At 41.9% G+C, this 576716-nt stretch overlaps 7 protein-coding genes and 1 pseudogene across 15 annotated transcripts; 2 read left to right on the forward strand and 6 right to left on the reverse strand.

Moving 5' to 3' along the window:
• Nucleotides 1–609: 609 nt before the first annotated feature.
• Nucleotides 610–5845, reverse strand: FBXL22 (F-box and leucine rich repeat protein 22). Its single transcript, XM_047766014.1, has 2 exons — nt 3649–5845; nt 610–1572 (listed from the first exon to the last, which is right to left on the reverse strand). Exons 1-2 carry the CDS (start codon nt 4152–4154, stop codon nt 1227–1229), a joined length of 852 nt encoding a protein of 283 aa, XP_047621970.1. The 5' UTR covers nt 4155–5845; the 3' UTR covers nt 610–1226.
• A 763-nt stretch (nt 5846–6608) lies between these two features.
• USP3 (ubiquitin specific peptidase 3) lies at nt 6609–108138 on the reverse strand. Of its 2 annotated transcripts, XM_047766001.1 has the most exons (15): nt 107745–108138; nt 79390–79450; nt 75254–75385; nt 61373–61456; nt 58666–58747; nt 57401–57483; nt 55993–56106; nt 52404–52517; nt 42961–43107; nt 39378–39484; nt 39130–39210; nt 14157–14275; nt 12623–12736; nt 12412–12479; nt 6609–10104 (listed from the first exon to the last, which is right to left on the reverse strand). In XM_047766001.1, exons 1-15 carry the CDS (start codon nt 107818–107820, stop codon nt 9939–9941), a joined length of 1548 nt encoding a protein of 515 aa, XP_047621957.1. In that variant the 5' UTR covers nt 107821–108138; the 3' UTR covers nt 6609–9938. The 2 variants fall into 2 exon arrangements, with proteins under 2 accessions (XP_047621957.1, XP_047621962.1); XM_047766006.1 differs by lacking the exons at nt 79390–79450; nt 107745–108138 and adding an exon at nt 78194–78270.
• Nucleotides 108139–142572: 34434 nt separating this feature from the next.
• APH1B (aph-1 homolog B, gamma-secretase subunit) lies at nt 142573–356690 on the reverse strand. 6 transcript variants are annotated; one of them, XR_007133043.1, is made up of 10 exons: nt 356450–356690; nt 355028–355198; nt 350110–350180; nt 349223–349345; nt 331797–331924; nt 323305–323499; nt 220409–220521; nt 187065–187190; nt 185504–185842; nt 184756–184877 (listed from the first exon to the last, which is right to left on the reverse strand). XR_007133043.1 is itself a non-coding variant. In XM_047766067.1 (7 exons), the coding sequence occupies exons 1-6, from the start codon at nt 356560–356562 to the stop codon at nt 323332–323334; spliced, it is 774 nt and encodes a 257-aa protein (XP_047622023.1). In that variant the 5' UTR covers nt 356563–356690; the 3' UTR covers nt 220146–220521; nt 323305–323331. The 6 variants fall into 6 exon arrangements, 2 of the variants coding, with proteins under 2 accessions (XP_047622023.1, XP_047622006.1); XR_007133042.1 differs by having other exon boundaries at nt 184756–185842; XR_007133044.1 differs by lacking the exons at nt 184756–184877; nt 185504–185842; nt 187065–187190 and adding an exon at nt 142573–142860.
• On the reverse strand, nt 160470–161892 carry LOC125119170 (elongation factor 1-alpha 1-like; annotated as a pseudogene).
• On the forward strand, nt 240476–299843 carry CA12 (carbonic anhydrase 12). 2 transcript variants are annotated; one of them, XM_047766034.1, is made up of 11 exons: nt 240476–240899; nt 248433–248453; nt 278739–278918; nt 279837–279979; nt 283779–283874; nt 284719–284782; nt 285012–285169; nt 286396–286522; nt 296502–296534; nt 297421–297508; nt 298499–299843. In XM_047766034.1, exons 1-11 carry the CDS (start codon nt 240815–240817, stop codon nt 298569–298571), a joined length of 1068 nt encoding a protein of 355 aa, XP_047621990.1. In that variant the 5' UTR covers nt 240476–240814; the 3' UTR covers nt 298572–299843. The 2 variants fall into 2 exon arrangements, with proteins under 2 accessions (XP_047621990.1, XP_047622001.1); XM_047766045.1 differs by lacking the exon at nt 296502–296534.
• A 9469-nt stretch (nt 356691–366159) lies between the features above and the next one.
• On the reverse strand, nt 366160–432284 carry RAB8B (RAB8B, member RAS oncogene family). The gene is made up of 8 exons (XM_047766078.1): nt 432080–432284; nt 385820–385880; nt 382379–382439; nt 376680–376757; nt 375633–375722; nt 374432–374497; nt 371256–371306; nt 366160–370434 (listed from the first exon to the last, which is right to left on the reverse strand). The coding sequence occupies exons 1-8, from the start codon at nt 432201–432203 to the stop codon at nt 370342–370344; spliced, it is 624 nt and encodes a 207-aa protein (XP_047622034.1). The 5' UTR covers nt 432204–432284; the 3' UTR covers nt 366160–370341.
• Nucleotides 432285–474221: 41937 nt separating this feature from the next.
• On the forward strand, nt 474222–479032 carry RPS27L (ribosomal protein S27 like). The gene is made up of 4 exons (XM_047766082.1): nt 474222–474352; nt 475230–475338; nt 476609–476719; nt 478832–479032. Exons 1-4 carry the CDS (start codon nt 474347–474349, stop codon nt 478858–478860), a joined length of 255 nt encoding a protein of 84 aa, XP_047622038.1. The 5' UTR covers nt 474222–474346; the 3' UTR covers nt 478861–479032.
• Nucleotides 479033–502390: 23358 nt separating this feature from the next.
• LACTB (lactamase beta) lies at nt 502391–516946 on the reverse strand. Of its 2 annotated transcripts, none has more exons than XM_047766087.1 (6): nt 516518–516943; nt 516020–516086; nt 514322–514512; nt 513686–514037; nt 512030–512195; nt 502391–503185 (listed from the first exon to the last, which is right to left on the reverse strand). In XM_047766087.1, the coding sequence occupies exons 1-6, from the start codon at nt 516878–516880 to the stop codon at nt 502654–502656; spliced, it is 1671 nt and encodes a 556-aa protein (XP_047622043.1). In that variant the 5' UTR covers nt 516881–516943; the 3' UTR covers nt 502391–502653. The 2 variants fall into 2 exon arrangements, 1 of the variants encoding a protein (XP_047622043.1); XR_007133053.1 differs by having other exon boundaries at nt 503063–503185; nt 512030–512191; nt 516518–516946.
• Between the last annotated feature and the right edge of the window lie 59770 nt (nt 516947–576716).

A 576716-nucleotide genomic window follows, 5' to 3' on the forward strand; every position in this document is an offset into this window, starting at 1 on the left:
ATCGACCTCATTTAAGTTGCTTCTGCCTTTCCCAGCAACTCCCAGATAGCCTCTTAGCCTGTGCTTCACCTTCTCCAATACCTAACCTTTCTATACACCAATTACTGTCTCTTCCCTCACTAGAATGTAAGCTCCTTGATAAACAGAATGGCTTATTCTGTGCTGTTTCTCCAGTATTCAGGCAACATATTAAGGAACCTGTGAGTAGGGATCAAGAGCCCCTTTCACAAACTCCTGGCCTCAGGTGGGTAAAGGACCTTGATCTTAGCTGGTAATGGGAGGAGCCAGAGCGTGAGCATGGCCCACCCCTCCACCATCCTCCCTGCCTTCCCCACTTAGCCAGTTTTCCCCATGTACCTGGGACCAGGAGGCTGCTGGTTGGCGGAAAGCCTTTGCTTTGGTGGATAAAGGTGGGACACCAGTGACTAAAGCCCTGAAGTTGGAACTCCAGACGTTGCCACGTTCAGCAAATCTAGCAGGTAAAAATTTAATTTTGCATCAGCTTTTAAGGGTTTCATTATCCAGTGATCTAACCAGGGCTATTGCTTTTAAGTCTTCGGGTTTTTCAAATGATTTTTTTCCCCTTATTAATGAGAGAACGGTAGAAAATAAGGATAAAAACGGCTGTTTATGAAAGAAGCACATCAACGAGAGAGTTTTCTGGAACCTTGTTTGCAGTCCCTCCTAGAAATGCATCTGCCCGGAAAAAAGGCGAGCACGCTGGGGTGGCTGTAAAGCAAAGCCTCAGTTCGATGGCTGTCTCGGTCCCTGCGCCAGGGGTTCCTTCCCTCTTCCCGCTGGCGCACCACCTAGACCCTCCAAGGGCCCGGGGGTTTCACTGCGCGCTTTTCCCGGGGTGGCCCGCCCCGCGCGCTGCGGGGTAGCCCCGGGTGGCCACGCCTCCCCGCCAGGTTATTTAGATCACCAAACTCGTTGGTGTTGGGTAGGGCCTCCTGCAGCTACGGGCGGCGCCAGGCGGAGAATGCGGTACGCGGGAGAGACGGGGAAGGGTGCTGGTGTTTAGTGAGATAAACACTGGAGTGTTTTCCAAGCATCGGGCCATCAAATTTCCCGCTTAGCCTGTGTATAAAATCACGTGAGGTAGGCGCTCGTATCCTCGTCTTGGATGAGGATGTGGCGGCTGTCTAGGAGCTGGAGTTCAAGCCAGGTCGCTCCTTCCGCCGGGACGCCCGAGGAGGGTGTCCTCCCAGCGGAGAGGTGCCCAGCTAGCGTTGCAGCAGTTTGCGGAAAGCGGCCCCGGGCGCTTGCGGGCCGCGCGGGAGCTGGTCTGGGATCATGGCTGCGCTGTGCTCGGCGCGCAGCGTCAGGCGCGGGCACGCGGCGCGCAGGCGGCGCAGGCCAGCCGCGCTCACGTTGCGGCAGAAGTCCACGTGCAGCGTCTGCAGCGCGCGCCCGTGCGCCGCCACGGCTGTCAGCGTGCGGTTGGTGACGCGCGCGCAATTCTCCAGGCGCAGCGCGCGCAGGCGCGGGCAGGAGAGGAGCAGACGCACTAGGCAGTCGTCGGTGACGTGACCGCAGCCCGATAGCGTGACGGATGCCAGGTTGGGGCACCTGCGGAGAGAACGCGGTGACCGCGGGCCAGGGCCGAGGAGGGTGCGGTTAGCATGCTAGCGTGCGCCCCTTCCCCGCGCCACGCCGCTTCCCGAAGTTCCCTGAGGTGGTTGGTGCGTTTTCCAACTCTGGGAGACTAGGCGTTTTAGAGACGAGAACTCTGCAGTAACGCAGCCTGGATCTGAACTGGGGCTTTTGTCCCGTTTCTCCTTCCCTTTCTGCCACTCGCCCCGCCGTGCTTTAATCTGCGTGAGCTCTTAGCCTCAGGAGACCCCAGTGGAGACCCAGGTCCGTGCCCTGCTGTGAACATAGGGATGCTGGTTCCAAGGAGGAACGACTGTAGCTGCTTTGGTTCTCTCCCCACCTGTTGCCTTGGGTAGGGGTGAAGTAGGAGTTGGGGGAGGGAGAATAACGCCTACCGGTGGGATTGTTGGAGGATTAAATGAGATTTGGGATGTCTGGAGCCTGCACAGGGACTTCTATAGGCAATCAAAACCCATGTTTCCTGGGAGCGAGCAGGACCAGACTGCTTCCTGTCAAAAAGAACCTGACTGGTGGGTGCTGGCTTTGGTTTCCTGTAGCCAGAGGAAGCTGGAGTCAGCCCCCGGGAAGGGGGGGGGGGTTCTGTTCCCCATCAGCCTCCCCCATTGCCTTTTGACTGAACTTGCCTGCACCAGCTCAGCTCCCTGTGCCTGAGGAAGGAAGGAACTGAAATAGATTGGGCATGGCCACATCCACACGCTGAGTTCGTCGCATCTGCCCAAGTTCACACGCCTTCCTTATGCTTCATACCAACGCTCCACCCCATTTTGTGAGGAAACTGGCCCAGAGAGCTCAAGTGACTTGCCTGTGACTTATTTGCTGTCTGACCCAGGACAAAAGTCTAAACCTTACTGGGGCCCCTCTTCATCTGACAATTGTTACCTTCAGGTTGGTTGTAAGGACTAGGTAGGTGTTTAAGCCCCAAGGGTGTTAAGTGATCCCTTCCTCTGAGAACCTTTAGAGTAAGCCTGATGCAGGAAGAAACCAGAGAAAGAGCCGCCTCCATCCTGGCCCAGCCATCCTCACCTGTTCTTCTCAACACCCCCTCCCCAGAAGACTGCCAGATCTAGAATTGGTGGATACTTGGCAATACCCACTATGTGCCCATGCTACTGTGTCATTTAATTCTTTTAGCCTGCAAGATAAGGCAATTTATCCCACTTTATGGATGAAGAAATGAGGTTGAAAGAGTTTAAATATTGGGGCTGGGGTCACATGGACACTAGCAGAACTGAGGGACTCAGAGGAGGACCATGACCATCAAGTCCTTTGCTTTTTTTTTTTTTTTTTTTTTTTGGTGACTCTGGGGACACTTGGTGTGCCCAGACAGTGGCCTGGGAGGGCCAGGCCACACCTTGCTGATTTAACTGGGCTTGAATTTTTATTTGCTAAAATCTGGCAGTTTTAGACTTTGGGGCAGACCACACAACCTGTCAGAGCTTTGGTTTGCTTATTTGAAAACTTAGGCTAGAACACTTTCTCCTTTGGGTAGCGTGAAGATTAGTAAGTTTCTAATAAGGAAACCATAATTTATCACCACCCCTATTTCCGGAGCCTAGCTTGGTTTAGCTAACTCAGAGCTGAGCCCTCTAAGCTCTACTTCCACAGCTGCACTTCACAGGTCTTGGGGTTTGCTTGCTAGGGGCAGGGTGGAGCGGTGAGCTGACTGCTGAATCTAGGAACCTTTTCCTGGGGCCTGACTTTGAAAAATCAAGGCCCAGCTGGACCCACCCAGCGTTTAATGGCTGCCAGGGAGGACAGCTGGCCCAAAAGATGGGGACAGCTGAAGCCGAGTTCTTCCTCTTTGCAGAAGTAGCTCCAGGACCTGTGAGGCTAAGGGGAGGCTTGGTGCCCATTTCCCCCATCTGGGGACTGCACTGTGGCAGGGCCTGGGAGCGGGGGGTTGCCTTGGGCCTAGTCTGAGGCTCTCCAAATCGGAGCCATCCTCTTGTGGTTTGCTCTTCCCTGCCCCCCAGAAGCCTCATAGAACTCCAGATGCCAGAGCCAGCAAAGCCAGCACAGGAGGTGGCCTACCTGTCGCACACCTGGAGGAGGAAATCATTGACCAGGCTCTCGTGCCGGCTGCAGATGCTCCTCTGGAGGGCGCTCTTGAGCCAGTCCTCAATGCTGCACACCTGCACGCGGCTGGAGTGCCAGCAGATGGAGAGGCTCCTGAGGGCTGGGCTCAGGAGGAAGTTGTCCTTCTTGAGTTCTGTGAGGGAACGGAAGTGCAGCAGGGGCCAGAGTGCGGGGTCCTCAAACACGTCCTGGAACTGGGGGCAGGTCCTGGCGAGGTTCTTCCTGCTGTCCTTGTCCAGGAAGGAGAAGAGGTGCAGCAGGCACTCCCGGTTGAGCTGGGTGATGTGCATGGTGTGCAGCGGCCACACAGAGTATGACTGGAGCCCGGGGACCTGACCTACCTCCTGCTGCTCCTCCCCAGCTCTGGGCTGGTGGACATATATGGTTGAGGAATGGTGTTTATTTTTGGCCAACAACTGGTGCTGCCGCTCTGAGGAGGGGGGAGGTCCAGGCCCAGACATACGTGCAGCAGTGTGTGGCTCGGCTTATGTTCAGAGGAATTGAAGATCTTGGCAGAGAAGCAGCGTATTGAAGTTAAATAGCTTCCTTAAAAGGGATTTCTTTGCTTTTAGCTGACAATGGCATTAGGCAGAGAGCTCTTTTGGCGTTTTCATTCGTGGTACTGGCTAGACCACCTCCGTCTGGGCCTGCAAGTCTCTTGTCACTGGGAAGGACTCTAATTGTAAATAGTGTCTGTTTTTATTTTCTGGGACATCAATAGGAGTCTTTTGCTCTGCTCTTTGTAGGAAAAGGTTTGTCTATAAAGAGCAGTGTGGTAGTTTTGTGCTCAGAGATGTAAGCAGAAGGCATGGGTAGTACCCCTTTTCTGTTACTTTTGCTCGGTAGTGACACTTTCCAGGCTTCAGAACTGCCTTCAGATCCTGCTGCCCTCCTCCAGGCACAGGGATTTCCTCGGTCTCCCATTTGCCTCTATGTATACCCTTCGTTTTTTCCATAAAGGGTTTGTCTTCAGTAGCTTCTCTCTCCAAGATTCTTCCGTGTATATATGTGTCACTTTTTAAACTTCGGTTTACTTGGCTTTACCCTTTGAGAGTTGTGTCCTGCTGTATCCAGCCTGTATTTTCCAAAATGTCAGGGTGGTTGAGGTAGCTCCTAAGACAAAACTGCTTGAAACAGTTTTAGGTTGCTGTACTTCAGTCTGCGCTTGCCCATTGAGCCAGTCACACACCATCTTCCTTGTGAATGCCCTGAGCTCCTGGCGGTGAGCTGCTAGCCAGGCTTCCTGAAGGTTTTTTTTATTCTCTATTCAGGATCTGAGATTTTTCAATCCATGAAGCATTTTCTAATATCACTTCGCTCCCGATCCTTGACCAGACCCCACCTCAGTTTTCCTCCTGCGAAGGCCTTACTCTGTGTACCAGTTGGTTGGCTTGGTGGGTAGAGTAATGAGATGAGGAACCAGTCTTCCTCTGCTAGACCAGGGAGCAGCCCCTCAGTGGTCACCTCCGTTCCTTCTCCCACATAATGGGAATTAGAAGGAGGGGGAACACTTTGTTTTGCACGTGGGTGGAGTAACACAGATGAAGCACCTCTTCTGAGGCTAAGGCTCAGTCAGCCCTGGTGCAGCTTGGCCTGTGAAAGCAGAATGCAGCCAAGGGAAGAAGGCAGCCATTGGCATCAGCTCCCGTGCTCTGAGGAGTCCGTCACAGTCACCCCACCACTTGCCAAGGTGAAACGGAAGGTCTGACTTTCCTTAAAAACAACATAAACCAAGAAACAGCCAAAAGGAAGAAGTGTTTCTCAAGGAAAGGGCAACTAGGTACTGCTGTTTCCAGCTTGTCATCGTAGTTGTCCCAGCTGACAGCCAGAGTCCCTCTTCCAGCTCTAGTTAAACGTATCCACACCAGGGGTGCTGCTGTACCACTGGTGGGTTTAGTAGAAAGCCTTATTAGCACCCTCCCTCCCCAGTCCTTCACAAACCCATCCTTTTCAGAGGGCTGAGCCCTGGAAGTAGGGCATTCTTTCACCTTCTTAAAAGACAGAGCAGTGTTAAGTGTACTGTCTGTGGGGGAGAGTCGTTTTGCTTCCTTGTGGTTTCCAAGTTGCACTCCTGCAGCGCTGCTCAAACAGTGAAGGATAGGCAGGCCTCACATTCAGAGCCTGACTCCTTCACAGGAGCATCCCAGGATATGGGGGGCGGGGGGGGGGGGGGCACGTGCATGGCTGCTTTTGGGGAGGGGTCTGGCTCAGGGCCAGGTGTTGTGACCACAGCTCCTTCTTTTCTGCCCATGTGGAGCTCGGCTGCTTGGCTGCAACAACAGCAGCTGCACAGCTGCCAGAAGGAAATGTGTGATGTGGGAACTGGAGGCAAAACCATTTGGGCTGCAGGCGCCTCTGTCTTCAAATTTTAGAAGGCTGATGGGAACCGGCAAATAAGTAACACGGAAAAACAGTGGATGTGGACACAGGTGGTTCTTAGTTTTTTTGGTTTGCAGGGGACATGGGGCAGAGAGGGAGTGTACAGTTTACCGTAAAGCAGAATTTTTTTTTTTTTTTTTTTTAAGCAATGGCACTTGACCTGTTTTGACTTTAAAAGGTGATTCTTTGCTCAGAGCCCCAAACCTGGTTCTTCAGGGTAGCGTCTAGCTGTGAAGAGGCAAGTGGACCTCATTTTTATAAAATCAGTGTCACAAGGGAAGACAGGATGAAGTTGCCCAATACAAGTGAGCTCCCTTAGGCACCTGAGTGCAGGCACTAGAGGAGCTCTCCCGCCACCCCCCTGCCCCTCCAAGTCAAGCCATCTGGGCCCACATGCACCAGCAGCCCCAGCTGGCAGGGGGTCTGTAAAAACCTACTATTACCTGTTGGCTGGCTCAGAAGGTTCATAGCTTAAGCAGGTTCATTGTCACCTAACTTTGCAACACTGAAAGGTGTTCAGAAATAATAGTCAAAAGGAAAGAGACCAGATCTTTAATGATACTTTCCATAAAAAAGATCGGGTTGGTGAAGCAGAAAAGGGGTATGGTTACAACTTAAATGAAATTGGTCACTGGCACAGTTAATCTTCTCGGCATCAGACAGACTAGGTTTTAGTGGACATAACTGCATCACAGCACGACTCGCAGAGGGCAGTCTGGAGTCCGTCGCCCTCAGACCTGAGGGGGAAAGGCATGCACCCAGTGAAGCGATGCTTAGACCTTGGACTGCAGCATGACGCCAGCACACAGCCACCCCTTCCTGTCACCTGGGACCCATGCCCTGGCTGCAGGCACAGACTTTTGCTCATGAGTGTCTCCAGAGCCCGAGTGAAGAGGATACTTCAGCAACAGGGGGACGGTGGAGGTTGACGTGGGCCAAGTGTACTAAACACTAAACCAGTGAAGGAGAGGCTTGGCTTTAAGAAGTAAATGTGTGCCCAGCCCCAGAAACCAAGCTGCTGAGTAGGTTCCAGAGGTGAGACACACATTTAATACAACCAGGGAGGGCCCATACACTTGCCCGGCTTAGTTGTGTTACATCTGGATCACTAGACACTGAGTAGAATCCAGTGGATAAGCACAGGTTTCTCCACCATGGAGAGAGATTTGTGTTGCCACAAACTGTTTCCATCCCCCACCTGTGCGGGAGGACTTGTGAGAGTTCTCCTGTTCCTGTTCCGAGGAGCCCTGTGACTTGGCACAAGGCCCTGCCTCAGCGCTGCTCTCTGAGCGAGAAGCCACCTGCACGCTAGAGACGACACAGCACGCGGGACAAGCCCTGCAGAGCACGAAGGTCAGCTTCTGAAATAGGCATGATAAGGCTGCACAGTTAAATTTTAAAAATACAAATAGGCACATTTACATCACGGGTGTTCAAGGGCACGGCTCACATGGATCCAGTCACTCTTCCAAAGAACCTTCATGATGTCCTTCAAACACATCTGCTGAAGTAAATCAGGAAATAAAAACACGACAAAAGTCAAAGAGGAGATGTGTTATCTCCTAAGCTAACTATGCTGCCCGTGCGAGGACCACTTGCCCATCTAGTCTGCTATAAATTTGGTACAAAGGCCACTTTGCTCCATCAACACTGCCTGAGGCTTTCTTGCCGCAGTTACAACTGCTGCCCATCCAGAAACTAATAATCTTAAGTGCAAATAGTCAGAGTTACAAATGTATACCTTCTAAGCAAAAAAGCCTGGGTTCGTAGGCGCAAGATCAGACGAGTTACACGTTTCAAGTTTAATGACGTGTGGTGTTAATATATTGATACGGATCAAGTTATGTGAAACTGTCACTTTTGTTGGTCAAAAAGTCACTACCTCAATTTCATGTGCCTCAACACGTCGTGTACTCTAGCATTGTAAGCCATTTTAAGTACATGTTTCCCTCTTAATTCCAGGCCCTCTGTTTCTAAGCTCTAAGGCCTGAACACGCTGGTGAAGCTTTTTTTCCCCTCTGGAATGGAAATGCAGACCGGTGCTGTCTGCACGCTCTGCACGTCAGTGGAACTGTCTCAGACGTGGGCAGCCCTGAGTCACATGTGGCTCCTGAGCTCTTGAAATCTGACCTGTGTGACTGATGAACTGAGTTTTTATTTTTAATTAAAATTAACATTTAGCTAATAACCACATGTGGCCAATGGCAGCTGTACTGGGTAGCCACAAGTTTAGACATAATGATAATTCACTCCTAGTCGTGTTAAAGTGTTTAACAGATGTCTTGCTCTGAGAAATCATGGGATTTACCCAGCTAATACTAAAGTGGAAATGGAGCCCATCTGCTCCTACAGCTTCAACTATCTGACCCAGGAGGGGAGCACCCTACTTTCCTTTACATTCATACACTTAAGAAAACCTGAACCATTTTTTCTTTTAACAGAATAAACAAGATTATTGAAAAGTGTGTTTGGCTGGCTTCACAGGAAATACATTCTGCCCCTTGTAATGACTTGTTAGAAGATTGGGAAGGGAGGAAAATGAAGACTGGGACAGGAAGGGACGTGAAAATGGAGTGGTTCTATCCCGCAGGACTAGGAGGAGCACCTTCCTCTTCTGTCACAATTGACACATCATGCCACCAGCACCCCAAGATCAGCAGGCTGGCTTGGAGCACTTACAGAAATCAGTTACCTTCATTAGACAGGATTCTGGTTCCAGATTTCAATTTGAGTCAAATCTAAATCATGCCGATACCTACTTTTCTTGAAAACAATTTTAAAACAAACTACTACATTCAAGAATAGAAATTACTTCTACAAAGCGAGAATATTTGCAGCTTGCTGCGTTATCAGGAGAGGCCAATGAGAGTGAAGACTCTAGTTTCCTTCTGTGGAGGCCAACCCCACAGTGTTAGCTGAAGTGTGGGTGATGGTCAGAGTCACTCTGGAGGTGAGCATCTCAACCTCAGGTCGCCAAGCAAGAAGTAAGCCTAGAGTGGACGTGCAGTTAATCTCAGTGCTGCACATGAGGGAACTGGGTGCTGACTTAAAAAGGCAAAACAGAAGCCACAGTTTCATCACATTGGATAAATAACACCTGGATAACATGTAGCTGAGAATTTTTTACACTTACGTGTATTTGATCTTATTTGGACTTTTCGGTACCCCTATCTCCTCCATGAAAATGCCCCAAAATCAAGAAGAAGAAATAGAGTGATTCTTGAATCTGCAGTATAGGTACAACTGAACCAACAAATTTATTTAGTTAGTGCTGATAAACAGCAGCTTTGAGAGAAAACAACAGCAGCAGTTACCTGGTCTACGTAATGATGCCCTTTCAGTTATCTTTTACAAGCAAAAGAGTGATTACTGAGCGGTCACTGAAGTCTCCTGGGCCACAGAGCATGCGCACACATGATCCTTGATTTAGAGCCAACCTGATCCCCATTCCAGCTGTGAGAAGGCAGCAGGCAGTTACAGTGCTCTTCACAATCAGGAACATACCTTGCTTTCAGGATGTGAGAGTAACAAAGCATTGATGTAAATGTGCCTCAAAGTGAGAACTGAAAACATTAATATAAAAAAGTCAAATAGAACTAAGTTCTTGAACCTACATATAAAAACCAAATTATTACAACTAAAGCAGCAAATCAAAATATCTGCTGAGGTTTTCTGGTAGAACTAAAAAAAAAAAAAAAAAAAATTAGTTGGTGCCCATGTTCAATAAGTCACTACCATTGACAAAACTAAACCCAAAATAGGAAATTAAAAAAGTGCATAATGAAATTAAATCTTGGATCAAGTATTTATGGAAAATTGGAAATGTTTGTCCGGTATAGTTGACGAATAATGATTTGGAGGAGGTATTAAAGTTTGTCAGATCCAGCTTTGGCCTGGCGTTCCACATAAAAAAGGATGTAGGCCTTGGCCTTCACGACGGTGTCTTCATCAGTCAGAGTTACAGTACTGTCATTGAAATGGAACCAGCGACCTTCGTGAGTTGCATATGCTGTGTAATGTCCAGAACCAACCCTGTAAGGAAGAGTCAAATGATCAAAGAAAAAGACTACAGAAATCACAAAAGGATCTGTGCTACCATCTAAATTGTCAGATATACAAGAAATTTTACGAAGTATCATAATTAAAGAATAAATTCTAGAGGCTTGCCATTTAAGCTGGCTGATTGAGCGCACATGTTTATCTTCTCAAATGACACTGAAATGGCAAGGAATATATTGACACTGGAAAACAGGGAAGAATGCCATGGACTGACCAGAAATTGAGGATTTCGTAGAACACATAAAGCAGTGTTCACACAGATTAATGGAGAAACTCAACAGCAAAGGAGCACTCAACCTAACAGGCAGAGTCAAGGGGTGTGGAAACATGGAAAACTGAGGAGCAGATTTCCCATCAGAGCTTGGAGGAAACCCAAGCATAAGGCAGAAATCTGCCTCCAAGGAAGCGCCTTCCCTCCTGCTTTGGCCATCAGAAGCTTTCTCTCCCCATGACCCACCACTCAGACATGGAGCCCTGCATCAGTGCTCCCAGTCAGGTAGGGGAAAGCAGGCAGGTAGAACAGGAACCTTCATAAACTACTAGGAAAACCCTTACCATTTACCAAGAACAATCAGTCTCATCGGTTAGGATGATTCTAAGTAAAGCAAAAATCATGAAAGAGAAGTGCCAGGAAGACCAGTAAAACAGTTAACCACAGATGAATTTAATGCATAAAAAAAAACACAAAAAAAACCCCTTTAAAAATTAGTACACCAGTGGTTTCAAGAGGATACTGCAACCATACAAGAACAGGTTGTTAGGAAAAAGTGGTCAGAAAAATATGATCACCGGAGTTGCTGCTGTTGCTCAGCAGGTTAACAACCTGACATAGGAGTTCCCATCGAAGGTGTTGCTGTGAGCTGTGGTGTAAGTTGCAGAAGTGTCTCAGATCTGGCATTGCTGTGGCTCTGGCGTAGGCTGACAGCTACAGCTCTGATTTGACCCCTAGCCTGGGAACCTCCATATGCCACGGTGTGGCCCTAAAAAGGCAAAAGACCAAAAAAAAAAAAAAAAAAAAAAGAACTTGACGTAGTATCCATGAGAATGTAGGTTTGTTCCCTGGCCTCGCTCAGTGGGTTAAGGATCTAAAGTTGCCACAAGCCACAGTGTTAGTTGCAGATGTGGCTTGGATCCGGTGTTACTATGGCTGTGGTATAGGCCGGCAGCTGCAGCTCCAATTAGACCCCTAGTCCAGGAACTTCCATATGCTGCAGGTGTGGCCCCAGAAAGAAAAATAGGATTGTCACAATATAAAAATGTCATGGAGGAGCTAATCTTTTTTTTTTTTTTTTTGGCTGTGCCCCAGGCATGACAAAGCTCCCAGGCCAGGGAGCAAACCCAAGCCACAGCAGTGACAACACCAAGTCCTTAGACAGAAGGCCACCAGGGAATTCCAAATCTTCAGCTTGGCTACAGATGAACCCAAATTAGTGATCTGTGAAAAAAAGGTCAGGCAATCTTCAGAAACCAAGAGAAAGAAATCACTAAAGAATAGTTAAAATATGTGAAAGATCCAGGAAATTCATTATACATTAATAAGGGTTCTAGAAAAGAGAATGGAGAATGGCATGAAAAAACATTTCCATAAGTGCAAGATACCAGACTAAGAGTATCCCTGTCAACTACCAGATACATGTGATGTGATTTCTTAGGTCCAGTTAAGATCCTACAACCTTCCAAAGAAGGAAAAACAGAAATGAGACTCAGACATGCAGTGGACTTGTCCTTTATAGATATGAATGGTTATAAATGGCTATAAAGGGGAAAGGATTTCCAGCATGGATTGCCAAAGTCTGAAAGTAAGTAAAACTGCCATTCTCAAGCAGACCAGAAAGCAGAAGGTATATACCCCTAATGCAGACTTTCAGGGAAAAAAAGTAATCAGGATGTTATTTACCAAAATAAGAAATGTACCTTTATAGCAGCTGATATTGAAGTAAGTTATTCTAAATAATTCCCATCTCCGCCCTCCCCCCATGTAAATATCAATTGGCCAAGGAAATCCACAGTTTTTTGGAGTAAAGACTGCTCAGGATTTTGTGGCCAAGAGACTGGTTCTGAACACTGCGCTCAGATGAACCTTTCTCTGTTTTGCTTCTTTGTACCTTCTCTTCATGTTTTGCAGCATCCTCTCAGGAACGTTCTTTCCCACCAAGGTTGAAGGAAAAAGTTCTACTTCACCCCCTTTAATGAATCTGAATCCATTGCTTAGGAGTTTGGGGAGAGTTACTGAAAATGGTACAAAATTGCCCACCCTAAGAAGCCCACTGGCACACTCACCCAGAACCATGGTGCACCACCACCGCGGCAAGGTCATACAGGCAGTTCTCCGGGCCACTGTTCTCAGGCTGCAGAACAAGGAAGAAGGTGTGGCAGGACTGAGTTAGCAGAAGTGGGCAATGACATCAGCATCTCCCTACCTCAGTGACTTCTACCCTCTCTCTGAGAAAAGCCATCTTTTTTAGCAGGCTAATAGAGGTAATTACCTTACCTCTAGCAAGTAGCATTTCATGTCTAGGCCTCTCAGGGGAAATTCTACATATGTATCAACTTTGTTTCGTAAATATGCAGTCCAGTGAAATCTCTTCAAATGTAAGCATAGCACCTGGATGAAAGAGAATGACAAAATTACAAAGGCCTAATTTACCTTTCAATCAAATGAACTACTTGGTATTAATGTCTCTTAAATGACATTTTGGGCAGCTTCCAGTTTTTCTTTTGACTTCTGATACTGGTTTCCTCCAGGAATACCTTATTATGATACTGTGATTTATAATAATATGTATCTAGTCTTTGTCTCCTTTTCTGGCATGGAGCTCCTAAAATCCTGGAAGTTTCTAGTGAAGAGAGCCATAAAGGTATCCTTTTTATGTTAATGAGGTGAGGGGCTTGTTGCCAGGAGAGCCAATGGAAAGGTGAGAGAGCTGGAACTTTCAGTCCCACCTCCCTGATGGCCATGAAGGGAGAGGGACTAGAAGTTGAAGGATCAGCAATGGCCTGTGATTTAATCAGTCTGCCTGGGTAATGAAGCCCAAAGGGCAGGGTTTGAAGCCCAGAGAGCAGCCAGGTTGGCGTGCTCTTCCACGTGCCATCATGCCAAGCCCCAGATTCCACGAGAACTGAAGTTCTGTTTAGGATTTTGCCCCTGTATCTCTTCATCTGGTCGTTGATTTGTATCCTTGAATATCCTTTGTAATAAAATGGTAATCTGGTAAGTAAACGGATTTCCCAAGTTCTGTGAGCTGCTCTAGCAAATTCATGGAACCTGAGGAGGGTGTCATGGGAACCTCTGATTTAGAGCCAGTCGACTGGACCACAAGTACAGGTAACAACGTGAACTTGCAATCAGTGACCATCTGTAGATGGTCGTTCAGCAGCAAACATAAAGTAAATGCCTGAGCTTGTGATTGGTATCTGGTGTGGAGAGCGAGCTGGTGGGACTGAGCCCTTAACCTGTGGAATCTGATGCTGTCTACAGGGAAACAGTCAGAACTGAGTTGAATTGTAGGACACCCACAGTGTCAGAGAACTGCTGATGGTGTGGTGAGAAAATGCCCCCCTCTACATGTGTTATCAGGACACATTTACTTAGGAATTCTCAAAGGGTTTACTTATTAGCTTTACCAAAATCCCAAGGGACCAATGTAGAACAGATCACACAATGTAAAGTTAGAAAGATAATGTGGGAGTTCCCGTCGTGGCACAGCAGAAACGAATGTGGCTAGGAACCATGAGGTTGTGGGTTTGATCCCTGGCCTCGCTCACTGGGTTAAGGATCCGGCATTGCCATGAGCTGTGGTATAGGTCACAGACGCACCTCAGATCCTGCATTGCTAAGGCTTTAGCATAAGCTGGCAGCTGTCCTCCAATTGGACCCCTAGCCTGGGAACCTCCATATGCCGCAAGTGTGGCCCTAAAAAGCAAAAATAATAATAATAATAAAAAGTAATTTGTCTTGCAATTAATCATATTTATCCCCCCCCCCCAAAAAAAAACTGCATTATAATTTGAAACTCGGCACGTACCTTGGGTAGTTTTTGGATCCAAAACTTTTTAGTGGACTTTTGTTTCTTTTTGCACTTGTGGCACATATATAACTCTGTCTCATCAAGTTCTTCTAAGTCGGTAAAACTGCGAAGACAATCTAAAACGAAATTGATTTTGGCAGCATTCAAACAGGATGCCTTTTATAGAGGCAGTGTACTGTAGACAAAAAGGACTATGAACTCTGAAACTGAACAACTCAGATTCAAATCTCAGCTTTATTAGTAGCTAGGTGACCTTGGAAAAGTCAGCCCTTCTCAGTTGCAAAATGGAGACCAAAAAGAGTCTACACTGAAGAACAGTGGTGAGGGAGAGAAATTACACATATGATCTACCTAGCATCATGTTTAACATCTAGTGATGATCAATTCACGAGAGATGGTATTATTGTTACTGGACTTATTACTGGTAACAAAAGAATTAATCTGGATAATTCTGGTTTAAAAAAAAATGGTTCCCTAATGAAATCAAAGTTCAAACAGCAATTTTTTCTCAGTATCTTACATATGAAGAGACAAAGCCCCAGGTTCATTAAAAAGTCAAATTTAGGTCAAACATTTTCAGTCATAACTTATTAAAAAATAAACATAGATTACAGAAGCCTGCATTATTGACCTTCCTACTGTATCTCCAATCAATCTTTTGTTTCTTACTCTACTCACAATCCCCTAGATAAACCAAGGCGATATTTTTTTTCTTTTAAAGATTTTACTGTGTAATCTGAGGTTTGGTAAAATTTGGCCCCAAGCCAGATCCAGCCACCTGGTTTTGTAAATAAAGTTTGGAACATAACCACACTGACGTGTTTATACACTCTGTGGCTGCTTTTACACTATAACAGCAGCACTGAGTAGCTGTGACATAAACCTTATTTGCTATAAAGCCTATAATTACCATCTAGTCCTTGACAGAAAAATTTTGCTGACTGCCAGTACAATTGTAATATATTCAGAAGTCCATATGAAATATATTTTTTTAGAGAAGAATATGAATGCCTTTGTACCTATCACTCTGGTGCAGGAATGGATTCTCTCCAGTCCTTGAGAAGCTGGATTTCAAGTGAATGGCATTCCCTAGAGTTGTACAATTGGCAGCCTGGGCGGCAGCCCTATTAAGAGCTTCCTGTGTGTCTGTTCCCAATCAACCCTCCTTCCAGTCCAGAAGTAGTCATTATCCTGACTTAACTGTTTAGTCATTTCTTGGCTTGTCTTTATAGACCATATGTATACCTTTATGCATCTTTAAACAACACAGTGTTTGGTTTGAGAAGCTGGACAGCAAGCACAAACCTAGCTGTATAAGAAAAGGCAATACTATCTCTGTATGCAGTCTTCAGGTCAGAGTCAGCCTTGGCACTTGAGAGTGTAAGAGCCCCCTTGGGGAAGCTGCAGGGGCAAAGTCTAGCAGGGCTTAGGTGTGGGCAGGCTTCTCTCACTCTCTTTTTTTTTTTTCCTCATTTTTTAAAGGGTTACTCAAGTATAGTTGATTTACAATGATGTGGTAATTTCTGCTATTCAACAAAGAGTTTTAGTTATATGCATATCATTCTTTTTCAGATTATTTTCCCATATACCTTATAACAGAATATTGGGTAGTTTCCTCTGCTATACAGCAGGGCCCAATTGACCATCCATTCCATATACAATAGTGTGCATATATGTCAATCCCAAACCCCAATCCATCCTTCCCCCAGTCTGTCCCCTTTGGTAGCCATAAGTTTGTTTCTGAAGTTTTTGAGTCTGTTTCTGTTTTGTAAATAAGTTCATTTGTATCATTTTTTTTAGATTCCACATATAAGTGATAGCATATAATGTTTGTCTTTACTGGCTTACTTAGTATGATGATCTCTAGGTCTGCCTATGTTGCTGCAAATTGGATTATTTCATTCTTTTTTTATGACTATATTCACTCATTCCTCTGCCGATGGACATTTAGATTGCTTCTATGTCTTAGTGCATGCATCTTCTCAAATCATGATTTTCTCTGGATATATGGTGAGCTGGATTCTACCCAAGTCAAATCAATGTGTGGCCAGGGGGCCCATGTACTCTTAACTTTTAAAAACATACCATATGATATCACTTATAACTGGAATCTAATACATGGCACAAATGAACCTTTCCTCAGAAAAGAAAATCATGGACTTGGAGAACAGACTTGTGATTGAAGAGGGGGAGGGGGAGGAAGTGGGATGGACTGGGAGCTTGGGGTTAACAGGTGCAGACTATTGCTTTTGGGATGGATTAGCAATGAGATCCTATTGTGTAGCACTGGGAACTATGTCTGGTCCCCTATGATGGAGCATGACAATGTGAGAAAACAGAATGTATACATGTATGTGTAACTGGGTCACCATGCTGTACAGTAGAAAACTGACATAACACTGTAAACCAGCTATAATGGAAAAAAACAAAAATTATATAAAAATAAAACATACCTGACATATTAGTTTCAGGTATATAATACAATGATTAAATATTTGTATATATTGTAAAATGAACATTATATCCCCATGACTTTTTAAGTACTAGTTTGACTCCCTTTACCCACCCGCTGATTCTGGCACCCGTGAAACTGTTCTCTATTTATGAGCTTGTTTTTGTTTTTTAGATCCCATACCTAAGTGAGATTATATGGTATTTGTCTTTGTCTGACTTATTTCACTTAGCACAATGCAACAAGATCCATCCATGCTGTCCCAAATAGCAAGATTTCATTCTTTTTCATCTGGCTGAATTATATTCGTGTGTGTGTCTGTCTGTCTGTCTGTATGTCTGCCTGCCTCACATTCTCCCTATCCATTCATTCATCAGTGGTCATTTAGGTTGTTTCCATTATCAGGGCTATTGCAAATAATGCTGCAGTGAACAGTGGGGCCCTTTTATCTTTTCAAATTAGTAATTTCATTTTCTTTGGATAAATAGCCAGAAGTGGAATTGCTGGATCATATGGTAGTTCTATTTTTTAATTTTTTGAGGAACTTGCATACTTTTCCATAGTGGCTGCACCAATTTACAGTTCCACCCATAATACACAAGGGTTCCCTTTTCTCCACGTCCTCACCAACACCACTTGTTATTTGTTGTCTTCTTGATGATGGCCATTCTCAGAAATGTGAGGTGGTATTTCTTTGTGGTTTTAATTTTTGTTTCCCTGATACTTAATGATGTTGAGCACCTTTTCATATACATGTGCATGTCTTCTTTGGGAAAATGTTCAGATATTGTGACCATTTTTAACAGCTGATTCTTGAACTATGCAGGTCTGAACTGTGCAGGCACACTAATATGTTGATATTTTTCAGTATTACTATGTAGTATACGGTTGGTTGAATCCATGGACACAGAGGAACCGGGGATATGAAGGGCTGATGATAAAGTGTATGTGGACTAACAGTTCAAGGATCAACTGTAATCAGTCATTGTTGTTTGCTACTGTGTGAGTTTTTAAAAATACGTATATTGGACATTAACCCCTTATCAGATACAAGATGCAAGAAGCAAATACCTCCTCAGCAGGTTGCCTTTTCATTATTTCCTTTGCTGTGCATAAGGTTTTTACTTTAATATAGTCCTACTTGATTATTTTTGCTTTCGTTGCCTTTGCTTTTGGAGTCAGATCCAAAACACCATCACCAAGACTGATGTCAAGGAATTTACTGTGTGTTTTCTTCTAGAAATTTTAGGGTTTCAAGTCTTACATTCAGTCCTTTAATCCATTTTGTGTTAGTCTCTGTGTAAGATAGTGGTCCATTTTTCAAAACACCATTTACTGAAGACAATGTCCTTTCCCCATTATACATCCTTGTCCCCTTTTTCATAAATTAACTGACCATATAAGCATGGTGTATATATGGGCTCTCCATTTTATTCCATTGATCCATTTATCTGTTTTTGTGCCAACATCATACTGTATTGAAGACTTGTAGCTTTGTAGTATAGTTTGAAATCAGGGAGCATAATACCTCTAGCTTTGTTCTTTTTTCTCATGATTGCTTTGGCTATTTGGGGTCTTTTGTGATCCCATACAAATTTTAGAATTACTTGTTCTAGTTCTGTGAATAATGCCAGTGCCACTGATATTTTTATAGGGACCGCACTGAATCTGTAGATTGTCTTAAGTAGTATGGTCATTTTAACCACTGATTCTTCCAGTGTGTGAGCACAGTGTATCTTTCCATCCCTTTGTGTCGTCTTCAATTTCTTTTGAAGTTTCATTTTCCACTATATCCACTTGGATAGGTTTTTTTTAAAATTACTGTCTTTTTTTTCTTTCTTTCTTGTTTTGTCTTTTTAGGGCTGCACCAGCATATGGAAGTTCCCAGGTTAGGTATCGAATCAGAGCTGTAGCTGCCAGCCTACACCACAGCCACAGCAATGCCACAGCTCATGGCAATGCTGGATCCTTAACTCATTGAGTGAGGCCAGGTATTTAACCCACATCCTCATGAATACTAGTCAGGTTTGCTAACTGCTGAGCCACAATGGGAGCTCCCCACTTTGAGAGTTTTTAACATAAATGGAGGATGAATTTCTCAAATGCTTTTTCTGCATCTATAGACATGATCATGATTTCTATCCATCATTTTGTAATTGTGGTATATCACATTGACTGGCTTTGAGATGTCAAACCATCCTTGCAGTTTTATATCAGGATAATATGATCATTTTAATATATTGTTGGATTGGGTATGCTAAATTTTTTGAAGTTTTCTGTGTTTACCTCAGGGATATTGTCCTGCAATTTTCTTTTCTTTTTTGTGATGTTCTAGTCTGATTTTTGGTGTCCGGTAATGCTAGCCTTGTAAAATGAATATGGAAGTGTTTCCTCTTCTATTTGTAGAAGAGTTTGAGAAAGATTATATTCTTCTTTGAATATTTGGTAGCATTCACCAGTGAAGCTGTCTGGTCCCAGAGTTTTGTTTCTTGGGAGGCTTTGATTACAGGTTCAATTTCCTTATTATTCATCAGTCTGTTCAGATTTTGTTTTCATTTGTTTTTGTTTCTTCATGACTCATTCTTGGTAAGATATATCTTTCTAGGAACTTAGCCATTTTTTCTATGTTGTCCAGTTTGTTGCTGTATAATTGTTTATAGTGGTCCCTTATGATCTTTTGTATCTGTGGTATCAATTGTAATGTCTACTCTTTCATTTCTGATTTTATCTATTTGAATCCTCTTTTTTTGCTTGGTAAATCATAGCTAAAGGTTTGGCAATTTGGTTCATCTTTTCAAGGAATAATGGTTCTTACTTTTATTTATCTTTTCTACTGTCTTTTTAGTATCTACTTCATTTATTTCTGCTCTGACCTTTGTTATTTCCTTCCTTTCATTAATTTTGGATTTCATTTGTTCTTCTTTTCCTAGATCCTTAAGGCATAAAGTTCTTTGAGATTTTTTTTATTTCTCCAGGTGGGCATTTATTGCCATTAATTTCCTTCTTAAAGCTGCTTTTGGAGTTCCCATCATGGCTCAGAGGTTAACGAATCCAAGTAGAAACCATGAGGTTGCGGGTTCGATTCCTGGCCTTGCTCAGTGGGTTAAGGATCCGGCGTTGCTGTGAGCTGTGGTGTAGATCGCAGATATGGCTTGGATCCCACGTTGCCATGGCTCTGGCGTGGGCCAGAGGCTACAGCTCCAATTAGACCCCTAGCCTGGGAACCTCCATATTCTGCAGGAGCATCCCTAGAAAAGGCAAAAAGACAAAAAAAAAAAAAAGCTGCTTTTGCTGTATCCTGTAAGTTTGGTATGTTATATTTTCCTTTTCAATTGTCTGAAGGTATTGATTTCTCTTTTGATTTCTTCTTTGACTTACTTGGTCAGTAGCAAGTTGTTTTACTCCACATGTTTGTGATTCTTCCTGTTTTTCTCTTATAGTTTTATTTTCATACCCATATGATTGGAAAAGATGTTATGATTTCTTTCTTCTTAAATTTACTAAGACTTGTTTTGTGGCCTAACATATGATCTGCCTGGGGAATATTCCATGCATAGTTAAGAAGAATGAATATTCTGTTGCTTTTTAATGGACTTCTGTGTATATATCTGCTAAGTTCTTCTGATCTAATGTGTCATTTAAAGGCTATTTCCTTACAGATTTTCTATCTGGATGATTTATGCATTGATATAATTGGGATATTAAAGTTCCCATTATTTACTGTATTGATTTCTATTATTTTAAGTCTATTAATATTTACTTCATATGGTTAGGTGCTCCTATGTTGGGTGCCTAAATCATTTGCAAATTTTACATCCTCTTCTTGGATTGATCCCCTTTATCATTATGTAACCCATCTTTGTCTCTTATTAAAAAAAAATCTTTGTTCTAAAATCTATTTTGGGAGTTCCCGTTGTGGCTCAGTGGTTAACGAATCTGACTAGGAACCATGGGGTTGCAGGTTCGATCCCTGGCCTTGCTCAGTGGGTTGGGGATCTAGCATTGCTGTGAGATGTGGTGTAGATTGCAGATGTGGCTCAGATCCTGCATTGCTGTGGCTCTGGCGTAGGCCAGCAGCTACAGCTCCGATTGGACCACTAGCCTGGGAACTTCCCTGTGCCGTGGGAGTGGCCCAAGAAATGGCAAAAAAGACTAAAATAAAATAAAATCTATTTTGTCTGATATTACTCCAGCTTTCCTTTGGTTTCCATTTATATATGCAAAATGTTTTTCCATCCCCTTGCTTTCACTCTGTGTGTCCTGACATCTGTAGTAAGTCCCTTTAATGCAGTATATACACACGTCTTTCTCTTTTTCTTTTAACTCAGCTGCTCTTTCGATTGGAGAATTTCGTCCATGTACATTTAAACTAACTACAGATAGCTATGTACCTACTGCCATTTTGTTGTTTTCTGACTGTTCTGTAGTACCTCTGTGTTCCTTTCCTCTCTTGCTCTCTTGCTTTATAGTTTGAAGACTCTGTTTAGTGATATGCTTAGATTCTTATTATCCTTTATGTATCTATTGTAGTTTTTTGTTTTATGGTTGCCATGAGGCTTACATATAATATTTAAGGCTTAAAACATGTATTTCTAATAATGTATTTTAAATTGATAACATCTTAAGTTGGGGCTTTTTTGTTTGTTTTGTTGTTGTTGTTGTTGTTTGCTTTTCAGGGCTGCAACTGCAGCATATGGAAGTTCCCAGGCTAGGGGTCGAATTGGAGCTGCAGTTGCCAGCCACAGCAGTGTGGAATCCAAGCTGCGTCTGCATCCTACACCACAGCTCACTGCAGAGCTGGATCCTTAACCCACTTAGCAAGGCCAGGGATCAAACCCGCATCCTCATGGATACTAGTCAGGTGTGTAACCTGCTGAGCCACCATGGGAACTCCTTGAGTACATTCTGAAGTGCTATTCCCCACCCCCATCCACATGTTATGTTTTTGATGTCCTATCTTTTTATCTTGTGTATGCCTTAACTATTTTAGTTATTTTTACTACTTGTTTTAACCTTCATATCTGCTTTTTAAGTGATTAATCCACTTCACTTTTACTATATATTTACCTTTAACAGTGAGATTTATACTTTTTTGTTACTAATTAGTGTACTTTATTTTAAACTTACAGAAATCTCTTTAACATTCCTTGTAAGATCAGTTTAGTGATGATAAACTCCTCTAAGATTTTGCCTCTCTGGAAAATTCTCTCTCCTTCAATTATGAACGATAACATAATATTCTTCTTGGAAGTTCTTTTCTTTCAACACTGAATATACTCTGCTACTTCCTGGGCCTGGAAAGTTTCTGCAGAAAAATTAAGATTTTTCTCCTTGTTTTCATTTATTTTATTTTTTGTCTTTTTAGGGCCACACCTGCAGCAATGGAAGTTCTCAGCAATGGAAGTTCTCTAATTGGAGCTGTAGCCACTGGCCTACACCACAGCCACAGCATTGTGAGATCCAAACTGCGTCTGCGACCTACACCACAGCTCAGTGCAATGCCAGATCCTTAACCCACTGAGCAAGGCCACGTATCAAACCTGCATCCTCATGGATGCTAGTCAGATTTGTTTCCCCTGAGCCACGATGGAAACTCCTGATTTTCTTGTTTTTAAATTTTGACACTTACAATGTAATGTGTTTCTCTGGAATCAACTGATTTGGAACTCTCTGGATTTCCTGGATCTGGATGTTTTGTCTCCTTCTCCCAATTAGGGAAGTTTGCAGAAATTCTTTTTATTTTTTTAAATTTAATTTTATGTTGTATTATAGTTGATTTACAATGTTGTGTCAGTTTCAGGTGTGTAGCAGAGTGATTCAGCTATACATAAACATATATCCATTCTTTCTCAGATTCTTTTCCCATGTATGTTAATACATAATATTGAGTAGAGTTCCTTATGTTAGTGAGTAGGTCTTTGTTGATTAACTGATATAGTAGTGTGTGTGTGTCTGTGTGTTAATCTTAAATGTCTAATTTATGCATCTCCACCACCTTTCGCCTTTGATAATTGTTTCAAATCTGTGAGTCTTTCTTTTGTAAATTCGTTCATTTATAGTTTTTTTTTTCAGATTTACATATAAGTGATCTCATTTAATATTTGTCTTTCTCTAACCTACTTGGTATGATAATCTCGAGGTCCATCCATTTTGCTGCAAATGGCATTATTTCATTCTTTTTTATAAGTTAGTAGTATTCCATTGTATATATGTACCACATCTTTATCTATTCCTCTGTTGATACACATTTAGCTTGCTTCCATATCTTGGCTATTGTAAATACTGCTGCCATGAACACAGAGATGCATGTTTCTTTTTGAAATATGGGTTTCTCCAGATATATGCCCAAGAGTAGAATTGCTACATCATATGATAACTCTATTTTTAGTTTTCTACAATACTGTTTTCCATAGTGGTTGTACTATTTTTCATTCCCACCAAGTGTAGGAGGGTTCTCTTTTCTCCACACCCTCTCCAGCATTTATTGTATATAGACATTTTGATGATGGCCATTCTGACTGGTAAGAGGTAGTACCTCCTTATAATTTTTTTAAATATAATTTTATTGGAATATAGTTGATTTACAGTATTCTATTAGTTTCAGGTATACAGCAAGTGAGTCAGTCATACATATAAATATATCCATTCTTTGATTCTGTATAGGTTATCTTTTATCCCATATAGGTTATACACACTTTTCAGTGATTTAACTGTGCTATACAGTAGGTTCTCATTAATCATCTATTTTATACAGTGACGTGTATATGTTATTCCTACCCTCCTAATTCTTCCCTCCCCCCCAGTGGTTTCACCTATGGTAACCATTAGATTAGTTTGAAATCTGTGAGTTTGTTTTTTAAATGAGTTCTTTTGTATCATTTTATTAGATTCCACATATAAGTGATATGTGATATTTGTCTTTCTCTGACTTCACTCAGTATAATAATATCTAGATCAACCCATGTTGCTGCAAATGGCATTATTTCATTATTTTTTGTGGCAGAATATCATTCTTTTGTATATATGCAGCACATCTTTATCCATTCCTCTGTCAGTAAACATTTAGGTTGCTTCCATGTCTTGGCTATTGTAAATAATGCTGCAGGGAACAATGGGGTGCATTTATCTTTACATTTACAAACTAGAGTTTTCTCTGGTTATATGCCCAGGAGTGGGGCTGTTGGATCATATGATAACTCACTCTCTCTCTCTCTCTCTCTCTCTCTCTCTCTCTCTCTCTCTCTCTCTATATATATATATATATATATATATATATATTTTTTTTTTTTTAAGGAACCTCCACACAGTCCTCCATAGTGGCTGCCCCAATTTATATTCCTACCAACGGTGTAGGAGGGTTCCCTTTCTCCACACCCTCTCCAGCATTTATTGTTTGCAGGCATTTTGATGTTGGCCATTCTGGCTGGTATAAGGTGGTACCTCATTGTAATTCTGACTTGCATTTCTCTAGTTATTAGTGATGTTGAACATCCTTTTCATGTGTTTTTGGCAATCTCTATGTCTTTTTTGGAGAAAGGTCTGTTTAGATCTGCCCATGTTTTGTTGTTTGGATATAAAACTCCATCAAATTTTTGTATATTTTAGAGAATAATCCTTTATCAGTCACTCTGTTTGCAAGTCTATTGTCCCATTCTATGGGTTGTCTTTTCACTTTTTTTAATGGTTTCCTTTGCTGAGCAAAAACTTTTAAGTTTAATTAGGTCTCGTTTGTTCTTACTGTCATTATTCTAGGACTAGGATCAAACAGGATATTGCTACAATTTATGTTAGAGTGTTGTACGTATGTTTTCCTCTAGAAGTTTTATAGTATCTGGCCTTACATTCAAGTCTTTAATTCATTTTGAGTTCATTTTTGTGTATGGTGTAAGAGAATTTTCTAATTTCGTTCTTTTACATACAGCTGTCCAGTTCACCAAGCACCTCTTTACTCACCATATGTTCTTGCCTCTTTGTCATAGACTAGTTAACCACAGGTGCCTGGGTTTATTTCTGGGCAGAAAGCCCAGATTACTGTCCCACTAATCTATAGTTCTGTTTATGTGCCAGTACCATATGGTTTTGATGACGGTACCTTTGTGGGATAGTCTGAAGTCTTAAAGCCTGATTCCTCCAATTCTGTTTTTCTTTTTCAATATTGCCTTGGCTATTTGGGGCCTTTTTTGTTTCCATAGAAAATCTAATTTTTTTTTTTGTTCCAGTTCTGTGAAAAATGCCATTGGTAATTTGATAAGGATTGCACTGAATCTGTAGATTGCCTTGGGTAGTATAGTCATTTTGACAATATTGAGTCTTCCAATCCAAGAGCATGGTAAACCCATCAGTTTGTGTCATCTTTGACTTCTTTCATCAGTGTCTTATAGTTTTCAAAGTACAGGTCTTTTCCCTCTTTAGGTAGGTTTATTCCTAGGTATTTTATTCTTTTTGATGTGATTGGTAAATGGGATAGTTTCCCTAATTTCTCTTTCTGATCTTTCATTTTTAGTATATATAAATGCAATTGATTTCTCTGTATTCATTTTGTATCCTGAAACTTTACCAAATTCATTGATGAGCTCTAACAGTTTTCTTGTAATGTTTTTAGGATTTTCTAGGTATAGTATCATGTCATATTGCAAAAAGTAATAGGCTTACTTCTTTTTTCCAGTCTGAATTCCTTTTCCTTTTCTGTGAGTGCTGTGGTTAGGACTTCCAAAACTATGTTGAGTAGTAGCAGTGAAAGTGGACATCCTTGTCTCGTTCTTGATCTCAGTGGAAACACTTTCACTTTTTCACCATCGAGGATGATGATAACTGTGGGACTATCATACGTGGCTTTTATTATGTTGAGGTAGATCCCCTTTACACCCTCTCTCTGCAGAGTTTTTATCTAATATGGGTGCTAAATTTGGTCAAAAGCTTTTTTTTACAATGTTGTGCCAACTTCTGCTGCACAGGAAAATGAGCCAGTCATACATACTTTCCTTTTCTTATATTATCTTCCATCATGTTCTATCCCAAGTGTATTGCATTTTTAAAGTACAATACTAGTGTGCTAATATGGAATTTAAAAAAGCTGCTGCCTAGTTCTCATCACTTAATGCTGTGACTTGGGTGTTCAAATGCATGTACTCACCTCCAAATGTTTCATTTCTTTCCCATCTAAATGTACATGTATTCACAGTATCTAATTTAATGGCTTCAAATACTGTATATATACATATTTGACTAGTTCATTTGGTATGTTCACTAGGATATCTAATATGTGTTCAAAACCAGATTCCTGATGCCAGATACCTATACCCCCAAAGGGTTCTTCTTGTGGTTGTCTTCTCTCAGTGAAATCCGACTACATTCTAAGTACACTATAGTCATCCTTGAATTCTCTCATTTTCACTTCTGACCCATCAACAAATTCTTTCAATTCTATCTTCAAAATACATATGGAATCTGACCACTTCTTACTACATCCACTACTAGTACTGTGGTGTGAGCCACCATAATTTCCCACCTGAATTAATGCATTAACTACTTATGCTACTGCTATCCCTGGTAAGAAAGAAATCCTTTCAGCTTTTCACCATTCAGAATGATGTCAGCTGTAGGTCTCTCATATATGGCCTGTATTATGTTGATGTACGTTCCCTCTATCCCCACTTTCTGGAGAGTTATCAGAAATTGATGTTGACTTTGTCAAAAGCTTTTTCTCCATCTATTGAGATGATCATACAGTTTTTATTTTTTAGTTGTTGATGTGGTATATCACACTAATTGATTTGCAGATGTTGAAGAATCCTTGCATCCCTGGGGTAAATCCCATTTGATCATGGTGTATGATCTTTTTAACATATATTTGGATGTGGTTTGCTAATATTTTGTTGAGGATTCTTCAACTATGTTCATCAGTATTATTGGCCTGTAATTTTCTTTTCTTGTGGTATCTTTGGTTTTGGTTATCAGGATGCTGATGGCCTCATATAAAGAGTTTGGGAGTGTTGCTTCATCTGCAATTTTTTGGAAGACTACCAGAAGGATAGGTGTTAACTCTTTTCTAAATGTTTGATAGAATTTGCCTGTGATGTGGTCTGGTCCTGGATTTCAGTACTTGTGATTGGTCTTTCAATAGTTTCAATTCCTTCCTGGTTCAGTCTTGGAAGATTGTACCTTTCTAAGAATTTGTCCATTTCTTCTAGGCTGTCCATTTTATTGGCACATAGTTGCTTGTAGTAGTGCCTTATGATCCCTTGTATTTCTGTGGTGTCAGTTGTAATTTCTCCTTTTTCATTCCTAATTTTATTGATTTGAGCCCTCTCCCTTTTTTTCCTGATGAGTCTGTCTAAATAAAAGTTTATCATCAACAACACAATTGAAAAATGGGCAAAAGACCTGAAAAGACATTTTTCCAAAGAGGATATACAGATGGCCAACAAGCACATGAAAAAATGCTCAACATAACTGATTATTAGAGAAATGCAAATCAAAACTACTATGAGGTACCACCTCATACCTATCGGAATGGCCATTTATTAACAAGTCCACAAATAACAAATGCTGGAGAGGGTGTGGAGAAAAGAGAACTCTCCTGCACTGTTTGTGGGAATGTAAATTACAAGCACTATGGAAAACAGTATGGCGGTAACTTAGAAAACTATACATAGAACTACCACATGACCCAGCAATCCCACTCTTGGGCATATATCCAGACAAAACTTGCCTTGAAAAAGACACATGCACCCATATGTTCATTGCAGCACTATTCACAATAGCCAAGACATGGAAACAACCTAAATGTCCATTGACAGAAAATGGATTAAGAAGATGTGATATATATACACAATCAAATACTACTCAGCCATTAAAAGAATAATAATGCCATTTGCAGCAACATGGATGGAACTATAGTGACTCTCATACTAAGTGAAGTAAATCAGAAAGAGAAAGACAAATACTATATGATATCACTTATATCTGGAATCTAATATATGGCACAAATGAACCTTTCCACAGAAAAGAAAACCATGGACTTGGAGAACAGACTTGTGGTTGCCAAGGGGGAGAGAGAGGGACTGGGATGGACTGGGAATTTGGGGTTAATAAATGCAAACTATTGCCTTTGGAATGAATAAGCAATGAGAGCCTGCTGTTTAGCACTGGGAACTACATCTGGTCACTTATGATGGAGCATGATAATGTGAGAAAAAGAATGTATACATTCATGTGTGACTGGGTCACCTTGCTGTACAGTAGAAAATTGGCAGAACACAGTAAACCAGCTATAATGGGAAAAAAATAAAAATTATTTTTAAAAAAGTTTATCAATTTTGTTCATCTTTTCTATTGTTGTGTTCATTTCTATTTCATTTATTTCTGCTCTGATTTTATGCTTTCTTTTCTTCTACTAACTTTGGGCTTTGTTTGTTCCTTCTCATTGCTTTAGGTATAAGGTTAAGTTGATTGAGATTTTTCTTATTTCCTGAGATGAGATTGTATTGCCATCAACTTCCCTCTCAGAACCACTTTTTTTGTGTCCTACACGTTTCAGATCATTGTGTCTTCATTGACATTTGTGTCTAGGTATTTTTTGATTTCCTCTTTGATTTCTTCACTGATCCCTTGGTTACTGAGTAGCATATTGTGTAGCCTCCATGTGTTTGGTTATCTTTGCAGTTTTTTTTCTTTTGGTTATTTCTAGTCTCATAGTGTTGTGGTCAGAAAAAATACTTGGTATGATTTCAGTCTTCTTAAATTTACTACTGCTTGATTTGTGGCCCAAGATGTGATCAATCCTGGAGAATGTTCCATGTGCACTTGAGAAGAATGTGTATTCAGCTGCTTTTGGATGGAATGTTCTACAACATCAAGTAAGTCTATCTGGTCTAATGTGTCATTTAAAGCTTGTGTTTATTTTCTCTTTGGATGATCTCTTGATATAAGTGTTAAAGTCCCCCACTATTATTGTGTTACTGATGATTTCTCCTTTTAGAGTTGTTAGCAGTGGCCTTATATAATGTGGTGTTCCTATGCTGGGTGCATATATATTTACAACTGTTACATCTTCTCAGAGTGATCTCTTGATCATTAGGTAGTGTTCTTCTCTGTCCCTTGTACCACTATTTTAAACTGTATTTTGTCTGATATGAGTATTGCTACTCCAGCTTTCTTTTGATTTCATTCACATAGACCATCGTTTTCCATCCCCCCACTTTGTCTGCATTTGTCCCCAGATCTGAAGCAGGTCTCTTGTAGACAGCATATATCCAGGTCTTGTTTTAGTCGCCATTCAGCCAGTCAGTGTCTTTTGGCTGGAGCATTTAATCTATTTACATTCAAGGTAATTATTGGTATACATTTACATACTGCCATTTTGTTTTGGGTTTGTTAATGTTGGACTTTTTCTTCCTTTCCTCTTGTTCTGTTGTGATTTGATGGCTATCTGTAGTGTTGGATTTGGATTTCTTTTCCTTTTCTTTTTTTAAAATTTGTGTCTACTGTACTTTTTCGGTTTGTGGTTCCCACAATGTTTTGGTATAGCATTGTTAAACATTTCTTGTAACTTATCAGTCTGTGCCTTGATTCTTTTTCTGAGATCTTGGATCATCTTTACTACCATTACAATGAATTCTTCTTCAAGCAGGTTGCCTGTCTCCACTTCACTTAGTTGTTCTTCTGAGGTTTTATCTTGTTCCTTTGTCTGGAACATATTTCTCAGCTGTCTCATTTTATCTACCTTTCTGTGTTTCTGGTCTCCAGTCCACAGGCTGTAGCACTGTAGTCCCCCTTCTTCTGGTGTCTCACCCTTGGTGGGTGAGGCTGGTCCAGTGGCTTGTGCAAGCTTCCTGGTGGGAGGGAGTGTGCCTGCCCTTTGGTGGGTGGAGCTGGGTTTTGTCCCTCTGGAGGGCAAGGCCATGTCAAGAAGTGTACTTACAGGCAGCTCTGGCCTCTGACTTTAGGCAGCCTGTCTGCTAATGGGTGGGGGTTGTGTTCTTACTCTGTTGGTTGCTTAGCCTGAGGCATCCCAGCACTGGAGCCTGCAGGGTGTAGGGTACAGCCAAAATGGAGACCCCTGGGAGAGCTCATTCTAACAAATATTCTTTGGGATATTTGCCACCAGTATCTTTGCCCCCACAGTGAGCCACAGCTAACTCCTTCCTCCCCAGGAAATCCTCCAAGGCCCGCAATTAGATCTCTCTCAGGCTCCTTTGGAGTCACTGCTTTGCCCTGGGTCCCAGTGCACAGAGAACCTTATGTGCATCCTCCAGTGTGGAATCTCTGATTTCCCAGTCTTGTGGAGCTCCTGTGTTCAAGTCCTGCTGGCTTTCAAAGCCAAATGCTCTGGGGGCCCCTCCTCCTGATGCTAGACCCTCAGGCTGGGGAGCCTGACATGGCATTTGCAACTCCCCTGTGGTATAACCTCTGTGATATAATTATTTTCCAGCTTGTGGGTTGCCTACCCAGCTTCTATGGGATTTGATTATATTGCAAAAGCACCCCTTCTACCATCTTGTTGTGGCTTCTTCTTTGTCTTTGGATGTATAATAACTTTTTTGATAAGCTCCCTGTCTTTGTCAATGGTTATTCATCAGTTAGTGTGACTTGGGTGTCTTTGTGATTAAGAGGTAAGCTCAAGTCCTTCTACTCTGACATCTTGTTTGCTCTTCTAAAACTACAAGATTCTCAATGCTGTCTTGCTCCAAATGCAAAACAGGCTTCCCCGGGTAGAAAACTTGGGTAGCTACTTGTCAAGAGATGGCTTTTTATCATGTATGAACTTTCTCTATTCTTATGACTGTTGTCCTCTTTTTCCAGATTTCTGGATGGAAAGATGGGATGTTACCAAAAATTACCTTAGACCTGTGCCTTACTCACTGGTGCAGTCAGCCTAGTTCCTCTGTATCTCAGCTGCCAGTCTCACCTGAATTCTGCACCACACAAGCTCCTTCAACAGTTATTTCTTTAAATAAGTTTTCTACCCCATCTCTCTCTTTTCCTTCTGGGACTCCTATGATGTAAATGTTAGTCTACTTGACCTTGTCCCTTAAGTCCCTTAAGCTATCTTACCTTTTTTTTCTTTTGCTGTACCGATAGAGTGAGTTTCCACTGCCCTGTCCTTGAGTTCACTGATCCTCTTTTCTCCCTCATCAAATATGTATTTTCCAGTTCAGATATTTTTCAGCTCTGTGACTTCTATATTTGGTATTTTAATTTTCTCTTTGTTGAAGTTCCCACTGTTGTTCATCTACTCATCCCCTGATATGGGTGAGCATCTTTATGACCAGTTTTGAACTCTTAACCAGATAAATTACTTATCTTTATTTGATTAAGCTTTTTCTGAGGTTTCATCTTGTTCTTTCATTTGGAATATGTTTCTTCTCTCTGTTTGTTCATTTTGCTTGACTCTGTGCATTAAATACAACAGCTGTCTCTCCCAATCTTGAAGGAGTGGACTTTGTGTAGGAGATGAACCTTATGGCTCAACCAGGCCCTAGCTCTTGGTTGTCTCTCAGTCCTTTGTGATTGTCTAAACAGGGACTTATTTTAATAGTTCCTAGTAGCTGAAGGTGTGTCAAGACCTGTAAGTACCCCCAAAAGGAAGACTCTAGGCAGCAGTTTTTAAAGCATGCAAGTATATACAGTTTCTTTGGGACCTCAAGCATAACTTGATGATGGGGAAGCATTTTCTTCCTATATTTAACCTGCACTGAACCATTTTCCTGTCTATGGACGCATGCAGTCCTTAGAGGGTATTAATGAGCTAGCAGGTGGCACTGCACAAGTCTCCTTTGATACTTATGTAGAACCTCTAATTTCAGAAATACATCCTAACAAATGTTGAGATTATTGAAAAAGAGAATATATCAACATTACACAGCAACTCACTTGCATTTTTGAGACCAAAATGTAAAATGCATAGGAGTACTGGACTGCTCCCTGGTTTCTCCTCCTGCCATGACACTACTGGGTGCATCTGAAGCCATACCGCAGCACTCTGTTTATGTGGAGGCCCCCACCCGCTTTCCACACACCTGGCCTCAGCTCTGCATCATCCTGCTCCTTTTCTGAAAACAAAGCGCCTCCCCTCCAGCAACCTTCCAGACCTCATCTTCCTGCCAACCCAACGCAGGTTCTTTTCACCTTCCCCCAGCATCTTTTTGCTTTCCAACATTTTCTTTCTTTATATTTTTCCTCCTCCCTGTCGTTCCAAGAAGCTTAAATTTACAGAGTGACCACCAAGTTGTCTACACTTGACTTATGCCCAAGATAGTGCAGAATTCCCTCCTTTTCCTATTAGTTCATATGTGATAAACCACAATGGAACAGAAGACATGAAAGGCCAATAGACAATTCATAAACGAGCAATACAAACTTAGCCCTAGTTTTTCAACACTCATTTTAAAAATACGGTGGCCCCAACTGCCTCTAAGGGCTCTTTTTGTGCTCTCACAACTCTCTCTGCTGCTGGGACAGGCACAGGAGCCCACATCTACTGATGTACCCAGACAATGAGCAGGTCAGAAGACTCCTAGCTGGGGGCAGCCTCTAGGGAGTTTAAATAAACATTATTAATCCTAACTAGATTGGTAGAGAACTATCCTCATTTCTTTAAAAGGAAGACAGCTGAGATATAGCAATTCCTTGACATTCACAGATTTGATAGTTGGTATCCTATTTGAAAAGCCTGAGTGACGCTGAAATTTACTACAGTTTAATATTTTTCAGCAGCATAAATACGCATTTCATCTCCGAGATCATATATGGAAGTGAGTCACAGAGCCAATGAACAGTCTACTAGGCACCCAGCACTCATGTCTCAACCAAGCTTTGTTCTCTACTTACCTGCACACCACTCATCAAGGATCTGAGGAAACTGCTTAACTTTTTCATTTGTACTTTACTGCATTTCATGTGGAAAAAATACATATATATGCCATCGTGATTTCTGAAACTCTTAAGATTCTTAAAGGTTTCTGAAACTCTTAAAAGTCTTAAAGGTTTCACAGGTGTTAGTCTTTTACATTATATAGACCGTTAAATAGCATCCCTATAGCCAGTAGGGAATAAAACTGGTTTGTTGAAGTCACTAGCTCACTTTATACACTATGTAAATTTAACACAGCAGTAATGGGGAACTATGTATGATTAATTTGTTTTAATTTCCCCAAAACAAATATATAAAGGTGATAAAATAGGTTTAAAAACTCAAACAATATAAAAGAGATAAAAAAATAGTCCCAGTCCCATTCCTTTTTGAATCCTACTCCCCAGTAAGATAATCATTGTGAATGGAAGATGTACACTGCTTGAGAATCTAGATGCATATATATCTGAATCTTATACAAATGGAAGAATTCACAGAATAATTCTATATAATACTTCCATGGATAGTGTTTGACTCTGTAATATTTTGTAGGTATCTTTCTCTGGCCTAGCTATTGGTCAGTTTCATCTTTCGTAAATGTTATACAGCACACAACGTATTAAACCAATGCCCTACTGGTGGCCATAAAAACTATTTTTTTTTTTTGCAGTAACAGTGTTTCATTGAGTATCTTTTACATATGTTGTCCATATTTGCAAGTGAAATTACTATGTCTAAAAAAATGTGTATTAAAAATAGAGCTCATTGGAGTTCCCATCATGGCGCAGTGGTTAACGAATCCGACTAGGAACCATGAGGTTATGAGTTCAATCCCTGGCCTTGCTCAGTGGGTTAATGATCCGGCGTTGCCATGAGCTGTGGTGTAGGTCACAGACGTAGCTTGGATCCTGCGTTGCTGTGGCTATGGTGTGGGCTGGTGGCTACAGCTCCGATTAGACCCCTAGCCTGGGAACTCAATATGCCACAGGAGCGGCCCTAGGAAAGGCAAAAGACAAAAAAAAAAAAAAAAAAAATAGAGCTCACTACCCTCCAAAAACAACTGTACCAGTTTTTCTCCTAACACCAATATAAGTGCTGGCTTAACAAAACTTTCATTAACAATGGATATTATCTTTATATTTTGACCAAGCTTACGTTAATTTAAACTTTCTTGAATATAAGTTAGACTTAGTATTTCTCCAGATGTTAAACTGACCATGTGCATTTCTTTTTCTTATTCATATATCTGCCCAAGTACTTTTATTCCATGTATGTTACAAATATTTGTTTCAAGTTTAGCATCTCCTTTTCTACTTTGTTATGGCATCTTTACCATTAAGCAGTTAAATTTATGAATTTCTGGCCTTGGTGGCAGAGTTAGAAAGCTCTCTCTCCTACAACAAGATCAAAAAGATGTTTTCCGGAGTTCCCGTTGTGGCACAGTGGTTAACGAATCCGACTAGGAACCATGAGCTTGCGGGTTCGGTCCCTGGCCTTGCTCAGTGGGTTAACGATCCAGCGTTGCCGTGAGCTGTGGTGTAGGTTGCAGATGCGGCTCGGATCCCGCGTTGCTGTGGCTCTGGCGTAGGCCGGTGACTACAGCTCTGATTCAAACCCTAGCCTGGGAACCTCCATATGCCGCGGGTGTGGCCCAAGAAATAGCAACAACAACAAAAGACAAAAAAAAAAAAAAGATGTTTTCCTATAATGTCTTTGTGCTTTTATTTTTCACACTAAATCTTGAAGCCTCAAATTAATTTGGGAAAAGATATGAAATAGGGATTAATGTTTCCCACATCAATTTTCATCTACATTAATACCATTTATTGACTAATTTCTTATTTTCTCCACTGACCTGAAGTTTCTTCTTTGCCATACAGTAAATTCCCATATACACATTTTTGCACCAGCACCTGCTAAATTAATACTTCTGGGATACTACCTAATTCATCTTTTTCCTGTTCCATTACCTTTGTTTTTGAAATTATTTAGTTCCTTTTAAGAATATCTGCTTATAGAAGAAATTCTGAACTAATTAGAATAAATTTAGGGGAGTTCCCGTCATGGCGCAGTGGTTAACGAATCCGACTAGGAACCATGAGGTGGCGGGTTTGGTCCCTGCCCTTGCTCAGTGGGTTAAGGATCCAGCGTTGCCATGAGCTGTGGTGTAGGTTGCAGACGTGGCTCGGATCCAGCGTTGCTGTGGCTCTGGCGTAGGCCGGTGGCTACAGCTCCGATTCAACCCCTAGCCTGGGGACCTCCATATGCCGCGGGAGTGGCCCAAGAAATAGCAAAAAAAAAAAAAAAAAGAATAAATTTAGGGAGTAATTTGGGGAAAAACTGGCACCTCTATTATATTGGGTCTTCCCATCCAAGAATATCACATGGCTCCATTTATTCTGACTTTTTCTGTCTTTTATAAATTTTTATAACCTCCTCATCTAAGTCTTGCATATTTCTCATTAAATTTATTCTTAAGTAGTATTGAGTTTTTTACTGCAACTGTGAATAGGATCTTCTGCTACGTATAGGAAAGCGAATTTTTTTGCCTATTTATTTTTTATTGGCCATCTTACTAAACTTTTTAGCTCTACTTCACCAGAATTTACTTATCAAATTATTTTCTTTTTAAATTGAGGGCTAGAGGAGTTCCTGCTGTGGTACAATGGGATCAGTGGCATCTCTGCAGCACTGGGACTCAGGTTCAATCCCTGGCCCAGCACAGTGGGTTAAAGGATCTGGTATTGGCACAGATGCAGTGTAGGTCACAACTGTGGCTCAAATCTGATCCCTGGGCACTCCTTATACTATGGGACAGCCAAAAAGAAAAAGAAAAAAAAAAGAGGGCTAGAAAAGCAGGTCTCTTGCCCAGTCCTGCTTTCTGGAGGTAAGTTACTATTAAACATTGTTTCATAACTTCCAACTGATTATCTTCAAATATACTAGGTATGCATAGATACTGTGGTCTTTCCTCTTCATTTTTCATTCATATTTCTTTTTTTGCTGGTGCTTCCTCCCACAGTATCAGTACTTCTGATTCCTAACTGTAATGGGAAGTCATTAGTGCTTCAAATTAAGAACATGTCTTTTCCTCTAATAATAGGGCTTTTCTCCTTTTCTAAAAACAAACAAAAAAAATTCTTTTCCATTATGGTTTATCACAGAATACTGAATATAGCTCCCTGTACAATAGGACCTTGTTGGTTATCCATCCTATATGTAATAATTTCTATCTGCTAAACCCAAACTCCTAATCCATCCTTCCCCTACTCCCCCAACTTGGCAACCACAAGTCTGTTCTCTGTGTCTCTGAGTCTGTTTCATGAGTAAGTTTCATTTGTCATATTTTAGATTCCATATGATCAGTGATACATGGTATTTATCTTTCCCTTTCTGACTGACTTCTCTTAGTACAATAATCTCTTTATAATCTCCATGTTGCTGCAAGTGGCACTATTTTTTTCTTTTTATGGCTGAGTAGTATTCCATTGTGTATATGTACCACATCGTCTTTATCCATTCATCTGCTGATGGACATTTAGGTTGTTTCCGTGTCTTGACTATTGTGAATAATGCTCCTATGAGCATGTATCTTTTTCAATGAAAGGTCTGCCTGGATATATTCCTTAGGAATGGGATTGCTGGTTCATATGGCAACTGTATTTTTGGTTTTCTGGGGAACCTCCATAATGTTTTCCACAGTGGTTGTACCAACTTACATTCCCACCAACAATACAAGAGGGTTCCCGCTTCTTCACACCGCTCTAGCATTTGTTATCTGTAGACCTGATGGCCATTCTGACCAGTGTGAGTTGGCACTTCATTGTAGTTTTGATTTGCACTTCTCTAATAATTAGCAATGTTGAGTATCTTTTCATGAGCCTATTGGCCATGTGTATGTCATCTTTGGAGAAATGTTCACTTAGGTCTTCCACCAGTTTTTCGATTGGGTTTTTTGTTGTTACTGAGTTGCCTGAGCTGTTTCTATATTTTGGAAGCTAAGCCCTGTAGGTTACATTGTTGGCAAATATTTTCTCCCATTCTATAGATGTTTTTTTCATTTTGTATATGGTTTCCTTTGTTTTGAAAAAGCTTGTAAGTTTGATTAGGTCCCATTTGTTTATTTTTGCTTTTATTTCTATTGTTGTGGGAGACTGACCTAAGAAAGTATTGCTGCAATTTATGTCAGAGGATGTTTTACCTATGTTCTCTTTTAGGCGTTTTATGGCATCATGTCGCATGTTTAAGTTTTCAAGCTATTTTTAGTTTATTTTTGTGTATGGTGAGAAGGTACATTTTAGCTTCATTGATTTAAATATGGCTAACTTTCCCATCATCCCTTGCTGAAGAGACTTTTTCACACTCTATATGCTTGTCTCCTTTGTCAGAGATTAACTGACCACAGATGTGTGGGTTTAATTTCTGGGCTCTCTAATCTGTTCCACTGACCAATATGTCTGTTTTGATGCCAATATCACACCATTCTGATTACTGTAGCTTTGTAGTATTGTCTAAAGTCTGGAAGGGTTATGCCTCTAGCTTTGTTCTTTTCTTCAGGATTGTTTGGCAGTTATGATTCCATATAAATTTCAGGATTATCTGTTCTAGTTCTGTGAAAAATGTCAAGGGTAATTTGGTAGAAGTCACATTAAATCTGTAAATTGCTTTGAGTATTTATGGCCATTTTAACCATATTAATTCTTCAAATCTAAGAAGCAAAGGAGGATATCTTTCCATTTTTTGACTCATCTTCATTTTTCTTAAATAATGTTGTATAGTTCTCAGCATTTGAGTCTTTAATATCCTTAGTCAAGATTATTTCTAAGTATTTTATTTGGGGGGTATGATTTTTAAAAATACTGCTTTTTATACTCCCTTTATGATATTTCATTGTTATTATACACCAATTTCTGTATGTTAACCTTATATCCTGCCACCCTGTTGAATTCATTTATCTGTCCCAGTAGTTTTTGTGTGGCATCTTTAGGGTTTTATATATATATAAATTGACATGTCATCTGCACAGAGTAACAATTTTACCTCTTCCCTTAAATTTGGATACTTTTGTTTTTCTTATCTAATTTCCTCTCTAAATGATCCAATGTTTGTTTTATTATTAAGTTAGTCTGTATTCACATGCCATAGATGTAAAAGGAAAGTGATCTGAATTTGCTGGCAAGTATACTGTGATATTTTTTTAATCTCAAAAAGGCCGAAAACAGCTTTGGAGAAACATACTGAAGCCATATATTATAGGGGTGAGTGGATAGGGTTTCCTTAAATTTCTTCTGTAACCCGGTTCAGAAGAGAAAACACTGTGGGAACAAACTAAAAGCATCCACAAGTGTTTTCATATACATTTTGCAGGATAATTTGACTCTACAGAAGCAATTTCCAACAGAAATTTCTGTAATAATGGAACTGTTCTGCATCTCTGCTAATAAATACCAGTAGCCACTAGCCACATGTGGTTACAGAGCACTCTAAACATGGCTAGTTTAACTGGATTTTATTTTTTTTTAATTTGATTGAAGTATATAGTTGATTTACAATGTTTTATTGGTTTCAGGTGTAGAGCAAAAATGAGTCACACATATAAATATATCCATTCTTTTTTCCCATATAGGGTATTACAAACTTGAGTAGATTTTCCTGGGCTATATATGGTAGGTTTTCGGTAACCACCTGTTTTACACAGTGGTGCGTGTATATTTTTTCCAACCCCCTCCCCCCACAATTCTTCCCTCCCAACAATGGTTTCACCTATGGTAACCCTAAGATTGGTTCTGAAATCTGTGAGTTTGAAGAAACTGAGTTTTAAATTTTATTTTGACTAATTTGAATTTAACTGGCACATGTGACTCATGGTTGCTTTATTAGTGCAGTTTTAGACCAACAGAATCTTCTATTTTGTAAGAAAAGATTATATGTACATTAATCATTAAGACAGTACTCCTAAAACAGTTGAAGCAAAGAATTATTTTTAGTGTACATGCAATTCAGGATAGAAATTCTGTTCTTTGCCTTCAGTGAAGAGGTACTTAATGACAGAACATATACTATATCCTCTTTGTTTTTTCTAGCCTAGTTTTTTCTTTTTACAACTTAAAAGTACAATTGGTCATTTTAGCGGTTGGTCAAGGACAAGTCTTTTGCTTTGACTAAAGGCAAAGAAAAAACCTGTTCAAAACTCTCTCAAATGTGAATTTTAATAATCTTGCAATTAAAAGCAAGGCTTCAGGCTTAGCCAACAATTGTATGTATCATCAACAGAATTCTCAAATTATCAGTCACATAAAAGGGTAAATGACAATTGATAAAACTTTGCCAAGTGTCTTTCTTCCTCTGGATACTAGTAGAATATGCATAGAATAAATTCTTTTTCATTAGGTCAGAAAAAGTTTTGTTACAGACTTTGTTTTAAAATCAGTATTAAAAAGGGGGAAAGATGAGAAATATCTTGTGCCTGACTTAATATCTCTGGTAGGCAGTCCTGCTAAACAGAATTTTTTTAATAGGAAGATTCATTCAGGTTTGACTTTTGTTAAGTTGTAACACAAATTCATGAGAACAGTTAACAACATAGGGCATACAGATGAAGCTTATAAAATCTATCCAGCTGCTTCAAGGGGGAAAAGAATTCTAGAATATTAAAAAATCTTTACCTCGTAATGAACAAACTGGTCCATTTTCTTGATTCTTAGAGCGCTTATTTCTGAACTGACTTGGAATATCTAATGAAAGGTCTTGAAATAGGAAAACAGAGAACTGTTAAAGGCATCAAAAAATAAGTTCAAAATTTGATGTTATTTTTAAAGATTGATTTCTTTACTATCTTAATTTTCAAAGGAAACATTAAAGTTGTTGCTATTTTAATACTATACCATATCTCCACATGCCAAATATGTCTTACCTAGGAATGGATCAAACTTTCTAGATTCTGTCCCACATATGAGGCAGTTAACCTCATTTTGGAGAATGCCTCCGAATATAGCCGTGACAACTGTAGATGCTCCATTTCTAAAGAAAATCACCACACAAGAAAACATCTCAGTTAAAAAACACCCAAAATAAATGCTTCAAAGATCCTATAGGGGACTGCCTTTTGGGGAATATATATATTATTTATAGTCATTTAAATTAATTATAAAATAATAGAAAAACTTTAAAGCTAAGTAGACATACACTAAATAAAAGGTTTAAGTCACTGGCTGGCCTCCCCTCACCCCCATCCACCTCTCCTCCAATCCTGAACACTGCCCGTACTAGCAGAGAGATCACAAACGTGTCTGTACTCAGGGCAAAAGGACCTCCTTCCCCAAAAATACACTCCTCAGAAAAGAGGTAATTCCCTTACACTGGAGCCTTTGCAAGATCTCTCATATTTACAGGGAGCTCTCTCAATTACTTGACTTTAAACAACCTCAATGAAAGATGGTTTTAGATTTTTTTAGATGGTCAGATTTGGGGGGAAAGAGGTAAATTTAATGCATATTTAGTAATTACTGGTGGAGGTATGACTTCACAATCGAAGTGCTGGATGTTACTATCAATTCCCTTGTGGAGATCAAAAGTGTGTACAGCACTTTAAGAACAACAACAACAACAAAAAAAAACCTTGTTTTGTTATTTAACCTCTCTGTGCCTCACCTTAGCCAACTGTAAAATAGTAGCAACATCCATCTAGCTCAGGCCTGGAGTGACAATGAAATGAGACTATACGTGTTTTTAGATAAGTGCTTAACCAAAAAGTTAGCCCTTAGAGTGTTCTAAGGCTACTTGATTAGCATAATAACTGGGTTCATAACTGCCTCTTGCTTTTCTTTTTTTCCCCTTAGTACGTATATATTCTGAACATGTACCTCACTCTTTGACAGCTGCACTGCATGCCTCATTATGGACACAGAATAGACACAAGAACAGCAAAGAAAGTGCACCAGTGGCAACACGATTAGCAAGTGCTTATATTGTACAGCACTAGCTACAAGGCTCCATTCTCATCAGTTAATCCTCACAACAGCTCCATGAGATAGATACAATTATCCCATTTCGCAGACCAGGATGCTGAGGTTTAAAAAGTTAAGTAAAATACTCCTAACACACTGAACCACACATTCAGTTGCCCCAAGCCAATCCTACTGCAATAATGAGACAGGCAAAACCTCCCTGATTAATTCTATCATTTTACAAGTTTGCTTCCTTTTCTACAAAAGGGCTTCCTTCCTAATGGCAAAACAAATATACTGTAGTTTTTTTTTTTTAAGTTGTTCATAAGATATATCAATCACTTTAGAAAATTAAAAAAGGGAATATACATTGTGAACTGTAGGATATAATGACCGTTTGAGGTTTTAGATTTAATGTGTCATAAACAAAGGATATACCAAAAAAAAAAAACCTACTGAAAATAAAGGGACTGTGACTGATCTTTTCACACTGATGTTTACATACTCTGCTGTCTTTAATTAAAATAGAAAATTGGGAGTTCCCGTCGTGGCGCAGTGGTTAACGAATCCGACTAGGAACCATGAGGTTGCGGGTTCGGTCCCTGCCCTTGCTCAGTGGGTCAACGATCCGGCGTTGCCGTGAGCTGTGGTGTAGGTTGCAGATGCAGCTCGGATCCCGCGTTGCTGTGGCTCTGGCGTAGGCCGGTGGCTACAGCTCCGATTCAACCCCTAGCCTGGGAACCTCCATATGCCGCGGGAGCGGCCCAAGAAATAGCAACAACAATAACAACAACAAAAAGACAAAAAAAAAAATAGAAAATTGCTTTATTAAAAAGCAGTACATTTAAAAACCTAATGTCCTTCTTCCTTTATAATTTCTTCCTTTGAGAAAAAGATACTCATCAAGTCTTGGCTCTCTGATGCGTATGGCATGAAGTTTAGGTATACAGTGACTTAAAACAAGATTCACAAGTAATTTTCAAAACCACTGTTCTATATTATAACTGCATACCAAAATGTGTAAATATTGGCTACTTGAGCAGGCTATTATGCTGTGAAGGTCCTTTATATTGGAACTTATGATTTGCTATATATTAAAAAGAATACACTGGCTATTTATTTCTACCACCCCCATGGCTGCTTTCAGCAGGGTTCAACATGTTTATATGAATAAATACAAATACTGCACAGGAACTCTTTTTTTTGTAGCTTTAGCAAATATGATCCTCAGATCCTAAAATGCATCCACCAGCAAATTTAAGGAAATATAAGGAAACATGGATTTTGAATATTTGATAATTTTTATGGTCCTAACTCACTAATGGAACTAACAATTGGTCTTCTTTAAAATATCATAAAGGGTATGGATTAACGCTAAAAAAGCTCATTAGTTAATAAAAGAACATCCTGTCACTAATGTGATTCCATAAGGGTATTTTGGGAATCAAGTAAAATAATAAATTTTATATATATATATATATATACACACACACACACAAATACACACACATATACCCTCTCACTTCACACATTGTATCCTTGATAGAGCATAGCTCAATATCCTTTGTGTATGAATATACCATCACAAAATACAAAACAGAATTTTTCATTTAATACTATAATTTGGTGCTAGCAACAAGGACAGTTTTACCAGATCACACGTCCTTCCTTCACGATGTGTAGTAGATTCTAATTCGAATCACAGCTACTAGGACCTGGAGGGTCAAACATTTTAAGAAGTGTGGCAATTCATATTGATTGCCCTTATGATACAATGATCAGATTAGCTATGAGAGTGCTGTGTCATTAAAAAGACAGAAATTATGTGAAATCCGATTTATGGACCACTGTAATACTACAGTGACTCATGTATATTACTTACTCTTGTCCTTCTTTCTTTGGGGAGTTCGTCTTATAAATCAAAAATTTGAATAAAAGGAGACAATTAACCAAAATCCAAGCTGAAATAAAAGCCAATCATCTCTCCCTCAGCGAAATAAATGTTCTGATCTCCATGTATATTTTCGGGTATTAGTACCTTGGAAAGCAACCCAAAAGCTTGTTTTGTTCATATATAGAGGCAAGAAAAAACTCTGAGAACTTAAAAATGCCTCAATTTGATGAAGGAACAGATACACCTCAGGAAAATTTAAGTCCAAAATGGGGCTTTTGGAAAATTTGCATTCAAAAAAATTGTAAGCCTTTGTTATTAGTGAACAATTATTTTAATATATGACAATTAAGTCTCCCATCCATTATTCAATACATTTGAAGAAAAATTTTAAGTGCTAAACTGTACAAATATTTTCTATTATTTTCTCAAGTTTAATCTATAGCAAATAACCATGAGAACTACACCAGTACAAATACAAGATGCCTCCAGAAGGGAAACAGGAGGCATATGCTAGTCCACGTGATCACAAAGTTCAAGTGCACAAAAGTTTCATCAAAAGTCCAGGAAAACTCTCCATCTTCCATTATAAATCTAATAGTAATGCCCATAGAAACCTCTGAGGTCTTCCCATAAAACAAAAGAAAGCTAAATCTTACATGCAACATTTGTTACTTGCAGACAGAGTGGAATTCTCTTGCAGAATTGATGAGCGGGAGATCCCATTGAAACCGCCCTGGAGTTCCAAGTGCAGGTGGTCTAACAGGTAGCGCATGAATTCATGGGCATCCTGCTGCTGATAGCCCCTGGGAACAAACAGAAACAGTCACTGTGTGGCTCTGCCTGCCCACTCCAAACACAGAGAAGGGTGAAGTGCAGGGAAGCACTGCAGCCCTGTGCTCACTGGGAACACGGTGAGTTCCCGAATCCCTCAACTTCATTTCCTTCATGTTTTATACATAAAACTACCATCAAGACAGAATTAAAACAAGTCTGAAAACACGGACTATTAGAATTAATTGGACTTGTGGTGATCTCAACTGACCTCACTTTAGCAAAGAGGCAAACCGAGGGGCAAAAAAAGGGTGACATGCCTAAAGTCCTATGACAGAGTAACAGAGATGGAACTATACCCACATCTCCTGGACGCACACCTTTCCGTTTTCCACATGGCCTATCAGAAGACCCTCAAATGTTAAAATTCCACATCTTACCCTTAGAAAACTAGGTCTAAACCACCACTCTAAGAAATAAGGAATTTAAAACTAAATCTTTAGGTTGAAAGATACTCATTTTTAAACACTGGCTGAAAGGAAGAAAAAAAATATATATATATATATTTTTGTCTTTTTGCCTTTTCTAAGGTCACACCTGCGGCATATGGAGGTTCCCAGGCTAGAGGTCGAATTGGAGCTGTAGCCACTGGCCTACGCCAGAGCCAGAGCAAAGCAGGATCTGAGCCACATCTGCGACCTACACCACAGCTCATGGCAATGCCAGATCCTTAACCCACTGAGCAAGGCCAGGGATCAAACCCACAACCTCATGGTTCCTAGTCAGATTCATTAACCCACTGAGCCATGATGGGAACTCCAAGAAAAATTTTATCTAAAGAGTTAAAGATGCTTAATGTTTCTATGCTTACACCCTAATCTCTTACTCAAAAGACATTATGTAAATAAATACTGTAAAAATGCACTGACTCATACACAATTATGCTCTAGCTTAAAACCTAAATATATACAGCAAAATATTCTCAGGTTACTTCTTACACTATATTCAGTGAGGAAATTAAGTGGAATTTTATGCTAATATAAATCAATAACAAGTGAACAGTAATGAAATGTGATGGAAAAAATGAAGCTGGTACAGTAGAAGGTCATAGAGGTTTATGTAGATAAATCAAGCAATGATAATATCTAAAGTATATTCATAACACCATGGATAGGCAAGAAAGCCTACATTTTGCCATATGGGAGCTTCTTAAGTTTTCTGGTCTGGTCTTGAGTCAAAACTTCCACCACTCTTCTAGATAGTGGTTCCATAAACAAAATTTCTTTTAAGCAGAGTTTCCCTTTTCCTAAAATTTCTCCTATAAATTATAAATTACGGCAATGATCTGCCTAATCAATGGAACTTAAATCAGAAGTCACTTTGGCATATCACTGCAACTTTTTCTAAACTACTTAGCAACCAATTATCAACATACATGTTCAAGTATTTCCTCTAAGACTTATGAATAAAAATATTAAAATTCATAGTCAAAAGTTGGTAGTTCCTTTATCTAAGGATGTGCTTTAAACTTTTCCAATACAACATTTTTTTTTCATGACTCAAACATAAGATTAGTATTTCAGGTCATATCTGAAATTCTAACACATATAAAAAATGTTTTATTTTCTCACCAAAATAACCTAACATCTAATAATTTTCTAAAATGGACTTCATGAAAGCCAGTATCTTGGCTATATCAATTTGCATTTTCACCAAACACATCTCCATCCCTTTTGAAACAATCCGCATAAATTGTTTTAAAACATTAATGAATATTTCCAACCACACCATGATTCTCTTATGTCAAAATACATCTAGTGTTTCTTTTACCATTAGAAATAATTTGTTGACCTATGTGAGATCATGGAACGCTCAGCTTTTTTTAAAGTTAAGTTATAGGCATCTGTTTCAATTTGTGATCTTCAAGCAGAAACGAAAAAGTTTCTTCTAGGACTAGGAAATTTTTCTTATTCTAAGGAGCTATTTACAATACCATTTTTAAGCATTTAAATGAAAACTTTCATTGATTTATCTGAAAGTCTTCATAATTATTCAGTATGTTAAATTCAACAAACTTCAGTTATCTTTTCAATTATTTCCCAATTATACAATCTGGACTTCAGAGTTTCCTCCATAGTTAACTAGGTTTCTCTTGTTTGGTAACGTTAAAAGAAACACTCCTCACGTATGGTGCAGTGCTTAAGTTTTCTATACAAATTATTTCAGAGATGTCACCCAAACAGCTGTTTGTGAATTAGTGAGGAAATGGATTTATGAAGAACCAATTGGTATCTGAATTAAGAGAGAAATGAAGACAAAGGGAGATAATGGTGGATCCAATTTTAACACTTTCCTATATTCACTTGTTTATTGCCTCAGATAAGGGTTACCTCCTCCTTAATGTCTACAGAAAATCTGTCATAAAAATGCTATAAGAAATAACCACTGAAGAGCACACTGGAAATATAAAATGCCTAGAACACCATGAGGCATCCCTTCTGAAAGAGGGGGCTGAGAAAGACACTGCAGAGGCACAGTGTATAGGAACACGGGGGCAACTGTCTCTTTACAAGTTTTGGCACAATGACGCAAGCTGTATTTACCCAAATCTTAAAGAAATGTTCCAATAAAAAACAAAGAAAATGCTACTGCTTAGGTGAAAGGCAGGCATTCCAAATAATAAAACAGATACCAAGTAATACAGGCACACACAAGCACTCTTGTGAGGCTCCAACATGCACAGTTGTGACACACTGCTGTGCACTACTATTTTGTGCTTTTTCGGGACCAGAGCATTCAGTGTAAAATGGCAAAGACCAATACTGAAAAGGATACGCCTCTCCAGAATCAAACTCTCACTCTAGAAAAAACTTCTTCTAAAACACCCAGGATACATTAGAATTTTAGGTTCTGTTCATTTAATTTCACCTGTTTTTACTTTGTTTTGTTTGGCCACACCTGTGGCAGGTGAATTGAATCTGCACCACAGCAGTATCCCAAGCCACAGCAGTGACAATGCTAGGCCCTTAATCTGCTGAGCCACCAAGAAACTCCTTTGTTCAACAATAACATTTAAAATATGTTACTGCTTTGTCCAAATTATCTGCAAAACCAAACTCAGTTAACATAGCTATTCCTATCCAATGTGCGACATCAATCATGACTGAGTTTCTTCTAGACAAAAATATCTACAAGAAAATGAAAAATATAATTTTATGTACAAATATACCCAAAAAATATACAACAGCAAAACTCCTAGTTAGAACTAGAGTTTTATTGCACTTCGCCTTATTGTGCTTTGCAGATACAATGTTTTTACAAATCAAAGGTCTGTGGCAACAAGAGCAAGTAAGTGCCATTTTTCTTTGCCTTTTTTTTTTTTGCTTTTTAGGGCCACACCCGAGGCACATGGAAGTTCCCAGGCTAGGAGTCAAATCGGAGCTATAGCTGCTGGCCTACACCACAGCAACAACACCACCAGACCCGAGCTGCTTCTGCGACCTACACCACATCTCACGGCAATGCTGGATCCTTAACCTACTGAATGAGGCCAGGGATCAAACCGGCATCCTCATGAATAGTAGTTGGATTTGTTTCCACTGTGTCACGATGGGAACTCCCCATTTTTCTAACATTTGTTTACTTTGTGTCTCTACCACATTTTGATAATTCTCACAATATTTTAATGTGACCTGATCTCAGGGAACTTTGATGTTACTATTGTTTTAGGGTACTGCAGACCACACCCACATAAGGCACTGAACTTAATAATGTTTTTTGTGTTCTGACTGCTCCACTGACCAGCTTTTCCACTGTCTCTCTTCCTCTCTTGGGGCTCTCTATTCCATGGGCCACAACAAAATTGAAATAAGGCCAATTAATAATCTTAAAAAGGCCTCCAAGTGCTCAAATCAGGCAGAGTCATACGTCTCTCATTTTAAGTCAAAAGCTAGAAATGATTAAGCACAGTGAATCCTCTTGCACTGTGAGAATTAGATGGCCATGCTGTGAATACAAAAGAAAAGTTCTTGAAGGAAATCAAAAGTGTTACTCAAGGAGTTCCTCCTGCGGCACAGTAAGTTAAGAATCTGGTATTGTCAGTGCAATGGCTTGGGTTGCTGCTGTGGTGCAGATTTGATCCCTGGCTCAGGAACTTCCACATGCCAAGGCTAAAAAAAAAAAAAAAAACAGTGCTACTCCAATAAGGACATGATTGATTAAAAAAAAAAAAATGAAACCCTACTGCTGATAGGGAGAAAGCTGGAGTGACCTGCAGAGAAGATCAAATCAGCCACAACATTCCCTCCATCCAAAGCCTAATCCAGAGCAAGGCCTGAACTCTTCTCAATTCTATGAAGGCTAAGAGAGGTGAGGAATCCGCAGAAGAAAAGTCTGAAGCTAGCAGAACTTGATTAATGAAGTTTAAGGAAAGTAAGCCATCATCATAACACAAGTGTGATATGAAGCAGCAGGTTATCCAGATCTTGCTAAGATCAGTAATAAGGTGGCTACACCAAACAACAGATTTTCAGTGTAAATGAAGCGGCTTATGTTGGAAGTAGACATCATCTAGGACTTCAGAGCTGGAGAGAAGAAGTCACTGCCTGGCTGACTCTCTTGCTAGGGGCTGATGCAGCTGGTGACTTTAAGTTGAAACCGGTGCTCATTTCACATTCCAAAAGTCCTAAGGCCCTTAAGAATTATGCTCAATCTATTCTGCCTGTGCTCTATAAATGGAACAACAGCACATCTGTTTATAACATGACTTACTGAATATTTTAAATCCACTGTTGAGACCTACTGCTCAGAAAAGATTCCTTTCCAAATATTACTGCTCAGTGACAATGCACCTGGTCATGGAAGAGCTCTGCTGGAGATGCATGTTGTTTTCATACCTGCTAACACAACATCCATCCTTTAGTCCATGGATCAAGAAGTCATTTGGACTTTCAAGTCTTACTTAACAAATTCATTTTATAAGGCTACAGCTGCCATAGATGGTGATTCCTCCAATGGATCTGGGCAAAGCAAATTGAAAACATTTTGGAAAGGAGTCACCAGTCTAAATACCATGAAGAACATTCATGATTGATGGTAAGAGAGCAAAATACCAACATTAACAGGACTTTGGAAGAAGCAGATACCAAACCTGATGGATTACTTTGAAAGGTTCAAGATTTCAGTGCAGGAAGTAACTGCAGATGCAATGCAAACAGCAAGAGAACCAGAATCAGAAGTGGATCCTGAATATGTGACTCAGTTGCTGTAATCTCATGATAAAACTTTAAGAGATGAGGAACTGCTTCTTAAAGATGCAGAAAAAAGTGGTTTCATGAGAAGGAATCTACTTCTGGTGAAAAAACTGTGAGGATCTTTGAAATTACAACAAAGGATTTAGAATATTATGTAAACTTAGTTCATAAAGTAGCATCAGAGTTTGAGAGGACTAACTCCAATGTTGAAGGAAGTTCTACTGTGGGTACAAGGCCATCAGCAGCACTGCATGCTACAGAGAAACCATGAAAAAGACAAGTCAGTCGATGCACCTGACTTCAATGCTGTCTGTCTTTAAGAAATTGTCACAGGAATTCTTGTAGTGGCTCAGTGGTTAACAAATCCGATGGGTATCCATGAGGACACAGGTTCATTTCCTGGCTTCGCTCAATGGGTTAAGGATCTGGCGTTGCTGGGAGCTGTGGTATAGGTCGCAGATTCGGCTCGGATCCCACGTTGCTATAGCTGTGGTGTAGGCCAGCAGCTACAGCTCTGATTCAACCCCTAGCCTGGGAATGTCCATATACCACAGATGTGGCCCTAAAAAAACCCAAAAAAACAAAAAAAAAACAAAAAGAAAGAAATTGTCACAGCTACCCCAGTCTTCAGCAACCATCACCCTGATCTATCAACATCAAAATAAGACTCTCCACTAGCACAAAGATATAACTCACTGATGGCTCAGATGATGGTTAGCATTTTTTCAGCAATGAAGTATTTCTAAATTAAGGCATATACTTTTTTTTTTTACATGCTATTGCACATTTAATAAACTGTAGTATAAACATAACTTTTTCATGCACTGGGAAACCAAAAAATTCGTGTGACTAGCTTAACTTTGATGTTTGCTTTATCACAGTGGTCTAGAACTAAACCCACATCTCTGAGGTATACTTGTATTGTATACTTATAAAATATCAATAGCATCATATTTTGTCAAGTTATCTATTTACAATCACTCAAAAAAGATTATTACTAAGTTAAATAGATCTTTGAAAGTATCTACTTCAAAGATCAGATCACTGAAAGGCAATAGAAAAATCTAGTAACTATGGTTGCTCCCAAGAAAATCAATGGATGGGAAACAGAGTAAAAGGAAAATTTCCATTGTGTATAGTTTTTTGACCTTTTGAAATTTTGAACCAAGTGTATTTTGTCTCCTAAAAATAAACTTTAAGGAGCAGGTTAAGGATCTGGTGTTGTCACTGCAGGGCCTCATGTCACTGCTGTGGTACAGGTTCAATCCCCAGCCCAGGAACTTCCACATGCCACAGGCGCAGCAAAAATAAATACTTAAATAATGTAAAAATAAACTTTAAGGTATTTTTAAAGAAATGATGGGAAAAGCGGGGCATACTAGGAAGCCATAAGAAGATGGCAAGTAGATCTATATATATTGGGAAGTTCAAACTCAGGAATAGTTTCCCTACTAAGTAACTAGATTTTGGTTTGAGTAGGAAAAGAGAAAGAAGAACTTTGATGATTTCTATGTCCAAAGCTGTTGATTACATTCAGGGTATTTTTTTTCCTGCATTTATTTAATAGATGAAAGTCGTTCTTACTTCTTTCAGGGTCCTCCTATTTCATTTCAAGGGATCAAATTCCCTAGATATGGTCATATGTTAATCAAGGAAAATGGGCTTTCTAGACTTCAAAAAAATTTTACTTTGGGATTATAAATACTATTAAAATCATAATTCAAAACTCAATCAATTTCCACTTAGGCACATTATAAGAACTTTACCCTGTGCACATAATAGAGGTAACAATTATAAGAAGAAAGCCCTACCTCCCTGCCTCACACCTGGGCATTGTGCAGTGACCCAGCACTACAGCCTTATCCATGATATAATCTCAAGATTTAGATCTAACCAAGAGAAAATTATTCTTTGATTACATGAAAAATGGGAAACAATGTGAATCATTATGGAAGAAAGAGAAAGCCATGCTAAGAAAATACAGACATCCTATTCTGATCAGTCACTGAAGAAACCTAAGAATTCATGTGTACTAGGAATCACTCCAGAAACTCCATGCCAAATTTCTCAGCCTGGTTACTTTTCCCAAAGGTTCTTTCCCTTCATTGGTAGGAATATTAGAATATGCATAATTAAACAACTAAAAACTAAATCATGTTCATAGCTGGGCTAAAGAAACTAGAAAAGGCAGAAATGTAGGCAGTCAGATGAAAATCAGAATTCTACTGAATGAAAATTTTCTTGTTTCTGAAGAGTGAGGGAGGAGTTTCCTTGTAGTCTTATGGTTAGGACTTAGTGCTTTCACTGCTGTGGCCCAGGCTCAAACCCTGGTCTGGGAATTGAAATCCCACATTAAGCTGCTGCACACTATGGCCAAACAAATAAATAAAAATAAGATTAAAAAATTTTTGTTTAAATTTGGTGGTGGTGGGGGGGGGAACGTGACGCAGTGTGGCATGTAGCAGATACTGGGCCAGGGACTGAACCCACACCACAGTATCAACCTGGGGTGCTACAGTGACAACGCCATGTCCTTAAACTGCTGTGCCACAAGGGAACTCCATGAAAAATAATAAAAATTACAAAAAAAGAAAGAGGGAACTGAGTCGCCATGGGAAACAGGTAGAACACTATCAGTATAAAGGTAGTTGGTGGGCTCACTTGAGCATAAGAACAAATTACTATCAACACATCTATCACTGACCAACACAATGAGACCTGGGTTCTAATTCTTGTCCTAATACCTAATAGATATGTAAGACTGAATAACTGCTCATCTGCTTCAGTTTTGTCTTTAACATGGGGATAACACTTCCTAGCTTGATGGGAATTTTTTGTTTCTTAATGAAGATCAGATATAAAATATCTAAAGTGCTTGGCACATAACAAACATTCAACAAACAGAAGAAGCTATTTTATATAATAATGAAACACAAAGATTAAATTGCTATCAAGAGTCTAACTAGGTGATTGCTAGAAATTTTATATAAAGTCCAAACTTGATTAGCAGTAACTTTGCTATTTCTACCCTTCCTATTTAGAGTCAGGAAATTCTAATATTCCTAAAAAATTAGTCTCTCCTGAGAGGAGACTAAAAGGACATGAAACATAAAAGAAGTTTCCTTCAAAACAAAGACCAGGGGTAACTGTCAATGACATCTATTTCTCAAGGCTAGTCTCTTTAGAAAGGCAACAAATCACAGTTTTTGAAGTTATTACCCCTTAAATATTTCTCTATACTATCAATATATCTAAACCACATTAGGCAACACAGCAAGATATACTGCTAAGTTTTACTACAGCATGCTGGTTTTAAAAAAAGGAGAGGGATATAAATTAGGTGCCAAAATCACGACTAATAAGAACCAAAACTTGCTTCAGAAGGATAAAATCAGCAGAAGGTGGCAAAGGCTGTTGTCAAACACCTGCAGTGCTTCAAATCTGCTGTTACCTACAGGGATGACTAGGCTAGGAGAGGCCATAGATCTCTCTGACAGCAGGGCTGTTTGCCTACTCAAGTGAAACCAGATAAAGAGCAAGGAGAACATGGTGACGCTACAGCCACATTAGGAGGTGATCTGTTAATAATACTTTGTTAGCACTGTTACCTTCTGGAAGGTGAATCCCAACAGATTTCTAAGGTCTTCTAAGGTCTTCAGAACACTGAATATAATAGCATAGTTTTCTGCTGATTAAATTTGGATTTTTTTTTTTAGTTGAAACAACAACATGTATGTGATAATTACTGTTCATAAGATTTTGAAAAAAAAAATCAAATTTTGCCCATTGTGTTTTCCTAGAGCTCATATAAGCTATTTCTAAGGGCTTTATTTTTATAACAACAAAATGCCCTACTTTCTGTTACAGACATTTCTAAGATCTGTGTATTATTTAAACACATTTGTCTAGTCAGACATATCCAAATTCTGCTCTTAAAAAAAAAAAAAAAAAAGCAAAACAAAAAAACCACCAGTCTGTATTATTTAGAATACCACCACTTCATTGGAAATTGTTTCAGGAACAATATAAGGACTAATATTAATGTTTTAAATAGAACTTCATTAAATAATACTTACCTAAAATTTGGCATAATCTTCCAAACAACATAAAATAAGGATTCCGGGCTAAATGCAGTCTGGCTCCCTTGCCATAAAGCACAGAGTGTCTTCCTAAACTCTTCTACCAAAGACCTAGAAAAGGAAAGGATGGTAACACCCTCAACATTAGCGAGAGGCTACTATTTCAACATACAATGTCCAACTGTTTAAAATTCATAAGAAAAATGAAAATATAAAAAGGGTTTGGTCTCTTCTGAACTAACTCTTAAGTAAAAGCATCTCAAAAAAACATATAAATAGCAGTAATTACTGACAAAACTAGTGTTTAACCACATGGTGAACTCTGAGTTGCCAAAGTACTGCCATACTTGTATAATAAAGCGATGGATAGATTATAACCCAAATTACTTAAGAATGTACATTTGAAAAAAACTTAGGTAACAGACTCCCTTTTTCCACCTCCTGCATGTCTCCTTCTTGACCCTCACAGGAGCACTTCCTAGACCCAGGGTGTGACTGCTCCTCTCTGCCTCAGAGAGTTGCAGCACCTGCCTCCATACCATTACCTCTCAAATCCAAATCTAAAAGCCAGTTTTGGGGGTCCATTGTGGCTCAGCAGGTTAAAAACTTGACTAGCATCCATGAGGATGCAGGTTTGATCGCTGGCCTCACTCATTGGGTTAAAGGATCCAGCGTTGCCACTGCCGCAAGCTGCAGCACAGGTTGCAGAGGTGGTCAGATCTGGCATTGCTGTGGCTGTGGTATAGGCAGGCAGCTGCAGCTCCAATTCAACCCCTAGCCTGTGAACTTCCACATGCTGCAGGTTCAGCCCTAAAAAGATATGACTTGACCTGGCATCACATGACATGATATAAAATAAGAGCAAGTTTTTTCTCGTGACCACTTTTATTCAGGTGTCTCCAGGTTCCAACAGGAATTTCCTACTGGACTCTCCCTACTGCTTCCCAATATCCATTCGCCCCTTCTTTCACAGAAACAGAACTTCCGCATTTTTCTTGGCACCTGAGCTCCTGCAATAAAAAACTTTGAGCATGTCCCACTTGTGAGAAATTTACTTGAAGAGAAAGAGTGGGCCTTCTTATCAGCCCTTCCTTCTCCTTCCAGCTACAATGAGGATGAAATGGTGATGTTCCAGCACCATCATGGACTGTGTAGATGAGAGCCTCACCCTAAGGATGTGGGACAGACAGCTAGAAGGAGCCTCATGATGGTGTGAAACAAAGCCAGATGGATAACCTCCAACTTTTACATGAGAAAATAAACCAGGGGTTTTTTGTTTGGTTGGTTGAATTGTTTGTTTTTGACCTCATGCACAGGTTCTGGAAGTTCCTGGGCCACAGAAACAGCAATACCAGATCCTTGGCTCACTGAGCCAGGTGGGAGCCCAAGCCTCTGCAGTCAGATTCTTAACGCACTGTCCCACAGCAGGAACTCCTAAACCATGAATGTTTAAGTCACTGTTAGTTTAGGTTTTCTATGCATGTAGGTAAATTGATATACCTTCTCTACTTCAGTGACTCTATCTGTCAAGACAACTACCTACCAACTCATAATCTGGTATTTCAGAGAATCTCAGTGTCTTCTTTTTCAACCCTGGTTATCCAGCAGATTCCTGAGATACAAATTGTATTTTTTACTTCCTAGTACCTGAACCCTCTTCCTATGTTTGATGAACGCCACCTTAAGAGTCTTGCGGAAATCAAATCCTACCTCCTGCTATGGAAGCTAAAAAGGCCAGATCTTGCTTTCTCAACCCCCCTTGCAGCCAGGACTCAGGTACATGGCATGGGTACTGCCCATGTGAAGCAGGAGTTAGGGATGCAAAGAAGCTGGAACAATGCCAAATTCTCTCTGGTGGTAAAAAGCATCATTGGGAGGGCAGGGGCAGCATTAACAGCACCCAGCACTCAACTCAAGTAGTGCTGGCAGTGGGAACTTTGGTGTCGCACTGGGCAGCAGTCCTAATGAGACATCCTTAGGGGGTGCTTAGACTCCAAACCTGAGTTTCTACCCATCCAGTAATGGGTGAAAATGAACAGACATTCCTTTTCTGCCTAAGATGGCCAGAGGCAATTTCTGCAATTTGTAACTAAACCCTAAATGACACTAATGCATCTATAATTCTTATTCTTCCTTAACTTTTGTGCACATGTATTTTTTCCTCCTCATTTCACTGCTATTCCCTCTAACCAATTACTGTGACACATCCTTAAAAGCCGGCATGTTCCAGCTCTTCCTACATGCTGCTACCGAACTCTTAAAACACCAATGCTAGTGCTAACATTCTATCCCTGCTCCAATGTCTGCTCTAATATTCCCTCATATTTTGGCATGCTGTGCACTCCATACCACACACTGTCCTAACATGGTCTATCCTATTCTCCCTCAGCCACCTAGGCAGAACAGTGCCAGATAGTTACATGGCTTTTCAGGATGTGTGGGGATGGAGTGTGCGAGAGCAGGGATGGGCAGGCAGGGAAAACATGACATTAAAATATATACAGATAGGAATTCCTGTTGTGGCTCAGCAGTAACGAACCTGACTAGTACCCATGAGGACGCAGGTTCAATCCTTGGCCTCACTCAGTGGGTTAAGGATCTGGTGTTCTGTGAGCTGTGGTGTAGGTCACAGACGTGGCTCGGATCTCATGTTGCTGTGGCTGTGGTCTAGGCCAGCGGCTACAGCTCCGATTCAACCCCTAGCCTGGGAACTTCCATATACTGCAGGTGCAGCCCTAAAAAGACAAGAAAAAAAAATATATATGTAAATGTGCATATATATGCACACACAGATGGAGTTCCACTGTGGCACAAAAGGATCAGCAGCATCTCCACAACATCAGGACGCAGGTTTGATCCCTGGACTGGCACAGTGGTTTAAAGGATCTGGCAATGCCACAGCTGTGGCATAGGTTACAGCTGTGGCTCGGATCTGATCCCTGGCTCAGGATCTCCATATGCCATGGGGCAGCCAAAAAAATAAAAAATAATAATGTATTAATTATTAATCTATTACACATGAATAAATGATAAATCCTAGCCCTAGTTCAGTAATGTTAGAGATGTTCCTTACAATCATGATACTATGATACATCTTCTGAACCCAAAAGAGAACATGCTGCATTGAATTTGAATACATATTGGTTTGCTTCTCAATAATCACTTGTCATTTTTTTCGTCTTCCATATTAACTAAAAATTGACTGCCCCATAACTAACTGGGTAACTAAAAATTAATATAATTATCCCAGACAGGTTTACCTAACCCTCTAAGACAAATCAATTCACAAAGACTGATGATATTCATGCTCGTCTACCCCTAAAACTGTATTTCATAAACAGATGTCGATTTTAGACTGTCTAAATTCACAGACTCAGTAAGCAGAGTGCTAAATTTATCCAGCCTACTAGGTAGGTAAATAGAAATAAAAGAATTCCAACAATTAAGACTGCCAGCTAGATACTTCAACACAATGTAGTTTTAAAAAATGCAAGTGCCTGTTAACTCAAATAATGCAATGGAAATCATTAGTAAGAGTCATCTGTTCTACAGCTCAAAGCCAGAAAGAACATATTCTTAGACTCACACGTTGTTGTCCCCCTGGCTCCTGGTGTGGTATGTTCGCCTCCCTGCTGTCTTCCCATTCCTTAACTCCACAGCGGGTAGTTCTTTGAAATAACAGCAAAACTGCTCAATGTTACTATTTTAAAAGGAAGGGAAGAAAATTATTATTTTTTAAAATGTACTAAGACTGCAAAGAAACTACTATGAGACCTACATATAGATTTTGGAAATGTGTGATCTTCCAATTTCTCATTAAAATTGTACTCAATACACTGTATTTCCTCATCATGCTTCCTCATTTAGTCCATGAAGAACAACATAAGCAGATGACTTTGCAAAAATAAACAAAGAACTTAAAGCAAAAATCTCTTTTCAAAAAATCCTTAATTCCCCCTTTCATCTGTAGATTATCATTTCTTTCTTTTCAGGATATTTGTTCCCAAGTGTTCAATTATTTCCTCAAATAAAAGGAAACCATGAAACCAACCATATTGTTTAAATACATTCTACAGATTAACAAGAAGAATTCAGTAGTGACTAGAATTTCATCTCTGAGCAAGGAAGAGTCAGTGTCTTTAAGGAGAGATAAGACATGGCTTCTCCTTATTAGCAAGTTGGACTTGATAAAATATTTTATTCTGATCTTTGATGCCACATTAAAATCCTTTAACACAACTTTCAAAATAATTTCTTCTGTGTAACTTAGGTCAGCCTTGTTGTCTATTTTATTTTTAGTGCTCATCTTAAATTTTGAAGATCCTATAAACATCTGATCTTCTAACCATACTTAGGACCCAACTAATGGCTGAATTAAGTTCTCTGAACAAGGTTCTTTATAAACCAGAGGTCTGTAAACTTTGGCCCACAGGACAAATCCGGCCCTGGGCCAGTGAGATTTTACTTTTTTTTTAAAAAACTCAATGAATTTTATTACATTTATAGTTGTACAACAATCATCACAACCCAATTTTATGAGCTTTGACATTTTTCAAATGAATTTTATATTTCCAAAGAGTTGTTTAAAAGGGAGGAGGGTGTTGAAGGGAGGAGGACATGTAAGAGAGACTGGATGTGGCATGCAAAAATGAAAGATATTTATTTAATCTAGCCTTTTACAGAAAGTCGCTGGCCTGTCCTCAAGCCTATTCAGGAAGCAACAGGAATTAAGAATAACAGCTAATAGTTATTTACTGCAAAGCACTGTTCTAAGCACTTCATATAAATTATACAATATATCCCCAACTACCCCATGAGGTAGATTATTATCACCAATTTCACTAATGAGAAAAAGGCACAAGGAATTGAGGTAACCTGCCCAAGTCATTAGACTAGAGTTAGCGGCAGAGACAGGATCTGAATCCAGAGCCTGTGCTCTTAACTATTTCAATAGAAATTAATGTCAGTTACTCCAGCTCTAACTGTAATATTACCTGAGTGACTGAAGGATGGCATTCATGAAACACGTGTTCCCCAAATTTCGAAGACCTGTGGCACAAATGGCAGTGGTACTTCCCTGTAAAATGGAACAAGAAGCAGCCATCAGTAATGCCAAGAGAAGGCCAACTCCTGCAAACATCAAAGCAAAGCAAAGGTCTATATTTGACCTTCAGCATCAAGCAAGTTTGGAATTGTTCCTTTTCTGTACAACGAATATTTCCAATTCTCCATCTGTTTAAGTGTCTAGATGTTTTTAGAAAGATGCTTCTGATCCTAGGATTGTTCTAAATGGGAGTATCTTATGAAAGCTTATGAGGAAATCAGCATTAATAAGTACTGTGGAGTACACAGTGCATAAACCAGGAATATCCTTAAAAGAAGTAAGTTTAAGACTTAATGCCTTTATAAGACTCTATTAAAGCTACTACAAAGTGGAAAAATATAAACATATGTGTCTCAAGTACTTATGTCCCTCAACTTTTAACTCTAAGCCATTCAAGTGACCAATACATGTTTTCTTAACAATGGAATATCAATCCGAAAAAAATGACCTGAATTTCCCTTAAAGACTAAGGCTTAGTGTTCGGATTAGCTGTACAAATGCACCATGACGTCTGACTACTGCACTTGGTCAGTGAATCTACCAATCCAACCCAAATCATCGCCTTAGCTCTTTCTTCCACAAAACTGTAAGTTATTTAATTAAGCGCATGTCTAAACACAGCTAGCATGGCAGCAGAGAGGGAGAAGCAGGGCAAAGTAACTGGTGTATTTAAAAATATTTAGTGATCTTTAAACTTTGTTACTCCATTAATGGTTCACACATCTGCCTAAGAGAGAGAAACCAGAATAAGGAAGCATATTCTCTTATGATGATATTGCATTAATGAAGTCCTAAGAAATAAAACTTACCGAAACATCAGACTCGTAGAATTTGCACTAGGGACCTTTAACAGAAGGAACCAAGGATCCCTGGGATCCTACAGAAACGGAGTAACAAGGTACCTGAGTAGGTGTTAAGAACAAATGCCTGCTAAGGCAGAAGTCCTGACAGAAGGAAGGCACTGGATAGACGGACTTGCTGGGGTATTTAGTCACATCAAGAAACCTTAGTACAAGTGGCAAACATTTTGTAAAATAATCCAAATCCAAGGCACACATTTATGAAAGTTTATAAGGGACAACATTAATGTTAGAGTTGTAATCAGTGACTAGATCTCAACCAATTCTGATATTTGAATAAAGTTTAATTACTTACATTTACTTTTAATAACTTGCTGTTTAGTGATGAGTTTTCCAAAAGTTTTCTTTTCCTATGCCTGTCAGCTGTGAAAGCTGAGCTATTAAAACACAAACATACAGTCAAAAAAACATGAATGCATACATACTGCCCAGCAGGGTAAAGAATAAACGTGGCCATCCTAAGCATCTAGGACATGGAGCACCACCTGGCTGCTTACTCAGGCCAGAAAGTAATTTGTTAGGCCCACAGTGGCCCCCAAGTATTTCAAGTAACTGAGGAATCCAACTTCCCTTGGAAATCCCCACTGCCCCTCCAGCAGGGTGGGACTGGAAGCTGCCACCACCAGGCCCTTCCCAGAAAAATTGGCCAGGTAAACGTGGTCTGTGACACTGTCCCTCTCCACCACCACTCTTACCTACCTAATCACTGGTGAAGCTTTAAACATGACAACACCCATTCCTCATAACAAAAAGGAAACCCTGGTCTGACATAATTATTCTGAGATGAAACATTGTCTCAAATACCTGGCTACTTCTTTCTTAATTCTGATAAAGGTATCATCTTTTTTCTCTATGATATAATCTGAGTTTGTGCAAGGATAAATAAATTACAGGCATAAAGGCATATATCAATTCATTTGATTCAGCTCCGTCCCAAAGCACATTATAAAACAAATCATAATTATCACATAAATTCTGAATTTAAATTATTTAAATTTTTCTTGATGAAAGAGATATTTTGAAGTTCATCAGAAACTAATTCCTATCTACAAAGGGTCACTTTAAGATTATCATGTATCAGGAGAACTAAAGAAAGTAAAAGTTACTATTAAACAACACAGACTTTTAACTCTTCCCCATTTCCAAAAATACTGGGCTAATTAAAAGTAAGTATATAATTATTTTTCTTTCCAGGATTTCCACACGAACTGTTTTCTTTAGAGTATCAGATTAGTTACAGATTCAAATCTGAAAATATTCTTAGGAAACATATCTTCAGGATTGTGTGCATGTCCCTCTCAGTGTGCTGGCAACTACAAGGTAAGAAGGGATCAATCCCATTTGTATTATGATGGTTAAGTTATTCCTTCACAAATTCTGTTAAGTAAAGAAGTTGAGTCACAAGCACAGTAAATATACTACTTAGTGTCAATCCTCAGAGTTAATTTAGTTTTAAACTATATAAATAAAGCCTTTAGCTTTTAAAAATAGAAGCCATCAAATTTTATCATCAGTGATTCTGGAAATGGCAGAATACTTTAGATCCATGCTATTTAATACGGTAGCCACTCACCACATGTGGCTACATAAATTTAAATTAAATAAACTTAAATTCCTGAATGTCCTGTTTTCTCTTTGGCTTCTTTGTCATTGAGATGATAAGTCTTTTCTTAGAGAAAACTATGAAGGGCAGGAAAAATAACTTGGTAGCTACCCACTTCTACCACATAGAATCAAGTCAGTAAGATCTTTACAATGACATCACCACATCAAAGAGTGATATTACATAAATTACTGCAGGAATCTCCTACTTCACAGTTAACTGTGACAATTTCAGACAAAATTCAGTATTTTGGATCATGTATCTGTACCTGTGTCTCTAACCCTAGATGGGGCTCCTGATGCTTTGTTCAAATTAAAAGAAGGGAAGAGAAAAAAGAGAAGAACCACAAGAGGACAATCCAAAAAGTACTTATACTCTAGGAGTTCTAATTAGTTTAGATTTTAAAGAAATCCATTCTTCTTCCCTTATCAGCTTATAACCCATTTAGTCAGAGACATGCAAGGAGACTTTGGTTAACCAAAGAGAGACAGTGTTTCACTCCAAGAACTTACGTTATTCCCTCTCAGAACACAATTTTAAAATATTCTAATTGGCTTTACATGTAGGTTTTCTAAGGGACTCCCATTTTTTGCATGTTCTCACAATATCTTTTACACATCAACCATCGAAATAAATCAGATGGCACCTGATGATTACTGGTGATATGCACAAATGTCACCTGAGTCAGCAATCATTCCAAGGCCATGCTTCTATCCACTGAAGTTTCAAAGATACTACTACTGGGGTTTCTGTTTACTGCTTGAATTTTGGCTCCAGTGAGTTTTATCTGACTAACCTATTTGGCTACAGCAAAAAAAAAAAAAAAAAAAATCTATTCACATATGTAGTTCAATTTCTTTATGACAAAGCATTTCATAGCCTCTTATGCTTTACTGACAATACACTCCCCCTCAAAAAAAAAAAAAAAAAAAGAAACTAGGATATTATGCTATTGCAGATGCAAAGCAAACGATAATATAATGAAACTTAATTTCCCTTAAAAAATGAGACATACATTTCAGAGCTTCTAAGAAGACTTTATAACACATTTGATAAGGTTTTCTAATAGCAAAGGAAACTTGATAATGATTTTGTATTATTTTCTTCTCTTCCCTTGCAGATAAACTGAGTAGCTTATAAGTTGGTAGGTAATAACTAAAAAACAGGCTCTGGAGCCCTTGGATGTGGTTTAAGATAAATATTAAATGAAACAAATGCTAAGCTATAATAAAAACCTATTGACATTTTCAAATACCCAAATCCAAACTTTATTTTGTTCACAGTTCGATGACACTAAAAACATGATGAAGTTGTAGAACTCATAAACAAAAATCCACTCAGAAACTGTAAAAGGCCCCTCAACCCCATTCCATCCCCTTTCCCAAGGCCTACTACTTACTTTTCCAAGTTCTGTAAGTGTTCTCTGACTTTCTGTACCAGTCCCAGCTTGGTGTCATTAACCACAAAATCATCACAGCGATAACTGCAAGGAAAATATTAATCAATGTGTGTAAAGAGCTTGAGGAAACCACAGTAATGAAATCACTAAAAGGCCTGGCTGCTGCCAAGATGATCACATGGCTCTGCAGGCAGTTACTGTCGGTGGTGAGTTTAAAGAGGACTTGGAATTCACAATGGAATGTTTTTTAAGAGCCTTTTTTAAAAAGCCACGTAGGCAATGAACATTAGCTTCTTTTCATATTTTTACTCAAAGGCTCTTCAATTCCTCTTTCAAAAATGAAATAAGCTGCTACACGTGTGATATTCTTTGTAGTGGTGCATAATACATGGAAAATGAAATACAAAGCACCAATTCGATTGATGTTGTATAAAGCCTAAAGCTTTAACATGATACTTCCCAATTCAAATTAATGGGGAGTTTGGGGGTGGGGGTGGGGGGCTAAGGAGAGATTTAAGTGAAAAGAGGGAAAAGGTAATTAGCCTCTAGGGATATTTGAATAAAAAATTAAAAGCTATACATTTTACACAACTTAATTCAAATGAATTGAATTCAGATGGTTGAGAAGAATGAATCTTTTCATTCAGAGGTGTTAGGAAACAAAATTATAAAACAGTGGCTACATCATTCCGGAAACAGATAAAATGATTTGAAGACCTTTAAGGTGTTCTTTAAAACTGATATTGTAGTGTGTATGTGTGTGTGCGTGTTTTAGCAAGTCAAAAAGCAAATAATATAATGAATCACACATAATAAACTTTTAACTTGTACATTAGCAATCAGTTTTTTTTTCCTGGCATAAAGCCAATTTTAACAAAGACAACATACACACTAGTACCAACATATTTTTTTTGAACTGCAGCTTTGTGTAAAACTACTTATTATAAGTACCAAAGAATAATGACAATAAGACTACCATTCTGAGCAAACAAAACTTTGAATGCATAGCAATTAAGTAAAAATTAGGTCACCTCTGGCAGAATCCAAAAAATATTTCTTACAAATGTGAAACCAATCTATTAAAAAACTGAAAAGAAGATGAAGAAAAGTAGTTAAAAAAAAAAAAAGATTACACAGAAAAAGCATGGCTTGTCTTTTATTCACAGGGGTCAAAATATAAGTGGGTGCTTTTGAAAACTTTAAAAAAAATATATGTAATATTTAACACGCCCCTCCCCATTAACTGACCACCTATGCTATCAATCCAGAGTTCTCCAAGTTCCCATGGTCAATCCCTAACATTTCTATAAATAGCAAAAGCTACCTTTTTTTTTTTTTTTTGTCTTTTTCGGGCCGCGCCCTCGGCATAATGGAAGTTCCCAGGCTAGGGGTCTAATCAGAGCTACAGCTGCTGGCCTACACCACAGCTCATGGCAACGCTGGGTCCTTAACCCACTGAGCAAAGCCAGGGATTGGACCCACAACCTCATGGTTCCTAGTCAGATTCATTTCCGCTTCGCCACAATGGGAACTTCAGCAAAAGCTACCTTTACATCTTAGACTGTTTCCCTATCATCAAAGTTAGACAAGCAAGTTTCTATCAAGACAGACAAGGACCATGTATGACATCAAAAATGTGGATTTATTGGAATTATTTCCCTTATTTGTTCCACTGCACATTAACATATTGAAAATATTTGTGCTCTAAAGTAGACTGTATCATGGATGCAGTTTTTAAAATTGTTCAGTATGCATGTGCAAATGCTATGACTCATCACCAGTTTATGGACCTGTTAAAAGAAACAGAAAATAATGAACTGAATGACTATATATTCTTTGCCAATGTTCACTGCTTGAGTCATGGAAGAATTTTACAAAGGTTTACTGTACATTAACTCTAAGTCAAGATTTTCTTGAAAGAGAAGGAACCTTTAATACTCAATAAAGAGAAAACATCACATTGTGATTTATTTTTCACCTGTATCACACTGCACATGAATGAGCTAAATTTAAAGATCCAAGGAGAGAGAAGACTTTTTTGTGACCTATACAGACAGGTATGCAAATTTATGTTAAATTTAAACTTTTCATAATACAAATCAAAAATGATTTTATACATTTCAACGTATAGAACAAATATGCATAAGATTTTAACTACAATAGCATATTATAAGTTGGGGTGCCAAATCTAAAAGAAAATTCAAAGAATGCTTTGTTGATATGGATAAATTTAGAACTGATTTTCAGTTTACATAATGGCCTTTTGAATTTGATGTTGATAATACTGAGTTGTTAAAAGAGTTAGTGGATTTTATTTAAGTTAGGTACAGTTTTGAAACTGATGTGCTTTTACTTCAGAGTCAAATCAATTATTCTAAAAAGGTGAGTCAGTTTTGTCAATATAGATGCCAGTATTAAAGAAAATGGGTTTTTTGGTACTTTATTCATTTATTGGAAAAATGTTAACAGTGTTTGGAACCTACGTGTTTAACTACAACTTTTATGACTACAGGTCAAGCACTTCCAATGAAAAGTTAGCATTTTTTTTTTTTAATGCTTTTTAGGGCCGCACCTGTGGCATATGGAGGTTACCAGGCTAGGGGTCTAATCCGAGCTACAGCTGCTGGCCTAAACCACAGTCACAGCAATGCCAGATCTGAGCCGCATCTGCAACCTACACCATAGCTCACAACAACGCCAAATCCTTAACCCACTGAGCAAGGCCAGGGATCGAACCCACAACCTCATGGTTCCTAGTCAGATTTGTTTCCACTGGACCTTGATGGGAATGCCGAAAAGTTAGCATCTTAATGGAGATGTGCTATACATATAAAATATATATTAGATTTTGGAGGTTTCATATGAAAAAAATGTGGAAACTATTAGTAATGTGATATGCATTACCATGTTGACATGATAATATTTTGGAAAACCGAGTTGAATAAGATACACAATTAAGGAGTTCCTGCTGTGGCACAACAGGATTGGAGGCATCTTGGGAGCACTGGGATGCTGGTTCCATCCCTGGCCCAGCACAGTAGGTTAAGGATCTGGTGTTGCTGTCTCTGCAGCTTAAGCTACAACTGAGGCTCAGATTTGATCCCTAGCCCAGGAACTCCATAGGCCATGGGATGGCCACAAAAAAAAAAAAAAAAAAAAATTATACAATTAAAATTAACTTGTTTCTCTTTGCATTTTTAATGTCACTACTAGAAAATTTACTATTACTTAACGTGATAAATTATTTCTGCTGGACAGCCTTGCTAGTCTAAAGAATATCTAAGACACTAGCTGCTCTTCTGCCCTATAATACTACCCAATATCATAAAGAGGTAACAAATATAACTTTACTGAACTACATGAATGAACTAAATTTAAAGGAATCAGTTTTATTGGCTGGATTTGTTTTCACTGGCTTAAAGCATTTTAAGTTTTCACAATTGTCCTGCATTTTTCAAGAGTCAATTTTAGGTCTTCTTAAAGTCATTATCAAGGACAATTCTAAGATTCTAACTTTTGTACTGTGTGAATTTACCACACCGTGCAAGTGTTCCTTGATGATGATAAAAGGAAAGCACCTGCTTTCACAGGACAAAACTTCCAGGAGTGTCTGGCATGTGGCAGAGGATCAATCAATGTCAGCTTCCTTCCACTGTGTAATCAGGGCTGCCTCACAGCACACCCTTCTCTAGCTGCCCCCATTCCCCTGTTTTGATTTCTTCTTCCTCTCTGGCCCAGAGGCCAAAAGAAAATAAGTAACAAAGGTAGGAAATAAATAAGAATTTAAATGTTGTCTGCTTGCCATAATCTTTAACTGAGACACTGATTCAAACTGGAAACTATCCCACTAATACTGGGATAAAAAAAAAGTCCCAAGGCAAACAGAAGGATTTAAAGTAAACAAGCTCAGCAGAAATGAATCTGACTGGCATCCATGAGGACAAAGGTTCGAGCCCTGGCCTCACTCAGTGGGTTAAGGATCTAGCATTGTCATAAGCTGTGGTGTAGGTCGAAGACGAGGCTCAGATCCTGCATTGCTGTAGCTGTGGTGAGGGCCAGTGGCTACAGCTCCAATTAGAACCCTAGCCTGGGAACCTCCATATGCCATGGGTGTGGCCCTAAAAAGATTAAAAAATAATAATAATAAACAAGTTATAAAATCTCTTCCTGGTTTACAATTGTGTTGAAACTATCAGGTCAGAATTATGCTTATCTCTGTTAACACCTGAAAAAAAATTTAGCCATGATTCTTAGTTTTCACTTCAAGGAGATTTTACATCAAAATAAGAATTACAAAAAAGTACATTACTTGTAGGTCATGTTGCAAAGTTTCTAGATTGGTCCCCTGAAACTTGGAATGCATTTCCAATTGTGAAATCAATATGGTTATAAAATATGGTTAAATGTCATAGGGTGAAAATACACCTGCTTCACAAAATGTAACTGAAATAATATTATAAAAAGTTTTTACTCCTCTTTTTCTTATTCCTACTGAGAAACTGGAGCAGAGGTCTAGGTTTCAGCATCCCTTCACACAAACGGGACTTCATGTGTTTAACAAACACAAGTCAGGAACTACCTACACTGTACCACCAACTTTTAGGCTATTAAATTAATACTTAAGCAAGTGGTTTGGTTTGGTTTGGTCTGGTTTTTTTGGCTATGCCCATGGCATGTGGAAGATCCCAGGCCAGAGACTGAACCCATGCCACAGTAGTGGCAGCGACCCAAGCTGTTACAGTGACGACACTAGATCCTTAACCAGCTGTATCACAGAACTCTTAAACAGGTTTTAATTTAGTGATTTTAGATGATTCTTCAAGTAAAGATGGGATTTACCTCTAAAAGACTACTTGTCAGATAAGAAAAACATTTACTTCTGTATTTACTAAAAAAGAAAGCACTGTTAAAGAAAAATTGCAAAAAAAAAAAAAAAAGGAGTTCCCATCATGGCTCTCAGTGGAAATGAATCTGACTAGCATCCATGAGGACTCAGGTCCAATCCCTGGGCATTGCCCTGAGCTGTGGTGTTGCTGTGGTTGCGGTGGAGATGAGCCACTACTGCTCCAATTCGACCCCTAGCCTGGAAACCTCCATATGCCACAGGGGTAACCCTAAAAAAAGACCAAAAAAAAAAAAAAAAAAGAAAGAAAGAAAGAAAGGAAAAGAAAATTTGGAGTTCCCCTCAAGGCTTAGCAGAAACAAATCTGACCAGTATCCATGAGGATGCAGGTTCGATCCCTGGCCTTGCTCAGTAGGTTAAGGATCTGGCATTACCGTGAGCTGTGGTGTAGGTCACAGATGGGGCTCAGATGTGGCACTGCTGTGGCTGTGGCAAGGGCCAGCAGATGTAGCTCCAGTTGGACCCCTAGCCTGGGAACCCCTTTGTGCCAAGGGTACGGCCATAAAAAGACCAAAAAGAAAAAAAAAGCAAAGAAAATTTAAGTGAACTGAACACAAAAGACAAAAAAGTAATACTCAGAAATCATATTAGGCAACATATTAGATATGTTAGATAAGGAATCAGAAACAAAAAAGGCAAGGAAGGAGAAGGATTGGTATTTTTCTCCACTTCTAACACCTTGAGATGAACTACACTATCATCTTGGCTATGCAAAAACTAGTCTCAAACCAAATTCCCTGAGTCAAATATAATGCTAAAAGAGTTTTAAAGTGCTTTAAGCCAATAGTTAATAAGCTAATTAAATGCAGAGAAGGGTATTATGTGTATATGCTATTAAAAGCAAAAGATAAACAATTAATTTACTACATTGCACTAAAGGGTAGCAGGTAAACAGGTAGCAGGTAAATGTTCCTAAGAAACACAAGTTTTATACATACTAGTATATAATTAGTAAAAAATGGATAAAATCACTTATTTCAAAACCTGCTTATTCTAATAGCAAAACTGTTCAATTTCTTCATTACATTGATTACATATTTTTAAATTTAGGGTGGTTTTTCTGGCCACACTCATGACATATGAAAGTTTCCAGGCCAGAAATCAAATCCCTGTACCTGGTCAGGGACTGAATCCATCCCTCAGCATCAGTCTGAGCCACCGCAGAAACAATGCTGGATCTTTAAACCGCTGTGCCACAGTGGGAACTCCTAGATTTTGATTCTTTTCTAATTTCTAGCATCTAATTATGCCTAATCCTATTTAATTTTCTTTCTATAATCTCCCCTAAACTCACCTTTTCCCTTCTCCATTTCAACTAATATTTTATTCTATATCTTGGTTATTCTCCATGGTGTGATATCTTCCCCCACCCCAATAGAGTAGCTTTCAAATCCACAGATATCTGTAGCTAAATTAAGCTATAGTATTTGATGGTCCCTGCAATGTCGACTTTACTTAAATTTTCTTCTCTCTCACCTTTCCCTCCCAATCTTTCCTTTCACTTCGCTGTTACCTGCTTTATGTTTAGATTTAAGCTTTCATCACATACACTACCAACTCCCTTACGATCTTTCAATATTCTCTATGTAGCACAATTCACTTGTTCAATGGCAAAAAAAAATTATCCCTTTCTTGGTCATCCCCACCTGTACTTTCTTTCCCCGTTCTCCAAAAATAAACACATTCAGCATAGCTCAATCACTTTCCTGTCCTAATTTAATACGGGTTTACTTCCTTTAAAAATTCTAATTTTAGAAACACTTGTTTCCTTCCTATTTCGCTTTGCACCTCATGCCCCCTCTAATTATAAAAGGCAAAACACCAGTCTACAAAGATGCAACCTTCAAATTATTTTCAGTGGCTTCTAATCAGGTTAAAAAAAAAAACAAACCACAAAACTGAGCATCCACCACCCCAATATATGTACATGTTTGGATTAATTATATACATAATCTAACTTATGTATCTAAGTATGTGTACAGTAAAAAGAAAAAAAGAATGAGCTATAGATGAAATAAAACATTTTAAAATGTCTTGCTTTCGTGATGTCCTCATAACAGAAACTAATGTCTCAAAGTACAATACACACATAGGATGAGCTTTGACATTAGTGATAATGGATTTCATATGATCTCAAACTTTCTGTCCAAACACAGATCTGATTAGTCTGTGTTTTCATTAGATGGCCAATATTTTTACTTTGTGATGTATTTGATGAGCTCAGAGTAGGAATGTATGTCAGCTTGCCTTTTCCTTGTTCACCAGTATTTGTGTTAGTATTATTACTGTTACTATCTTGGAGGATTTTTCTTCTTGTAAAAATATTTTAAAATATGTTATCCATTGGATAAGGGTTGATTTTTGGTAAAGCTAAACAAGTCCATGTAAGTAGGCAGACAAAAACTGTAATATGCTGCACAATGCTAAAAGTGAACAAGGTGGGGACACCACCTGGGAAGCTCTGATGCAGGACACTCCATTGGGAGTTCATGACACATAACCATCTCGTCTACAAAACACTGGCAGTAGGTATATTAAATTATTTACCAAAGTGCTTTTTTTTTTAGATAAAAACTCTTAATAGAAGTTCTGATATTTTCTTGTCATATCTTCAAGCGCATTATTTTAGAGACCACTGGCACTAAAATCTGGGTCCCTAACATATAGCAGGTTTCTCAATTAATATTTATTTATTGAATAAAAGCAACATATCGATCCACTACTCTGGTGTTTTTGAAGCTTGTTCACATTATGTTTGGGGGCCATAATGTTAATTGGACCCTGTCTCTAATAAAAGTTTTCAAAGTGAAAATTTGGGAGGGGAAGGAACTTTTTATAATGCCAAGTTTTTTCCATAAAGGATCTATATTTTCACTTTCTATCTTTCTTTTTCTTTTTTTTTTTTTTTTGTCTTTTGTCTTTTTGTTGTTGTTGTTGTTGTTGCTGCTATTTCTTGGGCCGCTGCTGCAGCATATGGGGGTTCCCAGGCTAGGGGTTGAATCAGAGCTGTAGCCACCGGCCTACGCCAGAGCCGCAGCAACGCGGGATCCGAGCCGCGCCTGCAACCTACACCACAGCTCACGGCAACGCCGGATCGTTAACCCACTGAGCAAGGGCAGGGACCGAACCCGTAACCTCATGGTTCCTAGTCGGATTCGTTAACCACTGCGCCACGACGGGAACTCCCTCTATCTTTCTTTAGTACATTTATTCCTAGTAGTAGTTTATAGTTTTTGTCATTATTTTGAATGTTTGTTTTTGTGTGTTTGGTCATTTCCATTTTTAACTAATGACTGCTCATGAAGAGAAAACTATTAGTTTTTGTATACTTGTATCACCATTTCAAAATTTCTTATTAATTCTACTAGCTTTCTACTAAAGTCCCCTTGAATTTTCTGGGCATCTCATTGCGTAATTTGAAAACAAGTAATTTTTCTTTTCCAATATTTATACTAATTATTTACTTATTCTGCCTTATTTCAATGGCTAGAACCACCAAAACAAAGCTTAGTAATAGTGACAATGTACATGATGATGGTCTTATTTCTGATGTTAATGGAAATGGCTTTAGAATTTCATCAATTTGCATACAATGTTTGCTTTCTTTTGGAGGGGAAGTATCATGTTTTAACAGTTTCCTTTTCTCTTTCTTTTTTTCTTTTTTTTTTTTGCCTTTTGTCCTTTTAGGTCCATACCTGTGGCATATGGAGGTTCCCAGGCTAGGGGTCTAATCAGAGCTATAGCTGCCGGCCTGCGCCACAGCCAAGGCAACACCAGATGCGAGCCGAGTCTTTGACTTACACCACAGCTCACGGCAAGTCCGGATCCTTAACCCACTGAGCGAGGCCAGGGATCAAACCCGTAACCTCATGGTTCCTAGTCAGATTCATTTCTGCTGCGCCATGACAGGAACTCCTTATTTCAATGTTATTAATTTTTTTAATCAGAAATGGTTTATTATAAATGTATTTTTGCTTCTAATGGTACAATAATCTGGGGTTCCCTTGAACAATGAATATGTTAGCAGACTTACAAAATTAACTCAGTAATTGTATAATTTTTCTTTCTGACACATCTTACTGGGTTAGATTTGCCTTAAGGTATACTTATTTACAACTATTTTAATTAATGAAATTGATTTTTTGGAATTTCTATCAGATTTCCGTCTTTAAGGTTTTGAAAGTTCTGTAATATTTACAATACTCTGGGTTAAATTTTAATAGTTCAGGCTGCATGGTCTGATATAGCAGCTACCAGCCACATGTGGCAATTTAAACAAAAACATTCAATTCCTCAGCCCCACCAGCCACTTTTTTTCTTCTCACCAGCCACTTTTAACTGCTAAACTGCTATCATATTGAATGGCACAGATGTCACACCCAAAACAGAAAAACCTCTTCCGTCGCTTTAAATTTCTACTAAAACTTTTCCCATTCCGGCTGTTTGTGCTACTGAAGCTACCCAAATGATAAGGCTCCAGAGCATATTCTTGAACTAAGAAAGTACTCCCAGACCAAACCATTCTTCACCCACATGAAATGAGAAGCAGTCATCATACAAACAAAACTGATTTTTTATGCAACAGTAAAGAAACAAGTCCTTTAATCTACTGGCTACAAAGCAATCTTTATACAGTAAGTTGTGTATAATAAATACTAACACCAAAAAAAAAAAAAAACCCAGACCAAAAAAAGTACCTCTTGAGATGTGGCAATGGCAAATTGATCGCTAAGTTTTAAATTTCTTTTCCTTGTATAATAGAGAATATAATATGATAGAGGAAACTCTGACCTCTGGCTTTGTTATAAACGACAGACATAGATACAGAAAACAAAAAACAAATAAGAAAAAGCTGATATTCTAGTCACTCCATCTATTTCAAAACAAAAAACATTAAGTAGAAAGAACCCTTTCAGAAAAAAAGCTTATTTTTAAGTTCTTTTATTCAATTCTAATGCATTGCCATCAACTAAAGCAATTTTGGAAAATTAGAAAACTACCTACAGAGAAAACCCATTTCCTTTGTTAAAAACAGACAAGTACCACCTTATTAAGAAAGAGCCTTTTGTTTTCAGACCATGTATTAAAAAGTTTCTTTTTAATGAAACTTCAAAATACTGTTTTTAAATTTAAAAAAATTTTCCCATTCTCTAGTCTTTAAAACACTGAAAATTTGTGACCAAAAACTTTAAGAATAGTCAACAAAAGATCCTCTCCTGTTTAATTTTTAATCACAAGTGCCTTTGAAAATGATTCAGTATCACTTTAACCCCACAAATAAAAGCTTTATTTTTATTAGTTCTAATTAAAACTCTACTTTTGGAGTTCTCTTGTGGCTCAGCAGGTTAAGAATCGGCATTGTCACTGTAGCAGCTCAGGTCACTGCTGTGGCGTGGGTTTGATCCCTGCCTCAGGAACTTCCACATGCATGGGTGCAGCCAAAAAATAAAAACTATTTTTATAGGTCCTTAGAATCTAAAATACAAGTCCTTTTTCCATACATATGAATTGATGCAGATTTCATAATATTCCTTTGTATGAAAAGAGGGCTTTAAAACATTACCCTGCCAAGGAAGCAAAAATTGTTGTAATTTAGTTTTAATATTTCTTTCATATTTTGAATTCTTAGAAATTCAGCTACTGTTGATGAGTTGATGAGACTATGTCAGATGCCAAAAATTATTTGTTCAGTATTTTAAATCTATTAACTCCAAATGTCTATCTACATAAGAAGTCAAATAAAAGTTCCTCATTTTAATCTTTGCTTCTTCTCAATTTTAATCTTTCTTTCTTTTGAATATAATAATGTATGCTATGAATAATTCTATTTGTATTGACTGAGGGAGGGAATTTGGGGTGGGAGGAAAAAAAATATTACCGAACATACAACTGATGTGAACACTTGCCCTTGTGCGAAAATCTTGAGATTTTCACTTTTATTAAAATCTTCATTTGTCTCCTAAAGGAGTGGGTTTGTTTCAAAACAAAATTATTCCTTTTGATGTTGCTTTCCCTCTTTTGAAATCACGACCCAGTTTTACATTGTTCTGCTTGGTTAATCTCTGCTTCCTCTAGACACCTAGTTTATATCAGAAGTAAAGGGAGCTGCTCTGCAAGGGTGTTCCTCTCGGGAAATAAATGGAATAGCTCACATACGCTGTAATTTGAATCTTCTTCAAGAAAAACGTTCTGCAGCTCTTCAGTCCTCCAAGAGGATCAGGAGAGCACAGCAATGTAGATTTGGTATAACCTTCCCCGTTTTGGAAGATAGTTAACAAAATTCAATCTTTCAAACATCTACTGCCTGTTCTGCATGATGCAAAGATTTGACATATGTTTCCTGCAGTCCCCAAGGACATTTACAAATAACTAATGTGCAGCACGAAATTACAAGTATCCTAAGAACTATGAGTTTAGGAGAGATTATATTCAGCTACAATTGGAGCTGAGAAGGGAGTGCAGACAGCTTCATAAAGGATATGCAAAGATCAGACAGGGCAGGGACTCTTGGAAAAGGGAAAATAAGGATAGAAAAACCCTAAGCCTCAGAACAAGCTTCAACTTCCTCAGAGCACAGAGCACATGGAAAAGGAACTTTAACATTAGCTACAGTCGAAATATTTTTACTATAGCATAGTAATTAATAATCAAATTAAATCTAATACACCAGTATTCTACCTCTGAAGCAAACTATTCAGTCTAACCACAAGAAATTTCTGTACAAGGAAAATTTACAAGGTGAAGCGAAACTACTAAGGTGCACTGGGAAAAAACACATGCCCGCACCATATAGAAGAAGAAAACCTTTTTTGTTTGTCTCTTAATTATACTGAAGTGTAGGCAAAATGTTAATTTAAACTACAGCTTCATCAGTTTACTACTATTGCAGATTCCCTTTAGGCTGTCAGTTTAATGCTACAGGGTAATTCTCTGGCATTTTCTTCTAAAGCCACAAATGAGATGGTTATGTGACCAGCTGCAGCTCCCTTCCTGCATTTCAGAAGCTCTGGGTGTCCACACAGACAGCTCTGTATAACTTCACACAAAAGACTGGCAATTATCCAAGAAGCCCCTGCCATGGTGTATATTCCCCAAGGTTCAAGATTTGCCATTTAATTCCAATCCACCCATGAAACAACTTGTACTTTAACACACTATACCAATATAAAACAAATTAAATTCTAATGCTAATTAATAAAGGTATTCCTCCAAAATGCAATTACAAAGTAATTAAAGTATATAATCTATATTTTTAAAGAGACCTACAAATATAATTCCATTCCATTAAGAAAATTGCAACATAATTCCTTAACTCTCCTCAGTTACTATTTCCTCATAATCTTACCAACAGCAAAAAAACCCCACTGCCACAGGATTTAGTTGTATTGCCAAACTTCCCCATTATGTATTTCACGCACATTGCTAACTGAAAATCAAGAAGCATGTTTTCAACATCTGGTACATACAGGCTGACATGACCTATAATGACTATTATGAGACAGATACCTCAAGAATGATCTTAATTTCTGCTGTCTAAAGAGAAATACAATCTGATAGAAACACGTGATTCTGTCAATTAGGTAGCTATGTCATTCTAGTATATAAGTGTCCTGAGGGAAAGGGGGAAAAACTAAAGCAAACACTTTAACAGCTTGGCTAACACAGCTTTTGCAGGAAGGAGTAATTTATAAGAGCAAATAGCAATAAACTGAACACTAAGTCTTGTATAAAAATCCTGGGGAGATTTTCACTTTTACTGACATCTTCATCTACCTCTAGGTTGTCTCTTCCACATCTGGACATCTTCTACACAAAGGATCACTGACATAGTAGTGATCTGGATGACTAAACCTTACAATGTTTTATTCAACAACCACAATGTAATGGTGTCAACCTGTAAAAGTGTAAACTTGGGAAGCCACTGACTTTCTCCCTTCCTTTTGATGAACACCTTTCTATAATACAATCATCAACTAAGGATGATATAGAAAGGATTAGCACACAATTTCAGCAGAAAGCATTAATTGAAAGGGATAGCTGGATTTTAAATCCCCACCCTTGTTCAGTACTGCCTTGACATTCAGGGGCTATATGCTTCCCCGCCAAAAAAGGGGGGATCTTTTCAATGTCTTGGGTTGTTTTTTTTTTTCCTCTCAATTTCAAAAACCTTCTGAATTCAGTACAATGACTAAAACAATAAAGACTTATCCCTAATTTACTGGTCAAGGAAAGCAATTTACTTCATAATAAAGTTAAAACTATAAAATAAACTTTTTGAGCATATCAAATGAATACGGATTTATTGAATATCAACTGTAACCTAAATAACCTGATCTACTAAGAAAAATACTTCATTGTTATTTATGATACAAACATGAGTATTATATTACCAAGAGAGAACAGGGTCTCCAGTATCCTTTTAAAGAATGTGATATTTAAAAAAAAATTAGCCTAAAAGGCTACATACAAAATTCCTGACATTTATCTACAGAAGAGGACAGTGGAACTGTGCTGAAACAGGGTAGACTGTCAAAATAATTTTTTAAATTGAGAAGTTAACATTTTAAGATTATATAACAAAATGTTAACGGGACAGTAGGAACATGTGTTTTTATTGGGGAGGGGGACACTTGAGTTTTTATCATCTTATTCTTCAATTAAAAAGAAAGCAAGAAAAGAAAAGGAACTATAATGAACAACAACAAATAGTTATTTTTCATTTCCTGAAGCTTACTGGGATGGGAAAGAAACAGAGGCCTAGAGGTTGAAAGGGCAATGCAAAGTTAAATCTAAATGAATAAGGACAGACATTCCTGATGGCCCCAGTCCTCTGTAAATCCTAACAGGACTAAAAAGCAGAAAAGGCAAGTCCCAACTGGTTCAGAGACTGGGGGGAGGGGAAAGAACGAGGAAGATGAGAAAACACTTGGCACCCACATAATAAAGGTATATCATTTTCAGAAAATATTAATACTTACCAATATGTACTGTAGCTACTGCAATCCATACACACTGTGTGCTGAGCTTTTTCTTGCTTTTCTGATTTCTTATGATTGGTTAAAGGTATTTGTGCATCTTCATAATGTTTTTTTGCATGGCCATTCACATACCTTACAAAAATCAAATGAAAATTTATTTTAATCTAAATATTGCTTTGGAAGTTAAAGCAGTAGGAGGTGGTAATAAACGTAGATGGTTAAAATGAGAATGAATTCTTCCTAATAAGAGCATTTGATCCTATAAGAGCATTCAATCATTTAGTGCCTTATTAAGCTGAGTACTTAAAATATGCTCTTTTCTGCAATCAAATACAGTCAACTTTTAATTATACACAAGACTAAGGCCAGGCAAGGAAAGGCGTTACCTATGCAAATCGGTTTCAATACCATTGATATTATCACTTATCAACTCCTTTGCTCATACTTCTGCTATAGCTTTTTTCTTTTCTTAAGTTTTTCTCAGAATGCTAACCCCCAACTCAGGCTATTCTCAAAGACAGGCTTTGTAAACTAAATTGCTCAACCACTGCCCACAGGGCCATAGGCTCTTCTTGAGTTTCTATGTAACATAAAACATGAGAGTGAGATATGGAAACAGGATAATTTTCCATTTCTTTTTCATCAATAATGGCTTCAGATCTTTTATTTGAATGCCTGAATAATCACTCCACTCACAGGGAAACAGGTTTGTTTAGAAGAATTCTAAACAAAACACAAATCACCTTAAGCTTAAATAAATGGTTATTTCTCACTGCATGGACAAAGATAATCAAAGTTTGACTACAGTCATAAAAATTTTATTAAACCTGAGTTGAGGAGTTCCCATCGTGGCTCTGTGGTTAGCAAACCCAACTAGCATCCATGAGGATGCAGGTTCCATCCCTGGCCTCGCTCAGTGGGTTAAGGATCTGGCGTTGCCATGAGCTGTGGTGCAGGTCACAGATATGCCTTGGATCCAGTGTTGCTGTGGCTCTGGTGTGGGCCAGCAGATACAGCTCCAATTAGACCCCTAGCCTGGGAACCTCCATATGCCATGGGTGTGGTCCTAAAAAGACAAAAAAAAAAAATCTGAGTTTAAAAAAGTCTAATGATTTCTAACAAATCATTTTATCACAAGAAGCAAAATGAAATTGAAAGAAAGGTTCATCTGTACCTTCACCTAAATAGTATACAATGCTATAACTGACCACTACTGGAAGAACTTCAAGAAACAAAAATTTTCCAGTTCCTAGAAAGCAGCCAATTTATAAGTCAAAGCAAATGTTGGTTAATAGTCTCAAGATCAACCTGCTCAGATAATTAAGGGGGCATTTTTGTCATGAGGCACCTGAGTTGTACAAGGAGCAACACTTACCTTGTGGAAAGCAGGACAGCTTGTGGTAAGGAGGATCAACACCAAGCTCTGCCTTTAGCCCAGGAAAGCTAGAAACTAACCTCAACTGAGAATTTGATCACGGCTCCCCCTCACGCCCTGCTTTTTTTTCATTGTAATAAACATAACCAACACTTGTGTGTACATGGGTCTTCTGCTCACAAAGGAGGACTACAATGAACTTTTAAAATAAAAATGTTGATTAGGAGTATAAACTCAAAAAATTGACTGCTTGGGTTTAAAAGTACGCTTTGTCATATGTAGGCCAAGTGACGCTGGCTGAGTTACTTAACCTCTCTGCTTCTGTTTTCTCATCTATTAAACAGAGAGAATAGTATTTTTATCTCATGGGTTACTAGGTGTGAATGGATGAACGAACGTCCGCTCTTATTTTACTCATATTTTCAATTTCCTTCATATGCTTAACTACTAATTTATTCAGAATCTAAATATAATTGCTTAGGAAATTATCAAACATTGCACAGGTCAGGAAAAACCCAATATATAACTAAAAGATAAATCCCAAGGATCCTACTGGTTCAATATCTAATCAGCTCAATTTCCTATGCACATATGTTTTTATACTGTGCCATGTAAAACAACAGTTATCTTTACAATGAGGAATATCTTTGGAATCCAAGAAAAGGCAATACAGAATAGTAATATCACTTTTAAGTCTTTGAAAACTGATCATCTGTACATAGTACATATAGGTCATTTAGCCAACATACTGTAGTCTCCAAATGTACTAGATGTTTTACAAGGTTACTGTAAATGTCAGTGATAAAGTAAGAAGTGCATTATTGCTGACATTAAGATTAGCAATGTTTTGGCTAATGATCAAATACATGTCAGAAGTTAACAGTTATGTTAATTAGCATGACTAAGAAGACTAACTAACATGAAAATAACTATTTCCCTCATCCAGTTTTAGATTTTAACAAGATAATTTGGTCTAAAATGGAAAAGTGTCAACATACATGTCATAGATTTTTTTTTTAACAGCAATCACAAAAGTTGGAAAAATAAATGAGAATATGTCATGAAGACCAATAGGATATATAATTCAAACATGCTATTGATAACTATGTTTCCTAGTAGAAAGAATTTTCAATTTAAGACTCCCTATAGACAAGTGGTCGAAATTACTAAAAAATCAGAATCCTTGGCAATCAACACCCAAGATAACATGATAAAAGAAAATTAGCCGATCAGCTATATAAAACGAAGATTCAAACACAGGCTACTCTCATTATCTGTGTAACCTACTTCATCATATTTCTCTGAAACCATGTCAAATTTCTAAATTTAAGACTGTCTGCAATTAGAAACATATTACCTAAAGAATCTAGAAAATTGTCAATTTATTTTTCCCATACCTACTTAAAGAACGGTTTGTTGCTTGCTATTAAGAACATTAATCTCTTCAGTTTTTGAGTTTGTTAGGTCTTTTTGTTGACATAAGACCTTCAAGATTTAGGTTGTAGAGCACCATGAGACAACTGGAGGACAGAACTATATAAATTTTATTGCATTATAATTCTCACCTCTCAAAATCTAGGAGAGGAATCTGTCTCTTCAAGTGCAGAATTTAAGTGCTTCTACTTTCTTCTTTTTAAAAAAAAAAAAAAAAAGTTATCTGTACAAAGTATTTTCGGGTTCCCAAAATCCTAGAGATTTCAAAACCACAATAACCACAATTAAGATATGAAGTTAACATTTTCCAAAAGTACTCTTAAGCGTACATGGAAAAAAATACTCAACTCCAGGACTGAAAATGTGAAAAAATCAAAAGTTAACTGAACAAAGACACTCTAATGAGGGTTTACAAATAACAATGGGGAAATCATCTTAATAAATATAGACTTCAGTCTTCAATCGTGACTTAATATGATTTCCCATCTTTTTGCTGCTAAGATACTAACTTCTCTGGTAAAATTAAAGAGCAACAGAAATAAATGTGCTACTCTTAGTACACAAAGGTTGATATTTATTTGAGTTTGTGTTAGAAGAAAGAGTTACTAAAGCATTTACTATTTAAGTACTATCGTTCTAAAGCCAAGAACTCGGAGGAAATGCTCAGGCTTGAACTGGGATTGGGTAATGTTAAATACTCAGAGAGCCAAAATGTCTTAATGGAACAATGAAACATTTGGTACATCCTCGACAGCATTAATAATGGACTCCACCGTGAGACATTTTTCAAAGGAATTTACCCGTAAATATTTTAGCATTTTGTTTTCTTTTCAGAAAAATGTTGTGAAATCCAGGACTTGAGTCAAAAGTCAGTAAAGGTAGGGATGGGGCAGGTAACAGGTGAAACAAAACTAGCCCTGTGCTGATAAGTGTTGAAGCTGAGTGATGAAAATATGGAGTTCAACTATCTTTCTTCTTATGTGCATACTTAAAAGTTACCCTAGTATAAGGTTTAAAAAACAACCATAAGATGTCAGAGTTCCCTTATTTCCTCTTTTCAATCAAATATTATAGATTGTCTTGATCATCAAATTAATTCTTTGGAGTATCGATATCAACGGGTTTCCACCCCTGGATTTTCCTCAGTTGTCACTGAACAAAGGGATTCTATTATGAGAGGGAAGCCCCACAGAGCATTATGTACACACTATGATTAAGCAATGGTGCTAAATAAATCCAAATCAATAAAACTCTGACATAAAGCTTAAAGGTAAACTGAAATTAAAAAAAGCAAGCTGGGTAGTGAAGAAATAAGTGTGTCACCTACCTTCCACAGTGGACACTTGAACAAGTCAAACAGACCCAGGGGCTTTTGTTGGACCGGCACACTAATAAAAAGAAAAATACACAATATACCAATTGTATCATGTTACTTCTTAGTTTCTCCCCTAATCTGTAATATCACATCCTGTGATTAAGTTATAAATTCCATGGCTGCTTAGATGTACTGAAAGCACAAATCCTTGCTTTGTGAGTGCATTTACACAAAATGGCTGCCTAATTAAAGTTACACTGAAAAGAATTTAAAAGCATGTCCATAAGAGCTGCTCATTTGAATTGTTGACTCAACTCAGAGTTTAACCACAAGTTAAATACATATACACTTTTCTCCTTTATTACTTATTCCTTTTTACCACAGTCTCTGACAAGTTAAGGACAGTCTCTTTTCTCACCAAAAACATTGTTAAGTCTCATTTTTAAATCACATGTCTTTACCATGCAGATCATATACTACTATAAGTGACAACTCTTTCAGCTTATTTCGTGAGAAGCACAACCTCAGGATACAATTAGTAAGACTAAGCCCAGTTCTTCCCAAATTAATGTCTTAGTTGTATTAAAGATAATTCTAAATATGATAACTGCTTCTAATTCTTGCTGATAATATAATCAGGACACTAATTACTTTAGTTTGAGTATTATAGGGATGAGGCAGGCAAAAAGTGGTATGAAAACTTAAAAAGTATTGATTACAATGTTCCTTGCTATTTACTCAATTTTTTTAAAAGCCCAATAAACATAACAATGATTTTTTTTTTAAGGGGAAGGAACATAAAAATCACCTGCAAAGCTTTTTCAAAACACATATGTTCTACTCAGGCAGAGCCATCTACACTGGAGTGTGGACAAAAGGACAAAGAACAAGTTTATGTTGAGAAAAGCAACTTCCCAGGTGATTCTCTAAAACAACCACTTGAGAACCACTAGCGTCCTAGCGGTGTAAGAGGGGCACCACAGCACAACCACTTACTCAGGATTATAATAAATCCACTGTCTGGCATGTAGTATGTGCTCAATAGGCAGTTGTTGAAAGAAAGTTTAAATTTCTTAGTTTAAGATCCCAAGATCTTAGCTCTACCAATCTTGCTGTATCATACATCACAATGGACCCTTCTCATTGTTAAGAAAAACTGGCCAAAACTGGAAATAAAGTGAATCCAGAACTATAAGCCCTTTCAATATATAATGAAACACATTATACAATGAATATCCAAAGATACTTAATTATAATAGCATTGTTTGATCTGCTGTTTATTACTGATTAGGACCCAAATTTTATGAAGGTACAGATAAACTTGTAGATTTTTATTTGGTAGAGATAATTTTTGTCCAGCAGACTCCAAAGGCTATGGTTTTACTACCCTGGAGGACATTAACCAATTTTATATCTAGTCTAGCAATTTACTTCAACATTCATTCTTCAGTGTCTTCATTTACTCAATTCCTCAAATGCTCTTGGAATCAGCTTTACCATTCTGCTGGTTCCCTCATTAATAAAATAAGTAAACCTTTGACATATGTTCATTCTATACTTGTTTTTTTGGGTTTTTTGTCTTTTTGTCTTTTTAGGGCCTCACCCGCGGCATATGGTTCCCAGGCAAGGGGTCAAATCGGAGCTGTAGCTGCCGGTCTACACCACAGCCAGAGCAACGCCAGATCCTTAACCCACTGAGCAAGGCCAGGGATCGAACCCACAACCTCATGGTTCCTAGTCAGATTCGTTCCACAACTGCAACTCCCTGTTATTCTATACTTGTATAGGAGGGGAGGAGAGGACAAGGAACAGCAGCAGAGTGTAGTAATATGCCCAAGAGACTGTCTGGCTGCCTCTCTGGCCAGCACAGGGCTCTATTTTTGAATAAGAAAGATTTCATGGCAAAAATCCCTTTCCAGATAGCCAAGGGCCTTACCTTTACTTAGTGCATGACATTAACCACTAGGGCCATCTTGAAGGCATTTTAGTTTTTTACTCATGTGTCCAATTTTGTTACTGATGCATGTAAGTCACATGACAAAGGCTAAGAAGAATAGCAAACTACTAATAACAATTATTTTAGGCAGATACATGAGAAGACTATTGGGAGGGGAGAGTGTTTGCTTTTTATTTGTACACTCATGTGGTATTCGATTTTTATCAACAAAAGTGTATTTTTATAGCTTGAATAGAAAGCCCTATAAATAAAAGAAAAAATTAATTAGAACAGACCTTACTTGAAACAGGTATTCATGAAAAGATATTCTCATTTTATTCTGAGATTATAATTTGAAGGGCTGAAAAACTACAAATATCATATAGTTTTGTTCCTATAAAGAAAAGCAAATATTTTTCTTCTAGTAAACACTAAGAAACATTGTACTCAATCTGGAAGAAGTTTAACATCATCCTGAAATAAGTAATTATGTTATAACAGTAAGTTTAGGCCCAAGCTTTTAGCCATCTAGAGCTTTTTGTCTTTTGTGTAATTATAGGAAGATTTTTTCCCCCTCCTTTGGATGAGGAAAAGAAAATGTATATTGTTAAAACAGCCATACCACCCAAAGCAATCTACAGATTTAATGCAATCCCTATCAAATAACCCCTAACATTTTTTCACAGAACTAGAACAAATAATCCAAAAATTTATATGGAGCCATAAAAGGCCCAGAATTGCCAAAACAATCCAAGCAGGAGGCATAACTCTCTCAGACTTCAGACAATATCACAAAGCTTCAATAATCAAGACAGTGTGGTACCAGTTAAAAAAAAAAATGACATATAGACCAATGGAATAGAACAGAGAACCCAGAAATGAGCCCAGACAGCTATGGTCAATTAATCTTCAACAAAGGAGGCAAGAATATGAAATGGGTTGGAAAAGACCATCTCTTCAGCAAGTGGTACTGGGAAAACCGGACCAATGCATGTAAATTAATGAAACTAGAACACACTCTCACACCATGCACAAAAATAAACTCAAAATGGCTTAAAGACTTAAACATGGAGTTCCCGTCATGGCTCAGTGGTTAATGAATCCGACTAGGAACCATGAGGTTGTGGGTTTGATCCCTGGCCTTGCACAGTGGGTTAAGGATCTGGTGTTGCTGTGAGTTGTGGTGTAGGTCACAGACGTGGTTTGGATCCCATGCTGCTGTGGCTCTGGTGTAGGCTGGCGGCTACAACTCCGATTAGACCCCTAGCCTGGGAACTTCCATATGCTGCAGGTGTGGCCCTAGAAGAGACAAAAAAAAAAAAAAAAACTTAAACATAATAAGACAAGATAGCATAAAACTCATAGAAGAGAAAATAAGCTAAACATTCTCTGACATCAACCATACAAATGTTTTCTTAGGTCAGTCTCCCAAGGCAACAGAAATAAAAACAAAAATAAACCAATGGGACCTAATCAAATTTACAAGCTTTCACAGAGCAAAGGAAACCATTTAAAAAAAAAAAAAAAAAGACAACTTACAGAATGGGAAAAAATATCTGCTAATGATGTAACCGACAAGGGCTTAATCTCCAAAGTATACAAACAACTTCATACAACTCAACAGCAAAAAAACAAACAACCCAATTGAAAAATGGGCAGAAGACCTGAAAAGACATTTCTCCAAAAAAGACATACAAATGGCCAATAGGCACATGAAAAAAACGCTCAGCATCGCCAATTATTAGAGAAATGCAAATCAAAACTACAACAAGGTACTACCTCACACCAGTCAGAATGGCTATCATTAATAAGTCTACAAATAACAAACGCTGGAAAGCATGTAGAGAAAAGGGAAGCCTCCTTCTTTGTTGGTGGGAATGTAAATTGGTACCACTGCTATGGAAAACAGGATGGAGGTACCTCAGAAAACTATAGAACTACCATATGATCCAGCACTCCCACTCCTGGGCATATATCCAGACAAAACTTTCATTCAAAAAGATACATGCATCCCTATGTTCACGGCAGTGCTATTCACAATAGCCAAGATGTGGAAACAACCTAAATGTCCATCAACAGATGAATGGATTAAAAAGATGTGGTACATTTACACAGTAGAATACCACTCAGCCATAAAAAGAACAAAATAATGCCATTCTCAGCAACATGGATGGAACTAGTCTCTCAAACTAAGTGAAGTCAGTCAGAAAGAGAAAGACAAATACCATATGATATCACTTATATCTGGAATCTAGGCTATGGCACAAATGAACCTATCTACAGAAAAGAAACAAACTCATGGACATGGAGAGCAGACTTGTGGAGAGCAGACTTGTTGTCAGGTGGTTGGGCAGGGGAGTAGGATGTTCTGGGAGGTGGGGGTTGGTAGATGCAAGCTATTGAATTTGAAGGGGATAAGCAATGATCCTGCTGTAAAGCACAAGGAACTATATCCAGTCACTTGTGATGAAACATGATGGAGGATAATATGAGAAAGAGAATGTATGTATTTGTGTAACTGGGTCACTGTGCTGTACAGTAGAAATGGACAGAACACTGTAAATCAACTATAATAAAAGATTTTTAAAAATAAAAAATAAGAAAGACAACATATGATAGTACAGTTGGTCCTGGCAATTCATTTATTACATTGCTCTGTGCAATAGTCCCTTTGTGTATGTACACCTCATCCAAATTTAAGAATCTTTAATGTACCCAAGACAGTTATAAAATTGAAGGAATACTGGTTTTAAATTAAACTCTCAATTATTGCTACAAACAGAACAGGTAATAGCATGAATAAAAGAACAATACAAATAATCTTAAAATCACTTATCTTAATCATCTTAAGGGGAAATATTTTATTATAAAAGGTAGCCTCAATTTATAGTCAGATGAGTTTCAGGTTTATCTGCAGGAGTAACGTATTTCCCAGGGAAACTGCATTGGATGTGTGTAGGCTATTCTATAAAAAAACTCTACAAGAACCATAACAAAACTGGAATACTATTGTGTGTGCGTAAATAAAATAAAATCATAGTCAATAAAAATGTTTTAAGCTATAAATATACTGCACAGTCAGGAAAACATAAAAATATTAAACTGAAGGTTTTTTATTTTTATTTATTTATTTTTTTATTTTTTAAATCTTAAATGCTGGTACTTGAGAGAAAGAAGGTAATAAGGATGGAATCTTACAGAAATTCAAAAAGATAAGTCTGAGAACTTATAAAGTCTCTTTTTATCATGCCTAATTACACTTCAAGGTATGTCAGTCAGGGCAAGGAAGCCATGCAGTGTATTTCTCACACTATTACATGTGGCCAGAGCAAGGCCACTGCATCTCTTAAACAGATTCCTGTCTTCTTTCACTCCGATTATAAAATCTCCTCAAAGTCACTCTCCTCTAGCAATCTCTCCTGTTTGCTTAGATTCTTCCAACCTGGAGCTCAGATCTCCTCTCTCAACTGCTGGGCATCTCAGCCTGTGGGGTTGGTACTATTTAGCACTCTTCCCTTTCCTCCTGCTACTACAGCCTCAGAACCCTCCTCTGGCCCTGTTCTCACTGTCAGTCACAAGCTCTGCAAGTTGGCAGCAGCGCCCTTTTGAGGGGAGTGGAGAATCTTGATCCTTTCCTGACTAGGCCTTTCTCCACAAGGCAGAAACTATGACACAGGCTGGGCAGGGGAGAAAAGTGGAGAAGCCCAGCCACTAAAACATGCTCACATTCATGACTTCTTCCTGGTCCCAAAGCTCTAAACCTCCTGGAAATCAGGAAGTGAGAACTGGTAGAGCACAAAGGCAGAGGGAAGACATCTAAATGATCTACAAATCAAAGTGTTTTATTCCCTATTATTCCTATAAAGGGAATAGTAGTCTGTTCCTTTATCAAGAGAAAGGAAAGGCTGAAAACTCGGGAGTTAGTTGCTTAAAGGAGCGATTTATACACGAATTTTTTTCAGGTTGTGTTCAACAGACAGAATACATCCACACTGAATGTGAGGTTTTTCTACTGATCTTCAATATCCTTAATGTTCACTATATAGAACCTAATATATAGAGTACATTTTGCTATTCAAGGCCCATCAACGATTCTCCTGGAATTCTAAATTTTTTTTATAAAACATCATGCACTAGTGCTTACAATACAACTTAGTCACTGCCCCTATATGCAAAATAATTCAAGCACACAGCACTGACAGGCAAGCCATTTATTTATAGTGCATCTATTATTCAATAGTTGCTTCAACTGGTAGAGAGGCTCTTGAGCTTAAGAATTCAGAAAGGTGGGGATCCAATGACCAGAATTCTAGTCCTGGCTCTACCATTACTAGCTACAGAAGTGAGAACATCACTACTACTCTGGGCCTATTTCTTCACTGAAAAATGAATACTAGGTGATGACCATATCCCCTCTAATTATAAAATTATCCAAAAAACATAAAGCAAAAAATGGATTAAACAGTAATGTCATTCTCCTATAGAAAAAATTCTTCCAACTCCACTTTCCTCATTTTCTTAAAAGGCTTAACAAAGATTAAGTGCTAATGTAGCATAATTTTCTGAATCAATGGTCTTCAGCTTTTTTTCCTGTTCCCATAACACCTGAGAGACAAACACATGCCCACCACAATCCCATCAGCAACAGCAACTCACTGCAACAGCCAAGGATGGGAAGTCTGTGGAATCGCTATTCAAAACCATTATAGACAAACATGCTGCTACAACAGTAAAATTCAGAATACCACCCCCAATGACACACAGACTTCTTAAAGTGCAATACTCTAAAAAAGCAGTGACCCATAGAAAATACTCATAATATGTGTTTTTTTTAAAGCAAGTTCATTTTAATCTATTTAATGTTAATCTAGCATATGTTATTTGCCAAGCACTATTGCAATCACTTTATAAATTTTATTTCATGGTATCCTCTACAATGCAATGAAGAATGTACTATTATTTGGTCTGTTTTATAGTAAGGAAGCCGAGGCAAAGAGAAGTTATATACCTTTCTCAGTAAATGACAGAACTAGAACTCAAACTCAGTGTTTAAAGGTATGGACTGTGGCAAAGCAGTAAGTCCAGAAGGCTATCATTTTTTTGCTTTAAAAAGATTCCATATTATGTGTTTCTGTATATGTATTATATACCTGCATATAAATTGTTTGAAGTCTAGAAGCTTATGTAGAAATTGTTAATGGCCATATAAAAAGAATGAGATGGGGGATTACAGCCACATGGACCGACTTTCAACTATATAGCATTTGAATTTTTTCAGAAAGCATGATTTCTTTTATAATAAAAATAAATTTTAAATGTCTTAAATATAAAGATACTGGTATTATAAAGCTGTCCTAATGAAATAAACTCTAAATTATTAAGCATGAGTAATAAGTTAACCCAAAATATAGTACAGTTCTATGGGTTTGTAAACACATGATCAACGAAAAAATATCTGCAGCTGTTAGGGAGGCATGCGCATGCGTGCGCATACACACACACACACACACACACACACACACACACACTCCATAAAAGTATCAATGTTAAAATGTTATCCTCTTGAAATTAGAGGATAGGGCAGAATTATCATAAAAAGTCTACAAATATCACAGTACATATACAAGTAGAAATATACTCTAGGATTAACCCAGCTTACCCTCCAACTAATATATTTTTAGGAGTTTAGGAGCAATGCACATAATCTTCTTTATACCATAAATGTTCTTTGGACCATATGCTCACAAGCCTATTCTATGCTAAAAGTTCTCAAGTCTCTTCTGTCTTCAACTTGAATCCTCTAAAAGATTCCTCTTAAGAATCTGCTAAGGAGTGGTAAAATCACACCAAGAGAACAAGAACTAGGCCATATTGTAGACTAGAAAAAAAGAAATCCAGCTATACTAAGCTATACTAACCTCAGGTGCCAAAGCAGTCTGATGTAGCCAAAATCATTGTCTGTTGCCCTCCCTGCTCCCCTACATATGGCTGCTCATTCTGGGAGTGGGCATGGTGTTCCCAGGGAACTGGGAAGCAGTAGAGTTCTCTTAGAGAGCAAGAGGTAGTGCCCAGGGCTCAAGAAGTAAGCCAATGCAGAGCTTGGCAAACTCAACAGAGGTCCAAATACTGAATAAAGAGGACACCAAGCACGAGGACCAAATCCAAACTGGTCAGAAGTGGTAGCTGGGATTCAGATAAGATCATGGAACCAAGAGTTCTGGGCCAAGGCAGGGAAAGCAATTATGAAGTAAAGCTTATCTGGGTTGCCTTTCCACTTTGCCCCATGAGAATCTTTCTCCTCTGCCAGCTCTCTCTTGCCTCAGTTCCACTCCTTTTCAAGGCTGACAGCAGTTAAGATCTCCTGAATCATGAGATAAGGAAACTGTTTTCTGGTAAAGTCACAGTTCAGTATTTCTCTCCTTTCTGTTTAATGGCACTACGATAGATTAAAGATGACCACGAATTCTTTAACACTCCTCCCACTGAGAGGCAGGTCTATATCTTCCTTCCTTGAATTTGGGTAGGCTCTATAAGTGCCCTCACCAGCTGAGTATGGCGAAAGTGACTGTGTCAATCTACAGGTCTGAGTTTTAAGAAATTGACAGTTTCCTCCTTTTATTGCTTGGAATGCTTGCTCTTAGGGAAGCCAGCCACCATGTAAGAAGCCTAACCACTTTGAGACCAACATCCTATGAGAAACCCAAATGACATAGAGACCTTGCAGAATATGACACTACCAAGGGGTGGGGGAGGGGCGGAAGGGAACAGAAACAGAGACCAGGGAGCCCAGAGGCAAGAGGCATGTGAGTTAAGAAGCCATCTTGGAGCTTCAAATACTCCGGCTAAGACAACACCAGCCCAGTTCTTCCTGAATTCCCGACCCACAAGAACAGAAGCAAAATAAAATGGTTGTCTTAAGCCACTAAGATTTAGATTATTGTTTGTTATGCAGTAATAGAAAATCAGAATATCAAGCTATCAGTGATACAGCATACACTATTCACCCCTGCCAAACACCTCACAGGAATGACTGATGCTACTGTTTTGTAGAAATGAGGATGAGACTCTTCACAAGGTCATACCCATACGAATCAAAACTATCCAAAGACTAAACTATTCTCTGTGCAACAGAGGCAGTTAAGACAGTAAAAACACTGAAGTCTACCGTCAATTAAGCTGCTATCATCCTCAGGACTGGTTCTTTCTGTATCCCATCAATATTTTAAGTCCAGGAGACAACCTAATTTCTTCTTGAGCAAAACATCACTCCCAGGGTTGTCCTGTATTGTAATAATCTTCAAAAATCTCAAAAAATTATTCTCATAGCAACCCCAAATTCTTTTTTGTTTTGTTTTGTTTTTTAGGGCCGCACCTGAGGCATATGGAAGTTTCCAGGCTAGAGGTCAAATCGGAGCTACAGCTGACGGTTTACGCCACAGCAACACAGGATCCAAGCCATGTCTGCGACCTACACCACAGCTCTCAGCAATGCCAGATCCTTAACCCACTGAGCGAGGCCAGGGATTGAACCCGCAACCTCATGGTTCCTAGTTGGATTCTTTTCCATTGTGCCATGATGGGAATGCCCAACCCCAAATTATTTTCTTTCTTTCTTTTTTTTTTTTTTTTTTAAGGGCCAATTCTGCAGCATATGGAAGTTCCCAACCTAGGGGTAGAATTGGAGCTGCAACTGCTGGTCTACACTACAGCAACACAGAATCTAAGCCATGTCTGCAACCTACACCACAGCTCATGGCATGCTGGATCCTAACCCACTGAGCAAGGACATGGATTGAACCCACATCCTCATGGATAGTAGTGGGGTTTGTAACCCGCTGAGATCCAACAGGAACTCCCACAACCCCAAATTTTCGATAAAGATTCTTAAGAAAGTGTCATTAGCACTTTCAAGAATTCCTTTTATCTTCATTAAAAGCCTCAGAACCATATCCTTCATTCCTTTTGCTTCTCTGAAGTATGTTCCGTAATAAGCATTCTGTGAAACTTCACATTTTATTGAAGGGTGGATTTGAAAAATTGACACTGAAAAATTAATTATAAGCTGAGAACATACTACTTCATCTCTGTTTCCAATTCTCTCTTTACCCTAAGACTTCTGACATACTCCTTAGCCAGCCTGACTTGATCCCCATCACATCCTAACAACAATGCCTGATCTCAGGCCTTGGTGGCTGTGATCAAGAGCCCACATCCTAACCAGATTCCCAAAATTTCTGAGGAAGTACTTACACTTTTTCTCTTCAAGGTCTCAGCAAATTGTTGTATAGCCAGCTCAGAAGGAGGAGGTAGAGGAGGGGCACGGCGACCAGAACTCTGTTCCACATCATTTTGGTTGAACTAGGCAAACGCCTTGATCACCTGCCCTTGACCTCTAGCCCTGCCAAAAGAATTCCTCCCCTTCTTATTAAAGATTTTATATTAATAAAAATGTCCCAAACTGACTTGGCTACCCTCATAGGAATGTAACCACTACTTTGTACACACAAAAGGAACATGTTAGAGGTCATGTGGTATAATGATGCAAGTATGGGCTTCAGAACCAACACTCTTATGCTTACATTCTAGCTTTCCCATTGTTTTATCCTACAACCTTAAGGAGTTGGTTCCAGAACCTGCTCCTCATCTGTAAAATAGAGGACAAATACCACCTCTACCTCACATGGCTATGGTAAGGGTTTCATGAGACAAAGAGTATAAAGTGCACAAGGGGCCTAAGAGATACAAACCACCCGGTGACTCTCAGTTCCTTTAAAAAATATATTAAAAAGAGCAGTTCCCACTGTGGTGCAACGGGATGTGCGATGTCTCTGGAGCGCTGGAACGTAAGTTCAATTCCCAGCCCGGCACAGAGGGTTAAGGCTCTGGCATTTCCGCAGCTGCAGCATAGGTTGCATTTGTGGCTTGAATCTGATCCCTGGCCTGGAAACTCCATATACCACAGGATAGTCAAAAAAGAAAAAAAATAAGTACACACATGCACATGGTGTGTGTGTGGGTGTGTAAAAGAATAAAATGGTAGTTAATTCTGGTGACTGCTATTCTGTACAAAGCAGTTAACATAGATCCACATACACCATGACTACTAATCTTGTTTTCCCCTACTTTATACTCATTAAAAAGACCTGAAGCTGAAAACTCCTCTTCATAGAAAAATTTCCAAATATGTAAGTCAAGTTAGCAAAAATCCCTCAGAAACTCCTCCTGTATCTGATCTAAAATGAAATTTAAAACATCAAATGAATGAGATAAACCCTCTATTTTAATAGCTTATTTCAAAAATGATATAACTACTCTAGCTCCCTTAATGTCAAAATTATTAAATTTTATAAATTTAATGTAAAATAAATACTTGAGAAGCAAATGTACTTTTAGAAGCTCATTTTGAGAAATGTGCAAGGAGGTTTAGACAACTGAATAAGGTGCTTCTCAGATAAAACATTAAGTACAGTACTTCTGCACCATACAGAAATACATGAAACTGAAAGGTATTCAGAACAGAAATTAAATCGTGATGCACCAATCTAGTCAATCACAGGTACGCCTTGGGTATTCCAATAACCAATACTATGGGGTTACGGGCCAAGTCACTTAAAAATATTTTTTTAATCTCTAACTTTTGTTTTAGCAACGAAGTAAATAGAAATGATTTCAAATTACACCAGGTTTAGGATATGGTAATCAGCTTAATTTTCTTCTTCTTTATCTACCTTATAACCTGGTTCTCTTTAAGGGGCACTGTCCTTGGCTCTTAGCGGCTAATTTTGAGACTATGCTCTAGCCTGCTATCCTAAACTTTTTACGTCAGGACATGTGTGGAAAATGATAACATCTGTATGGTGCACACACATACACTAAAGAGTCATCTTGGGACCAGAAGCGATCTGCTTTGAGGCTCCAGCCACCCTTAGGCTGAGGGGATCATTATCTCAACACACATGTAATCCTTTTATGGCCCTTCTGATCTTTTACCTGGTTATCTAGCAATGCAGAAGAAGGCCCCCCTTCTATTCCCATGCCCACCTGTTGGAACAAAAGACTGGAAGACATCAGACACCAAAAGGGCCAGCAGTATTATCTAGGAATCCAAGATGCTCCTCTGAGTTTATACTACTCACTAATGCACTGAGACCTATCAGAGAAAATGGATGCCCAAATCCTTATTTCTATCCTATGCATAACTGTCTTATCCTACTGCCATTCTATAAGCCAAGGGAGCAGTCAATTAACCATACAACATAAACGAATAGAACACAAATTAAATAAAAAAAGAAGACTACTAGAAAGAGCTGAGTCTGCCCACTCAGGTGGTGAAACAGCACTGACCAGTATGTAAAAGGAAAAGTGAACTGCTTAAAATGAACCTGGATGTAGATTAAAAATGTTTCCAAGGTCACTTCCAGCTCTCTGATTTCAAGGTTTCACAGACAGAAACATAATTACAATAAAGTATTTCATTTCCACATCCTTGAATACATTTGAAAGATAGGAGCAAGCAGACAGTCTGAAGTATTATTATAAAAATCACCTACACACTACTGCTTACACAATTAAAAAAACTTTTAATCTTCCCTGAAGATACCCAACAACACAAAATTTTACAATATTTGTACAAGGCTATTAGTTGCAGCATTATCTGTAACTGTAAAATACTGGAGACAACCTAAGTGCCCAAACATAGAATGTTTGAATTCACTGTGACATGTCACAAATGAAGTACTATCAAGATGTTAAAGAAAAAAATTCTACAAATATGGAGGGATATCCAGAGTATACTATTAAATGAAAGAAGCAAATTACAGGAGTTCTCTTTGTGGCTTAGCAGTTAAGGAACCTGACTAGTATCCATGAGGACGCCGGTTTGATCCCTGGCCTCGCTCAGTGGGTTAAGAATTCAGCGTTGCCGGGAGCAGTAGTGCAGATCACAGACGTGGCTCAGATCCTGAATTGCTGTGGCTGTGGTGTAGGCCAGAGGCTACAGCTCCAATTCAACCTCTAACCTGGGAACCTCCATATGCTGCAGCTGTGGCCCCAAAAAGACCAAAAAAAAAAAAAAAAAGAAGAAGAAGCAAATTCCAAAAGAGTATACTTAGTTTGCTGCCTTTTGTGAGAGAAAATACACATGTATCTGCCTTTTTGTCTGTTTGTTTTAACAAAAAGAAACAGGAAGGATAGATCAAAGTAACTAGTTGTCTACGGTAGGTAGACAGGAATGAGTAGAAGAGTCAGCAGTAACACCTCTTGGTATTGCTTTAACTTCTGGAACCATACTCATGTTTTATGTACTCAAAATGTCTAATAGGAGTTCCCGTCGTGGCTCAGTGGTTGACAAATCCGACTAGGAACTATGAGGTTATGGGTTCGATCCCTGGCCTCGCTCAGTGGGTTAAGGATCTGGCGTTGCCGTGAGCTGTGGTGTAGGTTGCAGACGCGGCTCGGATCCCAAGTTGTTGTGGCTGTGGCGTAGGCCGGCGGCTACAGCTCCAATTCGACCCCTAGCCTGGGAACCTCCATATGTTGCGGGAGCGGCCCTAGAAATGGCAAAAACAAACAAACAAACAAACAAAAAAAAGTAGAATAAAATCAGCAAGGACAAGGTGGGAAAAATCTAAAACGGAAGTCAAACACAAACAAATGAAGCTAACCGTATGTCAATTAAGTATATTAAAAGAGGGAAGGAAACAAATTCAATCAACTTTCGAACATAATACTTTATATTTTGTGAGTATACAGACAAAAAGAATAGTAAACAAATACTAAACTCTAGTTATAAGGGGTTTTTTTTTTTTGCAATGGTATGGGTTAGCTGTTCAGAACTACTTTCTCTGATTATGGCATTGAGCAAGAAGTACATAGGTTGAAGATAATGGGAACCAGATTCTCACTGTTGGAGAAAGGCATTACATATACAGAAAGGGCAAGACTAGACCTGTAGTGCTGAATTGGAATTATAGGTATCAAAATGAACTCCTGGTTACACACACACACACACACACAGACAGACACACATACACACAGGTCTTTCTCTCTCTCTCTCTCTCTTTTTTTTTTAGCTCTTATTTGCTGAGAATTCTAAGTTTATAAATCTTATTCCCCACTAAAATAAATAAAGGCTACTTGGAGAAATGTCTGATTCCAAGACTGGGGCCAAATGAGTACAAGATGAGCCTAGAACAACCTGCAATGCCAGAAAGTAACAAAGGGCTCCAAGAACAATAGGAGCATGTCAAAATTATGGCTTAAGGGGGCTCCTTAAGACAATTTAGGCTTCAAAATAAATAACAAGGAGTTCCTGTCATGGCACAGCAGAAACAAATCTGACTAGGAACCATGAGGTTGGGGGTTCAATACCTGGCCTCACTCAGTAGGTTAAGGATCCATTGTTGCCATGAGCTGTGGTGTAGGTCACAGGTGCAGCTCAGATCCCAAATTACTGTGGCATAGGCCGGCAGCTGTAGCTCTAACTGGACCCCTAGCCTGAGAACCCCCACAGGCCACAGGTGCAGCCCTAAAAAAAGCCTAAATAAATAACAGAATATCACAAAATAAAAAATAAAAATCTGGAGTTCCCGTCGTGGCACAGTGGTTAACGAATCCGACTAGGAACCATGAGCTTGCGGGTTCCGTCCCTGCCCTTGCTTAGTGGGTTAACAATCCGGCGTTGCCGTGAGCTGTGGTGTAGGTTGCAGGCGCGGCTTGGATCCCGAGTTGCTGTGGCGCTGGCGTAGGCCGGTGGCTGCAGCTCCAATTCGACCCCTAGCCTGGGAACCTTCATATGCCGCGGGAGCGGCCCAAGAAATAGCAAAAAGACCAAAAAAATAAATAAAAAAATAAAAATAAATAAAAATCTGTGAGTCCATGTTAATAAAATAAATGAATAAATAAACAACTAGGGCAGAAAGGAAAACTCTTCCCTATATATATTTAGAAAAAAATAGAAGAAAATCAACATCTTGTAACCACCCTAGTAATAACTGATAACTATTCAGTTATTAATAACCGATTCAGTAATAACTGATAATAATTAATTCAGTCAAGAATCATCAATGGATGCTAAAATTATTGGATGAAAGTTTGATGAGGAATAAGACATCTGTATGTAAAACCTCAAAGCATCTCCTACAAATTACTCTTTAATAAAGGGGAAAAGAGTAACTTTACAGTAAAATAACCTTGCAAATATTATCTTAATGAGATAATAAAAGTTAATATCACCAAACTGAGACAAACCAACCTATATACCTCTTGATATGATGCCCTGAGAAGACACACTGCTTCTGCAGTATTCCTACCAAAACAATGCACAACCTGAATCTAACCATGAAACACCAGAGGCATTCCCTGGTGGTATACTGGCTAAGGATTTGGTGTTGTCACTGCTGTGGCTCAGGTTTGATCCCTGGCCCAAGAACTTTCACATGCCACGGGTGTGGTAAAAAAAAAAGAAAAGAAAAAAAGAAAAGAAAGAAAGATCAGAAAAAAACTCAAATTGAAGTACATTCTGTAAAATAATTGGCCTGCATTCCTCAAAAATACCAAGATGTGAAAGACAAAGAAAGGATAAGGAATTGTTCCAGATTAAAGGAGACAAAAGAGTTATCACAACTAATTGAAACATATGATCCTGGATTAGATGTGTGGGAGGTAGATGGGGTGGACAGAAAAGTACATTATATAAAGGACATTACTGCGACAAGTGGGAAATCTGAGAATGAAATGTGCACTTGGTAATACTTTATATCAGTTATTAAACGTCCTGATTTTTACTATATCCTATGCTTATTTCAAAACAAAGTCCTTGATCTTGGGGGAGGGGGGCACTAAAGTATTTACGGATGAAGGAGTAGTAGGTCTCCAAATTACTGGGGGAAGGTGTATAAAAAGAAAGTGCGGAGTTCCCGTCGTGGCGCAGTGGTTAACGAATCCGACTAGGAACCATGAGCTTGCGGGTTCGGTCCCTGCCCTTGCTCAGTGGGTTAACGATCCGGCGTTGCCGTGAGCTGTGGTGTAGGTTGCAGGCGCGGCTCGGATCCCGAGTTGCTGTGGCTCTGGCGTAGGCCGGTGGCTACAGCTCCGATTAGACCCCTAGCCTGGGAACCTCCATATGCCGCGGAAGCGGCCCAAAGAAATAGCAAAAAGACAAAAAAAAAAAAAAGAAAGAAAGAAAGTGCATGTGTAACACCAAGGTAGCAAAATGTTAACAACTGATGAATCCAGGTAAAGAGTACATGGAGTTCTCCATATTAGTCTTAATAATGTTTCTTTACATGTAAAATTTTATCAAAATAAAAAGGTTTTCTGAGATTTAAAAAATTTTATTCTTCCTATTAAGAAGATTTTTTCTTTTACTAAAACACAAGGGGAAAGGTTAAATTACCATTGTGCAGAGTGAAAGAATAATATAAACCTGGCAGTTAACTTCCCTTTATTGATGGATAATGAACTAATAATATTGTAACACATTAATAACAGTAGTCCAAGTGACCTTACAGTTATGTTTCTTTTATATATCTAAAGTCTGGCTTGTGATTTGGCTTCCCAAGCAGAGTCAAAATTTCTGGCTTATCTACTCTCTGCTGACTACGGTAACAGCAACAATATATTGCTCTGTTAAATCAGGGAAAGTAAATCTGAGTGTGACTTTTGCTCAAAAACAGTAGGGCAAATTTCCATCTTAGTGATTTAACTCTCTGGATGATAACTAATATGATCCATTTCTGATAGGGAAAAACACTTTGCCCTAAAAACTGGATTAAAAAATATTTCATTTAAAAATAGACACCAAATTAAGCATGGGAGATCAACTTCTTTCTTATCTCCTCTCCATCCTAACATCTCACTAAAATGACCCTAAAGAAATTAAACTGATATTAACTCACAAAGATAAACAGAACATGTGAGACTAGCAAGTTTCAACACATTTTGGGGAGTCAGGAAGAAGTCAGAGGAGCAATAACAATCTTAGCAGTTTAAGTGCGGGCAGATAAGAGTGCAGGCAGGAGGTGGCTCTGGGCTCAAGGACCCTGGGCACAGTAGCCAGCAAAGGTAAGTATGGCATTGAACACAAGGGGTCCAAGGCTGCAAGGAACAGCTGCCTCATGGAGCTCCCCATATCCTGTTATCAGAACATCAGCAGCCAGGTATACAGCTCCCACAGGGAAAACTGAAAAACTAGGTGGTGCCTAAAGTTCTCCACATAGACATTTTGAGTGTCTTCCTCCAGTGAAGAAGGTAGCCTGCTCCCCAACTTCATGATGAAGCCCACTGCACACAAGCCTCACTCACAGAGCTTTTTTAGTGCCTCACTCTTATACGAAAAGATGGACAAAGCTAAAACAAGATCCGTGAAGAAAACCTCTCGTCTGAGAGAATCACTTTCAAAAGAAAAAGAGGAACTCAGAGGAAAGAGAAACAATACAGAGAGCACAGAAAAACTTCAAAACAAACTCTGAAATGCAGGATTAATAAGAGAAGACACTGCAGAACAACAGCAAGAATCTATGAAAAAGCAATGGTCAGAAAAATGAGAAAAAGCTCTTGAAAATTAAAATCATAATATCAAAGTGAAACAGAAGGGGTGGAAGAAAAAAAAACAAAAACAGGGAACTATCTCAAGAACTAGAACCAAAGGGCAAAGAAATAAAAAGACAAGAAAATTACAGTTCTACCCACAGCACTCAACATTCAATTAATAGGAATTGTACAAAGAAAAAAGTACAAACAAGGAGGTTTAACTATGGGAGGATGAGTGTACTCTGAAATGTATAGATTGAAAAGTCATCTGAGTACCCATCACAAAAAAAGAAAAATTCACCACACCAAGACACATAGTTCTGAAATTCCAGAATACCAAGGATAAAAGGAATATCCTAAAAGCTTCCAGGAGAAAGAATAAAAGGATATATATAAAGAAACAGTAAATCAAACAGGCATCAGGTATCTTAACAGCAACACCAGAAGCCTAAAAACAAAGGAATAATACTGCTTTCAAAATTCTAAGAGAGGAAGCTCCCTCGTTGTGGCTCATCTTCTGTATCCATGAGGATTCAGGTTCCATCCCTGGCCTCACTCAGTGGGTTAGGGATCCTGAGTTGCTGTGGCTGTGATGTAGACCAGCAGCTGTAGCTCCAATTTGACCCCTAGCAAGGGAACTTTCACATGCTGCAGGTGCAGCCCCAAAAAGCAAAAAAAATAAAAATAAACAAATAAATCTAAGAGAAAAAACTCTTCTAACTAATAGTCTATGATCAGCCAAGCAATCAAGTACAGAGGTAGAATAAAGGTGTGAGACCTGCCTGGAATCAAAAATTTGCCTCCCCTGAGAAGAAAGCAAGATGACATACTCTAGCAAAATGGTCCGATAATCCAAGGAAAAGAAAAACCTGGGATCCAGGAAACGGGAGCTCTAATACAAGAGAACAGCAAGGGAATCTCAGGGAAAAAACTATCCAGCGGGCGAGAGAACAGTCTGTTCAGGTGGGAGCAGGAGAGCTTTAGAAAAAAAATAATACTAAGAGAATGTATGTTTAAGTGCTTGGAAAATAATGTTCATAGAAACTTGACTGATTTATAGGTTACATTTGGGAGAAAATGTATAGAAGGTAAAGCAAGCAATATTTTAAAAGTCAATTATTACCTCAAAGAAGAACAAAATGCCAGACATGAAAAAAGTAATCACCATATTAATCAAAATTTGTAACCTAATTATATTGAGAAATGGAGAGGGAGCAGAGGGGAGGGTAATGCAAACACTAATGTCCTCATTTACCATAGCAAGATGTCAAGAGATGATACCTAAAGTGGATAAATTAAGAAATAATAGTATATTACTTAGAAGTATGTAGGTAAATATGAAAGAGAAAGCTAAATAGAGCTGAAAGTGGTGTCTGTGGACAAGCGGACAGAGGACAGAGGGTAGAGACTGATGTTCTATTTTAAACCCTTTGATACTATGACTTAACTGTACATGTGTATTACTTGTCAAAAACATGAATAAATCTTTAAAAGGTAAACTGATATAATAGTCATATCAATTGATGAACCTACCCAAACCATATTTTATTTTTAAAAAATGCTTAAAATCTATTACATAAAATGAAAATAACAATAGCAGTTTATCATTCGGGGCCAGACGCCTACTGAATTCCCTGTATACGGGGCTAATGTGCAGAGCTAATGGTATGTGTCCTCTATTAGAGAATGTAATTTCAAAGCTGGCCAAAATTTGTCATCTATATGTTAACAGATCCAGATACCCAGAGAGCCAGAAAAGAGAGGGCATCTGGTCCCACTGATTTCCTACACAGAAGCAAATTCTTATCCCTAAGACCGGTTCTCTCACTGGCTCAAGCATTTTACTCTAGTTTGAAATGCATTTCTGAAATCACTTCTCAGCATCAAATAAAAACAATACATAGAAATAATGTATGTAAAACTACATATCCTCTAAAACTGAAATGCACTAAGCACATCTATTATTCATTCTAACACAAATTCAGACTTGTTCAGATCTCTTTTGGTGAAAAACACCTAATGAAGCTATTATGCTTTATCTATTCTACAGTCTTCAGCTGAATCCTGGAACTATGCCCTACCTCCAAATGAGAGGAAAGGGTAGCGGGGAGAAGGATTAACCATGAACGTCAAAGCAGATTACTCAATCAGAGTCAAAATGTGCCACCTTTTTTTTTTTTTTTTGCCTTTGGAAGACCAGACACAAACAATTACAGAAAAATTACCAGGAGCTTATACTGTCTCAAAAATAACTTTCCCTATGAAGCTGATTAAACAGAGAATGAACATAAGAGCCATGAATCACTTAAGAAAAATTCTGGCATCTAATATTTCCATTTATTTAAAAGAGCAAGATCTGATGTAATTCCATGCTTTTGCCAACAACCTGAGTAAGCAAATCCATGGTTAAACTGTAGTGGGATTTTCAAAAGAAATGAATCAAGTCATAAATGTAAACATCATACGACTATTATTTCAAAACAAAAGCAAGTGTATGAAATTTAAAAGATGCATATGTATATATATTTTTATAGGAAACACGCCCTTCCATACATAAAAAAAGTAAGAGATTTAGGGACCTCTTATTATCAAACACCACTCACAGTGCAGTTTAATATCTGCACTGCACGATTCTTCTAGTTTCTTGTAGTTATAATAATAAAGGTTAGCACTGAAGTACAAAAGGGGGGGAGAGGGTCAGATGGCCACAGTTATACTTACTAGTGTGCTGGGCAACTTTTCTTTTAATATCAATGGGAACATTTACAAAAAAATGGAAAGAAAAAACATAAAGTAAAAGTATTACAGAAAATAGGCACCTGCAAACTCCAATAGCTGTTCTAAGTATTTAACACAAACCAAGAGTTGAATTTTTTTTAACCACCAACAGGTATAATTTTTAAATCTGACACACATGCCCCCCCAAATCTCAATTAATCAAAGGGAAAGAGGCTCTAAAAAGACTATACACAAACAAAACACGTGGTATAACTGAAATGAAACTGATGCAGTTCAATTAGAATTAAATTCTCACAGCATCAATGTTGAGCTCTGGCAGCTACTTCACATACACAAGGTGAAACCTGAGTCCTTAGCTGTTGGAAACAACTTCTCCAATGTTAATACATCTCACAATTAACATTCAAAGTAATTCAGATGGAAACTAGAGTTAATCTCAACTTTACTGTGTAACAATCAATAATATAAGCATCAGCCCCAAAGTGTCTAAGTCACATAAAATTCTTTTAAAAAACTATTGTTTTAGACTATTTCTCTAACATGTTATCTATCAATTATCCCAGGGAAACATACCATCATCAAAAAAAATTTTTTTTCTTTTTGCTCCCTAGAAATTTCAGCAGGATCTTCACAAACTTTGACCAAAATATTACCATACCAATACTGTGCAACCAATGTTCCAAACAAAGGAATGGACAATTATCTATTATTTTGAAAAGAAAACCTGAACATGGTCAGTAAGGACAAAGACTTAAGCTAAAACTACAAGTGTACTATCTTATAATCAGTTAAATTAAACCTGCAAGAACATGACAGTTAATCACCAGTCTGTTCTTCCTGGTGATGAGATATTATAAGAACAGTCCATAAAATGAAGAGTCTTCAGGGTAGGTCAAGGATAAATAGGCAAGAAGATTTCTATAAGGCTGTCTTAAACCCAGCTAGAACAAAGAAAAAATACCAGGAAAGAACATCTACTCAAAATGGAAAACAGCCCACTGATAGAGCTATTCAATCCTAAAGCAGAGTACAAAGTCTCCAGATAAAATCCAGTTGGTTACAATATCTTTTCAAAGACACAAGTTGGTTCATATTCAACATAAACTCTCAATTCCCTCCTCAAAGAGTCTTATAAAATTTAATTAGCTACCATTGATTAATGGTGAAGCATTTAGCAAACACAAAACTAAGACTAGAAACTTCATCTTTCAATGTCCAAGTTTAATTTCAACAATAGTTTTCAAAATCTGAAACTGCCTTCCTAAACTCATCCGAATTTTATACACCTGTAAATGTCATACATATACCTACTTTTTTGTATGTCTTCAGAAAGGAGGGGAAACAAAAAAGAAATGAGGGAAATGTGTTTTAAGCACTGCAGTCTAAAGACTATAATTAACTTTTACAATAAATACAATTAGAAAATCCTAGAATATAACGAAATGGAGTCAACAAGGTACACTGCCTTTAAAATCTTTAAGCAAAGATTCAAATAACTTCTGAGCTACCTGAGGCAAAAGTAAAATCCCCTAACTTAAGAATTCTCTCCCTCCCCACAACTAACCACCTCCAAGAAGAATCTCTTCCATGAGAAACAAAATGAGAAAAACGGGAGAGGGCAACTTCAAGAAGAGAAGTACATTTATAAAATAACCAAAGGCTAACTGCATTTTATCCACAGCTATGGTGAGAAGGCCAGTTTATGATATCTCAACGAAAGCAATGTGAATTTCAACCTACAAAAATATTAAATCTGAACTGAAATGAAAAACATTCAAAAACATTTGTTGGAGTTCCCGTCGTGGCGCAGTGGTTAACGAATCCGACTAGGAACCATGAGCTTGCGGGTTCGGTCCCTGCCCTTGCTCAGTGGGTTAATGATCCGGCGTTGCCGTGAGCTGTGGTGTAGGTTGCAGACGCGGCTCGGATCCCGCGTTGCTGTGGCTCTGGCGTAGGCCGGCGGCTACAGCTCCGATTCGACCCCTAGCCTGGGAACCTCCATATGCCGCAGGAGCGGCCCAAAGAAATAGCAAAAAGACAAAAAAAAAAAATTGTTATCTTCCAACTGTATTACCAGTCTGGTTCCAGCTTACAGGCATTTTAATTAATAAACAGGGGGAGGAAGAGCTAGTCAAGTACAGGGTTTTTTTTAAAGCATTTTCAAAATGTAGAATTGAAAATGTCAAAATCATCAAAGGAATTATTTCAAGTATGTTTTCAAACACTTATAATCCTTTAAATTATCAAGCAGTAAGTGACTGGATGACAAAATAAAGACCCTGCTTTTAAAAAGGCAAGCTAAAAGTACAATTTGAATGGTATTTGAATTTAAGCTTTACGCTATCTCTAATACCCCCAAGCATCTTAAGCAACTCTGTTAATCTTTGTCTCAGTTTCACAATCTATGAAACAGGAAAAACTACAAGTATGAGTAGTTAATTAAATTAGTCAAGATTAAATGCTAGCAAAGTGCTTTGAAGTTACTTTACGTTGTTCTCAGCTCTCCTCCTACTCAGCAAAACTAATAAATGAGAAAACATCTGGAATTACTACATATACTAACATCTGCAGAGTCACAGCAGTTAAAAGATGATCTCTGTTTACAAGTTTCTAAGCCAAAGATCATTCAACAATCCTGAAAGATTTCAGGATACAACAGCAATGAATAATTTTCAGGTACATTTCCTTTCCTTGTGAAAGATACCTTCTCTTACCTTCATTCTCAAAACAGACTATTATAAATCACAGAGCATTTCGAAAGGTCTTAGCACCAAATAATTCTAGGTAAGATGAACAAGCTATTACTGTTGTTAATGGTATTCTCAGGATTCTAAACTGTCAATCAGGGTAAGCTTCATCACAAACACACCCTCCAAGAAGTACTAGCCCCTGCAGAGAATCTAAGTACTTCCTTCTAAGCCATCTGTCCTGGAAAGCTCTATTAAAACACCTACAGCAGTTGCTCTCATGTTTAAAGTAGCTATGAATAAACATAAAACACTAAGATACATTTAACCATATACATTTTTCCACTTCAAACACTGATAAACTACTACCCAAGTCTATCTGGATGTCTAGATGGAACACAAAACCCAGAGGTTGGAAATTTAACCAAAGGAAACTAATTTTTTTTTTCAAACAAGGAAAAATAAATATTCAGCTCAAGAAGGGATGGGAGGCTCAAAAAGAAAAAAAATAAACCAGGTTAGGGAGAAATGTACTTGTAAATTACTCCCTGATGGAAGAGGGACTCAAATTTTAAAACAGGAACTTAAATTACTCAATGAGCTACAAACTAAATTACTCACTGTTCTGCTTACTGAGCTACAAACACTAGAAAAAATTAAGTATTTCTAAATCAAGCTTGAAAGATCAGAAATTAATCTATTATGTTCTACTAAAGAAGGAAATTGCATAAATTTCAACAAGGAAAAAGTAGGATAGTATAAGAGCCTAAAGCTAATGCTGCAACAGCAAAGAATAATGAGAATAAATTATTTTGAGAATAAATGAGTACCAGGAAGCCAAAACAAAGAGTTCAAATTCTCCCCTCACCCCATGATCCTCCTTCTGCTTAGACCATGAAGGATATTCTTTGTATACCACTAAGAATTCTATTTAGAAAATAACTTTTGATCTATGTGTCAAAACTTCTTCACAACAGAAAAATGTTAGGCTCAATCCCCAGACTGCAGTCTCTTCAAACAAACACATGGAACACATTCTAAATTCCAGGTCTTTCACATCTAATACCAATTATTCAGAGACTGTGGAAATACGCTGCTGCTGCTGCTTTAAGGTTCTGAGGGCTGGGAATGGGGATGGAATAGTGCCAGAAGAATCAGAAAGACAATTACATTTGTCTTAAGCTTACAAACATTACCCCAAAAAAGCTTAAATTCTTCAGGAAAAAATTAACATCTGAAAATAAAATTTAATCTTCAAAATTAATGTAAAGAAAAGTATCACCAATTAATTGATTTTTAACTGCCCCACCCACATTTACTGCTAAAATGTCCACCCATCCATCTATAAACACAGAGAGTCAAAAGAATACAAATTCATCCTGGTAACAACACTGCAGATGGTCATTTGCTCACAATCCAGTCAAAGTTTACTTTACAGACTAAAAACTGGGAGTGAGGACTGGTAAAAGCATTCTGGGGAGAAGCTCACTTACTCTCCATTTATTTTCAACATAAAGTTTAAGGCCATTCCAGCCACCATCCAAATGGAAGAAAGGTCCTTCATTCATTAAGCAAATATTTACTGAGTGTCTTATTACATACTAGGCACTTAATAAATATTTCACACAGGGTTATTACTAAAAAGCAGTAAATGCATTTGAATTTACAATGAACAAATGACTGATCATACCTAGAAAATTTAGATAGTGCATACAAAAGTCTTCAAATGTTAGGTTGTGAGAGAAACATGGTACACAATAACCATAATTCCATCAAGGTGGTTTCTCACTTTTATCACAAATTAAAAATTTATTACCAATGACAAGGAGTCGATAATCAGAGCTTCATCCTACTAAATGGATCTTCAAAAAAAAAAAAAAAGTTAATCTCCAATATTCACAAACTGCAGAACAATTAATCTACACTTAGTTTTCTTAGAGTAATATGAGGGCAAGCATGTACTGGAAACTTTAAGAGACCTTCTCAATTCTTTGAAGAATTAATCAGGGAAAAATTTTCTTGCCTAAGCTATTAAAATATCTCCAATATAACTACCTATTCAATCCAAACCCCTGAAGTCTTTGGCTTTCCTTAGTTATTGAAACAGTTGTGACCAAGGCCTCTTTTTAAACAATCTGTGTTTTTCCCCCAGTATTCTGCCACTGGTTTAACTCTTTTACCCACAAAAATAAGAAATACTCAAGCCTCCAGCTTCTGAAAATAACATCTGGATATATGCACTTAAACCTTGAGAGAATGTCCCAGTTTTTATTTAAAACTTTTTCACTTAAAACGAGAATGCTTTCAGCAAAATTAGACATAAATCAACTTTTACCGTATTAGGAAATTGCTATTTTCAACATTTACCTTAAACCACAACATGGATTTATCTTCTAACCAGTTAGCTTCCTGTCTCTCCCCAGCTAGATTAGACTGCAGCTCTTTTGAGAGCAAAGGACTACTGGACCCCATGGTCCCAGCTAATATATTTCACAAACTCTGTAAGTTTCCACACAGATATAAATGTTGCTAGCTTTAAGCCCATAGGGAATTCTTTAATATTTTAAAGCTATTTTGTTAAGAGCAGGTATCCTTAACTGGTACTACAGCTGCATACTACTAGGTTCTTAAAGTCCCAGAGAGTTTCCAAAACCCCTCAGGGGGTACATGAAGTCAAACTATTTTCATAAATAATACTGATGTTACTTTTATTTGTTTACTCTCACTCACAAGCATGCAGTGGAGTTTTCCAGAAGTTACATGATGTGTGTTATCTCAAGAGACCGAGTGTGAAAGCAGATATGAAAATCCACCAGTCTTCTACTAAGCCAGACAACAAAAAGAGTTGCCAAAATTAAAACAATGCTACTCTTCTCACTAAATTTTTGTTTTTGAAAAATACAGCTATTTTATAGAAACTATTATTTATGTTAACAAGAATGGATTTACATTGTTAACTGTAAATGATTTAATAAATACATATTTTACATTTTTCTGTTTTAACTTCTAGTATAGCAAATATAAATAGATTTAAGTCAACCAAAGACCCTTCGGGTTCTCAATAATTTTTAAGAGCATAAAGGTGTTCTGAAAACCAAAAGTTTGAGAATTGCTGTGATATACAATTACACAACATATACAATAAATGTACCCAGTGCCTTCCATAGATAAGAAGCTCAAGTTAATTCTGAAGTATAATTACTTCTTATACCCCCTAATCTTGTTGAGTAATATATCTCCCTGTAAAACATAATTCAGCATAAAGCCAGCCTGTCCTAGGCCCTATTTAAAGGGCTTTAGATATTTAAGTATTCAGGGTCCTCTTTATAAAGATGTTCTGACCTATAATACCACCTACTATTCAAATAGTGTTTGGAGTGTCTCAAAGCTTTCACAAAAAATGACCCTGTTCATCCTAACAGCAACCCGCAAAGTCAATGTGAGGTAATACCCTTTTCTACAGATGGCACAATGAAATCGATGCTCAAAGGAAAGAGAACTACTTTCCAAGGATGTGTTGCTACCTAGCAGAGCTTAGGATGTTGGTCTTTTGCAATTTGCTTGGCTGCCTTAAAGGCTGTTTCACCATGGTGTAATTGCAACCTCCCAAAGAAAACAAGGCAAGGGCATTACTTTTATTGTCCCAGTGCCAAAACAGGGATTTTCCCCTCCCTAATAACAACGTAATCAGACCCAAACCCGATCACCACATCTTTCTGCACATTGGCTACCCTTTTGGAGCCCTACCAAAAACAAAAAAAAAAAGAAAGGAAGAAATTCGAGAGTGTTGGAGAATAAATACCAGAATATATAATGCTCCAAGATGATGAACTGATCAAGGACCCACAATTTTAATAATCATTTAATCACTGAAACAACAGGCAGGCAAGAACAAGATCAAGCTCAACACAAAAACATGAGATTATATCAATGAATGGATGCCAACAGATTAAAGTGGGAGGCCCAAATGAAACTGGTTCAATTCACAGAATATGAACAGAAAGGAAAAACCCACATAAAGTTGTGAAACTTAAGCTTTACTGGTTCTACAGATCGAAGCACATGACTAGAACCACCCTCCCAAAGCAATGTCAGAGAAAAACTTTGTTGCAAGATACAAAGATGCTATCTTACCCTCTGGACAGAAATCACCCCTCCCTTAGGGCTAGACATATAACTCTGTTCTTTTTTTTTTAAATCAGCACAAGCCTCTTAGTTATGCTCTATTTTAACTTAAGTTCCTCAAGAGATACTCAATTTTCTGCATCTCTTTTCCACAGTCAAGTGGACACCCTGACTAACAAAGGCAAGACTGACTCACAACAGGATATCTGCCACTTGCATAAACTCTTTTCCTTTTTTTAGATACATGTGCCCAGTGAGGCCATTTTAAAATTTGATGTGATTTTACCTAGAAAAAGCCAAAAGCATGCTGTCTGCTTGTGACCCTATAGTTACCACAGGTGAGCAAGGAGTAATTTCATCATTCTTCATGAGGTATGCTTTTCCTAGTGTTTACTTTGATTTTTTTTCACATCTCTTTTGGGGGAAAAAAAAAAGTTACACTTATAGCACCACAGCTATAACTACAATTATAGCTAATGCACTACCAAGCAATTTGTAAAGCAATTTGATACACCTTATTTGTTGTTTCATACTCAACATTCACTGTAAAAGAAACATTCTTAGGTAAGTTTCTGCACCCTCATAAAAGAACTGCAACACTGCACTGTAAAACAAATTAACCAGTTAATAATCTTTATAGGCTTCATGCAGAAAAAGATACTGACTTTACAAAGCCAAGCCAAGCATCCAACCTCTTAAGAGCTCAAGGAAACCGCAGTTATTTCTATTCCTTATCCTTGAATGAATTTTTCTTTGCGGCATTACCTGAGTTTTTCTCCAAGGAAATATTCACCCTTTAAAAAGTAACCTGTCAAAAGTGTTAGTGCGTTCTCTAAACTATCTTCCCAGCTCCGGCACACAACGAAATGTCACACAGCTAAATCGAACGTACCATTGCTATTTTCTTCCCTTTATTTATTCAAACGAATTTAAGATTTTTGAAATGCACAATTCAAATTTTACACTACAACCCAAGCTATCATTGATCCTCTCAAAGCTAATAAACAAAGACTATCAGCAGCACCAGGGCCCTACCAGGAAGTAATCAAAGCAGTGTGGCCGGTGCGATCCTAAGTCTCTAGAGCAGACAATAAGGGGGTACTGGGGCTTCGAAGGGGCCTGGCAGAAGGAGTTAAGAAGCTTAAGCAATGCAAAAGCATTACATAAACCTAATAACTGTCCTACAGCACAAAAACTCGGAAATCCCAAAGCAATTTCGGACAATCCGAAAGATATGAAAGACAACTCGAGCTACCCCTCCAAAGCAGCTGCTCGATTAGCCTTCTCAGCTTTTTAACCAGCAGCCTGTTTTCAAACTTCACCCTTTCTGGCTGATGAAAGACTCCGACCTTCGCCGCCTGAGTACTCAGCACCTCTCCGGGTCTCGGTTCCCGCCGGTCGGCGTGGGTCGGGTCGCGGGTGCATGGGGGGCCCAGGCAGGTAGCGAAGGGCCCCAGAGCGCGCCCCGCAGCCTGGACAAAGCTGCGCCCCGAGAGCAACGCTTTTGCCGTCCGGTCAAGGAGAGGACGAAACTCGGGCCCCGCCACACGTGCGGCCGCCTTGTGGGGGCCGGATACCCGCCCCCGCCGCCCCCGACCCGGGGACACGGACCAGCGCAGCCCCCGATCACAGCAGGGCTGCGCGGGGGCGCGAGCCGCTGACCAAGGTCCCCACTCGCTGCCGCCCCCACGCGCTCGTGGGCCCCGCGGGCTCCCGCCCCTCACGGGCCTCTCCTTTGCCGGCCGGACCGTCGGGCCGCGGGAAACAAAGGAGCTGCCGCCGCCGCCGCTCTGCCTGCCGCCGCACCACCCGCCTCGCCGCGTACCCCTCCCCAGCCGCCGAGTCCCGCTCGCCCTCACCCCTACCCGAATCCGCGCGCTGGCCGCCAGCGGCCCCTAGACGGCAGGCCCCACAGAGCCGGGGCCTCGGGTGCGCTTCAGGGCCGCCTGGGGCCGCACTCACCGCTGCAGCACCAGGACGACGGGGAGCCGTTGGGGAACTTGGCTGAGTCCGGAGCGATGCAGACGCTGGAGCTGAGGTGCGGACACTCCATGGCCAGCCGGAGAGCGGCGAGAAGGACGGAGGCTCCGGGACCCGGCGAGGTGGGGGGCGGAGGGACTAAGAAGGATCCGTCTGGGGTCGCTCCTCGCCGGGCGCTCGGCAGACGGCAGCTGAGTCCCGAGCCCTTGCGTCAAAGAAAGCAAAAGCTTCCGGGAGCCGGGTTTTCCCGCCCGCCGTCTCCTGAGGCCCGGCTCCGGAAAACGTGGTACTCCGGAATCCGGGTTCTGTCGCCACCCCGAGGCTGGGGGCTTCCGTCTTCCCAGGCCGGCCCCGCCCTGCCCCGGGCAGGCCCCGCCTCCAAGCCCAGCCCCGCCCCCGTCCTCTCCCGCGGGGTGGGGGTCCCCGCGCTCGCAGGCGGGTCGCCCAGGGTCTGGCTGCACTCGGAAGTGACTTTCCCAACTCTGTTGCCCGGGACTGCCGCGGCTTCCCCGCCCCTGGAAGGGTGGGGCGCTAAACCAGGGCACACAGGGCCAGTCCGCCGCTTTTTACCGCGGCCCGGCGAGCGCTCACAAAGAGTGCTTCTGCGTTGTGTGTGGTGGACTGGCTACAGCGCGGTAGAAAATCTGACCACACAAAAAAATGTGAAGAAAATAAAAACCACCTGGGCAGACAGACGCTGTGGCCCCATTTTTACACAGGAAGACACAAGCTTAGATTAAGGGCCTAGACCCACCGGGGTGCATAGGTCCCAGAGCAATGCTAGTTTAGTGTTCTGCTCCCTTCCGCAGGTGCGATAGTGATCGAGTTCCAGTTTTTGAACACGTGACCTTAGCCAGCCACCTGGGTGCTGAGTGGCTGGTCCAGCTTGGGCACTCATGAACCTGGGTTCAACCCCTGTCACAGTGATTCACCATCTCCGTTACTTTGAGCAGACGATCAGACATTCATACCTAACCCTCAGTGTAAATTTAAGTGAGATAGTTTTAACCTGCGTTTGCTGAGAGCGCGGTCACGGTTACCAGGTGACGAAAAGAGAAGGGACCTAACAATTGTTAAACACCCACTGCTGCCTCCCAACCAGGCACTTTACAAATAATACCTCATTTAAACCTCGCACCATCACGCCAGCAGCTGTTACCATCCCCCTTTTTACCGTTAATCCGTACTAGGATTGGCTCCCCGGCTCTCTGATCTCTTTGTGGAAAAAGGATAGGGCCAGCCTCTGGGGCAGGGGTTACGCCCTAGCGAGGCTTCGATCTTTGTGGGGGCACTGCCTTGGGGATGTCTGGGGCTATTACAAACATTGCCTCAAAGTTGGGGCTCCTTGTAAAACCCGGCGAAGGAGCAACAGGGCCAGGAGGCAGGGAGGGGGAGGGGAAGGCTGATGTGGCAATCCCTCGGACCGGGTGAGAGGAGGAAGGAAGGTCAGGAAATGATTAACCGGGCCAGGCCGGGTAGTGGTTAGAGCAGAGCACCTCCCCACAGGGCAGTCCTGCAACAGTCCAGGAGTGCCCTCTCAGTCACTTCCCACGCTTCGCCATCCCCCACACTACCCGCCACCACTTGGTTTCTGCCGCGCACTCCTCTGCCTAACGGTGTCCATTCACCTGCGGCATCTCTGTTGACCCTTCCCTACTCTCCCCCCATTCCTTCCCCCCCAGTATTTCCCATTCCTCGGTCAACGCTCTTTGGTTGCCTCCCAAGTTTTGACTGCTGTTAGAGCAAGCCATCTTGAGGTTTTATGGCAGTGCCGAATTGTGGAAAGTGTGGCTGCTCAAATCCTAGCTCTGCTGCCTACTTGAGGACCAACTTTAGCCAGTGTTTCTAGTCTTTCCAAGCCCTTTACGTCTATAAGACTGAGAAAACAATGCTTATCTCCAAAGGAAGACGTGAGAATTCATGAGATTTGCCACCCCCAGTAGGAAGTCAATAATTTATAGCCCCCTTTTTTTTAATGACAGCAAGTGAGAATAATTCCTAGGAAGGGGGAGTATAAACAATAGATGTGCCCTCTGCTCAGGCTCTCCAGCCCTCTCCTATCAACTGATTCTTTTTCAAAGCCTGTCTGGATCAACCTGTTTCCCTCTGGACAGCTACCCCCGATTATCATCCATGTTCCTTCTTTTAGCCATGGAACTGACTCACCAGGGTCTTTCATCCTGGCGTGTAATGCTACTTTTTTCACCCTCAAAAGGACTCAGTTTCCTTATCATCTAGACCTCAGCTTGAACATCACTTCCTCAGGGAGTCCTTTCCCGACCCTGCCCCACCTTCAGGTTACCTCCAGGTGTGTGATGCCCTTGTGTGCCCCACACTCTGCCTTTTAAAAACACTCTTCAGCAGCATAATTATTTGTTTAATGTCTGTCTTCCCCTTGGAGGTCCATAAGGGTAGCAAACACGTCTGTCTGGTTTCCTGCTCTATTCCTAACATAACATGTGGAACACAGAGGGCGTCCAATAAATAAGTGCTCATCATGAATGCGTGATCGATTAGCAATGTCTACCATGGGCAGGAGTTTAGGAAGTGGCCCAACAATATGCCAGGTAGTTGGCCCCCTCTTCCTCTTTGCTGTGATCTCTAAATTTCCCTTCAGCTCAGAGTTTATCATTGTCATGACATCAGGAATGTGAGAACACTTTGTAAGGTGTAAACTGTTGGGGGGGGGGGAGAAAAAGAAAGAAGTTTTAGAGTCTTCTCTCCCTAACTAGAATAAGCCCCCTCTGAGCAGGAGTCCTAACTCAGTCGTCCCTGACTGCTATAGACCACAGAGGACGAACTATGACTATCAGGCAATTCAGAGAACCTGGACAAAATCAGAAGGCCTCCTGAGACTTTTACTAGATTTACCGAAAACTTTTCTGTCTCTGCAAGTTTTCATAATAATAAAAATTTTTTAAAAATCCCCCCCCCAAAAAACCTCGTGGTGAATAAATGTGTCAAACGGAGGAAGACCACACTGTGCAATCTGCTTTTTTAGTCCCTCGTTTCTTCGGTTACGTTTAATACTACGTTCGCTTTTTGGTTCTTGGCCCGCATCCCTTTGGCGCTGAGAAGCCGCTGGCCTCTGGGAGTCCCCGCCCAGCCCTCCGCTCGGGAGCCCCCGGGGGGCGGGGACCCGGGAGGAGAGCTGCTCTTGCCAGCAGCCGCGGCAAATTTTAAGTGTTTGCATTTTTCAGAGGAGAGGAATGCACAGTTTCAACCATACTATCAAATCTTTCTCTTCTAAAGGGGGGAGGGTTGAGCACCGATGGGGGGGCACAAGGCGAGGTCCTATGTTGCCGAGGGAACCATCATCAGGAAGGGTCTTAAGGGTGCTGAGACCTTCCCCTAACTTTGAGACTTCAGACTTCTGTCGGAATGGGTGTTTCCAAGCAAGGAATACCAGCTGACCAGGCCCTGGGGAAGAAGTCTTACTGGAAACACCCGGAGAGCTAGGTTAATTATTTACCTTGGAGATTTTTCTAGGATCAAAACCTCCTTGGAAAACCGAAGTTAGGTCAAGAGGAGGGTTGGTAAGTATTCAGAAGGAGGGGGAGAGGGTGAGAAGCAGCTGCTCAGGGACTCTTTTATCACCTTGTTTAATTTTCCAAGAGCCACTTATCCCATACTTCCGTGCTTGTTTACCTGTTTATCTATTGTCAGTCTCCTCATGAAAACAGACCTTGATGGTCCTGCTCATTGCCTCATTCCCAGCTCCTGGAATTCAGCCTAGTGCATGGCAGGTCCTCAGTAACTATTTGTTAAATGAATGATGGGGCTGTGTGTGGGCTTCAGCCAGCCAGCCCTTCCTGGCAGTCATTGTCTCAGTTCTTTTCATTCACCCCTTTCGCATTATCAGTCTGCCCCAAATTCTTCAGTGACTTCCCTGTATGGCAAGATAAAATTGGATAGCCACTGCCATCACAGTCACCTGTCCCTTCTCTTTTGTTAAAGGTTCTCAAGGAAAAAAAAAAAAAAACTGTTCCATCAATATCTAAAATAGCTCCCTCATTATAGAAAATGTGCTTCCTCACACCTCTGTGTCCTCCCCTCACCTCTTTCCCTTCTACCTCGTCAGCTCTGACTCCTTCCCAATGAAGCATATAGTCTCCTCGGGGAAGCCCTCCCATCACTCACCTAAGCAGACATCTAAGCCTTTCCCCTACACCATCACTCATTCTATCCCTGAAACTTGTCACATGGTGCTGGTTTTTTCTTTATGTTTGGTCTCCCTGGGGAGCAGATGCTTTCCTTTTCATCTGTGGATCCTAGGCACTGAGTTCAGCAATTTGAGATGTTAGAAAAAGGTTATTATTTGTTGATTGAATGTGGTTGGAAGTGCCCCCTTTCAAGAGCTATCATATCAATGATTGTGTGTAATATTCCCCTAGGTATTCACAGAAGGAGTCTGCAAGAGGAAAAGTTTACATTTAGTGGGTCCCATCTAGGTGCCAGATATATACCAAGTGGTTTTCATTTCTTATTTAACCCCCACAAAAAATCTGAGATGTGGGTATTATCATTTCCTTTTTTACTGATGAAAGAGCTAAAGCTCAAAGAAAGTTTAAATCATTACACAAATTTACACAACTACTAATTGCTCTTTTATCAGAGGTAGTTGAGTTTCACCCATGACACACATGGTCAGCTAAATAATTTTGCAGTGTTTTATGGGGGTAGTTGAAGTTCCTAATAATGAAGAAAGCCATGGGACCACGGGACACAGAAGAGCCTTCTGAATAACTAAAGAAAGGATCATTTGTGTTAGGTACCTTTGCAATAATCCTTGTGTCATCAACCTCTTAATTTGTATTTCTTTTTTTGTATTGCCTTTAATGCTTTTTTATCATTGAAATGTGAACCTTACAGCACTTTTATGAAGGAGATGAGGTTTTCTTGTTTAAAGACCTACTTTGCAGCTAAAACCCTGACCAAACTAAATGGCTCTAGCATCAAATAACCCTTTGACCAGTGAAGGAGTCACTTTTCTCTCTGTGCCCCAGTCTCTCATTTGTAAAATCACAAAGGGCAACCCCCTGGCCCTTGATGATCTGGGGCCATTCTAGAATAAGCATGCAGTCATTCAGTGATAGTTCATGGTTACCCACCCAGTGATACTGGCAGAAGCAAGACCATCTTTGTATCCTGCAGTAGAGACCGCTAAATGTTCACCTCAAATCTGTTTTCTTTCCCTCCTGGGTTCACAAAAGAAATTTCTTGGCTTCCTTTGTGGCTGGGTGTAGTCATTTTTAGTCGACAGTGTGAGCAGAAATCACAAGGATCAGCCTTGGCTGTCACTGTGGACAGCTGCCCATGACAAAAATACTTTAGTGTCTACTTTATCAACACGTGGGGGAAATATATTAGGTCAGATCTAGAAAGAAATGTGGGTCTTCTAGGCGTTCTGTCTGGTCTTTGTTTCTATGTTTCCTCTTCAACCATTTGTTCATTTATTCCACAAATACTGTCTGCACTCCTGCCACATGCCAGACACTGAAGGTACAGGGACTTAGAGCACCGTGCGACGTGCGAGCCTCCTCTGTTGACATCTCTTTGCCACTATCAAGATGGAAAGTGTGCAGTTCCTGCTGTAGCTCAGTGGAAACGAATCTAAATAGCATCCATGAGGACACAGGTTTGATCCCTGGCCTAGATCAGTGGATTAAGGATCCGGCTTTGCCATGAGCTTTGGTGTAGGTCGCAGACGTGGCTCAAATCCTCCAAGTTGCTGTGGCTGTGGTGTAGGCTGGCAGCCACAGCTCTGATTGGACCCTTAGCCTGAGAACCTCCATATGCCACGGGTGTGGCCCTAAAAAGACAACAACAACAACAAAAGATGGAAAGTGTTTTAATATTGCTCCTTTCCCCTTGCTTTTTCATTGCCTGACTAGACACCTGAGACTCTGAGTTTCAAAGTGCTGTCTAGACATGAAGCTTTAAGCCTTTAAATTGTGAAAATAACTTCACACATAAAGGGCTTGACTTGCTAAGTATACAGTAGTCCCTCAATAAAGGTCCATTTCCCTGAGACCTTGTCAAATAGGAGGACTGATGTGGGAGATGGAGAATGATGGCCTGAAATTGATTCTAGTAGACTTGGTCCAGATGGGTAGATTTTTATCCTTTGTAAATGGATCCTGTTGAGATCATTCATTCAGCAAGGCTCACGAGATATAAAACTGAAACAACACAAAGTTTCATCCTCAAAGGGATGAGGAAAAGAGCAAGAGAAACAGACCAACTATCACACAGTGTGATAAGTGCTCTGACGGAAGTACAGGATGTTGCTTAGCCACAAACAAGGGGCAACTAACCCAGGCTGGTGGGTGGGGGTAGGGGAAGCATCAGGCAAGGCTTCCTAGAGGAAGTAACACATGACCTGAGACTTGATTGATGCCTAGAAGGTAACATGGGGGAGGGGAGCATAGCATCCCAGGCAGAGGAAACTGCACCTGCAAAGGCCCACACTGAAACTGCCAGTCTGGCTGGAGAGTCATGTACCAGGAGATAGAAACCTGAGAGATGAGGTTGGTAAGGATAGACAGTAAAGTGTTGCTGACTCTCAATAGCAGAGAACTGCCATCAGAGAGAAGTCTGGGTCCCCAGGACTCTGGAATCTTTCGGGGTGCACTTTTCCAGGAACTGGGAGAGGGGGCTGGGTGCAAAGATGCAAAAAGAGAAAACAGAGGAAAGGAAGGAACAATTAACGATTATTAACTTCTATAAGATGTTCAACTGCATTAGTCATCTGGGAAGTGCAAAGTAAAACCGCAGTGCACACCTGGCTAGAAACAGAGATTAGAATGCAGATGTGACCCTCACCCTCTGCCCCCACCCCCCAGTAAATGTAACCAGATCCCTGAGACTGTGTTCTTGAGGAGCTTAAGACCTGCTGAGAGGGAGAGGCTCATACACTTTAAGAAGTTTTTTTGGTTTTGTTTTTTAATGGCCGTACATGCTGCATATGGAAGTTCGCAGGCTAGGGGTTGAATCAGAGCTACAACTGCCGGCCTACACCGCAGCCACAGCAATGCAGGATCTAAGTCAAATCTGGGAGTTCCTGTTGTGGCGCAGCGGAAACAAATCCGACTAGGAGCCATGAGGTGGCGGATTCCATCCCTGGCCTTGCTCAGTGGGTTAAGGATCCGGTGTTGCTGTGAGCTGTGGTGTATGTTGCAGACGCGGCTCGGATCTGATACTGCTATGGCTCTGGCATAGGCCGGTGGCTACAGCCCTGATTAGACTCCTAGCCTGGGAACCTCCATATACCTCGGGAGTGGCCCTAAAAAGACAAAAAAGAAAAAAGGAACCTGAGTCGCATCTGTGACCTATACCACATCTCATGGCAACACCAGATCCTTAACCCCTCTGGGATCGAACTAGCATGCTCGTGGATACTAGTCGGTTACTGCTGAGCCACGATGGCAACTCCACTTTAAGAAGTCTTGATGCAGGAGTTCCCGTCATGGCACAGCAGAAACGATCCCAGCTACTATCCACGGGGATGCAGGCTCAATCCCTGGTTTTGCTCAGTGGATCAGGGATCTGGCATTGCCATGAGCTGTGGTCTAGGTCACAGACACATCTCAGATCCTGTGTTGCTGTGGCTATGGTGTAGGCCAGCAGATGCAGCACCAATTTGACCCCTAGTCTGGGAACCTCCATATTCTGCACCTGTAGCCATAAAAGAAAATAAATAAATAAATAAATAAATAAATGAAAAAGAAAAAAAAAGTTTTGATGCAGAAAAGAATCTGAGGCTTAGAGAACCTCCATCTCTACCTTCCCCTCTCTTTTCCTAACCTTAACCTAACCCTACAATTCCACTCTCTATAGTATTCAGATAACCAGGAAATAAATTTCTCTTACATCCAGAACATAGATATTTATAGTCCCAGAACCTTCCATGAGGTGCCTGATGCACTGGAAAGAAGGGTGCTTTGGGATCAGGCTGGGATCCTGTTTCTGCCACTGCCCTGCCATGTAACCTTGGGCCAGCAGCCTGACCTCTCCTGAGCCTCCATCTATGAAATGGGAATAATAATAGCTGCTTCCAAAATGATGACTTCTCTGCTATGTCTCCCTTAGCCAAATATTTAATGTTTGGAAACAGAGAACAGGGATCCATGTGTCATGATCAGAACTATTTTCTGAAGTCACCAAAACCCATAATTTATGCATTTATGTAATCATACCAAAGGTTATAAGCATATTTCATGATTCTATCATCTAGAAAGCTCTGCTGTGATTGACCCAATTATAAATTGGCAGCAACAGGAGGAAAAAAAGGTATCTCATATGATTACCATCCAAAGAACAACAGTGGAGAAATAAGGAAAGAGCCTAAACGCACTTTTGGCCTTTCTTAGTTACCTGAGGACGGGTGCTTTTAGGCTGGGAATGGAGATCAGAAGCAGCAAGGCTTCATAGAAAATTACCCTGAGAGCCCTTAGGGCAGAATGGTTAGAGAACTGGATGGGTCAGGCGTTTCTCAGAGGAAGAAACAGGTCCCAAAGAGATGACACCTTTGAATAGCAACACAGAGTCCTCTAGGTAGCTCCTGACACCGGAGTTCTCCTCGCTTGCCAAAGTTTGTGCAAAGCGAAGCTGCAAAAGAGTTTTTTCGTGCAACTTATTTGGCCTTTCCTGGGTGCAGGATGCACCAGCTGGTTCTGATGGGGAAAGAGATGGCTATAGAGGCAGGCTTGCTTCCCCCACATCCCTCAAATGGGTCCTAGGCTGTCATCTTCTGCTTGCATCACTGATTCTGCATGTGGTCTTCCATAGTAGGGATTTATAGACAATATTAACTTGTCTATAGTCTAATCCAATTAAAAAAAAAAAAAAAGCCAATCCCGGTAAATTGAAAGCCCAGGCTATTGAGTTCTCAATTTCACTGAATTTTTGCAGAACTTGAAGGATAAATTCATTTGCACTTTCTTAAAAAAGATTTTTAAAGTGAAAAATAAGTCTGATTTTGTAAGGGGTGAGGACATTTATTTTGCTTTGGCTGAGCTGAAAAGACTCTTCTTCACCATGTCTCAGAATGTATTTCCTTTCCACTTCCCCCACCCATGTCCATCACCTTCTACCCCAGGACCCTCAATGTTTCCTACCAGACCAGCCTCCACCAAGAAAAATCTGAGCGCTCCCTCCTCTGAACCCCTCCCATAGGCTTTGAAGGGGCCAGTGCTAAGACTAGGAGCTCCTGCCACTGGAACCAGTCCTCTTCACGTCCCCGCTGAATGGCCAGCCTGGCAGTGGGTGTTCGCCAAAGGAGGGAGGAGTTGCATAAAGATCACATGCCTGCCTGCCACTGCCAGGTCTCATTGAAAACTTACATCATCGCTTCCTGCCTGTGCCCTATCAGAAGATTTCAGCAGTTCCCACTGCTCCCAGAAGCAAGCCTAGACCCTTCCGTGGCATTGAGGCTCTCCTAATTTAGTTCTGGCTGACCTGCCAGCCTTGCTTCTCTCCACACCCCCACCTAGGGCTGAATGCTGAGCAGATCCTCAGTGCTCTAGCTCTGGCTTTTGCTCCAGCTCTTTATTGCTCTGTCTGTTTCACTCTAGCCTGTGGAGGTCCTCCCATCTTCCAAGGTGCAACACAAAGCCTGTCTTCTAGAAAATCTTGCCCAGTACCTCTCTCATTCATATTTTTTTCCTCTGTTCTCTCCCCCACTCCTTCTTTTCTTCTCTTTCTCTCTCTCACAGACACACAGCATGGATTGATTTCCCTCCTTCATCCATGTTCCCATGAGACTCTGTTTGTCCTTAGAGATAGCACTTAGGGGGTTCCTGTTGTGGCTCAGCAGGATAAGAACTTGACATAGAGAGTTCCCGTCGTGGCTCAGTGGTTAATGAATCTGACTAGGAACCATGAGGTTGCGGGTTTGATCTCTAGTCTTGCTCAGTGGGGTTAAGGATCTGGTGTTGCCATGAGCCGTGGTGTGGTTTGCAGACGCAGCTGGGATCCTGCATTGCTGTGGCTCTGGCGTAGGACAGTGGCTACAGCTCCGATTTGACCCCTAGCCTGGGAACCTCCACATGCCGCTGGAGCGGCCCAAGAAATGGCAAAAAGACAAAAAAAAAAAAGAACTTGACCTAGAGTAAGTGAGGATGAGGGTTCAATCCCTGGCCTTGCTCAATGGGTTAAGGATCCGGTGTTGCCACAAGCTGTAGAGACAGTACATATTTCAGTCTGCTTTGGAAGAGAATTCTCCATGTTTGCAGCACGTCCCAGTTAGAAAGTATAGCCTTGGAATGCAAGAGCTACTCATCCTCATTCATCTGGATAGTTATCATAGTACTGGCCCTGACACATAGTAATTCTCAACAAATGTTTGGCCCTTGAAGACAGTGACTTGATTGACAGAGCCTTGGCTTTGGCAATGGACACAACTGAGTTTGGGTGTCCATCCACCTCTTAATAATTATGTGATATTGGACAAGCGATCTACTCTCTCTGAACCTCTTAGGTCCCAAACGTGTAAAATGGGGGTTATAATAGTGCCTACCCCACAAAGTGGCAAAGAAAGTTTGAGATAATGTGTGTAGAACATGTAATACTTGACATTTATAAAGTAGGTTCCTAATAAACATGAGTCACCATCTCTATCCTATATGCACTTTTGAAACTCTTACTTTTGCCTTGGACCCACTGGAGTGGATATCTGGGGGGAGAAGCCCTCTAGAATATTCAGAGTGTAAGAAAAATATGACATCCTTGCAATTTGGGCCTGGTTGCAAGAAGGTCAGAGGGGAAGGCAAAGACTGAAAGGATTCTGAGGAAAGAGGGGAGGGTGGCAAAAGCTAGCAGTCCCAGGCCCTCTCCAGGGAGGAGGGCCACATCCTTGCCAGCTAATGAAGTCTGACACTTCCCAGGAAATCAGCTCCTTCAATCAATCTAAGCTAAGTTAACACCTACAAGAGAACCTCCCCAAAGCCGTCTCCATACTTTAAGGTGAGCCTGAGTAATCGGAGACAGGAAAGGCAGCTAGGAGCATGGAGAAAGGGCATTTCCAAAGGACCTTGGCCAGTGTGTCTCTGGCCCTGAGGGTGAGGGGAACAATGACCTGCGAGGGCAGGACACTGTGGGCCAGGGAGGCTCACCTATTGTGGAGACACTCACATTTGCCCAATAGCCTTCTAATTGTACCTTGGTTTCCAGGAGCAGCCATCCTGGAAAGGGGTGAAGGGGACAGGGTTTAGAGCGGTACAGAGACAGGTAAGGTGGAAACAGAGCAATGTCCCCACATGGCACCGGTGTTCTCAGTATCTGTTATTAAATGGGTGTTTGGATACATTTCAGTCTCCTGAGACTTTGGGCAGGGCTATCAGCTCTCCTTCAGGCCAAGTTCCCTTCAATAGGCTGACCTACTTCCATCTGCACCCCATCCCCACCAGCCTGTCCAAATCCAGCTCCCTGTGAGAGGGCAGTGGTGTGTGATGGAGGGTGGGGTGATACTAATTTGCAGATTTGTCACTGTGGGAGGATTTGAATGCCACAGAGCTACCTTTCCCTTGGAGGTGGGATCCTGGACTAGGATCTGGGCACTTGAATGGCTTTTGGAAACTGTGGAGTCCAATTACCCTATTACCCATGAGGAGACTGATGCCTAAAGAGGCCAAGCTAGTACACAATGTATATGCATATCTAATCACCACAATGTGCACTTTTAATATCTTATATTCTTGTTAATTATACAGTAAGAAGGTTGAAAAAAGAAATTAAAATTAATTCTAAAAAAGCCACTCCGGGAAGAGAATCCAGGTCTCCTGAAGTCCAGACCAGGGTTTCTATCCTGTTTCTTTATGATAGCTCCATAAAGACATCTTGGTGTGGGAGTTCCTGCTGTGGCTCAATGGGTGAAGAACCTGATTACAGCAGCTCTGGTCACTGTTGGAGCTGCAGGTTCGAACCCAGCCCAGCACAGTGGGTTAAGGATCCAGCGTTGCTGCAGCTGTGGCATAGGTTACAACTGTGGCTTGGAAATGATCCCTGCAGCTTGGAACTGATTTTGGTGTGGTATCATGCAGGTACTATGACATGTCCAAAAATGATAAATCTGGATTTGACTAGAAAGTATGACTCTTACTTGTTTTAATCTCAAATTGGAGCTTCAACTTACTCCTTGTGTGACTTCTTGTAGCTTCTTGTTCCTAGGGGAACTTGTGTAAATGGTATCTAAATTCACATGCTGATAGACTCTGGGAATGGATTTGTGGAAGACCCAAAGCATGAGAATTTGGGCTTGATCAGCCTGTTAATTTTGAGTGCTGGGCGGCAGGCAGACAGGCAGGCAGGCAGGCAGGCATTCTCTCCTCCCTTCCCTAAAAGATCTCCATCCTCTTTAAGTCCAAAGGAGGCAGGTGTGCCAGGAGACACCCCTGGGAGGTAGCTCATGGCACCTCTCCCAGGAAAAGGAACAGAAGGAGTAAAAAGTGGACAGTAAGCCATGTGAGTTCCAAAAAAGCACAAGTAAATGAAACTGGCATGGGTATGACCAATGAAAAGCCTAAAGGAAAGTCAAAAAGATTATGAAACTCACAAGGGAAAATGCATTCGCTCAGTCAAGAAATCCTTAAGTGATCACTTAATTAAACCAGGTTTAGTTCTAGGCACTGGGAAATCAGACCAAGAATGATACAGAGATCCATACAAGTGAGTCAGAAGAGGAAAACTCAAAGTCATGGACAGCTTCTTAGCTAAAACAGAAATCGAGGTTAGAGGAAGACTGTGAGAGGAGTAAGATCCTTAAAAACTGCCTAGAAATTTCAAGAGGGTAACATCTGCACATATAACATTTTTTAAAACCTAGAAGAAAGGAAGCAGAGAGAGATGCATGAAAGCTACTTTGTCCCCCTAAGGACTAAACCACAGGGTTTGCATTGCATGCTGGGATAATTCATTCACTCTGTAAGTACTCACTGAGCACTTCCTACTTCTCTGGCCACACCAGGCTTTCTGCTGTTCCCTGCCCTCCCCCACTCTGCCTTTAATATTTCAGTGTCCTCTTCTTCTGAGGGCTTCTCTCAATGAATAACACCATTTAGTAGATACATAAACAAACTGAAAATACAATGTCAGGAGAAGTAAAAATATCCTAGTGAAGACCCTGTCTAATTCATCTTTGTACCCCAGTGCTGGGCACCTGATACACATTTAAGAACTGTTTGATGAATGAAGGAATATCATTGCTAGGCACTGAGGAAGCCAAATTTTTCTAATAAGAAATGTTAGCCTAGTTGCCGTGAGCTGTGGTGTAGGTCACAGACATGGCTCGGATCCCAAGTTGCTGTGGCTGTGGCGTAGGCTGGCAGCTGTTGCTCCTTTTGGACCCCTAGCCTGGGAACCGCCATATGCTGCGAGTGTGGCCCTAGAAAAGACAAAAAAAAAAATAAATAAATAAAATAAAATAAAAAATAAATTTAAAAAATTAAAAAAGAGAAATGTTAGCCTAATCACAACTCCGTAAAAAGTACATTTTAAAAATGTTTTAAAAATCTACTGAAAGCACTATCAGTGGTTGAATGATGGAATTATAGAAGACTTTTTTCCTCTATTTCCCCCATTTTGTATAGAGCAGCAACATTGTTTACAATGAAGAAAAATATTGTAGCCCTATCCCCACCCGGCTTCCTCACCCTTGCAAAATTATGAGAATTACAACTTATTACCTAATTTAAATTTTTTGTGCCATATAAATTATGAAGACTGAGAAAACATAATCTGAATTGCATAATGCATAAAATTTATCACCTCATTATTCTGATATGTTCGAAGATATGCATGATCACTTATGGCTAGGCATAAACACCCGTTCTCATTTATCACTTTGATTAGTATTTCTTGAAACAGCCGAACCGGGCTTTTTTTTCCTGGGGAAGAGGAGGCAGGAATTGGGCCAAGGGGGATGTGACTCTGTTGCCTCACTTTTCTGGCAGAGAATGTCAGGACCTGGGGACTCCGAGGACCTCTGGCTGACTGATGTGCAGGCCAGTGATGGCAGCAGAGCAGGCAGTACCCAGGGCTGCTTGGGCTTCACGAGAGAGATTTTTTACCCCAGTAGCAGTGGTGCTACCACCCCAAACTCTCCTTTCCTTCCCCTCCTAAGATATGCCTTCTAGATTTGAGAAAACCCACAAGGATAGTGCCTAAAATGTCATCAATAAAAATTTATTTGGGGAGTTCCCATCATGGCTCAGGGGGTTAATAACTCAGCATAATGTCTGTGAAGATGTGGGTTTGATCCCTGGTCTCAGTGGGTTAAGGATCCAGTATTGCCATAAGCTGTGTGTAGTTCGAAGTTGTGGCTTGGATCCTGTGTTGCTGTGGCTGTGGCATAGGCCAGCAGCTGCAGCTCCAATTTGACCCCAGCCTAGGAACCTGCATATGCCACAGGTGCTGCCTTTAAAAAAAAAAAAAAAGAAAGAAAGAAAGAAAGAAAGAAAAGAAATGTATTTGGGCAGCAGAATCACTGCCTTCAGAACATTAGCGGAGGGCTAAGATGTTCATTCACATGACAAATATTTATCAAGAACCTACACGGCACCAAACATAAACAAGGCGGTATATGTATATGATGTAATTTCTTCCTGCATCAACATTATTTAGATATTATTATCCCCTATCATACAGATACTGAAGCAGGCTCAGGAAAGTTAAACAACCAGCCCTAGGCCACCCCTTTAAGTAAATGGTGGGAACTGGGTGAAGCCAGGAGTAGAGGAGGAGGGAGAGATCCAAACTCAGCTCTCTCAGATTTGGGAAGTCACTGTCCCCACACTTTGTATTGCAACACAGCAAAGATTTCCAGGCTTGGTGTTTAAGTCTGTGTGGCCATCAGCAACCACTCTGGGTCTCAGTTTCCTTGTTTAAACACAAAGGGCTTGAGAAATATGTTTTCCAAGTGTGCTTCCAGCGCTGGGCTCCTCGTTACGGGGTTCCTCGGGCCTTTGTAAAAGCTCTGCTGGAGATGAACCCTCCCTGGTCGCTAGAGCAGAGCAACAGCAGGGACTCAGCGCTCTCCAGGGATCGCCCCCTAGAGGACACTGGTGGTGCTGCGTGAGCCCTCTCTCTCACAGAGGGTACTTGCCACTGACAAACCAACATAATCACACGATTCAAATTAACTTTAATGACCGATTTACCTTTTTTTAAAAAAATGGATTTAGAAAACATTCTCACAGTCCTTCCCACACTCACCAGGGCAATGCTGCTGGAACATTTAATGATGGGTGCATTTGCAGCCTGAAGACCTACTGGTTCTATGAGTCATATTTTAAAATTAGATTATATGTATGTACATTTTTTGACCATGCTGGTGACATGTGGAAGTTTGCCCGCCAGGGATCAAACCTATGTTAGAACATCGACCCAAACCGCTGCAGTGACAATGCCAGATCCCTACCTTACTGTGCTAGAAGTGAACTCTAGTTCTAGTAAAATTAGATTATATTTTACTTTCTACACCTTGGTTTCTTTTAGGCCTTGTGAGGCCACATATTAATCCAATGTTGATTTTGCAGGGTTGCCAAACTGTGATTATCAAACAATATATTTATCTCTACTTAGTTATTTTTAGTATAATAGTTAAGTTTTGGTTAGGTCATATATGCATGTGGTACAACATTCAAAAGTCAATACAGAGATTTCAGTAACTATCATGAGATCCAGAAATTCCATTCCTGGGTCTATACCCCCCTAAACTGAAAACAGGTGTTCAAACAAAAACTTATTATGCATGAATGTTCATAGCAGCACTATTCACAATACCCAAAAAGTGGAAACAACCCAAATGTTATCAACTGACACTAAATAAACGAACTGTGGAATGTCCATATACTGAAAATATTACTCAGCCAAAAGAAGAAATGAAGTACTAACACATGCTTCTATTTTTTCTTTCTTCTTTTTTTGTCTCTTTAGGGCTGCACAGGCAGCAAATGAAGGTTCCCAGGCAAGGGGTCAAATCAGAGCTGTAGCCCCCAGCCTACACCACAACTCACAGCAACACTGGATCCTTAACCCATTGAATGAGGCCAGGGATCGAACCTGCATCCTCATGAATACTAGTCAGGTTTGTTTTCACTGAGCCACAACGGAAACTCCCCATGCTTCTGTTTGGATGGCCTGTGAAACATTATGCTAACAAAAAGAAGCCGGACTATTTACATGAAATCAGAAAAGATGTATCTATTTCTTTTTTTTTTAATTTTTGCTTTTTGGGTCTGCACCTGCAGCATATGGAGGTTCCCAGGCAAGGGGTCGAATCGGAGCTACAGCTGCTGGCCTACACCACAGCCACAGCAATGTGGGATTTGAGTCACAGCTCATAGCAATGCTGGATCCTTAACCCACTGAGCAAGGCCAGGGATCGAACCCGCAACCTCATGGTTCCTAGTCGGATTAGTTTCCGATATGCCACAGTGGGAGATTTTCTCATCTGTAGATTAGTAGTTGCCAGGGTCTAGGGGAAAGGGAAAATGGAAAGTGACTGCTAATTGAGTATGAGGTCTCCTTTTGGAGTGATGAAAATGTTCTAACTGGACGGTGGTGGTGATTGCACATTGTAGATGTCCTAACTATTGCTGAATTGCACACCTTAAAATGTTTAAAATGAGGGAAGTTCCCGTCGTGGCTCAGCGGAAATGAATCTGACTAGTATCCATGAGGATGCAGGTTCCATCCCTGGCCTCACTCAGTGGGTTAAGGATCCGGTGTTGCCATGAGCTGTGGTGTAGGTTGCAGCTGTGGCTGGGATCTGGCATTGTTGTTGCTGTGGCATAGGCTGGTGGCTACAGCCCTGATTAGACCCCTAGCCTGGGAACTTCCATGTGTGAACGATGCAACTGACAAGGCTTAATCTCTAAAATATACAAACAACTTATACAACTCAACGGCAAAAAAACCAACAACCCAGTTGAAAAGTGGGCAAAAGACCTGAATGGACATTTCTCCAAAGAAGAGATACAGATGGCCAACAAACACCTGAAAAAATGCTCAATATCACTGATTATTAGACAGATGCAAATCAAAACTACAATGAGGTACCACCTCACACCAGTCAGAATGGCCATCTTTAATAAGTCCACAAATAACAAATGCTGGAGAGGGTGTGGAGAAAAGGAAGCCCTCCTATACTGCTGGTGGGAATGTAAATTGGTACCACTGCTATGGAAAACAGGATGGAGATACCTCAGAAAACCATATAACCCAGCAATCCCACTCTTGGGCATATATCCAGACAAAACTTTCCTTGAAAAAGATACATGCACCCCTATATTCACTGCAGCACAATTCACAATAGCTAAGACATGGAAACAACCTAAATGTCCACTTACAGATGAATGGATTAAGATGTGGTGTATATACACAGTGGAATACTACTCAGCCATAAAAAATAACAAAATAAGGCCTCTTGGGAGTCAAAACACAAACACGGGAAGGGTGGAGTCCTTCATGTCTCAGAAGCCAGATGTTGATTCCTGAGGAAATACTGAAAAATTGATTTCCTAAACTAAGGCTTCCCGAATAATTTTTTTTTTGGTCTTTTTTTTTTTTTGCCATTTCTTGGGCCACTTCTGTGGCATATGGAGATTCCCAGGCTAGGGGTCCAATCAGAGCTATAGCCACCAGCCTACGCCAGAGCCACAGCAATGTGGGATCCGAGCCATGTCTTCGACCTACACCAGAGCTCACAGCAATGCTAGATCCCTAATCCACTGAGCAAGGCCAGGGATTGAACCAACAACCTCATGGTTCCTAGTTGGATTCGCTTCGCTAACCACTGAGCCTCGATGGGAACCCCCCTGAATAATTTTTGATTGATAAAGCAAGTGCATCTTAAATGCCAGATTTCAACAAAGTTATGGATTTGTTTTGAGAGATTTCCTAAATTTTATTTTCCATTTCTTTAATTGAGTTGTAAACTCTGCTATCATCTTTTTAATTCCAAGAGTTGTTTGTTTTCCAAATGCTTCTTAAAAAAAAAAATAGTATCCTTTTCTATTTTTCATGGGTACATTATTTTCTCTTCCTGAGGATTAACCACAGAATATATCTTTCTTTTCTCCTTTTTTTCTGAATGTCTCTATTTTCTCTGAGTTCAGTGTTTTATTTGTTTTAGCTGCTATTTTTTAAATTAGAGACTTTTTCTCGATTATATGATTTTTGATTATTTAGCCTTATTTAAGAATGAAGCATGAAAAAGCTGATTAAAAAAATCTGTGTGTGTCTGTTTGCGTGTGTGTGAGAGGGAGAGAGAGAGAGACTTAAAGGGAGAGGGAGAAGGAGGAAGGGAGGGAAAGAGAGGGAAAGGAGGGAGAGGGAGAGAAAGCGTTATTGATTAAAAAGCTTCAGGCAGGATAACTAGGCAGAGATCCCACTGTTTACTTAGGTGGCTCTCGCTGTTTATTTAGGTGACTCGCAAGCCATTTCCCTTGGGCAAATTTTACCTGAGGAGAAACCTCCAGTCTCCTGCCTGGTGGGCCCATATCTGGCTGCCTGCTCCTTGGCAGTTAAGCCAGGGAAAAAACTGGTGGGCAACACAGGAACATTATAAAATGGAAAGGACTGTTGAGGAAAATTTTATATTTGATAGCTCAAAAAAATCAAAGTAGTACCATGTGGAAAATCTGTGTTCAAGACTAGTAATTTGGCTGCATAAGAACCTCTGGATATATGAGGTGTCACTGTATTAATAACTGCTAATATAAATGCGTGTTTGAAGTATGGGTACAACATGTATCCTTTACAACCCCCCATTCCTCAGTTTGCTCTTCTCTGGCCACTGAATGCCACCGTTGCCCCTCTCATCTGAAAGAGTACTAGTACAGTATGCGCGCGCGCATGTGTGTGTGTGTGTGTGTGTGTGTGTGTGTTGGGGGGGATGGAATGGTGGTGGAGGAGTGCAGAGCTGTTTGGGAAACAATTCCATTCATAGGAATCCTGAGTCCTTACAACCTTTAGGATTTTGTGCTGATGAGGATCATTTCAGTGGCCGGTTGGGCCTCTACAAAGCTCTCAATTGTTCCTTTTTCCCTTTTAACTGGAGATCAGATGTGTAGGAAGATGCTGCTTTGAAACATTCTTATTCCAGCAAGAAGGCTCAGTTTAAGGTACAAATGTCCTTGTACCAGTCCTGTGCACTCCAACTTCCAAAGGGAAGAATGCCTTTTATAAATTTGCTGAATTCTTGAGGAGCTCATGTTCATTAAGGCTCACTGTTTGCAAACTACTTTGCCATGACTTACATATCATTTGAAAACAGGAAGTTAGCTTTTAATCATAGGATGAAGTCAAGTATTTCAGAAAATAAAAGGCTTCGGGCTGAGAATTTAACATGACAAAGGTCATGACCAGAGGGTAGGTGACTGGCTTTGCCTCTTTATTCCATCTTTGGGTATGTGCACTGTTTGCCCATCTCTTACACATCTATTTTGAGCAGGGCCTCATTTAACATTCTAGTCTCTGCCAATCAGATGAGCTACTCTGTCAAAATGCAAGGACTCTGTTAATACACAGACTTCCCATGTACAAAGATGAGGAAAAGAGGCTTTATTTTCACTGCTGTTAAACACATCATTGTGTGACTGAACCATAATTCACTTATTCTCTTGTCCACTCACGATGTTTGGGTGGTTTCCAACTTTTTCTATTACAAGCAATGCTGCAATGAACAACCTGGCACATCCCTCCTGGTGTGCACATGCTAGTTTCACTAAGGCAAAAGTTCTTAAAGTGTGATCCAAGGAGCCACAGGGATCCCTGAAACCCTTTTAGGGGGTGCATGAGGTCAAAACTACTTTCAGAGCAATTTTCACTCTCATTTTGTCAGGCCTGTGCAGAGGAGTTTTCTAGAGGCTACATGATATACACATAATTATCAGAAAAGGCTATTAAAATCCTCCTACCATTTCCAATTATAGAGCTGTGTGAGGCTGTTGTCTATGAAAGCGAGACGATAAAGAGACTTGTGAAATGTAAACAATGCCACTCATCGCCCTATATTTGAAAGTATATATTATGTTAACATAAAATATGTTATGTTAACATGTAATGAGTTTATTTTAAAATTAGTTAATAAATATTTTTAAAGGCTTCAGAATTAATTTCTTTCTTTTTATAAGGGCTGCACCCATGGCATCAGGAAGTTCCCAGGCTAGCAGTCAAATCGGACCTACAGCTGCGGACCTACGCCACAGTCACAGCAACTCGGGATCCAAGTCGCATCTGCGACCTACACCAGAGCTCACAGCAAGGCCGAATCCTTAGCCCACTGAGCAGGGTCAGGGATTGAACCAGCATCCTCATGGGTAATAGTGGGGCTTGTTACCATTGAGCCACAATGGGAACTTCCTAGTTTTAATTTCTATTATAGTGAATATCAATAGATGTAACCGATGTAAACAAAAGCTCTTTGCTATAGGATTGCCAATAATTTTTAAGAGGATAAAAGAGTTCTGAAAGCAAAAAGTTTGAGGACCACGGCACTGGGGTTTATACCTAGGGATGGAATTGCTGAGTTGCAGGGTAGGTGCACATCCAGGTTTAAACAGTAAATCTCATAATCACTAAAGATTAAATTCTGTTTGACATTATTTATATAGAATCCCACCCCCAAGCCCCAGCACAATTCAAGTATATATAGCTCAGAAATGCATATGTATTTGTTAAAACTGAAAACAAGAAATAGAGGGGAAATATCAGGCTCAAAATGCAGGCTAGTGGTTATCTTTTGTGAGAAGGCAGGAGGATAGATGGAGGAAGACAGACTGGATTAGTTCTTTTTGAAAAAAATTCTTTTCTATTATAGTTTCCTACAAGATATTGAATATAGTTCCCTGTGCTATACAGTAAGACTTTGTTGTTTATCTCCTTTATACACAGTAGTTTGTATTTGCTAACCCCAAACTCCTAATTTATCCCTCCCTCTCCATGGCTTAGTTCTTAGTTCCAGTGTTCATTATTGTGCTTTATAACTTACAGATATACTACATTTGTCTTTCATATGTATTAAGAATTATGTAGTTTTTTTAAATTTACTAAAAGTAGGAACAGTTTCTGCCCTCAAGGGACTTTCAACCCAAATAAGGTCTGAGTGGCAATCACCCTCCTCTGATCAGGGGTTTCAACCAATTGAGAAATTGACCCAGGGTTAAAAGTATCATCTCTATTGTTGCCAAAGCTGGATCTGACAAAGTGGAGACTAAAGGGTTTCTCCTCTCTCACCTGATCCAGGTGGACAGAGGCAAGTAGGGGATCCCCTGCTGATCCCTCTCTGAGTGGCAGGGCCTCCCTGGTGGAGGAGGAGGTAGGAGAGAAACCACTGAAGGGAAAAGGAGAAAAAGGGGCCTTCCTTCCTGCGGAGCTCAGAGGAAGTCCCCCACACAAGCACACCTAAACCACTGGGATGCTGGGCGAGAGGTGACATATGCTGTAGGAGGGCCAAGAGCTGGCGAAAAGTGCAAGTCAGAGTAATCTGCAGCTAACAGTGTGATGGAAGGCTTCCCAGGGGGAGGCCACAAACATTTTGCCTCCATGTGAAAGGAGAGGGGACATGGTGCCTATGAACACAGAGGCTGACATGGCAAGACTGGTCAGTGGGCTGAGGTCTGAGCTGGGGCTTCTGTGATCATCATAGGACAGAACTGGCCCTTCTCTGGACACTAAAGGTGTGTCACCTGAAAGTGAGCTTAGCAGAGGTGGGAGGCACCAGGCTGAGCAAGTAGGCAGGGTTAGGGGAGGGGTGTGTGTGTTGGTGGGCTCTCTGTCTCTTCCTCCAGCTGCTGACATCTGGGAAGGCACAGGGAGACCCAAGGAGGCACAGGGGTTCTGCCCTAAAGCAGAGTCCCCACTTCACCCCTCAGGGGGATAGGTTACCTGAGTTTGTGACTGGTGGCCTGCCAGCAGCTTGACTTCGGGCGACGAGCCAGGGGAGTTACTCTCAGGGAAAACCTCCCTCCTGTGTGTCAGGGTCTTGTTTTCTGTGCATCATTTTCTTCGTGTTCAGTCCTCACAACAACTCCGTGAGGTGGGCACTGGTATCTCCCGTTCACAGGTGAGGAGGGTGAGGGGTAGGGAAGGTGAGGACTTGCCCAAAGTCACGCAAATGGTAGAGAATGGTGTCTGGGACCCTAGGTGTCTGTCTGTCTCTCAAGGTGATGTCCCTCCCATTATACTAGTTCACCCTTCTAGGCCTCAGTTTCCCCTTCTATAAAATGGGAATAATGTCTATGTCCCAGATTCAGCATGAAAACTAGCTGCATAACTTGGCACAGTGGCTGACCTTGCTCCTTCCCCTCAAGTGCCAGGTGCCGGGTCAGGCTGCACCCTGAGGTTGCACATCCACGCTCCCTGGGTCTGGCTGTTCTCAGCTACTTTCAGGACAGGGACCTATCCAGAGAGGGCTGGACTGTGAGTTACACAGCTCAGTTCACATCACTAAGGCTCTCATGTTGCTCACAGTTACCGCTTTTGCCTCACTGACCTTAGGGAGAACCTGCTGCCCTCCCCCACCCCCATTCATGCTCATTCACACCCAGGCAGAGCACAGACCCAGGCTCTCATCAGAGACTCTCACTTTTGACTTGATTCAAAGCCAGTTATTCACCACAGGCTGTGACTATGAGAAACCGCAGTGGACTCACAAAGCAACAAGCTAAGAGAAACACCCCTCCCACCCCCTTCACCCCCCTCAATGGGCCATACCCCTGCTCTTGCATCCTCTTAGATACTGGCTTCCTCTTGACTGCATTTAAAGGGCCACTGGCCTTATGCACAAGGCCAGTTAGTCGTCTACCAGTTCCATTTGGTTTGATCCTATTTAATTAGATTTAATTCCTTTCAAGAGTTAAGTGCCAGATGCTGGGCGAGGCTAGTGGGTTTCGAATGCTAGAGCTCGGCTCCAAGAAAACAAATTTGTCAAGGGCTTAACTCCAGAAATGGAGTCTAATTCACAGGTATTTTAACTAGGACAAAAGATGGAACAAGAGGGAATTGGAGGCCATGTGAGTTTTATTATGACTGAGGAGTCTAGTTCTCTGGCTGTCATACTGATACTGCGTCCCCCTAGAACCGACTTTAGCTGCTGGAGTTTCTGATTAAACCACTCCGTCCCAAACTTTACCCCCTTTCGTGGGTCCCGTACTTGTTCCTCTTCGGATTGAGGAGTATCAGAGAAAAGGGGGGATTGAAACTGAATAGGACCCTGCAGGATCCTCCTGGGTACAGAGGCCCCTTCATGCTCCCACTTTGTGTATATAGAAAAAGGCTTTAGTCTCCTAGGCCTTCCCTGAGTTCCAAAGAGAAGGACCAAGAAGTTACTAATTAGGAAAGAGAGGAATGCGGGGACAAAGGAAAAGCAGTTAAACAAGAAAAGTTATAACAGGAGTTCCCATCGTGGCTCAGTGGGTAATGAACCTGACTAGCATCCATGAGGATGTGGGTTCAGTTCCTGGCCTCGCTCAGTGGATTAAAGATCTAGTGTTTCCATGAGCTGTGGTGTAGGTCGCAGATGTTTTCAGCAGATTAAAGATCTGGTGTTTCCATGAGCTGTGGTGTAGGTCGCAGATGTGGCTCAGATCCCGCATTGCTGTGGCTGTGGCTGTGGCTGTGGCCAACGGCTACAGCACCAATTTGACCCCTAGCCTGGGAACCTCCATATGCCGCCGGTGCACACTAAAAGACAAAAAGACAAAAAAAAAAAAAGCTATAACAAAATTTTAGCAATGAAACAGAGTCCTGGTTCTTCCTCAAGGGACATACATAATCTGATACACATCTTTGAGCTGTTCTGCAGGAACTAAGATACCACCAGCACCACCACCGCCATCTAGGTGGAGAATGGCCACTACATGCTGAGCACCAGCATGTAGATCCCAGGCTGGTTGGAACCAGAAGGCTGATGATAGAGATTCCTGAAATATCAGCCTATCACCGCATCACCAACAATTAGAAGAAAGGCATGTGTCCTGGAGCCCTCACCCCAAATATTGCCTTTAAAAACCCTTTCCAGAAAACCATGAGGGAATTCAGGTCTTTTGAGCATGGGTTGCCTATACTCCTTGCTTGGACCTAAGTTTGGTTCATTAATAAGACTGCTGAGGAGTTCTCGTCGTGGCTCAGTGGTTAACAAATCCGACTAGGAACCATGAGGTTGAGGGTTCAATCCTGGCCTTGCTCAGTGGGTTAAGGATCTGGCATTGCCATGAGCTGTGGTGTAGGTTGCAGACACGCCTCAGATCCCACTTTGCTGTGGCTCTGGTATAGGCCAGCGGTTAAAGCTCCAATTTGACCCCTAGCCTGGGAATTTCCATATGCCGTGAGAGTGGCCCAAGAAATGGCAAAAAGACAAAAAAAAAAAAAAAAGACTGCTGAGCCTCACCAGGCAGAGGGAGCATTCATTCATTCATTCACATTTCACCCCAAACAGGGCATGCTGTTACAGAACCAGTCTTGGATCCACTTGCCCCTCATACAACAAAGCTAATCTATGGACACCAGGTTTGTAGTGAAGGAAAGTGCAGTGTTTATTGCAGGCACCAAGCAAAGAGAACAGGCAGCTAATGCTTAAAAGACCAGAACTCCCCAATGGCTTTCAGAGAAGGGTATTTATTTATTTATTTAGTCTTTTTAGGGCTGTACCCACTGCATATGGAGATTCAGAGCTGTACCTGCTGGCCTACACCATAGCCACAGCAACATGGGATCTGAGCCGCATCTTTGACCTACATTACAATGCATGGCCATGCTGGATTCTTAACCCACTGAGCGAGGCCAGGGATCTAACCCACATCGTCATGGGATGCTATTTGGGTTCCTTAACTGCTGAGCCACAATGGGAACTCTCCAGAGAAGGGTTTTTATTTATTTTTTATTTATTTTTTATTTATTTATTTTTTTGCTATTTCTTGGGCCGCTCCCGCAGCATATGGAGGTTCCCAGGCTAGGGGTCCAATTGGAGCCGCAGCCACCAGCCTACGCCAGAGCCACAGCAACGCAGGATCTGAGCTGCGTCTGCAACCTACACCACAGCTCACGGCAATGCCAGATCCTTAACCCACTGAGCAAGGGCAGGGACCGTACCTGCAACCTCATGGTTCCTAGTCAGATTCGTTAACCACTGCGCCACGACGGGAACTCCTGGAGAAGGGTTTTTAAAGGCAACATTTAGGGTGAGAGCTGCAGGGTGTGCCTTTCATCTGGTTGTTTGGTGGTGAGGTGACAGGCTGATATTTCAGGAATCTCAACCATCAGCCTTCTGGTTCCAACTAGCCTGAAGTCTACGAGCTTGTGCTCAGCATGTAGTGGCCATTCTACACCTGGATGGGAATGGTGGTGCTGGTGGTATCTTAGTTCTGCAGAACAACTCAAAGATGTGTATCAGATTATGTATGTCCCTTGAGGAGAAACTAGGACTCTGTTTTATTGCTGAACTATTATCATTACTTTTCTTTTTTTTTTTTCTTTTTGTCTTTTTAGGGCCACACCCATGGCATATGGAAGTTCCAGACTAGTGGTTGAATCAGAGCTATAGCTGCCAGCCTACACCACAGCCACAGCAATAGCAATGCTGGATCTGAACTTCATCTGCGACCTACACCACAGCTCATGGCAACACTGGATCCTTAACCCACTGAGCGAGGCCAGGGATTGAGCCTACATCCTCATAGGTACTAGTCAGATTTGTTTCTGCTGAGCCACAACAATGAGAATGCCTACTTTTCTTTTGTTTCTGTATTCCCTCTCTTCCCTAATTAGTAACTGCTTGTTTCTTCTTTTTAGAACCCATGGAAGGCCTAGGAGACTAAAGCCTTTTTCAAAGAAATGAAGGACATGGGAAGGGGCATATGTACTGGGAGTTGCCCTGCAGGGTCTCGCTCAGTGTCAAGCCACAGAAAGTTGTTCCTACGGCGCAGTTTAGAAACATGTTTATGCCGCTGTAGAGCTGGAAAGGGAAAACCAAGGGAAAAAAATGCAAATCAAGTTGGAAAAACCAACATACTTAATGCTGTTCCATCCAGCATTCTCTCAACTGGAAATTTCCAATTTTGACATTCTGGTTCACACACTGAAAATATATATTCATCTATTTTGAGTGAGCAACAGGTATCACAAGACAGTATGTGAAGAGTGAAAGATATCAAAGTTAGTCGGTAAATATAAAATGAGTTAAGCTAGTAAATTGCATGAAAAACTATATGTGTCAGCCAGACCTTAGGAAGAGAGGCAAAACAAGAGGAAGAAAAAGCCCCCAGCAGAATCAAAGAATGTTTACTTTCTTGCGACCACAGATGTGAAGAGAGCTCAGAGGCTAGTGGGAGTTTAACAATTTTTTTTTTTTTCCTTTTTAGGGCCACATCCGTGGTACATGGAGGCTCCCAGGCCAGGGGTCAAATCAGAGCTATAGCTGTTAGCCTACACCATAGCCACAGCAATGCAGGATCCGAGCCACGTCTGTGACCCACACCACAGCTCACGGCAACGCCAGATCTCCAACCCACTGAGCAAGGCCAGGGATCGAACCTGCAACCCCATTGTTCCCTGTCAGATTCGTCAACCACTGAGCCATGACAGGAACTCCCCAGTTTAACATAATAGAGTTCAGGTCAAGGTAGTGGTTGCTCTATGCAGAGTCCCCTCCTGGTTGCCCCGGCAATGAAACATCGCTGTACAGTAACAAAATCATATTGAGAAGAAACCCACAAGCATGAGAGAGCTTTTGGGTCTACACATTTGCTGATTCTCCCTCTGACTTTGGCCTAGTGAAGGTAGGAAACAGATGTAGTTGTGTATGCCTTTTACTCACTGGCACCACTGCCTGGAAGGAAACTTCAGGAACCCAGGACTGGCAAGTTTCAGGAGGATAACCTCCCGGAGGGTGCCTGAGGGGCTTGGATCAGAGACTTACACCAGCCTATCACTAGGAGGGGTTAGAGACAGGAAGGCCTGAGTCCACTCATTAGCTGGCTAATAACTCTTGAGCGTGTCATGGAGATGTCATAGGGAAGACAAAATGAATGAGATGACATTCGTGTCCCCAGGGGGAGGGGAAAGCAGAGGCATACATACAATTAGTTGTAATATAAGGCATACTGAAGGGGGGTAAGCAAAGCAGGAACCCTTTTCCTCTTCAGTATTCTTTTCCTTATACAGGCCATGTTTTTATAGAAACAATTTAGCAGATATGAAAATAAGCAAAAGGAAAAAATTAAACACTATATGACATCCCCCGGAGAGGACCATCATTAACATTTTGGAGTGTATCTCTTCAGACCTTTTTCTTATGCAAATGTATGCATGGGTTCAAAAGATATACATGCTCTCTCTATATATAGATGAATATTTTTCAGAGGCATAATTATACACCATAAAGAGAAGTTTATCTTTTGGCATCTTGCAATACACTGTGAATATCTTTTCAACTAACACACATATACTGTCCACAACATGTTTAATATCTGCATAGCATCCATGAGTTGACTTTAAAATAATTTAGCTAATAATAATAAAGTGAAGAGATAAGGGGTCCCTGTTCTTCCCCTCACATCAAGTAAGGGGGGCTCCAACAGCAACACTCCAAGAACTTGATACGCGTTTCTTACAGTTTTTGGAGCTGGTATTGGGCTCAGATCCTGCTTAAGTCTAAAGGGCAAATGCAGGGTGGCTGGCCGCTGATGGACAAGATAAAGGAGAGAGGCTGGGATCCGTCTCCAGTCCCAGGGTTGCCGGGGGAGGATGCGAGAGCATTTCCCATGGACCACACACTGGAGAGAAACAAGTTGCTTGGTGATTGCATCAACATAAAGGTTACGGAGGATAAAGGCGCTCAGACTTTATTTCGATGCTAATGAGGACCCATTGGGAGGCTGAGATACGGAATGATGCTGTTAGAAGCTGGCTGTAGGGGATGAATCTACTAATTATGTGTAAGACAACTGGAGGGAGGGGGAGATTAGAGGACAGGAGGTCAGTTCAGAGGCTGTTACCAAAGTCTAAAGACAATGTTCCCTCCTTCTGTGGGGGTTAGAGAACCACATTCAAGTCTGCTCTCTTCCAGCAATGAACTTGAATCAGTCAGTTCACTTTCTTGAGCCCCAGTTTCTCATCCAAAACAAGGGCATAAAAACAACCCCAAGGAGTGATGAAAATGCTTTGGAACTTGCTAAAGGTGATGGTTGCACAATGTGGTGAATGTATTAAATGCCATCAAAGTGTACACTGTATAATACTTAACTCCATGTTATGTGCATCTCACCTCAATTAAAAAACAAAAACCAAAATAACCCCAAGGGTTGTTGTGAGGATTAAGTGAGTCTGGTGGGTTTGCTTTTACAGTCACTCTTAACTAGCTTTCTTCCCATAATTTGCATTAACCCCTCTTGGCCTGGATCCCTCCACAGCCTGAGTCAGCAACATATTTGGGTTCCCTTTAAGATTTTCCAGGCTTTGCAGTTCAGCCTGGTTATTAAAATCTGCCCCTGTACAGTTTCTCATTTCAGTAACCCTCCTCCTGGTCCTGCTGCCTCTGCACAGAGTAGGCCTGTGCCAGCTCCACGGGGTGAGGCTGAGGACGGGCTGGGCTTGGGAGGAGACAGCGGTGGTGGTTGATGGCAGAGGGAGCTAGAATAACTGGTTCACAGTAACTTTTCTGGGGCTTCCCTTGCCTGAGTCATTGCTCTCTGGCTCCAGGCCATAGCCTCATCTGGCTGCTGCTGGGAACCAGCAGGCCAGGCTCTCCACCTGCTTCCCTCTGGGCTGCACTGAAGAGGCTGCCTCCCTGCAGGCAGCCTTTGGCCAGGCCCCTGGAGCCACAGAGGACCCCAGTGGGCAGCCCGATCTGTGTGGGGGTGGAGGACTTGTTGTCCCTCATTCCAAAGCTCCTCTCAATTCGAGCTCCAGCTGGGGTGATGGTTTGGCAGCCTGAAGGCTCTCCCCTCCCCACCACCCAACTAGTGTCCAGCTTCCTCCTGAGAGTCTTCCCCCATGTCCTCTTAGCTCCTGGCCCACCAGCTATCTAGGGTGAAGCTACTCTGCTGAATTTCAATCTAGAACTTGCTTTCTCGCTTGCCACTAGTGGACACATTTATTTTATTAATTTTTTTGCTTTTTAGGGCCGCATATAGAAGTTCCTAGGCCCATGCCAAAGCCACAGCAATGCCAGATCCAAGCCTCATCTGCAACCTATGCCACATGTTTAACCTACTGAGCAAGGCTGGGTATTGAACCCACATCCTCCTGGATACTAGGCAGGTTCATAACCTGCTGAGCCACAACAGGAATGCAAGACATACATTTAAATCTCCACCCCTTCTGGCTTCATACTTGATTTTTCATTGATTCCTGCTAACACTTTCTTTTGGTGACTTAACAAGGACAGATGACAGGCATGGTTGATGGCTCCTCCCTCACTTGTCCCTGGTCTGTCACGGTCATGATATGATAGACTCTTAAGAAGAGAGTTCTTGAGGAAAAGTGGATGGCAGAGAGGGGGAGAGAAAAAAAATGATCTTCATTTTTGTGCCCAAGCCAGCCCTCATCAGCAGAAAGCACACCCACCAGCCCCTGAGATGCTTGCCTGCCAGCACTTTAGAACTTCTGGCTCTTCTGAAGGGAGCTGTCACAGGGAGACAGATGTAAAAGAGCTGGGGCTTGGAGTTCCCATTGTGGCTCAGTGGTTAACGACTAGTATCCATGAAGACATGGGTTTGATCCCTGGCCTCGCCCAGTGGGCTAAGGATCCGGTGTTGTCATGGGCTGTGGGGTAGGTGGCAGACTCGGCTTGGATGTGGCATTGCTGTGGCTGTGGTGTAGGCTGGCAGCTACAGCTCCGATTGGATCCCTAGCCTGGGAACTTCCATGTGCCTCGGGTGCGCTAAAAAGGCAAACAAACAAACAAACAAACAAAAACAAAAACCAAAAAAAAAAAAAAAGAAAGAGCTGGAGTTTTTCAGACCAGAATGGAAGAGCCTAGAGGCCCATCTCAAGCCTCCCTCCTGGCAGCTAAGGCTAAAATTGCCCACAACACTGAAATCACAGTTTAAGAATGGTAGTGCAATAACCCTCTCTTCCTCTTTTCTGTGTCAAGAACTCCTCCTACCCATCCTTCCAAGCCCAGCTCAACCTTATACTTCTGGTATCTAAGCACTGGTCAGGACTCCTTCCTCTGTGTGCCCCATGGGGTGTGCCAAGGGTCTATGAAACGTTGGGTGTGGGAGGGCAGAATGATTAGCACAGCACCCTTCCCCTCTCCCCTGAGGGAGTGTCCTTGTGAGGTTCCCTAGATATCACGTATGTATGTGGACAGGTGCTCTAAGGTACAAAGCACCATATTAAAAATAATATTTATCATTAGTTCCTTGTACCTGTTCCCAAACTGTGAGCTCTTCACATGACAAGGATGACTTATTTAAAAAAGAAAAAGTGTAGCCTCAATACCACACAATGGTGGGCAAAGAATAAGCCATTTGATGGATGTGCCAGGCAGGGGAGCTGCCTTAACACAAGCCCACAGCCTGGCCAGGAAGGCTGGCACCTGGCTCTGAAGAGCAGCGCAGCAGTTAGCTCTCCCTAGCTGAGGCCCCTAGCTGTCTGCTGCTTTGTTCTCTGAAACTCCTGTGATCACATTCACCTGTTTCCAGGAGCTCCTGCTATCAACTCTTCTGGACTCCTGGCACCTCCCACCTGCTGACCCAGCACTTGACCATGGCCTTCCTCCTTCCTCAGCACTTCCACCACTTCCTAGAAGCTTCCCCAGCAATGATCCGTGCATGAGTGACCCAGGGTTTATCTTAGTAAGCCAGGCTTTGGGGCCTCATGTGTGGCTCAAAGCTTAATATATTCATCCCATAGTTACACACAAATCGGTGTTGTGAACTGCTGGGCCAGTAGTGGTGGAAAGAGCAGGGGTAGACCTGGGGTTAGATAGTGGCTCAGCTACTAACTAGCTGTGTGATCATGACCAGCTGCTGAACTTCTTAGAATCTCAGTTTTCTCAACTGTGCAAGGGGACACACACACACACACACACACACCCCCTAACTCATAGGGTGACTGTGAAGAGTAAATACTATGACACATACTAAGCCTCTGGCCTTATGCTGATACGATGCAGAGTCTCAGTGTTTCCTCCCTTTCCTTCTTTCAGCTAAGTCTCTTCCAAGTCTGAAAGTCCATGAGCCTTTGAAACACATGTTCCCATGTTAAACTATAACTTGGGAAGGTGACCAAGCTGCTAGAAAGTTTAGCTTCCCAGAGGAACAAAGATCTCAGGTGACGGGGACAACCTCTGTGTCCCACATTCCCTGGAACTGACCTCCCACTCCTTGGGTGCTGTGGGCAATGACAGCTCACACACCACACCTGACCGAGGAAATGAGAGCAGGATCAGTCCTCAGAGAGGTGATGAGTGAGCAAAAGCCCTGAGGCCTGGGCATGACTGTGGGGCTTAGAGAGGGCAGTGGCCTGAGACTAGGTGAGTCTGCACACATCTGGAAAGAAAGGGCTTAGCCAGGGACATGCTGTGCTCCTGCAGCCTAACACAGACTCCCATGGAGACAGAGGAAAGAAGGGAGGTGGCTCTGGCCTCAGCCTTCCTCTCCAGAAGGGCAAAATGGGGAGATTTGGGAGCTGCCAAACTGAACAGAAATATGGGGCTGGGGGAGCCAGTAGAGCCAGCTCGCTGTTCTCCTTGAGGGCAGTGGTTCTGAGAGCCCAGGACCAGCGGCTGCAGAATCAGCTGGGTTTGGTATCATTTTAGATCAGCGGGCTCCACATTGGATACCTCAATACAGACCCAGCCATCTGTATTCTTTTTTTTGTTGTTGTTTAGGGCTGCACTTGTGGCATATGGAAGGTCTCAGGCTAGGGGTTGAATTGGAGCTGCAGCTGCCAGCCTATGCCAGAGCCATAGCAACGCCAGATCTGAGCCTCGTCTGCAACCTATACCACAACTCATGGCAACGCCGGATCCTTAACCCACTTAGCAAGGCCAGGGATCAAACCCAAATCGTCCTGGATACTAGTTGGATTTTTAACCTGCTGAGCCATAATGGGAACTCCTGTATTATAATAAGCCCTATGGGTGATGCTGATTCTCGCCAAAGTTTGAGGACCTTCACCTTGGGGGAGGCTTTTATTCATTTATCTGAAATTTCCTTCCCATTTTCAAGTAGTGAGAGGCGGCATGACAATGAACCAGTCATAACCTTTAGAGACAAGAAGGTCTGAGTTCAGGCCCTGTCCCTGTCCCTAAGTAGCTCTGGGGCCTTGGACAAATCCATTAGGCTCTCTGAACCCTGATTTCCTTAAGCATAAAATATCTACCTTGCAGGATTAAGTGGTTAGGTTTAGAGAGAATGTGCAGAAAGCATTTAGAAGAGTGCCTGGCACATAGTCGCTGCTCGCCACCACCAGCACCACTATCATTACCACCACCCTGGCTGCAAAGAGGTCCCTGGGTGAGTGAGAACTGGAGCTGTGTCTCAAGACAATCATCAGACCATCACAAGGGGACCGTCTTGCTCCATGAGTGTTTAACATGCTGCTCAGAATGCTCCTGGCGGCATCCGCATTAAGCTTCAAGATAAAAATTCCTTTCAAATTTGATGAGAAACAAATCCCTATCTAATTTGGATATACCAAATGAAGCCCTAGGGAGAAACACTACTCTCATTACAATATAACCCAGACATTTTCCCGCCCTACCCACTTCCCCTTTCCTCTTAGATAAGTCCCTTAAGCACATGGGAGCACCAGGCAAATATTTGTCCAGTGGTGAATGAATGGGTTGGCTCAATTTGATTTGAAAATGCTCAACTGTTATGCAATAAAAGCAACCAAATTTGTGACCAGGCCTTTGGCCTCCTGGGGTAGAAACATGGCAGCCACGTGGGGAACACAATGGAATCTTGGGAAATCAGGCCCTGATGGGACGGGAAGAAACCATGTTGGCGGGGACAGGGAATGGAGGTGGTTTTCTGAACTTAGCAAAGGACTTTTACAGTGACACGGCAAGGGGTCCTTCAGCCCTGGCTGTACATGTCTGCATGGGCTCCACCTGCTAAGCCTACTGGGAATGGAGAGTCAGGTGTCCTGTGGCCTTGGCAGTGCAGAGCAAATGGGAATCAGAGCACCAAAACAGTGTGCTGGTTTCCTTCCCCAGGGATGGGGTGGGGGATGGGGGTGTAAAAATCGTCCATCTCATTCAGGCCGAAAGGCATTCATTCAGGCCCTTGGCATCTCCTTTCACCTGCTAAACATGCTCTAGTCACCTGTGGCCTGGCTCCCATCCTCCTCTTCTCCAATTGTCCTCCTTGCTGTGTCCAACATAGACCTTACCACCCACTGCCCACTCCCTGCTCATAGGATAAAGTCCCAATGCCTTGGCAGGGCATTCAAGATCTTTTGCAGATTGGCCACAGCCTGAATGTCCAGCTGCACTACCCACGGCCAGTGCCTCAGCCGCACCTAACTCCTGCTTGCTCGTGCCCTACTCTTTTACACATCTGGCCACTGACTGAAAGGCCTTTCCTCCTGTGGTCTGGTACCTCTTTCCAGAACCTGCCCAAACTCAGCTTTCTGTGAAATAGGCCCACCAGCATCCAGTGACTTCCTGAAGGTGTTTCTAAGTCTTTACTCAGCCTGGAAGTCCCTTCTTTTCCAATCCATGAATTCCTAGTGTCCTTTAGGACACAGCTCTAGTATTGCTATAAATTTTTTTAAAAAATATTTTTGGCATAACTTCAAATTTAAAGAGAAGTTCAAGCATGGTTCAAAGCATTGTACATCTTTCACCCAGATTCCCTAAATTATTAATGTTTTCCCACATTTGCTTTAAATTTCTCTCTCTCTCTGCCCCCATCTAGGTGTATAGTTTTATTACTTTCTGAACAGTTAATGGGTTATCTGCAGACCTTATACTCCTTTACTCCTTCAATGTGTATGTTTTTCTAAAACCAAGGACAATCTCTTACATAATTAGAGAATAATTATCAAAATTAGGAAATTAACTTTGATACCAATTACTATTATACAGATCTCATTCAGCTTTCACAGATTATCCCAATAAAGTCCTTTATAGCAAAGAAAAATTCCCGGATCATCATGGCATTTAGTTATTATGTCTCTAGAACAATTCCTTGATCGTTCTTTTTTTTTTTTTTTTTTGTCTTTTGTGACAGTTGACATTTTTTAAGTGTCTAGGCCAGTTATTTTGTAGAAAGTACCTCACTTTAGGTTTGTCTGATGTTTCCTCATGATGGATTCATGCCGTATAGACTTGGCTAGGGTATCCCAGAGGCGATGCTTGGTTTATCTCAGGGTATCATCATCAGGAGATATATGATGTCACTTCATCCCATTTTTGATAATGTTAACACTGGTTGCTTGGTTGATTTGTTGATATGTCTGACTCCTCCTCTGGCCCATGAAGCCCTTCTCAAGGTCAAGGGGGGACTCAGCCTTCCTGGCATCTGGTACCTAATGATACAGAGATATAAGGAAGTGAAGAATAGATACCAACTGATCCCCTCCCATGTGTCTGGCTCTGTGGCCTCTTCTCACCTAAGCCTCACAGCAACAGTATAATTTAGTGGTTGTTGTGCTCATTTTATAGGTGTGCTCAGTGAAGATGAACAATTTGCGTAGTGTCACTTGACAGGTAAGCAGCAGATCCAGATTCAAATCCAGGTCTGCCACTTGCCATAACACTTAGGCACTGGCGACAACAGACGGTCAACAACAATGAGTGGTTTGTTTGTTTGTTTTTTAACTTAAACAGAAAAATCTAACACTAAGATCACTGAAAAACTTAATACCCTCCTACCTCAGCGAGGAGACTTTATTCATTTATCCCTTCAACATATATTTATAGTGGGTCTGCCATGTGCCAGGCAGTGTTATAGATCATAGTGATATAGTGATGAACAAATAACATATATTCTAGTGGGACTCTGCAAATACTAGCAAATCTAGCCAAAGAGCTTGAACACTAACAAGAAGGCGACAAGTAGAGCAGCTCCAGGGTTGAGTAATTTAGCAGTTCAAAGATGTCATGGCTAAGATTTGTGTTCCCTGAAATTCTCTTAGTTTTCCCTTTGGGGTTGCAAGATATTTGCCTTAGTTTTAAGCAAGACATCCTCAAAGGAAACCAAGAGGACATTCCTGTCATGATCCCTTAAGATGGGAAAAGAAAACCTTGAGAGAATCCTCCCAGTCCACTTCCCTTTCACCTCACTGGCCAGAACTATGTCACCAGCTTATGCCAAATCCACACTTGGCTAGAGGAATGAGCTACCATGCCTGGCTCAGGGAATCTGGATTTGTACCCCTACCACCCAGACCTCCTCCAGGCTCAGCTTTCCCCCAAAACACCTTCTGGTCAGAAGAGTTGGAAGAGAGTGAAAAAAAAAAATCAATTTTCTTTAAAGAAGCAAAGGTGGGGAAAGGCTGTTGAGTGTGCACCTGACAATATTTTCAAATCTTTCATTCACTAATTTCCCAAATATTTACAGCCTCTTGTTTATGCAAATATGAATTTGAGTCATTGCCATTCCTTATAGAATTCTCCCGCATGATCCATAGGTTATTGGTTCCAGAATCCCTGTGGATACCAAAATCTAAGGATTTTGGATTTTTTTTTTGAGACATAATTTACTATGTTGTAAATTAGTTTCAGGTGTACAGCAGAGTGATTCCATGATACATACATATATGTGTGTGTATATGTATATATATACATATAATTCTTTCTCAGATTCTTTTTCATTACAGGTTACTGCAAGATATCGTGTTTTTTTTTGTGGTAGAAAATCTTTTACTTATTTTTTAATCTGAGGATTTTGAATTTGAATTAAATTCAGAACTCACAGATAGGGAGGGCCAACTGTAGTCATTATATCAAGGTCTAATCTGTTTTCCTTACAAAGATACATAATGTCTCTCTTTATCTATCCTTGTATCTCTTGTCTTATTCCAAAATAAAGTCCCTCTTTGTGACGGTATAGAATCTTAGCCAGGGGAGGTTTAAAAAAATATTTAATAACTAGTTCTAGGTTGTGGATTGCCCACTGCACAGAGAGGGTCCTACTGGACCAGGCATCCACCATTTAGCTGCTGGATGGGGCCATCTAGGAAGATCCTGGCAGAGGGGTTAGGCAGGCTGGAGGGACACTCAGTCTCTACTATTTGCCAATTGATATGGAAGCATTTATTTTCATATTTTTAAAAATTTACTTTTTATTGAGATATAATTGAACTATAACATTATATTAATTTCAGCATGTATAGTATATTTGTATACATTATGAGGTGATCACCATGACATCTAATTAACATTTGTTACCTTAACTTAGTTACTAGTTTTTTTTCTTGTGCTGAGAACTTTTAAGACCTACTCTCTTAGCAATTTTCAAACATGCAATAAAAGCATCAACTTAGTCACCATGCTGTATATTACATCCCCCAGACTTATTTTTAAAATTTTTTTGCTTGTTAGGGCTGCACCTGTAGCATATGGAGGTTCCTAGGCTAGGGGTCTAATGGGCGCCACAGCTGCCAGCCTACACCACAGCCAAGCAAGGCAGGATCTGAGCTGCATCTGCGACCTACATTGCCGGATCCTTCACTCACTGAGCGAGGCCAGAGATTGAACCTGCAACCTCATGGTTCCTAGTTGGGTTCCTTTCCACTAGGCCATGATGGGAACTCCATTCTCCCTACCCCGGACTTATTTTATAGCGGGAAGTTTATACCTCTGAGACTCTTCAGTCATTTTGCACTCCCCAGCTCCCACCTCTGGCAACCACCGATCTGTTCTCTGTGTCTATGAGCTTGTTTTTTTTTTCTTTAGATTCCACATATAAATAAGCTAAGGTGGTATTTGTCTTTCTCTGATTTATCTCAGCATAATATTCTCAAGGTCTATCCATGTTATCCTAAATGGCATGATTTTATTCTTTTTTATGGTTAAATAACATTCTGTTTAGATCTTCTGCACATTTGAAAATCAGATTGTTTGCATTTTTGCTACTGAGCATATGAGTTCTTCAAATATTTTGGACACTAACCCCTTATCAGATATGTGCTTTACAAATATTTTCTCCCGTTCCATAGGTTGCCTTTTCATTTTGTTGGTAGTTTCCTTTGCTGTACAGAAGCATTTTGCTTTGATATAGTCCCACTTGTTTATTTTTGCTTTTATTGCTTTTACTATTTTGACACTTTACTGACCAATATGAGAGTGCCCATATGACAACCTGGACATGAGCTCCAATCTATGCAATGACGATTCCCAGTGTCAGTACAATGACCACAGCATGATCCTCCCAACTTCTGCCGATAGTTGGGTATTTGAGCTGCTTTCAATTTTAACTGAAATATGAAGCTCAGTTCTAAATGTCTCTGTATTGTTTTTCATATTTCATAATACAAAACATATATATATATATTTATAAATACTTATTTCATATTTTTGTTTCCTTGGAACACATTTCCCAAAGTGATGTTTCAAGGTCAAAGGGTATGATCAATTTTATAATTGGCACAGTGATTGACCAAGCATTTAACCAAAGGTTTAGAAACATCCTTGCCTACTTTTTTTACAGACTGCTATTGCTGGGGAGCTGGGAGGCACATGTGTAGTGGAAAGAGGGTGAGCGCTGGAGTAAGGAGAACTGGGCTAGATCTGGGCAATGTTATTCTACTTGAGGCTGGGGTTGTGGCAGTCTAAGGCTCTTTGGACCTTCGTTTCCCCAAGAATAAAATGGGGGAGTTACCATTTCTCCAAGCACCAGGCACAGCAGGCATTGCCTCCATCTGTTCCTGACCTTGGCCTTAGGCCTGGCCACCCTTGTCACCCACTCACCATGGCCCACCTTTGGGTGATGAACTACCAGAGAGCAGTGGAAGGTGCAGATTCTGCATCGTAAGAAGATGTGTAGAGTGCCACCTTCTGGTGTCAAGCGTTAGTGTCCACATGACTTTGGGGACCAAGCTGCTCCCCCTTGTGTCCCTGTGAGGATCTGTCCCAAGGATGAAGCTGCAGAAGGAAGGGGAGATTCTCCCCACCTAGACTGGGCCTTGGTGTTGGTGGTGGCTTTAAAGTGATAGCCTCTTTCTGCCAGTGAGACTCTGGGGGAGAGAAGAAGCAGAGTTGAAGGAAGCTGTTTTTGCTTTTGGAGACAGTGAAGTTGCTAGCAAAGGCCTCTTTGCAAAAGGAAGAGGCCTTCGTCAGTGATGTATTAAACCCTGTTTAGAGAGGCTGACAGCAGTGGTCAATCAGTCCACAAATATTTACAGTGCACCTACCATGTGCGAGACATGTACTAAGATAAACAACCTATGACAAGACAGGCAGGCTCCCTGATCTCCTTGTCTAGTGGGGAAGTTTGGGGATGAGATTCCCCAAACTGATATACTTTCTTTCTTTATTTAATTGAAGACAAAATGATCCCAGGCATAAAAATTTAAAACACAGTATTTCATCTCCCAAACACTGTGGCTGTTTTTATTTCAATACATTCTGCCCCCTGTACCCTTATGTACACACATTTTTACAGAGCTATATTCATGAGGCATGTTTTCCCAAAGTTAATACATTTCACTCACAGTACTCTTCTCTGTGTTGCTACTTAATCTTCATAAATATCCTTATAGCTCTCTAAGAGGTTGTATAAAAATCTGTGTAGCAAGTCCCCTAACCCCCTAAGCTTAGACTCATAATTGTTCTTTTTCTTTCTTTTCCTGCTGTTATAGATACTGAAATGTTAACTACTTCATGCAGACTTACTTCTCAGTGGTCATGAATATGGTTCATCCTATGTGTTGCCATATTGCTTCCTCAAAGAGCTGCTACTAAGTTGCAATGCTACCAACCAATATTATTTCAGTGAGTCAATTTTGCTGCAACATTAGGTGAATTCAATATTGTTGCTTTCACATATTTTTGAGAATTAATATTTTTAAATGGAGTCCAAAATTTGCTTTAATCCACATTTCTCTGGATACCAGTAGGCAGGGTTTTTTTTGCACATGACTATTTATAATTGCTCACATAAAATGTCTGTTCATGTTGTGGTTAAATTTTGAATGAGTTTCTTGTTTGATGTCTTTCCTTGGAAGAGAGAAAAGCAATAGAAGATTATAGTATTGTGGCCCAGGATGCTGGAACAGTACTTCCCACTTTAATCATGGGATAAATAACTCCTTCTGGAATCTTCCTAAGAAAGCTCAGCTATTTCAGAATCCAAAGCACACGTCTCTTCTGCTGCTCAAAGCTACTAAGTGAGAAAAGTGATTCTGTAACACCCTTGGCTGTGCTTGATTCAGTAGTGGAAATGACATAATTTCCCACTGTTTGTGAAAAAGAGTTGAACATTAGCCTAGGCTACAATAATGCAAATGAAAATTATGTGACTAGAGAGTTAATTTGTTTCCTAGTGACTCAAGAAATAGTGTCCTTGAGTGTTGGAGGGGTCCACACTCCAAACCTCTGGCCTAGAGATGTGAAGTGACTTGCTTAAATTTACACAACAAACTAGACCTCCCAGCTCCTGATTCCCCTTGCATCTTTCCCACATCCAGAATGGGAATGTTAATGAACCTGTGATTCTCTCCTTCACAGCCCCACCCTGTTCCTCTGTGTGTGTGTGTGGGGGGCGGATTGGCCACCTCCCAGCCTGGATGACTTCTGGAACATAGCTCTGGGAACACTTTCTGTGCTGGGAGTTGGTTTCCTTTTCCTACATAGCTTTCAACAAGGATTCTGGGCTGTTCCTCTCTGGGAACTCAAAGTAGTGAACCAGGCAGGGTTCTGAGCAGTAGCTATAGTACTTTTCCAGACCATATGTCTTTCTTATGAAAGGAGATGATGAATGTTAGAAGTGGGGTCTATGTGATGGAGAGCAATTTTGACTATGCCAAAAAGGCATTGGGGTTTAGTAAATACCTCACTAATATTTCCTGGGATGATTAGATTAAGAAGGGAACTAACATTTGAATAACACATATCATGTGTTAAAACTAATAGAATTAGAGGATACAACTCTATTGTTTGTAAAAAGGAGACCACACCAAAAATCTATACAAAATGAAAAGGAAGAGAATTATGACTCAGACAAGGGAGCAAGAAAAATAAAACCCATTAAAACAGCTAAGTGATCTGGAGATTATCAACCTCCATGAAAAAAATTTACACTGATAATAGTAAAGATGATTCAAGATCTTGGAAATAAACTGGAGGCAAAGACTGATAAATTGCAAGGGACATTGAGCAAAGAAATAGAAGACAAAGATTAAGCAAGCAGAGATGCAAATACAGTAGCTGAAATAAAAAAGTTCACTAGAAGCAACCAACAGCAGAATACAGGAGGCAGAAGAATGAAGAAGCAAGGTGGAGGACAGACTAATGAAAAGTACTGATGTGGAACAGAAAAGAGAAAAAAGATTGAGAAGAATTGAAGACAGTCTAAGAGAACTCTGGGATAATGTTCAATGCACCAATATCTATATTATAGAGGTGCCAGAAGAGATAGAGAAAGGGCCGGAGAAAATATTTAAAGAGATAATATCCAAAAACTTCCCTAACATGGGAAAGGAACTACTAACTCAAATCCAGGAAGCACGATGAGTACCATATAAAATAAATCCAAGGAAGACCATCCCCAGACACATATTCATCATATTGACCAAAATTAAAGACAAAGAGAAAATATTGAAAGCAGCTAGGGAACAGAAACAAATGACACACAAGGGAACCTCGATAAGGTTATTGGAAATTTTTCAGCAGAAACACTAGCAGGCCAGAAGGGAGTGGCATGATATACTTAATGCAATGAAAGGAAAAAACTTCCAACCAAGATTACTCTACCCAGCAAGGCTCTCTTTCAGATTTGAAGGAGAAATCAAAAGCTTTACAGACAAACAAAAGCTAAGAGAATTCAGCACCACTAAACCAGCTGTACAACAAATACTAAAGGAACTTTTGTAGGTGGAAAAGAAAAGGCCACAACTAGCAACAAAAATATCACAAATGACAAGGCCCACTGATAAATGCATACATATAGTAAAGGTAGGAAATCATCCACAAAAAAATATGCCACCAAAATCAAAAATCATGAGGAGGGTACAAATGAAAGACACTGGAGATGCACTTGCATTTAAGTGACCAACAATGTAAAACAATCTTGTATATATATAGACTCCTATATCAAAACTTTGGGGTAACTGCAAACCAAAAATATATAATAGATACAAACACAAATAAGAAAAAGCAATCCAAACACAACACTAAAGAGTCCTCAAACCACAAAAGAGAACAAGAGAAGAAGGGAGGAAAAAAGACCAACAAAAACAAATCCAAAACAGTTAATAAAATGGCAATATGAACATACATATCAATAAATACCTTAAGTGTAAATGGACTAAATGCCCCAACCAAAAGACACAGTATGGCTGAATGGATACAAAAACAAGACCCATGTATATGCTATCTTCAAGAGACTCACTTCAGTTCTAGGGACACATACAAATAGAAAATGAGAGGATGGAAGAAAATACTCCATGCAAATGGAAGTTAAAAGAAAGCTGGTATAGCAATACTAACATCAGATAAAGTAGACCTTAAAATAAAGAATATTATAAAATACTAAGAAGGACATTACATAATGATTAATGATTCAATCCAAGAGGAAGATATAACAATTGTAAGTAGATATGCACCCAACATAGGATCACCTCAAAATGTAAGGCAACTGCTAATAACTTTAAAAGGAGAAATTGATAATAACACAATAACACCCCACTTAATGCAATAGACAGATAATCCAGGCAGAAAGTCAACAAGGAAACACAGGCCTTAAATGATGCATTATACCAGATGAACCTAATAGATATATATAGAACATTCCAACCAAAAGCAGAAGAATGCACATTCTTCTCAAGTGCATAAGGAACATTCTCTAGGATAGATCATATTTTGGGCCACAAATCAAGCCTCGGTAAATTTAAGAAAATTGAAATCATATCAAGCATATTTTCCAACCATAACTCTACACAACTAGAAATTAACAAGGAAAAAAAACCTGCAAAAAATACAAACACGTGGAGACTAAACAACATGCTACCAAACAACCAATGGATGACTGAAAAAATCAAAGAGGAAATTAGAAAATACCTGGAAGCAAATGACAACAAAGACAAAACAATCCAACACCTATGGGATGCAACAAAAGCAATTCTAAGGGGGAAGTTTATAGCAATACAAGTCTACCTCAGGAAACAAGAAAAAGCTCTAATAAACAACCTATCTTTACACCTAAAGTGACTAGAGAGAGAAGATCAGACAAGACACAAAGTTAGCAGAAGGAAAGAAATCATAAAGATCAGAGCAGAAATAAATGAAATAGAAATGAAGAAAACCATAGAAAAGATCAATGAAACTAAAGGCTGGTCCTTTGATCTCTGTTTGCTTAAGTTTTAAATCTTATATTTCTTTGCTCAGTGTTTGCTGTAAATAATCCATCTTTGCCTCCAGTTTATTTCCAATGTCTTGCATCATCTTCAGCATCATCAGTCTAAAGTCTTTTCTTGGAAGCTGATAATCTCCAGATCACTTAGCTGTTTTTCTGGGTTTTTTTTCTTGCTCCTTTATCTGAGTTATATTTCTCTGCCTTTTCATTTTTATAGGTTTTTGGTGTGGTGCCCTTTTTGCAGACAACAGATTGTAACCTCTCTTACTTCTGATGTCTGCCCCCCTTGTGATTGAAGTCAGTAAGCGAGCTTGCTGTAGGCTTCCTGATGGGAGGGACTGGTGCCTGCCCACTGGTAGGTGGGGTTGATTCCTATCCCTCTGGTGGGTCAGGCTTTGTCTCTGGGTGAGATTAGAGGAGGCTGTGTACCTGGGGGACTTTAGGCAGCCTGTTTATTGATGCGTGGGGTTGTGGTCCCACCTGGATTATTGTTTGCCTTGGGGCTTCTCAGAGCTGATTTTCCCAAAATGGCCACCTCCAGAGAAATACATGCTGGAGAGCTTTGCCTCCAATGTCCTTCCCCCACAATGAGCCACAGTTACCTCCTGTTTTCCCAGGAGATCCTCCAAGATCTGCAGTCAGATCTGATCCAGATTCCTATGGATCCTCTGCTTTGCCCTGGGAATCAGTGCACATGAAAGCCTGTGTACACCTTTCAAGAATGGGGTCTCCATTTCCCCCAGTCCTGTGGTGCTCCTGAGCACAAGCCCCACTGGCCTTCAATGCCAGATGCTCTGAGGCTCTTTCTCCCAATGCCAGATCCCCAGGCATGGGGATTTGACATGGGTCTCAGAACTCTCACTCCTGTAGGCGAGTCTCTGTGATACAGTTACTTTCCAGTCTGCAGGCTTCCCACTTGGGAGGTATGGGGTTGTTTATATCACATAATCACCCCTCCTACCTCTTGATGTGGCTTCCTCTTTGTCTTATGAATTAGGATATCTTTTTGAAAGTTTCCAGTCCATTTGGTTGAAAGTTGTTCAGCATTTGGTTGTAATTTTGTTGTTTTTATGAGAGAAGTTGAGCGCCAGTCTTTCTATTCTTCCATCTTAATAGTCTCTCTTAACCCCAAAGATGGTTCTTTGAAAATATCAACAAAATTGATAAACCCTTAGATTCATCAAGAAAAAAGGAAAGAGGACTCAAATCAATAAAATTAGAAATGAAAAAGGAGATGTTACAAAGGACATCACAGAAATACAAGGGATCATCAGGGATTACTACAAGCAACTATATGCCAATAAAATGGTCAACCTAGAAGAAATGGACAAACTCTTAGAAAAGTACAATTTTCCAAGACTAAAGCAAGATGAAATAGAAAAGATGACAGACCAATTGCAAGTACTGAAATTGAAACTGTGATTAAAAAACTTTCAACAAACAAAAGTCCAGAACCAGATGGCTTCACAGGCGAATTATTATTATTTTTTCCAATTTATTTACTTATTTATTTTTTGTGAAATTTTATTTTAATTTTTTTAACAAAATAAAATACATATATTTAAACACAATTATATTCACACAGATTATTATATCATGGATCTGAAGAAAGAGATTAAGTGACTCCCTCTGGAGAGTGGAATGGAAAATATGCTGAGACAAATAGGAAATTTATTCTATACTTTATCCCATTTTGTATGGCTTTCATCTTTACTATTTAGTATTATCTATTACATTTCAATTTTTCTTTAACAATTAGCATTGTATTAAAATTGTGTATATTATGCAACTAAAATTTATAAAGAAGAAAGCCTTATATACCATTAAATATTTTATATAGCATAATAAAAAGAATAACAACCGGTAAGAATAACAAAAATAATACACCTTCTGGAAATAAGCAAAATATAAAATGCATAAATTGGTTAAAAAACAGTGTAACTATATAAATATGTCCTCACCATTTGTTACATCTCATTGATTCTTCAATAAAGGCATTACACCATTCTAGGTGATGTGATAAACAAGACATTGTACTATGAGAGAAATTGTTATTAATAATACAGTTGTAGAACTATATTATTTAATTGTACAGTTGCATTATTTAATTATAATCATAAATTCTTTGATGGAGAGGAAATCAGAATCAGATCTAAGAAGACTTCAGCATTCCAAGAATGATGTCAAATGACCCCCTTCATGGTGGATTATGCTCTTATTTACTATGAGATATATTTCTTCTCCAGAGATTCCTTGTTTGTGTATCAATTGTAGATTTTTGGTTTGCAGTTATTCTGAAGTTTTGATATGAGTCTATATGTATATGAGATTGTTTTAAGTTGTTGTTCTCTTAATTGCAAGTTCATCTCCAGTGTCCTTTATTTGTACCCACCTCTTCTCATGATTTCTGATTTTGGTGGAATAATTGTGCATGGATGATTTCATATCTTTACTGTATATATACCTTTACTGGTGAGTCTTGCCATTTGTGGAATTTTTGTTTCCTGTTGCTGTGTTTTCTTTTCTGCCTGGAGAAGTTCCTTTAATATTTGTTGTAAGGCTGGTTCAGTGTTGCTGAATTCTCTCAACTTTTGCTTATCTGTGAAGGTCTTGATTTCTCCTTCAAATCTGAATGAGAGCCTTGTTGGGTAGAGTAATCTTGGTTGGAGGTTTTTTCCTTTCATCATGTTAAGTATATCATGCCACTCCCTTCTGGGCTGCAGAGTTTCAGCTGAAAAATCTGCCAATAACCTTGTTGGGGTTCCCTGGTATGTTACTTGTTTCTTTTCCCTAGTTGCTTTCGAGATTTTATCTTTGTTTTTAATTTTGGTTAGTTTGATTAATATGTGTCTCAGTGTATTCCTCCTTGGGTTTATTTTATATGGTACTCGTTGTGCTTCCTGGATTTGAGTGAGTGGTTCATTTCCCATGTTAGGGAAGTTTTTGGCTATTATCTCTTGGAATATGTTTTCTGTCCCCTTCTCTCTCTCTTCTCCTTCTGGCACCCCTATAATACAGATGTTGGTGTGTTTAACATTGAGACTCTCTTCATTTGTTTTCAATCTTTTTTCTCTTTTCTATTCCACATCCGTAATTTCCACTAATCTGTCCTCCACCTCGCTTATTCGTTCTTCTGCCTCCTGTATTCTGCTGTTAGCTGCTTCTAGTGAATTTTTTATTTCAGTTATTGTATTTTGCATCTCTTCTTGTTTCAGTTTTATATCGTGTATCTCTTTGGTCAGTGTTTCCTATAAGTTAACCATCTTTGCCTCCAGTTTATTTCCAATGTCTTGCATCATCTTCAGCATCAACAGTCTAAAGTCTTTTTCCTGGAGGCTAAAAATCTCCTCATCACTTAGCTGATTTTCTGGGTTTTTTCCTTTCTCCCGCATCTGAGTTAACGTTTTCTGTCTTTTTGTTTTTATAGGTTTTTGGTGTGGTGACTTTTTCACAGATGCAAGAGTTGTAGCCTCTGTTACCTCTGGTGTCTGCCCCCCTTGTGGCTGAAGCCTTATGGGGGCTTGCTGTAGGCTTCCTGATGGGAGGGACTGATGCCTGTCCCCTGGTAGGTGGAGCTGATTCTAATCCCTCTGGTGGGCGGGGATTAGAGGGATGGGATGGGATTAGAGGCATCTGTGTGCCTGAGGGGTCTTTAGGCAGCCTGTTTACTAAGGGGCAGGGCTGTGATCCCACCTGGGTTGTTGTTTGCCCTGAGGCTTCTCAGCACTGACTGACAGGTGGGGCCAGATTTTCCCAAAATGGCCACCTCCAGAGAAAGGCAAGCTGCTGAATATTTCCGAGAGCTTTGTCTTCAATGTCCCTCCCTCATAACAAGCCACATTCACCCCTGTTTTCCAAGGATGTCCTCCAAGAACTGCAGTCAGGTTTGACCCAGATTCCTATGGAGACCTCGCTCTGCCCTGGGACCCAGTGCACATGAAAGTCTGTGTGAGCCTTTTAAGAATGGGGTCTCCATTTCCCCCAGTCCTGTGGAGCTCCTGAGCACAAGCCCCACTGGCCTTCAATGCCAGATGCTCCAGGAGCTCTTTCTCCCAGTGCCAGATCTCTGCACGTGAGAGTTTGATGTGGGGCTCAGAACTCCCATTCCTATAGGTAAGTCTCTATGAACCAATTAGTTTCCAGTCTGTGGAGCTTCTCACCTGGGAGGTATGGGGTTATTAATATAGCAAAATTGCCCCTCCTACCTCTTGATGTGGCCTCCTCTTTTTCTTCTGGAGTAGGGTATCTTTTTTAAGGTTTCCGATCCATTTGGGTGGAGATTGCTCAGCCTTTAGTTGTGAATTTTGTAGTTTTTAGGAGAGAAGTTGAGCTCCAGTCCTTCTATTCTGCCATCTTAATCCTCAATCTTCACAGGCAAATTCTATCAAACATTTATAGAAGAGCTAAAACCTATCCTTCTGAAACTATTCCAAAAAATTGCAGAGGAAGGAATAATTCCAAACTCATTTTATGAAGCCACCATCACCCTGATACCAAAACCAGGCAAAGACACCACAAAGAAAGAAAATTACAGGCCAATATCACTGATGAACATAGATGAAAAAACCTCAACAAAGTAATTGCAAACCAAATCCAACAATACATTAAAAGGATTATACACCATGATCAAGTGGGATTTAACCCAGGGATGCAAGGATTCTTCAATATCCACAAATTGTGATACACCACATTAACAAACTGAAGAATAAAAATCATATGATCCTCTCAATAGAAGCAGAATAAGTTTTTGACAAAATCCAACACCCATTTCTGATAAGAACCCTTAAGAAAGTGGGCATAGAGGGAACTTACCTCAACATAATAAAGTCCATACATGACAAACCCACAGCTAACATGATTCTCAATGGCAAAAAGCTGAAAGAATATCCATTAAGATCAGGAACAAGACAAGAATGTCCACTCTCACCACTACTATTCAACAGAATTTTAGAGGTCCTAGACACAGCAGTCTCAGAAGAAAAGGAAGTAAGAGGAATCCAAATTGGAAAAGAAGTAAAACAATACTGTTTGCAGATGACATAATACTATACCTAGAGAATCCTAAAGACTCTACCAGAAAACAGCTAGAGCTCATTAATGAATTTGGAAAAGTTGCAAGATACAAAATTCATACACGGAAATTGATTGCATTTCTATATACTAGCAATGAAAGATCAGAAAGAGAAATTAGGGACACAATTCCATTTATCATCACATAAAAAAGAATAAAATACTTAGGAATAAACCTACCCAAGGAGCCAAAAGACCAGTACTCTGAAAACTAATAAGATGTTGATGAAAGAAACAAAAAAATGACACCATCGGATGGAAAGACATACCATGCTCTTGGATTAGAAGAATTGCTATTGTCAAAATGACTATACTACCCAAGGCAATCTGCAGATTCAATGCAATCCCTATCAAATTACCAAGGACATTTTTCACAGAACTAGAACAAAATATTTTAGTTTGTTTGGAAGCACAAAAGACCCAGAATAGCCAAAGACACCCTGAGAAAGAAAAATGGAGCTGGAAGAATCAGGCTCCCTGACTTCAGACTATACCACAAAGCTATAGTCATCAAAACAATATGTTAGTGGCACAAAACCAGAAATATAGATCAGTGGAATAGGATAGAAAGCCCAGAATTAAACCCACGCACCTACAGTCAACTAATCTATGACAGAGGAGGCAAGAATATACAATGGAAAAAAGACAGCCCTTTCAATAAGTAGTGCTGGGAAAACTAGACAGCTACATGTAAAAGAATGAAATTAGAATCCTTCCTAACACCATACACAAAAATAAACTCAAAATGGATTAAAGACCTAAATATAAGACTGGATACTATGAAATTTTTAGAGGAAAACATAGGTCACACACTCTCTGACATAAACCCCAGCAATATCTTCTCAGATTCACCTCCTAGAGTAATAATATAATATTAATAAAATTAATAATATTATTATGAATAATAATAAAAACAAAAACAAATGGGACCTAATTAAACTTAAAAGTTCCTGCACAGCAAAGGAAACCCTAAACAAAATGAAAAGACAACCCACAGATTGGGAGAAAATATTTGGAAATGAAGTGACTGACAAGGATTGATCTCCAAAATTTATTTATTTATTTATTTATTTATTTATTTATGTCTCTTTTTTTGCTATTTCTTTGGGCCGCTCCTGCGGCATGTGGAGGTTCCCAGGCTAGGGGTCTAATCGGAGCTGTAGCCACTGGCCTACGCCAGAGCCACAGCAACGCGGGATCCGAGCCGCGTCTGCAACCTACACCACAGTTCAAGGCAACGCCGGATTGTTAACCCACTGAGCAAGGGCAGGGACCGAACCCGCAAGCTCATGGTTCCTAGTCGGATTCGTTAACCACTGCGCCACGACGGGAACTCCTAATCTCCAAAATATATAAACACCTTCTGCAGCTCAATGCCAAAGTAAACCAAACAACCCCATCAAAAAAAATGGCGAGAAGGTCTAAAGAGAAAATTCTCTAAAGAAGACATACAGATGGCCAAAAAACACATGAAGATATGGTCAACATCACTAATTACTAGAGAAATGCAAATTAAAACTACCATGAGGTACTACCTTACACCAGCCAGTATGACCATCATCAAAAAATCTACAAACAATAAATTCTGGAGAGGGTGTGGAGAAAAGGGAACCCTATTATACTCTTGGTGGGAATGTACATTGGTGCAACCACTGTGGAAAACAGTATGGAGATTTCTCAAAAAACTAAAAATAGAATTATCATTTGATCCTGGGCATCTATCCAGAGAAAACAATAACTTGAAAAGATACATGTACCCCATTGTTCATTGCAGCACTATATACAATATCCAAGTCGTGGAAGCAACCTAAATGTCCATTGACAGAGGAGCGGATAAAGAAGATGTGGTACATATCTATATAATGGAATATTACTCAGCCATAAAAAGTAATGAAATAATGGCATTTGCAGCAACATGGGTGGGGCTGGAAATTACCATGCTAAGTGAAGTTAGTCAGACAGTGAGACACCAAATCTTATGTTATCATATATGTGGAATCTAAAAAAAAGGATACAATGAACTTTGCAGAACAGATACTGACTCACAGATTTTGAAAAACTTATGATTGCCAAAGGAGACAGGTTGGGGCCTGGGGAGGGATGGGCTGGGGGTTTGGGGTGGAAATGCTATAAAATTGGATTGTAATGATCATTGTACAACTATAAATGTAATAGAATTCATTGAGTTAAAAAGGAAGATCACTGTGGTGGCAATATGAAGAAGGGATTAGGGATAAAAAAAATAATACATGCTCACTGTAGGTCATTTCCAGCATACATGCAATTCATGTGAATTGCAATACTTTAGTTTTAAGGGGCTGCTTGATAGGTCAAATAAAGCGAAAAAAGAATTAACAGATTTAATTTTGCAAAAACACCTATAGAGTAATGACTCAGAAATGGAGGCTCAGAGAGATTAAGTAACTAACTTGGAGTTCCCCTTGTGGCTTAGTGGAAACGAATCTGACTAGAATCCATGAGGGCACAGTTCAATCCCTGGCCTCACTCAGTGGGCTAAGGACCCGATGTTGCTGTGAGCTGTGGTGTAGTTCGTAGACATGGCTCAGGTCTGGCATTGCTGTGGCTGTGGTGTAGGCTGGCAGTTGTAGTTCCAATTGGACCCCTAGCTTGGGAACTTCCACAAGCCATGGGTGTAGGCCTTAAAAGCAAAAGAAACCAAATTTACGGTTTGTGATTAACAGATACAAACTACTATACCTAAAATAGATAAGCAATGTGGATTTACAGTATAGCATAGGGAAATATATTCAGTATCTTGTAAAAACCTATAGCGGAAAATAATGTGAAAAAAATAACTGAATCACTTTGCTGTACACCCCAAACTAATACAATATTTTTAATCAACTATACTTTGATAAGCAAAAAACCAACCAAACAAAAATAAATAGCCTTCTTTGACTACCTCTTGGGGATTATGGGAACTGACAGAGCTGACTCACAGCAAATGTTTTATAAATTGTGAAGCATGGTTCCTAGTCGGGTTTGTTAACCACTGAGCCACTACGGGAACTTTGGTACGTACATCTTTTAAAAAATTTTTACTAGTTGAAAAAATTGAAATATAGTTGATGTACAATATTTTCAGTTTCAGGTGTACTGCATAATCATTTGACATTTGTATATATTACAAAATAATTACCACAATGTCTAGTTACAAAGTTATTACTATATTATTGACCCTATTCCTTATACTATATATTACTTCCCCATAAAATATGTATGGCTTTAATTTTATAAGATGAAGCCAGATTGTTCCAAGCAGCTGTACCAATTAACATTCCCATGACAATGCACAAGAGTTCACTGTTCTACATCCTTGCCCCGGCTTGACATTGTCTGTTCTTTAAATTTCTGCCAACCTGATGGGTGGGGAAATGTGTCTAAACTTGGTTTTAGTTTGCATTTCCCTTGTTGCTAAGGAAATTGAGCATCTTTTCATATGCTTGTGATCCTTTCATATTTCTTTATTTCTGGAGTTCATGTCTTTGTCCCACTAAAAAATTCAGTTGTCTACTCTGGTCTTATTGATTTGTAGTTGCTTTTTATAGACTCTGGATGCTAATTCTTTGACAGTTTTATGTTATCTTCTCCAAGCCTTCAGCTTGTCTTACACTCTGTGATTTTTTTTTTCATTAAATTTTTTTGGTCTTTTTGCCATTTCTTGGGCTGCTCCCGCGGCATGTGGAGGTTCCCAGGCCAGGGGTCTAATTTGAGCTGTAGCTGCCAGCCTACGCCAGAGACACAGCAATGTGGGATCCGAGCCACGTCTGCGACCTACACCACAGCTCAGGGCAACGCCGGATCATTAACCCACTGAGCAAGGGCAGGGATCGAACCCACAACCTCATGGTTCCTAGTCGGATTCGTTAACCATTGCGCCATGACGGGAACTCCTCTTTAAACTTTTTAAATGATTTTTTTCCACTATAGTTGATTTACAGTGTTCTGTCAATTTCTATTGTATAGCAAAATGACTCATACATATATGTATATATATTATTTTCTTATATTATCCTCTGTCATGTTCCATCATAAACTTTTATTATCATTATTAGTTTGCTTTTTAGGGCTGTACTCATGGCATATGGAGTTTCCCAGGCTAAGGGTCAAACTGGAGCTACAGCTGCCAGCTTATGCCACAGCCATGGCAACACAGGATCGAGCCATGTCTGTGAACTACACCACAGCTCATGGCAATGCTGGACCCTTACCTCACCGAGTGGGGCCAGGGATTGAACCTGCATCCTCATGGATACTAGTCAGATTCGTCTCCACTTAGCCACGATGGGAACTCCCATAAACTTTTTTTTTAATGGGTCTCAAAATTTTGTGACAGATTTTTGGTCAAGTTGTTTTCATTAAAAAAGTACTGAGTTTTAAAACTAATAACTTGAAACTGCCACACACAAAACAAACATTCCACAAAACATCTCCTTTCCTTCTGAAGGTTTTACAATGGGTTATCATTAATAAGTCTTTTACTATTAAACTTAAATGGCCAATTAAGACAAAGAGTTCTGAGACCATTCTTCTACCATTGATTAAGACTGGGGTGGCACATATTGGGGATAATATTCATTTAGATTTCTGAGCTTTCTGAGCAGACTTGGTGACCTTGCCAGCTCCAGCTGCCTTCTTGTTCACTGCTTTGATGAAAACCACAGTGACCACCATCTGTCTCATGTCATGAAGAGCAAAACAGCTCAGGGGAGGATAGTCAGAGAAATTCTCAACACACATGGGCTTGCCAGGAACCCTATCAACAATGGTAGCATCACCAGATTTCAAGAATTTGGGGCCATCTCCCAGCTTTTTCCCAGAATGATGATCAATCTTCTTCAGTTCAGCAAACTTGCAAGCAATTTGAGCTGTGAGACAATCCAGCACAGGTACATATCTAGCACTGATTTGACCAGGATGGTTCAAGATAATCACCTGAGCTGTAAGGCCAGCTGCTTCCTTTGGTGGGTCATTTCTCTGATATCAGCCACACTGCCATGATGAACATGTTTGACAGACACATTCCTGACACTGAAGCCCTCATTGTCCCTGGAAAGGGCTTCACTCAAAGCTTCATGTGCATTTCAACAGACTTGACTTCATTTGTAACACTGACTGGACCAAAGGTGACCATCATGCCAGATTTGAGAATGCCAGTCTACATTGCACCCATGGACAGTACCAATGCCACCAATTTTGTAGACGTTCTAGAGGGGCAGACACAGGGTTTGTCATTTGGACAAGTTGGTGGCAAGATGCAATCCAGAGCTTCAAACAACATGGTTCTACTGGCGTTGCCATTTTTATGGGTGACTTTCCATCCCTTGAACCAAGGCATGTCAGCACTTGGCTCCAGCATGTTGTCACCTTTCCAGCCAAAAATTGGCACAAATGCTACTGTGTTGAGATTATAGCCACTTTTTAAAAAATATAGGTGCTGACTTCCTTAACAATTTCCTCTCAGCTCTTTTGGCTGTTGGGGGGCTCAGTGGAATCCACTTGGTTAATTCCAACAATTAGTTGTTTCACACCCAGAGTGTAAGCCAGAAGGGCATGCTCATGGATCAGCTCATTCTTGGAGATACTTGCTTCAAATTCACCAACACCAGCAACAATCAGGAAACGACAACCATCCTGGGATGTGTCTGTAATCATGCTTTTAATAAGTCTCTGTGTCCTGGGGCATCAACGATGGTCACATAGTACTTGCTGGTCTTTAATTTCCACAGGGAGATATCAATGGAAATAAGACACTCAGGTTCAACTTTCAGTTTGTCCAAGACCCAGGCATACTTGGAACCCTTTGCAATCTCAGCAGCCTCCTCCTCAAACTTTTTGATGGTCCTTTTGTTGATCCCACCACATTTGTAGATCAGATGGCCAGTAGTGGTAGACTTTTCCAAACTACATGTCCAATGACAATAACATTGATATGAATCTTCTCCTTTCACATTTTTTTTCTTAGACTTAATGGTGGTTCTCATGACACTTGTGTCCTGGTGGTGAACTTTCTGCAAAAAGCTGTGTTTTTTTTTCTTTCTTTCTTTCTTTTTTTTTTTTGATGAATAGAAGTTTTTAGCTTTAAAGCAGTCAACCTCATTTTTTTTTCCTTCATCTTTTCATTTCACTTTGGTGTCTTGTTTAAGAAATTATTTTTTCAACCACACAGAATCTATGGGATGTAGCAAAAGCAGTTCTTAGAGGGAAGTTCATAGCAATAAAGATCACCCTCAAAAAACAAGAAAAATCTGGAGTTCCCGTTGTGGCGCAGTGGTTAAGGAATCCGACTAGGAACCATGAGGTTGCGGGTTCGGTCCCTGCCCTTGCTCAGTGGGTTAACGATCCGGCGTTGCTGTGAGCTGTGGTGTAGGTTGCAGACACAGCTTGGATCCCGCATTGCTGTGGCTCTGGCGTAGGCCAGTGGCTACAGCTCTGATTAGACCCCTAGCCTGGGAACCTCCACATGCCGCAGGAGCGGCCCAAAGAAATAGCGAAAAAAAGACAAAAAAAAAAAAAAACAAGAAAAATCTCAAATAAACAACCTAACCTATCATGTAAAATAATTAGAAAAGGGGAACAAACAAAATGTTCAGTCAGCAGAAAGACAGAAATAATAAATATCAGAGAAAAAATAAATTTAATAGAGATTAAAAAGCAATAGAAAGTTGCAGGATACAAAATTAATACTCAGAAGTCTCTTGCATTCTTATACACTAACAATGAAAGAGCAGAAAGATAAATTAAGGCAACAGTCCCATTTTCTATGGCATCAAAGAAAATAAAATATCTAGGAACAAACCTACTTAAAGAGGCAAAAGATTGTACTTGAAAACTATAAGACTGATGAAAGAAACTGAAGATGACATAAACAAATGGAAAGATACTATGATCTTGGATTAGAAGAATCAATATTGTCAAAATGACTATACTACCCATGGCAATCTACAAATTCAGTGCAATCCCTATCAAATTACCAATGGCATTTTCCACAGAACCAGACTAGAAAAAATTAAAATTTTGTGTGGAAACACAAAAGACCCTGAAAAGTCAAAGCAATCTTGAGAAAGAAAAAAGGAGCTGGAGGAATCAGGCTCCCTGACCTCAGGCTATACTACAAATTTAAAGTCATCAAAACAGTATAGTACTGGCATAAAACCAGAAATGTAGATCAATGGAACCATATAGAAAGCTCAGAAGTAAACCCATACACCCATAGTCAATTAATCTATGACAAAGAAGGCAAGAATATACAAGGGAGAAAAGACAGCCTCTTCAATAGTGGTGCCGGGAAAACTGGACAACTACATGTAAAAGAATGAAATCAGAACATTCTCTTAAAACATACACAAAAATAAACTCAAAATGGATTAAAGACCTAAATGTAAGACCAGACACTATAAAACTCTCAGAGGAAAATATAGGCAGAATACTCTTGGACATAAATCACACCAATGTCTCTGTGGATTTACATCCCAGAGTAATGAAAATAAAAACAAAAATAAACAAATGGCACAGCAAAGGAAACCATTAAAAAAAGAAAAAGACAACCCACAGAAAGGGAGAAAATCTTTGCAATGAAGCGGCCAAAACGGGATTAATCTTCAAAATACACAAACATCTCATACAGCTTTATATATTAAAAAAACCCTAAACCCAATAAAAAATGATCAGAAAATCTAAATAGACATTTCTCCAAAGAAGACATACAGATGGCCAAAAAACAAATGAAGAGATGCTCAACATCACTAATTATTAGAGAAATGCAAATCAAAATTATAATGAGATATCACCTCACACCAGTCAGAATGGCCATTGTCAAAAAAAATCTACCAACAATAAATGCTGGAGAGGGTGTGGAGAAAAGGGAATCCTCTTACACTGTTGATGGGAATGTAAGTTGGTACAACCATTATGGAAAACAATATGGAAGTTTCTTAAAAAACTAAATATGATCCAGCAATCCCACTCCTGCGCATCTATCCAGAGAAAACCATAATTCAAAAAGATACATACACCCCAGCCTACACCACAGCCATAGCAATGCGGGATCTGAGCTGCGTCTGCGACCTACACCACAGCTCGTGGCAATGCTGGATCCTTAATCCACTGAGCAAGGCCAGGGACCGAACCCGCAACCCCATGGTTCCCAGTCGGGCCCGTTAACCACTGAGCCACAATGGGAACTAATAAAACATTTTTAAACAAGAAACTATTTTTACCAGAGGCCAGAGAAATGATCTCCTATATTTTCTTCCCTAAGTTTAAATATTCCAAATTTCTTTCATGGCACACTTCCGTCTCTTGAGCTCCTGTCTCTTTCCATAAAATGTTTCTGGAAGCCTGAGGTTATTTCTATTCCAGTGGGCCTCCTGTCAGCACAGAGGGCATTGAGTACTAACAAGTGCCAAGAGAAAGACTCCATTCATGGCAAGGGCTTGTGGGCCTTGCCAGTCTCAGCCCTCAGAGGCCCCATGTGGCCTGTGCTCTCCAACAGCCTCAGGCCCCTAGGGGGCGCCTTCACACCAGACATGCAGCTCCCCGCAACCTGCCCTGGCTGGAAGGTGGTGCCTATCATGGCTCTCCTGCTCCCAGCTCCTGCCTGGGGTGCTCCTACCTCCCTGTAGCCTGTGGGAGCAGCACCACTGTCTCAGCTGCCTCCCTCACACTGAGCTGCTGAGGCCGGGGCCTCTCCTCTTGTTCTTGAAGGAACCACAGGGAAGCTTTCTAGCTGGTCCTGCTTTCAAATCTGCCCTCCTCCCTCTTGCTCTGTCCCCTTTCTTGAAATTCTCCTGATTCCATACTATCTTCTCAGGGGCCCTTAGAAACAATCTCTTACTGGGGAAGATGCTGCTGTAGTTTAAGCCTACCCCAAACCTCTGCAGCATGTCAGTGCTGTAATGGCAGGCTCCTCAAAGGATCAAAACACTTAGGGGTCACACAAGGTATAAAACACAAGGTTGAGGCACAGTGACCTTGCCTGTTTGAATATCCGATCTTGCCTGGCCTTTTCACTTTCACCAAGTGAGGGCTGGCTTTATGACCGCAGGAACAGTAGGAGCTACTGACAGGACTATTTGGGGCCAAGAAGCAGGGCGAGGGCTGAAGAAGGTCTGGGATGGGGAGGACAGGTGGGCCAAGTGGACCTAAGGGTAAATAAATGGTGTCTGGCACATCTTTGACTTGTGTTTCTCAAGACAGCTAGCACTGAGTGTATCAGTGTGTGTGAAGGAATATCCGTATTCATTCACTAATTCTACAATTACTTGCTGAATACTGATGAGGGTGCAGTGGTAAAGGAAGCACACATGAAGTACATGATTTTATGCACTAAGTAAATACTGAAGGATGGGGGTGCTAGAGGGTCTGGTACTGTGCTACATGCTGCTACATGCTGGGCAGAGTCAGGGTAGAGTGCCTATCATGGCTCTCCTGCTCCCAGCTCCTGCCTGGGGTGCTCCTACCCAGTCTAAGGGTCAGTCACAAATCTTCTGTAAAGGGGTAGATAGTAAATATTTAGGCTCTGGGAGCCGCATACATCTCTGTTGCATGCTGTTTGTATGTTTATACCGCTTTAAAAATTAAAAGCCCTTCTTAGCTTGTAGCCCATACAAAGCCACATTGGGGGCTTATGGCTTAGTCCACGCTGCACTACAAAGTCCCAGGCTAACTAGCTAATATGTTAAAGGTTTGTTCTTGCTCACATCACCATCCAGTGCAGGTCAATGGGTCTCCTGAGCAGCTGTCCTCTGTGTGGTGACTTGGGGACCCAGGCCACTTCCCTCTGTGAGGCCACCATCTATGCCGTCCCAGTTACTGTGAAAGGAGGAGCTGGCTGAAGGCTTGCATGAGACCTTTCAAGGGCCACATCACTTCTGCATATGTTTTCTTGGTTAGAACTCAAATGGTCCCCTCCTAACAGCAAGGGAGATGAGGAAAAGTCATTTGCCTGTGTATCAGAGAGGAGGCAACAGCATGATGAAACAGTATGGTCTCCATCACTGAGTAAAAAGTTGAGGATGCTTCTGTCTTAGAGGCCCCCAAGATGTAGCTGGGCAAAAGCGGAGTATGTATGAAAGTTAAGTTAGAATGGTCAACTGCAAATGCTATGTCAACAGTACTCTGAATGTAGCAATAACTAAAACATAACAAGCCAAGACTCTTAAGAGTTCATAGGACCAAGAAATCAGACTGAACCAGAGCTGCTGGAGAGTTTCACGGAGAAGGTGGGACTTGACTTGAGTCTTGGAGGATTGGCAAGATTTAGAGGAACGAGAACTCTTTTCCAGGTGGAGGAAGCAGCATATACAAAGGGTCACTGGGAGAAGGTGTGTGAGTCCAGAGTTCACACTGGTAAAGAGCAGGCACTAATCAGTCCTAATGATTCCTGGCTGGGCAAGTCTCAGTTGCTGGATTTGAGAAGAGGTTCCTGCAGAGGGACTGGGTGGAGGTGGGATGTTGAGGTGGTGGTGGTGGTGCTCAGGACAGCAGTCAGAGATGGCTTCCTAGCATTTAACCCCCCTGTTGAAGCGTTTTAATGTTTTAACAAGCAGGACAGCTCCATCAGTGCACAGAGCTCGACAGCCGTCGTGCATTGGAGACCTAGGCAGCTGAGGATGGAAAGACAGGTTGGAGTGAAATTGTGAAGGGCTTTCAGTGCTAGGGTGTTTGGCTTCCTCAAAGAGAACATCATTTATTTTCAGAGACAAAGCTTAGGGAACCCCTCCCCCTATAAATATCTAATAATAAATTAGTGATTAAATAAGCAATAGTGTATCTATATAACAGAACACTCTTTAATGATGGAATAAGTGAAAAACAACTGTTTTTCACTTATAGGGTATAATACCAATTTGAAATACGAAATGTAAGAATAGAACAACAAACATCAAACTGTAAGTTTGGTTATTTGGGGATTGTAGTATCATACGTGATTTTTATTTGTATCATTAAGTTTTTCTATGTTTTATCTTTTTCTCTAATGAGCACATTTACTTACATAATGAATAATGTAATAAATGCTATTTTTCAGAAGCAAAGCTTAAACTTGGAGTTGGGCATGGTTGGTTGCCACTGCTACTGTCTTATTCTTTCTGCGCAGGTGAATTCCCTACTCACTTTCACAGACTCCAGGCAACGGGTGCCCACATGATTCAGGTCACAGCAACTGAGGGCCACTGTGGTGTCAGACTCTGCCACTGAGCACACAACTGGGAAAACCCCTTTGCTCGCCACATTCATTCCTGAAAGTCCTCAGATGCGCCTGAAATTCCAGTAATTCCCTGAGGCTTCTGCCACCCCCCACAAAAAACACATGACCTTCCTGAATGGGAGCTGCAGCATCTTGGGAAAGCCAAGGACAGACTCAGACCTGGAGGTCATGAGAGACAAGTGGATGCAAATTCTCATTTTATAGTTGAGAAAACTGAGGCCAGAAAAAGGAAGGCTCTTACCCAAGTCATACAATGAGTTAGTGGCAAGTAGGGCCTTTGGCTCTGTCATCAATGGTCACAGGCTCTTTTACTGTACTGCACAGCGAACTATATCCATTCTCTTGGGATAAACCATGATGAAGATACTATAAGAAAAGGAATGTATATATGTGTATGACTCAGTCACTTTGCTGTACAGCAGAACTGGCACAATATGGTAAATCAACTAGACTTTAGTAAAAAGCATATAAACATAAAATTAAAAAAGAAGAAAAAAGACAATCACAGGCTCTTAGACAACTGGCTTTCCTCAGTTCTGATCAAATTTGTTTGTTGTTTTATATGACTTTTATTGTTTCCTTTATAGTTGATTTACAGTGTTCTGTCAATTTCTACTGTACAGCAAAGTGACCCAGTCATATACACACACACACACATATTTTCTCCCTCCCATCATGTTCCATCACAAGTGACTGGATACAGTTCCCTGTGCTATACAGCAGGATCTCATTGCTTAACCACTCCAAATGCAATAGTTTGCATCTATTAACCCCAGATTCCCAGTCCATCCCACTCCCTCCTCCTCCCCTGTAACAACCACAAGTCTGTTCTCCAAGTCCATGATTTTCTTTTCTGTGGAAAGGTTCATTTGTGCCATATATTATATTCAAGATATGTGATATCATATAGTATTTGTCTTTCTCTTTCTGACTTACTTCACTTAGTATGAGAATCTCCAGTTCCATCCATGTTGCTGCAAATGACATTATTTTGTTCTTTTTTAAGGTTCAGTAGTATTCCATTGTGTATATATACCACATCTTCTTAATTCATTCATTCATCGATGGACATTTAGGTTGTTTCCATGTCTTGGCTATTGTGAATAGTGCTGCAACGAACATACGGGTGCATGTCAGTTCTGATCAAATTTGATTTTTGCCTACTCTTCAGTAACTACAGTTGGATGTAGTTTGGGCTGCAGCTCATTAAATCACTTCTGTTCTTATTGATTTAGTTTCATGGCTCCTTGGGTCTCTTTGACTAATTTCTGATCTTGTTTAAATCGAATGCAGTATTAGAATGATAAAAACATTCTTTGAAAACAGGGAGTTTCTCAAAAAGTTAGAGTTACCACATGACCCAGCAAATTCCACTCCTACGCATAAACCTAAGAAAACTGAAACATGTACACCAATGTTCATGGCGGCATTATCTATAATAACCCCAAAATAGAAACAACCTAAACTGATGAATGGGTAAACAAAATGTGCTACAGATATTAAGAACAAACTAGTGGTTACCAGTGGGGAGAGGGGAGGGGGAGAGGCAATATAGAGGTTTGGGAGTAAGAGATACAAACTATTAGCTATGAAATAAGCTGCAAGGATATATTGTACAGCACAAAGCGTAAAGCCAATATTTTATAATAACTACAAATGATTATAAGCTTTCAAAGTTACAAATCACTATATTGCACACTTGTGACTTACCGAATGTTGTACAGCAACTATGCTTCAATTCAAAAATTTTAATGTGCTATATCCATACAAGGGCATGTTACATGGAAATAAAAAGGAATGAAGTACTGAGATATGCTAAATATGGCTCAACCTTTAAAACACATGCTAAATGAAAGAATTCAGTCACCAAAGACCACAAGTCCTGTGATTCCATTTACATGAGGTTTCGAGAATAGGCAAATCCACAGAGACAGAGAGTAGATGAGTGGTTTCAAGAGGCTTTGGGGTGAGGCGGATGGGAAGAGACTACTCATGGACATGGGGTTTCTTTACTGAGTGATGAAAATGTCCCAATTAGATATTGGAGGAATGCCACAATGAAAAGAGTGTTGTAATGTCAAGACCTACCTTGAAGCTACATGCTTGAGCCTAAAAGAACATTTAGAAGGACTTCTCCTCTGAAAGGTAGAGTGGACTGATGGAATAGGTCATGCCTTATAAAGGGGCTACTCATGAAGTTACTCACCCTCGATCAACTGCAGTTTCTTCATCTATAAAATGGGATAATAGTCTGTCTTGCAAGTAACTGCACACACAATGCCTCACACTCAACATTTAGCTTGCCCCTGGCTTCCCCTCCTCATCTCATATCTAATCACAGGAGTCACTCTTACAATACTGAGGGCACTTGCACCCCCTAGGAGGTTCAAGACCTCTTGACACAAGGGTCTGGGAGCTTTTCTGAGTGGGTGTTTCTCAAACTGTAACAGGCATGGGAATCATTTCTTTCCCATAGCTTTTCTCAAACCCTATAGGTTTGTGACTAACACAAGGCTTTTTCACATCAAATGACTCAGGGATCTTGTAAAATGTAGATTCTGAGTCTTTGAGTCACAGGTCTTGGGTGGAGCCTGAGATTCTGCATTTCTAAAAATCCCCCAAGCTCTTGTTTCTGGTCCTTGAAAATACCTTCGGAGTGCCACTAAGTCGCTGGAAATGTTAAACGAAAACGATTTCTAGAAACTTCCTCAAGTTTGAAGTTGAATATCTGTGTAAGGTAGATAGAGATAAAATAAATTAATAAGAGTTTCATATCAAAAATGCTTACAAAGATAGAGACAGAAATACTATCCAAGATTTTAACAAGGCCTTTCAGTTCTTCACAGAAATATTTTTAGCTTTCCACGAGGGTCCAGAGTTGGCATATGAAATTCTAATGTGAACCACAGAGAGTGATAGTTGCATCTAGTGTCAGCATTGTCTAAGCATGGCCTGCATCTAGTATCTCCTTTTGTCTGCTTAGACCAAGTCTAGGAGGGGTGTGGAGCGGGAGTAATTGTCCTCTGTGTGTAGGTGATACAATTGAGGTTCGGGCAGGTTAAGCCATCTGTTAGGGCCATCTGAATTGTCCTGGGCTGAGCCTGGCACATGGAAGACCTCTCATCTCTGCATGTGAGTCCTGTGCCCTCCCGCTTATCATGACATGTTCTCTGCCACTTCAGACCTTCCCTCTGGTCCCATGTGTATAAATGAGAAAGCTTCGGGGATAAGGAGGCAAGTGCGAGAACCCCTAGCAAAGGGCATCCTCAGAGGTGCAAGATGCCAGTGAGAGTCCTATTTCTACCTTTCTCTTTGGCACCACCCCACAATTCAGGACTGAAAAATGTCAGCATCTTGCCTACACTAAAACAGGCATGTTTGGAATCCAAACAGCCATCTTGCTATCTTCTTGCCTCTGCTGTTTAGAGGTCAGCAGGGAGGCTGAAGGTTACCAGGCTTCAGTACCATTACCTGCTTCCCTTCACCCAGCATCTCTCATCCTGATTTATCCCCTGAAAACTCTCAGGCCTTTGGAGGAAATGGGGTGGGGGGAGGTGGGAAGGCAGAAACCATCTCTTCACATCTGGAGCATATGCCCTTTGCCCTTTAATTCATCAGCTAGGCATTTGAGAACATAAAGGTGTGTGTGATTTTTCAACCTTGATGATTTCAAGTCAGGGAGGTTTAATATTGATGCTGGGACCCCACCTAGAGATCTGTGGTTGGGCTAGGGTTTTGAAAGTTTCCCAGGTATTCTCAAGAATAGCCAGGGTTGCAAACTGTCCCATTAAGGTAAGAATTTGAATAGATCCCCCTACCCCACCTTCATAGGCGAGTTACTTTTAACCATTCTCTCCTATACATGGAGGTTTTGCTCACTCCCAATTTAAAATGCTGTGTGATGAAGTTCCCATCGTGGCTCTACAGTTAACAAACCCAACTAGTATCCGTGAGGATGTGGATTTGATCCCTGGCCTCACTCAGTGAGTTAAGGATCTGGTGTTGCCGTGACCTGTGGTTAGGTCACAGATGGGGCTTGGATCCCGCATTGCTGTGGCCGTGGCATAGGCCAGTGGCTACAGCTCCAATTCGACCCCTAGCCTAGGAACTTCCATATGCTGTGGGTGTGGCCCTAAAAAAAACAAAGCAAATAAGATAAAATGCTGCATAACAGAGATAGAAAACAAACATATGGTTACCAAAGGGGAAAGAGGGGCAGGGATAAATTAGGAGGTTGGGATCAACATAGTTACACTACTATATATAAAATAGATGACCAACACACAGCTACTATATAGAACAGGGAATTATTTTCAATATTTTGTAATAACCTACAAGGGAAAGAATCTTTAAAAAACGAATATATATGTATGTATACTGAATCACTTTGCTATACGTGAAACAAACACAATGTTGTAAATAACTCATTATTAAAAAAAAAATACAACATTGTATGAATGCCATTCTACACAAAAAAGTCCTATGTATGAACTGTGCACTGAAAGGAGGCTGGTGCATTTCTTGGCTCTACCTCTTGCTGTCAGAGAGGCAGTATGTGAAGGTGGTTATGGGCACAGACCTGGGTTTGCATCCTGGGTTTACTGCTGACTAATTTAGCATATCTGGATACACTACTAGGCCTTCCTAAGCCTCAGTTTCCTTATCTGTGAAATGGGGCTGTGGGTTGTTAAAGGGATCATGGCTGGGAAGAGGGCACGCTTGTATGACCCTGAGAACAAGTGTCTCCTTAAGTTTTGTAACCTGGGCGCCTCACCTCAGTCCTTGCTCTAAGGGGCTGCAGGAGATAACGCACATCCAGAGCTTTGCCCAGTGCCTGGCGTGCCTCAGATGCTCAGTAAATGTTCAGTAGGAGCAGGAGTTGGGTCTTCAACCCATACCTTAACTCGGCCAACTCCACTTTATTTTATTCCTTCCTAACCAATTAACTCCATTCCTTTCTACTTAATTCACGCTAACCCAATTCAATTCTCCCCCCCACCCCACCCCACCCCGACCCACGCCCCACATCCCTGTGGCTTTCCAACCTGGCCAAAACAACTTATTTTGATACAGTTCAATTCTTTGAACATCCTGCTCAGGCACAGTTGGGCGCTGTGCCCTCTGGTGCTTTTTCATTCCCACCTTATTACGCTTCAGTTGTAAGACAATTTTAAGTGCTCCCAAGTGGACTGGGAGCAATTAGGAGGTGTGGGCTCAATTAACATCTCCCGGGACTGTTTATGGAAGGTGGTGAGGAAGCAAGAGAGGGAGGGAAGGAGAGAGGAAGGAAAGAAGGAAGAAAGAAGGGAGGCGGGAAGAGAGAAAAGAAAGTTCTCATTCTCAGCGAATAATCTGATTTCATGCATGAGAATGGATAAGCACAAAAAGATTCTCTCTTGTGTGCTTACTTAATGCTTTGTAGTTTCAGTAACTGACATGTGTTTGGTGTTAATTAACAAGGTTTGCACATTTCCAAATGATTTACAAGTATATTATTTAATCTTTGCCTCAAGACTTTAGGCGAGGTGTTATTCTTAACCCCGGGCAGCAGACACACTTGGACGCCCCCTCACCAGTTACTCCAGGAGTTCTCCATCGGTGTCTTCTTGCTTGTGACCACAGAGAGGGCGGCCCCACTCCCAGCTTCTCTGAGTGGACCTGGGTCCACGCCCAAATCGGGGTGGGGGTGGGGGCACTCCCTTTGTGCATCACCACTTCAGGCCCTAGCATGATCCTAACTGATGAACTGCAGGAGCAGGGCTGTTGAGGCACTTTGAGGAATGGTGCTCTGTCATAGAGCTGCTGTTCTGCTCCTTTGCTGCTGAACTGTTTGTGACCAAGGACAAGGTCTGGCGGCGGAGCAGTTATCCTGAGCAGAGACTGGCAGAGCGGAAAGATGGAAGGAACCCTGGGCCCTTGACAACAGCCTTGAGCCAATAAAGCCAAACCTGACCCTCCTGCTTCCCCTTTCTCCTTCTGCTAGGATAAGACTCCTTATTGTTTCAGCTGCTTTGAGTTGGGTTTTCTGTTCCTTGCAGCTGAAATCATCTTGATGGACACACTCCTTTTATAGGTAAGAGCAAATTGAAGCTGAAGGAGGCAAATGACTTGCCCTCAGATGCAGGGCTGGTAAACTCCAGAGAAGGGGCCCAGTCCCAACCGCATCTGAATTCAAGTTCGAGATTGACTTTAGCTATGCCTGAAGCCCCCTTGATAACCACCGTCCTCTTTGGGGCTGCCATTTCAACTCAGATTCCCACTGCTTAGCTGTCTCTTTGGGTTAAAATATAGAGGACCTTTATAAAAATGCAACTACGTCTGCATTTTACTTCTGAATGTGTATGTGTATGCACTGTTGTGGACTGCTCTTTTTCCCCAGGGAGGTAAAAAGTAATCCATTTATATTATATGCACATGTTACCATATGTCCACACCTGCTCACACAGCCAACTTTTCTTATAGCAAAAGAAGGATATTTCTCTTTTCAAAAATATGAAAGTCCTTTCTCTAGAGGACTGAAACATTTTATTTGTCTTTTTGGGGCTGCACTCAAGGCCTATGAAAGTTCCCAGGCTAGGGGTTGAATCGGAGCTACAGCTGCCAGCCTACACCAGCCACAGCAACTCCCGATCCAAGCCCCATCTTCAACCTACACCACAGCTCATGGCAACATCAGATCCTTAACCCGCTGAGTGAGGCTAGCCATCAAACCTACATCCTCATGGATACTAGTCAGATTTGTTTCTGCTGAGCCATGATGGGAACTCCCGGACTGAAACATTTTAAAAGCACATATTTTCATATTAAGTAGAAATTATAAATAATTGATTTTATATTTTACGTCACAAGGCGTAGAACTGATCAGTAAGAGATCTGAGTGCTTTTAAATTTGCCTTCAGGCTTCTCCTAATTTGTTCCTCATCTTTCTCATAAACTATACATCTATCAAAACACAAATATTATGGTCCCCTCTGAGAAATAAAAGCACTTAACTTGAAAAGTCCATTTTTTCTAATGAGAAAAATAGTGATACTGGGAATTGTGGATGTAATCAATACCACTGAATTATACATTTAAAATGGTTAAAGTGGCAAATTTTATGTAATATATATTTTATAATTAAAAAACTAATATGTGAAAAACCTTAAGTTACACATTATACATGTCAAATGGGAGAATTGTATGGTATGTGAATTATATCTTAGTTAAGTTGTTAAAAAAAACAGAACAAGGAGTTCCCATCATGGCTCAGCGGTAATGAACCTAACTAGTATCCATGAGGATGCAGGTTTTGAGGATGCAGGTTTGATCCCTGGCCTCCTTCAGTGGCTTAAGGATCCAGCGTTCCCCTGAGCTGTGGCGTAGGTTGCAGACATGGCTTGTATCCCACATTGCTGTGGTTGTGGCATAGGCTAGCAGCTATAGCTCCAATTTGATCCCTAGCCTCAGAACTTCCATATTCTGCAGGTGCAGCCCTAAAAAGACCAAAAAAAAAAAAAAGCTATTATTTCTGTTAATGAAATGTCTTTTTCTATTTCCATTTAAGTTTCTGAAAAGGTGATCTGATTGCTAAATAATTTCAAATGCATTAATAAAAGGGACCCATATATGATCAGCCATTTCCAAATTTTAATGATGTTACCATGGCCTTTATAATGACTTTGGGGGGGTAATGTTTTATTTATTTATTTATTTATTTGTCTTTTTGCCATTTCTTGGGCCGCTCCCACGGCATATGGAGGTTCCCAGGCTAGGGGTCGAATCGGAGCTGCAGCCACCGGCCTACGCCGAGCCACAGCAACAGGGGATCCGAGCCACGTCTGCGACCTACACCACAGCTCACGGCAACGCCAGATCATTAACCCACTGAGCAAGGGCAGGGACCGAACCCGCAACCTCACGGCTCCTAGTCGGATTCGTTAACCACTGTGCCACGATGGGAACTCCATGTTTTATTTTTATGTAATTCAAACTTTCAGAAAAGTTATGTGCATTTTACATATTGTTTAAATAATATGTGATGACACAAACACACAAGGGGAAATTCATAAGATATAAAGTAATAAGTATTATGGCATCAGGAGAAAATCCATTGTATAGAATAAACAGAACTCTTAAATAACTACAGAAATGTAATTAATATAATTACAGTTCACCATATACCTTAAAATGCATGGGCACCTTACAGGTAAAGAATGTGTGTGTTGCAGCCATGTGTTCAACATTTTTATATAATAAAGCCAAACAAAATATATGCGGGCATACTTTAAAACTGGAATACACTTAAAACATATGGGCTTTAAACTGCTTTTAAAAAATTCAATGTAAACATCGACAAATGTGCAACAAACTCACATTTTCTCTCCCATAGGCTCAGGTCATCCCTTCCCAGCTCCACAGCACCTGCAGTTCATCCCCAGGGGTATGCCCTTTCCCAGCCCCTCTTGTCTCCCTGCTCCTGGTTTTCTGGGCGTGGAGACGTGACAGGGAAATAATCTTGTCCCATTGACTGTGGAAGGACCTCCTTGTTGCCCTAGTGGTTGATCTCCAGCTACCTCATTATTCTGTGTGGGTGGGTGGAGGCCCCACTAGACCCCAGTGAGGCAGGACTCAAGCAGTGCCCTTGACATTGGTTGTCCCATGAGGAATCAGACCTTATCTTTTCAGCTGCCTTATTCCATCCCCAAAGGGCAGCACCCTGCACCTACCAAGCTATCCTAGTCCCTTTAACTTTGAGGTCCCCAGCTCTGAAGCCCCCAGCCCAGCTGTACTTTTCAGCTGTGACCAAAGGAGGGGAACTTGGCCCCTTTTCTCTCTCACCCTAAGGCTCAAGCCTCCCCTCTCCTTCCTCCCAGCTCTGGTCTGGCCAGCAAGCTTTGCGTCTCTACAACAGATCGACTTGGGGTCATTATCTTGGTTCTCCTGCTGTTGGCTTTAAGGCATGGGACCCATCAAGTGACCCCCTTGCAGTGGGAGGAGATGGCAAGAAATCATCTCACTTTAGATAAAGGGCACCCCCCCAACGTTCATCCTAAACCCCACCCTAGTATGTGAGTGATGGTGTTCAGGTGGGAGAAATGGGATACTCGTTCTAAGGAAATGATGTTTTGCCTTTCAGAAAGTTTCTACAGGGGTCAGGGGTCTGCACAGGTAGAGTTACCTCTAAAAATGTGGAAAGTTTCCAGCTGTGGGCTCTCAGAGGCAAATGTGGAAAAGAGGAAAGATCCCACTATTGTGATGTATTGTTAAAATACAGTGAGGCAGGTGTAACACCAGGGTCGTTTATAGAAGGAAGAGGGCAGGGTCACTTCTGCTAGGCAGGGGTGGGAGTGGGGCAGGGCTGCAGTGAGACTGCTTGAAAAAGGAAGGCCCCTGCTAGAGAGGAGGGAGGAGCTTTCCAATTGGGGAAGAATGTTAGCAAAGAGCTTGGCAGGAAAGGACAGGGTCTGTTCAAGAAAGAGTCTGGAGAGCCTAGGGCTGGGGAGGGAGATGATCCTGGAAAGTGTGCTGGAGCCAGTGGTGAAGGCATGAGTGCCTAGGTAAGGAGCCTGGGCTTCTGTTGACTTAATGGGACACTCCAAGAGTCTTTAAGTAGGACAGTAACATCATAGGATGTGTTTAACTCCATTGTATATTGTCTCATTATGATAAAGACTAGTGCAATGAATTACATATATTTAAAAAGTTTCCACTTCTAACATATTAAAGTCAGAGGGTGCAATCAATGTCCCAGAACAAAAATTCCCATGGGGTTTTATTTATATAACCAATAATTAAAAGTGGATCCATTCTAGGGGTAGCTATTTTAATATAGTAACATAGTATATATGTTCATTTCTATTGAATTATGAGCCCTGCTAAATAATTGTGAGGTCTGAGCAAAGCTTTTAGGTCTATAGAATAATGCTTACTATTTTTATTTTCATTTCCCCCCTTTTCCTTCCTTTTAATTTTTACTTGTAATTGAAAAATAACTTTTAGGGGGAAGAGCTTCACCCAGTAGTTACTGACATGCACCTGCACTTCCTGGGTGTACAGTATTTTCCTACCTCTGCAGGAAATGCCCTTTCCTGGCCCCTCTTGTCTCCCTGGCAAATAATTCAGTAACTGTTAAGCTTTTAGAAACATCAGCTGAGTTTAAGAATAAAAGTATTTTCACAGCTCACCTTGAACTTTCTGAAAGGCAAAGGTTTGGCTATTTCTAAAACTACCGATACCTTCTTCCCTTTCTTTTTATTTCAAAAATCCAAATCTAAAAAAAAAAGAAAAAAAAAATCAAATCTACAGAAAAGTTGCAAAGATCATACAACAAATGCCTGTATACCCTCCAATGTTATTCACTGGCAGTTAACATTTTACACTCTCTTTATAAGATTTCTCCCTTTTTCTATATTCATGCTCACACACAAGTGTACACTCACACACACACACACACACACACACAATCCAGCCTCACCTGGTATTTCTCTTTTTTCTTCTGAACCATTTGAAAGTAAGTTGCAGATATCATAACTCTTAATCCCTGAATACTTCAGCATGTAGCTTATAAGCACAAGGATATTCTTTTATATAATCAATGTAAATATTAAATTCAGGAAATTTAACGTTAATACAGTAATGCATTTCTTTAATCAAACTGAGATTATTCCAATAATATCCTTTAAAGCAAGACTCTTCTCCCAATACAGTATCCAAGATCACACATCTCATTTAATTTTCATTCTCTTTATTTTTTTAATGATTTTTATTTTTTCCATTATAATTGGTTTACAGCATTCTGTCAGTTTTCTACTGTACAGCAAAATGACCAGTCACACAGACATATATGCATTCTTTTTCCCACATAGTCCTCCATCATGTTCCATCACAAGCGACTAGATATAGTTCCCTGTACCATACAGCAGGATCTCATCGCTTATCCACTCCAAAGGCAATAGTTTGCAACTATTAACCGCAGATAGGTGTCTCGTATAGGTGGCAGCATGGATCCAGGTAGCTCCTGGCCGATGGCCATCTGAAAGGATGTATCATCTTTCTGTAACTTCAAAGTGGAAGCTGAAATTGAAGGTGTTCTACTCTGCTGCTCTTGGAGGGCCTCCTAGGGAGGCAGGGGCATATGCATGGCTCACCGTGGGGACAAGGACACTGGGGAATATCCACTGGTGGGAGCGCTCCTGGAGGTTGCCATCTTGGCCAGTATTGACATTTTTTCAGTGGATGGGGCCAAATGTTTTGTGGTATGCCCCTCAGTTTGGATCTGTCTGATTCTTCTTTCATTATTGGGCCCAGTTTACCAATTGGGAGCAGAAATACTACAGAAAAAGTGTGTCCTCTGCAGTGCAGCACACCAGGAGGCCTGGGATGTTGGCTCATTATTGGTGACGTTAACTTTGATCATTTGGTTAACCTTCTGTTTCCAGATCTCTCAGCTGTCAAGGGACCCACTTCCCTTTGTAAGTAATAAGTAATTGGTAGGGAAAGACTTGAGACTGTGGAAATATCCTGCTTCCCAACAAATTCTCACCCAATGATTTTAGCATCCTTGGAGGATGTTTTGCCCAAATCATTAATTAGTATAATAGCTACAAAGTAGAGATTTTCTCACCTATCCTTTCTTCTACATTTGTTATCTGATACGAAGATGAGCTGTTCTGTCCTGTCCTATTTCCTATCTCGTAACTACTTATCTATTCGTATATATGTTTGTATTTGTAAGTTTCAGTATGGGCTAACAGATTCTTTGAATAGGATGTGTTAAAATCTTTTACAGTTATTATGCTGATGCTCAACTTGTCCTAGTTTTTCCAGGAATAGTCCTTTCTCAGTAGCGCCCGTGTTTTTTTTTTTTTTTTTTAATTGACTGAGGGATTTTCTGTGAATTAAAAAACTTAAAGCTCAGTCATTTTCTGGCCCCATAAGACATTCCAGCCTCACCTGGTATTTCCTTGCCCTAGGCCTGGGTTCTGCCCTTTGGTGAACCCGAGAGCTTGTCCTACTTTGAGACTTTCTGACCTTCCCTACATCCAAAAAATTCACCCCACCCTCACCATTTTCCAATGTGCTCATTCTTCGGAAAGAGGAAAAAGAAGACTTGGACTCATACTCTGGTTCCTCTACCTGTATGACCATGAGCAAGTTCATGTTTCTGGTCCTCAGTTTCCTTCCTCATCCTTAAAATGCAGGAATTATTTTTAATATCAGAAAATAAATTAAAATGAAAGTGATTTGTAAAAAACAAACAAACAAACAAAACAAACAAACAAAAAAGGAGTTCCCGTCTTGGCACAGTGGTTAACGAATCCGACTAGGAACGATGAGGTTGCGGGTTCGGTCCCTGCCCTTGCTCAGTGGGTTAAGGATCCAGCGTTGCCGTGAGCTGTGGTATAGGTTGCAGACGTGGCTCGGATCCCAAGTTGCTGTGGCTCTGGTGTAGGCCAGTGGCTACAGCTCTGATTGGCCCCCTAGCCTGGGAACCTCCATATGCCGCGGGAGCGGCCCAAAGAAATGGCAAAAAGACAAAAAAAAAAAAATTTTGTGAATCAGAACACCTCCATAAAAATGTGAGGGGTTATTATGACTATAAACTAAATCCTCTGATGTATGAACAGCTTCATGGGTGAACGCTCCCAAGTTATCAAGGCAGCCTGAAGAACTGGGAATCACTTTGAAGCCAGAGATCCAGTCTGCCATGAATTACTTGTGTGACCTTGGGCAAAATCACTTAGCCTCTCTGGGTCTCCATTTCTTCATCTGTAAAATGGGATCACAATACCTACCTCGTGGTTTGTTGCTGGGTGTCTGCTGAGCCACAGGGTTTGCTGGGCTGATCAGGGCTGGAATGGGGGGAGGGAGGGAGGGTTCAATGTTGGGGTGAGAGGGCACAGGAGAGTGATTCTCAAGTGTGGGTATATATTAGAATAGAGTGGAGAGCTTTTTTTTTTTTTTAAACTCCCAATGCCCAGGCTGCACCTCAGGCCAATTATATCAGAATCTCCAGGTGGCGAGACCAGGTATCACTAGTTTTTTGTATCTCCTCATGTGATTTCAATGTTAAGTGAGCTAATAAACCTCACTCCTGCTGTCTCTATTTGCTTCTCTTCCTTTGAGACCATGACCCAAAAAAGTAGCTAATGGTGGCAACGCTAGGCCCCAGGGCAGGTGGCACAAAGGCCCTCAGAACGGGCAAACCCTTCAGATCCCCTCGGACACAAGCAGCTGTGCTTTGGGGCTGCCTGTTTCTTGAGTGTGTTTCTGTCAAACTTGTTAGGTGACATCATTTAAAAGCTAAAATGTTGGTACCTTTCTCCCCACCCCCACCTCTCCAAGTACAAAGGATCTTATTTTTAAAAATGCTCCTTGATGACAGTGATATACCAAAATGATGTTGAAGCTGCCTGTTGAAAACATCAACGATATACTTAAATGTATAATAAGCTCATTATGCATTTAACCTGGGATTAGCCAGGGACTTGTCATCTTGACCATGTGTTGTGCTGTCAGGTCCCATGTTGAGACCACACTGGTCTCAGGCCCATCCATGCTGGCTGGTCCCTGGCCCACATTTGAATAATTTGGGCTTGGGAATGACAAGGAAGCTTCGTGTTTGTGTTATGGTCTTGCTAGCATGTTTTCTGGAGTGGCTATCATTTAGTGCCTCTAACCCTAAAGATGGGGAGTGAGCAGTGTAACCTGGCTTTGTCAAAGGGGTGGCAAGAAGAACCAGGAGTCTTGAGTACTAGGGTCCCTCTCTCCTCCTTGAGCACACGTCTTTGCTTTCTGGAGATCTTTCCCTTGCCCAGGTAAATGCCTGGTTCTACCTGCAATGAGGCTGGCTGAGTAGATCGTGCAAAAAACAGCACAGGTGGTTCTCAAACTGTCCGGATGACAGACCCTGCAGAGGCTGTGGTGCTCTTTCAGTTGCTGTGCATTGATCACCTACTATGTGCCTGGTGCGTTGTGTGCACTGTTGTATCTCATTGGCCCTGCACTCTTCAAAGTGGATATTATCCCTAGTTATTTTCCAATAATATATATTTTTTTTTTCAGAGCTGCACCCGCAGCATATAAAAGTTCCAGGCTAGGAGTTGAATCGGAGCTGTAGCCCCAGGCCTATACCACAGCCACAGCAACCCCAGATCTGAGCTGAGTCTGCGACCTACCAACAGCTCATGGCAATGCCTGATCCTTAACCACCAAGTGAGGCCAGGGATCGAACCTGCATCCTCATGGATGCTAGTCAGATCCATTTCCTCTGAGCCATGACAGGAACTCCAATGTTTTTTCCAATAATAAAACCAAGGTCTCAAGAGGTAAAATAAGTTGCCCAAAGTTGCTCAGCTAGTAAGTGTCAAGACCAAGACTGGACCTCAAGGTCATAGGGCCCAAGTTTTCAGCTCCACCACCTCCTCTGGCTCCCAGAAATGTGAGCCTTTGTGAGCAAGTCTAGCCTCTCCACAAAACCATCAAGCTGAGAGGTAGTACTTGTAGAAGTCCTGCCTCCTTCCAGAATGATTTCCTCTTATCTCTGTGACTCCCACCATGTAGACATGGCAATAGGTATAAAACAGGCAGCAAGGAAAGCATTTCTCTCACTCTGGCATCAGGGCACTGTTCCCAGCCTTCTCTGGGACTGTGTCTTCACAGTGCAGACATCTAGACCACACCACAGGCCATCAAGGCTTGTCTCTGGCTTTCACACTCTATGTGGCCACTCTACTTTTGTGTCCCTCCACTTCTGATTCCCCTGGTCAGCAGAGGCCAGACTTGTAATGAGGTAATCTTAAAAGTCCAATCTTGATTTTAAAAATCAAGCCTTATAGAATCTTACACACACAGAATTTTAAAGCTGGAAAAGATGTTAAAGTTTACCCACTTAAACAGAATAGCGAGCCCAGAAATAAACCCACATACCTACAGTCAACTAATCTTTAACAGAGGAGGCAAGAATGTACAATGGAGGAGTTCCCATTGTGGCTCATCGGGTTAAGAATCCATTAGGATGAAGGTTTGATCCCTGGTCTTGCTCAGTGGGTTAAGGATCTGGCATTGCCGAGAGCTGTGGTGTAGGTTGCAGATGTGGCTCAGATCCTGCAATGCTGTGGCTGTGGTGTAGGCTGGCAGCTTCAACTCCAATTTGACCCCTAGCCTGGGAATGGAAATTTCATATGCCGGACGTGTGGCCCTAAAAAGCAAAACAAAAACAAAAACATAAACAAACAATGGAGAAAAGACAATCTCTTCAGCAAGTGGTATCAGGAAAGCTGGACAGCCATGTGTAAATCAATAAATGTAGAATACTCCCTCACACCATACACAAAAATACACTCAAAGTGGCTTAAAAGACTTAAGTATAAGACCTGACACTATAAAACTAGAAGAGAACATAGGCAAAATATTCTCTGACATAAATCACAGCAATTCTTTTTTGGGTCAGTCTCCCAAGGCCAAGGAAATAAAAGCAAAATTAAACAAATGGGACCTACACAAACTTAACAAGCTTTTGCACAGCAAAGGAAATCATAAACAAAACAAAATGACAACCTATGGACTGGGAGAAAATATTTGCAAACAATACAACTGACAGGGCTTAATTTCCGAAATACACAAACAGCTCAAACTTGGCAGGACCTATGGGTGAGCGTGATGACAGTCCTTCACCATCAACTCCAGGCCGTGGTTTGGGATCAAATGCTGCCTGGGAGATCCTGGTCACAGAACACTTGTGACCTCAAGAACATCTTGAGGTCACAACTCCATGTGGCAGGAGGAGAACAGGGCATTTAGCAAAGCCCCTCAAATAGATGCTACTGTGAGGAAGCCCCAGTGGCAGGGGAATCCGAGGCCTGGGTCCTGGCCCCCAGCCACCTGGAGAACCAGGTCTGACCTCCTTGAGGGCTTTGGCCCCAGCACAGCCTCGTTGTGTGCTCAGTGAATCATTATCTTTGAAACCACCAAGGGAGCCACAGGAGGAACCTGGGAGAATTTCTGAGGTTTCTTGTCCTATTGGAGGCAAAGAAGAGTATTTCACGCTTATTCCACAGTTTCAGTTCTGAATAACTTTAGCTGTTAAAAACAAAACAGTCTGTCTTTATAGGAGGAAAATGGGTTGCTGTTGACAACATTCAAGGGAAGTGCTAGACTTTGAAGGCGTTTCTACATGAAGAGCTCCCCAAAGGCTGGGATCTGTGGTTCTCAAACCTCTGCTTGTTAGAACCCCTGGATGAGATCTGAAAACCTTTCCCATGCTCTGGTCCCACCTGCACAATTCAGTCAGAACCTCGAGAGGTGGACCAGCATCAGTACTTAAATCTCCCCGGGTAGCTCCAACATGCCCTGTTGTGACCCCTGGGTGGAATAAGTGAAGTCTCCTGTGGCATCCTTTGAGAAGGAGAGCAATGAGTTGGAGAGATAGGTCCCCAAGTAATTGCTCTATATTATCCCTAATTTAGGTATCCTTAATTTAGCACCTTTTTGGTCCAATTTATGCTCGATGGTGGGTACACCTGGGTTCATTTCCTTGCTCTGCTTTGATTTAGGTGCAGCCAGACCCTACACCATGGTTGAATATTCCTGGATGGTAGCTTATAGACGGCCTAGCTATTACACAGATTTGGGGTAGAAAAGGAGGAAACAGCCTGTAACAGCATAGAAGGGTCTTGCTGTCATTCCACTGGTTGGACCTAAGCATTATACTCTTTGCCTCTTTATCTTCGATACGGGAGAAGTTCAGATGTCTGCTGGTGATCCTGGGAAAGTGGCTTTCAAGTCCAGAGACAATAAATAACTTTCCCAAGATTACCAATAGACACAGGGATATCATTCCTGTCTGTAAAATGGGAATAATATTGACCTCACAGTGTTGAAGAAACGAGTACCTGAAATTATGTTGGTCAAACTCCTGGCCCAGTGCCTGCCCATGGGAAAGGCACTCACTAAACAGTAGCTAATGTTTGTGTGCACTGATTGGCCAGACCCTTCATTATAAGGCAAGAGACTCAAATGTTTATTTATTTTTGTCTTCTTAGGGCCACACCCAAGACATACAGAGGTTCCCAGGCTAGGGGTCCAATTGGAGGTGTAGCTGCTGGCCACAGCCATGCCAAATCCAAGCCATGTCTGTGACCTACACCACAGCTTATGGCAATGCCGGATCCTTGACCCACTGAATGAGGCCAGGGACCGAACCTGCAACCTCATGGTTCCTAGTTGGATTCGTTTCCGCTGCGCCACGACGGGAACTCTGCGTTGTGTATTTTAATGTGCATGGGAAAGGTGAAGCACTTCCTCTTCTTCACTTTTAACTGCTCAGTTATGAATACCTAGCTCACACTTAGCTGCTAGGTTTTTCATCTAGTTTTATTTTTTTAGTGTTGGCTGCTTTCATTTTTTACAAATTATAGTTGATTTACAATGTTGTGTAATTTCTGCTCTACAGCTAAATGACTCAGTTATACATACATACACATTCTTCTTTTCCACTATGGTTTATCACAGGATATCGAATATAGTTCCCCTGCACTATACAGTAGGACCTTGTTTCTCCTTCCTCTATGTTTATAGTTTGCACCTGCTAACCCCGACTCCCAGCCCATCCCTCCTTCAGCCCCTCCCCCACAAGTCTGTTACTGAAGTCTGTGAGTCTCTTTCACAGTTAGCCGTGTATAACGATAGTCCGTGTTCCTCTAGTGGATGTTGATCCAACATTTTGCTCACAGGGATGCCACATTCCCCTGCCCGAGTAGAAAGCAGAAGGTGTAAAAACTTCATGCTGGAAAGAAACACCTCAAAGTTTCAACATTCTTTCAGGTTCTGACTGCTTTCCAAGTCGGACACAGCAGAACTGAGGGAAAGAGATCCCCCGTCAGCAACAGTCACAACCCCTCACATTTATAAGATTTTTTTCAGTTTTCAAAGCATTTCCCCTATTCACTGCAGTAACCTTGAGAGAAAGGTAGGGGAGCCTTCTACCTGATTTACAGATAAAGAAACTGGGGACCAAAGTAACTCAATACAACTGGGGCTGGAAAGATGTTTCCAAGAAAGCACACTGACGCCAGCCAGCAGCAGCAAGAGGAGAGAGTGGGGCCCCTCAGTAACTATTCACAGCTTCTATTTACTATTTACTACTCCAGGCTGGGCGCTGAGTGTCAGGAAGGCCAGCGAACACGGCACGCGTGGTGCTGTCCTCACGGAACCCCCGGCTTAATGGGGTTTGATGCGTCTAATCACTCTCACCGCCTCCAGCTGGTTCCTCTGCTCTGGGTGGCTGTTCTGTTCAACCTGACCTTAGCAATGAGTCTCTAATGTGGATCTCTACTACCCCTACGCTCCAGAAAAGGCAGCTACTTTTGCTCACCAGCCAGACACGGGTCTCCTTCAATTACGGTGATGGCACGTCATTCAGTTTGGTCAGCATGCCCTCCTGTGGGGTGATCGAAGCCCCACACATGCCGTCTGGAGCCCATTGGTCCGAGGACCGTCCTCACTTGTGGATCCAAAGCTAACAGGAGCGCCTCCTCAGCGGGTTTGTCCTTCACCACAGTTTGGATTATGGAGCCCTGGCCACGGGCCCAGTGACGCGTGTGTTGGAGGTGGAAAAGTGACAGAGAGGGAGGCTATGGAGCTATTTTCATCTTGTTCCAACGGCTTAAAACACCAGCTTCTTTTGTGCCTTATTTAGATGAACAATCTTGACCTAAAAAAAAGTCCAAGCTGTGACTCAGTTGAGTGCCCTTAGTTGCTCAGCATGCCCTGGGCTCCTGTCTGGGGCTATTCTGAACAACGTCTTTGGATGCTATGAGGTGGACACCATATTTCAGCAGTCGAAAGAGATTTTGGAAATCACCCCCCTGGATTTGGGGACCAAGGTGAAAAACACTGGTGTTTGGAAGCCAGGCTTGCTGTTTTGCCCTTTCTTATTTTTAAATAGCATGGGTGGGAGGTGGTCTTGACCATTAAAAGACAAGTGTGTTTCTAGTTTCCAGAACAGAGGGTATGGACCTTGCAGATTTACCAAGGTGAGCCCGGATCCCACCTGAGGAACCACACCTGTGCTTGGGGAAAGGAGCCATATGGCAGGGTCATGCTGGGGTAAACGTGTTCCTTCCAAACCTCTTCTCAATATCGAGGCTGGTCTGAGGGAAGACTGTGGAATAGGGTGAGTTTGCTTCTGGTGTCCTGTGCTGCCTCCGATCACTGCACAGCCGCCTATCACGGTCCCACTCTTGGGTCCTGTCCATGTCTTCCTTTCCCAGAAAGCACTGTGTGCTCCAAAATGATCTCTGTGCCACCCCCATTAAACTCCTGCTTTTTATTCATGTAGAACCCCCAGTGGCAGGAGAAAAATGTGTCCCTCACTTTGTCTCAGTGTCCAGGCTGCCTAGGCTCAGGACCTTACTGGGATGCATAGACAAGAAGAGGTGGTCTGGTGTGAGGGAAGATGTGGGGGTTCTGAGGACTTGGTTGGAACCCCACTCATGCCATTCCCTGGCCGGGTGATTGTGGTCTAAGGCTCTTCATGTTTTTTGCTTCACTTTCCTTTCCTGTGACAACCTCATGAGCCACCATCTATAGAAACATCTCCGTCAATGGCTTCAGACAAACATAAGCAATAGCTGTGGGCCTTGTATAAGTTCTGGAATCAGCCTTTGCTTGTGATGTCAATGCTAATACCACCCAACCATCCCCTCCAATGCTGACAGTCCTGACTAAGTGATAGTGATGGCAGCGATCGTCAGAAGTGTGCATGTAGCAGGTGCAGGGCAAGTTTTGCAGCCAGGCTTGTATCTGAGAGCTTCCACTTCCTGGCTAAGTGACCTTGGGCTGATTCCTTATCGGGAAATGAGGGTGATGACAATGCCCCTCCCCCCACCACTGCCTTCACAGTGATGTGACCAAGATTAAATGAGTTGACTCACATAAAGCTCTTGGAACAGTGCCTGGCGTCAAGAAGACACTCAATAAATACTCTTATAACGAGGGGTTTCCATTTGTAGAGAATGCCCAGATATGTCATCTGATTTGCATTTGATTCCTACAACATCCTGTGACAGAGAATTATATCATTTTATGAATAAGGAAACAGATTCAAGCGGATTAAATGTCTCACCTGGGAACCGAGCCTACATTTGCTGACTCTAAGACCAGTGCTCCTTTCTCTGCCACATGGACAAAAGTACTCTTAAAACTAAACAATACAAGCCAGTGATACTCAAGACATAGGTCAATATTTTTGTAAATTCTTGTTAAGGACTAGATACAAATAAGCAAAGGTTTAGATGTGGCTTTTGCATGGTGGGTTTCCTGCCTTGATATTTGTAGCCTTGCAGAGCTGCCAAGTCAGGTATGACCTGCCCTGGGTGATAAAGATTCCATAAAGAAGACCTCAGAGGAATGATACTTTTTCCCCAAAGATGACTTGTGGGAACAGTCTGGGCTCTTTCTAGGCTGCTGGTGGGAAGGATGGTTCAGAGAGAGATGAGAGGTCAGACAGCTTCTTCCAAACAGCCGCACTGAGGGAGCATCTTCACTGGATTTTAGCTGCTCTTGTTAAATTCCCACTTCAATTTAAAAATAAAAATTAAAAGATGTGGTTAAAGGCAGAATCCAATGTTTCCACCTGAAAAGCAGTTTCGGAAATACAGAGGAGCGGAGACAGCCAGAGTCCTGTGCCTGTGGAAACAGATGGTAAAGCACTGGTTCCCTCATTCCGGTCCCTCCCTCCATCTATCCATCAGGCCACCCAGGCATCATTCTTCCATCCGACACATATTTATTAAGCTCTGACTCTCAAGGCCACCTCCTGAGTTGCTTGTGGCTCTTCTGGCAGTCATGGTTAGCCGCAGCCAAGAACAGTAGCCTTGCGCCCCTCCTCAGAGGCAGGTGGCCCAAAGCAGCTGCTTCGCTTCCTAGGTTTTTCCCTTCCCTCCCTCATTCCCTTTTAATCTGGGCCAGTGTCCTCAGACATGGCGAGGATGGTGATTTCCCAAAGCACAGCTATTATTTTGTTTCCATATTCAGCCCACCTGGATGTCCTGTGTTTAATTTCAAGGCACCATTGCCCTGTTTTTTCTTTGCTTCTTGGAAACAGGTCCTCCAGGAGGAGCGGCCTCTTGGGTCCTGCCCTGTTGCATACGGCTGGCTACACCTACACCCCCTCATCAGAAGAGCCCAGAATGAAGCCTCCCTCTTGTCACTGTCAGGCATCCAGGCCCAAGTCACAGGCTGTCAGGAGCACAGATGCCTGAGCTCTTCTCCACTGACAACAGGTGGGGGAGGATGGGGGGTGGGGAGGGAGAGCATGAGGCAAGGCACTAGCCCGCGGCACCAGGAGGCAGAGACCCTGGAACTTCTCGGTTCCCGTCCTGGCTCTACCAGCAACTACCTTGCTCTCAGACCCAGGAAAGCAGCTTCACCATTCTCTTCTTGATTTTCTTCATCTGTATCTCAAGGATGGGCACCTGCCCTTGGCTACAGGGCTGTAGGGAGGACCACTAGAGACAACAGGATGTCCTGTATTAAAAGGTTCCAGTCCGGTCTCATAATTAGTTACTATAGATGACAGATTGCTCTAGGGGCAAAAAAGAGTCCTGCTGATTCAGATGCCTGACTCCTACCTCCGGCTTGATTCTTTTATGGGACTATAAAATAAGATCATCCCTGTGATCTGGGGCTAGAGGTTCATGCCCAGGCAGCTCTGGAAAGGGTTGAGAAACCAGAAATCTGTCATATAACAGGTTCATACAACTCACAGGGTAAGTGCTTCGAGATGAGCGATGACATAGCTATTAGTGCCTCTGACTGTAAAAATGCAACATGGTTTTATTTTTACATTTTTTAGGATTAATATTTTTTGGCCACACCTATGGCATGTGGAAGTTCCTGGGCCGCAGATTGAACCCACACCACATCAGTGACGATGTTGAATCCTTAACTGCTGAGCCACCAGGGAACTCCACAACATGGTTTTAAAATCTTCGGCAACAGTGTCTTAAAAGGTACCAGTGTAAGAATACTCATTTTTGGGAACAGATCCTTTGTGCTTCTTTTTTTTTGGTCTCTGCATACACCTCTGGTTCTTCCTATACCTATCACGCTTCATTTTTTTAAAAAATTACTTTAACTTTTTATTCTTATTTCCCTTGGTATTTTCTCCCTTCAATGGGTCATAATTAAAAAACAAGGTTAACAACAAGGCAGAAATAGAGTCCCAGACATAGAAAACAAACTTATGGCTAGCAAATGGGAAAGGGGGGCAAGGATAAATTAGGAGTTTGGGATTAACAGATACACACTCCTATATATAATATAAATAAACAACAAGGACTTATGTAGACCACAGGGAACTATATTCAGTATATTCTAATAATCTATAATGGAAAAGAATCCAAAAAAATATATGCGTATACCTCAAATATTTTAAATCAACTATGTTTTAATTAAAAAAAAAAACAGGTTAACAACAATAACAATTCAAGGTTCTTTGTTCTTACCTGTGTTTATCAAGATTTATTTATTTTGTCTTTTTGCCTTTTCTAGGGCCGCTCCCGCAGCATATGGAGGTTCCCAGGCTAGGGGTCTAATCGGAGCTGTAGCTGCCAGCCTATGCCAGAGCCACAGCAACTTGGGATCCGAGCCGTGTCTGTGACCTACACCACAGCTCCTGGCAACACCGGATCCTTAACCCTATGAACAAGGCCAGGGATTGAACCCGCAACCTCATGGTTCCTAGTCGGATTCATTAACCACTGTGCCACGACGGGAACTCCTGTTTATTGAGTTTTAAATACCCTGCTCAGATTTTGAAATTGATGGACAGAATATCTTACAAATGGTGAAACCATCAAGCAACAAAGCTTATTTGTCACCAACACATTAGAATTTTTACAACAGATGTTTTAAAACTATTTGCAGAGAATTCATTCTTAGATTCTTGATGAGAGTGAAATCTTCCTGTAAGGGCAGGGTTTTAGAAACAGCCAGAAATGACCTGGATTTGCCTTTAGCAGCTCTGTCCTCAGACATTCACTTCCCTTTTCCTGCCAGGGCCAAGCTCTCCAGGTCCTGCTCTCCAAGCCCCTCCCAGGACTACCTGCTCAGGTGTGGGCTCTGGAGAGGGACTGCCCTAGACCTGCTCTCATCAGCCCTGCCCTTCCCTGGGGTGTGAGGTGCTCGTGCAGCCAAGTGGCTGTGCCCCCGGGGAGCCTGTGTCTCCCTTCTAGACCATCCTTGGGGTACAAGGAACCCCCACATTCCCCCCCCCTCCAGGGTCTCCAGGGCCAACTGCAGGGCCTGCCTGACCTCTTTCCCGGATAGCACAGCTGCTACGCTTACCTCTGGCTGAGAGGGGGCTGAGAGCAGCTGTTTATGTTTGGGGTGGGGGTGTGTGCAGGGCTGAGGTGTGAGGGGGGCATTAACCTAAGGCCCCTCGTGATGTGAGATGGAGCTAGGAGTGAAAAGAAAATGGGGCTGCTATAGGTTGGGGCTTGGGGGCTCGGCTACCACATTTGGAATTAGAACCTGGAGGAAGGTGAGCATTCTAAATCTGAGCGTGCAGTCCACCTTGTTGTGAGGATATATCTGTCAAGGTAGGAGGACAGAACATATTTATGTTTTGTCAGCTTGAGTTATCATTTTTAAATACTGAGGCATATGGTCTGTGCCCTCTGTTTGTACTCTATCTTTTTACATTAAGGTGGCCTGCGTGGGGGCAGGCCCGTGGCCGTGTCTAGTATCCACCTCTCAGCCTGGCCCTGTGGAAAGACCCCCACTTTCACCCCAGATCCTGATTTGTGGCTCCCCTTGGGGACATGCCACAGGTCCCAGGGCTGGCTCCACTGCACCCCCAGCCCTGTGTCTGAGAGCCCTGGGAAGGAAATTTCAACAACTGGGAACCACACCTGGTGCATCAGGCCAGGACTTGAGCTCAGTGTTGTCTTTGTTCATTCCCAGACGTGGGAGGCCATTTAAAGGACAGGCTTGGTTTCTTCTGCGGCCAACAGGCTGGCTGTTCAGGCAGCTCCAGAGGAGGTTGGGGGCATAGGCAGCATGATGACTGGGGAAGCTGAAGGGGGCTGGGGCTCTGTCAAAACCTCAAGTTGAGAGCTCAGGTGGGCTGGACCTGGAGATAGCAAAGCGCAGATCTAGGGAAAGACCATAAGCGAGGCCTTCACAGCTCCTTCCAATGTCAGTTACATGAGGATCCCCTGGACACTGGTGGGTACAGGGCAGTAGAACCTGCTATGGCCTGAATGTTTGTGAGCCCCTGAAATCCACTGGCTGAAATCCTAACCCCCGAGGTGATGGTATTTGTAGGTGGATTTTGTGTTGAGTTGAGCCATTGAAATTTGGAATTGTTATAGCAGCACAACATAGCCTATCTTACCTTTTACACAACATTTTTGATCCCTCAGAAATTCTATGTGCATTTACTCACTCTATATGACATATTGCTTCTAAGGAAGTATCACCGCCTTTTGGAGGTGATTAGGTCATAAAAGTAAAGCTCTCATGGTGGAGATTATGGCCTGTGAAAGGGACCCTTGAGAAGTTTCCAGCCATAAACCAGGAGTAGGACCCTCACCAGAACATGCTGGCACCTTGATCTTGGACATGCAGCCTTCAGAACGAAGAAAAATAACATGCTGTTGTTTAGGAGCTCCTGTTGTGGCTCAGCAAGTTAAGAACCAATGTAGTACCCATGAGAATGTGGGTTAGATCCTTGGCCTCACTCAGTGGATTAAGGATCTGGCATTGCTGTGAGCTGTGGTGTAGGTTCCAGACGTGGGTTGGATCCTGAGTTGCTATGGCTGTGGTGTAGGGGCCGGCAGCTGCAGCTCTGATTCGACCCCTAGCCTGGGAACTTCCATATGCTGCAGATGATGCTATAAAAAGAAAAAAAAAATGCCGTTGTTTAGAAGCCACCCAGGCTGTGGTATTTTGTTACAGCAGTTCAAGTAGACTAAGCTCAAACCCTTCTGGAAATGTGTTTCCCAACACACCTCTCTCTCATGGGGAGCACTGTGGGGCGTGGGAGGGCGCTCTTGGTCTGGGGTGGAGTGGGGTCCCTGGGGGCGTGCAGTGCCAGCAGAGTTCACGGGGGCCTTCCAAGGCAGGTCCAGCACCTGCAGGCCTTCCTTTAGCCTAGTGCCCTGTTCTCTGGGCTCCATTCTGAGATGGGGAGTCCCCTGGCAACCCAAGTGACATGGGGACCCAGAACATGGAGTAAGGCTCTGAAGCACAGGACAACTTCAACTGGAAGGGGCTGAGTTCCAGTTCCTCCAGAAGCTTCCCTGGCTGCCCCCTCCCCTGCAGAACGCTCATAGCTGACAAGTCTGGACCTTACATTTCTGCCCCCTACAGAGAGGCATTGTTTTTCCCCAATAAAATACGTAGTAAAATATGCCTCACACATCAGGCAGGAAGACAGACAAGAAAGAAACAAACAGGAGTTCCCATCATGGCTCAGTGGAAACGAATCTGACTAGTATTCATGAAGATGCAGGTTTGATCCCTGGCTTCACTCAGTGGGTTAAGGACCCAACATTGCCATGAGTGGCTTGGATCTGACGTTGCTGTGAGCTGTGGTATAGGTCACAGATGTGGCTCAGATCCTGCGTTGCTGTGGCTGTGGTGTAGGCCAGCGGTTACAGCTCAGATTCGACCCCTAGCCTGGGACCCTCCATATGCCACAGGAGCGGCCCAAGAAATGGCAAAAAAAAAAAAAAAAAAAGAAAGAAAAAAAAAAGAAACAGATGCATATACAACACATTTCAGGGAGGACTCTACAGAATGTAAAGCAGAGTGTGAGCTAGAGGATGAGGAGAGGAAGGGCTGTTTTAGATGGGGCAGGTGGGGATGGAATCACAGAAGGCCTCTCAGAGGAGGTGACATTCGAGCAGAGGCCCAAGGAAGTGAAGGACCATGTGGGTACTGGGGAGAGAGGCATCGCTGGGAGAAGACCCTACAGGCAGCCCAGAGGGGAAGGAGTAAGCGGAGGGTGGCGGAAGCCAGGGCCTGGATCACATAGGGCCACGTTGGCTGTGGTGAACCAGTGGTAGTGCCATGAGCTGTGATGTAGGTTGAAGATGTGGCACATCTTTCCCCTAATTCTGACCTCTGCACGCCTGTAGAGCCCAAGGTCATTTCATGTGCAATGGAATCCTCTAGCCACAATGTATTTCAGACAGAGATGACTTTAGAAAGGTGGCAATTTAACTGCATAACCAGAGATGTTCTCATATACGATCGCTCGTATTGATGCTAAACCTTAAACACTGTTTACCAGACACTCAAGGGTGGTTAGTAATTTTGTTCCAGACACGAAAGCAGGGAGCAGTTATGACCAACGTGACTGACTGGGCCTGCTTCCTTATCGATTATCCAAACAGCTTCAACAGCGTGGAGGGGCCATCCCGAGCCTCTAGACCAAGGTTTCCCTTTTCTTTGAACTTGTTGCCCCTCTAGTGAATGCCTCCTAATTCCAGGGACAGTTGTCATCCAGGGAGAGGCAAGGAGAATTCAGGCGACTGCCTTTCTCTTCCTGGCTGGCTGCTCTGATCTCAGAAAAGTCCTTCTACATTTGGGGTCTCCATCCTTTGTGGTTGTTTTTTGTTTTGTTTTGTTTTGTTTTTTAAGGCTGCACCCATGGCACATGGAAGTTCCCAGGCTAGGGGTTGAATCAGAGCTACCAGTAGCTGGTCTATGCTGCAGCCACAGCATCGCCAGATCCTTAACCCCCTGAGTGAGGCCAGGGATTGAAAGCATCCTCACAGATACCAGTGGGATTCTTAACCCACTGAGCCACAATGGGAATTCCCTCCATTCTGTTTTAAGCTCTTGAATGAGAAGATAAATTTTCAGAAGTGCCTGGAGAGATGAATTTCATGATTATAGAACACCTGCACATAATACAAAAAGCCCAGAAGAATCCTTTATTTGAATCACCAGAAAGTATTTCCCTAGTATTTTCCAGGAGATAAAATGCGATGTTGGTGGTGAGAATGTGGGCTTTGGAGGCAGGAGACCTGGCCCCAATCCCAGGGCTGCCACTTTTGACCTGTGCCACCAGGGGCAACTTTCCAATTACAGCTACAACTGGGTGCCCATGTGCTGGGCACTTTACAGAAATGTTTTCTTCACAGCATGATAATCACCCCCATTTTACACACGAGGAAACATGACATACAATTGTGTGCAGTTCCCCGGCTTGTGGGTCAGGGCCAGGATCAAGCTCTGCTCACTAGAAGACTCCAAGTTCTCCTCATCACTGTGGGGGTGGGGGGGAGTGCATGTGAAACACCCAGGACATAACCATTGCTCTGTGCACACCACTTTCTTCTCATTTGGGGGCTAAAAGAGATAATACAGACTCAAAAGTCCAGAGAAGTTTGTCTTCTACCCACGCTGCACCCCCACCTCCTTTGCGCATTTAATTTTCACCAGCATCAAAGCCATGGAAAATATCAGCCCCTCCCTCAGCCAGGAATCTACTTTTTCACCATGAAGCTTTGTGGGTCCAGCTTTGGCAGCCTTTGCCTCAGCAGGGCTGGGCTCTGCCCTTGAGGCACGTTTGTGCTGACCTTAGAATAAGCTCTTGAGGAGTTTCCATCATGGCACAGTGGAAACGAATCTGACTAGGAACCATGAGGTTGTAGGTTCAATCCCTGGTCTGGCTCAGGGGGTTAAGGATCCGACGTTGCCGTGAGCTGTGGTGTAGGTTACAGATGTGGCTTGGATCCCACATTGCTGTGACTGTGGTGTAGGCCGGCAGCTGTAGCTCCCATTGGATCCCCAGCCTGCGAACCTCCATATGCTGTGGTGTGGCCCTAAAAGGCAAAAAAAAAAAGCTCTTGAAGTTCCTGTTGTGGGTCAGCAGGTTAAGAACCCAACTAGTGTCTGTGAGGATGTGGGTTCAATCCCTGGCCTTGATCAGTAGGTTCAGGATCTGGTGTTGCTGCAAGCTGTGGTGTAGGTCACAGATGCAGCTCGGATCTGTCCTAGGCTGGCAGCTGCAGATCTGATGCGACCCCTAGCCTGGGAACTTCCATATGCCATAGGTGTGGCCCTAAAAAGAAAAAAATGGAATAAGCTCTTATACATGGAGAATTGACTATGGGCCAAGGACTGCAGCCAGCATGGAGGTGCATTTTGTTCCCTCACCCTCAGAGCAGACCCCAAAGTAGACACAGCTGACATCTCTATTTCATAGAAGAGGAACTGGGTCTTAGAGAGAGCCATCCACTTTCCTGGGATCTGTTACCTTGCCACTGGCAGTCAGGATTAGACATGAGGTCTGCCTTACTCCTAAATTCTTTGTGCCCCTTAGAAAATAGACATCTCTTCAGGCAAACTGGGGTTTGCCCATCTCCTCCCAGCTGTCTTCTTTAGCCTCCCCACAACCCAGTAAAACAAAAACAAGCTCAGAATAGACTATTTCTAAAATGAAGATTCCTAGGTGTTTGGGAGGATCCAGGCTTTAAGTAAACAGCCATTGTCAAAGGGAAAGCTCTATGTGTTCCATGGCAAAGGCCACGCAGACAGTCACACCCCCTGACTTAGTAATTGCACCCCTGGGATTCTGCTTAGGTTATATTTAACATCAACAAAACCCTCCACGAGTATATTTATCATAAAGTTATTTCAATATCTAAAGTTTAGAAGCAACATCAATGTCAAAATTAGAAACTGCTTGTGAACCACTATGCATCAATGAAACTGAACACTAGGCAACCATTAAAATTATGAATATTTTAGTCTATATAGAAATGGAGTGATGTTTACATACATTATCACATGTGATTAAGTGAAAATAGTAGAGTATAAAATCTATGTGCACTGTGATGGCAACTAAGCACAGTATACATGTGTGTGGGCAAAGTCTGGAATGGAATTAATGAAAATGAAAATAGTATTATTAGGGTGGTAGAAGCATGTTAAGAACAAAGTTCAAACAACAAAGAAGATGTGAAATTGAAAGTATATCTATTGCAAAAGGTAGTTACTGTTACATTTTCTTGCACCTGCTTCATAGATGCGTTTTTAATTTTAAAAAGATTGGAGTTCCCATTGTGGTGCAGTGGAAACAAATCCAACTAGGAACCATGAGGTTGCGGGTTCAATCCCTGGCCTCATTCAGCAGGTTAAGGATCCGGCGTTGCTGTGAGCTGTGGTGTAGGTCACAGATGTGGCTCAGATCTGGCATTGCTGCGGCTGTGGCGTACGTTGGCAGCTATAGGTCTGCTTAGATCCCTAGCCTGGGAATCTCCATATGCTGCTGGACAAAAGACCAAAAAAAAAAAAAAAGAAAAAGATTCTTAGTGCTATTTTTAGTTAGAAACCTAGCAAAACAAGTCATTTCTTTCACAACAGCCAGTACCTGTTTCTTTCAGATCATTTGGATTCTTTTAATTAGATTTGACTTTGGTTATTAACACTTTTTAATCTGAAAATTTTTCAGACATATAAAAATTTAGAGTATAGTGTAATGACCTTATGTGTACCCACGACCCAGCATAAAAACAAAACACTTACAATTCAGTTTTATTTTAAGACCTCCCGTGTATACCTCCCTAATCCCATCTATCCCTCCCTCCCTGTCAGTGGTCATGACATTCCTGAATTTACTCTTCGTATTTTTCTACTTTTACTATGAATATATAGCTCTGAAAAATATTTGCTCTTCTTTTGCACATTTTTAAACTTTTCTATAAATTTCTGCAACTTGCTTGTTTCACTCAATATAATTTTTGTGAGATTTCTCCATATTGACAGAAATAGTTCATTTGTATTCACTGCTGTTGAATATCCCTGTGTGTGAATGTAGCATCCACGATGGTGTCTTGCCCACTGGTGTTCTTCCTGTGGTCCCCATTTCCCTACCCATGGCCTGACCTGTATAGTGTCCCATGGAGGCCCCGAAAGGCGGGGTCTGAATACCCCTGTCTTGCTCAGTTCCCAGTCATGGGATGCCCTGGGGAGTGTACCACCCTGGGTGAGCCCGATAGGGCAGCTGAGGCAGACCCTGAAGCAGCCAACTGCTGGAAGTACCTGCTGGCCCCGACCCCAGCAGCTGTGCAGCCAGGCCTCCCTTGAAGGGGCCCTGGGCTGCAGGCCTGTGTTCACCACAAGAATACACCTTTTGTTGGCTGCTTCCTCTGTCACACATTTGGGATCACCTCCCACATATAAACTACCTGTACTTGTGTCCTGTGTCAGGGTCTGCTTCTGGGGGGAACCCAAACTAAGACAATGAATGTATCTCAGTGTATGTGTCCATTCTGCTATTAATGAACATTCCAGTTTGCCATATTTTGCTACTACCGACTATGTTGAGGTGAGCCTTTTTGTGCAAGTCTCTTTGCTTGACATGCTATGGGAGTTTTAAGATAAATACCTAGAGATAGAGGTCTTGGGTTACAGTTCTTGGAAAACAGGGTTACACGTCTTCAAGTTTATGAGGGGTTGCACCAAGATGCTGTGGCTAAGGCTAAGATTGAGAGTAAGGATACACTGGGGAGACAGCCTCCCATTAAAGGGGTTTTGTGCCAGGTGGACTTCATCAGAGATGGATCCTCAGAGTCCTTCCTCTAGGGCAGAGCTTCTCAAACTTTAATGCACATACAAATCCCTGAGGAATCTTGTGATATAGCAGATTCTGATCTGGCAAGTCTAGGTTGGGATCTGACGTTCTGTGTTTGTAAGCTTTTAGGTGCTGCTGCTTTTACTCCATGGACCTCACATTGAGTATCAGACTCTAGAGAATGAGTCTGATTAGGGGGCTATTGGAATATCAAAGTGAAATATCCATGATTCTCTTTGATTGGTTCCAAGAGAATAGGTTGAAAAGAAATGGCCTAACAGAGGGGAATAGCCTGTGGGCTGAGCCATTAAGATACTATAAATGTGGGCTATTATGCTACTAAGGGTCTAAGAATTCACCACTGATGACTTTTTGGAATTGGTGTCAATTCCAGGTTATTCCTCACTTTTGTCTTCAGGAAAGATATAGGCCTGTGGGGTCTGACAGGAGTATGTCTGTCTTGTTAAATGTCAGCTTTTTTTTTTTTTTTTTGTCCTTCTGTTGTTCTTGTTCTAAACACAATGTTTGGCTGACAATCTGAGGGTGCTACAACATTTGCCTCTAAGAAGTGCCCAGGTCAGGTGGGTCTGTACTTGAATCCCCAAGGGGATGGATCCACTGGGCTGATTTGAGGATTCACGGCCATGAACCATCCTCTAGGAAGGCCCTCTGTTCATTTCCATCAGGGCAAAGGGACTTTTAACATCAGTTAAAGGACTTCTGTTTGTATTTAACATGGAATAACAAGGATTGAAATTATCCTCCCGTGCAAAACAACTAAAACACTGAACAAAATATTTGAAACAATGAGAACACATGAGGTGGGTCCTGTGATTACCTAGATTGCCCGGAGAAAGTTTTCCATCTGTGACACATGGAGGGGAACCCAGGCAGAGCCCAGGAGACTCCTGTGTGGAGTGAACAGAGATGTGGTGCAGGGAAGCCAAGGCAGCCAGAGCTCGCAGGGCAGAGTAGCAGAGGAGAGAGCTGCACACAGAGAGGACTCTGAAGATCTGCAGAGGGGGAGTTCCCATCATGGCTCAGCAGAAATGCATCTGACTAGTATCCATGAGGATTCGGGTTTGATCCCTGGCCTCACTTAGTGGGTTGGGGATCTGGTGTTGCTGTGGCTGTGCTGTAGGCTGGCAGCTGTAGCTCCGATTAGACCCCTAGCCTGGGAACTTCCATATGCCATGGGTGTAGGCCTGGAAAAAAAAGAGAGAGAGAGAGAGATGTCTGCAGAGGGTCCTCTTTGAGTATTTATTTGAGTACTGGCCAGCCCAGGCACGAGGAGAGTCTTGCTGAGACAAAGGAAAGAATCACCCAAAAGGACTTAAAGCAGAGCTCATGGAGCCAAGAATAATGCCTGATCCCAGCTGCCAGAGTGGAAAACCTCATAATTGAGGAGGTACAGATTAGAGTACCAAGGAGGGTTTGCCTCAGGGAAAAAATTAATTCTAAATTAAATGCAGCTCTGATCAGGCCTTATGAAATAAAAACATAAGACCTAAAATGATCAAACTGTTGGGGAGAAAGAAATTTTCCTCTACCCTTCTAGGTTCTTCTGGCTGGTCTAAGAATTAAACTGACATGAGACAGATTAACAGGAGAAAAATTAAACAAAAGTTTAATAGCATGGATATATGGGAGAGACCCCATAAAACTGAATAACTTGCCAAAATGGCCTAAGCCTTCACCTTAGATATGATCTTCATCTAAAGACAAAAGAGGATATTGGAAGCAGTCGTTGGGGACTTCACAGGGGATGAAGGCAACTGACAGGAAATGGAAAAGCAGCTGTTCGGAAAAGCCGTGCAAAGACAATGACACTCTGATCTTTAGGCCCTGCTTCAGTTTCCTCCACCATCCTAGCCCATATCTTTGAAGAGATCTTTGGGGATAGCTCTATTCCAGGAACAGGGTTGTTATCTAAAAATTTTTAGGGAGCTAAGAGGGAGGTCAAAGTTTCTTCCTCTTTTGGGCCTTGGTTGTTTTTAGCTCAAAATAATCCACATACCAAAAGACATTTCGGGGTAGCAAGTTTTGCCCCCATACAAAAAAACTATTTCTTTTTTTCTTTTTCTTTTTTAAACTGATTCTTTGGGATTTTCTATGTATAAGATCATATTATCGGCAAATTATGACAATGTTACTTCTTCCTTTCTGTTGTGGATGCCTTTTATTTCTTTGTCTTGCGTGATTGGTCTAGCCAGGACTTTGACTACTACAATGAATGGGAGTGGTGAGGGTGGGCATCCTTGCTTGGTTTCTGATCTTAGATAAAAAACACTTTCTTTTTCTTTTTTTTTTTTGTCATTTCTAGGGCCGCTTCTGTAGCATGTGGAGATTCCCAGGCTAGGGGTTGAATCGGAGCTGTAGCCACTGGCCTACACCAGAGCCACAGCAACGCAGGATCCGAGCCACGTCTGCGACCTACACCACAGCTCATGGCAACGCCGGATCCTTAACCCATTGAGCAAGGCCAGGGACTGAACCCGCAACCTCATGGTTCCTAGTCGGATTCATTAACCACTGAGCCAAAACAGGAACTCCACAAAACTATTTCTGAGCAACTTAACTGCACTCCGGAACAAGGCTCAAGCATATTTATATGAATACAAAAATATTCAACGCCCAACAAGGTAAAATTCACAATCTTTTGCATCCAAACAAAAAGTGCCAGACATGCAAAAAAGCAGGAAAATATAATCCAGAATGAGAAAAATCAAATTTTACCCAGAAAGAATATAGATGATAGAATTCATATACAATATTTTAAAGTTATTATGACTACATTCCATATTTCAAGAAGCTAGAGTAAAGACTAAACATGATAAGTGGAGACATGAAAGATATAAAATAGACCCAAACTGAATTTATAGGAATGAAAACTGTGATGTCCAAGATAAAAATCGAACTAGCTAATATTAATAGTAGATTATACATGGCAGAAAGAGTGAACATGAAGATATAGCAGTAGAAACTATCTAAAGAGAAACTTAGAAAATAGACTTTAAAAATTAGAACATCATTGAACTGTGTGATAACTTTAGGTGGCCTAACACACATGTGATTTGGAGGTCAGAGTCCCTGAAACAAGGCAGCAGGGGCCAGGAGGCCAAAATAATATTTGAAGAAATAATGGTCAAAAATGTTCTATATTTGATGAAAACTATAAGCCTGCAGATCCAAAGAAGTTCAATAAACCCCAAGCACAAAAACATGAAGAAAACATCACCAAGGTATATCATAATTAAATTGCTTAAGCCAATGATAAAGAGAAAGTCAAAAGCAGCTGAGGAAAAAGAACAGATTATTACAGAGAAACAGAAATAAAGATGACAGATTTCTTGTCAAAAACAAAGTGAGCTAGAAGATAGTGGAATGACATCTTTTAAGCTCTAAAAAGAAAAGGAAAAAAAAAACCTGTCAAACTTGAATTCTATACCCAATGAAAATATCTCTCAAAACTGAGCATGGTCAAGAGAATGAGAAGACAAGTCAGAGACTGGGAGAAAATATTTTTTTTTATGTTTTATTTTTTCCCACTGTACAGCACGGGGATCAAGTTACTCTTACATGTATACATTTTTTTCCCACCCTTTGTTCTCTTGCAATATGAGTATCCAGACATAGTTCTCAATGCTACTCAGCAGGATCTCCTTGTGAATCTATTCCAAGTTGTATCTGATAACCCCAAGCTCCCAATCCCTCCCACTCCCTCCCTCTCCTGTCAGGCAGCCACAAGTCTATTCGGAGAAAATATTTAACAAGACCTAACTGATAAAGGACTGTTATCCAAAATGCAAAAAAAAAAACCCAAAAAACAAAAAACAACTCTTAAAAATGCAACAATATGAAAAGAAACAATCCAATTAAAAAGTGGACCCAAGACTTTGACACCTCACCAGAGAAGATATACAGATGGAAAGTAAGCATATGAAAAGATGCTCCATGTTACACGTCTACAGGGAAATGCAAATTAAAAGAATGAGATAGCTCTATGCACCTATTAGAATGTCTGAAATCTGGCACATTGATGACATTAAATGTTGGTGAGGGTACAGAGGAGTGGGAAGTCTCATTCAAGGCTAGTGGGAATGTAAAATGGTACAGCCACTTTAGAAGATAGTGCAGCAGTTTCTTATAAAACTGATCATACTCTCACCATATGATCCACCAATCATACTCCTTGGTATTCACCTAAAGGAGCTGAAGACTTATGTCTACAAAACCTTACACATGGATGTTTATAGCAGCTTTACTCATAATTGTCAGACCTTGGAAATAATTAAGATGTCCTTCAATACATGAATGGATAAATTCTGGTACATGTAGACAATGCCCTATTATTTAGTGCTAAAAAGAAATGAGCTATCAGGCCATAGGAAGACATGAATGTTACCAAGTGAAAGAAGCCAGTCTGAACAGACTACATACTGTATGATTCCAATCATACGGCATTCTGAAACAGGCAATATATGGGGGATGATAAAAAGATCAGTGGTTGCCAGAGGTTGGGGAAGTAGGGGAAGATGAATAGGCACAGAGGGCTTTCAGAATACTGAAAATACTTTGGTATTATAATGGTGCATACAGGTCACCATGCATTTGTCCAAGACTGTATTATATACAACACTGCGAGTGAATCCTAAGATAAACTGTGGGCTTTGGGAGATTATGATGTGTCAGTGTAGGCTCATCAATTGCAACAAATGTACCATTCGATCAGGGGTGTTGATAATGTGGGAGGCTATACATGCGTGGGGGCAAGGAGTATATGGGAAACCTCTGTATCGTCCTCTCAATTTTGATGTGAACCCAAAACTGCTTTAAAAAACCAATTTTTTTTTTTTTAAGGGCCATACCCTCGGCATATTGTTCCCAGGCTAGGGGTCGAATCAGAGCTACAGCTGCTGGCCTATGCCACAGCCACAGCAATGCAGGATCCGAGCCCTGTCTGTGACCTACACCATAGCTCATAGCAAAGCTGGATCCTTAACCCACTGAGTGAGGCCAGGGATTGAACTTGCATCCTCATGGATACTAGTCAGCTTTGTTTTTGCTGCACCATGACAGGAACTCCTAAAAAACCAAAATCTTTTTTAAAAAAAGAATTATGAGAGAAAAAAAGAGAGTTAGGGGAAATACTTTTTCAGATATTCAAAAACTGAAAAAAAATTCATCACCAGCAGACATATTCTGTCAGGAATGTTATTGAAAATCTGACAAGCAGAGGGAAACCTGAATCTACCTAAAGGAATAAAGAGCATCAGAAATGACCCTACATAGGTAATTTAAAGACTTGTTTCTTCTCAGCTAAAACTTTTTAAAAGATAATTGACTGTTCAAAGCGAAAACAACAATGACGGGATGTAGAAGTAAATATGTGACAACAATAACACAAAGGCAGGGAGGGGAGAAATAGAAATAACTTTTATAAGGTTCTCATACTGCACATAAAGTGGTATAATATCATTTGAAGGTAAACCATGATAAGTTAAAGAGGTATAATATAAGCCCTAAAGCAACCACTTAAGCAGCACAACGAAGAACTATGGCTATTAAGTCAATGATTCAGATAACAATGGAATCATAAGAAATATCCAGTTAATCCAAAAAGAGTCAGAATAAGATGGAAAAATGACAACAACAACAAAAGATGGGAAAAGTAGAAAAAAAATTAGCAAGGTGGTAGAATTAAAGCTAATTACATAAAAAAATCACAATAAATTTAAATGGGCTAAACATCCAAATTCAAACAGAGTCATATTGGGGAAAAAAAGCAAGACCCAACCAGATGCAGTCTGCAAGAAACCCATTTTATTTTATTAATATTATTTTGATTTTTAGTGCCGCACTCACAGCATATGGAGGTTCCCAGGCTAGGGGTCAAATCAGAGCTACAGCCGCTGGCCTACGCCAGAGTCACAGCAATGCGAGATCCAAGCTGTGTCTGCAACCTACACCACAGCTCACAGCAACTCTGGATCCTTAACCCACTGATTGAGGCCAGGGATTGAACCTGCAACCTCATGGTTCCTAGTCGGATTCATTTCCGCTGCACCACAATGGGAAACCCATTTTGAATACAAAAATACAAGTAGGTTAAAAGTAAAAAAAGGAAAATAATATACCATGCTAACACTAGTAAAAAGAAAACTGGAATGGTTATTGTAACACCAAAGTAGATTTCAGAGAAACAGTATTACCAGGGATAAAGAGGATGATTTCAAAGGGATAAAGAAGATAACTGACAGAGGTCAATTCACCAAGATGACATGATAATCTTAACCATTTGTATATCTCATAATGGAGCTTTGAAGTAGATAAGGCAAGATCTGATAGAACTGTAAGGACAAATCCACAATTACTGTCTGAGATTTAAAAACCACTCTCTCAATAACTGATAGAACAAGTAGATAGAAAAAATCTAAACTAAGTGGTTTAGTTCAACCAGAATGGAAGGTGCAAGAAAGGAGGGAGGGGAAAATTAGTTAACCATCCTGGAGGGCAGATAATGGGCCAAAAAGTGAAAACGGGCAAGAGAGACTCAGTGACTTGGCACCAAGGGACAGAAAGTGTTGGGTAAACATGAAGCTCTCCTATTACGAACCATAACTAGGTCAGAAGATTTCCAGTTTCCATAGTTTCAGTCTCCTTTTTATTTTTGTATAAGCAACCTGTAAGTTTATGCTGCAGGGAATACTGTTGCTCTATAATCACACAGAACCAGTCTGGAGCAGAATCCTTTGAATTTTATGAAGTCAAATGGAGGGAACAGTCTATAACAGTTTTGGTTTGTTTTATTGTTGTTGTTGTTGTTTGCTTTTTAGGCCTGCACCCGCAGCATATGGAAATCCCCAGGCTAGGGGTTGAATCAGAGCTGTAGCTGCCAGCCTACACCACAGCCACAGCCACAGAGGATCTGGACCATATCTGCAACCTACACCACAGTTCATGGCAATGCCAGATCCTTAACCCACTGAGTAAGGCCAGGGATCGAACCTGCATCCTCGTGGACACTACTGGGATTCGTTACCACTGAGCCATGAGGGGAACTCCCTTAGTTGTTTCCATTTAAAGCTCAGTCAAGTCAGTATATTCCCCTCCTTTTCTTTTCTTTGGAGCATCTGTCCTCCTTCATTCTGAGGGGCTTAAGTGTCATCGTCATAGTGGAGGGAGACACGTGCCCTTGTTTACTCCCTGAAATGTGGTGCATCTTGAGCAGCCTTTGGTCCAGAATACCCTGGCGTCTTTTAGAACATCTCATCCCTCATCTGTTGTCTGGTTATCAGAGCAGTTCTACATCAATCACTCTGCACTCTCCTGTCCTCTTTGGGGCCTCTGGGCTTTCTGGGCCACTGTCTTTAAAACATTTTAATGTTACCTTAAAAAAGCCAATAAATCCATATTGTTCAACATACAAAGGGAACAAAAAGAAAGACAGAAAAGTCTCCCTCTCAGCCTTGTCCGCCAGACACTCTCTCTCTCTGAGGCAATCATTTTTACCAGTTTATTACAAGTTATTTCAAAACTAATTTATGCATTTATAAGCACATTTATATAAAATACATAAGAGCATATAGATGATCATATATATAATCATTTATCTCTCACTGTAAGTATATTTCATATATATACAAATATATATATATACATATACTTCATGCATGCACACAAGAAATCTCATACCCACACCACATATATATTACATATTATATATTTTATATATATGCTCTGTTGTCTAAGATAAAGAAGATTATATATATATATACACACACTATATATATATGGATTGGAAAAGTGCTGGGAGGAGTAGGTCGAGGCCAGGTTAAGGAGTTTGAACTATGTTCTGTAGACCAGTAGCTGTTAACCTTGGCTGTGCCTTTGAACCACATACAAACTTTTAAAAATGCATGGCCTGTTCTCCAGAATCAGACTCTGTGGGGGTTGGGAATGCTCATGTGAATTAAAATTGTGGGTCATTCCGATGTCTAACAGGGTTGGAATTCTTGCTAGAGGCAGTGAGCAGTTACGGAAGGTGGGGAGCAAAAGCATGTTAGGGACATTATTTTGGCAATTGTGGGAGGGAGAGGAAGTAAATTGGAGGCAAGGAAACTAATGAGGAGGCTGTGGACATGGTCCAGGGATACATGTGCTAAAGCCTGAAGTAGCTGGTGATGAGGAACAGAATGAGGAGGGTGGATATAGAAGACATTTCAAGGCTTGTCACATGGGAGTGGGGGACAGGGATTGAGAGGGAAAAGGCTGGAAGTTAATGATTTTGAGCAAAAGTCACCAAAGCAAACACTTGACCTTTTCTCTAGTCATCAGTCCTTTATCTGGGAGTGGGAGTCCTGGAGCAGTGCATCAGTGTTTCCATTACTGACTCTGCCTGATGGCCAGCTTTTCAAACAGGGCTAGTTATTTTTTAAAGGTGCTCAGCAATGTGCCAACAGGTGAGCAAAAGCCACAGGAAACACATGGCATCTCTCTCTAGAGTAGGGTTCAGCAAAGATGGTCTGTAAAAGACCAGATGGTAAATAGGCTTTGTGGGCTATTTGGTTTCTGTGGCAACTACTCAACTTTGCTGTTAGAACATGAAAGCAGCCATGACAATCTCTACGTGAATGAGCATGGCTGCGTTCCAATAAAAACTTATTTACAAAAGCAGGCGTGAAGCTAGTCCGAAGACCACGGCTTGCTGACTCCTCATCTAGAGTGCCAATTTTGCAGGAAGACTGGGGGAAACATCATTTTTGCTACTCAAGGGTTCACCAGCTCTATTTCTAGGGTTATCTTCTCTTTATTATCCAACCAGTGCCAGTCTCTACATGCACAAAGGCACTTAAGCCAGGTGACAAGTGGGGCTCATACCAGCCTTTCTGTAATTCATTGCTCAGAGGGGCCCTCACCTTGCACTTTGCATAAAGGTACCATATATACTCATGGCAGCCTTGATATGCTCTCATGCCCTTCTGATCTGGCCCCACCAGCTGTCTCCCTCTCCAGCAGTTCTCAGGGTCCTGGAGACAGGTTTTGTTTGCCAGGTGATATGTGGCTTGGTCGCCAGGTGATGGCTTGCTGTCCCTCCACTGGTCACGGCTGGCTGCTAGAGAACTCCTTCTCCAGGATGCTCCCCTAATCCACTTTCCCACAGGGATGGACTCAGGCCTTTCTCTTGATTCCAAGGTACTACTCAGACAAGGCCAGCAGGTGTCCTAGACCTGGCCGAGGCTTGAGGCAAACAGAATTACAGCTCAGAAACTGAAAGCTTACATCAGGCTTTAGCCATCACTGCTATGTTCCTTGGTTGAAGTCAGCCATTTAGATTACTAATCAGTCACAGCAATGGTCAGAAACACTTAGATAGGAATCACCTGCCTGCTTCTAAACTCCCTTAAGAAGTAGAAGCCTCATACCTACTGCCCCAAAGAACTTAAGATCCCTAGAGCTTTACGTGAAATAAATTTGGGATTTTAATGGAAGTCAATATACCATTTTAACACACTGCAAAAACAAAGAACTTGGGAGAAAATTTGCATTTGCCCCAAGTAGCTTTGGGCCATGGTCTCAGGCTCCTGGGTACAAGGCCCTTGGGTTCTATCATCAGAGAAAACATTCTTTCAGTAGAAAACATTGAGAGGCCCTGGATTAAGTTCTTTTCTCTCAGTTGGCATGCCCAGGTTCTTAAGAACCGCATCTCAGGTGTCAAACATGGTTACCTGTGGCCAGTTTAAGTGAGTTCTTGCCCTCTTTCTGATAACCCATCCTCATTTCCCCCAACTGATGGGAGGGTTGAGGTTTCTGCATTTGGAAAACTCTAGCTTCCTGCCATGTCTGCAGAGTGGTTCACCTAAAAGCATAAGGGCATATTTTCTCTTGGAAATCCTGGCCCTTTTAAATTCCAGATTTGATTTGCTCATTCAGGTCTTAGATATTCTGGACCCAGAGCTCACCACGTACCTATGTATGGAACTTACTGTTCTGCTTTTCCCAGGGAGTGAGGTCCCATCATAAGAGGGCTGAAAACAGCGACATCTAGCCTCAAGGCCATTTGTCCCTCTCCCCAACCTCTGAACTTAGCCTCTCTTGTAATTGATTTGTCTGGGTGTAATGTCATTCCTAGTTGCTTTGAGATTTGCCAACTGAATGTTGCTGTATTTTTTCTTTCTTTTTTTTTTTTTTTGGCTTTTTGGCTTTTTAGGGCCACACTGGTGGCACATGGAGGTTCCCAGGCTAGGGGTCTAATCAGAGCTACAGCTGCCTCCACAGCCAACAACAATTCCAGATCAGAGCCACATCTGTGACCTACACCACAGCTCAAAACTGAGTGAGGCCAGGGGTTGAACCCACAACCTCATGGTTCCTAGTTGGATTCATTTCTGCTATGCCAAATGTTGCCTTGTGAATATAAGGCAAGAACCATGGCATTTGAGACTTAAAACATAGAACAAAGTTTTGACATCAGAGGAAGAATTTTTGGGTGGAGAGGACACATGGCCTCTGAGCTCCACTTTGAGGCCTTTCATTGGGTCCAGGGATGGGCTTATTAGTCCCCTGTGCCCAGGGCAGCCATAGCTTCTTGGTGTCCCAGTTGACAAGGGCTGGCATTGGCACCTGGCACTAAATACAAAGCCAGTATTAGCCTTAGATCGGAGCAGTTGAGATCCCTGTCCTACACCCTCTGCTTTCAGGACCACTGGTTCTGGTCTTCCTCTGGCTGGGCCCCTCCCCCAGGAGTGAGAACAAGGAGCCAGGGGGAGCCAAGGACAGGGGGTGCCTTCCAGATCAGGCTCGGGGACCTAGGGCTCTGGAATTCTCCTCTGGAATGACCCCAAGCCCTCTACTAGGGCTCTGGTGAACCCTTCCTCAGATTCCTCCTCCCAAAGGTGGGCCCTACGTGTGGCCAAGGACCTCTGGCGGGAGCATGCAGAGGAAGTTTGGCCAGGGTTGTTTGCACCCATGCCTGCAAGGCCCTCTGTAGTGAGGAACAGAACCAGAGGTGTGGGAAGAAACAGCATGCGCTGTGGGCCAGGGAGCCTCATTTAAGAAACTCTTGTCTTGACCTCCGCAAGTACTGGTAGTGGGCCTGCCCAAAGAACAACAGATGGTAAATATCCAGAGAAAATACAAGAATCATGAAACCAACACATTTACTAAACCCCGGTTCTGGTAACCGGGGAGAAAAGGGTCCCCAAAGTTACTGCACTGATAAACCGGGACTTAAAGCTTAATTTATTTTTTCATTTTAAAAGTCAGATAAAAATGGGTTGTTCCAATAACTGAGATTCATTTTTTGGAAAAAAAAAAGTGGTGATAATAGGTCCCTGCATTGCTATAAGGATATAATGAGAATTTGGGCAGTATCTAGTGGAGGAAAGTGCTTAATACATGCTGATATGATTGTTCTTTTGCTGTTTTCCTCCAGCTGGTCCCTAAGATAATGTTCAAAGCTTTACTTTGTCCTTCATTTGTCTTAGACTGTCTGGTTGGATACAGTCAATAAAAAACAGACACTAAAATGTTTTTAAATGTCAAGTTGGCCAAGTTAATAATTGTTCACCCACAAGAGGAGAGCAAAGTGTAGTCCAGGATCAAAAGCAACTGTGTTGCTACTATTCCAAGCCACCAGAATCCTTTACAGTGTGCATCAGATAAATGTGGGGACAAACTTAGGGTCGGAATGATGTCACCATCACAGCTCATGCCAGACTCCAGCTGGAGGCATCCATCCCACCTGACGAGGGTGTGATTTAATCTGTCTCGTTTGAAAAGAAACACAGAGCTGAAAAACCACGCTAATGAGCCAGGCAATCTGCTGAAATATCAAACCGCACTACCTGTGGATAGTCTTCAAAGGCTGGTGAGGTCGTAGGGGATGTGGCTCATGCCAGAAATCATAGCCATCCTCCCTTACACCTTTGCTGTTTCCACAGGGCTGTCACAGCCAGGGTTCCTCATCATCCTCATATGGAGACAATGGTGCTCAGCACACAGAGCATCCAAGGGCTGAATTCCACAAACTCCCCTTTGCAGAACATCTGGAGAAAGTGACACCAGCTCTGGAGGCTGGGCAGAGCATTGCGTGCTCAGTAAGAAGCCTATCAGAGGCTGCTGGACCCGCTGTGAGACCCCTAACCAGTGCAAAAGCTGCAGTGCCTTCAGGGAAACTCTCATCTCTAGATCTCCGGGTACAGCCCCTCCCATCAAAGCCTAAGTAACGGGGAGGCTATTGTGCTTGTACCTGTGGATACGGGTTTTTCTCTCTGCTGCCTGCCTTGGAGGAACAGGTGCTCCCCACACAGGTGGGCATCTGGAGACTGACATTTTGGGCTGTCGGTGTCTGAAAGGGAGCTCGGGGCTGCAGATCTGGTCAGAGGAAAGGGTCCTGGACATGTGGTACCTCTCAGGGCATGGGGCCAGATGCTCAACCACCTCATGGGTGTTCAGGCTGGTGCATTCAGAAGAAGTGCAGAGGCAGGCAGCTGGCCAAGATAACCCAAATGATCATACTACCATTTGTGGAGGATCTCCAGGCACTAAGTACTCTCTCGATATTATCTCATTGAAGCCTCAGAACACTCTGCATTGGTTTTATTATTCCCATTTCACAGATAAGGAAACTGAGGCTTAGTAGGATGAAGAAATTTCCCAAAGGTATGCATCTGGAAGTGGTGGAACCAGGAGATTTCTATCAAAAAGTCTGCTTATAGAAAGTCATAAGTGCAGCCCTAGGCTCAAGAGTGCTCCAGGGCACTGTCCAAGGAGACATTTCACATCGGAGATTTTCATACTTGCAGGCACTATCATCTAAGATTCCACAAAATTCACTATGCAGCAACTGTCATGCATCACGTCCTGGTCTCCAGAGGCAGCCTGGCATGGCTCACTCCCACAGTATGGGGCTCTGGGTCCAGGGTCTTCTCCATACCTTCTGGAGCCTTCCCTGTGGTTACCAAGACTGAGCTTGGGAAAGCGCCTGCTGCTATTTGTCAGCTTTTGCTTCTTTCGGCAGCACACGGGACTCTGGTTGGGGACATGCCAGGAGAAATATGATCCTTGGAAAGGCTTATCAGCTCTGTGGGGCAGAAACATTGCCAGGGGCCTAGCAGCTCTCTAAGGAGCTTTCTCACCTTGAGACACCCATCTCCGCTATAATTATATTGTAGGCTGCTCCGCTTTTTCGTGGTAGAAGAAGAAAGACACTGTGGCTGCTTCCCTCCCAGTCCTGTGGTTTTTAACCCTCTTTGGAAGACAAAGAGAACACATCCCCGAGGGGGCCAAGGTAGGGCTGTGGCGGGGAGTGCAGAACTGGAGGTCCGGTACCCAGGATTAATGCTGGGTCCTGGAGTGGTTCAGGAGAACGGAGGGCAAATCAGAGGTAGACTGAGCCATGCCATGCGCTGAGAGTGGATGGCATCTGAGGAGGGGGAAGGACCCCGGGATCCAGAGTGTGAACTGAAGATGGGATGATGAAAGGGGAGGCAGGTGGGCAGGGACCACAGGAACCAGACCAGGTGGAAATGAAGTGAGGGGGCAGGAATTTGGTAAGAGAAGACAGGGGGTCCATGGACTCTCAGAGTATAAGGGAGTCAAGCTATCCTAACTGTTCATTCCTACAAGGCGCAGTGTACAAGTTAAACTAAAAACACTGAGATTCCAAACAAACTTTTGCACACGCTGGCCTCCACTTTCCTTTCTGGCCTCACCTGCACCAGTTCTCTTTGTGGTCCACTCTATGCCCCAGCCACAAGGTTTCTTTTCCTTCCTAAGTTGCTCTCTCCTATCTCTCTGCCTGAGTAAGCAAAGCGCCCGCTCAATGGCTCTCTGCCCATGGAAATCCTGCTCATCTCACACGCAGGTGATGTAAGAGTTATGGCAGGGAAGGATATGGAAACATAGTTATCAGAGAAACAGGAATGCAAATGTGTTACAAGGCATCATTGCACAGCTATGACATCAGCAGGTTAAAAAAATAAAAAAAAAACAAAAAAACAAACCCAATGCTGACACTGTTTTGGCAAAACAAGTACACCTGTGGCTGGTGGCGTGGTAAATGGGTCTAACCTATGGGGATGAACAATGGAGAAATATATCTCAAGAGAAATAGAAATGTCCATGCCGGCTGACCCCCAGGCTGACCCCCATCAAGCCCACTTAGCAGAGGGAAGCTAAAGAAAATGATACAAAAGAAGAAAAAAAGCTACACGCATAATAACAATACCCCTTACATCACAATTTTTAACTGTGAAGACACTGGAGAAATAGCCCAACTATTCCACACCAGGAGAGTGTAAAGGGAATTACATTCACCACCAGACAGAAATTATGATGAAAACTACTGGCAAAAGGAAATGCGGATCACGTAATGCTTAGGAGAGCATGAAATTGTACTGTGAATGCAGTACTATAAAAATCATATAAATGTATGAATTAGGATGTGTAAGGGAACACAGAGAAAGGAAAAAGCACTACTTATTAGGGTATTATTTCTATTACAATGTTGTTGATATAATAAAAAAAATCTCCCATAAAAAAGGCTACCCTTCTTTCAAAACTCCTGATTCACTTTGTGCCTACCTGGTTTGTGATCTTTATTACATTATGCCCTGAATGTGATTCTTACAGGGTATGAGTTTTGGCCTTTGGACCATAAACTCTTCAGGGGCAAGGATTATGTCTTATTTTTCTGTCTCACCTGAGCACATGTATTTGCCTGGCACACAGTAAACGCTGAATAAATATTAAGTGAATTCAGTCCCAGCTAAGGATGATATTATGCTTAAAAATAAAACTCATCAGAGTCTTCTCTCTTTCTTGTCTCCTGGCAAAAAGCACTCAGGTAAATAGATATCTATATTATTTTTTAAAGGCTTCCTGGGAAGCAGAATTCACATTTGAAAAGTTAGCATTTGAGGAGTTCCCATCGTGGCGCAGTGGTTAACGAATCCGACTGGGAACCATGAGGTTGCGGGTTCGGTCCCTGGCCTTGCTCAGTGGGTTAACGAGCCGGCGTTGCCGTGAGCTGTGGTGTAGGTTGCAGACGCGGCTCGGGATCCCGCGTTGCTGTGGCTCTGGCGTAGGCCGGTGGCTACAGCTCCGATTCGACCCCTAGCCTGGGAACCTCCATATGCCGCGGGAGCGGCCCAAGAAATAGCAACAACAACAACAAAAGACAAAAAAAAAAGAAAAGAAAAGTTAGCATTTGATATCTGGAGTGAAACATAACAGCAATGCAGGCAACACTTGGAAATCTACTGAGACTCTTAAAGCCACAAGATGTTTAAACATGGAAGCCATAGTAAGCTTGGCCACTTGGGGCCAGGTGGATCCCGGCCAGAAGGAAAACTATTCACCACACACCTTGGGAGGCCCAAAGCTTCTGTGCCTAAATCGGGGCCTGTCCTGTATAAGCTTAAATGTCAAGGCTGGGCAGGAGGGAGGGAATGGGACAAACTGGGAAGAGCTTACCCTGCCCAAAGAGAATAATGGGAATTTACTGAGGAATTATTTCTAAGCATCCAGGCTTTTCTGAGTGCCAGGCACGCTGTGGCCCCATTTTATAGCTAAAGACTTGACCTTCAGAGAGATTACAGGATTCACCCAAGGTCAAATAGCTAGTGAGGTCAGACCCTAAAGCAACCAAAGGCACGGAATCTTCCTGACCTAGCATGCCTTGCAACTCTAAAAAACTCCATTTTGAATGTTTGTCCAGGATGGTAAAGTTGCAGGGTTTTCCTTTTCTTTTTTCTCATTTTTAGAAGATCAGTTAACCTTTTTTCAGGATAAGGTGGTAGGGAGGGAGCAGGTAGATTCTTACATATACAGGTAACTCCCTTTCCAGCAATCTGCAAATCAGACTATTTTCACCAGGCTCTCACCTTCAGCCTGGCTCACCAAGCTTGTGATTTTACTCCTTGCTTTTTGAATCACTGTGGTCATCACTTATTTTCTTCTTAAGAAAATCACACACTCCTTTTTATCCAGTTATTTTTCCTGTTTGTTTCTTTTTCTGCGCCAGGCTAGGGATTGAACTGATGCCCCCACAGTGACCCAAGCCCCTGTGGTCGGAGTATTCTTAACCCTCTGCTCCACGGTGGGAATGTCTGTTAGTGACTTTTCTGATGCCTGAGTTTACAAATCATTTCTCGGACATGTTTTCTTTAGCAGACTTTAGTCTTACATACTGAAGATAAAGTGTGGGATTAAAATAGCAGTTGTTCCCGAACAGTTTCCTCCAAAATTATATGAATTTTCTCTTTTCTTGCAAGTAACACTTTTTCACAAATTGCACTTTTTAACATTTAATATCCTCCTACTCTCAGTGTATTCTTTCCTTTTTCTTCCATGCATTTTGTTTGGGGTGCAAAACTGACATTTTTTCCCAGTCTCTCTTAATGTGAGTGGCAAGAACATTTAATAGCCAGCTACAGTCAGGCAGAGGTAGAACCCCCTCCACCTGCTTTCCTATAAGAGCTGCCGTCTGTTCTGCTCATTTCTATTCCTCTTAGCTTTATTCTGTGCCTTTCAAATTGTCTTCCTAAAACACAAAATTCCACATCAACTAAAAATTAATTTAGAAAATAGACAGTATTTAGTAAGTCCCAAGCTACAAAATCCCACACATTCCCATCATCTGGGGTTTAAACCGTTAAATATTAAGTGGTTACAGATGTTCCCTGCTGGAGACCTAATTTTCAGGACTGTGTTTCATCATTTCCTCTAAAAGATAGTCTTCCCCCAACCCCTTTTATGCTTTCATCAAAAAAGAGCATTATCTAGGCTTAAAAAGAATAAAAACTTCTGTATTTGGAAGGAAAGTTTAGGATAGATACTTTTCCTTTTAACTAGGTAAGGGACATTGTGGAAACTGAGATTTTTTTGTTTTCTAGGTTTGTTGTGTATATTTCAAAATAGTAAATGAATATTTTAATATATGTATCTGGTGGATGAAATCTGGCCACAGATTCTTTACCAAGAAGAGGAGTCTATTTTCCTACCTTTTTATCTAATCTGGCCTTGTCACTTGCCCTGACCAATAATAGGTGGCTGAACTGGCATCCTTTGAATTCAGGGGCACACACCTCCAGAGGACTTACAGCTTCTGCCTTTGTCACTTGGAATGCTGTCCTGAGACTGTCATATAAAGAAGCCAGTCTATGCTGCTGGAGGGTGAGAGGCCACCTGGAGGAGAACCCAACACCAACTGCCAGACATGAGTGAGGCCACTTTGGAACTTTCAGCTCATGAACCCAGTGAGACCAGCAGAACCACCACCCAGCCAGTCCGCAACACTGTGAAAAATAAGAAATAATTTTGTTTTAAGACACTAGGTTTTGGGGGTGGTTTGTTACATAGAGGTAGCTAAGTGAAACAATGTGGCATCTTCAAATCACAGTGAGTGTGTGTGTGTGTGTAAATCCATATAGGTGTATTTTAAAGGAAAAGCAGTTGCCTAGATCTTAAAGGCAACTTCTCTCTTCGGATGTTCCCAATATTCAGGGTACAGATTAGAAATGACTTTATTTATTTATTTATTTTTGTCTTTTTAGGGCCGCATCCATGGCATATGGAGGTTCCCAGGCTAGGGGTCAAATCGGAGCTACAGCTGCCGGCCTACACCACAGCAACGCAGGATTCTGAGCCTGGTCTTCAACCTATACCACAGCTTATGGCAATGCCGGATCCTTAACCCACTGAGTAAGGCCAGGGATCTAACCTGCGTCCTCATGGACGCTAATCAGATTAGTTTCCACTGAGCTACTACAGGAACTCCAGAAATGGGCTTTTTAATTGAACACCCATTTATGAAAAATCTCTCAACAAAGTGAGTACAGAAGGAACACACATCAACATAATAAAGGCCATATATGACAAACCCACAGCCAGCATCATAGTTAATGGTGAAAAGCTGAAAGTTTTCCCTCTAAGATCAGGAATAAGACACTGTTCTCCATTCTTTCCACTTTTATTCAACATAGTATTGAAGTCCTAGCCATAGAAATTAGACGAGATAAAATATATAAAAGGAATCCAATTGGAAAGTAGGAAGTAAAACTGTCACTGTTTACAGATATCATAACACTATATATAGAAAATCCTAGAAGTTCCCATTATGGCTCAGCAGGTTAAGAACCTGACGACTATCCATGAAGATGTGGGTTTGATCCCCAGCCTCACTCAGTGGGTTAAGAATCCAGTGCTGACACAAGCCACAGCAAAGATCATAGATGCGGCTCAGATCTGGCATTGCTTTGGCTGTAGCACAGGGCGGCAGCTGCAGCTCCAATTTGACCCCTGGGTGGAAAATTCCATATGATGCAAATTTGGCCCTAAAAAGCAAAGAAAGAGAGAAAGAGAGGAAGAAAGAAAAAGAAAAGAAATACATAAAATCCTAAATATGCCACCAAAAAAGTATTAGAATAAATGAATTCCCTAAAGTTACAGGATACAAAATTAATATACAGGAATCTGTTACATTTCTGTACACTAATAACAAACTATCAGAAAAAGAAATTAGGAAAACAATCCCATCTACAATTGCATCAAAAAGAATATATACCTAGAAGTAATTCTAACCAAGGAGGTAAAAGACCTGTAATTGGAAAGATGTAAGGCACTGATAAAAGACATTGAGATGACACAAACAAATGGAAAGATATACTGGTTTCACGAATTGGAAAAATCAATGACCATACCATCCAAAGCAATCTACAGATTCAATGCAATCCCTATAAAAATACCAATGCCATTTTTCACAGAACTATAACAATTCCAAAATTTGTATGGAACTACAAAAGATTCTGAATAGCCAAAATAATCTTTAGGAAGAAGGACAAAACTGGAGGTATTGTGCTCCCTGGTTTCAAACTACACTATAAAACTGTATGTTGCTGGTGCAAGCAGAGACACAGAGATCAATGTAACAAAACAGAAAACCCAGAAATGAACCTACACTTATATGGGAAATTCATCTATGACAAAGTAGGCGAGACTATATGATGGGGAAAAGACAGGCCCTTCAGTAAATGGTGTTAAGAAAACTGAACAGCTACATGCAAATGCATCAAACTGGACCACTCTCTCACAACACACACACAAAAAAATTCAATATGGATTAAAGACTTAAATGTAAGACCTGAAAACATAAAACTAGAAGAAAACATAGGCAGTAGCTCTTTTACACTGGTCTTAGAAATATATATATTTTTAGATCTGTCTCCTCAGGCAAGGGAAACTAAAGCAAAAATAAGCAAATGGGACTATATCAAACTAAGAAGCTTTTGCACAGCAAAGGAAGCTACAACAAAACAAAAAAAGCAGCCTACTGAATGGGAGAAGATATTTGCAAATTACATATCCAATAAGAGGTTAATATAAGAAATATACAAAGAACTCATAAAGCTCAACATCAAAAAACCAAATGATGCAATTTAAAAATGGGCAGAGAATCTGAAGACTTTTTCCAAGGAAGACATACAGATGGCATACACACCACAGACACAATGGAATATTATTATTCCGGTATAACGATCAGTCATTGAAAAAATGAAATCTTTTTCAAATTTACTTTTTATTTTTTTGACCACGCCCCACAGAGGCCCTAAAAAGCCCTAAAAAGCAAAAAAAAAAAAAAAAGGAAAAGAAAACCAAGGACTGAACCCACATCATAACAGTGACAATGCTGGATCTCTAACCCCTAGGCCACCAGGAAACTCCTGGAAAAAAATGAAATCTTGCCATTTGCAACAACATGAATGTATTGTGCTAAGTGAAATGTCAGAGAAAGACAAATACTGTATGATATCCCTTATATTATGTGGAATCTAAAAAATGAAAATAAAAGGAAGCAAAACCAGACTCGGATACAGAGAACAAACAGGTGGTTGCAAGAGGGGAGGGAAGGTGAGGGGTGGGTGAAATAAGTAAAGGGAATTAAGAGGATAAATACACCATAGGGATGTAATAAACAGCATAAGGAATATGGTCAATAAAATTGTAATAATTTTGTATAGGGAAAGTTTGTTACTAGACTTGTGGTGATCATTGCATAATATAAGCAAATATCAAATCACTATGTTATCTACCTGAAACTAACAATATTGTATTTCAACTATGTTTCTATTAAACTCTTTTCAGAATTCCCTGGTGACCTAATGGTTAAGGATCCAGCACTGTTACTGCTGTGGCTCGGGTTCTATCTCTGGCCCAGGTACTCCCACATGCCACAGGTAAGGCCAAGAAAAACTAAAACAAAATGGAAATTTAAAACACTTTAAATAATAAAAAATAAGTTATCCCTCTCCCTTGGAAGAAAAAAGAAATGGGCTTTTTAAAGGAGGGTAAATAGTGAACAGTATAGGAAGTTCCAAAAGTGGTATTAGGCAAATGGAATACACTTAACATAAAAAACATATGCTGTCTCTTCCACTACCTAAACATGTGTGAAAAGTAGGCACCTTACTTTTATTATGAAATATTTCCAGTCTACACAAAGGGTAGAAAATAAATGTCAGGGATATTATAGATAGAATGAAAGGCCTTCCCCAATCACATTCTCCTCCTTCTCTCTCCAGAGGGAGTCACTGTTACGAACTGATATTTAAAATTTCTATGCATGTCCATATTTAATATATAGCTCTGCAGTTTTACAATTTTATGTAAAGTGACTCATCTGTATGCAGCTACAACTTGCTTTCTTTGCTCACTGCCAGGTTTTTGAGCTTTATCCATGCTGGCACAGGTGGAAGCCCCCTGGACTCTTACTGTTGGAAAAGTTGACCCTTAGCATCATGGGGGGAATGGTTCCAGGACCCCTGGCAGTTACCAAAACCTACAGATGCTCAATTCATTTATATAAAAGGGCATAGTATTTGCATGCACATCCTTCTGTAAGCTTTAAGTCATCCCTACTTATGATACCTAGGACAACGTAAATGCTATATAAATAGTTGCAGCACATGGCAAATCCAAGTCTTGCTTTTTGGAAACTTCCAGAATTTTTGTTTCAAATATTTTAAATCTTAGGTTGGTTTAATCCTTGGATGCGGAAACTGTGGATGGGGGGGGGCACTGTACTCACCCTATGAGAGCACAGAAATTGGGATTCCTGAGGAGACATGGAACATTCTGTCCCATTTCACAACTCAGGTCACCAAGGCACTGCTCTGCTTATCTCTTTCCCTCTCTGACTGTCTGTCTCTCCCTCCCTCCAGTGAAAGTATGTCAAATGCATGTACATGAGGTGATTTCACTCTGATATGATTTCTTCTTCTTTAAAATAAATTTTATTGGAGTATAGTTGACTTAGAAAGTTGTGTTGCTTTCAGGTGTAGAGCAAAGTAAATCAGTTATACATATACATACATCTGTTCCTTTTCAGATTCTTTTCCTATCTAGGTTATTGCACAGTATTAAGTAGATTACCCTGTGCTACACAGTAGGTTTTGTTCTGTAATATGATTTCCTAGATGCAAAGCAGAAGGCAGAGTCTCTGTCGCATATCTCAGTGTTATGGAAACATAGTGTGAGTCACAGATGTCATTGTGAATGCTCTAGGAGCCACATCTTCTAAAGTAAAGGGAAACAGATACTTTCAACCTAATATATCTAAAATGTTACCATTTCAATATGTAATCAGTATAAAAATTATCAATGAAACCATTTACATTTTTTCACACCATATATTCAAAAATCTGATGTGTATTTTACAGTTATGACACATGCTCATTTGTACTGCTCCTATTTCAAGAGCTCGGTAGCCCCATGTGGCTAGTAGCTACTATATTAGACAGCACCCATGTACCTTCAAAATCTGATGGGAAACCACACCGAGCAATCCTTGGGGTGTCCATCTTCATATCAGTGAATGAATACTGTGCAGGCGTGGGTATCTTTTCCTGAGCCTAGAGAAAGAGTCTGCACAGGCGTCTTCAGGGCTGCTGGGATGATGCAGGGGAAGCAGCATCAACTCGGCTGGGGAGCCAGCAGGAGACTCGAGAACTATAAGCCCCTTATGCAATTTTAGAAAGGTCACTTGACCTCCTCACCTTTTGGAGCCCCGGCTCCCCTCTCTATAAAATGTGACATTAGACTAGAATTGTTTTCAGGGTCCTTGCAGCACTGATGTTCCTGAGCTCACCATCTCCCATGCCCAGTCTTCCTTGGTGTAAGGACAGGGGCTGGTCCTCTGCTGAAGGGATGGGTTGCTATTTGTCTTCCAAACATAGAGCACCAGAGAGCCTTTCATTAGAAACCGACTCCTGCCTGTCTCACAGAGACAAAGTGTAAACCTTTATTCGTTTAGGGGAACCATGATTCCGCCTGAAGCCAGGCTGGCACCATAGAAGTCCACAGTCAGAAAGAACCACAAACCAATTCCACTGGGTGGCATGGTCTGGGTGTTGCTTTATTTAGATGAATGTACCCAGAGATGCTACAGTTTGGTCTGGGCATATGATTATACAGTTTGTATGCCGTGTGGTCTTACAGGAAGTCAAGAACACCGAGTCCCAGCTCACACCGAATTTCTGTGTTTCCTCAGTTTCCCCTTTTCTTAAATTGGTGCATAGCTGTCACTTATCTTGCAGGTATGACCATTCTATCCTGGTCCCCAAATCCCTTTTCGAACCCTGAGTCTTTACTGCAAATGCTATATAAATTCAAGTTTCAAAGTACCTGTGGGCTGAAACCAGCTTTGAAGTCATGTGAGATCTCAGGCTCCATCCTCTTTTCTTCCTTGAAGATCCAGGGATTCAGAGGACATATGACCACAATTAGCCTGGGAGAGCCTAGGGAAACGAAGAGAAATGGTAACTTGCATTTTGTTCATCAAGACCTTATTGAAAGAGAGGTGGGTGAGGGAAGCTCAATGGCCGTTAGCATTTTCCATCCCTTTGGAGGTGGGCACTGAGGGAAAGACTCTCAATAATGGGTGGAAAGGAAAAGGAAGCTTCTGTTTCTAATGTAAATCTCAATCAACAGTCAGGAGGGGACACTTCTCATTCTGATTCTTGGCAAATTATCGCTGGACATAAATAGAAAGTTAACACTCCAGCCCTGCTGCATTATCTCTTTAAAGAGACACAATGCCACCCAGACCCTGCAGGCTCATTTAGAAATTACTTTCTCTGAACACTTATCTTTCCTCTGTTTTTGATTTGATCCTCTCAGTGTCCTGACATTTGCAGATATTATTTTTAACTTTGAAAGTAATTTTGAATTGAATTTGATTTCATACACTCTGAATACACACCTTCATAAAGATCTGGTAAAAACTCAAACACTATAAAACCATATTCAAGAAAGGGAAATGTTCATTCCATCCCAGCCAAACACCAAACTGTAACCAGTTTCCTGTGTATTATTTCAAAGACATTCTAGAAATGAAACGTGTATTTTTCCAGGCTTAAAAAAAAATCGCACTGTTTACTTTTAAAGCTACTTTAACTCAAGACAAGGTAGAAAGGTAGAAACCTGTGGATTAAAAAAAGAAGAAGAAAAAAAAAGGTCTAAGTATAATTGTTCTAAGTGCTGTGTTGATGTGTTGAGTTTAAAAATATTTTGATGTGTTCCAATGCATGGAAAACAAGACGCCGTGAATCATTCACTGCCCTGAATAAACCATCCCATATGATTACATATTTCTGTGTTCACTTGGCAAGCTCACCTTGACAAGTTTATATAATAATATAGGGAAAACAGAAAGCCACCACATGGAGTGGAGTGGGGGGTGGGCAGGGGCAGACTGTTCAACAACTACTGCTTAGAGAGAGGTGCTGAGAAGGAAAAGAGATGAGAGACTGGAGAGGTAGGTCAGCCAAACTCTGGGCCAGCACTTTCCTGGAGGATTTCCTGGAGTGATGAAAGTGGTCACCTTCTGTAGTGTCCAATACGGCAGCCACTGGGGCTACTGAGCACTTGGAATGGGACTACTGTGACTGAGGGTTGGGAATTTTCCATTTCGTTTATTATATTTTTTTGTCTTTTGTGTTTTTAGGGCTGCACCAGTGGCATATAGAGGTTCCCAGGTGAGGGGTCCAATCAGAGCTGCAGCTGCCGGCCTACACCACAGCCACAGCAATGAGGGATGCAAGCCACATCTGTGACCTACACCACAGCTCATGGCAATGCTGGATCCTTAAGCCACAGAGCGAGACCAGGGATGGAACCTGAGGCCTTGTGGATACTAGTTAGATTCATTAACCCTGGAGCCACTATGGGAACTCCTTATTTTGTTTAGTTTTTTTTTTTTTTTTGGTCTTTCTAGGGCGACACTCATGGCATATGGAGTTTCCCAGGCTAGGGGTCTAATCTGAGCTACAGCTGCTGGCCTACTCCACAGCCACAGCAACGCCAGATCTGAGCCGTGTCTCGACCTACACCAGGGATCATGGCAATGCTGGATCCTGAACCCACTGAGCAAGGCCAGGGATGGAATCCGCAACCTCATGGTTCTTAGTCGAATTCATTTCTGCTGTGCCACAACAGGAACTCCTTATTTAGTTTTAATTCATTTGAATTTAAATAGCCATATGGGTTGGTGGTCACCGCAGTAGACAGTGCAGCTCTGGGGTCTGCAGCATCTTCCAGCGGCAACAACGAGCACAGAGAGAGGATTGAAAAGGAGGGGGGGAAGGAGGGGAAAGTGAAAGCAGATGAGGAAAGAAGGAAGCGAAGGAGAGAGGAAGAGTGAGAGAAAGATAAGCCACTGGGTCTTGCCAGAGAAGAAAAGAGAATAGAATAAAAGGACAAGTAGAAGAAGTGGGGGAAGGGGATGGGGAAAGAGTAAAATGCAAAAGAAAGGCAGACAGCTGAGAACAGAGGTCTAGTCCTAAGTGACAATGAGTAACCTAGGGTACCCCCTCCCCTGGCATTTATTCTGAGGTCTCTGCTAGGACGGTTCCTGAAGAGTTAAATTTTAGAACAGCATCCCACCCACGCTGGCCTCAGAAGGCCTGCGGGGCCTCGGCTACTTAATCTATGAAGGAAGTGGGGGTCCGTGATGAAAAAGGACTCCTCCACGGATGTAAATAAGACTCCAAGGAAAACCCATGGTTTTGATATACCACTAGGTGTCACCATTAACCAAAATGAGTTTTTATTTTTTCAACTACAAAATTTGGTAAAAATTCCTTCTCTGAATCTATGTCTGATCTACACAATTTATTTGGCTCCTTTCTCATTTTCCTCACACCAAAAGCAAAGGGGTTTGTGCTCTGGGAGCCCACTAAACAGGGAGACTCGTTCTAATTTGGTTTCTTTTTCTTTCCAAGTAAAACTCTGCTAAATGTTACAAACATAATGTGTACACATGCACTCATCCTCAGTTGCTTGCTTGCTCATCCATTCACTCAACATTTACTGGATGCCAAGCAGGGGTCTCACGTATAGCTGCATAAGTTGTGCACTGCACAAGTCTAGGGGGCACTGTTCACACAGATGTCACTGATGTCACACAGATGTCACAGATGTTCACACAGATGTCACTGTGTCACTGCAAGACTCTGGTCTGGGCTTGGGGAGAAAAAGATGGTTCCTGCTTTTCCCTTCCTCTCTTTTCTCTCAGGGAAGTCTGTTAGTCTAAAACCTTCTTTGTAACTAGAAATATCTGTCCCCTCTATACATTCTGAGAGTTAAACACCCCACAGGTAGCTTTACCTTCCAGTCTCATAAGAACTCCTAAGAACATAACTTTTCACTCCTTTCCAGAAGAGTCATACCCCTCACTGAGTATATTTTATGACTAAAGCAAGGTATTGCTTTAGCCATAAAATATAGGCATGGCCTTTGCCCTTGAGGAATTCAAGAAGAGGCCTGATCACACCTAAGATACAAAATACCCTTACATTTGCATATCTCAGCCTGACCTTTGACTAGAAGAGTAGCAGCAATTAAACATGAACCTAGGGGCCAGGGACCTCAAGAGCAAGCTCCAGTAGGCTTTCTTGGGAAATGGACCAGTTAGGTTTTGCTGTGTCAAAAACTACCTGCAACCTTAGTAGCTTAAAATACCAAACACTTGTTATTTTTCACGATTTCCTAAGTCATCTGGACAGTTCTGATCTAGGTTGGTGTGGTGGGTCTCTGAGGTCTGTACATGGCTCACCTGAAGGTGGCTGGCCTCACTCACGTATCTGGAGATTGACAGGCGGCTGGTTAAGGAGGAGTCAACTTGGATGACTCAACTCTGCTCTGTGTGACTTCTCATCCTCAGCAGGCTAACCCAGGCTTCACATGGTGGTCCCACTAGGGTGGACTTAGGGGACCACAGGGCAGTAAGAGAGGGCAAGCTCCAATATACAAGCAGTGAACATTGTCAACTGGTGTCATATTTTCTCTTGTCTCATTGGTCAAAATAAGCTACAGAGCCAAGCCTGGGTCAGTGGGGAAGGTATGACTCGAGGGGGGTGGATCCAGGGAGATCTGAACACCTTGAGGGCCATTGCTGTAGCAATCTACTGATGAAAATGAATTTAATTTCTCTTTATCTCAGTTTTCACCAAAATGATAATAATACCCTCTATACTCAGTGTCCAGGGATGCAAAAAGAACAAACACGCCAAAGAAGCTACTGCATATCAGTCAGAGAAAAGGAACAATGTAAACATTATTATCTTTACTTCACTTGGGGCCGCACCCGTGGCATATGGAGGTTCCCAGGTTAGGGGTCTAATCAGAGCTACAGCTGCCGGCCTCTGCCACAGCCACAGCAACACCATATCCTTAACCCACTGAGCAAGGCTGGGGATCGAACCCACAACCTCATGATTCCTAGTAGGATTCATTTCTGCTGAGCCACGATGGGAACTCCCCATGTACCTTTTTCATGTCTCCTCCATATCATGACTAATCTAGCCCACTTATTGGAAATTCCTATCAAAAGCCAAGGTAATTATTTTCAGAATAAATTTCCATTTGTCTCATAATCTTCACCTATAAATAGATACATTTCAAGAGCTGTGTGTAAGGATACCCACCTAACAGTGCAAGTAGGAATATTATTCAGGAACAGAGACCCAGGAATGTCTGTCCACATGCTAACTTCCACAACTGTCCCTAAATGTTAGAGTTTGCAGGTACATTTTGTGCTAATAGTTGCTCAGCACTGCACAGGTGGAATACCTGTCAGTATAGCACTCAAAAGATCTATCATGTATACATGTAAATGAAACTTGGTCCCCATGCTGTAGAGTAGAAAAAATAAAAATTAAAATAAAAAATCTATCAGATAATAAAGAGAATGACTAGGAGTTTACAGTGTCTGTTCTCATTCCTATTTGCATGTTGCTGAGTATTACTGAAGATACCTCTGCACATTCACACTCAATCTTACTGGAACCAAGATTAGGCAAGAGCACTACTTCATCCTTATTAATGACTTTTTTTTCCTATAATTTGTGACTTCTTTACCTTAATTTGATGAAAAGAAATTTATTGAGCATATTCTATTATGAAGAACTGCTGTGGAGATAGAGATGAATAAAACACAGTCCTTGTCCTCTGGAGGTCACTATCTAATGGGACAGTTAGATAACTAACAACGAAATATAAGGCAAATCTGACAGAGAAGTGCTATGGGGACCCCTGGGGAAGAAATGATGGACAACCATGGGATGAACTTGAGAAGACTTCATAAGAATGACGAGTTGTTCTGAGCCTTGATGAATGAGGAGGACTTCTCAATGTGGATAAAGGGTAAGGAACTCTATGCATGGTAACTCTATGGTAAACAGATTAGGTTCAAAGTACACATGTTCAGGAAAGGCAATCACCCAGAGTGGTTTAAATACGGGATAAGTTGTGGTAAGTGGAAAAGGAGGTAAGGCCAACCTGTCAAGACCTTTGAATGCTCTTATTAAAGAGCTTACAATGAGAGCCTTCAATGGCCTAAGAGAGCAGTCTCATGATCATAATTATTTCAGAAATATCACTCATGCTTCTGGATTCTGACAAAATGGCAACTTATTTTAGGCTACTGTTTATCTACTTCAACCCAGCTTTGGGAGTACCTCAGAAATTGGGAATTGGTAGATCTGAGTATTTAATGTAATAATAGTGAGAATCCTCTAGAATGGCAGCAAATAGTTGGGTTCCAGGGTGTGTATGGGAGTTCCCATTGTGACTCAGCAGTAACAAATCTGACTAGTATCCATGAGGATGCAGGTTTGATCCCTGGCATTGCTGTGAACTGGGTGTAGGTTGCAGACACAGCTTGGACCCTGCGTTGCTGTGGCTATGGTATAAGGCTGGCAGCTGCAGCTCTGATTCGACCCTTAGCCTGGGAACTTCCATATGCCACAGGTGTGGCCCTTAAAAAAAAGAAAAGAAAAAAAAAAAACAGGGTGTGTATGTCTGTGATTGCAGTTTACAGAGGAAGAGGAAAGATGTCATAGGTGGGCAAGATCTTATCTTGGGATCTTTAACTCCCTCATATTTTCATGGACAGACTCCTGTCTATCCCAACTCCACTACAAGACAAAATAGAATCATTAGTTTAACCAATGGGGATAGGAAGGAGATAACAGGTGCAGATAGGCCTACGTTCCCTCTAAGAACAGGAACCGCTACTACTCAACAGAGTACTAGAGGTCTTGGCCAGTGTAATAAGATATGAAAAAGAAGAGGTAGGTATAAAGATTTGACAGGGAGTGACAAAGCCATCATTATTTATAAGTGATATGATTATCTATGTAGAAAACCTCATAGAATTAATAGGAAAAAATTTTAGAGCTACCATTTGTTGTTTGCAAGGATGTCAGGGACAAGATCTGCTTATAAAAATCAGTATCGTTTTTCTACCACAGCAATATTCAGCCTGAAAACATAATAGAAAATAAGATAACTTGCACAAGAGCAGCAAAAAAATAAAGTACCTAAAATGAATTTTTGGTGAGAAATGTAAAACTCCAATTAAAGGTTACAATATAAGACTTGAATAAGCAAAGAGGTAGGCCACGGTGCTGGGAAAGACTCCTTAACATGTAAAAATATCAATTCTTCCAAAGTCATCCTAAAAATTCAAGGCAGTTCCAATATGCTTCCAACAAATATTTTTAGGAAATGTAAATGCATATTCAAAAATCTATATCGAAGAATAAAACCAAAGTCTACAACCAGTTGAGTCAGTTTTGAGAAAAGAGCAAAGAGGAAGGACTTGCCCCACTCTACTCTATATAATAAAACACTATGGTACTGGCAAAGAAGCATGCAAATAGGCCAACGGTCAGAAAGTGCTCAGAAGTGTACACACGCACGTTTATACATTTGGGTGTGAGTGTACCCGATGAATGGAAAAAATATATCACAAATCAATGGGGACAAGATAGGCCACTTAGCAGATAGCACAGGGAAAACTGATCCACTAGATGGAAAAAAATTAAGTTGGATCCCTAATCCATAAACAAAGGTGACCTTCAAATGCATTAAAGATATGAATGTGAAAGGCAACTCTACCAACAAATACATGGAAAATATTTGTAGGAGAATATATTTATGATCTTAAAAGTGGGAGAAGGATTAAAAAAAAAAGCCCTAAAAAGTGCAGCTGTAGGCTAAAAAAAAATCAAAATTAAAAATTAAAATTAAAAAAATTTAAAAAACTAAAAATGTCAAAATTAATGCTAATGATAACGATGGGTATCATTATCAAAATCACGTGATGGGTGAAAAACTGAAACATTTGATACTTTTAAAACCAGCAAGGGACTATTACCTAGAATATATAAGAAAGTCCTACAAACCAATCAGAAAGAGAGAGAGAACCCAGTAGAAAAACGGGCCAAGACTATGAAAATGTGACTCACCCAAGAAAATCCACTCGTTTCGCTCAACCCCACTGTTATCAGGTAAATGCTCACTAGCCATTAGATAAATGGAAATTAAAACAATAGAAATCTTTGTTTCACCCGTGAGGTTGGCAACAATTAAGAGATGGTATAATATGAAACTGGCAAGATGGTAGGGAAGCAAAAACTCTTCTGTTCCTCAGGTAGGAAAGCAAACTGGTAGCAGTATTCTAGGACATGTCACAGAGAAACAAAGCCAGGAACTGGTTGAAGCAGTGAGGACAGGTTTAATTCAGTAACCACTGCATGAGAAAAAATAAGTTCAGCTACAGCTCTAATTTAACCCCGAGCCTGGGAGCCTCCCTATGCTGCGAGTGTGGCCCTAAAAAGACAAATAAATAAACAAACAAACAAATAAAGTTCCCATTGTAGCTCAGCAGAAAAGAATCTGATTAGTATCCATGAGGACACAGGTTCGATCCCTAGCCTTGCACACTGGGTTAAGGATCCAGTGTTGCTGTGAGCTGTAGTGTAGATAGCAGACCTGGCTCGGATCTGATGTGTTTGTGGCTGTGGTGTAGGCTGGCAGCTACAGCTCTGATTCGACCTCTAGCCTGGGAACCTCCATATGCCACAGGTGCAGCCCTAAAAAGACAAAAAAGAAAAAAGAAAAAGAAAATAAGTCCTGTGTCAACTGAACTCTACCCTCAAAACAAAAGCCTGGAGACATTTGAAAGGATGTGCTAAGAGAAAGGCACCGAGGGGTGTTCGGAGGGGTTAGTCCACATAACTAGGCCCCTGGATTTTTCCATTGGTGCTTATCCAGGAGAGAAACAAACTTCTCCTACCTTTGTGATAAGAGGCAGTGGTGCAAGTTGAAGCAAGGTGCCCAGTGGGAGGGAGGGAAATGGAAGGGACAGGGATAAAGCCGGGAAAGATAAAACAAGAACAGCTCCTTATGATGAGTGAGACATCAACCGCACTCGTTGAAGTTCAGCCAGAAGAAGAAAGAGGGAAAGAGGAAAGGACAGAGGCTGAGGGGGGAAATAGAAAGCATCTCACTTTTGTGTGTGTGGCCATGCTCATGGTATGTGGAAGTTCCCAGGCCAGGGACTGAACACGCTCCATAGCAGTGACCCAAGTTGCTGCAGTGACAAGGCCAGATCCTTAACCGGCTGTGCCACCAGGGAACTCCAAGTATGTCACTCTTCCAGGGTGGATGGAGTAGGAGAGGCCAGGGCAAAGTTGACGGGGCAGTGCAGGTAGCAGTCAGTGCTTATAAGTAGAGCAGAGGTAATGGAAATAAAAACAGACAATCTGTATTGATCAAAGACCTAGTAGAGACAGGTACTGCTGAATTCTTTGATTCTGTTTGGGATCCTAGAAATCCCCTGAAGGTAGAAACATCTATAATGTATGATGACACTGAATGTGGGGGAGTCCAATTTGACCCCCTAAAGTTTCTAACTTGGGCACCTGGGAAGATGATGGTGCCATTAACTAAACTAAGAAATAAGATGAGAAACACAAAAATTTGTGGCCTAGGATCTCCCAATCCATCACTTTGAAGTCAAAATTCTAAGGCATTCCTACTCAGGGGAAGGAAAAGTGACATCCACTGTGCTCCTAATAATAACTGATGTTTCCATAACAAACGAAAATTTGAGTGCTTATTGCATATTGGATTCTATGCTTAAGACGTTTACCCCATTAAACTCATTCACAACCCTATAAAGTGGGGAGTTCCCTTGTGGCACAGTGGGTTAAGGCTTCAGTGTTGTCACTGCAGCAGCTTGGGTCGTTGCTGTGGCGCAGGTCTGATCCCTGACCTGGGAACATCTGCATGCTGGGAACTTTTCTGGGTGCAGCCAAGACAAAAGAAAAAAGGGAGGGGGACTACTACTAGCTCCATTTTATTGATTAGAAACAATTAGCAAAGTTAAATTCTTGCCCAAGGTCACAAAGTTTCTACAAACCCAAGTCTTCTGATTCCATAGCCCCACAATGTATCACATATTATGTCACTGGTTTAACTGTCATTTAATTCTCACAAATTTCCCATGAGACAGGCTTATTCATTTTGCAAATGAGCAAAGAGAGGCTCAGAACACCTGAATGACAGGTTCAACCTTTCTCAGCTAGTAAGTAGTAAGAGTGGGATTTCAGACCCAACGTTTGTGGTCCATTCACAATACACACCTCACATCTCTCTGTGCTATTGCTCAAATGATTCCTCATGCTAGCAATTCAAATTCCACCTATAGATCAAGAGCATCTAAAGAGATGGAGTAACCTGGCACTGCCCATTTCAAACAAATGGTTAGTAAAACCACCAAGATGACATCAGGGAAAATGTGATATTAAGGAATCATTATTGATTCTTGTGAGTGATAGTAACATCACGATTATGTTTTAAATAAGGGAGTCCTTTTTAAAAGTTCAGAAATATGCACAGACGAAATAATATAGTGGTTCTCAAAATGCGGCCCCTGGATCTGCAGCATGAGTACGATCTGGACACTTGTTAGAAATACAAATTCTCAGCCCTACCCAAGACATGCTGAATCAGAAACTCTGAAGGTGGGGCTCATGGATCTATTTGAACAAGCCCCCCAGGGCCCTCTGGTGCTCATGTTTGATAAGCACTGAAAAAATGTGATGTCCCAAATTTGTTTCAAAACACTCTGGGGAAGGGATAATGGGATGGTGAGGGTATAGAGGACACAGGGTTGGTTATGAGCTGGTAACTATTGAAGCTGAGTGATGACCACGTGAGGGTTCATAATGATTATACTCTACTTTTATATATGTTTGCAAGTTTTCCACAATATAAAGTTTGCAAACATCCAAGGGTTTTTGCACAGTACCCCTTCACTGCTCTCCTCTCACTCCTTCTGGTCTCTTCTTTTCCAGCTCTCCTCCAACTAAAACTTTCCTTCCATGTGTCTCAAGTTTTCCAAAATTTTAGGACTCCTTCTACTCTTGAACTCTTTTCTTGATAGTATGGTTGATTTACAATGTTGTACCAATTCTGCTGTAAAGTGATCCAGTTGAACATATACCTTCTTTTTCTCATATCCTCCCCCATCATGTTCTATCCCAAGAGATTAGACAGTTCCCTGCACTATACAGTAGAACCTCACTGCCCATCTACTCTTTGTTTTTTTTCTTTTTGTCTTTTTAGGGCCGCACCTGTGGCATATGGAGGTCCCCAGGCTAGGGGTCGAATTGGAGCTGTAACCACACCACAGCCACAGCCACGCCAGATACGAGCCTTATCTGTGACCTACACCGCAGCTCAGGGCAACACCACATCCTTAACCCACTGAGCGAGGCCAGGGATCAAACCTGAGTCCTCATGGATACCAGTCAGATTTGTTTCGGCTGAGCCACGATGAGAACTCCTGCCCCATCCATTCTAAATCTAATAGTTTGCATCTACTAACCACACTGCCCTCTCTCCTTGTCCTTCCTACTAACATTTCTAAGTGTCCTATCTCTTATCATCCACCATCGTTTCTCTCCTCTCTGTTCTTTTTCATGCTCACTCTAGTTTCTATTCACTGTTTGTAGAGCCAGATTTCTTGGATGCACTGAGAACCACCTGCTGTCCAAGACCGTTCCTCTGCACTTGCCACGTGTGATCTTTCCGGTGCTTTTGTTGGCACCATTGATACCCTCTTCTCCTTAGACAGTCTGTCATTTCTTTCTCTTAAAAAAGAAAACATTTGCCTCCTTTTTATGACTTAACTTTTTTAAAACTGAAGTATAGTTGATTTAGTTTTAGGTGTACAGCAAAGTGATTCAGTTATATATATATATATATATACACACACATATATATACACATATATATTCTTTTCCAGATTCTTTTCTATTATAATTGGAAGATATTGCCTATAGTTCCCTGTGGGTCTATTTCTGTTTTGTATATAAGTTCATTTACATCATTTTTTAGATTTCACACGTAAGCGATATAGGATATTTGTCTCTGACTGACTTACTTCACTTAGTATGATAATCTCTAGGTCTATCCGTGTTGCTGCAAATGGCACTATTTCATTCTTTTTTATTGCCGAATAGCATTCCATTGCATATATGTACCCCATCTTCTCTATCCATTTCTCTGGTCGATGGACATTTAGGTTGCTTCCATGCCTTGGCTATTGTAAGTAGTGCTGCATTGAACACTGGAGTGCATCTATCTTTTCAAATAATGGTTTTCTCCAGAAATATGCCTGGGAGTGGGATTGCAGGCATTTGCCTCTTTCAATTTTTTTAAAAAATTGAACTCGTTTCACTGTTTTAATATGTAACAGAATTGCTGTTTAAATAAACCCAAACAAGACAGAAGTGCAACAATAAAAACTGTTATCTTGTTTCCTGGGGCACCGTCTTTATGGTTTACTTCCTAGTGACCTCAAGGATCCCTCTGCAAGGTCTGAATTCATTCCTTCCTGGCCTCTGCCTCATGTTCCCCAGGGCACCACTCACTTGAGGGAGCCAAAAGACCACCATGCACTGATTCTTCAGGCTGAAGGATGGAGAAAGTTCAAGGGGAGGAAAGAGATGAAACAGAGAAGAAGAGAGCAGAGGCAGAGCCAGAGTGAGTATGAGGAGGATGGCTGGTAGCCACCTGGAAGTGGGACAAGGACTGCAATGTCTCTTGTGGACGTCCAGCTCAGATGACTCCCCAGACCTTCCCTTCACTGAGTGTCTTCCTTCTTGGTCATGGCTCTTGGACTCTATGAGGAGCTTTGAGGCCCAGAAGCTTCTTCAGAGGGACTATTGATGAAATACCATTCAGCATCTAAACTCAGAATGAAGATTCATTGTCATGCATGGTGGCTGCCTCTGCCCTGGGCAGTGAACTTGGGCCCATCCTGGGGGCTTGCTCCTCTCCATGGCCAGCATTGTGTGTGCACTTGTGTCCCCTTGTTGTCCCCGAAGTCATCAAGCTGCTGACTTACCAACAATCTACCCATTGTCATGTTTATCTGAATCTGTCAAATTGTACCATTATTGCTCTCAAGGAGTTTTCTAGCCTTCTTGAGGAAGTCTCTCAAGAAACTTGGCTCCTTATTTTAAAATCGCTTCATGACTTAGTGAAATTTGCCTTAAAATGTTGTCAACATTAAAAATTTTATTAAGATTATGCAGAAATGTGGAAATACGCTTATGATCCAGTGTTAGTTTCCAAAAAAAAGTAGTAAAAAAAATACAGTCTATTTACTTGTTGGTAACTGTAAATATTTTTTATTGACTTGGACAAGAACAAAAATGGAAGGTATAAAAATGAAGTCACTGTTGGGTAGGATGGATTCACAGGCAGTTTTTTTCCTTCATAAGTTTCCTCTAAATAGCTTTGTATATAAAAATCACTTGGCTGAGATGTTTCTCTGCTCTAGTTCAATGTTTAAAGTTCCATTTTCCATGCACGGGATAAATAAGCTACAAGGATACATTGTACAGCACAGGGAATACAGCCAATTTCTTACAACTTTAAATGGAGTACTGGATTACTGCTCTGCACACCTGAAACTAATATAATGTTGTAAGTCAACAATACCTCAAGGAAAAAAAAGTTTTGTGTCCAGTCTTGGCAGATATGCTTTGTGCAGCATCAGACTCTCTGTTTAATCTTCGCAAGACCACCCTGCTGCTCTTACCCTATGTGGTGGCCCACAGCACCATCTTTCACTTCCTTCATCTCCCCTTTAGTCTGGACAACGGCTACAAGTTAGAAGTCTTCCTTCTGTAATTTTCTCTGCCCTCTTCCCCAGTTGGCATTTCTCTTCTTCTGATAGCTAATTATATGAGACCTATTATGATGGAGTTTGTCTACTTCACTGCCTCTGAATTGATTTCTTTCCTATGAACTGGGCCTATATCAACTTGGTTTTTCTCTCAGAGGTAGAATTAAGTCCAGGGATCCTTTTTATCAGACATGTCTGATGCCTCCACTAAAAACAAACAAACAACTCAAGAGTTACGAGCAACAGTACACTTTGTAATTTTGAAGTATAGTGTCCTTCCTAAACATCTCAAAAATTTTTACAAGAAGATATGATACATATACACAAAGGAATACTATTCAGCCATGATAAAGAATGAGATAATGCCACTTGTAGCAACGTGGATGGACCTAGAGATTATCATGCTAAGTGAAGTAAGTAGAAAGAGAAAGACAAATATCATATTACTTAGATGTGAAATCTAAAATATGACACAAATGAACAAATCTATGAAGAAGAAACAAACTCAGAGACGAAGAGAACAAACTTCTGGTTGTCAAGTGGGATGGGTCTGGGAGACAGAGTGGGAAGTTGGAGTTAGCAGATGTAAGCTATTATACATGGAATGGATAAACAATAACGTCCTATTCTATAGCACAAAGAACTGTATACAATGTCCTATGATAAACTATAATGGAAAAGAATATTAAAAAAAAAAGAGTGCTTATTAGAATTGTCACTGTGGCTCAGCGGGAACGAAACTGACAAGTATCCATGATGATGCAGGTTCAATCCCTGGCCTTGCTCAGTGGGTTAAGGATCCAGCATGGCTTGGATCCTGCACTGCTGTGGTGATGGCTGTGGCCAGAGGCTACAGGTCTGATTTGACTCCTAGCCTAGGAACTTCCATATGCTGCACATGTGGCCCTAAGAAGCCAAAAAAAAAAAAAGTGTATATGTATAACTGAATCAGTTTGCTGTGCAGTAGAAATTAACACAACATTGTAAGTTTTTAAAATTTTTACACATTCTCACTGGACTTAAGTGCCACACAGTCTATGATAAAAATGGAAGGACCTAGGTATTGGAGGTATTTCCCCTTCCCCCCTCCTCCACTGAGGAAACGGAATTTGAAGAGTGAGCCCAAGTTTCTAATTAATTTCTGATTCTTTCTTTTTAGGACCGCACCCGTGGCATATGGAAGTTCCCAGGCTAGGGGTTGAATCTGAGCTGTAGCTGCTGGCCACAGCAATGCGGGATCCGAGCCTTGTTTGTGACCTTTACCACAGCTCATGGCAACACCAGATCCTTAACCCACTGAGCAAGGCCAAGGATCAAATCCACATCTTCATGGATACTAATCGGGTTCATTAACGCTGAGCCACAATGGGAATTCCTGATTCTAATTTTCTGATTCTTTGAACATCCTTTAAGGACTCTCACTGTATCACTGTCATCATTTCTAGTGCTCCCAAAACCCTGTTAAGTAGAGAAAACAGAAATATGTAAAAGAGAAGTTTTGCATATCCATGTTTAAAAAAAAACTAGGATGAAGGAGTTCCCTAGTGGCTCAGTGGGTTGAGGATCCAACATTGTCACTGCTATGACACAAGTTCAGTCCCTGGCATGGGAACTTCCACATGCTGCGTGTGAGGCTAAAAAAGAAAAAAACTATGATTTTCAGACAGAAGTAATCTAGTTGTAACTTATTCTATTACAGAGTGAACCCCAAACTCAATGTGGAGGGGGATGGACATGAAGATCTTAGTACCATAGTTAAGATTTCTTTACTGGTCTCTCCACAGGGAAGTATCTCTCCTTTGCTGGCTGTGTTGTCTTGGGTGAGAGAACTATGAGACCCTGGCTGTCTACCTTCTCTCTACTTGTCACCAGATACACCTGAGCCCTTTCTCAGGGCTTGAGAGGAAGCTGGATCCTTGCCAGAGCTGGCCTCTGGCCAGAAGGCAACTCAACCTGAATGATCTATGGGGAAACTCATTGACCTTCACCTGTCCAGGCTACAAAGCCAGCAATGTTGTCTGCACCAGGCTTCCAGCCCCCTGAGCTCTCTGCCTGGCACTGGAGCTAAAACAAGATGGCCCAGCTCAAGGTGCAAAGTCCAGCTGGCTGAGGAACAAAAAAATCATACCATACGTTCCCAGTAGCCTATAACCAGGGGAGGGAAGATAAAGCCAAGTTGACATGCCAGCATCTAAGGATTTGTTTGCCAGATTTCTTTGAAAGGAATTGCAATGAGGGATCAGCTCATAAATTCCTGCAATTGCAGAAAATGAGAGCATCCAAGCAAGAGGAAATTACCGGCTTATGCCAATAGTATGCAGCATCTCTGAGCTCAGGAATACCTCCCAGCCCCAAGATTCTTGTGACTGGGCATTTCCTGTGGGAAAGTAATTCTGAGTCTACTGGTTTAGAAGGCATCATTGTTTCAGTAGGGAGACTGGTTTGTTACGACAAAAGCTACGATCTTTGGGAGGGAGGCCCCAATGGGTAGAATTGTGGGGGAGAGTGATACTTGGAAATCTCCACTCATTCTTTTCATAAGGTTCACAGAATTTGCTGTGATTGCACAAACCAGAGAAGTTGGTGGGGTTGCCCAAACTAGGAACTACAGGATGGAAGAATTCCCCTACAGCCAACTGAGACCTTTCCACAGCAGAAAACTACATTTACATAGTGCTCATATGTGCCACTGTGCTAAGCTCTTTACATGGCCTAGCTCATTATATTTTTCCCCCCTATTGCTCCTTGGGGTATACTTAACTGCTAGGCCGCCAGGGAACTCCTTCATCTCTTTACAAAGTAGGAAAATGGAGACTCAGAGAGGTTAAGTGACTCACTCAAGTTCACACAGGTGGTGAGTGGTGGAGTTGAGTGGTCAAGTGCAGTTCATTTGATGCCAAAGCTCTTCCCCCTAAGCCATCTGGCTTTCCTAAGCCTTGGCGGAAGTTGTCAGAATCAATATTAGGGCTATCTGCTTTAGGCTGGCCCCTGTGAACTTGATGGAATGCGGTCTGTGACTGCATTTTGGTTTAAAAGACAGGGGTGAGAGAGGACAGAGCCACAGACTGACCACAAGAAGAACAGGATATGGACCAAACTTTTGAGGTTAGAGGAGAGTGGATCCAACCAGCAGGTATGAAAGGAGAGATGGACGTAGAAAGCTTAAGCTATCATAGTCTAATTCTACCTCCTAAGCAGTCTTGGTGTCAGCAAACCATGGTTTTCAAAATAATTTACCTGGAATGAGGTAAAACATACCGCACCAAAGTTTACTTTCATTTAACATCCTAACTTTCCCTGTGCATAGGATTTTGATTTATTTGCACTTGTATCAATCATGCAGAGTGCTTTCTAAAAGTCCTGATGACAAGCTGCAAAGAAGCAGCTGAGGGATTCCAGGGACAAGTAATTGGTCCAGCATCACAGGTTACCATGATAACTGGCGGCAGGGGCCAGGTAAGAACTTTTGGTCCCTTGGTGGAATTTAGATTTCATTTTCTTAGGTTAGTAAACCATGGCTGAGATCAAGACACTAATCCCCAGGGGCTGTAAGAATCAAGTGCCAAGCACAGGTAAGGCAAACAACAGGCACTCAATAAATGTTAGTTCTCCTCCCACTAGCCTTTTCTTTAGCCCTATTCAGAGAAGCATTTCTAATGGAGTGACACTATTTGAAGAGTTAATTTTTACCTTAAGAAATAAAAATCTCTATACTCTAACCCTTGTGCCTGAAAGGCCAATGATTAGCTTGTGTAAAGGGCAAGAGGAGGGAGTTCCCATCGTGGCTCAGCAGTTAATGAACCTGACTGGTATCCATGAGGTTGCAGGTTCGATCCCTGGCCTCACTCAGTGGGTTAAGGATCGGACGTTGCCCTGAGTTGTGGTGTAGGTTGAAGATGCAGCTCAGATCTGGCATTGCTGTGGCGTAGGCTGACGGCTACAGCTGCTATTTGACCCCTAGCCTGGGAACCTCCACATGCCACAGGCACGGCCCTAAAAAGACAAAAAACAAAACAAACAAACAAAAAACAAAAAAAGGAGCCTGGTATTAGCTGTGCAATTCAAAGGTTTTTATGAAGTCACAGGATCTAATCCTTACATTGCTGACACTTCCCCCCACGGCCCCAGGACAGACTGGAATCCTCCCAGTTATATATCAACCTTCCATCAAACTTACTACAATCATAATTATATAGTTATTTACGAGATACTTTGTTTTATGTTGACACACTCTCCGAAAGGAAGGACTATGCCTAACACAGTGCCTGGCACATAAAAGGTGAATGAATGAATGAATGAACAGGAGAGTTTCTATCCACCTCATCTCCTTCCAGCCATATATCAATTCTGTCAATGACCCAGGGGCCAAGATGACAATCTGCACTTTGGAAACAAGAATATTGGAGTTCAGAGAGGTGACACCACTCAAGGCCATTCGGTAAGTGGTGGGGCAGACACTTTGGTCCAGACCTCTTGACACACCCCTCTGGCCTTTGACTCATCAGCCTCACCCTAGTGTTGATCTAGACAGTGACATTTTAGAAAGGCTCTCTGCTCCCTGGAGCCTTCTGGGTGTGTCATCTAGTGCCAACCTTTGAGTGCTGAAGGTCCACTTTCTACCCTAATCCACTGAGTGATGGGGCTGTTTATCAGCTGACAAGAGCCCCATCTGCTTGCTGGCAAAGCCAGTGCACTATGCTCAATCACAGAGGCCTGAGGAAACCCCTGGCAGGGAGGGTTTCCAGAGTTGGGGGTCTCAAGCTGGTTAGATTTGTGCTGTTTCTTGGGTGGTAGGTAGGAGGCAGAGGCTTGATATTCGGCTTTGATATTTTAGAAGTCTGGTGATTCTATTCACTTTGGTTTGTGTTCCCCCTCTCTAATACCCTAAAATTAAAAAAAAAAATTTCACTCTTATAAGTCAATTATACTTCAAACAAGTAAACAAACTCACAGAAAAAGAGATCAGATTTCTGGTTACCAGAGGTGGGGATTGGGGGATTGGATGAAGGCAGTCAAAAGGTACAAATTGCAGTCATAAGAGAAATAAATACCAAGGATGTAGTACAACATGAATAACAGAATGAACACTGCTGTATATTATGTGGGAACATGGCAAGAGTAACTCTGGAGTTCTCATCACAAGGAAAACCATTTTTTTCTTTTCTTTTGTATATCAGATGATGGGTGTTCACTAAATTACACATATTGCGAAAATCATTTCACAATATGTGTAATTCAAATCACTATGCAGTACATCTTAAACCTATACAGTGCTATATGTCAATTACATGCAATCAAACGAGAAGAAAAAAATTCTCTTAAAGTGCTTAGAACACTTGGGTCTCCATTTATGTTCTCAATTCTCTTTTAATTGCTCTCTGTTCCTTACTAATTAACCAGGTTTTTGATCTAGTTACTCAACGACCATCCTTGATCCCCTCCTTTCTGTCCATTAAACCCAGTTCACAATCTTGCCTTTCTCTTCTATTAAACCTATCCCCCTTTTAAACTTTTCCATCCCTGGGGATCTCTGGGGAACACTTAGAGGTGCATGTTCAAGACTTACTGTTTAGCTAGACATAATGGGAAAACACGTGGAGTCGGAGTAACAAAATGCTTGTGCCCGGCCCAGTTTCCCTTGAACTAAGCTGTGAGATGTGGAGTGAGTGACTTCGCTTCTATGGTGTGCCTCTCCGAACCTACAGTGGCTCCTCCCCATCCTCTTGGGTTCCTCTAGTACAGTTCATCTTCTGAAGACCTTGATGACACATCAGACACATGGATGTCTTAAGAACTACAGTGCAACAATCACTTGCTCACCTCCCTGGAGGTATGGCATTTGATTAGAAGCTGCAGGCAGAAAAGGTCATCCTTAAGTCTACCATGGTCTCAAAGGGCTTGTAACAAGATCATCTTTGTAACTACTTCCTTAAAAAGATTTCAAAGCCCTTTATTATCTCAACAAAAGCTGAGCAGATAGGGACAGGACAGTAGCGCTCCTTGAAATGTGGGTGGCACGTGCTTCCTGGAGGCTTTCAAGCAGATCTATCCCTCCAAAACTACCACAGACAAAGTGGCTTCACTGGTCACTGAGGCCAGCCTGAGAGGCCACTTAAGGATCAGCACAGACCTGAGAGAGGTGAGGCTGGTCAGGTCGCCATGGCCAAGAGGAGAGAGCAAGATGGTCCAGGTCACCAAACCAGGGTTCATGTACCAGGGCTGGGGTTGGGCAGCCTTTAGCAGACCATGTGATCTGCAGGCAGCAGGGAGCCGAGAGAACAGGCAGGGTCACAGAGCAGGAAGGAGACAGAGCCCACAAGGGGAGCAGGGCAGACAGGTTCTGAAGGCCCAAGGAAGCCAGAAGCACGGTAGTGGGAAGAGCAGGCAGCAGTAACAGCAGCAGGATGATTTAGTGAGTGCTAGGGGCAGCAGTGTGATAAGACCTTTGACGTAACAACTGAACATGGACTAAATACAGAGGGGATTAGAAACACTGGTATAGGGTGTAAATACATCTTTACATCCAGTCACATAAGAAATACAAAATACAGATGTGTGAGGAAACTGGGCAGAAATGAGCAACAGGTGATGCTAATATTCCCTGGAAACAGAATTCAGACTCTGATCTAAACCAAGATGCAAAATGCCTGGTACAGGGCCTTAACACCAACTAAGGTGCTCAATATTCAATGTAAGTCCTTTTCGTCCACTGCTACCCCAGAGAAGCGCCCTACCCCAGCTTCCTAGAGAACGAATTGATAGTACGAACTAGTATGAGCCTTGTCGACTTATCTCTTATGAGAGGAAAGTCTAACCGCTTAGTAAAGTTGTTCTAGTTATTTATTCTATTTATCTATATTTCTATTTCACTGTGATATTTACCCATTCATTTCTTTGCGTTAAATTTCGGGGGTAAGATCTTAGAAGGACGCGCTGTAGAGTCCGCAGACATTCTGAATTTGAATGCAGCCCCCTCCCCCGCGCAGCTGCCTCGTCCAGTCCCCTAAGATGTGCCCAGTCCAGGTAGACACACGACTGGGACCCAGAAAGAGGCTCTTGTCCGGATGGCCTTGTACCTAGGGGGCTTCTCAGGAAGGGCAGTGAAAGACCAAGGCCGTGGCGTCCCTACACGCACCCTCCCGGATGGGGCTGAGGCAGGCGGATCTCTCCCACTCCTGCCCGCGGCTTCCACCAAGAACTGGGTTCCCAGGTCAGCCCCGGCCGGAGGAGCGCGGTGCCGCTGCCCGGTGCGGGAGCCGCTGAAGTCAGGGTTACAACTCACCTTGGAACTGGGGCACCAGACCTCCTGTAGGCAGGGCGTTCTCCCCCCTACCGGATGACATCATGTGTTTGGGGCTGGGTCGCTCCATAAAAGCAGCCGGCGGGGAGCCAGGAGCCCAAAGAACAGACGTGCTCTGCAGGGCGCCCGGGACGCGCGCACGAGCTTCCCGTGCGAGCCCCGCCGACCCCAGAGCCCGAGACCGAGAGTGAGGAGCCCAGCCGCCAGTAGCCCGCGTCTGGCCCCGAGAAGCCGCCTGAAGATGCCCCACCGCAACCTACACGCGGCTGCCGTCCTCCTGCTCCTGGTCTTAAAGGAACAGCTTTCCAGCCCAGCCCCACTCAACGGTAAAGTTCCTGCCTCTTTTTTTGCTAACAATCCCGAGCGCCCAGTCACACCTGAAAAGATTTCCCACAGGGCTTTTTAATAATAAAGTAAAACTATTTGCGGGGAGCCGGGAAGGACCTGCATGGTCTCAAATAGCACGTTTTTTACAAGGGATGCTTCGTTTTCCTTTGGAATGGAGGATCAACTCTGGTTTGGGGGGCGCGGGGTGGGAGGGGGGCACGTTGTCTTCGCATTAAAATATGTTCCTGTGTTCTCGGAGCACACCCCCCCCCCCGGCCCCCGCAGCTCTGGAGAGGTGGCTTTGGGAATTTGCTAAGTGGGGAGGAGAAGGAGAACCAGGATTTAAAGTATTGTGCCCCCGCGCTGATCCACGTGCAGATGGTGAAGTGACTGGGGGATTCTGAGCCGCTTCTTTACCAGGGTGGGTTTGCCCAGAGGTGGGTGCTATTCTTTGGAGAAGAGACTCTTTACCATTAAGTTTTACCTCCAAGTCAAAGGGGTGATGCATCCTATCCGTAATCATTGTTTTCTTCCAGAAAGGCTCTACTATTCTGAAGGTCCACGTGTGTGTACGTGCAGTCAGGCGAGCATACACGCCTTATTTCTGAGTGTAATTAGGGCTTTTAATCCTGAAGGGCTGGAGGCTGGTGGTGCCCAGCCAGTAGCAGGAGGGGGTGGAGGGGCCTCAGGTCTGGATGGTGAGTTGCAGGTGAGGAGCCAAGGTCAAGGCTTTCCCCCGCCTCTCCACAGTTGGGTGAGTGCTTTTCTGGGGGAGTAGATGGTGACTTGTGGAAACTTAGAGTGATGGATGGTGGCTCCTGACCTTGACAGAGTTTGCCCCAAGTTGTAAGGACATTTGTAGGTGTGACCATTCCTGGACTCAGGCTAGGTTGAAACATTTATAAAAGGGCCCCAAATGACTAGTTTGGCTGAAAATTCATCCTCCCAGGCTGGGACCTCTCCCCTCAGCCCTCTCCTCTTGGAGGATATGGTGCCCAGGGGGTAGGGGGTGGGGAGGAGGGGGTAGGGGGTGAGGGGCTAGGGGCAGGCTGCAGGGGGAGCCCGGCTGTGTAGGCAGCTTTGCTGTCCCTCTTAATTCACTTGGAGCCCACCCACCTGGCATGATATGTTTGGTAGTATCTCCCTCCTCTAGCTGGGAGAAATAGACAGTAGGTGGGAGAAAGGAGTTACAGAAAAGTGGAAATTAATTTTTGAAACTGCGAACTTTAGCATGTATTCCCTTTTCACTAGAAACCTCCCTTTTAGCTCCAAGAGGAGATGGGGGGGCGGTGAGCAGAAAATCCCCTCTGCTTCCATTGCTCCTCCCCCCTTGCCCTTCTCTTGGGCTTTGGGAACTTTGTAATTTATTTATTTATTTATTTTTTGTCTTTGTTGTTGTTGTTGTTGTTGCTATTTCTTGGGCTGCTCCCACGGCATATGGAGGTTCCCAGGCTAGGGGTCTAATCGGAGCTGCAGCCACTGGCCTACGCCAGAGCCACAGCAACGCGGGATCCGAGCCGCGTCTGCAACCTACACCCCAGCTCATGGCAACGCCGGATCGTTAACCCACTGAGCAAGGGCAGGGACCGAACCCGCCACCTCATGGTTCCTAGTCGGATTCGTTAACCACTGCGCCACGACGGGAACTCCGAACTTTGTAATTTAAAAAAAAAAACAAAAACAACACTGCTTTCATCCCCCACTGAGTAGCCAGCCTGCTTACTCCTTGATTCTAAGAACACAGCTTTTATTCTGTTACTCCTCAGGCAGTTTTCTTGAATTTTTAATTGCCTCAGGTTACAAGGTCAAAAGCAAAAATCACTGAGGTGTAGAGTATCAGCAGTAACCCCAGGTTCAGGGTGGGGGTGGGGTTAAGCTGGGCCCTGGAGTGAGCATGTGGTCTGCCCTTTGCCTGGAGCACTTAAACATCCAGCTGTTGGCACTGGTGAACTTCAGGGTTAGGGAGGAAGGGAGCATAGTAGGGTGAAGTCAAAACATCTTCCAGAAACAACCTTGGAATTCTTAGTTGCTGTAGGGCAACATTTCAATGAATTCTGCGGCACCTGCTTTACCTAAACCTGATGTAGAGAGCTGGGCAGTCTTGGGCTGCCCGGATGAATGTTGGTTACTCTGAGAAGATTCTAACACCCAGGAAAGGAAGCAGGCAGGACCCTGAACCCCTGACCTGGATCTTTGGAAATAGCATTTCCTCTGCAAGCACCCAGGACACTCTCCCTCACTAGTATAAGCTGGGTCTGCAGGTTCTAACAGGCATCCAGCTGAGCCTCCCAGGTTTCCAGATGAACAGATGACCTTCTTGGAAAGGAGCATTGTCCTCAGGAAGCTACTGAGGTGTAACCGCAGGGACCTTGGTCTGGCCTGTCTGTGGGGTCAGTTTAACTCTGTGAAGACCCTTGCCCCTAAAGCTAGAGGTAGGAAACCAGGAGGGGCCGTTTCCAAGTAAAGAAAACACCCACGTACACACACACAATCCCTTTATTTTTATTTTATTTTATTTTTTTACACACTCCCTTTATAAAGTCTTCCTGACTTCACTTCTCAGCGGACGATGAACCAGGCTGGGCCCTGACCTTCATCTAGTGAAACCCCCTGACTCAGACCACCCTCCCCTTCATTTTTCGGTGCCTCTCATCCCCAGACTCCAGCTTCTGAGCGCCTCCAAGACACTGCCATTTATATTGAAAGCGCCGTGTCTTGAGGGCCAAGCAGGCTCACTCAGAGAAAGGTAGGACAGGAAAGATGGCTCAGATGCTGCTGCTTTTTAAGAACAAGTCTCCACTGGAGTTCCCATTGTGGCTTAGTGGTTAAGGAATCTGCCTAGTAACCATGAGGTTGTGGGTTCGATCCCTGGCCTCGCTCGGCAGGTTAAGGATCTGGCGTTGCCGTGAGCTGTGGTATAGGTCGCAGACGTGGCTCAGATCCTGAGTTGCTGTGGCTGTGGTGTAGGCCGGCAGCTACAGCTCCGATTCAACCCCTAGCCTGGGAACCCCCATATGCCACGAGTGCAGACCTGAAAAGCAAAAACAAAAACAAATACAAAAAAACAAGTCCCCAGTTCTGTGTCCCCATCTGAGCTCTACAGTCCCAGATGTCCCCTCTATCACACACATCCCTGTGCTTTCCAGAGTGTTGTGCTGTTGCCTCATCTGAGAATGAGAGCTTCAACAATAGGGGAAACCTCAGTGAACTTTGGGGAAAATTGCAGAAGATGTAGGCTTTTAGGGCTAAGATTTGATTTTGGTGCAGGTGCAATTAAAATTTCTGGCCAAGGCAGGACTGCTCAGAGGTAGCAAATGTGTTTCCTGGTGCCCTCCAGGATCGCCAAGTGGCCTGTGTCTCTCCAGGAAAGTAATGGATAAACTTCCCTGTTATTTGTGAAATTTTACGTTCTGGGTCTCCAAGCGTTCTGCCGGGCTAAGCGGCAATAATCTGGCTTCCTCTGCCTCTGAAATCTGTAGTTGTGTGTTCATAGAAACCTTCAAAAAAAACCGCTGAAGGAAATGTTCAGAAAAAGGTTTGAAGTCTTCCGTAGTTTAGTTCCAAAGCCATGCCTTTTCATCCCTTTTCACTATTGTTTCAGCAAAAGGCTGGCAGTAAACTTAGGAGTCACATACAGGTTTGGTTTCCCCGTGGCTCTGAATGTCTTCATCCAATTGCTAATTCAGAGGAGGTTCATTTGGGGACTATTCATCCCTTATCCATAGCAGGTTTCAGGGCGTCTGTGGCGTCCTGGGTACCATCACCCTCAGCATTGTTGCCGCAAACATTTTGTGTTAGTTATGCTATGCGTTTTGCATAACTAATTGGCCCATAAGGCAATTCTGCTGTAGAAAATAATGAAAAGTAAAAGAGGGACATCAAAAAGGACATAATGAAACATAAGAAATAAAATTTCAAAGGCTTTATTGCAAAATACAAAATATTTGAATACATTTAAAATATGTGTAGATCATGGCAATACTGTACAATTGACTGATTTATTTTGTGGGTTGTACTGAAGCATTTGTCTTCCACGTCTTTCATTTATAGTATTTTATACACTTTTTTTTGGTTTGGTGATTCATCTTTGTCCCGCATCACATTTTTTCTTGCTTGCTAATAATTTCTTCCTTCTTTAAAAGAGGTACCAGGAGTTTCTGTTGTGGCACAGCGGAAAACAAATCCAACTAGGAACCATGAGGTTTTGGGTTCAATCCCTGGCCTTGCTCAGTGGGTCAAGGTTCTGGCGTTGCTGTGGCTGTGGCATAGGCCGGCAGCTGTAGCTCCGCTTAGACCCCTAGCCCGGGAACTTCCATGTGCCACAAGTGCGGCCCTAAAAAGACAAAAGACAAAAGACAAAAAAAAAAGAAGGAGGTATTAGTTTCCAAATACTAATATGCATGTTTGCACCTGAGCTCTCTATTGAGCTGTGAGAGCCTCTATATTGTGGTCTATTCTTGGCATCTTGACGTATGTCCGTTGATAGATGTACCAAAGTCCTGTGGGCAGTGTTGCCTCAACTCTGTATCTTCAAGGCCCTCGGCCTCTTTCTCCTCCAAAGTAGTGTGTTTCAAAATAAGAAAGCAAATTTTAGGGCAAATCATCATCATCGGTCAGCTGAATAAAGCCATCAATAATGAAACTACTGGAAGAAATGCTCACTCATTTCAACCTGTGGAAACCCAACTATCAAACCCCCAGCTGTCGACCAGTTTTTTATTTTTTGGTCTTTCACAGCAAAATTGCCTTATGGCCAATTAATTAGGCAGCAAAAATGCTTGTGGCAAATATGTTTATGGTAAAGAAGCTTACGGTAAAACAAACAAACAAACAAAAAACAGGAGTTCCCTTAGGGACTCAGCTGGTTAAGAACCTAATTAGTATCCATGAGGATTCAGGTTCGATCCCTGGCCTTGCTCAGTGGGTTAAGGATCTGGCGTTGCTGGGAGCTGCAGCATAAGTCACAGACACAATTGGGATTCTGGCATTACTATGGCTGTGGCATAGGCTGGCAGCTGCAGCTCCAATTAGACCCCTAGCCTGGAACTTCCACATGCCGCAAATGCAGCCAGCCCTAAAAACAAAAACAAACTCGGCACAGTTCTATGGACCTCCTGACATTAACCATACATACAATAGAGGGGCTAAGCCTATGGGCATGTTTATGGGGGAATGGTCCATAGTACTTATCAGATACTCTAAGGAGTCTAGACTCCCCTCTCTATCCCAAAAGTTGAGAAGGAGATGCCAGGATTCTCTAAGCTCATGGGAAGTGGTGGGAAATATGGAGACTCTTCTTAGCAGGCACTAATCTTCCACTTCCCTTCGTGGACTTTCATCTCTTCATCGCTAAAGATGGGTGATGGGCTGTAGTGAAAAAGCCCTCCATCCTTCTCTCTCAGAGTGGGATGTCAACAAATCATGCCTAAACCAAAACAAATCATGAAGACACAGTACAGGCATGTCTTATAAAGCCAAAAGGGTCATTTCCAAAGAATTCACAGTGGTTTGCCATCAGCAGCAGGAAAGAGGCTAGGGGATGTCAGGGGACAAATATTTTTGTAAAGAGCCTTGTAGAACCACCTGACTCTTTAAATCATGCGTAATTTGAAAAAATTACCAATTGAATTTGGAAAGTTAAAAATGAGGCCAAGAATTGGAACAGAAAAACAACAACAACAACAAAAAAAATGGGCAATTAATCCAGCTTAATCAACAGCTTTAAAAGAAAAAAAAAAAGCTTAAAAAGAAAAAAACAAGCAAAATCCTCTCAGTGTTTCAAAACCCACCATCGGCTTGAGTAGGAAGTGCCCAGGTGTGATAAATGACCACCACGTGGCTGGTCAGGTAGGTTTTACTGCAAATCAATTTCCAAGAGAGAAAGGAGATGGGCGTCCTTTTCTCTGGCAGCTGGATCCTGGTGCCCCAAGCATCCTGGAGGCTCTGGGAGAAGCTGGGAGACAGGGACCTAGGTGTTGAACAGCCAGCTCACAGTTGCTCTGAGAAACAGTTGTTCTGACACAGACTCTGAAAAAGTTTTTTATTTAAAAATTGTTTTCATCCAGTTTTGAGATAGAATTGACATACAGCACTGTGTAAGTGTAAGGCACGCAGCATTACGATTTGACTTATGTACATCATAAAATGATCGTCACAATAAGCTTAGTGAACATCCATCATCTCATATGGATGTAAAATTACATAGAAAAGAATCTTTCCCTTGTGATGAGAGCTCCTAGGATTTACTCGGAACAATTTTCATATGTAATGCACAGTAGTGTTCATTATATTTATTATCGTGAACATCACATCCCTAGTACTTATTTAGCTTGTAATTGGGGGTTAGGACATTTTCATCACCTTCATCCAATGCCCCCTTCCCTCACCCCTGCTTCTTCTCATAACCGCAAATATGATCTCTTTTTCTAGGAGTTTGTTTTTGAAGTATAATTGACCTACAACACTATGGCAGTTCCTGTTATACAACATAGAGATTTTTTTCTATACATTTAAAATAAGGGAGTTCCTGTCATGGTGCAGCGGAAACGAATCCAACTAACATCCATGAGGATGCGGGTTCGATCCCTGGCCTTGCTCAGTGGGTTTAAGGATCCAGCGTTGCCGTGGTGTATGTAGGTCATGGACGCAGCTCAGATCTGGCGTTGCTGTGGCCGTGGTGTAGGCCGGCAGCTACAGCTCCAATTCGACCCTTAGCCTGGGAACCTCCATATGCCATGGGTGTGGCCCTAAAAAGCAAAAAAATAAAAAAAGTCACCATCCAAAGATATTAGTTATTGACTATATTCTCCACACTGTACATTTCATATTGGTGACTCATTTATTTTGCAACTGGAAATTTGTACCTTAATCTCCCTCACCTATTCTTCCCCCATGTACCTCTCCTTTGGCAACCACCTGTTTGCTCTCTGGATCTATAATTTGTTTCTGTTTGTTATGTTTGTTCATTTGTTTTTTTGGTTTTTTTAGATTTCACATGTAAGTTAAACCATACATTAGTTGTCTTTCTCTGTATGACTTATTTCACTAAGCATAATACCCTCTAGGTCCATCCATGTTGTTGCAAATAAGAATATTTCATTCTTTTTATGGCTGAGTAGTATTTTACTACATATATATCTTCTTTATCCATTCATCTATTGATGGGCACCTGGGTTGCTTCCATGTCTTGGCTGTTGTAAATAATGCTGCAGTGAACACAGGGGTGCAGAGATCTTTCCTAATCAATGTTTTTGTTTTCTCTGGACAAATTCCTGGGAGTGGAATTGCTGGATCATATGGTAGTTCTGTTTTTAGTTTTTTGGAGAAACCCACATACCATTTTCCGTAGTGGCCACACCAGTTTACAATCCCAGTAGTGCACGAGGATTCCCTTTGCTCCACACTGGAAAAGGTTGAAGTTTGGGGCGTCTACCTCCTTTTCAATCTCACCCATTTAAAAATAAAATCTGTCAGGTTTTTGTCAACTTGTTCAAGCTCAGCTATACTTACTTGCTTTGTTTTGTTCTTTGCAGGATCCAAGTGGACCTATTTGGGTGAGTAGAGATCTTACATGCTTTTTTGAGGAGATGGCTGTAATTAATGAGAATGCCAGAAACTTCTTGATCTGTGGAGATTATTGGGGGGTGGGGGTTGGGGGTTGAGAGAGCAGTTGTGGTATTGTTAAAAGAGATCACAAAGTCCCCTCTAAAGACTTACTCCATGCAGGCAGCAGACAGCTCTTTCTCTGGACAGCTGGGCCTGCTTCGTGTATTTAAACTTTAAGTTGTACTGTTAAGGCTTCCAGACCTCTGCACACTGCCAGGTGACGATGCCCAGGTTAGCTTTAGACTGCAAGAGCCCTAGGCAGGAGAGTGCCCTTTTCCTCTGTAGGACATTTATCCTATAATAAAGAATAAAGAGATCCTTTCTGAAAGCCAGGCTCAGGTCCCGGAACTTAAGCTGCCATTGTGTCTAGAATTAACTTCTTGTTGCCATATTTGTGAGCAAGCAAAGGACCAAGTGGTGATGTCAGTTTGGAGTATAAGAGGGATGCTTGCTTTTTTTTTTTTTTTTTGGTGGAGGGGGGAATTTATTTATGTTAAAATTTTTTTATTAAAGTATACTCGATTTACAATGTGTCAATTTCTGCTATACAGCAAAGTGACCCAAATGCATATATATATATATATACACACACATATATATATATATATATATACACACACATATATATATATATATATACACATTCTTTTTCTCATATTATCTTCCACCATGTTCTATTATGAGAGATTGGATACAGTTCCCTATGCAGTACAGTAGGGATGCTTGTCTTAAATTGAGAGACAGGGACATCAAATGTGCAAAAGGGTTTCAAGATGAAGCAGCTTGAAATTGGCTCAGCTGAATGGGAAATTTGGTCATCAGCTGGAGTCAGGATAGGGGCCAAGCACCAGGGTCTGCTGGCAAGTGCAGGAATATTAATAATGTCTTGTTTGAAACTAAAGTGACAGGGGTGTGGAAGAGAGATTGTTATGGTGAGCCTGATGTGGAGCTGGAGGGCTAGGAACAGGCAGAACGGTTGATTCCTATAGAGGAAGCAGAATTCAGAGAAGGCTGATTTCGATTTGCTAGTTAGCCTTTGGATGTTTCTTAGCCCAAGAGGCACAGAAAAATCCCTGAGCTAATCACCCAGCCACCTTCAGGCCAAGGTCTCCTTGGCTCTAGCACTGCATGTCTCCATCGGTACTAATATCCCTTAAGTACTTATTATGTGCAAGGCACATGGCTAAGTGGGTGGGAAATTAGAAGCGTAGGCTGTGGTCTGTAGCTGGGAATTACCTAAAGCTCACAATTCAAAGCAGAATAGAGTAGGCAGTAATAACAGATAGCAAATAAACACGTCAGTGCTCTGAAGGTTCAGAGGAGGATTAGAGTGCTAGGGCTGGATGGCTAAGGAAGCCTTCCTGGAAGAGGAGGGCTTTCCCTGGACCTTGGAGGATGGGGAGGATTCAGCATGGTGGGAAGGAAGTGCTATTGGCAAAGCTGATGGTGGTATCACATGAGAGGAGGCAAGAAAGAGCAAGATGGCACTGGAGGGAAGACATTTAGAGAAATTGTTATGGGGGGACTCTAAGGTCAGGAAGGTAGGTTGGGTCAAACAGGGGCAGCAGGCAAGGGGAGGCCAGGCTCTTCCCACTTTGTCCCATGGATGGAGGGACAGGGCAGGGAGCAATTTGTGTTTTAAGGAGAGGGGGTGGTAGGGGTGGAAGAGGAAGGATGGGAGGGAGGCAGGAAGGTGTTTGGCCTTTGTAGAAACCCCACTCTATGTCCCGATGTCCAGTTTACAGTAATGGCAGTAAGAGGGAAAGGAAGGCAGAGCAAGAGCCCCGCCAAGGGAGGAACTGGCAGAGTCTGGGCGTCAGGGCCCCTTGGCAGGTTCAGTGTATGGGAGGTGACAGGAGCGATGATACAGGCATGGAGAGAAGGCAGGACTCAGGCTCTGGGCCTTATTCCATAGAGTCTGGAGGAAGCTGTATGAGCCCCTGGGGGGGTCTCACCTGCTCCCCATCTGTGACCGGGGGAAGGGGCTGTCCAAATCAGAGCTCCTCAGACTATGGCTTGGGGTCACCTGCATAAGAATCACCTCGGATGGGAGTTCCTGTCGTGGTTCAGTGGTTAACGAATCCGACTAGGAACCATGAGGTTGCGGGTTTGATCCCTGGCCTTGCTCAGTGGGTTAATGATGCCGTGAGCTGTGGTATGGGTCGCTGTGGCTGTGGGGTAGGCCGGCAGCTACAGCTCCGTTTAGACCCCTAGCCTGGGAACTCCATATGCCACAGGAGCGGCCCTAGAAAAGGCAAAAAGACATAAAAAAAAAAAAAAAGAATCACCTGGGATGCTTTCCAGATATGCAGATTTCTGGGCCTCAGCCTGGATCTGGGGGAGAGGGGGAACCTGAAAAACTTGTCTATTTCAGGTGATTCTTGTGGTTCCCAAGAATTTCTAACCTGAATCAGAGGTAACTTGTCCCACCTCTTCTACTGGCTTCCCAGGGAGAGGGGACACACAAGTCACGTCTCTCCAGAGCTCTCTGCCTCTGTCAGACAGGCTCCCTAGGTGCAGCCACAAGGTTATGGAGAACAGAAGACACTGAGTGAACAAGATGTGGGAGGAAAATCTTATTGCCACTTAGGGCATGACATGGTACTCCCTGAGGGAGGGCTCCTCCGTCCAGCCATATCAACCAATCCAGAAGTGTTTCCTCCTGACCACTAGCATTGGCCAGCCCTCTGTCCTTGCTGCCTTGTGCGATGAGAGCAGCCCTTTGCTAAGGAAGCAGAGGACAGAGTCTAATGATACATGACATGCCCAGGAGTGAGCACAGAGGCAAATCTGCCTTTTTATTAGCAAAATGAGCACACCCACAGTGGAGTCAGCCCTCGGTCGGGGCCAGTGAAGGAGGCCGGATGGAGGATGGCTAAGGAGGCAACAGGTCCAGGCTGGCAGCTGGCACCAGTGCTCCGAGTGACACAGGTAAATAGAGAGCCTGGCAGAGGTGCTTGGGGGAAATGGTTTCCCAACAAAACAGGCTGCACTGAATGGGGCAAGTCCAACCCAAGGCCACATGCTGGCTTTCCCAGGGTGCAGACCTCAGCTACTTTGCACGTAGATGCTGCTGAGTCATAATGCTCCAGGGGCCTCCGGCTTCCAGGAACACATGGTAGGACTTCTAGAATCACATGGAAAGGGAACTTTAGCCCTATCCCCCTCCGTACTGAGTCACTGCGCTGGCCTCCTGGATGGCCCCCCTGCAGACAGGAGGACCATCTGACAGCCAGGATGGGGCCAACCCCTGTTCCTGAATGCTCCTCTTGCGGGACGGGAGCAGCAGCTGGATATGTGCTGGCGTGTGTTGGATCAGTGCCCTCCTCACTGAAAGCAGCCCCAATTCTATCCTGCTGAGCCACCAACTCTGAAATGGAAGGCAGCTGAAAGTCAGGCCGACATGTGAGATGAGGCTAAACTCCAGCCTGCTCAAGTGCATCTAGGCTGTTAGAAGGCAGGAGAGTGGGTGTTCTTGGGGGTGGAGGAAACTGATAGAAGGCACGAGGGGGAGACTGGTCACGTTCAGTTCCTTGATGGGGGTGCTGTGTTCGGTCTGTAAAAAATCCATCAAGCTCTTCACTTACGACACATGCACTTTTCCATATGTACATTACATTCAATAAAAGAGTTTAACAATTCCAGCTGGCTGGGAGAGTCATCCTTACCCCAGTAGATTTTTTAGCTGTCCCACAAGAAAAAAACCAAAACCAAAACCCCTCAATGTGTTCAAAACAACAGAGCAATCAGAAGGGATGCCTCTACTGAAACTTGTGACCCAAGAACATGTCATGTGAGCTGAGAATGGATGCAGGGCTGCATCCCTGAGGATGCCAGATGCTGCTCTGGTGCCCCAGTATGAGCCTCACTGTGAGCTGGTTCAGAAATAGGCAGACATCACTGTTAGCTATTTGGGAGAACTAAGACAAACCCTCGGGGGAGAAGGGATGTAAGGGGAACAGGAAGCCAAGCCCTGCTCCTGGCAGGTGAGCGAGTCCCACTTCTAAATCAGGGCTCCACAAGGCATCCACCAGATCAGCCCCTCCATCCTGGAGTGAGGACTCTGGAAGGATGGGGTCTTAGCTGGAGTCCTGGGCACTGGGCTTGTCGGCCCTCCTGCCCAGCTTCTCAGCCATGGCTGGACTCTCTGTGACCAGGTGTTGCCACCACATTCCTCCAGTGGCTCTCCTTTCTCCCAGACAATAGATACTCTGTCTGAACAAATTTCCTTTGGGAATTAAGAAGTGATCTTCCTTCCACCTGGGCAAACCTCATTGGTTCACCAGGATCCCACCTCCACCCCGCCTTCTGTCCTCAATCTGCTGGAATATTGAGTTGCTATAAACCAACAATCCCTGGGGTTCATGATCTAAGCTAGAACTAGACATGGAACCCATGGAAGGAAGATAGGAGGAAAAACTCTGCCTTCTATTCTTTAGTGGCAGATAAAGACACCGTGTGACTTTAATAAAGAATGGACTAGGTTAGAGCTAAAGGGAGCACTTAAAACAGCAGCTAGGTGCACATGCAATTGAAAGGCTGATTTAATTAAGGAAAGCTTTCATCTTTATCAAAGGTAGAAGCCTGGCCAACTCAAAATACCCCAGGGATTTCTCCCCTACTCCCACTGCCATCTGAGGATGAGTGACAAAAGGCACAGAGCACTCTCAGTAGGGAGAGAGAGAATAAGAAAGGCCAGAACATGTTTTTCATACCAGGGAACTGAATCCCTACCCCTGTGTCTTGAGGATTTCCCTTGAGGCTTAGTGATCCAACCCACTATGACTTATTAAATCTGTGCTACAGTTCCAGTTATTCGAATTGAAGTTGTGACATCCAGGGTCTCTCTGGATGTGGTGTGGTCCACCCACTCATAATTTTTTCTCTTCTATCCCGCGTTGCAGAATTGAGGTTTGTGTGTTCTGGAGGATATTAGCCTGTAGTTGGTACAATGCTTGCATTTGCATGTTGACAGCTGGGTGAAAAGACCGGGAAAGCTAGTACCAGATCCTTCAGACGTGAGTGGTGTCATGGGGGGAAGGGGCAGATGAGGCAGAAAACCAGGAGGAAGAGGTGGGAACTGTAAAAAGCTCAGCACCAGACCGACCTGGAAATATCAGCTAGACCACTTTCTGGACGAATGGCCTTAGAAAAGTAATTTAACCTCTCTGAACCTTGGTTTTCTTAGCTACAAAACGGGAGCAGTGATAGCATCTACCTCAGTGGTACCTGGATGAGCAGCACCAGCATCCCTTGGGGCTCAGGATGCATCCCAAACACTCAGAACTACAAGTGAAACGCAGGGGAGGAGGCAGGGGATGTGTGTGGGGAGAACCCAAACCTTCACCTTCTGTTCTTTAGCAGCAAGAAAAGCACCGTGTATGACTATGTTAGAAATGCAAATTCTTGGGCTCATTCCAGATTTACCTCCAAATCAAAAACTCTGGGGCCAGGCCCAGTGGCCTGTTTCCACATGCCCACCTCATGATCTGATTGATACCCACGTAAGTTTGGGAAGCTCTGCTCTGCCTCAGGGTCATAGTGAGGACTAAATGAGATAATGTACAGCGAGAGGCTTGCTGTACCCATCGCAGAGTAAGCATGCAGGGTAGCTTCTAACCCTTCACTTCCCAGAGTTGTGGCGGAAAACTCTATTGGCTAATATGTGGGGAAATGCCTCGCCAATGCTACAATACCAAACAAACCTGAGTTTTGTTCGAAAGAATCTACTTGCTTTTCTGAATTGCCTGAGTGTTGAAACAACAAGGAGATATTCCTTTTACATTTGGAACAAACAAAAGGAGTTTCCCTTGTAAGAAAAAAAAAATGAGCAAAAACCACAGGAGCTCCAAGCTCTTGTCCCATGGGCCTCACAGGCCAGAAAGTTCCTCCCAGCCTTGTCCTTCAGACCAGGGCAGAGTTGGAGCTAATCACCTGGCATTTTGCTGGCATCTAGGGAGCAGATATCTGGATCCATAGCTGAAGCCACCTCAGTCATGCTGGAGTGCCCCCTGCCTCCCCCGAGTCTCTGGGCTGAGCCTTGAAGTCAGGAGTGGAGCTGGGAAGAAATCTGAGGCTGGGCTCTAGGGTGCTGAGCTGCCTAAGCAGGGACCCTCACTCACCTGAGGCAGAGATGGGCCTTGGGGCTGCAGGCTGGTGAGAGCTCAGGGGGGTCCTGCCAGGGGCTCTTAGGACTCTGGCTGTGCTCAAACTTGCCTCCTCTGCTACGTGCTCTGCTTCCAGGGAGACAGGTGAGGGCAGGGCACAGCTCTCCAGGAGCCAGTTAAAGCTCTTGGCAGCCCATCCCTAGCACTGGGAGAGAGAGGAGCCTCCGCAGTTAACCAGCTCAAAAAGGAGACTGAAAGCAGAAAGGCTGAATCCAGAGCAGGTGTGTGAAGGTGCCTGGGGCAGAGATTAAAATGGTTTTCCATGAATAGAATGGATCAGAGATTGTCTCTGCAGGCTCCCAGTCTCTGGGATGGAGCAAGAGCCCTCTTTCTTGGCCTGTTACCATCTTCCTCTGCAGGGGCAGCCACAGGGTGAAGGATGCAAATGCCTCCCGGTGTTACTGCCTCATGACCAAGAAAGAGAGCCAGCACTTGCTGTGGACAAAGACCATGTTTCATTGATTCTCGGATGCAACTTTTTTTTTACATGTAATTTTTTATTTTTTTGGTTTTTAGGGCTGCACCTGTGGCATATGGAGGTTCCCAGACTAGGGATTGAATCGGAGCTGCAGCCGCTGGCGCTACACCACAGCCACATCAGATCTGAGCCGTGTCTGTGACCTACAGCTCACAGCAATGCCAGATTGTTAACCCACTGAGCGGGGCCAGGGATCGAACCCACATCCTCACAGATACTAGTCTGATTTGTACCCCAACGAGCCATAATGGGAACTCCTTTTTCTTTTCTTTTCTTTTTTTTTTTTTTTAAACCATTTTAGCATCTCTGTATTTGGGATATCTTGGCATCTAGAAGCAGTGAAATATGGTAGCTGGACCACAAACACTGAGAAACACCCTATTAGATACTAGGAACATGAAGAAAGGACCTGAAATGATTTAATTTCAGCATTTAAATGGTGAAACAGTGGGGGCAAGAAGATGTAAAAATAATGGCTAGTATGCACACTGTCCATGATACAGCATATAGAAATGACGGAGAATCATATTAGATTTTATTTATTTATTTATTTATTTATTTATTTATTGCCTTTTCTAGGGCCGCTCCCATGGCATATGGAGGTTCCCAGGCTAGGGGTCTAATCGGAGCTGTAGCCGCCCGGCCTACGCCAGAGCCACAGCAATGCCAGATCCAGATCACATCTGCAACCTACACCACAGCTCATGGCAACGCTGGATCCTTAACCCACCGAACGAGGCCAGGGATCGAACCCACAACCTCATGGTTCCTAGTCTGATTCATTAACCACTGCGCCACAACAGGAACTCCTCATATTAGATTTTAAACTGTAATTTTGTCCAACTTCCAATCAAGCCACAGTTCACTTATACTTTTTAGTGTAAGTGAACCTATAGTGTGGATCTATATTACAAGTATTTATAAATGAAATACTTTTTAGTGTAAGTGATCCTATAGTGTGGATCTATATTACAAGTATTTATAAATGAAATAAATTAGGTGCTTTTTTTCTTAATTTTTAATTTTTGCTTTTTAGGGCCGCACCCACAGCATATGGAGGTTCCCAGGCTAGGAATCCAATCAGAGCTACAGCTGCCAGCTTTAACTCACTGAGCAAGGCCAGGGATCAAACCCACAACCTCATGGTTCCTAGTCAGATTCATTTCCGCTGCGCCATGGCGGGAACTCCACCTTTTTTTTTTTCTCTTAAGTTTACAAAAATATTTCTTTAAGAAGCAAGCTTTCCAGTGACCTGGCAAGCATCTGATTTTCGTCAACCAGGAAGGAACAAATACAAGCTGCCACCTCCTTGTGTCTGTAAAGGTTGACTCAGAACTGGCATAAACTCTAAAGAAAAGAGTTCATTTAGCTTATCAACTTTGTAAATGATTTTGCAATCATTAACTTGTGACTAGATCAGCTGTGTAACTTCTGGGTGAACAGGAGGAGACCCATCCAGAGCTCATAAGAATGCCTGTGGTTAGTTTCAAGGCAAATGGTCATGCTGCCCCCTCTTCTGGGCCAGCTGGCTCTGGAAGGTCCCTTTGATTATGAGGAGAATGAGATATATTTATAGCAGGAAATGGTGACATTGGCAAATGGTGCCTGGTGCTTTTATAGGGAGACCCCTCCTTGGTACCCCACCTTCTGGGAACTGCAGGAGAAGTGGAGAAAGGAGAAAAGGTGACTCTGAAGGTTGTGGAACAAAGATGTTTTGTAACAAGTCTGAGGCAGTCACATAAATGACTGTTTACCCTTTTGGCTTTGGCCACCAGGAAGCCCAGAGGCAAACGGGTAATTTTGACTAGAGTAACTATCTATGCTCCTGCAAATCTACAGATTCTTCACTGACAGTGCCCTTCTAGTTTACAGGTATTTTTCTTGACCCGGAACCAAAATGTTAATCAAATATATTTCTGGAAAAATTATCTAGAAAGGCCCTGAGGGTCACGTACCCGACATGTTCCTCACTCTTTTATTCTCCGTACCTGCCCCCCATGGATACCATTGTTTAAAAGGCTTAACTTTTATATGTTAAAAATGTAATAGTTATTTTTTCCCATTTGTTATTAATCAAAGACAGATATAAAAACCAGTTTTCAGTTAGCCCGAGAAAACTGATTCACATTTATTCCATGAACATTTATTGAGTAAATACAAAGTGCCAAGTATTAGACGAGGTGCTAAGGAAATAATGGATAAGACATAGCCCCTATTATTATAGGACTGAGAATCTGGGAGGAGACAGTGCATTAGGGCCTTACAATGCAATGAGACGAAGAGCGGAAGAGAGAGACCTCACTAGTGTCTTGGGGAAGGATTCGAGAGGGCTTCCTTGAGGAGGTGATGTCCAAGCTGAGACCTGAAGGACATGGGGGAGCCAGCCAAGCAAAGGGCAGGGGTGGAAAGGGCCTTTGGGACAAAGGGACAGATTGTACAATGATCATCTAGGCTGATAGATTTTGGGGACCACCTAAGACCCCAGTAAGGAGGGAAGGAGCTGGAGAGGGGGCAGGGCCAGAGTGGGGGGCGATTCATGGACCAGCTGAGGAGTTGGGACCTCATTCTGGAGATGGTAGGAGACGGTTAGAATCTTCTAAGTAGAAACCTGAGATAAGCACTCTAGAAGGATCTTCCTGGCTACAGCGTGGAGAGTGAATTGTGAAACCCTGGAGGAAGAGGGGCCAGAGGGATGTGGGAGAAGGGAGTAGGGGTCTGAACCAGGGGAGGGGCCTTGGGGCCCTCATCTGTTGACAGACCTCAGCCAGAAACACAGACTCCTTACGCTGTAATGGGCCAGAGCAGCCTGATCATGGGTGAGTGCCCCTCTCCACTGGGCTGCATGAGGTATTCACATCAGCATCCAGACTGCCATTGCTGCCCGAGTGGGACCACAGTGGGGAGCGCTGATGCAGCCCAGCCCCAGCCCGTTTACAGATGAGGCAAGGAAAACTCAGAGCCGTCAAGCAACCCACGCAGGAGGAGCCAAGACGGGACTGGAATCTGTGTTTCTGGATTTCCACCTCCTGCATTTCCCCAGTCATCTGGTGAGTGTTCACTTTATGCCAGGTGTTGTGGACATGACACATCACAACACTGTGCAAAAGCCATTGAGGAAATGCAGTCATTTTTTTAGAAACAGTAAATAATATAGACTTGCCAGAAACAAATTATGCCGAATTACCTTGCACTTCTTCCCTATATCAGAGTAAAAGGCTTAGTGGTTCAAGAAAGTACAATAGACTTAATACCTGTTGACATAAATAAACATTTGATACAGTCCCTTTCGACGCGCTCATGGGAAATGCAGATCAAAGACCAGTGTGGCTGCTAGAGAAAAAAAAAATCAATAGAATACAGTCATCGTTACTGTCAGCAGCTCGTGGCTGGGAGAGACATCAGGGGTCCTCCAGGGACAGTGATGGATCAATACTGTTTTCAGATCCTTGGAGCAGGATGGACAGCTGAAGGAGTATGGTGGTTGGGATTGGCAAGACTTGAATTGGAAAGGAGAACAGGGAAGAGACAACACGCTTAAGTTAAGAAAAGCACATGAGAGAGAGTGGGCAGGCTGGGGGTGGCAGGAAGGAGTGAGGGACACCATGTGAGCATAGCCCTGTGGCTACACGGGAGCCCAGGCAGCAGAGGCTGAAGGAAGAGAGCTCCCTGGCCCCATGCTTAGCCCCAGTGATTTAGGAAAGAGGTGTATGCAGGAGTTTACACTTGCATGCATATGTATGCACATTCACTCCCATGTTCACATATATCTACAATCTTACATGCGTCCACGCCCCCACACACTCACACCTCCACCTCCTACACCATGAACGTGGAGTGAGTCTCTCCGCTGGTTTCTGAACTGCGGGAACATGCACTGACATGTCACTACTTGGAGCAGTGCTTAGGGGAGATCTTACAGCTGCCCCTCTCTGCTTCATTTTGGTACTTTTCCAAGAATCCCCCAGCTCTTGATAAGCCTTTTGGTGTAATGCTTAACATGTCCATCAACAAGGATGGAGTGGGAAAGGTCCCATCACGGAGTAACACTGGTAACACTGAGCGTGTTGGCAAGACTGTGTGTGTGCAAAGATGTTGGGTCAGAACTTGTCATGCCCTGGGGAAAAAATTTTGAAAACTGCAGGAATTTCATGCTCTCCCTTCATGTAACTGCCTCAAGAAGCACCAGTACCTCTTGGGTTAATAAACCAAGTGCTCACATTCCAGCTAAGGCTAACCTGCCAGATTGTCCCTGGAGAAAATTTTCCCTCCATGGTGGATTTTGAGCACGAGCCTGCTGCAGGCAAGGCAGTGTTATGGGGCCTCAGAGGGGCAAAGGGGGGTGAGCAGGAGCCCTTTCTAGCCTCAAGGAGAGTTTTCTAGAAGGACGACATCATTCATGCACAGCTTGTGGGGAGTGACACTCTCCCCAAAGGGGCTGCTCCCAGAGGCACAGAGACCAGCCCAGGAGGGCACATTTGTTGAGTGAATGAGGCAAGAAAGGTTTGTTGCTCGATTTTTGGCTCTGGGAGTGGGGAACGGCACCAGGGAGAAGGTGGCACTTGATCTGGGATGGTAGGATTTCAGAGGAGAAACCAGTCTGAAATGAAATGCCACCTAGGCATACATATCTCATTAGAAGTAAAAGGAGATACGCAGGTCACCAAGATTTGTTTTCCGGTGAGATGAAAGGGAGAACTTGCCCTAAAAGGTTGGAAAACAACCCCTAGGGAAAAGACAGGAACTGAGACTATTCTATTCAAGAAGGGCCTGGAAACCAGCATGCCTTGGGAATCCATCATGAACAGACACAGATCTCAATGCTACCATGTTCGTTCCTCCCAACAGCCCTGGATCCTACCGGGTGGGTACTGCTACTTTCATTTTGTAGGCAAAGCTCAGGGTATTTGAGATGCATTCAAGGTCACACAGCCAGTAGGTGGAACGGCTGTAACTGGCAGCCTGGTCAATGGCTCCAAAGCCCTTGACCTTCTCACTGTACTTCAGGCCCCTCTGGAAGGGAGACAGAAGTAGCCTGGAGGAAGGTCTTCGGGTATGAGAACCATCAAACTGTTTTCTCTCTAAAAGGGAAAACTGAGGGAGCAGCTTTAAACAATAACAGCAAGAGTGCTGTAGGTGAACTCTCAGAAAGGACTTCCTCTTTGTGACAGTTGGTAAGTGAAAAATGGGCTCAGAGTTCCCATCGTGGCTCAGTAGTTAATCAGACTAGGAACCATAAGGTTGCGGGTTTGATCCCTGGCCTCCCTCAGTGGGCTAAGGATCCGGCGTTGTCGTGAGCTGTGGTGTAGGTTGCAGATGTGGCTCGGATCCCGCATTGCTGTGGCTGTGGTCTAGACCGGCGGCTACAGCTCCGATTAGACCCCTAGCCTGGGAACCTCCATATGCCATGGGAGTGGCCCTAAAAAAGGCAAAAAGACACACACACACAAAGAATGGGCTCAACAGCAGGTCCACTTTAGGGGCCCATCAGCCTTTTCTTAGATCAGGTTCCACCCTGGGTCACTGCAGAAAGCTCCCATCTTTTATCAGATCCCCTCTTTTTGTATTTGGCAGACCCTCCCAGGAATGTTTACAAGGTCACAAATCCCCCCACTGCTGCTTCTCCCCTTTAGCTCTGGACCATCACCAGGGTTTATCTGCTGGTCACCTCTGACCACCGGCTACCCATTGCCTCTGCCCAGGCTGCAGAGCCTCCAAAGGCTGCTGTAGGAGAGGGGAGAGCAAGAGAGGCAGGGTGGACGGCAGCCTTGCTGCTTACCGGCCCTGCGACTTTGGGCCTATATTCAACCTCCGTGCCTCAGTCACCTCAACTGCTAAATGAGAACATAAAGCCTCTGCATAGGGTTATGTAGACAAAAAAATACCCGTTAAGCATATAAAATGAGGGTTGGTGAACTATGGCCCTTGGGCCAATCCACCGTCTGTTTTTCTAAGTAAAGCTTTCTTGGAACAAAGCTACACTCATCTGTCTGCACATGCTCTATGGCCACTTCTTTTACAACAGCAGAGTTGGGTAGTGGCAACAGAGACCATACCGCTCACAAAGCCCCAAATACTGACTGTCTGGCCTTTTGCAGGAAATGTTAGCCAACTTCTGATACACAGTGATGCTTGGCATGTAGTAAGCACTCATTAAAAGGTAGCTTAAAAAAATAAAACAAAACAAAACTCACCAGGCCGTGGAGTTTAACAGAATTTGACTGAGGTGCTGGGATGGCACAGGCAACCACAGCCTAAAAGGAACATCTCGAACATGCGTCTGCTCAGTCCTCCCTGAGGGCAATGATCATTCGCTTCCCTGGGGATCTCCTACCAGTGCCTAGTAGGCGCCAGCCTTGCTCTCTGGCCTGGAGTCCTGACTGTGTTTCCTCTTTCCTGAGATGAGGTCCCTATTCCTCTTTCCTGCCCCAGAAGGACTGATATGGAAATTACCCCATTCTTTCTAGAAAAACCTCCTCCACGGTGTGTGACCTGCGCCTTCCTGCATGGCCTTGACAAGGCAGTCACAGGAGTCTGGGCCAGGGCTCCTCAGCTTCTGCACTGGCTACATGTCGGGCAGGATAATTCTTTACAGGGGTGAGGGGGCTGTCCTGTGCCCTGTATGACGTTTAGCAGCATCCCTGGCCACCCCATACACCCACTAGATGACTGTGACCCCAAAAATGTCTTCAGACCTTGCCAAATGTCCTAAGGGGGCAAAATGACTCCTGTTGAGAACCACTGGCTTGGTCTGACATACCATCACAGGTGGGGCGGCAACATTCCAGCCCAGGACAGCCCCATCCATATTTAGAAAAAAGTGGCCTTTGCAAGGACACAGCCCAATTAAAGGTGCATTCCACTTGTATCACTGGGTTGAGAAATGGAATGCTTAGCATCTCAACCTGAAGCACCAGCCTCTAAACTGTTATGGGGCGGGGGGCTGTGCTTTCACGGAAACGCTGGGGAATAACCTGCCTTGTGTCTGTGTCACTAAGAGGGTTTATCACACACACACACACATAGACACACACACACAGCTTCCTCAAGGACAAATTTCTGGCCCCTCCTTCAGAATATAGAAAATGCTTATGAACCCCCCCCACCCTGCCCCTTATGAAGCAACTTTTCTAGCTTTATCCATTTTTACATCCTACTCCTCCTCAAGTGACAGGAAGAAACTGCTGGTAGCTTTACAATAACAGTGGATTCACTTATTCACCTACTTTTCACCAGTCATTATGGAGTCCCTTTGTGGGCTGGTCACTGGGGATCAGAGACAAGCAGGACACAGCCCTGGCCTTCCACGGACTGATGGCCGAGGGGCAAGCAGAGGTGTAAACAGGTAATGACAACAGAGCAGATTAAGGGCTGTGAGAACATACACCAGCGCTGTGCACACAGAGGTGGGGCAAAATCCTACATTTGGGGGGTGACAGTGGCTGTCAGGCCTGCCTGAGGAGCTGATTCCTGAAAGGTAAAGGAGTCAGCAGAGCAAGGAGAGTGCCTGAGTGTTTCCCTGCATGGATGGTGTGCATTTTAGGGATGAGGAAGGCATCCCATGGTAGGCAACAGGGGTCTAAAACCAGAGGAGAGGGTGAGCTGCAATTAAGAGAAAGAGGCAGGCGTTAGCCTGGGGTTGCAGGAGTGGTAGAGGGAAAATAGCTCCCGGGGTCTGAACAGAGGCACCAACAGTTTTTGCTCCAGACCATCTTTTCAAAGATGTTTATGTAGCAAATCATAAGATCCAGTGTCTCCTTCCTGGGCAGAGAACAGATTTGTGTGCTGTCCCGTAAAATAACGCTGTCTCTCTTGGAGGCAAAGGCTGGGCTGTTTTGCTGGTTTGCCACCCCCTTTCCACAGCGGGGTTTCCTAAGCTGGGAGGAATGCTCATTATGCTGCACAGTTTGCAAGCGCTGGCGTCCCAAGGCCCTCATTACCTCACCCTGTGGGACTGGGCTTGGGAAACAGGTGCCAATGTCCCTCTGCTATGGCCGTGGATATTAAACTGTCCTTTGTCTCTGACTCAGGAGTTACGTGTGTTCACAGCATCCATGAAGCAGTGGCAGGCTAATTCTTAGTCTGGGTGAAGTCTCAGAACCCTCCCTGCCCCAGTCTTTCACAGAAGGTAGTGGGGAAAAGCTGGAGAGGGAACTGGGATCAGGAGGGGCTGGTGGGCTGCACTCGAGATTCATCCTGAAGGCTAGAGGAGCCACTAATGAACTTTCAGCACAGGAATGTCTGGATCTCATGTGCCTTAACCTGAGCAGGGGAGAGCTGGAGTCACAAGGCCAGGGAGGGGTACAGATACAAAGCTCTGCACTCAAACAGGGTTATGCCACTGGGGAAGGAGGAAGGCCAAGTTTAAAAGAAACTTCCTATGGTCTTTAAAGGCATTTTTTTCTTTCTGACCTGGAAGTCAATCCAGATAACCCACTGCATTTATTTGTGATGCCTCTTTATCCCTTTCATGCCCTTGACAGTTGCAAACCACAAAGACCAGATATTACACAGAATGTTCTTCCATTTAGGTTTGTCTGAGGGTTTCTCAAGAGAGTCAGGTTGTCCATTTTTGGTGTGAAGAGCACAGAAGTGATGTGTCTTTCACCATGCACTGTATCAGGAGGCACTATGAGAATTCTGTTTTCCCACTGTTGGTGATCATTTTCATCCCATGGCGAAGACAGTGTGGAGAGCTTCCTCCATTTGAATGTTACGCTTTTCCCTTTGAAACATCATAGGTAACCTATGGAGGCTCCTTTGAGACTGGGTGTAAAATTTTGAGTATTGATTATAATAGTATTGTATTCATTGTTAAATTTCCTGACTTTCATAATTATATTGTGATTATATAAGAAAATCTCCTTGTTCTCAGGAGACAGACATTGAAGTATGTAAGTACAACAGGGAACAGTATCAAACTTTTCTCTCACATGGTTCAGGAATAACAATAACAGCATACATGGATGTCTGAAGAGAGAGTAATAAAGCAAATGTGGCGAAATGTTAACAACTGGTGATTCTAGGTGAAGAGTATATAGGAATCCATTGTGCTGGTCTTATGAATTTTCTGTGTACTTAAAATATTTTCAAAATAAATAGTATTTTAGAAAGACACCTAAAAGAGTAAAGTTGATAAAGAAAATGTGGTGTATATATGCAATGAAATATTCCTTGGCCATAAAAAAGAATGAAATGATGCCATTTTCAGCAAGATGGATGGACCTAGAGATTATCATACTAAGCAAAGTAAGCCAGATAAAGACAAATACCATATGACATCACTTACAAATGGAATCTTAAAAAATGCTGCAAAGGAACTTATTTACAAAACAGAAGTTGACTCATTCCTGGCCATCAAAAACAAACTTATAGGAGCTCCCGTTGTGGCGCAGCAGAAATGAATCCTACTAGGAACCATGAGGTTGCGGGTTCGATTCTTGGCCTCGCTCAGTGGGTTAAGAATCCAGCATTGCCATGAGCTGTGGTGTAGGTCGCGGACATGGCTCAGATCTGGCATTGCTGTGGCTGTGGCATAGGCTGGCGGCTACAGCTCCGATTCGACCCCTAGTCTGGGAACCTCCATATGCCACTTCCTATGGTCTTTAAAGGCATTTTTTTCTTTCTGACCTGGAAGTCAATCCAGATAACCCACTGCGGCCCTAAACACACACACACACACACACAAAAACACAAAAAAATCCAAACTTATAGTTACCAAAGAGGAAGGGGGGGAGAGGAATAAATTAGGAGTTTGGAATGAACAGATATACAGTGCTATATATAAAATAGATAAACAAGGACCTACTGTATAGCACAGGGAATTCAATATCTTATAATAAGCCATAATGGAAAAGAATAGATATGTTGGAATCACTTTGCTATACAGCCTGAATCTAACACAGCATTGTAAATCAACTACGTTTCAATTTTAAAAAGATTTTAAAAAAAGAAAAAAAAAATATTATCCTAAAAGAGGACACCTAAAAGAGTAAAACTGTCACATCTCTGTGCCTGGAAATGGGGACCAAAGAAGAGGGGAAGGAGTAGACCGTGGCGCCCAGCTTTTGGGGGGTGGGCGGTACCATCAGCTGAGACAGAGAATCTTCAAGGAGGTGGAGGAGGTTTTGGACGGAGGGTGAGAGGAAAAGATGGTGGGTTTGGTGATTTTTCACAACATTTGTTTGCCCATCTGCCTCCGCCTCCACCCATGGAGCATCCAGTGGGGCTGCCCAGTAGGTGATGGGTCTGAAGCTTAGGAGGAAAGCCCAGGCAGGGAAGTGTGGGGGGGGGGGGGGGTCCTGAAGCTACAGGAAGGGACAAGGTCACCCCAGGGGAGCATGAGTGAGAGAGAAAGAGAGCCAAGGACAAAACCACAGGGACAGTGGACATCAAGGGCAGGGAGCTGCAGAGAGCTGAGAAGGGGCAGGAGAAACGAGATGAAAACTCCAATAAAGCAACATTCCTTGGAAACCCAAGAGAGGAGAGGTTCAGAAATGAGGGGACTACCAGGGCTAGGGGCTGAAAGTAAAATGATACCTGGAGAGTCTATTTGATTTCAGTGGGCCTGGAAGTCAGGGTCCGCAAGCCATGAGATCGGGACAGGAAGTGGAGATGCAGAAGCAAATGGTGTAGACAATTCTTATACAATGCCTGGCTGCAAAGAGGAGGTGAGGAATCAGAACGGGAGCCAAAGGGAAGCACTCATCCTCGTAAACACACACCGGAAGCCCACAACTAAATCACTTGTTCAGGGCCACATCCGACTCACATAGCCTGGATGGTCCCTGATCTATTGTCTCACCACTGAGTCAAGGCACGGCTCCCACCCACAGCCTCCCCCTTTCAACAGAGATGAGCGCTGAGAAGGTAGATGGGGAGAGAGAGAGGAGAGCAGCTTTTCAGCAGCCAGAAGAGGCAGCAATAGTGACAATTAGGAACACCTATGATATTTTCCAACCTCTCTCTCTGCCAGAGGAGGAGCCTGTTGCTAAGGCAGCCTCTGCTCACATTATTCGCTCTCCCACCAATTTCCTTTTGGTGCCAGGGAACATTGCTTCATTGCCTGGCATGGACTATGCCTTTATTATCCTGACGATTTGACATTTTCCCTTCTCTGTCAGAAGCTTGTTACAAAAACCAGCCTCACTAGCCCCCTGACTCTCGTTTCCAGGAAACCAGTCTGTATCATCGCCAGTTCCCTTTCACCTCTGTTCACTGTATATTTTCTAAAACCCATCCAGGAGAAAACACCAATGCTTTATTTCAGTCAATAATTATTTTATAGTAGAGAATAGCAGGTTAGCCAGAGTTAAATATTTACACAACAAAAAGCAACCCTGTGAAAGGAGAAGCAAATTGGAGGATAGCCATACAATGGAGTATTATTCAGCCTCAAAAAGGAATGAAGTACTGATAAGTGCTGCAATGCAGATGAACCTCAGAAACATTATAGAATGTGATAGAAGCCAGGTGCAAATTGGATGATTCCAATTATATGAAATATCCCAATGAGCCAAATTGGGAGAGACAGAAAGTAGAGGAGTGGTTGCCAAGGGCGGGTGGGGGTGGGAGGAATGGGAAATGACTGCTTAGTGGGTTGAGGGTGATGAAAATGTTCTGGAACTAAACAGTGGTGATGGTTGCACAACACTGTGAATGTTAATGTCACTAATGCTAAGTTTATGTTATATATCTTTTACCACAATGAAAAAGTAATTAATTTTTTAAGAAGCAACCTGACCTTGACACTGGAGAATAAAAAAGCCCTGGCTGCAACCCCATCGCCATCGAGGGCTTTCCACCAACTCTTCTTCACTTGGGCTGCACATTAGAACCACCTGGGCAGCTTTTCTTAACGCCTCCTGAATCTGGATCCCACCCAAGACCAATTAAACCAGATCTCAGGGGCTGAGGCCAGAGGCAATCTTAGAAGCTCTCAGAGATTCCAGTGAGCAGTCAGGGTTGAGAAATACTACACTAGACCAGTGGTTCCCAAGTGTGGTCCCCAGAACAGCATCATCAGCATCATCTGGGAAGTGGTTAGAAATCCAGATTCTGGGACTGCACCCAGAACCTTCTGAATCAGAAACCCTGAGAGGATTATAGCAATCTGTGTTTTAACAAGAAATCTGTGCTTTTTAACAAGCCTTCCAGGGGATTCTGAGGCATACCGAAGTCTGACACCAACTTTTCTGAGTCTAGTAAGATATGGAGAGTTTTCCTCAACCATTGAGTGTTTACTGAGCACCTACCAAAGGTTTGCTTCTGTGATCGATGTTGTGAAAACATAGAACAGCTCTCCCCAAACATCTAGTTGGTTAGATTCTTGAAAAAGAAGTTGTACATTAAAATGAAATGAACTTTGGAGTCCCCGTTGTGGCTCAGCGGTTAGCGAACCTGACTAGTATCCATGAGGACCATGAGGACGTGGGTTCAATCCCTGGCCTTGCTCAGTGGGTTAAGGATCCGGTGTTGCCGTGAGCTGTGGTGTAGGTTGCAGACACGGCTCAGATCCTGCTTTGCTGTGGCTGTGGTGTAGGCCAGCGGCTACAGCTCCAATTCGACCCCTAGCCTGGGAACCTCCATATGCCGTGGGTGTGGCTCTAAAAGACAAAACAACAACAACAAAAACAAAATGAAATGAGCCCTTTTATGGCTGAACAGTATTCCATTGTATGTAAATACCACATTTTGTTTATCCCTTCATCTGCGAATGGGCACTTGGGTTATTTCCACCTTTTAGCTGTTAGGAATAATTCTCCTATGAACACTGGTGCACAAGTACCTGAGTTCCTGCTTTAAATTCCTTTGGGTAAAACTAAGAGTAGTATTGCCAGATCATATGAGAATTCTAACTTTTTTAAGAAACCTCTAAACTATTTTCCACAATGGCTGTACCATTTACATTCTCATCAGGAATGTACATCTGGTATGATGGAAAAAGTTCTGGAAAGGGCTAGTGATGATGGTTGCACAACAGTGTGAACATAATTAATACTACTGAATTCACTTTAAAATGGTTAAAAATGGTAAATTTTATGTTATGTATATTTTACCACACACACACACCACACAGAAGATGAAAAACATGAAATGAGTTATGTAAACAGATTTGGAAGAGGAAGTTATATTCCTAATGGTCAACATTGAATAGAAATGATCTCAAAGACCATAATTGTGTTTCCATAATTACACATATAAAAGTGCACAAAAAAGATGGTGTCTGCAGTTCTTACTGTTCTTGCCTGAGATGAAGAAGGAATTTTTTTTCTTTGTCTTTTTGCCTTTTCTAGGGCTGCACCTGTGGCATATGGAGGTTCCCAGGCTAGGGGTCTAATTGGAGCTGTAGCCGCCAGCCTATGCCAGAGCCACAGCAACATGGGATCTGAGCCACGTCTGTGACCTACACCACAGCTCACGGCAACGCTGGATCCTTAACCCACTGAGCAAGGCCAGGGATCGAACCCACAAACTCATAGTTCCTAGTTGGATTCGTTAACCACTGAGCCACAACGGGAACTCCCCAAGAAGGAATATTTTTAATCTTTTTTTAGGAGCATAGGGCAGGTTGTCTGGCTCAACTAGGGTCTTAGCCTGTTTACACTCATGTCAATGAATAAGATCATGTATTGAGTACTGATGGGTGACGGGTTTGGCAAGTTTTCCCTATGGGGTTGGGCTGTTACCAACTCAGCAACTTGTCTAACTTCTTAGTGGTTTATTGTTGTTCAAGAACCATGGGTTGCATACTTGGATGTGCAGGCTACAAAATTGAATGGGACAGATGAGCTGAGAGCCCAGTGCAGGGATTCCCAACCATCAGCAAGCATCAGAATCACCCTTTGGGCTCCTTCAGTGACAGATGCTGGGCGCTGCCCCTAGTGGGTCTGAGGCAGGGCCCAAGAATCTGCATTTCTAACAGGTTCCTAGGTGATGAGGATGGTGATGCTTATCCAGGGACTACACTGTGGGAACCACTGGTCTGTAGGGGTAGGAAGGTATAAATATTATTTTAATAAGTGTGGGCACTTCTCAAAGAGAACTGAAAAGGCTCCACAAGAGCACTGAGAAGGGGGAAATACTTGGTCCTGCCTTCAGAGGTGAAATGGGCAGGGAGAGTGTGTTCCAGGGAGGTACCCACAGCTTGGTATGTCTGAGCACTGCTGCAAGACAAAGGAGAGGTGAGAGCAGGTGCAGAGAAGTCCAGAGAGGTGGGCAGAGCTTTGCCAGAATGAACCCTCTTGAAGGCAACAGAGCCTAAGAGGGGGCAGAGATGGAGAAGCAGAAGCAAACAGTGGTCACCATTTGCCTTTTGCAGCCTGGAAACCTAACCCTCCTCCCTATAAAAACCTTCCCTCCAGAAAGAACGACAAATGCCCGGATGCCAAAGTGTAAATGACTGCAAACTCTTTTCACCTAGCCTACACTGAAACTCCCCACTCCTTTCCACCCCAGCAATCCTGGAGAGGGATTTTTTTTTAGAAGTATAGCTGACTTACAATGTTGTATTAGTTTCAGGTATACAGCAGAGTAATTCGGATCATGTACTAAGTATTGACGGGGAGATATATATATTCAGTTATATATATTCTTTTTCAGATTCTTTTCCCTTTCAGGTTGTTACAGAACATTGAGTAAAGTTCTCTGTGTTATACAGTAGGTCCCTACTGGTTACCTATTTTATATATAGTAGTAGGTATATGTTAACCCCAAACTCCTAATTTATCACCCCCCTTTCACCTTTGATAATGGTAATTCGTCTTTGAAATCTGTGTCTGTTTCTGCTTTGTAAATAAGCACATTTATATCATTTTTTTAAAGATTCCACATATAAGTGACATCACGTGATATTTGTCTTTTTCTGTCTGACTTACTTCACTTAGTATGATAATTTCTAGGAGGTCCCCTTGTGGCTCAGTGGAAATGAATCTGAATAGTATCCATGAGGATGAAGGTTCAGTCCCTGGCCTCACTCAGTGGTTAAGGATCCAGTGTTGCTGTGAGCTGTGGTACAGGTCGCAGACACAGCTTGTATCTCATGTTGCTGTGGCTTTGGTGTAGGCCTGTAGCTACAACTCCGATTCAATCCTAGCTTGGGAACTTCCATATGCCATGGGTGAGGCTCTAAAAGACAAAAAAAGAAAAAAGAAAGAAACAATTTCTAGGTCCATCCATGTTGCTGCAAATGGCAATATTTCATTCCTTTTTATGGCTGAGTAATATTCCATTGTATACATGTACCACATCTTCCTTATCCATTCATCTGTTGATGAACATTTAGGTTGCTCCCATGTCTTGGCTGTTGTTCTAGAACTGCAGTGAACACTGAGATGCATGTATCTTTTTGAATTATAACTTTCTCCAGATATATGCCCAGGAATGGGATTGCAGGATCATATGGTAACTACATTTTTAGTTTTTTAAGGAATCTCCATACTGTTCTCCACAGTGGCTGTACCAATATACATTCCCACCAATAGCGTAGGAGAGTTCCTTTTTCTCCACAGCTGGAGGATTAACAGAGAAGGAGGAGCCCTCTAGATACACCACGGTGGAGGGGAAGGACTTCCCAAAGACTAGCAGAGAGCTGAATTGGCGGCCCCAGTCTTGCAGCTCACCTCTTCTCACCCCAAGACTGCACCATGGGTATCAGTGCCATGGCTAAACCAGAAATCATGCCAAAGAGTAGCTTGGGAGGGTTTTACCCAGTTCCTGCCTCATCCTTCTCAAGCTGACCCAAACAAAAATTGAAATGATAAAGAGAAAACTTTGATGTGAAGTATGAATTAGAGCATCTTTAGGAAACATTTGATCTATAACATAAAATCCAAGGGAGTAGAAGGGGCCTGCTGTGGCAAGCCAGCTTTAAGCTTTGTAGATAATAAGTAACCTTGACCTTTGAGCCCTTGCTCCCTGCTCTGCCTCTGATTCACTTGTAATATTAAGAAAGAAAAGGCTTCAGAGTTCCCTGGTGGTCTAGTGATGAAAGATTCAACATTGTCACTGCTGCGGCTGGGGTTTGATCCTGGGCCCAGAAACTTCCACATGCCCTGGGTGCAGCCAAAAAAAGAAAAGAAAGAAAAAGCTTCAATGCCTGTTTGGTTCCATGGCCTGTTTGTTTATAATAAAATAATAAGACATCATCCATCAATCATTAACCCACACCCCTACTAGCCTCCTTTCCTTCTGGGCAGGATCTTGGGCTTTGTGGCCATGCCTCTCCACCTGAGTGGCAGGAAAACAGGCAGAGTCAGCAGAATGGGGCCTTCTGCTCAAGGGGCAAGAATCCAGCCAAGGCAGATACTATGGGAAGCCAGAGGAACCACTGGTTCTTTCTGAGTCTTTCCATTACATACACATATAATACACAAGCTCTATGCTGCAGCAGGGCCTCTGAGTGCTCTGTGTCTGCCCTTTGGAATGCCATTCCCCAGTTTGGCTCGTGGTGGGCTCAGTCCCATCCTTTAAGTCTCAATTTTAATGGAGCCTCCTCCGAGAAGCCTGCCGGCACCACCTGGACCATAGTGGTCCCTCCATTTTTCTCCATCATAGCCCTTGCTTATGTCCTTCATAGCAGTGATTGCAGACTGTAATTATTTTACTTATGTATTGCTTTGTGTATTTATAATTTCTTATCAGTCTTTCCCTCTGGAATGTCAGTTCCATGAGAACAGAGATCAGATCTGTTGTGTATTCCATCGACTCTTCAACACAATACAATGCCTGGTCCATGGCAGGCACATGTGTCCAAGAAATGAATGAATTAACTTCAAAAGTAAATAGCACTCCAAGAAGGGTATTTGGCAATTGTCTCCTTTATTCAACCTAAACTGATTTTCTTAAACTGCAAATCGAATCTATTTAATTAAGGTATATTCAAATGTGATACAAAATCTGTGAGCATTTTCATATAAATTTACAGGCCTAGACTAGGCACATTTTTACTAGAGGCAGATCCCCTTATAAAACAAATCCAGGGTACTGAACAAGTTTTTATTATACAAAAATTCTGACTATTGGTTGGGAAAAGGGTGTGTCAACATCTAGAATGTGTAAACCTTGCCACTATAGTAAACTGTTGGGGCAAGTTTTGATCTGTGTTTTGGTAGCCAATCCAAAGAGGCAGGCCCTGGAGACAGTGGCCCAGGACCAGCTGCCCAAGCAGCTGCTTGCCAGAGTATTCACTCAGACACTGAGGGGTTGCCCCAAGAGTGTGGCTACCACGAACATCAGGCCCCAAAGACAAACCTCAAAATCAGATACTAATGAATGAACTTTTTGGGGGTCTAGACTCACCAGATATAGTCCAAGTTATAAACAATATTTATCTTCATTAAACATTTTTTTTTTTTGTATAGCACTGGGAACTATATCCAATTTCTTGGGATAGAACATGATAGAAGATAATATGAGAAAAAGAATATATATATGTGTGTGTGTGTGTATGGCTGGGTCACTTTGCTGTACAGCAGAAATCAGCACAACAATGTAAATCGACTATACTTTAATAAAAAAAATTGTTAAAAAATTTTTTTAGTTGCATCCATGGCGTGCAGAACTTCTCTGGCCAGGGATCAAACCCACGCCACAGCAGTGGCCCAAGCCATAGCAGTGACAATGCTGGATCCTTAACCCTCTAGGCCACCAGAGAACTCTAAATTTTTGCTGTTCTTAAGCCTATAGTGTACAGTTGGTGAGAAGGAGATCAGGGAGAAACAGTAATCAAACTATACCAGTAATTACATAATCCTTGTCTTGTAAGGAGCTCTATATGCTTTTATTATTATAATATATGCTGTAACATATATGTAGTAAATGTCTAAATCCAAGAAATGACCCAACCCATAAAGTTTTTTTACTCACCTCTATACCATGCCTGCAAACAGATTATAAAATAATAAAATTATCCTTCCTTACTTGCATAAAATTGCGGCAGTGGGTCTGTAAATTCATATGCGCAGAGTAAATACACTCATGCTGGAGAGAAATAAAAGGACTCATAGGTAAAAAAACTTGAGGACATTTAACCACTCATGATATGTGGACCTTATTTGGACCCTGATTCAAGCAAACTGTTACATAAACTTACGAGACTATAGCAGAGGGAACTATATTCAATATCTTATAATAACCTATAATAGAAAAGAAACTGAAAAAGAATCTATCTTAGATAGAGATATAATGAATTGATTTGCTATAAACCTGAAACAGTGTAAATCAGCTAATCAACTATACTTCAATTTTTAAAATAGGGAAAAAAACAAAAAAATTTATGCGACAACTGGGGAAACCTGAACATGCACTGGATATTCGATGACGCTAAGAAACCATTGTTAACAGTTTTGAGATGTGAAGATGATACTGTGGTTATTTTTAAAGCAAAATTTTGAATTCTGACTGAATTGGATAATATTAAGGGATTATTAACTTTTTAAGTGTGGCAGTGATACTGTGGGTTTTTGTTTTTTTTTTTAAGAGCACTTATGTTTTAGAGACATACTAAAACATGTATAGGTGAAATACATTTGGATTTGTTTCAAAGTGACCCAGGGACAGGGGAAGACATGAGGCTGGGCTGGCTGTGGATTGCCACTTGTCAAAGCTGGGGGATGTGGGGCTCCTTTGGCTCTTCTCTCTATGGTGGCATGTGTTTGACGTTTTCTTTGACAAAATCCTGGCCTGTGAGTAATGCAAGCCTTGTACCCTGGGCCTCAATAATGCCCAGTTGGAAAGCATGAGAGGCATTTCAAGCTGTGCCGTGTTAATCTCTTGTTACAATTCAAAACAGAAATTTGGTCCACTTCTGTTTGGCCCAAAACAGAAAGAGGCATGAACTGGAAATAAATAATGGCTTTGGTTTTAGTTGGAAAAACACACTGGGAGATACACATGATCTCCTTTATCATGATCATGGGAGGAATCCAATCCACAGAAGAGGCAAAGTCACAATCCAGGAAAAAAAAGTCACATTTTGACCTTAGCTGGAAACACATGATTCTTTTGGAAAAGTCAGTCCCAGGAGAGGTTTTCTGACAGCAGAGCTCTTGGCATGTGTGAAAGCTGAGAGTGGGTTGAAAAATTGCATCCTGGGCTGTAGCTGCCAGCAAAAAGGCAGTGTTAGAGCAGCAACAAGTCTCACGTTGCCCACATGGAAGCTGGGGGGCAGAAAGGAGGAGCGTGCTGCCAACCCCTGGGACTCAGTGTCCTGGTACCCACCCACGGGGTACCTCTCTTTTTCACTCACAAGCCACAGAGACAGGAGGCTGTTCTGACAATGTCTCCAGCTGTGCAGAAAGGGGACACCACCATCACATACTGGCAGAGGGTCCTGGGAACTGCAGTGAAGCCCCATACCTGGCAGATGGTCTCCCAGGCTACAGACCAGCAACCAGATTTCTGTCTCAGTGAATGGTCCCAGACAGAACAAAATCTCATGCAGGTATACCAAAAAGCCAGGAGAGTAAATGCTGAACTTGAGCAAGTGACCTCATTTTTCTTTTTTTGTTGATAGGAAAAAAAATGATGTGGGGGAATAGAGAGCCGAAGGGGATTAAAGTAGGTGCTCACTTCCCTGGAGAGAACAAGCACACACCGGCAGGAGAATCCAGCTCAGCAAACCTGTGAGGGCCTGCTCTGCACCAGGCAGCATTGGGAGGCAGGGATGAATGAGGCATAATCCTTGTCCTCAAAGAGATCATGGGAGACGGAAGTTACGGGTGTGCACAAAACCTCCTGGGTAAATAAACAGTAAATACAGGGCATGGAAGTCCTGTGACTCAGGCAAGGTAACTGTTATTAAGCCAAAATCTGCCTTTGGACAAAGCACTGATCTCAATTTTTTGTCTACTAAATGGGGCAATTCTTGCCTTGCTGACCCCATAGAGCTGTAGAACTGTAAGGACCAAAACTATCATCACCATCATCATCATGAGGAGGAGGAGAAGGAAGAGGACTAGAAAAGGCTTTCTAAACCCTGCTGCCCTAAGGGGCTGTGACCAGCACTTGGGACGAGTGCTCCCTGTGGTTGGCAGCCAAGCCCTGTGGCGGGTTCCTGATGCCCTGGGCTCTCCTGCCAGCCCTGGTGGGGGAGCAGGGGCGCCTGCTTTGTTCCCATAGCTGGTTCTCCCCACTGGGCACCTGTCACTGCCCAGGAGCTACCTTGGCCTGAGCAGTTCCTTCCAACTCGTTCTGACTCGCCTGATACCGAGGTGACGGTGCTTAGTGCTAGTTAATCTCAATAAAGTGTAGAGCTTGAGGGCCAAAAGGGAGTTTCTTCCAGAACAGAGTGTCCAACCCTCCCGTATGTGCCAGGGGCCAAGGGGACTCAGGCAGGGAATGTGACCCACGTGAGGTCACTCATGGAGGTGGGGGTGCAACGGCGGGTGCCGGAATCCGGTTCTCTGGACTCTTTGGGTCCAATACAGCTGCTTCTCTTTCCTAAAAAGGTTTTGCCACCACTGAGTCTTTCTTGCTCCCAAATACCTAATCTGGCCACCTTCCAAGAAAGAGTATTTCGGGCAGAAGAAAAATTCCTCCTGATAACCTCTTCCCAAGCTCTCTGTTCTTTGTGGGCTTTCGCTCTTTGGGGAAAATGTCTACTTAAATGCCTGTTATGCGTGCGACCCTACTCACACCCTGGCTTCACAGAGATGAAAATGGGATGTCCCAGTCCCCTCTTCATGACACCTTCATGGGAACCCCTGCTCTGGGGAAAGACAGTTCTTCTTACTCAGTTCCCTTTAGCTGTGTGTGCAAGGGGGAAATCTCATTGCTCTGTCTCTTTGCTTCCTGAGTTTTTCCATTCATGCTTGTCTGGCAGCTTCTGCCACCTTGGCTGTGGGCCCAGATGGTGCTGCAAGCAGAGGAAAGGCTGCAGCCTCAGTCTGGAAGGCTTGCCACCTGGTAGCTGCGTCTCTTCCTGACCCTCAGGGTTTACATGATACCTCTTGGTTGCTTCACCTCTACTCCCTGCTGTCTCTAAGGAATTCAGTTCTGCCCAGAGCTGAGTAACTGCCCTGCTCCAGTTTGCCCCTGGAGTGACTGCCTTGGTGTCCTCTAGCCTCCCTCTCCCCCAGGCAGCATCTTGGTGTAGCTGAGTTAGTTGCCTGGAGTCCGAGGCTTTGAGGCCGTGGAAATAAAGATGACATAGTTCAGGGGAATTCTGACATGTGAGAGCAGAGAAAACTGGTGTCCAGTGGGAGGGTGGACTGCAGAATCTGAAATCCCTTCAAGCTCCACCATATCTAGAAAGGTACACCCGGAGGCTGACAGCCTGGGGAATGAGAGGGTTCTTCAGGGTGTGTGTCCAGACCTAGGACCAATGCCTTGAAGCATTTTAAAAGGATGGTGGGCACCAAGTTTTGCTTCTGACTCTCCCTAGTCTTGGGTGAGGTCCCCCAGTTAGAGAACAGGGTGTAGGGGATGGGGATTCTGTGGGGTGATGCACACACACACACACACACACACACACTTACTCCTGTGAAAAGGTACTGTGGCCTGTGGAAGGGTGCCCGGAAGAAGTGGTGCCCCTTCTCCTCTGCTCCGGTTATTGCCTTTCCTTGTGCTGAAATACTGATGAATGAACTCCAGGGGGCAAACCCTGGCTACAAAAACTCCTGGAAAGCCCACGGGGCCCCATGGTTCTACTCTAAGGAGCCATGACAGGCCTATGATTTGCTTTTCTGGAGAAACCTCAGCTTGAAAATCCAATTAATTACCACAGGAGATAATCTTTTAAACATAGCTTTACATTCTTGAAAGTCTTTTCCCTGTGAGAGTAAGAAAGTTTATCTGAACATGGGATTCAATTGTTTGTTTTCATTTCCAGAGAAAGGACTCTTACCTGGTAGTTAGCAAGAAGCCTGAGCCCTAGATTTTTTTTTTAAGTCTGTTCCTCCTCACTGTCAGTTTGTCAATTATATTGTAATAATTAATTTGTCATATTGTCATACTTATTTCCCAGCATAAACACTGCATGGAGCTATAATCACTTGATGTTTTCAAGCATCCCTGTCAGGTTGGGGTCTATACTGATCCCAGATGTGCGTATTCAGAGTCGATGTGCTTGGGTTGTGGGATGGAAATCCTGTGAAATTGGATTGTGATGATCATTATACAACTACAGATGTGATAAATTCATTGAATAATAATAATAAATTAAAAAAATAAATAATAAAAATGAAAAAATGAAAAACAAAAACAGAGTCAATGTCCTCAGAGTTTCCTACCAGGAAGATCATATCTGTAAACCACCAGCCTCATCAACCCGGAGCCGTCATCTAGTCAGACACCAATTTTTCCAGTGTGGGACATCCCAGTGGATTCATTAAATTCTTCCCCATTACGAGAGGGAAGCAGAAAGGGGTAAGATAGGGATAGGAGAGGAAGAGATACAAACTATCAGGTATAAAATAAGCTACAAAGATGTACTGTACAACATCAGAATATAGCCTATCTTTTATAGTAACTATAAATGGAGGATAACCTTTAAAAAGTGTGCATCACTATGTTGTACACTTTCAACTTCTATACATATAGCAACTATACATCAGTAACAAAGTACCGAAAGACGGGAGTTTCCATCGTGGCTCAGTAGAAATGAATCTGAGTAGTATCCATGCGGACCCAGGTTCGATCCCTGGCCTCACTCAGCAAGTTGGGGACCCGGTGTTGCGGTGAGCTGTGGTGTAGGTTGCAGACACGGCTTGGATCTGTGGCTGTGGAGTAGGCTAGTGGCTATAGCTCTGATTGGACCCCTAGCCTGAGAACCTCCATATGCCATGGGTGAGGCCCTAAAAATAAAATGTAAAATAAAATAAAATAGTACCAAAAGAAAAAGAGCCATAGGTTTGAAACTGAACTTGAATGAAATTTTAAAAAGTTTCCTTAGCCTCTAAAAAACAAAAAATTGAAAAAAATTTTCCCCACTAGGATGCAAGCTTGGGTGTGGTCAACCTGGCAGACCTGAGACCCAGAGCAATTCCTGCTTAGAGCAGATGTTCACTAACAGGTCCAAAATTGCTGAGAGTCATGAGGTCTTTACATGGAGTAGACAGGATTGGATCAAAATAAGAATGATATACAAAATAAAACAGAGTCCCTACCATGGGACCACTCTGGTCCCTCTCTCCCCACATCATTTCAAAGCAAATGATCTGGAGGCGCATTTGCATGACCTGATTGATTGATTAATTGTCTTTTTAGGGCTGCAACCAGGGCACATGTATGTTCCCAGGCTAGGGGTCGAATTGGAGCTATAGCCACCAGCCTACACCACAGCCACAGCAATGCCGGATCCGAGCCACATCTTCGACCTACACCACAGCTCACGGCAATGCCGGATCCTTAACCAGGCCAGGGATCAAACCTGCGTCCTCATGGATCCTAGTCAGATTCATTTCCACTGAGCCATGACGGGAACTCCAACATGGACTTGATTTTATAGACTGAGATCTCTGGGCCTTCAAGAATAAACCTCCGGGAATTAAGAAAATAATAGCAAAGGAATAATTGTACTACACACAGAATTAGAAGGTGAGGAAAAAACTTGAGTGGCAAACTAAGTCAGGGACTTGAATCTCTCCCTCCAGGTCCCAATGGGGAGAAGAGCTGGTCCAAGAGCTACCCATCATGTGGGGGCCTGCTACAGTCCCCAATAGACCTGCATGGTGACATCCTCCAGTACAACGCCAGCCTTGTACCCCTTGCCTTCCAAGGCTACAATGAGACTGCCAACCAGCAGTTTGTCCTGACCAACAACGGCCATTCAGGTGAGGGAGAGACTTCTGAGACCTGCAGGGGTACCTAAGCTTCCCTCAGCTTCCTGGCCTTTTCTGTGTGGGGCGGGGTGCGGTGGGGTTGGGGTTGGGGCAAGGTGGTGGTAGAGCAGGGCTCTTTTGAGGCACCCAGGAGGTGGGGCAGAGGGAAGCCCTTGAAGTATGTGTGGACCGCTGCCTCCAGGAAGCACCACACATCCCGGAATTCAGCCGGTTATACTGGGGCAGCACCTCTCAGAAGCAGCACATCTCTTGGGATGGAGAGGAGACAGGCCCAAGTGCCTTGGTCCATTGGCTATGGCGTGGGAGTGAATCCTGGGATATCATGAATGACTTAAAGGGGAACGCAGTTCACTGAGAGGCTTGCCCAGGCCTTGGAGGCAGACCCATCTGAATTTGAACCCTGGCTTGATTACTTGTGAGTCATGAGATTCTGGATAAGAACTTTAATCCCCTTGAGGTTTCATCTGGAAAATGGGCATATTGATTGGTACCATGAAGACTGGAGATTATGTATGTTGAGATCCAGAAAAGAGTAGATGGTTCATAAATAGCAATTATTATTGCTGTTGTTGTTATGTAATTCTGCAGCCTGGCAGATTCTTCATTACAGGTTCTATCTTCATCCATGGATACATAAACCTCCATCCATTGGTCTAGTATTGGTTCTTGCCATCTCTCTCCAAGGGGAACCAGGAAGGTGCTGGTGCCTTTGGAGTTGGTTTTAGTGAAAGGGGGACATTCTGGGGCAAAAAGCCCAGGTTTCTGACATGAAGGCTGTGTCTCTCTGGTCCCCACCTCACTGCATTCACCTGCCCCGTCTCAACCCTGGGCAGCTGATGCCTACCTGACTGCTCTCAGGCAGCGCTCAGCTGGCCAGGGCTCTGAAGACCGCCCCTCCACCCCCTGCAGTGAAGCTGAAACTGCTCGAGGACATGCACATCCAGGGCCTGGGGCACCGCTACAATGCCTCGCAGCTGCACCTTCACTGGGGGGACCAGAATGAACCCCACGGCTCCGAGCACACTATCGGTGGGAAGCACTTTGCCGCTGAGGTGAGTGGGGTGCCTCTGGGCTGCCAGGTATTTTCCAATGGTGGGTGGTCTGGCGTCTTTTCACTTAGCTAGTGTGCAGATAAGATCAGAGCATTGGGGAAGAGGGTGCCTTCATGCTCTTTACACACCAGCCCAGCCCTGCCAGTGGCACGGGGAGGCAGAGCCACTCCAGCCACATTGCAGCTCATCTGTGATGCCCTGGTTCCCTTCCTTTCCTGAACTTGCTGAGTTTGTCTCTGTATCTTTTACTGAGTGATGCTGCTCAGAAAGCAGTGCGCCCAGGGTGGCACAGTGGGACACACACGCCCCTTTTCTAGACATCCCCCTCTGTTTGCACAGATTAGGATCTGGCTGACCCATCTCACTGCTGAATCATACTGGGCTAATTGCTCCGCCAACTCCTCAATCTTTCTTCACACTCCATGCTGTTTGCATTTCCCATCCCCTCTTTCTCTGTGCATGGGTCATGCTTGGAGCTTGGAGACCCAAATCCAGAGTCACTCCTCTACTTGGCCACAAATCAAGGGGTGACTGGCATTATAATGCGCAGGGCATCACGGCGATCAGAGACTCACTGAGGATAGCCTGGGACATGAGCACAGTGTTGTGTTATGTTGCCCGGAGGGGCTTCCCAAATACCAAAGAAACAGGAAGAAGAGCAGATCTTTGTTCCTGAACAACAAGTGTTCAATGTGGGGTGGAGGTTGGGTTGCTCTATGTCAGAGCTCCCATGGGACTGAACTTGGGCGTATGGTTCTGAATGTTTACAGGGCAATAAATTCAAGGAGATAAATACTACTGATCAACCAGGGAAGCTCATGGCAAACAATGACATGACCATTCTCCTCTGTTCTTAAATACTGAACTGCTTAACATCTCAGGCTAATCAGAGGTCGAGTTATAGGTGTAGGGGAGGGATGGTAATTCTGGCCCAACAGGATGGCACTACTGGAGGTGGACATATTTCTGACGAGGTCCCTCTCTGAGCCTCCAGGACTGTAACTTCTCTACCCTCACTGCAATGAAGAGGCCTTTATTTTCCCATGGGGAATAAAGGAGTTAGGGTGCAGGCTGAGAGGGTTTGGGCATTTAAAGATATTTCTAGTTATTGTACTTTCTGCTAGGAAGCCACATCATCAGACCAGGAGCTTGGTGAAGATGGACCATAAATGCCAATAAAAGAGAAAAAACATGGAGTTCCCATCGTGGCTCAGCAGAAACGAATCTGACTAGCATCCATGAGGATGCAGGTTTGACCCCTGGCCTTGCTCAGTGGGTTAAAGATCCAGCATTGCCATGAGCTGTGGTATAGGTCACGGATGGGGCTCAGATCCCACACTGTGGCGGCTGTGCCGTAGGCCAGCAGCTATAGCTCCAATTTGACCCCTGGCCTGGGAACCTCCATGTACCACGGGTGTGGCCCAAAAAAGACAAAAAAAAAAAAAGAGAGAGAGAGAGAGAACATCAAAGTGACCCTAAAATGGCAGATTTCCAATGGAGGGTCCTTCAAAGTGTAGCAGTTGTGGATTAGTCTATATAAGACTCTCTTAATCTTCTCAGCAGGGAATTCCCTCCAGTTTGTATTAGTCTTCACCTCCTTTTAATTTCATCTGAACACTGAGTAAAGTACTAAAACAGAACACAAGCTCAAAGGTCAGCTGTAAAAAGAAATCAGAATCTAGGATGTTCAGGGCTTTACCCACACAGCGTTCTGTGCCATTTCCCAAAGGCATGCCAGGTCAAGACGGTGTGGGGCAAGGGACAGGCTAAGGCCTTTGAGGGGAAAGGTGATGAAGTAGAAGCCTAATAGAGGACCATTTAAAAGAAAAAGTAATTTGATATAATTTTTTTTAATTAGAAAGGGCCACTTGAAAAGAGGAGAACATGTAATTAACACATATTCATTAAAATGTATTTGAGTTCTACTTATAACCACGTAAGATGAAAAAAGCGATTAACAAGGAAAAAAAAAGAGAGATAAAATTTCATTGTGTCATAGTCTCAAGAGGCAAAGAATCTGCAAAAATACATGTGATTCTATACATATAGATCATCTACTAATGTAGGTTTTTTGGAGGACAGGCGACACTACCTTTATAATTAAAAACCTGATTAAACATTGCCAGTTTCTCGTAACAATGTCTTCATGCTTACGTAAAAATTTTTAGGTAATTTTTTGAAAACTTTTTTAAAGAGCATTTTAGGTTCTCAGTAAAACTGAGAGGAAGATACAGATTTCCCATATACCCTCTGCCCCCACACATGCATGGTCTCCCTCATTAGTATCACCACTCATCAGAGCTGACCTAACTCTTTAAACCCAAAATTCCTCAAAAACTCTTTTCCTTGCTTTAATAATAAGTAATTTGTGCTTTTTTTTTTTAAAGGAGTTTAAAATGGTAATTTCAAAACGTAAAGTCTACATTCATGGAGTAACAATTTTGTTTCATGGTATCTTAAAATCAGCTGATAAAAGCTTTATAAAAACCATCCTGTGATTGCCTCCATCTAAGGGATAAATGCATGTCCTGCTCTGGGTACAGTTATGATTAAGTTACAGTTGGGGTACAAATAACAAATGCTGGAGGGGGTGTGGAGAAAAGAGAACCCTCTTGCACTGTTGGTGGGAGTGTAAGCTGGTACAACCACTATGGAGAACAGTGTGGAGGTACCTTAGAAAATTATACATAGAACTACCATATGACCCAGCAATCCCACTCTTGGATATATATCCAGACAAAACTACTTAAAAAAGACACGTGCACCTGCATGTTCATTGCAGTGCTATTCACAATAGCCAAGACAAGGAATCAACTCAAATGTCCACTGATAGATGATTGGATCAGGAAGATGTGGTATATATACACAATGGGATACTACTTGGCCATAAAAAGAACAAAATAATGCCATTTGCAGCAACATGGATGGAACTAGAGACTCTCATTCTGAGTGAAGTCAGAAAGAGAAAGACAATACCGTATGATATCACTTATATCTGGAATCTAATATATGGCACAGAGGAAACTTTCCACAGGAAAGAAAATCATGGACTTGGAGAATAGACTTGTGGTTGCCAGGAGTAAGGGGAGGGACTGGGAGCTTGGGGTAAATAGATGCAGAATGTTGCCTTCGGGATGGATTAGCAATGGGATCCTGCTGTGTAGCACTGGGAACCCTGTCTACTCAATTATGATGGAACACATAATGTGAGAAAAAAGAATGTATACATATATGTGTAACTGGGTCACCATGCTGTGCAGTAGAAAAAAAATATATAAATAAAGAAATAAAAATAAAAATAAAACAAATAAATAAAAAAATAAAAGAAAAAAGTTAAGGTTGGGGGTTTACTGCCCCAGCCCCCAGGTTGAATGCAGAGTGGCCAGGCTAAGGTTGGGTAAGCCACATGGGACCACATTTTGCCTAAGGCTCCAGAATAAGTAGGGGAAATGCTCCAAAGTATCTAGGCTTTTTCTTGGTTAGTATAAGAACCCATTTGTTGATCCATTCATTCATTATCCAATGCACGCCTGGTATTTTTCCAGCACCATATCAGACACCAGGATACAATGAGTGGATAGGATGGGGAGGCTGCCCTGGTGGAGTCTGCAGTCTAGAAGACTGAGAGAAAAAGGAAAACCAGAGAGGCCATGAGGCGAGGGTCTGAGAGGCCTAATCTAGCTGGGGGTCGGGGTGGGGGTGGGGGGTGTCTGTCCTCCCCATTGGATTCCATCGTCCTGCAGAAGTGAAAGTTTCCATGAGTTGCTATGAATAGCAGCTCATCTCTCTCTCACTGCAGCTGCATATTGTCTATTTTAACTCGGACCTGTACCCCAATGCCAGCATCGCCAGTGACAAGCCAGAAGGCCTCGCTGTCCTAGCTGTTCTCATAGAGGTAAGAGACGTCAAGAGGGGTTTCATGTGAAATCTGAAGCTGGGATGACATCAGACTGGGCATTTGGTTTCACGTGAACTGCTCTGTTGGATGTGTGTGGCTCACTCCCATTTCGGCTGTGTCTTATCTCTAGAGCAGAGGTTAGTCCCCCATAAGGTCCCTTCTCTCTTGGCCTGGAGGCAGCACTTTCTGTGGCTAGACAGCAGAAACGGGCATGTCCTAGTCCCCAGCCCTATTGAATAAAGTGTGGAATTGCCCAGTTGGACAGGAACTGTGTGGTGGAAGGGTGGGGTGATCCTTCACTGCTGCCCCATCGAATACCTGAACCCCTGATACAATTCCCAGTATCCCAGCTCCATCCTGTATATGGACCCTGGAATAAGTTCTTTACTTAATCCCAGAAACTAGGAAGGTCTCCTTATTTGCTTGCATTTTTCCCCTAGCGAGACAGCATGTACGTTGTTTCTCAACATGCTCATTTGCCTGACTTGGCTTGCATGAACTCCAGCTCCCTTATGTTCTGGCCAGAGATCATGCTAGTGGGGCCTTCAAGCTCATAGCTAGATAAGCACTGAGAGCACCAGCTATACCTCCTGCCCTGGAACACTCAAGCCCCAGTGCCTTGATCTGAAAATAGGTCAGCCTGAGATTCCAGAGGGCAGGACCAGTACACCAACCCCCTAACAGCCTAGTAATCCATCCTAATTGTGCAGGTAAAGTGCATCCTTTGGGGAGGATCTCGGAAGTGGTAACTACATATCCCCAGCAGGGTCCTCCCACTCACGACTGTCAAGCCAGCCTATGGAATTCCATCCCCCTTCAAACTGTCCCATCTCTGTTGCAGATGGGCTCCTTCAATCCATCATATGACAAGATCTTCAGTCACCTCCCAGATGTAAAGTACAAAGGTGAGGCGTCCTGAGATGCTTGTTCACCCTCTGTTGGAGAAGAGTGTATTCCACTTTGTAGGATCTGAAAATGCACGCAGGGGGCGAGTACTGTCTGTGCCAAGGTTCTTGGGTCAGATGGCTCAGAATGGGGCTAGTTCACATTCCTAGGCTCAGTTCTGTGCTCAATGGCACCTCTGCCATGGGGAGCAAGGCAATATCACACACCCCCCCCAACATGTCTCTCCAGACCAAAAAGTGCACATCCCGGGTTTCAGCATTGAAGAGCTGCTGCCAGAGAGGCCTGAAGAGTACTACCGCTACAGGGGGTCCCTGACCACACCTCCTTGCCACCCCACTGTGCTCTGGACGGTGTTCCGGAACCCTGTGCAAATTTCGCAGGAGCAGGTAACTGTCCTGTTCTTCCTTGTCAGAGACCACGTGGTATATATACCTTGGACCCTTATCATAATCAACAGCTTGATTTCCTCATTCAAGAGTTTCACTGGCAGCTATTCAAAAGCTCTCCAAATATCACAGGAGCCTGGAAGTGCACTGCGGGAAATTACAGGCTGAGCTTTGAAAGTGGAGCTAACAAGTCAAGTGGGGAAAATGGATCTGTCACCACAGATCTTTAAAGAGAGTTGTTAAGCTGCATTTCCTAATATGTCCCTCAGTGGACAGTGTTCACATCCCAGGCAGGAAAGGGCCTGAATACTTTACAGGGGCAGGATAAAGACAGGACCAGGTTAGATCCTTTAACAAAGCTGGGGAATGAGGGTCTCTGCTGTCCAGAAGCTCACACTCTAGTGCAAAACTGGGGAACAGAGTCCTTGGCAATCATCTCTAACCCTCTCGCTTTTTAGGTGATGAAAGTGAGGGTTAGAGAGGTGAGGAAAACTTACGGGCTGCTTTAGTGTCAGAGCTAAGATGCAAGGGTAGAGCTGAGTTTAAGGTCATTGTCCCTGCCTCTACTCTGCAGCTGAAACTCACCAGGAGGAAGCACGGCTGTCCAGGACTGGGGGGGCACTGCATACTAGCTCATGGCTCCCACCTGCTTCATGAGCCCAGCACAGCCCTCACCACTGTTGCTTCTTTTTATCATAAACTAGTGATCTGAGTAACCTCGATAAATGGCAGCAAGTAGGCGGACAGGAATAAAGACCTGATGAATCAAGAGATAAACTGTGCAGGGAGGCAGTGACATCTTAACCCACAAACTACCTTGAAACAGTTATATAATCTATGTGGGTGTATGAAAATGCTGTGAACCTAGTAGTCACAGGACCTGTGACACTCCTGCTTCCCTCTTTTTGTTCCTTTGGATGGGACCATCAGAATAAGCCATAGGCCATCTGGATTTAGAGCTGGGCTCCACATGTGGCTCCATTGAGGTCAGGAGCTGACAGCACAAACCCGCCCAGCAGCTTGGGAGGTGGGAAGACAGCCTGGGGCTCACACATGCCCTGTCACTCAGACATGTAGGGGTTGTAGGGTTGCTGGCTTTCCCACTGCTTTCTCAGGGCTCTGCTGCCAGGCCTGGAGTGAGTTTCCGGCCCTCCTTCCCCTCAAGGTCAGGCAAGGGGACTCTGTGTCACTCTGCCCGTGGGGGGCATTTCTGCTCTTCCCGGCAGCTGCTGGCTTTGGAGACAGTCCTGTACTACACACACATGGACGACCCGTCCCCCAGAGAGATGGTCAACAACTTCCGGCAGGTCCAAAAGTTTGACGAGAGGCTGGTGTATGTCTCCTTCAGACAAGGTAAGGAGATGCAGTGTGTGGGGACTGTGGTGCTAAGGTGTTTGTTTTGCATGAAGTCAGGTGCCCTGCCTTCATGCTTTCTTACTGATGCCCTTGGGAGGTGGGTTAAGAGCACTCTGGCTGCCAAGGGAACTGGGTACCTGAGGAACTACTGTGCGGGGGTGGGCATGGGGTTACTGAGGTCTCTACTCTGCAACCAAAATTCACTGACCTTGACTTCCCTGAGCCTTTGTAGGGAAGCATGAGCCAAGGCCCCCAGGCACAAGGACCAGAGCCCTCATCAGGTTTGAGAGTCCCCACAGATGGTGGTGCTGGGGGCCTCTCTGCTCTGGAAACTACCCCTTCTCCTAAGACACACGATAGGACTCTTTTCACGAGATTAAACTTCTAACCTTCCTCCAGGCTCTCTTGGCCTCAAGGCCCATCTTTGGCCTTGCCAGCTGATTCATGTCACCAGAAGCTCCACCAAGGCTCAAGGATGCTCTTTTGTAAGGTTTTAGAAAGTGCGCATAACCCACGTCCAAGCCACAAGCAGCTCGTGGTTTAATGGAGCAGGGCCCACTAGATAAGAAGGCACCTTCAGAACTGCCCTTTGTCTCATGTCCTTGAAGCTTGCACAGGCAGCTGGGATCTAGAGTGAATGAAACTTAATAGTTTGTGTTCTTCCTGAGCTATGGAAGCTCAGCTCTTGCTATGTATGTATGTATGTATGTATGTATGTATGTATTTATTTATTTGTCTTTTTGCTATTTCTTGGGCCGCTCCCGCGGCATATGGAGGTTCCCAGGCTAGGGGTCGAATTGGAGCTGTAGCCACCAGCCTATGCCAGAGCCACAGCAACGCAGGATCCGAGCCGCGTCTGCAACCTACACCACAGCTCACGGCAACGCCGGATCGTTAACCCACTGAGCAAGGGCAGGGACTGAACCCGCAACCTCATGGTTCCTAGTCGGATTCGTTAACCACTGCGCCACGACGGGAACTCCAGCTCTTGCTTTTAAATGTGGACTGTAACTCCCCAGAGGGACTATTAACATCTTGACTTACTCCATACCTACTTCAGGGCAGCTACAGGCCTGGGGAAAGGGGTAAGGGTGCATCCTTGGGGCCCACACTCTTCAAATCTCCAAGTTTACTTTCTCACTGTAGATTCTTGAGCTGCTCCCAACTCGGGACCCCTAAGTGGTCAGGAGCAGGATCGGTCTGTGGAAATTCCACTTTATCTGACATCACTTGTGACCCACCTGGGCCAGGGGTTCAGATTTTAAGATGGCCCCATTAACCCACTTGTCAGGGAACCAGCTCTCCTGTACCCACCTGGGGCGCCTTGTCCTGCTGCTGTTCCTCTCCTACTGTGTGAGATTGTAACTGTCACCTGCCAGGTGTAGTGGAACAGATGAAGCTTGCCTGAAAGCTTTAGAAACACGCCCTTCTGAACTGAGCCATACCTGTGGTCAGAATTATGTCCGTCTCTGGCAGTTACTTAATCAAGAACTGCCCAAGAATTTCTCTTTTGTGTTCTCCTCTCCAGATACCACCAGTTAAGGTAATTTCCCTCTTTTCACCAGTTTCTTGCTCTGAAAACTGAATCTATACACAACGGCCCTTCCTAAAAATTGAGGGTATATATGCTGATGACTAGCAACTTCTTTTCTAGGAAATTCATCAAAGGCACAGAATTATCCTCTTGTGATCTGTCCTGGATATAGCATTTGTTCTCTTTTCTTGTCCTTCCAAATGAAGTATGTAATAGTTAAGAGTTAGATGGAAATTCTTCAACTCTTCTATTTAAACAAACAGGAGCTCCCATCCTGGCTCAGTGGTAACAAACCCGACTAGTATCTACGAGCATTCGGGTTCATTCCCTGGCCTTGCTCAGTGGGGTTAAGGATCCAGCACTGCCATGAGCCGTGGTGTAGGTCGCAGACACGGCTCAGATATGGCGTTGCTGTGGCTATGGTGTAGGCTGACAGCTGCAGCTCCGATTCGACCCCTAGCCTGGGAATTTCTATATGCCATGAGTGCAGCCCTAAAAAGAAAAAAAAATTTTAAATAAACAAACAAAAAAACCCAACTCTGCCTGGAGATTAGGGCACATAAACCAGGTTGAATTTTGCTTATGATTCAAAGATAAGCATCGGCTCTGTTCTCTGGGCAAACTCTCCACAAGTCACAAGGTACAGAGTGTCAGCTACTCCCCCACAGTCAGGAGACCCAGGTTCAAGGCCTCACTTTGTTTCCTCCTGGCTCTATGATGTGGGAAAGCCATGTCCCTTCTTTGGCCTTGGTTCCCTCAACCACACAATGACGGGTTGGACCGGGCAAGCTAACTGCCTTTCGGTGCTAACATGTTCGGATTCTAAGTGGACACTAACAACTGCCCATCCTGACTTTACGTTGCAGGGACAGTGTGTGAGGGCAGTTACAGAGGATCAGAAGAAACCGTGCGGGAACTTGTCATCCATAAGTAACCCTCATGTATATGATGGACTGTGGCCTTGGAGATAACTAGCCATCTTCTTAGACTGGCTCAGGTCTAAGCTGGTGCTTGTAGATGGGCAGTGTGGTCAGGCTGGTAGCAGAGCGCTTCTGTAGACCCTCCCAGTCTGGTTTGGGGAGCTTGAGGGGGCCTCTAAGCAGAGCCCCCCTAAGAAGGCTCCAGCTTAGGATCTGGAGGTCACAGCCCAAATGCAGCTTTGCCACTGCCCCTTCTGCACGGCTCACCTGGAGCTGCTGCTTCCAGAGGCTGGGCTGGACTCTCCACCTGGAGCAAGACTCTGTGGCAGTCCCAGGCAAACTTGTGCATTTGGAGGTTGATTATAGAAACTTGGCCAGAATTCTCTTCTCCTTCTCATTTCCCAAGGACTCAGTCAGCAAATAGGGCTATTTTTCCCAAGGAGCAGGGATGAGGCAGCCCCAAAGGAATGAAGCCCCAAACGTCATTCTCCCAGGGGCGCCTGCATTCACACCAACATGGAGTGAGTCGCAAACTGCAACAAGCTTGCTTGTCAGCGTGAACCTTGAGCAATTTGGACTCAGTTGTTTGCACTGCCTTCCACAGAGGCATGTCTGTAATTGGAGGCTGGTTTACTCAGGGTATTCTTTGGAAGTTAACAGGAACCACGGGTTGGAAAATGAGAACTCTAGAGTTTCCCATCAGGAGAAAAGTAACATTAAGGAAATCCTTTAGGAGAGAAAGCAGGTGGCCTTTGAGAGGAGGATCTGAGGTTGAACCAAATTGGAACAATTGGGACTGAATCACTGAACTGGATCCTACTTTTTCCTCAGCTGTGCTCGAAAAGGAACACAGAACTTGGTTTCTGTCCTTAAGAGGTATAGAGTCTAGGATGGCCCTAGGGTAGGGCATCTCAGCCTTGGCATTACCAGGTCAATACTGATATTTGGAGCGGGATAGTTCTTGTTGTGGGGCCTGTCCTGTGCAGTGTAGGATGTTTAACAACATCCTTGGTCTCTCCCCACTAGATGCCAGCAGCATCCCTCACATGTGACCGCCAAAATGTCCCCAGACATGGTCACATGTCTCTGGAGGAGGAAGGACAAAGTTGCCCCTGATGAAGAACCACTGCCCCAGTGATTGCCCAACAACTTTCTTAGACCCAGAACTTTTTTCCACTCATACTACAGGATTCTAGGGGTTTGTATCATAAGCCCCTAGCCTTTATTCTATTACAGCATGATATAGGTCTAGTGATGGTTACCCCTGAAACAACAAGGTTGGAGGGAGAACGACCAAACCCAAGAGAAACCCTATTTCCTACCATCCTTTAGAATCGGAGAATATATTCTTCTTATACACTTGGGCAGATCCAAGGCTAAGAGAAGCAAACAAGTGAGAACTATCCCTCTTCACAAAAGTACACAAATCCCTTCACAGGGTTCCCGAAGCTTCTGACATAGAAATTTCCTTCAGAATCCCTTCACCATTCTGCCCCTTCCCTTGGGTATGACTTTTGCTCTCATTAAAAGGCCCACTCTTGGAGTTCCCATCGTGGCTCAGTGGTTAACGAATCTGACTGAGAACGATGAGGTTGCGGGTTTGATCCCTGGTCTTGCTCAGTGGGTTAAGGATCCGGCGTTGCCGTGAGCTGTGGTGTAGGTCCCAGACACGGCTCGGATCCTGCATTGCTGTTGCTGTGGCTCTGGCGTAGGCCAGTGGCTATGGCTCTGATTCGACCCCTAGCCTGGGAACCTCCATATGCCACGAGAGCAGCCCAAGAAATGGCAGAAAGACCAAAAAAAAAAAAAAAAAGCCCACTCTTTGTGGAGAGGTGGAAGTCATACTGGGCACGTTTTTCAGTTCTTAAAAACTGACTCTCCAAGTGGCCCAAAGGGAAGTCTTGAGCTGAAGGGGGGAAACAAGACTCCTTGTCCTCCAAGTGGATCCCTGGAGAGGAGGGACACATCCTGGGACCAGCTCAGATCTCATAGGAGTCAGATCCCTGACATGAGGAAGGAGAGAGCAGAAAGGCAGATTTACACAGTCTGGGGGACCAACTCTTGGTTCCTTACAGTTGCCCTCTTCCCAGCCAGAGAGCAAAGACCTAGACCCAAATGGTGATGGGTAATAAAGCCCATCAAACCTAAATACTAATGTTATCAAGTTCTATTTTCAAGGAGTTTCCTTGTGGTACAGTGGGTTAAGGATCTGGTGTTATCACTGCAGCAGCTTGGGTGACTGCTGCTGAGGTACAGCTTTGATTTCTGGTCCAGGATCTTCCACATGCTTTGGACATGACCAAAAACAAAAACTAAAAACACAAAACTAAATTTCTATTTTCAGCATGTCAGGGCAAGAAAAACTCGAAGGACAAGGGGAAGCCAAAAAGTTTCTATAATCATGTTTGTAGTGGGCTTACTCCGAGCAAGTGCATGTCACACGCCTGGAGCCCAGAGCCAGCTGATGGACACTTAGACAAGAGTGCTGGGCAGTAGAGGGGTAGGGCTTTCATCCTCGGCAGGGCTGTGGAGTAACATGATTAGAATCTGCTTGGCCCTGAGCAGCCTGGATAGTTTTGTGAAACCTTTACAAAAGAGAGAGAGAAAAATCTTATGAAGCTAAGATGGCTAATTAAGTTTTTGAGACTAGAATGCATGTTTCGTGGTTATTGACCTTGTGTTTCCAAAAGGTTCTATTTATAAATAAACTCTATGAGGTGGAAGGGTACATCCATTCTTCCAAAGCATCCAAATGAAAGACCAGAGGAGTTCCCACCTCGAACTCCCCCTGGATACAGAGGCTGAATAGTTAGGAGCCATCATCGCATGTGGCAACAAGTGATGTCCTAGTCACATCTAATGCAGTGCAACACCCTCTACCCTCGGCACAGCCCGCCTTAGACACTGTGGGGAAGAGGAAACCCCAAGGGGATGTTCTCTGACTCCAACAACGAGCCTCTGGCTCAGAACAGCCCATGCTGCGGAAAGCCAGCGGGAAAAGGGGCAGGCAGAAAGCTGGGACCACGGGCTGGCTCAGCAACAGCTGAGCCTCCCAGCGCCTCTCCTCCGGCTCCCATCCTGTCTGTGGGGCCTCCTGTAACACAGCAGGTGCTTTCAACAGGTGTACAATACTGACTTTTGCACACCTGGATCCTTTGGTCCGAGGTGCCCCTCACCTCCTCCACCTGGAAAGTTCTTTCAGACCCAATGCTAAACCGAAGTCTTTCCTATTCCTCTGAAGGTGACTTAGTCTCCTGCTTCAGTGCAGCCAAACTTACAGTTCTTAGCGCACCACAGGGTAATGAAGAAGGAAAAACATATGCCTCTATTATCCATAAACCACAAGTCCCTTAAAGCAGGGACAACGGAGTCTTACTTTATGTGCTTGGTTCTCCTTTCAAATGCAAAAGAATGGAGCCACCCTGGCCCCTCCCCGCCCGATCCCCCACACCAGTGTCTTCTGTGCAGAATGATCTGAACAGAAGCCTGACACTGGCTGCCAAATTTTTGTTTTATTAAGTCTTATTTGGCTTTGTTATCAATTTGCCAGCAGCATTGCAATCAGTCTATTTGTTGAGGGAAACTTAAAAATGGGAAGGAACCTAGCTGCCAAATGTTGAAGGTCTGGGAGGAAGTCTCTGAGGGAGGCTGTCAGGCCTTCTGTCTTCTAGCTTGACAGGGCTAAGAGCCCCAGTCTGCCCCACCCTGCCCATCACTCCTGCAGCACAGCCAGCCCCCACCCTTCCCCCTCACAAAGGCAGTTGAGAGCACGAGCCACCAGTGCTACACAGTGGCCCATGCCCACTGGCCCAGGGTTTAGGCCCCTGGGAGCTACACAGCTCTCTCTTTGGGCCTGCATGCCTTCAATCTGGAAGGCAAAACCCTCAGGCCCTATCACGGTCGTAGAAAACCTGTCTCCTCATCTCATTTGGTGGTATCTTTGGGGCAAGTTTATTTGTAGAAATTATTTCTTTATGGGGTTCCATGGTGCTAAGGAAAACTGCAGCAAAATATGTCCTCCAAAGACAGTTATGCTCTGTGGTTGGAGGGCATCTTCCTTGCTTTTCTTCCAAAGCATCATCCAAAGAGAGCATCTCAGTTACTTGAGTCTATGACTTGTATTAAGCATAAGTTTTACCACTTGCAACTGGATTTTATATACTTAAACTCTCAACTCCCCACTAAATCACAACTCTCCCTGCTTCTTTTATAAGACTGGTGACAAGATGACTAAAGACATCCACCTATACATACGCATATCTAATCATCATGGAATATGTCACCTACCAAGACAGTCCATGCTTTCAAATAATACTTTGAAAGGAAAAGAACTGTATCCCTTTTATTTGAATAAACAGAACTACAAATAGACCTAGAACATGCTAGACTTGTTGCAGGAACTACAAGCTGTGTAAATGAAGTGCTTGTTCCTCCCTCTGGACTTTGTGTTTGCACTTGAGGCCTCAGAAGACCTCAAGAGCAGATAACCAGCATCTGTTGGTCCAGCAAGATGCCAGTGGAAGATGCAGCTCCTGAGCCAGCCAGAACAGGTAGCAGTACCCTGCCAGTGAGCAGCTGGCCCATCTTCTCCAGGGGTCTGTACCTTCTTGGATGAGGCTCCTGGCACTGGAGTTCTTCTGTATTGGTCTGATTTCCTTTTCTGTGTCGTACTGCCCCCTCTCTGCTCCCCCGAATTGTAGCGGAGTTCTGCACGCGACCTCATGGCTGTCTCCTGTCCATACAGTGTGCATGCCACCCAGTGCAGGGACCCCTTTGCTGTGTTCTCATCCCATGGCTCTCATGGGCCATCTCCAGCGACCAGCCTGTCTCATTTCTCCCGTCTGTCTCACTCTTCATCACTGGGACCTGCCTACCTCAGTCGCCGTTTAGAAACCATTTCTTTATTTATTCTGAGGGGAATCTCTCCTGCTCTGCCCCCGGCACCATCTTTGATGCCTGCTCTCTGCACCATCCCAGAGGCTCTGTGGGGACGCAGACTTTGGCTTCTCTCTCTGGGAATAGTTCTCTAGTCACCCCAACAGTCCTCCCTGTGCCTTTTGTGTCTTTTCCTCTCTAATTAGCGGAGGCTCTGGCATCTGCCTCCAAAGGGACCCATGCCCTGTGCTTCATCCAGCTCTGCAGAGGAGCCTGCTCCTTGATGCTTGGTGCTATCTCGCAGGCAGGAGAGAGCATCCCAACGTCATCTGCCCTGTGTTTCCTGGGGGTTAGAATTCCCATGAGGCGCTGCCCTCACTGCCATTCCTCTTCCAGAGTGGCTTATACCTCTTCACTTGCTCAGTTAAGCTGCTTTGTTTTTGCTGCATCAAACTCTTGGCTGAAAAGCACATGTCCCAGTCTCTGGGGGTTTCCTTGTCTTCACACCTGCTTAGTTTCACTGTTTCCAAGGAGAGGCAATTTAGGCCCTAACAAATCCTCATCCAGGAGCAAGGAACCTGGTTTAGAGCCCTGGATTACATTAGGATGTTTCCCTTTTTGTTTTTAATAGGCCCTAATTTAGCCAAGGACACTGTTCAGTGACCCAGGAAGGCCAGACTCTTCCACCAGATAAGCCACCCAGCTGGGCCACATGCTCTTGAGAAAACACACATGCCTGGGGCCTTGCTTCCGGAGCCTTCACTCTGCTCCCGAAGGCTATGGCCTGGGGGTAGCTCCCCCAGCCCTGGCGTGGGGTTCAGCTGACTGGAGGACTGTGTGGCTCTCTGGATGTTTGAGGTGACTCTCAAAGTGACAGCTTTAGAAACCATCCAGTTTGGATGGCATGGCCAAGGGGTTAGGCTTACTAGTAATAGTCTTATGTGGCTAGTTTAGTATCATAGGAGCAAAGAACAAAAGCATATTTCATCAAAAAGGCTTGAAAGAAACCACAACTAGCAGGGATTATTTTCAGTTGCTTTTAAGATCCTAGAGGCCTGGGTTGCCTCTAGGTACCTTTAAAAAAAAGAAAACCCCAAATCCCAAGTTATAGTGTGCAGAGGCCATAGGCCATGCAGGCAGGGACCACAGCATGTGGTGTACAAACACTTGACGCTCTCCCCAGGGGGACACTCAGGTCCTGAGCGTCTCCTCAAGCCACAGACTGGTCCTTGTGTTCAAGGCAGGGAATCAGGCCCCGGCGGGGGGGCATGCTCTCCGCCACCTGGGAGGCCATGGGCTGCTGCTGGTGGCTGGCAAGAATCTAGAGAACAGGCCACCCTGTCCTCTGTAGACGGCTCCTCTCCATACCTGCTCTGCTGATCCTTATAGCGGCCTGGGGCCACCCGGGGAGCCAGACCAGGGACTCCTAGAGGCCAGCCTTGGACCAGGGAGACTGCAGGCTTAATGTGAGACTGTGGAAGAAGACAGTAGAGGAAGAACAGGGGCTGGATGGCTCCCAGGGTATCAGCCAGACTCAGGCCATCTGGCAGGAGAAGGGGGTGAGCAAAACCTCAGCCTGTAGTTTCAGGTCTGGTTCCCCGGGGTGTCAGGTGCCCCAAGTCGGGGTGCTCCCTGGCCCTCAGTCCACATCTCACACTTGGTCAGGACCCTCCCGGAGTCTCCATTGCTACAGGGCTCTGGGCACAGCCTCTCCCAAGGGTCAGGCTGGCTGGCCACCATCTGCACAACTCTGGCTTCCAGTGGAATTGGAACGAATACCCTCTCCCCACTCCAACACACACACAGGCTGGACGTTTCTACGGAGGTCAGAAAACCACCAGACAGGAGGCTCTGTGTCTCTAGGGGCTTCGCTTAGCTGAAGAACCTGACTGGGAGGATAAGGAGTATTCTGAGAACCTGGAAGCAGCTGGGGGTCACCTGGGGGCCTCATGACTAGCTCCTTGTGTTTCTCCAGAGGACAGACTCCCCTGTGACCCTCCCTGGGGAGCCTCATAGCTGACTGTGGGGTTTCACCTTAGACCACTCGGCACAGTTTCAGCCCCACTGAGGACCCCAAACTCACCCTATTCGTCCCCAACAATAACCTGCTGAGAGAAGCCACAGTCCTCTGATTCCGCAGAGCAGGGAGGGGAGGCGGGTGCAGTGGAGCCACAGCAAAAACAGAAGCAAAGCATGATGACAGTACTGAATGAGGGTGGGGCAGGAGTCTGGTGACAGGCTCCAACGGAGTAAGCTCTGCTGGCCCCAGCCAGCCAGAACCGGGCAGGTTCTTTGCTGAGGAAGAAGGATAGGTCCCACAGAAGCAGACAGCAGCCAGCCCAGGCAGACTCTGATTCTTACCCCTCATATTCCAAGTTGGCCACGTTTTATGAAAACAGAAGTCCTGCCTGAGCAGAGAGACTGCTGAGATGTAGGAGCAAGGGACAAAGGAGAGATGGTGTGAATTTCCTGGGTGGGCGATTCCCTCTACCCCATTAGGGACCTGAGCCAAGAGTAAACGTCCCCAGAAGGGCTGCCTAAGCCCTGTACCTCCAACAAACTAAAGGGAGAGCTCTGCTCAACACACTGGTCAAATTTGCCACGGTTTGACTTGGTTAATTTCCGATTTTTCCTCTCCCCTTGGAAGTGCCAGACTCTACCTACGCAGGACTGAACTTGGGTATGTGGCCGCCGGCCGTGCATGCTGCAGCTGGGTGATCCCTCTGATTCTGGGTGTGATCTGGGCCTGTGATATACTTCCCGCCCATCCTGTCTGCTTCTCCGTGCTGTCACTCTGACTCCTGACCCCCTCCTCACTGTGTCTTGCCCTCAAGTCACTCTGATTCAAAGATGAGCCGCCAATCAAATGCTCCCCTAATGAGAGACCTAATCACTTTTTAGCATGTGTACCTTCAAAGAGCCTATTCAAGAGCTTCTGTTGGCCATGGCAGGGGTGGGGGTGTGGGGAAGCCACTGCCTAAAAACTAGGCCTAAGCCCAGTATGGAGGTTGTGTGACCAGCCAGTTGACCTTGGCAATGGGCCCTGGTTGTTTTGGACAGCTTAGGACTGTGCAGTGGAACTTGGGGCCAAAGCTAATAAAGAGGCATCTCAACAGGCTTTACATCCAGCAAGTAAAAATGGAGAAAGAGCTTATTAGTAAGAACTTATTCTATAGCCCAGTGTTCTCAAAGTGTGGTTCATGGACCACAGACATCAGCTAGAGCTGTTTGGTAAAAATGCAGACTCCTGGGCCAACCCCAGACTAAATCAGAGTCTCTGAGGGGTTGGGCTCAAAAAAGTCTACACTTGAAACAAACTCTTCAGATGATCCTGGTGCAAGTTTGAGAACCCCTGCTAGAGAATCACTACAATTTGCAAATGGTGCCCTCTGAGCACCCCAGCCAGTCCTGGTAAGCCAAAGACCAGAACCTGAGAACAGAGGTGGGGAAATTACTCTTGCCTGCATATGATTATGCAGCTGTCAATCAGCTACACACACATGTGCTGGGGGATGAGATGAAGGGGAAGGGAGGATGGTAACGTGTGTGCACTGCCCCCTCACCAGGCATCATCCTTTCCGTGGCCGTGGCCGGCGTTCTCGGCATCTGTGTTGTCCTGGCGGTATCGATTTGGCTTTTCAGAAGGAAGAAGAGGTGAGTTGGTTTGGATTCAAAGTGGGAGTGGGTGGCTTATGTGTCCCTGAGGATTGATCTGTCTGGGAAGGCAGCCTACAGAATGCAGGGCCCTGTCACCTGTACCAGCATATGCTAGGAGTGCCATTTCCCAAACACCACTGATCCAGGCCTTTGCGAGAAATGCTGGTGCTGGTGGTTCAAAGGTCTCTGTGCTCAGAGTCAGAGGTGTGTCTGCCAGCCCTGCTGCCACTTCAAAAACCTTGGCTGTGCCTCTTGATTTGGAAGGGATAGGTCCCATTTGCCTAAATACAAGCAACAAGGCTGTCTTATTTTTAAGATCTTTTTTTTTTGGCTTTTTAGGGCCACACCTGTGGCATATATGGAGGTTCCCAGGCTAGGGGTCGAATCAGAGCTATAGCTGCAGGCCTATGCCACAGCCACAGCCATGCCAGATCTGAGCCTCATATGCAATCCCCTAAGCAACCAGGGATCAAACTGACATCCTCATGGATACTAGTCAGGTTCATTACTGCTGAGCCGCAATGGCAACTTCCAAGGCTGTCTTCTTTCTAAGATCTTTACATCTAGTTTTGCTTCTCTGAACCCAAAAAAGAAAATGAGGGAAAATTAATGCCCTTGGCTCATGTGTTTATTGTCACGTTTTTTCCTACAACCTAATTTATTTTTCCTAGTATGAAAAAAAAAAAGTTTGTCAGAAACCTTGTTGGAATCAGAGATTTGAAGTGGGGCAGTAATGAGACCTGCATCCAGGTCTAGTACTGCCAAGCCTTACAAGAGAACAGACACGCTGAATGGACCTTAGAGAGAGTGAGGAGGTTCCATTCTGGTGCACACTTTATTGGGTGGCAGTCCCTCTTAATATCAAGAGAATTGGAGAAAAGCCCCCGAGAGAGAAATCTGACTCGCCTCATTTCATAGCTGAGTCAAGCTGCTCTTCCCTCTCTTTCCTCTTGGACTAACAAGACTCATGTGTTCTTGCTGTTTCAGCAGCAAAAAAGGTGCCAACAAGGGAGTCATCTACAAACCGGCCATCAAGCAGGAGACAGAGGCCCACGCCTGAGGTCCTGGCACGCCGGGGGCACATCCAGGAAAGGACCTGGCTCTGGATGCAGCTCGCCGTGGCTCCCTGGACACTTGGGATACCTGAGGGTTCTCTGGAGCTCAACCCACAAACACCCCAGACCCTTGGGGGCCTTGAGCGGAGTGCTGTGCCATCCAGATGCCACACCAGCCCCAGTGGGATCGTGGATGGGAAGAGCTGGCTGGGGTGGGGGGTGGGGCAGGAACTCTGAGCTGTCTGCTTCATCTCTGTGAGACCACTAAGTGGTCCACATTCCGGAGACACAAACCATGTTGCCTGCTGGGGGCCATTATTGGTTGGAAAACATTTTGATCCAGGGGATCACTTGAGGTTTCGAGTATCCTAGGAGTTCTGCTGCCTGTCCACACTTTCAGGCCAGGAAGTGTCCTCTCTGCTTAGGCTTGGCTTTCGAGACTCAGCTTCTTTCCTTGGGGAAGGGCTTGGTGTCTGACTTCCTCCTGCTGCAACTAAACCTTTAGTCTGACCTTATAGCTGGTGGGGGTGGGTGGGTAAGGGAGCGGGGGGCAGGAAGGGTCAAGGTGTTAGAGAAAAAAGGAAACAAGATAATATTTTTTTGAAGTAGAGTTGAGGCATTTTCCAATCCTATCCTTTGGGTCAGACACAGGAAATGGACCTCAGAGCGAGTGAGAGGACACGTTGGGAGAGTCTCACTGTGGAAACAGAATGGGAATCACAAGTTGCCTGTCAGGCCCTAAGTGTGAGAAGGACCACACTTATCAAGCCCAGCCCCTCCTGTCAGGGGCCTATGTACTTGTCACACTCTACAGATTTTAAAAATAATTAGGCTATTCATGGAAAATGTGGTGTTGCTTTCTCTCTCCTAGAGTAGACGTGAATTCTGAGAGGACCCAAACTGCTCCTGAATCTAGAGCAAACAGGCAGAAGCAGGACTATTGAAGAACGTTCTCTCTTCTGCCCAAATTTCATTTCGGTCACCTTTATGGCATCCCTACTGTCATCCTGGAATTGGGATTTAACTACTTTTCAGAGGATGTCCAGTTGTAGGGTATTTAGTGGCCAGAAAAAGTGGAATGTTACAAAGATTCTTCCTGGTCTTTCCCTCAAGTGACAAAGAGGGTTTCTGGGGAGAATTAACTTATTCTCCTCCCATCGACATAAAAGCCCAGGAGAGACCGAATGGTTTCACGACTGGGCAAGAGCCCCACCACCAACCCCTCACGGCAGGCACCTTGCATCTCACAGAGAACAAATATATATTTGTTTTTGTTTTTTGGGTTTTTTTGGTCTTTTTTTGCTATTTCTTGGGCCGCTCCCACGGCATATGGAGGTTCCCAGGCTAGGGGTTGAATTGGAGCTGCAGCCACCGGCCTACACCAGAGCCACAGCAACGTGGGATCCGAGCCGCGTCTGTAACCTACACCACAGCTCACAGCAACACCAGATCATTAACCCACTGAGCAAGGGCAGGGACCAAACCCGCAACCTCATGGTTCCTAGTCGGATTCGTTAACCACTGCGCCACGACGGGAACTCCCATATATATATATATATATATATATATATATATATATATATATATACACATACATACACATTAGGGCTGCACCCATGGCATACAGAGGTTCCCAGGCTAGGGGCCCAGTTGGAGCTACAGCTGCTGGCCTATGCCACAGCCACAGCAATACAGAATCTGAGGGCATCTGTGACCTACACCATAGCTCATGGCAACTCCGGATCCTTAACCCACTGAGCGGGACCAGAGATCGAACCTGTGACCTCATGGACAATAGGCAGATTTGTCTGCTGTGCCACAACAGGAACTCCTCACAGAGAACCATCTAATTCCCATACTCATTTTGACAGCATGGAATATCCTCTCGAAGCCTAGGTTTCTTTAGATCATCTTTCCCCCACTGCTCCTCCTGCTACCTCTGAGCAGTCTTTTCCCTTCTCTCTGTCACAGCTCTTTGTAGTGATGTCAAGCCCTACGTCTTCTTGGCTTGTTTGATAGGCAGAGTTACAGATGACCCGATGGAGATGCGGGGGTGGGTGTGCACTTGATCTCTGGCTGCCCTGGAGCTGGGGAGGCAGCTTAGCCTTGCCAGCCTGATGCTGATCGAATGACAGCAGGGACAACCCTCAGGACCATGCAGTGTAAATTAGACAATGCTTTCTGGGCCTCAGCCCAAAACTGCCAATCAGGAACCAACCTAAACCACTCCAGAGCTTGGGGCTTCCAAAAAGCTCTCCACTGCTTTTGTGGACAAATATCGTGAAAGAACAGAGAGATCATTGTACCTGGCACAATGGCTATTCATAAAGTGGCAGCGTTACTGGTCTGGTGGAGACAGTGACATTTCTCCTGCCCACTCCTCTCTCAGCTCAGCTTGAAGCCCTCCTGGCTCAGAGGAAACAAAGCCAGGAGGCTGAAGGCTCCAAGAATCAACACTGTTGCCTTCCTTGCCAATATGTGTGGGGCCCCAGAGGACTCAGCTCTGGAACTTTTCCTCAGGTTCTCACTCATTCTCTGACACTGGCTGCTAGGGGAGGAAACTAGTGCGGAGGTGCTGAAGGTCCTGGGCTCACACTCCCCCTCCCCATCCCTACCAGAGGGCCTGCAGGCTGTGCCAGGCACATGGCAGGTAGAGGTAACAAAAGCGAGGCCCAGGCTGGCACGGGGGCACTGGGTTCTTTGCCTCTCACTAAGGGGAGGTCTTTAGCCTCTCTGCTCTGTTTCTTTAATGTCAACTGACAGTAAAAAGCTACACGTGCTTCCCTAGTAGACCTAAGATTTTGCTCTATTGTCTGTTAATCGCATTTTAAGTTCTACCTTGAATTCTTCTCCCCTTCACTAAACCCTCTGAAGGCTTCTTTAGTGACCCTTGGGAAACAGGGGGATGGGCAGCTTCTCTGTCCCTGTGCCTTGAATGGACCTTCGGCCACTCTGCTGATGGTCCATTTAGCACTTCTGTATTTATTGTAAGAAGGACTGCAATGAAGACATTCACTGTAAATATGAGAAATTATAAATAAAATGTTTTTCACACCAGACTGATTTTTTGGGAGGTGAGGATAAATCATTACTATTGGCAAAGCACTTTCTGGTTCCCTGTCTATGGTGGCAGGTAATAATGTCACCTGCGGCCAGGTCTTAGAACCTGGCTCCAAAGGAGCATACACTCATGTACTCAGGCATTTCACTGAGGGTGGGGCCCCACAGAGTGTGCAGCCCCTGTCACATGGCCACTTCGTTCGTGGACCTTGGACGTCTAGAGTAATCAGGGAACAGGCTCAGGGAGAAGGAGGCTGTAAGCTGGGTCTTGAAGGACATTTCAGATTTAAACGGATGGGAAAGGAGACGTTTCTAACCACAGTGACATGAATACATGGGACCAGTCTTGTGTGTCTTTTCACTCTACTGGGTATTGTACCCAGCAGGCTGGTAGCCTCTCTTGGTTGCATGACCATTACCTTCTTTTGGATTCTTTCTGCAAAACATGCTCTGTCTCTCCATGTAATCTTTTGTGTAAATCCCTGAGCGAGGCCAGGGATCGAGGCCGCAACCTCATGGTTCCTAGTCAGATTCGTTTCTGCTGCGTCACAACTGCAACTCCAATCATTATTAATTTTTTGGGCTGCTCCCATGCCATATCAAAACTCCCAGGCCAGGGATCAAACCTTTGCCACAGCAGTGACCCAAGCCATAGCAGGGACAATAGCAGATCCTTAACCCATTGTGCCACAAGGAAATTCCTATAATCAATATTTTGACGTGAGCTGTTTTCATTCTTTTTTCCCCTTAGTCTTTGAAATCTGCTGTGTACTTTATGCTACTTTATGCTGTGTATCTCCATGCAGATGCTAAATGTTCACTGAAAATATCTGATCTATATTTAGATTTCATGAAAACTTACAGTTGAAAAAGCATATTCACATCCCCAAGTTGCTCCTAACACACTTAAAAGTTTTCCAAATAATGGAATCAATTATCAGCTTTTACATTTAAATGTATTAAAATAAAATAGGAGTTCCCATCATGGTTCAGTGGTTAACGAATCCGACTAGGAACCATGAGGTTGCGGGTTCGATCCCTGACCTTGTTCAGTGGGTTAAGGATCTGGCGTTGCCGTGAGCCGTGGTGTATGTAGGTCACAGACACAGCTTAGATTCCGCATTGCCGTGGCTCTGGTGTAGGCTGGCAGCTACAGCTCCGATTAGACCCATAGCCTGGGAACCTCCACATGCCGCAGGAGCGGCCCCAGGAAAAGGCAAAAAATAAAAAAATAAAATAAATAAAATAAAATAAAATAAAAGGAGTTTCTCAGTTTCAGTAGCCACCCTGGAAGTACTCAACAGCCGTATGTGGCCGGGACGGCCCCTGTGCAGATGGAACGGCCAACTTCCTTTGACATAGCCTTTGGAAAGGTTGAACCTAGATGGCTCTCACACAAAAGAAACCCTGCAAGAAAGCTTTGGAAGGTAAGGATGAGAGACAGGAGCTAGCGGATGGGGGAGTCCAAGGGGGGGTGGATCTGGAGGATGGGAGAAATGGGGGCAGAGGGAGCATCAGGCCGAGGTAAAAAGACCAGCAGACCTTATGTGCATACCTGTTCCACTCACCTCCTCCAGGATCCCCAGCCTTCCCCACCCTGGCCATACCCCTCAGCCCTAAGGTCCAGGGTCCAGGTGGTCACCAGTGACCCAGCCTAGGGTGCCTCTGCCTGGGTGAGAGCTTGGGCTGTGGGCATGAGGGCACTTGGTTAATTTGGGGGGACCTCACTGCAGGACCTGGCCAGGTGCCAAGTGCTACCTGCACCCACTCCTGTGCCCCCAACACCCTCTCCTGATCTCCTAGAGCCTTTACATTCCCACACTGGACAAAGTATCTCCTCTCTTCCAGAGCCAGCCATCCCAAAGGGGGCCAATGCCAGAAACCCAAGTCTCTTGACTTGTTAGCTTTGCCCCATGCCTCAAGTTAGAAGGAGTCACTTCCTTCGAGGTGGAGGAAGATGCTGGAGACTTGCTTACAAGAGGAAACGAGACCTCCAGGGCCACCTGCTGGGCAGGAGAGGTGCCACCTGGGCAGTGGATACCATTCTGGAGTCACTATCCATGACCACACTGGACAATGTGGGCTGGTGCGCCCAGTCCTGCATGGACCTCTGGCTGGGATTTAACTGTCACAGGGTGTGAGGGAAGGTGTGAGGCTGAGATGCCGCCACAGAGGTCCCCATGCCCTTTCACTGTAGAATAACTGGGCAGAAACAAGGGCCAAAATGCTTTGTGGTACAGAATGATTCACCATAAAAAAAAAAAAAAATGATTGTAGGTCAGCCTATCATTATCATTACGACGGCAAATCAACCAGGGATTCGGTAATGACTCCGTCTGTATACCCTTGGTTGTTTCAATACACCTTCACAGTCTTATCCAACAACCCAGGGAAAGAGAAAGTGCTGCCCCTTGTAAGTGGAAAATGAAACAATGGCTAGAGCTGAGGGCTGAGCCACCACCATACAGCCCTGCAGTGCTCAGATCTTCAAGGGCAGTGCAGGGTCTATCCTCCACAGTTCCAGGGACATGGAAATGCTATCTTGCAATAGAACTTACCATATTTATCCCAATCACGCCACAACGTCATAAACCACCACAGGATAAAGGACTAAAGGCATCTATGCCAACAATTTCCAGAAAGTCAACAACAACTTCTTGCCTCCAATCTGCTTCATAATATTAAACTCTGGCATCTGCTCAAGAGAAGTCTGACAAAGGTTTGCCAACCGCCAGTAGACAAAGGAGCCAGTGGAACTCTTGGGACGCCACCCTCACCTCTAATTCTGCAAACCAAATTCCCAAGGTACTGTCACTGAACCTTCTCTTTTCTTAAAGCTGAACTGGAAGGGAGTAAATGCACACCCCTACACACAAACATAGATTCTATTTGTATAAAATTCTAAAAAATGCAAACTCTAGTGGCAGAAAGCAGATCAGTGATTGCCAGGGGATGAATCGGGGAATGAAGGGATTACAGAAGGGTATGAAAACTTGTTGAGGTGATGGATATGTGCATTATCTTCATTGTGGTGATGGTTTCTCTTCATAGGTCAAAACTGTTCAAATTTTAAACTTTAAAAAGGTGTCATTTATCTTATATTAATTATACCTCAATAAAGCCATTTAAAAAAAGGAGGGGAAAAAAACCCACACAAATAACATCCTGCCCCATCCTGGCATTTCCATTCAGAGCTTATCCTCCTGGTCCACCAAGGAGGAGAAGGTTGGCCAGGCCTGGCACACTTCCCTGGGACTCACCCTGTGGGTGGGAGCCCAGAAGGAGTGTGATCTCCACTCACGTGGCCAGCTAGGACCTCTCCTTGCTGGAAGGCAAAGCCATTATTTCTGCTTGAGTTCACTCATTTCAAATATTAACTTTTAATTACCTGCAATGAAGACAATAAACACAGGGCCTACGGGTTCAAGGGCACACTGAGACCTCTATAGCAACTCTGTCGGTGATGACAAGAGTTGACCGGCTTCTCTGAAAGGAGTGTGGACTCTTCTGGTGATGCAAGTAATATAAATAGTTCATCCACTGAAACTCTATTCTCAAGCTACCTAGATATGCAACAGCAGAGCTCATTCATCTTAGTTTCTCTCCTTCCCAACCATCCAACATATAACCACTGGAAAGGCTTTCCTGAATATGGTACACCTTGTCATGCAGAACAAGCATGGTCAGAAGCTCATTACACCCTCTTGGCCAATGGGTGAAAACTGGATTAATCTCCTGGGATATTGGGATATAATAAGAAATACGTATTTGGTCTTTATCCTCCGTTCCCAGCACAAAGTTCCTACATGGTATTCATAATAAACCCCTTTAGCAGAGGATATAAATGGACATTTCTCCAAAGGGGACATACAGGCAGTAGGCATGTGAAGGGATGCTCAACACCACTAACTGGTGGAGAAATGCAAATCAAAACTAGAGTGAGGGAGCTCCCCTCTGTGCACAGTGGGTTAAAAATCTAACTGCAACAGCTCAGGCTGCTGTGGGGGCATGGGACTGATCCCTGGCCCAGCGCAGGGGGTTAAAGGATCTGGTGTTGCCTAAGCTCAGATTTAATCCCTGGCCAGGGGAACTTCCATATGCCATGGATGGGGGAACAAAAACCAAAAAAAAAAAAAAAAAAAAAATTCCATCACTGTTGGTAGGAAGGTTTGTGGGTAGATGGAGCTACTGTAGAAAACAGTATAGCTGTTCCTCAGGAAACTAAAAACAGAATTACCATACGATTCAGCAATCCCACTCCTAGGAATATATCTGGACAAAACTCTAATTCAAAATGACAGGGAATTCTCTTGTGGGTGCAGCAAGTTAAGGATCCAGCGTCATCACTACAGTGGCTTGGGTAGCTGCCACAGTGTGGGTTTAATTCCTCACCCAGGACCTTTCATATGCTGTGAGTGCAGCCAAAAAAAAAAAAAAAAAAAAAAACCAAAAAGATACATGCAGTTCTGTGTTCACAGCAGCACTACTCACAGCAGATGAATGGACAAAGAAGATGCGGTACTGTTAATGAAGCATGCTGTGCTGATTACTGATGCAGAAAATGAGGATGATATGGGTATTGTATGTGTTGCTGTAATAAATTAAAGAGAAGAATTTAAATAGCCAGCAAACATACACTTTAAATAACATGAAATATTTGATTTCCTATTCAGATGGTCTCTGCCCTGCCAAACTAATTTTACTGTTTATTAAAAAGATAACCTCTATAGTTTCAGCTAAAAAAAAAAAAGATGTGGTATACAGATACAATGGAATACCACTCAGCCATAAAAAAGAATGAAATAATGCCATTTGCAGCAACATGGGTGCAACTAGAGATTATCAAACTAAGCAAAGTTAAGTAGAAAGAGGAAGACAAATACTTTATGATATCACTTTTATGTGGAATTGAAAATATGGCACAAATGAACCTATCTACACAACAGAAACAAATGCATAGACATAGAGAACAGACTTGTGGTTGCCAAAGGGAGGGGGGATGAACTGGTAATTTGGGGTTAGTAGATGCAAATTATTACATTTAGAATGGATAAGCAATGAGATTGTACTGTACAACCCAGGGAACTACAGTTAGTCTGGTGGGAGGGAGCACGATAGGAAAGAATATAAAAAAGAATGGGGAGTTCCCTTTGTGGTGCAGCAGAAGCAAATCCCACTAGTATCCAGGAGGATGAGGGTTCAAACTTTGCCCTCGTTCAGTGGGTTAAGGATCCGGTATTGCAGTGAGCTGTGGTGCAGGCTGGCAGCTGCAGCTCCGATTTGACCCCTGAGAACTTCCATATGCTGTGGGTGTGGCCCTCAAAAAAAAATGTGTATAAGTGTATAACTGAGACACCTTACTCTATAGCAGAAATTGTCACAACACTGTAAATCAACAGTACTTCAATTTTTTTTTAAAAAAGCCCTACATTGTAAATCAACCATATTTCAACAAAACTTTAAAAAGTGGGGGGGGAAAAAGCCCCTTAAGCTTTACCTCAGTTGATGCTAAAGAGGTGATGAAGCTTGGAGGATGGGGGATGGCTTCCAGAGGAATCATGTGATTAGAAGGTTGGAACTTTCAACCCTACCCCCCGTCTCTGGGGAGAGACAAGAGGCTAGGAATTGAATTCAATGTCAATGGTAAATGATTTAATCAATCACACCTGTGTCATGAAGCCTCCATAAAAGCCCTAAACAACTGGGTTCAGAGTGCTTCCATCACATGGAGGTGCTGGGAGGGTGGTACACCCAGAGAGGGCATGGACACTCTGTGCCCTTTCTCCATACCTGGACCTATGTACCTATTTATCTGGCTGTTCATCTGTATCCTTTGTAATATCATTTATAATAAACTGGCAAATGTAAGTCAATGGTCACCTGACTTTGTGAGCTGTTCTAGCTAATTATCAGACCTGAGGGAGTCATCGGAACCTGCAATTTATAGTCAGAAGTGCGGGTGACAACCTGGGACTTGCAACTGATGCCTAAAGTGGGGGCGGTCTTGTGAGACCGAGCCCTTAACCTGTGGGGTCTGCAATAGCTCCAGAAAGTTAATGTCAAAACTGAGTTAAGGAAGCTCCCCTGTGGTACAGTGGGTCAATGATCTAGTGTTGCCACAGCTGCAGCTATGGTGCAGCTTTCAACTGCAGCGCAGGTTTGATCCCTGGCTTGGGAGCTTCCATATGCCATGGGTGTGATGGGAAAAAAAAAAAAAAAAAGGCTGTTTAAAAAAAAAGAATTGAGTTAAACTGTAGAACACCCACTTGGTGTCCAATGAGGATTGCTTGGTGTGGAAAGACCCACACATTTGGTGTCAAAAGTGTTATAAGTAAAGGAAATAGCGTTTTCCTTTATCTTCTATAATTCAAAGTTATTTTCAACTGATTTTCTCATACTTCCTCATTTAAAAGCAAATCACTTAATGTACAATTACTGTCTGCTAAGCACAGATGAAGTGAGAGTAATTCAACCATAATTTAGATGAGTACCTACATTCAATGATAACTGGTATCACAATCTCATTTAGGGAGACAGAAATCATTAACCATAATATACAGAAGAGTAGTGTGAAAAGATGCTATGTGTCTATGAACAGAAGAATGACTAAACAAAATATATCCATAAGACGGAATAACATTCAGCAAAAAGTTGCAAATTACTGATATATCCCCAAACATGAACGACCTGCGTGTGTTACTGTATGCAAATTATTTCTTGATTTAAAAAATATATATTTTAGGAGCCCACAGTGGAAAAAGCCACTTGTTTTTCTGAGTCTAAACAGGAAAGACTTCACAAAAGGTGACAATTGAGCAAGCTCTTGAAGGGGGAATACAATGCTTTCCGGTTGGAGCTAAAAACAAGATCAGAGATGGAGGTAAGAACCCAATAAAAAAATGGGCATAAGACCTAAACAGACATTTCTCCAAAGAAGACAGACAAATGGCCAAGAAGTGCATGAAAAGATGCTCAACATCACTAATTACTAGAGAAATCAAATCAAAACTATGAGGTATCACTTCAGACTACAAGGTATCACCATTCAGAATGGCCATGATCAAAATGTCTACAAATAATAAATTCTGGAGAGGATGTGGAGAAAAGGGAAGCCTCCACTGTTGGTGGGAATATAAATCGATACAATCATTATGGAAAACAGTATGGACATTCCTTAATAAACAAAAATCTGATCTAGCAATCCCACTCCTGGGCATATATTTGGAGAAAACCATAATTTGAAAAGATACACACACCTCAATGTTCACTGCAGCACTGTTTACAATAGCCAAGACACAAAAGCAAGCTAAATGTCCATTGACAGATGAATGGATAAAGAAGATGTGATATATATGTATATATATGATATATACATACATATATATGATGGCATACTACTCAGCCATTAAAAAAAAAATGAAATAATGCGGAGTTCCCATACTGGCTCAGTGGTTAACAAATCTAAGAACCATGAGGTTGTGGGTTCAATCCCTGGCCTTGCTCAGTGGGTTCAGGATCCAGCATTGCCGTGAGATGTGGTGTAGGTCACAGACGCAGCTCAGATCCCACGTTGCTGTGTCTCTGGCGTAGAATGGTGGCTACAGCTCTGATAAGACCCCTAGCCTGGGAACCTCCATATGCCGCAGAAGCAGCCCAAGAAATGGCAAAAAGACAAAAAAAAAAAAAAAGAGAGAGAGAGAGAGAATAAAAAAAAGAGAAATAATGCCATTGCAGCAACATGGAAGCTACTAGAGATTATCATACTAACTGAGGTCAGATAAAGAAAAACCAATATCATGATATCACTTATAGGCGGAATCCAAAAAAAAAAAACATAAATGAACTTATTTACAAAACAAATAGATTCAAAGACTTCAAAAACAAATGAGGTTACCAGGGGAGAAGGGGCATGGACACAGATTAGGAGTTTGGGATTAACATATACAAAAACAGTACTAGGTATAAAACAGATAAATAACAAGGTCCTAACTGTACAGTGCAGAGAAATCTACTCAATAGCTTGTAATAATCCATAATAGAAATGAATCTGAAAAAATGTGGGTATAAACACAACTGAATCACTTTACTGTACACTTGAAACTAACATAACCTTGTGAATTAACTACATGTCAATTAAAAAAAAAAGTTGTGGAGGTAAGAGAGTCCCTAGGGCATCCTAAATAGAGCCTCAGGGATGTGGTGAGAAGGTTTGGGAAGGGAGGAGAGGGAATGGTGGGGGCAGGAAAATGGCTGGGATCAGAGTGTGGAGGCCTTGTATGATACACACTTTCTAATCAAAACAAAAAGAAATCACAGGAGTTCCCGTTGTGGCGAAACAGGATCAGTGGTGTCTTGGGAGCCCTGGGACACAGGTTCGATTCCCAGCCTAGCACAGTGATTTAAGGGTCCACTGGCGTTGCCGCAGCTGTGGCTTAGGTTGCAACTGTGGCTTAGATCTTATACCTGGCCCAGGAGCTGCATATGCCACAGGGTAGCTGGAAAAGGAAAAAAAAAATCATGGAAGAACCCAGATTATGGCTTTTTCTGATTACATAAATAATATATACTCATTAAAAAACAGATTTTTTAAAACATACAAATATTATGTATAAAGCCAAAAGTCTCCCACAATCCTAACTCCTGTGTATGTGTGTATTTTGACATTCATTTAAAAATTTTTAATAAAATAGATCTTACCTATTTTTACTATTATATTCTTGGTATCTAGCACAATGCATGGCATAAAAAATGCTTATCGAACAGAAGAATGGTAACTTGCTTTTGTTTTCTAAGACATTCCAAATATTCTCATTCTTTTTAATGGCTGTAAAGTGTTCTCAGTACCTATGAGACTATTACAAGATTTTTATGTATTTGGATCTATTTCTGTGGGATGGATCCTAGAAAAGAAACTGCTGGTTCAAAAAATGCTTATGTTGGCACTCCCATGTGGCTCAGCTGGCTTAAGGATTCAGTGTTGTCACTGCAGTGGCCTCACTTGATGTTATGGCTTGGGTTTGATCCTTGGCCCAGGAACTTCTGCATGCCATGGCATGGCTGAAAAAAACGCATATCTCAAAATTTTATAGATATCATAGATTTTGCTAAATTACCACCCCAAAGGACTACTGATTTGTTTTCTCAAATATGATGCTCCCACCATATGCTCAACAATTTTTTTCATTCTATCGAGATGTAATTGACATACGGCTCTGTATAAATTTAAGGTGTATGGTATAATGACATAACTTACATACATCATGAAATGATTGCCACAATAATTTTAGTGAACATCCATCATCTTATACAGATACAAAATGTAAGAAACAAAAAAAAATGTGTGTGATGAGAACTCTTAGGATTTACTCTTTTTTGGGGTTGGAGGCCACATCTGTGGCATATGGAAGTTCCCAGGCTAGGGGTCAAATCGGAGTTGCAGCTGTCAGCCTATGCCACAGCCACAGCGGATCCAAGCCACAATTGCAAACTATGCCACCACTTGCTGAGCAAGGTCAGAGATCAAACCTGTATCCTCATGGATACTAATCAGATTCTTTAACCCACTGAATAACAGCCACAGTGAGAACTCTAGGATTCATTGTCTTAACTTTCATATATATGACATACAGCAGTATTGCTTACACTTATCATGAATGTTATATCCCTAGAGCATATTTATCTTATAACCAGAAGTTTGTAGTACTTTTTGACTGCTTTCATTCAACTCCCCTTTCCCCCAACTTCCTGCCTCTTAGTAACCATAAATTTGATCTTTTTGTTTTCTTGTTTTGGTGTTTTCATTTTTTTGCTTTTTAGGGCTGCATTCACAGCATATGGAAATTCCAAGGCTAGGGGTTGAGTCATAGCTACAGCTGCCAGCCTACACCATAGCCATAGCAACTTGGGATCTGAGTGGAGTCTGCGACCTACACCACAGCTCATGGCAACGCCAGATCCCCAACCCACTGAGGGAGGCCAGGGATCAACCCGCATTCTAATGGATACTAGTCGGATTAGTTTCTTCTAAGCCACAAGGGGAACTAACTTTCTGTTTGCTTATTTTTGAAGTATATTTGACCTACAACACTATGTTGGTTCCTGTTACACAACAAAGTGTTTTGGCATTTCCGTACATTTCAAAATGATCACCACAATAAATCTAGTTACAAAGTGTCACCATCCAAAGATATTACTTAGTTATTGACTGTATTCCCCACACTGTACACTTTATACCTGTGACATATATTTTGCAACTGGAAATTTGTACCTTAATCTCCTTCATCTGTTACTTTCCTCTCCCCACACCTGTTTTGTTCACCTCTCCACACTACCTGTTTTGTTCACTGTATCTACAACTCTGTTTCTGTTTTATTATGTGTATTTGTTTTGTTTTTTAGATTCTACATGTAAGTGAAATCATACTGTATTTGTCCTTCTCTGATGACTTATTTCACATAGTATAATACCTTCTAGGTCCACCCATGTTGTAAATCGCAAGACTTCATTCTTTTTATGGATGGGTAATACTCCATAGTATATAGTATATATTCCTATATATATATGTGTGTGTGTGTGTGCGAGTGTGTGTATAAACTATATACTATAGTGTATATATATAATAGCACCTTGTTTTTTATGGCTACAGGTGTGGCATATGGAAGTTCCTAGCCCAGGAACTGAATCACAGCCCTGGCAATGCTGGATCCTTTAACCCAATGTACTGGGCCTGGGATTGAAACTGCACCTTTGCAGGAACCAGAGCTGCTACAGTCGAATTCTTAACCCACCGCCTCACAGCAAGAACTCCTAGCATATCTTCTGTTCATCTGTTGATAGGCACTTGGGTTGCTTCCATATCTTGGCTATTGTAAATAATGCTGTAATGAACAGCTTATGTTTACTTTGGATAAATACCCAGGAGTAGAACTGATGGATCACACGATAGTTCTACTTTTAATTATTTGAGGAACCTCCATACTGTTTTCCATAGTGGCTGCACCAATTTACATTCCCACCAAGAGTGCATGAGGGCTCCCTTTGCTCCACATCCTCGCCAACACTTGTTACTTGTGCTCTTTTTGATGATAGGCATTTTGACAGGTGTAAGGTCACTATGGTTTTGATTTGCATTTCCCTGATGATTAGTGATATTCAGCATCTTTTCATGTGTCTGTTGGCCAGATGTATATCTTCTTTGGAAAGACAACTATTCAGATACTCTGCCCATTTTTTAATTGGGCTAGGTGGATTTTTTTGTTATGTCTTGTTTCGATGTTGGAGTTCATGAGTTCTTTACATATTCTGGATATTAACCCTTTATCAATGAAAAATATGCCCAGAGTGTTCTTCGTAACAAAGGCCTGCTGTTCAGGAAAAAAGTTCAAGAGCTTTATCCCACCTGGAAGAAGGGCATGTCTCCCACTCCAGCCCCCTTCAGCCTTCCTGTCTCATCTAAGGGGAGGAAAAGAGCTAAAAGACCCTTAGTTGAGGGACATAGCCCCACAAAAAAACCTGAGATTTAGTCTCAAAATTAGAATACATAAACTCTCTCTCACACCAATCTTACTGCCACACCAATAAGGTTCCAATATAAAAACTGGATTATAGCTCAAGACAGAGTCTTTCTTTGGGGAAGAGCTTGGTGGTGGTGGTGGGGGAATCCCAAAGTCAAGAAGGGAGACAAAAACAAGGATGCTAGAGGAACTTGTGCCTTTGGTACCTAAAGCTGCAGCAAACATTAGAGTCCAGCTCTTGCCCAGACTGACAGAAAGGTCTATTTATGTCAGTTTTATTACCCAGTACATGATGTCCAGATTTCAATAAATAATTATGAGACATGTTAAGAGGCCAGAAAAAATAGTCTGAAGAAATATAGGGATATTCAGATTTTCCACTTCTTGGTGAGTTTTTTAAGAATTTGTCTATTTCATCTAAGTTTTTAACCTATTGCTTTTAAGTGTTTCATAATATTCCTTTTTTATTTAATAATGTAGAGGCTGCAGTGATGTCTTTTATTCCTGATATTCATAATGTGTGTCCTATTTTTCTCCTTATTAACTGAATAGAGCTTTACTGACTAATGATTGTTCTCAAAGAATCAGATTTTTGCTTTACTGGTTTCTCCACTGTTTTTCTGCTTTCTATTTGATTTCTGCTATTCTCTTCATTACTTCTTTTCTTCTGCTTATTTTAGCTTCAGTTTGCTCCTGCTTCTAGTTTTTTAAGAAGAAACTTAAGTTCTTGCTTTTACACATTTTAACTTATCTAATTAAGCATTTAATGCTAAAAAACTTCCCACTCTATTCTCTCCTCAGGGACTTTGCTTTGATAGCCATCCCCTCTCCTGGATTATCAACTTTTCCCTTTCCCCTGACTCATTCTCATCTTCTTATAAACATACTGTTACAGTACGATATTATAGGTGGGAAAAAAGGGGAGAAAAATGCCCTTTCTTGCCCTCACATCCTCCTCAGTCTAGCATCCCATCCCCCTACTATAATTACGTGGTTATCTGTACTCTATATGCTGTGGCTACTTTATCTCCCAATCTCTACAATCTATCCCACTTAGGCATTCACCTCTACACTGAAATTGCTTTTATCAAGGTCACCAGAAAACTCCACCTCTCCATATGCAACAATCAATTCTTATTCCTCATCTTACTCATTGCTCAGCAGCATTCGGCCGACTGTCCCCTGGCTCTCAGGCCACCACTCTCTCCTGGTTTTCCTTCTTTCCTTGGTGATGTTCCCAGCCTGCCCTTTCCAATCTGTTAACTGGAGTGCCCCAGGGTTCAGTCCTCCTCCCTCCACCTTTTCCTGGTGATATACATCCATTACCTAGGGGCCTTTCATCCACTCCTAAAACTTTAAGTATCATCTTATGTATTCAAGTTATTCTATATTCTTTCCTAATCTGTAGCTGTCCCATATATTCCCTGAGAACAAAGATCTCCACTGTCCTATATTTTTCCATCCTTCTAAAATATCTAACACAGGAGGCAAGAATATTCAATGGAGAAAAGATGGTCTCTTCAACAAGTGGTGCTGGGAAAACTGGTCAGCTACATGCAAAAGAATGAAATTAGAACATTCTCTCACACCATACACAAATATAAACTCAAAATGGATTAAAGGCCTAAATGTAAGGCTAGATACTATAAAACTCTTGAGGGAAATATAAGAAGAACCGTCTTTGACATAAACTGCAGCAATATCTTTTTGGATCCACCTCCCAGAGAAATGAAAATAAAAACAAAAATAAATGGGACCTAATTAAAATTAAAAGCTTTTCCACAGCAAAGTAAACGATTAAAAAAATGAAAAGACAACCCACAGAATGGGAGAAAATCTTTGCAAATGAAGCGACCAACAAGGGATTAATCTCTAAAATATAAAAATATCTCATACAGCTTTATATTAAAAATATTAATAATATTAAATTAAACATTCTAATATTAACATTAAATATTCTTAAATATTTCAAATATATTAATATTGTGTTATTAATATTAAAATATTAATAATATTAATCTCTAAAATATACAAATATCTCATACAGCTTTATATTAAAAAACTAATCAAAAAATGATCAGGAAATAGACATTTCTCCAAAAGAAGACAGATGGAAAAAAAAAAAAGATATCCAACATCACTAACCATTAGAGAAATGTAAATCAAAACTACAATGAGATATCACATCATACCAGTCAGAATGGCCATCATCAAGTTGTCTACAAACAACAGATGCTAGAGAGGGTGTGGAGAAAAGGAAATCCTCCTACACTGTTAGTGAGAATGTAAATTAGTACAACCACTATGGAGAAGAGTAAGACATTCCTTAAAACTAAATATAGAACTATCATATGATCCAGCAATTCCACTCTTGGGCATCTATCCAGAGAAACCATAACTGGAAAAGATACATGCACCTCAGTGTTCATTGCAGCACTATTCACAATAGCTAGATATGGACACAAACTAAATGTTCATTGACAGAGGAATAGATAAAGATGTGGTATATATATGTCTATAGACACACATACACGCATATACATACACAATGGAATATTACTTAGCCATAAAAAGGATGAAATATTGCCATTTGCAGCAACACCAATGGACCTACAGATTATCATACTAAATGAAGTCGACAGAGAAAGAGAAATATCATATGATATCACTAATAAGTGATATGTGGAAATATGTGGAATCTTAAAAATGATAAAAATAAACTTATTTACAAAAGAGAAACAGACTCACAAGACTTCAAAAACAAACTTATGGTTACCAAAGGGGAAAGGTGGAGATGAGGGACAAATTAAGCATCTGGGATTAACATATACACACCACTATATATAAAATAGATAACCAACAAGTACCTATTGTATAGCACAGGGACTTACACTCAATATTGTATAATAACCTATATGGGAAAAAGAACTGATATATATATATATATATATATATATATATATATATATATATAAAATAATTCAATCGCTTTAATGTACACTTGAAACTAACACAACACTGTAAGTCAACTATAATCCAATAATTTTTTTAAAAAACAATTACTGTTATTTTTTTAAAAAATAAAGCATCTAGGAGATGGGATTAAGATGGCAGAATAGAAGGACTGGAACTCAACTTCTCTCATAAAAACAACAAAATTACAACTAAATGCTGAACAACCTTCAACCAAATGGACTGGGAACTTTCAAAAAGATATCCTACTACAGAAGACAAAGAAGAGGCCACATCAAGAGGAGGAAGGGCGATTACACGATATAAGCAACCCCATACCTCCTTGGTTGGAAGCCCACAGACTGGAAAGTAACTGTATCACAAAGACTCACTTATAGGAGTGAGAGATGCAGACAAAGCCTTTGACAAAATCCAACACCCATTTCTGATAAAAACCCTTCAGAAAGTGTGCATGGAGGGAACCTGCCTCAACATAATAAAGGCCATATATGACAAACTCAGAGATAACATCCTTCTCAATGGTGAAAAACTGAAAAAATTCCCACTGATATCAGAAACAAGACAAGGATGTCCACTCTCGCCACTAGTATTCAACATGGTTTTGGAAGTCCTAGCCATAGCAATCAGAGAAGTAAAAGAAATAAAAGGAATCCCAATTGGAAAGAGAAAGAAGTAAAACTATCACTATTTGCAGATGACATGATACTATACCTAGAGAATCCTAGACTCTACCAGAAAACTGTTAGAGCTCATCAATAAATTTGGCAAAGTTGCAGGATAATTAATACATGAAAATTGACTGCATTTCTATATACTAACAATGAAAGATCAGAAAGAAAAATTAGGAAAACAATCTCATTTACCATCACATCAAAAAGAATAAAATACTTAGGAATAAACCTGCCTAGAGACAAAAGACCTGTACTCTGAAAACTGTAAGATGCTGGTGAAAGAAATCAAAGATGACACAAACAGATGGAAAGAAGTACCATACCCTTGGATTGGAAGAATCAATATTGTCAAAATGACTATACTACCCAAGGGAATCTGCAGATTCAAAGCAATCCCTACCAAATCACCAAGGACATTTTTCACAGAACTAGAACAAAATATTTTAAAGTTTGTCTGGAAGCAAAAAAGACCCAGCGTAGCCAAAGACATCCTGAGAAAAAAAAAAAATAGAGCTGGAGGAATCAGGCTCCCTCACTTCAGACTATACTACAAAGCTACAGTCACCTAATTCATATGGTACTGGCATAAAGACAGAAATATACATCAGTGGAACAAGATAGAAAGCCCAGAATTAAACCCATGTACCTACAGTCAACATCTATGACAGAGGAGGCAAGAATATACAATGGAGAAAAGACAGCCCCTTCAACAGGTGGTGCTAGGAAAACTGGATAGCCACATGCAAAAGAATGAAATTAGAACACCTCCCAACACCACACACAAAAATAAATTTAAAATGGATTAAAGACCTAGATGTAAGACCAGACACTATAAAACTCTTAGGAAAACATAGGCCAAACACTCTCCAACATAAACCACAGCAATATCTTCTCAGATCCATCTCCTAAAGTAATGACAATAAAAACAGAAATAAACAAATGGGACTTAATTAAACTTAAAAGTTTTTTCACAGCAAAGGAAACCCTAAACAAAATGAAAAGATGATGCACAGAATGGGAGAAAATATTTGCAAATGAAGTGATTGACAAAGGATTATTCTCCAAAATTTATAAACACCTCCTACTGCTCAATACAAAAAAAAAAAAAAAAGAACCCCATCAAAAAATGGGCAGAAGATCTAAACAGACAATTCTCCAAAGAAGACATACAGACGGCCAAAAAACACATGAAAAGATGTTCAACATCACTCATTATTAGAGAATTGCAAATCAAAACCACTATGAGGTACCACCACCTTACACCAGCCAGAATGGCCATCATCAAAAAGTTTACAAACAAAACGTGCTGGAGAGGATGTGGAGAAAAGGGAACCCTATTACACTCTTGGTGGGAATGTAAATTGGTGCAATCACTGTGGAAAACCGTATGGAGATGCCTCAGAAAACTAAAAATAGAACTCCCATTTGATCCAGCAATCCCACTCCTGGGCATCTATCCAGAGAAAAACATGGCTCAAAAAGACACATGTACTCTAATGTTCATTGCAGCACTATATACAATTGCCAAGACATTTGAAACAACCTAAATGTCCATTGACAGAGGAGTGGATAAAGAAGATGTGGTACATTTACACAATGGAATATTACTCAGCCATTAAAAAGAAAGAAATGACATGGATGGACCTATAAATTATTATGCTAAGTGAAGTCAGTCAGATGGTGAGGAACCAATATCAAATGCTATCACTTACATGTGGAATCCAAAAAAAGGACACAATGAACTTCTTTGAAGAACAGATACTGACTCACAGACTTTGGAAAACCTATGGTTTCCAAAGGAAACAGGTTGGGGGGTGGGGGGATGCACAGGGAGTTTGGGATGGAAATACTGTAAAATTTGGTTGTGATGATCATTGCACAACTATAAATGTAATAAAATTCATTGAGTTATAAAACAAAACAAAACAAAATAAATAAAGCATCTAGGAATTCCTGTCATGGCTCAGTGGTTAATGAACCCAACTAGTATCCATGAGGATGAGGGTTTCATTCCTGGCCTTGCTCAGTGGGTTAAGGATCCAGCACTGCCATGAGCTGTGGTATAGGTTGCAGACCTGGCTTGGATCCCGAGTCGCTGTGGCTGTGGCATAGGCTGGCAGCTACAGCTCTGATTTGACCCCTAGCCTGGGCGCCTCCATATGCCATGGGTACTGCCCTAAAAAGACAAAGGGTAAATAAATAAATAAATAAAGCATCTAGCACAATGTTCTGTGCATGGTAAGCCTTGATTAAACAATGTCGACTTCATCTCTGATTTTGCAAGCACAGAAAATATGTATGGTTTTACCATTAGACAGAAGCAGGAGGATTTACAGTGACCCATACTTACGCAACAAGAACCACCTACTTATTATTGAAGATTAAAACCAAGACCTGCTTAGGGCTCGTAATCTATTGTCGTCCTCTTAGAATGTGTCAAATCCCCGATTTTTTTTTTTTTTTTTACTGAGACTCAGACCAGAATCCAGTGAGTGGTTCCTTCTAATCAGCATTTTCAATGAGATGCAGGTAAAATACGCAGTTCTTTCCACTGGAGGTTTCTCAGGTGTTGAGGCTGGTCACACAAACCAGTAAGAATTAGACTAGAGCAGCAATTTCATTGTGGAAGGGCCAAAAAAAAATTGCACATGAATCTGGGCTCTTCCCTGAGGATGGCGCACATTTTCCATTACCTGCCCAGTCAGCCCAGGGAGCCCTGGATCCCAAGGATATTTCATCTAATAACACAGATAACATAAACCTGGAGCAGCCTCATTTCAAATCAGAGTGAAGAGGCATCACGTGGTTCTGAGTTTCAGGCTGTAACAACTGTCATTGCAGCTGTCTGATGGTGTAGGCCAACTTCAGCCCCTTAGCTGCCTGGTCTCTACATCAAGGAGAGGAAAAACAAAATGATTCTATAGGCTGCTCGGGGTCACCCGGGAGAAACTAAATTGTACCCTCCTAGTATTCCATGATGTTTTATAAATTCGCTGTTTTACAATTACTTGGATTTTTCAAGGTAAGCTTCCAGGACCTCTGAAGATTTTCCTCTTCTTGGTTTATGACACCTCGAAGAACTTCTCCGCAATGAACTGTTTCTGAACACACAGAAACGAAACTGGCCTTAGGAATTTTCAACCCAATAACAAAGATTTCTCTTTGAAAAAAGTCTCAGGTTTCACCAGTTACAAATAATTTGATGTACAGTCAAGTTTTTTAGGAGACAAAATAACAAATACGGAAGGATACACTATTCCAAAGAAGAGGAAACATGAGAAACGATAGTGACAAACAATCTTTTTATTGTTTGCTGAAAAATACAAGTCTGGAAAGACTCTATTGCATTGTGTATTGAACGCAAGGTCTGATATTGCAAGTATATATGACATGACAGTAGGACTTAAAGAAAATGATACATATTGTACATAGAGTGCCCCCACTCCCCTAAAACACAAAAATGTAATGGAATGAGGTTAAAGTCTTTTATTAAATGAGGAATGTAAACACTGCCATCATAAACAAAGTGCTCTAAGCAAAGAACTTTAAAATTGTTTTGCTGTGATGTTTACATTGTCTACCTACAGTGAGGAAGGGTAGGGCCCAGGAAAAACTTAGCCAGCAAAAAGCTGGAACTCTCAAGGAGCTTTTCTCAGGGGGCAGGCTGCTGATGCCCAAGACAGGTTGCTGCCCTGGATTCCTGGAGCCCTCGGGCCGCTCTGACCATGAATCCTTATCTTGGGGCTCGTGTGAGCTGAGTGAGAAGAGCGCCAGTTAGAAGGAAACTTCTGTCACGACTGTTTATCCTGTACCAACCCTACAGATAAGAACACCTAGCATTTTTGATGTGTATCTGCCACTCTTGGCAAACACTGAAATGTGCGTGGGAAGAAAAATATTCACACTGGGAACAAAAGCCATTTTCTGTCCAGTCTGCAGAGAGCATTTATTCCCTCCAGCCATGTTTTCACTAAGCTGCTCGAAAAGAGGCTGCTACTACTCTATTGCCAGTCATGCAGGTCAGGGTCAAGGGTAACAAAACTTCTCCAGTTAACAACTTCTAATTCAAGTGAGTTAAAAATAACATACGTTTAGTAGAGAACCAACATCGATCTCGATTATTCCCAGGGCCACACAGTCAAGTGCTGCAACCATATTCACATTCCAGAGTCAGCTTTACTACAGCCACACTTCCCTCCCAACTAAGAAAGCCCTGCGTGGAGGAGAAATACAGACGATTACTACCACCTCCTCGCCAAACACTAGCAGGGCTCAGAAAGCTCATTATAGATAACAAATGCAAAAAATAAAAATTTGAAAAATAAATTTGCATCTCAGTATATACACAGAAAAGGAGGAAGACTACTCTCCCTCCGGAATTCCTTGGCATCAGGCAAAGCAAGGCTATTCGCAACAAGACTGCTTAAGCTGACTATGGCAATGCTGACAAGAGAAAAAGGACTACAAAGCTCCGTTATTTCCAGGTAATCAAAGATTATGAAATAATTTCCTGAACTAAGACAAGAGTCTCACTGTCAAAGAAATTTTTCGTACTGTCCGAGATGCTTTTAGAAATGAAATTTCACAATATCCCAGATTCTTAAACTATTAACACACAGAGGACATCCTCAGAGCTCAAATATGAGTAATACTAATGTTCTCAGATATTTCCACACTTTATACATCAGCAAATATTTCATCAGACTGTCGATTTAAGGGACCTGCAAGTCAAGAGTAATAACCAACTCTGTATTTTTCTTATCCTGCTCCTCAAAGAACACTACACTCCAACAGGAATGAAACTCAGTTCAGTGGGTATCTTGTTCACCTCAGCTCCAAGCAGTAAGTTTCACTGTTCTGTCTCTGTGACCTTGATTCTTCCAATGACTTGTCTAAAGAAAATCTTGTATAAGAGTCCACTTTATGGGTGGACAATTGCAAACCCCAGTGGAAGCATTGGTATTTGTGCCAAAGTAAACTTTAGAGAAATACTTGTTCTTGCTTATGGGACTACCTACAACCTTTCTAGAAATTCTACTCCTCCTGACTCCCTAGAGTGACAAATTCAAGTAATTTAAACATGAGAGGGGATTTCATAGACAAAGGTCTAGTTCACATATAAGGTTCTAGAAGGATGTGTGACTAGCCCAAAATCCTGGCCGTGTTCCACTTTAAATATGTCCATTATCCTTCCCCAGCACAGGATCATCAAATTCTTCATCTTTCCTTTCGCTGGTGAGCCCCCTCATTGCTGCTTCTATGACTTCTGGCTGTTCTACTGCACAGAAGGGATTCACTGAGGTTCTCACTTTAACGTGGGGGAATTTCCATTTCACACCATCGGCTCCCCAAAAACCTTTCTAGTTTGCAAAGGTACAATTACTCTTTACAAAGGAAACCAAAAGGATTGTTTGGAAGCTGAACAAGAATCTTAGATATTCCTATAAAGAGAATGCTATATCTGCCAGTAAAACCCAGCGGCATTCACAAGATCTAAATATGATATGGGATATATAAAAGCATGAATTTGGCATAAGACAGATTTCCAATTTTCCACTATGCCACTGGGGGGAAGTGCTAGTTGGTATCACAGAATTATAAGTGTCAACACCACCCTACTGACTTGTAAACTTCTGCCAGTTCCAGTGAAGCCTGTCCCAGGATTCAGGACTCAGCAACCTGCAGAGATGCTCAGACACAGGACAATGGACCTCACTTCAACTAGTCCAGCAGCCAGCACTCAGCAGGTAAACGCTGCCTTGGGGCAGAGCTCATGAAAAGCCTTAAGCCCAGGAAAGACTTACAAGTTGCATAAAGATTCTTTGTTTTATAATAGCTTCCCAGGAATTCAGAAAATAATTGGTTTTCAGTCAAAGAAACAGAATTTATGCTCAGAAACAACATAATGCTTCTAAAAAGCCAGCTTGAGAATGGAAAAACTGAAGAAAACACAGCTAATTCATCAATGGCTTACTTTGGCTAAATAATCACAGTAAGTCAGTGCAATTCATTATTGGGGTTAGAAGCATGGCCTATCATGTTGTACATGAAAGTTCACGGAGATGATAGCCCTTTAGCCTTTTGTGACTTCAGAACTTGAAAGACAAAGGCGAACCAGGATTTGACATTCAGACACTTACTGGCCCAGCAAAGCTGAGTTGGGACACAGCTAAACATCTGGTTCTTAGTCACTTACACTGTTCTCAGGAATTTCCTATTTGGATGCCAACAGTTCTCAACCTGGCTGCATATCGGAGTCATCTAGGAAGCTTTAAAAAATTACCAAATGGTCAGACCAATTAAATCTGGAGGGTAGAGCCCAGAAATCAGTATTCTTTATGTCTCCTCAGGAGATTCTCACGTGCAGCCATGCACACCTCGGATGCATCCCCTTCAGAAAGCTGTTTCATGAAAGCCATATAGCAGCTAGACAGTTTGTTTGTTTGTTTCCCTAAATTCCACCAGAGAAAGGGATTTTTAGAAAAAGGCACAGTTGTGCTTCCTCTCAAGAGGCAGCTTACTGTTTGAGAAGCGCTGGTTCTCGGAGGTTATCTGGAGCGCTGGTTGAAGAGGAGGAAGTCCTTGTCTTGGCAGAGCAGGCAGAGCTTCAGGCTCCGGCAGCTGCCTCCAGAAACAAAGAAGGCCCAGGTGCCCGTGAGCACCATGATGATGTATGACAACACCAGATTGAATCCATAATGAGGACTTATGAAGGTCTGCAAAGGGAAAATCAATCGTTATTTATGTGACTGCTTGGGTAATAACAGCAAACTTGTTAAACATGTGGAATGAGCAAAGACGAAGTAAAATAAGAAATAGCTGCCATAGCTAAGGTGTGTTTCACCAACATCGGATGTGTGTCATGTGCTGAAGAGCACCTGTACCCACAAAGACATACAGGACTACCCCAGTCAACAGAAACTAGCCAGATATCAAATGGCAACCCTCGGATTTCCTGTCGTGGCACAGAGGAAATGAATCTTATCCATGAGGACATAGGTTCGATCCCTGGCCTCTCTCAGTGGGTTCAGGATCTGGCATTGCCGTGAGCTGTGGTGTAGGTTGCAGACAAGGCTTGGATCCCGCATTGCTGTGGCTATGGTGTAGGCTGGTGCTTACAGCTCCAATTCAACCCCTAGCCTGGGAACCTCCATATGCTGTGGGTGCGGCCCGCCAAAAAATGGCAACCCTAGCAGGTAATCAGAATCCAGACCCAATGAAATACCCAACAGAAGACACATGTTATATAACCTGGGCCCAGTTTTATAATCAATCCTGTATTAACTGGCTCTTAAAATGTGCAAGAAAGTGAGACAAATCCAAATGACTTTAGAATAAATCCTTAGTATACAAGGGAACAGGAGGGACAGCATCTCTTCAGCAGCACAATCACGATGGATTCTAAAAGTTCATTTAAAAAACAGTGATGAGGAGTTCCTGCTGTAGAGCAGTGGGTTAGGGATCTGGCATTGCTGTAAGCCATGGTGTAGGTCGCAGAGATGGCTTGAATCCTGCGCTGCTGTGGCTGTGGCAGGCAGCTGTAGCTCTGATTCAACCCCTAGCCTGGGAACCTCCACATGCCACCGGTGCAGCCCTAAAAAGAAAAGAAAAGAAAACAAAACAAAACAAAAACCGAAAAACAAAAACAGGAGATACCATAAATGCCTTTCTGCTGTGGAATGGATAAATTATGGTAGAGTCACACAGCAGAGTACTATTTTGCAATGAAAGAGTAATCAATAGTTATATACGGATTAATATCACAAATAGAAGGTTGAGTGAAAAGAGACACAAGAGCAAATACTGTATAGTTCTGCTTACATAAAATACCAAAAGTCAGGGCAAACCATGGCATCAGAAGTCAGGACTGTGGTTACCTCTGGGGGAGCAGTACAGTAGCACGAGGATGCTCATGGAGCTGATAATGTTTAGTTTTCATTTGGGTTTGAGTTACAAAGATGTGTTCACACTGCAAAAATTCATCAAGATGTACACTTCTGATCTGCATATGTGTCTGTAATAGGTTATTATAGTAAAACAATTACTACCTAAACATTCTCTGAAATCTGTCATTCAGAGATAACTACTGTTCACATGTTGGTATGTGATCTTTCCAGTTTTCTGGTTTTTTTTTTTTTTTGTCTTTTGTCTTTGTTGTTGTTGCTATTTCTTGGGCCATTCCCACGGCATATGGAGGTTCCCAGGCTACGGGTTGAATCCGAGCTGCAGCCACCGGCCTACGCCAGAGCCACAGCAACGCAGGATCCGAGCCGTGTCTGCAACCTACACCACAGCTCACAGCAACGCCGGATCATTAACCCACTGAGCAAGGGCAGGGACCGAACCCGCAACCTCATGGTTCCTAGTCAGATTCGTTAACCACTGCGCCACGACGGGAACTCCCTGGGTTCTTTTTAATTGTTAAAAAGAATAATATCAGGTATTCAACATTCAATAGCAGTTACTGGCCACCTAGGACGTGCTAGGGATTCAGGGTACAAAGACTGACAAGACAGGTCCCATTCTTGATGAACAAACTCTAATTGGAGAGGAGATGTAAAAACTGATGCAAAAATAATGCTGATCTGGGAATGGGGTTATAACACAGCTGCATGTAAGGGCTAGTGATAGTGCTAGATTGGAAATGCGCACTGTCTCCAGGGAGGCCTTACATGGAATGGACAGGAGTTTCCAAACCAACCTACGTTAAGGGGAGATAAGTCACTGCAGGTAAAACAGCATGAACAATGGCACACCTGCTGGGGATCCATGCCAGATCAGTTTAGATGGAGTGCCTGCTATGAACTATGGGGAGAAGCAAAAGGTACATTATGCACCAGTAAGATCAGTAAGAGCTTATATCAAACAAAGAAGTCTGGGTTTTATTCCACTGGCATCTGCTACAGCTAATCTGTTTCTCCTCGTTATCACACTGACTTTAGGACACCTGGATCCTGGTTCTCCTCCTACTAGGACTAAGCTGCTCCTTAGTCTCTTTCCCTGGCTCCTCCCCTTGCCCCAACCTCAATGTTGGAGTGTCCCAGGGCTTAGTCCTTGGGCCTCTTCTCCTATCTGCTTGTACTCACTACTTGTAATTGTCTTTTTGAGACTGGATTTCTCTCCCAAACTCCAGACCTTTTCACCTGACTGCCTAACTGACATCTCCACTTGAATAGGCACCTCCAAGGTAATGTGCCCTGATCTCCCTCACAAGGGATCATCCTAGCTAATGAGGACTCCATCCTTCAAGCTAAGCAAACTATAATTTTATATGATGCTATGAAGCCATTAAAACTTAAATATTAAAAGGATTTATAATAACATGGAAATTGCTTAAGATATGTTCTATAAAATAAGCATAATGCAAGACAAATTCAGGATGACTATATCCATCAAAAGAGAGACATATACACTGACAAGCCAGGCTCACCAAGAAGAAAAGAGAGAGAACCCAATAGACAAGATAAAACATGAAAAAGGATCAACCAATATTGCAGAAACACACACAAAAAAATCATGAGAGAATACCATAAACAATTTTTTTTTGTCTTTTTTTGCTATTTCTTTGGGCCACTCCCGCGGCACATGGAGGTTCCCAGGCTAGGGGTTGAGTCGGAGCTACAGCCACTGGCCTATGCCAGACCCACAGCAACGTGGGATCTGAGCCGCGTCCGCAACCTACACCACAGCTCACAGCAATGCCGGATCATTAACCCACTGAGCAAGGGCAAGGACCGAACCCGCAACCTCATGGTTCCCAGTTGGATTCGTTAACCACTGCGCCACGACGGGAACTCCACCATAAACAATTACATGCCAACAAATTCAATAGCCTAGAAGAAATGAACAAGTTTCTAGAAACAGAGAGCCCACCAAAATTAAATCAAGAATAGATAGGAGTTCCCATTGTGGCTTAGCATGTTAAGAACCTTACTAGAATCCATGGTGATGTGGGTTTGATCCCTGGCCTCACTCAGTGGGTTAAGGATCCAGCATTGCCACGAGTTGTGGCATAGGTCACAGATGTGGCTCGATTCTGGCATTGCTCTGGCTGTGGCATAGGCCAGCAGCTGCAGCTCCAATTAGACCCCTAGCCTGGGAAATTTCATATGTTGTGGTTCAGTGCTAAAAAGACCAAAAAAAAAAAAATACATAATTTGAACAGATTGATCACCAGATGTGAAATAGAATCTGTAAAACAAAACAAAACAAAACAAAACTCCCCACAAACAAAAGTCCAGGACCAGATGGCTTCACAGGCAGCTTCCACCAAATACACAAAGATGATTTTTACGAATCCCTCTCAAACTCTTCCAAAAGATTGAAGAGGAGGGAACACTACCAAAGATATTTTATGAAGCCACCATCACCCAGATGCCAAAAACAGACAAAGATACTACCAAAAAAGAAAATGACAGGCCAATATCTTCAATGAATATAGATGCAAAAATTCCCAACAAAATATTAGCAAACAAAATCCAACAACCCATAAAAAGGATCATACAACTGACCAAGTGGGATTCATCCTAAGTTCACAAAAATGGTTCAACATATGTGAATCAATCAATGTGATACACCACACTAACCAAAGACAAGACAAAAACCAAACGGTCATCTCAATAGATACCAAAAAAGCCCTTAACAAAATTCACTATCTATTCATGATAAAACTCTTACCATAAATTGGTACAACCACTATGGAGGACAGCAGGGAGGCTCCTTAAAAAAACAAAAAAATGGGAGTTCCTGCTGTGACACAGTGGGTTAGTGATCCAACTTGTCTCTGTGGAGGCACCAGTTCAATCTCCAGCCCAGCATGGTGGGTTAAGGCTCCAGCATCACCACATCTGTGGCATAGGTCACAGCTGTGGCTTGGATTCAATCCCTGGCCCAGGAACAACCATATGCCATAATGTGGGGAAAAAACTAAAAGTAGAACTACCATATGATCCAGTAATCCCACTCCTGAGCATATATCCAGAGACAACCATAATTTGGAAAGATACATGCACCCCAATATTCAATGCAGCACTATCTACAACAGCCAAGATATGGAAGCAACCTAAGTGTCCACTGGCAGAAAAAAGGATAAAGAAGATGTGGTACATATATACAATGGAATATTACTCAGCCATTAAAAACAATAACACAAGACCAACGATGAATAATATTGTAGCAACATGGATGGATGTAGAGATCATCATACCAAGAGAAGTCAGTCAAAAACAAAAACCATGATATCACTTATATATGGAATGAACTTATTTACAAAAGAGAAACAGACTCACAGATTTCGAAAACAAACTTATGGTTACCCAAGCAGCAAGGCCAGGGGAAGGGATAAATTAGGAGTTTGAGGTTAACATATACACACTACAATGTATAAAATAGACAATCAACAAGAACCTACTGTATAGCACAGGACAATCTACTCAATATTATGTAATAACCTACATAGGAAAATAATCTGAAAAAAGAATGGATATATGTATATGTATAACTGAATCACTTTTCTGTATACCTAAAACTAACACAATATTGTAAATCAACTGTACACCAATATAAAATAAAAATTAATAAAAAAAAAAACCTCTTGAGAGTTCCCTTGTGGCACAGTAGGTTACGGACCTGCTGTTGTCACTACAGTGGCTTGGGTCACTGTTGTGGCATGGGTTCAATCCCTGGCCTGGAAACTTCCACATGCCATGGATATGGCCCAAGCAAAACAAAACAAAAACCTCTTACCAAAGTGGGTATAGAAGGAACATAGCTAAACAAAATAAAATCTATTTATGACAAACTCAAAACCAATATAATACTCAATGGTGGAAAGCTGAGACTTCCTACTAAAATCTAGAACAAGAAAAGGATGCCTGCTCTCATCATTTCTCTTCAGCATAACATTGGAAGTACTAGCCACAGCAATCAGACAAGAAAAAGTAATAAAAGGTATCTAAATTGGAAGGAAAGAGGTAAAATTGTCATTACATGCAGATGATATGACACTACATAGAGAAAACCCTAAAGACTCCATGCTAAACTTCTAGGACAGATAAATGCAGCATGGTAGAAGGTTATAAGATTAACATACAGAAATCAGTTGCATTTCTTTAATAATGAAGTATCAGAAAGGAAATGTAAAAAAAAAACACCTTTTAAAGTTGCACCAAAAAAATAAAATACTTAGAGATAAACCTCACCAAGGAGATGAAAGATGTATATGTTGAGAATTATAAAACATTAATAAAGGAAATTTAAAAGGATTTAAAGAAACAGAAAGATATCCCATGCTCTTGGATTGGAAGAATTGTTAAAATTGTCACACTACCCAAAGCAATCTGAAGATTTAATACAATCCCTACCAAATTACCCATGACATTTCTCACATAACTAGAACAAATAATTCTGAAAGTTTTATGACATCATACAAGATCCAGAACTGCCAAAGCAACCCTGAGTAGAAAGAACAAAGGGGGCATAACCTCCCAGATTTCAGACAATTCTACAGAGCTACAGTAATCAAAACAGTGTGGTACTGGCACAAAAAAACAGACATATGGATCAATGGAATAGAAAAGAGAGCCCAGAAATAAACTCACACACCTATGGTCCATTAATTTCTGACAATGGAGGCAGGAACATATGTAACAGGGAAAAAGGCCCTTCAGCAAGTGCTGCTGGGAAAGTTGGACAGCCACATGTAAATCAATGAAGTTAGAACACACCCTCATACTATACACAAAAATAATCTCAAAATGGCTTGAAGACTGAAACATAAGACACCATAAAACTCCTAGAACAAATGGAATACAGGCAAAATACTCTCTCACATAAGTCACAGTAATGTTTTCTTAGGTCAGTCTCCTAAAACAATAGAAATAAAAACAAAAATAAACAAATGAGACCTGATCAAACTTACAAGCTTTTGTATAGCAAAGGAAGCCATAAACAAAATGAAGAGACAACCTATGGACTGGGAGAAAATATTTCCAAATGATGCAACCAACAGGGATTTAATTTCTAAAACTGACAAATAGCTCATATAACTCAACAACAACAAAAAAACCCAAACAACCGAATTAAAAAATGGGCAGAAGATATAAATAGACATTTCTACAAACAAGACATACAGGTGGTCAATAGGCACATGAAAAGGTGCTCAACACTGCTAATTATTAGAGAAGTGCAAATCAAAACTACAAACTACAATGAAGTACCACCTCACACTGGTCAGACTGGTCTACAAATAAAGTCTACAAATAACAAATGCTGGAGAGGGTGTAGAAAAAAGGGAACCCTCCTGCACTGTTGGTGGGAATGTAAGTTGGTGCAGCCATTATGGAAAACAGTACGGAGGTCCTCAAAAAACTAAAAATAGAAGAATTATATGATCCAGCAATCTCACTCCTGGGCATACATTTAGAGAAAACCATAACTCAAAAAGATACATGCAGAGTTCCCTTGTGGTGCAGCAGGTTAAGGATCCAGTTGTCATGGCAGTGACTTGGGTTGCTGCTATGGCACATATTCAATACCTGGCCCAGGAACTTCCATATGCTTCAGGCACAGCCCACCCCCCCAAAAAAGAGATACATGAACCCCTATGTTCATAGCAGCATTATTCACAATAGCCAAGACATGGACACAATCTAAATGTCCATTGGCAGATAAATGGATAAAGAAGATGTGGTACATATATATAATGGAATGCTACTCAGCCATAGAAAAGTTCAAATAATGCCAGTTGCAGCAACATGGATGTACCTAGAGATTATCATACTAAGTGAAGTAAGTCAGAGAAAGAGATACCATATGATATCACTCAGATGTGGAATCTAAAATATGAAACAGGGAGTTCCCTGGTGGTCTAGTGGTTAGGATTTGGTGCTTTTCACCTGTGGCCCAGGTTCAATCCTTGGTCTGGGAATGAGATCTCATATTAAACCACTGCACACTGCAGCCAAAAAAACCCCAAAACTGAAACCAAAAACAAATATGACACTGGAGTTCCTGCTGTGGTGCAATGGGATCATCTCTGGAGCACTAGGATACAGGTTTGAACACTGGCCAAGCACAATGGGTTAAGGATCTGGCACCGCTGCAGCTGTAGCATAGGTTGAAACTTTGGCTGAGATCTGATCCCCAGCCTGGGAACTCCATATGCCTCCCGGCGGCCAAAAAAGAAAAAAAAAATACACACACACACACACACACACATATATATATATGTATATATGACACAAATGAACTTATCTATGAAACAGAAATGGACTGACAAAGAGAACTGACTTGTGGTTGCCAAAGGGGAGAGGGGGATGGGGAGGGGAGGGACAGACTGGGAGTTTAGGGTTAGCAGATGTAAACCATTATATATGGAATGGATAAACAACAAGGTCCTACTGTACAGCACGGGGAAATTCAATATCTTGAAATAAACCATAATAGAAAAGAACATAGAAAAGAATGTACATATATATAACTAAATTACTTTGCTGTATAGCAGAATTTAACTTAAATCAACCATACTTCAATTTTTAAAAAGATAAACAAAATAAACCTTATGAGATGAACCAACAATTTTTTTGTCTTTTTAGGGAGGCACCCATGTCTAATGGAGATTCCCAGGCTAGGGGTCGAATCTGAGATGTAGCTACCGGCCTACGCCACAGCAACACAGGATCTAAGCTGCATCTGCGACTTACACCATAGCTCGTGGCAACGCTGTATCCTTAACCCAGTGGGCGAGGCCAGAGATCGAACCTGTGTCCTCATGGATACTAGTCAGATTCACTTCCATTGAGCCACAACAGAACTCTTCAAACAACAAATTAATAGTTATCTTTCTATGGAAAGACTAGATGGTTTATCTACCAATCATTGATTCATTCTTTTAAACGACTTTCTGAATTTCCTCATTTTCCTATGAGCATGTATTCCATTCAGAGTAGAATCCACCACTTTAGATATTTGGACCTGAGTTCCAAAAAACTCTGAGCACAGTGATAATACTCACCAGGGCTGATACCAGCAGATGGGTCAGAAGAACCACAAGGAGGGTGTACCACTTTTTCTTCTCACAGCCATCAAAAAACACAATGCCCCAGAATATGTGCAGCAATACGATCACCAACGTCATGAAAGCTGAAAGACAGGTGGCAACCATTAGGGCCCAGGCACACAGACAAGAGATCCCAAAGCCCACTGAACACCTAGTCCTGGGACACAGGCTCTTGCGGTACACCACAGGACTGTGAGGGTTCAACCACTATCTGGCAAAAGCAGGACCCTGACACAAATTTGCTTGAATAATAACTCTGAAAGCAACATTTCTCATTTATTTTCTTTTTTTTTCTTTTCTTTTCTTTTATTCTTGGCTGCACACAGGGCATGAGGAGGTTCCTGGGTTAGGGATCAAACTCATGCCACAGCAGTGACAATGCCAGATCCTTAACCTGCTAGGGCACCAGGAAACTCCTGAAAGCAACATTTCTGAATGAGTGGGCCAGTTCTACAGCAGCTTTTCCTTTAGAATGTGAACCTGTGAAACAAAAAGTCAACTTGGATCTGGCATTCATGGAGTTTCTCTTAAGAATGCAATAAAACTATTGTGTTATCTAATCAGCTATTTCCAAATTAGCCTTCTGCACTAATTAAGAGAAACTTTTCTCAATTAAAAGGAATATATTTGATTAAACAAGTTACACTAAAGAGGAATTTTTTCCTGAATTTTTAATGCCAGTGAAAGAATAAAAATATTAGCAATTGTAATAATTATCTAAGATTCTTTCTAAGCAACTGAAACAATTTGATCAGCACACACAGGTATTTCTATGGAATACACGGAATATTGTGTGTGTGTGTGTGTGTGTGTGTGTTCTTTGCATCCTGGATAACACTGTTTACTTAAAATGGGCAAGTTCCACATATTCTGAAAGTTTTAACATGGGGAAAAAAAAGGCATACAGATTTCCCTTTTTGGCCACACAATAAGATACCATCAACACCCACCAGTCTGGCAAAAAGTCAAGTCTGACTGTTCTCATCCACAACTGCTGTCAGGCAAACAATCTAGCATCATCTAGTAAAGTTGAAAATATGTATTCTCTATTTCACTCCAGCAATTCCACAGCTAGATCTATATAGTTCCCCCTTTCTATCTGTGGATGATTGGGTCCAGGACACCCCACGGATACCAAAACCTGCAGCTGCTCAAGTCTGTTATATAAAACAGTATAATATTTGCATAGAACCTGTGCACAGTAATCCTCCACTGTATACTTTAAATCATCAGTGGGTTATTATTATTATTTTTTTTTTTTAAGGGCCGCACCTGAAGCATATGGAGGTTGCCAGGCTAGGGGTCTAATCAAAGCTGTAGCTGCCAGCCGCAGCCACAGCCACAGCAATGCCAGATCCTAGCCGCGTCTATGACCTACACCACAGTTCAAGGCAATGCCGGATCCTTAACCCACTGAGCGAGGCAGCGAACCTGAAACCTCATGGTTCCTAATCGGATTCATTTCCACTGTGCCACCACGGGAACTCGTAGATTATTTTTAATACCTAATGCAAATGCTATGAAAATAGCAATAAATATAACATAAATTCTATATAAACAGTTGCTGGGGCCAGGCAAATACAATTTTTTTGTTTTTGTTTTTGGTCTTTTTAAGGGCCGCACCTACAGTATATGGAGATTCCCAGGTTAGGGGTTGAATTGCAGCTGTGGCTGCCAGCCTACACCACAGCCACAGCAATGCAGGATTCGAGCTGCATCTGCAACCTACAACCAAGCTCATGGCAGCACTGGATCCTTAACCCACTGAGTGAGGCCAGGGATCAAGCCTGCATCCTCACGGATAATAGTCAGACTCATTTCCACTGAGCCACGACAGGAACTCTGATACAAGTTTTACTTTTGTAAACTTTCTGGTATTTTTTTTCCTGAATACTTGTGATCTGTGGTTGGTTGAATTCACAAGCAAAAAACCCACAAATATGGAGAGCTGACTGTATTCCCTGAAGCAGTTAGTTCTTGAATCAGTAAATCACTAGCACCTGAGAACTTGTTAGAAATGCAAATCCTTGGGACCTATCTCAGATCTCCTGAATTTGACACAATATACCCAGCAATCAGTGTGTAAACTGCCCTTCAAATGATTCAGATGTATGGTCAAGTTTGAGAACCTTTGCTCTAGAGACACTCTAGTATATCTGTACAAGGAGATATATATAAGAATATTTGTCAGCTCTGTTTTAATAACAAAGAATGTCCATCCTTACCAGAATGGATAAATTATAGCGTATTCACACAATGGAATACTCTATGTTCTATAATATAAATGACCTCAAGAATATAATGTTGGGGGGGGGAAAGCATATTGTGGGGAAATACCCATTATTTCACTTACACAAAGGCAAAAGCAAACTATTAAAAGACATAATTGTTGTGGTTGGAGGAAAGTAAGCTGTTACATCTAGTGATATCATTTCAGTAAGTACTTAAAAGTAGAAGAGGGATTAAAAAAAAAAACTTTGGGAGTTCCCATTGTGGCTCAGCAGTTAATGAATCCAACTAGTATCCATGAAGAGTCGGGTTCTATCCTGGGGCCTCGCTCAGTGGGTTAAGGATCCAGCGCTGCCGTGAGCCATGGTGTAGGTTGTAGACACGGCTCAGATCTGGTGTGGCTGTGGCTGTGGCGTAGGCTGGCAGCTGTAGCTCCGATTGGACCTCTAGGCTGGGAACCTCCATATGCTGTGGGTGAGGCCCTAAAAAGATGGAAAAAAAATGTTTTAATTAAAAGTAAAAATAATTTTTAAAAAACTTTGGGGCAATGGTAGACTAAACTAAAATGATGTATTTTAATCCCATTGGTGATCCTGGAAAGGGAAGTTTAAGATAGATGGTTATGTTAACGGTGGAGAGTTGAGACTGAAAACACCCAGGATTTCAAAAAAGACCAGGGTAGAATCTGTAATCTACACAGACACAAATGTTCACACTCTTAAGGTTTTTCTAAAGCCTACATGTCAATCAAATGTCAAGAGAAAACAACAACACCATTAATGTGTCATGTGAAGTGAAAATCAGAATGCTAAGAGAGCTCTCTAAATGGAGCTGATAAGTCATTAAAGAAGTATGATTTAGGACTTTTTTGTTCTTTTTCTAATTCATTTAGGTGGAGGGTTAAGTTGTCCATTTGGGATCTTTCTTCTTTCTTGAGAAAGGCCTGTATTGCTATAAATTTCCCTCTGAGCACTGCTTTCGCAGCATCCCATAGATTTTGAGCGGCTGTGTCTTCATTATCATTTGTTTCAAGGTAGTTTTTAATTTCCTTCTTGATTTCCTCATTGACCCATTGGTTTTTTAGTAGCATGTTGTTTAGTCTCCATGCAGTAGGTTTTTCCTCTTTCCTTTTCCCATGGTTGATTTCTAATTTCATGGCATTGTGGTCAGAGAAGATACTTGAGATAATTTCTATGCTCCTAAATTTATTGAGATTAGCTTTGTGTCCCAATATGTGGTCGATTCTTGAGAATGTTCCATGAGCATTTGAGAAGAATGTGTATTCTGCTTTTTTTGGATGTAGTGTCCTGAAGATATCAATGAAGTCTAACTTTTCTATTGTTTCCTTTAGGATCTCTGTTGCTTTATTGGTTTTCTGTCTAGAGGATGTGTCCATTGATGTGAGGGGGGTATTAAGGTCTCCTACTATGATTGTATTCTCATCAATATCTCCCTTTATGTCTGTTAATATTTGTTGTATGTATCTGGGTGCTCCTGTATTTGGGGCATATATGTTGACGACAGTAACATCCTCTCCTTGGATGGATCCCTTAATCATGAAGTAGTGTCCTTTATGTCTTTTGTTTTAAAGTCTATTTTGTCTGATATGAGCGTTGCGACTCCTGCTTTTCTGTCTTGTCTATTGGCGTGAAATATTTTCCCCCACCCTTTCACTTTCAATCTATATGTATCTTTTGTCCTAAGGTGAGTTTCTTGTAGGCAGCATATTGATGGTTTTTGCCTTTTTATCCACTCAGCCACTCTGTGTCTTTTGATTGGGGCATTCAGTCCATTGACATTTAAGGTGATAATTGATAGATGATTATTTATTGCCATTTCAACCTCGTGTTCCAATTGATTCTATGGTTCTCCATTCTTTTTTTTTTTTTTTTTGGTTGGATGGTCTCCTGTTATTATCTGCTTGAGTGTATTTTTTTTTTCATTTTTTGCAAATGCAGTATTTGGTTTTGGCTTGTGGTTGCCCTGTTTTTTAAGTATGCTAACCCCTTCCATAATTGTGTGTTTCAGCCTGATGGTCCTGTAAGTTCAAACACTTCATTACTATATTAAAATTAAGAAGAGAAACATACAAACAAAAAGGGTTATTTACTTCCTAACATCCCTTGCCCACATTTTATGGTTTTGATGACTCTTTTTTATTTCTTTTTAATTTTATTTTGTTTGAAGCATGTTCATGATTAAATCTGTATGCTGGCTTATTTGAGTGACTGCTCTCTGATTGCGGTTTCCTCAGTCCTAGTTCTTCCTCTTCTTTTTTTTTTTTTCTTTTCTTTTTTCTTCCCTTTCCTTCCTTTCTTTTTGGTTTAGAGAAGCCCTTTCAATATTTCCTTTAACCTGGGTTTTGTGTTGCTGTATTCTTTAAGTTTTTGTTTGTTGGAAAAAATGTTTATTTCCCCTTCTATTTTAAATGATATTCTTGCTGGAGAGAGTATTCTAGGTTGCATATTTTTTCCTTTTAGCACTTTAAATATCTCTTGCCATTCCCTCCTGGCCTGTAGTGTTTCTGTAGAGAAGTCAGCTGATATTCTTATGGGGGTTCCCTTGTAGGTAACATTCTGTTTTTCTCTTGCTGCCTTTAGGATCCTCTCTTTATCACTAACTTTTGCCATTTTTATTATGATGTGTCTTGCTGTGGGTCTATTTGGGTTCAGTTTGTTTGGGGCCCTCTGTGCTTAAAGAAGTATGATTTAGGACTGTCTTAGCCCAGAAAGAATCTGACTTTGACCTGATGACGTCATCCAAGACACCTGCCAGAAACTCAAGGCACCTATCAGACCCTTACCCTAAAATAACTCATGACAGTCTATCAACTTATCAGACCCCTACCCTAAAAACAACTTGTGATTCCTTAAGGACAAATATTTTCTGACTTATGTCAATCACATTTCTTGCAAGGCAACTTTTAACCTTATGGCTTTTTGTCTTTATGAAGCCCCTTACTCTTCCTTGGAACACTCCTTCAAGGTTACCCAAATCTGTCCCTTGGCTTGCAATTCTGAAGACTTCAGACAAACTCTTTTTTTAATTTGCAGCCTCCTGCATTATTTTTCACGGCTATATTGGCCCTTTTCTCTATGCATGACCACAAATACTGAAACTAGCCAATCATCCCCTATGATCAAGTCCTAGAGTGAAAAATGCTCTTATGGACTTTTAAGTTTATTCTCATCCAACACAGCATTACTCTGTGAGCTTCAGACAAGTGTTCTCAAGCCCTGAACTTTCTACCAAATTCTAGGTGGATATTGTTATTTGCAAATCTCTTTCCTGGTTAAAAAAAAGGATGTTTGATGGATTTATCCTGTTTCCAAAGTCAAGTCCAAGCATCTCTGGTTAGCATCCAAGGCCCTCTACAACCTAGACTCAAACTACTATCCTTCACTCATCTTCAAACATATCCTATGTGGCAGAACACCAGAACTCTTATTTATACTATGTTTCTATGTTTTTACTTTTTTTCCAATGGGCACACCTATGGCATATGGACGTCCCCAAGCCAGGGATTGCTGAGCCACAGCTGCATCCTACATGGGACCCTTTAACCTACTGTGCCAGGCCAGCCAGGGATCAAACCTGTGGCTCCTCAGCAATATGGGACCTGGTCAGATCCTTAACCTACCACACCACAGTAGGAACTCCTTTACTTTAACAGATGATCATTTTTGCCTGGATACTCTACCCCTCATCACCACCCATGCCCATTTCACCACATCCAAATCTTACTTTTATTTAACATCTAGCTCAATGCTATCTCCTTGGTGAATTCATTCTGATACTTTTTTTTTTTTTTTTCATCTTTTGTCTTTTTTGTTGTCGTTGTTGTTGCTATTTCTTGGGCTGCTCCCGCGGCATATGGAGGTTCCCAGGCTAGGGGTCTAATCGTCTAATTGGAGCTGTAGCCACCGGCCTACGCCAGAGCCACAGCAACGCGGGATCCAAGCCACGTCTGCAACCTACACCACAGCTCACGGCAACGCCGGATCGTTAACCCACTGAGCAAGGGCAGGGACCGAACCCGCAACCTCATGGTTCCTAGTCAGATTCGTCAACCACTGCGCCACGACGGGAACTCCTGATACTCTTTTTATTTATTTATTTAGTTTTTAATTTTTTGTTATCTCCCCAATACAATTTTTTTCTACTGTACAGCATGGTGACCCAGTTACACATACTTATATACATGCTTTTTTCTCGCATTATCCTGCTCCATCATAAGTGACTAGACATAGTTCCCAGTGCTACACAGCAGGATCTCATTGCTAATCCATTCTGAAGGCAATAGTCTGCATCTATAAACCCCAAGCTTCCAGTCCATCCCACTCCCTCCTCCCCCTCCTTGGCAACCACAAGTCTGTTCTCTAAGTCCGTGAATTTCTTTTCTGTGGAAAGGTTCATTTGTGCCATATATTAGATTCCAGACATAAGTGATATCATATGGTATTTGTCTTTCTCTTTCTGACTTACTTCACTCAGGATTAGTCTCTCTAGCTCCATTACTCTTCTTTTTTAAATGCTCCGCTACATTTACTGAGAACCTGGAGAGTCTGGCCTGAAGATGATACATTTGAGCTCAGGAGTCAAACAATCCTGAGTCAAAACCCCAGCTCTGCAGTATGGCTTTGAGCAAGCTAGTGAACCCCTCTGAGCTTGTTCCCTTTATTTCTATTTCTAAAATGTGAATGCTGCCCCAGGGTTGACACACAGGAAAGAACAGTGCTTTGCAAAACAAACCACAGCACAGACTATGTGCTATGGTCTCCAGATTCAAAGAAGAATAAGCCAGGACCTTTAATTTAGTGAGCTGTACTAACAGGTGGGTAAGTGGAGCAAAGCAGCAAGCAATTACCACATTTACCCAAGTTTTCTGGGTACTTTGTTTTAAATGCACTCTTCTTCATTCTTGTTTATTCTTTCTTCCTCTGATATTGTATTACCCTTGTATTTATTCTTCTTCCCCTTTCGTTAATCCATACAAAGATTTATTCAGTGCCCACTATGAGCCAAGAACTGGGGCTATTACTATACACAAAACAGCCTCATGGAATTTTGCCCATCTTTTCAGTTTACTGTTTTGTTTTCTTTGGTTGCATCAGCAACAGGCAAAAGTTCCTGGGCCAGGATCAAAACTGCACTTCAGCAGTGACAACACCAGGTCCTTAACCCACTGAGCCACCAGGGAACTCCTCAGTTTACTGTTATATTAACACAATATCTAAAGGAGATCTATCAAACATTTATTAAAACATGATGTATTCCTACATGACTGCTTATTTATTCAGCTAGCACTATTTTCTGGCTGGCTTCCATGGTCATAAGCCTTTACTATTACCATGTGATATTTAGATTCCTGGGATTTGGTATTTCGCTCTGCATTGGGTTACAGGTCCAGCTGAAATTGAGACCTGGATGTCTAAACTCTTCTGACATGTGCAAGTACTAGAGTCACAGACATACCATTTTGACACTCTCAGTAGATGGAATTAACTCTAACAAGAAATGAAAATTTGCTAATAATATCTTAGGGTACATCTTTTAATTATTAAACTTTTCTCATTTCGCGTTTCTAAATATACAAAATTCTCAAGTCCTTCAGTGACTCTAACACAAAAATTTGCTTTGTTCTAATATTCTTAGAAGTAGGAAAAAACTTCCTAAGGTAACCCTAAGAATATCAACATTTTATAATCCAGATTAATAAAAAGAGCTTCCATAATTTCTAATGCTTTGGAACAAGAGTCATAAAACTGAACAGCTCTGACAAGTATTGTACATATGTTTGTGAAACTGTAATTTCTAGTTTGACGGTGATTTCCTCTTCTAATAAGCTTTTACAAATTCTCTTGATAGAGAATGTTTCAGTCTAACCTATTTCTAAGCAAAGTGTTTCACTTAGGCTATACTTACTATCTGGTTCTTGAACCCTTCCTGAGCATAGCCCAAACACTCTAGGACACAGATTCATAAATATCTTTATTTCCACACTTGTCCCTCTCCCACTGATTCCTGGTATCTGTCTCTCTGTCCTTGCAAAGACTACAGCCTAATATAGCTACTGATTCTAATAAAGGATCCATGGAATTTCCTCTCACTGGGCTTCTCTGACGACTTCACAGTACCTCCTGAGAGCACCAAGGGCTGCTGCTGGGCAGTGGCACCAACAGACAGGGGACGACATCCTAAAACCAAGGCCTAGCCTCAGCTGCCCAGAGGCAGAACGTGATCACCAATGAGCCTATCGAGCTTCTGAAAGACTCTCCTCCATCCCTGGAGAGTCTGCAGAAACTCTCCAGACCCTTGAGAGATCACCAATCACCCAGCCTGAGTAGGTATCAGGCCCTGGGGCTAAACTAGTGTTTCTGAAAATGCCCTTCCCTAAACGATTTAACTTTAAATTTTTGCTTCTGAAAAAGGTAACAGAATTCAAGGGGTTTCCTGGTAGCCTAGTGATTAAGGATTTGGCATTGCCACTGCTGTAGTACAGGTTTGATCCCTGGCCCAGGAATTTTCACATGTTGCAGACATGGCCAAAATATTAAAAAAAAAAAAACTTTCAGTTAAAAAAAAAATGTAATGGAATTCCGTGACCTAGTTTATGTAGATTTACATCTATTACCACATTCTCCCAGATTAAAATAAGACATTTTGAAAACCATCTCATACTACAAAGCCACAAGGAAGACATAGTACTGTCCCTTAATACCAATCAGATCAAAAAGAAAATGTCCTGAAAGCAAGCTGACCATAACTGGATATAACAATATGAAATATAATTTCATATTTATGAAAATACTCCTGAAGGATGCTCATGAGCCAAACAGACTACCAAGGATAGGATGCTAATGTTTACAGCTGCCCCCCCAGATGTTGAAGAATGATGAAATTCTCATCTCAAATTAGCCCATCAGAGAGGAGTCAGTGTTGGGAAGCCCCTTAGACGTTGCTCCATTGAGTCCCCTGTGCAATGAAAAAGCAGATTCCATAGAAGTCACTTCAAATACTTCTAATTTAGGAGCTTACTTCATAAAAACAGCCACCAAGGGAAAGTTCCTTTTCAAACTGAACCCAAATCTGGAAATCTGAACTTTTAAATCAAGTGGGGGTGATTCTGCTCCCCGAGGGCACTTGTCAATGTCTGTAGACACTTTTAGGGGTGGAGTGCTTCTGGCATGTAGTGGAGAGAAGCCAGGGATGCTGCTTAAAACTCTACAATACACAAGACAGCAACCCCCCAACGAAGAATAATCTGACTCTGGGAGTTCTCGTTGTGGTGCAGCAGAAACGAATCTGACTAGTATCCATGAGGATGTGGGCTGGATCCCTGGCCTCGCTCTGTGGGTCGAGTATCCGGTGTTGCCAGGAGCTATGGCTCAGATCCTGCACTGCTGTGGCTGTGGCATAAGCTGGCAGCTGTAGTTTTCAATTCAAACCCTAGCCTGGGAACTTCCATATGCCACGAGTGCAGCCCCCCCCAAAAAGAATAACCTGACCCCAAATGTCCATAGTAACGAGGTTGAGAAACCCTACTCCAGCTCCTGCTTGCTAAGCCTAGGAAGGCTCTTTTGAAGAAGCACAAGTCAACTCTTTTTTTCCATGTGTGGTACATGAAAAGATATCTGAAACTTTCTATGGAGGTCAACCATTATCACAAAAATGTCACATAACAATCTACACCAAAAATCAGTGGCTGGAACTGTCACGAGGAGCACAGAGTCTAAGGCAGTGCTCACAGGAACCTGGGGTGCAGTTCCTTAATGGGGAATGCACCTCCTGGCCGAGGGCAGTAAGTGTGGGCTCTCAGGATTCTACTGCTTTGTATTAATGCTTCATTGACTTCAAGAAATTAACTAAGATCTTTCCATGTCTGTCTCTGCCCTGGAATAGTTTCGGCACCATCAGATGTACATTTTCTATAAATGCTTGCTCCAAACCAGCTGTCAAACCATCTATTTCTGATGCCCTATATAAAGCAAAACTAAGCCCGTAAGAACTTGGATAGAGATTTAAATGGAAGCTGGGGCTAAGGTCTGCAGTTGGATTAGATGTGGGTTACGAGAAAAACAGAAGAATCAAGAATTACTCCAAGGTTCTTGGTCTGAGAAAGAGGAAGCTTTAAAGATGCTGTGCCACTGTTTTCTGTTCTCCAGAAATGCTGAGGAATTCTCAGCAGTATTTCAAATCATCGTTCCACCAAATGTAAGGAAAAAGTCCCCTGAGATGGAAAAGCAGCCTACCATGTGAAACAAAGCATTTCAATCTCAAGATTTAAATATTCAAGTAGATCTCTGCAAATCAAAATATTCCAGTAAATGTCTGCTGAAGAATTTTAGAATGAAAAAGATGATAAAATCTAATAGATATAGCCCTTAAAATAGACCTTGAGATTGATTGATCCTTTAAAAGAACCATGAAGGTTTTTAAACATTTATGTGTATGAGAAAAGTCTGCTAGGGAGGAAAAGAAATCTGAAAGAGAATGGATATGTGAACATGTATACCTGAATCACTGTGTTATACAGCAGAAATTATCACAACACTAAAGCAACTATACCTCAAGAAAACTTTCAAAAAATGAAAAGAGAAAAGTATGCTTTGGGGAAATTTGGCTAAGAGGTGTTCAAGGAATAATTCTGGAAAACCTCGGAGTACACCAATGAAAAATGTTACAGTGTAACTCCCCCAGAAACTGTGCAATGCAGCAGCCCTGACGTGAACATGTGTCTTCAAAAGAGCTGTGCAGAGGTAGCAGAGTGAGCTGGTACAAGTAGTGACAGCATCCTTAGTGAGAGGTGGGCACAGAATGGGTCGGTAAAGGCCAGGACTCCAGCACCCTGCCACCCCACCCTCTACCTCCCACCCCAGCACAGCCATGGAGGTGCAGAGGATAAAGCTGAGGTTGCCTAGGAAAGCCAGGCTCAATAAAGCTGAAGGTGGGATTGTTTTTGTTTTTTTTCTTTCAAATTATAAACATTGGGAGTTCCCATTGTGGCTCAGTGGTTAATGAATCCGACTCGGAACCATGAGGTTGCAGGTTCGATCCCTGGCCTTGCTCAGTGGGTTAAGGATCTGGTGTTGCTGTGAGCTGTGGTGTAGGTCGCAGATGCAGCTCAGATCCCGCATTGCTGTGGCTGTGGCGTAGGCTGGTGGCTACAGCTCTGATTGGACCCCTAGCCTGGGAACCTCCACATGCCGAGGGAGCGGCCCTAGAAATGGCAAAAAGACAAAAAAAAAAAAATTTATAAACATTGGATGTAGTGGGTAAACATATATTCCTATGGGACTAAATGAATGAAGAGACTATACTAAATAAGACTCAAAACATTACTTTTTCCCAATGCAAGTCCCCTTTTTGTCTTTTTTCATGCTAATTAAAATTTAATAAGCTTGTGGTTGTATATGCTTAAATATTACCAATTCTTTTTTTTTAGAGCTGCACTCATGGCATATGGAGATTCCCAGGCTAGGGGTAGAAATGGAGCTGCAGCCACCATCCTACACCACAGCCACAGCAAGAGGAGATCTGAGCCGCATTTGCGACCTACACCACAGCTCTCAGCAATGCCAGATCCTTAACTCACTGAGTGAGGCCAGGGATCGAACCCGAGTCCTCATGGATACTAGTTGGGCTCATTAACCACTGAGCCACAACAGGAACTCCCAATGCAAGTCACCTTTACAGGGTAGTATCCTGCTCATCACAGCTGTAAAAAAAAAAAAAAAAAAAAAATTCTCTCTGTATGATTCACTAAAGAAACCAAATACCAAAAACACCAAAACTTAAAGGTAGCAATAGATAAAGAAAAGAAGGACCAATTCACATGTGAAGACAACACAAGGCCTGAAGAGATGCATGGGCATGAGGCTGCCTGAGCTGCAAAGGAGTGAGCAGGGGCTCTCCACCCAGCCACGGGGTAAAACAGACGTAAGTGCCTCAGCGGGAGAGCCAGAACATGTGTGGAAGAGTCATAGCCTGTGTCATTCTCTCAGCCAGACTCTGTCAAGCAAACCACTGAGCTGCCTGTTTGTAGCCTAAAGATGACTATCTTAAGGAGTTCCCGTCGTGGCACAGTGGTTAGCGAATCCAACTAGGAACCATGAGGTTTCGGGTTCGATCCCTGGCCTTGCTCAGTGGGTTAAGGATCCGGGGCTGTGAGCTGTGGTGTAGGCTGGCAGCTACAGCTCCAATTAGACCCCTAGCCTGGGAATCTCCATATGCCATGGGAGCAGCCCTAGAAAAGGCAAAAAGACCACACACACACACACAAAAAAGACTACCTTGAAGCCTTTAATAGGCCAAGGCCTGGGGACAGGACATTGCAAAAGTATAATTTTCCATTCTCAATTATTTGAGCAGCTGAAGACTATGACACTGATATGAAAATATGTACTTGTGACAAAATCAGTGATATATTACAGCATATGGACTATCCTTGTGTCATAAGCCATGATAGTTGTGATAATTTATTATAAGAAATTAAGATTCTAACAAATTCAGAAAAGGATAAGAATTGCACATGAAGCACTACTGTCGGTCATTTTCTCTGTGGGGTTAATAATGTTATAGTTTCTCTGCCACTTTGGAGTTGGTAGTTATTTGAGATAGCCTTGCATACAGAGTGCTTTTTCTCAAAAGTCCAAATGTTTACCAAGCTGCCACACTACAGAGATTATATTTAAAACATTGTGGGGGAAGAAAAGTGAATGAATGAAAAGAACTGGGTTACAGCAAGGATTCATTCTCAGGGCTCATTGGTCTATAGGAAGACTGTGCTTTGGCTGATTAAGTGAGGCTGGGTTCAGCTGGGTCTGGCTTCTCATTGAAGGTTGAGCCCCGGTCTGCCCTATATTCATTCATTCTGTGGTCCAGTAAGTGGGCACTAACCATGTGGGGCCTGTTCTCTGGCACATGCCCAGAGCCCAAGAGGGCAGGCCCAACTATGCACATGGATTTTTAAGCTTCTGACTTACATCCACTTATATCCAACTAGTGCTCAGTGTCATAGGACTGAGCTCAACATCAGAGGTAGGCTTTTACAGTCACCCTAAGACCATGCAAGAGTCTGGATGTATAATTCTATCACAGTGGAATGACAAATATGGACAAAAATGGAATCTCCCATATTCCCCTTTTAATTTCCTTCAAGCTCAATATCACTCTCTCCTTCAAGCACAGCTTCTAGAATTCTCACCACACTGACAATGTTCTTCTACACCAGCTTCAGTTCTTCAATTTTCCTATTAAATCAAAGGCTCAGCACTGAGCACAGTACTCCATGTGTGGTCTGACTCACAATGATTTCTCCTAGTATAAGGTTTAGCAGCTCGAAAGTTTAAAACCTTACCTAGATAAGAGCACTGCCAAGAAAATATACTCTAAATGAAATGGTTTGCAGAAGTTTTGAAATAAAATATCAGCTATCCTTACTGAGTACTAAAGACATTTTTCTACTGAAACATAAAGGAGGCAATTCAGAGGGATAAACTTCAATAACACATAAATTAGAGAAATTAGCCTCTCTCTGAACTCTAGTCTACGCGAATCAAATTCTCTACCTTTAGGCCATTTTATAATTTATACAGCCCTTAAATATATACTCTCTAATTTCATTTATTTCTTTACAACCCTGAGCTAGGTATTATTTTTGCCACTGCTGAAAGATGAGGACATTGAGAGTTAGATGGAAGTCCAGTTCTTCCTCTGCCCAGTGAACAACCATCTTTCTTACCTCCAGGACTACAAGGAGGACCTCTTCCTTCCACCTGGAACTCTCGTCCCTGGCGATCTCCTTGCTTTGCCTGTCTACCCCCACTCATCCTTTAAGTCTCCACTCTAACAGCACATTCTCCATAAGAACTGCCTACTTCCAATTTTTTTTTTTCATTTTTATTAGGGCCACACATGCAGCACATGGAAGTTCCCAGGCTAGGGGTTGAAAAGGAGCTGCAGCTTTCAGCCTATGCTGCAACCACGGCAACACAGGATCCGAGCCGCATCTACATCAGATCCTTCTATAAATCCACCTGAATTTATAGAAGTCATGTATACAATCCCTACACTGCTAGCACATTTTTGACTGTCTTCTAAAGAATCATTTTAAGCCAATGTTAGGAAAACAGCCTTGCTCACTAAAGGGAATTAGCACCATCTAGTGAAAGAAGCTGGTAGAAAAGTAAGTTCCATTAGGAGACTGCTATATGAGAACCAAAAGAAAAGTGCTTATGCAACAGGGGACACATTTAAGAAAATATAGAAAACTGTAGTAGTAACGCCCCCTCCTGGTTATGTTTTATTAATTTATATTGGACACTGACAGAGTTTAGCTATTAGTATCACAGTCATTCTAAAAACCTAATACTCAAGTTCCCTGTGGCACAGTGGACTAAGCACCTGGCGTTGCCACTGCAGTGTCTTGGATTCCTGCTGTGGAGCAGATTCAGTCCCCGGCCCAGGAACGTCCACGTGCCATGGGCAAGGCCAAAAATAAATAAATAAATATATTTTTTTATCTTAAAACCTAATACTCATAATTAGGTAATATTAATTGTAATATTCTAATTATGGAATGTTTAAAAGGGAGATAATTTGCTATGTCAGAGGCACCACGAAATAAGTATGACCCATTAACATACTTCCCCATCCTCTAACTTGTAGCCAGATGTGAAGGTCCTTGACTTTATCATGCTGCTGGCCTTGCAAAGCCATTATACATTCTTGTACAGGGAAGATTTGTTTGAAGGCTGTACGCATGATGGAGTCCCATGGAAAGCGTGTTGAGGAAAGACTAATCAGTTGGGGTGTTAGTGGTAGTCATCTAGACAGGGGATAGATACCAAGGCCAGAAATGAAATGATGAACAAGTGTCCACTGGGTTTGGGGATCACTACAACATGCAGGATGTCTCAACAACTGCAGCAACTGTTTATTTTACCTTAGTCACACCTCCTTATATCTTTTCTATTATCATCTTAAACAGCATTAAAATGCTTAAGCAATGTTTTGGTCTTATTCTCTCTAAAGATAAGCTCCTTGGAGAGGGAAATCACTTGAGTAAAGACGTTAATGGTGATTTATTTATTTTTATTACTCAATGAATTTGTTACATTTATAGCTGTACAATGATCATCACAATCCAATTTTATAGGATTTAATGAAAAGAATATATGCATTGGGTCACTTATTTCAACAATATAACTTGTGAAGACAAAAAATTAAGTGGGACTTCCAAAAACTATGTTTTTATTTTCGCTTTTTTTTTTTAGGACTGCATCATGGCATATGGAGGTTCCTAGGCTAGGGGCTGAAATGGAACTACAGCTGTCAGCCTACACCACAGCCACAGCAACAAAGGATCCAAGCTGAGTCTGCCACCTACACCATAGTTCATGGCAACACTGGATCCTTAACCCATTGAGCAAGGCTGGGGATCGACCCGAGTCCTCATGGATCCTAGTTGGGTTCATTACCACTGAGCCACGACAGGAACTCCCAAAAACTATGTTTTCACAAGATTCTTCTTGTGGAATTTAGGGGAGCTCTTGTGTTAATTATGCACATTGTCAACTCTCAAATGTGTGATCACTGCATCATGAGGACAGTGTTTATCTGCTGGACAAAAAAGCAGTTCGAAATGGGTTGATCCCTTTACCTCTATTTTTGGATAAAGGTCAATTCATCTATTAATTTTTTCCTATTTCTTTTTTTTAGAATATAGAATTTATTTTTAAATGCTCAAAAACAGGAAAACTAAATATTAATTGTTTTCAGATACATATATGAAAGTAAAACATCTATATGTGTTAAAAAACCTAACTTTCAGGAGTTCCCGTCGTGGCGCAGTGGTTAACGAATCTGACTAGGAACCATGAGGTTGCGGGTTCGGTCCCTGCCCTTGCTCAGTGGGTTAACGATCCGGCGTTGCCGTGAGCTGTGGTGTAGGTGGCAGATGCGGCTCGGGTCCCGAGTTGCTGTGGCTGTGGTGTAGGCCAGTGGCTACAGCTCCGATTCGACCCCTAGCCTGGGAACCTCCATATGCCGCAGTAGCGGCGCAAAGAAATAGCAAAAAAAAAAAAAAAAAAAAAAAAAAAACCTAACTTTCAGGGAATTCTCTGGTGGCCTAGTGGTTATGACTCGGCGCTGTAGCCTGAGTTCAATCCAAGGTCTGGGGATCCCACATCAAGCTGCTGCACAGCATGGCTCTACACATACACACACACACACCAATAAAACAAACAAAACACCTAACTTTCAGACCTGGCTAACCCAAGGACTTAACACAAAATCAGAGCAATGGTTACCTGTGGAGGAGGAGTGAGGAGGAGAAAGTGACTCTAAGTTCCTGCTACTGTTCCAGTTCTTAAGGAACAGGGAAGATGGGTTGTTATAGTTTAAATGATATTTATGTTTAAATATACAACTCTTTTTTGGCCAACCCCATGGCATGTGTAAATTGCTGGGCCAGGGATTGAACTTGCGCCATAGTTGCAGCCTGAGCCACAGCTGTGGCAACACTGGATCCTTAACCCACTGCACTACAAGGGAACTCCCTAAATATACACTTTTAGAGATACAACCTTACCTCACATTAAATAAGAACTATTTTCCCCTCCCAATTTCAAGATTAAATTATACTTCCTATCCCCCAAAACAGCCAAGATGACAAATGAACTCAAGATTAGGGCTTATACTAAAGATAAACTACTAATTAAAAAAAAAAACCAAATAGTCTGCAAAAATTCACTTATATGAACTATACAGCAACATTATTGTAACAGAAAAAATAAATTTTATGCAAGGTAAATTCCACTCTATAATTCTAAAATGGAGTTCTCTCATGGCAGATCAGGTTAAGGATCAGCACTGTCACTGCTGTAACTCAGGTGACTGCTGTAGTGTGCGTTCGATCCCTGGTCTGGGAACTTCCACATGCTGCAGGCGTAGCCAAAATAAAAAAGTAATATAAAATTCTAAAATACTCTAATTTTCCTAGGTCCTTTTTTACACAGTGTCTAACAGTATCTTGTCTTTGGAAAGTATAAAATAAATTTTTATTCACTGGAATTACTAAGCCAGGGAACTCCATTAAGGATGATCACTTAGACGAGAAGCCTGAATATTCACAGCTACAAGACACATACCTGAATTTAGGAAGAACTGGGGAGGGTCTCCATGAATGCCCACTGTGCCCGGCCCCAAGGAGTCAGACAGGGTATTCACAAAGGAAAATACTCCACTCATGATTCCAAAGCCCAGGCCAGAAACTAAAGAGGAAGGAAAACACTGTTAAACCTGATGCATGCTATGATATTCTCCAAATCAAATGTCCAAGGACTAGGGAACACTATTTTGTTGCAGGAAAAAGGGGTGCACAGGAGGTAGGAGAAGCAGTGGAGAAAGCTGGCTCAGAAAAGGCTAGTGCTTGACTCAATGATGAACCCAGAGAGGACGGGGGAAAAAGAGGACAGGAAATGGATAGTGAACTGTAGCAGAGAAATGAAGAGGAAGAGCAAGAGATTCAGAAAGGCTCAGAAGCCATAGGGAAGGCAGAAGGATGAGAACAGAATTTGGAGAATTAAGCTGGATGCAACTGAGCTCAAGGGGTGACCATATTGCAAGGAGGGATCCTGGGTCAAGCTGGGTGACCCAACATAGGGCCCTGGGTCCAATCTTTAAAGCCAATTCTAAAAGAAAAATACACTCTGGGAAGAGTTTGCCCAGCAAGGCCAAAGTCATGGTAACCACCCAGAGAAGATAACAGTAACACTATTTAGAAATTTTTAACTGGAGTATATACATGTTCAAAAACCTAATTGTCTATTTAATGGACACACAGATAAAGGTCACCTGCAATTACTTTCCTTTACATAAGGGCCCTGGAAAGCTAGAAAAATAGACAATGTACACCAATAGGCCAAGGCAGTTGTAAAATACTACCTGAAATCTCTAAAGATGTAAGAGATAAAAATGGCTTTTATGCCAAGCCTGATTTTTTTCCCCTCAATGACACTATGCACTTCTAACTTACCATAAGCCAGCAATCGCATAGAGGGTGCTGTCTCATCTGGGTTTAAACTCTTCAAACCTTCACTGGCCTTTCTAAAATAAAACCACACAGATAATTTTTTTTAAAGTAGAATATCAGAAAAATACATAAGATTTTAAAATCCACATACATAGGCTTTTAAGGAGGTAATACTCTAAATCTAAAATCCACTTAAGGTGCTCCTGCTGTGGTGCAATGGGATCAGCAGCATCTTGGGAGCACTGGGAAGTGGGTTAGATCCCTGGCCCGGCACAGCTGGTTAAGGATCCAGCATTATCACAGCTGTGGCTTATTTAGTTCAAGGCTGTGGCTCTGATCTGATCAGAGCCTAAAACCAAACCAAACTAAAATCGAATAGAATAAAATAAAATAAAATCTGGAGTTCCTGTCGTGGCTCAGTGGAAATGAATCTGCCTACCATCCATGAGGATGAAGGTTTGATCCCCTGGCCTTGCTCAGTGGGTTAAGGATCTGGCATTGCTATGGCTGTGGTGCAGGCCAGAGGCTACAGCTCTGATTTGACCCCTAGCCCGGGAACCTCCATATGCCACAGGTGCGGCTCTCAAAAGGCAATAAAACAAAATAGAAAAAAATATAATCCACTTAAACAAATCCAGCAACTTTTCAATTAACTAAAATCAACCAAAATTTCCAACCAACTTTTACCTTTTATCTGACATTCACAAAGAAGAGAAAAAATAATAGAAGAAAACAAGCCATCAGGGATTGAGTTTAATATGAAAAAGAAAGCAATACTTATGACTGAGTTTAGTATTAATTCAATATCCTAAGGCATCTACCACTCTGAATTTTTCCTCTTCCCAAAGTACTGTACCTTCAGCTCCACATCTTTTGTACTTTGCTGCACCTCCACCTGCGTTACACTTACTCTGCCACCCTCCCTTCTACCTTCTGCGCCATGGAATCTAAATGGTACTCATTCTTCAACATCTTGTTCAAGCAACAATTTCTCAAAGAAGCCATCTTTATCAATGATTGATAACCACTCGCATCATCTCTCCTTCCTCTTAAATCCTACACTACTGATGGTCTGAACTCTCACATGGATATTTAATCATATAGTCTTCTGATTCTAAACATGATTTGTTTCATATCCCCAATCAGACTTCATGGAAGAGGTAACCAGGGAAGAATAAAATGCTATCCTCAGAAAGGGAGAAAAATGAATACTTGAATGAAACATTAGACTACTGCTCAGTAAGAAATGATCTTTTCAGGAGTTTTCCTGAGGCACAGTGGATTAAGGATCTGGTGTTGTCACTGCTGTGGCTCTGGTTACAGCAGAGGTATAGGTTCGATCCCTGGCCCAAGGACTTCCAACCATGCCAAAAATAAAATGCACCATTTTAGAAACTGTAAAAAAATAGACCTATGCCTTTTAAGAAATTATAACAATAGTTATCTTAATATTTTTTCTATAAATGATTTTTATATGTATGGAATCAGCATTATAATGCAATTGTATTATATTACAAAAGCTTCAATCCAAGCCAAAAAATTCTAATATATGTTTTAGGCAACAGGTAGGACTATAACTTGTAATTTTTTTTTAAAATTAACATAGAAAGAGCTATCACTTGTGGTCACACATCAACTTCTCATGGTGCAACTCTTTGCCAGGCTGCAAGTTAAAATTCATTCATTTGAGAGGAAATACTGTTACTATGGCCTAAGCCATGAAATAAATTTACACTGGACTGCAATGATAAATCCTGATTCAATTCCATGTGTTGATTCTATTCCACGTACATAAAACAACTGGTGCAAGCTCTTCACCTTTTAATCTTGGCACCAAATTCAGATAGCAAAGTCTGATAGAGGTAGAACCTTAAAGCTCAAAACCTACTTTGGCAGTGGAGATAGTTAAAATATTGATAAAACCTAAATTTCTATATTTGAATGTACTGAAGCCCAAGGGAGCAACTTAAATGTATCTAATTAATGTCAATCATAAATAAAGTATCATAGTAATTCTCAAACTTGTTTTAACATAGGACTACATAACATTCAGTATTTCTAAAATGTGCTAGGAAAACATTGTACCATATTCCAAAGGCTTGTTGCAGATGCATTTTGTAAAGGCAAACAAAGGCACCTGTTAATACAGATTTGCCCTATTTGTTCGCAAATCTCCAAAGGTCCTTTCAGAAGAGCAAACGTGGTTTCCTCAGAAGTCAAAGTGGCTTCTCTCAATTTGCTGGCGTGAGAGCCTGCAGACTGAATGCGGTTAATTCCTTCTGCAGGTGCCCTACGCCCTTACTGCCCTCATTAAAAATGGAAACCCAGGTTCAGCTTGGAGCCCTTCGGAACTTTAGGTTAGTGCCAATAAGGAGTTGCTTTTCAGGTGGAAACGCCGAAGAAACAATAGTGATAAACATCAGGCACCCACTTAGTCGCTCCAGGTAAGTGAGGTTTAGGAACCTCAAGTCCCAAAGGGTAACTAAAGCCAAATCCTGAAGTGTGAAAATTCACTGAAATTAACTTTGTTTCAAATTAGAACCACCATATGTGAAAAGGCAAAACCAACAGGAGCCAGTGGTGTTGGTGTGGTGATGGGAAAATCCAGCACGCCCCAAGGCTGTGCTGCTAAGAGATTGGTGCCCCGTCAGGGGTGGGAAGGGCCCTGCTCTCTGCACTACTTTGACCACAGCAGGGTACCGTGCTGTGTTCCCAGCTCAGAGAAACGCCAGGCCTACAAAAAGGGGTGTGTCCACTGACATAAAAGAACAGGGCCAGAATAGGTTTGGAAGCCACGTCCATGACTTCTGAGGGCCAGGTGAAGACACGAGGAATGTTCAGCCTTCAAAGAGACAAGATGACAGCTGTGTGACAGAGACTGCATTTGCCTGTATAAGGCAGAGGTCACAAAGAGGGAGTGTCTCATTACCTTAACATGGTCTAGTTAAATTTTGGAATGGTAGTAACTGCTCGTACCAGAAACATTCAACCACAGCTGACTGTCCATCTGTTAAGGATACTGTATTCCCATAGAAACTGAAATGTTGTCTTTGATTTTTGTTGCCCTTTAATATTTCCATGAACTAATGGAAATTTTATTTTTAAAACTTTTCTAAGATACAACTTTTTCTTCTAAGCAATGGGTTCCTGGTTTTCATTTTTATTTATTTTTGTCTTTTTAGGGCCGCACCTGCAGCACATGGAGGTTCCCAGGCTAGGGGTTGAATCGGAGCTGTAGCCGCTGGCCTACACCACAGCCACAGGAACGCCAGATCCAAGCTGTGTCTGCAACCTACATCACAGCTCACAGCAACACTGGATCCTTAACCCATTGATCGAGGACAGGGATCGAACCCTCATCCTCAAGATTGCTAGTCAGGTTCATTAACCACTGAGCCACAAGCCATGACGGGAACGCCACTTCCTGGTTTTCTACTTGTGATTTAAACTGCTTCATTATTAAATTTCAGTATCTGTTATAAAAGCAACAAGAAAAAATACAGAAGGCTGGCATACTGGCAAGAACAAATTATCAGAAGCCTACTATACAGATGCTATGAGGTTCTGTCTTGGTTGGATCCATGAAATTCATAAAGTGTTTTAATTATCTCATTTGCAGAAAAGACATAGCATGTTTATCACTCTACAAACTAAGACTCACTACATAATCAGAGCCAACCTTATGACTGCCTGAAAGAAGATATGGTTCCAAGTTCAAGCCTGGTGTTTCAAAGTGGTCTCATGTGAGGTCCTCGTGGATCCTACAGATGACCTACTTTCTAGTCTAAAAAGGGAACTCATGCCCATAGGTTTTCTTAAATGTATTTCCTATTATGGACATGAAATCATGTGACATACACAAAACAAACCCGTTTCCCCCTAGCACCATCATAACAATGGAAGGCATAATGGCCCTAAGAATTATCTATTTTAGTGTCAAGGAGAAGCACTTACAGTTTTTTATTTATTAGTCTTTTTAGGGCACACACCCACAGCATATGGAAGCTCCCAGCCCATGGGTTGAATTGGAGCTGTAGCCGATGGCCCACACCACAGCTACGGCAGCACAGGTTCTGAGCCACGTCTGCGACCTACACCACAGCTCATGGCAACACCAGATCTTAACCCACTGAGCGAGGCCAGGGATCAAACCTGCATCCTCATGGGTACTAGTTGGTTTGGTTACAGCTAAGCTATGATGGGAACTTTGAGAAGCACTTATAAATTCTAGGCTGAATCAGTTTTGTTGTTTCAATGACTATTTCTCTAGCTTCTTTTTCTCCATGGCACTTAGTATCTTTTAATATACAATGTATTTTCTTGCTCATTCAGTTGTTGTCCTTCCCACTGTAATATTACCTCCATGAGACTGTCTTTCATCATGATGTATCCCTAGTACCTAGGGTAGTGCATGACATTGAGCAAGTTCACAAGAAATAATTTTTTGAGTGAAGGAAGGAGGGAATGTCCACATTTTAAAATGCTCAACATTTTGGAGTTCCTGTCATGGTGCAGTGGCAACGACTCCAACTAGGAACCATGAGGTTGTGGGTTCAATCCCTGGCCTCGCTCAGTGGGTTAAGGATCCAGCATTGCTGTGAGCTGTGGTGTAGGTCACAGATGTTGCTTGGATCTTTCGTTGCTGAGGCTGTGGTGTAGGCCGGTGGCTACAGCTCCAATTCGACCCCCATCCTGGGAACCTCCATAAGCTGAGAGTATGGCCCTAAAAAGCAAAAAAAAATAAAAATAAAAAATAAAATAAAATACTCAATATTTTCAGCCTGGAAATTTATAATCCCTTGGCTTCAAACTATGTTGGAAGACATGGACCCTCAAATACAACAGTATATTAATGTTTCAAATTACCAAATCATAATGCAAATAAAACTGTGGAGGGGGGTAAAGAAGACATTTAACTTACTTTAAAAGTTTATAATATGCGAACCGGAATGTTTCTTGGATAAGGACTGAGACCAACACTCCAAAGATCAACAGATATTTCTGGACTCGTTCATCTTTGTTATCAGTAATGGTTGTTGCCATGAACCAAACTAGGGAGGAAAGCAGCAGAGACACCAACCAGAAGAAGGCTCTGAAAATTGGGGGGGAAAAAATTACAAGTGAACAGGATTAATAATGATTTAAATGCAGAAAAAATCTTGCTTGAAAAGGAATGGATTTCCTGACCAAGAAAATGTTCATGAAGTGATGTTCTGAATCAACTGTTCTTAATCAATGGTGCAGTTTCCCTGGTGAAATCAACATGAAGTCCAAGAGGAATTTGAGATTTTTTTCCCCCTAAATATCACTTTTTCAGTGACTCTGTTATTTCTAAGTACTGCTGCAGACTATCTGCCAAGTGCTGTCTGGCTAGAAACTTGGTTATTTGCTCCACTTCCTTATTAAAGCTTTGCCCACTGATGTGCAAACAAATGTCTGCATCTCTATTAACAGAGTGACTGGCTGGCTTTAAAATCGAGGTTGAAAACCTATGCTCTGATCTAGATCAGTTTTCCAGGCCTGGTTTCTACAACATTCCTGTGGATTTTAATGATTATAACAAGGGTTACAGAACTTTTACCCAAATCACTATTGTTTTTTAAATGACACTTGTGATGAGGCACTTTCAAGAAGGTCAGAAAAGGTGGCAATCACTGGTATCGCCTGGCCAAGCGACACTCTGGGGAGCCCAAGAGCTGCCAGACAGGTGAAAACTGAGATTATGACCACAATCGCTAGGAGAGTTCGGTGTTGACCAAGCTCCTGCAGGGAGATGTACTACAGGTGCGGTGTTGTTTCCCCACGTTTCTACCCTTTGGCTGAACCGGGGAATCACCTGGGACGCTTTAAAAAATTCCGTAGTCCGAATCCCAGGCCCCTGACCTTCCGATTCAGTTAATAGAGGTAGGAGCTGACCATCGCGGATATCTTAAAACACCTGACGCCCAGGTGCTTAAGGGTTCTTGCTTGGGATTACAAATGCCTGTTAGAATCTGAGGGAAACTAGGGACCTCCCCTCTCCAAATGAATAAAAGATGAATATCTGAACTTATCCACAATTTTTAATACAGTTTTTAATGTATGACTTATTAAAGCACACCCGGGAGACAAGCGTAGGGGTTTTTCTGAGACCCACAGTGTGATGTGCTCTCCCTCTGAGCTCGCCCTCTGGGGTCGCAGGCGAAGAGTCCCAGGGGAGATGGGTCTCCGCTCTCCCCCTCCCAATCCTTCTCCCCTCCAAAGTCTATCGAGGTCAAGTCGTTTGGAGGGAACGCCAAGTACTGCCGGTACCCCAGCGGGGGAGGGGAACCCCGGGTCTGGTTTCCTGGCGCAACCACCTTACCCAATGATGAGGAGGATGATGCGCAACGGCTCGGTGGCGATGGTGAAGACGTAGAGGGCGAGAGCAGGCCCGAAGGCAATGAAAGCGCAGCCAAAGAACACGGCCGCCGTCATGGCGACAGCAAAGCCGGCCCGGGGGCCGGGCGGGGACTTGGGGGCGCTGAGCGCTGATAGAGCTGAGCGCGGGGTGAGGGCGGGGCAGGAGAGCGGCGGCCAGCGGGGCGCGGCGGAGGGACGGGAGGCGGGGCGTGGCCGTGAGCGGCGTTGGGGCGTGGCGCGTCGGAGGAACAGAAGGCGGGGCGAGGGCCCGGAGGCGGGGCGAAGCCGTGAGCGCCAGAGGGACCCCGGCGCCCGGGCGCGAGGCGCGCCTCACCTCCGGGCTGGCAGATCTGGAGGCAAAGCAGTTCCTGCTGTCTGCGCGGCTTTGTAGGACGAACTGTAGCGTCCCGACCCCCCGCCCCGGCCAGAAGTACACCATCCATCAGGCCCAGGATATTGGCCGCGAGATGGCTGAAAGAAGGGGGGGTCTCCAAACTGCTTTGGTGCCAGGATAGGGGGAAATTCCAGATCAACTAAAGAAAAACTTCGCACAGCAGGTAGATAGGATCCCATTTCTAAACAGAGGAGTCTTTTTTAAAGCACATTTTGCCATCTGTAATGTTGGGGGAACGTGCAACTGGGTACAAAACCCAAGCTTGGGATAGCGGTGACCCAGGCGCTAACCCTCACGGTAAGAGCTTGTTTTGTTGAGCTGGTTTTATTTGTTCCTCGCTCCTGCCGTGTCTTAAACGTGTTTTTTAAGGCATTCTCTGATCACCCTGTAATTACAGCAACATCTCCTTGCTTGGTTTTTGCTTGCTCGCTTGCCTCCCCCATTAAAATGTAAACTTTTGGAAGGCAAGGTCTTTGTTTTGTTCTCCGTTGTTTCCACAGCACCTAGAAGATGCTCACTAAATAACTGTTCAATGAATGAAATAATTTTAAAAATGGAACTTACAAACATTTGCTACAGTAACAATTTCTGAAAGGTTTACAAAATAAAACCAGAAGGTTAATTTCCTTGGTCATTTTATCTAAGATTTATCTCCATGTCTAGTGGGGATAATAACAATAATAATTCATGGGTAGTTTTGAGGATTGCGCCACGTGTTAAGTGCTATGCAAGTATCAGCCATTCCTACCCATCTTTAATGCCTATCCTGAATAAAGCTCTTGAAAATCAACACTGAAAAGACAAAAGCTGGGGCCCTGACTGAAGATGTTTTGTGGTCATCTCTGAAAATGGGCCTTCACATAATACAAGTATTTAATTTTTATGGTAAAATGTCAGCTTTGTTTGAAACAGACATATATATTTTCCTCTTACTCTACACAGTATTTCTTCATTTTGAAATGTTTTGACCAGCACCAAGTAACTCAGGTTGAGACAACAGTTGAAAGTGATAGTGACTCTATCACATTATAAATCAACTAAACTTCCAAAAAACTTTAAAAAATGAAAAAATAAAGCTATTCATTAAAAAAATTTTTTTTAAATAAAGTGATAGTGACTCATCATTGGATAGATTCTTTTGGTTCTATCCTGAATCAAAGTTGTCAAATGCAATTACATTATTTCAGCTCCATACAGAAATGCCTTCATGAATGCCTAATGTACTTATGTCCTTGGGGTAAATTAATATTTTTAATTAAAGACATTGTAAGGAGATAGGGTAGGGGGTCCCTCAAGAGAGAGAACCAAGCATGACTTTATGAACATAAGAAAAGCTGTTTTTGGCCCAAGCTTTCTTGTGATCTAAACCTGACTACAGTGTTTGTCCTTGAACAGGTCTCAGTAATTAATAATCAACCAAAGCTTAGATTCTGTCCACCTTTCCCCCAATTCTATGCTGAATTCTCCTCTGCTCAAGCCCCTTCATGAATACTCATGTACCTTTAGCTTAAAACTTCCCCAGTTTTGCTGTTTGGGGAGACCCCGCTTTGGGAGAGATCACCAGTGTTTTCCTTACTTGCTGCAAGTAATAAGCCCTTCCTTCTCCTGATCTTTGGCGTGGCTGTGTCTTTTGGCTAGATACCCACTAACAGGTGAACACATTTTTGGGGGGTAAAAAAATGGTCATCTACATTTTTTTCTTGGATATTTCATAAAACTATCATTATCTTTATTCAATATCTCGAATTTACTGTTTGAGTTCAGGGCTAGAAAAGAAGTGTTTCTCCTGACAAGTGCATACATCTACTCAGCATGAGAGCTAACTCTCTCAAGCTCATATGCAAATTTTAACTTGATTCCCAAGAAGCTTGGAGCTAAATTTCATAATCAATTATAGCAACTATTCTTCTTCATTTTAATTACAATTACCGCCATGACTTCAGAAGACAGCTTATTATTTTATTCCTATTTTGATGATTTGTTTACCCTAATTGTAACCAAGATCTATGTGTTAAAGCCACCTTAAATACTTGGAAGTAGGCAACTCGAAATGCAGAGCCGCTGTGGCTGTGACATAGGCCAGCAGCTGCAGCTCTGATCCGACCTGAAGCCTGGGAACTTCCATATGCCACAAGTGCAGCCCTAAAAAATAACAACAAAAAAAAAATTTTAAGATTAAAAAAAAAAAGATATCTCTAACTGTGGTCTGTCAGAATAGAAAAGAAACTAGTAGTTCCTGCTGTGACTCAGTGGGTTAAGGACCCAATGGAGTCTCCCTGAGGATTCAATCCCTGGCCTCAGTGGATTAAGGATCCAGTGATGCCACAAGCTACAGTGTAGGTTGCAGATGTGGCTTGGATCTGGTGTTGCCGTGACTGTGGTATAGGCCTCACTACAGCTCCAATTCGACCCCTAGAACTGGAAACTTCCATATGCCACAGGTACAGCAGAAAAAGAAAAGAGAGTAAATAGACCAAACTGTCAAAACCACCAATAATATAGTCTTTAGCATTCATGGTTATATACTTGAAACTTATTTCAAGTTTTCTCTGAATAATGACACCTTACATTTATATGATGCATTGCTATTTAAAAAGCAACTTTTACACTGATTTCAGTAATTCTGTTTACAAGTGAAGAATGTGAGGCTATGGAGTTCCCGTCATAGCACCGCAGAAACGAATCCAACTAGGAACCATGAAGTTGCAGGTTCAATCCCTGGCCTCATTCAGTGGGTTAAGGATCAGGTGTTGCTGTGAGCTGTGGTGTAGGTCGTAGATGAGGCTTGGATCTGGCATTGCTGTGGCTCTGGCATAGGCTGGCAGCTGCAGCTCCAATTAGACCCTTAGCCTGGGAACCCACATAATGCCACAAGTGTGGCCCTAAAAAGACAAAAGACAAAAGACAAAAAAAAAAAAAGGGATTGTGAGGCTAAGTAACAGTGCTATTGATTCCTTAAGTTTTTCTGAACTTACTATGAGTTTTCTCCAAATACTTAAAATATACTGAGTGATGTTGGGAGTTAAACCCCTAAAAGGTACTTGAGGGGAGGCTGACATACACCAGGGTTAAGGATATAGACTGACAAGTGTGTGCCTGGTGGGGTGGGAGGGTGCAAAAAGCAATACCACGTTTTAGCAATGCATCCAGCAGGGCTTTGACATATCTACCAGTAATTCAAAATATACTAATAAATTCACTTGAACTTTCGTCTTCTGGTCGTGCTGATAGATTTATAGTCAACTGTTTACTCATTCATTCAAACTGTATGCTTGCTGATTTGGAATGGATAAACAATGGGATCCCACTATACAGCACAGGGAACTATGTCCAATCTCTTGGATTAGAACCTAATGAAAGATAGTATAAAAAAAAAGAATGTAAAAATAAATAAATAACACACGCTAAATGCTTACACAGTATCAGGCACAATGCTGGCCATTGGGAGTACACCAATGAAACAGATGTGCTCATCTCCACCGAGCTTACAGTCGAGTGGGGACGCCGTGTTACCGAACTCAGGTCCAGCTGCTTGCCACTCGAAAATCAATATCCTGGGAGTTCCCGTCGTGGCGCAGTGGTTAACGAATCCGACTAGGAGCATGAGGTTGCGGGTTCGGTCCCTGCCCTTGCTCAGTGGGTTAATGATCCGGCGTTGCCGTGAGCTGTGGTGTAGGTTGCAGACTCGGCTCGGATCCTGAGTTGCTGTGGCTCTGGCCGTAGGCCAGTGGCTACAGCTCCGATTCAACCCCTAGCCTGGGAACCTCCATATACCACGGGAGCAACCCAAAGAAATAGCAAAAAGACAAAAAAAAAAAAAAAAGAAAATCAATATCCAGAGGCAGATGCCAGTAGAAAGAAAAGTTGCTAGTAATCAGAATGCCGGCAGTCTGGGGAGATGGTGGACTCATTGTCCCCCAAGAACCGTCTCTGAAGATTCTGCTCAGCCATGAAAGTTTTTAAAGGGAATAAGGGAGGTCGTTTCAGTTACTCACTGAGGTAGAGCGTCAGGGTCCTTGCTATCTCTCACATGTATGCAGCTTGTGGACTTCTTGTGATCTGTCTTAGGTGCTCTCTTGTTTACACAGTTTGTTCTCAAGATTACCAAAGGGGGGAAAAAAGATTACGAAAGGAGAACCGAAGGAAGAGATCTGTCATCTGTTAATTACTTATTCTTCATTTCTACTTCTTTGCTCTATGGAAAGAACTGACAGGTTAGGCAAGGCATTGTGTGATCAAAAGATTGGAAAGGGGCACTAGGGCCGGAGATGAGTAGAGCGTGGGGGCACCTCATTTAAGGCTAGTAACAAGAAAAGGGACATCCTGCAGAGAGCTCTTTCCTGCTAAAAGCTGCTTACAAATCCCTATGGGTCAGAACATCATTCCATTTCTACACAGCAAAGGCCTGTCTTCTGTAACTTCTTCATGCTGACATAGGATGTCATATTCTTAGAGTGGAAGATGTCAACATGGGCCTGAGCATCTCTTTGCTGATAGTTATAGTTGCCTATTTACAAATATCCGTAGAGCAAGCTACAATTATTTTGATGCCCACAAAGTTATAGACTATTATGAGCAGTAGTGTTAATCCCATTCTCTTAAGACCACTTCTTGGAACTGCGCTGGCCATAGATTCAGTATTGCTGAGTCATGTCATGGCTGCAGTTTTGCCGTCATGCAGTTTGCTTTTTCCCTCTGGTAGCTGCTATAGCATCTGTAAAACAACTCAGGAATATGCAGCAGACATTGAGTCTGTGACTCTATTGTCCTAACATTCGCTGCTTGAGCCTGCTCTTTTGTGACTCAGGGAGCCCTGGGAGACTTCAGCTTTTCTACAAACAAGAGGCAGGGGACATGGAGGGGGAGACACCCCCTCCATTAACCCCCCCCCCCCCCCCCCCCCCCCCCCCCGCCTGCTTGGTTTCAGCCAGACAGGCAAGTAGAGGGGCTGAGAGTAAACAGGAAGGGGGAAGAACAGCCAATTCAAACTTGTGAGGTGTTGCTGCAGAAGATACTATCCATTTATTCACATCTCACCTTCAGAGTTAGCAAAGCTAGGAAGTAGGGAAGAAATGCACCAGGGAAGAGGCCTCAAAGCGAGAGAAAGCAGGGCATTTCTGAGAGGCAGAAAGTAGTTCAGAACCTCCCCAGAATGAGGAGAGGGACGAGAGATAAGACAGAAAAAGCCATCCCACTAGCCTTTACCCGAAGTCCTGGGTTTATCTAGGGGAGTGAAGGATCAGATCTCCTTTGTAAAGATAATGGAAAATGGAATTACAGATAAGGTCTTTGGCATTTGCAGGCATGAGTCAGGAAAAGAGCAGGTGCCTGGAGAGAAGCAGACAAACTGAAGAGATTTAAGAGCTGTGCAAACAGAATTTAGTGACTGATGAGCTACATGGAGGAAATATATATATGTTTTAAAATTAACTAATAGTCACGAATTTTAATTGCGTCCACTGAAAAAAAATTGAGAATTAAGTTTTACTTGGTGGACTTAAGCCTGGAAGACAGCCTCTTAGATAACTGAGGGACTGCTCCAAACAGGTAAGGGAGGAGCCAGGATATATAGGAGTTTTTGCAAAAAAACAAAACAAACAAAAACCCCTAGGTAATTGGAACATCAAAATCGAGACATCTCAAATTAATGAATTTAGTGCTTTTCTGTGTATGGGAAGATGCAAAAGCCTGGCCTCATTGAAATTGTTCCTTAGATATGAACATTAATTACCTAGGGCCGGTATTCTGCTTTTCTCTATCCTGAATCCCCTCGAAGTGCCTAGAATCAGAGGTGGCTGAGTGGTTGATGGCTTGATGGCTGAAACATCCTTTGTTTACTGATATGGCAAGCAACATTTTTCATCCATACTTGCTAGGGGGCATTCTCATATATCTCTGAAATTAATATTGGAAAACCTAAATTTTGAGACTAGGAACCATAAAGGGGAAGAGAGGGTTTACTCAATTTATCAATACATGAATAGCATTTGGGGTGGTTTATCTTATTAAAAGGAAATTCTTCTGTATTTAAGGTTAAAATAAAGTCAGATATTTAACAAAGATTAAAGTGTATAAGGTGAGGGCCAGAATAAAAGCCAGATAATGAAGCTTCTCTTCTTACTGCCCTACTTTTTGAGGCAATGATGACTTTACTTCCAGTCTTTCTTCAAATTAGAAAGTAAATGGAGGAGTTCCCATTGTGGTGCAGAGGAAACAAATCTAACTAGTATCCATGAGGATGCGGGTTCCATCCCTGGCCTCCCTCAGTGGGTTAGGGATCCGGCGTTGCCATGAGCTGTGGTGTAGGCCTCGGAGGCAGCTCGATTCCTGCATTGCTGTGGCTGTGGTGTAGACCAGCCACTACAGCGCTGATTCAACCCCTAGTCTTAGAACCTCCATATGCCCCAAGTACAGCCCTGAAAAGCAAAAAAAAGTAAATGGAGAACAAAATAACTCCTAAATTGCGCTCTTCACAGACATGTTGATTTTGATGGTCACTGATTCTTTCAACATTTATTAATCTACTATGTGCTAGGCTCTTTGCTGGATGTTATGAATACAAAAAATAAAGACTTGGTGCTCACCCTGCTGGAGCTTAGAGTCTACTCTAAGTAAAGAGACAATCTGAAACCAGTGCAGTGAATGACACTTGGGGCAGACACAGGAAGGGGCTCCTAACCAGAGATGGGTTGTGGCTGAAGTCTTCTCAGAGAAACCCTTACTGAGTCTTGAACAGTAAGTTAGCCAGACATGTAGGTCGCAGATGTGGCTCAGATCCTGCGTAGCTGTGGCTGTGGCTGTGGCTGTGGCCAGCAGCTGCAGCTCCAATTCAAACCCTAGCCTGAGAACCTCCATATGCCGTGAGTGAGTGCAGCCCTAAAAAGCAAAAAAAAAAAAAAAGAAGTTAGCCAGACAAAAGTCAGGAAGTGAGAGCAGAAGGAACAGCAGAAAGAAAAGAATGACAAAGCATGTTAGGTTTGGAGAAATGCAATTACTGGTGAGGTTCAGAATATATGTGGGAGTTAAGATGTGACAGAAATCTAAGGCTGAAAGATGTGGGACTGGCAAAGGACTCTACTTGCCAGGCTGAAGAGTTTAGGTTTTTTCCCCCAAGGTTATTAGGTGCCACTGAAAGACTCAATTTGGCAGAAGACCCCAGTTTTAAATCTGTCAGCACTGTAAAAATTGGAGGAAAATAAGATGAGACACTAGAAGACTGATTAGGCGAGGCTATAGAAATCTAAGCAAAAGATGAGGACGCCTGAACAAAGACAGAAGCAGAAATAATGGGCTAGTGGATAGATTAGAAAGGGAGTAAGGAGTTAGGACATGTAAGATTTGGAGGTTGATGAACTGTTTAGAGATCTAGGTCGATGATGGTGCTATCTCTTACAATGGAGAGAAAAGGACAAAGAATATGTTTCTCCTCCTGGCATTGAGGGTTAATGGTGGGAATTGCTGGAGAGGGAGATGAGTTTGAGTTTGAGACAAGTCATCTGATGTACCTTAGCAGATCCAGGGGGGAGGTGTCCACTCAGCAGATCAACTTAGAACTCTCACCTTCTGGAAAGAGGTTGGAGCTAGAGATACGAATTGGAAAACTCAGTTTCCTGTTGTTGCTGAAACAAATTACCTTAAATTTAGTGGCTTAAAGCAACACAAATTTATTGTTTCTGGAGGTCAGAATTATAAAGTGAGCCTTATCAAGTTAAAATCGAGGTGTCAGGGCCAGGCTGGTTTCCTTCTGGAGGCTTGAGGGGGAAATCTCTTTCCTTCACTTTTCCAGATCCTGGAGGCTCCCCACATTCCCGGTCTCATAGCCCTGCGTCCCATCACCTTTCCTGCGTTTCCATCACTGAGTTGTTCCTCCAGTGTCTCTCTCATAAAGACCCTTGGGGTGACATAGGGCCCACCTGGATAATCTCTCATTTCATGATCTTTAATGTGATCACATCTGCCATATAAAGTAACACTCACAGGTTCTGGGTGGTAGGACAACCTTGGAGACCATTATTCAGCCAACCACAGAAGTTATGAGCTATTTAAGAGCCATGAAAGAGGATGAAATTATTTTCGAAAAGTGGTCCATCAGAAGAATCCCGTCACCAAGAGAACATTCCTGGGGGCAAGGGATGCACATCAAATGCTGCCTAGAGGTTAACCAAGCTAAGGACTGATAATCACCCACTATTTTAGCAACTTGCAACGCCAGGGGTGCATGAGATAGAGGTGGAAGCCAAAGTGGAGGAGGTTGAGGAAGAGATGGGAAATGAAAAAGGGAAGACTGTAACTAGAGGCACTCTTTGAAGAAGCCTGGCTATGACAGGAAGAAGAGGAAAAAGAGCAATGGATGAGTGTGACATGAGGCAAAGGGGAGGGAGAGTTAGCTATGCTTGGATTGGTTAAGAGTTTGAAGGTATGAGAAAAAGCTGTGAACTCCTTGAGAAGCAGGGTAGAGGTGGGAGGACGACTCCAGAGAAAAGGCAGAAAGAAAAGCATGGAATAGGAGGAATGCCTCTGCCATAAGAGGAAGGAGGTGAGGATGAGGGTAGGCAAAGAGCAGTCAGCCTATGGCAGGCTATAGGTGGGGAGGGAGAGGTGGTTTTAGACTGATACTTCTTGCTGTGAGTCAGGAGATGAAAGATCTTCTACCAAGAGTGAAAGGAAAAAAGCTTGAGAAGAACAGTGAAGGTTCTGAAATGGCTGTGGGATGAATAGGAAAGGCTATGACTGGGAACAGGCTCCAGCCTGTATAACAGTGAACCATCTGGAAGTGAACACAACAGAAACTACACTTGCAAGGACTGAGAAGCGAAGGATGAGAAAGGAAGGATGATCAATTTAAGGCTGCAGTTTTATGGAGGTTCCCAGGCTAGGAGTCAAATCAGAGCTGTAGCCGCTGGCCTACACCACAGCCACAGCAACGTGGGATCTGAGCTGAATCTGCGACCTATACCACGGCTCACGGCAACTCCAGATCCTTAACCCACTGAGCGAGGCCAGGGATCGAACCCATGTCCTCATGGATACTAGTCGAGGTCATTAACCGCTGAGCCAGTTAACTTCCCAAAGCTGGAGTTCCATGACAGAATAACCTCAATGTATTCTGAACTAAGGGTGAGCAGAAGCTCTGGCCGTTTTTTCCAAGTCTTTAAAGAACTTGAAGTAGATGTAAAGTTTGCTAAAATATCTCATGTCTACTACCATGGTTTGAGACACATACCTAGCAAATTAGAAGAAACATTTTCAAAATGTGTAATCCATTTCAGAGACATGAGTATTTTCATCATGTAGTTTTTATTTTAGACAAACATTATTATTTAAAAAAAAAAGTTCACCTGGAATAAAATTCATTTTTTCTTAAAAAAAACAAACAAACAAACACAGCATCAGTATCAGTACACAGTTAATGAATTGGCTAAAACAAGATTAACCACATGACAAATCCACTTTATCTGCAGGAGCTTTTTCACACTAAACTGCTGGAGCAAAAGTAAAATATGCTGAAACACACACAGTAGGATAATTCTATGGAAAACCCAGGTATTTCCCATTAGAAACGGGTAGGACTTTAGTCAAATCGTTTATGGCATTTTGCATTAAAGGGACAGTGTCAGCTGCAAACACACAAAATAAAACCCATCTTGTAAGGCCGTAGGAATGAATTATAATATAAATTCACATTTTAAAAAAAAGGTAAGAAATGAAACCAGAAGTTCTATTAGATCTTGGCAATAAGAAATGCAACTGCATATGGCACAAGCATTTCAAAAAATGAAGTAAAATTTGAAAGTATCCCTAAAATAATTGCTTGCTAATTTTCATTTCTATAAATTTCAGTCATTTAGATTTTTTTCGTAGTGAACATGACAACCATTCATTTTATTAGTCTGAAAAAAGACCAATTCTACTGTAAAATTGTGCCAGCATTTGAAATTTTATTAGCATATTCTGTCCCTCTAGGACAAGGAATTTCATTTTTAGACATTCTCCCACCCCTTCTGTGGATGTAACAAGAAGGAAAAAGGAATGTCCTTTCTGTTAAAACAAAAATTCTAAAAAATCTCACAGCAGAATTGAGTGCTTAAAATCTGAGATAAGTAAATTAACATAATGAAATGCTGTTTAAAATTTTTAAGCTTAGAAGCTCATCTTTAAGAACTAAATTTATAAAGAATCTAAGTCATAAACTAGAAAAGAAAGTTGGCTTAAATGTATCACTTACTGTTCACAGGAAAAACTTTACAAGCCTTAATATAGATTCTCAACATTCAGAACCTGTAAAATGGAGTTATAATCTCTTATGTAGAAATTTCTGCAAACAATTATCTATATTGCACAGCTAAATTTATTAATGGAGACAGGAAGATAATACTTCTTTTTTTGAGCTACTGGATATGACATGTATGTTCTATCCTAAACTACTACCTCCTACCTTTTCCAATGATGCCTTTAGTTCAAAACAAAACATAGAGTCTAAATTGTGTTGGATAAAGACTGGCTCACTGTTCTTCTACCAGGTATTAGAATACTAGTTAGCTACATGAGGTATAATTAAAAAATAGTCCTTCAAAGTAAAGAGTATAGTCTTCTGAAAATTTATATCAAAGACTGCATAAAATGTTCATGTAAATAGTAAGAAACCCTGCAGCACCTCCTAACTGATGCACAGGTGGATTATTTTCTCATAATCTGTCTGAAGTAAAATATAGCTAAAATAAGTTCCCAGTGAAACGTTTTACAATCAACTGATTTACATGCTACTTGGTTAGAGCACATTTTCATTGTCTGAGACCCTCAGACTCTATTAGAAAAGGTCTAGTCCAATCATTGTCAAAGATGAGCACACTGATAATAAAAGGCAGCCGCTGAACCACTAATGCTGCTGCAAAAAAATCTTCATGTACCTTATCCATGAGACCACAAAAATGCTCACGCAAAACTAGATATCTTCAGTTTCAGCAGGGAACAGACAATTATCTGTCACTAAATTCATCTACAAATAGAAAAAATAATGCACTATATGTACATTATTAAGCAAAGTGGAATAGGTACTGGGGCATTTTACCGTGCAGAAAGTGAATTTCCTATGGTCTTAATTCAAATTATATACAATTTAGCAAAGCTAAATGTAAGAAAATAGCAAGGACAATTTATTTCTATATAACAGAGTATATACTCCCAGTTTGCTGCTACTTCAAAGAGCACTTTTAGACTCATCTAACTTTTATAGGCTCTTTCAAAGGGAAGTTCATGGAGACTAGTTATTAACCCATATAAGACAACAGAGGAAAGAAGGAAAAAAACAAAAGCAAAGCAGTCTGTTAAAGGGGGGAAAAAAAAAAGGCTAACCACAGAATATGTCAGTTTTGGTTTGCAGACAACCCCTGAGATATAAACCAAAGTGTTAAGACACCAAAGAGTCAGAGGTAAATTACTAAGAGAGTTACATTCATACATGGTGTCATAGCACTTGCCTTTTAGAAATTATCTTCTTACCATCCAGAAAGCTTAACTGCTGGGATCATTTTCAGAAAATTTGTGAATAGGACATGTTTCTAAGAAATTATTTTTTTCATTGCAAAAATATATTTAAGATGGTAGTCTTACAGTCAACTTTCACTCAAGGAACTACAGCTTATACTGGGACACCAACAGATGCCTTTAAGCCTATAGGTGGGTCCCCTCCAGATTCCCGCCCCCCCCCACTCCACCGCCCCAAATCAAGGAGGCTAAAATTTGTGAACAGTAAATTTACTGTACCTATCAAAAATAGCTCTGGTAGATTTTGTGCCACTAAACCGTGCACAAGTTTTCCAACAAGTAATAAAGTTTGACTGATCCAAGTATTCTAATGATACATCTTCATTTGAAGCAGAATTCTCTGTGGTAACAAACAATCCATCTCTACTTTATCTCCCAGCCTTAACTATCAAGCATGATGGCAACCTTTATGAAACAAAACAGGTCTCCTAGGAAGAATAATTATTATTCCCTAATCACCTCTTTAATACTCCTCTCTAGTGTTATGACACTGAAGGCTAGAATAACAGCAATGAATTTGGCACATGACTTAACACTAAATACCTTTTTTTCTTATGTGACGGTTTCATCTACAAAAGGCATACCAATATCAGTGTCTGGTGAGAAAGGCAGCTAAGCTTTTGGTTGGCTTTGGCCCAAATGGTTGGACCAAGTTCTATAACAACGAACCCGAACAGATGGAACTGGGTTCTACACATTCAACAACAGCTGTTGTAAAACTGAAACCGTGCTCGTATTTTCTCTAACGAAAAGGCAAGACTTTTCTTAGAGGCTGTGCTAGGTCTAATTACTCTTATTAAAAAAAGAAAAAAAAAGGCCCAAATTAAAAAAAATCATTATCTTCACCATTACCAAGAGCTATCTCTATGAAATTGATATCCACAAGCTAATCTCTCTCTTCCTGTAAGTAAGCTTTCTGTGAACTAAGTCTAACTCTAACTCTTGTTAACTCTTGCAAACAGAGTTATGATAAGAACTGGGCATTACTACTAAATCAGCAAGCTGAGGAGCGAATCTAAGAAAAATTATATTAACATATGCTGATGTGTGACAGATCAAATAAAACCCTAAAACGGTACATCTCTCTGCCTATGTCAAATTTCAGCTCAAAAAGTTTACACTTAAAACAGACAACAGTGTTTAAATATGTTATGCTTTAGATAAGTGAGTGACTACAAGAGATCAAACATAGGAAGGAAGAGCAAATATAAACCTCAGGAAAGGTGATTTCCAAATGCAGTTTCAAAAGATTAGGCAGAGGTAATCAATTGAAAAAGTGATTTATTCAGCTACCCAGACTCTCTGGCAAAAAGGTTAGGAATGAAGCAAAATTCTTAACAATTTGAAGAAATCAAGAAACTGTGGCCTTTGATGAATAGATGGGCATTTTTATCAACTTCTAAGACAAATTTTATCAGAATTCAATGCCCCCAATGGCAATAACATTTGGCCGTATGAATCAGACCAAATGTTCTACAATTCTAGTATGTTAACCTCTGCTTTAAATGTTCTACTCATTTTTAAAACATTCTTAAATGCAAATTTGTCTAGAACCTCATCAGACATAAGTGTGCAGAAATGAATCTCAGACTATGTGGTAACAAGGAAAGACTAACACTGATGTGCAAAGTGAAAAAGAGAGATAGCAGCTTCTGCAACACACAATAGAACAAAGGAAAAACAAGTTAAGTCCTGCACGTGTCTCCACTTCATTGCTTCCACATTTGAAAAAAGAAGCCTGTAGCTTGATGGGCCATGAGGCTAGAATCCACCACACATCCTGTGTCGAGAGGTCTAGGTTCAGTGGTGCTCTCAGTAGCAGCCCAGTGGGATGATTCTGAGGCTGGGTGACCTGTGCTTTCAGAGAAGCAGGAGAGGGTCCTCAAGATGTGCTGCAGTCTCTCAGAAAGAGTTCATCAAAGTAGCAAACAACGGAAGAAACTGGCCTTCTTTGATCGGTTTTCTGTTATTTTCACTGGTCCGCCTGCCCCTGATGAATTGCTGTCATTCTAAAAAACAGAAGATAAACTTAACCAAGGAAATTTACTTCACAATTTGACCCCAATTATCTAAAAACAAAGTAAAATATCAAACCATGCCATAAATGCGTCCTTAGTAGAGTGTTTAATTAGGAAGGGAACTGGTTAAGTTCTGATGCTGTTTCTTTGGAAACAGGGAATTAAAATGGGAAAAATACTTTAAGTATAGTACCTAATATATTAGCAATATATTAGTGAGGAAGTTCCTATTTCCAGTTCAAAGAAATTATAATCAAGAGTTCCCGTTGTGGCTCAGCTGGTTACAAACCCAACTAGTATCCATGAGGACTAGGGTTTTATCCCTGGCTTTGATCAGTGGGTTAAGGATCTGGTGTTGCCATGAGCTGTGGTGTAGGTTACAGATGTGGCTCAGATCCCATGTTGCTGTGGCTGTGGTGTAGGCCAGTAGCTGCAGCTCAGATTTGACTCCTAGCCTGGGAACTTCCATATGCCAAAGGTCCAGCCCTAAAAAATGAAAAAACGAAAACAAAGTTTAACCAGTGAAAATTTAAGTCAGAAAAAAAATGAGTTAATGTGCATACATCATAATGAGGCCTATCCCTTTCATCAAGTAAGTAAACAACATAAATCAGAAAGCAAAAAAAATTTTTTTGGCCACTCCTGCAGCATGTGCAAAAGCTGCCGGGTCAGGGATCAAACCTGTGCCACAGCTGTAACCAGAGCCACAGCAGTGACAATACCAGATTCTTAACCCAGTGAGTCATGCAGGAACTCCAAGAAAACAAATGTTAAAATAGCATAATGAAAATGAAAATTTATGTCATACAAACCATTTTTCTGTTGAGTTTTGTCATTATATCTCGTGCGAGTATAAAAAATGCCTAAAAGTAAACAAAAAATTTCATTATTATATATTTATAAAATAATTAAAAACAGAAATGTAGAATTTTTCATTACTTCACTGTAAAATATATTACTTTAAGGTTTTTAATTGAGAAAAGAACATAATTGCAATCCCAGTAAACAAAGAATATTTTTAATTTTTTCGATTACATCATAAACATTTTCCAAGGTCATCAAACTGTCATTCAGCCATTCATGCAATATTTTCTGCATGTAATATCCTAACACGGCACTTGGTGAGTTATGGGTACCTTCCTTGGTACTCCCAGAGCACCTGAGAGGTAGAGGCTCTAAGGTATCTGTTTGTCCTGAGTGGGGCACAATCCCTGGTCTAGAAGATGATGAATATTACCCTAGGGATCTAAAATCTGTTTGGGCAAAAATCTCCACTTTTATTCCCAACCTCCTCTTGTTCAAATTGTTTTCACTCTTACTACCTGCAAATATATAATCTTCCATGTCTTAACATTCCAAAATCCCAACAGTTCCCACAGTTCAGCTAAGTTCCCCACTATGGAAATCAGAACACACGGCAGCAGGACAAAACTCAGTTGCATTTTATACCTAGTTTCTCCTGACCCAAACCCAAACCAAACATTTTATTTTATTTTATTTTTATTTTTTTAGCTGCACTCTTGGCATGTGGAAGTTCCCAGGTCAAGGACTGAACCCGCGCCACAGAAGTGACAATGATGAATCTTTTTGTTGTTGTCTTTTTAGGGCCGCACTGGAGGCACATGGGGGGTTCCCAGGCTAGGGGTTGAATCTCGGCTGTAGCTGCTGGCCTACATCACAGCCACAGCAACGCCAGATCCAAGTTGCATCTGCAATCTACACCACGGCGGATCCTTAACCCCCTGAGTGAGGATACTAGTCAGATTTGTTTCCGCTGAGCCACAATGGGAACTCCCTGACAGTGTTGAATCTTTAACTGCTAGGTCACTATGAAACCCCCAAACCAAACATTTTAAAAACCTATCACCCCCACCTTGTTTGTATAGAGCCAGGACTCCTAAAGCTTCATCACTTGTCTCCATGCTAAACCCTCTGTTAGGTCAGTCTCATTGCTCCCAATCATTCCCGAAGCCCCTAAAAATGTTCAGCGAAAAGGATTATTCCCAATCCAGTCAAATAGAAGCAATCTGATAACTCAGTGTCAGTGTCTCACCGTCACACTGGTTACCTGTAAGGCTGAGTTTCTAAGTAAGCCCATACCCATTTTTACAAAGTTAAGTTAAAGCTCTGGGGAAAGTGCTAACTTCTGGAAAATACCTGGCCAGAATAAGCAATTCCCAGCTCTATATTTCCATAGCTCAATGCTCTCTCTAAGCTGCAGGTATGATCAGGACATAGGACATAAAAAACACCGAAGCCTGTTTCACTAAGCCAGGGTATGGAGTTCACTCAGTGGGCACAAACCTATGTGGGCCATCCCAGTGAGTAGGCTTTTCTCCTGTCTCCATCATTAAAGCTGACTGAAGAGGCGCCCCTCTTTCTGATTAAAGAAAATTCTTTGGTGGCAAGCAGAAGGAAACAGTTTTGTGCATTTCTATGCTTGAGTAAATAAATCAGTAGAGGCTTCCTGTTTCCTAACACCCATTAGCCAACCTGAAAAAAAGAGTGTTTGTTATTTAAAACAAAGAAAAAGTTCTGATCAGTATCCACTAGTCCATAAAGTCATTTAAGTCTCAATTTTTAGCCATGATGTCATGGTGAAGAGTGAGTAGCCTGAGGATTAAGTGTTTAGGAAACCAATGATATTACTGTTAAGTAAATATACATATTAACACATAGTACATGTATTAGTTTTATGGTCAGTTTAAAAAGTGTTTTTAAAAAAGAAAAGATTGTCAACAACTCTGCCGTGGTAAAGAAAATTTATTCTTAGGGTTTCCATCATGGTTCAGTGGGTTAACAATCCGACTAGTATCCATGAGGATGTGGGTTCAATCCCTGGCCTTGCTCCGTAGGTTAAGGATACTACGTTGCCACAATCTGCAGTGTAGGTCACAGATGAGGTTTGGATCTGACATTGCCATGGCTGTGGTGTAAGCCTCAGGTACAGCTCTGATTCGACCCCTAGCCCAGGAACTTCCATATGCTGTGGGTGTGGCCCTAAAAAAAAAAAAAAAAAAAAAAAAAGAAGAGAAAATCTGTTCTCAGAAGACTTTAGATAATTTGGCGTTTTTTTTTTGTTTGTTTGTTTGTTTTTGGCCACCTCATGGCATATGGAGTTCCCAGGCCAGGGATCAGATCTGAGCCAGATCCTTAACCCACTGTGCTGGGCTGGGTCTAACCTGCATCCCAGCACTGCAGAGATGCTGCTGATCCCATTGAGCCACAGCAGGAACTCCAGATAATTTGGTTTTAACAGTTCACTTACTGAAAATTTATTAAAACCACTCTCTGAAAGGAGTTCTTGTGTGGCACAGCGGGTTAAAGATCCTGCATTGTCTCTGCAGCAGCTTGGGTGGGTCACTGCTGCAGCGCAGGTTTGCTCCCTGGCCTGGGAACTTCCACATGCTGCAGGTGCGGCCAAAAAAACAAAACCAAAAAACCAACAACAAAAAAACCAAAAACCACTCTGATGAACATATTTGCTTATTTTACTTAATGCCATTGTGTTAAAATGTATCACCCTTAATTGACTTCAAACATCTACAGGAAGGGAATCTGCTCAATAAGCTAACAGTTTAATTTGCTCTAGAGAGTGCACACATGAAAGTGATCAAGAATCCGTGCTACAGGCTACTACAGGATGACATGAAGGATGATAAATGAGCAGAGGATAAATGTGCTTGCATGGCTAGAGCAGGATTTCCAGCTTCCCAAAGGGTGAAACTGAACTTCCACTGAACTTCCATCTTCTGTTCAGTGAATCTGAATCGAGCAATTTAATACATTCCATGTGGAGGGTGGGTGCTGGAAATCTAACAAGCAGGGTCCACATAAAGGTCAGAAGCACAAAAGTTCACGAAATGGAAGTGGAGTTCCCACAAAGCTTTCACTCGGTCAGAAAATAACGAGGCTTGGGGCGAAGCATGAACACTGGAACCTGAGACCTAATATTAGCTACGTTACCAGTCAAACATTTCTTTCTTACCTCTTCTACATTCATACTGGATTTTGCACTTGTCTCCAAGAATTTAATCCCATAGTCAATTGCTAACTGAAAGACAAACAAAAACATTTAAATGCAGTGCAGGTTTCTGGAACATAGAGAGCATTTTTAATTTTTATTTTTTTTTTTACGTTTTTCAAAGTCCCAAAGGGAAAGTACTTGTTTCAGACCTCCTGTGGTTCTCAAGTTTCTTCCCTTTCTTCTACAGTATTTTAAATTTAGATATCTAACTTTATCATTAAGTAAAATGGCACTACCTCTGTTCAAAATACAATAAGTACTTCCTTTTTTTCTATTATACTTTTAGTTCTCTAATATGCTTACTAGAAAATCTATGAGGAGTTCCTGTTGTGGCACGGTGGAAATGAATCCGATTAGGAACCCTGAGGTTGCAGGTTCGATCCCTGTCCTTGCCCAGTGGGTTAAGGATCCGGCGTTGCCGTGAGCTGTGGTGAAGGTTGCAGATGCGGCTCAGATCCCATGTGGCTGTGGCTGTGGTGTAGGCCAGCGGCTATAGCTCCAATTAGACCCCTAGCCTGGGAACCTCCATATGCCTCCAATGCGGCCCTAAAAAACAGAAAAAAAAAAAGACAAAAAAAACCCAACTGAAATCCCTGTCAATTTGGAAAATGTCATAGAAATGAATGTGTATATATAATACTCTTTTGTTTTGCAGGACATAACATAGAGAAATGCTTATAAATGACCTTTAAAAGACATCCACAGCTTGATGAGTTTACAAAGAGTTTATCCATAATGACATAAAGCTGATGTGTAGTAAAATATTCTTAGAAAAAAAAATACTGAACAGGAAAATGATTACTGTTGAAACTTCACCTATCCTATTTTTTTTTTCAAAGAAAATGAATCCCTTTAACCTCAAAACTGGTCAATTTCACACAGATATGGAAAAAATAGCCTGAACTCAAAGCGGCAGGAATCTGAAAAAGGACCAATTTGTATCTCTGAGAAAACAGCAAATTCTTTCCTAATAAGTCATGACTTCACAATAATATGGAGTTGGAGCTTGGTACTAATTCATACTATTCATGTAAGGATTATATCTCTTTGTTGTTTTTAATAGATTAAAATATAGGTAGTTTAAAATCTTAATAATTAAATAAAAGTAAGAAAATGCATGCTTAAGTAGATTCTAATCTTTATGCATTCAGTTCAAATTTACCTTCTCCCCTCTTTCTTTTGACACTTGTCTCTTGTCATTCATATCACATTTGTTACCCAGGATCATTCTTTCAACATCTGAAGAGGCATGCTGCAGGGAGAAAATAGTATGTTATAAATACAGTCTGAGCAAAACAGTTATTCAACAGGCAAATCTTAACCTGTCAGAAACATATCTGCAAATTTAATATGAAGACAAACAACCAGAGTTCCCACTGTGGTACAATGGGATAGGTGGCATCTTGGAAGCTCTGGGATGTAGGTTCAATCCCTGGCTGCGTGGTGGGTTAAGGATCTTGCATTGCCACAGCTGCAGCTTAGATCTGATCCCTAGCTCAGGGATTCCATATGCTGCAGGGCAGCCAAGAAAAAAAAAAAAGAAAGAAGGATAAATAAGCTTTCACTAAATACAGGCCTGATTCAGAGAAAAAATTTAAAGATGAGAGGAGGGCAAACCTACATCATGAGGGTCCATGCAAACTTTTTCCCCAAAGGCCTGCATTCATCCTCATGTCTTTTTTGATACATGAACAAAAAGTAATAAAATAAGGTTATCTAACAAAGCTTCTAAAAGTTAGCTTGGGTAAAAGAAGGAAAAATCTCCATACTGAGGGAGCCAATGGAGAAGGTATTTTGGAATCTGAACTACTTAAACAGTAAATGCATGTAGGTTAATATATACATGTGTATGAAATTATTTCAGAGTCAGATTTCTTCTTTTTTTTTTTTTCTCTTTGGCCACATCCATGGCATGTGGAAGTTCCCTGGCAAGGGACTGAATCTGTACCACAGCAGTGACCCAAGCCACTGAGGTGATAACACTGGGTCTTTAACCTGTCAGGCCACCATAGTACTCCCTTGGAGTCAGATTTCTTTCTGAAATGTACCAGAGATGTCACCTGCCACGGCGCCCCTGAGAGCAGGAGGGCCTGACGTGTCCAAGTTCTCTGTCCTAGCAGCTCAAATGCACACTAGGGAGACAGAAGGAGCCCCTTACAAAGCACCCAGCAGGGCTCTTCTCCGGTATTCACCGTCTCTCCACATTTACCTCCTCAATGTTTCTTATCCAATTCTTAATATTGTCAAAGGACTTTTCATTTGTGATGTCATAGACCAGCATGATTCCCTACAAGAGAAAAAGAAAGATTTAGTACTCTCCATATTTAAAGGTAAAGGATATAATGTCAACGTACTCCTCCTAAAACCTATGCTTTGTCCTTTTCTGTCTTTATGAAAGGAATTTATGATAAAATTTTAAAGGGCAAAGAAACAAAAATAAACATTTAGAAGATAAACCATTTAAAAATATCAGACATCAGATCTTTTAAAATGTGATGATGCCTTTCATTAAATCTGTATAACAAAAGCATTATATTTTAGGTGCCTGTGTTTTACTTAGACAGTAACATGTTGATCAGTCCATATAAAGAGAAATAATTTTAAGGCAGTAAGATTATAATCTTTGTATAACGGTAAGAAGCAAGATGATTTCTGCTTAGAATAAGCAAGTGCACAACAGAAGTGATTGCCTCTGACTCTCAATGTTCTCTCTTTTAACTTAAACCTCCTTCCAGCTTCAGTTCTTATCATATGAGGTCAGGTGGAAGGGTGTATCACCTTTACCACAATCACTAATTCATTAAAGGTTAATAGTGAAAATGTTAACCAAGTGCTTATTTACATGATGAGACAATGGAAGATTTTTCTTCTCATGGCTGGCTAGCAAAGAAAACAATGAACCAATGATTATACAATTAATTATAATGTTGACAACTGCTATGAAGAAGCTAGAGGGGCTCTGAGTAAAAATGCTAATCTAATCTGGTTAAGGGGCTGTGGGATGGTCGGAGAAGGTTTCCCCCCACCAAAAAAGTCATTAAAGCCAAGGCCTGGAGTTCCCGCTGTGGCACAACAGGATTGGTAGCATCGCTGCAGCACCAGCATGCAGGTTCCATCTCGGGCCAGGCATAGTGGGTTAAAAGATCTGGCACTTCCACAACTGCAATGTAGGTTGCAACTGCAGCTCAGATCTGATCCCCAGCCTAGGAACTCCATATGCTGTGGGGTGGCCAAAAAAAAAAAAAAAAAAGAAAGAAAGAAAGAAAAAAGAAAAGAAAAGAAAAAAAGCTAAGGCCTGAGCACTGGGTGGACTTGAGCTGGGCCAAGGGGTGGAGGCTAGGGTGAAAAGGGGAGGCCCTCAGTGCCTAGGACATAGCAGAAATGTGCTAAATATCTTGCTCCCTAGGAAGGCCTGGAAGCCACTATATTAAGTAAAAGAACATCAGCTTGGTAAGACTGCCCAGATCCCCCAGGAAAAGGCACAAGATGAGGCCAAAGAGATAAGGGGGGGCAGGGTCAGGTGTGCCCTGGAGACCCCTGACTGGACATTGGCTCCCAGATGGCCCCTGTGGTCACCAAAAACCACTAAGTGTAACAGGAGATTGTCTTTGTCCCCTTCAGATCTCCCTTTCAGCCCTGTACTCTCGCTTTGAATACAGCTCTGCCAACCAGCCCAAGCAGATCCCTGGGGGCCATCTCCACCACCAGTCAGTCACTGACTCCTACAGACTCAACAACTATCTCCACAACCTGATACCCACCCTCCACCCCACATGCAAGGCCTTATTCACATTCTCATCAAGGGGCCTTTACCTGAATTACTCAAGTCTCCCAGCTTTCATTCTTAACCTCCTCTAATCCTCTCCATAAAGGCACCAGAGTTATCATTTCACTACTTAAAAGCCTTTAGTATTCCTCCACTGTACTCAAAATTAAATTAAAATCCCTTCAATGGTAGGTAAAGTCCTTCAAGGTCTGGCTTCCAACTTTGCAAATAAATATAAAGCATAAATATAAATAAATATAAAACACATAAGTACATATAGATAAAAGAATCCAGGAAAAAGCAAAATGTTAACAGAAGCTCTCTCTCATGGTGGTGGGATTCTGGATGATTTCTTGTGATTTTCAAAGCTTTCTATACTACATGTAACCTTTTGACAAACAGAAAAATATGTATTATATCATGTAAATGACAAAAAATATTCTTCTCTATCCTCCCTTCTTCTAGCCTCAAATGCAAATGTTTAATTTTGGCTACACTGTAAAGAAGATTTTATAATTACCAAGGTAATTAAAAAAGGAATCAAAGTGGAGAACTGTAAATTTACATGGTAAATTTTATATTACATATATTTTACCACAATTTAAAAAAAAAAATCACAGGTCCCGCTGCGGCACAATGGGATTGGCGGCGTCTCTGCAGCACCAAGATGCCAGTTTGATCTCCAGCCCAGCACAGTGGGGTAAAGGATCCAGCATTGCCACAGCTGCAGCACAGGTTGAAATTGCAGCTGAGATCTGATCCATGGCCCAGGAACTCCATGTGCCACAGGGTGGCCAAAAGACAAAACAAAACAAAACAAAAAAACTCCTCAAAATGCAGTCTGAATAATTCCTGATTCAAAGTGTTCAGCTGCAGTAGTTCCTGTTGTGGCTCAGCAGTAATGAACCCGACTAGTATCCATGAGGATACAAGTTCGATCCCTGGCCATGCTCAGTGGGTTGAGGATCCAGAGTTGCCATGAGTTGTGGTGTAGGTCGCAGACGCGGCTCAGATTCTGCCTTGCTGTGGCTCTGGCGTAGGCCAGCAGCTGTAACTCTAGTTGGACCCCTAGCCTGGGAACCTCCATATGCCACGGGTGTGGTCCTAAAAAGACAAAAGACAAATTAAAAAAAAAGAAATTAACCAAAAAACTACTCTTTTGGCTACGAAGACAACCTCAATCTTCACTGCTTTCTGTCTGTCAAGTGGCACTCTGGGCAGTCAGCAGAGAAGTGTGAACAGTGTTGTGGTTAAGGGTACAGATTCTGGTGTCAGAGGCATCAAGCTCCACCAAGCAATGGGGGATCCTGGAGACACTATCTTATCCCCGTTGGTCTGATTTTTCTCACTTGGAAAATGAGAACAGCACATCTTTCACTCTGGATTTCTGAGGACCTACTGAGATGTTATTTGTAAAGTACTTCACCCAGAACCCAGGCCCCAGCTTGGACTCAATCACTGACAGATATTATTATTTCATATATTTGGTTTCAATAGCAGGAACCCTTCAATTATTTCTTATGTTTGTAAGCTAATTCATATCATCAATCAGGTGGAAATACGAATTCAGGTACACCAGTTAAAAACTTTAATCAAAAAAAACCTTTGTATAACCAAGAATACACACCTTTAACAACAACAGGCTCCTTAGAGTTCACAAAACAGTACTGAGAAATGTTGATGACACAATGATATGGTCCCCTTTCCCCCTCCAAAGTCAGACCGTCCATCAGCATTACTGCTATGCCTGTGAATGTTGCTGAATAATTTGAAATACACCAAAAGAATCTGCCATGGTGGCAGGCTCAGTACCATGCTTACCAAAATGCTGCATGCCTGAACTAACCGAACTAAACCTGCCAGAACCTCCACTTGCTGAAGTGAGAACACAACTGGACGAGAATATGATGGCCCTACATCCCACTGGAACAGATGACATGCAGGATCCACGACTCGAGTGGAGCAGGAATGTCTGAAGATGTATCTAAGACTATTTCTAGGTCTGAAATTTTCCACTGATTCCCCCCTCAGCAAGTATTTATTGAGCATCTACTATATGTAAGGCACTGGCATCAAAGCAGAACAAAAGAGATAAAAATCCCTACCTTCAATATTCTATCTTACGAGATAGATATTCTGTCTTATGAGAGCAACAATTTCTAATGATCTGCAGTAATGGGAAAAAGGCTAGGCAGTAGAGAAATGAAAGACAGAAAATCCTCAAATCTAAATTAAAGAACACATTTCAATGACCTTTCCTCATACCACAACTAGAGCTACACATTCAAGGGAAACAACTGCTCCATATTCTAAGTGTTCTTGCCCATTCTCTACTGAAAAACAAGCTTGAGGTGGTATCAAGACATCACTCCTAGAAAATAAAAAACTGGTCAACAGAAAGGCTTATGTTTATAAGATGCCTCTAATCAAAATTACCTATCAACTATTCTAAATCATCCTTGTCTGCTAAGATGTCCTTATTTACCCCTAAAATCCTTTCTGGGAGACATAAACAACCAACAAACTTCTTCCCAGCACACAAGATTAAGTCCCTTCCCTTTGATTCTAATCTGAACAAAATAGAGAGTAGCTGTCAACTGTCCTTCTTAAAATGATGACCTCTCATAATCTTAAAAGCATTATAGGGTAGAGAACACATATGTATAAAGTGCTTAGTGGTATACAGTGTCAAGGTGGTAGAGCTTTAAAAAGGAATCCCCAGGAGTTCACTGCTATGGCTTGGGATGCTTCTGGGCTAGAGTTCTATCCCTGGCCTGGGAACTTCCATATGCAGTGGGGCGTAGCCACCCTCTCCAGAAAAAAAGGGAGTCCTCCAAAGGAATCTCCCTCCTCTGTGTGGGGATGAGTTACTGGCACTCAAATTCTGGAGGGTGAGTGTCAGTGGAGGAGGAAGGGAACACAGCAAGATCATAAGGGATCTGTGGATTCAGGTTACATCTTCCTGAAGGTAAAGGGACAGCTCTCGCCCCTACAGGTGTCACCCCTACACCAGTCTCAGGAGCACAACACTCTTTAATGCAATAAGCTGGGTATGATGGCAGCCAATACCCCACAGTCTACTAGGCTGGGCTATGTGATCTCAACCGTTCAACCTTCCAAGACTCTGAGCATATTGGGCTTCATGATCATTCAAAGCTCCAAGTTAAGCTTAGGCCTAAAAGCTACAGAGAAAGCACCATTCTGGGCCTGACGTTCTAGGCGTGGTTCAGTATAGCTCAGCTTTTTTTTTTTTTTTTTTTGTCTGTTTTAGGGCCACACCTGTGGCAAATGGAAGTTCTGAGGCTAGGGGTTGAATTAGAGCTGCAGCTGCTGGGCCTACATCTCGCCCACAGCAAGGCCAGATCCGAGGCAAGTCACTGCAATGCCGGATTCTTAACCCACTGAGCAAGGCCAGGGATAGAACCCACGTCCTCATGGATACTATTGGGTTCGTTAACCTGCTGAGCCACGACGGGAAGTCCAAGCTCAGATTTTAAGCTGTCTTATTCACCACCATTCTCAACAGCACACAGAATCTGCCCTGAGCCAATGAGCAATATAAATGGACTGTATAGATGAACTATCCTCAAAAGGAAAATAGCCAAGTGATGAGGTTATGATAGTAAGGACAAAGCTAGGATATAGCAAAGAAGCACTTGGTAGTCAAGATCTGCCAGATTCTAAACTTCAAAGAGTCACAGATCATTTGGTACTTCCTGGCCAGCTGGCAGAATCTGGGGGAGGAGATTCTAATAGGAGTGGGTGTTGTGGACCTGGTGAGAGATAAGAGATGATGGTGGCAGGGCTTAAGGGTGAGAGGGCACAAGAAAGGAACATTCAGTCATAGAGTTTCCGGTTTGCTAAGATCTGGCAAAGGTATTAGTAAAAGGAAAAAGCACAAAAATATACAATCACTTAGAATGTGTGGCAGAGTTTTACGCTAATTATGTGATTAACATGGTGAAAACCAAAGGCAGAGTATACTGCAACTCAACACAAAACATAAAAAACCCTTTAAATGTCTTGCTTTCACATCAAAAAAATCTATCTCCTCCAATGCACTAGACTCTAGCTTGAATCTTACAAACCTGACAAATGAATATTCATGTTCTCCTTCCACAAAAACCCTAAAACGCACTCACCATGGCTCCTCTATAGTAGGCTGTAGTGATGGTTCGAAATCTTTCCTGGCCCGCTGTGTCCCTAAAATTTGAAACAAAGGAGAGAGTGGTTTGAAAAGTCATCACCAGCATGGCTGAGGAAAGACTGTGTTGAAGGGGATATAACTGTGGTCTGCTCACAAACGCAGCAATTTCAGGGAGAAGGGAACGAGACACAAAGGGAGCCTGTTGTGCGGCTGGGAGCTGGAGGCGGCGATGGCCACGGGCGCCTGTCAGGAGCTCACAATGACTTGGATGAAAAACTTAGACCTTGACGGTAAAAGCAGCAGTGGGAAAATGCATGGCCCTGCTAGGAACTGGCACGTTTTATTACTCAACCACGTGAGGGAAAGAATAGAGAATAGTTCTAAATTCTTGGACTCCTAGAGGCAGTTCTAATCCTTTTTTATAAATGCCTGATGATTAAGGCATTTTGCTCTCTTGACTGAAAGTCTGATTTCTGTACAAAGCAAGCAACTGGGCTGGACTTACTACTGTGTGAATTCTGCTCAGCAGAGCACGCTAAAATGGATCTACTCAAGAACTTTTTCGGGTATAGAGCCTGTGATTAAATGAGACCCAGGAGTCCAACACATAATTGCTGAGATGTTTCCAAAGACTTCAAAATATAACCACCTCAAAATTACATAAATTCCTACATATTCCTGCTTTTTGGCTGATGGTGTACCATTAAAATACATTCTTAAAAATGCAAATGGTTCCAATTACATTTACTGAAGCCATCGCTAATAAAGGAAGTCAAATTTCCTTGGAATCTGAGAAAATCAATATTCCTAAATTTGCCACTTCCTGTCAGAACTAATTTCATTCCCTGTGCTATTAAGACAAAACTAAATTGTACAATTTGATTGCTTTTAAAAAAATAAGCATTTGGGGAACTATACTAAAAATCTAATTCATACTAAACTCAAATGAGATGAAGGCCCAAGGGAAATGTAGTAAATTAAAAACATTTATAAATACCTTAACATTTACGGATATCTTACAAAATACTTGCACACACTGCTCACATGATGCCCACCACAGCCCAATGTGGTGGTATCACCATCATCTTTGTTCCGCAAAGAGGAAACAGGCTCAGGTGGGCTGTGGTTCCAGCTCTGCCACTAAACAGCTCACAGCCTTGAATGAGACTCAAGCATCCTAGGTCTTGGCTGTTTAGTGCAGGGTCACGCCTCACACATCTTATCCTGCCATCCTCTCACTCATCAGGATAAAACACAGTGGCACTTGTTTGGTACTCAGCAAACGAATCATGGGGAAAACAGAAGCCAAGCACCTTTGAGTAGACCAACTGTATATATATATATATATATATATATATATATATATATATATATATATATATATATATATATATATACATATATACACGCATTGCATTTTAGGTCCACATCCATGGCATACAGAAGTTCCCAGGCTAGGGGCTGAATTGGAGCTACAGCTGCCGGCCTACGCCACAGCCATAGCAACACAGGATCCAAGCCATGTCTGTGACCTACACCACAGCTCACGGCACCGCTGGATCCTTTAACCCACAGGCCAGGGACCAAACTGGCATCCTCATGGATCCTAGTCAGGTTCATTAACCGCTGAGCCATGAAGGGAACTTGCAGACTAACTGTATTTTGATTCTAACATGCTACTTGATTTAGAACCAGTTCTGCAGCAAGGATGGATAAGAAACCCTACTATCCTAAATGTAGGTCATGAAGATTGAATGGACACTATTTTGCTGCCAAGAGTATTGATAAATAGTGCCACAGAGTTCTAATTAGCTAATCACCCACAGGCTCCTACAAACACTCCTTATTATGATCAGAACTACACAGCACAGAGTCAGAGATTCTCTGTGTTTCCTTCTTTAAAAAAATCTTATTAAACATATTTAAATTGAGACGTTCCCGTCGTGACGAAGCGGAAATGAATCTGACTAGGAACCTTGAGGTTGTGGGTTCGACCCTGGCTTCACTCAGTAGGTTAAGGATCCGGCGTTGCTGTGAGCTGTGGTGCAGGTCATAGACGTGGCTCGGATCCTGAGTTGCTGTGGCTGTGGGGTAGGCCAGCAGCTGTAGCTCCAATTTGACCCTAGCCTGGGAACCTCCATATGCCGAGGGTGCAACCCTAAAAAGCAAAAAATAAATAAACAAACAAACAATCTAAGTCCTCATTTTCTCCTCTTTGAAAGAAGGGCTGGTGGATTTCAACATCCTGTTCCAGTTCTAATCTGGTTCTGAAATTCAAAGAAAAGCAGCCTAAGGAAAAAGCTGATACATATATATTACTTTATTCTTTTGTCCTGCTTCCTTCTTAGTCTATGATGCTCAAAATTTCTAACCTTTGTTTCCTGCTGTCCTCATCAAACATTAGGTCCATAAACATCATCCAAAAAAAAAAAAAAAACCTTCCTCAAGGCTCCAAATGGCCCTATACCGAAAGAAATTAAATCAGCTTATAGGGGGTTAAAAAAAAAAATCTAGAGTTTGAGTTCAAGCCAAAAATACTGAACTAGGCAATCGGAATGAACCATATTTATTCACTACAGTTTGACAAATTTTTTAGGAATTAACCAGTCAGAGTTGGGTGATCATAAGATCTTTGCCTTGCATATTATAACATGAGAGATGAGAGGCATGTCTTTTTCCTCCCTTATTCTCCAGTGCAGTGTTTCTCTCTCTCTCTCCTTTAGCTGCAACTGCAGCATGTGGAAATTCCCAGGCCAGGGATCGAACCCACACTACAGTTGTGACTTGTGCCACAGCCATGGCAATGCTGGATCCTTAACCTGTTGCACCACAAGGGAACATCCTCATTTTTTATTTAAAGAAAAGAAATAGTCAAGTGATAAAACAGTGGAGCTGGAAGGGAACCCAGATGTCCTCAGTCTGACTGACCAATTCACAAATGAGGACAAGGAGGCCCTAAGAAGGGAAGCCAGTGGCCCCAAGTCCTCATTTAGAGGCTAGCATCTAGATGTACACTTCATTTGGGGGTTCCCACTTGCCTACACTTTGCCTTGTGTGATTTCACGGCTGCAGTAACTACAATGAAAAAGTGACTGACATGGTTTAGAGTTGAGTTTCCTCCCCTATAAAATTAGCATTTTGGAAGAATGAGTTCCCAGACCTCTCTTCTGGCTGTAAGAGTTAGTGAGCGATATTATCCTTCCCATCCCACTCTTGGTGGAGATATCTTTCCTATTTCCCCTTGGTTCTTTTTTTTTAAGATTTTTTTTTAATTATAGTTGGTTTACAATGTTCTCCTCTTGGTTCTGACAAAAAAAAGATGTTCCAGCTACCACAGGATATATCTAACTCAACACAATTCACCCTGTAATTCTCACTTCCAATTACCAACTAAGGCAGAAACATGGTGTGCATATGTTTTTTTTTTTTTACTCACCATATCTGAAGCTTAATTTTCTTTCCATCCAGTTCTATCGTTCTGATTTTAAAATCAATTCCTGCCAGAAAAAAAAAAAAAAAGACATGCTAAATTTCTTCAAATAGAATCCAAGTCTTATTAGGAAAAGGACAAAGATTTCTATTGAAAAAAAGCTCTCCAACGCACTGGAAAATGTGAACACAGAGAGGGTGTGAACGGTATGTTTCCTCTGAATACAGGCTGAAGAAAGGAATGCTAATTACTCTGCAAAGAATTCCCACACATGTTAAATGCAACGTATTTTACGCCTCATTATTTTGACACAAATGGATCCCATCCCTCAAAGTTACATAATTTAGACAGAATGAGAACATGCCATATTTTCTACTTCCGGAAATACATATAAACAAAGCTTCCTACCCACCCCTCGTGCCCTGTCTTTCCCTAAAGAAGTCCTTGAAGACCTCTGTCTTCCTCTACCTCCTTCCATTTGTTTCTTTAGACTCTGCAACTGGCTAAGGAAGAAAAAAACAAACAAACAAAATGCAGGGAAGCCGGTAAATTCATTTTATATAGTTAGCAAGTATTTTACATACACTTTAACAAATATCCCCTGCATTTTACTGGCTAGAGCTAAAATAACTAAAATAATTTTTATCCCTGGCTGTCCTTTAGAATTACCTGGAGAACTTTAAAAAAGTAAATAAAAACAATTGTGACTAGGCCTGCTTGCTTCCCCAATTTCTGAGATTCTGACTTAATTAGCCAAGGGTGGGATCTGTGCACGAGTAATTTTAAATGCATCCCAGGTGATTCGAACCTGAAACCAACATTGACAGCTCGTACGTGAGAGCCATTTGTGGCTCCAATGCTCCAAAGTACCACCCCTCTTTCACCTCTTTTCTCTTACTATGGTAGCTCAAAACTTACTCAGCAAATTTAACTACAAAGAACCACAAGAACCCTGACAAACATCAGCATGCTCTATCGTTCACTAGGAACAGGCTGCGACTCTTTCCGAAGGGACGAGTTAGTGAACACGACTTGGTTGCAGTTTGCTAAATTCTCATCATCTGGCTACTCGGCTTTGTTTTAGACTTTTCTATTCTATCCCAGTCTCTACAAAACTCCTTCAAGTGGTTTCCAAGACATTTCAAGGAAACATGTCAATGACATATCCTCTAAAGTGACTTAAACATTAACTGCAGCTATTTCGAGGGGAGAAACGCCTTCAACGGCTATATTACTACAATATTTCTACATATTAATATTGAGAAAAACCAAAAAGGTTGCTTGCTAGCTCCAGCTTTATATAAGGCAAAGGCACAAACCAAGTGGAACTGCTCCATCGTCTCTGCGTTTCACCCAGGGAACCTTTTCAAGTAGCTTGTGAATCTTGAAATAGGCAACAATCACACCCAAGCTAATCTAGCAGAATAGTTTTCACTCTTTCCCCTCCCTAATAGCCGTGTAAATGTTAATAATCTGATACCCAATATCCCCAGTTATCCAGCTCACATTTCCTCCTTTAAGGTACCTCCGTACTGCAGGATCCGCAGTGGCTGAAGCAAAACTGAGCAACGTAGCATGAATATTATTAACACCACATTCACTGTGTTCATCATTCATTTAAGACCTAACACACACTGATTTTTATTGTGCTCTCCAAATCCAGGGTAACAATAACCCTCTAGGGATTCTCATCTAGCCTTTCTCTTTTTGGTCCCGCCTCAGAGAACAATGCTCAGAACCTGGTAGGCAATCAGTAAATGTTTCTTGAAATAAACAGTTAAAAAAAAAAAAATCACAGTTTTCCAAATTCTCAGAAACAAAAAATAGAATGGTGGTTATGATGGGCTGAAGGGACGAGGGGTGGGGGAGGAGAGCTGTTGTTGAATGGATACAGAGTTTCAGATTAGCTAGAGGAGTTACAGATAAGCAAGACAAGATGGGTTTCACAACAATGTGAATATACTTGACACTGAACTGTTCACGTGAAAACATGGTTAAGATGATAAGCTGTATTTTATGTGGATTTTTTTGTTTTGTTTTGTTTTGTTTTATTTTACCACAACAGAGAAGAAGAAAATCTCATGACTTTCAAAGTACCTACTGGATATCTGGAAAATAACTTTCTTAACTGGAAGGCAAAGGCATCTTTTAATAGTTCATTCACATTTCAAATAAAAGATGATGTCTGTCAAAACTCCAGGCAAATAAATACTTTTCCTTATTCTGTTTTACTAAGATATAACTCCTGTTTTTTCCAGGTTGTTTTTACCTGTGGTCAGGAGTCATGGGCAACTTTTCCACCTTTGCGCAACAAAGCCATTTGAGTCTCCCTTAAAGTCTCGGTTACTCTCCGCTTATCTGAAACATCAAGGAAACTCTACTGGCCCAGCTCTTTGTTTGTTTTTTGTAATTGTTAGAAGGATTACCTTTCTGTTATGTGAGGAGGTTCTACCATTATCTGTGATACTTCACCATCAAGTCACTATTCAGAGGTTTTCAATGTTTTGTAAGAGTTGAGAACTGGTATTTTGCTGTGGTTGACAGTGCTGTAAGGAGCCAGCTGGCAGACAAATGCTGTAGAGCACAGTCAAACTAGCACAACCTGAATTTCACTAAAAATGGGAAATATCATTCATGGATCATTGAGAAGCACTGGCCCTGGAAGTCAAACGACCTAGACTGTAAATGGTTCTGTCATTAACAACTTTTTAGGAGGCTGCTTACCTCCTCTGTACCTCCATGTTCTCATCCACAAAAAAGGTTGAGAGGCTCTAACTAGATAAATTTGATAATGTGTTTGTGCTGTGGAACTCTGAAATTCCCTGTAAGTGTGAGATATTACACATTCAGATGCTATTACCCGTTAGCTCTTGTCACCTTAGCCATGGATTAAGGTTATAGTTTCCCAGGACACTGTGCAAACATCTCTCTGGGTTTAATTCCCCTGCATGCCACTGTGCGAATAGCTTTCAACAATCCTTGTGGCACTGTCACCTCCCTATTCAAGAAGTCATGGCTCCAATTTCCTGGGTCTGGCAATCCAGCCTTTCCCACCCAGACACACCCCACTCCGGACCCTGCCACCCTCCCAGCCTCTGTGTCTCTCACTGGGCCCGGCCCCTCCTCCCCTCTGCCTGTGCACAGCCAGCTCCCTCGGCAGCCCTCTCAGAGGAGGGCTCTGCACCCGTGTGGTCCTCCCCCTCCTTCCCTCCTCAGCTCTCCCCTCAGCCCTGTCCATCCCAACCTCCAGGCCTCACTTTTGCACAGCAATTCCATCCTGTGTTACCAATATGTGAACACAGTGCTCTGAACTGCTCTCACAGCAAGCAAGGGTTCCACCCTCCCTTTGCCAATTAGGTTGCACCCAGAAACATGTATAGAATAGATACTAAATGAAAGGGTAGATACCCTTCTGTCATCAAGTAAAGGTTAAGTGTGGAGAGAGCTACAAAAACCTTGAGAGTTCTAAGTTTCATGTATACTCTAGTGACCATAGTAAGGATGCTGAGAAATCCTATTGCAGTAAGAAAAGGAAGACCTCTATATTATAATTAATTTGATAGTAATGGCAGTAGGATACAGAGTACATTAACACTCACTCTAAAGGAAAGACAACTTCCTGAGGCTACTCCAAGGTTAAAAGAATAGCCAGTCATAAGAATAATAATATAATGATATCAATCAGGATGCTTTCTACTGCAAATAACAGAAACCTCACATCAAACTAGCTTAAGGTAATTTGTGGACTCAGAGGACAAGTCCAGTTGTGAGTTCAGAGATGGCTCCATCCAATAGTTCCGGCTCATTTCTCTGTATCTCCTTTGGCTCTGTCCTCATGGGAGTATCCGTTTCATCCTCTGCCTGAAAGCAGTTCCTGACTACAGCAGCAATACTGAGCAGAAAAGGCATCAGCTTCCTGTGCCTCTCTCTTAAAAGTGAGGAAATATTTCCCCAAGCCTCCTCTCCTCCACGTCTCATTTCTGGATTTATTTATTTATTTATTGATTGATTGTCTTTTTGCTATTTCTTGGGCCACTCCTGCGGCATATGGAGGTTCCCAGGCTAGGGGTCGAATCGGAGCTGTAGCCGTGTCTGTAACCTACACCACAGCTCACGGCAACGCCGGATCGTTAACCCACTGAGCAAGGGCAGGGATCAAACCCGCAACCTCATGGTTCCTAGTCAGATTCGTTAACCACTGCGCCACAATGGGAACTCCTCATTTCTGGATTTATAACCATGGGAATGTCATGTTCTGGGGAACAAGGCTGAGTTTCTGAACTAATTACTGCCACAGGGCAGTTAGCAAGAGAGGATTAATCTAAACCCAGCCCTAAATTTAGATTAATCAAGGCCCATCCCCGGAGCTGGGTCACCCTCCTGACCTACAAGGCTGCTAAAAATAGAAGAGAGAGAGGAAAAGCTGTTAAATCAATCATAATATCTGTTAGAATAATAAAAATTTAAGAATATTTTTATTCATAGTTACATGAATGGAAAAATTATAACAGTTATCACTACTATCCTAGCATGAATGTTATTAATTTTATAACTCCAGTACTTCTCTGAAAGTACTTCTGCCTAGAGTTCAGCCACGAACAAGAGAACATGAAACAGGAACTGCCACATCTCTGGGCTACAGCATGATGTTCACTGCTGGGAGGGTCCCCGAGGCCACGGCTCCAAAGACCCGACTTGCACTCTAGCCCCAACTGATGAGGGATCGCAGAGGAGGAGGCAGCGTATCAGCAGCAGCAAGAACCGCAGCCCATCCTGGCAGTAAGGGAGCAACTTTTTTTTTTCCCTTTAAGGACTCTACAATCTCAAAAATACAGCTTCTGAAGGGCATTATATTTAGGGTCAAAAAGCCCTTTGTATTTCAATAGCCTTTTAGAAAGCATCATTTTTTGGCAGCACATAATACGATAATTCATGTTCAAAATGACAACCCTGAGTCATCCCACCTCATGAGCCATCCATGGGCCAGCAGGCTGCATGCAGCCCATCCAGCCAGAAGCACAGTCTACTACTCTCAAAAGATAAGAGCCCACCATTGCTTCCATGTTGCTTGAATATGCCCTGATATTAATTTCTTGATGGCTTTAAAGAAGCACCAATTTTCTCATTAATATTTCTATCATAAAATAGAAAATCTAAATCATAAAACATTCCCATGAGACCCAAAGCCATTTTTCATTCTGAATTTAAACACACACATTCTCTAATAGATTTTTACTTTTTCTAAATTGATTCTCACACTAAGAGTTGCTCATCACTGATACATATTATGTATCATAAGGAGGCAGGGAAGCAAGTATGAAAAGAATCATAGAATTCTAGGCCTGGAAAGTAGCTTAGTGATCACTTTGCCCCAGCCTCTCTCTGTGCCAAAGAAAACTGGAGGAGATGCAGCAAGACACAGCAACTTACCCAGATTCACAAAGCCCAATTCAGAATGGGGTTAGGACCAACTTTTGGCAGTAAAAGATCAGGCCTTCCTGAAGAGATTATACCAGAATGTCCATGTCTCCCTGAGGAGGCCTCCTCTTGAAGGGCCATAGCAAAACACGAGCCACAAGAGAAATGCCCACCAGGAGGAAGACAGCATGCTCCACAAGGAAAGACCAGGGAGCAGTGAGCAAAAGCCATGTGTATCAACACTGAGTGACTCTCACAACAATGACAAGTGAAAAGAGCAACTGCAGAAATGCACAGAGTCAAACCATTTCTGTAAAACTTCAATACCAAAAACAACAGTATGTATCATTTATACATCCACCCATGTGTAATTAAAGTATTTTAAAATGTGGGTTCCCACATAGTGGCACAGCAGATTAAGGATCCAGCATTGTCACTACTTGTGGTGTGAGTTTGATCCCTGGCCCGGGAACTTCTGCATGTCGCAGGCATGGTCAAAACCAAACAAAAACAAGTATGTTAAAATGCATGAGAATGATTATGAACAAAATCAAAATAGCTGTTTTTTCTGGAGAGAAACAGAAAAGGATAGATTAGGGAGGGGTTCATGGAGACTTGGACTCTATTATTTCTAAAAGTGAGTGGTGATACATGGACATGGGAATGTTTTATATTAGGTAGATTTTTGTATGCCTGAAATTGTTCATACTTCTAAAAAAGCAATGATTAGTTACCTGGAAAAATGGCCTAAGGAGAGAGGCACATGGCAGAAAAAAAAAAAAATTTTTTTACAGGCATCTGAGAAGATTCAGCCCAGGGAAAAGCAAGCACCACTCCCTCTCCAACTTGTTCAATATACAGAGGGCCTTGGTGACCAGCTATGGGGGGATAGCAAGACCAAATCAGGTTCAGAAAGTGAGGGGGCAGATGAGGGGCTTGGGGTAGCAAGGAGTTCTGGCCACTCAGATTTCCAGTGGGGGTTCAAGGACATTTCCTTCCCTGCCTGGAAGAAAAGGAGCTTCCATTTAGGCCAAGGACCATCAAAGAATGCACATGTGGTCACTGCTGGCAGTGGCACTGTGGGAGCGGAACAAAGGAACTCTGATTTTCCATCAGAAGAGGTTCAGGCTGGGGGAATCGGGTGGGGTGGGGTGCCATGCACCTCTGAGTGGTTTTTGAGGCCTCTGTATGGTTCAGGGTAACCCACAGGAACAAGAGCTGGCAGAGCTGGCACTGGGGCTCTACTGAGGGGATAAGGGACTAACCACTTGCCCAAAGCACTGCTTAGCAGCTAGTTCTCAGAAACCAGAGGTGTACTTGGAGGCAGCTGAGGGAGGGCTCGGCTAGTAAAATAAAGAGGAGGAAACTCTGAATCTAGCCCAAGTCCACAGTTAACAGACCTTAGAGGGAAAGGGAGCTTGGAATGAGTGGTCTTGTGCTTCCTTTCCTTCTGCAAGTATGACATGATTTAACATGGAGAATGAACAGATGGACAAAGTTCTTTCACACAGAAGTCAAATTAGTCAGTCAACAGATATAAAACATAACCTCAGTTTCAAGAAAATGGGGAGGTGGCCAGGGTTTGTAAATGGGCTAAAGGGTACCACCGCTGGAGTGTGGGAAAAAGCACGAGGAGAGACTAACTCTCTGGGGCCAGCCAGTTGTCTTGACCTTCAGCAAGCTGTGACCCGATGCATTTTTGCTCTGCGGGTGCTGGAGCTTAGAATGCACTCCGCTCTCTCCTCATCTCAGGTTGCTTGGGGAAGTTTGCTGCCTGGCCCAGGAAATTTGGGGGTGGAGAAACAGTAGGGACCTTCCTTCAACTGAGGTTTTAAACATGAGATTCCCACTGATACTCTTCTAAAAGTCTTAATGTGGCTGAAGGCAAGAGAGCCATGGGGAAAAAAAAAATCAGATTTCTGGGACATTTAGCCTTTTGATGAATGGCAATGTAAGACTGCAATGCGTGGTCTTAACCCCATGACACACATCAAGGGAGAAAAAACAAGGGTCATCTATCCCCTCTGACCTACTTTAAGAAGCAGAAGTTTTAACACTGTGCTTTTACAGTTAAAAAGAAAAAAATGTACTTTGTTGCAACAGTACATTTGGGAACAACAAACATCTATGATTCCAGGCTCTCTGAATATGAGTTATACAGTTTGTCTATTTACATTTCAGAGATATTCCATAAATAGAAAGGAAAAAGTTTCTCAAATATTGAAATCCACTTTAAAGAAATGCTACATTCATTTCCTTACTCAAGATTTGTATTATTAATGATGAGGATATAGTGTAGATGGATCCTGCCAGTTTTGAAACTTTAACAATCATGTTTTGCTTATGCTTTTTCTGTGGACTTTTACATATGGAGAATAATAAAATTTTAGAGTGGTTGACTTTAGGATAATTAGGTAAAAATCCCTAATTGGAAAAACAGATTAGTGAAATAGGAAAAAATATAAGTCATAGATTGAAGCTTTAAAACATTATTTTTCCAAAATAAAGGACTTGGGGAAAAAAGTATAAAAGTAAAAACAAAATTTAAGAATGTTGTGACTCCGTGGTAATGAACCCAACTGGTATCCAAGAGGACTTGGGTTTGATCCCTGGCATCACTCAGTGGGTTAAGGATCTGGCATTGCTATGAGCTGTGTTGTAGATCTTGGATGAAGCTCAGATCTGGCATTGCTGTGGCCGTGGCATAAGTCAGCAGCTACAGCTCCAATTTGACATCTAGCCTAGGAACTTCCATATGCCATGGGTTTGGCCCTGAAAAAAAAAAAAAAAAAAAAAAGAATGTTACTTAGATTGAAAGAGAGGTATTCAAGGCATTGTTTATTTGTGGGGTTTTTTGGGGTGGGGGGAGTTCCTGAGCCAGGAATCTAACTTGCGCCACAGGAGTAACCAGAGCCACAGCAGTGACAAAGCTGAGTCCTTAACCCACTGACCCACAAGGGAACTCCCAACATTTTTTTTTTTCCCCAGCCACACCTGCAGCATATGGATATTCCCAGGCTAGGGGTCGAATTGGAGCTGCACCTGCTGGCCTACACCACAGCCACAGCAATACCAGATCCGAGCCTCATCTAAGACCTATACCACAACTTGTGGCAATGCTGGATCCTTAACCCACTGAGAGAGGCCAAGGATTCAACCTGCATCTTCATGGAGACAACATCAGGTTCTTAATCCACTGTGCCAGAGTGGGAACTCCCCAACATTGTTCTTTTTAAAATACACATTCTATAAGTTCATAAAAGCATTATTTCCACCAAGTAACAACTTTGCTGCATATATTTAGAACTATTTTTTGGGTTTTATGATCACTGACAGCCAAATATGTTAGTTTTGTTAAATCCAACATTGGAAAGGAGAATTTTTTTCTTTTTTTTTTTTTGGTCTTTTTGTATTTTCTAGGGCTCCACCAGCGGCATATGGAGGTTCCCAGGCTAGGGGTCTAATCGGAGCTGTAGCTGCCAGCCTACACCACAGCCATAGCAATGGGGGATCCAAGCCTCGTCTGTGACCTACACCACAGCTCACGGCAACACCGAATCCTTAACCCACTGGCCAGGGACCGAACCTGCAACCTCATGGTTTCTAGTCGGATTCGTTAACCACTGAGCCACAACGGGAACTCCAAGAATTTTTTTTTTTTTTTTAAGGTAGACTAACAAGTGGTCTGTGGATATAATCTGCCCTTAAAGGAAAGGACACATGACACAGTAAAAAGAAGACTGGTGCAGCAGGTTAAGGATCTGGAGGTGTCACTGCAGCAGCTTGGGTCAGTGCTGTGGCTCATGATCAGTCCCTGGCCTGGGAACCTCCTATGGTGCAGGCATGGCCAAAAACAAACAAACAAACAAACAAACAAACAAAACCAGACAAGAAGTTTGCAGATTTTTTTGGTTCTTCTCCTCTGTACATAGGAAGAGATAAATGAAATGCCATTTATGATGTAAATCAAAAGTAACACTTATTACGACTTCCTGCTGAAAAAGCTGAACATCTTTACGCTGTTTTGGAATTTCCTATTTATTATTTATTTAAATTCAATTCTTGGTACTCCTCATAAGGCAGCTGAACTCATAAAATCTAGGCATGTTAACAAAAGATAAGAAATTTTAGAAATTAGGAAGTATTTCCAATTTTTCTCTGAGCTACAAACACATGCGTGACAGATACAAAAAAAGTGCAGTTAAGAATAATTTGAAGGAATCTCTATATTTTAGAATCTCAAAGGGCTTTATAGATTAAAATAGAAAGATCTAATTAACCCTTAAGATGTCTTTGGGCAATAAAAGGGCAAAATAACAAGTCACTATAATACCAAATAATAACTGCTAAAATATAACTGTGTTGAATTACAAATAAAAGGTTTTTAATGCTAGAACTGCCAAAATGTTGAGAGGAAAAAACAAGAATAGCAAGTAAAGTATAATAACACAGCTACAACAACTAATATATAGTATGCAGAAATACCTAGGAAGGACTGAGAACTTTAAATCTGATTAAGGAGCCAAACAGCAAAAACCCGGCGTTCAACTCACCATTTGAAAATGGCCAAAGAATGCACAAGGCTCTTTTGCAAATCTTGCACTTTCAAAAGGAAATGTGTTTCAAGTGTTACTCAATCTGGAAGTAGCAATGTGCTTGAAGTTGTCAAAATGTGGATTTTAGAGGCTTTCAATGAACAGATGTTTTCCCTTCAATAAAATATCTTTTCATAAAAAGCCTAATTTATGAGCTAGACTTCCTTGAAAAGTAAAAGTTCAGAATGCCTCTGAGATTTCCATCCCTTTTCCTGTTATCACTCATGATCATCCCAAGAACCAAACTGCTCCCCAATGAAACCAGTTGCCTCTCCTCTGCTCTCTCCACCGTTTCTGAGACAGTGTACCTGTAACAGGAAAACCCCTCCAGTATGAGTCCTAAGCCTAGAATTTGTTTGTACTTTGACAACGTAGAGTCAGGTCTTTTTCATCTAATGGTAAAGGGAATAATGTGGTTATTCAAAAGATGAAGACGAAAACGGAAATCCCAGATTTTACATATTATTGTTATGGGAAAACCATACTGCCAAATCACTGGAATTATCACTGGAAAAAATTACAACTACATTCCGATGATGTTGCACCAAAAATGCAGGGAAAGAGATCCTTTAGATTTTTCCAAGTATTGACCATGTTATCATATTTTCCATTCATTTGGAGGTAAATGAAAGCTAAAAAAATAAATAAATAAATGAACTAAGTAACAACATCACAACGTGCTTCTAACTAAAAACAAATGATGTAATTTTATTATTTTCCAGGACAATTTCCAAGTCACTTGTTTCAGATTCCAGCCTATAATGGTGAAAAATATGAAATGTAGTGATTTTGGAGTTCCCGTCATGGCTCATCAGAAACGAATCTGACTAGTATCCATGACGATGCAGGTTCGATCCCTGGCCTCGATCAGTGGATTAAGGATCTGGCGTTGCTGTGAGCTGTGGTATAAGTTGCAGATATGGCTCGGATCCCACGTTGCTGTGGCTGTGGTGTAGGCTAGCAGCTGTAGCTCCAATTTGACCCCTAGTCTGGGAACTTCCATATGCTGCAGGTGGGGCTCTAAAAAGACAAAAAGACCAAAAAAAAAAAAAAAAAACCCAAAACAAAAAAAGGAGTGATTTTCCTCACCCAGTTAATACAAACCAACTTTTAATAGAAGGAGGGGGTAAGGGTCTGCTCCAAAGTACTAGAGGATGAAAAATATCATCTCAAAAGTCATATACTCTGTCCTGCAATACCCACCTTACCCCTCCCATCCTCCTTTCCACTGACTTTTTTCTAAATAAAAGGAAAATGATCAGAGATTACAAAATAAACAACTGCAAACTCACAGTGCTCTGAAGCTAGTTAGCAAAAAAGCCTCTTCTTGATCAAAACCAAATCAATGCCACAAAAGTATAGTAAAATTAAGCATCACTTAAGCTCACTGCAGCCAGGGTAACAGATGGATAATTATAATAAGCTACTGCTAATGAGTAGGGTTAAAAAAGACAGATGGGGCATATGTAAAATAAAAGGAAGAGACAAAAATCAATAAAAATGGCACAAACAGCATATAGTTTTCCCAGTCAAAAATGAAAAACTTATTGCTGATTGTACTATCCTGATATGTAAACACACTTCCTTATGATATAAAAGTTCAAAGTTGTCACAGGTGAGGCCATAAAAAGGAAAAAAAGAAAGTTTTAAGTTGACAACACTCTATAACCTTCATGCATAAACTCTTCTACCAGCCCATTACCCATATCTTTCTCTCTCACACACACACACACACATAGCCACCCACCTCTAAATACTTAAGACATTTTTGTAACTTTGTAGGGTGAAAAAGGATTCTGCTGCCTACTATTACCTAGGCTTGACTTTTAAAACAGAATACAATGTTACAACTAGGTTGGTAACTTGGAGATCTCCAACCTTTACAGTAGCTAGACAAGTCATATTTTTTTTCTCCCAAGTCCCTCAGCTAATTGCCATTTTAAACTTCAAACTCACAAAGAATGAGTAATAACTATATTCAAAGTATAAAAAGAGTGGGTGTCAAAATATGCTATAGCAAATTCACATTCGATCATTATTCTCCCTATTTCTAAAGCCCTGTAGGTTTTTTGGGGGGGAAGGGAAGGAAACCTAGGTAATATTAACAAGAGACGGTTTTTTTGTTGTTGTTGTTGTTTTTGTTTTTAAGCCATCCTGATATTTTAATGGCTGGGAGATTCATCCAGTATCACATAATTTTTCTAAAATTGACAAAAAAATCTATTTCAAATTATGTTTTATCAGCTTGTTTTTATAAAACCAACTTCAAAGTGGCCTTTCCCACCCAAGGTCCTCTATCCCCAATAATGAAGATCAGACATTAGAGCAAGAAACTAACTGAACAGTTTCCACTGCCTGGCCCACAAGCTTGGATAGGAGAATTACTTACCTTAGGTTTCCTTTAACCCACTTCTTTTAAAATAAACAGTTCTTTCCAAATCCTGGAGAATGTCTGTTAGGACTTGTCCTTCTCAGGCAAGTGTTTCAAAATTTCAAATACATTTTTAAAAACAGGTCATAATCAGGCAGTTGCCCTAACCAAGAGGTACATAAGAGAATCATTTGCAAGTCTCTGGCCGGACCTTGGGTCCTGGAGGGCAATGACCCTTATTTCCCACAGCAGAGCATGAGGAGTGAGGGACCAAGAGCTACATCTTCCCTTAGGCAGGTACAGACACACACGTGTTTCCTTGAAAATAGCATCCACCTCCCCGCCTGTGCCCTGCCTCCCTACAGCAGCCCCGCCTCTAATTCCAATGCTAGAGTAGCCACTAAAGGCTTTGCGTCTTTTTCACCATGAAGGAGTATTTTGAGTCTATTATAAGTAATCAAGATTAGGTAGAAACTTGGAAAGTATGTTATATGTGATAAAAGTAACAAAATATAAAATGTACCATGTCTGTAACTATGTAGAAAATATATGTCCATATAGAAAGCAAAAGTAAAACAGTAAAGCAGGAGTTCCTGTTGTGGCTCAGGGGCAATGAATCTGACTAGGAACCATGAGGTGGCAGGTTCGATCCCTGGCCTCGCTCAGTGGGTCAAGGATCTGGCGTTGCCATGAGCTGTGGTGTAGGTCGCAGACGTGGCTTGGATCTGGTGTTGCTGTGGCTCTGGCATAGGCTGGCAGCTACAGCTCCAATTTGACCCCTAGCCTGGGAACCTCCATATGCTGTGAGTGTGGCCTTAGAAAAGGCAAAAAGAAAAAAGAAACAAACAAACAAAAAACAGTAAAGCAGGTATGTTAGGGCAAGTATGTTACTGTGAGATGATTTTCAAAATTATGAATTTAGAAGGTTTCACATACTCCTATACTATCTTTGCCTTAAGCAATTTTGAAGAAAATACTACATACCCTCTAGGTGAAACAGTACTCAGTTCAACTATACTTCAAATTCTGGGTTAAAGAAGCTTTGGGGGATTGTTCTTCCAAAAATTTACCACTGAATATAATGGTGGGGGAAAAGCATAAAACAGGTGTACCAAATAACCAATTCATACATTCCATCCAAAAGCGTCTTTAACTGAAGACTGCAACCATTATCTACCAAACAGCCTGGACAAGTGTGTCCCTCTTCCCCTAATTCCTTCAGTTCCAGTTTATTTACTGTCACCTGCAAGAGAATGTGTGTGAAGACAAAGGGATGAAGAAATGTGAGCCTGCTTTCACAGGATGTGTCTCAGTGGCATCTGCAGAACAAACCCAGGAAGAAAGGCATTGTATGCAGATTTCATTTTTTCCATGCTTTCCCAGTCCCTAATTAACAAGATAATTCTGAGTTTGCCATACGATAATTTATTAATCATATTCAATTAATCTAATCAGCTGTAAAACAGGAGAGGGCAACAGTGCAAGTTCTAAGAAAAGAAGTTCACTGGACTTGAAAAACTGCTTAGCCAAGGCTCACGATGAATTCCCGTATACACAAAGGGCACGAGTGGCCCTGGTGAATAATTTGCTTTGTTTGTTTTTTTGATTTGCTTTTTAGGGCTGCACATGCATCATATGGAGATTCTCAGGCTGGGGGTCGAATCAGAGCTGCAGCTGCCAGCCTATACCACAGCCACAGCAATGTAGGATCTGAGCATCTGTGACCCGTACCACAGCTCACTACAACGCCAGATCTGTAACCCACTGATGGAGGCCAGGGATCAAACCCGAATCCTCATGGATACTAGTTGGGTTCATTCACTAAGGTACTGGGTTCCCTGTTTGGTATATTTTAAATGATTTCTTTTTTTTTTTTTTGTCTTTTTAGGGTCACACCCGCAGCATATGGAGGTTCCCAGGCTAGGGGTCAAATCGGAGCTGTAGCCACCGGCCTACACCAGAGCCACAGCAACACGGGATCTGAGCCGTGTCTGTGACCTACACCACAGCTCACCGCAACGCGGGATCCTTAACCCACTGAGCGAGGTCAAGGATTGAACACATGTTCTCAAGGATGCTAGTTGGATTTGTTAACCCCTGAGCCACGACGGGAACGCCCCTGCTTTGTATATTGTTAAGTCATCTTTCTACTTAAGGCCCATATTACAATGTGGTTTAGAAAAAAGAAACAGCAGGTCTACACAGATTATTTTAAAAATAAACTTAGGCGTACAGAGGGTAGATAATTCCAGATTCTTGTGTGCGTGAAGGGTAGATCATGTCAGAGTGTTGTTGTGTATCAACAGTTGAGGAAAAAAATGACACCAAACAAACCTGACCATCAAGTTGAAAATTCTACCTTTGCAATTGATAAGGTGGTATTTTATAATGTTAACTTCATCTACCCAGTATTTGATCCATTTAAATGTATACTGGCAACACCTTAACTGTAACCCTCAGTTACTAAAATGAAAAACAAAAACAGAATTCCTTATGCACAAGATCATTTTACAGACACACTGTCATTTCAGTGATGTCCTCAGGCAAGCCTGGGGCAGGATTTCCACATCTGGTGGTCACAACGTTAGTGCTCCTGGTTTGGACAGCACCGTCATTAGGCAGGAAATACATATGACAATGATGCAAAGAAGTTAGGAAACACCATACACAATGACTGTGTATTTTTAACCCCAAAAGGTCTGTTAGCAGAACAAGGAGGGTGAAGAAAAATGTCACTGGCCATTCTGGGAACAGAAGAGGTCACATTCATTGGACTGTTGTTCTTTGAATAATTTCAGAAAGTGACAGAAGATAGCATGGAAAAAAAATGTGCATTCAGAAAAACTGATATTTAATCTACTTCAGATAAGCCTTTTGCAGGCCTCAAAGGCTGAAGTCCAAGTTTGGAGATCATGATGCCGAGAGCAGAGAAGTGGTAGGCGTGACCCCTTTTGCACCTTTGCAACCAATTCCTCAGCCTATCTGTGAGTATAATCCACGACTCAAAATATAAAACAAAAAATGGACTGAGACTGCTTCATTTTGGCTGCATAAAAGACATGGCTAAAGAGTGCTCAGCCACATACTACAGACACAATAAAGTTTAGCTGAGTCAGACGTCACACTTACTGAAAATCAGGTCGACTAATGAAAGGGCTAATTCCTTTTTTTTTTTTTTTTTCCCTTTTAGGGCTTCACTTGTGGCATATGGAATTTCCCAGGCTAGAAGTCGAATCAGAGCTACAGCTGCCGGCCTACACCACAGCCACAGCAATGCCAGATCCAAGCCGAGTGTGTGACCTACACCACAGCTCACAGCAGTGCCGGATCCTTCACCCACTGAGATTGAAGCTTCGTCCTCATTGATACTAAGCGGGTTCGTTAACTGCTGAGCCACGACAGGAACTCCCCCGACAGGGCAAATTTCAATGTTTCCTTTGATAAGAAGTATTGAGCCTGACAGACGCTAGGCGCTGAGAAATACAAATATGAAAAGTTACGGGCCTCAGGGAGCTCCCAGGCCGGTAAGCACTAAAATCTCATAATGCGAAAACCCCACATCATACTTGTGTCTTCTGTTAAAGATAACACTCTAAGGTTTGCTTTTTGGGAACAGGAACTAACGACAGATGATGAACCAACAGAAAACATGATCTCCTAGAACATGAAACTGCCTGCTTTAATTCTGTCTTTTCCACAAGCAAGCATATAATTATCTCTCTAAAGGCTGAGAGTAAACAAGTGGCATTTGTCTATCACAAATGGCAAAAATGGTAACAACAATTTTTTGCTGTTGTTTAGAAACTGATTAGGCTTAAGATTTAAAACAGCCTTTAAAAAAAAAAAAGACTCACTATACCATCACCTTCACATTCCCTTCCAGCACTCCAGTATAGAAACGATGGTCTTGGTCAAGTCTGAAATCCTCTCTGAACTCTAAGAGCTGTGATGACTAGCTAAAAATCAAAACGAGCAAATATCATATTTATAAAGAATGGTCATATTAAAAAACCTCAGTCACTTTTTTTGGTTTTGTCTTGTTTCCCTTTTTTGGCCACACCATGGCAAATGGAAGTTCCTGGGCGGCATCTGCAATCTACATCACAGCTGTGGCAATGCCAGATCCTTAACCTGCTGAGCCGCGGCAGGAACTCTAAAAACTGTCAGTTTTAAGTTATATTAGCAAAGGCTAATATATTAGCAACCCTCTAGAGCTCAGCTGTAGTCTTGAGTCCCTGACTCCAAAGTCTTCTGTCTAATAAGCATGATGAAATTATATTCAAGAGCTACCATTTACTATGTCCCTACCAGGCGGCAGGTATATCCCTAGGAAATGGCCATTATATCCCCCATTTCACCAACATAGAGGCTGAGGCCCAAAGAAGCAACCTGTCCAAGAGGACAAGATAGTAAGTGGCAGAGGTGAAATATTTACCTGTGCCTGACTAGCTCCCTCCACTGGGCTGTGCACTAGGAGAACTCTGGGACTCAGCTGGCGCTAACAGGGGAATCACCTTTCAGAGCCAACTCAGATTACAAGGGATTTGGGAGGAACTAGTTTCCAACAGAGCACTGAAAGTTGAACCTAGTTCAGGGTCATCTTGAGATCCTAAAAGAATCGGTCCACTCTGGGTGAACCTCAATACTAAGTATTATTTTTTGAGCCCCCTGAGTATGCTTAGTATAGCATCCCATAATGAATTCTTATTCTAGATTAATAAGAGGTAGATCTGATCATCCCAGCATCTTTTGAACTGACAGAGGCTCCATCACTGCAAGTCTGTTTTGAATCATAGTAAATCTCTCACGCAGAACAAGGCCCCAAATAAGGGACTGGAGAAGGGGCAAGAGGCAAATTTAGCTCTTATGAATAAAATTCATCTCATGTCAGCCTGCAAAACAGGGACTGTGACACTCATGCCGCCCCAGGGAACATGCTCTTGGTTCCAAAGGAAAGCTAGGAAGAACCAAAAAAAGTTTTGGATACCTGGGGTATCATCAGTGGTCAAATGCATTACTTGGCAATTTGAAGGATACCTTTTAAATGCACAGAAATTTCTTCCAAAATACGATGAATGTTTTATATAACTTTATCTAATTGTAAGAGAGAGAATCTTCCAATTCTGAGTTTATAGTGAGAAAGAAACTATGTGGGAAATAACTACAAGTGCTCATACAAAATTAAAATATGACCAGCTGATAGACTGTTGTGTAACATCAAGGGAGGCCCCAAACTCAGGGCTCTTTCTACATTATACTACTTTATTTGGAATCACTTTGTAGGATAATAAAATGGATTGTTTGATACCTATTTCTGAGCCTGTACCATAAGGGAAAAAATGTCGTAAAAGGCAAAAGAAAAACTTCTCTTTTGGAACAATGTATCAGTTAGGGTCTAATCAGGAAAAACGAACCATTTCAAGTATTTATGCAGGAGGAATTTTTTTCTTTTTAGGGCCACACCCATGACATACAAACGTGTCCCGGGTAGGGGTCGAATTGGAGCCAGAGCCACATCAATGTGGGATCTGAGTTGCATCTGCAACCTACATCACAGCTCACGCCACACCAGATCCTTAACCCACTGAGGGAGGCCAGGGATCAAACTTACGTTCTCATGGATACTGGTTGGGTTCATCACCACTGAGCCACGGTGGGAACTCGTACACAGGAGGAACTTAGTACAGGGAACTGATTATACAAGCCATGAAGGTGCTGAGCATGCTAGAGCGGATGTCTGTTGTGAATCACAGTAAATCTTTCGCCCAGAACAAGACCCCAAATAAGAGATGTTCAGGAGAAGGGGCAAGGGGCAACAAGAGGGGGTGATAAAGGGTTTAAAAACACTATACCCCCGAGCCAGAGATACTAAAGAAAGAGACAGTGTTACTAGAGCTGAAGGCCCAGACCTGCCAAGAGGGGGGAACCACGGTGGGCCTGTCCAGTGGGAGGTGAAGCCCCAGAGAAACAGACTCTGCTGAAGAAGCCACCTGACGAGGAAATGGAAGAGAAATAGCCTGGTTTCCCCTTTCACTTCCCCTCCAATTTCTTTCTTTCTTTTTTTTAAATGATTTTTTTTTTCCCATTATAGTGGGTTTACAGTGTTCTGTCAATTTTCTACTGTACGCCCCTCCAATTTCCCTCCAGTGTCTCTGACTGGTGGAACTCAGGCTAAAGCCCGTTGACCCATGAACCTGGGCAGGGGAAGAAAGAGGAAATAGACTTGGCAAAAAACTGACCAAGGATTAACCCTTGGCTACAAGAATGAAATGTGTGTTGCTGTTGAAAGCCACTGAGCTTTGGGGTCTATATAACAGCAAAATCTAACTGATATGGACCTTCACAAACACCACCAAGTAGGTAAATAAGCGGACAGAAAAGTGAGAGAAGGAGTTCCCGTCATGGTGCTATGGGAATGAATCCGACTAGGAACCATGAGGTTGCGGGTTCGGTCCCTGCCCTTGCTCAGTGGGTTAATGATCTGGCGTTGCCGTGAGCTGTGGTGTAGGTTGCAGACACGGCTCGGATCCCGTGTTGCTGTGGCTCTGGCGTAGGCCGGCGGCTACAGCTCCGATTCGACCCCTAGCCTGGGGACCTCCATATGCCGCAGAAGCGGCCCAAAGAAATAGCAAAAAGACAAAAAAAAAAAAAAAGAAAAGTGAAATAATATGGATAATTATTTTCAATAACTGCTTTAAGGAAAACATCTCCACCATTAATTTGTGAGCCTGGGGCAGAAGACAAGCACCTACACAGATCCCTAACCATGGCCTGGTCCTGAAGGAGACCTACATTCGGGATCCCCAGCTGGAGGAAGAAAGCAGCCCCGGCTGCTACTGTCTTGCCACTTCACTATCAACTGGGCAGTTCAGAACAGGAAGACCTGGTGAACTGCGTGTGTCACATGCTGGCAAGCCAGGAGCCAGGCTTCCAAAAAGGAAGTGTGTCATTGAGTCAGTGATACTGCCAAACCCGAAGCCAGAGCAGTAACAATATAGCTCAAAAGTGGCCACAGCCATGGTGGCTCCAAGTTTTTTGCTTATACTACTTCCATCTCGGTACCAGCTTCCATCACAGCATCCACAGGACATCCTGGTTAGTTATTTATAATCCCTTCTCCCATAGTAGACTAAAAGCACCCACAAGACGGGGAGTGCCTTTTCAGTTTATGAATCTCTACAATTATCCCCTTTAAAATGCTAGGCCTCCACCAACGTATCCAACCCTATGGTTCACAATGTCTTAGCACACACCCTCAGAAATGCCTCCTTCATGCTCCACCCTGATATTCCCCCTTCTCTAAGCATTCTCCAGGATTCCTCCACTGTCTAGAACTCTCTCCCTCCATCCCACTGGAATCCTGACAGTGACTTAGTAACTTCATGTCCTCTGTCCACTAGATATCTCAGCCAATCTGCTCACTATCTACCCTAAATTCCTACCAAATTCAGAATAAAGTTAAGTATCATTAGTGGTGGCATTTAATTATTCTTATTGTTTCATATAAGTTTTGCCTTCCTGTTTAGATTTAGGCAAAAAAGCTGGCACATTATGCAGCCAACTGAGTAGGTGCTCAATACGTGGTTAAAGGGTTGAGTGAAAGTTAAGCTTAGTCTTTCACAAGCTATTCTTTTCATAACCTTCCCTCCTGTTTGCCAAGCACATCACGGGCACTCAATAAATGCCTTTTGACATTGATTAATCACTTCTGAATACAATCAGGTTCGCATATCTCCAAACTAATCCTACTGGAATGCTACTTAATGACTAACAAATTAAGTTACATATTTGGATAACTTTAGGAGAAAAGAAAGGAAGGAAGAAAGAAAAGACAGCAAGGCAGTCTCTTCCAGAGAAATGGAATTGAATGAAAGGTTCTGTAACCATTGTCTCAATTGCAGTCTTTAAAAAATCACCTGTTAATTTAGATAGGCTTGGGCGTCTAGGTGATTCTTAAAAATCTACACACAATTAGATAAATACCAATGTGCTATATTACAAGGGCCAATAGACCACCTGGTTGGGGGTGGGGGCCCCGCAGTGAGAACTGGACATTTCATGTTGCTTAGGGAGTTTTACTTTCTTCAGAAACCGTATTTTTCTTAAAACTTTGGCAACAACCACAAAACCAGATGTTGCAGATGTTGCTGCTGTGTGGGAACTTCTGCCCCTGTGCCAACAACTAGAATGGCCTCCAGAGTTCACTCAGAGAGACAGAAAGCAGAAAACCCAAAAAAGGAGAGAGACAATGCACTTAGTATTCAAAAGGGCCTAAGAGAAACACAGCAAGTCAAACCAGCAGTGGAAGCCCACCATCAATAAATGCTTGACAGTTAAAAGGCCCAGTTTTCTTTCACAAAAAAAAAAAAAAAAAAAAAGGAGGAGTTCCTGTCGTGGCGCAGTGGTTAACGAATCCGACTAGGAACCATGAGGTTGCGGGTTCGATCCCTGCCCTTGCTCAGTGGGTTAACGATCCAGCATTGCCGTGAGCTGTGGTGTAGGTCGCAGACACGGCTTGGATCCCGCGTTGCTGTGGCTCTGGCGTAGGCTGGTGGCTACAGCTCCGATTCGACCCCTAGCCTGGGAACCTCCATGTGCCGTGGGAGCGGCCCAAGAAATGGCAAAAAGACCAAAAAATAAATAAATAAATAAAAATAAAGGCATTAGTTAAAAAAAAAAAAAAAAGCATTTATCCAATTAAATAGAGCCTCCATAGAACTGGCTTCGAAAACTTTTTTAAAAGTCTTCAGTGGCAAATGCAGTCACAGCAGTTAGTGGCTTTCTAGCTGTTCTGACCTGCAGTTTAGAAATACGTTTATATCAGAGTACATACATACCTACACATACTTACATAACTGAAACAAAAGTTTCATAAAGTGGCACTTGACCCTTACCCCTGGTTATTCTTGTATGCAGTGGACCCTGTACTTTCTTTTCTATTCTTATGTTCTGGTCTATTCTCTTCCCCTCCTTTTAAAAAAAAAAAAAAGTGGGTCTGGACACACTAAATGGACTCCATGATCCAATAATGGGTTGCAACCCACACTGAAAAACTGGCCTAAAGAACATTCTGGAAGTCAACCAAAGGTCACATGCTATTTCTTTCTTAAAAAAAAAAAAAAAAATCCATTGCTGATAAGGCCACTCCAGCTTCACTTTTTAATGAGAAGAGGGAAAAAAAAAGACACAGCTCCAGGGCCATGCATGTAGTTAAGCATAAAAATATTTGTTAAATTTAAGAAGCCACTAGGAATTTCTGTGTGGCCCAGCAAGTTAAGAATCTGGCATTATCAAGGCAATGACTCGGTCGCTGCTGTTGCACAGGTTTGATCCCTGGCCTGGGAACTTCCACGTGTCACAGGCATGGCCAAAAAAAAAACATATGTATGTATTTCTGTGTTATGGGTAAAGTAACAGAAAGGAACAGAGAGGCCAAGACTTATTAAAGGACACAAAGGAGAATTCCAATAATGGACATACGTCTAGGTAACATGCCCAATTTTTTGAGCGAGACACTGCCAGAGGTTTTGCTTCCTTAATCACCTGAGATGCTTTGATTCACTGGCCTAAGGCCAAGAAGCAAAAGATAAAAAGTCCCATCCCAAAAGGGCAGAAGAGTTCAACAGGGCTTGGTAATTTACCTTATTTCAAATGACTGAAATAAACTATACCTTTTAAAATGAGGGAATAATTGCCTGCAAAATCAAGGACTCCAGTTTAAATCAATCCAGAATGGCTATAGCACAGATCGCATCAAAGAACAAAATGTAGCCAAACAAAATGAGCATCAGAGTAGATAACCTTGCATAATGGAATCATTATTAAATAATATCCCTCAAGATCCTCTCCTGAGACCCCTCTTCCTTCAACAGATAATGATGCTGACAGCTATAACGGAATAGGCTATCGTTAATAAAAATAGCTCTCATTTCTCAAGAGCCCACTTAGGGCCAGGCACTGTGCTAGGTACTTACTATGCCTTATCACTACTCTCATAACAAGCTTGCATGGGAGCTGTAATTGCCATCTTACACAGAGAAAACGTAGGTCCATAAGGAGGAAGGCAGAAGTCTCAATCAGAGAGTGGAAGAGGGATGGGTATGAGAGAGGAAGGGTCCTGGGAACATGCTTATGGTTCCACGGGAAGGGCAGGAAGAACCAAAAAAATTTGGGATACCTGGAGTATCATCAGTGGTCAAATGCATTTCTTGGCAATTTGGAGGACATTTTTTTTCTTTTGGCCATGCCTGCAGCATGCAGAAGGAAGTTCTGGAGCCAGAGATCAAACCCACACCATAGCAGTGACGGTAGTGACAATGCCAGATCCTTAACCTGCTAGGCCACCAGGGAACTCCTGGAGGATACCTTTTAAATGCACAGAATTTCTTCTAACATGTGATGAACTGCTTTATACAACTTTTCTCTATCTAACTCTAGGGACATCTTCCAATTCTGAGTTTACAGTGAGAAAGAAACCATGTTGGAAATAACTAGAAGTGCTCATAAAAAATTAAAATATGACCAGCTGATAGACTGTTCTGTAACATCAAGGAGGCTCCAAACTCAGTGCTCTTTCCACTGCTTTATTTGGAAACACTGGAATGATAAAGTGGGTTGTTTGATGCCTGCTTCTGAGGCTGCACCATAGAAGGCTCCAACTTCCAGAGAACCTACGCCCCAGCTGGTGGTTTGGGACCAACATGGTATATTTGGTCATAAACAGGAACAGTAGGTGTCTGCCCCGTTCAACATGGGGAAGCAGCTCAGAATCCTGCAGAGACTGCAGACACCTGAGTCTATGCAGTAGAAGGTATAAGGACATGAGAGCTCTAGAGATCCTCTTCAATTTTCAAGATCTTAGTAAACAAGAAAAATAAATACTATGTATGTATACCATAGAAAACATTTTTTTTTTCTTTAGGGAAAAAAATGATTATATGCAGTTTTTAAGTCAAAAGTTAAGAAAACGGAAACGTGACCTCTCAAAAGCAGAAACTCAATCTCGATGGTTACATCAAAAAAGAGAAATGAACTGTTGCTGAAATTGGAGGCAGAAGATTCCCCACCCTAGTCACATCCTCTGTCAAACGCACAGGCCTTGGAAAGTGTTAGAAACTGAGCCCACCCACTTCCAAGGAATTCAACACCACTGCAGCATTCTTCCCCGAACTGAAATTAAGCTCTCAGATGACTACACTAAACAGACCCTGTACCTCCCACGCTGTAATGCCTTGAAAGAAATGACCAATTTGAATTTTGAAGCCCTGGAAATTTCTATATTATACAAAGTTGGTGGTTCTAGAGAAGGAGGCCACTTTTGCTTTGTTCTTGAGAGCAGATACAAGAGACAGGGATAAATGGAAAATGGAGAAATTTATTTAGAAGACATTTTACTCATTTTAAGTTTCGATACTCATTAACAAAAGCGGTTGGAAAGAGAACTTATGTAAGAATTCCCCTTAACCAGAGGAAGACTGGTTTTCTCGGGGTTTTTTGGTTTTTTAAGTGTCCATATTGCAAATTCAGCTTTTATCATCATTTTTTAAGTGGAAGCTGCTTTGTCTGTAGTCATAAATGCATAGCCTACTGAATTGAAAAGAGGCACACGTTACAGTTTTAAGTATGAGTGACTAAATGAACAAAAAATTATTTTGACAGTACAGTGGTTTTTCTGGGCATTTGACACTATTTGGAGGACAAAGATTTACCAAGCACCAATCCACTGACCTAAGTCATATTATGATTCTTCCTCTAACCTAACCTCTGCCTCCATATAGATCTATCTGTTTAGGGTAAGTGAAATAGTCCCTAGGAGGTATTTAGCCTTCAGATTTTATTTGAAGAAAGAAGTCAGAAAGCAATTAACTAGTAGAGCTCAGTTAACAATTTCAGGTCCTAGCTAGGAAGCAGAGACATGAAAATTAATCTGTGTTCCGGTTAGATTCGTCCCTAGTTTTGCAAAAGATTAGTCAGAATCTGGAGTTTCCTTTTGATTCCAAAGGGGAGGAAGGGAAGAAAAAGAAGGAATGGAGAAGGAAGGGAAGCGGGGAGGGCAGAGGGAAAACTTTGACACTAAGACGTGCTTTTGGTTTCTGCCAAAGTCTTATAAAAACCTAACACGAACCTCATGGTTAACTACTGACAGCGGCATGTGCTTTGAATTATGTTCTGAAAACGTGCAAGCAAGCCAGGCAAAATTGTATCATGGTTCTCATTTACATTTACCATTCCCTCACTACAGGGATGTATAATCACACACAGACATCTGTGCATGATTACACTTGGCCTCCCAAGATCAAGTGTGAGAGTTCCAATGTCTTTCTCCCTATTCATGTGCCGATGGTGAGGCAATCACCAGAGCTGTCTTAGTGAAAAGAAGCGCAAAGTCCAAAGGCTCTTTCTCCACCACGTATACAAATTCCGTAGTAAGTTCCCCGATCCACGCACCCCACCCCTTCCCACAGTAAAGCTCAGAGGTGACTTTCCTTTCCCCTATCTGTTTATACGAATCATTTTCTACTTTTCAACACTTTTCTTTGTAGGGGATCTCTAGTTTCCCCTCAAGTCAAAAGCAATACCAAATTATCACTACAGTATCTTGGCTCATCTGATCCCCAATCAGAATTTCCCCTCCCCTAGTTGAAAGGGACATTTTTCTAGTACCAAAAAAATTTCCAAGCAAAATGAGGTTAGACTAGAATAAATATGAGTCACGGCTGAACACGAACTGAAAGAGCAAATGTGATGGTGAAATCCCTCCCTTAAAAACTATCTCAGAGTTCCCGCCGTGGTGCAACAAGCTAAGGATCCAGCATTGTCTCTGTAGCAGTGTGGGTTCAATTCCTGGCCCAGCAGAGTGGGTTAAGGATCTGGTGATGCCACAGCTGTGGCGTAGGTGACAGCTGTGGCTTGGATTCAAGCCCTGGCTCTGGAACTTTTATATGCCACAGGTGTGGCCAAAAAAAAAAAAACCAAAAAACAAAAAACTTTTATCTTACAACCTCAGATGTTTAAATATGATAAACACACTGACCTCTGCAACAACAACCTGAATATCAAGTTTTTGTTGCTGTTTGCTTTCTGCTGGGAACTGGTTCAGCACGCTCTGCTTGTCTTTCACCAAGGATGCATCTAGGTCAACTCAGAAGATAGGACCACAAGGCCTTGTGCTAGGAAGACAGGGCTCCCAATGATACTGCAACGATCAGCTAGGGGCATTGCACCTTTGATCTGATATATATGAGAAGTACTAGTCAGTCAGTATGTGGTGATACCAAGGAAAATGTGGTGCTTGGCAAAAAAAATCCACCAGAGGCATAAATGGCTTTAACTGGAAATTAATATTGAACACTCTCTCACTCACTTTTACTTTTAACAAGATATATTTAAAGGAAGTATTTACTGGAGCTCCTTCACAGCTCTACCAGTAGATTAAGGATCCAGCACTGTCACTGCTGTGGGTCTGGTTACAGCTATGGCACAGGCTCAATCCCTGGCCCAGGAACTTCCACATGCTATGGACACAGCCAATAAATACATACATACATACAGAAAGAAAGGAAGTATTTGCTAAATACAATATCAAGAAGCTTTATAGGAGTTCCCTGATGGCTCATGGGATTAAGGATCTGGTGTTGTCACTACTGTGGCTTGGGTCACTGCTATGGCAAGGTTCAATCCCTGGGAAAGTCCTCATGCCATGAATGCAGCCAAAAAAAAAAAAAAGAAGAAGAAGAAGGTTTATAAAGAAAATTTCAAACTAAACTAAGGCTCCCTCTAAACTCTTACATATTCTTTCCTGTATTCCTGTGCAAAGGGCCGTCACAGTTAAGATGTGCCAGGGTTAAATAAGCCTGTCAATGAGATACAGTGTGTGAACACAGCCTGGAGTGGAGCACAGTTATAACAGCCCAGAAAGTGAGAGAGTAATCTCCCAAGGTCCCTACACGTAAAGGGGTAAGAATTCATTCAATTTGGCTGCGGTTTCAGGAACATCTGTGAAACATTTCCCCATAATCCCAGTAATTTTTGTACTTGTGATCTACAAAGAATATTCTATCATTTGTTACCCTGTCAGAAAAATTAGGCCAGAAAAGCCAAACAAGATTTTAATGTAAAACACTTAAACCAATGAGAGCAGAGTTGATCATTCACTTTTACTTGGGCTTTTGCAGAGAGGACAACACATCTCAAACAAAGCATAGAATCCTCCCAAACTCTATTCCTGCTTTATCTTTTGACATTTCTGGAACTCCAATGGGTCACTGTGTAGTGGTTATCTTTTGGCCAAAATAAAACAAAACAAACTCTCCTTGGGATGCGTTAAGTCCTGGCTGTTCACAGCTAATTAGAACCACACCAAGCAGCCCTGTTAAGCCTGCTGTTAGAACTGCCTCTCTCGTATGATGTTAAGCTTTCATTTTCTTCAAGAGACAATTCCATTTCTCACCTTCTATTTACATACTAGCCACTCACAACACAAAACCAGCCTCCAGTTTCAAAAAAGAAGACCGAGAACTACCCACAGCTGTAGCCACCACCCATCCCCGCACTATTCACCAGGCCCTTCACCCCTTTCTCAGTAGAGGAGTCAAGACAGGAGAGGCAGGGGCTCCCTCTTCCTTCTCCTTCCAGGGTCTTCCATGTTAGAAACCCTGCCATTTAGCCCAAGTGAAAAATGATCTCAGTGATTCTGTGGGAAAGGGTGAAAAATGGCTCCACCACAGGAGGTCGGGGAACCCAAAGGTGGAAGGTTCTTTGCACAGACAGTTGCCTCAGGCGTGTACTAGGAGACAGGCGGAGCTGCCTGCCTCGCAGCCAGGTCTGCTTTTCCACAATCCAAACTCAGTTACAAAAGATTTAGGGAGAGAGGGTAGATGCAGACAAAGTGAGAAGAAAAACCAAATTCATTTTAAAAAAATGTAAAAGAATAAAAGTGACACGCCTGTATATCATTCAAAGATGGCTTTCTCATAGACACAGAGAAACCCTTGTTATCTAGATCAGGCCAGTGTTCACCGCTCTGGAGAAAGACAGAGGCAAAGAAATTGTAGCCTGTCACCTGGGGGAAAGAAGATTTTCAGCGCTTCTTCCGTCAAAATGAAATGAAAATCAACGTTCCAACAAATGTTTCACAGAAAAAGCCCAAATGAAATGTGTAATTTCTCAACTTAACCACCTCAACCACAGTGGACCTTAACCCCACATGGAGATATCTAGAGTTTCAGTCTAAGATGAGTTTATCTTTAAAAGATAAATGGACAATCATTCTTATCATGTTTTAGTAAACAACTGTAATTCTACTTTTAGAATCATCAGGCAAAAAAATTCTAAGCTAGTACCTTCAAAGAAGCCCTACCCCCAAAGATGAGAGCTTTACTTAATCCCTTCACCAGGATCGTCCTGAAATTTCAGTTTAATGATAATTTTCCCAAGGACCAAATATGTGCCTAGTACAATGTTTGGCAATGCAAAGAACATAAAGATAAAACAAGATTTTGCTTAGGAGCTGCGGGAGAAGGAAGCCAACTCTCCTTTGGACCCAGGAAGAACACGCAAGGTGCCATATAAAAGTCCACAGGACTTCAAGTTATAAAGTACCAGTGAGGAAAGAGAAATATCTTCCAGCATGGAGAGGGGGCTGGGAGAAGACTCTGACATGGTGTCATAAAGAGAGTAACACCTGAAGAGCATCAGGAAGGAAAGGGAGGATGTCAATAGGCAGGACGATGTATGTTCATGGAACCATCCATTCTGGTAAAGCAGTGATTCCTAGACTCTAATTCTGTAAATTAGTAAAATCTACAGAAAGAGAAGAAGAAAAAAAAAAGTTGCTGGGGAGAATAAAATAAGTTAAAAAAAAAAAGAAAAGAAATTCATGCTGGGGTGGGACATGCGGGATGGGAGTTTGGGAAAGGCTGGGGACATGAGACAGAACACTGGGGTCTCAGATGTAGAAGGCCTAGAAGGGGACAAGCTCACCTCCATCACTTGGGGATTCTGAACCCTCACAACATGCCAGGCCCTGTACTAGGTGCTGGATATACCAAAGAACAGCAGACCTGGGACCTTCGCTCAAAGACTTTCAATCTGGCAGTTAATGCAGTAATCACACATGAGAATGTTTAATTTCCAAGTGAGAGAAAAAAGGAAAAAAATAGCAGATATTTGGAAAATGACTTCAATTAAAAGGCAAAATGAGACAACCAATGGAACCAGAAGGCAGTGAGAAGAACAGGAAGCAAACGGGAGCAGACAATTCCTGGAAGCTGGTGGAGGAAGAGTTTCAAGGAGTAATAAATGGTGCTAAGCACTGCTGAGAGGCCAAGGGAGACAGGACTGAGAAACAGCCACTGGCCTGTTGGCACAGAAGACATGATGACCTGAGCGCAGTGTTGAAACAGGTGGGTCAGGATTTCAAGGGGCTAATGCGTAAGGAGACGGCAGAAAAGTGCAGGTGACAAGACTTCTCTTCCAAGAAGTTAAACAACAAAGGAAAGGTGATGGGGAAACAAAGGAAAGGTGACCAGAGGAAGGAGTGAATGTAAGGGATTGCCTTATCAAAATGGGGATGGTTTCGACAAGATTGAAAGCAGAACAGCAAGGGCCAGCAGGGAAGGAGGAGGAGGAGACAGAAGATGTAAGAAAGGAGGAGGACCACTGTCAGGGCTCTATCCCAGGGAGCATGGGAAGCTATTAAGAACATCAACCAACAGGTCAGGGCACAGCTTCTTGGAGAGAAGGGGAAAGGAAATGAGTGAAGATTAAAATACCCGGAAACTAAAGATGACACGAAAGGATGCTGACGAAGCGCTTGTTATGGGGTCATGGGGTCTTTGCTGGGAAATAGGGGGAAAGGAGAGTCATTGGCTGTGATCTGAGTGAGACATGAACAGCTTGGAAGGTGCCATCAGCCACCAAATGTACGTTCACGCTACAAACATTTACAGAGGGCCTTGCCGACACCAGAGAAACTGCATTTGTACACGAGCATAAACCAAGTCAGCAAGCATTTATTACTATAGGTAAATACTCTGGGTAAAGAAAAGCAGGTTGTTTTTATCACACTCACATCTAGAAAAAAAAGACCATAAGCAATAATAGGTGATAACTACACAGTCTTTGAAGTTTATGTATGTGCTAATGGATGAGATCTCACTATTTTAAGAGCCCAAAATTCATTCCTCAGGAGGAAATATATGGTGTTAGTTCATTTATTCCACAGATGCCGCATGCCTGAACATCAGACAAATGAGCTCTTAAGAAGCAAGCCAGGGCCCCCGTTCTCCAGAACGGTCACCATCAGATGTGACATCCTGAAAGCTTCTGCTCTTTCCACCATTTTAGCACATTTTATTTAGTGCCTGCAACGTTAACTGAAGCAACCCTCCCAGTTTTTATGCTTCATTAGGAGGTAAGATTGGCTATCTGAACATTTGTAACAAGATACTTTTCTGGATGCAAAATGATTTCAGGCAACGGAGTGGACCAGAGAGTTCCAGGGCATGGTTTTCCAGTACCATTAAACACCCAGACAAACTCTCTTAAAAACCACTGTAGGAGTCCTCTTGTGGTGCAGCAGGTTAAGGACCCAGCATTGTTACTGCAGCATCCTGGGTTGCTGCTGTGGCATGGGTTTGATCCCTGGCCCAGGAACTTCCACGTGCCTGGAGTGCTGCCAAAAAAGGGGAAAAAAAACAAAATGCACTGCACTTTTTTTAGGTTTTCTTTTTACGGTTGCAGCTGCGGGTTCAATCGGGTGAGGGGTTCGAATTGGAGCTGCAGCTGCAGGCCTACAGCACAGCCACAGCAACACCAGATCCAAGCTACATCTGCAACCTATGCCTCAGCTTGCAGCAATGTCAGATCCTAAACCCACTAAGTGAGGCCAGGGATCAAAACAGCATCCTTACAGAGACAACGTTGGGTCCGTAACCCACTGAGCCACAGTGGAATGTCTGAAACCCACTGCAGCTTTTAAAATTATAAATTAAATGTGTCACTTCCCTGCATGTAACCCTGCACATGCGCTTTCAACTACCATTAGAATAAGAGCTATCCTCCTTACTCCAGCCCTTGAGGCCCTTCGTGACCTGCTCCCTGTCACCTCTTGTACTGTCCTTGTATATGTGCGTGTATAATTTTTTTTTTACGTTTAGGCTAGTGAAGAACATCTCACCTCACCTTCCTGGTCCAAGAAAGCAATGTACAAAACTCAAGCCAGTCCTAGCTTCCTGCCTATCGTGCACACGTAGTCACTCAGCATGTACTAAATATCACAAGGGCGAGGAAGGTTAACAGGGGGAAGATCATGCTTTATGTTCACACCAATACATTTACTTCCCTAATTCTCTTAACGAGACAGTTTAATGATTAAAAATAATTAATAGCATGTATTGATTCTGTAAAAATATGATTAATGACTTTTTTTGAGATAAAACTATCATCTTGATTATTAGATAAAGAAACACATATTAACTGACTTTCAAGTTGGGTAATTTACTCCATTAAAATCAGCTACGGTGTTTCAAGATTTCATGTATTGTTCAAACTCATGTGTGCAAACAAACTCATTAAAATTCAGGAGACCTCACTCAGAAACTTACTGTACTTAAAATTCAGGGCTCTAACAGAGGGCATAGAGCTGGAATATTTAAATTGAAACACTTGTCCTTTCTAGACAGGGCATTCAACACGGTTTTTGTTTTTGTTTTTGTTTTCACCAGAAAGAGGAATTCAAGATGCCTGAGAGTTGGCAGCAACTAGAAGGCTCTGAAGAACGCGCTCCTTACATCACACTGACATCCTGCACCCGAGGTCAAGAGCTGTCTTAGACACCTCCATAGCCAGCTGAGGCCAGGGACAAACACCTTCACTATGCGAATGAGTTTAAAGAAATATTTCTCATTCTAGCTTAGTAAAACGCATGCACTGGAGTTCCCTGGTTGGCTCAGTGGGTTAAGGATCTGGCGTTGTCACTGAGCTAATTTTCTAGAAAACTAAAACACACCCCATCAAGTAACCAAAAAGTTTCCGTTCATATTTTTTTATGGAACTCATTCTAACAAGTGCTTAAGTTGCCTGGAAAAAAATAAAACTCTCACCATTTACAGGGTGAGCGTGGCTGCATGTGAGGCCCTATGCTAAATGCTTTACTACCATACTTCATTAAACCACCCAACGACAATCCTCTGCAAAAGAAGGGACAGGGACCAAGGAGCTTTAAAGGATGAGATGACATTAACCAGCTAGTAAGGAATAGCGCCACAGTGCACCATGCACCACATCGCCTCCTTAAATATAGCTAATCTTTTTTTTTTTTTTTTTTTTTAATATTTCCAAGTCACTCTTAGGGCAGAAGTCCATAGTGGTTAAAAACACAGACTCTGGAGCCAGACTGCCTAGACTTAAGCCTGGGTTAGTTCTACCCCTTCCTAGCTATGTGACCCTGAGATGTTATACAACCACATTTTGCCTCAGTTACCTCATTTGGAAAAATGGAAATAACAATAGAATGTACCTGAGAGGTTGTTGTGAGAGTGGGTCAATCCATGAAAAATGTCAATTCACGTTAAATGCCTAAAACTGTACCTGATATATAGTAAACACTCAGTAACTATTAGCGCTTATCATTGAAAGCAAGCTTAATGATAAAGCCCTCAGGATCACCAAGGTTCTTTTTTTTTTTTTTTTTGGTTTTTTTTTTTAGGGCCACACTCCTGGCATATGGAAGTTCCCAGGCTAGGGGTCCAATCGGAGCTACAGTTGCTGGCCTACGCCACAGCAACACCAGATCCAAGCCATGTCTGCGACCTACATCACAGCTCACGGCAATACCAGATCCTTAACCCACTGAGCAAGGCCAGGGATCAAACCCGCAACCTCATGGTTCCTAGTCGGATTCATTCCCACAGCACCATGACGGGAACTCCTCACCAAGGTTCTTCTTTTTTTTTTTTTTTTTGGTCTTTTTGTCTTTTTGCCTTTTCTAGGGCCGCTCTTGGGGCATATGGAGGTTCCCAGGCTAGGGGTCCAATCGGAGCTGTAGCCACCGGCCTATGCCAGAGCCACAGCAACGCGGGATCCGAGCCGCGTCTGCAACCTACACAAAGCTCACGGCAACGCTGGATCCTTAATCCACTGAGCAAGGCCAGGGACCGAACCCACAACCTCATGGTTTCTGGTCGGATTTGTTAACCACTGTGCCACAACAGGAATTTCTCTCACCAAGGTTCTTACAGTTGTGTCATCCTCGGTGAACCGAAACTGAGTTCACCTACATACAGTCTCACACACACATACCTTCTGTGTCTCCCTTGTGCCAAAGAGATTATGCACACAATACTGCAATTTGCTCTCAAAGTAAAACATAACAAAGCTCCTGCAACAGAGTTACTACCCTTCCTTTATCAATAAAGAAAATGGCTAAATGATTTCTCTCAAGTATCAAGTAACAGAATCAGGATTTGAATTTGAGAGTTTCTGTCTCAAATGCCCAAGTTCTTTTATCTACACAATGGCATCTTCAGTTCCTATATCTACTTTTCCCATTTTGTTGGTGAGTCTACTTTGTCACTTAGGATCAGATTTTTAGAAGGGACCGAATTTTTAGGGTGTATGTACCACAACATTCCCTTTTGCTTATAAAGAAGTGGAAGCTGGGGAGGCTCAATACCGACTTACCCAAAGTCACATAGTGAATGCCACTGCCACAGACCATGCTGCCACTTTTTCCTCTCTGATGCTGGTGGCCTGCCTCCAGGAGGCCCCCAACTCTACTCCCACAGCCACTGTATAAATCAAGACTGCAAAGGCTGGGAGTTCCTGTCATGGTGCAGCAGAAATGAATCCCACTAGGAACCATGAGGTTGCTGGTTCGATCCCTGGCCTCGATCCTGGGTTAAGGATCTGGTGTTGCTATGGCTGTGGTGTAGGCCGGCAGCTAAAGCTCTGATTAGACCCCTAGACCTCCACATGCCTTGGGTGAGGACCTAAAAAAGCAAAAAAAAAAAAAAAGAATGCAAAGCCTGGAGTTCCCTGGTGGCCTAGCAGTTAAGAATCAGTGTTGTCATTGCTGTGGCACGGGTTTGAGCCCTGGCCTGAAAACTTCCACGTGCCGTGGGAGTGGCAAAGGCTATGACAAAGGCTAAATGAGGACCCAGGGGCTCCCCAATGAGGCAAGTTCATGCATTTCAGCAAGTGGACTTTATTATATCTAATTTCACTGCTTGGACCTTTCCACTTTCTGGCTCACAGCAGCATTCTGGAGACTCAAGGTTAGCAAAAAAATCAGGTGTTACCCTGGACTGCAATGTCACAGTGAACCTGAGGAAAACTGCCAAACATGGCTTTACAAACAAAACCCAGAGTAGAGACAATTTCACCCTAGAAAAAAGGGAAGGACAGGCTAACATGAAGTTTAAACTTAATTTGCCAAAGGAAGGAAGCTCACAATTAAAGCAGCCGCTCCTAGCACACTACAGTCTAAGGCCAACAACATACGTACAAGCATAACAAACCAATGTTTGTTATGCCCCATGCGGAGAAGCAATCCTGAGATTTCGGATATAATTAGTTTCCTTTCCACAAAAGAGTTGGATTCTTAATTAAACTATGTCTCCTCCTGCCCCCATTCCTCTGTGTATACGTTTGATTGCTTCCTAAGGGACTGGGTTAGAGGCCAGGAGACAATCCAAAACCACAGTCCACTGACCTCCCGGGGCCAGCAGGCAACGTGACACATGTTTGCATTAGCTATCACTGGGCCTTCACCAGGGAGAGGCTTTCATCGTTCCCCTCAATACATTTATTTCTCACAGGTTTGCTGGTCAGTTTACACAGTTCTTCCAGACCACCAGAAGTGACCACTACTGCAGGCTAAGTGCCAAGTCCCATGGAAAACTCCAGGGCCCAGACTGAGAGGAGCAGGTTGTTGCGGACAGCCTGTGGTCCAGAACTGAAGTTCAAGGCTCGAGGCTTGGCTTTTCTACCTACTGACTTGACTGATTAACAGTCAATCACCCTCTCAGAACCTTAGCTTCCTTGTCTAGAACAGGAAGATAACCTCTGTCCGTGGAGATGATTGATTACTGAGGAGTTTAAATAGGGATGTAAGTGAAAGTACTTTGTCAACAGGAAAGATCCAAGCAAAGGGAAGAAGGGGCCACTGACCACAATGTCTGCTCCTAACCGGTCTCCGTGGAGGAAATCCCCAATGACTCCCCACTGCTCTCAGCACAAAGTCCAGACTCCTCTACACTAAAGTCCCTTCACAGCCTGCCCTCTACTTACCCTTCACCTTTACCTCCCATCTTCCTACAGGGGCTGAGTCTCCTACATCTACAGGGAGAGTCCTCCCTCCTGAGTCTCCTGCATCCTACTCAACTAATTCCCCCCCAAGTTCTGATTTTCACCTAGACGACATCCCCTCCTAGGGGACCCCCTCCTCAATGCTCCGTAACATCTTACATAACCCCTTTGAAGCCCTTTTCATCATTGTGTTAAAATTACCTGGCTACTCATTACTCTTTCTCCTCTCGATATTTTGTGGACTGAAGAATGTTCACTGGAGGAGTGAATTTAGTGCACATGACTTAGTGTCTGACACTAGTGGCCTGTTAACAAACTACTGCACTTCCCACCCCCAGCCTCTCCTTTTCACTGAAAACAAAGGCCATGAGAAGCTGAGACTTGGCCAAAAGCAAATGGCTAATCAAGGACAGAGATGTGCTTGGACCCTACATTTCCTAGTTCAATCTCAGACTTTTCTCCCACAAAATACTATGTCCAGATTATATGCAGTACCATCAGTGTCTTTCCATAGCAAGAGAACTGAAGGCAGAGGAGTCGTACGAGGAAAGAGATTTGAAGTCAGAAAACTAGTACTTAAGGCCAGGCTCTGTGTGACCATGAACAATCTCCATGCCTTTGGCCCACATCTGTCAAACAGAAATTTCGCATCAGCATACCTAAGCAGCAAAAGGCTTCCTACTATTTCAGATTATTTTTCAGCTACTTCGCCATGTTTTATGTGGCAAAAAATGAGATAAAGTGAAAATTCCTTATAATAACATCTCAAAGACATTTTTTACAGCTTTCAAGTACTGTCATCCCTTAGTATCTGGGGGGGGGGAATGGTTCTAGAGGAGGCACTTCCCTCTCCTCAAAAGCGCGGATATCAAAATCTGCAGATGTTCAAGCCTCTTATACAATGGCATAGTATGTGTACATAAACCTATACAAATCCTCCCATATACTTTAAATCATCCCTACTTATAATACCTAATACAATGTAAATGCTATGTAAACAGATGCTGGTGTGTGGCAAATTCAAGTTTTGCTTTTTGGAACTTTGTGGAATTTTTTTCCTGAATATTTTCAATCCAAGGTTGGTTCAATCCGTGGATGTAGAATCTGTGAATATGGAACCCATGGATATGGAGGGCTGACTGTAGTTTTTTCTAGTGATGTTTAGCTTTATTATTTAAAGCAATACTTTTCTTTTGGCTGCATCCATGGCATGCGGAATTTCCAAGGCCAGGAATCAAATCCATGCCACAACAGTGACAACCCCCAATCCTTAACCTGCTGAGCCAACAGGGAACTCCTAAACCAAGACATTTTTAAGGACAAGATACAAAAGCATTAAGCTATATCTTTGGTGCTATAAAAAATGTACTCAAATTACAAGATCAACACAGGCCTGGCTTGAATTAACTAATGCTACTATTTCTTCCTTCTGTCTTCATGTTATCAAAACACTGGTGTCCATGTGCAAAAAGAAACCTCCCCACAGTTATTAACTGAAAAAGAACAAACTCCTTTTTCTTAACAGGCACTCCTTGATTTCATAGACTCACAGAATGCTGCAGCCAGAAGAGACTCTGAAGACCATTAAAGCCTGAACTTGCCCTTCACAATGAGAAAACAGGCCTGGTCTAATGTCCTTAAAAGGGACTAGTGCTATCACTGATTGGAAACACACACCAATTGTTTTTCAGAGCACTATATGCTTTATTTTGCAATAATGAGATGATTTGAACAAAAAGTGTGGTAAATCATATAATGAGATCCTAACAAAAATTTAAAATATAATGGTTGGAGGCTAAGGACCAAGAGAGAGACACATTTCTGATGATATTTACATATGCAGATGGGCTTTGTTTTGTTTTTTGTTTGTTTGTTTGGCCACATCCATGCCATGCAGAAGTTCCTGGGCCAGGGACCAAATCTGAGCCACAGCAGTAACAAGGCCAAATCCTTAACCACTAGGCCACCAGGGAACTCCTATATACGCATGTTTTTAAATTTACCTGTATATATAATTTTGTGGGTGTAAAAGAAAGTATTTCACTTGTCCCATTAATTTTTCATGTTTCTATGAGATTAGAAATTTTAACAACAATAGTATGTAGACAAAATAGAAAATGCACTCAAACTACTTTGTTTTGGATGACACCCTAAACTGTTCATTACTGGCTGTGACTGAGACAAACACTGATTTTTTTCATTCTTTGGTTTTAAACAATGTAAAAAAGCAATGCAGTCAAAAGTCACTATATTTTAGGCAATGTTTCTAAATCCTCACCCAAGAGTTTGCTCCACCTGTTTTCTTGGGGGGTTTGGGTTTTTTGGGTTTTTTTTTCTTTTTAGGCCTGCACCCAAGGCATATGGAGGTTCCCAGGCTAGGGGTCGAATCAGAGGTACAACTGCCAGCCTACACCACAGCCACAGCAACACAGGACCGGAGCTGTGTCTGCAACCTACACCACAGCTCATGGCAATGCTGGATCCTTAACCCACTGAGCAAGGCCAGCGATCAAACCCGAAACCTCATGGTTCCTAGTCGGATTCGTTTCCGCTGCACCACGATGGGAACTCCACTCAACTGTTAATAAAAGCGAAAGAGATGGAACAAGCAGCCAAAAGAACTGATCAGGGAGAAGGGTGGAATGCTGTTTTCATTCTTCTCTTCCCAACCCAATCCCCTCTCCTCAAACCCTGGTTGGGGTGAGGTGTTAATGGAAAGTGAAAGAAGAAAATGGCCTGAATCATTCCAAAAATGGAACTGTTAACTCTCAATAAAGAACTATTTTCCAGGCCATCTCAAGATTTTATTCAGAGACCTTCGGAAGAGAAAAAATAAAAAATTCCTTGTTGAAAACCATAAGCAGCTATCCTATCCAAATTCGTAAGCAACAAAATACAGTAGGGTTAGTCACTGACATCTCACAATGCAAACTCTTTGTTTTTGTAATGGATTTTGTGTGTGAGATTAGAATATTGTGCAATACCTATTTCAGCAAAACAAATATTACATAGGGTCATAAGAAACAAACTCTTATAATTCAACTCCTAAGGAGATCACCCTATATTTCATGTCAAAATCGATCATACATTTTAGAGATTGTCCTACTTTATACATCAAGAAAATATCTATGAATTATTAAAATAATCACTGTCAAGTTCTTTCTCCAAACATGTAAAATTAAAATGTGATGTCGGGAAGTCATGTCAGTCCCAGCTCTGCCAGCAGAAAGCTATGAAACACTACAGATTGCTGAGCGACTTGAAGTGGGATTCTATACCTAATGGAGCTTCCACAAAGTGCTTTGAAATCCTGCAGTGCCGTCATGAGATGGCAAGCAGCACTGTCATCCAGCCTGTCTTAGTGACAGCAAGCCTCATTTGATGAATGTGAGGACATGTGAAGCTTTCACGCTTTCTCCTGGGAGCCCAGAATTAAAATTCTGGGCCGAGGAAGATGAGCGCTCCATCGAAAATGTCCAAAGGTTCAGCAACAGGTAAATACCAAAGCGCCTAGTTAAACTGATGCTAAATCTCACAGGTAAGATACCAAGAAAATACTTCCTCACAGCCAAGTAACAAGGGCTGCTACAAGAACTATTTCCAAGTTGTTTCCACTACTTTATGTGACTTCCCTAAGGAATTCCTGAGCAACTAAGTAACTTAAAAAAAAATTACATACATTTCTTCCTCTAAAGACAATCAGGCACCTACTAATTTTAAGGTTCTTAATAAATCAATGCAAATTATGAAAAATCCCAAAATTCAAAACTGAATATAGGAAAAGGACACATCTCCAGACACAATATATTCAATAATCATTGATGGGTAGTATTTTAATACTGAAATTTGGCCACAACACATTGGATAGCAAATTCTACCCATTCACTTTAAAAAATAGACAGCAAATGTGTAGGATGTCGTCACCCACTCTCTCCATCCACTGCTGGCGGCCCACGTCATGAATCCATCGCAAACCCTGGCCCTGCTGAGCTCCGACAGGACCCTGGAGCTCTGTGTAACACAGCATGCCAGGAGGCAGCTATCAACCCAGCAGCATTGGCATTCACACGGAAGCCCATTTCATCCCGGCTTTTCAGAGTCCTCAACCATACGGCACTAAAACACTAAAACAAACCTACAAAGAAAGACACTGTGTGTTATTTAGCTTCAGGACTACCTGAAAACCTTCATTTAGACATAAAATGGTACCTGTCCCGTATTATGTAATTTTCAAAAGGATAAGGAGAGCAGAAAACGCAACTGCAAACATTAGTTTTACTGTAGACACTATGCTGCTCCACTGAGATACACAAGCAGTTCTATATAATAAATGGTTATGTTCATCTTTTTAAAAGTAGAATTTAGCTTTACTCAACCCAAACGCCCGGCCCAGTTCCAACCCACTCGCTACTCTTGTCACTCAACCCAGTGCTGGGCATAACACAGGCACAAACACAGCTCCATCTGCTAATTAAAACTGGGCATGAAACTGTTAACAGGCATCTGTTGCATTGTTTGAAGCTAATGGGCAAAGACAAAGCTGAAATAGCTCTTCTAAAGCAAACCCAGTGATTTCACTCATTTTCTATTTGGTATTTATGTTAGTGGGGGGTTGGAAGCTGGGTGTTAAACAGGTTATTATGGAGACTAAAAGATAGGGGAACTATCTTTCAGAGTCTAAAATAATCCCTCTAAAACTAATTATAGAAAGACAGCACTTTTACGGTGGGGGAAATACCACTCTTGAATTTAGAATTCAAATCAAGCACTTTTAACCTTATCTCAGACATCATCTAATAATCTAGAATGCTATGAAAGATAATAACCAAAATTCAAGTAATGCTTTTTTAGCTCCTATAGCACTTTTATAATTCACCCATCCAGATAGTCATTCACTCAGTTAATCGGTCATTTAATACAGGACTTGGAGACTTAAAAGGTGAATAAGACTTGTTTTCTGACCTAGGGAACTCACACCAACCTTAAAAAGTTGGGAGAGTATTATTACCCTCTAGTATAGAAAAAGGCCTACTGACTCACTAATGGTCCAAAAAGTAAAAACTCAGATGTCAGGACATGAACCCAGATCTGATGGCAGAGCTCTTGCTCCTAATTCATGCGATTTCCCTAACACCAAACATGAACCAGGCCCCTTCATCGACCGCTTGCATTTCATAAGCTCCGTCTTATACACGCCACAATACTACCACCTAACATCTACTTCCCACTCCCACCCTCTTCTCCTCCTGCTATGAAAATGCTTTCCTGATTTTCCCAGGTAGCAATTCTAACACACCTGAGAGAGCTGGTCTCCAGAGGGGTCCAGTGTGCAGGCAAGCAGACCCAACCTAGAGCCTGCCTGAGGCCATGGCAGCAGCCCCCTGGCCTTCCACTTCTGCTTCCCTGTTTCTTTTCAGATTGGGCTATCAGATTCCATTAAAATATCAACTGCTAAATTTCCCTTGCCTTCAAAGACCAGACATTTAATGCTAAGACAACATCCAAACCTATTTCCCTCCAGCTTTTCTCAGAGGATCCAAACAATCTTGGTGCTGTTGCCAAGAGAAACTCCTCCCTGATTTGCTGCCATGGAGAACAGCTGGTGAAGCTCTTTGTTAAAGTACACTTATTCCTACGACATATCCAGGTCTGTTTCCCAGACTCAGTTTCCCACTCCCATCGTCCATCTGCCAAATGGCTTTTTTCATTTCCTAGAACACTGAGGAGATGAGTTTAACCCTTTATTAGTATCAAATCCCTAAAACAGTATTGTTTCCAAGCTATCACTTAGATCGGAAGTCTAGGGATAGCTTTGAAAGAATGCAATGACATTAAAATAAGGCTTTATGTACAAAATGTTCAATTTGAAGTTGCCTGTCCCTTGCATATTTTTATTTGAAAGGTTGAAATCAAGGAAAACAACTATGAAAATTAAAATCAACTTGCACTACATATCTGGCCTATGCTCAGCCAAATGTTGATATCATCTTGGATAAAAAATGTAAATATGACAAAGTTTGTTTTTCAGTCAATAAGTCTTGATAAAAGCTTTGAATTGCTACCAACCAAAAACAGTTTTTAATGTTAAGCTGGGGTCAGCAAACTCTTTCTATAAAGGAACAGTTAGTAAATATTTTTAAGCTTTGTGGGACACATATGGTCTCCGTTGCATACTTTTTGTTTTGTGCTATTTTTTAATAACCCTTTAAAATGTAAAAACCATTCTTCACTTGTGGACTGCACAAAAACAGGCTGCAGGCCACATCTGGCCTGTGGGCCAGAGTGTGCCAACTCCTAAATTTAAAGAAAGTGGATCCAAGAAAAAAAAAATGCAATGTTAGGGAATAAAATAGCTAAAAGCGCTCTGACAGGACTAGGCTGCACCCATTACCAGCACACTATTAATATGACTTCATTAGTTATTTTGCACATGGAAGGAATTTTAATGGTAGGATGCACTTTGATCTCCTAACCTGAAACTACAGACACAGAAGGAAAGGGCAAAGGTCAGTTCTTTTTTTTTTTTTTTTGTCTTTTTGCTATTTCTTGGGCCGCCCCTGCGGCATATGGAGGTTCCCAGGCTAGGGGTCGAATCGGAGCCATAGCCACCGGCCTACACCAGAGCCACAGCAACGCGGGATCCGAGCCGTGTCTGCAACCTACACCACAGCTCACGGCAACACCGGATCGTTAACCCACTGAGCAAGGGCAGGGACCGAACCCGCAACCTCATGGTTCCTAGTCGGATTTGTTAACCACTGCGCCACGACGGGAACTCCCAAAGGTCAGTTCTTATATGCTGAGTTAGCCCATATAAACTCCTATAGGACTGAGTCAATGTATTAGCATTTACACTTTCCCTGAAGAGCTAATCCAAGGGGGAACACCTTAACTTTCCTCACATAAATAGCAAACATGCAAAATCTAATTCCTCCCTGGAAAAGGTGGTGGCCTGAATTTATGGAGGTGAGCATCCTGATCAGAAATTGCGGCAGCTCAATTGTGAAGAGTGACCCAGACCTGGATTTGGGTTTCACCAGAGGCTCTTCTACAACCAGCTGTGTGATCTTGACAGTATCGACCTTAGTTTCGTTTAGATATAACTGGGGCAGGGGCATCAAGTAGATAATTTCTAAGATTCTACTGCCAAACTATGACTATACTAAATAATAAAACCACTCAGGAAATACCCTGACAGGAAGAAGGGGGCAGGGCAGGGAAGAGACAGTAAAGGGAAGAAGCTTAGACTGTCTTGTTGGAGGACAGGGCTGGGTTTTCTTTCCTTTTTTTTTTTGGCCATTTCTAGGGCCGCTTCTGTGGCATATGGAGCTTCCCAGGCTAGGGGTCGAATCGGAGCTGTAGCCGCTGGCCTACGCCAGAGCCACAGCAACGTGGGATCCAAGCCGCATCTGTAACCTACACCACAGCTCATGATAACGCCAGATCCTTAACCACTGAGCGAGGCCAGGGATGGAACACACAACCTTATGGTTCCTAGTCGGATTCGTTAACCACTGAGCCACGATGGGAACTCCCAGGGCTGGGTTTTCTCTTTTTGTTCTACCAACATCTTGTTCGGTACAGGCCACTCTAAGACGTCAATATGCCATGGTATCGATATCAAAATGTACCCATATCCCATAGGAAACATAATAGGGAGCTACTGAATTATCGTTTCCTAGCTGTCTCAATGCTACCCTTTGCTACACTTAATTGCTAATAAGGATTATGTAAGGGGTTTGGAGAGTCAGTTAAAATTTTTTGTCAGTTCTTAAACATCTGAACTGAAACATTAGTTGGCTATTGATCCTAAGCAATAGGTCTATTACTTCAGATGGATAAGACATCCCTACTCAATCATCCCTACTATTTGTTATCTCAATAGTTATCTGACTGATATACAGGAAGATTCCTGCAAGTCAGTTGGGGGAAAAAAAAAAGTACCCTCCACCACTTCCAAGAGCAAAAAGGAAATGAGAGGAGCCAGGATATCAGAGAAGATGCCAAAACCTTAGAGAAATGAAAAAAGAAAGTATCAGACAGACGACCATATCTGTGATTGAAATGACTAAATGTCTCCTTCCTTTCTTGACGGCAGAACTATCAAAACAGTGTCTAGAGGTGGCAGATGTCCTTTAAGAAAAAAAAAAAAAAAAACCTACTCAAATTTTAACAAAGCAAAATTAAGACTTTACATGTATCTTCATGGGAAGAAACAAGCATTCATACATAACTACCAAAATGTACACACAAACCCCAGGTATGAAGAAATGGATCTTTCCTGTGATGTAGACCTTATCAAGTTTTGTCAGCAATGATGTGGCAAATCTTGTCAAAACCCAATCAGAGAAGCTCAGAACTTCCACCCAGAGGTACCTCAAGAACTAATCATGACTAGGAGGAGATGGGCCACCAACTCTCCCCACAGCAACTTCAGATCACCTGGAGATAGGGGTGAAGGGTAGGGGAGGTGGTGGTGAGGAGATATTATGCCAGAGACGTGGGCACTCCAAGCCTGTGTCTGTGGCCAGTGTGTGTGTGGAACTTTCCACCAGAATGTTGTTACCCTTCACCTTACTGGCCTAGCTTAATGGCGGCTCCAAAGCATCAGGCTGCAGGTATGCACATTTTTTTGTGCTGTCTGAAGACCGTGGGCTACCGCTTCCTGTCAGAGCTCTGGGGCTAAATAAGAGGCGGGGGATTTCCCCTCCTCCATGTCAACTGAAGACACCAGTCAGAGCCCCTGTTATACCACATCCACCCCCTAGAAAATACCAAGGCCAACATCATACATCAGACTCACCACATTTAACATCTCTCTCCTGTTAGGATGATTGATCCTTTTCCTTCCTTAACAGCTGCAATCCTCCACAAAACCGAATTTCAATCATTCAACGAAAAACAAAACCTACGCAAGATTCTACTCCTTCAGAATAAAAAGTACAGTTGTAAAAGGAAGCAGACACACACAACAGGTGGGACAAAAATTAAAAGACCAAAAAAAGAGGAAACTTATCAAAGTATTACAAACACTTTGTATTTGTAATAAACCCAAATTACAAGGCAAAAGTCATTTAAAGAGCTTAACAGAAACAGCATCACTGAGATTCAGTCACTTTCAAATGCAGGAGAATGCTTCTGGGAGGGTCACACACAGAAGGGACAAAGGGTGGCCCATTCAACTAGTTAGAAACTGTCCTTTATCATCTGGACTTCAGTGTGCACTCAACAATGGAAAAGAGTTATTTGGGGTTTTGAAATCAGTACTAGCATCAAAAAATTAACATCTTTTGTTTGCCGTAACAGCTCCTATCAAGTCTCTGAGGAATATACTTGAGACATTACATTTAAGATCTGCCTCCTGGGAGTTCCCGTCGTGGCGCAGTGGTTAACGAATCCAACTAGGAACCACGAGGTTGCGGGTTCGATCCCTGCCCTTGCTCAGTGGGTTAACGATCCGGCGTTGTGTAAGCTGTGGTGTAGGTTGCAGACACAGCTCGGATCCTATGTTGCTGTGGCTCTGGTGTAGGCAGGTGGCTACAGCTCCGATTCAACCCCTAGCCTGGGAACCTCCATATGCCGTGGTAATGGCCCAAGAAATAGCAAAATGACAAAAAAAACCAAAAACCAAAAAAAAAAACACCGCCTCCTCAGAAAAGAAAAGGTCCCACTCAGGAATGACTGACAAGAAGTTGCAACCCAAACTCCCCTAAGCCCAGACATTAGAACACCAGGGAGGTTTCAGACCACTAAATCCATATGAAAGATACCACAACAAACAAACCACAGCCTCTTCTATTGCTTGGCTGAAGAGTGCTCCAAAGCCCAATATTCTTTTATTTTTTTAGGGCCACAGGTGCTATATACATAAGTTCCCAAACTAGAGGTAGAATTGGAACTACAGCTGTCAGCCTACACCACAGCCACAGCAATATGGGATCTGAGTCGAGGGATCCTTAACCCACTGAGCAGCCAGGGATCGAACCCACATCCTCATGGATATTAGTCGGGTTCGTTTCTCCTGAGCCGTGACGGGAACTCCAATATTCTTATTTAAACTCCAATATTCTTATTTACAAATGATAAATTATCCTTAAAACATACAGATATGCAAATACACTCATTACCATAGCAGTAGCCCCCTAATAATTTCAGCAATTCATGGCAAAATATGCTGTAAGAATCATTCGAAAGATGCTTAACTGAGCTACTATTAGAAGCCACAAACATCAACCAGACAACCAAGAGCTACCATTCTTAAGGAGCTATTTAACAAGGAAAATGATGAGCAGGTCACTTGAATAGGCAGAAAACCAGCTCTGATTTGCTCTTCTTCAGTTTACACTAAGTTAAGAGATCCTGTTACCTGAATACAACATCTTCGAAAAAGTAGGAAGGACAGCTCCTGGCCAAGACTGGAAAAATCAGAATCAATTGAAAGTAACTGGGGGATATACTGCACGTTGTGATCCATTTAGCAAGTACTAACTAAAACCAAAGGAAAATGTACAGGGATGCAGATAGAACCTAAGATCAATTCCTCAGCTGAGAAGTTACTAAACCTTCAAGGCTAAAAATTTTGAAAATTGTCAAGTACAGCTTCTTAGGAGATAGTGAAGGAATGAACCAAATGTTCCTGACCACACCATTCCCAAAGTCACCAATTCTCTTAATGCTGATTTAACACTCACAGAATAATTTAAAACTTCATAGACAGTATCCCATTACTCGTCACTTTCTGCTCTTTCTCCTGCACTTTATCCAAAGAGAGAAAATGGTAACCAGTGCTCCCAGTTACTGGAGAAAGTCCTAATCTCCATTTCCTCACCCTTTCCCATCTCTGCTCCACTCAGCCTCTCTACTGTATATTCTGCTTCCCTTTTTCCTTTCTGTTTCACACTCAGCTCTCCTTTACTTTCTCCACCAAGTATCCTCATTCTGTTCTGTCCTCTGGTGCCCTGAACTCTTCTCCTACCTGCAGTTTTCTTCTGCCCCTTCCCATGATATCTCTGACCAGATTTCTTGTAACCAGTGCCCCTCATCGCTCACCTCCTGATCACTCATTCCCCTGAATCCCGCTCGGATTCCCAGGTTCTCACCTCTCTTGTCCCTTGTGTCCTCTGTCCCTTTACTTCACGGACCTCCCATTCCCATTCCCCTAACCCTTCATTTCCCCCTTCACATTTCCTTCCTCCTTCCTGTCTTTCAATCCATTTCACACCCACTACCCTTTATCTCTCTCCAGGAGGTTTCCTGTGTGCCCCCCCACACACTTTGTCCCTCTAAGACGCCTCCCTGTCACACTCCCAACTCTCTCATTTCCCCAAATACCCCTAGTCCTGTTCCTCTGGTTCCCCTTCCCCTTCCTTTACCCCCAAGTTCCTCCCTTCAACCTCTCCCCGCCACACACCAGCTCATGTCCCCGCCTGCCCCTTTCCCACGGACCTCGCCGCCCTGCCGTTCCCAGGGTCCCCTCCCTGGGGCTCCCGAGCCCTCCCCCCCGCACGCTCCCGGCCCCCTCGCACCCGCCCCCCATTTCTCACTCCCCGTCCCCGGCCGCGGCCCCTCCCTCACCGATGGTGGAGATGAAGGTGGTGTTGAAGGCGTCCTCGGAAAAGCGGAATAGGAGGCAGGTCTTGCCCACGCCCGAGTCGCCGATCAGCAGCAGCTTGAACAGATAATCATACGTCTTCGCCATCTTCTCTCTCCGGCCCTCTGACCGGGGAGCGAAAGGAGCGGCAGAGAGAGGCGGGGAGGGTGCCGCGGGCCAGGGGGCGTGCCCGCTGAGCCACCTATCGCCCCGCCCCTCTCCCCGCCCCCTTCCTCGGAGACGGCCTGCGCGCCCCGCCCCTCGTGACCAATCCTCGGGGTTTTCGTCATCACCGCCCGTGCCCCCATGTTGTATGGGATCTGTAGTTCTTTGAGGAGCTACGGGCGTTCCCCCGGCAGGCTGTCCCCGGGCCCCCAGAGGATAAAAAGAAGATCCGTTCTGGGCGGGATGATTGGGGATTAGGCGTTTCCACTTGAGCTAAGATGGGAGGCCAGGTTTCCAACTCCGCAGGTCACGCCACCGGAACTTAACTTCGTCTATTCTTTGTGTGCAGGCGCCTTTCAATTCCAGGACCTCGGAATCGGAGTCCTGCGGTTCCCTCATCTCTTCTACTGGGACTCAGAACTGAGATGCTTTCTCTCCTTCACGCTGCCGTGGCGCAGCCTGTGGATTATCTGCAGAGCGCCTTATCTGGCTTTTCCTCCAGTTCCTGCCCAGCACCACATCTAAGCCCTCTCCTGCAGACCCTCAGTTACAGAGCTTGAAAAGAATGGTTGCCGTTCTAACTTGAACCCCACTCCTGTTCTCCTTACGCCTCGAGAGCAGAACCAAGTACAGTGGGTAATTTAGAGGATCTGCTGTGCATACCGCTTACCCCACTCCCCCACACCCCGCAGCAGAATGGACCAAAAAAAAAAAAAAAAAAAATCTGGGAAATGAAATTTTTAAGGCTTCTGTTACAGGTCTTGCCCTATAAAATTGCAAGCATCGTGCAATAGAGGAACTACGAACATGAGAATCTAGAGGATAAGATTTGGATTTTGTCTTGTTTCAGCAGCTTACCAACACACAGGCTCTCTGCACCTCAGTTTTCTCATCTGAAAAAAACAAGCTGTTTCATAGGGTTGTAGGAAAAAAATAAGTGAGGTACTGAATGTGAAAGCACTTTGAAATCCTCAAGGCATTGTAGAAATGTCGGTGATGATGGTTACCTTCTTCAGCCTTCTGTGGTTCTCTCTTAATGGATGACAAATGGAGGACAGCAGCCTTCTGTTATACCCAACTTAATCCTTTATTTACTGTCTTAGACTATTATTCTTTGTTTTGTGAATGTATGGGTCCAGGCCTCTCTCACTCACTAGTGGCAGAAACCCAACCCCTAATGAGGAGGGATTCTGCCTTTTGGCACAGTCTGAGCCTCCCTGCCCCTGCCAGTTCTTGAACACGTCTGTGAATCTGGCCTCAGCCAAGGCTGAAGAAATGTGGACAGCTTAGTACTATACCTTCCTCTTCGTTCTGGAAAAGAGGAAAAAAAAAAAACCTTCAAATACCAGGGGAATCTTCTTTCTTTTATAAAATATGTAGTGACTAAAATAACTTGTAGTTGCTCTAGCTACACACAATCATTGGCATTCTCTCTCTGTATGAATAAGAACCCACTGACTTGGGAATTCTTTTGTGCTAAAGCGGGCTAAGGATGTGGTGTTGTCACTGCAGCCGCTTGGGTAGCTGCAATGGCGTGGATTTAATCCCTGGCCTGGGAACTTTCATATGCCGTGAGCATGGCCAAAAAAATTTTTTAAAAGAACACACTGATGTGGCAAAGAACTGAAATTCATAAGAGAAGCTAGGGTTAGGAATTTTAAAGTCCCTAAGTTTCCTTAGGGGAATTTTGTTAATTGATGGAAATTTTAAAAAGTTTTTTTTAGTCTTGTTTTCACTTCCCCAGTTTTTTCTATTAGCAAATATATATATCATTGGGACTTTCTGGCTAATAAGTCTATGCACCACTGTTGAACCATTCAAGCATTTTGATATATTGACACTACTTCAAGAATACAATATTTTGCTTTTCTGAATTATGAATCTTCGTATTTAGTATAACAGCATGTTACTTAGAGATCAGATTTTGGTGGTAGTAACTACTGTTGAATCAAGGCATTTTGCTCCAGAGACTGGACAATATGCATATTCGTATAGCTGAGGGTACCACAAGTACCTTCAGCTGGTTGCCACTTTCTTTCCTTTCTCCAAGTGGCATGTTACTGTGTTTTGAGAAAACCACATCAATATTTCTTGCCAGTTGCTCAAACTCACCCTTGAAATGCTGCATCATGCAGAACACTAGGCAGACCAGCACTTTCTACTTGATGCTGTAAATGTTTATTGAAGCCTTTGATAAGGTCAGCATGTACATGGCAGCTTGACTTACAGAAATCTAGCTGTCCAAGGAGTTTCCCCCGCTGTGGTTTTTGTCTGGTCAGCACTCTTTCTTCCTGCTTTGGGGAAGCTTCTCCTCCCCCACTGGTGGCTGTGAATTATGGTAAATTATTCCTTTGACCACAGAGGTGGGCATATGGCCAGGCAAGGTCAAACTGAATCCTTCCCTGTGAATTTTTTAATGATGGTGATGATGCTGAAAGGACATCTCTCTGATGTAAGGTCTATGTGAGCTTCAGGCTGGTTTGACCAGCGCTCTAGTTCATTTTCCTGTATTATTTTGTTACTGCCCTCCTCTATATGTTTACTTTGTTCCCGATCTGGCTTTCCTCATGGTAGCAAGGAGGACAGCCATGTTGCACAATTCCAAGGGCCATTATTCACTTCTTACAGTAGTTTATTCATCTCTGGGGTCTTTGACCCCCAAGAATCTACAAACATATTCGTGAGGGCCTGTGTGTTCTCTAGGCAAATCTTCAAATTAATTCGAGTATTCTTGAACTGATTTAACTTGCTGCAAGAAGAGTTCCTGTTGTGGCACAGCAGAAACGTATCTGACTAGTAACCACGAGGTTGCAGCTTCTGGCCTCGCTCTGTGGGTTAAGGATCTGGCATTGCTCTGAGCTGTGGAGTAGATCGCAGATGTGGCTCAGATCCTGCATTGCTGTGGCTGTGGTGTAGGTCGGCAGGTGCAGCTCCAATTCAACCCCTAGCATGGGAACCTCCATATGCCACAGGTGCGGCCCTAAAAAGCAAAAAATAAATAAAAATAAATTGCTGAGTGAGAGACATGTCACCTTTCTTAGTCGCTCATGTGAAATTAAATTTGATCCCTACTTGTCCAGGGCTGGCAAAACTGGTACCAATCATTATTAGGAATTTTCCTCCCCTTAATTGTATCCTATAAGAATCCAAGTGCTTACATGGCCCTGAAACACTAGGGGCAAATCAGCCTCTGGTCATCAGTCTGCTGATGCTTCTGTCCAACCACCCTTGGGTTCTTGTCCTCTGCCATCTGTTGAGCACAGCTGTCCCGGTGGGCTACAAAGATGTCCTTCATGGTGATTATTTTCACTGACTGATGACTCAGCCATCGAATAAGTTCTCTCTGTATTATCTAATAGTTTGTATACTTCTTTGTCTTCTCCCTTAAAACTTGTGATCTTTGAGGACAGGGACGCTGCTGATGTTTCACTGTGTCCCTAGCACGCCTACCATGATGTCTTACACATGGTAGGTACTCAAATTGTTGAATAAATAAACAAACATCTGACTATCATGCCAGCAGCCTAGGTATTTTTAAACCTCTGGGACACCTTCAGTTTTTTATTTGCTATTAGAGCTAGGTATTTTTAGCCTCCCCAATACCTTTCTGGTTGTACTCTACCTTGTATTTCAATGTTATTCATTCTCTAAGCATATTATTTATTGTTGTGTTTAAAAAAATCAGTGTGATTATATATTATTGCTCTAGCTTGTCAAGATTGTATTGAATGATAACTCCTCAAAAATACCAGTTTCTCTTATCAACTGCGTGTCATCCAAAAACACGCTATTTGTTTAGTGATAATCCAGTAGGATAATTCTATAATTATCTTCATCAGAGAGGGATACACTGTACTCTTTCTACCCACTGATATTTCCTACATGATCACTGGTTGAATAATGTCCACTCAAACAAATATTCATTAAGCTCACATTTTCAAACCAGCTCAGCAAAGCCACCTGGATACAAAGGTATCTATCATGTGGTCCCTGCCTTCAGTCTGCTCCCCAGGTAATTGAGGGGAGAGCCCACAAGTGAAAAGTCCCATGATAAATAGAAGGCAGCTATCTGACTGACACACAGTTCATTGATTTTGATGGGTCAAGCGTTCATTCTGATTGGTTGGCTTTTAATTCGGATTGGTCAGGCATCTGATCTGATTGGTCAAGTGCTCATACCACACTGATTGTTAAATATTTTGCACAACACCACTAGCTGTAAAAGTTAAATGAAAATGACATGATAATACCAAAAAATGGCTACATGGAATTTACTGGGTAGATTGGAAGGAATCCAGTCTAATACCTCTTGTATTATTTCTTTATCTAATAATAATTTTTTGACAATAAAATGTTAATAAAATCCATTCCTTGCATTAACCTAAGCATTGCTATGTAGGATTTTGTGTCAAGGTGTATATACAGTAAGTACTATGTGTTTTAGGTAGAGTTTCTTTTTAGAATGAATAACTAAAGAAAGCCTTTTGGAACCAACTTTAAAATGGACTTTGATCCAGCAGCAAAGTCAACATATGCTGAAACTCACAGTCAGCATCATAACAGGTATTGAGATATGTAGGGTAGTAAATAATAGAACACTAAATGGCCTAAATAATGAAAACAAAATTACTTAATCATATACAAAAATAATCAGATCTAAAACTAGTGACAGGTGAGCAATTCAGCAGCTCAAATGACATGCCCAGGACCTGGTTTCTCTGGCTTTCTTAGCAGTGCTTCCTCAAAGTAACATTTATTTCAGCAGGTTGGCCTTGTGTGGTTGTAAAATATCTTCCTGAATTTCTAGGACTCCTGGATTCAAAGAGTATAGAATGTAAAAGTTCAAACAAATACTGTAGAATTGCAATTCCCATTGTGGCTCACTGGCACTGAACCCAACCAGTATCCATGAGGATTCAGGTTCAATCCCTGGCCTTACTCAGTGGGTTAAGGAACTGTGTTGCCATGAGCTGTGGTGTAGGTCACAGACATGGCTCAGATCTGGTGTGGCTGTGGCTGTGGTGTAGGCTGACAGCTGCATCTCCATTCAACCCCTAGCCTGGGAATTTCCATATGCTATGGGTGTGGCCTTAAAAAGGAAAAAAACCCTGGAATTGAGTTCCATGTACCCTGACTGCCCTTCTGTGAACCAATCCTAGGGTCCAAGAAAATGGTGTAGGCCAACTGGCTTACATCATTGGAACTGAGTATAGTTAAATCCAATAAATCAGTGTTCTATTAGAAATAGAGAAGGCAGGAGGCAACAAGTGTGTGAAGCAACAAATGAGTACTACCACCTACTTCAGTGTCAAATGCATATAGATATTCATATCATGTTTGGTTATGTTAGAATTTTTGGAGAGGTCATGGGGCTGAATTCAGGAAAATTCTGACTTGTCATTCTCTTAAACAGATGGATTAATGTTGACCTGGGAAGAAGAGGCAAGAAGGAAGTATTGTTCTGTTGAGGTTGTCCAAAGCTAGAACTAACATAGGCACTTAGATCCCTGGTCCCTTTTCTGTCCCCATTTCAGCAACCAGCTAAGGTTAACACTTTGGCAACCTGGAAGTTTCTAAATTCCCTGTCAGGTTCTGACAAGCCTGTTCTGGAATTTCGTCATGGAAGAAGGATTGGACAGAGCATCAGGTGACCCAGATCTGTTCCTGGCTCTGCCACTAATTAGCTCTGTGACCTTAAACAAGAAGAACAACCCTTCTCTGCCTCAGTTTTGTCAAATGAAAGAGGTTGCATGAAATAATCTTTTTCTGTCTATAAAATCCTTTGGCTCTTGAACCCAAGTTCCTAACAGATGACTTGAGATCTGCCCTTGGGGTTCTAGTCTTAGAGACTTCGGTCTCCAAACCAACCAAACACTCTAGCGAGTTGAGGAGGTTTATCAACAGGCTTAGCAGGTCCCTTGGAGGCCAGGCAGGGTGTGGTGCTGGGAAAGGAGCCCCAGACACCTAGTTCCTTATTCTAAACAGCATTCAGTTCACCCTTTGACTCAAGTTATTAGCACATCTCTCTTTCCAAGGAGTGCAAAGTTTTAGTCTTCTCTCTGATAGCAGCAAGTTATTGGGGTGCTAACAATTTACTGGGTTGCTAATCTACAGGATTAAGAGAAAAACTGAAATTCGGCTTTGTATTTTGAGCTGTATCCAAATTGTTCCTCTTTAATATGGATAATCATTTCCTGAATAACCTTAAACATAGATTTCCCCCATATACCCCAATTTAACAGCAGCAAGTGTTTATAAATGGAGTTAATCAGGGAGCAGGTTGAATGCTCCTGAACCTGTGATAAAACACCTCCCTTGAAATTCTTTGCTTGAGCTATTCAAGCAGAACTGAAGAGTTAATATGAAATCAAGCAGAACTCTTTGATTACTCATTTTTAAGATTTAAAATGATAAATTATGGTGACAATCTAATAGAAGGCTGAAAGGCTGAACAGGTGATTTTGTTGAGCCAGAATGTATATTCAGAATAAGAAGAACCGCTAATAATATCCCAATCACAGAGTAATTTTCCTTCTATTACTTTCTGAAACTCAAATACCTATATGGCCTAGTTAGTGTTGTTTAGGGGATTATCACATCTTATTTCTACACTGAATGGCATCATTCGGCATTTAATATTCATTGAGGCTTTTATGAAACAGAGAGGTTTCCATATGTCTCTAGAGCAAAACATTTGTGTTTGCCATCTGCTACTCGAGAGTAGTTTTGTAGAAAAAGAATGCAAATTGCTTGGTTCTTTCATTACTTTGGGGTTAGGCTGTATTGTAGTTGGGGCTGTGAGAGAGCCAATTCACTGCTAGGAGAACACTGTTGTTTACTTAGCCACCAGCTTAAAAAAAAGAGTCTTCTTTACCAACACATGGCATGAAAAGAAACAGGAGCCTAAAATTATCTCTGTCCTTTTAACTAGAGGCAAAGACCTTTGTGAAGTGATGTGTGAAGCTTTTTTTTTTTTCTTTTCCCTTGAGGTGGCATTAAGGAGACACTGTCCAGAGCACTGGGCCTTGAGGTCAGTGTAACAAGCATCAGTTCTCTTTTCTCAGTACTGACACCAAAGGAATATATGACTCAATACTTAAAAAAAGAAAAAAAAAAAAGCCAAAGGATCTCCTTGAGGTCAGTATCAAAAAAGAGGTAATTTATTCTTATCACCCAGGAGCTATTTACCTTTGTTTTGGATTCTGTACCATTCACTTCTTGAATTGTGGGTCATTCTCTATTCAGTAACATCTCCATTGGCAGATGGATACACACCATTAGTTTTGCTTAATCAGGAGTAACTTCAACCAATAGAATTTAACCAAAGTGGAAACCTTGGAACTTTGAGATTATTTGTAGATTTCAATTACTGATGCTTTTTCTAATTCTCCTCACAGTAAAATTTCATTCACTGAGGTTATTAGTATATAGAATGCAAGACACTGGCAAATGAAAGGGACCTAGTTTGGCCACTGACTAGCTATAATATCCTAACCTCATGGACCTCTGATTTCTTTTTCTTTTATTTTTTTTTTTCTTTTTAGGGCTGCACCTACAGCATATGGAAGTTCCCAGGCTAGGGGTCAAATTGGAGCTGGGGCTGAAGCCACAGCCACAGCAATTTGGAATCAGAGCTACACCTGTGACCTACACAACAGCTCAGGGCAACACCAGATCCTCAATCTACTGAGCGAAGCCAGGGATGGAACCTGCATCCTCATGGACACTAGTTGGGTTCTTAACCTGCTGAGTCACAACAGGAACTCCTGGATCTCTGATTTCTAAGACTGTTTTCTACTTTAAGATGCTATTAAGCCAATGAGGATAACAGATGGTTTATTCTAATGTTTCCAAATTTGTATCTCAGAATACTAAGTGAATCAGCAGGTGTTAGTAGGCAAAACTAGGAGAGAGGGTTTCACGGTCAAACTCTTTTGAGAAATGCTGCTATCAAAGTATCTTGAAGATAAAGCTTCTCAGAACCCCTCATATGCCAAAGTACCTTGTGCCTCTTTACCAATGGGTGTGGTGGGCAGATTTCCCCACACAGCTGCCCCAGGCGACTTTTTGAAGGAGCATCTTAGGGGACCTGTGTTTTGCAGAATATAATTTGGGAAACTCTGATTTAATCTACACCCTTAGTTTTAGATAGGAAGATCTAAACCGTAAAGTCCTACTGTCAGGATGAAAATCAGCATGTTTACAGGAAACTGTCCAGAAGGGAGGCAGCATCCATTACCAGAGCTCCCGACAAACAGGACTGAGAACTCCTGTCCCTGCCTCCCAGCTTTCTCCTGATCCTGGGTTTCTCCTGACTCCCAGGGCAGGGCTCCCCCTTGTCCCTTGGTCACCATCATACCCACAGAAAGATTAGCCAAGGGAGTAGCCACTGAGATGGCTGTTCCCTCCCTCCTGGGGCAGCTGCTCTCCCTCCAGTCCTGGGCGACTGGCTTAAACTTGGAATGAATATCGCCGTATGAGCAGAAGCAAGTTTACCTAGAATTCTGAAAGTGCAAAAACTAGATCCTTAAAGGAACACTCTGGACGCTGTGCTTTTCAGACACAAGGCTAATGTCAAGTAATTACGCTAACATTCATGTTCTTTCTTTTCTATTATTCTGTATTTTGAGTTGGTTATAGGATGTATTAGATGGTCACATCACACCCAGGCTAATTTACTACAGTGACCTCTAAAGTTCTGTAAAATGACTTGCATGATAAAATGTTTTGAAGATAAATTATTTAAATTTCTTAAGGGTATGAATTATCTTCACATTGAATCCCTAATGACTAACATGGGGCTTGGCATATATTAGACACATAATGATAAATATGTTTGCATAAATTAGTAGATTATAATCTGATGATTGGGATTTAATGAAAATAATGGTAATACTACATTAATGGTACTAATGATATCCTACCTTTTCAAAAATCTTTAAGATATATTCCTTGACCTGGTCAAGTTTTAAAAACAGAAGCTAGTTAACACTCCTTATTTGTAACCTTCTATTTTCATAAACAATTGCACTGTGATGTGTGCTTCTTTTAGATAGTAATAAATAGGATCACTTCTATATTTGACTTTCAGACATATGCCTACAGACTCAGAATTGGGATGAGTCAGTAGACATCAAGTTTTGTCTCCCAGTCATTGTCGAACTCCGCTTTCAGTCACTTGGACTGTATCAAACATCCCCAGAGTTAACACACATAATAATAAGCCTGAAGAAATGTATGATCCTGGAGGGCCTTCTGAGTCATCAAAGAAGGATTAAATCATGTTGGTAAATTATAGTTTGTGTTCTATACAGTTGGTCCTTGAACAACATGGGCTTAAAGGTCTATATGTGAATTTTTTTCAATAAATATCCAAAAATAAGTAACCATTGTTAAGAACCTGACTAGTATCCATGATGATGTGGTCAATCCCTGGCCTTGCTCAGTGGTTTAAGGATCTGGCATTGCTGTGAGCTACAGCATAGGTCATAGATGCAGCTTGGGTGTTGCATTGCTGTGGCTATGGTGTAGGCCAGCAGCTGCAGCTCCCATTGACCTCTAGCCTGGGAACTTCCATATGTTGCAGGTGTGGCTGTAAAAAGAAAAAAAATCCAAAAATATACACGTAGATCATCCTATGCAAGACTTGAAGTGGATAGCCTATCCTTGTGCGGGCAAAAGGTGAGTAATATTTAATATGAAATTAATATGTTAGTTTTCTTACTGTCTTGTAACTTTGCTTTCAACAAATTATAGGACTGTATAGTGTGTCTCTGTCTCCTCCCCCGCCTTTATAAATTCTCTTATAAAAAGAGAAACTACATATCAGCCTATCATTATAGATAAGTAATTTTTAACAATGTTTCTAATACTGTATGATAAATATGACTGTAATACTGTATGCCATAAAAATATACAACAATTCATTCATGAGTGTATAGGCTAGGTTACAGTGAGGAAACACTAAGCTATCATAAAGCAGTCGTACTGCTGCTTCTTTGTTATCAATGCATGAACCATTTTAAACTGTAAAAAAGTGAATTTCTTTTTCACATTATTTTTTCACTAAACCTATAAAATCTCTTGCTATCTCCTCTCTCAAGAGAGGACACAGTTTGGAGGGTGTTAACCAGCCATGGTCTCCTTTGCCTGGCAAAGCAATAAAGTTGTTCTTTCTGTTTCACCCAAAACCCTGTCTCTGAGACTTAATTGGTGCCAGTATACACAGGCCAGTTTTGGCTACAGTAATAAACAGCTTTTGCATATTTCAGAGTGCTCCAGATATTTTCTGCAAACTTCAAAAGATGGTGGTAGGACAAACACCCCCACCTTCTAACTAGTTGAAGTAGTCTTTACAGTTTTCAATAACTGGGACACAGTAAGAGAAGAGAAAGAAGACAAGAAACAGACCACCCCAGGTAACTCAGGAGGAAAGAATAAGACAAATACCATATGATATCACTTATAACTGGAATCTAATATCCAGCACAAATGAACATCTCCTCAGAAAAGAAAATCATGGACTTGGAGAAAAGACTTGTGGCTGCCTGATGGGAGGGGGAGGGAGTGGGAGGGATCGGGAGCTTGGGCTTATCAGACACAATTTAGAATAGATATACAAGGAGATCCTGCTGAATAGCATTGAGAACTTTGTCTAGATACTCATGTTACAACAGAACAAAGGGTGGGGGGAAAAAATGTAATTGTAATGTATACATGTAAGGATAACCTGACCCCCTTGCTGTACAGTGGGAAAATAAAAAAATTAAAAAAAAAAAAAAGACATCATGGGACACTCAGGCCCCTAACATGGGACACTCAGGGCACCAGTGAAGCTGGGACCTAGTCAGTGTGCTTACTCCAAGAAAGAGAGACACTGGTAGAAAGAATACCCTGACCATCCCTGGAAAAGGAAGGTCCAGGCTTGACCCCCCTTCCTTTCAGCTCCTGGTAACCAAAGAATAAAACTTATGGGGCCTGGGAGCTCCCCAATTGGCTTCCCCCAAACACCATCCCTGGTAAAACCATTATGGAAAACAGTATGGAGGTACCTCAGAAAACTAAACATAGAACTACCATTTGATCCAGCAATCTCACTCTTGGGCATAAATCCAGACAAAACTGTAACTCAAAAAGATACATGCACCCCTATGTTCATCGCAGCACTATTCACAATAGCCAAGACATGGAAACAACCTAAATGTCCATTGACAAATGAATGGATTAAGAAGATGTGGCACATATACACAATGGAATACTACTCAGCCATAAAAAAAGAACAAAATAATGCCATTTGCAGGAACATAGTTGCAACTAGAGATTTTCATACTAAGTGAAGTAAGTCAGAAAGACAAATACCACATGATATTACTTATATGCGGATTCTAAAATATGGCACAAATGAACCTATCTCCAGAACAGAAACAAACTTATGGACATGGAGAACAACTATAACCTGCCTTGTGGTTACCAAGGGGGAGGGAGAGGGGGAGGGAGTGGGATGGACTGGGAGTTTGGGGTTAATAGATGCAAATGATTGCATTTAGAGTGGATAAGCAATGAGGTCCTGCTCTATAGCACAGGGAACCTTATCCAATCACTTGTGTTAGAACATGGTGGAAGATAATATGAGAAAAAGAATGTATATACGTGTATACATTCTGGGTCACTTTTCTGTACAGCAGAAATTAACAGAATATTGTAAATCAACTATAATAAAATTTTTTTTTTTGCTTTTTAGGGCTGCACCCGTGGCACTTGGAAGTTCCCAGGCTAGAGGGTGAATTGGAGCTACAGCTGCAGGCCTACACCACAGCTACAGCAATGTGGGAACTGAGCCGTGCCTGTGACCTGCACCACAGTTCATGGCAACGCTGGATCCTTAACCCACGTAGCGAGGCCAGGGATTGAACCTCCATCCTCATGGATCCTGGTCGGGTTCATTAACCACTGAGCCATGAAAGGAACTCCCATATAATAAAAAAATTTTTTAAAATGCCCCCCCCCAATAAAAACCACCATCCCAATCTCCCCTGAAGGAGCCTAGGTTTACCTGAGAAGTAGCAAGAGAGCCAATTGAATTTTTGTTAGATTCTGGAGCCACATTCTCAGCAGTGACAACCTGAATAGGGAATGCAACATCCAAAGGGTATCAGGAAAGATATAAGGAAATATTGTCCTAAAAATGACCAAGATGGGGCTCTTTTGACATCCTAAAACTGGGTTTTATATATGCAGTTAGTAAAACCTGGCTTTCTAGGAGCAACTTGTTCCTTTGAGATATAAATATTCTACCTGGGCTCTCAGGAACCTTAATCTAGGCCATTTTTAATTCCTGAGACTGAAAGAAAAAAAAAAAAAAAAAAAAGAGGATGTCTTTTTAAACTCAAGCAGAAAACTATAAGATCTTTGTGTCTATATGGATGTTTGTGTTTGTTATAGATATATGTCTACCTCTGGGTTGTGTAATCAAAATTAATTTGTGGATGTCTATTTGATTGGTTTAAAGGTAATTAAACACTTACTTAAGATCTCACAAATGTAAAAGAAACTGGCTAGAATGAATATCAGATTCATGTGGTCTAGGAAATATTCCATATTAAATCAATATTTGGTATTGAAGCTAGTTTAAGTTTGTTGGTTTGATTAATATTGACATGTCTTTAGAGTCATCAATATTAATTATAGTCATCAATATTAATTATAGTACAATATAATTAATTTTACTAGAGGTCAGATAAGACCTTATTATACCTGTTGTAAATTTGTCAGAAAAAAAAACCAACTTGATATTATGAAGCATTTAAGTAAATTAAATGTAAATGCGATACAAGGTTTGTTTTTTTTTTAAGGTGAACTTGTTAAGAATGATTGTGTTCTGAGAATGTCTGCTTTAAGGATAGTCTCTTAGATTTTGGTAACTTGAAACTAAACTAAATTAATTGATCAGAATTCACTGACTATCCATGTCATTTCAAATAGGATAAAATACTGGAACATTAATCTCTGGATGGGTCTGTTTATCTACTTTTGACTTCTTATGAGAGAGAAACTAAATATGCTTGTGTTTATTAAATACATGTTCTGCAGCACATTGATGGAAGAATCTCTGCTATGAGCAAATATATGTTTGTAGAGGTTTGAATTGTGTTCATATGTTTTCCAGTCAGGAAATGCTGGTATGATAGATAGTTCATATTGGTTGCTTCTTGGTTTTTACTGGAGCTTAAGGTTTTTAAGGGTTAAATTTATTTTATATAAAATTAAAGCTAATAATAAGGAAGACAGTTCAGTATACCAGGAAAGTAGGATATGTTTTCAGTAAAACGAGGTGTGAGGAATGGAAACTCATTTTGTTAAAAGGAGAAAAAAAAAAAGATAGTTTTATCCTAGAGCTGATTGTTGGTTGTTTCTGAATGGAAAAGAAAATAAGGGCCAAAATAACATGGGTACAGAAAATTGTAGGTTCATGGAAAAGGAACACTGAGAAGAGAGTTTTGCATATGGTCAGGATATACCTAAGATTGGGTTAAATTTAACCAGGCAAACAGATTTTGTAAACTGGTGCAGAACTGGAGTATGGTTCTCTTGGTTAAGAGAACAAAGTTTTCTTAGAATGCTGCATTCGGTAACAAATTATATTAATTTCTTTTGACCTCCAGATAACTGCAATGCTTCAGAGGAACCCTGCAGCATCTCAGGGAGAGATACTAAATTAATGACTATTTGGTATGTTAAATTACATAGGAAGCATTGTCAAATGAGTGATAAGCCTTCTCGTGTTACACTGCATGGGTAAATGTTATTAATATAAACATTCTAGAAATTGTATGAAATTTCTAAAATTTGCATATGTCCTGGTATATGATATTATCTGTCATAATTTGAATCATTGCCTTAAAATGTTGTGTGTCACAGCAGTAACCAAGTTTCTTCATCAATTATATTGTAATCAGGTGTTTAATCATATATTTTAAAGAATTTTGTAATTTATAGACAGCGGTATACTCTCCTGCTTTTGCAAAAGTACTTCATTTTCAAAAAGAAGGACTTTTTGACAAGTTTGGTCTCTGATAAATTTCAGATCATAACACTGAACTGAGTAAGAAATTAAAGAATCCCAATGAAAATCTGATGGCTTCTTAAAACTTAACAAAACTGATTAGTTACTGAGTGAATCGATGAATATGGTTATAGCTTTTATGTAAAATATAATGAGTTTTTGAGTTTTCTAGACATAAGGAAAACTTTCCCCTCAAGCTAATTATGACTTACAGTAATTTGGTAAACTATACATTTGAAAGTAGAATTGAAATATTTGTCTTTTTTCTCTACCTTATCTCTCCAAAAATTAGGAATTCTTAAGTTCCCATTGACTTTATTAGGTAAATAAGGAAGGCCACCTTATAACAGGTATAGGAATCTCAAGGTATTTTGGAGACCTGGAAAAAGGAGAAATTCACCAAAATGTATGGATATCAGGGGCAAAAGCTGTAACAGGCCCTTAGCATGGCTTTTCTGGCCTTGAGAGGCCTTTCAAAAGTCCAGTCCAAGATTCCTTATGAAAAGCTCCCACACAGCCAACTTAAAAGGGCCTACGTGATTAATTAGCCAATTTTACAAAGTAATCTTAATTTTGCTATGTTTTGTAAAAATGAGTATAATTTTAGAGGAAAAAAATTATGTTTAAGTAGACATTAAAATCTACTTTTTTTTTTAGGGCCACAGGTGCAGCATATGTAAGTTCCCAGACTAGGGGTTAAATCAGAACCACAGCTGCCAGCCTACACCATAGCCACAGACACAGCAATGCCACATCCAAACTGTGTCTGTGACCTACATCACTACTCATGGGAATGCCAGATCCTTAAACATTTGAGTGGGGCTAGGGCTCAGACCTGCATCCTTATGGATACTAATTGGATTCATTTCCACCAAACCATGATGGTAACTCCAAAATCTACTTTGTTAATTGATATGTGTATTTATTGTCTGAGACTCATCTCCCAGAGAGCTGGGAGCTGGTTGTGTTTGTTACATAATTGTAAAGTTTAATTGAATTGTTAAAAGAACACTCTAAGTTTGTTTCTGAAGCTTTTCATAGCAATCCATCTTTAGATGAAGATTGTATGTTCACTGACAAGGCCCTATCAGAATTACAAGTTATTGTACTAGCCATACATTTGACCTGATGTTCAGAAGGAAAAGAAAATTATCCAGTAAAGTTGTCTCAGGGGTGTTCCTGTCGTGGCTCAGTAGTTAACGACTCCAACTAGGAACTATGAGGTTGCAGGTTCGATCCCTGGCCTTGCTCAGTGGGTTAAGGATCTTGTGTTGCCGTGAGCTGTGGTGTAGGTTGCAGACACGGCTTGGGTCCCACATTGCTGTGGCTCTGGTGTAGGCCGGTGGCTGCAGCTCCGATTGGACCCCTAGCCTGGGAACCTCCATATGCCTCAGGTGCGGCGCTGGAAAAAGACAAAAAAAAAAAAGTTGTCTCAGAGCGTGACAACTCATGACATCTATCACTGCTTGCTTTAAGTCTCTTGCTAAAAGCACATGTACAATGATTGTGTTACAAATTGGTATAATTGGTAAACGTATAGCCTACAAAATATTTCCATATTTACATACCTCTGGAGTTCCCACAGTGGCTCAGTGGAAACGAATCTGACTAGTATCCATCTGACTAGAATCTGACTAGCATCCTAGATGCAGATTTGACCCCTGGCCTCAGTCAGTGGGTTAAGGATCTGGTGTTGCTGTGAGCTGTGGTGTAGGTTGCAGATCTGGCTTGGATCCTGAGTTGCTGTGGCTGTAGCGTAGGCTGGCAGCTACAGCTCTAATTAGACCCCTAGCCTGGGAAACTCTGTATGCAGTGGGTGTGGCCCTAAAAAGACAAAAAAAAACCCCAGAACAAAACAAAACAAAAAAAACTTCTGAGCCTATTCACAATATCTGATAAGTTTCCTCCCAATGTGGATAAAAGCAAATATCTGTATATTAACAAAAAAGAGGCCTAGCAGCAAGGGACATGATGGACCCAGGTTAGGCAGCAACCACCTGGCATTGAGGGGCAAATGTTTTTTTTTGTCTATTGAAAGACTGGCGGAGTTCCTGTTGTAGTGTAGCGGAAACAAATCCAACTAGGAACCATGAGGTTGTGGGTTTGATCCCTGGCCTAGCTTGGTGGGTTAAGGATCCGACATTGCCATGAGCTGTGGTGTAGGTTGCAGATGAGGCTCAGATCTGGCGTTTCTGTGGCTGTGGCGTAGGCTGGCAGCTGTGGCTCTGGCTATGATTAGACCCCTAGCCTGGGAACCTCCATATGGTGGCCCTAAAAAGCCAAAAAAAAAAAAAAAAAAAGAAGAAGAAAGAAAGACTGGTAATCAAGAGGGGAAATGATGGGGAAAAAAAATCTTCATATTGTGGTATTTGTAAGTTGTTCTGGCTTATACATGGTTTAACTTAAACTTTACTGTCCAGAGCACCCTGTGCTGTGGCTTACTGAATATGCAGTATATATCTGCTTTGGCTATTTAGTTGAGGAATGCTTTTAAAAATCAAACATAGAGGATGTCATCACTCACACCAAGGACTTAAAGAAATTTACCCAGCAAGGCTTAACAATAGTAATCAGAAGTTTCTATGATGAAAAAGCAGTCCTACAAAACCATATAGCCCTTAATATTTTAATAGCTTCTCAAGGATTAACTTATGCTATAATACATACCAAATGCTGTTTTTAATACCTGATGAGTCTTCTAATGTGACTCACCTTGTGATGATGTGAAAAATCAGTTCTCCTCTCTGAATTATCCCCTTCCCAGTTTAGAGAATATATTAGAAAAATGGTTTGGTTTTGGGGGCTGTTGGCTCAAGTCTCTGCTAATGATGTTGCAAAATCTCTATTAATTGTTTATCCTGCTGTACCTCTCCTATACCTTTTCAATAATACTATTCAAGTGAGGTTCAGACACTACCTTGGTGGACCCCAAAACTTACATAGTTCTATCAGCAAGAGAACTTCACTCCTCTAACTAGGGGGACTATAACACCCATTCTCAGCAGGAAGCAATTACAAAAGACTAAACTTCGGCCCTATACCCTTCAAGATTGAAGAGTGAAATATCTCAAGGGGGGGATTTTGTCAGCAGATAGGGTAGAGGGTCCCCAGAGAAAGAGAGTCAGACGTGGCTTTCTGGATAAAGAGAAGTCTAAGCCATTTTGTGATCTAAGCCTGACCACAGTGCTTGTCCTTGACCAGGTCTCAGTAATAAATAATCTTAAAGGAACAAAAGAATTCAGGGGCAAACAGCTGTTATCTGGCAAGAAAAGTAATAATAGCAGAGATAACAAATCAGCAGTAAAGATTCCCAGTTCTGTTTTAATGGTAAAGATTGGACTGAAGGGCTCAACCACTGGGTCAATGGGAACCTAAGGGATGAAGAGGTTGACTTTTTCTGACCTTCAGACTTTAATCAATTAAAGTTTGGATTCTTTTAGACCTTTGCCCAATTCCTTCTTTACTATCTTTCTTTTTCTTTTTCTTTTTCTTTTTTCATTTCCTGGCCCAGGATCAGATCCAAGCCACAAGCCACAGTTGTGACCTAAGCTGCAGATCCTTAACCCACTGAGTGAGACCAGGGATTGAACCTGCATGCTCACGGAGACAATGTCAGTTTCTTAACCCACTGAACCACCATGGGAATGCCCACAAAATATATATTAATGGACTGTTTACGTCATCTGTAAAGCTTCTAGTTAACAGTGGGCTATTAGTAAAGTCTAGGGGGGAGTCAGAAATTGTATGTGGATTTTTGACCATGTAGGGGTAGGCACCCCAAACCCCCACATTGTTCAAGGGCCAACTAGATTTTCATTCATTTAATAAAAACTTTTTCCCCCTAGCACCTACAAAATATAAAGCAATTCTCTAGGTACTATTGATAGAGATAGAGTAGGATAGTTACAGAGATAGTTGTAGAAGTCCCAGTAGGGGACCATGGGTAGAGAGGGAAACCTAGGGAACTCTGAAAGACCACTGTGAGTTAATGGTGTCTCAAGAAAGTTATCAGAATGTCATGGAACAAAGCAGTCTTGCTTAACTATAAAACCATAAATAAAAGCACATGATATCCTCATGCATTAAGTAAAAAGTAAAATGAGGCCAGCATTCAAGTTCAGGAAGATCGTGATCCTTAGGACCAATGGCAGGAATTTAAGGGAAAGATGACATTCCAAAGTAGGAGACCCTCATTATATGGAAACCTGAGGTGATTCAACATATTTTAGCATAGGTTAGCACCCTTCTGCTGATGTGACAGTCCTAGTTTGACCTCATAGGGTCAAATACTCTCTTACCCAATATGAAGGAGGAGCTAGTGATGGAAGCCTGACACCTTCTTGAGGAATGAGGAAGAAGGCAGTCGTTTCCCCCTCGCCCACCTTCTTTGGATTGTAATAATGTAGCCCACCTAATCCTCTGGATAGAGTCTCATCACCTGCCCACCTGTGTCCCTCGCAAGAGTCCTTGCTTAATAAATATATTTCTTGCCTATCAATTTGTCTTTTGCTGAATTCCTTCTGCACTGGAACACAAAGAACCTGAGCCTCAGTAAGTCCAGACACCGGGTGAGTGGTTCTAATTAAAAGATCATGGGTTTTAGAATCGCCAAAGCAATCCTGAGAAACAAAAACCAAGCAGGAGGCATAACTCTCCCAGACTTCAAGAAATACTACAAAGCCACAGTCATCAAAACAGTGTGGTACTGGTATCAAAACAGACAGACAGACCAATGGAACAGAATAGAGAATCCGGAAATAAACCCTGACACCTATGGTCATTTAATCTTTGACAAGGGAGGCAAGAACATCAAATGGGAAAAAGAAAGTCTATTCAGCAAGCATTGCTGGGAAACCTGGACAGCTGCATGCAAAGCAGTGAAACTAGAACACACCCTCACACCATGCACAAAAATAAACTCAAAATGGCTGAAAGACTTAAATAGACGACAGGACACCATCAAACTCCTAGAAGAAAACATAGGCAAAACACTCTCTGACATCAACATCATGAATATTTTCTCAGGTCAGTCTCCCAAAGCAATAGAAATTAGAGCAAAAATAAACCCATGGGACCTCATCAAACTGAAAAACTTTTGCACAGCAAAGGAAACCCAAAAGAAAACAAAAAGACAACTTACAGAATGGGAGAAAATAGTTTCAAATGATGCAACCGACAAGGGCTTAATCTCTAGAATATATAAACAACTTATACAACCCAGCAGCAAAAAAGCCAATCAATCAATGGAAAAATGGGCAAAAGACCTGAATAGACATTTCTCCAAAGAAGATATACAGATGGCCAACAAACACATGAAAAAATGCTCAACATCGCTGGTTATAAGAGAAATGCAAATCAAAACTACCATGAGATACCACCTCACACCAGTCAGAATGGCCATCATTAATAAATCCACAAATAACAAGTGCTGGAGGGGGTGTGGAGAAAAGGGAACCCTCCTGCACTGCTGGTGGGAATGTAAACTGGTACAGCCACTATGGAGAACAGTTTGGAGATACCTTAGAAATCTATACATAGAACTTCCATATGACCCCGCAATCCCACTCTTGGGCATCTATCCGGACAAAACTCTACTTAAAAGAGACACGTGCACCCGCATGTTCATTGCAGCACTATTCACAATAGCCAAGACATGGAAACAACCCAAAAGTCCATCGACAGATGATTGGATTCGGAAGAGGTGGTATATATACACAATGGAATACTACTCAGCCATAAAAAGAATGCCATAATGCCATTTGTAGCAACATGGATGGAGCTAGAGAACCTCATACTGAGTGAAATGAGTCAGAAAGACAAAGACAAATACCATATGATATCACTTATAACTGGGATCTAATATCCAGCACAAATGAACATCTCCTCAGAAAACAAAACCATGGACTTGGAGAAAAGACTTGTGGCTGCCTGATGGGAGGGGGAGGGAGTGGGAGGGATCGGGAGCTTGGGTTTATCAGACACAACTTAGAATAGATTTACAAGGAGATCCTGCTGAATAGCATTGAGAACTTTGTCTAGATACTCATGTTGCAACAGAAGAAAGGCTGGGGGAAAAATGTAATTGTAATGTATACATGTAAGGATAACCTGACCCCCTTGCTGTACAGTGGGAAAATTAAAAAAAAAAAAAAAAAAGATCATGGGTTTGGAGTTTCCTTGTGGGGCAATGGGTTAAGGCTCTGGCATTGGCACTGTAGCAGCTTGGGATGCTGCTTTGACACATGTTTGATCCCTGGCCCGGGAACTTCTACATGCTGCTAGCACAGCCAAAAACAAAACAAAACAAAACAAAACAAAACAAAACCAAAACTGTGGGTTCAAGTCCCAAGCTGGGTTTTGGCTAGGTTCAAGTCAGAAGTGTTTCAGTTTCACCCTAAGGGGAAGGAAAATGAAACTGATACAGACCATCCCTTAAGAAGCTTATGGCCTTGCAAGAGAGGCGGGGCACACATGTAAATAATTACAATGCCAGGCAAAATTATGATCTGCCAGTAATATGCCATTGTTATTTAAAGTTTTTTTCCAATTTACCTTATTATTCTTTCAAAACTAGTAGTCTATAGTTAAGCACATTACCCAGTATATTAGAACTTCCTGTTCCCTAACTATTTTGGATAAGTGAAAGGTTACGTCCCTCCATATCAGTCACCTCAATTTTCCTAGCAGCCATCAACACTGTCTGAGAGTAAAGCTTCTCGTTAAAAGACAGGACTGGGGAGTTCCCGTCGTGGTGCAGTGGTTAACGAATCCGACTAGAAACCATCAGTGGGTTAAGGATCTCGTGTTGCCATGAGCTGTGGTGTAGGTTGCAGACGAGGCTCGGATCCCGAGTTGATGTGGCTGTGGCTCTGGCGTAGGCTGGTGGCTGCAGCTCTGATTCGACCCCTGGCCTGGGAACCTCCATGTGCCGCGGGAGTGGCCCAAGAAAAAGACAAAAAAAAAAAGAAAAAAAGAAAGAAAAAAGACAGGACTGGACCATTTCAGCAAGCTCTTATTGACAGCTCTAAGTCATCTCCTTTGGATATACAATTCATCTGAACTGGATAGGCAAGGAGGATGATCAAGATAACATGGAAACTTGAACTGAGATGGGAGGCTGAGCACATGCTTTCAGGAAGCTGGTTATTTGGGTAGGTGGCAACACAAAAGTAGATGGGCCAAGTTATCAAGTAACGACCAGAAATAGGGTCAATATAGGCAGAGAAACTGTCTCTGGCTCTGCAGAATGGTTCTGTCTGAACAGATAGTGAATCTGTTAGGAAGAAGGCTATGAAGGTGGAGGAGGACTTAACTGTCCATAATGCAGATGTGACCACTACTTGATGGTGTACACTAACTTTTTTTTTTCTTTTTGGCTGTGCTGTGGCATGTAGAAGTTCCAGGGCCAGGGACTGAACCAGTGCCACAGCAGCAACCCAAGCCACTGCAGTAGTGACAACACTAGATTCTTAACTCACTGTGCCACCAGAAGAACTCCCTGAACTGACTCTTTTATTCTGATTTGGGCTATATTTTTACCTCCACTTTAACAGAAAAAAACTTTAAGGAATACATTTATATAACCAACATCCAAAGATCATTAAGGAAACATGTCCTTTATATATAAGAAACAAAGGCATGGGAGAAGGTTGGACTAAAGTCTTTGAGTCAAGAATCCAGAATTCAATGCTGTTAAGATTGACATACACAACAGCCACAGATTAGCATCAAAATACATATCTTACACATATTGCCTTATCTACATCTTTTTGCCTTGAGAATCTGATGATAAAATACTTTCTATATATTGACATAGTCTCCTTAAAACTAAATGTTGTAAATCTTTAATTTGAACAAAATTGAGATGCGAGTTAATAAGGAAGCTCATAGTGTTAACTTCTTAGCATCTCAAGCCAGGACTGGGATCATGAATCTGATTCTGAGGGAAATGATATGGACAGAGGAATGTTTTCCTCCACAGCTCCCCACAATCTCAGCTGACCCAAGGCCCCCTCCACAAAGAGCAAGGGGCCCTGGGAGTAATGCTTCTTTTCTTTCTCCCAGTTGGCCCATTTCCGGGAGGCAACAGCAGGGGCACCCACCCTAAAGTCACAATCCAGGGCTTTGTTTGTTTGTTTGCTTGTTTGTCTTTTTAGGGCTACACCTGTGACATATGGAGGTTCCCAGGCTAAGGGTGGAATCAGAGCTGTAACTGCCAGCCTATTCCAGAGCCACAGCAACACCTACACAGCGGCTTGTGGCAATGGGGGATCCTTAACCCCCTGAGTGAGTCTAGGGATCGAACTTGCATCCTCATGGATACTAGTCAGGTTCTTAACCAGCTGAGCCACAACAGGAACTCCACCATCTAGAGCTTTGGTATCCAGTGTTTTATGGTTGTTCAGCCTCTCCAGTAAAATAGTTAATTACAGAGCTTATTCATTTGTTCTCTGGCCCTTATGCCTACTGGAGACCAGGCTTCCTGCTCCAAGTAAGTTACTTGCGGGAGGCAGCAGACAGAACACTTGAAAGAGCGCATGCCTCTGTATCTTATACTTGAGGTGAAATTTTTACGGTGTCCAGATTTGTGCAGACTCTAGCATTAACTCACGCTTTTGGCTTGTTTATTATTTGGCCAGATATCATTTGCTCTTAGGTCTTGGCAGGAGGCCCCTCCCTGGGGCCCACTCTTTAGAAAGCCCTACCCTTGCTCTCTTCTGGTCACTCCTCCCCACTGGGCAAGGAATCTAAGGCCAACTGGATTATTCACTCAGAGCCTTGCCTACTTTTAAGCCCAGAATTCCCTGCCCAGGTCCCCACTCTCATGACTGGTATGAATGTCTTTTCCTGACCTATCCTTCCGAGGGTAGACTGTGTCACTGATGTGGCAGCACAAGCCCACGCAGTGGCTGTAAGGCGGTGCTGATGTGGTGGGAGCTTGAACGTAGGTGGGGTGGGATCCTCATCCTGTGTACCTGAGTCCCTTTAGCATGTGGGCCAGGCCTGCGGGTGGAAAAGCCAGAACTACTCTTCCAAACCACCAGATTCTGGTGTGGAACCCTGAAGAGTTTTCATTCAAAGTAATTTTTTTTTTTTCTCCTCACAGCTGCACCCACGGCATATGGAAGTTCCCAAGCTGGGGGTGAAATTAGAGCTGCAGCCGCTCGCCTACGCCACAGCCACAGCAACACCAGATCTGAGCCGCATCTCTGACCTACACCACAGCTTGTGGCAACACCAGACCCTTAACCCACTGAGCAGGGCCAGGGGTCAAACCCGCATCCTCATGGATACTAGTTGGGTTCTTAACCTAATGAGCCACAATGGGAACTCCAATCAAAGTGGTTTTATAGAACATTATATACGTATATGTGTCAAGGTAGGAAAGGCTAACTGGCCTGTCAAGGCTGACCAGCTTCTTTAGCTATAATTTTTAGATACTTAGATACATGATATGTGGGCTTCCATTTTTCTTCTTATCCCAGGCTCCACAAATATGGCACTAGGTCTGCTCTTAGAATAGGCTCTATTCTGAGCTTGCTTAGAAAAATTTTTTTTATTTTTGGCTGTGCCTGAGGCGTGTGGAAATTTCCAGGCTGGGAATCAAACTCATGCCACAGCAGTGATCTGAGCAGCTGCAGTGATAATATTGGGTCCCTAACCCACTGTGCCACAAAGGAACCCCCCCCCCAAATTTTAATATAAAGGATCTGGTAAGAGAGGGCTGATGTGTGGGTGGTGGGTAGGCCGCGTTCCACCAGGTCAAATGCAGCATTGCTACAACCGCCCACATGTCTTGGCCTGCCCTCTGGCCTGATTGGAGAGACTTTCTGGTGTGTGTGTTTAGTATCACCGAGAACCAGCAAAATATGACTGGGCTGTTTTCAAATAATTCACTGTGCTCTGGGCATGACGACTTTTGTGTCTCTGCCAAGCAACTCTTCCCAGTTGACTTCCTAAAGCTGCTCAGAATTAAGAGCTGGGTCTGTTGCAGGCCTCTTCCAGGCAAAAAGGAATGAACTAGAAAGGGAATTGGGCCAGGCTTCCTTGGTGGAACACCACTTCACCTCAGCATATCCCTAAGGCTTGCTATCTGTTCTGTCAGCTGTAAAATGAGCAGGCTAATTCAGGCCTGTCTTAGAGGCCGAGTATTGGCCTTAATTCATGACTATTGTGACGGGCTTGGTAAAGTCGTACATAAATGCAAAGGAGCATTAGAGCTATTTTATCCCAAGTCCGAGTGCATGCTGCTTTTTCCTGCCACAGGTAAGCCTCTCAGTCCTCCTGATCACAGACGTCTGCAGACTTCAGGGGTGCAGAAAACCATAGCTGGGTTCACATTACCTGAACCGAAAGCAGGGTTCCTGGGAGTGGAGGGCAGAGCATTCAAGGCACAGTTCAGATTTTTGGGTGGCAGGCTGCAACGAGAGCCACTGGGTCTCCAGCTGGTGGCAGGTGATGAACTGGTTTCCGCAATCGAAGTACAAAGAATAGGTGTACTTTTAAAAATTGAATTTATATTTTGCATTGGAGTGTAGTGTTATGTTAGTTTTAGGTGTACAGTCATGTATTTCTAGGACTGTTTTGGAAAAGTCCTTGAGATGGAAAGTGCGATGTTGAGGGCAGGGATCTTTTCAAAGTGCCATTTCTCCCAACTGTCCCATTTGCTGGCTGACAGCTCACAGTAGAGGTATTTTCTTCAGGGACAGTGTTGACTGAGAACAGGCAACACAAATCAAGCCTCCCTAGGATCCATTTCTTCCTTTAGTCTTGTGTCTTATTCATATGGGTTGCGACCCTCAGCTCACTTAAAGACATAGGTACGTGATGTTCACTGCAGTACTACTCACAATGGCCAAGACATGGAAGCAACCTAAATGTCCATTGACAGAGGACTGGATTAAGAAGATGTGGTACACATACACAGTGGAATATTACTGAGCCATTAAAAGGAAAGAAATAATGGCATTGGCAGCAATATGGATGGACCTAGAGATTACACTAAGTGAAGTAAGTGAGACAGAGAAAGAGAAATATCATGTGATATTACTTACATGTAGAATCTGAAAAAAAAGATACAAATGAGGAACTCCTACCATGATACAGTGGGTTAAGAATCTGACTGCAGCAGTCCGAGTTGCTGTGGAGGTGTAGGTTTGCTCCCCAGCCTGGTGAAGTGGGTTAAAGATCTGGCATAGGTTGCAGCTGCGGCTCAGATTAAATCCCTACCCTGGGAAATTCCATGTAATGTGGTTGTTCCCATGAAAAAAAAAAAGATTCAGATGAACTTATTTATGAAACATAAATAGACTCACAGGCTTCAAAAACAAATTTATGGTTACCAAACGGGAAAGGTGGGGGGCAGGATAGATTAGGATCTTGGGATTAACATATATGCATCACTATATATAAAATAGATCATCAACAAGGACCTACTGTATAGCACAGGGAACTCTCAACATTCTGTAAAAATCTATATAGGAAAAGAATCTGAAAAATAATGGATATATATATATATATGTATAACTGAATCACTTTACTGTACACCTGAAATGAACACAACACTATACTCCAACATAAAATAAAAATTAAATTAAAAAAAACACAACACAGGGAGTTCCCATTGTGGCGCAGTGGAAACGAATCTGACTAAGAACCATGAGGTAGTGGGTTTGATCCCCGGCCTCGATCAGTGGGTTAAGGATCTGGCGTTGCCGTGAGCTGTGGTGTAGTTCACCGATGCGGCTTGGATCAGGCATTGCTGTGGCTGTGGCACAGGCCAGTAGCTGTAGCTCTAATTAGACACCTAAAACTTCCATATGTCAAGAGTTTGGCCCTAAAGCAAAACAAACAAACAAACAAAACAAAACAAAACCAAAAAAAAAAGCAAAAGAAAAAAACAAAGTTGACACAGGTACATGATTTACTAGAAGTTGTACTGGCCCTGCTGAGAATCACACGTGAAAATTCTGATTACTTTGGCTAACATAGGATTTCCATTTCTCTCATACGATTCAGCTAACAACATTCATATGCAGCAAATCATAGCTTTTGTATACTTGGTAGATGTGATTGCTCCTTGCCTTCATCTCCTACAGCTAAGATGTTACTGGAATGATGTATCATATTTAGCATTTTGTTATATCTATTTTTAGAGCCTCTTGTTTAATATTAGATGACCTTGAGCTCCTTAAAAAACCCAGGAGGGTCTTAATCATGTTTACCTTACCCTCAACATCAGTGCCTTCCTTATAGGAGATATCAAAAAACTTGTTCAAATATATTAAAAATGAAAAGTCAGGAGTTCCTGCTGTGCTGCAACAGGACTGGCTGCATCTCTGCAGCATCAGGATGCAAGGTTCGATCTCCAGCCTGGCATAATGGGTCACAGGATCTGGCGTTGCCACAGCTACAGTGTAGGTCGAAAACTGCAGCTCGGATCTGATCCCTGGCCCAAGAACTCCATATGCTGCCAGGCAGGTAAAAAAGAACAACAGCAAAAAAAACCTCTTTAGAGTTCCTTTGTGGTGCAGTAGGTTAAGGATCCGTGTTGTCACTGCAGAGGTTTGGGTCACTTCTGTGGCTCAGATTTGAACCCTGGCCCCAGGGAATTTCCACATGCCACGGGCACATAAAAGAAAGAAAGAAGGAAAAAATCCTCATAAGATAAAAAATGATAAGAACTCCTACTGTCCATTAGGGTGTTTCATTTACTTTTTTTTTTTTTTTGGTCTTTTTGTCTTTTCTAGGGCCGCACCCACAGCATATGGAGGTTCCCAGGCTAGGGATCTAATTGGAGCTATAGCTGCCGGCCTATGCCACAGCCACAGCAATGTGGGATCCAAGCCATGTCTGCAACCTACACCACAGCTCACGGCAATGCCGGATCCTTGACCCACTGACCGAGGCCAGGGATCGAACCTGCAATCTCATGGTTCCTAGTCGGATTTGTTAACCACTGCACCACAACAGGAACTCCATCATGGATCCTTTCTTAAGGCTTCCACTCATCCCCTTCCACAGGGGTGGGCCAAGGGGTCACTAACACCCCCAGTGCCCACAGCCGATGGGAGGAGACACTCCTGACCAAGCTGAGACAGCCAGAGCCTCTCTGCAGGGCACCTGGAATGGGGACACAGGCCTTCTGGTTGGTCATTATCGCCCCCGGATCTAGGACGGCATACAATAAGGGGCTGGCACGGCCACATTCACTCTGGGAGGCAGAAAAAAACTGGAATGGAGAGAAAGGTGACTAAAACAGCACCCAGGAGAAGTAGAGATGAAAAACCAGGTCGCCCTGAGAAAAAAGGAGGGTGGCAAGAGAATCGCTCTCTGCGTTCCCAGGGGCCTCTCTGGACTTTGTTCTGACCCCCTTGAGGCCCAGCTGCCCTTCCTGCCCTGGCCCACATCCAGTCCACTCTCCGTTTTAGCACAGGCAAGCTTGAGCTATATCTGTTACGTGAAACACAAGGAGCCTTGGCTAAGTGAGTGGGCTGGCACAGACAGAGAGGCCATGCCAGGCGTTCTGGGTGTACAGACTGGGTCTGCACGGGGATGCCGACCCTGGGGGCCTCAGCACATAAGCCTGCCAAAATCAGATGTGCACGCAAGTAATTTTTGCTGATGTTAAAACTGAATAGAACAGATTCATAGTTACTCCAAAACAATGTTCTCTCTTAGTCATTTCCTGAAATGCTTTCTTGTGTGGCAGGAAGCAGCTGGCACTACAGACGGCACACCCAGAACTGTGTCTAACCCTGAATATTTCTATAGGGGAGTGTGTACCAGTGGGTATTATGGGTCATGCATGTTGCAGGAAACACAACTAGATAGGCTCTGGTCTCTTCTAACCAGCTATCAGTCCCCATAGCTGGGCCATTTGACACGCATCTGTAGCTCTGGCCCTGTCCCAGATTCAGAGGCAAATCCTGACCCTAGGTGAAGGCTTTAAAATGCTCTGGCTCAGTAGTCCAGGGGTCATAGGTCATCCTGTGACTTGTCCAGCTCTGATCAACTGTCCTGGTTCTGGCCTCTTGGATTTTGCCTTCCACCTGGCATTGAGATTTTAATGCCTGCTGCAGAGCCTGTGTTCTTGATTCCTCTGGCTTCAGCCCCTGCCTCTATAACCTGACCAGGACCCTGGTCTCTTCCAAATCAGGACTCTAACTTGCCTGCATCTGTTTTCTTCAGGTAACACAACCTAAAACTCAGTGCAAACTGGGAGCTTACTACCTGCCCCTTGTCCTGTCTGACCCACACACCTGTCTGGGTCACTCACATCGTTCCTTCCAACATTTCCCCACCACTCCATCACCTGCACTTTAGCCACTGCCAATAATCATATTTGCCCATGTATGGGACACCTACCTTTTGGACACCAAAGTTATCTTTGGTACCTTTCTTTCTTTTTCTTTTTTCTCCTTTTCTTTTTCTTTCTTTTCTTTTCTTTCTTTTTTTTTTTTTTTGTCTTTAGGACCACACCCACAGCATATGGAGGTTCCCAGGGAAGGGGTCAAGTCGGAGCTGTAGCTGCTGGCCTACACCACAGCCACAGCACCCCCAGATCCTTAACCCACAGAGGTAGGCCAGGGATCGAACCTACATCCTCAAGGATGCTCATCAGATTTGTTTCTGCTGAGCCATGATAGGAACTCCTAGATCTAACACTGAATCTCTCTCAAGCACCATGCCACCTGTTGCTTCTCTAAGAATCCACGTGTCCTGCAGCTCTGCCTGCCTGGCAAACCTCCTCCACTGATTTCAACTGGGCACCAATCACAGCAGGCTGACAGGGTAGTGGTGTGGCATGGTGGAGTAAGCATGATGTGAGCATGGGCATCCTGAGCAGACCTAGGTTCAAATCTTTGCTATTCCACTTGCACCAGTTTTTAATGCCCATAGAACTTAAAAGCATTATTGAGGTAGTTCCCTGGTGGCCGAGCGGTTCGGATTCGGCACTTTCACTACGGCAGCCCAGGTTCAATCCCTGGTCTGGGAACTGAGATCCCACATCAAGCCACTGCATGCAGCCCAAAAAACCCAAACAGACAAAGAATAACAACAAAAAATAAAAACAAAAACTATTGTTGAAAAATTATATGAGTTACTGTGTCTGGACAAATTTAATAGTTACTTACTAAAATACAAAATTTATTATGCAATAAAATACATCTGTCTTTCTTTCCTGAACTTAGATTTCTTACCAATTTTATTGCGATAGAATCCCCATATCATTCAATCCACTGATTTAAAGGTTTTTAGTATATCCACTGGACTTAGTTTTCTGAAAATGGAATTCTAGTATAAGAGGTATGAGGTTTATTAACAGGTAAAAAGACTTAGGATTTTAGTCAGCCACAATTTTATGTAAATTAATAATGCGATACCATGGCAGTGCCAAAAGAGCCTATGTGGTATTGGGCTGTTTTGATACATATATGACAATCAGAACAAGCAGACTTCGGACAATATTACAAAGCTACAGTAATCAAAGAAGTGTGATATTGGCACAAAAATAGACATATGGATCACTGGAACAGAACAGAGCTTGGAAATAAACCCACACATCTGTGGTCAATTAATTTCTGACAAAGGAGAAAAGAATATACAATAGAGAATACAGTCTCTTTGACAAGTAGTGTAGGGAGAGCTGGTCAGCCTCCTGTAAATCAATGAAGTTAGAACACACCCTCACATCATACACAAAAACAAACTCAAAATGGCTTAAGATAAATATAAAACATAATACCATAAAACTCCTAGAAGAGAACATAGGCAAAACATTCTCTGACATAAATTGTAGCAGTGTTTTTTTAGGTCAGTTTCCCAAGGCTTACAAATAAAAGCAAAAATAAACAAATGGGACCTAATCAAACTTAGAAGCCTTTGCACAGCAAAGGAACCCATAAACAAAATGAAAAGACAACTTATTGACTAGACGAAAATATTTGCATATGATGTGACTGACAAGGGCGTAATTTCCAAAATATATAAACAGCTCATACAACTCAATAACAAAAAGTCAAACAACCTAATTGAAAAATGGGCAGAAGACCTAAATACATATTTCTCAAAAGAAGACATGCAGATGGTACATGAAAAAATGTTCATCGCAAATTATCAAAGAAACACCAATCAAAACCACAATGAGGAGTTCCCGTCATGGCTGATCAGTTAAGGAAGCCAACTAGTATCCACAAGGACATGGGTTCGATCCCTGGCCTCGCTCAGTGGGTTAAGGATCTGGCGTTGCTGTGAGCTGTGGTGTAGGTTGCAGGCACAGCTTGGATCCCACTTTGCTATGGCTGTGGCATAGGCCAGAAACCACAGCTCCAATTCAACCCCTAGCATGGGAACCTCTATATACCATGACTGCAGCCCTAAAAAGACATACACACACACAAAAAAAAAAACTACAAGATACCACCTCATGTTGGTCAGAATAGCCATCATTTAAAAGTCTACGAATAACAAATGTTGGAGCGGGTATAGAGAAAAGGGAACCTGCTGCACTCTTGGCAGGAATGTAAGTTGGCACAGCCAGTATGGAAAACAGTATGGAGGTTCCTCAAAAAACTAAAAATACCCATGTGATCCAGCAATTCCACTCCTGGGCACATATCTGGAGAAAACTAAATCAAAAAAAGACATGCAGAGTTCCCATTGTGGCTCAGTGGTAATAAACCCAGCTAGTATCCATGAGGATGCAGGTTCAATCCCTGGCCTGGCTGAGTGGGCTAAGGATCTGGCATTTCCGTGCGCTGCGGTGCAGGGTGCAGGTCGCAGACGTGTCTCAGATCCCGAGTTGCTGTGGCTGTGGTGTAGGCCAGCAACTACAGCTCAAATTGGACCCCTAGCCTGGGAACTTCTATATGCCGTGGGTGTGCCCCTAAAAAAAAGCATGTACCCCTATGTTCATAGCAGCACTATTTACAAGAGCCAAGACATGGAAGCAACCTAAATGTCTATTGACAGAAGAATGGATAAAGAAGATGTGTCATGAATGTGTGTGTGTGTGTATACTCACACATGCACACACATACACACTCAGTGGAATGGAGATGTGTTTGTGTGTGTGTATATACTCACACATGCATGCACACACACACAGTGGAATGAAATAATGCCATTTGCAGCAACATGGATGTACCTACAGATTATCATACTAAGTGAAGTTAAGTCAGAGAATGACAAATACCATAAGATATTACTTATATGTGGAATCTATTATATGACACAAATGAACAAATTTATGAAACAGAAACAGACCCATAGACATAGAAAACAAACTTATGGTTATCAAAGGGGAAAGCTGAGGGTGGGGAGATAAAATAGGAGTTTGGGATTAGCAGATACAAAGACACAGACTGCTATATATACAGTAAACAACAAGTTCCTACTATATAGCCAAAAAACTATATATTTAAAAAATTTTCCTTTTTATTTTGCTTTTTAGGGCTGCACCTGCAGCATATGGAAGTTCCCAGGCTAGGGGGCAAATTGGAGCAGCAGCTGCAGCCACAGCCATATCCAAGCCACATCTGTGACCTACACCACAGCTCTCAGCAGAGCCAGATCCTTAACCCGCTGAGTGAGGCCAGGGATCAAAGCCCCCTCCTCATAGATACTAGTTGGGTTTGTAACATCGCTGAGCCATGATGAGAACTCCCAGAAACTATATTTAATATCCTGTAATAACATATCACAGAAAGGAATATTGTGTATATATAACTGAAGCACTTTTTTACTATATACCAGAAATTATACAACATTGTAAATTAACTACACTTTTTAAAATTTTTATTTAATGATTTTTATGTTTTTCCATTATAGCTGGCTTACAGTGTTCTCTCAATTTTCTACTGTACATCAAGATGACCCAGTCACATATACACAGAAACATTCCTTTTTCTCACATTATCCTGCTCCACCATAAGTGACTAGACATAGTTCCCAATGCTATATAGCAGGATTAAAGCAACTATACTTCAATAAAATATAAAATAAAATTGGAGTGGGTTTTCCCTTCCTAACCTGAAATACTATATTTGCTATATTACCTCTTTATTAGCAATTCAGAGAGCAATGCCTTAGAGCACTCATTCTGTTATGAGTCAAGCTCAAGTAGGCAAAATGATCAAGTAGGTCGCCCCTTCTCTACACAAGGCCAGTCATCCAGTTTGGGTGAATCGAATAGTCCATTCTTCCCCTTATTTTCCGTTCTCACTCTCTCTGCTTTTTAATCAGAGGAAAGAGAAAAGCTCCAAATTGTCAATATGGCTATTTTATTAGCAGTTCTGATGATAATGGAAATATTCCTGAAATAAGATTGGCATTACCTGATCAGGGGACTGAGCTCATCTTTTCCCCACTCTGTGTTAAGGGACTTCATCTTAGTACCTGAAACTGGCTGTGGTGGAAATATTTGCAGAAATGAGCAAATACCACAGATCAGTAATATAACTGTCAGTCCAGCTCACTGACCTGTGTCCCATGGCTTTAGAGTCCATGACTATGGAGCTGGCACTTTTAATAATGACAGTCTTAGGAGTTCTCGTTGGGGCTCAGCAGTAACGAAACTGACCAGTATCCACGAGGATGCAGGTTCAATCCCTGGCCTTGCTCAGTGGGTTAAGGATCCAGCGTTGCCATGATCTGTGGTGTAGGTTGCAGATGTGGCTCAGATCTGGTGCTGCTGTGGCTATGGTGCAGGTCGGCAGCTGAAGCTCTGATTCAACCCCTAGCCTGGGAGCTTCCATATGTTGCAGGCGTGGCCCTAAAGAAGCAATAATAATAATGATAATGATAATATTAATAATAATAATGACAGTCTTTCTACTAGATTTTTGGATCATGTGTCTATAAAAATGTGTTTATAGACAATGGTATTTAATTTTCATATAAGGGCAATTTGGAATTTTGGTGTAATGTAATTAACTACTTTCAGATGAGTGGAATATTTAGGGGAAAATATTTGGAGAAGACTAGACTCATTCTTAACTGCCTTCTACGCCACATCTCTTTGTTCTTTAGGAAAACCCATAATAACCATGACCTATACATTTAGAGTCTATGATGCACAACTATTTATGGAGAAACCATGTGACAGACTAGGAAGACCCTCTGGAAATGAGAAGATAAAGCTCTCTGCTGGCCAGTGCGTATCCTGTATCAGTGGCTCCTTGTGCCATCTATCGGATTTTGGAAGAACAATCTCAGCTTTTGAGTCAAATGTAAGACTCCAACACATATATTCTGCAGCTGGAAAGTATCCACAATCTTCCTTAAGGCAGAACTATTGTAAAAACTTTGCATTGTATAAGTTGTTATGAAGGAAATGACCGTTGACCCAAGATTCTGAAAGTCAACTGATCATTTTTTTAATTATCAACAAGCTCTAGGAATTATAGTTGGCGCTTATCAAGTGCTTGCGGTATACTTTGTACTTACAAGCACTGTCTTATCTTCATATAACCTTATGAAATAGGCATAAATATTTTTATTTTACATATGGGGAAGTGATGTCAAGTGGTTAAGTGGCTATTAAAGTTTAAAAAAATTAAAAGTTTCTGTCCTTCTAGGAAACAGGGATTACATTGCTACTGCTTTGAATCTAGAAGACATTCCATAAATAGTTGAATCAGTTTTTTAATGTGAACAAATAGAGCACCTTTCTTAATACTTTGAGCCTTTGACCTGTTAGCCTTTTAAGTAGCTTTTATCTAATGGAAAAACAGCATGAATTTCATTTATTTGGCTTTTACACGCATTCCAGGGGCATTAACTCTAGAATGACACAGAATTATTTTTCCAATTTTAGAAATAAATTCATGGAGGCTTAGCAGGAATTCAGTTGTCTTTTGATGTTTTCATCACACAAAGTTAAGGCAGAGGTAAGACCAAAAGCCTACATTAAGAAATTAGTAGGAGTTCCCTTGTGGTGCAGCAGGTTAAGGATCCAGCATTGTCATTGCAGTGGCTCAGGTTGCTACTGTGGGGTGGGTTTGACCTCTAGCCCAGGAAATTTCACATTCCACACATGCAGCCAAAAAAAAAAAAAGAACCTAGTAAAGTTATGACTAGAAAGAAGGGTTCTAGAATAGTTAGTTTTTAAGAATGACCACAAGTCAGTTCTATTGTGTTGAGAATGGTACTCAATAGACATAGTTTTGTGCTTACTAATCATTGTACTAGGCATGTGGAAGATGAAACTAAATCTCAATTTTGAGAAGCCTATGGACTTTTAGAGAAGAGATAAGACACATGGATACAAGAAAAGTGAATCTGCAGTACAAAAGCATAAAAAGAAAAGCACACAAAACAGCAGTGGTTATTGGGAAATGATTAATGTAGGCAATAAGCATGGCAGGAACTCAGGAAAGGGAACAATTACATTTGCATAGTTATGCTGACCACAGCATCTTCACAAATATCTTTCCTATGAACTGTGGGAAGACAATGAAGTTTGAGAGGGCACCTGGCTTCCAAAGAGCTTACTTTCTTCCCAGGAGACTTGGGCAGATCACAAGCAGGTTTGTAGGAATAGCTGGAGAGATAGGAGAAGACAGGAGACCTGGGCATCGGGAATGGTGCTGGGAGGGCTCACCTGGCTACTGAACCTGGATATTCTCTGTTATTCATTAGTGATCCTTCTTTTTTGTGCCTCCCCCTTTGCCCTTTCTACCTTTAAGCAAGAGTAGCCTGGAGTTCTTTTTGGGCTTTGCTTTTGAAATGTTTAAGCCCTCCAGAGAACTTAAAGCAGTAGTTCTCAACTTTGGCCCCTCAAGGAATCACCTGGGGAGTTTTAAAAACACTGCCACCTGAGTTCCACCCCCAACGACTCTAATTTAATTGACCTAGGATGCTCCTTGGGTGATTCCAGTGTACAATCAACTCTGAGTGTTACTGACTTCAAGGTTTCCTAGACCCGGTAAGACAAAATGAGATTTGCCAGAATGAACAAAATATCTTGGAGAAGCAGAGGAAGTAGGGAGATTCCCTGATCTAATTTAGAAAAATAGCCTTGATTTGTTACCCTGGAGTAGGAGCAATCTGGGTTCTGGCTTTCTGACAGACCCACGGAGGAGCTAAGAAGACTCTAGAGAGAATGCAGTGTGGTGTATCCAGGCCAGTGATTTTCACGCTGTGATATGCACACAAATCACCAGGGAGATCTTATTAAAATGTAGATTCTGACTCAGGGAGGTCCGGATGGGTCCTGAGAGTCTGTATTTCCAAAAAGTTCCTAGTGATCCCAATGTTGCTTGTCAAAGTGGCGAAGATCTGAATGGCCAAGGCTCTAGGCTATCTCCCTTAAGATTTCTGTATCTGGAGTTCCTGCCGCAGCTTAGCGGTTAATGCATCTCACTAGCATCCATGAGGATGCAGGTTCCATCCCTGGCCTCACTCAGCAGGTTAAGGATCCGGCGTTGCTGTAAGCTGTGGTGTAGGTCGGCAGTTGTAGCTCCGATTTGACCCCTAGCCTGGGAACCTCCATATGCTGAGAGTGTAGCCCTAACAAGCAAAAAAAAAAAAAAAAAAAAGATTTCTGTATCCATCTCAAGCATAGGACAGAGGGAGCCATGACCTGAAGTGTTCCACAGACAGGGACAGTGGACACCCGTGCAGTGACCTGGTTAGACTGATGACTGGGAAGCAGATGGACCTCATTTGCAAAGCCTTCTAGGCTAAAAAGGGAGCATATCCCACCAGGGGATCCTGGCAGATCACAGATGACCCACTCAGAAGGGGCCCAACTCAACTAGAAACCAGAGGGCATTAGAAGCCAGCCGATACAGCCCATCAAAAGTCAGCCTCCAGGGCACAGAGCAAGATGAAGAACAGAGAGCAGATCTGTTGGCAGACACATACAAAAAACCCGGCACAGTCCCTGAGAATGAGGTTAAATGTTCTGCCAGGCCAGCTAGCTTTGTCTGGGCTGCTAAAACAAAATACCATCGACTGGGTGGCTTATTATGTATAATTTCTTAATACATAATACAGTTCTGGAGACTGGAAAGTCCAAGATCAAAGCATAGCAGAGCTGGTGTCTGGAGAGAGCCTGCTTCTTCTTCTTTTTTTTAAGGGCCGCACCTTGGTACATGGAGGTTCCCAGGCTAGGGGTTGAATCGGAGCTGTAGCCACCGGCCTACACCACAGCCACAGCAATGCCAGATCCAAGCTGCCTCTGTGACATAAGTCACAGCTCATGGCAACACCAGATCCTTAACCCATTGAGTGAGGCCAAGGATCGAACCTGCATCCTCATGGATGCTAGTCAGATTCGTTTCAGCTGAGCCACGGTGGGAACTCTGGGAGCCACTTCTTGGTTTATAGATGGCATTCTTCTTACTGTGTCCTTACACATCGGGAGGGAGGGAGCTTTCTGGGGCCTCTTTTTTAAGGACACTAATTCTGTAACTGAGTAGGACTCTATGGGTCCTTCCCAGAACCACCCCATCACCATGTCCTCTGCTTGCCTCTTGTTTGTAGAAAAGCTGTAGTCTCCCAGGCCTCTCCAGAGTCATGAAAGCCTGGCTCAGGAATGAATGAATGAAATGATGTGAACATATAGTGACAAAAATGGCAGTTGGTCCAGGAGAACTGCTAAGAATTTAAATAGCAAACCAGCCATACGGCAGCCACAGAATTTTCAGTTCCTCTCTGAAGGACCTCAATAATAGTATCTGATGCACATTTCCTGAGTTGTTTTACAGATGCTTTAACCCCCACCAAATGGAAGAAGTTAACTACTTGATGACCATGAGCACTTAGCCCCCAGACCTACTGGAGCCTGAGGATTGAAAACATTAACCCCTGCTACCTCACCATCAACCCCAAGTCTTTGATTCATAAACCCTGCAACTCCCTCCCCTGGTTGGCTCAGCAGGTTAAGGACCCAGCATGTTTACTGCGGTGGCTTGGGTTGCTACTGTGGCATGGATTTGATCTCTGACCTGGGAACTTCCACATGCCATGGTGGGCTGTGGCCAAAAAATGTTTCCATAAAACCTATTGGGGAGTTTGGTTCTTTTGAACATGACCTGCCAGTTCTCCTTGCCTGCAATAAACCTTTCTTTGCTCTCAACTCTGACATTTCAGTTGAGCTTCACTGTGGGTTGAGCACACGAACTTGGGATCGACAGCAATTCCAACCTGAGGGCTTCAGCCTAACGACCCAACCACCTCCCAAAGGCCCCACTTGTCATACCATCACACTGAAGGTTAGGGTTCATTGTGTGAATTTTGGGAGAGACACAAACATTCAGGCTAGGAGCCCAATGAAAGCTCAGCCTCTGTGAGAAATTAAGTTGGTATAAAAAAGAAAGAAAATGACACCAAAGTTTGCATCTGAAATACATACATACCCCTTAGAGACAAGAGCTTACCTGAAGCGTAAATCCTGGTGAGTGGCAGATGGATTGCAACCCCAGTAGCAAAGCTTGGGAGACAATGGTTGTGACTCTGTTGGGGAACCAGTGGGCAAAGAGGTGAGTTTCAGAGGCTGCTGCTTTCAAGAATATGTTGGGAATAAGCCACATGTGCTCTCCAACCTGCCAAAAGATGACTAGTTATATTGGCCAACAAGATGGATTTCTCCTGAGAAAGGCAAGGGTATGGCAAGTTAACTTTAGGGCACCACCTCACACCCTGACTTTCTTAAAATTGAAACTAAACCTCTGACCATCTTTCTGGGAAAAGAAAGGCGCAAACCTGAGGAACTCCAATGCGGAGCAAAACAAAAAACCTATTTAGAACTGGTCTTGGCCAGCTCGAAATGTAGCAACAGTGGGTTCTGAGGCTTAACCTGAACACCTGTGAAGTTTCCTAGCATTGGAAGTTTGGCAAAGGAAGAAGTGGGTGGAGATGGCTACCAGCTTTGAGATGTGGTGAAGGGGACTGAGGGGGAAGGGTTCAGCAACACCTCTTCAAACCTGGCCAGATAGAACAGCTGTAAGTTTCCTAGGAAGCACACAGAACTCCAACTGGCACTTCATGGTTCTTTGGAAACCTAGGCGGGAGCTCCTTGTGCAGGCTCCCTAAGAATAGGCTGCCAAGGCAGAGGGACTCTGGGTCCCCGCACCTGCCTGCACGTGCCTTTATCTGTCACTAGTACAAAGGCCTGGTGACATGTTAGGAGAAACAGTGTGATGGTATGACAGGTGGGGCCTTTGGGAGGTGGTTGGGTCATTAGGCTGAAGCCCTCTTTGCCCACCAGTTCTTCCTTTGGACAAGGAAGAAGAGTTATAAATAGAGTCCAGGTCTTCTTGACCTTGACTTTTATGGCTCACACTATTACAGTGTCTCAGAAGTGGAAGGGTTTTGACACTGTACTGGGCCTTGATTAAGGAAATGAAACCACAACTAGTCCTGATCATCAGAAATTGTTCTGAGATCTACAACACATTAAGTGCCAAAATAAATCCCAGGTTAATTTAAAAGTGAAAGAATAAATATTACGACAAAAGAATTAGAAGAAAGCATGGGCAAATATTTAGGTAATCCTAAGGTGGCCAAGGCCTGTCTAAACACAAAAGCAAAAAGGACAAAATTAAAGATTTAAAAAACATATATATTTTACATATATATTTACACACATGTACACACCTATATATACATATATATTAAATTAAAAATTCTTATATGACTAAAAATCATCAAAAAATTAACAGCAGGCGTTCCTGTCGTGGCTCAGTGGTTAACGAATCCGCCTAGGAACCATGAGGTTGCGAGTTCGATCCCTGGCCTCGCTCAGTGGGTTAATGATATGGCATTGTGGTGAGCTGTGGCGTATGTTGCAGACACAGCTCAGATCCTGTGGTGCTGTGGCTGTGGTGTAGGCCGGCAGCTACAGATCCAATTTGACCCCTAGCCTGGGAACCTCCATATGCCCCAGGAGCGGCCCCAGAAAAGGCCAAAAAAAAAAAAGACAAAAAAAATTAACAGCAAACAAGTTGGGGAAAATATTTGCAACATCTATGATCATAGTTAATATCCTTAACATAAAAGGACTTTTTTTTTTTTTGTATTTTTAGGGCCCCACCTGCAGCATATGGAGGTTCCCAGGCTAGGGGTCAAATTAGAGCTATAGCTGCTGGCCTACACCACAGCCACAGCAACGCCAGATCCAAGCCACACCTGCAAACTACACCACAACTCGAGGCAACACTGGATCCTCAACCCACTGAGCAAGGCCAGGGATCAAATCTGCATCCTCATGGATGCTAGTCGGGTTCGTTTCCACTGAGCCATGATGGGAACTTTGACAAAATTTTTAACGTGGTTAATTTTATGTGTATTTTACTACAATGAAAAATGAAGGGTAAAAGGATAGAAGTTATGCGCAAAGAGCTGAGATCTTGGATAGAAATAAGAGATTGAGCTTACAGGGAAATTAATTTCCTTTATTTATTTGGCCTTGCTTGCAGCATGTGGAAGTTCCCAGGCCAGGAATCGGACAAGCCTCTGCAGTACAATGCCAGATACTTAGCCCACTGTGCCACAAGGGGATTTTGAATTTCCTTTACTACTCTGTCTTATCCCTGCAAGTGTCCAGAGACTTTCCAGAGAGTAGTTCCCAAACTCTAGGATATGGTGAAGTTTTTGCTTTTTTTTTGCTAATCTATGGGAAAATGAGAATACAGCCTAGTGAGTGTCTACAAAAAATTAAATGTTTTTGATGTTAAGAAAAGCCTGAGAGTAGTCTTTCATACCTGTTTGTTTCAGGTTTTTTTTTGTTTTTTTTTTCCAATTGGTGATGATAGTGTAAGGTAAGTTTGCAAAGAAGAGAATGTGCACACACCTCTAAAATGTCTTCATTTGGCACACAAGTGAGCTGACAACACAACATAGTCCCTCCATTTAGGGGAAAATAATGACAAATCCAGACATTTGCAAAAAAAACTGCTCTCAATTTTCATGGATGACTTAACAGCAAAATTTCATTTACTATTCCATAATACATGGTATTCTGATAAAAATACCATTTCTTTCTTTTGGATTGACTGAGATAGGGAAAAAACATAATATCCAATAATGTCAAGGATGCAAAAAAGGGGCATTCTCAAGCATTTATATCTGGATCGTAAATTGGTTTGACTTTCTGGAGAGTAAAAGTAATTTGGCAGTTTATGTTATAAACCTTAAAATGTGCTGAACTTTTGATTCAGTAGTTCCTCCTTTAGGAATTTATCCTAAGGAAATAATCAAGATAGACAAGACTCAGCCACAAAAATGCTTCTTAGAGTGCTATTTCAATAGTGAAAAATTGGCAAATGGAGTACTATGTGTTAAGATTTGACAGAGCTGGTTGGTGGGTTGAGGGATCTTCATTATTGTATTCGTTTTCTATTTTCGCTATAACAAATTGCCATGAAGTTAGTGGCTTTTTTATTTTATTTTTTTGTCTTTTTGCCATTTCTTGGGCCGCTCCCACGGCACATGGAGGTTCCCAGGTTAGGGGTCTAATCGGAGCTGTAGCCACCGGCCTACGCCACAGCAACGAGGGATCAGAGCCGGGTCTGCAACCTACACTGCAGCTCACCACAACGCCAGATCCTTAACCCACTGAGCAAGGCCAGGGATCGAACCCGCAACCTCATGGTTCCTAGTCAGATTCATTAATCACTGAGCCATAATGGGAACTCCAAGCAATCTTAATTACACTTGCCATATAACCACACATTCTAGGGATGAAAACATTATCTTTGGAGGCTATGATTCTGCATATGCAATTGTATTAATCCATGTACTTATCTGTCTGAAAATATATTAACTAATATTTTCAATAGTATAAAAAAAAAACCCAGCCCTAGTGTCCAACTTAGTGTATGGATGAAAAGAGGATTATTCACAGGATGAATGCTATGTGCCCATTAGAAGTCATAATGTAGGAGAATATAGAGTGCCAGAGTGATGTTCATTATACAGTAATGGGGTGCAAGTCTATAATAGAATATGCGCAAGAGATATGAATTACGTAAAACCAAACCCCAAACATATATGCAACTGACTAAAAAAATGTTTATAAGCCTATAGGTCAAAATATTAAAATGTTTACTTCTCAACGGTGTTTAAATTTCTTCTCTTTTTCTTCACTTTCCTAAATGTGTATTACACATGGATTATTTTTTCGGAGAAATAAAAGCTGATCGAGAATGTCTAATTTGGACACTTTTCTGGTCAAGCGCCTCCCTGTTTTCTAAGCTTTTGATCAGACTCGCTCACACCCAATCCACAGGACTGTCCTCCTCAGCAAAAACATTTCAAGTCTGGCTATCGGTGACACTCAACCGTTTTTTCAGCCTGAGCTGTTCGCTCTGCAAAGTGTGATCCCCAGTATAGGAAGGAGAACAAAGCCCGGCAGCGAATCGGTGCTCATTAAAACCGTTTTCAGGGCCAGGCAAACCCAAGGCACAGCAGCATCCCGCAAAGAATTTAACAACCGGTACCTTGAAAGCCAGATGAGCAAGTATACGAGTCTTTTATAATCTCACTGGCACATTTTAATGGTTTTAATTAATCACAGTTTTTAATACACACACGAACAGAACATAGGCACCTCCCACGTGCCCGCCCGCAGAGCGGCAGGAGAGTGGAGGGCTTGGCGTGGGGTTCTCGGACCAGCCACTCAGAGTGCCCAGCCAGGTCCGCTCTGCAGTGGTTGCCTGCGCCCCAGAGGCCCAACGTGGCTCCCTACCCGCCATACACCAGTTGAGCCTGGCCCCTGGCACCACCGGCCCGGTGCGAAGCTTTGAGGGCCGCGGCCCTAGCCTAGGGACCCGCTAGGATCGCGGGCTTTGGGAGCTCGGATGGGCGTGCCCCTCCGCACCTCCCCTGGACGGGTCCCGGGGATCGCGGCCAGAGCCCGCTCCCACCACCGAGAGGAGAGCCTAGAGTGGACGCGCCCGCCGCTCCTCCCAGCCTCCTCCATCCCGGAAGTTGACGCCGCGCTCCAGGTCGCGTGCGGCTCGCCGAGGGTATAGCATAGCTGTCTGGAAGGGCTGTGCTTTGCAAAAGGATCAACATGCCTGTGAGTTGTTTACTTTCAGGCTTCGCTTTGGTTTTGGCCGTCTCCGTCGGCCGAGGGGTCCCTGGGGCGGGCTAGCTCGATGTCTCCGCGGGCCCCCGGGGTTCCCTGCCGATCGCGGCTCGGCAGCACGGATCAAGCGGCTCTTTTCGCGCGTGGCGGACTTGTTGGGACTTGTCCGGGCGGCGCGGCGTGTCGGGCCCTGCTTGGGCGTGGAGCGCACGGTCTGGAGTCGGTGGCTGGGAGGGGACAGCTCCCGAGTAACTTAACTCTGCTCTCTTGGGTTCCGGCGCGCACCCGCGAGGCTTCTTGCTCTCCTTTCGCTTCGTGGTTCTTGCCCCCTCTGCCTTTTCCGTAGAAATTTCCTACTTGTTTCCTTTTTAAAAACTGTCTTCGCTGTTGCCATACACATTAACTCTATCAAGGACAGTCATGCGTCAGGCACTTAAGAGTTCTTGTCAGATCAGATGTTGAACCCTGGGGGCAGAAATCATCTCGATGTTGGCATTATCGGATCTACCTCGGCGATTTCTACTCTCGGCGGGTTCAGGGATCACGTTCTTACTTAACACCTGAGTTTTATTTTCACTGGAGACTGTTGTTAAAGTGAAGAAGAACGGCTCTAACCTTACCATATGTTTCCCGATCGTCGTAAAGCCCCTTTATGGGACTTGGAGAACACAAGCATTATAAAAAGTATTAGTGAAAGTTAACAGCCTTTAAACAATTATATATATATATATATATATATATGTAGAGAGAGAGCGCGCCTCTTCTGAGTATGACTGTTATTCTATTTTTGCATGTATATCTCGCCCATGATTAAATCTGCCAGAGTTGTGGTTTCATTCTAGTAGTAATAATATGCTTTTTTATTCAGTTGGCTAGAGATTTACTGCATCCTTCCTTGGAAGAGGAGAAGAAAAAACATAAAAAGAAACGTCTGGTTCAGAGTCCAAATTCTTACTTTATGGATGTAAAATGTCCAGGTAAAACTTCAAACCTTAATACTTTTTAAAGGAAAATTTCTGTAAGGATTATTTAGTGTGTTGTGTAGTGTTTAGATATAGGACCCTGGGTTGTGTAGAAGTGGGATTAAAGAATTGGAGTGTCATAAGGGTTATTTCCATAATAAACCACTGTGGAAACATTTGGGGGAGGGGTGTCAGAACATGGGACTCCCAAGCTGACATGATGTTTAACTTATTAAATCTTTAAGCTGTTCAGATGATGAGTTTTCTTTTTCAATATGCAGTGACAAGTATATTGATTCTTCAATATAAAGCTGTGGGGCTCAACAGCATGGCCATTGTTCAGGTGTAAACACTTCATGATTCTTTATTTATATGTATTGGGAAATGATCATCACAATGTTTAGTTAATATCTGTCACCATGATTATAAAATTTTTTTTCTTATAAGAACTTTTAAGATATACTCAGCAATTTTCACATATTCAATACATTCAATACAGTATTATTAACTATAGCCACTATCATGCTGTATTTTTTTTTTTTTTTAAGGCTGCACCTGTGTCATATGGAGGTTCCCATGCTAGGGGTTGAATCAGAGCAGCAGTTGCTGGCCCATACCACAGCCACAGCAATGCAGGATTCAAGCCTCATCTTTGGCCTACACCACAGCTCACAGCAAAACACTGGATCCCTGACCTACTGAGCAGATCCCTAACCTACTGAGCAAGGCCAGGGATCAAACCCCAGTCCTTGGCTCCTAGTTGGGTTTGTCACCACTGAGCTAACAACAGGAAGCTCCACCATGCTGTATCTTCACGTATAAAATATATACCAGATTTTGAAGATGTAGAATGGGGATAAAAAGCTTTGATTTACATGTTGAAATGATAATCTTTTTGAAGTGTTGAGTTCAATAGAATATATTATTTTTACCTTAAAAAAAAAAAAAGATAAATTTTTTTTGGGCCACACCCACAGCATGTGGAAGTTCCCCGGCCAAGGATCAAACCTGTGCCATAGACCCAACCCAGGCTGCTGCAGTGATATGCCCAACACTTAACCCATTGACCACAACAGAACTCCAAAATCTTGGCTACTCCAAAACCTTTTTAATGAAGCTACTAGTAGAAAAGTTTAAGCTGCATGTATGACTTGCTACTGCACGGCACTGAAGTTCCTAATCTTTTAAAGTTCCTAACCTACTACAAGGTCTTTAGTAGAAATGTGTTGAACAGGTGCTGGGATTTCCTTCTGCTTTTCACTTTTAACACTGCCTTTTTTTTTAGGTTGCTACAAAATTACCACGGTTTTCAGCCATGCTCAGACAGTGGTGCTTTGTGTAGGTTGTTCAACAGTGTTGTGCCAGCCGACAGGAGGGAAGGCCAGACTCACAGAAGGTAAATCATTTAGCATTTGCTAACCCAGTGATGAAATTTTATGATTTCAAAGTCTCTCTCTTTACTAAAAATCAGTTTAAAAGAAATCTTAAACTCGTAATTACCAAAATAATTTTTAAAATTTTAGGAGTTCCTGTTGTGGCGCAGTGGAAATGAATCCGACTAGGAACTGTGAGGTTTCGGGTTCGATCCCTGAACTTGCTCACTGGGTTAAGGATCTGGCATTGCTGTGAGCTATGGTGTAGGCCAATGGCTACAGCTCTGATTAGACCCCTAGCCGGGGAACCTCCATATGCCATGGGTACAGCCCTAAAAGGACAAAAAGATAAAAAAAAAAAAAATAATAATAATAAATAAATTCCACTCTTAAAAAAAATTTATTGAAGTATAGTTGATTTAATTTCCGCTGTATAGCATAGTGATTCAGTTATGCATACAAATATATATTATGTATAATGTGTGTATACACACACACACACACACACACACACACATACTATATACACACACGCTTTTTTCAGGGGGGAGTGGCATATGGGAGTTTCAGGGCCAGGAATCAAATCTGAGCCAAAGTTGTGGCAGTGCCACATCCTTTAATCCACTGCACTGGGCTGGGGAGTGAAACTGCACCTCCACAGCAACCTGAGCCACTGCAGTAGGACTCTTAACCAACTGTGCTATAGCAGGAACTCCTATGCTCTTTTTTTTTTTTTTTTTAATATTATTTTCCATTATGGTTTATCATAGAATATTGAACATAGTTCTCTGTTATACAGTAGGACCTTGTTTATCTCCTCCATGTGTAAAAGCTTACATCTGCTAACCCCAACCTCCCACTCCATCCCTCCCCAAAATAATATTTATCTTTCACTGTGTGCTGTTTTAGTAAAGAGATGCCCTGTTCGATTGGATAAGTTTGTACTTTTGACCTTGCAAATAATTTCTTTAACTATTACTTTTCTTAGTTTAGAATACCTAATTCTGTTCTACTTAGTCAATTTGCCAAACTTGGAATATTGGACATAAATCTGATTGGAGCAAAAGAATAACTACATATAGATTTCTGAAAACATAGGATTTAAAAATTTCTCCTGTAAATATTGCTTCATATGTATTTGGTACATATGATTTAAGATGGGTTTTAATCATTGCTAGCTGAGCAATAGATTACTATAATTGAAATGTCAGAGGTTTGATTTCTCTGAGCAACTACTTATGGTTAATATCTAATATTAATTCTTGCACTTCTGTGTACTAATAAAAAATACTTTTGTATATAATTCTCTTTTTTCTTTATGCTTTTTAGGGCCACCCCTGCGGCATATGCAAGTTCCCAGGCTAGGGTCAAATCGGAGCTACAGCTGCTGGCCTACGCCACAGCTACAGCAACGCCAGATCTGAGCTGCATCTGCGACCTACCCCACAGCTCACAGCAATGCTGGATCCTTAACCCACTGAGTGAGCCCAGGGATCAAACCCATGTCATAGTTACCAGTTGGGTTTGTAACCTGCTGAGCCACAATGGGAACACCTCTGTATAATTCTCCATAATAGTACTTATTGATTTATAATTCCATAATGATATTTGAAATCTGCTTTTGATATTTTGGGGAACTATGAATTTCATGTTATTCTCACTGGAAGAGTTATAAGTGGATTGGCATAAATCCAGGATCTATTTGCGTGACCTGGTGAGATCTCTGAAGTCATCATATGATATTTAAATACAGTATTACCCTTAAAAATGTACTTGCAAGATTTCCAAAACCTTTATATCATGCTATGATCCTAGAATTTTGTGCCTGTGTGCTGACAGATGATTAAAAGGGTATGTCTCTTTCCTAATAGGTCTGAAATGAACTCTAATCAGAATTACAACATTTGAGGAACAGGAGTGACAGTTATAGTCACACCAGAGTAAATTTAAATATAAAAGATTTCTTTTTAGCACAGTTCTGGTATAAAAGAATAAATAACCTATACATGAATATTAATCTAAATTAATATTGCTAAAACTTAAGTGTTTTATATAAAAAGTACTTTTTGTCATTAAGACTCTATACCAGAGATAGAAGAGACTTGTTTTTAATGCTCTTGTGATTTCCTTTGCAGGATGTTCATTTAGAAGAAAGCAACACTAAGGATGCACACAACCTTTTGAATTTCGTTCTATCGCAGAAAGCCTTATCAGTTCAGTAAATCTAGTTAATCTACCAAGATAATGTCATTAGGTTCAATTTTATAAGGAATACAATAGCACTCTCATATTTTGGTGTTAGTTTTTCAATAAAGTTTTGATTATGGGCTATTTAACTCTTTTTCTTTTTTTCAAGTATATGTGAGTATTCTATACACATATATATACTGTGTATGTGAATTTTGGTTTAACTTTATTATCGTGGGGCCATGCCTGCAGCATGTTCCAGGGCCAGGGGTTAAACCTGTGCCACAGCAGTGACAACACCAGATCCTTAACCCCCTGAGCTAAGAACATAGCTTAAACATTTTAAAAAGGATATTCTGATTAGTTTGTGTCTCATTTCAAGAGCAGGAACCCTGAATATTTGATTTTTCAGTCCTTTACCAAATTGCTATAAAGGGGCTAAATGGAAAGAAGCATTATTTGTTAATTCTAAATATAGTTTTGGTATTGTAACTATGTATGGAGATATTTATAGAAGTACGTTTAATGCAGTAACAATCCTAGTGTAATGCCTTGGATATATGTGCCCATAACATACTACATAATTTAGTACCAGTAACTGCAGTGGGGGTATGAGTTATAGGAAGCTTTTTTGGGTGAAGAAAATTTGAGAGGGGGAATCAAGAGTAGCATGATTTAGCTTAGTATGTCTTGGCTGGGGCAGTAGATGTTGAATTCTCTGCTCCAGACAAGTGAGCACTCCTGACTATAAAATGTGTTGAGTGGCTCTGTTACCTTGTCATTTTTATGGTTTATGAAGTGACCCTGAGTAGTTAGGAAATAGAGTATATTTCCGTCTTCAGTCCCTCCATGACTGCTCCTTAGACTGGGAAGATAACTGCTTCTCATTCAACCTGTTGCCTTTAAGGAAGGTACTTAAAGACAGCCATTTTCTATCAGGAGGTATTCCTGCATATACACTCCCAATCCGAGACACAAATCCTTTAACATAATCAATCATATCTCAGAGGAATGTTGCATTGAGGATTGGAGAACTATGGATAGTTTGGGATGTATTTAATAATATGGGGAAGTAGCTAACTCAAGAGCTTCCCTAGCTTTCTTGCTTTATGGCATCCTTATAGAGTCTCAGTAAGTTTTTCACACAGCCCCTTGGCCAAAAGAAATATCTAATAGTTGGAGTTCCCTGTTTGCCTAGTGGTTAAGAACCCAGTATAGTCACTGCTGTAGCTTTGGTTGCTGCTGTGGCTTGGGATTGCCCACCCCAAAATATTTAACAGTTAATTTATTAAGTAGTTAGGTTCTAATAACTTTTGAAAAGGTGAGGTTCTAACAACTTTTCAAACAGCCATTTAAAAAAAAAACCATGTAAATTAAAAGCAAAAGTGATCATTTTTATCTCATTCCTAAATGACCTACTAATGGAATAAATGTGCCTTTTGGGCATTGCATTTTCTCAAAATTGGGTCAGAATGGACACTGCCATCCTCATTTCATCTACACTGATATTTCTTGGCCACACCCGCAGCATGTGGAAGTTCCCAGGCCAGGGATCAAACCCGTGTCACAGCAGCAACCCCAGGTGCTGCAGTGACAACACCATGTCATTAACCCACTGTACCACAAGGGAACTCCCTACATTGATTTTTGCATAGTACTTTTTAGCACAGCAATGGCCCCAAAACCAACTTCACCAAGATACATCATCAAAGGGAATGTGGTGCTATCTAATATAACAGAACTACCTGGAACTAGAAGTTTGCATAGTATCCAACAGACTTCAAGTATAAATGTTTTTCCCATGGTGCCCTGAGGCACCTAAGCTTGCACAGTTTAGGAACCTTGGTTCCAAGGAGAGCCAGTGGGGAAGATGGATGTGGAAATATTCCCATATGGATATAGAAAGGAGCAAAATCTATGGTAACTAGGGAGCAGATTCCTGAAAAATTTCTCGGAAATAGTATCAAAAGAATGTTTTCCTCTAATACTATTGTTTATATTGACATCTTTTTTTTTTTTGTCTTTTTTATGGCTGTACCCGAGGCATTTCGAAGTTTCCAGGCTAGGGGTTGAATTGGAGCTGTAGCCACTGGCCTACATCACAGTCACAGCAATGCAGGATCCAAGCTGCGTCTGTGACCTACACCACAGCTCATGGCGACGCCAGATCCTTAACCCACTGAGCAAGGCCAGGGATCCAACCTGCATCCTCTTGAATACTAGTCAGATTCATTTCCACTGAGCGACGACGGGAACTCCACTTCATTTTTTAATGTAAATGTATTTTTAAAGGAAAGCTTACATCTTCCATAAATTTAAAAGTTAAAGAATATAAAGATAAATAAAAATAAAGGGAAATTCTTGGCTTCTGATCTGATTGGGTAACAAATGGTTTCTTATCTGATTGCCCTGTAAGTCATCTGATAAAGTTCAGATTTTTGAGATATACTGTAGATACCATAAAGTTCAACACTTTACAATGTAAACTGCAGTGGTTTTTTAGTATATTCACAACATTGTGGAACCACTACCACTATCTAATCCCAGACAATTTTCATCACTCCAAAAAGAAACCCCATACTCAGTAGCATTCACTCCCTACTGCTTCCTTCTCCCAGCTCCTGACAACCACTAATATACATTCTAGCTCCTTGGATTTGCCTATCTTGTACATTTTATATAAATGGGATCATATAATATGTAGCCTGTTGTGTCTGGCTTCCTTTGCTAGCATAATGTATGTCATAGCCATTCATGCATGTATCAGCACCTCATTCCCTATTTTGACTGACTTGTATCCTGTAGTAAGAGTATGTAACATTTTGTTTATTATCAGTTAGTGGACATTTGGGTTGTTTTCACTTTTTGGCTATTATGAATAATGCTTCTGTGAGCTGTGTGTACAAGTTTTTGTGTAGACATATTTTTAAGTTCCAAGGGGTGTTATACCTTAGAATTGCTGGGTCATATAGTAATTCCGTATTTAGGTTTTGAGGAATTGCCCGTTTTACAAAGTGGCTATGTCATTTTACAAACCTGCTAGCAATGCACAAGTATTCCAATTTCTCTTCCTTCTTGCCAATACTTGTTATTGTCTGTTTTTTCATTGTAGCCATCTTAGTCTGTGTGAAGAGTTCTCTCATTAGTGTTTGATATACATTTCCCTGATGACAAGTGATGTTGACCGTATTTAAATGTGCTTATTGGCCATTTGTATATCTTCTTTAGAGAAATGTCTGTTCAGATCTTTGTTACCTTGTAATAAGAGTTCTTATGTATTCTACATACCAATCCCTTATATACATTATTTGCAAATCTTTTCTCTCATTCTGTAGGTTGTCTTTTTTACCATTTGTCCTTAGAAACACAAACATTTTATTTTATTTTTTTCTTTTTTTGGCCACCCCCGTGGTATATGGAAGTTCCCAGGCCAGGGATCGAATCTGAGCCAGAGCTGCAACCTACACTGCAGCTGTAGCAATGCCAGGATCCTTAACCTACTATACCAGGCTGGGGATCAAACCAGGGGCTCTATAGAGACAAGCCAGATTATTAACCCACTGCACCACATCAGGAACTCCCCAAATATTTTAAATTTTTATAAAGTTAATCTAATTTTTTGTTGTTTCTTGTCTTTTGGTATCATATCTAAGAAATTATTGCCTAAACCAAGTTCACAGAGATTTGTGCTTATTTTCTTCTAGGAGTGTTATAGTTTCAGTTCTTATATTTTAGGTTTGAATTTTGCATATGGTGTGAAGCAGGGGTCCAACCTCCATTCACTAATTCTTTTCAATGGCTGCACAAGTTTGTGGTGTGGAAGTGCCATAATTTATTCATCATTATTCTACTGAGGGCCACTTTTTTCTAGTTTTTTTCTGCTATAATCAGTGTTGCCATAAACATTTAAATATGTTCTTAATAACAGTGTTTTCATTTCTGTGGGTTAGATTTCCAGGAGTGGGACTGCTCCTTGGCAAGATACTGTATTCTTAACAAGGGATTGCTTTTTATTACCAATATATGAAAATATTTTCCCCCTTCTCCACCTCTTCCATTAATAAATGGAGTCTATATTTTTTGCCACTTTGATGATTAAAAGCTTGTTTACCATTGTTATTCTAATCTGTATACCTGATTACTGATGAGTTTGGAAATGAAAAGAAGTCAGAATAAGCTACTATCTTCCAAAGATTCATTCTCATTTGCCTTTCTTAACAACAAAAAAATTTGTCATATTAGAAACATAGCTAAAAATAGTAGAAATATACTTTTCTGCTGGTGCTGTAACAAACTACCACAAACTTGGTGGCTTAAAATAACAAATTTATTATCTTACGGTTTTGGAGGTCAGAAGTGCCAAACATATCTCTTCGGGCTAAAACCAAGGTGTACATTCCTTCTGGAGGTTCTAAAGGGAGAATATGTTTCCTGGTCTTTTCCAGCTTCTAGAGGCTATGTACCTATATTCCTTGGTCAGTGGCTCCATATCACTCCATCCTCTGCTTCTGGCATCACATCTCCTCTGACTCTGACCTCCCACCTTCCTCCTATAGGGACCTTTGTGATTATATAGGGCTCACCTGGATAATCCAGGATAATCTCTCTATTTCAGGATCCTTAATTTCATTACACCTGCAAAATCACTTTTGCTATGTAAGGTAACATTCACACATTCTGGGGACTAGGATGTGGACATTTGGGGGGGAGCATTTATTCTCCCTGTCAAAAATACAAAGTTGAAAAATTCTCTTCCAAATCTGAAAACAGATTCTGTCTGAAATTAAAAAAACAAGTGAACAAAAAACTCCATGCAAACAAAAGTCCAGGACTAGATGGATGGCTTCATTGGGGAGTTGTGCCAAACATGCCAAGAAGAACTTAAACCTATTCTTCTCAAACTCTTCTACAAAATTTAAGAGGGAACACTCCCAAAGTCATTCTATGAAACCACCATCACCCTAATACTAAAAGCAGACAGACGAGACCAAAAAAAAAAAAAAAAAAATTACAGGCCACGATACTGATGAACATAGATGCAAAATTTCTCAACAAAATATTAGCAAACTGAATTCAACAACACAAAAAAAATCAGACACCATGACCAAAATGGATTCATTTCAGGACCACAAGGATGGTTCAACATATGCAAATCAATCAATGTGATACCCCATACCAATAAAAGACAAAAACCACATGATCATCTCAATAGATGCAAAAAAAGCATGTGATAAAGTTCAATGTCCATTTATGATAAAAAACTCCTACTAAAGTAAATATAGAGGGAACATATCTCAACAAAATAAGAGCTATTTATGACAAACCCATAGCCAACACAACACTCAATGGTAAAAAGCTGAACACCTTCCTGCCAAAATGTGGAACAAGACACAGATACCCACTCTTATCGCTTCTACTCAACATAGTATTGGAAGTACCAGCCACAGCAATCAGACAAGAAAAATAAATAAATGTTATCCAAATTAGAAGGGAAGGGTAAAGTTATTATATACAAATAACATGCTACAATATATAGAAAGCCCTAAAGATGCCACATAAAAACTACTAGAACTGATAAACAAATTCAGTAAGGTAGCAGGACACAAGATTAACATACATATAAGTTGCATTTCTTTACACTAACAATGAAATACCAGAGAAGGGAAAAAAATTCCTTTTAAAATTACATAAGAAAAGGAGTTCTAATTCTGGGCAGCAGAAACAAATCTGACTAGTATCCATGAAGATGCAGGTTCAATCCCTGGCCTCGCTCAGTGGGTCAGGGATCTGGCCTTACCATGAGCTGTGGCATAGGCTGCAGATGCAGCTTGGATCCCACATTGCTGTGTCTCTGGCATCGGCTGGCAGTTGTAGTTTCACTTTGACTCTTAGCCTAGGAACTTCCATATGCCAAGGGTGTGTCCCTAAAAAGCCACACACACACACATACACACACACACACACACACACACACACACACACACACGTCACATAAAAAAAACCAACAAAACCTAGGAATAAACCTGACCAGGAGGTGAAAGACTTATATGCTGAGAACTATAAAACACTGATAAAGGAAATCAAAGATGATTCAAAAAAGTGGAAAGATATCCCATGCTCTTGGATTGGAAGAAGTGATTGTTAAAATGATCACACTACCCAAAGCAACCTACAGATTTAATGTGATCCCTACCAAATTACCCAAGACATTTTTTCACAGAACTAGAACAAATAATCCTAAAATTTATATACAACCATTAAAGGTCCAGAATTGCCAAAACAATCCTGAGGAAAAAGAAAAAAGCTGAAATCATAACCCTTCCAGATTTCAGACAATACTACAAAGCTGCAGTAATCAAAACAGTGTGGTGCTGGCACAAAAACAGACAAATGGATCAATGGAACAGAACAGAGAGCCCAGAAATGAACCCAAACACCCATGGTCAATTAGTTTCTGACAAAGGAGAAAAGAATATACAATGGAAAAAAGACAGTCTCTTTGACAAGTAGTATAGGGAAAGCTGGTCAGTTGCACTGTAAATCAATGAAGTTAGAACACACTCTCACATCTTACACAAAAATAAACTCAAAATGGCTTAAAGATTTAAACATAAGACATGACACCATAAAGCCCCTAGAAGAAAAAAAAGGCAAAACATTCTCTGACATAAATCATAGCAATGTTTACTTAGGTTGGTCTCCCAAGGCACAGAAATAAAAGCAAAAATAAGCGAATGGGACTAAGTCAAACTTAAAAGCTTTTGCATGTCAAAGGAAACCACACAACAAAATGAAAAGACAACCTACGGACTGGGAGAAAATATCTGCAAATGAGGCAACCAACAAGGGCTTAATTTACAAAATATACAAATAGCTCATAAACTCAGTAACAAACAACCCAATCGAAAAATGGGCATAATAGACACTTCTTCAGAGAAAACATACAGATGGCCAACAGCACATGAAAAGATGCTCAACACACTAGTTCCTGCTGTGGTGCAATGAGATCAATGATGTCTCTGTAGTGGCAGGGATGTGGGTTCGATTCCTAGCCCAGTACAATATGTTAAGGATCTGGCATGCTGCCATGGTGGCATAAGTTGCAACTTCAGCTCAGATTCGATCCCTGGTCTGGGAACTCCATATGCCATGGGGTGGCCAAAAAGGAAAAAAAAAAAAAAGATTAACATTGCTAATTATTAGTGAAAAGCAAATCAAAACTATAATGAAGTAGCATCTCACACCAGTCAAAATAGCTATCATCAAAGAGTCTGTAAATAACAAATGCTGGAGAGGGTGTGAAGAAAAGGGAACCCTCCTACACTGTTGGTGGGAATGTAAATTGGCGCAGCCATTATGGAGAATAGCATGGAGGTTTCCTTAAAAAAGCACAGTTGCCACATGAACTAGTGATCCCACTCCTGGGCATATATCCAGAGAAAACTGTAATTTGAAAAGATACATGCACCCTTGTGTTCACAGCAGCACTGCTTACAGTAGCCAAGACATGGAAACAACCTAAATGTCCATTGACAGACAAATGGATAAAAACGATGTGATACATCTTTATAATGCAATACTACTCAATCATAAAAAGAATGAAGAAATGCTACTGCAGCAACATTGATAAACCCAGAGATTATCATACTAAGTAAAGTAACTCAGACAGAGACAGACAAATATCATATGATGTCGCTTACATGTGGAATCTATTATATGACACAGATGAATTTATGTATGAAAGAGAAACAAACTCAGATAGAAAACAAGCTTATGGTTACCAAGGGGGAAAAGGGATGGGGGAAGGATAAATTAGAAGTTTGAGATTAGCAGATACAAACTACTGTATATAAATTGGATATAAAAGAAGATTCTACTGTATACCACAGGGAACTATATTCAATATCCTCTAATAAACTATAATGGTAAAAATAGGAAAACAGATATATATAGAGAACTGAATCACTTTGCTGTATACCAGAAACTAACATAATTGTAAATGAACTATTCTTCAATTTTAAAAAAACTGAGATTCTGGAAATATGTCTTTGTAATTTTAATGGCAAAAACTTAAATTTTTTTCTGGAAGGTTTAGAGTTCACTACTGCATTTACAAAGAAAAAAGATTTCTTTATAGAATTATGACCTTATCTTGTAAACTTTTAGGATTTTTACAGCTACATTTTTAAATGATTTTTTTCCCATTATAGCTAGTTTACAGTGTTCTGTCAATTTTCTACTATACAGAGAGGTGAACCAGTCACACATACATGTATACATTCTTTTTTCTCATATTATCATGCTCCATCACAAGTAACTAGACATAGTCCCCAGTGCTATACAGCAGGATCTCATTGTTTATCCATTTACATTTTCAACTATAGGCATAAAGAATTATATCAAGTTAATCAGTCAACAGGGACCTGCTGCATAGCCCAGGAAACTCTGTTCAATATTGTGTAATAACCTATATAGGAATGGATATATGTATATGTATAACTGAACCACTTTGCTGTACAGCAGAAATTAACACTGTAAATCAACTATACTTCAGTAACAATTTAAAAAAAATTATATCAAGTTAAGATATTTGCTTATTGATCCAGGCACAAATAACCCCTGAAACTTGTTTCTTAGGGGATGTCAGAAGAGCTAAGTTTCTCAGTTTACCTCTGTTTTTCCTATTTTGGCTCAGTACCCCACTACTGTACCAAGTCTACTATTATTTTCTTGCCTAGCAAAACTTCATCTTGGAAAAAAATGAGAGAGAATAGTCCTGTAAGATTTAGTTGAAAGCCTACATTTAAATTTTTTCTTAGGCAAGCAGGTTTAGTTTCAATTATTCTACAGAAACAGAATATTGGAGCTGCCGCTGCCTTCTGGACCTAGAGCTCAGGAAACAGCAGCTTGAGCTCTGCCCAATGTTTTATGTTTGTGTTCCTAAGTTCCTGAGTGTCTTTTTCATTTTCTCATTTCACATTTTATATATCATGCTATGTATTTAAGAGAGGGGTATGTGTAAAAAGCATGATTCTGTGTCATCTGTCTTTAATTTGCATATTAATAATAAAAGTTGTGTATTTTTTTATTTACAGCCAGATTTACTAAAGAAATAACGGCATTTGCAGCAACATGGATGGACCTAGAAATTATCATGCTAAGTGAGTCAGGCAGACAGTGAGGCACCAACATCAAATGCTATCAATTACATGTGGAATCTAAAAAAAGAACACAATGAACTTCTTTGTAGAACAGATACTGACTCACAGACTTTGAAAAACTTATGGTTTCCAAATGAGACAGGTTGGAGGTGGGGGGATACACTGGGGTTTTGGGATGGAAATGCCATAAAATTTGGTTGTGATGATTGCTGTACAACTATAAATGTAATAAAATTCATTGAGAAATTTAAAAAAATAAAGCCCCAATAAATGTTAATTTTTATTCATTTTACGTGGCTTATTATTATTATTTTGGATGCACCCATGGCATATGGAAGTTCCTGGGCCGGGGACTGAATCTGAGCCACAGCTGTGACCCACACTACAGCTGCAGCAGCTCAGGATCCTTAAGCCACTGTGCCAGGCTGGGGATCAAACCAGTACCACCAGAGACAATGATGGATCCTTAGCCCACAGTGCCACAGCGGGAACTCCACATGACTTTAAATTTTTTATTAAAAATTGCTTCTATAAAATTTCATGCCACTAACCGTCCTTTTATTGCTCTATAAATTTTTAGAGATGCTTTTTCATATAGGCAGACAAGATAATGGTTAGAACAGGCTTTTGAGTCAGATATACCTGGATTTGAAATGAGTTCTAATGATTAATGGTTATATGACTTTGGGTAAAATAAAGATAATTTCTACTTACTAGGGTTGTTTTGAAGATAAAATGAGTTAACATATACAAAATGCTAAGCACAAATGTTTAACACATAGCAAGCACAGTTAATACTATTCTTCTAAATAAAAAAAAAAGGATCCTGTCTGTTCAAAATCAAGTACTTTCAAGTTCTACTTTTTCTCCCAAATTATTTATTTATCTCATAACCACACCAGAGCATAGCTAACTACCGGTGCAAAGCAAGCCACCCCAGAATCTAGGGGCTTAAAATAATGACAACTTACTCTTTTTCATGATTCTGTGGGTTGGTCTCACCTGGGCTCCCTCTTTTGTCTGCATTCCTATGGAGGCTCAAGGGCACTGGAAGGTCCTAGATGCCTTCAGTCACTTATATGGCAGCTGGTGCTGGCTCTCAGCTGGGTAGCTCAGTTCTCCATGTGGCCTCCTACCATCCAGTAAGCTAGTCTGGCTTCCTTACATGGCAGTGGTGGGGCAGCATTTTCAGAGGGTAAAGATGGAAGCTTGATGGCCTCTTGAAGCCTAAGGTCTGGAACTCATGCAACATAATTTCCACCACATCCCATGAGTCAAAGCTAGTCACAGGGCCAGCCCAGGTTGGGAGGAGAGAAACAGATACCACCTTTGGCTGGCAAGAGAGGCAAAATCACAGTGCAAAAGGAGCATGCACAACAGAATGGGAAGAATTTGTGGCCATTAAAAAATTTACCATGTGTTGGTAGAACTCCAGTATTTATCAAGGTATTCATTCTCCAATCCATGAACATGTCAAAAATCCTTTTTTTCCCCTTCTTTTTATGGCTATACCTGTGGCATATGACTGTGGCCAGGAGTCAAATTGGAGCTGCAGCTGTGGCCTATGCCACAGCCATGGTAACAATGAATCCAAGAAGCATCTGTGAACTATGCTGCAGCTTGCAGCAATGCCAGTTCCTTAACCCACTGAGAAAGGCCAGGGATCGATCCTCCATCCTCACAGAGACAACGTCAGGGTCCTTAACCCACCGAGCCACAACAGGAACTCCCACAATCAATTCTTAAATGCCTTATTCATTTCCCTTCTTCTGGATAAACACAGAATATAAGTGGGAAATTTACATTAGAGGAAATCCGGATGGCCAGTGAACAAATGAAAATAAGTCTAATTTGATTAACAATAGGTAAATGCAAGTAAAACTAATCAGATATCATTTATCATCCATTGCATAGTCAAAAATTACAAGTGAGTGCTGGTACACAAACAACAAAATTAGGTTCAATCATATAAAACTGTCCATATTCAAGCATTTTTGACCTAGAAAAATAGCAATTTCATACAGTTCAAACTAAGAAAATGATGTTCCTTACAGCATTGCATATAATAGTAAAAAAGAAAAAATCCATCAAATAAAAGACTATAATGTGATAGTCTTACAATGCAGTATTTATAACCAGTTAAACAAACTAGATTTATATTTATCAGCTTGACCAGATCACAAAAACAATGTTAAAGGGGGAATATAGAAAACATGTATACTATGATGTCATTTGTATAAATGTAAATTACACAATTTAATATTATGTCTTAGATATGGATACTACACATGGCTGTGAAAGTATTCATCAAGGGACTGGAAGGATATACACCAACTCCTGACGGCAGCTGCCTGCAGCGTAAAAGGAGTACAATTTTGGGTGGTGCTCCTAGGGGTCTTCAGCTTTATCTGTTATCTTTTCTTATTATTTTAAAATGAATAAAATTTTACTAAATGCTAACATTTGAAATTCTGGGTATTGGGAGTTCCTGTCATGGCTCAGCAGAAATGAATCCAACTAGGAACCATGAGGTTATGGGTTTGATCCCTGGCCTTGCTCAGTGGGTTAAGGATCCAGCGTTGCTATGAGCTGTGGTGTAGGTCGCAGACATGGCTCAGATCCCACGTTGATGTGGCTGTGGTGTAGGCTGGCAGCTACAGCTCCAATTAGACCCCTAGTGTGGGACTCTCCATGTGCTGCAGGTGCAGCCCTAAAAAGAAAAAAAAATTCTGGGTATTGGGATTACATGAGTGTTTGCCATATGAACCTTTTGTGCTTGGTAGTTTTTTTGTTTTTGTCTTTTTAGGGCTGCACCCACGGCATATGGAGGTTCCCAGGCTAGAGGTCGAATTGGAGCTGTAGCTGCCGGCCAACACCACCACCACGGCCACATCAACGCAGTTCTGAGCCTTGTCTATGACCTACACCACAACTCACAGCAACGCTGGATCCTTAACCCACTGAGCGAGACCAGGGATCAAACCCATGATCTCACGGATACAAGTAGGGTTCATTAACCCCTGAGCCATGATGAGGACTCCAGTTTTTTTATTTCACAAAAATTAAAGATCAATTATCTATTCTGGCATCCCCCAAGAAACAAAATTCAAAGGCTATCTGAAACTAGATCAATAGCAAATATTTTAATCTGATATAGTTCTTTATGCCTATAGTTGTGAAAATATCATTGTAAAATCCTAAAAGCTTACAAGGTAAGCTAATTATTTTATAAAGGTTATCTTTTTCCTTTTAAAAGTGCATTAATGAACTCCAACTCTTCCAGAAAAAGACTAAGTGTTTTTCCATTGAAATCTAAAAAGACATTATTTCCAGAATCTTAGTTTTCAAATTCTGAGGTAGAATTTTTAAATTTTATATTCTGCCAGGAAGGTAAAGCAAATCATTTGCAGCCAATAATCACCTTGACAGGTTGTAAATTTCAGAGAAAAAAAAAAAAACAAGAAAGTTGTGTCAAGTAAGAGTTCTTTTCCCTAATACTAAACATAACTCAAACCAGAAATACCACTTTGGGAGATGTAGACATTTATCAGTGCTGGTTCTAACAGTATTAAGTAAGAAAATAAGTTTTCATGGGGAATTCCCATTGTGGCGCAGCAGAAACAAATCTGACTAGCATCCATGACAATGGGGTTCGATCCCTGGCCTTGCTCAGTGGGTTGGGGATCTGGCATTGCCATGAGCTGTGGTGTAAGTCACAGATGTGGCTCAGATCCCGCATTGCTGTGGCTGTGGCTGTGGCATAGGCCAGCAGCTGTAGCTCTGGCTAGACCCCTAACCTGGGAACCTCCATATGCCTCAGGTTCAGCCCTAAAAAGCAGGAAAAAAAAAAAAAAAAGAAAAAAAGAAAATTAGTTATCATGGCAAATAGGAATTCTTAACCTGGGGTCTGTGAACCCCCGACATTTGTACTTTGGTCATTTTCTGAGAAGGTTCACAGCTCTTCTCTGAGCTTCAACAAGAATTCTAAAAATTTGAAAAACAACAGTCGAAAGCAAGTGCCCTGTTCAGAGCACACATTCACTAACTTCACAGGGCTCTTCACACTTTGTGGCTCCTCTTTTTTTTTTTTTTTTTTGTCTTTTTAGGTACCCAAGGTATATGGAAGTTCCCAGGATAGGGGTTGAATCAGACCTATAGCTGCTGGCCTATGCCAAGCCACAGCAATGCCAGATCTGAGCCACATCTGCGACCTATACCACAGCTCATGGCAATGCCAGATCCATAACCCACTGAGTGAGGCCAGGGACCGAACCTGAAACCCCATAGTTCCTAGTCAGATTCATCAACCATTGAGACACGACGGGAACTCCTGTGGCTCCTCTTGCACAGTCATGTCACAATTCTCCCGACACCCAGACAAGGCTCTTTCCTCCTCCTTCTGCCCTAATGTAAATGGCACCTCCTTGGCAGCTCCAAGCAGTTTGCTCTACAGTCTATGCAAAGGTTCAAGGCTTGCACTGATATGACATGGTTAAATTAAAAACATGTATCTGTCAATATCAGAAATATTTTTTTAAATTGCCATTAATTTGGTTTGCTTTTAGGCATGATATTTAATGCTTAAATTTTAGAACAACATTAAAGGAAGGCATTTTATATTATCAAAGATAGAATGGATTGAAAAAATATGACAAATATGAATAGAAGACCTAGAGGTAGGGAGAAGCCAGAAAGAAATGAGATGAAATGGATCTGTTTTAGGGAGAGTCTTTCTCTGTACTTCAGCCACTCAAAGATCTTCAACTACTTACCTTCAAAGATCAAAGTGAAGAAACAGGCTTAGAGCTCAGACCTATAGAAAAGCCTTCTTTTAGTAGAGTATATAAAAACTTTGATTTCTTTTTGAATTTTCCTGGATTCAGTGTAATTTCCAACATTCATCATCTTAGGCTGGTACAACAAAATTTCCCAATAAGCCATCGGTGGAACCAGTTTCCAAGATGGCCCCCAAAGAGCCCCATCTTCTGGTATTTAGCCTTTGTGCAGCCCTCTCCCACACTGAATCAGGGGTGGTCTATGTGACCAGTGAAATTTGGCATAAGTGATAGTATATGACTTCAAGTCTAGATTATAAAAGATACTGAGGCTTTTGCCTTGTTTCTCTCTTCAATCACTCGATCTGAGGGAAGCCATAAGACAGTCAAGCAGACCTATGGATGAGTCCACATAGTGAGACATTGAGACCTCTTCCCAAAGGCTAGCAACTAAGAGGCTTCTTGCCTGTAGCCACATGGGTGAACCATCTTGGGATTAGATCCTCCAGCCCCAGGCAAGCCTTCAGGACTGAAAGTCCTGCTGATATCTTGTCTGCAGCCACAAGAGAGACCCTGTACTAGAATCACTCAGCTAAACTGCTCCCAAATATGAAACAGAATTTGTGACGTGGGTTAATTTGTAATGCAGCAATAGAAAATGCACATTACATTAAATGTAAAAAGCCAGACACCAAAGGTCACAAACTGTATGATTCCATTTATGTGAAATGTTCATAACAGGTAAATCTAAAGTCAGGGCCTGGGAGGAGAGGGAACACAGATCAAATGTTAATGGGTATTTATTTTTTGAGTGAAGATGTTCTGAAATTGAATAGATGCAGAGTCTTTTGAATATACTAAAATCACTAAGATGTACACTTTAAATGGGTAAATTCAAGGTATATAAATTGGGAATTACATCTGAAATACATATATATTTTTTCCCTCCTTTCCTTTCTCTCCTTCCCTCCAGGACACACCCACAGCATATGGAAGGTCCCAGGCCAGGGACTGAACTGGAGCTGCAGATGTGACTTATGCCACAGCTGCAGCAATGCTGGATCCTTATCCTACTGTGCAGGGCCAGGGATTGAACTCATTCTTCCACAGAGACAATGTAGATCTTTAACCCAGTGTGCCATAGTGGGAACTCCTGAAATATGTATTTTTTATGTTACAAAATTTTTTTTTTGTTTTTTGTCTTTTTAGGGCCACACCCATGGCATATGGAGGTTCCCAGGCTAGGGGTCTAATTGGAGCTGTAGCTGCTGGCCTATGCCACAGCCACAGCAACTCCAGATCCAAGCCACATCTGTGACCTACACCACAGCTCATGGCAATGCCAGATCCTTAACCCACTGAGCAAGGCCAGGGATTGAACCCGCAACCTCATGGTTCCTAGTCGGATTCGTTTCCACTGCACCACAATGGGAACTCCCCTATTACAGATTTCTATACCTGAAAGTAGAGTGCGGCTATAACAAAAATCTAAAATGTGAGAGTGAATTTGGAAATAGAACAGTGGATAAAAGTTGGAAGGACTTGGAAAAGAATGTCAGTGGAAGCCTGAGGAACCCTGAAAAAACTGTTTAGAAGTATGATGGCCTTCGAAGAGGCTGCAGGTGTGGACTTAAAAGGACAGTAAGAAAAATTTTATTGGAAATTGGAGGAAAGAACATTATTGTTTTGTGATGGCAGAAAATTTAGCAACACTGTTGCCTGCAAGAACATGGAAAGTACATTTTCATGTACTTGTTGAACTAGGTGATCTAGCTGAGATTTCCAGACACAGAGTTGATGGTGCCTCTTGGCTTCTTATTGCTTATACTAAAATGCAGGCAAGAGGTAGCTAAAGGAAGGACTATTGAACAAAAATGAATCAATAATTGATGGTTTGGAAAATTCCCAGACCCAGGGTTCCCACTGTAGTGCAATGGATTAAGTTTCTGGCATTGTCTCTGATGTGGCATGGGTTCAATCCCTGGCCTGGTGAAGTGGGTTAAGGATCCATTGTTGGTGTGGCTGTGGTATAGGTCAAAGTTGTGGCTCAGACTCGATCCCTGGCCCAGGAATTTCTATATGCTGTGGGCATGGCCAAAGGAAAAAAAGATTGCCAGACTCTCCAGATGACAAACAACTCTAAAATTAAGAAATGGCTTCCAAGCAAAGATAAAATTTAGGGCACTTCCAGGAAAAAAATGGTCTAAAGACGAAGTTGAGGATGTGACTATAAAATCCTTTAAAACTGTGGAAAGAACCAAGATGGTGTGCCTTGAGAGCTACTTAAACAATAGGCCTTAAAAGAACCTTAACATTGTTATCTCCAACTGTCTTAGCAGAATGCCTAGAGAGGGGTATATTTTGAACAGATTTTTGTGGCTATGGCTTTTTTTTATTAGCATGAACCCCAATGATATTTATAGTGGATTCACAAAATTTTTAAAAATTACATTAGCAGAGACATTGTTAAGTTATACTGAAAGGAGAGGACAAAAGAGGACTTTGGACACCTAAACTCTTACAAGCAGAAAGCAGGCAGAAAAAAATACTCAGATCCAAATACATGCTGCCTTTCATGAAAGAAGAGTAAGTCATAGAGTAGAACCAAGAGCTCAGAAAGCATAATCAAGAATTATTCTTGGGAGTTCCCATCGTGGTGTAGTGGTTAACGAATCCGACTAGGAACCATGAAGTTGCGGGTTCGATCCCTGCCCTTGCTCAGTGGGTTGAGGATCCGGCGTTGCCATGAGCTGTGGTGTGGGTCACAGAAGCGGCTCGGATCCCGTGTTGCTGTGGCTCTGGTGTAGGCCGGCAGTTACAGCTCCGATTTGACCCCTAGCCTGGGAACCTCCATATGCCATGAGAGTGGCCTAAGAAATCGCAAAAAGACAAAAAAAAAAAAAAAAGAATTGTTTTTAAGCCTTGAGTACTAATCAAGCAGCCACCAATTTGGGGAGCAAATAACATCTTATAATTCACAGGTCTTAAGATCAAGAGGAACAGGAGTTGTTGATTCCAGACAAGATGGTGGAGTAGAAGAACTTGAGTTCACCTCTTTGTATGAAAACACCAAAATTACAATTAATTGCTAAACAACCATCAATAAGATATACCGGAAGCTACCAAAAAAAGATATCTTACAACTAAAGACAAAGAAGAAGCCACATCAAGACGGTAGGAGAGGTGCATAAACTGGCAAATAACTATATCACAGAAGCTCTCCCACAGCAGTTAAAGTTCCGAAACCCACATTAGATTTCCCAGCTTGGGGGTTTGGCATTGGGAGGAGGAGCCCTTAGAGCATTTGGCATTGAAGGTCAGTGGGGCTTGAACACAGGAGCTCCACAGGACTGGTGTAAACAGAGACCATTCGTGGAGGCTGCACACAGGGTTTCATGTGCCCTGGGTCCTAGGGCAAAGAAAGAACTTCCTAAGAATCTGGGTCAGACCTACCTGTGGGTCTTGAAGGGTCTTCTAGAAAAGCAGAGGGTGGCTATGGCTCACTGTGGGGGCAAGACATTGAAGATGGAGGCTCTAGGGAATAATCACTGGTGTGAGCCACCCTGGAAGCTACCATTTTGGAAAAATCTGGCCCCAACCATCAGGGCTGAGAAGCTCCAGGCCAAACAACAAACAGGGTGGAAATACAGCACCACTCATTAGCAAACAGGCTACCTAAAGTCCTCCTAGGCACATAGCCACCTCTAATCACAGCCAAAGACAAAGCCCCACCCACCAGAGGGACAAGACTCAGCTCCACTTAGCAGTGTGCAGCCACCATTCTCTCCCATAAGGAAGTCGGCCACAAACCCCTCTATTAACTTCACCCACAAGGGGGCAGACACCAGAAGCAAGAAAGGCTACAACCCTGTAGCCTGCAAAAAGGAGACCACATAGAAAGCTAGATAAAATGAAATGACAGAGGAATATGAGCAAGACCAAGAAACAAGATAAAACTCTAGAAGAATAGCTAAGTGAAGTGGAAATAAGCAATCTACATGAAAAAGATTTTAGAATAATGATAGTAAGGATGATCCAAGATCTCAGAAAAAAACTGGAGGCAAAGATCAATAAATTACAAGAATATTTTAACAAAGAAATAGAAGATTTAAAGAATAAACAAGCAGAGATTTACAACACAATAACTGAAATGAAAAATTCACTAGAATGAATCAATAGCAGAAAACTATAATAATAGCAGAAGAATGAATAAATGAGGTGGAAGATAGATTGGAGGAAATCACTGTTGTGGAACAGAATAAAGAAAAAAAATAAAATGAGGACAGTCTAAGGGAACTCTGGGACAACATTCCCATTATAGGGGTATCAGAAGGAGAAGAGAGAAAGGGCTGGAGAAAATATTTGAAAAGATAATAGCTGGGAGTTCCCATCATGGCACAGTGGAAACAAATCTGACTAGGAACCATGAAGTTGCGGGTTCGATCCCTGGCCTCGCTCAGTGGGTTAAGGATCCAGTGTTGCTGTGAGCTGTGGTGTAGGTTGCAAACACGGCTCGGATCTGGCATTGCTGTGGCCCTGGCGTAGGCTGGCGGCTACAGCTCCAATTAGACCTCTAGTCTGGGAACCTCCATATATCGTGATATCGTGGGTGTGGCCCTAAAAGGACAAAACACCAAAAAAAAAAAAAAAAAGGTAATAGCCAAAAACTTCCTTAGCATGGGAATCATTCGCTCAAGTCCAAGAAGCACAACAAACACCATGTAGAATAAACCCAAGGAGGAACACCACAGGACAAATATTAGTCCAAGTGACCGAAATTAAAGACAAAGAGAAAATACTGAAAGCAGCTAGGAAAAAGCAACAAATAACATACACAGGAACCCTGTTATGGTCATCAGCTAATTTTTTAGTAGAAACTCTGTACGTCAAAAGGGAATGGCACAATCCACTTAAAATGATGAGAGGAAAAAACCTACAACCAAGAATACTTTACTTGGCAAGGCTCTTATTCAGATTTGAAGGTGAAATCAAGAGTCTTACAGATAAGCAAAAGCTAAGAGAATTCGGCACCACCAAACCAGCTTTACAACAAATACTAAAGGAACTTCTCTAGGTGGAAAAGGAAAAGCCACAATTAGGAACAAGAATATTACAAACGGGAAGTCTCATTGGTAAAGGAAAACATATAGCAAAGACTGGATATCATCCACAGACAATATGGTATCAAAACCAGCAATCATGAGAAGAGAGTACAAATGCCAGATAGTGGAAAAGGCATTTGCAATTAAGAGACCAGTAACTTATAACAATCTTGTATATACAGACTCCTATATCAAAACCCTATGGTAACTAAAAACCAAAAATCTACAATAGATACACACACAAATAAGAAAACAATCCAAACTAAACACTAATATAGTCATTAAACCACAAGAGAGCAAAAGAAGGGGATAAAAAAGATCAACAAAACAAAAAACAATTAACAGAATGGCAGTAAGAATATACATATCAATAATTACCTTAAATGTAAGTGGACTAAATGCTCCAGCCAAAAGACACAGAGTGGCTGAATGGATACAAAAACAAGACCAATATATATGTTGTCTACAGGAGACCCACTTCAGTTCTACAGACATATACATACTGAAAGTGAGAGGATGGAAAAAAGATATTCCATGCAAACAGAAATCAAAAGAAAGCTGGAGTAGCAATACTTATATCAGGCAAAATAGACTTTAAAAATAAAAACTGTTACAAGAGACAAAGAAGGACATTACAAAATGGAGAAATCAACAATAACACAGTAATAGTAGGGCACTTTAAGACCCCACTTACAGCAGTGGACAGAAAATCTAGACAGAAAATCAACAAGGAAACACAGGCCTTAAACGATCCATTAGACCAGAAGAACTTAACAGATATTTATAGACCATTCTGGCCCAAAGCAACAAAATACACACTCTTCTCAAGCACACATGGAACATTTTCCAGGAGAGACCACATTCTAGGCCACAAATCAAGCCTCAGAAAATTTAAGATGATTGAAATCACATCAAGCATCTTTTCTGACCACAATTCAATAAGAATAGAAATCAACTATGAGAAAAAAAAAAAAACCTGTGTGTGGGGGGGACCACAACACATGGAGACTAAACAATATGCTAGTAAACCAATGGATCACTGAAGAAACCAGACAATATATAGAGATAAATTAAAACAAAAAGACAACAATCCAAAACTTACAGAATGCTGCAAAAGCAGTTCTAAGAGGGAAGTTTATAGCAATACAAAGCTTACCTTGGGAAACAAGAAAAATCTCAAATAAACAACCTTACCTTACCTGTAAAGCAACTGGAGTGAATCAATCCAAGAGTGAATCAAGATGAAATACAAAAGAAAATGGCAATCATAACTGAAATTGAAGCTGTCATTTAAAAACTCCCAACAAACAAAAGTCCAGGACCAGATGGCTTCACAGGTGAATTCTATCAAACATTTAAAGAGTTAACACCTATCCTTCTGAAACTATTCCAAAAAATCACAGAGGAAGAAACACTCCAAAACTCATTCTTTCTTTTCTTTTTATGGCTGCATCTGTGGCATATTGAAGTTCCTGAGTGCTGGGTTGAATCAGAGCTGCAGCTGCCAGCCTTCACTACAGCCACAGGAATGTGGAATCTGAGCCACATCTGTGAACTATGTTGTAGTTTGAGACAACGTTGGATCCCTAACTCACTAAGCAAGGCCAGGGATCAAAACCACATCCTCGTGGACACAGTGTTGGGTTCTTAACCTGCTGAGCAACAACAGGAAATCCGCAAAGTCAACACCCTGATAATAAAACCAGACAAAGATAACACAAAAAAGAAAATTACAGGAGTTTCTGTTGTGGTTCAGCAGAAACAAATCCCACTAGGAACCATGAGGTTGTGAGTTTGATCCCTGGCCTTGCTCAGTGGGTTAAGGATCTGGCATTGCCACAAGCTGTGGTGTAGGCTGGCAGCTGTGGCCCTGATTGGAGCCCCAGCCTGGGAACCTCCATATGCTGCAAGTGCGGCCTTAAAAAAAAAAAAAGGAGTTCCCTTCATGGCTCAGTGGTTAATGAATCGACTAGGAACAACGAGGTTGTGGGTTCGGTCCCTGGCCTCACTCAGTGGGTTAAGGATCCAGTGTTGCCGTGAGCTGTGGTGTAGGTTGCAGACACGGTTTGGATCCCGTGTTGCTGTGGCTGTTGTGTAGGCTGGTGGCAACAGCTCCGATTTGACCCCTAGCCTGGGAACCTTCATATGCCATGGGTGCAGCCCCAGAAAAGACAAAATAATAATAATAATACAGTGGGTTAACTTTAAAAAAAATTATAGGCAGATATCACTGATGAGTTTAGATGCAAAAATCCTCAACAAGACACTAGCAAACCCAACCCAACAATACATTAAAAAGATCATCCACCATGATCAAGTAGCATTTATCCCAGGGATGCAAGGATTTTTCACTACCTGCAAATCAATCAGCCATCAAATCAAACGGATAATGTGATACACAACATTAACAATTTGAAGAATAAAAACCATATGATCATCTCAATAGACGCATAAAAAGCTTATGACAAATCCCAACATCCATTTAAGATAAAAAAAAAAAAACCTCCAGAAAGTGGACAAAGAGGAAATCTACCTCAACACAATAAAGGCCATATATGATAAACCCACAGCTATCATCATTCTCAAAAGTAAGAAGCTGAAAGAATTTGCACTAAGATAAGGAAGAAGACAAGGATGTCCACTCCCACCAGTTTTATTCAACACAGTTTTGGAAGTCCTCGCCACAGCAATCAGAGAAGAAAAAGACATAAGAGGAAACCAAATTGGAAGAGAAGAAGTAAAAATTTTGCTGTTTGCAGATGACATGATACACATAGAAAATCCTAAAAATGCCATCAGAAAACTACTAGCGCTCATCAATGAATTTGGTAAAGTTGCATGATACAAAATATACAGACATCACTTGCATTTCTATACACTAACAATGAAAGATCAGAGAGAGAAAATAAAGAACAATCCTACTCACCAATCATCAAAAAAGAATAAAATATCTAGGAATACATATCTACCTAAGCAGCCAAAAGACCTGTACTCTCAAAACTCTAAGATTCTATTGAAAGAAATCAAAGATGACACAAAGAGATATAAAGATGTATCATGTTCTTGGACTGGACAAACCAATACTGTCAAAATTACCATACTACCCAAGGCAATGTACAGATTCATTACAATCCCTATCATATTACCAATGGCATTTTTCAAAGAACAAGAACAAAAAATTTTTTAATTTGTATGGAAACACAAAAGACCCCAAACAGCTAAAGCAATCCTGAGAAAGAAAAACAGAGCTGGAGGAATCAGGCTTCTTGACTTCATCCACCCCTACACCTGATTCAGAGGACAGATACTGGGCTTTAGGCTCTTCCTATAATGGGATGAAATTTCTGGAGGATTTGGGAGGAGGTAAGTGTATTTTGCCTGTAAGAAAGACATGAATCATTGGGGGTCAGAGTGCAGACTGTGGTAACCAACTTCCAGAATGACCCCCAACCATCTCTACTTCCTAATATTCACATTCACACCCTGTGTAATCCCTCCAAGGTTATATAAGTTTTATTCTGTGTGATCTAGGGAATATAGTAAATGTGATAGTATGAGACTTTTGAGGATAGGTTATAAAAGACATTGACTTCTGCCTGGTTCATCGCTCCCTCCCTCATTTTCTCACTCTTTCTTTGGCTACACCTGCGGCACTTGGAAGTTCCCAGGTTCGGGATGGAACCTGCACCAAAGTAGTGACTGGAATCACTGCAGAGACATCAGATCCTTAACCCAATGCACCACAAAGGAACTCCTCCCAGTTTCTCTTTTGAATTGCCCTGGAGAAAACCAATTATTATGACACTAAGATACTCAAGCAGTCCTATAGAGATGTCCACATGGTGAGAAATATGCCTCTTCGCAAGCCCAAGCCATAGGACTGTTTCTTGCCATCAGTCATATTAAGTGAACGAGCCACTTTGGACGCATTTCCTTTAGGACCAGTGAGGCCTTTAGATGACCACAACATCATGTTTGCAACCTCATTACAGACTCTGATGCCAGACCCATCAAGCCAAGCTACTCCTAATTTCCTCAGCCTCAGAACCCATGAGATAATAAATGTGTGTTCTTTCAAGACACAATATGTAATACACCATATCTTATAATCTTATTTCTGCCATCACTTTAAAAGAACAATATTTTGGAGTTCCCAGGTGGTGCAGTGGGTTAAGGATCCCATGTTGTCTTGGTGAGGATGTGGGTTCGATCCCTGGCCTTGCTCCATGGGCTAAGGATCTGGCTTTGCCACAAGCTGCTGGTGTGGACTGCAGATGTGGCTTGGATCTGGTGTTGCCGTGGCTGTGGTGCAGGCCAGCAGCTGCAGCTCCAATTCGACCCCTAGCCTAGGAACTTCCATATGCCACAGGTGCAGCCATAAAACAAAAAACAAAACAAAACGAAACCCCCCAATATTTTGAGGTTCCTGTTGAATGAGATTTTCTCTATATTACACATTCAAAAGTACATTTTTTATCAGAATATTTTATTTCAAGAGCTGACACTTTTTTCAAAAATTAAAAATATAATAACTTCCCTGAGTATCAAGAACTAATCCTACAAAAGACAATTACAAAATTAAGCAATTAGAGATACATAGTTCTCTGCATTCAATTATACTCTATTACAAATTTATTCTTTAAACTCTCATGTATTTGAGGACTTTAATGTTTCCAAAAAAAAAAAAAAAAATCCCAAGCAAATCCAAACACCTCATTTTGCATCCATGACATTAAGGTATGTCTGATCTGTCTTTATCAAATTCCAGAGCAATCTTTAAAGCAGTGCTGTTGAGGCCAACAGACTGCATGTTGCATATGATAGAAACAACTATTCCTCTTGGGGGAACCTTGTTATTTAGAGCTTCTGCATCCAGTTCCTCAGGAAGGACCAGCAAGACACTACTGGCACCCACTGCACCTCCAGTATGTGAGGCATAATGCCGTTGCTTCCTGCAAGAACCATAAGTTTGCTTCTTTTCCACAACACCCCATGCCATTGCATATTTACCCTCTTTATCCCAAGACATCTCTGTGTTAGGGACTGGTGTCCAAATCATAAGCATGGTTTCTGGTTTGAGATATCCTGGTAAAAGATTTTCATTTGAGTTCTTAAACAGCCCGACTTGGTAACCATACAGCATTGCATTCCCAAATTTCAGAAGGTCACCCACTGTAGACAGAAATCCACCACCAGCCCATTTATAGGAGTTATCCACGTAAGGAGTGTTGATAAGACGTTTCTTTTTATTGTAAACATAAAATCTAAAATGAAATAAGAATAGTCATTAAAATCTGATAATCTATCACTGACTTTATACATGAAAGTGAATACGAAAATATATACATGAGACAGACCGTATTTTATTATAGCAACATACTAATCACTGATTTTTCAGTTTGCTTCAAATTGCAATGAAACACAGATAACCGAGTAATTAAAGTATAGAGAGCAGGCTTTTTTTCTATTGACAAGGCTTGTCTATGCTGAGTGTATCAAACTTCTGATTTCTGCAAAAAAATGTACTGATTAGCATTACACATAATATATATTTGCCCCACGCATATGCAGACAAACACCTACTGTTTAGATATTTTTAGCCTCTGGGCTCAATGAATCATGTGCCGCATGTAAATTTTATAACTAAAAATGTACATATTGGGATGTTCAGGAATAGGGTTCACATTTGTAAGGAGACCACATTGCCTGTTAAAAACAACACAGAAATACTGTGCAGGAGTTCCTCTGTGGCTCAGCGGGTCAAGGATCTGGCATTGTCACTGATGAAGCTCAGGTTGCTGCTGTGGTGCAGGTTCAATCCCTGGCCTGGGAACTCTTACATCAAAAGAAAAAAAAAAGAAATACCATGTATAATGACATGATGTGGTACTTTCTTGGTGCAGTAGAAGAAGTGGGACCTAGCAAGCCTCAGTTTATTTTTTTTTTTTATTTTGCTTTTTAGGGCCACACCCACCACATATGGAGGTTCCCAGGCTAGGGGTTGAGTCAGAGCTACAGCTGTCAGCCTATACCATAGCCACAGCAACGTGGGATCTGAGCAGTGTCTGCGACCTATATCACAACTCATGGCAACGCCAGATCCTTAGCCCCCTGAGCGAGGCCAGGAATTGAACCCAAAACCTCATGGTTCCTAGCTGGATTTGTTTCCACTGTGTCATGATCAGAACTCTGCAAGCCTCAGTTTAAATCCCAATTTTCATCCTTACTGGCTATACTTATTTTACTTGATTAACACTTGCACAGTTCTTACTATGTTCCAGGCATTGTTCTAAGAACTACATAAATATGAACTAATTTATTACTGTAACAATGTTAGGATGTAGGTACTATTAAATTTCCTATTTTACAGATGAGGAAACAGGCACAAAGACTATCAATAACTTGTCCAAAGCCACAGAGCCTATAAGTGGCAGAGTTGGATTAAACCCCAGGCAGTCTGTTGCTGCTCTGTTTCCATCCCCAAAACGTTTACTTTGCAGAGTCAGAAATAAATATATAAAGCACTCTGCATTTTCTGATAGGTACTTAATAACTGGTAGCTGTTATTCACTCAAGCATTCAACAGTTATCAATGGAGCACTTATCATGTGCCAAACACTGTTAGGATGCCCCCAGAAACATCCTTTCCCTCTAAATCCCATTGCCCTGTTCTATTTTCTTCATATCAACATCCAAGATTCTTAGTTTACATGTTTGTCTCTAAGGGCAAGAATCTTATCTACCTGGCTCATTGATCATTCCCCTATCTAGAAGAGTACTGTCCATCCACTAAGGGCTTGTAATATATGTTGAACATGTGAAAGCAACATTTGCTGGCCAAGTATTTAATGGAGACTCCTTGTAAAGCACTGGAGACAAGAACCACCAACCACGGTGGCTGCTCTCAAGGGGCTAACAGTCTTGTAGGACGGTTCTTAAATTTCAGAGCAGCATATGAATCAACTGGATGTTTTGTTAAAAATGCAGATTCTGATTCAGTAGGTGTGGGGAGGGCCCCAAATTCTGCAGTTCTAACAAGATGCCAGGTGACGTCAATGCTGCTGGTCCCTGGACCATACTGTAACAGGTTGTGGGACAACTAGCAAGATACATGTGAGGAATCCCAAGCACTAGTGAGAGCTAGCCCTGTTGAAATGGCTGGTCACTTTGCTGAGGAGCAAAGCAGTTCAGTCTGGCTGAAGGAGAAGGCTCCACAAGGTGAGGCTGGCAGAGTAGATGTGGGACAGGGCGCAGGTCACAAAGGACTTTCTGCGCAATGCTAGGAGCATTGACCTCTTCACCTTAGTTCACAAAATGCTCTACTTTCCTATATCCTCAGAGGAAAAAAACCTTTTATCTTTTTTATCCTTGTTATAGCTGTCATCCACCAGTCCTCTGCACCTGCTGTTTCCACCCTCTCCATTCATTCAAGTCCTCAAATGCTGGTTCCTGTTCCCCCATTTCTACTAAACAGCTCTTCTGTGGATTATCAAGGATCTTCTAATACCCTTTTTATGGTCTTCATCTTAGTTGCCTCTGTGGCACTGTGACCCATCAGGCCACTTGGCTCTGGGCTCTCTGCTCACTCTCAACCCTATGATTCCCCACATCCCTCCAAATACCAGTGGGTCTAGTGTTCCAGGTCTTCTTTTCTACAGAGATAACTACAAAACTGCAGCTGTACAACAACCCCGGTTCCATATTTACAACCAAATTTTCTACTAGCATTAACAATTCTCAAATTTGTTTTTTTCTCCTCAAAGGTTGTTTATCAGAACCAGCAGAGGGCCTCAACCCTCCCTTCAAAATTCATTACTTTGGGAGGAGCCGGATCAAGATGGTGGAGGAGTAAAATGTGGCACTTACCTTCTCCCACAAACATATCAGAAAACAAAATCTACATTTAGAATGATTCATGTAGAATACCTACTGAATGCTGGCAGAGACCTTAAACCTCCCCAAAGGGCAACAAACCCTCCATATAATTGGGCAGAACAAAAATTCATTACTTTGGAGGGATTGTGGGTACATAAAATTTGAAAAATGACTCCTCTTTCTTCCTTCCAGATTCTTATATGTCTTATTCGTGTCATGGCTCAGCAGAAACAAATCTAATATCCATGAGGATGCAGGTCTGATCCCTGGCCTCACTCAGTGGGTTCAGGATCCAACATTGCCATGAACTGTGGTGTAGGTTGAAGATGTGGGTCTGGCCTTGCTGTGGCTGTGGTGCAGGCCGGCAGTTGTAGCTCTGATTTGACCCCTAGCCTGGGAACCTCCATAAGCAGTCTAAGTCATAATATTGGGTGAAGCTGGGATGACTACAGGTGTGTACTCCAAAGACTTAAAAAAAAAAAAAAAAAAAGGCTACAGAGAATCTTGATATGCTCTCTGGAAAAGCAATGATTTGACATGTGATCTTCTCAGTTCTCAAAATGAACACATCCAAAACTAATCTCTTTCAAACCTTTTATTTCTCCTCTCCATTAAAACTCTTCTTGCCTCTCTTGTCTTCATCTCTCTCATTCAATAATGCTAAACCCTATTATTCAACCTTAGCTTTGTGTCCTTTCTCTCATCTTTCCATTCCATGGCCACTCCTATATTTTAGGTCCTCATAACTTTCAGCCTGAATTCTGATTACACTTGTAATTCTAGCCAATCAAATCTAAAAGAAACCACATGACAGAAATACATTTTCTCACTGAGTGATATATTTCTTAGAGTGAACTCCAAGTTTGTAAACTGGGAGAGAACTACCAATTCATTCTCATTAATAATCAACTTTGTGCAACTTTTAAGAGTAAAGCGTTTTGAAGCACTTATATCAAGGCTGGAAGTTAGGATAACAGTCATTCCTCTTTTAAAATATAAATACAAGGAGGAGTTTCTGTTGTGGCTCAGTGCGCTAAAGACCCAACATTGTCTCCGTGAAGATTCGATCCCTGGCCTAGCTCAGTGGATTAAGTATCCAGTGATGCCACAAACTGTGGCACAGATCACAGATGTGGCTTGGATCCAGTGTTGCCATAGCTATGGCATGGGCCTGCAGCTCCCATTCGACCCCTAGCCTGGGAATTCCATATGCTGCAGGTGAGGCCCTAAAAAGAAAAAAAAATATGAAGATTTCTAGACTTTAATCTAGAATTCGAAACTTTTTTTTCTCTTTTTGACCATATTCACGGCATGTGGAAGTTCCAGGACCAGGGATCGAACCCGCGCCACAACAACAACTTGAGCCAGTGCATTGACAACATGAGATCTTTAACCTGCTGTGCCACCAGTAAACTCCTAGAATTCTAAACTTTAAATAGGCAAAGTCTAAACTTTAATCTTTTGATTCCTTTTTACAGAGGACGAATCAATGACTTTTCATGAAAATAATTTTGTTCAGTTGAATGATAACTATTATTTCAAATTCTTAAGGAATTTCTGCTCTAAAAAGAATGGAATTAGAGACACAAGTTCTTAAGTCACTGGGACATCTTTGTAACTGGAAAACTGATGGAATGATGCCAGATGATAGTCTCTTCCTACTTATTAGTCTCTATAGATTCCACACAAGAACATTACCACAGAAATCTACATCTACAAACTTTTGAATTCAAAACACTTTTACTTAAAAATGCTTCTTAAATGCCTTAACAATCACACACCACTTTGTATTTTATTGCTATCAGTAGTTATAAAAAACACAGAATTTAAGGGAGTTCCCGTCGTGGCACAATGGTTAACGAATCCGACTAGGAACCATGAGGCTGCGGGTTCGGTCCCTGCCCTTGCTCAGTGGCTTAACGATCCGGCATTGCCTGTGGTGTAGGTCGCAGACGCGGCTCGGATCCCGAGTTGCTGTGGCTCTGGCATAGGCCGGCATTTACAGCTCTGATTAGACCCTTAGCCTGGGAACCTCCATATGCCCAAGAAATGGCAAAAAAAAAAAAAAGACAACAACAACAACAACAAAACACAGAATTTAAAATGCAAACTGTAAAAACCAATCCCATTCTAGCATTTACCATTTACATGGACTGAACCTACAATTAGAAGGCCCATCAACTAAAAGCATAAAAATGAGCTTCCTAAGGAACAACGTAAATAAGAATAAAGACAATGAGAGAAAGTAAAGGCCATTATCAATACTGTCAAAATATAGCAAACACTTCAGAAAACATTCATTTTATTTGATTTTGTTCCTATCCAATTATGAAAGAGATTTTTGTCGTAAGCATTGTGCCAAACACAGAGGAAATATGAACAGAGCCTAATAAAGAGCTAATGCACTGCCTAAGGATTTCCCCATCAACAAATTGAGTGTCTTTTAGTGGCAATAACATTAACTTCACTTCCCTGTGGGTCTTTGCTTAAATAGTTTACTTGCTTATACAGAGTACACTCGAGATACAGAATCACTATATATATATATATATATATATATATATATATATATATTTGCATATTAAGAATCAATGTTTCTATTCTTCCATTTAAAAAAATCTCAGTTTCATTAGGAAAACAATGTGCCCAGCTAAAAACTTATTTTCTACATACTTTACAGCTGAATGTGGCCTGCTGCTAAAATTCTGGCCAAAGAAACATAAGTTGTATTTGGGGGTAGGATTCTGGGGAAATACATTACAATAAGTGACAGGCACCTGGAGGCACTATTTTAAATATGTGTGCGCGCGTGCGCACACACACACATACACACACACACACACACACACGCAAAGAAGTGGTAAAGATGATAAATGTTTCCTCTTGGGATACAGTAACTCTAAAAAGCCTAGGTCAAGATAATATAAACATATTCAATTTATGATTCTACCAAGGGTTCAGTACACTAGATAACAAAGCTTCAAATTTTTGCTGGAAATTTTATTTCCTGTAAAATGGTACTATACGACAAATGAATAGAAATGCATTTACTAAGTTTTACTTTAAGGCTTTTTTTTTTTTTTTTTTTTTTTTTTTTTTTAGGGAAGACCTGCGGCGTTTGGAAGCTCCTGGGCTAGGGGTCAAATCAGAGCTGCAGCTGCCGGCCACAGCCATAGCCATAGCCACACCAGATTCTTGCTGTGTCTGACCTATCTGACCTACACCACAGATCACAGCACCACTGGATCCTTAACCCACTGAGAGAGGCCAGGGACTGAACCCGCATCCTCATGGATACTAGTTGGGTTCATTTCCACTGGGCCACAATGGGAACTCCTAAGGGTTTTTAAATTTTTTTAAATATATCTTTGAGAAAATTTCTTTTACTCTTTGAACTTCCCCCCAAAGCTGATGTCGTTACACTCTAATGAAATAATTATTACAAAAATAAAGAACTGAAGTTTTAGAGGCCCAAATAGATAGTTTGGGCCTCTAAACTATCAAATAAAATAAAAACAAAGCAATCGGATAGAGTATTTTCCTGGATAACAACATTTCCTTTCTTTTAGTGCCCTATTTCTGTAGCACATCTAATCTATCTAAAATGAATCACTTACCGTTAGCACCACTGGGCACTACCAAAATCTAAAGAAGAAACCCAGAGCTGACAGGAACCTTTAACAGTAGAAACAGAAACCCACTTCCTTTTTTCAAAGAATGGGAGATAAAGTTAATTCACCATCATATGCCATCGTTCGATTTCTGTGCAAGTCATACATTAATCACTTATTAAGAAAACAGCAAATGACAGCTGCCTTGAAGTCTGCATATTCATGGAGACTAAATTTTATACTGAGAAAAGATGCTCAATGATTATACATAATGTTCTTCCATCCCTCAGATATAAGTGTAGGCATGTTATCAAACACCTAGATCTAACTCAAAATAAGGTCATGTATCTATGTCATCTTTACTAGAAAATCTTTTCTAGATTCAACTGTCAAGTTCAGCTACTTGTCTTTTTTCCTTCAGCTTTCCAGTTGACTATAATGTTGGATCTAAAAATAATAAACACTGTCTGAAGCAGTTGCAAACTATAGGCGATTTAAAAATAAAGATTCGGGAATTCCTGTTATGGCTCAGAGGGTTAAGAACCCAACTAGTATCCATGAGGATGTGGGTTCAATCCCTGGCCTCAATCACTGGGTTAAGGATCAGGCAGATGCAGCTCTGATTTGACCCTTGGCCCGGAAAATTCCATATGCTGCAGGTGTGGCCCAAAAAAGAAAAAACAAAAACAAAAACAAACCCTTTAATCTTGGAGTTCCAGCTGTATCGCAGTGGGGTGAGGATCTGGTGTTGTGTCTGTGGCAGCATGGTTTGATCCCCAGCCTGGAGCAGTGACTTAAGGATCCAGCATTGCCACAGATGTGGTGTGGGTCACAGTGGCGGCTTGGATTTGATCCTTGGTCAGGGAACTTCCATACATGGTGGGTGTGGCCATAAAGATAAACACATTTTTAAAAATTAAAAAATAAAAACTATTTGAGGGAGTTCCTGTTGTGACTCAAGCAGTAACGAATCCCGCTAATATTCATGAGGCTACAGGTTTGATCCCTGGCCCTGCTCAGTTCCTTGACATGAGCTGCAGTGTGGGTCCCAGAAGCAGCTTGGATCTGGCATGGCTGTGGCATTGCCTGGCAGTTGCAGCTCCAATTCAACCCCTATCCTGGGAACACCCATATGCCATAGGGAGACCTTAAAAAAAACAAAAACACAAAAATAAAACTATTTAAAAGAAAAAAAAAATTCATTGCTTGCTGCTAATCTAATTTCCTTTAGGTCCAAAAAAAAACCCCAAACCCCAAACAAAATAAAAACCTAACTCCTTCAGGCTGATTTGCAATGCATATTTGATCCTTTTAAATAAGCTGGTAATTTACAAATGGTAATTTTACTAAATACAACAGAAAACTCAACAAAACTAGTACAGGGAATAGGAAGATAAAGCTAAAAAAAATCCATCATTTCATCTATTCAAGTACCTTTAAGTCATTTGTAAAGCATGCTCTAAGGGAAACTTAAAAGGTAAATTTAACAGTTGATTTGTTAAATGTGTTACCTTTCTAACAAACTAAATGGAAACAAAAACACCATAAGGAAAAAACTCTTATTTGTCTTTAGCCTCAAAATTCTCTTTCAATACCTTTTTTACAAATTAGTAGTAAAAATTATGATAAAATTTTAATTTGATATATTTCAATAAAATGATTTTCAAAATCATCACAACCATCACTGTAAAAGTAATTTACAGTGAAGAAACCTGGTATATCCCACCTCAACCAAGTGATTAAAATTACTATCACCAGTGATGGAACAAATTGAACTCATGTGACTTCTGAGAGACCTGACAAATAACGTAATTGTGATCCTAGATTAGACCCTGCACCAGAAAAAAATGTTCCCCATTTGTTGTAAAGAACATCATTTGGACAATTGGCAAAACTTGAATAAGGTCTGAAATTTGATATGAACGTTGTGTTGATGTTAATATCCTGAATGTCCTTACTTTTAGAAAATACACATTTAAGTATTCATGGGTAAATGAGTACCATGTTGGCAACTGATTTCCAAATGGCTGAGGGAAAAATAACATATAGACAGATAAAGTATATGTGGTAAAATGATAAACATTTGGGGAATCTGGATGAAGGGTATATGAAAATTCTTTGTACTAGTTCTGTAACTTTTCTTTAAATATGAAATCATTTCAAAATTAAAGACAATTAAAAATAAGAAAAGGTAAATAAACAAAGTGTTAACTAAAACATAAGGGATGATGGAAGAGTAAATTACAGATGCCCATGATGGATGTTATTTTGGTTTAAGTATTCATGTTCTTAAATTATTACTGCTTATGCCACAGCCACAGCAATGCCAGATCCAAGCCATGTCTACAACCTACACCACAGCTCATGGCAACACCAGATCCTTTAATCCACTAAGCAGGGCGAGGGATTGAACCCACTCATGGATGCTAGTCAGGTTCATTTCCACTGAGCCACAATGGGAACGCTCACATTTTATTTTTATAGGTAGAAAAATAGACATGCAGAAAAGCTCCCAAAATGCGGCAAGTTGATTTTGGAGACAAGGAAAATGTGACTTTTATAACTAATAAGAATAATGTGAAGTTGTGAGATAGCTAGACATACCAAAAGGTATTCATTTACCTTGCTCTATTGTAAATCACTGGCTCATTTTCCTCCTGCACAGTTGTCAGCATATCCAAGTCATGGAATATTTTCTGCATATAGTCCAAATATTTATATCCTGAAGCTCTTTCTACTATGGCTGCCAGTAGGGTATAGCCAAAAGTTGAATACAAAAACTGACTACCTTGAGACATCATTGCAAGGGGGAAAAAAAAAGAAAATGCTTAATTACTATTTAAAAGCATGTAAAATATTTTCCCACTGAAAACTGGCATATGTAAAACTAGAGCATTTACTCAAATATTCAGATAAAGATCATGGATGATATATTAACAAATTTAGTTAACTTTGGAATGGCCCTGTTTATTCCATGTCTAACACAAGAATAACATGATGATCAGTATACTTAAAATTTCACATGAATCTACTCCTTTCTGTGGCAGTGAAGTAAGCAAATCCCACCTCAAAACTAAAAATCCTTCCAAACGGCAACAAAACAGAAAGGGAAAGAAAAGCACACTGATTTCTTGAGTTAGCTATCTTAATATACCTACTACCTATTGTTTCAGGTCTAAATAGTTGTGCAAGGTCTTTTTTCAGTAAAATATATGTAGGTATAAAAAACTTGTTTCAAATGTATATTAAAACACAAATATTATTCGAACATATAAAGAGAGTTCCAAATATATACCTTTATAGCATTTTGGATTCTGGAAACCAACTGTATGATCTGTACTAAAAAATGGGTGGGAATCTTATATTTGTTAAAGTTTGTTTTTTTTTTCTATTATAGTTGATTTACAATGTTGTTTCAAGGGATTTTTTTTTGGGGGGGGGTTTTGCTATTTCTAGGGCCACTCCCGTGGCATATGGAGGTTCCCAGGCTAGGGGTCGAATAGGAGCTGTAGCCACCAGCTCACGGCAACGCTGGATCCTTAACCCACTGAGCAAGGCCAGGGATCTAACCCGCAACCTCATGGTTCCTAGTCGGATTCGTTAACCACTGAGCCACAACGGGAACTCCCTAAGGGACCTTATTTTTTAAGACAAAATCCATGATTTTTTTTTTGCCCTTGTTTATAATACCTATATAATATCTATTCACAGTAAGAAAAAACTTTTAAAATGAAAATGGAATACAAGTATACAAACTCGTATTTAAATTTACTGATTTAAAGATATGAAACCTATCATGGTTTCAACAGGGATCATACCAAAAGAATACCAAAAAAATTGTTTTTATAGATCACCTTTTTGGAAATGAAATTAAGTCGATGGACACTAATTTCTTTAAGAAACAAAAGCACAGAGTAAGTTGAACAATCTAAATACTAAATTAAATACTAATGAATACAATATTAATGATAATTTATCATGCCAACTTTGGTCCAGATTTTAAGAATTATTCCAACATTTAATTTTTCCCATGAATATCCTGATACTAGGAATCCACTAAATGTTTAGGTGGCCTCCCATGAGGCTAAATCAAACAACTAGCTGCCCAGATGCTATGCTTTGTTGAGAACTATAGACAGAAAGGCAAGCATCTGACAACAAAACCCAGGCCATAACCTTCAACCACACTGAATGCACTCTGGATGGTATCATTTTAGAATTTTAAAAATTAAGACTTCAATAATGATGACTTTGTAAAGAGAAGAAATTAATACTCACCAGGTTTAAAAAACAAAGGGTCATTTTTAAATAATCGTAGGGATTCAATTGAATTTTCAAACTTTTCTTTCAAATACAATTCACCTTGTTCAAAATCATTTTTCTTCTTGCAAGGTTTTGAATTCCGGCCCTTGGCTTCATTATCTTGCTCTATCTTAGTTTTAGCAGCAAAGTCATTCTTTTCATTACTTTTGCCTCCTTTTTCTTTTGAGTCTTTTTCCTGGTCAGATTCTGTCTCTTTCATCATCTTCAAAGCTTTATAAGCTTTTTCTTCTTTCACCTTTTTCATGTCCTTTTCATAATGACGAATTCCACTTAAGTGGGAAATCAATAATCTTGTTGTGACAGAAACCTGATTGTAAAAACATGAAAATTGAATCACTATATTAAACTGTATAATAAAAAGTCAGCGGTCTTGGAATAATGTCTCAGCAGTATCTTCCATTTTAAAATTCTGCTGGAAAAAATGTTACATACACACCTTCAGCCTCAAATTTCAGAAAAACACCCACTTGGTTATTACCTGGATAAAATAACTTTAATCCATTAACAATAATTACAGACAAGCCAAAGAATCTTATGAAACCTTTAAACCACTTAAATGTCATTAGAAAAATGAACTGTGAGCTTCATCACCTTTTCACCTTCATATTCTTTTTCTGGGAATTCAGGAACATAATGTTGTACTGGAATATCAAGATCTAGTTTCCCTGCTTCCCATAATTTTGCAAGAGCAACCATGGTGAGGCTTTTGCTGATACTGGCAATTCTCATAACTGTCTCTGGCTTGCATGGTACACGGTTCTCAACATCAGCATAACCTAAACCTTTGGGTGAAAAAAGTGAAGAATCATTATTAACAGCTGCTTCATGGTCAAAGGAGTCTTCAAAATTGGAAACAATACCAGCTTAAAACATTCTATGTGTTTACATAAAGGAAAAGGTATTCCACTTTTATAAGTTAAACTAAACATATAAAGGATGAGAGTTTTAGCAATACTTACAACAGTAAGCCTAACAATTTAACCTTACAACTAAACTGAAATTGTACCCTGTTCACAAGAGTGATTTTCTGATTCAGTTAATAACCTTTCCTAGCTTATCTAAATGATTTGGTTATTCCACATTTTAAATAAATTATTTCACATGCTTTAAGAAAAATATCACTGTTCTTCAGGTTCTATTTATTCTTGGTTTTTTAAGTGAGTTTCCACTAAATTCCTTAAAATAACTACCAATAGAAATAAATGTGAAAAGATGTCCTGCAAATCCAATCTAGCTAACAATCAATTTAACTCAGCTGCAAATCAGAAGAAATACAATGTACTACTAATTTAAAGCACCTTCTAGAAAACGGTTTAAGTCAAGTTTCACCCTCTGTAGGATAAAAGTGTGGAAATCTAAGAAATACATAGAACTGAGATCTGAAAAGAATGAAAAGACATACAATAATTATTTTCAACTGTAAATGTAGATTATGCTGAAAAATATTTTCACAAAAAAAGCCCTCACAGGGCTGATATTTATAGAATTTTTTATTACATTATCTTTCATAAATCAGGTATGTTAATTGGGCTAGGTTTAAACTTAGGGACTAAGAATCCTATTTCTTCGAATTCAAAAGCTTACAGTTCCTATCAACTGCTATAAGTACTACTTTAACTGATGTCTGAAACAACATTTCCTAAAGGTAGGGTTCCTAAAAACCTGCTATGACCAGATGGATCAATTTGTGTGCAAAGGAAAAGTAAGTTAAATTATAAAATAAATTTTAAAGTATCATAGAATGATTAGAAATCTCTCTTCCAAAGCTGCTTTTTGTTTGAAAAAAATACCTGACACTTCTGCATGGTTTTTGGGGTTTTTTTGCTTTTGTTAAGTAGATTGCAAACTCATTAAGGAAAAGGAATTGTGTATATTCCCAGTTCTTACTACACTGCATTTTACAAACTAAGGAACTCAATAAATTGTTGAGTGAATTAGAAAAGAAAAACACAAAATCCTGACAGTTTGTCTACTCGTAAGAGTTATCTACAAATGTGCAGTTAACAGGCTATTATATACACAATTTTGAGAACAATAAAACCAGTCTTATAGGAAAGTGGGGGTAGAAACGAATGATCCTTAAGACCCCAACTTACTCATCAGAGTCAATTTTAAATCTTACTGTTTACAGAAAGTCCGATTCTGTTAGATATGTTTTCTCTATAGTGTGTATGGTTTTATGAAAACTGAACAGAATTTTACGGTATTCATTCCATTGAGTAACACATCAAGATTTCATTCGCCGACTGGCACAAAACAAGGCTATAAATAAAACCCTTCTGAGCCCACCTTCTGACCAGACTTCTTTTCCATCCACAGAGACTCCAACCACTATTCCTGGCGCGCCCACCTCATCCTAAGAGCGGAAAGGAGAGTACAAACACAGACCGAAACAGACACCTTGCACGTCCGCAAGCAACTTCGTCTGGGGCTTTCCCTTGGCCCCGCCCCACTGCCCCGCCTCCCCGGCAGGACCCCGCCCACCTCGGCTCACGCCTGGCCGGAGCTAACGGTGAGGGGTGTGCTCGCTGGGCACACAGGGGGGAAGGGGCGGTTCCGAGGCGGGCGGTGACCTCCGCCCCAACTTGGGCAACCCCCCAAGTGCGTCTAACCATGGCCAGGAGGTCGGGAAACGGGAAGTCTTTCTCGGAAGCCGGTAGTGGGCATCCAGCCACCCGGGGTGGGGCCCGCTCGCCCCGAGAGGTGACCACCAAGGGGTCTCATTCTCCGGTGATGCCGGGGGTGGGGCGCCGGGTCCCCAGCCGCCTACGCCCCCCGTCGCCGCACCTTGATCCTGTGCAGGAGGTCGCGGCTGCTGTCGATGGCTCTGGCGAAGCGCCTGGCGTGGGGCGGCACCGGGGTGTGCGGAGACCACGGGGCGAGGGGCTGCTCCTGAGGCGGCAGCGGCTCGCTTAGAATCGGCGCCTCGGGGTCGGGGGCCGCAGGGGGCGGCGCAGGGGACGCGCCCCTCAGCCCTCCCACCAGCTTCATACCTAGGGCCAGCCCCAGCCCCAGCCCAAGGCCCCCGACCCAGCCGGGGCCGAGCTGCGGCAGCCCGGCGCGCTGGTGGGCAGCGCGCCGCCCGCAGCCCCAGGCGCAGCCTCTGGGGGTCGCGGCCCGAGCCGGCACGGCTGACAAGAGCCGGTACATGGCGTCTCCAGCGGGCTTGCAGCTTCTGAGCTAGCGCAGGCCGGGAGGGCAGCGTAGGCGCGGGGTGGGAGGGGAGGGGAGAGGGAAAGGGGTGGCTACCGCATTCAGACCTTAGCAGTCGAGGGCCGAGGGCCAGAGCGCCGATCGCATGGAGTGCTTCCTCCTTTTCCCTTTTACATTGCCTCCACTCGAGATATTTCCTCATCTTTGTCACCTGCCCCGCACTTTCCCCCCGCTGCTTCCTCTTAGATCTAATGTCTTCTCCTCAGAGAAGCCTTTCTAGTCTCTGTCCTGTTTGGAGTTTTCGCCACACCTAGACCTCCAGTGTGCACAACTGCCGTAATAAGACTTAACACTTTGTTGTACGAAACTAATTTGATTCTTTACCAGATTGTGACCTCTGGAGAGCCTTGACTTCTACATTTGGTACATCTGCTCCTGGAACTGCGCTTGGCACAAAGCAGCGGCTCAGCAGGGATCCCCTTTCCTCCCAGAACCCTCATCTCTCTTGCCATCACTATTCTTTGTCTCATATATGCTCCTTCCATTTCCCCTAACACCCTTTAAAATTTCTTATGGCTGTCTAGCGCCACACCACATCAAACATTTGTTATATTCAGTCCTTATATTAAAAAATTTTTTTTATTTTGCTGTGAAAAAGTTTTAAATAAAACTTCCACTTAAAAATTCTAATCCAGGAGTTCCTGGTAGCTCAGCGGGAACAAATCCGACTAGTATCCATGAGGACGCAGGTTCAATTCCTGGCTGGAGTAAGGAAGGATCCAGTGTTTCACTGAGCTGTGGTGCAGGTCACAGATGTGACTCAGATCTGGCGTGGCTGTGGCATATGCCTGCGGCTGCAGCTCTCATTCGACCCCTAGCCTGGAAACCTATGCTGCAGGTGCGGCCCTAAAAAGACCAAAAAAAAAAAAAAATTTAATCCAGGAGTTCCCGCTGTGGCACAGTGGGTTAAGAATCCGACTGCAACAGCTCAGGTAGCTGGGGAGGTGCAGGTTTGATTGTTCATCTGTGCAGTGGGTTAAAGGCTCCCTCCAGCTTTGGGGCAGCTGTATGATAGGTCCCAGTTGTGCTGGGATTCAATCCCTGGCCTAGGACTTCCATATACTGTTTTTGCAGCCATAAACAAACCAAATATAACTTGTACAATTTAGTTAGCTATGATTTCTGACAACTGTAGATGATCGGAGATTTTTTTTTTTTTTCCTTTTACTGCTGCACCTGCGGCATATAGACATTCCCAGGCTAGCGGTCCTTTGGGAGCTGCAGATGCAGGCCTAGCCATAGCTGCCCCAACACTGGATCCCAGTGCATGAGCACCCTACACCCCTACACCCTGAAGCTTGCCAAAATGGATCCCTAACCCATGCAGTGAGGCCAGGGATCAAACCCGCCTCCTCATAAACACTATCGCCAGTTCTTAACTGGCTGAACCACAATGGGAATGCCAGAGGTTCTTGTGAAATAAGAAGTCCAACCTCAAATTACTACAAAGTGTAAAATGTGTATAATTCTATCAAACAGTTAATGATATGTTAATTTTGAAGATAAACATCCATTCCAATTTTACAATTTTCTTTTTATACTTTGGGATATACATATAATTTTATATATATTACACATAATATTATATACTATGTTTATTTTAAATATTTTATTTTAAAAATTATTCAATATTATTCTAAATATTAAATTATTTAAATAATACATATATATATTTCCCAAAGATTTGTGAAACTTATAGGCCAGTATACCCAATGTATAAAATGAGCCTATCTTTCCTTACAGGTGGAATTCATAGAATTCACAGACTTGAATTGATAACTGTTGTCAAGAGAAAAAGCTGTAAACATCTTGAGCTGTTGTTAAATTTAAGGGAAATGCAATGATGGTAACCACATCTAGTCAGAAGATACAGGGGCTAAATAATTGTAAGGTGGTGGGCTGCTCATAAAAAGCCTACAACCCTGAAGATATCAGGGTATCCTAGGAGAGTTTAGCCATAACACCCAATGAGGTCCTTGGAGCACCACCTGCTGTTAGGGTTGACAAGTGCATTCTGTCAAGATGATATTGGAGGTTCCCATCACCAGGGCTCCCACTACTCCAACCAAGTGTGTCAGTGAGAGAAAAAATTATAGAGGAATGTAAAAGACATAGCCAGTGGTGGTTACAATAAATTCTCATTTTTCTTTTAAAACTATAGATAGATAGTTTACACACTCTTCTGTACCTCTCCTCAGATAAGAAATGAAACAGAAGCCAAAGTCCTAATGGACTTTCACCAGTGTAGTAGCAAGAAGAGGCCACACAAAGTATGACTTCTGTAAAGGTAACAAAGAATGGATGTTCTCCATAAAAGCCAAGTGCTGGAGTTCCCGTCGTGGCACAGTGGTTAACGAATCCGACTAGGAACCATGAGGTTGCGGGTTCGGTCCCTGCCCTTGCTCAGTGGGTTAACGATCCGGCGTTGCCGTGAGCTGTGGTGTAGGTTGCAGATGCGGCTGGGATCCCGCGTTGCTGTGGCTCTGGCGTAGGCAGGTGGCTACAGCTCGGATTCAACCCCTAGCCTGGGAACCTCCATATGCCGCGGGAGCGGCCCAAGAAATAGCAGCAACAACAGACAAAAGACAAAAAAAAAAAAAAAAAAGCCAAGTGCTTAGGAGGCAACTTAACCAAGCAGCTGGCAGATGTGTTAGCAGAATCTTTACTGTTACTGTGAGATAGGAGCCCAGAGTTCCAGTATTTTAGTGCTCTGGACTGGGAGCTGCAGACACCAGATAGAAGAAAAGAAAATCATGAGAAAGGGAGAAGAGTGGGATGACAGAAAGAGAGGGGAAAGGGAAAGGAAGGCAAAGGAATTTTCTACTAAAAATAAATCTACAAACCAAATTTCTGAAACGTACAAGGAAAATATTCCTAAGAGGCACCAAAATCAACAATCAAGAAGTGAAATCAGCTCAGACAAATGAAAACAGAACAATCTACAGGAAAAGAAAAAAGAAGCCATTTCCTGGCTGAAGAAAAAAGATGGACTAAAAATCATTTTTTTCCAAAGCATTCTCAGAGAAATAAATTTTAATATTCCCCAAACAAGGAATTATGAAATAAGAATAAATGAAACAAGAACATAACATGACAGAGAACTTGTCAGAAATTGTGGAAATAAAAAATCATGAGAGCTTTAGAAAGACTGTTTCTAAGTTGGAAGTACATATTTGGTGAGCTTTCTATAGAGAAGTCAGTTTTTATTTTCCCTTGGTATTTACTTTTGCAGGCTAACATTCTCCAGTTGCTCTAACTATTCCTCATATCAAGGTTTCCAGGTCTCAAACTAGCTCTAAAAACTAGACACGGGGAGTTCCTGTTGTGGCGCAGTGGTTAACGAGTCCGACTAGGAACCATGAGGTTGCGGGTTTGGTCCCTGCCCTTGCTCAGTGGGTTAACGATCCGGCGTCGCCGTGAGCTGTGGCATAGGTTGCAGATGCGGCTCGGATCCCGCGTTGCTGTGGCTCTGGCGTAGGCCGGTGGCTACAGCTCTGATTCGACCCCTAGCCTGGGAACCTCCATATGCCGCGGGAGCGGTCCAAGAAATAGCAACAACAACAACAACAACAACAAAAGACAAAAAAAAAAAAAACTAGACACGGTGCTTGAGAATCTACTCCCAAAGTAAGTCCATCGGTTCCCATGCTCTGGACAGTTCCCGTTTTTACCAGTTGTACCATGGCATTTGTTGGTAATGAATTTGTGGTCAGCAATCAAGTCTTTCTTTTTTTCCTCCATAAACCAACTAATCAAACCCAGCTTCCCTTCCATATCGGGTCCTTGCAAGGTTGATTTAATACAGATGTCTGTTGACCTTTATCTTATTGTATTTCCATGATATTTTTAAATTTTGTCAAAATAAACCTTTGGACTTTCATTTTTATGTGCAAACAAAATAAGCAAGCCTTCTGTCTGTTCAAAATATTGAATAAGGTTGGACCTTAGATAGAACCCACTAGTAACCAGTAGAAATTTCTCTCTAAGGGGTCAGAGGTCCAGTAGCCAGGAGTCTTGATATGGTTGTTTAAACAGATAGGAGCTCATCATTGCTGTTCAGTGACCTGGTAGTATGTAGTATCCTGAAGCTGGAACTTCTGTTTCCTCATCCTTTTTCCTCTTCTGAATGGTTCCCATTGTATTCTTGACCCCAAGTTCACTGAAAACTTTTGCAAGACCCTACTTTTATTCATCCAACACATATTTATGGGTATCTGCTTTTTTGCCAAAGTTGGTGTTGAGGTTATAATGGTGATGAAAAAGAGACACAGTCTTGGATTTTCCTGGTGGCTCAGTTGATTAAGGATCAGCATGGTCACTGCTGTGGTGCAGGTTTGATCCCTGGCCCAGGGACCTCTGCATGTCATGGGCAGAGAGTGAGAAAGAGAGGGAGGGGGAGGGAGGGAGAGAAAGAGATAGGGACAATCTCAACACCACCCCCACCCCCACCCCCGGAAACTTACAGGCTGGAAGGTAAGGTAGTCATGAATCACATAAACTCACAAAGATAAAATCCCAACTGTAATAAGTCCTATGAAGGAGAGATACAGTGTGTTGAGAGGGTATAATGGTGAAATTTGATCTAGTCTGGGAGAGTAGGCTTTCCTAATTCAGTGAAATTAGATCTAAGACCTTAAGGATAAATGGAAATTAACTTAGTTGAATATGGGCAGAAGGAAAATGTTCCAGGCAGAGGAATCATTAAGTGCAAAGGCCCTGTAGTGGAAGAGAGGAGGTTTTATTCAAGGAAGTAGAAGATGACCATTCGTATGGAGAACTACAGGAAGCAAGGCGGGGATGAGGCTGGGGACCAACCATTCAGGACCTTATCTCTCTGTCCTGCTATTTCTTTGGAAGAAGGAATACTCTTCTAGAGAAGCTTCAGTCACAAGTCTTGCTCTAGTATTTACTATAGTATAATATCTAGTATTATGAAATACTGTTTTGTTTTCTTGGCTTACTCTGTGCTTTGTTGTGTGGACATCACAGGTCACAAGTGGTACTGTTCATCAGCTTCCTGCTCTACCTTCCAACCCCAAGAATTACTGAGTACTTCTTCCTTCACACTGATACTGTCTTTGTCCCAATTTTTCATCACACTATCTGTTTTTTCCTTCATTTTTTAAAGTTTTATTGAGGTATAGTTGATTACACACTGTTTTAAAAGTTTTGAGTGGCTTATTCTTTTATCCTTTAAAATTTCGATGAGGGTATTTTCACTTTGGATGATAGTTTGGGAGTATTTATTAACTATTAAAAATGCTTATAACTCATGACCCAGTCACACATCTTTTAGGTTATATATTCTAGAGCTGTGAATTTTAAAGTTTGGCCCTTGAACCAGCATCATTAGCATCACCTGAGAACTTGTTAAAAATGCAGATGCTCAGGTCCCACCCAGATCTACTAAATCAAACTGAGTGGTGCCCAGCAATCTGTGATTTTAAAAGCTCACCAGCTGATTCTGATACATAACTAAACTTTGAAGAAAAAAAAAAACTAAAGAAATATCTGCATACATTGTATCAGATAACTTTCTCCACAAGTATTTATTTAGTTAGTTGGCAAGTCTAGATTGGCAACTTTGGCTGGATCAGCTAGGCAGTGCTGATTTCCTCTGGATCTGTCATGTTCAGCAGTTTGCTGCTGGGTTAGCTAAGGGCTTGCTGATATACGATGCCCTCAGCTGGCACAGCTCAACTCTTGTTCCATGTGGTCTCTCTTTCTCCAATAGGCTAGCCTGGGTTGGTTCACCTGGTGGCTGGACAGAGATCCAAGAGATAGAAAGCAGAAATATTCAAGGCTTCTTGAGGAGTTCCTGCTGTATCACAGTGGGTTAAGAATCTGACTGTAGTGGCCGGGTCACTGCATAGGCGCAGGTTCCATCCCCAGCCTGGTGCAGTGGGTTAAAGGATCTGGCATTGCAACAGCTGCAGCTTGAATTCCATCCCTGGCCTGGGAACTTCCATATGCAGCTCTAAAAGGGAAAAAAACAAAAACAAAAAAACAAGGCCTCTTGAGGCCTAAGCTTGAAATTGGCACACTGTTATGTCTGGTGCATTCTATTGGCTGAATTAAATCCAAGGCCATCCTAGATTCAAGGGCAAGAGAAAAGGACTTTACCTGTTGGTGGGGAGAGAAAATCACTTTGCAAAGTGTGTGGTTACAGGGAAGGGACAGATTGTGATTCCTTTTTTTTTTTTTTTTTTTGCCATCTTCTACACATGTGCATATAAAAACAATACAAAGCTTTTACTGCAGCATTTTTGATGATAGCAAAACAGTGAAAACAACCTAAATACTCTTCTAAGAGGATGGGCAAATTGTGGCACATTCACACCATGGAATACTATATATCCATTGAAAGCAATGAACTAGATCTCTTTCTAGGTCAACTAGAAGAGATAGAGAACAAAAAAACCTTTTTTAATGAAGAAAGAAAACAAGAGCCATTTGTACAGAATAATAGTATTCACATATTTTAAAAACCTACATAATAGGATTTCCTGTTGTGGTGCAGCAGAAATGAATCCAACTAGTATCCACAGGTGCGGCCCGAACAAGCAAAAAAAAAAAAAAAAAACCTACACAATATCACATATTTCTGATTTGTATTTTTCAGATCGCAGCTGTAGCATATGGAATTTTCCAGGCCAGGGGTCAAATCGAATCAGAGCTGCAGCTGCCAGCCTACACCACATCCACAGCAATGCTGAATCAGAGCTGAGTCTGTGACCGACAGCACAGCTCACAGCAACACTGGATCTTTAACCCACTGAGAGAGGCCAGGGATTAAACCCATGCCTTCATGAATACTAGCAGCGTTCATAACCCCCTGAGCCACAACAGGAAACCTTTGATGGGTATATGTTTATGTTTATGAAAGTATTATAGCCAGTCTAGTAGTATATACATCTAACTTATAGTAGTGATTACTCTTGGAGAGTGGGAAAGGAGGCAAGAATTAAAAGTGGTAGTCAGAGAGGATATTAGTTTTATCTGTTAGGTCCTCATTAAAAAGATACATTTAGGAGTTCCCGTCGTGGCGCAGTGGTTAACGAATCCGACTAGGAACCATGAGGTTGCGGGTTCGGTCCCTGCCCTTGCTCAGTGGGTTAACGATCCGGCGTTGCCGTGAGCTGTGGTGTAGGTTGCAGACGCGGCTCGGATCCCGCGTTGCTGTGGCTCTGGCGTAGGCCGGTGGCTACAGCTCCGACTGGACCCCTAGCCTGGGAATCCCCATATGCCGCGGGAGCGGCCTAAGAAATAGCAAAAAGACCAAAAAAAAGAAAAAAGAAAAAAAAAGATACATTTATATGTATTCTGTGAAATTAAAATTTTAAAAATAAAACACAACTTTCATTGGAAACTCATTTCAAGAAAAGTTTCTTGTCTGACAGTTCTTCCAGGTCATTATGACATTGTCATTCACTCAACTACGTTTAGTGAATATTGCTGTGCTGAAGCACTGTACTAGCTGCTAAGAGCACACAATTCTTTGCCAAGTTCCTGTTATTTTAGTCTCTAAGTCCTTCAGTTTCTGACCCATATATTCAGATTCTTTAGTGAGAAATTCCAGGTTTTTTTCCTGACTGTTTCATGGAGTCACATGTGTATCAATAGAAAAGACTGTGATTGGTGGTGCTTAACCAGATCTGGATATGGGAAGATGCACACCTCCCGGTGAATCTTGTCACAGCAAAGCTCACAGCTCTTAGGAGGGATCACACACTGTATTAGCATTGTATTCATTTCCATCCCATCCCTACACATCTTGCAAAATCTACTCTCAGAAAGCTTGCCTCCAAAGCTTTCATTGAGCAGAGGACAAAGGGCCATGTGACTTGTCCATACTTGTCACAATGATTGGGTGACAGCTAGACCCTTACCCAAGGTAGGCCAAATCAGATTCTCTGTCCCAGAACTTTGTAACTGTGGTACAAAAATTCTGGTCAGTTTTCTTTGAGTGATTGGCCTGGCAGATGCTGGAGAACCAGATGGCCACCTTTCCCCTCGTGCACTGAGAAATAGAGAAAACTGGTCTGCAAAGAGGAGGATAAGAGAGATGTGCAGAGGTGAGAGGCCATGCTGCAAGGCATACTGTTAGTTAGATAGTTACCTAGTTAGTCAGTTAAACAGTTGAGAATAGGAGTTGCTTTAGATTTGAGGTTCAGGTTCCAGCTTTCAGATGACCATGATCCTGGTGTTTAGGGGAATGTCTGTAAAAATCTATTTAAATATTCCAATAATCTCCCCAGTTCTTTTCTTTATTTTCTTTTTTTTTTCACCAAAATTAGTCTGAATGGGTTTCCACTACTTCTAATCAAATAATCCTTTACTACAGCACCAATGGTCACAAAGCACGTCCTCTACCTGAGGAGGTAACCTGTCCTTTCATGCCAGAGCGTGCAAATCTATCTTTGAGATCATGACACATGACATTCTTCTAAATGTGTGGAACGGCATTCTGTATAGGAAAAGTCTCATATAGGGGATAGCTTTGACAGTTTAGATTTCTTGTTTTCTCTATTTTCACAATTTTTTACATCTAAATAATCTACGGGTCAAAAAGGAAGCCTCAAGAAAAATTCTAAAAATACACTGAACTGAATGAAAGTGAAATACAACATATCAAATTTGTGGAACATAGATAAGGCAGTGCTAAGAGGGTATTTTACAACACTGAATGCTATAAATTGGGAGCTGCTATATATTAGGAAAGAGTAAATGTCTCAAATCAATACTCTACACTCCCACATAGAAAAAGAGAAAAATAAAACCAAAGCATCAAAAGAAAGAGAATAATAAAGAGCATATATCAATAAAATTGAAAAAAAGAGAAAATAAATGAAAAAAGGGATGGTTCTTTGAAAAGATCAATAAAGTTGGCACAATTTATCCAGTGTATATTTTGGATAGCCTACAACTATTAAGAAAATTGAATTTATTTAAAAACTCTCCCAAATGAAATCCCCAGGTCCAGATGGTTTTACTAGAGAATTCTGAATGTTTAAATAAGAACTAACATTAATTTTATACAATCTCTTCTAAAAAATAGAAGAGACGGGAATACATATATATATATAGGTAGTACAAAATGCCACAAAAAAGAAAATTATAGCTCAATATGCCTCAGGAATATAGATCCAAAATTCTTAATAAAATATTACCAAATAAAATTAAACACTATATAAAAAGAATTATACTCCATGACCAAATGAGGTTTGTTCCAAGGATTCAAGATTGATTTAATCTTTAAAAATCAATCAGTATAATCCATCATATTAACATGCTAAAGAAGAAAAAAATCCCATGATAATATTAATTGATGTAGAGAAATCGAAAAAATTCAATACTTTTTTTTGGCTCCCTGTAGAATGTGCAAGTTCCCAGGCCCGGTATCAAACCTGAGCCACAGTAATTACAAGACACAGCAGTGAAGCGACAATGACAAATCCTTAACCACTAGGACAACAGGGAACTCCTCCACGCCTTTCCGTAGTAAACTCTTAGAAACATAGGAGTAGACAGGAACTTGATCAACTTGCTAAAGAGCATCTACCAAAAAATCAACAGTTAACATTATATCCCATGGGAAATGGCTGAATGCTTTCCTCCTAAGATTAAGAATATGGTTAAGTATATGTTCTCACCATTCTTATTCACCATAGTGCTAGAAATTCTAGCCAGTACAATAGGCAGGAAAGGAAATAAAAGGTATACAGATCAGAAATGAAGAGATAAAACTGTCTCTATTTGCAGATGACTTAATTATCTAGGTAGAAAATCCCAAAAGGAATCTTAAAAACAAACAAAATCTCCCAGAACTAATAAGTGAGTCCAGCAAAGTCATAGGATGTAAGAAAAGCATACAAATATCAATCATATTTCTACATAATAGCAATTTGGAACCAAAATTTTAAATGCAATACTATGTTTTATCACTTCAAAAAAAATCCCCCAAATTTTAGGTATAAATCCATCAAAATATGTGCAGGACTTATATCCTGAAAACTATATAATAGTGATGAAAGAAATCAGTTAAGATCTAACTGAATGGAGAGACATACAATATTCATGGATTGGAAGATTCAACATAGTAAATATGTGAATTCTCCTTAAACTGATAGACAAGCTTAAAACAATACCTATTAAAATCCCAGGGAGAGATTTTTTAGCTGTAGATAAAAAATATATATTAAAATTTATATGGAAATACAAAGAAACCAGAATAGATAAAACAATTTTTTTTGCCACACCCAAGTTATATGGAAGTTCCCAGACCAGGGATTATATCTGAGCTATAGATGTGACCTACACCTTAGCTGTGGCAGCATAGATCCTTAACCTACTGTGCTGGGCTGGGACCTAACCTGCACTGCCACAGAGACAATGCAGGATCCTTAACCTACTGCGCCACAGTGGGAATACTGAAAATAGATAAAATGATTTTGAAAAAATAGAATAAAATGGGTTAAGTTAGCCTACCTGATGACAAGACATACTATATAGCATAGTATTCAAGACTGTGTGGTAGTGACAAAGGGATTGTGATACAGATCAATGAAATAGAATAGAGAACATAGAAAAAGACCAACACAAATACGTCCAACTGATTTTTGACAATTATGCAAAAGTTATTCAATGGAAGAAAAATATTCTTTTTAAAAAATTATGTTGGAAAAATTGGATATTCACAGGCCAAAAAATGAGGGGAGGGAGAGGGCCTAAGTCTAACACTTTATATAAAAGTTTACTTAAAATGGATCATGCTCTTACATGTAAAACTAAAAAATTTAGAAAAAACTTTGAAGAAAAATTTCTGGGGCCTGGAGCTACTGAAAGAATCCATAGACTTGACACCAAAACATGATTCATAAAAGGAAAAATGAATAAACTTGACTCAATCAAAATAAAAAATTTATGCTCTGAGAAAGACTATTAAAAGGATTTAAAAAAAGCAAGCTCTAGAGTGGGAGAAAATATTTGCAAACCATATATCCAATAAAGGACTAATATCTAGAATGTTTATATTTTTGTCTTTTTAGGGCTGCAACCAGGGCATATGGAAGTTCCAGGCTGGGGACAAACTGGAGCTGCAGCTGCCAGCCTGTGCCACAGCCAGAGAAATGCCAGCTCTGAGCTGCGTCCTCAATCTACACTGCAGTTTGCAGCAACGCCAGATCCTTAACCCACTGAGTGAGGCCAGGGACCAAACCTGTATGTCTTGGATACTAGTCGGGTTCTTAACCTGCTGAGCCACAATGGGAACTCTCAGTATCTAGAATAGTTAAAGAATACTCAAAACTCAACAGTAAAAAACAAAACCAAAACAAATAAACACAAAAATACCTCAAAAATAAACAAGTGATACAATTATAAAACAAACAAACAAACAAAAACCCAAACGATACAATTGTATTGTGTACAATTAGAATACATGGCCAGAAGACATAAAGAGACATGTTCACTGAAGAGGATATACAGATGGCAAATAAGCACATGAAAAGTTGGTTCGATATTCTTTTTTTTCTTTTTAGGGCTACACCCATGGCATATGGAGGTTCCCAGTCTAGGGGGTCCAATCAGAACTATAGCTGCCAGCCTATGCCCCAGCCACAGCAACTCAGGATCTGAGCGGTGTCTGTGACCTACACCACAGCTCACGGCAATGCCCGATCCTTAACCCACTGAGTAAAGCCAGGAATCAAACCCACAACCTCATGGTTCCTAGTTGGATTCGTTTCTGCTGCGCCATGATGGGAACTCCAAAAATTGTTCAATATTATTTCACTAAAGAAGTGAAAATTAAAATTACAATGGAACATAAGTACATGTCTATTGAAATGGTAAAAACAGTGACAACACCAAATGCTGGCAAGGATGCAGAGAAACTGAATTCCTCATACATTGCTGGCAAGAATGTAAAATATATTTTATATTTTATATATAACAACTCTGAAAAATAGTTTGCCAGCTTCTTAAAAACAAAAAGCCTAAACATACAACCTCAGTATGACCCAATATTTGCAATTCTGAGCACTTAGCCCAAAGAAATGAGATTTTCATACAAAAGCCTGTACATGAATCTTTTTTTTTTGTCTTTTTGCCTTTTCTAGGGCCACACCTGTGGCATATGGAGATTCCCAGGTTAGGGGTCTAATCAGAGCTGTAGCTGCCGGCCTATGCCAGAGCCACAGCAATGCCAGATCTGAGCCACATCTGCGACCTATACCACAGCTCAAGGCAACGCCAGATTCTTAATCCTGCTGAGCAAGGCCAGGGATCAAACCTGCAACCTCATGGTTCCTAGTCGGATTTGTTAACCACTGAGCCATGACGGGAACTTCCTGTACATGAATCTTTATACCAGCTTTATTCATAATAGTCCAAATTGGAAGCAACCCAGATGTCCTTCAATGAGTGAAGGGTTTTAAAAAAACTGTGGTACAGCCATGACATGGAATACTACTCAGCCGAAAAAAGGAACAAACTATTGATACACACAACGACTTGGATGGATCTCCAGATAATTATACTGGATAAAAGCAATTCTCAAAGGCATGTATCTGTATGATTCCATTTATATAATATACTCGAAATGACAAAATTATAGAAATAGAGAATTAGTGTTTGCCCAGGGTTAAGGAAGGGCTAGGAGTGAGATGGAAGTAGATGTTCCTTTAAAAAGGCAACAGGAGGGATCTGTGTGGTGATGGAACTTTTCTGTTTCTCGATGTATCAGTTGTCAGTATCCTGGTTGTAATTAATGTACTATAGTTTTGCAAGATGTTACCATGGGGAAATTGGGAAAAGAGTACACAGGATCTTTCTGTCTTATTTCCTAGAACTGCATGTGAACCTACAATTATTTAAAAAAAAAATACAACTTATTTCAAGGTAAGAGATGTGGTAGGAATCAGGATGAATATTCTGAAACTCAAATACAATATTTATCCTCTACTTGAAATGCTTTAAAACTCCCTTTACCAACAGGAGAAAGTCCAGACTCCTGTGGTTAGGCAAGTGGATAACCTATTGAGAAAAACTTTTTGCCCCAGAGGGAAAAAACCCAACAACATTCTGCCAAGGAATGAACCACATTTTCACCCCTGCGAAGAGGGTAGCCAGACCTCTGGGTGTTGAAGGTCTGGGCTTTCCTAACCCCTCAGTGGGTAGCTAACCATTCTAATTGGTCATCTGAGAGGTCTCAGACCAATGAAGTATAAACAGAGAAGGTTTTGTCTTTCCTAGCTGTCTCATTTGCTCGGCCAAATCCCTTTCCAACTGGGCAGAGAACTTTCATGACGGAAATTTAATGAATCTCTGTCTGGGTTTAAAGCATTTTTAGCCATATCTAGTTATTAAAATGTTATATTTTCAAGGGACTAGTCAGTTGCTTTAGGTACTATTTCCTCTGCCAAGTCCATTTCAAAGTCCCCTTTCCTGGAGCTCGGCAGGTCCTCCTACATAGAGGCCCTGGCAGGGCTTGAATGGAGCTTGTGCAGGGGAAGATATATGTTTGCTTTCTTTCTTTTCCTTTTTTTTTTCTTTCTTGTCTTTTGTCTTTTAGTGCTGCACTTGCAGCATATGGACGTTCCCAGGCTAGGGGTCTTAATAGGAGCTACAGCTGCCGGCTTACGCCAGAGCCACAGCAATGCCAGATCTGAGCCACATCTTCAACCTACACCACAGCTCACGGCAACCCCAGATCCTTAACCCACTAAGCGAGGTCAGGGATCAAACCCACAACCTCATGGTTCCTAGTTGGATTTGTTTCCACTGCACCACGACAGGAACTCCTGTTTGCTTTCTTTTTTTTTTTTTTAAATTTTTTTCCACTTATTTACATATATATTTTTTTCTACTGTACAGCATGGTGACCCAGTTACACATACATGTATACATTCTTTTTTCTCACATTAAGTGTTCCATCATAAGTGACTAGACAGAGTTCCCATGCTACACAGCAGGATCCCATTACTGATCCATCCCGAAGGCAACATTCTGTTTGCTTTATTTCATCTCCCGGTTCCCTTCCTTCTAGTCCCTCACACCCACACTCACTGTCAAGAGCAGGCATCGGCAAAGGGAGGAGACCTGAAAATTGTAGTTGGTGCAGGTTCCAAGAAGACCGCCCTGAGTCTGGACCATGCAGCTGGAAAAGCCTTTGGGGACCAGCCCCCAGAAGGAGTGGCTGCCTGGGCACATTGAGCTGAGACCCCCAAAGACTATGGCTGTGTGAAGTTCAGTGAGGCCAGGAGAGGCTAAGCTGCTGATGGAAATGAAGTTAAATGTCAGAATCAGAACTTGAATTAGGGTTCATTTCACAGCCTTCCCACTTCCTTGCCTAGTTTCCCTGGGAATTTGTGCAAAGTAATTCAGGCAAGAGAGTATTCATTCCATGTGAAGATTTACGGAGGAAGAAAGGTCATGACCTCCTACAGCCTCCATCCCCCCTGTCTAGCACTTCTGTGTACTGTCTTTTCAGTCTGTTTCTTTACTTCTATCTTCATGTGGAGACAAAATTGCCAGTGATATAACTGTAGGATTTCAAAGCTGAATGCTACTTTAGATGTTACCTAGTGTGGTGGTTTTTGTAGGATAAGGCATTTAAAAATGCATGGAGATTTTTTTTGCTTATTTTAATGTGGGGAGGGGAAATGATTTTGAAAGTTCTTAATCCTAACTCATACTATGAAGCTAACATTACCCTAATCAGACAAAATCAGACAAAGATATTATGAGAAGAAAACATAGACCAATATTTCTCATGAACATAAAGGCAAAAATCCTCAACAAAATATTAGCAAACGGAATCCAATAGTGTATAAAAAGAATTGTGCACCATGGGCAAGTGGGATTTATCCTAGGCAGGTAAGGCTGGGTCAATAATCAGTTTAATGTAGTCTATCATATCAATAGGCTAAAAAATAAAAATCACATGATTATATCAAGAGAGGCAGAAAAAACACTTGAAAAGTTCAATACTCATTCATGATCAAAAACTCTTCAGTTAAGAAGGGATAGAGAATTTCCTCACCTTGATAAAGAATATCTACAAAAACCCTACAAATAATATCACAGTTAATGGTGAGAAATTTGAAATAATGGTGAGAAAATGGAAAATTTCCTACATAGATTTAACAAGGCAAAGATGTCCCTTCTTGGGGGTTCCTGTCATGGCTCAGCGGAAATGAATTTGACTAGTATCCATGAGGATGCAGGTTTGATCCCTGGCCTCACTCAGTGGGTTAGGGATCTGGTGTTGCCGTAAAGCTGTGGTGTAGGTTGCAGACATGGCTTGGATACTCATTGCTGTGGCTGTGGTGTAGGCTGGCAGGTGTAACTCCAATTCAACTCCTAGCCTCAAAGGATCAAAAAAAAAAAAAAAAAAAGTCCTTTTTTTTTTGGTCATGCTTATGGCATGTGGAAATTCCCAGGCTAGGGACTGAATCCATGCCACAGCAGTGACAATGCTGGATCCCTAACTGCTAGGCCACCAGGGAATTCTAAAGATGTCCCTTCTCATTACTGCTTTTCCACATTGTACTGGAAGTCCTAGCTGAATGCAATAAAGCAAAAAAGAGAAATAAAAGGTATACGATATATCACCTCACATCGTTCAGAATAGCCATCCTCAAAAAGTCTATAAACAACAAGTGTTGAGAGGGTGTGGAGAAAAGGGAACCCTCCTACACTGTTGTTGGGAATGTAAATTGGTGCAACCACTGTGGAAAACCGTATGGAGTTACCTTAAAAAACTAAATATAGAACATATGATCCAGCAATCCCACTCCTGGGCATATATTCGGAGAAAACCATAATTCAAAAATATACCTACACCCCAATGCTCATTGCAGCAATATTTACATTAGCCAAGACAATCTAAATGGCCATTGACAGAAGAATGGATAAAGAAGATGTGGTGTTGCAACAGAAGAAAGGCTGGGGGAAAAATGTTAATTGTAATGTATACATGTAAGGATAACCTGACCCCCTTGCTGTACAGTGGGAACAAAAAAAAAAAAAAAAAAAGAAGATGTGGTACATACATACAATAGAATATTACTCAACCATAAAAAGAATGAAATAATGCCATTTACAGCAACATGAGTAGAGGTAGAAATTGTACTAAATTAAGTCAGACAGAGAATGATAAATATCATATGATATCACTTATATGTGGAATCTAATTTAAAATGATACAAAATAGCTTATTTATAAAACAGAAGCAAACTCACAGATTCTGAAATTAAATTTATCGGTTACCAAATGGAAACCATGAGGGAGGGGGAGGATAAATTGGGAGAATGGGATTAACACGTATACACCACTAGATATAAAATAGAAAACTAACAAGGACCTACCGGATAGCACAGGAAGGTCTACTCAATGTTCTGTAAAATCCTATATGGGAAAATAGATATATGTATATGTATAACTGATTTACTTTGCTGTACACCTGAAACTAATACAACATTGTAAATCAACTATACTCCAATAAAAAAATTTTTATAAAGGTATACAGGGAGTTCCCATTGTGCCTCAGTGGGTTAAGAACCCAACATGGTGTCTATGAGGATGTGGGTTTGAACCCTGACCTCACTCAGAGAGGTTAGAGATGTGTCTTGTATCTTACATTGCTATGGCTGTGGTGTAGGCGAGCTGCTGCAGCTCTGATTTGACTCCTAGCCCAGGAACTTCAATATGCTGCAGGTATGGCCATAAAAAGAAAAAAAAAAAAAGGTATACAGATTGGGAAGTAAGAAATAAAACTTTCTGAAGTTCCCTCCGTGATGCAATAGGATCAGCAGCATCTTGGGAGTACTGGAATACAGGTTCGATCCTGGGCCTGGCACAGTGGGTTAAGGATCCTGCTTTGCTGCAGCTATGGCTTAGGTCACAACTGAGGCTGGGATCTGATCCCGGGCCTGGGAACTCCCTGTGCCACTGGTGGGCCAAAAAATAATAATAATAAAAAAAGTTAATTGCTTTCTTATGTATCAGCAATGACCAAGTAGAATTTGAAATTTAAAACATAGTACCATTTACACCAGCACCCCACAAAATGAAATACTTAGGTATAAATCTAACAAAATATGGGGAATTCCCATTGTGGCTCAGAGTGTAACAAATCTGACTAGTATCCATGAGGATCTGGGTTCGATCCTTGGCCTTGCTCAGCAGGTCGAGGATCCGGCGTTGCTGTGAGCTGTGGTGCAGGTCACAGACACGGCTCAGACCCCACGTTGCTGTAGCTGTGTCGTAGGCCAGCGGCTACAGCTCAGATTAGACCCCTAGCCTGGGAACCTCCATATGCTACTGGGTGCAGCCCTAATGGCAAAAAATCAATCAATCAAACAAAATATGTATAAGATCGTTAAGAGGAAAACTACAAAATTCTGATTAATGAAATCAAGGAACTTAATAAGTGGAGAGATACTTCATGTTCATGGACAGGAAGACTCAATATTGTCAAGATGTCCGTTCTTTACAACTTGATCTATAGAAGCAATGAAATCTCAACTAAATTCCCACAAGTTATTTTGTAGATATTAACAAACCAATTCTAAAGTTTATATGGAGAAGTTAGAGATCAGGAATGGCTAATACATTATTGAAGAAGAACAAAGGTGGAGGACTGATACTACCTGACTTTAAGACTTACTACTATAAAGGTACAGTGACAAAGCATTGGTGAAAAAAATAGCTGGACCAATAAAACCAAATAAAGAGCCTAGAAATAGACCCACATAAACACAGTCAACTGCAAAAAGGAAGCAAAAGACAGTACAATGGAACAAATATATTCTTTCTAACAAATGGTGCTGGAGCAACTGAACATTCACATACATACATGCACACATAGACAGACCTTACACCCTTCACAAAAATTAACTCAAAATTACCTAAATCCAAAACTGCAAAACTTCTAGAACATAACATAGGAGAAAACCTAGGTGACCTTGTGTGTGGTGATATCTTTTTAGATATGACACCAAGGATATGATACATTAGAGAGTTTACTAATATGCTGAACTTAATAAAAATTGAAAACTTCTCTGTGAGAGAGCTTGAGAATACAAGCCAGAGACTGGGAGAAAATCTTTGTGTAAGACACATCTTACATGAGTTTCCTTGTGGCACAGTGGGTTAAGAACCTCGTATTGTCTTGCAGTGGCTCAGGTTGCTGCTGTGGTGTGATTTCGATCCCTGGCCCTTCCACATGCTGTGGTTGTGGAAAAAAAAAAAAAAAAAGATACACGTCACGCTTGATAAAGAATGCTTAAACAAAATACGCAAAGATCTTAAAAACTCAATTAGGAAACAGACAACTCAATTATAAATGAGCTAAAGACCTTGATAGACACTTCATCAAAGAAGATACAAGCACATGGAAAGAAGGTTCACATCATATGCGGTCAGCAAAGTGCAAATTAAAACAACAATGAGATACCACTACACACCTGTTAAAATGGTCAAAATTCAGTACACTGAGAACACCAAATGCTGGCAAGGATATGGAGCAGCAGGAACTCTTGTCTTTGCTGGTGGGATGGAAAAAGGTACAGTCACTTTGGAAGACAGTTTAGTGATTTATTATAAAACGAAATATACTTTTACCATATAATCCCATACAATCTGAATTTAGGTGATGATATCTGAACCTCAGTTTCTTCATCTATAAATTAGAGCTAATAACAATGACAGTGAAGTTTTGTTGTAAAGACTAAATGTGCTATGACCTATAAAAAGATAAAATAGAAACTTTAGAAAGTAGACTGGCTGAGTAGGAGTAGAGATTAGAACTGTTTACTCCCCTCTAATATCATTTTTGTTGAAAATTAAAAAAAATAAGCTCTCAACTACTAAAGTCCCTAGTTCTTTCCGTAAATCTTTCAGTTTATATTTGTATGATTATTTTCCTCCCACATCTCTTTTCCTCAACTTATCAACTTAATTGTTTGGTCCTTGCCTTAGTGATTAAAGACAAAATAGGAGTTCAAATTCCATCATCTGAAGAGCCAACCAATGCCTCTCCTAGACTGGGACCAACGGAAAGTTAGCAAATCGCCCTGTCTTGAAATGTCATAATGACCTTTTTAAAGAAAGTAATCGAGTCATACATGAATGTATTCTCATTATTGTAAAGGGAATTTTAAACTCTTGGGAAATGGGGCCAAACCTTACAGGCGTTCCATGCCCCCTCTCTCTCTCTATCTCTTTTTTTTTTTTTGTGTGTTTTGTCCTTTCAGGGCCACATCTGGGGCATATGCAGGTTCCCAGGCTAGGGGTCTAATCAGAGCTGTTGCTGCCAGCCTACGCCACAGCCACAGAAACTTGGGATCCGAGCCATGTCTGTGACCTACACCACAGCTCACAGCAACACCAGATCCTTAACCCACTGAGCGAGGCCAGGGGTTGAACCCGCAACCTCATGGTTCCTAGTCAGATTCATTTCCGCTGTGCCACAATGGGAACTCCATGCCTCTTCTCTTTAGGTCAATAAAATGTCTTGAAACATGGCTCTGTACCTCTGTTGCCAGAGCTGACTGTGTCCTCTGAATTGACCAGGAAGGCCTGATGGGTTCCCCCCTTCACTGCTGAGCAAGTTGCATCGCAGAATGGATCCAACAGAGGGACTTTCAGTCATGTGATTTCACCAGTGGCCTTAGTAACGACCAGCCTCAGTCCGATTTACCTCCTGGGGAAGTGGGCAAGGATTTTTTTTAGGTCCAAAAAGCAAAGAATGAGGTAATGGATGGCTAGAGGTGTCTATTTTAGTCTCACAGCTCTAAACAATTTTCAGTTGCAGATGTTAAAATATCCAGAATCCACAGAGAACAGAACAGATGGCCTTATTTATCCCGCCTCTGCTGCTCTGAGGGCCTTCTGCCACTCCAGGCATTTGATGACGCATGTGTGGAGCAAACCTGCCTGTGTTCACAGGCTGTGTTCAACTCACGTCAGCTTAGAAAACCTTTTATAGAAAGTCACAACAGGGCCAGGCTTCTATGCTGGGGACATACAGAGATGACTGAGTGCCAGGGACCCTTGGGAGCTCTGTGTTAGCAGAGACGACGTGGCGAGTGTCTTCCTGGCCTGGTAGGCTGTGTTCCGCACAAGGGTGCCTGTGGAGGGGTGAATGAGCTGGAAGCCAGCCTGTGCTCCTTTTTTTCTTTTTTTCGCCCAGGCCCTTGGCATGGGGAGTTCCGAGGCCATGACTGAACCACTACCATGGCAGTGACCTGACCACACCAGGTCCTTAATCCACCAGCACTCCTCTGCTTGTGCTCCTATTGCCAACCTGTGCGTCTGGCTCTGGAGGAAGGGGTGCCTTTTTCAAATAGGCACAAATGAACAATGTGTGCTCCCTGCAGCCCTGAACTGAAGTAGAGCCTTAGAACTCAATCACACAGTAAGTGCTATGAGAGAGGCAGACAGCAGCAGCTCTGAGAAGGAAAGATAAAGCAGCTGAGTCTCCCTAGGGAAGGAGTTGTGGGGAGGGACAGATACTGAGGGAGCATTTCAGGAGGGCCTTGGAAGAGAAACAGGAATTTGCCTAGTAGAAAGAAAGGCAAATGAGGCAGGGGAAACAGACTGAGCAAAGGTGCAGAGGCTTACAGGTACAACGCCTGTTTCTAGAACAGGGAGTATTTCAATCTGGCTGATGGAGGTGAGGCCAAAGGCAGGCAGAGCCAGATGGTGCAGGCCTTCTGAGCCACGCTGAGGTTGCTGGGCTTCAGGCTGGTGGTTCTCAAACTCTGGTGTGCTCTGAAACATGTAGAAAGCCTGCTATCAACAACAGGCATAAACTTACTGTTAGAAGTGTCGTTTCCTTGGCCTGAACCCCAGGGATGGGTTCTGACTCAGTAGGTCTGGGGAAGGGCCCAAGAGTGAACATTTTAAATGATTTTCCAATTGGGAGATTGGGAGTTTGGGATTAGCATATGCACGCTATTATATATAGAATGGATGGTCAACAGGGACCTGCTGCATAGCACAGGAAAACTTTAGTCAATATTCTGGGATAACCTATATGGGAAAAGAATCTAAAAAAAGAATAGATATGGGTATATGTATAATGGAATCACTTTGCTGTACAGCAGAAATTAACACAACATTGGAAATCAACCATACTTCAATAAAATTTTAAAAAGTGAAAAAATAGAAAAAAAAACTTAAAAATGAAATAAAAAATGAAGTGATTTTCCTATAGGATTTTGATACAGTGGTCAGAGGAGAAAAGTGCTGCACTAGAAGGGGAGTTTAGGCAGCAGAGGGTCCGCTGGGCTCACTGGAGCAAGGACTGCCAGCTGCAGAGTGGAGAATGGGACAGCTGGGGAACCCACTCCACCGGTACTGCCCTTAGAAAGCTATTTCAGAGCCCTGCCCTTAATGAACCCACCCCCAGCACAAAAGTCAGGTAACAGATTAATATGCAAAGAAAACAGATTTTAGGGACAAAGACAAGGACTTTAGGCCCAGCTCTACCATTTGTGGGTTGGGTCAGCCTAATAATTATTATTTTCCCTCCTAGTCGGTCTATACACCAACAGGACCTCAGAGGTCTCTCTTGGCCACATGGTACAAGGGTTTGATCCCTTCTAGTGAGAAGTTTATTATATATAAAAGGATGCTGGATATGGCAAAAAACAAAAACAATTTTAAAAAAAGACTCTCATGGAGTTCTCGTCGTGGCTCAGTGGTTAACGAATCTGACTAGGAACCATGACGTTGCAGGTTTGATCCCTGGCCTTGCTCAGTGGCATTGCCATGAGCTGCAGTGTAGGTTGCAGATATGGCTCGGATCCCACGTTGCTGTGGCTGTGGCAGAGGCCAGCGGCTATAGCTCCAATTAGACCCCTAGCCTGGGAACCTCCATATGCTGAGGGAGCGGCCCAAGAAATGGCAAAAAGACAAAAAAAAAAAAAAAGACTCTCATAGTGGAAGTTGGAATAGGGTCAGAGTTGTTTTGGGGAAGCAAAGTTCTTTCTTTCTGAAACTTCCTCAGGCCTCTCCGTGTGCCTCACGGCACCCAGAACAGTACCCTGTATTTTGCTTAATAATGAAGAGCATCTAGGGTGTCAGAGTTGGCTCTTTGGGGCTGGGCTATCTGATAAAGCCTCCTCTCAGCTTTATCCAGCCAATGATCAGCAGGCATTTAATATGGTGACCCTCCTATTATCCAGAGTTTTACTAATTAGGGTTCTCAATTATCTGGATGTTTTAAAGGGGTGACACTGAGGTCACTGATGTGTAGTCAGGGTGCTAACAAAAACCAGGACCAGGATGGGGCTTACAAAGCTATGGAGCTGAAGAGACTCACATAAAAAGTTGAGCACAGGGAAGACGCAGTAGGGTGGGACATGGCAGAAGGGAGGGCTAGCCTTGTCTGGATGCCTCCTCCTGCCCTGACCCTTTATTTGGTGTTCGATATAACCTCATTCTATCAATCCATACAACAGCACTGTAAATTAGGGAGATGTCTTGTTTTACAGGTTAGGAAACCATGAATGAAAAAAGTTAAATAACTTGTTGACAACCATGGGACCTCAAGAGGCAGAAGGGATTTGAACCCAGGTCTCTCTGGTACCAAAGTCTATGCTCTATTCCCAAGAGCTCACCTAACAGCCCACACATAATGAGGTGCTAACAGTGACCACTGTGGTCTTTACAAAGAAGAGCCAGTGTTGCCATGGCCAGGCCAGGCTCCTAGGGCAGAAAGACCTTAGGGAAGCTGGGGGCAACAATACTGGTTCTTGGAAGATTCAGAAATTTGGTCTATTTCTCTAGCAGTGGTCTGGCCGAGGGGAACTGAATTGAAAACAATTCTCTAGAGATTCATGTATGATCCAAGTACTATTCTGTTGTCCAGGCAGTCATGTTACCTGGTATATTACTTTGCTATTAATGCTGTAACAAATTACTACAAACTTAGTGGCTTCAAACCACACAGATTTATCATCTTGCAGTTCTGGAGCGCAGAAGTCTGAAATCAGTTTCATTGGTCTAAAATCAAGTTTCTTTTAAATCACGCCTGCATCCCTTCTGCAGGCTCTAGAGGAGAATGTTTCCTGGACTTTTCCAGCTTCTTGAGATACCCATCACTCTTTGGCCCTTTCGTTTTCAGAGCCAGCAGTGTTGCATCTTGCAGTGTCTCTGCCCTGTGCTCTTGCCTCCCTCTAGAGATTACCTTTGGTTTATCTAGAAAATCCAGGAAAATCTTCCCATCTCAAGATTCTTGTTAATCACATCTGCAAAAGTCCTTTTGCCACCTAAGGTAATGTACTCACCAATTCCAGGGATTCAGATGTGAACATCTTTGGAGGCTGTTATTCAACCTACCGAAGTGGGCCAGTCTTTTTTTTTTTTTTATAATTTTTAAAAATTTTCCCACTGTACAGCAAGGGGGTCAGGTTATCCTTACATGTATACATTACAATTACATTTTTCCCCCACCCTTTCTTCTGTTGCAACATGAATATCTAGACAAAGTTTTTTTCTCCATTAGAGCAGGAAAGGGTCTCTGTAAGTCTAGTCTCTGATCAGAGGCTGCTTGGGGAATCTGAGACCAGAGGATCGTGATGTGGATGATCTCCAGGGTCAGGGTCATCCGCCGACCATGAACCAGCTGGGCACCAGTCCTCCATCCAACAAGCAGGGAGCAGAAGCTTCTGACACATGAGCCTCCCTTCTTGTAGAGGCCATGCACTTCCATCAGGCAGACCACACAACAGTCAGTTATTGCTCTGTACTTACAGATATGGCTGGCTCCCAACTCTCCAATCCTGGTACATTTATAGATCATGTTTTATGGTTGCTGAAGGGATCTGTCTCATCCTGGGTCCCCATTAATTTTGTTCATTAACATGGTCTCACAGGCTGTGTTACAAACCAGTGTCAGGAGACAGCTTTTACCCCAGGTACGCCAGGACCTCACTTCTTCCTGCCGTCTCCCTCTCTCTCTGACTTTTGACCATATACTCTTGGGTCCAAAATCCTCTCTGCCCTTCCTGTGTGGGTTTTTTTTTTTTTTTAATTTTTTGCCTGTGTGGTTTTGACAGGCTGTTAGGTCTTTTTACTCTGGATTCTGTGCACACATAATCTCATCTGTTACATGTTGATTTTTGTGAGTAACCTGTCTCCAAGTTTTGAGAATAATTTACCTTCCCTTCAAATGTACTGACCTTTTCAAAAAACAACAGCAGCTCTGATTCATAGCTGTCTGTGTTTTTCACTCGGTGTCTCCCTCTCAGAAATTCATCCAAATAATGTTCCATGAGAACCTGTTTCTGTGCCAGGCACTGGGTTAAAGGTCTGCGGGTATGATGGTGAGCAGATATGCTTCTGCTCTCATGGAGCTTAGAGACCAGAAGGGAAGATGGATCTTTATTATGTAATCACACTCATGAATGTGGAAGTAACAATGGAGGTAATTAATCTCAAGAAAAGAAAACATGGTTAATGAAAACTGAAAGAGAGACCTGCCCTAGATAGGGGGTCTCGTGGGAAACTTCCCTAGGAAGTGCCATTTGAACTGTGATCGTTGGGTGGGTGGAGGGAAGGGTGGAAGAAGCTGGGAGGTTAATGTGGCTGCAGGCAGAGAGGGATGGACAGGGAACAAGGGTCAAGATGAGGAAGCAGAGGCAGGCAGGGGCCAGGGGAAAAGTTCTGAGTTTTAGCCTAGGAGCAACAAGGTTTTGAGCAAGGGGAGGCTTGGGTGCTGAAACCACTGTTCTGGTGAGAGCACAGAGAATAGATTTTGTGGGGGAGGGGAGGGCAGACTTGGGGCAGAGAGGACAGTTAGGAGGCTGTCACAGTAACAGAGGTGAAACATGAGGGTGACTTGGCCAGTGTGGTGGCAATGGAGAAGTGGTTGGTTCCTGTGGTAACTCGGAGGTAGAACCCAGCAGGACATGGTGAATGTTTCACGGGCAGGGGGTGTTAAGCAAAAGAGTGGAAGATCTCAAAGATGAAACCAAGCTTAGCATAATGGCTTACCTAAACTCCTATCAACTGAATTCATATTTGCATTCAATTACAATAAAACACTTTTAAAAGGATGAAATGCTTGCTCCTGTTATGACAGCCTAATGAGAATAGCTGCGTTCAGTGTGCGAGGGGCTGCCCATCCTCATGAACCTCAGACATGACGTTGGTGGCGGCTTCTGGAAGAAGTTGACATATCCAAGTTTAGGTCCTTGAATGGACAACATAGTTGATGATTTTACTGTCAGAATCCCTCTCGCAGTCTTTATATGGTACAGGGAGGGGCTGTCTCTAAAACCGAACCACCAACCAGAGCAGGCTGACCTTGGAGTGAGAGGCTTGACAATAAATGGGAGAATTCTGGGAACCCAATTCCAAGAAGGCTGGCCTCTTTCCCACTGGTGACTCTCTTTTGAACTTTAGGCTTTGGCAGTCATTCAAGCCAAACAACCCTGGGGTGCAAAAGCAAGGGAGTCCAGAACAATATCTGCCTTATTGTTTCAGATGTCTTTGTTGGGCAGGTGTCTGAATCCTCACGCTTATTCCTTTTCAGATACAACAGATTCTCTGGTCTAATGATAATGTGCCTGAATATATTTTTCTCAAAATGTTTTTCTGTAACAAGGCATTTGGTTGCTTCACTGGGAGAGAATTTCTAAGATTTCAAACCAGAGTCCTAAGGGTCCTGGTGGCACCACTTCAATGTTCCTAATTAAAGTCCTCTGTTAAACTATGTGGGCCCTTCTGGAACATCCTGCTACCCAAGGCCCAGAGACCTGGCCTCCCAGCTCAGCAGAAGGGCAGTGGGGAGAGGGGTGCACATCCTGGGATGAACGCTGAAGACTCCCACGTGGGAAGCATGGTCAGTGAGCTACTAACAGGGCCATTATATTCAATTACATCATGAAAGGGAAAGGAGGAAGGAAAGCAAATTGATGCTTAATAACTACTGCATCCAGTGCACACCTGAACCCCTACCCTCATCAAACCCCCTGCTTCATCAACATCTTCATCATTAACCTGCCCTTTGAATCATGGGTGTGGGAGAAGGGTTTTTAACACACAAACTAATGCCTTTGGTACTGATTTCAATCATTACCACGTGCTAGGTGCGTCACCTAACTCACTCCATTGGTATCTTATCTGATCCTATAAGGCAATCTGTGGCAATCTTCAGTATTGTTCTGTTCTACTTGTCCAGCACATGCTTCTCCCCAGTAAGGCACTCACCTGTGTTTCCTGTTTGAGCCCAGTCCCTATGCCCAGTCTTAGCACTGAAACCTCATGCAGTTTAAGAACATGGATACTTACCCCTCTGGCGCTCTCTTTTCTGGCCTCCCTAATTCTGACTTCCAGGAACATGATTTGGCTCTGGCCCGCTTGGTCAGTGCCTACACCACCCACTGGGGGTTGTGGATGCAGAAATAGATCCTCGTAAGCAATCTGTGAAGCAGGAACTAATACATTCCACATTTTGCACTTGAGGAAATTGATGCCCAGAAAGGTTAAGTGTGCCATATAAGACTACACAGCTCTGGACTTTACTATAATCCAAAGAGTCCATTATTCTAATTTCAGCCATTAAACAGCAAAAATTATTACCTACTTACTTGGATGGTGAGGATTAAAGAGATATAGATGCAAATCTGGGAGCCAACTGGATAAATTGTGGGCGTATTACCAAGTGTTTTGTATTAGTCACCTCTGGCTTCAGTAACAAAATATTGTAGACTGCATGGCTTAAACAATAGAAATTATATTTACTCACAGTTTTGGAGGTTGGAAGTCTGAGATCACAGTGCCAGCAATGCCGGATTCAGGTGAGACCCTCTTCTTGTCTAGGTCACATGATGGACCTCAGATGTCTCTTGTAAGAACCAATCCTATGGTATCAGGGCCCCACTTTATGACCTTGGTGAACCTTAATTACCTCCTAATGGGTTCCATCTCCAAATAGAGTCACATTAGGGGTTAGAGCTTCACTTTAGGAATTTTGGGGGACACAAGCCAGACCATAGCATGTTCCTAGAGAAATTGCTAAACCTTGAAAACAAAACAAAGGTCATCTTTTTATTTGGAAAATCCTTCCCAATAACTCATTTCTCTGCTCAGCCTCCTCTCTTGAGGTGGAGTGGAGGGAGGGGCACCTTTGTAGAGTCTACCCTCAGACTCCAGGGAAGCTTATCCAAACAGACTTTCATTGTTCCTTTAAAGGTTTTGCCTGCTCTTATGTTGGTCATTCACACAAACGCCTCAGGGAGTCCCAGAGAAAGCTCCCCAAAATCAAGTGTGGCTTCAGCTCTCTATTCACTGGGTAAATCTTTCCATCTTCAGGAACAGGAAACACTAAATGGTAAGGCAGCTTTTCTTACCCCCAGAGCTATTTTACCCTTGAAGTAAAGATGTTGGAAAACAATCCCAAGTGCAGGCCTGAAGGACTCGTCCTAGTGACAGGAGTGGCCTCCAGAAGCATCCTCTGCCATGGGAGGTCAAAAAGCTTAGCTTTTCACGAAGAGATCGGAACTTCCCAGTTTTGCCTTAAGAAGTCTTTCTTATTAAGTTATTAGAAGTTGTTAGAATCTGGGCTCACTGAGAAAATCTTAAGAGGCCATTGCTATGATACTCTCAAGAAGCTGAAAGTGCAGCTATGTCAGCAGGGCCCTCCAGTGAAAGGAAAGTTAGAAAATTTTAGGTTGCTAGGGACTTGAGTCATGGGGCGGGGGGGGCAATCACAGCTAGGCACCTTCCAGAACAGGCTGGGCAGTTTCTCAGAGATCTGTATCATCAGATGGGGTCAAGGGGTGAAAACCCATAGCAAGAAAGCCCCATAGTTGGTCCATGTCAGGTCGACACCACAGCTTCAGCTGGCAGACCAGAGGGGAAATCCCATCTCTGCTGCTCACCTCTCTGTTACCAAGCTACCCTGTTAGAGCCTCATTTCCCTCAGCACAACCCTGAGAGGGAGTGCCTCCCTCCTTAATTTTGGCCTCTAGGTACCTCCCTCCCCTCACCCTCGTCCTGCTCTGGAATGATAATATCTGCCTTACAACAATGGGTGAGAGTGAAATTACATGATGTATGAAAAGTGCCTGGCATAGGGGCATGTCCACTAATTTCCTTTCTTGTCCTCCTTCTAAAAATATCATTTTAGGAGGGCCTCTCCCCTAAGCCATCACCTCACTTCTGAGCCATGATAACTAGCATTTATTTAGCTCTTAGGTGCTGAGCATTGTGTTAACAATAACGACCATCTATTGAGTTCTTTCGAGCATCAGGTGCTTTACGCCCCTTGTTCTCAATAATCCACTCTATAATCTTATGAGGTAGAGATTATTATCACCTCCAGTTTACAGATGAGGAATCCGAAGTGAGAAATTAAACAGTTTAAGGTCGTATTTCTAGTGGAGGGTAGAACTAGGAGTTTGGCTCCAGGGCCAGTCCTGAGAATGAAATTAGAGAATAATAAGACTGTTTTTGAAGGGGGCAAGCGAAGGATGAAAAAGCAAAATGCTTTTATAACCTTCTTTGACAAAAATGGTTGCACAGGCGTTCCCGTTGTGGCTCTGCAGTAATGAACCTGACTAGTATCCATGAGGACTTGGGCTTTATTCCCTGACCCTGCTCAGTGGGTTAAGGATCCAGTGTTGCCATGAGCTGTGGTGTAGGTTGCAGATGTGGCTTGGATCTGGCATTGCTGTGACTGTGGTGTAGGCCAGCAGCTGCAGCTCTGATTCGACCCCTAGCCCAGGAAGTTCCCTATGCCACAGGTTCAGCCCCGGAAAAAAAAAAAAAAAAAAAAGGAGGTTTTGCTCAATAACACTAGTAATAGGAATGTGATAGAAACACTGATGGTTGCTAAAGGACAATTTTGAAAAAAGTTAAGATCATGACTCATGCACATATAAAATGAATGTGTGTCAAAGATTTTACTGAGTTCATCAATTAATAAGGGAAACAGAAAGATGTAAAACCAGTGTAGACAGTGTTTGAAGTATTCCCTTGTGTTGCAGCAGGTTAAGAATCTGGCATTGTCACTACTGGGCTCCAGTTCCTGGCTTGGAAACTTTCACATCCCGTGGCTGCGATTGGAAAAAAAGAAGGAAGGAAGGAAGGAAGGAAGGAAGGAAGGAAGGAAGGAAGGAAGGAAGGAAAGAAAGAAAGAAAGAAAAGAAATAAAAGAAAAAAGAAAAGAAAAAAGAAGAGAAGAAGAAGGAAAAGAAAGAAAAAGAAAAAAGAAAAGAAGAGAAGAAAAAAGAAAAAGAAAGAAAGAAAGAAAGAAAGAAAGAAAGAAAGAAAGAAAGAAAAGAAAAAGAAAAGAGAGAAAGAATTTGAGAAACTGTGTATTTATCCGTAATTTAATAAAGGAATGTTAGGATGCAATTCATGGGTTACACACAAAACTGGTTAATGGCTTAAGAGGCAATAAAAAAGTCCTAACTTTTAGAGTTTTCTTTTCTACTGAGAAAAAATAATTTTTACTAGGTAAAAATCAATAAGCTAACAAATAATTTCTCTAAGTTTGGGAACTTTAATAAACAATTAAGTACATTACCTTAGTTCATTGTTCTTCAGTCTGGTCCATGAGACGCCTGAGTAGAATTGGAGAAGTTTTCAGGGCTTCTGTGTTCAAAAATATTTTCTTCTTCTCCACATCCTCTTTTTCTTCATCGTCGTCACCATACTAAGATATTACCTTTTTCACTGTGCAACACTTGTATAGATGGTGTAAAAGAGATGGTGGGTAAAACTGCTGTCACTTTCACACAAATCAAAGCCATGGCACCACGTTGAACTAGGAGTCACTGTATTCTTCATCACCATGCACTCATGGGGCAGGAGGGAAGCTTGTTTCACTTAAGAATGTCCTTGATGAAGCTGTAAAAATTACTCCTACTACATCTTGACCAGTGAGTATAAACCTTTTTTTTTTTTTTTGGCCGCCCTGTGGGCCAGGAATCAGACCTGAGCCACAGTGGCTACCTGCACCACAGCTTCAGCAACACTGAATTCTTAACCCCCTGGGCCGGGCTCAGCAGTGACCCCAGCCACCATGGAGACAGTGCTGGATCTTTAACTCACTGTACCACAGTGGGAACTCCTGAATTAGCCACTTTTTAAATGGTGATCCATTTTTACCTAGAAGAATGGCTAACTAAAAAAAAAAAAGAAAGAATAGCTAACTGACAAACTATTATTCCTTTGGGAATTGGGTAGACATTTTCTTGAAAATGAATGAAGTGTGCCTGTCACCTCAAAAAAATCATATGACAATGTTTGCTGCTAATGGTAAATCTTGAGTTGTCAATTTCGAATTAGAATTTGGGGAAGCCTATAAAGATACCATAACTTGACAGCTTTTTAGTACTAAGACTTTTCTCCTGAGATTTGTGGTGATATTAATGAAATTCTTGATATTGTATAATGACATATGGCAATATTTGGAAGATCTGTATGACTCACTGAACCAATATTTTCCAAATGATCAATGCAGGATGGTAGAAAATCCTTTGTGAACAAGAGTCATTCAAAATGCATTATGAACCTATGGATTTTAATATAACCAAATTTTGAAAAGTTCATCAATATGCTTTTAGATTCTACCTTGCAATTAATGTTTAAGAAACTACCATCTGTTGAATTTTGATGTAATATCAAAGAACATCCACAGTTACCTGAAAAGTCTATTAAAATACTCTTTCCTTTTCCAACAGCACATGTGTGGGTTCATATTTTCTTTGTCTACATCAGTGTTGGGGAGGGGGAACTTCCCCCCATACCTCTCTTGAGTTCTTGTAGCTGGATTAATAATAAAATTGACACAAGACCCAGATTAACAGGAGAAAAAGAAACAAATTTTAATTCGTGAGCACGAAATGGGACCTAAGAAATGGCCAAAGCAGACAGCTTTTATACTTTTTACACAAAGAAACAATGCATTTGTGAGGAATTGACAGGACAAAGGAACTTAAGGTTCGGATGCTCAATAACTAAAGAATCCAAACAGAAAAGTTAGGCTTGCCATCCGTAGTAAGTTAAAGGAGTAACAAGGTTTGCTTATAAGGCTTCTCGGCCCTAATTCCTTATCTCTGGTGATAAGGGTGTCCTTCTACCTCCAGATCAGGGAGTGCACATTTCACAGGAGAGATTTATTTCCTGCTTTCAAGGAGCCAGAAAAGAGTAGCCCTCTTACACTGGCTGTTTCTTAAGTAACTTTAATTCACAATCATGAATATGCCATTGTGGCACATTTTGTGGAGGCCCTGAGCTTAATGTCAACCAAAATAATATCCCGGAGTTCCCACTGTGGCTCAGTGGGTTAAGAACTTGATATAGTCTCTTCAAGGATGCAGGTTTGATCCTTGGCCTTGCTCAGTGGGTTAAGGATATGATACGGACACAGCTCAGATCTGGCATTGCTGTGGCTGTGGTGTAGGTCGGCAGCTGCAGCTCCGATTCAACCCCTAGCCTGGGAACTTTCACATGCCGAAGGTGCGGCCCTAAAAAGACAAAAAACAAAACAAAACAAAAAAAAAAACAAAACATTATTCAAAGTGGGTTGAATACTTAAGCAGACATAAGAATTTAGCCGTCTTCTGATAAACCAGACATCAAATGGGTTTGCAAAAATGTAAAATAATACTACTCTCCTCACTAAAGTTGTGTTTGCAAAACATATTTTCATTAAAAAGGTTAGCTATGTTAATATATAATGGGTTTACTTTTGTCATTTAAAATGAATTAGTAAATGAATCTCTCAAATTCATTTCTAATACATAAATATAGATTGATACAATCCACATCAACAAAAGCTCCTTAGGAGTCTCAATAATTTTTAAGATATAAATGAGCCCTGAAACCAAAAGATCATCCTGGGGCAGGCCTGCATCCCGGTATAAAATGGAAAAGACAAACTGCCTACCTTTTTGGGCTATCTTTTCACGACAGGGTTCTGTATTTGGCGGGCCTGCCCCCCATGGGCTGCGTGATAACTCTGCAGACCCACTAGTCTTTTGGTTGAACGACTAGGTAAGTTATCTTCATAGAATGTTTTGTGATGTCCTTTGGTCTCTACTTGTTTACATATTAAATCTATCTCTGTTCTTTTTTCCTCTAGTTCTGACAATTCAAATAGCATTATTTGGCCACAATCTAATCTAAACACAGTGCCAATGTAGACACTAAAATCATTTTATACTATTCAGGGGCTGCACAGATGACCAGAATCTGCAAACATGAATCTTATTTTAAAGTGGCATCAAGTGAAAAGATACAGTGTAGCATTCCTTAGCTAGTCGCAGATGCCTGAGGGTGAGTTTGCAGGTCCCAGTTGAAGAAGCCCCAGCAGACTAGTCCAAGCACTGTGGTGCAGAGCCACAGAGCCACTGGAGATGCTGCTGTTGTTAACCACTTATTGTGTGGTTACTGAGCAGCTTCTAAGAGCTGTATCTAAATGTATCTAAATAAGAGTTCCTCTTATTTCTATGGTGTGGGTCTCAGTTTGAAATGCTTCCTTCTCCGCTGCCTTCATCACTGATGGACCAAAAATCTAAGTCCAGGTCGAGCCTTAGTGCTCCCTCCCAAAGTCTCCATCAGGGCCTTCATTTGATTTGTCTCCCTCTCAAAGATGCCTCCTTGCTCTGGTACAGAGGTCCTGAGTCATTTTCCCTCAGCTGTCCCACACTCTGGCTTTACCACTGTGCCATTAGGCTCTCCACTGGGTCACTGTGCGCTTCTCCCAGACACGTGAAACATTCATGTCTCACAAGAAAAATCCAGGCAGCAGATAGTATCTTCACATAGCATTCTGTCCACACCAAGAAGGCGAAAGAGCAAGGCAGTACCCAATCTCCCTTTTAGAGGATGAGAACAGCCAGACCTGTCCCTGGAATCCACACCACAACCAGGCCCGTAGTGGTACAATGGATAGCCCTGAAATCATTTACAGGTACTTGCTGGAACTTGCCCATTGAGAGTTTCAGTTTTGCTGAACTTTCAAGGCAGCAATGCAAATTGCCAATATTCTAGGGAGGAATATTGGATTGGCCACATGAAAGTTGATTGGTACCCAAATACTAGCATCTAGATCCAGTCAGAAGGAATGTTCAGGCAAACAGAATCTGGTGTGATGTTTATAGCTGCTGGGAGGGAGCCAGGCCTCTTAGTTTTGCTGTTGGTGTTGGTTCCCAAGGGAACCTGAGTGGAAAAAGCCCCCTCCAGTTTTCTCAGTTTCACATTGCCCATTTGCTAGATGCCATGCCTGAAAGAAGTGACGTGAAACTTGTGAACCAGAATCTTGGCAGTTACTCTGACAGTCTCAGATGGGAGAGACACTTTCAATTCTCTTTTAAAAAGATCATATACCCTTTGCAGTATTTCACATTCTGGTTCAGATAATAAAATGTACCAAAAATGATTCAAGACTTAAATTTTGATACATTCAACATCAGTAGCAAAATATAAGAGAAATGCTTTATGAAATTTTTTTAAATGTTAAGAATGTTCATGTAAGCAGAGGTTGATTTTAGGCATTTGGGGAGGCATGATTTTTCCCCATCCTGGCTTGCCCTTTACATAGCTAACTTTTTTTTTTCTGGTAAGAAAGGTAGATTGTAGAAGGGGGGAAAACCCTCATTTTATCTTAAAAGCTATTGTATGAAGCAGATATAATGGTTGTCATCATTTTATAGATGAAGTCACAGATTCAAAGAAGCAGGGTCTGGCCCACAGGCTGCATCTCTCTACTCTTTTATTGGAGCCCCTCTCCTCTGCTAAGGGCTAACCTTTCCTGCATTTGAAATTGAGCAAAGGTTGAAATTCTCTTACCCAGGCCATAGAAGGGGGTCTGTTCCCAGTGGTGACAGGGACCTTGAGACACTGGAACAGGAAGGCAGGCGTTGGGGAGGAGCCCTTGGATGGAGAATGTGTGAACAGCAGGTGGCAGCAGTGTCCTTGGAGTTTGTGGTTGTCCCCTCCAGTCCCTGGAAAGCAAGGTCAATAAGCACCAGGGAAGGTGGGGATCCTAATGCCCGACCTCTGATCTCTGACCTGCCTCCCATCCCCTCCTCCACCTCTTCCTGGGCCAGGAGGACTGTCTGACGTCTCACAGGGTGCCTCCCTTTCTTGGCCATGTCTCCCTGATGGAACGATCACCCAGGAGTCATTTATAATGGAAAGGTTCCCATCTAGATCGCTAATGTCATGTACAGTTGTGTAAACTTGGCATGTTACCCACTCTGTTCCTTGATGTGCTCTTCTGTAAAACGGGGATAATAATGGCCACCTGCTTCACAGGGTCACTGAGATGACGGAAGGAGCCCGAGAACAGCACAGTGTACATACCACACACTCCTCAGTCGTATTATCCTTTGTAGAGGGCTGTACCATTGCAGTGGGCTTTCATATCTATCATCTCACTCCATCCTTCCTCCATATTTTGGGATGCAGATATTACACTTTTGTTTTTGTTTTAGTTTTTGCTTTTTAGGGCTGCACCCACGGCATATAGAATTCCCAGGCCAGGGGTCCAATCAGAGTTACAGCTGCCACCTATGCCACAGCCACAGCAGCATGGGATCTGAGCCACGTCTGCAACCTACACCACAGCTCAGGGCAACACCAGATCCTTAACCCACTGAGCGAGGCCAGGGATCGAACCTGCCACCTCATGGTTCCTAGTCGGATTCGTTTATGCTGCGCCACGACGGAAATTCCTCGCCATGATGGGAACTCCAGATACTACACATTTAACAGAGAAGGATGCTTAGGTTGAGCCAGAGGAAGTAAAAATGAGCATGAGCTTTGATGAAGAAGTCAGATGTGGGACTACATGTGAGTTATTTAATGCTCTGGAGCCTCAGTTTCTTTATTTGTAGAATGGTGATAATACTACCTATCTTGTGTGTTTGTTGTGAGGACTAAATAACATAACATATATGAAGCCCTCTGGGATAGTTCCTCTTATACAGTAACACTTAAAATCATTAAAAGGATACCTTAAAATCCAACATACAGAAAAGCGTTGACATAAAATTCACATTTTAAGGCAAGACAAGAAAAATTTAAACCTAAAATTTTTCCTCTGCCCTTTGGCCTCCTCCCTCCCATCCAGTGTACTCTGTGTCTGTTAACCTGACCTTCCCAAGAGCAGAAATATCTGATCAACCTTTATGGTCAGTGTTTCTCCTTCTGGTGCCAGTCATGGAACTCCTTAGAAGATAACATTCCTTTCTCAATCCTGTAAGGGTCACAATGACCCACGACTTGCCTTATACGTGCAGACATCTTTGGTGAACTTCTTGTACGATGTCAGCATATCATCCTTAACGCAGAACAGGCTGGTCAGGCGACCTGGGGAGATACTGGGCTGCACCCAATGGAAGTTCTCTGCTTAAATACTTGCCTATGACTTTATTAATGTTATTAGCTACATTACTTATATTCTGCTTATTTCATAAGATTCTTGTTTCTTGGAGTTCCCGTCGTGGCGCAGTGGTTAATGAATCTGACTAGGAACCATGCGGTTGAGGGTTCGATCCCTGCCCTTGCTCAGTGGGTTAACGATCTGGCGTTGCCGTGAGCTGTGGTATAGGTTGCAGACGCAGCTCGGATCCCGCGTTGCTGTGGCTCTGGCATAGGCCAGTGGCTGTAGCTCCGATTCAACCCCTAGCCTGGGAACCTCCATATGCCGTGGGAGCGGCCCAAGAAATAGCAAAAAAGACAAAAAAAAAAAAGATTCTTGTTTCTTGCATCATCAAATGTATGACTGAGCCTCAGATAAAATTAATGATGTTCAGGTGACTTGAAGTGATGAGCCACACATATAGTTCCATAAGATCAAGGTTTGTAATAGTGTAACTCTAGATATGTGAAGAAGCAACAAGAGGGAATAACTTCCTGGGCCATAATAGACTAGTAAGACAGGTAGTCCAGAGGCTTTTGGTTACTGTTAAAAGGGGCCAGTCCAGTAACAGCACATTGAGTGGCCTATCAACAAAACCCTTGCCTGATCAGGAAATGAGCATTTGTAGCACTGTGGGACAAATTGGTCCCAAATGCCTGCTAAAATCTGGTTGAAATTAATACTGAAAGGGAGTTCTCATTGTGGCTCGGTGGGTTAAGAGTCCGACTAGTATCCATGAGGACTTGGGTTCTGTCTCTGGCCTTACTCAGTGGGTTAAAGATCCAGCATTGCCATAAGCTGCAGTGTAGGTCACAGATGCAGCTAGGATCTGGTGTGGCCATGGCTGTGGCATGGGCTGGTGGCTATGGCTCCAAATCAACCCCTAGCCTGGAAACTTTCATGCGCTGTGGGTGCAGCCCTAAAAAAAGAAAGAGACCAAATAATAATAAGAAGACTGAAAGGGAAGGGCTTGTAAAATAAAGAATGTTGCCCAGCATCCAGTTCTACAAGAGTCAGTCATTACCCACTGCATTTGCTGACGGATGGTACACCCTTAGAAAGGAATTCAGGGTGAAGTACTGGAATGAGGTGCTCCGTGCTCTGGGAAGTCTGGCAGAACAGTCCTTTAGATAGATATTTTAAGGAAAAGTCTTTTGTGACCTGGATTCTTGCATCTTCCCATATTAGAAAAGCACTATAACTGTCAACTAAGATGTCTGCTCCTGGTGCCTAGCGGCAAACTTTCTACTGAGATGTGTGCTGGGTTGCACACACCCTCTTTACCAAAATCAGATTCCTGACCTCCCCACTTACCTCTATGGAGCAGTTCCTGGGTTGTGGGCCTGAGGTTGGCTCAAATAAAATTTGTTTCTTTTTTAGATTGATCATTGATTAACATTTTTCATTAACCAAAGTTATAAGGAAGGCAAGTCAAGTTACGCATAATCCCACCACCCAGAAATAACCCTGTTGTTATTTGTGATGTGTTTTTTTCCCCCTAGTGTTTGTACACAACATGGATGAAGTCACATCATATATGTGTGCAAGCTTCCCCAAAGGAAGTGGCAGAGCTGGGCTGACCCCTCGTGCAGGCTGGCTCTAGGTTCAGGCTTTCCTATGTAGCCATTTCCCCCATACTATCTATAAAGTTAAGGCTTACTTCCATTTTGAGAAACTGATGAAAAAATATTTAAATGTTTTGAGTTTGAAAATATATGCTTACATTAAAAAACACATAAAGAAACCAAAAGTAGTGAAAATAATCCTATCAAATCATTTAAGGCTGGAATTTTGCCTGGAAAAGTAGTGTGTCATGTGGGAAAAACGTTGATTTCTACTATTTCTGTATGGCCAACTTTTTATTTATTTGTTTGTTTTATTTATTTACTTATTTGACCATACCTGTGGTATGTGGAAATTCCAGGGCCAGGGATCAAACCTGTGCTATAGCAGTGACCTGAGCCACTGCAATTACAACGCCAGATTCTTTTTTTTTTTTTGTTTTTCGTCTTTTTGCCTTTTCTAGGGCTGCTCCTGGGGCATATGGAGGTTCCCAGGTGAGGGGTCTAATCAGAGCTGTAGCCCCCGGCCTACGCCAGAGCCACAGCAACGTGGAATCCGAGCCGCGTCTGCAACCTACACCACAGCTCATGGCAACACTGGATCCTTAACCCACTGAGCAAGGGCAGGGATCGAACCCGCAACCTCATGGTTCCTAGTCAGATTTGTTAACCACTGCGCCACGATGGGACCTCCCAATGCCAGATTCTTAATGGGCTGCACCACCAGGGAACTGCTCAGCATTTTAATTGTTAAATATTACTGTTTAAGCTCTTACAGTGAGTACATTTGGAAAAACTGGTAAACTAGGAATTTGCCAAGATGACTAAGTTGACAAATGGGATGAATTTGTTATTCCACAGATTGGGTTTTTGGGTGCCCTGATAATTTGGGCAAATTGGTTTGCATTTATTGGAGATGGGAGTAGTGCTTAATGTATATATATACTCATTGAGGAATGAATACATGAACAAATGCATAAATGAATGAATGAATTTAATTTTGCCACAAAAGAAACAATCTTTCCTTCTAAAATTCAAAGGCCTTACATGATGTCAGTATCTTATGAGCCTTGAGAGCTGCCTGAGACAGAAATTCTGGTTCAGGGATCCCATGTACTCACAGGCTGTATACTCCTGCTCCAAATCTATGCCCCCAGCCTGGCTGGCTGCTTGTGAGAGCTGGCCCTTCCTGTGAGTTCCAGGTCCAAGACCATGCACCGTGAGCTCAGAGTCAGAAGAATCAGACTCTAGTCTTGAGCAGCTCCTCCACAGAACACTGGCTATCAGTTAACCCTTGAACTGTTTCTGCTTCTGAAGATGGATGTCACTGTGATGCCTGCCCCACCTTGTTCCCAGCATCACAGGGTTCAGGGAAGTACTAGATGAATGTTAGTTTATTCTTGTAAAAACTCTTAGACCTCAGGGTTGGAAGCGACCCTGGCATGGTGGTGGGAGCACTGGGAAGGGGCAGGGGCTCCTTGGGGAAGGGGGACCACTGCTCCTCTTTGCTCTTTAGCCACTGTTTTTCTGTCACTGACACCCATGATAGAGAGACACACAGACCCACTAAACAGCCTCCCCAGGTCACCTGCCATGAAGAGCAAACACCAGCAAGCTTACAGCCACCGCCTCTTCACTGCCACTTCAGGGCTGAGGTCCTCTCCCCAGGGCCACTGGTGGGGGTAGGAGGGGGCCTGGTTTCTCCCACGGTTCCTCCTAGGGCTCCTCAGTTTGGCCTCCCGCATCTCCACCACCCAGAGCTCTGAACCCAGCCTGCAAGGCCCCTTCTGCAGCTACACTGAAAGAAATGTGCAGTCAGAGAAACCTGACTGGGGAGGCCTGGGCTGGGAGGGAACAGCCGAGTGTGACGGGAAAGGCCACGGTACAGTATGAGCCCGGGAACAGGACCAAAGACAAAAAATGAGTGGGAGAAGAAAGTCTGGAGAGCACTATTTGTTTCCTCCTCCCATTTCCCAAGTGTACAAGTGAAACCACTACAGGAGGAAAAGGAGGAGGGCAACCTGGGCTGGTTTTTAGTGCTTGAGTGGGTGACAGTACATTCCAGCACCATCAGGACACCTACCAAGGCTAAGTGGTGCTACACGCTGCCTGGTCCAGGCAAGAGGCCCCCCAGCAGCTCCTTGCCTCATACTCAGGCCTCCTGACCTGTTCAGTTTCCCTGCCACCAGCCAAGGAGTAATTTATCACCTGCTCATTCTGGCTCACTTTCTTCTTCATGAGTCACCTTAGCCTTAGTGGAGACTAAACACAGTTCGCTACACTTGTAAGGTGCTTCTTCCTTCCAGAGAACTTTACCCTCGCTATCTGAAAGCTCATACATACGGATAAAAAGATGGTGTATATACAAACAATAGAATACTAATCAGCCATAAAAAAGAATGAAAATGTACCATTTGCAGCAACTTGGATGGACCTGGAAGGTATTATGCTAAGTGAGATAAGTCAGAGAAAGACAAATGCCCTATGATACGATTTATATGTGGGCCAGTGGGTGGGCTCCACCTGCAACACCAGTCACCTCAGAGGTTGGCAAAAAAGAAAAAAAAGAGGGCACTGCAAGCAAGCACCATATGCTGTTGCTCTCACTCCCCTGGGAACACACCCGCCCTGCAGCTGCCATTGCCAAACACTCTGGGTGGCGCCCAGACACTTGGTCACTGTCCCTTCCTAAGACCCTACAACTAGGAGCAGCTGTTGCAGCACCTCTTGTGTGGGCTAAGTGGGACAGGGTGCTTCTTGCGTGGTCTGCAGGCAGCGGGGGCAAACCGCTGCAGTTATCTCTGATTCCAGAGGTGGGCATGGCCCACTGCCACTGGGGATACCTGAACAAAAATCACTTGCAGCCCCATTCCCCTAAAGGGCACCACAGAGGAGGGCACTGTGACCAAACACCACCTGTTGGTGCTCTCGCACCGCTGGGAACACACCCACCCTGCTGTTGCCACTGCCAAACGTTCCAGGCAGTACCCACATGCCTGATCTCTGTCACTTCCCAAGATCCTGCAACTAGAAGCAGCCTGTACAGCACCTCCTATGGGGGTTAAGTGACACAGGTTGCTTCATGCATGGTCTACAGGTGGCAGGGGCAAACCACTGCAGTTATCACTGACTCTAAAGACGGTCATGGCCAGCTCTCAAAAGGGGTCCCTGAACAGGAACCGCCTGTGGTTCCAATCACCTTAGAGGAGGGCACTGCAATCGAACACAAGCTGTGTTGCTCTCACTCTTCTGGGAACTCACGCACCCTGCTGCTTCTGCTGCTACTGCCAAGTGCTCTGGTCACCTTTAAGATCTGCCTAGAGCTTATTACCACTTCCCAGGGCCCTGCCACTAGGAGTAGCCTGTGCCACCTTCCTGTAGGTCCTTGCTGCTGTTGAGAGCCCAACAAACAGGCACTGACTGCTGGCCCTACGCACTGCCTCCGTCTCCATGAAAACACACTGAGCATCCTGGGAATAATAGCCTGCTCACATCGAAGAAAGAGACAGCAAATATTCAAACTCCCACATCAAAAATAAATAGTAACCCCTCCCCAAATACAAAGGGGTATTCTTGCATAGAAGTAGCCTTACAAGACTACAGTTTGGCTTCCCCGAACTCACAGAAAAAGAAAAACACAAGCAAGATAAAGAAGTTCAGAAGCCATTCCCAGTTAAAGCAACAGGAGAATTCACCTAAAGCAGTCAACAATGAAACAGACCTCTGCATTCTGACAGACATGGAGTTCAAAAAGGAGATAGTGAAATACTGAAGGAATTAAGAGAGGATATGAACAGTAATGCAGATTCCTTTAGAGAATATAAGGAGGAGCCAAGAAAAACTGGAAAATTCAATTGCAGAGATACAAACTGAGCTTAAGACAATAAAGAGCAGAATGAATAATGCAGGGGAACAAATTAGTGATGTGGAAGATAGAATAATCACCCAATCAGGACAGCAGACAGAAAACCAAATGAAAAAACATGAAAGCAATATAAGAGACCTATGGGATAATATAAAGCAGGCCAATCTATGCATAAGAGGAATTCCAGAAGGAGAAGAAAAAGAAAAGGGTATTGAAAATATATTTGAAGAAACTATGACTGAAAACTTTTCAAATCTAAAGGATACTGATATCAAGATACATGCAGCACAGAGGGCCCTAAACAAATTGAACCCAAATAGGCCCACACCAAGACCAATATAATATATTTTATATTATAATAAAAATGGCAAAAGTTAAAGATAAGGAGAGGATTCTAAAGGCAGCAAGAGAAAAACAAAGCATTAATTATAAGGAAACCCCATAAGGCTATCAGCTGATTTCTCTACAGAAACACTAGATACCAGAAGGGAGTGGCAAGATATACTTAAAGTGCTGAAAGGAAAAAAATTTCAACCTAGAATACTCTATCTAGCAAGACTATCATTTAAAATAGAAGGGGAAATAAAGAATTTCTCCAACAAACAGAAGCTAAAAGAGTACAGCAATACTAAACCCATTCTAAAAGAAATACTGAAAGGGCTTCTCTAAATTAAAAAAAGAAAAAAAAAGAGAAAAAAGAGAAAAAGAGGAATTAGGATGGAGGAAACCACACTTGGGAAGCAGTCACTTAAATAAGCCAGCATACAGATCTAAACATAAAGATGTTAAAAAAGACATCAAAATCATACAATGTGGGGAAGGAAAGTAAGAAAATATAGATTCTTTTTTTATTTTAATAATGTGTTTGAGCCTATATGATGATCAGGCAAAAGCAAGCAGATATAGGAAGGGGTTAAAGTACTTAAAAAACAGGACAACCACAAATCAAAACCGAACATTATATTCACAAAAACTGAAAAGAAAAGTACTCAAGCATAAAATAAATGGAAACCATCCAAACAAAAAAAGAAAAGAAGAAAAGAGAAACAGAGAATCAACTGGAAAACAAGGTTTAAAATGGCAATAAATACATATTTATCAATAATCACCTTAAATGTCAATGGACTGAATGCTCCAATCAAAAGACACAGAGTGGCAGATTGGATAAAAAAGCAAAAACCTTCGACCTGCTGTCAAAAACCTTTGATATTACAAAGCAGCAGTAATCAAGACACTGTCTTGAATGTATGTTCATTCCATACAGACCAATGGAACAGAATAGAGAACCCAGAAATAAATCCAGACACCTATGGTTAATTAATCTTTGACAAAGGAGGCAAGAACATAAAATGGGAAAAAGACAGTCTTTTCAGCAATTATTGCTGGGAAACCTGGACAGCTGCATGCAAATCAATGAAACTAGAACACACCCTCACACCATGCATGAAAATAAACTCAAAATGGCTGAAAGACTTAAATATAAGACAAGACACCATCAAACTCCTGGAAGAGAAATAGGCAAAACATTTTCTGACATCAACCTTGCAAATGTTTTCTCAGGTCAGTCTCACAAAGCAACAGAAATAAAAGCAAAAATAAATCAATGGGACCTCATCAAACTGAAAAGCTTTTGCACAGCAAAGGAAACCCAAAAGAACAAAAAGACAACTTAAAGAATGGGAGAAAATAGTTTCAAATGATGCAACCGACAAGGGCTTAATCTCTAGAATATACAAGCAACTTATACAACTCAACAGCAAAAAAGCCAACCACCCAATGGAAAAATGGGCAAAAGACCTGAATAGACATTTCTCCAAGGAAGATATACAGATGGCAAACAAGCACATGAAAAAATGCTCAACATCCCGGATTATTAGAGAAATGCAAATCAAAACTACCATGAGATATCACCTCACACCAGTCAGAATGGCCATCATTAATAAGTCCACAAATAACAAGTGCTGGAGGGGCTGTGGAGAAAAGGGAACCCTCCTGCACTGCTGGTGGGAATGGAAGCTGGTACAGCCAGTGTGGAGAACAGTATGGAGGTACCTTAGAAATCTAGACATAGAACTACCACATGACCCAGCAATCCCACTCTTGGGCATATATCCAGACAAAACTTTCCTTAAAAAGACACATGCACCCGCATGTTCATTGCAGCACTATTCACAACAGCTAAGACATGGAAACAACCTAAATGTCCATTGACAGATGAATGGGTTAGGAAGGTGTGGTATATATACACAATGGAATACTACTCAGCCATAAAAAGAACAGAATAATGCCATTTGCAGCAACATGGATGGAACTAGAGACTCTCATCCTGAGTGAAGTAAGTCAGAAAGAGAAAGACAAGTACCATATGATATCACTTATAACTTGAATCTAATATACGGCACAAATGAACTTTTCCACAGAAAAGAAAATCATGGACCTGGAGAATAGACTTCTGGTTGCCAAGGGAGAGAGGGAGGGAGTGGGGTGGATGGGGAGCTTGGGGTTAATAGATGCAAACTATTGCCTTTGGAATGGATTAGCAATGAGATCTTGCTGTGTAGCACTGGGAACTATGTCTAGTCGCTTATGATGGAGCATGAGAATGTGCGAAAATAGAATGTGTACATGTATGTGTAACTGGGTCACCATGCTGTACAGTAGAAAAAAAAATCGTATTGGGGAAATAACAATTAAAAAAAAAAGACGAATTTGAAAAATGAATGAAGTGACAATTGCATAGCTTATATACATTTCATTAAAATAGCATTATTTTCAGTCTTATACTTTTTACTTTTTTATACTTTATACTTTTCTCTTTGGGTTTAAGAGCCATTAATTTTTTTTCTCACATCACATGTTTTCACAGGCTTTTGAAAAAAGCTGATGTGCCAGAGGCCCTGAGCCAGTCGGGCCTGCCGACCAGATGGTCCTCACTGCAGTTGCTAAAAGCCCTTCCAAAGACTCTGGCCCCTCCCCCACCTCATTTCTGGCATCTTCTAATTCCTTGCTCCCGCATATCTGCTCATGTTTTGGAGTTTCAGCTGGTATAAAAACTGGTCACAAACCTCAGCTCCTGTGCTGTTTCCTACAAAATATCCAACCTTGCTGAATATTTCATGAAGTTGGTGACATGACAAATTCTGAGGACTGTGGAGAGAGGTCACTCATGTACCTTGCAGTTTTCTGCCATCTGGTCCACCCCGTGCCCACCCTCCTTCACCCCACATCCTCCAAGCTGCCTGTGCTGGCTCTTTGGCCACCCTACCCAGGCCACTCTCCAGGAAGCCCGTATCACACTGTCCCCTTCTCTTGTCTGGCTGCTTCTTTCTCAAACAGCAGAGCTGCCAGGACTCAGGCCCCTGAATTTTCTCTTTCTTCTCTCGCAAGCATTATCTGATGCATCCATCTCCTGAGAGCACCTGGGCAGGAGCCCCTGCTGGCCATTTCCAGGATGGGGACCCCCGCCTCCACCTCTCAGGTCAAGGCTTTTGCTTGTCTTTTTTACCATTAGAGAGTAATTAGATCAATTGAAGTTCTAGCTTCATTGAAACGTCACTCCTGCTCCTGGTCCTGCCCCTGGCTCCTTTGACCTTCAACATACCCCCGACATGCCCTGGGCTCCATAGGACAACTGGGGTATCAGGTGGCAAAGTTGCAACTGAGACTCAGGCCTCTCAGCTCCCAGACCTAGACTTTTCCAGGGTATCTCCCCCCCCCCATATTTTATTACTTGGCTTTCTTCAATGAAGAAATTCACTGCACTGTGAATTTTCTTCAGCAAATGTGGACTCTTCACTGGTTTTAGCAAATAGGGCCATGGAGGTGGGGTGGAGCAAAGGGTGCAGAACAGCAGGGCCAAATAATTCTCTATCAGCCATGGGAAGTGCAGTGCCTAGGGCCCAGGATGTTTTAGGAGACCCATGGAAATGTTTTACTTGTCTTTAAAATCAGAAGAAAAAAAATGATTTTTAGGCTGAAGAAAGTGTTTTAGCATATAATATTAATATGTTTGTCTTCATAGCGATGCAGACATAAAATAAAATTTTAGCATTTTTATGGAGGAAGGGACCCACAAAAGCAATAACGCCCAGGGTTCATAACAGATATCATGGCCCTGGTGGGCAGGGATCTCCTCAGTGAACTTCGCATATGAAGGTCCATTTAAAGGGATGGTTGTGCTAACTAGGGGAATGTAGAATTGGCACCTCCTGAACTGTGAGTGACTGTCACTAGCACCAAGTGAGCCAGATGAACTCACTGAAAGGCTGGTTCTGTCATTTGGGTCAGCATGGATTGGGACCAATGGCTCAATCCTCCTAGGGAATTTTTCATAAGAGGAGATACCATACAGAGTAAGTAGTTGTTGATATTCTTCCTAATAAAGAAAGATGACATAAAACTTAGCCCTGGTTTAGGATCACATCAGTTTTTTACCTCCCATCAAGTCAGTGGGCGTGGACACAGTGCTGTGCCCAAAGCATCAGAGATGTAAAGCCATGGACCATACCCTAGGGGAAAGGGGCTCAGGTTTCTCTGGCTGGGGGAAGTTTGTCTTCTTCCCTGGACTTTTACCCCAGTTATAGCTCAACCCAGGGTTCCTTGAAGGACAGATGGGCAGTCCATCAGAAGGCCTTGGAGCCTTGCCTGGCCCATCCTCAAACTAGTCACAACCACTGGGAGCCTCCCCCCTCCCTGAAGCTCATTAGCATTCTCAGCAGGGAAGCAGCAGAAAATTGTAAAAAAGCACTTGAATTTTGCACACAGCCAGCTCCATGTTCCACTTCCCAGCTCTGAACCCCAGCTCTACCACTTCCCAGCTCTGAACCCCAGCTCTACCACTTCCCAGCTCTGAACCCCAATTTTGTTTTCAAGTAAAATGAGGATAATATACTACTAGGCACATATCTGGAGAAAACCATAATTAGAAAAAGATATATGCACCCCAATGTTTATCACAGCAGTATCTACAATAGCCAAGACATGGAAGCAACCAAAATGTCTATCAACAGATGGATAAAGAAGATGTGGTACATACATACTCTAAATGAAGTCATACAGAACAAGACAAATAACATATGAGATCACTAATATGTAGAACCTAATAAAAAATAATACCAAAGAACTTATAAAACAGAAAAAGACAAAGATTTTGAAACCGAATTTATGGTTACCAAAAGGGAAATGTGGGGGGAGGACAGATAAATTAGGTGGATGGAACTGACATATACACACTACTGTATATAAAACACATCAGTAACAAGGACCTACTGTATGGCACAAGGTAATCTACTCAATACTGTGTAAAAACATATATGGGAAAAGAATCTGAAAAGGAATGGACATATGTATAACCAATTTATTTCGCTGTTCACCTGAAACTAACACAACCTTATAAGTCAACTAAACTTCACAAAATTTTATTTTTAAAACTGGGAATATGGAGTTCCTATCGTGGCTTAGTGGTTAACAAATCCGACTAGGAACCATGAGGTTGCGAGTTTGATCCCTGGCCTCGCTCAGTGGGTTAAGGATCCAGTGTTGCCGTGAGCTGTGGTGTAGGTTGCAGACGAAGCTGGGATCCTGTGTTGCTGTGGCTCTGACGTAGGCTGGCAGCTATAGCTCCAATTAGATCACTAGCCTCAGAACCTCCGTATGCTGTGTGTGTGGCCCTAGAAAAGACATACATACATACATACATAAATTAATTAATTAATTAATTTAAAAAAACCTGTTCATGTGGTTATTGCGAGTACTAAATAAGAGAACCTAAGCTAAGTCCAAGGAACCAGTGGCAGCTTAGGGTTGGCAGTCTGAAAGCGGAGTCTAGGATATGTGTCTTGAAGCTGCTTTCTCATACTTTCTGTAATATAAAGAAATATTGATAGCTGCATCAAAGATGGTGCTTCCTCTGGCATATAGTAGTTCCTCTCACTTCTTTTTAATGACTTAGTTCCATCCATTAATAGTCTGCCTTTGTGGTTCTACCTGCCGCCCCACCTGGACTAGCTAAGGGAAGACGGTGTGGTGTAATGGGAAATGCCCTGGGTAAGAGGCCAGGGACCCTAGATTTTAATGTGAACCCTGCTGCCCCTTAGCTACAGGATCTTGGGCAACTTGTTTCAACCATCTGGTCTTCAGTTCCATATCTGTAAAATTAGTTCTCTCTTTATGAAATAAAAATAAATATATATACTTGTCTCTGCCCCTGGTTCCTGACAGAACTCCTTAAAACCCTTTACATATGGAGGTTCCTGGACTGAAGGTCAAATTGGAGCTGTAGCTGTGACCTATACCACAGCCAGGGCAACACTGGATCCAAGCCGCATCTGTGACCTACGCTGCAGCTGTGGTGACACAGCATCCTTAACCCACTGAACAAGGCCAGAGATTGAACCTGCATCCTCATGGACACTGTGTTGAGTTCTTAACCTGATGAGCCGCAACGGGAACTCCCGGAGGAACTTTTAAATTGCTCACCAGCAATCCAAAGCATGGCTAGAAGGTTCCCATGTGGCTCACAGCCTATGAATTCTCATAGGGCACTAAGGTGAGAAGGAAAAATGGAGCTCCAAGACTCCTGCTGCTGAGACCAACAAAATCCCTACGGCAAGTCCAGGGAAACTAAGAATAGCAGACAGCCAGGGGAAATCACAATTTTCAGACTGGGATCAGCCTTCATCAACTCTCCCGACTGGGAGGGGATGTCTAACTTGAAAATCACCGTGCTGCCAACTGGGCCCAAGTTCACATTCCTTTAAGCCGACAAGCTGCAAAACCGTAAGTTTGTGGAGAGTCCATGTGGGGACATGGGGGCCCAAACGACAACCTCACACTTATTGATAAACTTGAGGGTGGGCTAGGGGACAATGGGAGAAATACAAGTTCTGGAATTCTGTCCTTACCTATTCCTGCCTGCCCCTACTCCTTGCAGAATGGAAACCCTTTAGCTGCAGACAGATGATTCCCAGGCATATTGCTGGGAATACCTAGAGTAAATCACTTCCTCCTCTAGCCCTAAGAAAAATCTCTTTCTGGCTAGGAGCATAATTCAAGCTGTCTACATCCAGTGAGCTGAGACTGAGACTAAGTATGGGGGGAGGGGAGAACCAGGGCTGATGGCTTGGGCCCCAAGAATGAGGAGCAGTGAAAAGAGATAAAGAGGCTGTGACTCTCGGGTAAGGAGTGCCTGCTTCAGACAAAGCCGGCTCCAAACCTCACAGAGAGAATATTTGCATTTCTCTAAACCTAAATAACTAAATACAATATACAAAATAGTTAAACCATGATTTCCTTAAGATCTCTACGTACACATAACTTTCTTGGAATCTTTGTAACTTCTAAAATGAGGGTCACTTCCTTACTCGAATTAGATTATATCTAGTAATTTTGGCAAAAATACTGGAACAAGCTGATAGGATCAGTGTAGGAGAACAAACAGTCTCCCTTGAGAGTAGGGAGTCAACAAACTTTCTGTACAGGAACTAAACAGTAAATATTTTAGGCTTTGTGGAACTAGAGTCTCTGTCATGGCCATTCCACTCCATTGTTAGAGCACAAAGAGCTATAGACAACACTTGAATGGATGTGGCTGCGTTTCAGTAGACCTTTATTTATAAACACTGATGTTAGAATTTTACATAAATTTTTTTTTTTTTTTTTTTTGCTTTTTAGGGCTGCACTCATGGCATATGCAGGTTCCCAGGCTAGGGGTCGAATTGGAACTATAGTTGTAGGCCTACACCACAGCCACAGCAGCTTGGGATCCAAGCCGCATCTGCAACCAACACCATAGCTCACAGCAACGCCGGATCCTTAACCCACTGGGTGAGGCCAGGGATCGAACCCACCACCTCATGGTTACTAGTCGGATTTGTTTCCACTGCACCATGACGGGAACTTCTATATAATTTTCATATGTTATAAACTATTATTTTTCTTTTGAGTTTTTTCCAACCATTAAAAAAAATTAAAAGACATTTTAAGCTCTTAGGCTGCACAAAAACAGGCAGTGGCTTGAATATGGCCCACAAGCAATAGTTTGCCTGGTTTATAAAATTCCCAAGGCAAAAAAGCAATAAAGGGAACGTTTTGTTTTGGTTACTGTAAGCCTTTCCTATGGCTCTGCTAATATAAAGTAAGACAATGGTGGTGGGGGGTATAGATTAGGAGTTTGGGATTAGCAGATACAAACTACTAAATATAAAATAAACAACAAGGTCCTACTATATAGCACAGGGAACTATACTCAATATCCTGTAATAAACCATAACAGAAGAGAATATGAAAAAGAATATATATAATATATATGCAATATACCATATGTATATGTATATGTATATATATCGGAATCATTTCACAGGACACCAAAAACCAACACAACATTGTAAATCAACTATACTTCAATTAAAAAAAAATTCCACTCAGGAAAAATGAACTACTTAGGGCTGTCTCTGGTGGTAAAAGTACCCCTGGATCCCTATCCTAAACAAAACCAAACCTTCCTGCCTCCTCTTTGAAACTTAAAAACCCCTTTAATAGGGGACAAGTCCTGCAGCAAATTAAAAGACACAATAAGGTTAAAAATATAAAAATAAAGCGAGACAAGTGGGGAAGGAAAAGTGAAAGGAACAAATTATCAACACAGGAATTTCAAGAAGAGCAAAGGAAATATTTTGAAAAAGGTCCCGCATTTGCCGCCTTATAAGTAACGACTGACTTTACCTTCAGGGGGAATGACTTTCACTTTTATCAGATTCAATGGACCTTTATTTACCTGTATTATATTCCAGGAACACACTAAGTGCAAAGATGCCGAAACACAGCTCCTGCCCTTTGATAGGGAAGAACTGCAATTCGATAATGACAGATCCTTTCCACTGAGTGACAGGATACAACCAGTCACTGAACAAAACATGTATTGAACACCTATTACACAGCAGGTCCAGGGGTAGATGCCAGACAGTCCAAGATAAATAGATTCTGAAGAAGTTTGTGGTAAGCAACTGCCTTACCTTCCCCACCTTCACTTTGTTTTCTTATTTTCTTGAGAGACAAGCAGAGGCACAGAGGGCTAAGCTGGCTGTCCCAGATGGAACATTAAAGAGGGAAACTAAAGACTGACTGGTCTCTGCCTTGGCAAGGCTGGAAGGGTGAGGGGAGTGAGGCCCCCAGGGTGCAAAAGTCAAGGTAGCTTTCGTGCTCAAGTGCTTATATGACTGGAGAGTGGGCACCTCCTTGAGCTCTGCACCCTAGCATTCCACCTGCTTCACCCTCGCCCTGGCTGGTGCCTTAGCTCCCCCAGGTCCTGCTGTGGGCCCAGGGGGGCTAGAGTCAGCACTTGTGGTTTTGGCCCAATTCCTTGGTGAGGAATTACTTCTTTCTCACCCCCCAGAGCCCAGGCTGGTGTGGGCATCACATGCTCCCTTCTGGATGGTGACTCTTGGGAGGAACAAGTTGGTTTCTCTTTCTCACCACCTATAGAATCTCTGAACAATGCCAACATCACACCTCAGAGCCCTGTACTCCAAGTGCAGTCCAGGGACCAACAGCAGTGACATTGCCTGAGGCTGGTAAGAAATGCAGAACCTCAGGTCACCTTAGACCGCAGTGGGAAACTGCGTTTTGGCCAAGCCCCCAGGTGATTTTCATGTGCCTGAAATTGTGGGAAGCGCTAGCCCACAGCTTCCATCCCCTGCCCTCCCACCACGGGGCTTGGCCCTGCTGCTGCCCTTGAGCTTCACGGCACAGGGGCCTGGGAAAGGTGCCTCTCCTGGAAGCACTCCACCTGCTGAAAAGAAGGAGGCTCAGGGCGGGCCCTGCCCTTCCCAGATGGGCCTCCCCCCTCCTCGGACACACTCACCTGGTGTTTTGTTCATGGTTGACTCTAAAACTAAAAGAAAAAAATAAGGCATTAATTTCAGAAAGTGATGCCAGCCCCACCCTTTAAACAAGCCTCTCTCCAGAATCCCCAGGCCCGGGTAATATGGGATAATGGTGGGTCTTTTTCAGAGACAGACAGGTCCTGCTCCATCTTCCTTTTAGAGTGGGCCCTGCCTGGGGACAATATGTTAACAACCCTAATATTTATTGATAGGCTGCCATGTCCCAGGCCCTGGACATATTTTATCTTTTTTCTTTAACACAGCCATAAAGGACAGGCTTAGACAGAGAAGGAAACAAATTCAGAAAGGTCAAAATCACTTGCCTGAAATCATCTGGTTGTGAGCCAGGGACTGAACCGAGGTTCTGTCAGTGTTTTAGACTCATGAAAACATGAAACACAACGCAGAGCTGTGGCTGGCCTTTGCCGCATGTGAGAGGAGTGGCAGTGGTATGATGGCTCTGGGTGTGGACGTGCATGAACGTGTGTTGGGGGATGGTGGGCTGGCTGGGGTCCTCAGGGGGGTCAAGGGCAAGTGTACCAGTCAGAAGCGGGCAGGGAGACCTAGCTCTTTGAGGTGGAGGGCTGCGGCATCCATGATATATGTAGTCAGCTTAAGACTTCACATACTTGTACTTTATCTTCTCTTTTCTTTTTTTGTCTTTTTTTTTTTTTGCCTTTTCTTGAGCCGCTCCCGCAGCATATGGAGGTTCCCAGGCTAGGGGTCTAATCAGATCTGTAGCCACCAGCCTATGCCAGAGCCACAGCAACGCGGGATCTGAGCCGCATCTGCGACCTACACCACAGCTCACAGCCACGCCAGATCTTTAACCCACTGAGCAAGGCCAGGGATCGAACCTGCAATGTCATGGTTCCTAGTCGGATTCATTAACCACTGTGCCACGACGGGAACTCCACATACTTGTCCTTTAAAATAAAAGAAGTACAAGTAAGAATATTCAGATTTTCCCAATGACGACTTCATCAATGCTTTTAAGGGGGGGAATATGAAGTAGTAAATTCTGTCATTTTTTCTCATTCTTCTGGGTTCCCTGCTTTCACTGATACCCTCGATACACACCCCTGAAGGACCCACCTTAACACCAGTGCTGAGGCGGAGGAACTTGTGTCCAGCTATGTGGAGGTGGTGGTGATTCCCTCTGTCTGGAAGACCAGCAGTGCTCATCATGGTGAGGGAGGTGGGGAGGCTGCAAACTCAATGAGTCATTGCTCTAAGAATTTCTGGAGTGCCTGTTATCCCCATTTCTGGGCTCTGAGTCAAGAATGCAATTGAAGCCACAGGACAATAGAGTGTGAAAGGAAAGATGTTCCCTGGTGTCAGATACCCTGGCCAACCAGCCCCAAAACCACGGAGCAGGTGCTTGGCTTTTGTTCCGAGTGCTGGCTAGGTCCCTGCACCCTGCCCCACACCCCACAGCCTCTCTAGACAAAAGTCACAGCCAGGAAGTCAGGCTCCCGCCTCCTCTGCATGTCCAGGACCTGCTCCAACTGAGGAGAGGCTGTGTCCTCCTGCCGACCCTTCGTTTCAAGGCTGACAGAGGCAGGAGCCACATCTCAACAGAGGAAACTACAAAGCAGGACCTCAGATGTTAAGGATTTCACCAGAAGAGGATGAGGATTTTGTCTCGGTCCAAAGAAAATTTTCAAGTGCCCTAGGTAACCTGGCATCTGGGATTAGGATCAATGACCAGGTGAGCTGGGTTTTCACAGTGTCATTGAGAAGCCTCCAGGACCCTGAACCCCAGGGGCAAACCCCATCATGCCCTTGTGGAGACACAGGACCTGCATGCTCTCTTCCGGATGGCATGGGGAGGTGGCTGCCAGGGAGCGGGTGATGGCTGGCCTTTCCATCATACAGGGTCTCCTCAAGTCCCATCCCTTCCCACTGGAGAGGGGCTGTTCTTACTGTTCATTCACGCTGGATATTTAGTTCTGAAGGGCGATACAGCCTCGTCTCCTTGTGATTTCAGATCCATCTGGGCTACCTGGCTCTGAACCATCCAGATAAACTATCCTGATGAAATGAACATCACTGGCAACCTTGAAGGATCAAAGATGGCACCATATGGCAGCCTCACAGGTGAGTATGGAAGAGATAAAGGAAGCCTTTTCTTTGGAGCCAGGGGAGGGTGGCTCTACTGGCTGACTGCAAAGACACAAAATGCAGGTGTGTTTAATTAACACAAAAAAAAGAAGCTGTCCATCACTGAGAGTTTGCTGTGTTAGGCACTGCACTAAAAACTTTACACGGAATATCTTAATCATGTCCTGGCTGCCGGCTGCCGGCACTATTATTATTTTTGCTTTTTAGGGCTGCCCCCATGCATATGGAGGTTCCCAGGCAAGTGGTCCAATTGGAGCTACAGTTGCCTGCCTGCCCCACAGCCACAGCAACGCAGGATCCGAGCCTCCTCTGCGACCTACACCACAGCTCATGGCAACGCCAGATCCTTAACCCACTGAGTGAGGCCAGGGATCGAACCCGCAACCTCATGGTTCCTAGTGGGACTCGTTTCCGCTGTACCACGATGGGAACTCTTGCTGGCATGACTATTATCACCCTTATTTTGCAGACGAGACAAACAGCTTACTCAAAATCATAAAACCATTAAGTGGCCAAGCAACTTTCAAATTCTAGTCTTACTTCCAAGCTTGTGTTGTTTTTGTTTCTTGTAGTTCTATTTGTTTTATTTTTGCAACACAAAGAGGGAGAGATGAGGCCATGCGGCAGGGCCCAGTGATGTCCCCCAAACAGTTTCTGAGGCATTTATTTGTCCAGGTACATATATATATATATATATATATATTTTTTTTTTTTTTTTAAAAGGAAATTTCAGGGTCTGTTTCAGGAAACTCTCCAGGCTGTCAATCTCAGGGCAAACAACTTAAAATAAAAAGCTTCCATCTGTTCACCACACAGGGCTCCAACACAAAATGCAAAACAAACCTGTTTGGAAAATGCCTGCCGTTGAAATAAGAGGGAGCAAAGCCTGGGATTTTAACCCATATCTTAGACTGCATCCCTCACTTTGCAGTTCGTTTCTTTTATCACTGCTGCTGCTTCTCCCATCTATCACTGTTCATTACCAGTCCTTAAGGGTCTTCCCAAAAGGGAAGCAAGAGTGACCCTGGGCAGTGCCTCTCAGCCCACACACCCACCATTCACTTTGATCAACTCTGGGGCTAGACATGGGGAACAGGAAAGAGTGGGTGGCTGCTGTAAAAGCATCTCTTAAAGTTCAAGCTTGTGTGCTTTTGTTGGTGGGAGGAGGAGTGGGGAGAAATAGAGACAATGTGTAGAGTTAGGTTTCTTAAAGGCCTCTAGTTCAACCAGTTTGGGGAATGGGTTTCTTTTTTAAGAACTTAAGAGGCTGGAAATCAAATAGGCTCACTCCAGGTTGGGGCAGGACTTACTACTCTACCTAGTTAAACAGCTTAACTATATTTGGGGGATACTTGCACTTAAATGTATTTTTAAAGTGTATGTTTTCATTTCTTATTAGAAAATATCCAAATTACAAAGAGTCTCCTCCTATCAGTTCTAGTTAATGAGAGAACAAAGTCAGAAAGAACCCAAAGGTACAACATTAGGAAAATAACAAATTATCACATTAACCAGTTGGAGATTAGGTTAGCAACACAGGAAGGTGCTTATGCAAATTTTTTTTGGATAAAAAACAAAGTTTTAAATCAAAACCCCTAAATATACGCATAAGCAAAACAGATGGAAAACATTTTTTGTGATGGCTTGAGTGGCTTTCTTTCCTTATAGATTTTCTATTATTTCTATAACGTTTTATGACAGATAAACTGGAAATGTATACAATTACATGGTGCCTTGTACCTTCTGTGCACATTTTGGCTAATTTCTTTTGCAGTCCTCTATCCAAATTTGGCAAATAAATTTCCATTTGAACTTGCAAACTGCTGCATTTACCTATTCCTTTAAATACATAACATATATCTATTGCTGTTATCCAAGCTGGAATTCTTTGGGTTAGCGTCCTTTTCATCCAAATTCCATTGTGCCATATTTGTCAATAATACTTTATCTTTCTTGGGCAGGAACCTGACTGGAAAAGTAAAAGGGGGAGTTCCCATTGTGGGGCAGTGGAAATGAATCAGACTAGGAACCATGAGGTTGCAGGTTCCATCCCTGGCCTCCCTCAGTGGGTTGAGGATCCAGGGTTGCCTCAAGCTGTGGTGTAGGTCACAGACGTGGCTCGGATCTGGCATTGCTGTGGCTGATTCCACCCCTAGCCTGGGAATCTCCATATGCCACGGGTGCGGCCCTAAAAATCAAAAAAAAAAAAAAAAAAAGGAAAGAAATAAAAGTAAAAGGGAGCTGCAACCACCTCCCCCCTGCCCCCAGCAATTCCTATGGATATAGCAGTGAAACCCCATTCCTGGCACACCCACCTGGCTCTCCATCTTTCCTGGAAAGCTGGAAAAGGGATTAACTGGAGCCCCCCTGGGGCTCCTAACCCATTAGGAAGGCTGAGGCCTGGTCAGGTGACTCTCCTCCAAGGGTCACAGGAAAGAGCACTGGGGAGACTTCCCACGGAGAGAGTGAGTGTTCATGGCAATGCTCATCTATCTGCTTTCCCAGGAAGCAGAGGCTCCCTGCAGACCTCCCTCTTGGAGAAGAAAGCTGATTTTCTAGTCTCTAAGCTTCTATGTAATTATTTATTTATACTCTTACTTTTTGCTCCGAAGATTGGGAGGTACTCTAGGGTAAAAGCAAAGGTATATGAAGACAAAGAAAATTAAAAAAAAAAAAAGTTAATTGGCAATAAAACAAGAAATGGGAGGCGGGTAAGAGGGGAGAATTTGTAAATTAAGTCCAGCAGAAGAAACCTTCAAGAAAGAACAAAACCCTTGGTGGCTGGAGTAAATGGCAAAACCAAAGCATTTATGAACTAGCAGAGCTCTTGTTACTAAGGTTTGAGAGGTAAGGGTGAGTCATGCATGCCTGAATACTCGAGAAAATTATAAACCTTCCCAGAGAAGCTTTGCCATTGGTTTTAGGTGTTCCAGGAAGGGGGCATGATGTTGATTTTCAATTCACTGCTGTATCATGTGCTCTCATTCTGCCAGGCATTCACCTCCAGTTTTACCATTTTTTAATATGTGTGCATTGCTTCCTCTAGATTATAGACTCCCTAGGGGCAAGAAGTCTATTTTATACTTTTTCTATATTGGCCTCCAAAATCCAGCCTCTAAAAAGTACCAGTGCTTAAGTAGAAATGGAAATTCTTAGTCCTGGAGGCCCAATTACTTATAATCCTCACCTCCATATATCCTCTAGTTACTAGAAAACAATATGGAAGCCTTTCCTATGTTTAAGAGAGTGAGAATAAGAGATTAGAATAATGAAAAGCTGTAGCTGGAGGAAAAAGGGAGAACACAAGCCGGAAACAGGGGACATTCCAGATAGGAGGTTTCAAGCCAAAGATTAGGGATTAAAGAGCGGTGAAGAGTTCTGCCAGGATCTGAGACAAGAAACTCTCTGTTGAGTCACATTTTCTTTACATTTATTAGATTCCTATTCCTAGGCCAATGATCCGTTTTGTTCCTTTTCAATTTCTTGCTAAGGCAGATAATCCTGGAGTATCCTGGAAGAGTACTTTGTGAGAACAGAGCAGGAGGACACATCACGGGAATGGTGGTCATGAAGTTCCAGTAAATCAGCGATGAGTCACTTTCCGGCTGGTTTCTGAGGCGCAAATATGCCAGCATCCCTGGGAAGTCACTCACCTTACAAACAAAAATGAAAAACCCTATTGCCTGGGTGCCGGGCCACATTTCTAATATGCTGATGCCCGGGCTTTGAGCAACAACACTCAAGCCTTTTGGGATAGCTCACTGAGAATACTGGTATCTTTGACCACCACATACCTCAAGTAGTTACTTCGCTGTTTTAAAAAAAATCCTTTTAGGGGCTCACCTGGGGCACATGGAAGTTCCCGGGCTAGGGATCCAATAAGAACTACAGCTGAGGCCTACACCACAGCCACAGAAACACCAGATCTGAGTCTCATCTTCGACCTATGGCACAGCTTGCGGCAGCACCAGATCCTTAAGCCACTGAGTGAGGCCAGGGATCGATCCTGCATCTTCACAGAGACGACATCAGTTTCTTAACTCACTGAGCCACAACGGGAACTCCAGCAAATTTTTTTATTGTGAAACGTGGCTTGCACAGAGGAAGTGGGCTTGGGATGGGAGTCCTTAAGGATGTGGTCAGCCCACCAAATGTGGCTCAGTGGAAGGCCACAGGGCTATATTGCTTTGCTGTAGGTACCTGGGAGTTTAATTTCAAATTTATGAGTCTAAGCAACAAGAGTTCTGCTGGGAAGGCAGTGTTCCAAATCCTGAGTATCTCCTGAGCTGACAAGAGATCAGGATTCAGCATGATCAAGCAGACTCCTCTCTCACCCCCACCGCCACACAGTACCCGCCTTCATGCCTCTGGCCCATGTCTTGTCGGCCCCTTGCCCACACACAGGAAGGGCTTTTTACCTTTCCTGTCATTAGCTTTCCTCTGGAGATGGGATTCTGCAGCGGCTCCTCAAGAATAAATGCGGGTCAAACTGCCTTCACTCACATCTATTGCAAGGCCTACCAGCAGGATTCCATGTTCTGTCTGCTTTCACTCAGCAGCATATCCAAATGCATTTCAAGCAAGGAGCAAGAGAATCTTATTTCCAAGGGCTGGTATTCCACTTAAAAATGAAATGTGAATCTCTTACTTTGAAACATTTTTCACCTCCTGTGCACAGGTGATTAACCACGCTGGAACTGTTCCTGGAGCATTTGTGTCTGGGCCAATCAACAAACCTATTTGAATGTCTTTTATGTATGGGGGCTGCAAAGCCAAGAATGGCTTTCAGGGGATTGGTGCTTGGTATTTTCATTTCAAAAGGAAAAAAGTTATTTTCCATTTCCAGGGGAATGGCTCAAAGCCCAAGGGGCAGAAGAGGGACTGGAGGAGGAGGAAGAGTTGGGGAGGGGAGTTTGCACACAACCCCTCCTTCTGTTCTCAGCCTGTGCGGAAGTGCAGAGGCATGCCAAGAGGCAAACCATCTCCTTTAAGGATGGAGAAATGGCTGTGCAAATGGTAAAATCAACCTGGGCTCACACAGTGAGTGGTGGATTTGAAGTGGGCCCCTCTGGCTTCCAAACCCCACAGGGTGCTGTCTGCCCTATAGGAGCTGGGGGTGAACTCAAGCAGATGAGTGACCTTGAGCAAGCCACCAAACTATCCAGGCCTCGATGATAAGCCTCCTTCTGGCTCCAAATGGGCATTTCAGTTAGGGCACCAGCCTTGGCAGGCCCTGATAAGGCTTTGACTCGCCTCTTTGTTCTCTGCGGCCTTGGTAACAGATGGAAAGAAAACTCTCATGGGCAGCAGGAACCAGTCTTCTCCTCTAGGCTGGTGTCTATTTGTCAAAAATTTGGCTAAAGTTGGATTCACATTAGTAAGCCCTCAACATAGCTTCATTCATTGTTTGACATACAAAATTTATAACATCTGTCAGAGGAATGCAGCTCTGAAAACCCTCAATGTCAAAGAGTGTATATAATGGAAGGAACGCTTCTTGCATCGCCTGCCATTTCCAATAATTTCTTTCTGAACCCCTGTCTCCAATTCTGGAAATGATGGCTTCCGGAGCACTGCAGTGTTTTGTTTTGATTGGAGAACTCAATTTTTTCCCCCCTGTATGTACATCTGACTGCAGATTTAAAAAAAACTGCATCTACAAACAGTATTGACAGGGTGAAAAAATGGTTAACATAGTCTCAAATATTTGTTCAAGGAAAAAAGACAATTTCTTGCCCAAAGTATTAAACTCTGGAGGACATATAGCAGCATACACAAAAATTAGATTTTGTTTCTGCTGATATCTCTAGGAATAGTAAGTAGAATCACTCTCTTCAATGTCAGTTTCAAAAAGTTCCGAATGTATCCACAAAGCATTTTCCCTTAATGAGAACTCTCGCCACAAATTTAAATATTTTTGCAAGATGCTTATTTTCTTACCCTGTAGTCTTTCTCCATGGAGTTCCACAATGTTTTATTCTGAACCAGGCAACTTTTCCAGCTACTCATTTGTAAGTCTGGGCCTGCTGAGGTTCGGCAATGGAATTTAGAGTGTGAATCTTTAGTTATCTGTACTACACGCTTTTCTAAATGGTGACTGTATGAGTGTCCAGCCTCCAGGTCTGCACACCGAAGGGTCTTAACCACTTCCCCTGACCTCCAGAGCAGCATGCTCAGAGATGACCACACTGGGTCTGCCCTAAGGTGTGTAGGGACAGGGCATTCTCTATTCTCTATGATGAGATAATGACAATTCATTGAACTGGCGTGATACTGCAGCAATCCACTGATTTGATCTGATCCCTGGAACCCAGGGAGGAAGTCAGGCCTAAACCACTCCCTGCAGTCATGGCGGATGCAAGCTGACTCAACCCCTACCCTCCCAACGGTACCTGCTGCCTCATCTGGTTCTAACCATGTCTACGAGCTGCTGTAAAACGTCTGGAACAAGAGCAAGAAGAATAAGGGCAGGGCTCTGGAGTCACACCATTTGGAAAACCATGAATGGTCATTGAGTGTGCCTGAAGTGCTGTGCTGCGTGCTTATCCCCTGGCTTACACATTTGAGTCCCACAACAATAACCTGTGAGCAAGGGGCCTGCTTCAGAGATGAAGAATCTCAGGTTTAGGGACTTGGTAGGCTAGGCAACTAGAAAAGATAACGCCAGATGTGGCTCCCAAAGTGAACAAATGCTGGGTGTAAGAAAGCCCCTGACTGAAGCTGAGGATGGGCAGGGGAGAGCCCAGACCTGTGGAAGATGCAGGAAGGTTGAGAGGCAGAGAGTTTATTTGCCTTGAACAAAGGGACAGCTTTTTAGAGGTGGGAACTGTTCCTGGCTGCTGGGATTTTATTTGGGTCTGTGAAGAAAAAATACCTGATCAAAAGGCATGGAAGAACAGTTACAGGGATACAGAGTCCTTTTCAGTGAAAATATCCATGCAAAAGA

Source organism: Phacochoerus africanus, chromosome 2 (assembly GCF_016906955.1).
Source record: "Phacochoerus africanus isolate WHEZ1 chromosome 2, ROS_Pafr_v1, whole genome shotgun sequence".
NCBI lineage: Eukaryota > Metazoa > Chordata > Mammalia > Artiodactyla > Suidae > Phacochoerus > Phacochoerus africanus.

Coding starts and splice junctions, on each gene's coding strand:
- FBXL22 (XM_047766014.1), bottom strand. CDS start 4,154: ATGTCTGGGCCTGGACCTCCCCCCTCCTCAGAGCGGCAGCACCAGTTG. Junction 1,573..3,648: donor CTCCTCCAGGTGTGCGACAG/GTAGGCCACCTC, acceptor TTCTCTCCGCAG/GTGCCCCAACCTGGCATCCG.
- USP3 (XM_047766001.1), bottom strand. CDS start 107,820: ATGCACCCGCGACCCGACCCACGCCGACCGGCGGGAACCGAGACCCGG. Junction 52,518..55,992: donor AGCCAGGGGGACAACAACGT/GTGAGTCTAAGA, acceptor TTCCTTTTCTAG/GTCTTTGGTAGAAGAGTTTA. Junction 39,211..39,377: donor AAAGTTTGATCCATTCCTAG/GTAAGACATATT, acceptor TCCTATTTCAAG/ACCTTTCATTAGATATTCCA.
- CA12 (XM_047766034.1), top strand. CDS start 240,815: ATGCCCCACCGCAACCTACACGCGGCTGCCGTCCTCCTGCTCCTGGTC. Junction 240,900..248,432: donor CAGCCCAGCCCCACTCAACG/GTAAAGTTCCTG, acceptor TGTTCTTTGCAG/GATCCAAGTGGACCTATTTG. Junction 296,535..297,420: donor CTACGCAGGACTGAACTTGG/GTATGTGGCCGC, acceptor CCCCCTCACCAG/GCATCATCCTTTCCGTGGCC.
- APH1B (XM_047766067.1), bottom strand. CDS start 356,562: ATGACGGCGGCCGTGTTCTTTGGCTGCGCTTTCATTGCCTTCGGGCCT. Junction 355,199..356,449: donor ATCATCCTCCTCATCATTGG/GTAAGGTGGTTG, acceptor CCCAATTTTCAG/AGCCTTCTTCTGGTTGGTGT. Junction 323,500..331,796: donor ATCTGCTGGTATCAGCCCTG/GTGAGTATTATC, acceptor TTCCCTTTGCAG/ACCTTCATAAGTCCTCATTA.
- RAB8B (XM_047766078.1), bottom strand. CDS start 432,203: ATGGCGAAGACGTATGATTATCTGTTCAAGCTGCTGCTGATCGGCGAC. Junction 382,440..385,819: donor AAAATTAAGCTTCAGATATG/GTGAGTAAAAAA, acceptor TTCAAATTTTAG/GGACACAGCGGGCCAGGAAA. Junction 375,723..376,679: donor GGATAAGAAACATTGAGGAG/GTAAATGTGGAG, acceptor TTCTCCCTGCAG/CATGCCTCTTCAGATGTTGA.
- RPS27L (XM_047766082.1), top strand. Junction 475,339..476,608: donor TATGGATGTAAAATGTCCAG/GTAAAACTTCAA, acceptor CTTTTTTTTTAG/GTTGCTACAAAATTACCACG. Junction 476,720..478,831: donor GAAGGCCAGACTCACAGAAG/GTAAATCATTTA, acceptor TTTCCTTTGCAG/GATGTTCATTTAGAAGAAAG.
- LACTB (XM_047766087.1), bottom strand. CDS start 516,880: ATGTACCGGCTCTTGTCAGCCGTGCCGGCTCGGGCCGCGACCCCCAGA. Junction 514,513..516,019: donor AAAAGAAGTCTGGTCAGAAG/GTGGGCTCAGAA, acceptor TTTCACCCAAAG/GTTTAGGTTATGCTGATGTT. Junction 512,196..513,685: donor CCCTTTGTTTTTTAAACCTG/GTGAGTATTAAT, acceptor TGATGTCTCAAG/GTAGTCAGTTTTTGTATTCA.